Genomic DNA, 576716 nt, shown 5'->3' on the forward strand with positions numbered 1-576716 from the left:
TGGGAGGGGGAGAGATTTTGTCTTCTCTTTTTTTTTCTCCCTGCCAGCTATTACCATGGAGCCCAGTTGGTAACTTCTTTATCTTAGAAATGTAGCCATCTCTGTGAAGCCCCAGCTCAAGGCCAGAGGCCTTGTTCACATATTTTGTGAAAAACTAGTAAAGGGGTGTCTAGCATAGCAGAGCTGAATTTTCCAGCCCATGGTACGTAGAACAGGGCAACAAGAAAAGAGGAAGTTTATCTACATTGAACTCCTTCATTGGGACTCTTTTGCTAAAAGTCCTAAATACAGCCATGGTGAAGACTTCTGGAGAAGGTCAGTTAAGAATTTTCTGTGGTCCTGGTACAGAGGGGGAAGACGTGAAAGGCGGGTGGTGAGAGCAGCTCCGTGGATCTGAGAATGAGGAAGAAGAGATGTAAAAGAATAATGGGAAAGGGCTTTGGGATTTTCCTAGGATCAAAAAGTTGAGCAGTAGAACAGATAGACCAGAGGGGAAGATGGGAGGGAGTATCTCAAAAAGCCTGTGAGGGACTTCAAATTCTTAGTAACCTGTTTTCAGTGTTGACAAAGCAACTTTAAAGGCCATTTTCATTACATCTTGGATAGGGGTCTGAGGGCTCTCCTCTGCCTGTTTGAGCTTTGGGTTAGCTGGTAAAAGGACCTGTTGGGACCTGGTGCGGACACTGACAGGAGAAGAGAGGAGTGAGTGGGAAGAGGGGTATCTCAGTACCTGCTACCTCAGCAAGGGGGCAATTGTCTGAGAACCAGCGGTGGTTTGGGTATTTGATCTAGTAATTGGAGAGGAGAAATCAGGTTGCTGAGGTGGGATTGACAGCAGAGCATCTGGAGTAGATGGCAGAGGGTGAGGATCTATTGGAGATGTATAGTTCAGGATTTGAGTGAAGGAGGAAAAAGGCCTCCACATAGGGGAATTTCCTTCCACGCTATTGAGCACTTGCCGCAGTTAAAAAGGTCACACAGAATTTGAGGTTATAGAGACCCCCCTGGGGGCCATCGGTTTTGGTTGTTAATTGGTAATATGGCCAATGCTGTGTACTGAATTTGATGAAAAGTTTGGGTTCCTCTAGGCAGCCCCTATATGCTCACATCCCTATGACTCACAGAAGAAGTCGGCTTTTTCCTCACACAGCATTGGCTTTTGTGGCTTTGATAACTGCCGGGTAAACATAGTAATCTAGGCTAGCCAGCCTGCATCTGGCTCGCGTTTTCCTTCACCCACAATAGCAAAACTCACACACTCTTCCTGATAAACCATAACCCTAATATTACCATTAGATGTTTAACTCGTTGGAATGAATGTATGTATATCAATATAAGATTTCCTGTATATTTTCAGATATCAATTAAATCCATTATTTAAAATTGGAACTAGTTATATTATTTATTCACATTATGATTTATTAATGCATTATCTCTGTATTCATAGATACAGGGTAAACTTATTTGTATCCCGAATACTAATTTATAAGTCTTCAAAATATTGCTCTGAGAACTGGTGGAAGAAATACTCATGTCACCTTATCTACAAATATATTTTATCACAGTAATATTCTGGACACAAAAACCAAAGGTCACACTTATGCTTCTACCAAAATCTAAATGGAAAGTGAGCAGGGATTACTAAAAACATCCACGTTCAGTTTGCCTAATGCTCTCTAATGTCAATCCTATTGGTAATTACATATTTGTTTCTTCCTAAGATTATATATTCTCTCAAGCATGTTGAAATTGTCTAATCCAATCACTCACTTTATACTTTGCCTGATTTCCTAATGTCTCTATTGATATCTGCTTTCCTACATATTTTCACCAGTTCATCATTGTGACTGACTCTTCACATGTGCTGACATTTACAGTCATTCTCTACAAGAAACCCTATTTCTAAAGAACTTTTGGTCCAAATCCTATTCTCACTCTTCTTTCAAAATATACCGATTACCTTCCTAATCCTGCCGACTCTTCCTCTTTCACTACATTCAATCATCCAAGGTAAATGGTCCTATACCATTGTATGTCGATTTATCTGAGACAACTGTGCAGAAAGTAATTCAAAGCTAAGTATCCCCATCAAGGGCCCAATGCCCTTCTGGGCTTCAAATCGTACCTAGATTTCTGTTTTCATACGTATATTTCTCCTCTATATTCTTAAAAATATCGCAGGTTCCCTATACCATTATTAATCCAGCAGAATGATTCCTAATCCAAATTGAACATGTTATTAATACTAACCATACACTGTTTCCTCAATCTAACTTTACAAAAGAGCAGGGACAGAGTTGGTCTTAAAATACAGGAATGTAGGGGATCTTCCACCTGCTGAGAACCTCATAGGTCCATGCAGAAATGATCCCTGGAGAAGATGTATTCAGCTATGAAGGACCTGAGAGGACAAAAGTCATCATCCATGGCAAACAACTTGATGTGGATTGCCTGAATGAGGCACTCTCTTCTCAATGTAGAGAAGGTGGACCAATCCAGGCCTGTGTTGAGAGCTCTTACAGGGTGCCTATGGTTGATATACCATTCTAACTTGTAAAAGTGTCACAGGAAATAGGGGCAGCCTCCATCACATGGGACTCTTGGAAGCAACTGTTAGGACATATGGTTACCAAAGCAGTGATCTCATTCAGTTCCTGAAAGAAGTGACCTCACCTCATTTTCTTGTTGATTTAACTCTCTGAACATGGGATCCAGGAAGCCAGGCATCCAGAGCCAGTCCCAGTCCCAGTTTCAGTGTGCTCACTTGATTGGAATTAACAAGGATAGGGTCAGTCATTCTTGGTACCTTCTAATGTGAGGATCGGCAAATGCCATGAAAGCTCTGAAGAGGGGCCTGTCCTGAAAAAGATGGTAGTGGCTCAGCACTGGCTACTGACAACTTTGGAGATTTGCCCAAAAAACCAGATCTGAGACAGGACAGGACATTTCAGGGAAAGTCTGTCAGTCAGAGGACACTCCAGTTAGTCACATACCTACTTGCTGGAAGGAGGTGCCTTTGTGGGTGTGGGTGTGTGTTTGTGGTTATGTCTCATGGTCTGAGAATAGGTAGGAAAGGCGGTTTGTTTGGTTTGGACTAGACTGCTTCTAGAATGTCATTTGACAAGGGGAGTGTTTCTATATCTGTGTATCACACTGTGTCTGTGGATGCAGACATTAAAAAAGAGAATGCATCAATGATTGTTTCCTGTGTGGTAGACAGCTTTCCAGCGTTCATCCTGCCCAATTTATGAATAGAGTGTGGCTAGCCTTATTGATGTGCATCACCTGCTACCTTCCTAAGTTCCTGTTTTCTTCCTGAATTCTGGCCACTCTGCTTTAGGCCTTTTGCTTACCTAATGTTCTGTTGCCCTGAATGTCAGGAAGGTCTTTGCCTCAGGCCACCCTTTTTTGAATCCTGAAGAAAACAGTTTTCAAATGGAAATGAATAGGCATCACCTGTGTTTCTTTGATTAAATGCTTTGGAAAAGGATGTGTCTCAATCAGCCTCTTCACCCTGTGTGAGGCTGTGGCTTAGATTCTCAGCACCTAATTTATCTAAAGAAAGATCCCATATGTGCATCCAAATCCACAATGGCAAAAAGATCAATCATTGTGGATGAAGTCTCTTGCCTTCCTCTGTTAGGTTCCTGACCTCTATCAAGTGAGAATAGGGATCCTTTGGGTCAAATGAGTTCTTCAAAGCCATGCAGAAGTTCTTGGGTTTTCTCATTACTCCAAATCGCATAAAGAATTTATACCTGACAGTCAGTAGGCCTCAAATTGGACAAGCAGAGCAGTATTAATGGCAGGCCTATTTGATCACTCCTGGTTCACCGGAAGTGTGTCCAGGCCACTCTGACTTTAGGCAAATGAGTGGCAAGGGAGCATATTTTTGACACTGTCTTGAGCTGTGTCCCTCATGGAAACCACCAACCGGAGTTTATGATGAGTGCCTATATGGAAGAAGATGAGGGCCATGTGGGAGTGTTTTGGTTTTAATTTTGGTTATTTGTGTGACAGTTGGAAGAGATGACTGGGTCCACCTTGGCTTGAACTCTGGTGTGATTCCCCTTAGATACTGAGTTCAGGAAATGACATCAGAGAAATATTGCCATGAACTGTTTTGGGATTTTAGGAGGCCACGGATAAGAGTTGCCCTTGGAAACTGATCTAGGGCCAGGTTTGCTTTCCACAGAGCACTAGGAATTTCAGCTAGGATATCACATGATTTTATTCTGAAAAACTTGACAGCCAGAGTTGAGAGGCAAAACACACATGGACCTCACATTGTAAACCTCAATGGGCATGGCTTCATGTGACATTTTGGCCACTCTTTGGGAAGTCTTGCCTGTGATAATTCTCCACAGCTTTCTATGAAATGAGCTTCCTCACCATTTAATGTTTCCTGATAAATACGATGAAATTTTTGAAATTCCCATGAACAGGTGGCACTGGAGAATCTTTGGATGTCCTGTTTCTGATCATGAGTGTACCACACAGTGCCTTGATTGACTGGGTTCCATGAAAATGGTGTAGAACAGAGATGCCAGTAACTTGGTGCCTTCTGAGTAGTGGGCCTAGAGGAGTGGTGGGCAAGAGTGTGATAAAACATCTGCGGTGGGGCCATGTGGATCTGCCATTGTCTTCAAAATGGCTTGTGACTGACATGGTGCAGCCAACAGACCCTTATAAGTAAAGGCATTTTGTTATATGGAGAGGTTTCAGGGCAATGTTCAGAATCAGGTTGCTATAGTCAAGGGGGCAAGCTATATAGGATAGAAGCCTAGTTGGTGCATTCTCTTGCTGACCCTGTTTCACCACACGTGACAGAACTGTCTCCAGCACTGTGTCCCAGTTGAATTCCTTGTATTTCGTGCAGCAAATACCAAACTCCCAGTGCAGCTGCAAGAAACACCAGGAAAAATGGAGGATGACCAAATGACTTCACGGTCCACAGGGGGGGAGACACTTAGTCCCCAATGGCCACAGTTGACCTAAAAAGATAGAATTCAGCACTGCTGCCTCATGGTCATTGGAAAATAAGAAACCACTTCCTCCAGGTCACATAGATGCAGACCCAGCTTTGATGGTCTCACTACAAAGGAAGCTAAAGCTCCTGACAACAACATATATTTCATGTGTCCAAACTCAGAGGCTGTTTCTCAATAAGTCTTTATTCCACCAGAGCTCCATGTTTGTGGCGTGTTTACCCTGTCCCTTACTTTTGGAATCTCCTCTACCACCTCCAAGTGTGTAAACTCCTGAGCATGTTCTATTCCAGATATATAATCACGGATTTTCAAACTCTTCTCTTCTAATTGTGTCATACTTGGGGTAATGGTTATGTCAAGGCTTTGTTCTGGATGAGTGTGGGAGGATTTTTTGTAGCACATATTTGCCTACTCATTGAATTCTTTTTCTAATTTTCCTTTGGAAGTACTTTATCCCTGACACTACCCCAAACCCTACTAGAGTCTGACTACTAATCCTAATATGATGGAGAAAAATAACCCAAACAGATTGGAAATGCAAGCAGTTCAGAAGAGGCATGGTGTACAGTTGGAATTGCCTTTTGCATGATAAAGTGTAGCTGTTGTAAAACTTGTCAATTTTTTGTTGAAATAGTTCTCCATGTGTTTTTAATTTAACAAATAAAAAAAATCCTGTCTCCCTTTCTCTGTAGCCTATTCAGCACATGTAATTTCATATGCACATATAGATTCCTACCTGGTATCACATGTACATTCTTTTGAGATGGCTGATTTGGCAGATACAAATTGTTAGCAGAGATCACTCCTACTAAATGCTGTTGGAACTGAAAATTCAAACTATTCGTGAATTTCCTAGTTGAACAACATTATACATAAATCATGTTGAGTAAAATAAATATATTTGGACCTGTGGATGATATATATTTCACAACAAATTTCGATTGTCATATATATTGCTACTTTTTAATGTCTGTGTGTTATATGTATATCCAAATATATGTGGATGATATATATTTCACAACAAATTTTGATTGTCATATGTATTGCTACTTTTTAATGTCTCTGTGTTATATGTATATATATATACATATACACACACACACACACACACACACACACTCCAGATTTTTCAAAATATGAAATATATGTGTCTTACTGTACACTCTATAAATTCATTGATGCTCATGTATGTGGATTTATAATCAATATTTCACAAGATTATTCTCAAAAATATTCATCAACCCGAAATACATATTGTTTCCTAGTACTGACAACTAACTTCAGTGAATGGTGCATACAAATCCTAATATTTCTACAGTAACTCATCCTGTTTAACATCAATGCAAGTAGATTCCTATGGGATATGATGTGACTTTTGACATTCATTTTTATTTAACACTGGTACTTTACAATTTCTTCAGTTTATGCACATCATAGGATATATATTTCATCCACAAGTTCGCAAATTATAGGCATTTGTTTCACTTTCAATCACTTTCTGTTTTAGAACACATGTATTCCTCCAGGTTTCTTGACGGGTCTTTCAGTGAGACTTCTTTCCAAACACTTTATTTTCGATTTCCATAATCACTTTTGAAGCAAAACTCACACACCCTTCATGATAATCCATAACCCTAATGATAACATTAGATGTACAACTGGTTGAAATTAATGAATGTATATCAATATAAGATTTCATATATATTTTCAGATATTAATTCAATCCATTATTTAAAGTGGAATCAGTTATATTATTTATTCACAGTATCGTCTATTCATGCATTATCTCTATATTCATAGACACAGGATACACCTCATTGAACTCCAGTACTAATTAATACATCTTCAACATATTGCTCCCAGAAATGGTGGAAGAAATACCCATGTCACCTGATCTACATATACATTTTATCACAGTAATATTCAGGACACAAAAAACACAAACGTCACACTTATGATTGTACCAAACCTAAACGGAAATTGAACATGAATTACTAAAAACATCCATGTCCAGGTTGCCTAATGTGCTCAAATGAAAATCCTATTGGTGACTACATATTTGTTTCTTCCAAAGATTATATAATCAAACTCAACCCTTTTGAAAAAGTCTAATCCTGTCACTCACTTTATACTTTGCCTGATTTTGTAATGTCTCAATTGATATCTTCTTTCCTAGATATTTTCCCCAGTTCATCATTGTGACTGAATCTTCACATGTGGTGACACTTACATTCACCCTCTAACCGAAACCCTATTGCTAAAGAACATTTGTTCCAAATCTATTATTCCCTCCTTCCTAAACCTACCGAATATCTTCCTAATCCTAACTTCTATCACTTTTTGACTGGATGTTCTCTTCTACATTCCATCATCCCAGGTACAAGATACTATGCCATTGTATATCGATTTATCTGAGACATCTGTGCAGAAAGTAATTCAAAGCTAAGTATACCAATCAGGGGCCCAATGACCTTCTGGGCTTCAAATCTTACTTAGATTTCTGTTTTCATAATTATATTTCACCTATATATTGTTGTAAATATTGCATGATCCCAATACCTTTATTCATCCTGTAGAATGATTCCTAACTGAAATTGAATCTGTTATTAACCCTAAGCATACACTGTTCCCTCAATCTTACATTACAGAAGAGCAGGGACAGAGTTGGTCTTAAAATACAGGAATGTAGGGGATCTTTAACATGCTAATAACCACAAAGGTCCTTGCAGAAATGATCCCTGGAGAAGATATAGGCAGCTATGAAGGACCTGAGAGAGCAAAAGTCATCTACCATGGAAAGCAACCTGGTCAGGATGAAGGGTTGTGTCTGAATCATCCTCTCTGATCTTAGTGTAGAGAAGATGGACCAAAGCAGGCAATTATGGAGAGCTGTTCCTGGGTGCCTATGTTTGATTTATCATTCTAACTTGTGAAAGTGTCACAGAGAGTAGGGGAAGCCTCCATCTCATGGGACCCTTGGAAGCAACTGTTAGGACAAACTGGTTGCCAAGGCAGTGACCTCATTCAGTTCAGGAAGGAAGTGACCTCACCTCACTTCCTTGGTGATGGAATTCTCTGAACTTGGGATTCGGGAAGCCAGGCACCCAAAAGCAGTCCCAATCCAAGTCCCATTGGTCTCACTTGTTTGGATTTACCGAGGACAGGGTCAGTCTTTTTTGGTACCTACTGATGTGAGGATGGCCAAATGCCAGGAAAGCTCTGAAGAGGGTCCTTTTCTGAGAAAGCAGGTAGTGGCTCAGCACTCGCTTCTGACAATTTCAGAGAGGTGGCCAAAGAGACCAGATCTGAGATAGGACAGGCCATTTCTGGTGAACATAGCATGGTCCACCACTCAGAGGAAACTCCGGATAGTCACAGACCTACTTGGGGGAAGGAGGTGTCTTTGTGGGTGTGGGTGTGGGTTTGTAGTTTTGTCTCATATTCTGAGAATAGGTAGGAAAGGCGGTTTACTTGGTTTGGAGTGAACAGCTTTTACTAAGTCATTTGACAAGGCGAGTGTTTCTATGTCTGTGTAACCCACTGTGTCCGTGGTTGTAGATATTAGAAAAGAGGATGCATCATTTGATGTGTCCTGTCTAGTAGAAAGCTTCCCAGCATTCATCCTGCCCAATTTATGAATGTACTGCAGCTTGCCTTATCGATGGGCAACACCTGCTATCTTCCTAAGTTCCTGTTTTCTTTCTGAATTCTGGCCACTCTGTAGAATAGGCTCATGGTTTTGTGTCCAAGGTATGTACCACCTCCAATCTCTGTGACATGGCCATGTACTGAATAGCTGAAAGGAATGGCGACCATGTCAGAAAACTCAGATATCAGTGTGACCATGAAAGTCTCAGTGGAGAAACCCTGCTTTGGGCCTTTAGATTACCTATTGTTCAGCTGCCCTGAAAGTTGAGAGAAACAAAAACCATGAGTACTGAATAAATGTTGCAGCAGTTGGAACATGTCGCTGTATTGAGGTTCCCTCACCAGACTTTAGTTTCCCCAGTTATCTGGACTGTCAACGTAACCTTTTAATTTTAGTGTTACAGTTGTCCTTCCCCATTAGATACAGTGTAATAATTTCATGTCATCTGATCTTGCAAAATCCTTTTACTAGTATGACCTTTGTGTCTAATAGAGAAATCTTCACTTCTGTTACTCAGGGCTGGATAATCGTACTAGCAGACACGAAGACTACCTGTTTAGGTTAGGAATATAAGTAGGTCTTAACCTAAAAAATCTGCCTCTGGCAGCTCCTCTTGATAGTCTCTTTTTATAGTTATCAGGCATTCCTGTCTGAGAATCCTTCTTTTAGTTTCCAGTCTTACTTATTTTGGGAGGCTAAAATAAATTGTATACCTTAAAATTTTATTATTATTATTATTATTATGATGATGATGATGATGATGATTATTATTATTATTATTAATTAAAATGCCCAGGAATGGCTGTATTTTCGTTTTAACTGTCTTTGCTAACTGTTTAAGATGAAACAGTCAAACTGACTTCTGTTTCTATCTATTTTTCACAGTCAGCTGAGCTTTTATGGGAGTCAATTCTGGGGAAACTTGAGAGCAGCTTCTCAGTTCTGATAGTGCCATTTTCGTTAGGTGGGTCCAGGTCTTGCTTGACCATGTGGTTTCCCTCAGAAGCATAAGAATGTCTCCCTTCTCTGATAACTCACCTCTTCATGGCAAATGCACTCATTGGCTTTATGTTCTCCAGTGGTCTCATTATTTTTCCTGATCTGGAGGTTATTTGGCCCAGAGTTGCAAAGCTCTTTAGAGAAGTCCCCTGTTCCCTGGATTCAGACTGACTCAGAGGGCAAGAGCCAAATATTGGTTTTCTTGGCCCTTTTCATTTAACTTTAATTAAATACTAATCTGAAACATCCAGCAAATAAATTTTAACAGCCTTATATTACAAGTACTGGGATTTAATGTCTATAACTTTATAATTATTTATCTTTTAATTAATTGGGATCTGTATTATTCTGTCTTATAGGTGATGACTTATTATCTTAAATTAACCCATGTTGTGTTCTTAAAGCAACACTTCTGTAAAACACTAACAGGGAATCTTTAGATCACTTATAAGGAAATTACAAAATAAAAATTTTTAACAAGAGTAAAAATACTTAGTTCGTGTAACAGCTACCCTAAATTTTTTGGCTGAGTTATACACTATATCCCCTGTTTAAATCCTAGTAATCTTGACACAAATCAAAAACCAAAGAAACTTTTGAACATAACTTTAAATGAAATAAAATCTGACCTACTGCTTTCGTAGTCATTCTCACATGTTGTAAGATGGGACACACAGCCTTATTTCAGTTAAGGCAGGGCTCTATATGAATCTTTAGTGTTTTAGATCTAAAGGTGATCTTTGTTTTTTAAATATCATTTTACAAAGTTTACATAAATTGTGTCAGGTCACATGAACATTTGCTAACACTGTATGATATCAGATTTAAAACATGAATTAAAGAAAGGCTGAAAGTTTTTAACCTTTACATAGATTAGGCTCTCAATAACTTAAAAATACATTTAAATGGTTCCCCAATGTAAAAAGTAACATAAAACTTTACATATCTTATTGATAACAGGTAAATAAATCCCCAATATATTTTTTTACCATATAACTTTAGAACAACAGATTGATATAATGCTCTTTTCAAGTTTCTACCTTACAGACTTGTATACCTGGAAGATATGAGCACATTGACAGCAACACAATTACATTGATGTTTCTACATTAACCAAGTTTAGCTTTTAAAGAAATGGCAGTACAGTTCTCTAAAATAACAGTTCTTATTTATTCAGTTGTTTAATTTTTATGGTTGTTTGCTCTAGGAAAAAAATAAAACTTAATAACACAGTTTTATGGGTAAACTTATGTTTTCAGAAATTTTTGTCTCTTTAACACATGACTGAATTTTACAATCTTATACACACTTTAGTACAAACTTATACAGACCTTAGTAAATCAATCAGATATCAAACAAAACTACTCATGAATGAGTAATCCCAATGAAATTTACTTTACTTATTTATTAAAATATTAGACAATTGTATTGAAAATTGTAAACCATTTTTTTTGTTGTTGAAGGAAAAGTCCTTGAACAAAGGCATATTAGACCTTTTGTAGACATTAATATTTTATTAGATTTTTGAACACCTAGAAAACCTTGTGAGCTTAAATTTAAAGAGCAATTCCCTACAGAACAGAACAGAGGACAGAACCATTCTCATTACTGTCCCAGAGAGGGGTATATGTTAGCCTACCCAGGCCACCTCCCTGTCATCAGAAGTACTCTCCCTTAACTGGATAGCAGATGTTATAAAGGTGTCACTTACCTATGGAGGCCTCCTCTACCAGGAGCTTGCTAATAGTTTTAGTGCTTTGGTTCTCTGCAGTGCTCCACGGACTGAAGGCTCAATCCAAGGCCTTGGAACATCTTAAGTTGCACACCCCCTAGAGTGGCTCTCCAGTGTGGAGCCCTAGAGGGCAGGCCAGCTTCAGAATTTCCACAGTCTGGTCTTGTGATCTGGTCGGGCAGGGTTATCTCGCTTTGGAACTCCAAAATGTAAGACCAGAATGCAAGAAAAGACCACTGACTCCAATTAAAATCAAATTAAGGCAAGCTTATTATTTCAACCGGCCAGGCTGCCTCTCCCTCCCAAAATGGCGGGAACAAGACAGCAACCCAACTTTCCTACAGCCCAGATATGTAGCCCAGAAAGATACACAAAAGAAAGGTTACAGATAAGAGAACTTTGACAAGCATCACACTAATGGTATATTACATTTTTTTTTTTTGCTGGCCCTAACATCAGAATTTATGAGGACCATTAGAGCCTCAGAGACACGTTGTCTGGCCAGGGAAAGAAAAATATTTATGAGGTATCATTAAAGTTTTAGAGAGCGCTGCTATCTGGTCAGAGATCCAGACATGGGTGAGTTCAAGGCACTGGTAGGCATTCCAAGCAGGTTCAGAATTTGCGCTAATTTATAGTAAAGCCAAAATTATCTTTTCATGGCTTTGTGGCAAGATGGCCCCCAATTTTAATGAAAGATCAGGTTGGATCTATCAACCCTGTCCCTTACTTTTGGAAACTCCCCTACCACCTCCAAGGTTGTGAACTCCTGAGGATTTTGCATTCCTGATAGGTATTCACAGATTTTCTAACTGTTCTCCTCTAATTGTGTCTTACTTGGGGCCGAAGTAATATGAAGGCATTATTCTGGATGAGAGTTGAAAAATTTTGTGTAGCACATATTTGCATACACATTGGATTCATTATCTAATTTTCCATTCGAAATACTGAATCCCTGACACTAACCAATAGCTGACTAGACTCTGACTACTAAACCATTATGATGGAGAAAAATAACCCAAACAGAATAGAAATACAAGCAGTTCAGAGGAGGAATGGTGTACAGTTGGACTGGTCTTTTGGATGATAAAGGGTTGGTGTTATAAATCCAGTAAATTTTTTGTTTGAATAGTTCTCAATGTGTTTTAAAGTAAACAAATATGTGAATTCCTGTCTCCCTTTTTCTGTAGCCTATTCAGCACATGTAATTTTATATGCACATATAGAATCCTACCTGGTATCACACATACATACTTTTGAGGTTACAGTTACTAGGAAGATACAAATTTTGAGAAGAGATCACTCCTCCAAAATGATTTTGGAACTGAAAATTCAAACTATGGGTGAGCTTCCTAGTTGAAAAACATTATACATAAATCCATGTTTACTAAAATAAATACTTTTGCATCTGTTGATGATATATATTTAATGATGAATTTCGATAGGCATAAATATTGCTACATTTTAATGTCTGTGTATATATATATACACACTCTCCAGATTTTTCAAAATATGAAATATATGTATCTTACATTAACTCCCTGAATTCATTCATGTTCATGTATGTGGATTTATAATCAACTTTTTACAAGATTATTCTCAGAAATATTCATCCACCTGAAATACATATTTGTTTTCTAGTACTGAAAACTAACTTCAGTTAATGTTGCATACAAATCCTAATATTTCTACAGTAACTGACCCACTTAAACATCATTGCCTGTAGATTTGTATGGGACATAATGTGTATTTTGACGTTCATTTTTTTACAACACTGGTACATTATTATTTCTTCAGTTTATGCACATCATAGGATATATATTTCATCCACAAGTTCACAAATTTATAGGCATTTGTTTCACTTTCAATCACTTACTGCTTCAAAACACATGTATTCCTCCAGGTTTCTTAACTGGTCTTTTCATGAGACTTCTTTCCAAACACATTATATTTGATTTCCATAATCAATTTTGAAACAAAGCCCACACACTCTTCATGATAAACCATAAACCTAATATTAAAATTAGATGTATAACCGGTTGGAATGAATGATTGCTTATCAATATAAGATTTCCTATATATTTTCAGATATTAATTCAATCCTTTATTTAAAGTGGAATCAGTTATATTATTTATTCAGAATATCGTCTATTCATGCATTATCTCTATATTCATAGACACAGGATACACCTCATTGAACTCCAGTACTAATTAATACATCTTCAACATATTGCTCCCAGAAATGGTGGAAGAAATACCCATGTCACCTGATCTACATACACATTTTATCACAGTAATATTCAGGACACAAAAAACACAAACGTCACACTTATGATTGTACCAAACCTAAACGGTAATTGAACATGGATTACTAAAAACATCCATGTCCAGGTTGCCTAATGTGCTCAAATGAAAATCCTATTGGTGATTACATATTTGTTTTTTCCTAAGATTATATATTCAAACTCAAGCCTGTTGAAAATGTCTAATCCTATTACTCACTTTATACTTTGTCTCATTTCGTAATGTCTCTATTGATATCTGTTTTCCTACATATTTTCCCCAGCTCATTATTGTAACTCATTCTTTACATGTGCTTACATTGACATTCACTTTCTAACCAAAACCCTATTGCTAAAAATATTTTGGTCCGAATCCTATACTCACGCTTTTTTCTAAACCTACTGACTATCTTCTTAATCCTACCTAATGTCCCTTTTTGACTGGATGTTCTCTTTGACATTCAATCATCCAAGAAAAAAGGTCCTATGCCATTTTATATCGATTCAGCTGAGGCATGTGTGCAGAACATAATGCAAAACTAAGTCTCCCAATCAAGGGCCCAATGCCCTTCTGAGCTTCAAATCTTACCAGGATTCCTGTTTTCATACTTATATTTCACCTATATATTCTTGTAAATATCGCAGGTTTCCAATACCATTAATCATCCCGCAGAATTATTCCTAACACAAATCGAACATGTTTTTAACCCTAACCATACACTGTTCCCTCAATCTAACATTGCAGAAGAGCAGGGAAAGTGTTGGTCTTACAATACAGGAATGTAGGGGATCTTCCACATGCTGAGAACCTCAAAGATACATGCAGAAATAATCCCTGGAGAAGATGTATGCAGCTATGAAGGACTTTTGAAAGTGAAAGTCATCTTCCATAGCAAACAACCTGGTCAGGATACAGGTTTGTGTCTGAATCAGCCTCTCTCTTTTTAATGTAGAGAAGATGGACCAAACCAGGCCTTTGTGGAGAGCTCTTCCCAGGTGCCTATGGTTTATATACCATTCTAACTTGTGAAAGTGTCACATGAAGTAGGGGCAGCCTCCATCTCAAGGGACCATAAGAAGAAACTGTTAGCACAAAGTGGTTGCCAAGTCAGTGACCTCATTCATTTCAGGAGGAAGTGACCTCACCTCACTTCCTTGTTTTTGGAAGTCTCTGAACTTGGAATCCAGGAAGGCAGGCACCCAGAGCCAGTCCCAGTCCCATTCCCAGTGGTCTCACTTGTTTGGATTTACCAAGGTGAGAATCGGTCTTTCTTGGTGCCTACTAATGTGAAGATGGCCAAATGCCAGAAGAGCTCAGAAGAGGGGCCTTTCCTGAGAAAGCCGGTAATGGCTCACTGCTGGCTCCTGTCAGCTTCACACAGTTGGCCAAGGATACTAGATCTGAGACAAGATAGTCCAATTCCGTGAAACATAGAATGGCCCACCAGTCAGAGAACACTCTGTATAGTCACAGACCTCCTTGGGGGAAGGAGGTGCCTTTTTGGGTGTGGGTGTGTGTTTGTGGTTTTGTCTCATGTTCTGAGAATAGGTAGGAAAGGCAGTTTGTTTGGTTTGGCGTGAACTGTTTCTGGTAAGTCATTTGACAAGGCGATTGTTTCTATTTCTGTGTATCCCACTGTGTCTGTGGTTGTAGAAATTAGAAAAGAGAATGCATCAATGGATGTTTCCTGTCTAGGAGAAAGCTTCCCAGGATTCATCTTGCCCCAGATATGTACAACCTCCAAGATCTTTGACAAAGCCATGTACTGGACAGCTGAATGGAATGGGAGCATCTCAGAAAACTCAGATATCAGTGTTACCAGGAAAGTCTCAGTGGAGAAACCCTGCAATGGGCCTTTTGCTTGCCTATTGTTATGTTGGCCTGAATGTCAGGAAGGTCTTTGCCTCAGGCCACCCCTTTGTGAAGCCTGAAGAAAACAGTTTTCAAATGGAAATGAGTGGACATCACCTGTGATTCTTTCCTTAATTGCTTTGGAAAGGGATGTGTCTGAATCAGCATTTTGGCCCTGTGTAAGGCTGTGGCTTAGATTCTCAGCACCTGATGGATCTAAAGAAAGATCCCTTGTGTGCATCCAAAACCAACATCTCCAAAAGAGCACTCATTGTGGATGAAGTCTAACCAACTCCACTAACCAACTCACAGTTATAGTAAATAACTTTTGAAGTTGAAGGGACCCCAGTAAACTTTGAAGTAGATACAGGGGCATTATACTCAGCCTTTAAGGCCCCATTGGGCCCTCAATCAAATAAAAGGTCTCTAGTTCAAGGGGCTAATGGCAGTAAATATCGGGCTTGGACAACTAAGAGGTACATGGACCTGTGGAAAGGAAAAATCCATCACTCCTTCCTAGTAATCCCAGAGTTCCCGGCCGCATTGATGGGTGGAGATCTGCTCACCAAACTCTGGGCCATAATGACTTTTAACCCTGAAGGCCCCCAAGTGGAATTTCTAAATCCTTCAGTAAAAACTCCTATAGTCATGGCTTTAACAATGTCAGTAGAAAATGTACATCAACTCACTCACCTTGGTTCAAAGAAATTGCAGGCATTCCTGAAAGATCAAGAACAGAGTTTTCTACTAACCGACTCACAGCGAAAGGAAATAACTGAATGGGTATCAAAAGCGTCTCAGGTCCATCAATTGGTTAATGCTTACCCTTTTAAGCTTCCTGCAGGAAAACACCTTCGAAGAACCAGACCAGAAAAATTTTCAGAAGTGAACTTTACTGAAATTAAGCCAGCAAGGTATGGACTTAAATATCTCCTAGTCTTTGTAGATACATTTTCAGGATGGATTGAAACCTCCCCCCCCCCCAAAAAAAAAACAAAAAAAAAACGATGGCTCAAATCGTGGTCAAGATGATACTGAAGGATATTTTTCCAAGATACGGCCTGCCTAAGGTAATAGGGTCTGACAATGCACTGGTGTTCATGGCCCAGGTAAGTCATGGGTTAACCTGTACCCTGGTGATTAATTGGTAGTTACATTATGCTTATAGATCCCAGAGCTCAGGACAGGTAGAAAAAATAAATAGAACCATTAAAGAGACCTTAATGAAATTAAGCTTAGAAACCAGCTAAAAGATTGGACTATACTCCTGCCTTATGCACTGTATCATCTAAAAAATACTCCCTCTGTTTCTTTGTGTAACCTCTCCCCCTGTGAAATTCTCTTTGTTGCCCCTCCTCCAGTAAGGGACCTAACCCCAACTCTAAGACCTAAGGATCCCTTCCACACCCCTTTGCTTGACACACTTAAAGCTCTTGAAAGAACTCAGCGAAACCTGTTAAAACAGCTGGCCACGGCCTACCAACCTGGGGACAAGGAGACTCCACATCGATATCAAGTAAGAGACTTCATCTACATAAGATGACATCAGGTGTCATCCCTGGAACCCCGCTGGAAAGGAAATACCACGTGCTACTTATAACACCTACAGCGGTAAATGTAGATGGAATCCTTTCCTGTATCCATGCCTTCCATCTCAAGCCTGTTCCCTGTCCAGACTCTGGCTGGAAACTGGAAATGACTGGTAACCCTTTCAAATTGTATATTTGGCATGTGTATAAGGCTATAGACTCTCCCCTTGGCCACCACTAGTCCTAACCCTCATCAGCGAATTCAGCAGCAATGGCTGATCACAAATCCTCATAGACCAGAAGAATGGTCTATCTCGCTTACAGCCCACATAGGGACCTGTTGGTCATCTCAACATTTGTCAGCTGCCTATAGGTTTTTCCTATTGGGATATCCCTGATAAAGCAGATCCCACTAAAATTTCATTAAATCCCTTTCGTATCATAGATAATGAAAACAAATATTATGGATGTAGGGACACGTGAGCCAGATGCAGGTTGGCTAGCCTAGATTACTATGTTTGCCTGGAAGACTATCAAAGCCACAAACAGCCACGGCTGTGTGGGGGGAAAGCCGACTACTTCTGTAAGTCATGGGGATGTTAGCATACAGGGACTGCCTGGTGGAACTCAAACTGCTCATCAAATTCAATACACAGAATTGGCCATATTACCAATTAGACAACCAAAACCTGTGACCCCCAGAGGGGTCTCCAGATCCTCACATTCTGCATGACCTTTTTAACTTCTGCAAGTGCTCAAAAGGGTTAAAGGAGATTCCCCTATGTGGAGGTTTTTTCCCTCCTTTGCTCACATCCTGAACTATACTTCTCCAATAGTTCCTCAAACTCAGCCTTCTGCTCCAGACTCTCTGCTGGCACTCCCACCTCAGCAACCTGATTTCTCCCCTCCAATTACTAGATCAAAAATCAAAACCTCTGCCGGTTCTCAGACAATTGCCCCCTTGCTGATGTTTCCGGTACTGAGGTACCCCTCCACACACTCACTCCTCTCTTCTCCTGTCAGTGCCCGCACTGGGTTCCATAAGGTCCTCTTACCAGCTAACCCAAAGCTCAAACCAGCTGAGGAGATCCCTCAGACCCCTATCCAGGATGTAATTAAAATGGCCTTTAAAGTTGCTTTGTCATCACTGTAAACAGGTGACTAAGAATTTAAAATACCTCACATGCTTTTTGGGATACTCACTCCCGTCGTCCCCTCTGCTCTACCTGTTCTACTGCTCAAGTTTTTGTTGCTAGGAAAATCCCAAACCCCTTTTCCAATATTCTTTTACATTTCTACTTCCTCATTCTCAGATCCATGAAACTGCTCTCAGCCTTGCCTTCCACGTCTTCCCCCTCTCTACCAGGCCCACAGAAAAGTCTTAAATGACCTTCTCCAGAAGTCTTCACCATGGCTGACTTTAGGACTTTCAGCAAAAGAGTTCCTTTAAAAGAGTTCACTGTAGATAAACTTCTTCTTTTCGTGTTGCCCTGGTCTACTTGGCAACTGGCGAAAAAAAATCAGCACTCCTGAGCTAGACACACCCATACTAGTTTTTCACAAAATATGTGAACAAGGCCTCTGGCCTTGAGTGGGGGCTTCACAGAGATGGCTACATTTCTAAGATAAAGAAGTTACCAACTAGGCTCCATGGTAACAGCTGGCAGGGTGAAAAAAAAAGAGAAAAAAATCTCTCCCCCTTTTAGGTGTCCTTGAAAAGTTAACTTGCCCAGAACAGAGGATAAAATAAAAGATAGAAAAACAGCTTTTTGTGAACTTCTGCCGACTTTGAACTTCTGAGCCCCTTCCCTTACATGTTGGGTACAAATTATGAAACTACCTAAACTTGGGGTTCAGGGGATTAATTGATTACAACAGAAGCAATGCCCTCTAAATCCGTTTGCAACCAAATAGGACTGTTTCCCTGTCTTCAGTGCTATCTTAGGTGCTTTGCCTCGTCCGTCCATATAACAGAAAGATTCTATATACTTAAACATTGTTTATGTTTTCATGAAATAGTCAACAGATGTGATTAATTATGTAATGGTGCAGATGTTTCCCAGAGTGCTCTATGATGACGCAGGTCCATTTAAAGATCAAATAGGAGGGCATGCAACTCAGTTCCGCTGGGAACCTGTATCTCTCACTTTAGCCATCCTATTAGGAATAGGAGTTGCTGCATGAGTGGGCACAGGAATCAATGCCCTAGTCCAAAGGACACAACCAATGCCCTAATTAGAAGCAGCAATAGACCAAAACTTAAAGATAATAAAACCTCCATCACAGCTTTACAGGAATGTTTAACCTCTGTCTATGAATCTGTTTTACAGAACAGACGAGCGATAAAACCTCCTCTTCATGAGAGAAGGGGGACTTTGTAGTGCATTGAGGGAAGAATGTTGTTTTTGTGCCGGCCACACTGGAGTTGAAAAGAATCTATGAGTAAATAAAGAAAACGCATTGAAGAGCGTCAACGAGAAAGAGAGGCCCAAAAAGGGTGGTTTGAGTCTTGATTCACACAGTCCGTCTGGTTAACTATGCTTTCATCAGCCCTGGCTGGTCCATTAATAATCCTCATATTATTGCGAACTGTAGGACCCTGTTGGCTAAACCATGGAGTTTCCTTTCTCCAAGCTCAAATTGGACAAGTTAAACTTATGGTAATCAGACAACAATATACCACACTAGAACACATAAAATGTAACACCCATCAGTGATGACTTTTATGATTAAAAGTAACCAGAAGAAGAAGTGGAGAATGAAAGGTTAATGAAATAGGTACTTGTCACTTCCTGTTTTTCTGTACGCTTAACAAAACACTGTTGAAATCTTGAGAACTTTTTGCTAATCTTGTTCCCAGAATGTGCTGTCCCCAACTGCCAAACTGCAGAATGTGCTCAGTCACGCAGTTGAAAGCAAACGGCCTACTCGCCCTGACCCATCAATAAACTTCCATCCCTGCCTTCTCCAAGAAAAGTACATAAGCTCTGCTTAAGCTGTTCTCAGGGCTCTCTGCTCTATTCAACTGAGCTCTGAGCCCCAGCATGCTGGACCCACAATGAACCCTTTGTAGTTGCATGAGACAGTCTCTTGGTCATCTCTTCCTCCTATACTCGCCTGACCATTACAATATTTCACCTCTATATTCTTAAAAATATCTCAGGTTCACAACACCATTATTCATCCAGCAGAATGATTCCTAACACAAATCAAACATGTTATTAATCCTAACCATACCATCTACCCTCAATCTAACTTTACAGAAGAGCAGGCACAGAGTTGGTCTTACAATACAGGAATATAGGGGATCTTTCACCTCCTGAGAAATTCAAAGGTCTATGCAGAAATGATCCCTGGAGAAGATGTAGGCACCTATGAAGGAACTGAGAGAGCAGAAGTCATCTTCCATGGCAAACAACCTGGTCAGGATGAAGGGTTGTGTCTGAATCAGCCTCTCTCTTCTTAATGTAGAGAAGATGGACCAAACCAGGCCTGTGTGGAGAGTTGTTTCCTGGTGCCTATGGTTGATATACTATTCTAACTTGTGAAACTGTCACAGGTAGTAGGAGCAGCCTGCATCTGAAGGGACCCTTGGAAGCAACTGTTAGGACAAAGTGGTTGCCAAGGCAGTGACCTCATTCAGTTCCTGAAGGAAGTGACCTCACCTCACTTCCTTGTTGATGGAACTCTCTGAACTTGGGATCCAGGAAGCCAGGCACACAGAGCCAGTCCCAGTCCCAGTCCCAGTGTTCTCACTTGTTTGGATGTACCAAGGACAGAATCAGTCTTTCTTGGTACCTACTGATGTGAGGAAGGCCAAATGCCAAGAGAGTTCTGAAGACGGGCCTTTCCTGGGAAAAAAGGTAGTTGCTCACAGCTTGCTCTTGACAACTTCAGAGAGTTGGATAAGAAGAGGAGATCTGAGACAGGACATGCCATTTTGAGGGAACATAATATGCCCCACCAGTCAGAGGACACTCCTGATAGTCTCAGAATTACTTGGGGTAAGGAGGTGCCTCTGTGGGTGTGGTTGTAGGTTTGTGATTTTCCCTTGTTCTGAAAATAGGTAGGAAAAGTGGTTTGTTTGGATTTAGTGAACATTTTCTAGAAAGTCCCTTGACAAGGCGAGTGTTTCTGTGTCTGTGTATCCCACTGTGTGCATAGTTGTAGACATTAGAAAAGAGAATGCATAAATGGATGTGTCCTGTCTAGTAGAAAGCTTCACAGCATTCATTTTGCCCAATTTATGAATGGACTGCGGCTTGCCTGATCGATGGGCTACACCTGATATCTTCCTAAGTTCCTGTTTTCTTCCTGAATTCTGGAGACTCTCCAGAATAGGCTCATGGTTTTTGGTCCAAGTTATGTACCACCTCCAAGTTCTTTGACATGGCCATGTACTGGATAGCTGAAGGGAATGGTGAGCATCTCAGAAAACTCAGAAATCACTGGGACCAGGAAAGTCTCAGTGGAGAAACCCTGCTTTGGGCCTTATGCTTACCTATTGTTCTGTTGCCCTGAATTTCAGGAAGGCCTTTGCCTCAGGCCACACCTTTTTGAAGCCTGAAAAGAAGAGTTTTGCAATGGAAATAAATGGGCATTACCTGTGGCTCTTTGCTTAATTTCTTTGAAAAGAATGTGTCTTATTCAGACTCTTGAGCCTGTGTGAGGTGGTGGCTTAGAGTCTCAGCACCTGATGGATCTAAAGAAAGATTCCATGTGTACATCCAAAACCAAAATGGCCAAAGAGCAGTCCTTGTGGTTGAAGTCTCTCACCTTGCTCTGTAACTTTCCTGACCTCCATCAAGTGAGAATAGGGATTCTTTGGGTCAAATAAGTTCCTCAAACCCTGCAGAGGCTAGCCCATAGGTGCTTAGATTTTCTCATGACTCCAATTCACATAAAGAATCTAAAACCCACAGTCAGTAGGCCTCAAATTTGAGAAGCAGAGCAGTATTAATGGCAGGCCTTTTTGATCATTCCTGGTTCACAGGAAGGGTGTACAGGCCACCCTGACTTTAGGCAAATGAGATGCAAGGGAGATTTTTTGGACACTGTCTTGGGGTGAACACCTCATGGAAACTTCCAGCCAGAAGTTATGATGAGTGCCTAAATGGAAGAAGATGAGGTCATGTGGGATTGTTTTGGTTTGAATCGTGGTCATTTGTGTGGCGGTTGGAAGAGACGACTGGGTCCACCTTGGCTTGAACTCTGGTGTGATTACCCTAAGAGACTGCATTCTGGAACTGACGTCATCGAATAATTTCCATGAATTGTGTTGGAATTTTAGGAGGCCATGCATGAGATTTGCCCTTGGAAACTGAGATCTAGGCCCAGGGTTGCTTTCCGCAGAGCACTGGGAATCTCAGGCAAGATATCACATGATTTTATTCTGAACGACTTGGCAGCCATAGTTGAGAGTCAAAACACACATGGACCTCACGTTGTAGACCTCAATGCACCTTGCTTCATGTGACCTTTTGGCTACTCTTTGGGAAGACTTGCCTCTGAGAGTTCTCCAAAGCTTTTATGGAAATGAGCATCCTCAACATTTAATTGTTCCTGAATGAATTGAAACCCACATTGCCTCCAACTTCATGCTTGAAAAATGGCTCGATAAATACCATGAAATTTTTTTTTAAATTTTCATGAACAGGTGGCACTGGAGGACCTTTGGATATCCTGTTGATGATTATGAGTATACCAGACAGTGCCTTGATTGACTGGGTTTCAAGAAAATGGTGTAGAACAGAGATGCCAGTAAGTTGGAGTCTGCTGACTAGTGGGCTTATAGCCGTGGTGGGCAGGTGTGTGATGGAATATCTGTGGTGGGGCCATGTGGATCTGCCATTGGCTTCCAAATGGCTTGTGGCTGACACGGTGCAGCCAACAGACCCTTACAAGTAAAGGGAACTTGTTATATGGAGAGGTTTCAGGGGAATGTTCAGAATCAGTTTGCTATGGTCAAGGGGCAAGCTATGAGGGATAGAACCTTGGTTGGTGCATTCTCCTACAGACCCTGACCCACCACATATGACAGAACTCCCTTCAGCACTGTTTTTCAGTTGAACTCCTTGTATTTCGTGAAGCAAATACTAAACACCCAGTGCAGCAGCAATAAACACCACAAAATGTGGAGGATGACCAAATGACTTCACAGTCCACAAGGGGAGACACTTAGCCCCCAGTGGCCCCAGTTTACCTACTAGGATTGAATTCAGCACTGCTACCGCATGTTCATTGGAAAATATTAAACCATGTCCTCCAGGTAACATAGATGCAGACCCAGCTGTAATGGTCTCACTACAAGGAAGGTAAAGCTCCTGACAACAACATATATTTCAAGTGCTCAAACTCAGAGGCAGTTTCTCAAGAAGTCTTTATGCCAGCACAGCTCCATGTTTGTGGAGTGTTTACCCTGTCCCTTACTTTTGGAAACTACTCTACCACCTCCCAGGTTGTAAACTTTTGAGCATATTCCATTCCAGATATTTATTCCCAGATTTTCTAACTCTTGACTTTTAATGATGTATTACTTGGGACGAGGGTAATGTCAAGGCATTGTTCTGGATGAGAGTGGGAAAATTTTTGTGTAGCATATATTTGCATACACATTTGGTCCATTTTCCAATTTTCCATTCGAAATACTGAATACCGGACACTGACACCTAATCTACTAGACTCTGACTACTAATCCTAATAAGATGCAGAAAAACAACCCAAACAGAATAGAATTACAAGCATTTCAGAGGAGGCATGGTGTATAGTTGGACGTGCATTTTGCATTATATAAGGTAGGAGTTATACATCTAGTCAATTTTGTGTTGAAATAGTTCCCCATGTGTTTTTCTTTCGATTATTTTATTTTATTTTATTTTATTTTATTAGTTGGTTGTTCAAAACATAACAAAGCTCTTGACATATCGTATTTTATACATTAGATTCAAGTGGGTTATGAACTCCCATTTTTACCCCAAATATGGATTGCAGAATCACATCGGTTACACATTCACATTTTACATAATGCCCTATTAGTAACTTGTATTCTGGTACCTTTCCTATCCTCTACTATCCCTGCTCCCCTCCACTCCCATCTTCTCTCTCTACCGAATCTACTGTAATTCATTTCTCTCTTTGTTTATTTTCCCATTCCCCTCACAACCTCTTATATGTAATTTTGTGTAACAATGAGGGTCTCCCTCCATTACCATGAAATTTACCTTTTCTCTACCTCCCCCCCCAACTCACGTCTCTGTTTAATGTTAATCTTTTCTTCCTGCTCTTCCTCCCTGCTCTGTTCTTAGTTGCTCTCATTATATCAAATAAGACATTTGGTATTTGTTTTCTACGATTGGCTAGCTTCACTAAGCATTATCTGCTCTAGTGCCATCCATTTCCCTGCAAATTCCATGATTTTGTCATTTTTTAGTGCTGCATATTACTCCATGGTGTATAAATGCCACATTTTTTTAATCCATTCATCTATTGTAGGGCATCTGGGTTGGTTCTACAGTCTAGCAATTGTGAATTGTGCTGCTATGAACATCGATGTGGCAGTATCAGTGTAATACGCTCTTTTAAGATTCAGGGAATAGTCCGAGAAGGGCAATAGCTTGGTCAAATGGTGGTTCCATTCCCAGCTTTCCCAGGATTCTCCATACTGCTTTCCAAATTGGCCGCACCAGTTTGCAGTCCCACCAGCAATGTACAAGAGTACCCTTTTCCCCACATCCTCAGCAGCACTTGTTGTTGTTTGACTTCCTAAAGGCTGTCAATCTTACTGGAGTGAGATGGTATCTTAGGGTGGTTTTGATTTGCATTTCTCTGACTGCTAGAGATGGTGAGCATTTTTTCATGTACTTTTTGATTGATTGTATGTCCTCCTTTGAGAAGTGTCTTTTCAGGTCCTTGGCCCATTTGTTGATTGGGTTATTTGTTATCTTATTGTCTAATTGTTTGAGTTTTTTGTATACTCTGGATATTAGGGCTCTATCTGAAGTGTGATGAGTAAAAATTTGTTCCCATGATGTAGGATTCCTATTTACCTCTCTTATTGTTTCTTTTGCTGAGAAAAAACTTTTTAATTTAAGTAAGTCCCATTTGTTGATTCTTGTTATTAACTCTTGTGCTATGGGTGTCCTATTAAGGAATTTGGAGCCCGACCCCACAATATATAGACCAGAGCCAACTTTTTCTTCTAACACATGCAGAGTCTCTGATTTGGTATCTAGCTCCATGATCCACTTTGAGTTAACTCTCTTGTGCATGGCGAGAGGAGGGGATTAAGTTCCATTTTGTTGCATATGGATTTTCAGTTTACCCAACACCATTTGTTGAAGATGCTATCCTTCCTCCATTGCATGCTTTTAGCTCCTTTATCAAATATAACATAGTTGTAGCTTTGTGGATTAGTCTCTTGTGTCCTGTATACCGTACCACTGGTCTACCCGCCTGTTTTGGTACCAGTACCATGCTGTTTTTGTTACTATTGCTCTGTCATATAGTTTGAAAACTGGTATCACTATACCGCCTGATTCACACTTCCTGCTTAGAATTGCTTTTGTATTTCTGGGTCTTATATTTTTCTATATGAATTTCATGATTGCTTTCTCTATTTCTACAAGAAATGCCATTGGGATTTTGATTGGCATTGCATTAAACCTATAGATAACTTTTGGTAATATCGCCATTTTGATGATGTTAGTTCTGCCTATCCATGAACAGGGTATATTTTTCCATCTTCTAATATCTTCTTCTACTTCTTTTTTTAGGGTTCTATTGATTTATTGTATAAATCTTTCACCTCTTTTGTTGGGTTGATTCCCATGTATTTAATTTTTTTGAGGATGTTTTGAATGAACTGCTTTTCCTCATTTCCGTTTCAGAAGATTTGTTGCTGATATACAGAAAGGCCTTCGATTTATGCGTGTTGATTTTAGATACTGCTACTTTGCTGAATTCATTTATTAGTTCCAGTAGTTTTTTTTGTAGACCCTTTTGGGTCTTCTATGATTCTATAGAATCATGTCACGAGCACATAGTGATAATTTACGTTCTTCTCTTCCTATTTTTATGGCTTTGATTTTCTTTCGTCTAATTTCTCTGGCCAGTGTTTTGAGAACTATATTGAATTGAAGTGTGGATAGAGGGCATCCTTGTCCTGTTCCAGATTTTAGAGTGAATGCCTTCAATTTTTCTCCATTCAGAATGATCCTAGCCTGAGGCTTAGCATAGATAGCTTTTACAATGTCGAGGTAAGTTCCTGTTATCCCTAGTTTTTCTAATGTTTTGAAAATAAAGGGATGCTGTACTTTGTCAACTGCTCTTTCTGCATCTATCAAGATGATCATATGGTTCTTATCTTTAAGTCAATTGATGTGGTGAATAATATTTATTGATTTCCATATATTAAAACATCCTTGCATCCCAGGGATGAATCCTACTTGATCGTGGTGCACAATTATTTTTTATGTGCCTTTCAATACGATTCTCCAGAATTTTACTGAGGATTCTTGCATCTAGCTTCATCAGAGATATTGGTCTGTACATTTCTTTCTTTGAGGTGTCTTTGTCTTGTTTCAGAATAAGGGTGATGTTGGCCTCATAGAATGAATTTGGCAGAGCTCCCTCTTTATCTGTTTCTCGAAATAACTTGAAAAGTATTGGTATTAATTCTTCTTTAAAGGTTTTGTAAAATTCCACTGTATTCCCATCTGGTCCTGGGCTTTTCTTGGTTGGTAGTCTTTTGATTGCTTCCTCTAAATCATCCATTGATATTGGTATGTTTAAATTGTGTGTATCCTCCTGACTCAGTCTGGGCAAATCATTTACCGATGTCTTCATATTTTCTATTTTATTGGAATATAGGTTTTCAAAATAATTTCTAATTGTCTTCTGTATTTCTGTAGCATCTGTTGTGATATTGCCTTTTTCATCCTGTATGTTTGTAATTTGAGTTCTCTCTCTTCTTCTCTTCATTAGCATGGCTAAGAGTCTGTTGATCTTATTTATTTTTTCGAAGAACCAACTTTTATTTTTGTTAGTTTTTTCAATAGTTTCTTTTGTTTCAATTTCATTGGTTTCCACTCTGATTTTAATTATTTCTTGCCTTCTGCTACATTTGCTGTTGTTTTGCTCTTCCTTTTCTAGGGCTTTTAGATGAAGTGTGAGCTCATTTATTTGTTGGTTTTTGCTTTTTTTGATGAATGACCTCCAGGTGATGAATTTCCCTCTTAAAATTGCTTTCATTGTGTCCCATAGATTCCGATATGTTGTGTCTGTATTTTCATTTATCTCTAAGAATTTTTTGATTTCCTCCTTTATGTCTTCTGTAACCCATGGATTATTCAGTAACATATTGTTTAATTTCCTAGTGATGTAGGATTTTTCCTTCCTTCTTTTATCATTGATTTACAGTTTCATTCCATTATGATCAGATAAAATGCATGGTATTATCTGCACCTCTTTATATTTACTGAGTGTTGCCCTATTGCATAATATATGCTCTATTTTTGAGAGGGATCCATGTGCTGCTGAAAAAAAAGTATATCCACTTGATGATGGTTGATATATTCTATATATGTCAGTTAAGTCTAGGATATTGATTGTGATATTGAGTTCTATATTTTCTTTATTCAACTTTTGTTTGGAGGATCTGTCTAATGGTGAGAGAGGTGTGTTGAAGTCACCCATAATTATTAGGTTGTGGTCTATTTGATTCTTGAACTTGAGAAGAATTTGTTTTATGAACATTGCAACACCATTATTTGGTGCATAAATATTGATAATTGTTATGTCTTGTTGGTGAATGGTTTCTTTTAACAGTATATAATGTCCTTCTTATCCCTTTTGATTAACTTAGTCTTGACTTCGATTTTATTCTATATGAGGATGGCCACCCCTGCTTGCTTACGAGGACCGTGTGCATGGTATAAATTTTCCCAACTTTTCACCTTCAGCCTGTGTATGTCTTTTCCATTCAGATGTGTCTCCTGGAGGCAACATATTGTTGGATTTGTTTTATTAATCCAAGTTACCTGCCTATGTTGCTTTATTGGAGATTTTAAGCCATAAACGTTTAGAGCTACTATTGATGTATGGTTTGTACTTCCAGCCATGTTTAATTATTTATCTTTGTTTTTAATTTACTTTGTTTCTCCATGATTAGCTTTCCCCCTGCACTCTGTCATTACCCAGTCACTTCCCACTGATGGTTTTGGTTGTTGTTTTTCATTTCTTCCTCATATAGTGTTTTTCTCAAGATGTTTTGCAATGCTGGTTTTCTGGCTGCAAATTCTTTTAGCTTTTGTTAATCATGAAAGATTTTTATTTCATTTTCGTACCTGAAGGTTAATTTTGCTGGATCCAGAATTCTTGGTTGGCATCCATTGTCTTTCAGTGTTTAAAATACGTTGTTCCAAGATCTTCTCGCTTTCATCAACTGTGATGAAACATCCTTTGTTAACCTTATTGATTTACCCCTGAATGTAGTCTGCCTCCTTTTTCTTGTAGCTTTTAATATTTTCTCTTTGTTCTGTATATTAGATATGTTTATAACAAATGTCTTGGTGTTGGTCTACTGTGATTTTTTGTGCTCAGTGTCCTCTATGAATCTACAATTTGTATATCCGTTTCTTTTTTTATTTCTGGAAAGTTTTCTGTAATTATTTCATTCAGTAGGTTACTCATTCCCGTGGTTTGAATCTCTGGACCTTCCTCTATCCAGATGACTCATAAATTTGGTTTTTATATGTTATCCCATATCTCTTGGATGATTTTCTCGTGATTTTTTACCAGCCTTTCTGAGTTGGCTAGACTCTTTTCAAGATGATATATTTTGTCTTCATTATGTGACATTCTGTCTTCTACTTGCTCCACTCTTTTAGTAATTCTCTCAATTGAGTTTTTAATTTGGTTTATCGTTTCCTTCATTTCTAGAATTATTGTATGATTTTTTTTATTATCTCTATCTCCGTATAAAGATGCTTAACTTCTTTTTTTTAATCTGTTCATGTAATTCATTTTCAATGTGTTCTTTCACTGTTTGGATTTGCTGTCTCATATCTTCTTTAAGGTTCCATTCCATCTGTCTAAGGTATTCCTTGAGTTCTTTATATGATCATTTTTCTGATGACTCTAGGTCCTCCTGAGTATTTAGGCTGTCCTTCATTGTTTGTACTCTTTTTCTTTCTTGCTTTCTTATGCTGCTCATGTTACTTCTTGTTCTGTTTGAGTGCTGAGTTACTGATTAGTCTTATAAATTTATTTCATGCTTGGGAGGAAAGATATTAGAAGGGAAGGGAAGAAGTCAATAAGAGAATGAGAGTAGGCAGGTAGAATTCAAGGAAGGGGGAAAAAAATTGAAAAGAAATGAAAAGACAAAAGAAAAAAACAGAAAATAAAGAATGAAAGAAAAATTAAAAAATAATAATGATAATAAAAAAATGAAAATTACAATTTAATAATAATAATAATAATAATTAATAATAAAATAAAGAAATTTAAAAACTTAAAAACATTAAAAAAGTTAAAGAAAAACAACAACAACAAGAATGAAAATGAAAGAAAAAGAAAAAAAAAACAAAAAAACCCCAAATTTAAAAAATAAATAAATAATGATAATAATAAATGCAGTCATAGAGTTTGATTAACTTCTCTTCCAATAGGTGGTGCTGTGCCCACTGGGCCGAGGTTCTCCTCTCAGTAGGTGGGAACAAATCACTATGCAGCTGCTCTTCCTTCCAGACTGGGCGGGTGTCCAATCCTGACACCCTAGGGCCTTCTCTTGTGTTTCCTCAAGCCATGCCCTGCTCACCTGCGACGCTCACCACAATACTGGCAACACGCCAGGTCTGCTGCTCCTGGGAGACCTGTTTTTATGAATACCTGGGCACACTCTCCCGGTTTGCTTCCCTCAGACCCTAAGTTTGTAGAGCTTGTGGCTGAGATCCCCAAGTGAATTTGTTTGCCCTCCAGGAGCCACGCCCCAGTAGCTGGTGCAAGAGACCTCAGTTGTCAGCACTTGTGGGAGCGGTAGCCTGGAGTTCTGTGCGATAAGTCGCGCGCCACTCCTGATTTTCTCGGTCTGGCTATCGCGCTCATGGTAGAGCTGAGAGGGACCCTTACGGGAGAGCTGGGAGGGGCCCTTAAGGATTCCCTGCTGTGTGGAGAGAGATGGCTAGGGAATTACAAACATGTCGCGCTGGTTTCAATGAAGTTATCTCCTCCATCCTTGACGTCAGTTCTATGCCATGGTGGTATCCCATGCAAATGGTGATCATTCGTTCCCTTTGCTGGGTGACCGATGCAACTGGTGGGTCCTGACTGTCTCTCCCATGCCCCGTTTCAATCCTTTGACCACTGCCTATGAAGGCTAGGTTGGCTTCTACCTCTGTAAGTTCAGAAGGGCAGACCAGTTATTTCAGCTGGATCGTTAGTGCTGAGTCACGAAACGCAGGCAAACCAGAGGTTGAATGCAACCGATCCGGGCTCGGTGTGTGTTCTGCGTGGCCCAGACTGTTCACCCCAGATTCATGTCAGTGCATCATTGCCTAGTGATCCTGAGCAAACAGTATTTACACAGTTTATGACTCCCTATTCCAGCGCAGCTGAAGAGGTCAGAGACTTGATCTCTCCACACCCGCCGCCATTTTGGATATCTCTCCATGTGTTTTAAAGTTAACAAATATGTGAATTCCTATCTATTCAGCAGATGTGTTTTGATATGCACATATAGAATCCTAACTTGTATCACATGTACATTCTTGTGAGGTGGCTGACTTGGCAGACACAAATTGTGAGAAGAGATCACTATCCTAAACACTGCTGGAACTAAAAATTCAACCAATGGGTGAGCTTCCTAGTTGAACAACATTATACATAAATCCATGTTCAGTAAATTGAATATTTTTGGATCTGTGGATGATATATATATCTCGATCAATTACGATTGGCATATCTATTGCTACTTTTGAATGTCTGTGTGTGTGTTTTTATATATATATATATATATATATATATATATATATATATATATATATATATATATATACAATCTCCAGATTTTTAAAATATGAAATATATGTGTCTTATATACACTCCCTAAATTCATTCATGTTCACGTATGTGGATTTATAATCAACTTTTCACAATATTATTCTCAGAAATATTCATCCACCTGAAATACATATTTGTTTTCTAGTACTGAAAACTAACTTCAGTGAATGGTACATATATATCCTAATATTTCTAGAGTTACTGTCCCAGTTTAACATCAACGCAAGTAGATTCCTATGGTACATGATTTGTATTTTTACGTTCATTTTTATTCAAAACTGGTACATTACTATTTCTTAAGTTTATGCACATCATAGGATATATATTTTATCCACAAGTTCGCAAATTTATACGAATTTGTTTCACTTTCAATCACTTCCTGCTTCAGGACACATGTATTCTTCCATCTTTCTTGACTGGTCTCTTCCTGAGACCTCTTTCAAAACACATTATTTTCGATTTCTATAATCACTTTTGAAGCAAAACTCACATCCCCTTCATGATAAATTATAACTCTGATATTTCCAATGGATGTATAACTGGTTGGAATGAATGATTGTATACCAATATCAGATTTCTTATATATTTTCAGATATCAATTCAATCCATTATTTAGAGTAAAACCAGTTATATTATTTATTCACAGTATGGTCTATGCATGCTTTTTCTTTATATTCATAGACACAGTGTACACCTCTTTGTACCCCCAATACTAATTTATATGTCTTCAAAATATTGCTCCCAGAAATGGTGGAAGAAATACGCATGTCACCTGATCTACATATACATTTTATCACAGAAATATTCTGGACACAAAATGCAAAGATCACACTTATGATTGTACCAAAGCCTAAATGGACAGTAAATATGGATTACTAAAATCATCCATGTCCAAGTTGCCTAATGCTCTCAAATGTCAATCCTATTGGTGACTACATATTTGTTTCCTCTTAAGATTATATATTCAAACTCAACCCGATTGAAAATGTATAATCCTATCCCTCACTTTATACATTGCCTGATTTCATAATGTCTCTATTGCCATCTGCTTTCTTACATATTTTCCACAGTTCACCACTGTGACTGAACCTTCACATGTGCTGACATTTGCTTTCACACTCTAATTGATAACTTATTGCTGAAGAACTTTTTTTCCAAATCCTATACTCACTCTTCTTCCTAAACCTACTGACTATCTTCCTAATCCTACTGACTATCCCTTTTTGACTGGATATTCTCTTCTACATTCAATCATCCAACGTACCAGGTCTTATGCCATTGTATATCGATTTATCTGAGACATCTGTGAGAACGTAATTCAATGGTAAGTATCCCAATCAAGGGCCCAATGATTTTCTGAGCTTCAAATCTTACTTAGATTTATTTTTTCATACATGTATTTCACCTCTATATTCTTATAAATATCGCATGTTCCCAATACCATTAATCATCCAGCAGAATGATTCCTAAGCCAAATGGAAAATGTTATTCACCCTAACCATACACCGTTCCCTCAATCTCATTTTACAGAAGAGCAGGGACAGTGTTGGTCTTACAATACAGAAATGTAGTGGATCTTCCATCTGCTGAGAACCTCAAAGCTCCATGCAGAAATGATCCCTGGAGAAGATGTAGGCAGCTATGAAAGACCTGAGAGAGCAAAAATCATCTTCCATGGCAAACAACCTGGTCAGGATGAAGGGTTGCATCAGAATCAGCCAATCTCTCCTTAATGTAGAGAAGATGGACAAAAACATGCCTGTGTGGAGAGCTGTTACCATTTGCCTACAGGTGATATACCATTCTACCATGTGAAAGTGTGACAGGAAGTAGGGGCAGCCTCCATCTCATGGTACCGTTGGAAGCAATTGTTATGATAAAGTGGTTGCTAAGGCAGTGATCTCATTTAGTTCCTGAAGAAAGTGATCTCATCTCACTTCCTTGGTGATGGAACTCTCTGAACTTGGGATACAGAAAGCCAGGCACCCAGAGCCAGTCCCAGTCCTAGTCCCAGTGGTCTCACTTTTTTGGATTAACCAAGGACAGAGTCAGTCTTTCTTGGTACCTACTGATGTGAGGATGGCCAAATGCCAGGAAAGCTCGGAAGAGGGGCTCTTCCTGAGAAAGCAGGTAGTGGCTCAATCCTGGCTCCTGACAACTTCACAGAGTTGGCCAAGAAGACCAGATCTGAGACAGGACAGGCCATTTTGGGGGATCATAGTATGACCCATCAGTCAGAGCACACACCGGACAGTCACAGACCTATTTGAGGGAAGGAGGTGCCATTGTGGGTGTGGGTGTGGGTTTGTGGTTATGTCTCATGTTCTGAGAATAGGTAGGAAAGGCGGTTTGTTTGATTTGGAGTGAACAGTTTCTAGTAAGTCGTTTGACAGCGCAAGTGTTTCTATGTCTGTGTATCCCACTGTGTTTGTACTTGTACACATTAGAAAAGAGAATGCATTAATGGATGTGTCCTGTCTCGTAGAAAGCTTCCAAGCATTCATCCAGCCCAATTTATGAATTGACTATGGCTTGCCTTATTGATGGGCAATACCTGCTACCTTCCTAAGTTGCTGTTTTCTTCCTGAATTATGGCCACTTTCCAGAATAGGCTCATGGTTTTGTGTCCAAGATATGTACTACCTCCAAGCTCGGTGACATGGCCATGTACTGGATAGCTGAAGGGAATGGCGAGCATCTCAGAAAACTCAGATATCAGTGTGACCAGTAAAGTCTCAGTGGAGAATCCCTGCTTTGGTCCATTTGCTTACCTATTGCTCTGTTGCCCTGAGAGTCAGGAAGGTTTTTGTCTCGGGCCACAGCTTTTTGAATCCTGAAGAAAAGATTTTTCAAATGGAAATTAATAGGATTCACCTTTGGCTCTTTTCTTAATTGATTTGGAAAGAGGTGTGTCTGAATCAGCCTCTTGGACCAGTGTGATTCTTTGACTTAGATACTCAGCACCTGATGGATCTAAAGAAAGATCCCATGTGTGCATCCAAATCCAAAATGGCAAAAAAGAGCAGTCATTGTGGATGAAGTCTTTTGCCTTCCTCTGTAAGGTTTCTGAATTACATCAAGTGAGAATAGGGATCATTTGGGTCAAATGATTTCTTCAAATTAATTCAGAAGCTTTCCAATAGGTGCTTGGGTTTTCTCATCTCTCCAATTTACATAAACAATGTGTACCTGACACTCGGTAGGCCTCAAATTGGTGAAGCAGAGCAATATTAAGGTCAGGCCTATTTGATCACTCCTGGTACACAGGAAGGATGTACAGGCCACCGGGAATTTAGGCAAATGAGGGCAACGGAGCTTATTTTGGACACTGTCTTGGGCTATGCTAATGCTCTCAAATGTCAATCCTATTGTTGACTTCATCTTTGTTTCTTCCTAAGCTCATACATTCAACCTCAACCCTGTAGAAAATATCTAATCCCATAACTCACTTTATTCTTTTCCTGATTTCCTAATGTCTCTATTGATATCTGCTTTTCTACATATTTTCCCCTGTTCATCATTGTGACTGACTCTTCACTTGTGTTGATATTTACATTGACTCTCTAACCAAAACCCTATTGGCAAAGAACTTTTGTTCCAAATCCTATACTCACTTTTCTTCCTAAACCTACCAACTATCCTCCTAATCCTACTGACTATAACTTTTTGAATAGATGTTCTCTTCTACATTCAATCATCCAAGTAAAGTTTGGGTGAGTGCCGGAGAAAGAGACCACCAAGAGACTATCTCATGCAACAGCAAAGGTTTTATTGGGGGTCCAGCATGCTGGGGCTCAGAGCTCACTTGAATAGAGCAGAGAGACCTGACAACAGCTTAAGCAGAGCTTATATACTTTCCTTGCAGAGGGCAGGGATGGAAGTTCATTGATGGGTCAGGGAGAGTGGATGGTTTGTATTCAACTGGGTGAGGGAGTACATTCTGCAGTTTGGTAATTGGGGACAGCATATTCTGGGAACAAGATTAGCAAACAGTTCTCAAGATTTCAACAGTGTTTTGTTACGCATACAGAAAAACAGGAAGTGACAAGTACATATTTTATTAACCTTTCATTCCCCACTTCTTCTTCTGGCTACTTTTAATCATAAAAGTGATCATTGTTGGGTGTCACATTCTATGTCTGCTAGTGGGGTATTACCATAAGTTTAATTTGTCCAATTTGAGCTTGGAGAAAAGAAATTACACGGTTGAGAAAACAGGGTTTTATAGTTAGCAATAATATGAGGATTATTATTGAACTGGCTAGGGTTGATAAAAACGTAGTTAACCAGGGGGACTGTGTAAAAAAAGACTCAAACTACCATTCTTGGGCCTCTCTCTCTCTCTCGTTGTCGCTCTTCAAGGCATCTTTTTAATTTACTCATAGATTTTTTTTACAACTCCAGTATTGTAGACATAAAAACAACATTCTTCCCTCAATGAAGCACAAAGGCCCCCTTCTCTCATGAAAAGGAGGTCCAACCCTCGACTGTTCTGTAAAACAACTTCAGAGAGAGAGGTTAAAGATTCGTTCAAAGCTGGGATGGAGGTTTCTAATATCTTTAATTTTTGATCTATTGCTGCTTTGGGTCATTTGTTGTGTCCCATGGGCCAGAGCAATGGTTCCCGTGCCCTACCCTGGAGTAACTACTATTCGTAATAGAATGGCTAAGGTGAGGGACATATGTTTTCAGCGGAACCGTGTTCTATGCCCCCCTCTTTGATCTTCAAATGAACCTGCATCATGATAGAGCACTCTAGGAAACATCTGCACCATTACACAATTAATCACATCTGTTGACCATTTCATGAAAACATAAACAGTGTTTAAGTATATAGAATTATACTGTTGTAGGGACGGACAAGGCAAGGCACCTAAGATAGCACCAAAGACAGGAAAACAGTCTTTTTTGGTTGCAACCAGATTCAGGGGGCATTGCTTCTGTTGTAATCAATTAATCCCCTGAAACCCAAGTTTAGGTAGTTTCAGAATTTTGTACACAACACGTAAGGAAAGGGGCTCAGAAGTTCACAGTCTGCAGAAGTTCACAAAAAGCAGTTTTCGTTTCTGTTTTTTCCTCAGTTTGGGGCAAGTTAACTTTTCAAGGACACCTATGTGGGGGAGAGCTTTTTCTTCCCTTTCTTTTTTTTCAACCTGCCAGCTGTTTCCATGCAGCCCAGTTTGTAACTTCTTTATCTTAGAAATGTAGCCATCTCTGTGAAGCCCCAGCTCAAGGCCAGAGGCCTTTTTTTCACATATTTTGTGAAAAACTATTAAGGGTGTGTCTAGATTAGGAGTGCTGGTTTTTTTAAGCCAGTTTCCAAGGAGACCAGGGCAACACGAAAATAGGAAGTTTATCTACAGTGATCTCTTTTATAGGGACTCTTTTGCTGAAAGTCGTAAATCAGCCATGGTGAAGACTTCTGGAGAAGGTTAATTAAGACTTTTCTGTGGACCTGGTACAGAGGGGGACGACTTGGAAGGCAGGGATGAGAGCAACTTCCGTGGATCTGAGAATGAGGAAGGAGAGATGTAAAAGAATATTGGGAGAGGGCTTTGGGATCTTAATAGCAAGAAAAATTTGAGCAGTAGAACAGATAGAACAGAGGGGGAAACGGGAGTGAGTATCCCAAAAAGCCTGTGAGGGACTTTAAATTTTTAGTAACCTGTTTTCAGTGATGACAAAGCAACATTAAAGGCCATTTTCATTACATTTTGGATAAGGGTCTGAGGGTTCTCCTCAGTGGGTTTGAGCTTTGCATTAGCTGGTAAGAGGACCTGGAGGGACCCAGTGCAGGCACTGACAGGAGAAGAGAGTAGTGAGTGAGTGGAGTGGTACCTCAGTACCTGCTACCTCAGCAAGGGGGCAATGGTCTGAGAACTGGCGGAGATTTGGGTTTTTGATCTAGATATTGGAGGGCAGAAATCAAGTTGCTGAGGTGGGAGTGACAGCAGAGAGTCTGGAGCAGAAGGCTGAGGGTAAGCATCTATTGGAGAAGCATAGTTCAGGATGTGAGCAAAGGAGGGAGAAGGCCTCCACATAGGGGAATCTCCTTTTACCCTTTTGAGCACTTTCAGAAGTTTAAAAGGTCACGCAGAATTTGAGGATATAGAGACCCCTCTTGGGGCCATCGGTTTTGGTTATCTAATTGGTAATATGGCCAATGCTGTTTACAGAATTTGATGAGCAGTTTGGGTTACATCTGGCAGTCCCTGTATGCTCACAGCCCCATGACTTACAGAAGAAGTCTGCTCTCCCCCCCGCACAGCCGTGACTGTTTGTGGCTTTGATACTCTGCCGGGCAAACATAGTAATCTAGGCTAGCCAACCTGCATCTGGCTCACGTGTCCCTACATCCATAATGTTTGTTTCCATTTTCTATGGTACCGAAGGGATTTAATGGAATTTTAGTGGGATCCTCTTCATCAGGGATATCTCAATAGGAAAGACCTATAGCCAGCTGACAAATGTCTGGGTGGAGAGATGGCCACCAGGTCCATAAGGGGGCTGTATGTGAGATAGACCATACTTCTTTTCCAGTAGGATTTGTGATCAGCCATCGCTGCTTAAGGGGCTGATGAGGGTTAAGACTAGTGGTCGTCAAGGGGAGAATAAATGTCTTCCAGGATCTTCTTGACAACCATTTGCTCTGTTTCTTTTTTTTTCTATTTTCTTTCTTTTTTTGTGGGGAAGGCTTCAATCCGTCCTGAAAATGTATCTTCAAAGACTAGAAGATATTTAAGTCCATACCTTGCTGGCTTAATTTCAGTAAAGTCCACTTCCCAGAATTTTCCTGGTATGGTTCCTCGTAGGTGCTTTCCTGCAGGAAGCTTGGAAGGGTAAGTATTAACCAATTGATGGACCTGACAGGCTTTTGTTACCCATTCAGTTATTTTCTTTCACTGTGAGTCGGTTAGTGGAAAACTCTGTTCTTGATCTTTTAGGAATGAATGCAGTTTCTTTGAACAAAGATGAGTGAGTTGATGAACATTTGCTACTGACATAGTTAGAGCCATGATTATAGGAGTATTTACTGAAGGATTTAGAAATTCCACTTGGGGGCCTTCAGGGTTAAAAGTTATTTTGGCCCAGAGATTGGTGAGCAGATCTCTGCCCATCAATGGGGCCGGGCATTCTGGGATTACTAGGAAGGAGTGATGGATTTATCCTTTCCCCTGGTCCATGGTCCCCTTAGTTGTCAAAGTCTGATATTTACTGCATTTAGACCCTGGAATTAGAGACCTTTTATTTGATAGAGGGCCAAATGGGGCCTTAAGGGCTGAGTATATTGCCCCTGTATCTACTTCAAAGTTTACTGGGGTCCCCTCCACTTCAAAAGTTACCCTGAGGTCGGGGAGAGGATCTGAGCCCCGACTTTCTTAGTCATCCTCCAGAGTCAGAATGTCAGGCTGGCGTGGCTGTCTCTTTCTAGGGCACTCTTTGGCCCAGTGTCCTTTTTCTTTAGAGTAGGCACATTGATCTGAGGCCAGGGGTGGCCTCTAGTGTGGGCCCAGGTATCCCTTTCTGTCTCTCTGTTTCTTAATTTCTGGCCTGTTTGTTGTTGTGACCAGGACCTTAGTCAATGCCTTAGTCTGTCTTTTGCTTCTCTCATCCTCCCTTTGCTCCCTTCTCTTCCTCAGTTTCACTCTTATAGTATACCTTGTTGGCTTCTCTAACTAAATCTCTCAAAATCAGATCTTGTAATCCATCTAAGCATTGTAACTTTCTTTTAATATCTAGGGCAGCTTGCCCAATAAAGGCCATTGTGACAGATGCCTTTTGATCTTCTGCCTGAGGATCGAAAGTAGTATATCTCCTATATGCCTCCATAGTTCTCTCTAGGAACATAGAGGTAGATTCACCAGGCCCTTGAATAATCTCTCTTACCTTGGCCAAATTAGTTGGTCGCCTAGCGGCCACTAAGATACCCACTATTAGAGCCCGGTGATAAGTGGACAGATGCTCCCTACCTTCAAATGTGTTGGGGTCCCACTTGGGTCGTTTCAAGAGAAAGCTGGCTTTGATTATGTTGGAAAGTTGTGTTGGTCACCCATCTAGTCCGAGGATATTGTTTTCTAGCATCCAGGAGGATTCTCTTTTGTTCCTCTGTCATGAAGAGAGTCCCTATGAGTTGTTGGCAGTCATCCCAAGCAGGCTGGTGTGAAAACATCAATGACTCAACCAGACCTGAGAGCCAGGTTGGGTCCTCGGTAAAAGGAGGATTGTTATTTTTCCATTTATATAGGTCTGAAGAGGAGAAGGCCAATACTGGTAGGCTTGCATGGCCATTGTCAATCATTGGCCCATAGGAATGGAGGGAGAGCAACACGGGAGTTTCAGGGTTTTAAATCATTTGACGCTGTCGAGTTCCTTTAGCCAGGCCAGCTTCCTCCAGGGGAGGAGGGGCTGTGTGTGCTGCAGGGGAGTTATCTGGAGTGCCTGGGCTGGCTTATCTTTCTCCAATGGCGGAGAGGCTGAGTCAGCAGCAGGGGAATCACTTAGAGGGTGTTGGGGGTTGTGGGATGAGGGTAGAAGATAAGGAGGGGGATGAGAGTCCAGTAGAGTCAAATCTTGTGACTCAGGGAGAACAGAGGGTGGAGGAGGAGGATGAGCAGAGGGTTTGAGAGATCGTGGGGAAAAGAGTAGGAGCGGGGACATGGCAAGGAAAGGCTTCACCCATGGAGGAGGAGATTTGCAGAGGTCCTGCCAAGTTAAGATATATGGCTGTTGATCGGGATGGCTATGTGGCCCTGGCTGTAAGACAATATCTCTGACTTATTAAATTAGTGCGAAGTAGAAAGATCCTTCTAGGGGCCATCCGAATGCAAAGGTGGGTCATTCTGAGGCACAGAGAGTCTGCCAGGTCCAGCGTTTTACTGAAAAAGAAAGATTCTGAGCCCTTAAGCGGACTTTGGTCCAGTGATCAAGGTCAGAGACAGAGGCATTGAAGTGACCTGTCCCATAATGAAAGATACACAAACAGTAAAAGCAACTCTCACGACACAGACAAGACAAGATAATAAAGACAGGCAATGAACGTCCAACACTGAGACCAAGACTGAGCAGCCGGCAAAACCCGATGGGCTGGCAATACCGAATCTGAAACAAAACATCACTGAGTCGAGGAGACTATTGTTCCTTGATTCCCGAGTCCTCTGTGGCGTCCCCCAGAGCCTGTGGCTCTGTGACACATCTGCCAGCCACCGTCAAAGAGAGCTCATGCAACTTCATCAACAGCCATTTTGCCAAGCCCTAACCTGAAACCTGAAACCAGAAAGAGGCGCCTTACTTTCCCTGAGAGTAGCCCATTGAGGTCTCTCTTCCGCCCCTGCCGGATCTCGAAGGAACCTCCATATATAAAGGTCGGGAGAGCGTTGGGGGAAGAGACCACCAAGAGACTCTCTCATGCAAAAGCAAAGGGTTTATTGGGGGTCCAGCATGCTGGGGCTCAGAGCTAATTTGAATAGAGCAGAGCTCATATACTTTCCTTGAAGTGGGCAGGGAGGGAAGTTTATTGATGAGTCTGGGCGAGTGAGCAGTTTGCGTGCAACTGGGTGAGGGAGTACATTCTGCAGTTTGGCAGTTGGGGACAGCACATTCTGGGAAAAAGATTAGTAAACAGTTCTCAAGATTTCAACAGTGTTTTATTAAGCATACAGAAAAACAGGAAGTGACAAGTACCTATTTTATTAACATTTCACAACCAACTATACTTTGCCAGATTTCCTAAAGTCTCTATTGATATCTGCATTCCTACATATTTTCCCCAGTTCTGCATTGTGACTGATTCTTCACATGTTCTGACATTTACATTCACTGTATACCCGAAACCCTATAGCTAAAGAACTTTTGGTCCAAATCCTATACTCACTCTCCTATATAAACCTACCGACTATCTTCCTAATACTACCGATTACTCCTTTTTGACTGGAAGTTCTCTTTTACAATCAATCATCCAAGTTACAAGGTCCTATGCAATTATATATCAATTTATCTGAGACATCTTTGCAGAACATAATTCAAAGCAAAGTATCCCATCTGTGCAGAAAATAAATCAAAGCTTAATACCGAAATCAAGGGCTCAATGCTTTTCTGGACTTCAAATCTTACCTAGATTTCTGTTTTCATACTCATATATTTCACCTATATATTCTTGTAAATATTGCAGGTTTCCAATACCATTATTCATCCAGCAGAATGATTTCTATTCAAAATCGAACCTGTTATTAACCCTAACCATACACTGTTCCCTCAATCTAACATAAGAGAAGAGCAAGGACAGAGTTGGTCTTAAAATACAGGAATGAAGGAAATCTTCCAACTGCTGAGAAACCAAAAGTTCCATGCACAAATGATCTCTAGAGAAGATGTAGGTAGCTATGAAGGAACTGAGAGAGCAAAAGTCATCTTCCTTTGCAAACAACATGGTCAGCATGAAGTGATGTGTCTGAATCAGCCTCTCTCTTCTTTATGTAGAGAAGAAGGACCAAACCAGGCCTGTGTGGAGAGCTGTTCCCAGTTACCAATGGTTGATATACCATCCTAACTTGTGAAAGTGTCACATAAAGTAGGGGAAGCCTCCATTTCATGGAACCTTTGGAAGTAAATGTTAAGACAATGTGGTTGCCAAGGCAGTGACCTCATTCAGTTCCTGAAGGAAGTGACCTCACCTCACATCCTTGGTGATGGAACTCTCTGAACTTGGGATCCAGGAAGCCAGGCACACAAATCTAGTCCCAGTCCCAGTCCCAGTGGTCTCACTTCTTTTGATTTACCAAGGACAGAGTCAGTCTTTCTTGCTACCTACTGATGTGAGGATAGCCAAATGACAGGAAAGATCTTAAGAGTGGCCTTTCCTGAGAAAGCAGTAAGTGGCTCACCGCTGTCTCCTGACAACTTCACAGAGTTGGCCAAGGAAACCAGATCTGAGACAAGACAGGCCATTTGATGGGAACATAGTATGGCCCAGCAGTCAGAGGACACACACGATAGTCAGAGACCTACTTTGAGGAAAGAGGTGCCTTTGTGGGTGTGGGTGTGTGTTTGTGATTTTGTCTAATGTTCTGAGAATAGGTAGGAAAGGCGGTTTGTTTGGTTTGGAGTGGACGGTTTCTAATAAGGGTTTTGACAAGGCGAAGGTTTCTATGTCTGTGTATCCCACTGTGTCCATGGTTGTAGACATTAGAAAAAAAGAATGCAGCAATTGATGTGTCCAGTCTAGTAGAAAGCTTACCAGCATTCTTCCTGCCCAATTTATGAATGGAATGCGGCTTGCCGTATGGATGGGTAACACCTGCTATCTTCCTAAGTTCCTGATTTCTTCCTGAATTCAGGCCACTCTCCAGAATTGGCTCATGGTTTTGTGTCCAAGATATGTACCACCTCCAAGCTCTGTGACATGGCCATGTACAGGATAGCTGAAGGGAATGGCGAGCATCTCAGAAAACTCAGATATCAGTGTGACCAGGAAAGTCTCAGTGGAGAAACCCTGCTTTTGGCCTATTGCTAACCTATTGTTCTGTTGCCCTGAATGTCAGGAAGGTCTTTGCCTCATGCCACCCCTTTGTGAAGACTGAAGAAAAAGTTTTCAAATGGAAATGAATGGGCATCTCCTGTGGCTCTTTGCTTAATTGCTTTGGAAAGGGATGTGTCTGAATCAGCCTCTTGGCCCTATGTGAGTTTGTGGCTCAGATTCTCAGCACCTGATGGATGTAAAGAGAGATCCCATGTGTGCATCCAAAACCAAATTGGTCAAAAGAGCAGTCATTGTGGATGAAGTCTCTCGCCTTTATCTTTAAAGTTCTTGAACTCGATCAAGTGAGAATAGGGATCCTTTGGGTCAAATGAGTTCTTCAAAGACCTGCAGAGGTGCTTGTGTTTTCTCATGACTGCAAATCACATAAAACTATATACCTGATACTCAGTTTTCCACAAATTGGAGAAGCATAGAAGTATTAAAGTCTAGCATATTTGATCAATCCTGGTTCACATGAAGGGTGTCCAGACCACCCTGATGTTACACCAATGAGGGCAAGGGAGTTATTTTGGCCACTCTCCTGGACTCCGTCACTCATGGAAACCTACAGCCAGAGGTTATGATTAGTGTCTATATGTAAGAAGATGAGGGCCATATGGGAGTGTTTTGGTTTTAATTTTGGTCATTTGTGTCCGGTTGGAAGACATGACTGAGAAAATCTGGGCTTGAACTCTGGTGTGATTCCCCTTATAGACTGAGTTCTGGAACTGACTTCAGAGAAGTACTGCCATGAATTTTGTTGGGATTTTAGGAGGCCACCTATGAGAATCACCCTTGGAAACAGAGTTCTAGGCCCAGGGTGGCTTTCCAAGGAGCCCGGGAAATCTCAGCCAGGATATCACATGATTTTATTCTGAAAGACTTGGCATCCATAGTTGAGAGTCACAACACCCATGGACGTCACATTGTAGACCTCAATGGGCCTGGCTTCATGTGACCTTTTGGCCACTCTTTGGGAAGCCTTGCCTGTGAGAGTTCTCCAGAGCATTCATTGAAATGAGCTTCCTCACCATTTAATGGTTCCTGAATGAATTGAAACCCACAGTGCCTCCAACGTCATCTTTGAAAAATGCCTTGATAAATACCATGAAATTTTTGAAATTTCCATGACCAGGTGGCACTGGAGAACCTTTGGATGTTGCTGATCATGAGTGTACCAGACAGTGCCTTGATTGACTGGGCTTCATGAAAATGGTGTAGAACAGAGATGCCAGTAAGTTGGAACCTGCTGAGTAATGTGCCTAGATCTGTGGTGGGAAGGTGTGTGATAAAAAATTTGTTTTTGGGCCATGTGGATCTGCCATTGGCTTCCAAATGGCTTGTGACTGACATGGTGCAGCCAGCAGACCCTTACATGAAAAGGCATCTTGTTATATGGAGATGTTTCCGGGCAATTTTCAGAATCAGGTTGCTATGGACATGGGGCCAAGCTATGTGCGTTAGAAGCCTGGTTGGTGCATTCTCCTGCAGACGGTGACTCACCACACATGACAGATTTGCCTCCAGAACTGTGTCCCAGTTGAACTCCTTTAATTTCATGAAGCAATTGCCAAAGTCCCAGTGCAGCAGCAAGAAACACCACGAAAATAGAAGATGACCAAATGGCTTCACAGTCCACATGAAAAGACACTTATCCCCCAATGGTCACCATTTACTTACAAAGAGAGAATTCAGCACTGCTGCCTCATGTTTCTTTGGAAAATAAGAAACCATTTCCTCCAGGTCACATAGATGCAGACACAGATTTGATGGTCTCACTAGAAAGCAGCTAAAGCTCCTGACAACAACATATATTTCAAGTGCCCAACCTCAGAGGCAGTTTCTCAAGAAGTATTTAGGCCAGCAGAGCTCCATGTTTATGGAGTTTTTACCCTGTCCCATACTTTTGGAAACTCCTCTACCACAGCCAAGGTTGTAAACCCCTGAGCATATTCCATTCCATATATATATTCACAGATTTTCTAACTCTTCTCCTCTAATTGTGTCTTACTTTGGGCGAAGGTAATGTCAAGGAATTGTTCTGGATGAGAGTGGGAAGATTTTGTTTAGCACATATTTGTATACACATTGGATTCCTTTTTCTATTTTACATTTGAAATACTGAATCCCTGACACTAACACATACCCTAATAGATTCTGAGTACTAATCATAATATGATGGAGAAAAATAACCGAAACAGAATAGAAATACAAGCAGTTCAGAGGAGGCATGTTGTATTTTTGGACTTGCGTTTTGCATTATATAGGGTAGGAGTTATAAATCTAGTCCATTTTTAATTGAAATAGTTCTCCATGTTCTTTTAATGTTAACAAATATGTGAATTCCTGTCTGCCTTTCTCTGTAGTCTATTCAGCACATGTATTTTTATATGCACATATAGAATCCTACCTGGTATCACACGCAAATTTTCATGAGTTACATGACTTGGCAGATACAAACTGTGAGAAGAGATCACTCCTCCTAAACGATGTAGGAACTGAAAATTCAACCTATGGGGGAGCTTCCTAGTTAAAAAAAGTTATACATAAATCCATATCGACTAAAATGAATATTTTTGGATCTGTGGATGATATATTTTTCACTGTGTAATTAGATTGGCATATATATATATATATATATATATATATATATATATATATATATATATATATATATATACTCTCCAGATATTTCATAATATTTAACATATGTGTCTTATTATACACTCCCTAAATTTATTCTTGTTCATATATGTGGATTTATAATCAAATTTTCACAAGATTATTCTCAGAAATATTCATTCACCTGAAATACATATTTGTTTCCTAGTATTGAAAACTAACTTCAGTGAATAGTGCATATAAATCCTAATATTTCTACAGTAACTAACCCAGTTTAATATCAATGCAAGTAGATTCCTATGGGACATGACATTTATTTTGAAGTTCATTTTTATTCAACACTGGTACATTTCTATTTCTTGAGTTTATGCACATTATAGCATATATATTTCATCCACACGTTCACAAATTTATAGGCATTTATTTCACTTTCAATCACTTTCTGCTTCAGAAACATGTATTCCTCCATGTGTCTGACTGGTCTTTTCATGAGACTTCTTTCCAAACACATTATTTTCGATTTCCATAATCACTTTTGAAGCAAAACTCACACACTCTTCATGATAAACCATAACACTAAGATTACAATTAGATGTATAACTAGTTGTTATGAATGATTCTATATCAATATATGATTTCTTATATATTTTCAGATATCAATTCAATCCATTATTTAAAGTGGAACCAGTTATATTATTTATTAACTGTATGATCTATTCATGCATTATCTCTATATTTATAGACACAGGGTACACCTCGTTGTACCCCCAATACTAATTTATACATATTTTAAATATTGCTGCCAGAAATGGTCGAAGAAATACTCATGTCATCTGATCTACATATACATTTTATCACAGTAATATTCTGGACCAAAAAAGCAAAGGTCACTCTTAAGATTGTACCAAAGCCTAAATGAAAAGTGAGCATGGATTACTAAAACCTTCCATGTCCAGTTTTCCTAATGCTCTGAAATGTCAATTGTATTGGTGACTACATATTTGTTTCTTCCTAAGATTATATATTCAACCTCAAGCCTGTTGAAAATGTCTAATCCTATCACTCACTTTATACTTTGCCTGATTTAGTAATGTCTCTATTTATGTCTGTATTCCTACATATTTTCCCCTGTTCATCATTGTGACTGACTCTTCACATATGCTGACTTTTACATTCACTGTCTACCCGAAACTCTATTGCTTAAGATCTTTTGCTCTAAATCCTATACTCACTCTTCTTTCTAAACCTACCGACTATCTTCCTAATCCTACCGACTATCTCTTTTTGAGTGGATGTTCTCTTCGACATTCAATCATCCAAGGTACAAGCTCCTATGCCATTGTATATAGATTTATCTGAGACATTTTTGCAGAACATCATTCAAAGCTATGTGTACCAATTAAGGGCCCAATGCCCTTCTGGGCTACATATCTTCCCTAGATTTCTATTTTTATACTTATATTTCACCTATATATTCTTGTAAATATCATAGTTTCCCAATACCATTATTTGTCATGCAGAAATATTCCTAACCCAAATTGAACATGTTATTAACCCAAACCATACACTGTTCTCTCAATCAAACTTTACAGAAGAGCAGGGACAGGGTTAGTTTTACAATACAGGAATGTAGGGCATCTTCCACCTGTTGAGAACATCAAAGGTCCATGCAGAAATGATCTTTTGAGAAGATGTAGGCAGCTATGAAAGACTGAGAGAGAAAAGTCATCTTCTATGGCAAACAACCTCGTCAGCATGAAGGGATGTGTATGAATCAGCCTCTCTCTTCTTAATGTAGAGAAGATGGACCAAACCAGTCCTAGGTGGAGAGCGGTTCCCGAGTGCCCATGGTTTATATACCATTCTAACTTATGAAAATGTCACAGGAAGTAGGGGCAGCCTCCATCTCATGGGACCCTTGAAAGCAACTGTTCGTACAAAGTGGTTGTCAAGGCAGTGACCTCATTCAGTTCCTGAAGAAGTGATCTACCTCACTTTCTTGGTGATGGAACTCTCTGAACTTCGGATCCAGGAAGCCAGGCACCTGGAGCCAGTCCAGTCCAATACCCATTGGCACATTTTTTTGGATTTACCAAGGAGAGTGTCAGTCTTTCTTGGTACCTACAGATGTGAGGATGGCCAAATACCAGGAGAGCTCTGAATAGGGTCCTTTCCTGAGAAAGCAGGTGGTGGTTCACTGCTGGCTCCTGACAACTTCACAGAGTTGGCCAAGGAGACCAGATCTGAGATAGGACAGGCCATTTGGGGGGAACATAGTTTGGCCCACCACTCAAAGGACACTCCGGATAGTCACAGAGTTACATGGGGGAAGGATGTGCCTTTGTGGGTGTGATTCAGGTTTTGTCTCATGATCTGAGAATAGGTAGGAAAGGTGGTTTGTTTGATTTGGAGTGGACTTCTTCTAGTAAGTAGTTTGACAAGGCGAGTGTTTCTATGTCTGTGTATCCACTGTGTCCGTGGTTGTAGATATTAGAAAAGAGAATGCAACAATTGATGTGTCCTGTATAGTAGAAAGATTCCCAGCATTCATCTTGCCCAACTTATGAATGAACTGAGGCTTGCCTTATCCATGGGCAACACCTGCTATCTTCCTAAGTTTCTGTTTCCTTCCGGAATTCTAGCCACTCTCCAGAATAGGCTCATGGTTTTGTGTCCAAGATATGTACCACCTCCAAGATCTGTGACATGGCCATGTACTGGATAGCTGAAGTGAATGGCGAACATCTCAGAAAACTCAGATATCAGTGTGACCAAGAAAGTCTCAGTGGAGAAACCCTGCTTTGGGCCTTTTGCTTATCAATTGTTCTGTTGCCCTGAATGTCAGGAAGGTCTTTGCCTAAGGCCACCCCATTGTGAAGCCTGAAGAAAACAGTTTTCAAATGCAAATGAATGGGCATCACCTGTTGCTCTTTGCTTAATTGCTTTGGAAAGGAATGTGTCTGAATACACCTCGTGGCCCTGGGTGAGGTTGTGGCTTAGATTCTCAGCACCTGATTTATGTAAAGAGATATGCCATGAGTGCACCCAAAACCACAATGGCCAAAAGAGCAGTTATTGTGAATGAAGTTTCTCACATTCATTTGTAAGTTTCCTGACCCCCATCAAGTGTTAATAGGGATCCTTTGGGTCAAATTATTTATTCAAAGCCCTGCAGAGGCTAGCCCATAGGTTTTTGGGTTTTCTCATGACTCCAAATCATATAAAGAATCTATACCTGACAGTCAGTAGGCCTCAAATTGGAGATGCAGAGCAGTATTAACACCTGGCCTATTTGATAACTCCTGGTTCACAGGATGGGTGTCCAGGCCACCGTGAATTTAGGCAAATGAGGGGCAAGAGAGCTTATTTTTGAGACTGTCTTGGGCTGCACCCCTCATGGAAAACTCCAGCCAGAGTTTATGATTAGTGTCTATATGGAAGCAGATGATGACCATGTGGGAGTGTTTTGGTTTTAATTGTGGTCATTTGTGTAGCGGTTGAAAGAGATGACTGGATCCACCTGGGATTGAACTCTGGTGTGATTCCTCTTAGAGACTGAGTTCTGAAACTGACCTCAGAGAAGTTTTGCCATGAAATGTGTTGGGATTTTAGGAGGCCACGCATGAGAATCGCCCTTGGAAACTGAGATCGAGGGCCAGGGTGGCTTTCCAGATTGCACTGGAAATCTCAGCCAGGATATCACATGATTTTATTCTGAAAGACTTGGCAGCCATAGTTGAGAGTCTAAACACACATGGAACTCACATTGTAGACCTCAATGATCCTGGCTTCATGTGACCTTTTGGCCACTCTTTGGGAAGGCTTGCCTGTGAGTGTTCTCCAGAGATTTCATTGAAATGAGCTTCCTTACCATATAATGGTTTCTGCATGAATTGAAACCCACAGTGCCTCCAACATCATCCTTCAAAAATGGCTAAATAAATACCAACAAATTTCTGAAATTTCCATGACCAGGTGGCACTGGAGAACCTTTGGATGTCATGTTGCTGATCATGAGTGAAATAATTCCCCACGCAAAGACACTTCAAAGGGAGAATTCCAATTTTATTGCAAAAAAGCTGTGTGATTATATAGAACTAAGGGGGAGATGGTAGGGCTTAGATAAATGGCAGCAACCCGTTTATTGAAAGCAAGTTCTTTCAGATATCATCTCCAGAACCCAGGAATTAGTTCTCATTGGGGCTAAGGTTCTCCACCAGTGAGATTTGAAATTGGCGCTGGCGGGAGAGTTCACAAGGGCGGGAACTTTTCGCACCACTGCAGAAATGAAGAAGGTAGGAAGAAGAAGTCCTTAGGCACCATGGTGGGGTTTTTCTCTGGGGTATGGCTGCCATTTATACTTTTCCCAACATTCCTCCCTTTTTGTTTTCTTAGGAAGTGGGGCGTCGTTTTTAGATCCGGCTGCTTCCTGCTGTATGGGGGTGCTGTGAGGCCTAGAAAGGGAAGGGGAGGAATGCTCGGGGGGCAGGTCTGGGAATATCATGGCAGCAAGAAATAAAACCCAGTGGCTATAGACAGCTACTTCCGTAGGGGTGAAGTCAATGAAAGTTCCCTGAAGCCACAAGTTGTCGATGGCATGGAACCAGTCCTGGATGGAGGAGATTGTTGGTATCAGCCACTGGTCCTGTAACAGAGACTCTAGAAAATACTGGAAGCGTTGCCTGGACAAGGTGCCACAGGACCTGAAGAAGATCAGAGTGAATAAAAACAGAATGAAGATAAAAATTAAAGCAAAGTTCAATTTTTGGCAGAAGTTCCATGTTGGGGGAGTGACATAGAAGAGGCCAAGGGCCATGAGGAAGCTTAGAAGGTCATAAAGATTCAAGAATCCAGGATGGCAGATTAAGAGGTTTTCCGAGCTTGTTGTCTCCCACTGTCTGATGTCCATTGCATTCCATCATGCCTGGTAGTGAGCTTCATCACGGAGTGAACTGTTCTCTTGGAGATGTTGGGGGTTCGTCGGTCATCAGAGGCTGGTAGTGCCTAAGTAAAAGCTGGTTGAAAGTTTGATTACGAATTTTTTGCAGTTGGGTTTGAAGGAACTTCATTATGCAGGGCAAGAGAGCACAAAAAAGGAGCATCCCAATAAGGGGCCCAGAGAGAGGTAGTAAGTACATGGCAAGATAGGTTTGGAAGAACCTCGTTATGGGATTGGAGGAGGTAGGTTTGAGCAATTGGGTCGATAATTCCTGCAATTTAACAACTTTTTTTTTATTAGCCCAGATTCATTAACATAATAGCAACATTCTCTCTGAGGAATAGGCATGTACCCCCTTTTTCTGCAGTGAGAAGATCAATAGCCCTTCGGTTCTGTAAAGCCACTTGTGCCAATGAAGTAACCTGCCACTGCAAGGAGCCAAGAGACTCAGCAGTGGTATCGAGTGCTTCCTGCAGTTTTTGTTGCACGTCATTGGATGCCCATAGAGCATGACCTATATAGCTCCACCAGAGAGACCGAGACTCGCCACTGAGGTTGTTAAAGTGAGGCCTACCAGAACCGGCAGAAAGACTGCCCTACGGGTGCGGGAAGGTAGGGCCAACTGTCGGAATTCAGTGGGAGTATACAAAGAAAGCAGAGGAACTACAGTAACCAAGATACAGGTGCCAGAGACATTGATCGTTGAGGTACTTAAAGACCAATTACACCAGATGAAATGTCCAGGTTGCATAAACGCAGGGCTCTATGGGGTGCTATAGCTCAAGGAACAAATGGGTAAAGGATTCATTATTGGCAGGTGGATACAGATGAAAGGAAATAAAGTATTGTTGGAATAACTTTCCCACAGTGGGATATGTGTCACATGTAGGGGTTGTCCTTACTTAGAGAAATTGTAGGTTTTTGCTGAAATATTTCCTGCCACTAATGGGACCGCTGCTAGAAGTGGACGACTAAGTGAAGCACAGAGAAAGCACTGAGAAGTAGGCACCAAAAAAATGGAGGAGTTTAATAATCGAAGAGTTTGGTGTAGCAAATTGAGCCATGTGGAAGGGGGACCTTAGGGGGTTGAAGGCTCTGAATCCTCTTTGGATGAGCTATGGATAAGATCTCAAAGTTTTGATTCTGACTCCTTAATGTGTTCGACTACCTGGATGGTTGCCTTAGGTGGCGTAATCAGGGTGCGGCCAACAGTCATCCACCCTGTGGGTCTGGCTGAGGTTGTCCGAGCATAGACAGCAAACTCAACATAGCCCCAACGTTTGGCCTTGGGGTCAGGTGTATCTGAAGTATATGATCCATTGTTATCGGATGAAGAGCCTTTATGCCACTTTAGGTAACTAGAAGTCCACCCTTCAGGGTAGCCAAGTGAGTGGTAAGAACAGCTACCACGTTCATCATGGAACCTGCATGACCAATAGGGACACCCATTATATATCTCAGGCCACCAATGACAATAGTCTTTGGTTTGATTAAAAAGGAAGCAAATGAAAGGCCCGTTCCAGCTACCAGGGACGAAGGTCTTTGAAGGTGACAATTTTAGGGGAATAGAGGTGCAGTTGTGGATGAAGCAAGTAGTTGCATCCACTGCGCGGACCTTCTGCATGCCATGTTCTGAGTATCGTTCCCAAAGAGTGAATAAATACATGGTAGGTTAGGAGGGTAAAGACAAGTCGCAACAGAGCACAGAAAAGAAGCAGAGCACAAAAAAACAAGCAGTTAGAGAAGACTAGGGTGTTGGGAGAGCTCATTGTGCCTTCTTTAAGAGGAATTGGGCTGCAGGGAACACCGTGTGAGCTGCAACTTAAATGGGTGAGATGGGTGTGGAAAGCAGGAGTAAAGGGGAAGTTCAGGAGGTGATTCTTGGAGTTCCTCTGGGGTGGTCCTGTCGTCAGCAGGTGGGGCCTCCTGGTGATATGGCTTCAACCTAGAAATGGGAATCCAGGGAGTGAGATGGTTGTCTGATAAGGAGAGTTTGGCGGCGGTGGGGTTACAGAGAATGACAGGATAGGGGCCTTCCCATTTTGGTGCAAGAGTCCCTTTCTCCTCTGGGGTATTATAATAGACTAGACTCCCAGGTGTTAAGGGAGGAGTGTTTGGAGAGGAGACTGGGTCTGGAAGAAGCCAGTTCTGATATTTCCAGTGTTCCGAGCGGAGATGAAACAAGAGAGGCAAAGACAAATCTCGGATGAGAGGTCCTTGTGAAATGACCAACCCAGGGGGTATAAGAGGTGTTCCATACATTATCTCAAAGGGAGACAGTAAAGATGGTTTCTTAGGGAGAGCTCTGATTCGAAGCAAAGCCAATGGAAGGATTTTGACCCAGTCTAAGTTTAATTCCATTGTCAATTTGGTAAGGACTTCCTTCAGAGTACGATTTACCCTTTCCACTTTCCCTGAAGCCTGGGGGTAATATGGACAGTGGAAATGCCACTTGAAAGAGAGGGCTTGAGAGACCTTTTTTGTGATCCTAGAAATAATCTCAGGGCCATTGTCATATTGTAGGGAAGTCGGCATACAAAACCTGGGGATGATGTCTGTCAGTTAGATTGAAGCTACAGTGGAAGCCTTTTTATTGGAAGTGGGAAATGCCTCAACCCAAACAGAGAAAGTGTCCACAAAGACAAGGAGGTATTTAGTGTGCCATACTGTGGGCATGTTGGTGAAGTCTACTTGCCAGTCAGCAGCGGGAATGTGTCTCCGGGCTTGGTGGAAAGGGAAAGGTTTGGGCCTTAAAGGAGTATGAGGGTTGGTCCGCTGACAGATCTGACAATTAGAGGCTATATTCTCTAGCATGGCTATGTCAGAAGGGTTGAGGGAGAAGAAGCTCTGTAAAAAAAGGGTCAAAGACTGAGAATTGGAATGGTGTAGAGTATGAAGGAACTTGAAAAGATTTTTGTTCTTACTGGAAGAAGTAGGGGCTTCAGATGAGCTGTCTAAAGTGGCCATAATATGTCCCCCATGGGGGCCATAATTGGAAGTGGTAGCAGCCATTCGTGCCACCTGGTCAGCTTTGGCATTGCCCTCAGTGATAAGAGAGCCGTCCTTCTGATGTGACCTACAATGGACAACTCCCAACTGGGTGGGTAAGTGGGAGGCCTCTATCAGATTGGTTAAAAGAGCCGAATTAGTGATCGCATTACCTTTGGTGGTAAGTAGGCCTCGCTCCTTTCATATTGAAGCATGGGATAATAAGATCTGGAAGACATATTTTGAATCAGTATAGAGGGTGAGGGATTTGCCTTGTGCTAGTAGGCAGGCACGAGTGGCTGCTATAAGTTCAATCTGCTGGTTGGTAGTTCCTGAAGGCATAGCTTTGGCCTCTATAATCTCAGTGGCTGAAACTACAGCGTATCCAGAGTAATGAGTGCCGTTCTGCCTAAAGGAACTGCTGTCAGTAAACCAGATAAGGTCAGGCTTGGTGAGTGGTTCCTCAGAAATGGAACAATGACAGCGGAGGAAATCATCTAAGGTTTCCAAGCAATTATGAGTTGGTGTGTTAGACGTGGGAGTCATTGGGAGCAGTGAGGCAGGGTTCAGTGCAGAGCATGGGAGGAAAGTAATATTAGGGTTTTCCTGAAAGAAAGTGAGGAGTAACAGAACTCTGGATGGAGGAAGGGTTTGAAGGCCCTTATAAGCTGAAAGATCTTTCAAGTGATGTGGGGAGTGGATAGTTCAAGGTGCCCCAAAAGTCAGCTTAGAGGCTTCTTTGTGTAAAATTTGTCCAGCAACCAGAGCTCTTTAGCAAGGGGCCCACCCACGAATGGTAGAGTCTAGTTTCTTGGAAAATATGCCACAGGTGCAAATGTAGGCCCATAGTTTTGACCTAAGACCCTAAGTGCTTGCCCCCCTTTTTCATGGACATATAGATGAAATGGTCTTGAAAGATCAGGAAGGTGAAGGGCAGGTGCCTTTAAGAGGAGTTGCTGAAGCCTCCGGAAGTGGTAGATGGGGGAGAAGACAAGAGATTCACTAGGGTGTCCATTTGCTAGGTCATACAGGGGTTTGGATAGAAGAGAATAATTTGGGATCCAGGCCCTAAAATAACCTGCTACTTCTAGGAATGATAGTATTTTGGCTTTCATATGGGGCACTGGAAGATCAGAGAGGAGTTGCCTCCTATCCAGTGTTATTTCCTTTTTCCCGGGTGTAAGGCAAAAACCAAGAGAGGTGACAGAAGACTGGGAAACCTGTGCCTTGTGGGGAGACTCCCTATATCCCTTGTCTGCTAGGAAATTAAGAAGGTGAGCAGTGTGGGATTGAGAGTGGTCCCAGAGGGACTACATAGAAGAAGGTCATTGACATATTGAAGGAGAATAGAGTCAGGACAGGTCGGGTGAAAGGATGTGAGGTCCTGGGCAAGAACTTGGCAAAAGAGATGGGGGCTGAATCCCCGTGGGAGGACAGTCCAGGAAAGCTGATGAGAATGGTGGATGTGAGAGTCAGTCCACGTAAAAGCAAAGATATTCTGAGATTCTGAGAACAAGGGAATAGAAAAGAATGCATCTTTTAAATCTAGGACCGAAAAGTGGGTAGTAGTGGCAGGAATCTGAGAGAGGAGGGTGTAAGGGTTGCGCACTAGCGGGTGGATGGGGACCACAGAGGAGTTGACAAGGAGAAGGTCTTGAACCAGCCTGTAGGACACGTTAGGTTTCTTAAGTGCCAGAATGGGGGTGTTGAAAGGAGAGTGTGTAGGCCTAAGATACCCCTTTCGTAATAAATCCTGGATGATGGGTTCTAATTCGAGGAGGGCTGTGGTTGTGAGTGGATATTGTGGTTGACTAATATATCTTGAAGGGTCCCATAAGACAATATGAATAGGACTGCATTTAGCCATAAAGGGTGTAGTTGTGTCCCAAACCTCAGGCTTAACTAGTTTAGAGAGTCATGGAGGAGTGCATGAAGGAGGTGTATCTGCCCCTAGGAACATCATGAGGAAATGAGAGGTAGGAGAGGTGTGGGTGATATGTGAATGGTGACTTTTCATAGTGAGAGTATGTCCCTTCCCAGAAGGGGAATGGGGCAATGGCTCATAACGAAAAAGAAGTGAGTGAAGGACAAAAGGGATCCCTGCATATAACATGATGGGGGGGTTTGAGGGAAATCTGTTTAACTCCTACCCTGACAATAGGAGTTTTTGAGGGTGTGGTAGAACCCCAATACTCCCTTAAGACTGATAAAGCGGCGCCAGTATCCAAGAGGAAGGTAATGAAGCATCCATCCACCAGGAAGGTAACCCTAGGCTCTTGATTCTTGATGGTAATAGTCTGGAGGGAAAGCCCAGGACTCCGTCAATCCTCCTCTGCCAAGCGCAAGAGAGGCTGTGGTTGCCGGGCGGCTGACCAATCTCCCTTTTGGGTTGTTGGGCAGTCTGCCCCCCAGTGTCCCCTTTGATGGCATTTTGGGCAGGGGTTGTACGGTGTCCTCAGTGAAGGACAATCCCTGGCCCAATGTCTCTCCTTACCACATTTGAAGCAAGCTCCCGGGGATGTCATATTGGGATGGCGTGGTGATGGCCTTCTCTGAATGACCTGGGCCAACATTTGGAATTTGGCATTTTCAGCCCTCTGCCAACGGCATTCACTTTCATCCTCTCTATCATAAAAAACCTTGAAAATGAAGATTTTGGTCTAAGGAGTAGCAGGGCCCTGTTCAAGCTTTTTAAGCTTGGCTTTAATGTCAGGGTAGCTTTGGGCCAGAACATATGTCATTAAGACATGACGGCCATCAGGGGTTTCTGGGTTGAGGTTTGTGTACTGTTGAAGGGCCTTGGTTAGTCTATCCAGGAATTCTGAAGGTGTTTCCTCCTTCCTTTGAATGACCTCCTGCACCTTTTTAAAGTTAACAGCCTTACGGATGGCCTTTTTCAGGCCCACCAAGAGGCAGGATGTAAAAAGGTCACGAGACTGTAAGCCTTCAGGGGTGTTGTAATCCCATAGAGAATCCTGCTCTGGGACAGCATGAGGGCCTGTGGGGTGGTTAGGATTGGTCCTATGATTTTCATCAGCATGGGCTTGGGCTAGCTCCCAGACCCATTGCCTTTCCTCAGGGAGAAGTGTATTGGCCAAGAGCATGTAGATGTCATGTTGAGTGAGGCTATATGCTTGCAGGACCCATTGAAACTCCCGAATGTAAGTGGTGGGGTCAGTGGTGAATGAGCCTAACTTCCTCTCTAGCTGAGTAATGTCCGACATGGAGAAGGGCACGTGGACTCTGATGACACCCTCGGGACCAGCTACCTCACGAAGGGGTGCGATGGTCTTGGGGGTGGGAAGGAGTCCCTTAGACCTGGTAACAGGAGGACTGAAAGAGGCAGGAGGCGGACAGGAAGGAGAGGGAGGGGAAGGGAGTGTCTCTTTGGAAGAGGAGGAGGTGGAGCAGGCAGAAGAGGGCGGAGGGGAGGAGGATGAAATGGAAGGCTGAGGATCCTTGGAATCAGGCAGAGGAAGAGGAGGGTATAGCGGGAGAGAAGGGGCAGATAGGACTGGGGGATAAGGTGGGGGTTAATCTGCTGGGCTGAATGAGGAAGAATCTGTGAAGTCAGGAGTAGAAGTAGGGGAAGAGAAGGGTTTGCAAACAAGGAGGACCTGAGAGGGAGGGCAGGAGGAGCAGCGACAGGGTGCTGTGTGAGAAGGCTAAAACCTTAAATGCAGGGAATCTCACTCCACTTTTTCAGATGCTGGCAGTAGTTAAAAAGATCCCAGAGAAGGTTTGGATGTAAGGAGCCTTCTGGAGGCCAATGATTTCCATTATCCAGTGGATATGTAGGCCAATCTTGGGTACAGAATTTGATTAGAAGTTTGGGCTTGATGTCTGGTGTGAGGGAGAGTGTGGCCAGATTTTTTAATAAACATTTGAGAGGTGAGGCTTCAGGTACAGATGAAGAGGTGCCCATTGTCACAGGGAGAGAAGGAAGAGAGAGAGAGAGAGAGAGAGAGAGAGAGAGAGAGAGAGAGAGAGAGAGAGAGAATAAGAGTAAGCGAGAGAGACAAAGAGAAAACCCGGGCTGGAACGGCTTCCAGGAAGCTCAGGGTGAACGGTGGTCAGGTGGGCGTCCCCAAAATGACCAGCCGTCATGAGGAAATACAGAGGGCACTACCTGGTCGTCACCAGTGAAGTGCGATCTGTGAGACCCAATGGGTTCAGAGCCACGGGCAACCTGACGTCAGGAAAGTTTTCGAACGCAGCAGAAAAAGTCAGTAATGAAAACAGAACTCTGGTTCCGGCAGAATGCAGTTCCAGGACGGGAGTTCAGTTTTCCCCGAGCAGAGAGGCAGCTTCAGCCAGACACAGCAGCCCTGCAGCAAACAGCAACTCTAGCCAGCAGCGGCAGCCGCAGCAGAGGAGAAAAACCAAAGAGCCTCTCATGTAAACTCAGAAGCCTCACCCCCCAAAGGAAAACGGATCACCAGAGGGTCCACTGCGACCAGTAAAGGTCTTAGTGGCAGGAATTTCCTGCCCCTACAGGGCGTCTAGAGTGTGCCAGATGATCACGGTCACAAAACCAGCGGTAGCCTGAAGGGAGTTGGAGAGCCAGGGTCAGGGGAGGCTTACATATATCAGATCTGTTGTGAGTGCAGGAAGCCGGCATCTGAAAAGAGTGGACCAGGGCGGAGTGTCTTGGCGGGGCAGGGGACGGGGCTCTTGTTAGAAACAGCTCACCCATATTCTCACACGGGGCAACAGAATGAAAGAACTTCCCACGCAAAGGCACTTTGCTGGGAGAATTCCAATTTTATTGCAAAAAGCTGTGTGCTTATATAGAACTAAGGGGAAGATGGAAGGGCTTAGATAAATGGCAGGCAAAACGTTTATTGGTAAGTTCTTTCAGATATCAGCTCTGGAGCCCAGGAATTAGTTCTTATTGGGGCTAAGGTTTCCCACCAGCGAGATTTCAAATTGGCGCCAGCAAGAGAGTTCACACGGGTGGAAACATTTCGCACCACTGCAGAAAAAAGAAGGTAGGAAGAAGAAGTCCTTAGGCACCATGTTGGGGTTTTTTTCTGGGGTATGGCTGCCGTTTATACTTTTCCCAACAATGAGTATACCAGACAGTGCCTTGATTGACTGGTTTTCATGAAAATGGTGTTTAACAGAGATGCCAGAAAGTTGGGTCCTGCTGAGTAGTGGGCCTAGAGCAATGGTGGGCAGGTGTGTGATAAAACATCTGTGGTGGGGCCATGTAGATCTGTCATTGGATTCCAAATGGCTTGTGACTGACATGGTGAAGCCAGCAGACCCTTATATGTAAAGGCACCTTGTTACATAGAAAGGTTTCAGGACATTGTTCAGAATCAGGTTGCTATGGTCAAGGGGGCAAGCTATGTGGGATAGAAGCCTGGTTCTTGTATTCTTCTGCAGACCCTGACCCACCACACGTGACAGAAATCCCTCCCGCACTGTGTCCCCGTTGAACTCCTTGTATTTTGTGAAGCAAATACCCAACTCCCAGTACAGCAGCAAGAAACACCACGAAAATAGAGGATGACCATATGGATTCAATGTCCACACAGGGAGACATTTAGCCCCCAGGGGCCACAGTTTACCTACAATTGAAAATTCAGCACTGCTGTCTCATGTTCATTGGAAAATAAGAAACCATGTCCTCCAGGTCACATTGATGCAGACCCAGCTTTTATGGTCTCACTATAAAGGAAGCTAAAGCTCCTGACAACAACATATATTTCAAGTGCCCAACCTCACAGGCAGTTTCTCAAGAAGTCTCTAGGCCAGCAGACCTTCATGTTTGTGGAGGGTTTACCCTGTCCCTTACTTTTGGAAACTCCTCTACCACTTCCAAGGTTGTGAACTCCTGATCATATTCCATTCTATATATGTATTCACGGATTTTCTAACTCTTCTCCTCTGATTGTGTCATACTTGGGCCGTAGGTGTTGTCAAGGCATTGTTCTGAATGAGAGTGGGAAGATTTTTGTGTAGCACATATTTACATACACATTGGATTCATTTTTCAATTTTCCATTCAAAATACTGAATCCCTGACACTAACACATACCCTACTAGACTCTGACTACTAATCCTAATATGATGGAGAAATATAACCCAAACAGAATAGAAATACAAGCAGTTGAGAGGAGGCATGTCGTATAGTTGGTCTTGCCTTTTGCATGATATAGGGTAGGAGTTATAAATCTTGTTAATTTTTTGTTGAAATAGTCCTCCATGTGTTTTTAAAGTTAACACATATGTGAATTTCTGTCTCCCTTTTTCTGTAGCCAATTTAGCACATGTATTTTTATATGCACATATAAAATCCTACCTGGTATCACACGTACATTTTTGTGAGGTGGCTAACTTGGGAGATACAAAGTATGAGAAGAGATCACTCCTCCTAAATATTTTTGGAACTGAAAATTCAAACTATGAGTGAGCTTCTTAGTTGAAAAACATTATACATAAATCCATGTTTAGTAAAATTAATATTTTTGGATCTGTGAATGATATATATTTCATGATGAATTTTGATTGCCATATATATTGCTAATTTCTAATGTATCTGTGATATATATATATATATATATATATATATATATATATATATATATATATATAATTTTCAAAATATGAAATATATGTGTCTTATTATACACTCCCTAAATAATTCACTCATGTTCATGTATGTGGTTTTATAATCAACTTTTCATAAGATTGTTTTTAGAAATATTCATCCACCTGAAATACATATTTGTTTCCTAGAACTGAAAACTCACTTCAGTGAATGGTGCAAACAAAGCCTTATATTTCTACAGTAACTGACCCAATTTAACATCAATGAAAGTAGATTTCTATGGGACATGATGTGTATTTTGATGTTCATTTTAATTCAACACTGGTACATTACTATTTCTTCAGTTTTTATACATCGTAGAATATACATTTCTATCCACAAGTTCACAAATTTAAAGACATTTGTAACACATTCAATCACTTCCTGCTTCAGAACACATGTATTCCTCCTTGTTTTTGACTGGTTATTTCATGAGACTTCTTTCCAAACACATTATTTTCGATTTCCATAATCAATTTGGAAGCAAAACTCACACACATTTTATGATAAACTACAACCCTAATATTACCATTAGATGTATAACTGGTTGGAATGAATGTATGTATATCAATGTAAGATTTCCTGTGTATTTTGGGATATCAATTTATTCCAATTTCTAAATTTGGAAACAATTATATTATTTATTCACAGTATGGTCTATTCATGCATTCTCTCTATATTCATACACACATGGTACACCTATTTGTGCCCGCAATACTAATTTATATCTCTTCAAAATATTGCTCTCAGAAATGGTGCAACAAATACTCATGTCACCTGATCTACATATACATTTTATCACAGTAATATTCTGGCCACAAAATGCAAAGTCACACTTACGACTGTACCAAAGCCTAAATGGAATGTGAGTATTGATTATGAACATCACCCATGTCCAGGTTGCCTAATGCTCTCAAATGTCAATCCTATTGGTGACTACATATTTGTTTCTTCCTAATATTATTTATTCAAACTCAAGCCTGTTGAAAATGTCTAATCCTATCGATCACTTTATCATTTGCCTGATTTTCTAATGTCTCTATTGATATCTGCTTTCCTACATATTTTCCCCAGTTCATCATTGTGACTGAGTCTTCACATCTGCTTACATTTACATTTTGTCTCTACCCGAAACCCTATTGCTAAAGAACTTTTTGTCCAAATCCTATACTCACTCTTTTTCCTAATCCTACCAACTATCTTCCTAATCCTACCAACTATCCTTTTTTGACTGGATGTTTTCTTTGACATTCAATCATCCAAGGTACAAGGTCCTATGCCATTGTGCATAGATTTATCTGAGACACATGTGCAGAACATAATTCAAACCTAAGTATCCCAATCAAGGATCCAATTCCCTTCTGGGCTTCAAATCTTACCTAGATTTCTGTTTTCATACATATATTTCCCCTCTATATATTCTTATAAATATTGCAGGTTCCCAATAACATTATTCATCCAGCAGAATGATTCCTAAGCCAAATCAAACATGTTATTAACCCTAACCATACTCTGTTCCCTCAATCTAACTTTACAGAAAAGCAGGGACAGAGTTGGTCTTACAATACAGGAATGTAAGAAATCTTCCACCTGCTGAGAAACAAAAAGGTCCATGCAGAAATGAACCCTGGGGAAGATATAGGAAGCTATGATGGACCTGAGAGAGCAAAAGTCATCTTCCACGACAAACAACCTGGTCAGGATGAAGGGGTGTATCTGAAGCAGTCTCTCTTTTCTTAATGTAGAGAAGATGGACAATACCAGGCCTGTGTGGAGAGCTGTTCCCGGGTGCCTATGTTTGATATACCATTCAAACTTGTGAAAGTGTCACAGGAAGTAGGGGCAGACTCCATCAATTGGGACACTTGGAAGCAACTGTTAGGACAAAGTGGTTGCCAAGGCAGTGACCTCATTCAGTTCCTGAAGGAAGTGACCTACATCACTTTCTTGGTGATGGAACTCTCTGAACTAGGGATCCAGGAAGCCAGGCACCCAGAGGCAGTCCCAGTCCCAGTCCCAGTGGCCTCACATGTTTGGATTTACCAAGGACAGCATCAGTCTTTCTTGGTAACTACTGATGTGAGGATGGCCAAATGCCAGGAAGGTCTGAAGAGGGGCCTTTCCTGAGTAAGCAGGTAGTGTCTCACCACTGGCACCTGACAACATCACAGTGTTGGCCAAGGAGTCCAGATCTGACATAGGACAGTCCATTTTGGAGTAACATACTATGGCCCATCAGTCAGAGGACACTCCGGATAGTCATAGACCTACTTGGGGGAAGGAGGTGACTTTGTGGGTGTGTGTGTGAGTTTGTGGTTTTGTCTAATGATCTGAGAATAGGTAGGAAAGTCGGTTTGTTAGGATTGGAGTGGACTGTTTCTAGTAAGTCTTTTGACAATGTGAGTGTTTCTATGTCTGTTTATCCCACTGTGTCCGTGGTTGTAGACATTAGAAAAGAGAATGCATCAATGGATGTGTCCTGAATAGTAGAAAGCTTCACAACATTCATCCTGACCAATTTATGAATGGATTTTGGCTTGCCTAATGGATGGGCAAAAACCACTGTCTTCCTAAATTCCTGTTTTCTTCTTGAATTCTGGCCACTCTCCAGAATAGGCTCATGGTTTTGTTTCCAAGACATGTACCACCTCCAAGCTCTGTGACATGGCTATGTACTGGATAGCTGAAGGGAATGGGATCATCTCGGAAAACTCAGATATCATTCCAGAAACCCTGCCTTGGGCCATTTGCTTACCTATTGTTCTGTTGCCCTGAATGTCAGAAAGGTCTTTGCCTCAGGCCACCCCTTTGTGAAGCCTGAAGAAAACGGTTTTCAATGGAAATTAATGGGCATCAGCTGTAGATCTTTGCTTAATTGCTTTGGAAAGGGATGTGTCTGCATCAGACTCTTGGCCATGTGTGAGGTTGTTGAATAGATTCTCAGCACCTGATGGATCTAACGAACAATTACATGTGTGCTTCCAAAACCAAAATGGCCAAAAAAGCAGTCATTGTGGACGAAGTCTCTCGCTTTCCTCTGTAAGATTCCTGATCTCCATCAAGTGAAAATAGGGATCCTTTTTGTCAAATGAGTTCTTCAATCCCTGCAGAGGATAGCCCATAGGTGCTTGGGTTTTCTCATGATTCCAATTCACATAAAGAATCTATACCCGAGAGTCAGGAGGCCTCAAATTGGAGAATCAGAGCAGTATTTACGGCAGGCTTATTTGATCACTCCTGCTTCTCAGGAAGGGTGTCTAGGCAACCCTGACTTTAGGCAAATGACGGGCAAGGGAGGTTATTTTGTACACTGTCTTGGGCTGAGTCCCTCATGGAAACCTCCAGCCACAGGTTATGATGAGTGTCTATATGGAAGAAGATGAGGGCCTTGTGGGTGTGTTTTGGTTTTAATTGTGGTCATTTGTTTGGCGGTTGGAAGTGATGACTGGGTCTATCTGGGCTTGAACTCTGGTGTGATTCCCCTTAGAGTCTGAGTTCTGGAACTGATCTCAGAGAAATATTGCCATAAACTGCATTCAGATTTTAGGAGGCCACGCATGGGATTCGCCCTTGGAAACTGAGATCAAATACCAGGGTGGCTTTCCACAGAGCCTTGGAATATCAGCTAGGATATCACATGATTTTATTCTGAAAGATTTGGCAGCCATAATTGACAGTCAGAAAACGCATGGACGTCACATTAAAGACCTCAATGGGCCTGGCTTCATGTGACCTTTTGACCACTCTATGGGAAGACTTGCCTGTGAGATTTCTCCAGAGAATTTAATGAAAATAGCTTCCTCACATTTAATAGTTCCTGAATAAACTGAAACCCACAGTGCCTCCAACTTCATCCAAGAAAAATGGCTAGATAAATACAATGAAATCTTTGAAATTCCCTTAACCAGGTGGCACTGGAGAACCTTTAGATGTCTTGTTGCTGATCATGAGTGTACCAGAGAATGCCATGATTGACTGGGTTTCATGAATATGGTGTAGAACAAAGATGCCAGTAAGTTGGAGCCTGCTGAGTAGTGGGCCTATTGCAGTGGTGGGTAGGTGTGTGATAATACATATGTGGTGTGGCCATGAGGATTTGCCATTGCTTTCCAAATGGTTTGTGACTGACTTGGTGCAGCCAGCAGACCCTTCAAAGCTCTTTAGAGAAGTTCCCTGTTCCCTGGATTCAGACTGACTCAGAGGGCAAAAGCCAAATATTGGTTTTCTTGGCGCTTTTCATTTAACTTTAATTTTAAATCCTAATCTTAAACATCCAGCAAATAAATTTTAACAGCCTTATATTAAGAGTACTGGGCTTTAATGTCTATAACTATATCATTATCTTTTTATTAATTGGGATCTGTATTTTTCTGTCTGTATTGTAAGTAATGACTTATTATCTTGAATAAACCCATGTTGTGTTCTTAAAGCAACACGTTTGTAAAACAGTAACAGAGAATCTTTAGATCACTTATAAAATAATTTCAAAATAAAATTAACAAAAGTAAAAATACTTAGCTTGTGTAATAGCTACCCTGAATTTTTTGGCTGAGTTATACATTATATCCCCTGTTTGAGATCCTAGGAATATTGACCTTAAAAAAACCAACTTTTTAACATAACTTTAAAGAAATATTATCTGACCTACTGGTTTCGTAGTCATTCTCACATGTAGTAAGATGGGACACAGAGCCTTATCTCAGCTAAGGCAGGGCTCTTTATAAATCTTAAGTATTTTAGTTCTAAAGCTAATCCTTATTTTTAAATATCATTTGACAAAGTTTACATAAATTGTTTGAGGTCACATGAACATTAGCTAACACCATATGATATCACATTTAAAACATGAATTAAAGAAAGGCTGAAAGTTTTTAACCTTTACATCGATTAGGCTCTCATTAACTAAAAAATACATTTAAATTGTTCCCCAATGTAAAAAGTAACATAAAAGTTTACATATCTTATTGATAACAGGTAAATAAATCCCCAATATACTTTTTACCATACAACTTCAGAGCACCAACTTGATATAATGCTCTTTTAAAGTTTCTACCTTACAGACTTGCATACCTATAAGATATGAAAACATTGATAGCATCACAATTACATTGATGTTTCTACATTAACCAAGTTTACCTTTTAAAGCAATGGCAGTACAGTGCTCTAAAATAACAGTTCTTATTTAATCAGTTGTTTAATTTTTATGGTTGCTTGCTCTGGAGAAAATAAAACTTAATAAATACAACGTTATGGGTAAACTTATGTTTTAAGAAATTTTTGTCTCATTAACACATGACTTATTTTTATATTCTTATACAGACTTTAATAAGAACTTATTCAGACCTTAGTAAATCAATCAGATATCTAATAAAAGTACTCATGAATGAGCAATCCCATATCAAATTTACTTTACTTATTTATCAAAATACTAGAGAAATGTATTGACAGTGTAAACCATTTTTATTTTGAAGGAAAGGTCCTAGAACCAAGGCATATTAGACATTTTGTAGATATTAATATTTTATTAGATTTTTGAACACCTAAAAAAATTGTAAGCTTAAATTTAAAGACATTGATTTTATCTGTTTATCCAATTTAAATTGAAACATTTAAATCACGTGAATTAAAGATCTTTGGATCTCCTATTTAAATTTGTTTTAATGAGCGCTTTTTTATGAGTGCTCCTTGTATATGTTAATTTGTGTATCATATATATGATATACGGACATATGTATATGTAGACATACAACACATAACAAAAGTGTGCACACATAATAATACTAAAGGCCTTGTAGCTTTTCTCAGGTGAAATCTCCATTGCAATGTTTCAAAAAGTCTACAGTTGGTCAAAGATAGAACTGATCTGAAAAACATTAACCTAGGTCTGTATGCTCAAAATCATGAGCTCAAAAAAAAAAAGTATCTAAGGAAAAAAAAAAAGAGTCCTAGAAAAAGTGACTGGCTAGTAATTAGTAAATACCATACAATTTACCTTTTTTTTCCCTTAGGCCTCAAATCAGTCTCCTACTAAGCTTTCAGGCTTCTTTCATTTACATTTCAATATAAATCATGGCTGAGGTCTGGAAGGAGCAGGAAAAACTGCTATTCTGAGCAGACACCTCAGGCCTAAGGCATTTTAACCATAATTTTGAGGTTCGGATGTTGAAAATTATGATACAAATTTAAGATACAATTCACAAAATTTTATATCTTTACATCTTGTTTTGTCAACAGATACCATTCTATGATTTACTATCCTTGTCCAAATTAATGCAGTGGTACACACAGTGACATTTTCCGAGGCTATCCAATTCAAAATTGGTGAAAAAAAGACTGTATGATTGGGAATTTACTTGCCAACTTGGAAGTAGAGTTCTTCAGTTTTCCATACTAAGTATTTAAGTTCTCTGGCATGAATTATCTGAAATCATAAACTAAACAATTACCTAAACCCGACTTTTAACTGCAAGATTCTGCAATGCTTCAAAAACCCATTCAGATACCAGATTGTTAAAATAAAACATCATCATTTAGACACACATTCAGCTAAGATCATTCCCAAGAAACAATTTATAATATCAACACATTATTGCACATGTCTTAAAGGGCCAGATACAAAGACACAAGAGACAGAAAGGAGGTTCAGACTATGGCTGTCAGAGAGAACCGTTTAAACCAGAGCAGATAAGAGAAAAATCTCCTACACCAGTGTGCACCATAGATATCCACAGGGGGAGGACCACATGTTTTAACAGAGGGGAAACCTGAAATGTAAAATAAAGTGTCTCCATGGTGACTTCACTGCATTTAGTGTCCCCTTTTTCTTTTTCTCTTTTTTAACAAGACAGAGGTGGCATAATTCTTACAGTGCGGGGAGGAAGGAGGTAATTCCCTGAATCAACAGGGCTTTGGCAGCTGCTGGGAGTCCCTCAGTCCCTCCTTTTACTTACAGGATTAGCTCCTCTTGTTCAGTTCCACACCAAGCATGCTTCATCTCCTAATATTTCAGTAGACAACTCTCACAAAGTTCCGGGGTGGAGGGAGGGTACCAAATTTGTAAATTAAAGTTCGATTCCTCAACTTGATGCCAATTAATACCAATTTAATAATGAGGACTGAGTTTTGAGAAAAAGAAAAAGGGAGGTTTATTGCTTTGCGAACAAAGGAGAAACACAGGGGACTCTGCCAAAGGTTGTGACTCTCTTGATCTGGAGTGACAAGGGGTTTTAAAGGAGTTTCACTTGTTAACCTGGGAGATGCTCAGTTCTTAGGTCCCCAGCAAGCATTGCCCTCTACAATGGGTGTGCTCCAGGCAGCCAGCTAGGAGCTTCTATCATCCTGCTTAACAAAGGCGAGTAAAGTTCATCGCAGTTCCCTAAAACACAGTCCAAAGGGGTGTCAGGCTTACTCTCTTTATTACCTATTTTTACGTCCAAAATCCTTAAGTTTTTACCACTGAAATCACACAACAAAATGAACAAAAACAAACAAACAATCAAAAAAATAGAACACAAAACAAAACACAAAAAACAGAAACCATGCGCCTAAACAGAAAAACAGTGGAACAGTGCAACATCTTGCTATAGCTCCAGGGTAGGAGTGCATGCGTGCCCGTCGGCCCCTCTCTACAGTTCCAGAGGAATTCCCTACAGAACAGAACAGAGGACAGAACGATTCTGGTTACTCTCCTGGAAAGGAGTATATGTGAGCCTCCCCAGGCCACATCTCTGTCATCAGAAGAGATCTCCCTTAACCGGATATCAGATGTTATAAAAGCCCCACTTACCTATGGAGGACTCCTCCACCAGGTGCTTGCTAATAGTTTTAGTGCAAAGGTTCACTGCAGTGCTCCCCGGACTAAAGGCTCTCTTCCTAATATAGAGAAGATGGACCAAATCAGGCCTGTGTGGAGAGCTGTTTCTTGGTGCCTATGGTTGATATACCATTCTAATTTGTGAAAGTGCCACAGAAAGTAGGGTAAGCCTCCTTCTCATGGTACGCTTGAAAGCAACTGTTTGGAAAAAGTGGTTGCCAAGGCAGTGACCTCATTCAGTTCCTGAAGGATGCAACCTCACCTCACTTCCTTGGTAATGGAACTCTCTGAACTTGGGATGCAGGAAGCCAGGCACACAGAGTCAGTCCCAGTCCCAGTCCTAGTGGTCTCACTTGCTTCAATTTAACAAGGACAGAGTCAGTCTTTCTTGGTACCTACTGATGTGAGGATGGCCAAATGCCAGGACTACTCTGAAGAGGGGCCTTTCTTAAAAAAGCAGGTAGTGGCTCACAGCTGGCTCCTCACCACTTCACAGAGTTGGATATGGAGACCAGATCTGAGACAGGATAGGCCATATCTGGGGAACATAGTATGGCCCAGCAGTCAGAGGACACTCCGGATAGTGAGAGACCTATTTGGGGGAAGGAGGTGCCTTTTTGGGTGTGGATGTGTGTTTGTGGTTTTGCCCCATGTTCTGAGAAGAGGTAGGAAAGTCGGTTTGTTTGGTTTGGAGTGAACTGTTTCTAGTAAGTTGTTTGACAAGGCGAGTGTTTCTATGTCTGTGTATCCCACTGTGTCCGTGGTTGTATACATTAGAAAAAGAGAATGCATCAATGGATGTTTGCTGTCTAGTAGAAAGTTTCCCAGCATTCATCCTGCCCAATTTATGAATGCACTAGGGCTTGCCATATCGATGGGCAACACCTGCTATCTTCCTAAGTTCCTGTTTTCTTCCTGAAATCTAGCCACTCTCCAAAATAGGCTCATGCTTTTGAGTCCACGATATGTACCACCTCCAAGCACTGTGACATGGACATGTACTGGATAGCTGAAGGGATTGGCAAGCATCTCAGAAAACTCAGATATCGATGTGACCAGGAAAGTCTCAGTGGAGCACCCCTGCAATGGGCCTTTTGATTGCCTATTTTTCTGTTGCCCTGAATGTCAGTAAGTTCTTTGCCTGAGGCCACGCCTTTGTGAATCCTGAAGAAAACAGTTTTCAAACGGAAATGAATGGGCACCACCTGTGGCTCTTTGCTTAATTGCTTTGTAAAGGGATGTGTCTGAATCAGCCTCTTGGTCCTGTGTGAGCCTGTGGCTTAGATTCTCAGCACCTGATGGATCTAAAGAACGATCCCATGTGTGGATCCAAAATCAAAATGGCCAAAAATCAGTCACTGTGGATGAAGTCCCTCACATTCCTCTGTAAGGTTCCTTACCTACATCAAGTGAGAATAGGGATCCTTTGGGTCAAATGAGTTCTTCAAAGCCCTGCAGATGCTAGCCCATAGGTTCTTGGGTTTTCTTATGAATCCAATTCAAATAAAGAATCTAAACCCCACAGTCAGTAGGCCTCAAATTGGAGAACAGAGCTGTATTAATGGCAGACCTGTTTGATAAATCCTGGTTCACAGGGAGGGTGTCCAGGCCACCCTGACTATTGGCAAATGAGGGGAAAGGGAGCTTATTTGGAACACTGTCTTGTGCTGTGCCTCTCATGGAATCCTCTTGCCAGAAGTTATGGTGAGTGTCTATATGAAAGAAGATGAGTGGCATGTGGGAGTGTCTTGGTTTTAATTGTGGTCATTTGTGTGGCGGTTGGAAGAGATAATTGGGTCCACCTTGGCTTGAACTTTGGTGTGATTCCCCTTAGAGTCTGTGTTTTGGAATTGACCTCCGAGAATGTATAAGGTCCTATGCCATTGTATATCCATATTTCTGGGACATCACTACAGAATGTAATTCAACGCTAAGTATACCAATCAAGAGCCCAATGAACTTCTGGGCTTCAAATCTTACCTATATTTCTGTTTTCATACTTATATTGAAAGGTTAATAAAATAGGTACTTGTCAGTTCTTGATTTTCTGTATGCTTAACAAAACACTGTTGAAATCTTGAGAACTGTTTGCTATTCTTTTTCCCAGAATGTGCTGTCCCCAACTGCCAAACTGCAGAATGTACTCGGTCAACCAGTTGCACGCAAACCGCCCACTCGCCCTTACCCATCAATAAACTTCCCTCCCTGCCCTCTCCAAGGAAAATATATAAGCACTTCTTAAGCTGTTCTCAGGGCTCTCTGCTCTATTCAAGAGAGCTCTGAGCCCTTGCATGCCGGACTCCCAATAAAGCCTTTGCTGTTGCATGAGACAGTCTCTTGGTGGTCTCTTCAACCGACCCTCGCCCGATCTTTACATCTCGTGGCCCCAGTGAGATCCGGCAGCCGCAGGTGAAAGACCCCCAACGGGCTCCTCTGGGGGTAAATAAGGCCCCTCTTTCTGGTTTCAGGATTCAGGTTAGGGTTTCACAAAATGGCTATTGGTAAAGAGCGTGAGCTCTCTCCCACGGTGACTGACACACATGTCACAGAGCCACAGGCCATGTCCCTGGGGGATGAACTCATGAAATCGAGGAACAATAGTCTCCTTGATTCAGTGATATTTTGTTTCGGATTCGGTATTGCCAGCCCATCATGTTTTGCCGGCTACTCAGTCCTGGTCTCAGTATTGGACGTCCATTGCCTGTCTTTATTGTCTTATCTTGTCTGTGTCATGTGTCATTGCTTTTATTATCTGTGTATATTTCATTATGGGACAGAGCACTTCAATGCCTCTGTTCCTGACCCTTGATCACTAGACCAAAGTCTGCTTAAGGGCTCAGAATCTTTCTTTTTCAGTAAAATGCCGGATCTGGCAGATTCTGTGTCTCAGAATGACCCACCTTTGTAGTCGGATGGCCCCTAGAAGGATCTTTCTACTTCGCACTAATTTGAAAAGTTCGAGATATTGTCTTTTAGCAGGGGCCACGTAGACATCCAGATCAACAGCCATATATCTTAACTTGTCAGGACCTCTACAAATCTCCTCCTCCAAGGATGAAGCCTTTCCTTGTCCCTGCACCCGCTCCTACTCCTTCCCCCACGATTCTATCTCTTTAACTCTCTGCTCCTCCTCTTGCACCCTCTGTTCTCCATGAGTCTCAAGACTCTACTGGACTCTCCTCCCCCTCCTTATCCTCTGCCTTCATTCCCCAACTCCCAACACCCTCTAAGTGATTCCCTTCCTGCTGACTCAGCCTCTCCACCATTCAAAGAAGCTAGGATGGCCCAGCACCATCCAGATGACTGTCCCGTGGCACACAGAGCCCCTCCTTCCCTGGAGGAAGCTGGCCCGGCTAAAAGAACTCAGAGAACTCGCCAACGTTTTTACACCTGCCTACTTGGGATAACTGCCAACAACTCCTAGGGACTTTCTTTATGACAGAGGAATAAGAGAAAAACCTCCAAGAAACTAAAAAAAAAATCCTCGGACCTGATTGGCGACCAACACAACTTCCCAACATAATCAAAGCCAGCTTACCCTTAAACCAAACCAACTGGAACCCCAACACCTTTGAAGATAAAGAGCATCTGTCCAATTATTGCCTGGCTCTAATAGCGGGTCTCCAAGGGGCTACTAGGTGACCAACTAATTTGGCCATGGTAAGAGAAATTATTCAAAGGCTTGATGAATCTCCCTCTTTGTTTCTAGAAAGAATTATGGAGGCATATAAGAGATATACTCCTTTCGATCCTCAGGCAGCGGATCAAAATTCATCTGTAACGATGGCCTTAATTGGGCAAGCTGCCATGGATATTAAAAAAAATTTAAAGAGAGAGATTTAGTCAGAGAAGCCGAGAAAATATACTATAAGAGAGAAACAGGGAGAAAGAAAGGGAGCAAAGGAAGGATGAGAGAAGCAAAAGACAGACTAAGGGATTGACCAAGATCCTGGTCACAACAAGAAAGAGGCCAGAAATTAAGACGTAAGGTGACAGGAAGGGATACCTGGGGCCATGCCAGAGGCCACCCCTGGCCTCAGATCAATGTGCCTACTGTAAAAAAAAAAGGATACTGGGCCAAAGAGTGCCCTATAAAGAGACAGCCACGCCAGCCAGCCATTCTGACTCTGGAGCATGACTAAAAAAGTTGGGGCTCAGATCACTTCCCCTAGCTCAGGGTAACTTTTGAAGTGTAGTGGACCCCAGTAAACTTTGAAATGAAAACAGGAGCAGTATACTCAGCCCTTAAGGCCCCATTGGGCCCTCTATCAAAAAAAAGGTCTGTAGTTCAAAGAACTAATGGCAGTAAATATCGGGCTTAGACTACTAAGAGGACCATGGACCTTGGGAAAGGAAAAATCTATCACTCCTTCCTAGTAATCCAGGAATGCCTGGACCCATTGATGGGCAGAGATCTGCTCACCAAGCTCTTGGCCTAAATAACTTTTAACCCTGAAGGCCCCCAAATGAAATTTCTAAATTCTTCAGTAAAAACTCCTATAGTCACGGCTTTAACTATATTAGTAGAAGATGAACATCCACTCTTCACACCCCCCAAGACTGATCAAACAGGCAAGCTACACCAGAAATGGATAACAGATTACGCAGATGCCTGGGCAAAAACTGCTGGGTTAGGCCTGGCCGTGAAACAACCTCCAATAACAGTGGAGTTAAAAACCTCAGCCTCCCCAATCAATGTCAAATAATATCCTCTAAGCAAAAAAAGCTAAAGATGAGATAAGGCCCCATATTCAGAAATATCTGGACTTAGGGCTCCTAAGGCCCTGTCAATTGGCCTGGAACACTCCCCTGCTACTAGAAAAAAAAAGCCAGGAACCGGGGACTATTGTCCTGTTAAAGACCTAAGAGAGATCAACAACAGAGTGCAGGACATTCACCACATGGTACCTAATCCGTACAATCTGCTTAGCACTCTGAACCCTGAGCGGAAATGGTATACTGTTCTGGACTTAAAAGATGCTTTCTTTTGCTTGCCTCTGCATAAAGATAGTCAGTTGCTGTTTGCTTTTGGGTGGGTAGACCCAGAAACCTGAACGTCTGGTCAACTAACTTTGACTAGACTCCCACTGGGGTTCAAAAACTCCTCCACTCTCTTTGATGAAGCCCTCCACAGAGATCTCAGCAATTTCAGAACTATGCACCCCAAATCACCCAGCTTCAATACGTGAATGACCTGCTACTGGCAGCCAACACCAAGGAAAACTGTGAGTCTGGGACCCAAGCACTATTATATGAGCTTGCTCAACTTGGGTATAGAGTTTCGGCCAAAAAAGCCCAAATTTGCTAGCATGAAGTAATCTTCCTGGGCTGTTAACTTAGGGGCAGTAAACGATGGCTCACTGAGCCCAGAAAACAAACCATTGTGTAGATACCACCCCCATCTAACAGGAGACAACTCAGAGAGTTTCTTGGGACTGCTGGCTTTTGCAGGTTATGGATACCTGGGTTTGCGTCTTTAGCTGCTCCTTTATACCCGGTGTTAATGGGAGATGCCCAATTCCAATGGACCCCTGATCACCAGGAAGTTTTTGATAACATCTATGGACACTGACACTGAACGCCTCAACTTCACTGAGCTCAGGCTGCAATTACAGAAAGCCCTACACTACGTTAAAAATGTACACCAACTCACTCACCTTGGTTCAATGAAACTGCAGGCATTCCTGTAGGATTAAGAACAGAGTTTTCCACTAACCGACTCACAGCGAAAGGAAATAACTGAACGGGTAACAAAAGCCTGTCGAGTCCGTCAATTGGTTAATGCTTACCCTTCCAGTTTCCTAGAGGAAAGCACCTACGAGGAACCAGAAAATGACAATTTTGGGAAGTGGACAATAGTGAAATTAAGCCAGCAACGTATGGACTTAAATATCTCCTAGTCTTTGTAGATACATTTTCAGGATGGACTGAAGCCTTACACACAAACACACACACACACAAAAAAACAACCAAACTGCACAAATGGTTTTCAAGAAGATCCTGAAAGATATTTCTCCAAGATACGGTCTGCCTAAGGCAATAGGGTCTGATAATGGACTGGTGTTCATGGCTCAGGTAAGTCAGGTGTTCACTGGGACCCTGTGGATTAATTTGAAGTTACATTATGCTTATATACCCCAGAGCTCAGGACAGGTAGAAAAAATAAATAGAACCATTAAAGAGACCTTAACGAAATTAAGCTTAGAGCCTGGCATAAAAGATTGGATTATGCTCCTGCGTTATGGACTGTTTCATGCGAGAAATACTCCCTCTCTTTCTTTGTGTAACCTCACCCCCTATGAAATTCTCTATGATGCCCATCATCCAGTAAGGAACCTAACCCCAACTCTAAGGCCTAACGATCACTTCCACACCCCCTTGCTTGACAGACTTAAAGTCATTGAAAGAACTCAGTGATACCTGTGGAAACAGCTGGCCACTGCCTACCAACCTTGGGAGGAGGGGACTCTAAGTCAATATCAAGTAAGAGACTTCGTCTACATAAGACAACATCAGGTGTCATCCCTGGAACCCCACTGGAAAGGAACATACCAGGTGCTACTTATAAAACCTAAAGCGGTAAAAGTAGACGGAATCACTTTTTGGATCCATGCCTCTCATCTCAATCCTTCTCTGTGTCCAGACTCTTGTTGGAAACTGGAAAAGCCTGCTAACCATTTCAAATTGCGTATTCGCTATGTGGATAAGACTATAGACTCTCCCCTTGGCCACCAGTAGTTCTAACCCTCATCATTCCGTTCAGCAGCAATGGCTGATCACAAATCCTACTAGACAAGAAGTATGGTCTATCTCGCATACAGCCCCCTTAGAGACCTGGTGGCCATCTATCCACCCAGACATTTGTCAGCTCGGTATAGGTCTTTCCTATTGAGATATCCCTGATGAAGAGGATCCCACTAAAATTTCATTAAATCTCTTCTGTACCATAGATAATGGAAACAAACATTATGGATGCAGGGACACGCGAGACAGATTCAGGTTGGCTAGCCTAGATTACTATGTTTGCCTAGCGGACTATCAAAGGCACAAACAGCCACGGCTGTGTCGGGGAGAAGCCGACTTCTTGTGTAAGTCAAGTGAATGTGAGCATACAGGGGCTGCCTGGTGGAACCCAAACTCCTCATCAAATTCAGTACACAGCATTGGCCATATTACCAATTAGACAACCAAATACTATGGCCCCCAGAGGGTTCTCTAGATCCTCAAATTCTGTGTGACATTTTTAACTTTGGCAAGTTCTCAAAAGGGGGAAATTTCCCTATGTGGAATCCTTTTCCCCCCTTTGCTCACATCCTGTACTATGCTTCTCCAATAGTTCCTCACCCTCAGCCTTCTGCTCTAGACTCTCTGCTATCACTCCCATCTTAGCAACCTGATTTCTCCTCTCCAATTACTAAATCAAAAACCCAAACCTCCGCTGGTTCTCAGAACATTGCCCCCTTGCTGAGGTAGCAGGTACCAAGGTACCCCTTCACCCACTCACTCCTCTCTTTTCCTGTCAGTGCCTTCACTAGGTCCCAGCAAGTCCTCTAGCAAGCTAACCCAAAGCTCAAACCAGCTGATAAGAGGCCTCAGACCCCTATACAAGATGTAATGAAAATGGCCTTTAAAGTTGCTTTGTCATCACTGAAAACAGGTTTCTAAGAATTTAAAGTCCCTCAAAGGCTTTTTGGAATATTTACTCCCATCTTCCCCTCTGCTCTACCTGTTCTACTGCTCAAGTTTTGTTTTAGGAAAATCCCAAACCCCTTTCCCATTTTTCTTTTACATCTCTCTTTCCTCATTCTTAGATCCACGGAGCTGCTCTCAGCCTCGACTACCCCGTCTTCCCCCTCTGTACTAGGTCCATAGAAATGTCTTAAATGACCTTCTCCAGAAGTCTTCACCAAGGCTTACTTTAGGTCTTTCAGCAAAAGAGTCCCTCTGAAAGAGTTCAATGTACATAAACTTGCACTTTTCGTGTTGCCCTGTTCTACTTGACCACTGGCTGGAAAAATCACCACCCCTAAGCTAGACACCTCCTTACCAGTTTTTCACAAAATATGTGAACAAGGCCTCTGGCCTTGAGCTGGGGCTTCACCGAGATGGCTACATTTCTAAGATAAAAATGTTAGCAACTGGGCTCCATGGTGACAGCTGGCAGGGAGAAAAAAAAGAGACAAAAAAGCTCTCCCCTTCCAAGGTGTCCTTGAAAAGTTAACTTGCCCAGAACAGAGGAAAAAAAAACAGAAACAAAAACTAATTTTTGTGAATTTCTGCAGACTGTGAACTTCTGAGCCCCTTCCCTTACATGTTGGGTACAAACTCTAAAACTACCAAAACTTGGGTTTCAGGAGATTAATTGATTACAAAAGAAGCAATGCCCTCTAAATCCGGATGCAACCAAATAAGAATGTTTTCCTCACTTTGGTGCTATCTTAGGTGCATTTTCTTGTCCATCCATAAAACAGTATAATTCTATACACTTTAACATTATTTATGTTTTCATAAAATGGTCAATAGATGTGATTAATTATGTAATGATGTAGATGTTTTTCAGAGTGCTCTATCATGACGCAGGTTCATTTAAAGTTCAAATAGGGGGGCATACAACCCGTTTCCACCGGGAACCTGTATCCCTCACTTTAGCCATCCTATTAGGAATAATAATTGCTGAAGGCGTGGGCACACTGCCCTAGTCCATGAGACACAACAAAGACACAATTAGAAGCAGAAATAGACCAAAGCTTAAAGACATTAAAAACCGACATCACAGCTTTACAGGAATTTTAACCTCTCTCTCTCTGAAGTTGTTTTATAGAGCAGGCGAGTGTTGGACCTCCTCTTCATGAGAGAAAGGTGCCTTTTTGCTTGCATTGAGGGAAGAATGTTGTTTTTATGCCGACAATACTGGAGTTGTAAAAGAATCAATGAGTAAATTAAGAAAACGACTTGAAGAGCGTCAAAGAGAGACAGAGGCCCCAGAAGGAAGGTTTGAGTCTTTGTTCACATAGTCAACCTGGTTAACTACGCTTTTATCTGCCAGGGCCGTTCCATTAATAATCCTCATATTATTGCTAACGGTAGGACCCTGTTTGCTCAACCGTGTAGTTTCCTTTCTAAACCAAATCGAACATGTTATTAAACCTAACCATACACTGTTCTCTCAATCTAATTTTACAGAAAAGTGGGGACAGAGTTGGTCTTAAAATACAGGAATATAGAGGATCTTCCACCTGCTGAGAAACTCAAGGGTCCATGCAGAAATGATCCATGGAGAAGATGTAGGCAACTATGAAGGACCTGAGAGAGCAGAAGTCTTCCATGGCAAACAACCTGCTCAGGATGAAGGGATGTGTCTGAATCAGCCACTCTCTTCTTAATGTATAGAAGATGGACCAAAGCAGGTATGTGTTAAGCTGCTCCTGCATGCCTATGGTTGACATACCACTCTAACTGGTGAAAGTGTCACAGGAAGTAGGGGCAGCCTCCTTCTCATGGGAACCTTGGAAGCAACTGTTAGGACAAAGTTGTTGCCAAGGCAGTGACTTCATTCAGTTGCTAAAGGAAGTGACCTCACCTAACTTCCTTGGTGATGGAACTCTCTGAACTTGGAATCCAGGAATCCAGGCACCAAGAGCCAGTCCCAGTCCCAGTCCCAGTGGTCAAACTTATTTTGATTTACCAAGGACAGACTCAGTCTTTCTTGGAACCTACTGATGTGAGGATGGCCAAATGCAAGTAAAGCTATGAATAGGGGCCTTTCCTGAGAAAGCAGGCAGTGGCTCACCGCTGGCTCCTGACAACTTCACAGAGTTGGCCAAGGAGACCAGATTTGAGACAGAACAGGCCATTTCCAGAGAACATAGTATGGCCAACCAGTCAGAGGACACTCCGGATAGTCACAGACCTACATGGGGGAAGGAGGTGCCTTTGTGGTGTGGGTGTGGGTTTGTGGTTTTGTCTCATGTTCTGAGAATAGGTATGAAAGGCGGTTTGTTTTGTTTGGAGTGAACTGTTTCTAGTAAGTCGTTTGACAAGGTGAGTGTTTCTATGTCTATGTATCCCACTATGTCCGTGGTTGTAGACATTAGAAAAGAGAATGCATCAATGAATATGTCCTATCTAGTAGAAAGCTTCCCAGCATTCATCCTGCCCTATTTATGAATGGACTGCAGCTGGCCTTATTGATGTGAAACACCTGCTATCTACCTAAGTTCCTGTTTTCTTCCTGAATTCTCGCCACTCTCCAGAATAGGCTCATGGTTTTGTGTTTAAGATATGTACAACCTTGAAGCTCTGTGACATGACCATGTACTGAATAGCTGAAGGGAATGGCGAGCATCTAAGAAAACTCAGATATCAGTTTGACCAAGAAAGTCTCAGTGAAGAAACCCTGCTTGGGGCCTTTTGTTTACCAATTCTTCTGTTGCCCTGAATGTCAGGAAGGTCTTTTCCTCAGTCCACCACTTTGTGAAGCCTGAAGAAAACAGTTTTCAAATGGAAATGAATGGGCATTACCTGTGGCTCTTTGCTTAATTGCTTTGGAAAGGATGTGTCTGAATCAGCCTATTTGCCTTGTGTGAGGGTGTGGCTTAGATTCTAAGCTCCTGATGGATCTAAAGAAAGATCCCATGTGTACATCCAAAACCAAAATGGCCAAAAGAGCAGTCCTTGTGGATGAAGTCTCTCGCCTCTTCTGTAACTTTCCTGACCTCCATCAAGCCAGAATAGGGATCCTTTGGGTCAAATAAGTTCTTCAAAGCCCTGCAGAGGCTAGCCCATAGTTTCTTGGGTTTTCTCAAGACTCCAATTCACATAAGGAATCCAAAATCCACAGTCAGTTGGCCTCAAATTGAAAAAGCAAAGCAGTATTAATGGGAGGCCTATTTGATCTCTCCTGGTTCACAAGAAGGGTGTCCAGGCCACCCTGACTTTAGGCAAATTAGGTGCAAGAGAGCTTATTTTGGACACGGTCTTGGGCTGTGCCCCTCATGGAAAACTTTTGCCAGAGGTCATTATGAGTGTCTATATGGAAAAAGATGAGCGCCACATTGGAGTGTTTTGTTTTAAATTGTGGTCATTTGGGTGGCGGTTGGAAGAGATGACTTGGTCCACATGTTCTTGAACTCTGGTGTGATTCCCTTAGAAACTGAGTTCTCAAACTGACCTCAGAGAAGTATTGCCATGAATAGTGATGAGATTTTATGAAGCCAGGCATGAGTGTCGCCCTTGGAAACTAAGTTCTAGGCCACAGAGCACTAGGCCTCTCAGCCAGGATACCACATGATTTTATTCTGAAAGATTTGGCACTTATAGTTGAGAGTCAAAACTCATATGGACCTCACATTATAGACCTCAATGGGCATAATATCATGTGATCTTTTGGCCACTCTTTGGGAATCCTTACCTGTGAGTGTTCTCCAGAACTTTCATTGAAATGAGCTTCCTAACCATTTAATGGTTCCTGAAAGAATTGAAACTCACAGTGCCTCCAACTTCATCCTTGAAAAATGGCTAGAAAAATACCATAAAATTTTTGAAATTCCCATCACCAGGTGGCACTGGAGAAACTTTGGATGTCCTGTTACTGATCATGAATATACCAGACAGTGCCTTGATTGACTGGGTTTCATGTAAATGGTGTAGAACAGAGATGCCAGTAAGTTGGACTCTGTTGAGTAGTTGTACTAGAGCAGTGGTGGGCAGGTATGTGATAAAACATCTGTGGTGGGGCCATGTGGATCTTCCATTGGCTTCAAAATGGCTTGTGACTGACATGGTGCAGCCAACAGAACCTTCCATGTAAAGGCAACTTGTTATATGGAGAGTTTTCAGGACATTGTTCAGAATCAGGTTGCTATGGTCAAGGGGGCAAGCTATGTGGGATAGAATCCTGGTTCTTGTATCCTCCTTCAGAACCTGACCCATCACACATGACAGAACTCCCTCTTGCACTGAGATCCAATTGAACTCTTTGTATTTCGTGAAGCAAATACCAAACTCCCAGTGCAGCAGGAAGAAACAAAACGAAAATGGAGGATGACCATATGGCTTCAAAGTGCACATGGAAAGACATTTAGCCCCCAGTGGCCACAGTTTACCTGAAAAGAGAATTTAGCACTGCTCCCTCATGTTCATTGGGAAATAAGAAAGCATGTCCTCCAGGTCTCATACATGCAGACCAAGCTTTTATGGTCTCACTAGAAAGGAAGCTAAAGCTCCTGACAACAACATATTTTTCAAGTGCCCAACCTCACAGGCAGTTTCTCAAGAAGTGTCTATGCCAGCAGACCTCCATGTTTGTGGAGGGTTTACCCTGTCCCTTACCTTTGGAAACTCCTCTGCCACTTCCAAGGTGTGGGTTCCTGAGCATATTCCATTCCAGATATTTGTTCACAGATTTTCTAAATCTTCTCCTCTAATTGTGTCTTACTTGGGGCGAAGGTATTGTCAAGGCATTGTTCTGGATGAGAGTGGGAAGATTTTTGTGTAGCACATATTTACATACACATTGGATTCATTTTTCAATTTTCCAGTTGAAATACTGAATCCTTGACACTAACCTATACCCTACTAGATTCTGACAACTAATTCTAATATAATGGAGAAAAATAACCCAAACAGAATAGAAATACTAGCACTTCAGAGGAGCCATGGTGTATAGTTGGTCTTCCCTTTCGCAGGATATAGGGTAGGAGTTATAAATCTTGTCAATTTTTTGTTGAAAGAGTTCTGCATGTGTTTTTAAAGTTAACACATATGTGAATTCCTGTCTCCCTTTTTCTGTAGCCAATTCAGCACATGTATTTTTATATGAACATATAGAATCCTACCTGTTATCACACCTATATTCTTGAGAGGTGGCTAACTTGGCAGAGACAAAGTGTGAGAAGAAATCACTCCTCCTAAATGCTTTTGGAACTGATAATTCAAATTATGAGTGAGCTTCTTAGTTGAAAAACATTATACATAAATCCATGTTCAGTAAAATTAATATTTTTGGATCTGTGGATGATATATATTTCACGATGAATTTTAATTGGCATATATATTTCTACTTTTTAATGTCTCTGTGTGTGTTTTGTATATATATATATATATATATATATATATATATATATATATATATACTCTCTAGATTTTTCAAAATATGAAATATATGTGTCTTATTATACACTCCCTAAATTCATTCTTGTTCATGTATGTGGTTTTATATTCAAATTTTCATAAGATTATTTTCAGAAATATTCATCCACCTGAAATACATATTTGTTTTATAGTATTGAAAACTCACTTCAGTAAATGGTGCAAACAAATCCTTATATTTTTACAGTAACTGACCCACTTTAACATCAATGCAAGTAGATTCCTATGGGACATGATGTGTATTTTGACGTTCATTTTTATACAACACTGGTACATTACTATTTCTTCAGGTTTGTACATCATAGAATATACATTTCATCCACAACTTCATAAATTTAAAGAAATTTGTAACACATTCTATCACTTCCTGCTTCAGAACATATGTATTCCTCTTTGTTTTTGACTGGTCATTTCATGAGACTTCTTTCCAAACACATTATTTTCGATTTCCATAATCAATTTTGAAGCAAAATTCACACACTCTTTATGATGAACCACACCCGTAATATTTCCATTGGATGTATAAATGGTTGAAATGAATGTATGTATATCAACATATGATTCCCTGTGTATATTCAGATATCAATTTATTCCAATTTCTAAAGTTCGAACCAGTTATATTATTTATTCGCACTATGGTCTATTCATGCATTATCTCTATATTCATACACACATGGTACACCTATATGTACCCCCAATACTAATTTATACCTCTTCAAAATATTGCTCCAAGAAATGGTGGTAGAAATACTCATGTCACCTGATCTACATATACATTTTATCACAGTAATATTCTGGCCACAAAATGCAAAGTCACACTTACGATTGTACAAAAGCCTAAATGGAATGTGAGTATGGATTATGAAAATCACCCATGTCCAGGTTGCCTAATGCTCTCAAATGTCAATCCTATTGGTGACTACATATTTGTTTCTTCCTAAGATTATATATTCAATCTCAAGCCTGTTGAAAATATCTATTGCTATCACTCATTTTATACTTTGCCTGATTTCCTTATGTCTCTATTGATATCTGCTTTCCTACATATTTTCCCCAGTTCATCATTGTGACGGACTCTTCACATGTGCTGACATTTACATTTTTTTGTGTACCTGAAACCCTATTGCTAAAGAACTTTTTGTCCAAATCCTATACTCACACGTTTTTCTAATCTTACCAACTATCTTCGTAATCTTACCAACTCTCCCTTTTTGAATGGATGTTCTCCTCAACATTCAATCATCTAAGGTACAAGATCCTATGCCATTGTGTATAGATTTATCTGAGACATCTGGGCAGAACATAATTCAAAGCTAACTATTCCAATCAAGGACCCAATGACCTTCTGGGCTTTAAATCTTACTGAGATTTCTGTTTTCATACATATATTTCACCTCTATAATCTTATAAATATCGCAGGTTCCCAATACCATTATTCATCCAGCAGAATGATCCTAACCCAAATCAAAAATGTTATTAACCCTAACCATACACGATTCCTTCAATCTACCTTTATAGAAGAGCAGGGACAGAGTTGGTCTTACAATACAGGAATGTAGGAGATCTTCAACCTGCAGAGAACCTCAAAGGTCCATGCAGAAATGATCCCTGGAGAAGATATAGGCAGCAATGAAGGACCTGAGAGAGCAAAAGTCATCTTCCATGACAAACAACCAGGTAAGGATGAAGGGATGTGTCTGAAGCAGTCTCTCTCTTCTTAATCTAGAGAAGATGGACCAAACCAGGCCTGTGTGGAGAGCTGCTCCTGGGTGCCTATGGTTGATATTCCATTTTAACTTGTAAAACTGTCATAGGAAGTAGGAGCACGCTCCATTTCATGGACCCTTGGATGCAACTGTTAGGACAAAGTGGTTGCCAAGGCAGTGACCTCATTCAGTTCTAGAGGAAGTGACCTACGTCACTTTCTTGTTGATGCACCACTCTGAACTTTGGATCCAGGGAGACAGGCACCCTGAGGCAGGCCCAGTCCCAGTCCCAGTGGTCTCACATGTTTGGATTAACCAAGGACAGAGTCAGTCTTTCTTGGCAAATACTGAATTGAAGATGGACAAATGCCAGGAAAGCTCTGAAGAGGGGCTTTTTTTTTTTTGATAAAGCAGGCAGTGGCTCACCGCTGGCTCCTGACAATATCACAGTGTTGGCCAAGGAGACCAGATCTGACATACAACAGCCCATTTCAGGGGAACATAGTATGGCCCACCAGTCAGAGGATGCTCTGGATAGTCACAGACCTACTTGGGGAAAGAAGGTGCCTTTGTGGGTGTGTTTGTGTGTTAGTGATTTTGTCTCATGTTTTAAGAATATGTAGGAAAGTCGGTTTGTTTAATTTGGAGTGGCCTGTTTCTAGTAAGTCCTTTGAGAAGGTGAGTGTTTCTGTGTATCCCACTGTGTCCGTGGTTGTAGACAATAGAAAAGAGAATGCATCAAAGGATGTGTCCTGTCTAGTAGAAATCTTTGCAGCATTCATCTTGTCCAATTTATGAATGGACTGCAGCTTACCTTATAGATGGGCAACACCTACTACCTTTCTACATTCCTAATTTCTTCCTGAATTCTGGCCACTCTCCCATAGGCTCATGGTTTTGTGTTCAAGATATGTATCTCCTCAACAATCTGGGACATGGCCATGTACTGGATAGCTGAAGGGAATGGTGAGTATCTCAGAAAACTCAGATATCAGTGTGACCAGGAAAGTCTCAGTGGAGAAACTCTGCTTTGGGAATTTGCTTTCCTATTGTTCTGTTGCCCTGAATGTAAGGAAGGTCTTTGCCTAAGGCCACACCTTTCGAAAGCCTGAAAAAATCAGTTTTCAAATGGAAATAAATGGGCATCACCTGAGGATCTTTGTTTAATTGCTTTGCAAAGGGATATGTCTGAATCTGCCTCTTAGTGCAGTGTGAGTCCATGGCTCAGATTCTCAGCACCTGATGGATCTAAAGAAAGATCCCATGTGTGCATCCAATTCCAAAATGGCCAAAAGAGCAATCATTGTTGATGAAGTCTCTTGCTTTCCTCTGTAAGGTTCCTGATCTCCATCAAGTCAGAAGAGGGATCCTTTGGGTCAACTGAGTTCTTCAAGCCCTGCAGAGGCTAGCCCATAGGTGCTTGGGTTTTCTCATGACTCCAAATCACATAAAGAAACTATACCTGACAGTCAGTATGCCTCAAATTGGAGAAGCGGAACAGTATTAATGGCAGGCATCTTTGATCAGCCCTGGTTCACAGGAACGGTGTCCAGAAACACTGACTTTAGACAAATGAAGGGCAAGGGAGCTTATTTTGACATTGTCTTGTGCTGTGTGCCTCATGGAAACTTCCAGCCAAGGTTATGATTAGTGTCTATATGAAAGAAGATGAGGGGCATGTGTGATTGTTTTGGTTTTAATTCTGGTCCTTTGTGTGGCGGTTGGAAGAGATGACTGGGTCACCAGGGATTGAACTCTGGTGTGTTTCCCCTTAGAGACTGAGTTCTGAAACTGACCTCAGAGAAGTATTGCCATGAATTGTGTTGGGATTTTAGGAGGCCACGCATGAGAGTCGCCCTTGGAACCTGAGATCTAGGACCAGGGTGGCTTTCCACAAAGAACTGGGAATCTCAGCCTGGATATCACATGATTTTATTCTGAAAGACTTTGCAGCCATAGTAGAGAGTCAAAACACATAGGGCCTCACATTGTAGACCTCAATGGTCCTGGCTTCAAGTGACCTTTTGTCCACTTTTTGGAAAGCCTTGCCTGTGAGAGTTCTCCAGAATTTTCTTTGAATTGAGCTTTCTCAACATTTAATGGTTTCTGAATAACTGAAATTCACAGTGCATCCAATGTCATCCTTGAAAAATGGCTAGATAAATACCATGAAATTTTTGAAATTCCCATGACCCGGTGGCACTCAAGAAACATTGGATCTCCTATTGCTTATCATGAGTGTACCAGAGAGTGCCTTGATTGACAGGGTTTTCTGAAAATTGTTTAGAACAGACATGCCAGTAATTTGTAGCCTGCTGAGTAGTGGGCGTAGAGCAGTGGTGGGCAGGTGTGTGATAAAGTATCATGGTGGGTCCATGTGGATCTGCCATTTACTTCCAAATGGCTTGTGACTGACATAGTGCAGACTTCAGACCCTTATATGTAATGGCATCTTTTTATATGGCGAGTTTTCAGGGCAATGTTCAGAATCAGGTTGCTATGAACAAGGGGGCAATCTTTGAGAGATAGAAACCTGGTTTGTGCATTTTCTTGCAGACCATAACCCACCACACGTGACAGAACTCTCTCCAGCACTGTTTCCCAGTTGAACTCCTTGTATTTCGTGAAGCATGTACCAAACTCCAAGTGCAGCAGCAAGAAACACCACGAAAATTGGAGGATGACCAAATGGTTTCACAGTCCACACGGGGAGAAAATAAACCCCCAGGGGCCACAGTTTATCTACAAAGAGAGAATTCAGCACTGCTGCCTCGTGTTCATTGGAAAATAAAAAACTTTGTCCTCCAGGTCACATAGATGCAGACCCAGCTTTGAGGGTATCACTACAAAGGAAGCTTAACTCCTGACAAAAACCTATATATCAGTGCCCAACCTCTGTGGCAGTTTCTCAAAAAGATTTAGGCATGCAGAGCTCCATGCTTGTGGAGTGTGTACCCTGTCCTTACTTTTGAAAACTCCTATACCACCTCCAAGTTCGTGAACTCCTGAGCATTTTCCATTACAGAAATGTAATCACAGATTTTGCAACTTTTCTTCTCTAATTGTGTCTTACTTGGGGCAAAGATAATTTCAAGGCATTGTTCTGGATGAGAGTCGGAAGATTTGTTTTAGCACATATTTGCATACACATTGGATTAATTTTCCTATTTGTCCATTCGCAATTCTGAATCCCTGACACTAACCCATATTCTAATAGACTCCGACTACTAATCCTAATATGATGGAGAAAAATAACCCAAACACTACGTAAATACATGCAGTTCAGGGTTGGACTTGCCTTTTGCATGATAAAGGGTAGGTATTATGAATCTATTCAATTTTTAATTGAAATAGTTCTCCATGTGTTTTTAAAGTTAACAAATATGTGAATTACTGTCTCTCATTTTCTGGAGCCTATTCAGCACATGTATTTTTATATGCACAAATAGAATCCTACATGGTATCAAACGTACATTCTTTTGAGTTACATGACTTGGCAGATACAAATTGTGAGAAGTGATCACTCGTCCTAAACGCTGTTAGAACTGAAAATTCAACCTATGGGTGAGCTTCCCAGTGGAACAACATTATACATAAACCCATGTTCAGTAAAATGAATGTTTTTGCATCTTTATGATATATATTTCATGATGAATTTCGATTGGCATATATATTGCTACTTTTTAATTTCTGTGTTTGTGTGTGTGTGTGTGTCCATATTTGTGTATATATCTATCGATATATATATATATATATATATATATATATATATATATATATATATATATGTATATATATATATACTGTCCAGATTTTTAAAAATATGAAAAATATGTGTCTTATATACACTCCCTAAATTCATTCTCATGTTCATGGATGTGGATTAATAATCAACTTTTCACAAGATTATTCTTAGAAATACTCATACACATGAAATACATAGTTGTTTCCTAGTACTGAGAACTAACTTCAGTGAAAGGTGCATACAAATTCTAATATGTCTGCATTAACTGACCCAGTTTAACATCAATGCATGTTGGTTCCTATGGGACATGATGTGTATTTTGACGTTAATTTTTATTCCACACTGGTACATTACTATTTCTTCAGTTTATGCACATCATAGGATATATATTTCATTCACTAGTTAGCAAATTTATAGGCATTTGTTTCACTTTTAGTCACTTCCTGCTCCAGAACACATGTATTTCTCTATGTTTCTTGACTGGTCTATTCATGAGACTTTTTTTTCCAAATATATTGTTTTCGATTTCCATAATCAATTTTGAAGAAAAACTCACACACCCTTCATGATTAACCATAACCATAAGATAATCATTAGATATATACCTGGTTGGAATTAATGATTGTATATCAATATAACATTTCTTATATATTTTCAGATATCCATTCAATCCATTATTTAAAGTGGATCCAGTTATATTATTTATTCACAGTATGGTCTATTCATGCATTATGTCTATATTAATAGAAGCAGGGTACACCTATTTCTACCCCCATACTAATTTATAAATCTTCAAAATATTGCTCTCAGAAATGGTGGAAGAAATACTCATGTCACCTGATCTACATACACATTTTATCACAGAAATATTCCGGACAGAAAAAGCAAAGATCACACTTACAATTGTACCAAAGCCTAAATGGAAAGATAGCATGCATTACTAAAAACATCCATGTGCAGGTTGCCTAATGCTCTCAAATATCAATCCTATTGGTGACTACATATTTGTTTCTTCCTAAGATTATATATTCAACTTCAAACCTGTTGAAAATGTCTAACCCTATCACACACTTTATACTTTGCTTGATTTCCTAATATCTCTATTGATATCTGCTTTCCTACATGTTTTCCCCAGTTCATCATTGTGACTGACTCTTCACATGTGCTGACATTTACATACACTCTCTACCCGAAACCCTATTGCTGAAGAACTTTTGATCGAAATCCTATACTCACTCTTCTTTCTAAACCTACCAACTTCCTTCCTAATCCTACCGAATATCGGTTTTTGACTGGATGTTCTCTTCATCATTCAATCATCCAAGGTACAAGGTCTGATGTATTTTGATTTATCTGAGACATCTGTGCAGCACATTACTCAAAGTTAGGTATCCCACTCAAGTCCCCAATGCCCTTCTGGGATTCAAATCTTACCTAGATTTCTGCTTTCATACTTATATTTCACATGTATACTCTTGTAAATATCACAGGTTGCCAATACCATTATTCATCCTGCAGAATGATTCGTAACCCAAATCGAACATGTTATTAACCCTAACCATACACTGTTCCCTCAATATAACTAACTTAAGAGCAGCGACAGAGTGGGTCTTACAATATAGGAATGTAGAAGATCTTCCACCTGCTGAGAACCTCAAAGATCCATGAAGAAATGATCCTTGGAGAATATGTAGGCAGCTATGTAGGACCTGAGAGAGCAATAGTCATCTTCCATGGCAAACAACCTGGTCAGGATGAATTGATGTGTCTGAGTCAGCCTCTCTCTTCTTAATGTAGAGAAGATGGACCAAACCAGGCCTCTGTGGAGAGCTGTTCCAGGGTGCCTATGGTTGTTATATCATTCTAACTTCTGAATGTGTCACAGGATGTTGGGGCAGCCTCTATCTCATGGGAACCTTGGAAGCAACTGTTAGGACAAAGTGGTTACCAAGGCAGTGACCATATTCAGTTCCTGAAAGAAGTGACCTTACTTCACTTCCTTGGTGATGGAATTCTCTGAACTTGGGATCCAGGAAGCCAGGCACCAAGAGCCAGTCCCACTCCAGACCCAGTGGGCTAACTTGTTTGCTTTTCCCAAAGACATAGTCAGTCTTTCTTGGTACCTGCTGATATGAGGATGGCCAAATGCCAGCAGAGCTCTGAGGAGGGGCCTTTCCTGAGAAAGCAGGTAGTGGCTCACCGCTGGCTCCTTACAACTTCACAGAGTTGGACAAGGAGACCAGATGTGAAACAGGACAGGCCATTTTGGGGGAACATAATATGGCCCACCAGTCAGAAGACACTTCGGATAGTCACAGACCTATTTAGGGGAAGAAAGTGCCTTTGCCGTTGTAGTTGTGAGTTTGTGGTTTTTTCTCATGTTCTGAGAATAGGTAGGAAAGGTGGTTTGTTTGGTTTGGAGTGGACTGTTTCTAGTAAGTCGTTTGACATTGTGAGTGTTTCTATGTCTGTGTATCCCACTGTATCCATGGTTGTAGACATTAGAAAACAGAATGCATCAATGGATGTGTTGTCTCTAGTTGAAAGCTTCCGCGATTCATACTGCACAATTGATGAATGGATTGCAGCTTGCCTTATGGATGGGCAACACCTATTATCTTCTAAAGTTCCACTTTTCTTCGTGAATTCTGGCCACTCTCCAGAATAGACTCATGGTTTTGTTTCCCAGATATGTAACACCACAAGGCTCTGTGACATGGCCATGTTCTGGATAGCTGAAGGGAATGAGAGCATCTCAGAAAACTCAGATATCAGTGTGACCAGTAAAGTCTCAGTGGAGAAACCCTTCTTTGGGCCATTTGCTTAATTCTATTTCTATTACCCTGAATGTCAGAAAGGTCTTTGCCTCAGGCCACCCCTTTGTGTAGCCTGAGGAACACTGTTTTCATATGGAAATGAATGGACACCACCTGTGGCTCTTTGCTTAATTGCTTTGGAATGGGATGTGTCTGAATCAGCCTCTTGTCCTTGTATGAGGTTGTGGCTTAGATTCTCAGCACCTGATGGATTTAAAGAAAGATCCCATGTGCTTTCAAAACTAAAATGTCCAAAAGAGCAGTCATTGTGGATGAATATTTTTGCCTTCTTGTTTTAGGTTCCTGAACTCCATCAAGTGAGAATAGGGATCATTTGGGTCAAATGAGTTCTTGAAATCCGTGCAGAGGCTACCCCATATGTGCTTGGGTTTTCTCATGACTCCAAATCACATAAAGAATTATACCCTACAGCCAGTAGGCTGAAATTGGAGAAGTGGAACACTTTAACAGCAGGAATATTTGATCACTCCTGGTTCACAGGAAGAATGTCCAGGCCACCATGATTTTAGGCAAATAAGGGGCAAGTGAGCTTATTTTGGACACTACCTTGGGCTCATAGAAACCTCCAGCTAGAGGTTATGAGGAGTGTCTACATGGAAGAAGATGATGGGCCTGTGGGAGTGTTTTGATTTTAATTGTGGTAATTTTTGTGGCGGTTGGAAGGGATGACTGGATCCACCTAGGCTTGAACTCTGGTGTGATTCCCCTTAGAGACTGCATTCTGGAATTGACCTCAGAGAAGTATTGCCATGAATTGTGTTGGGTTTTAGGAGGACACACATAAGACTCACTCTTGGAAACTGAGATCTATGCCCAGGGTGGCTTTCCACAGAGGCCTTGGAATCTCAGCCAGGATATCACATGATTTTATTATGAAAGACATGGCAGCCATAGATGAGAGTCAAAACACACATGGACCTTACATTGTAGACGTCAATTGGCCTGGCTTTATGTGACCATTTGGTAATTCTTTGAGAAGCCTTGACTGTGAGAGTTCTCTAGAGCTTTCATTGAAATGAACTTTCTCAACACTTAATGGTTCCTGAATGAATTGAGACGCACAGTGCCTCTAACTTCATTTTTGAAAAATTGCTAAATAAATACCATGAAATTTTTGAAATTCCCATGACCAGAAAATTTGATGTCCTGTTGCTTATCATGTATATACCAGACAGTGCCTTGTTTGACTGGGTTTCATGAAAATGATGTAGAACACGAGATGCCAGTAATTTGGAGCCTTCTGAGTAGTGCGCCTAGAACAGTGGTGGGAAGGAGTGTGATAAAACATCATGGAAGGGCTATGTGGATCTGCCATTGGCTTCCAAATGGCTTGTGACTGATATAGTGCAGACATGAGACCCTTATATGTAAAGGCATCCTGTTATATCGAGAGTTTTAAGGGCAATGTTCAGAATAAGGTTGCTATGGTTATTGGGGCAAGCTCTGTGCGATAGAAGCCTGGTTGGTGCATTCTCCTGCAGACCCTGACCCACCACAAGTGACAGAACTCCCTCCAGCACTGTATCCCAGATGAACTTCTTATATTTTGTGAAGCAAATACCAAATTCCCAGTGCAGCAGCAAAAAACACCATGAAAAGTGGAGGATGACCAAATGTCTTCACAGTCCCCACTGGGAGACACTTAGCCTCCAGTGGCCACAGTTTACCTACAAAGAGAGAATTGAGCACTGCTGCCTCATGTTCATTGGAATATAAGAAACCATCTCTTCCCGGTAACATAGATGCAGACCCAGCTTTGATGGTCTCACTACAAAGGAAGCTAAAGCTCATGACAGCAACATATATTTCAGGATCCCAACCTCAGAGGCCATTTCCCAAGAATTCTTCGGCCAGCAGAGCTCCTTGTTTGTGGAGTGTTTACCCTTTCCTTTACTTTTGGAAACTCCTCTACCACCTCCAAGGTTGTGAACTCCCGAGCATATTCCATTCCATATATGTATTCCTAGATTTTTACACTTTTCTACTCTAATTGTGTCTTACTTGGGGCAAAGGTATTGTCAAGGCATTGCTCTGGATGTGAGTGGGAAGATTTTTGTGTAGCACATATTTACATACACATTGGATTCATTTTCCAATTTTCCATTTGAAATACTTAACCCCTGACACTAACCCGTACCCTACTAGTCTCTGACTAATAATCCTAAAATGATGGTGAAAAATAACCCAAAAAGAATAGAAATACAAGCAGTTCAGAGGAGGCATGGTGTATAGTTGGAATTGCCTTTTGCATTATATAATGTAGGAGTTTTAAATCTATTCAATTTTTTTGTTGAAATAGTTCTACATGTGTTTTTAAAATTAACAAATATGTGAATCCCTGTCTCCCTTTCTCTGTAGCCTATTCAGCACATGTATTTTTATATGCACATATAGAATCCTACCTGATATCACTTGTACAAACATGTGAGGTGGCTGAATTGGCAGATGCAAATTGTGAGAAGAGATCACTCCTCCTAAACGCTGTTGGAACTGAAAATTCAACCTACGGGTGAGCTTCCTAGTTGAATAACATTATACATAAATCCATGTTCAGTAAAATGAATATTTTTCGATCTTTGGATTATATATATTTCATGATGAATTTCGATTGGCATATATATTGATACTTTTTTTTTCTTTTATTGGTTGCTCAAAACATTACAAAGCTCTTGACATATCATATTTCATACATTAAATTCAAGTGGGTTTTGAACTCCAATTTTTACTCCAAATACAGAATGCAGAATCACATCAGTTACACATGCATATTTTTACATAATGTCTTATTAGTTACTGTTGTATTCTGCTACCTTTCCTATGCTCTACTATCCCCCCTCCCCTCTCTTCCCATCTTCTCTCTCTACCCTACCTACTGTCATTCATTTCTCTTATTGTTTATTTTCCCATTACACTCACAACCTCTTATATGTAATTTTTTTGTAACAATAAGGGTCTCTCTCCATTACCATGCAATTTCTCTTTTCTCTCCCTTTCCCTGCCACCTCATGTCTCTGCTTAATGTTAATCTTTTCTTCATGCTCTTCCTCTCTGCTCTGTTCTTAGTTGCTCTCATTATATCAAATAAGTCATTTGGTATTTGTTTTTTTGGGATTGGCTAGCTTCACTAAGCATTATCTGCTCTAGTGCCATGCATTTCCCTGCAAATTCCTTGATTTTGTCATTTTTTAGTGCTGCGTAATCCTCCATAGTATATAAAAAAAAAACATTTTTTTTTATCCATTCATCTATTGAAGGGAATCTGGGTTGGTTCCACAGTGTAGCAATTGTGAATTGTGCTGCTATGAACATCGATGTGGCAGTATCCCTGTAGTACGCTCTTTTAAGGTCTTCAGGGAATAGTCCGAGAAGGGCAATAGCTGGTTCAAATGGTGCTTCCATTCCCGGCTTTCCCAGGAATCTCCATACTGCTTTCCAAATTGGCTGCACCAGTTTCAGTCCCATCAGCAATGTACAAGAGTACACTTTTCCCCACATCGTCGCCAGCACTTGTTGTTGTTTGACTTCATAATGGCTACCAATCTCACTGGATTGAGATGGTATTTTAGGGTGGTTTTGATTTGCATTTCTCTGACTGCAAGAAATGGAGAGCATTTTTTCATGTACTTATTGATTGATTCTATGTCCTCCTCTGAGAAGTGTCTGTTCAGGTCCTTGGCCCATTGGGTTATTTGTTATCTTATTGTCTAATTATTTGAGTTCTTTGTATACTTTGTATACTCTGGATATTAGGGCTCCATCTGAAGGGTGAGGAGTAAAAATTTGTTCCCATGATCTAGGCTCCATATTTACCTCTCTTACTGTTTCTCTTTCTGAGAAAAAAAATTTTCAGTTTAAGTAACTCCCATTTGTTGATTCTTGTTATTAACTCTTGTGCTATGGGTGTCCTATTAAGGAATTTGGAGCCTGACCATACAATATGTAGATCGGAACCAACTTTTTCTTCTATCAAATGCAGAGTCTCTGATTTGAATCTAGCTCCTTGATCCACTTTGAGTTAACTTTTGTGCATGGCGAGAGAAAGGGATTCAGTTTCATTTTGTTGCATGTGGATTTCCAGTTTTCCCAACACGATTGGTTGAAGATGGTATCCTTCCTCAATTGCATGCTTATAGCTCCTTTATCAAATATAAGATAGTTGTAGCTTTTTGGATTAGTCTCTGTGTCCTCCATTCTGTACCATTGGTCCACCCGCCTGTTTTGGTACCAGTACCATGCTGTTTTTGTTATTATTGCTCTGTAATATAGTTTGAAATCTGGTATCGCTATACCGCCTGATTCACACTTCCTGGTTAGAATTGCTTTTGCTATTCTGGGTCGTTTATTTTTCCATATGAATTTCATGATTGGTTTATTTATTTCTACAAAAAATTCCTTTGGGATTTAGATTGGCATTTCATTAAACCTATGGAGAACTTTTTAGTAATATCGCCATTTTGATGATGTTCATTCTGCCTATCCATGAACAGGGTATATTTTTCCATCTTCTAAGATCTTATTCTACTTCTCTTTTTAGGGTTCTGTAGTTTGCATTGTATAAATCTTTCACCTCTTTTGTTAGGTTGATTCCCAAGTATTTAATTTTTTATGAGGATATTGTGAATGCAATGTTTTTCCTCATTTTCTTTTCAGAAGTTTTGTCGCTGATATACAGAAATGCCTTTGATTTATGCATGTTGATTTCATTTCCTGCCACATTGCTGAATTCATTTATTAGTTCTAGTAGTTTTTTCTGTAGACCCTTTTGGGTCTTCTATGTATAGAATCATGTCATCTTCAAATAGTGATAATTTAAGTTCTTTTTTTCCTATTTTTATGCCTTTAATGTCTTTCATCTGTCTAATTGCTCTGGCCAGTTTTTCGAGAACTATATTCAATAGAAGTGGTGATAGAGGACATTCCTGTCTTGTTCCAGATTTTAGAGGGAATGCCTTCATTTTTTCTGCATTCAGAATGATGCTAGTCTGAGGCTTAACATAGATAGCTTTTACAATGTCGAGGTATGATCCTGTTATACCTAGTTTTTCTAATGTTTTGAACATAAAGGAATGCTCTACTTTGTCTAATGGTTTTTCTGCATCTATCAAGATGATCTTATGGTTCTTATTTTTAAGTCTAGTGATGTTGTGAATAACATTTATTGATTTCCATATATTGAACCCTCCTTGCATCCCAGGGATGAATCCTAGTTGATCATGGTGCACAATTTTTTTGATGTGCCTTTGTATCCAAACCACCAGAATTTTAATGAAAATTTTTGCATCTAGGTTCATCAGAGATATTGGTCTGTAGTTTTCTTTCATTGAGGTGTCTTTGTCTGGTTTCAGAATCAGGGTGATGTTGGCCTCATAGAATGAACTTGGCAGAGCTCCCTGTTTTTCTATTTCCTGAATAACTTGAAAAGTATTGGTATTAAATCTTCTTTAAAGGTTTTGTAAAACTCCGCTGTATACCCATCCGGTCCTGGGCTTTTCTTGGTTGGTACTCGTTTGATTGCTTCTTCTATTTCATCGATTGATATTGGTCTGTTTAAATTGTGTGTATCCTCCTGACTCAGTCTAGGCAAATCATATGACTTAACAAATGTATCGATGTCTTCACTATTTTCTATTTTATTGGAATATAGGTTTTCAAAATAATTTCTAATTGTCTTTCGTATTTATGTAGCTTCTGTTGTGATTGCCTTTTTCATCCCGTATGTTAGTAATTTGAGTTCTCTCTCTTCTTCTCCTCGTTAGCATGGCTAAGGGTCTGTCCATCTTATTTATTTTTTCGAAGAACCAACTTTTAGTTTTGTTAATTTTTTAATAGTTTCTTTTGTTTCAATTTCGTGATTTACGCTCTGATTTTAATTATTTCTTGCCTTCTGCTACATTTGCTGTTGTTTTGCTCTTCCTTTTCTAGGGCTTTGAGATGAAGTGAGAGCTCATTTATTTGTTGTTTTTGTTCTTTTTTTCTTTTTTTGAGGAATGACCTCCAGGCGATGAATTTGCCTCTTGAATCTTGTTTCATTGTGTCCCATTGAATCTGATATGTTGTGTCTGTATTTTCATTTATCTCTAAGAATTTTTTGATTTCCTCTTTTATGTCTTCTGTAACCCATTGATCATTCAGTAATATATTGTTCATTTTCCATGTGATGTAGGATTTTTCCTTCCTTCTTTTACCATTGGTTTCCAGTTTCATTCCATTGTGATCAGAAAAAAATTCATGGTATTATCTCCACCCCTTTATATTTACTGAGTGTTTCCCTATGGCATAATATATGGTCTATTTTTGAGAAGGATCCATGTGCTGGTGAGAAAAAAGTATATCCACTTGATGATGGTTGATATATTCTATATATGTCAGTTAAGTCTAGGGTATTGATTGTGATATTGAATTCTATATTTTTTTTATTCAACTTTTGTTTGGAGGATCTGTCCAATGGTGAGAGAGGTGAGTTGAAGTCTCCCATAATTATTGTGTTGTGTTCTATTTGATTCTTGAAATTGAGGAGAATTTGTTTTATAAATGTCGCAGCACCATTATTTTCTGCGTAAATATTGATAATTGTTATGTCTTGTTGGTGAATGGTTTCTTTTAACAGTATATAATGTCCTTCCTTATCCCTTTTGATTAAATTAGTCTTGAAGTCGATTTTATTCCGTATGAGGATGGCCACCCCTGCTTGCTTACAAGGACCGTGTGCATGGTATAAATTTTCCCAACCTTTCACCTTCAGCCTGTGTATGTCTTTTCCATTCAGATGTGTCTCCTGGAAGCAACATATTGTTGGATTTGTTTTTTTTAATCCACGTTACAAGCCTATGTCACTTTATTGGAGAGTTTAAGCCATTAACGATTAGAGTTACTATTGATATATGGTTTGTATTGCCACCCGTCTTTGATTATTTATCATTTTTTTAAAATTTAGTTTGTTTATCCATGATTAGCTTTTCCCCCTCCCTCTGTCATTACTGAGGCAATTCCCACTGATGGTTTTCGTTGTTGATATTCATTTTTTCCTCGTGTAGTGTTTTCCTTAAGATGCTTTGCAATGCTGGTTTTCTGGCTGCAAATTCTTTTAGCTTTTGTTTATCACAAAATATTTCTATTTAGTTGTCTTACCTGAAACTTAATTTTTCTGAATACAGATTTCTTGGTTGTCATCCATTGTTTTTAAGTGTTTGAAATACGTTGTTCCAGGATCTTCTCACTTTCAGCGTCTGTGATGAAAAATCTGTTGTTAACATTTTTGGTTTACCCCTGATTGTAATCTGCCTCCTTTCTTTTGTAGCTTTTAATATTTTCTCTTTGTTTTGTACATTGGATATCTTCATAACAATGTTTCTTGGCATTGGTCTACTGTGATTTTTTTGTGCTCGGTGTCTTGTAAGCATCTACAATTTTTTTTATCTGTTTCCATTTTTATTTCTGGAAAGTTTTCTGTAATTATTTCATTCAGCAGGTTACTCATTCCCTTGGTTTGAATCTCTGTACCTTACTCTATCCAGATGACTCATAAGTTTTTTTTTTTTTATGATATCCCATATCTATTGGATGTTTTTCTCATGACTTTTTACCAGCATTTCTTTGTTGGCTAGACTTTTTTCAAGATGATATATTTTGTCTTCATTTTCTGACATTCTGTCTTCTACTCGCTCCACTCTGTTAGTGATACTCTCAATTGAGTTTTTAATTTGGTTTATCATTTCCTTCATTTCTAGAATTATTGTTTGATTTTTTTATAATCTCTATCTCGTAATAAAGATGCTTAATTTCTTTTTATATCTGTTTATGTAATTCATTTTCAATGTGTTCTTTCACTGTTTGGTTTTGATGTCTCGTATCCTCTTTAAGGTTCCATTCCATCTGTCTAAGGTATTCCTTGAGTTCTTTATGTGACCATTTTTCTGATGATTCCTTCTGAATATTTAGGCTGTCCATTGTTGTTTGTACTCCTTTTCTTCCTTTTTTTATGCTGCTCACGTTACTTGTTGTTTTGTTTGACTGCTGAGTTACTGCTTACTCTTATAAATTTATTTGATGCTTTGGAGGAAAGATATTAGAAGGGAAGGGAAGAAGTCACTAAAGAGAATGAGAGTAGGCAGGTAGAATTCAAGGAAGGGGGAATAAGAAAATTGAAAAGAAATGAAAAGACAAAAGAAAAATAGAAAATAAATAAAGAAAAAAAATTTAAATAATAATTATAATTAAAAGATGAAAATTAAAATTTAAAATAATATTAATAATAATAATGATAAAATAAAAAAATAAAAACATTAAAAAAAGTTAAAGAACAACAACAACAAAAATGAAAATGAAAGAAATAGAAAAAATATAAATTAAAAAAATAATAATAATAAATGCAGTCATAGAGTTCAATTAACTTCTCTTTCAGTAGGTGGAGCTGTGTGCACTGGGCCAAGCTTCTCCTCTGAATAAATGGGAACCAATCACTGTGCAGCAGCTCTTCCTCCCAGACTTGGCGGATCTCCAATCCTGAGTGCCTAGGGCCTTCTTTTGTGCTTCCTCAAGCCATGCCTTGCTCACCTGTGACGCTCACCACAATAGTGGTTACAAGCCAGAACTCTACTCCTGGCAGCCCTGTTTTCATGAATGCCTGGGCACACTCTCCCTGTTTGCCTCCCTCAGACCCTAGTTTTGTAGAGCTTGGGGCTGAGGACCCCCAGCAAATTTTCTTGCCCTCTGGGAGCCATGCCCCCGGTACGTGGTGTAAGAGACCTCAATTGTCAGCACTTGTGGGATCAGGAGCCGGGAATTCCACGCACTAGTCCCGAGCCAATCCTGATTCCCTAGGTCTGGCTATCGTGCTCACGGGAGAGCTGGGAGAGGCCCTTAAGGCTGAGCTGGGAGGGGCCCTTAAGGTTTCCCCGCTGTGTTGAGAGAGATGGCTAGGGGATTACACACCTGTCACGCTGGTTTTAATGAAGTTATCTCCTCTGCCCATGAAGTCATTTCTATGCTATGGTGGTATCCCATGCAAATGGTGACCGTTTGTTCCCTTTGCAAGGTAACCAACGCAACGGGTGTGTCCTGACTGTCTCTCCCAAGCGCCGTTTCAATCCTGTGGCCACTGCTTTTGAAGGCTTGGTTGGCTTTTACCTCTGAAAGTTCAGAAGGGCCGAACAGTTATTTCAGTGGGATCTTAGTGCTGAGTCATGAGAACCAGGCAAACCGGAGGTTGAATGCAGCCCATCCAGGCTCGGTGTGTGTTCTGAGGGGCCCAGAATGTTCGCCCCAGATCCACATCAGGTCAACATTGCCTACTGATTCTGAGCAAACAGCATTTAGACAGTTTACGACTCCCTATGCCCGCTCAGCTGAAGAGGTCAGAGACTTGATTTTTCCATGCCTGCCTTCATGATGGATCTCCTGTATTGCTAATTTTTATATCTGTGAATGTGAGTGTGTATGTATGAGAGTGTATATATATATATATATATATATATACACTCTCCAGATTTTTTAAAATATGAAATATATGTGTCTTATTATACACTCCCTAAATTCATTCATATTCATATATGTGTATTTATAATCAACTTTCCACAAGATTATTCTCAGAAATAATCATCCACCTGAAATACATATTTGTTTTCTAGTACTGAAAACTAAATTCAGTGAAAGGTGCAAACAAAACCTAATATTTCTACAGTTACTGAGCTAGTTTAACATCAATGCAAGTATATTCTTAGGGGACATGATGTGTATTTTGACTTTCATTTTTATTCAACACTGGTACATTACTACTCCTTCAGTTAATGCACATCATAGGATATATATTTCGTTCACAAGTTAGAAAATTTATAGGCATTTGTTTCACGATCAATCACTTCCTGATTCAGAACACATGATTCTTCTATGTTTCTTGACAGGTCTTTTCATGAGACTTCTTTCCAAACACATTATTTTCGTTTAACATCATCACTTATAAAGCAAAACTCAAACACCCTTCATGATAAACCATAATCCTAATATTACCATTAGATATATAACTGGTTGGAATGAATGATTATATATCAATATAAGATTTCTTATATGTTTTCAGATTTCAATTCAATCCATTATTTAAAGTGGAACCAGTTACATTATTTATTCATATTATCGTCTATTCATGCATTATCTCTATATTCATAGACACAGGGTACACCTCTTTGTACCCCTAATACTAATGTATATGTCTTCAAAATATTGCTCCCAGACATAGTGAAAGAAATACTCATGTTACCTGATCTACATATACATTTTACCACAGTAATATTCTGAACAAAAAAAATGTAAAGGTCACACTTATGATTGTACCAAAGCCTAAAAGGAAAGTGAACATGGATAACTAATAACATCCGTGTCCAGGTTGCCTAATGCTCTCAAATGTAAATCCCATTGGTGACAACATATTTGTTTTTACCTATGATTATATATTCAAACTCAACCCTGTTGAAAATGTCTAATCCTATCACTCATTTATACTTTGCCTGATTTCGTTATGTCGCTATTGATACTTGCTTTTCTACATAATTTCCCCAGTTCATTATTGTGAATGACTCTTCACATGTACTGACATTTACATTCACTCTCTAAACGAAACCCTATTGCTAAATAAGCTTTTTATTCCAAATCATATTCTCACTCTTCTTCCTAAACCTACCGACTATCTTTCTAATCCTACCGACTATCACTTTTTGACTGGATGTTCTCTTCTGCATTCAATCATCCAAGGTACATGGTCCTATGCCATTGTATATTGATTTAACTGAGACAATTGTACAGAACGTAATTCAACACTATGTATCCCAATCAAGGGCCCAATGCCCTTCTGGGCTTCAAATCTTTCTTAGATTTCCGTTTTCATACATATATTTCACTTATATATTCTTATAAATATCGCAGGTACCCAATCCCTTTATTCATCCTGCAGAATGATTCCTAACCCAAATCGAACATATAATTAACCCTAACCATACACTAACTTTACCGAAGAGCAGGGACAGAGTTGGTATTAAAATACAGGAATGTAGGGTATCTTCACCTGCTGAGAACCTCAAATGTTCATTTAGAAATGATCCCTGGTGAAGATGAAGGCAGCTATGAAAGACCTCAGAAAGCAAGTCATCTTCCATGGCAATCATCCTGGTCGGGTTGAAGGGTTGTGTCTGAATCATTCTCTCTCTTCTTAATGTATACAAGATGGACCAAACCAGTTCTGTGTGGAGAGCTGTTCCGGGGTGCTTATGATTGATATGACATTCTAACTTGTGAAAGTGTTACAGGAAAACTGGGGCAGCCTCCACCTCATGGGACTTTTGGAAGCAACTGTTAGGGCAAAGTGCTTGTCAAGGCAGTGACATAATTCAGATCCTGAAGAAAGTGACCTCACCTCACTTCCTTGGTGATAAAACTCTCTGAACTTGGGATCCAGGAAGCCAGGCACTCAGAGACAGTCCCTGTCCCAGTCCCAGTGGTCTCACATGTTTGGATTTACCAAGGACAGAGTCAGTCTTTCTTGGAACCTACAGATGTGAGGATGACGAAATGCCAGGAAACCTTTGAAGAGGGGCTTTTCCTGAGAAAGCAGGTAGTGTCTCACCACTGGCTCTTGACAACTTCACAGAGTTGGCCATGCAGACCAGAACTGAGACAGGAGAGGTCATTTTGGGGAAACATAGTATGGCCCACCAGTCAGAGGACACTCCGGAGAGTCACAGACCTACTTGGGGGAAGGAGGTGCCTTTTTGGGTGTGTGTGTGATTTTGTGGTTTTGGCTCATGTTCTCAGAATAGGTAGGAAAGGCGGTTTGTTTGGTTTAGAGTGGACTATTTTTAGTAAGTCCTTTGACAATGCGAGTGTCTGTGTATCGCACTGTGTTCATGATTGTAGACATTAGAAGAGAGAATGGATCAATGGATGTTTCCTGTCTACTAGAAAGCTTGCCAGCATTCATTGTGCCCAATATATGAGTGGACTCAGGCTTGCCTTATAGATGGGCAACACCTACTAGCTTCATAATTTCCTGTTTTCTCCTTCAATTCTGGCAACACTCCAGAATAGTATCATGGTTTTGTGTCCAAGATATGTACCACCTCCAATATCTGTGACATGGCCATGTACTAGATAGTTGAAGGGAATGGCTAGCATCTCAGAAATCTCAGATATCAGTTGACCAGGAAAGTCTCAGTGGAGAAACCCTGCTTTGGTCCTTTTGCTTACCTGTTGTTCTGTTGCCCTGAATGTCAGGAAGATCTTTGCCTCAAGCCACCACTTTGTGAAGCCTGAAGAAAACAGTTTTCAAATGCAAATAAATGGGCATCACCTGTGGATCCATGCTTAATTGCTTTGAAAAGGGATATGTCTGAATCAGTCTCTTGGCCCTGTGTGAGGCTGTGGCTTAGATTCTCAGCACCTGATGGATCTAAAGATAAATCCCATGCATGCATCCAAAACCAAAATGGCAAAAAGATCAGATATTGTTGATTAACTCTCTTGCCTTCCTCTGGTAGGTTTCTGAAATCCATCAAGTGAGAACAGGGATCCTTTGGGTCAAATAAGTTCTTCAAAACCCAGCAGAGGCTAGCCCATAGATGCTTGTTTTTTTCTCATGACTCCAATTCACTTAAAGAATCTAAACCTCAAAGTCAGTAGTCCTCAAGTTGGAGAAGCCAAACAGTATTAAAGGAAGGCCTATTTGATCACTCCTGGTTTACAGGAAGGGTGTCCACGCCACCCTGACTTTAGGCAAATGAGGGGCAGGAAGCTTATTTTGGACACTGACGTGGGCTGCTCCCCTCATGGAAACCGCCAGCCACAGGTTATGATGAGTGTCTATATGGAAGAAGATTTGGGCCATGTGGGAGTGTTTTGGTTTTAATTGTGGACATTTGAATGGTGGTTGGAAGAGATGACTGGGTCCACCTGGGCTTGCACTCTGGTGTGATTCCCCTTAGAGACTGAGTTCTGGTACTGATCTCAGGGAAATATTGCCATGAATTGTGTTGGGATTTTAGATGGCCATGCATGAGAGTTGCCCTTGGAAAGTGACATCTAGGCCCAAGTTGACTTTCCAAAGATCACAGGAAATCTCATCCAGGATATCACATGATTTTATTCTTAAAGACTTGGCAGCCATTTTTGAGAGTCAAAACACACATGGACCTCACATTGTAGACCTAAATGGGCCTGGCTTAATCTGACATTTTGGCCACTCTTTGGGAAGCCTTGCCTGTGAGAATTCTCCAGAGTTTTCATTGAAATGAGCTTAGTCACCATTTAATGGTTCCTGAATAAATTGAAACCCACAGTGCCTCCAACTTCTTTCTTGAAAATTGGCTAGATAAATACCATAAAAATTTTTGAAATTCCCATGACCGGGTGGCAGGAGAACATTTGGATGTCCTGTTGCTGATCATGAGTATGTAAGACAGTGCCCTGATTGACTTGGTTTTATGAAAATGGTGTAGAACAGAGATGCCAGTAAGTTGGATCCTGCTGAGTAGTTGTCCTAGACCAGTGGTTGGCAGGTGGGTGATAAAACATCTGTGGTGGGCCATGTGGATCTGCCATTGGCTTGCAAATTGATTGTGACTGACATTTTGCAGCCAGTAGACTCTTATATGTAAAAGCATATTGTTATATGGAGAGGTTGCAGGGCAATGTTCAAAATCAGGTTGCTATGGTCAATGGGGTAAGCAATGTGGGATAGAAGCCTGGTTGGTGCATTCTCCTGTAGAACCCGAACCACCACAATTGACAGAACTCACTTAAGCACTGTGTCCCTGTTGAACTCTTTGTAATTCATGAAGCAAATTCCAAACTCCCAGTGCAGCAGCAAGAAACACCATGAATAGTGGAGGATGACCAAATGGATTTACAGTGCACACGGGGAGACACTTAGACCCCAGTGGCCACAAGTTACATACAAATAGAAAATTCAGCACTGCTGCCTCATGTTCATTGGAAAATAAGAAACAATGTCATCCATGTCACATAGATGAAGACCCAGCTTTGATGGTGTCACTCCAAATGAAGCTAATGCTCCTGACAACAGCATATATTTCATTGCCAAACCTTAGAGGCAGTTTCTCCAGATGTCAGGCTGGCAGAACTTCATGTTTGTGGAGTGTTTACCCTGTCCCTTACTTTTGGAACCTCTTCTACCACCTCCAAATTTGTGAACTCCTGAGCATTTTCCATTCCACATATGTATTCACAGATTTTCTAACTCCTCTCCTCTAATTGTGTCTTATGTGGGGCGAAGGTAATGTCAAGGCATTGTTCTGAATGAGAGTGGGAAGTTTTTTGTGTAGCACATATTTGCATACACATTGGATACATTTTCAATTTTTCCATTCGAAATACTGAATCCCTGACACTAACACATACCCTAATAGATTTTGACTTTTAATGCTAATATTATGGAGAAAAATAACCCAAAAAGAATAGAAATACAAGAGGTTCACAGGAGGCATGGTGTATAGTTGGACTTGCCTTTCGTATGATAAATGGTAGGTGTTATAAATCTAGCAAATTTTAATTGAAATAGTTCTCCATGTGTTTTAAAAGTTAACAAATATGTGAATAACTGTCTCCCTTTCTCTGTAGCCTATTCATCACATGTATTTTTATATGCACATATCGAATTCTACCTGGTATCACTCGTACATTTTGTGAGGTGGCTGGCTTGGCAGATAAAAATTGTGAGAAGAGATCACTCCTACTTAATGCTGTTGGAACTGAAAATTCAACATACAGGTGAGCTTCTTAGTTGAACGACATAAATCCATGTTCATTAAAATGAATATTTTTGGATCTGTGGATAATATATATTTCATGGTGAATTTCGATTGGCATACATAATGCTACTTTTTAATGTCTCTGTGTGTGTATATATATATATATATATATATATATATATATATATATATTTTTTTTTTTTTTTCACTCTGCAGATTTTTCAAAATATGAAGTATATTTTTCTTATTATACACTCCCTAAATTCATTCATATTCATGTATGTGGATTTATAATCAACTTTTCAAAAGATTATTCTCAGAAATATTCATCCACTTGAAATACTTATTTGTTTCCTAGTACTGAAAACTAACTTCAGGGGATCATATGATGGCTGCAAAGGGAGTGCATCACCACCATGTACTGCGTCACTGTGAGGGAGAATGACGAGTTAGAATGGCTAAAACCTATCTTGTTAGGAATTTCCAGCAAAATTGTGGTTCTCCAAAACCAAGTGTACATATTTCCATCTCAGGAGGATCAGGTACGGGGGCTCAAACGCAAGTGATTTGTCCTCACAGAAGGTCATGCGACTTATTCAGGAAATCGCTCCGTGGCTAGAGTCTGTGGCGCGTGCTGGGAAATGACGAGATAGCAAGGCAAATATACAATGGTGCAGGTACTGTGGGCTCCTGCCAGGTATGCAATCACTGTGCTCAGTGCTGAATTCTGGGTTTGAGACGGGAAAGCATGCAGTCCAACTCGTTTCTCCACACCCGTCAGACCACAGAGGAACCCAGCGGCCACCATCATGGAGAGGTGACTTCATCATCCCTGGTTTCGACTGATCGCAGTTTATTCAGCTATAGAACAGGTAATTTCAGGATGCCATTCACCTTTGTGTTGCAGACAAATTACTCAGGCTCAGTGCTAAAGAACCCGCAGAAACTGCGTCTTGGAGCCTGCTTCTATTAGAACATACAGCGAGCCCAGAGCGGCCAAATTCCGCCTCCAGGAACTGATCTGGCCCAGGGCTAAAGAACCGGCGGAAACTGCTTCTCGGTCCGGGTCTTGCTGAATATCAGTAAATATCAACCGAGCCTTCATAGGCAGTGGCAACAGGATTGAGACGGGGCTTGTGAATGCCGGTCAGGACTCACCGATTGCTTTAGTCACCCAACAAAGGGAACGAAATGCTGCCTTTTGCATGGGATACCAACATGGCAGAGATCTGATGTCATCAGAAAGCAGCAGAGGAGATAACCTCATTGATACCAGCGGTGACAGAAACAGTTGGTCTCCTGGTAAAGAAAGTGAGTCACAAACACCCGGGTCTCTCTCACTTTGTCATCAAGCCAGAGGGGCCCAGCGACACACCTGCATGGTAGTCACGTCACCCCAATTGGAATAGAGGCAGAGCAGAGCTGCCGCCCTTGCCCAGAACAGGCCCAGCGACCCGCAGGCGTGGTAGTCACATCAACCGAATTGGAGTAGTTGCAGAGCAGAGCCTTCTCCCGCACCTAGTACAATCCCAGTGGCCCACCGGCATGGTAGTCAGGTCACCCCAATATTAGTAGGGGAAGAGCAGAGCGTTCGCCCGCACCCAGAACAGGCCCAGCAACCTGCCGGCATGGTAGTCACGACCCCCCAATTGGAGTAGGGGCAGAGCAGAGCCATCACCCGCGCCCGCAAGGTAGGCACACCTGCACCTGACTGGCAGAAGAGGCCCATCGCCCTGCCGGCACGGCAGACACTTCACCCCATTTGGAAAAGGAGCAGCGCAGATCCATTGCCCGTGCCCGCAAGGCAGGCAGACCTGTGACAAACTGGCGGAACAGGCCCAGCAACACACCTGCATGGTAGTCACGTCACCCCAATTGGAATAGGGGCAGAGCAGAGCCGCCGCCAGCACCTACAAGGTAGGCAGACCTGCGACCGATCGGCAGAACACCCCAGGGGTCCACGGGTAATAGCTGCAGCAGATGGAATGTCAGATAAAGAACTCAGGATATACATGCTTCAGATGATCTGGAGTCTCAAGGAAGACATTAGTCAGCAAAATCAGACAATGAAAGATCACTTCGACAATGAATTACATAAACAAATCCAAGAAGCAAAAGATCAGCTATACAGAGAGATAGAGGTTGTAAAAAATAACAAACAGAAATCCTAGAAATGCAGAAAGCAATAAACCAACTAAAAAACTCAATTGAGAAGACTACCAGCAGAGTAGAACACTTAGAAGGTAGAACATCAGACAATGAAGACAAAGTATTCCAACTTGAAAAGAACATAGACAGCTCAGCACGACTGTTAAGAAACCATGAACAGAATATCCAAGAAATACGGGATAACATAAAGAGACCAAACATAAGAGTCATTGGAATACAGGAAAGTATAGAGGTTAAAACCAAAGCAATGAGGAATGTATTCAATGAAATAATACGAGAAAACTTCCCAGACTTGAAGAATCAGACTGACTCCCAAGTCCTAGAAGCCTACAGGACGCCAAATGTGCAAAATCATAAGAGATCCACACCTAGACACATTATAATGAAGATGCCCAACGTACACAATAAGGAGAGAATTTTAAATGCTACAAGAGAAAAAAAGCAGATTACATTTAGGGGTAAAACAATCAGGATAACAGCTAATCTTTCAACACAGACTCTGAAAGCTAGAAAATCCTTGAATAACATTTTTCAAACACTGAAAGAAAATGGATTCCAACCAAGAATTGTGTATCCAGTGAAATCAAGCTTCAGGATGGAAGATAAAATTATAACCTTCCATGATAAAAAAAAGTTAAAATAATTTGTAGCTAGAAAACCATCTCTTCAAAACATCCTCGGAAAATATTACAGGAAGAAGAAAGGGAAATAACAATAAAAACCAACAGTGGGATGTAGTACAGTAAAAGTGGGAAATAATCAAAGAAGAAAACAATCCATGTTTAATAACATAAATAAACAAATAGGGCTAGAAGAACAACCATTATCTCAATAATAACTGTAAATGTTAATGCCTTAAACTCACCAATTAAGAGACAGAGGCTAGTAGAATGGATCACAAAACAAGACCCAATAATATGCTGCCTACAGGAGACGCATTTGATAGGAAAAGACATACATAGACTGAAGGGGAAAGGTTGGGAAAAATCATATCACTTATATGGATTTCAGAAACAAGTAGGAGTGTCCATACTCATATCAAATAAAATAGATTTCAAGCAAAAGTTAATCAAAAGGGATAAAGAGGGACACTATATACTGCTCAAGAGAACCATACAGCAACAAGACATAACCATTATAAATATATATATGCCCCAAAACAATGGTGCAGCTATGTCCATCAAACAAACTTTTCTCAAGATCAAGAGTCTAATAGACCACCATACAATAATCATGGGAGACTTCAACACACCTCTCTCACCACTGGACAGGTCTTCCAAACAAAAGTTGAAATAGAAAACTATAGAACTCAATAACACAATTAATAACCTAGACTTAATTGACATATATAGAATATACTCCACAACATCAAGCAGTTACATTTTTCCTCAGCAGCACATGGATCCTTCTCAAAAATAGATCATATATTATGTCACAGGGCAATTCTTAGACAATATAAAGCAGTAGAGATAATACCATGCATCTTATCTGATCATAATGGAATATAAACTAAAAATCAATGATAAAAGAAGGAAGGAAAAATCATGCATCACTTGTAGAATGAACAACAGGTTACTGAATGAACAATGGGTTATAGAAGACATAAAGGAGGAAATTAAAAAATTCTTAGAGATAAATGAAAACACAGGCACAACATATCAGAATCTATGGGACACATTGAAATCCGTTCTAAGAGGAAAATTCATTGCTTGGATTTCATTCCTTAAAAAAAGAAAAAAACAACAGCAAATAAATGATCTCATACTTCATCTCAGAATCCTAGAAAAAGAAGAGGAAAACAACAGCAAAATAAGTAGAAGGTAAGATTTAATTAAAATCAAAGCTGAAATTAATGAAATCGAAACAAAAGAAACAATTGAAAAAATTGAGGAAACTAAAAGTTGGTTCTTTGAAAAAATAAATAAAATCGACAGACCCTTAGCCATGCTAATGAAAGAAGAAGAGAGAAAACTCAAATTACTAGCATACGGGATGAAAAAGTCAATATCACATGTTAAGGTCTATAAACAAGTCAGCATGGCACCTGGTATTTTGCCAGAGAAATGTTAGGGTCTGTAAACAAGTCTGGATGGCGCCTGGCCAAATGCCATAGGGAGTGGTTTTTGAAGTAACAAAAGCAAGCCATTAAGTGTGGAGATTCCTTATTGGTTGACTGCTGTATCTATTTTATGCTAATTAGATAAGCTTTATAAAATGTATAAATATCCCTTGGATTCTACAATAAACGGCTTCCACTCCTGCTGTATCAATCTACACAAGTTATTTGTCACCCCCTGGCAATCACAGCAGATATTTCTGAAATACAGAAGATAATAAGAAATTAATTTGATTCGTTATACTCCAATATAATAGAAGATAGTGAAGGCATCGAAAAATTTCTTAAGTCATATGATCTGTCCAGATTGAGTCAGGAGGATATAGACAACCTAAACAGACCAATATCAATTGAGGAAATAGAAGAAACCATCCAAAGATTACCAACTAAGAAAAGACCAGGACAGTATGGGTATACAGCAGAGTTTTACAAACCCTTAAATATGAACTAATACCAATACTTATCAAGCTATTTCAGGAAATTGAAAAAGAGGGAGATCTTCCAAATTCATTCTACCAGGCCAATATCACCCTAATTTCTACACCAGACATAAACACTTCAAACAAAGAAAACTACAGACCAATATCCCTAAAGAACCTAAATGCAAAAATCCCTAATTAAATTCTGGCGAATCAGATACAAAAACATATTAAAAAAATTGTGCACCATCATCAAGTAGGATTCATCCGTGGAATGCAAGGCTTGTTCAATATACGAAAATCAATAAATGTTATTCACCACATCAATAGACTTAAAAATAAGAACCATATGATCATCTCGATAGATGCACAAAAAGCATTCGACAAAGTACAGCATCCCTTTATCTTCAAAACTCTAGAAAAACTAGGAATAACAGGAACATACCTCAATATTGTAAAAGCAATCTATGCTAAGCCTCAAGCTAGCATCATTCTGAATCTAGAAAAATTGAAGGCATTCCCTCTAAAATCTGGAACAAGAATGGGATGCCCTCTCTCACCACTTCTGTTCAATACAGTTCTCGAAACACTGGCCAGAGCAATTAGACAGATGGAAGAAATTAAAGGCATAAAAATAGGAAAAGAAGAACTTAAATTATTATTATTGCAGAAGACATGATTCTATACCTAGCAGACCCAAAAGGGTCTACAAAGAAACTAATAGAGCTAATAAATGAATTCAGCAAAGTGGCAGGATATAAAATCAACACACATAAATCAAAGGCATTCCTCTATATCAGCAACAAATCCTCTGAAATGGAAATGAGAACAACCACTCCATTCACAATATCCTAAAAAAAAAAAAAAAAAGATGGGAATCAACCTAACAAAAGAGGTGAAAGTCTTATACAATGAAAACTACAGAACCCTAAAGAGAGAAATATAAGAAAATCTTAGAAGATGTAAAAATATATCCTGTTCATGGATAGGCAGAACTAACATCATCAAAATGGCGATATTACCAAAATTTCTCTATAGGTTTAATGCAATGCCAATCAAAATCCCAAAGGCATTTCTTGTAGAAATAAAGAAAGCAATCATGAAATACATATGGAAAAATAAAAGTCCCAGAATAGCAAAAACAATGCTAGGCAGGAAGTGTGAATCAGGCGGTAGAGCGATACCAGACTTCAAACTATACTACAGAGCAATAGTAACAACAATAGCATGGTACTGGTACCAATATAGGCCGGTGGACCAATGGTACAGAATAGAGGACACAGAAACCAATCCACAAAACTACAACTATCTTATATTTGATAAAGGGGCTAAAAGCATGCAATGGAGGAAGGATAGCATCTTCAACAAATGGTGTTTGGAAAACTGGAAATCCATATGTAACAAATTGAAACTGAATCCCTTTCTCTTGCCATGCACAAAAGTTAACTCAAAATGGATCAATGAGCTTGATATCAAATCAGAGACACAGTGTCTGATAGAAGAAAAATTTGCTTACGATGTGCATACTGTGGGGTCGGGCTCCAAATTCCTCAATAGGACACCCATAGCACAAGAGTTAATAACTAGAATCAACAAATGGGACATAAACTAAAAAGTTTTTTCACAGCAAAAGAAGCAATAAGAGAGGTAAATAGGGAGCCTACATCCTGGGAAGAAATCTTTACTCCTCACACTTCAGATAGAGCCCTAATATCCAGAGTATACAAAAAACTCAAAAAATTTGACAATAAGATAACAAATAACCCAATCAACAAATGGGCTGAGGACCTCAACAGACACTTATCAGATGAGGACTTACAATCAATCAACAAGTACATGAAAAAATGCTCACCATCTCCAGCAGTCAGAGAAATGCAAATCAAAACCACCCTAAGATACCATCTCACTCCAGTAAGATTGGCAGACATTATGAAGTCAAACAACAACATGTTCTGGCAAGGATGTGGGGAAAGAGGTACACTTGTACATTGCTGGTGGGACTGCAAATTGGTGCAGCCAATTTGGAAAGCAGTATGGAGATTTCTTGGAAAGCTGGGAATGGAACCACCATTTGACCCAGCAATTCCCCTACTCAGTCTATTCACTAAAGACCTAAAAAGAGCATGCTACAGGGACACTGCTACATCGATGTTCATAGCAGAACAATTCACAACAGGAAGACTGTGAAACCAACTTAGATGCCCTTCAATGAAAGAATGGAGAAAATTCTGTGGCATTTATACACAATGGAGTATTACTCTGCATTGAAAAATGAAAAAAAATCATAGAATTTGGAGGGAAATGGATGGCATTAGAGCAGATTATGCTAAGTGAACCTACCCAATCCTTAAAAAACAAATGCCAAATGTCATCTTTGATATACGGAGAGTAACTAAGAACAGAGGAGAGACAAAGAGCATGACAAGATGATTAACATTAAACCGGGATGAGAGGTGGAAAGGAAAGGGAGAGAGAAGGAAAATTGCATGGAATTGGAAGGAGACCCTCAGGGTTATATAAAATTACATACAAGAGAAAGTGAGGGGAAAGGGAAAAATAATACAAGGGGGACAAATTTATTACAGTAGAGGGGGTAGAGAGAGAAGAGGGGAGGGGCGGGGAGGGGAGGAGGGATAGTAGAGGATAGGAAAGGCAGCAGAATTCAATAGACACTAGTATGGCAATATGTGAATCAATAGATGTGTAAATGATGTGATTCTGTAATCTGTACATGGGGTAAAAATGGGAGTTCATAATGCACTTGAATCAAAGTGTGAAATATGATATAACAACAACTATGTAATGTTTTGAACAATTATAAATAAAAATGAAAAAAAATAAAACTAACTATGGTGAATAATGCATGAAATCCTAATATTTCTACAGTAACTGAACCAGTTTAACATCAATGCAAGTAGATTCCTATGGGACATGATGTGTACTTTGACCTTCATTTTTATTCAACACTGGTACATTACTATTTCATCAGTTTATGCACATCACAGGATATATATTTCATCCACAATTTAGCAAAGTTATAGGCATTTGTTTCACTTTCAATCAATTCCTGCTTTGAACACATGGATTCCTCCATATTTCTTGACTGGTCTTTTCATGAGACTTCCTTCCAAACACATTATTTTCGATTTCCATAAACACTTTTGAAACAAAACTCACACACACTTCATGATAAACAATAACCCTAAGATTACCATTATATGTGTAACTGGTTGGAGTGAATGATTGTATGTCAATATATGATTTCCTATATATTTTAAGATATCAATTCAATCCATTATTTAAAGTGAAAAAAGTTATATTATTTATTCACACTAAGGTCTATTCATGCATTATCTCTATATCCGTAGACACAGGGTACACCACTTGGTACCCACAATACTAATTTATGTGTCCTCAAATATTGCTCCCAGAAATGGTGGAAGAAATGCACATATCATATGATCTACATATATATTTGATCACAATAATTTTCTGGGCACAAAATGCAAAGGTCACACTTATGATTGTACCAAATCCTAAATGGAAAGTGAACATGGCTTACTAAAAACATCCATATCCAGGTTGCCTAATGCTTTCAAATGTCATTCCTATTGGTGACTACATATTTGTTTCTTCCTAAGATTATGTACTCAATCTCAACCCTGTTGAAAATGTCTAATCCTATCACTCACTATATAATTGCCTCATTTCATAATGTCTCTATTGATATTTTCCTTCCTACATATTTTCCCCAGTTAATCATTGTGACTGACTCTTCACATGTGCTGACATTTACATTCACTCTATAACCGAAACCCTATTGCTACAGAAATTTTTGTCCAAATTTTATACTCACTCTTTTTTATAAACCTACCGACTATCTTCCTAATCCCACCGACTATCTCAATTTGAGTGGATGTTCTCTTCTAAAATCAAACATCCAAAGTATAAGGTCCTATGCCATTGATTATCAATTTATCTGAGACACCTGTGTAGAATGTAATTAAAAGCTAAGTATCCCAATCAAGGGCCTAATGCCCTTCTGGGCTTCAAATCTTACCAACATTTCTGTTTTCATACTTATATTTCACCTCTATAATCTTATAAATATCGCAGGTTCCCAATACTATTAATCATCCTGCAGGATGATTCGTAATCCAAATCGAACATGTTAATAACCCTAACCATACACTCTTCCCTCAATCTAACTTTACAGAAGAGCAGCGAGAGAGTTCATCTTACAATACAGGAATGTAGGGGATCTGCCTCCTGCTGAGAACCTCAAAGGTCCATGCAGATTTGATCCCTGGAGAAGATTAGGCAGCTATGAAGGACCTGAGAGAGCAAAAGTCATCTTACATAGCAAAAAACCTTTCCAGAATGAAGGGTTTTGTCTGAATAAGCCTCTCTTCTTAATGTAGAGAAGATGGACCATACCAGGCATGTGTGGAGAGCTGTTCCTGGGTGCCTATGGTTGATATACCATTCTAACATATGAAAGTGTCACAGGAAGTAAGGGCTGCCTCCATCTCATAGGACTATTGGAAGCTACTGTTAGGACAAAGTGGTTGCCAAGGCAGTGACCTCATTAAATTCCTGAAGGAAGTAATCTCACCTCACTTCCTTGGTGATGAAACTCTCTGAACTTGGGATCCGGGAAGCCAGGCACGCAGAGCCAGTCCCATGCCCAGTCCCAGTGGTCTCACTTGTTTGGATTTAACAAGGACAGAGTCAGTCTTTCTTGGTACCTACTGATGTGAGGATGGACAAATGTCAGGAAAGCTCTGAAGAGAGGCCTTTCCTGAGAAAGCAGGTAGTGGCTCACAGCTGGCTAGTGACAACTTCACAGATTGGGCCAATGAGACCATATCTGACACAGGACAGGCGATTTCATCAGAACATAGTATGGCCCACCTGTCAGAGGACACTCCTGATAGTCACAGACCTACTTGGGGGAAGGAGCTGCCTTTGTGTGTGTGGGTGTGGGTTTGAGGTTTTGTCTCATGTTCTGAGAATAGGTAGGAAAGGCGGTTTGTTTGTTTTGGAGTGAACTGTTTCTGGTAAGTCGTTTGACAAGGCCAGTGTCTCTTTGTCTGTGTATCCCACTGTGTCCGTGGTTTTAGACATTAGAAAAGAGAATGAATCATTGTATGTGTCCTGACTAGTAGAAAGCTTTCCAAGATTCATCTTGCCCAATTTATGAATGGACTGTGGCTTGACTTATGGGTGGGCAACTCCTACAATCTTGCTAAGGTCCTGTTTTCTTCCTGAATTCTGGCCAATTTCCAGAATAGTCTCATAGTTTTGTGTCCAAAATATGTACCACCTCCAAGCTCTGAGACTTGGCCATGTACTGGATTGCTGAAAGGAATGGGAGCATCTAAGAAAATTCAGATATGAGTGTGACCAGAAAATTCTAATGGAGAAACCCTGCTTTGGGCCTTTTGCTTACCAATTGTTCTGTTGCCCTGAATGTCAGAACGTCTTTGCCTCAGGCCACACCTTTGTAGAGTCAAAAGAAATAGTTTTCAAATAGAAATGAATGGGCATCACCTGTGGCTCTTTGCTTAATTGCTTTGGAAAGGGATGTGTCTGAATCAGCTTTTTGGCCCTGTGTGAGGCTGTGGCTTAGATTCTTAGCATCTGATGGATCTAAAGAAAGATCCCATGTGTGCATCCAAAACCAAAATGGGCAAAAGAGCATTCATTTTGGATGAAGTCTCTCGCATTCCTCTGTAAGGTTCCTGACCTTCATCAAGTGAGAATAGGGATCATTTGGTTTAAATGTGTTCCTCAAAACCCTGCAGAGGATAGCCCCTAAGTGCTTGATTTTTCTCATGACTCCAAATCACATAAAGACTCTAAACCCCACAGTCAGTAGGCCTCAAATTGGAGAAGCAGTGCCATCTTAATGGCCGGCCAATTTGATCACTCCTGGTTCACTGGAAGGATGTCCAGGCCACCCTGATTTTAGGCAAATGAGGGGCAAGGGTGGTTATTTTGGACACTGTCTTGGGCAGCACCCCTCATGGAAACCTCCAGCCAGAGGTTATGATGAGTGGGTATATAGAAAAGATGAGTGACATGTGGGAGTGTTTTGGATTTAATGTGGATATTTGTGTGGCAGTTGGAAGACATAACTGGGTCTACCTGGGCTTGAACTTTGGTGTGATTCCCCTTAGAGACTGAGTTCAGAAACTGACCTCAGAAAAGTATTGCCATGTATTGTGTTGGGATTAAAGAGGCCATGTATGAGAGTCACCCTTGGAAACTGAGATCTAGCCCCAGAGTGGCTTTGCACAGAGCACTGGGAATCTCAGCCAAGGTATCACATGATTTCATTCGAAAGACTTGGCAGCCAAATTTGAGAGTCAAAACACACATGGAACTCACATTGTAGACCTCAATGGGCCTGGCTTAATGTGACCTTTTGTCCACTCTTTGAGAAGCCTTGCCTGTGAGGGTTCTTCAGAGCTTTCATTGAAATAATCTTCCTCACCATTTAATGGTTCCTGAAAAAATTGAAACCCACAGTGCTTCCAACTTCATCCTTTTAAAATGTCTAGATAAATACCATGAAATTTTTGAAATTCCCATGACTAGGTTGCACTAGAGAACCTTTGGATGTCCTGCTGCTGATCATGGATGTACCTGACAGTGCCTTGCTTGACTGGGTTTTATGAAAATGGTGTACAACAGAGGTCCCAGTAAGTTTCAGGCTCCTAAGAAGTGGGCCTAGAGTTGTGGTGGGCAGGAGTGTGATAAAACTTCTGTGTTGGAGCAATTTGGATCTTCCATTGGCTTAAAAATGGCTTGTGGCTTACATGGTGCAGCCAGCAGACCCTTATAAGTAAAGGCATCTTGTTATATGAAGAGGATTCAGGGCAATGTTCAGAATCAGGTTGCTATGGACAAGGATGCAATGGGGCAAGCTTTGAGGGATAGAAGATTGGTTGGTGCATTTTCCTGCAGACCCTGACCCACCACATGTGACAGAACTCCCTCCAGCACTGTGTCCCAGTTGAACTCCTTCTATTTTATGAAGCAAATACCAAACTACCAGTGCAGCAGTAAAAACCCCACAAAAAGTGTAGGAGGGCCAAATGGCTTCACAGTTCAACGGGGAGACACTTAGACCCCAGAGGCCACAGTTTACCTAAAAAGAAAAATATCAGCACTGCTGCCTCATGTTCATTGAAACATCAGAAACAATGTCCTCCAGGTCTCATAGATGCAGACCCAGCTTTGATGGTCTCACTACAAAGGAAGCCAAATCTCCTGACAACAACATATATTTAAGTGCCCTATCTCAAGGCAGTTTCTCAAAACGTTTTTAGGCCAGCAGAGCTCCATGTTTGTGGAGTGTTTACCCTGTCCCTTGCTTTTGGAAACTCCTCTAACACCTCCAAGGTTGTGAACTCCTGAGCATTTTCCATTCCACATATGTGTTCACTGATTTTCTAACTCTTCTCCTCTAATTGTGTCTTACTTGGGGTGAAGGTAATGTCAAGGCATTGTTCTGGATGAGAGTGGGAGGACATTTGTGCAGCATATATATGCATACAAATTGGATTCATTTTCCAATTTTCATTTTGAAATATTGAATCCCTGACACTAACCCATACCTACTAGACTCAAACAACTCATCCTAATATGATAGAGAAAAATAACCCAAACCTATAGAAATACAAGCAGTTCATTGGAGGCATGTTGTATAGTTGGACTTGCCTTTTGCATTATATAAGGTAAAAGTTATAAATTTAGTCAATTTTTAATCGAAGAAGTTCTCCATAAGATTTTAAACTTAAAAAATACGAGAATTCTTGTTTCCCTTTCTCTTTAGCCTATTCACACTTGTATATTTATATGCATATATAGAATCCTACCAGGTATCACACGTACATTTTGAGGTGGCTGACTTGGCATATACAAACTGTGAGAAGAGTTCACACCTCCTAAACGCTGTTGGAACTGAAAATTCAACCTATAGGGGAGCTTCCTAGTAGAAGAACATTATACATAAATTCATGTTCAGTATAATAAATATTTTTGCATCTGTGGGTGATATATATTTACTGATGAATTTCTATTGCCATTTATATTGCTTCTTTTAAATGTCTGTCAGTGTTTTGTGTGTTTGTGTGTGTGTGTGTGTGTGTGTGTGTGTGTGTGTAATATATCTGTACACTCTGCAGATTTTTCAAAATATGAAATATATATGTCTAATGTAAACTCTCTAAATTCATTCATGTTCATGTATGTGGATTTATAATCAACTTGTCACAAGATTATAATCAGAAATATTCATCCACCTGAAATACATATTTATTTCCTAGTACTGAAAACTAACTTCAGTGAATGGTGCATACAAATCCTAATTATTCTACAGTAACTGACCCAGTCTAACATCAATGCAAGTAGATTCCTATGGGACATGATATGTAATTTGACGTTCATATGTACTCAACACTGGTACATTATTATTTCTTCAGTTTTTGCACATTTTAAGTTATACACTTCATCCACAAGTTCACAAATTTACAGGCATTTGTTTCAAATTTAATCACTTCTTGCTTCAGAATACATGTATTGTCAGGGTTTCTTGACTGGTCTTTTCATGAGACTTCTTTCCAAACACATTATTTTTGATTTCCATAATCACTTTTGAAGCAAAACTCACACACTCTTCATGATAAACCAAACAATAATATTTCCATTAGATATATAACTGGTTGGAATGAATGATTGTATGTCAATATACGATTTCCTGTAATTTTTCAGATATCAATTCAATTCATTATATAAAGTTTAAAAAAGTTATATTATTTATTCACAGTATGGTCTATTCATGCTTTATCTCTATCTTAATAGACACAGGGTACACCTCTTTGTACCCCCAATTCTAATTTTAAATCTTCAATATATTGCTCCCAGAAATGGTGAAAGAAATACTCATGTCACCTCATTATCACAGTAATATTCTGGACAAAACATGGAAAGGTCACACTTATGATTGTACCAAAGCCTAAATGGAAAGTGAACATGGATTACTAAAAACATCCATGTCCAGGTTGTCTAATGCTGTCAATTGTCAATCCTATTGGTGACTACATATTTGTTTTTTCCTAATTTATATATTGAAACTCAACCCTGTTGAAAATGTCTAATTCTATCCCTCACTTTACACTTTGCCTGATTTCGTAATGTTTCCACTGATATCTGCTTTTCTACACATTTTCCCCAGTTCATCATAGTGACTGACTCTTCATATGTGCTGATATTTACATTCACTCTATAACCGAAAGTCTATTGCTAAAGAACTTTTGGTCCAAATCCTATACTCACTCTTCTTCCTAAACCTACTGACTATCTTCCTAATCCTACTGAATATCCCTTTTTGACTGGATGTTCTCTTCTAAATTCAATCATCAAATGTACAAGGTCCTATGCCATTGTATATCGAATTATCTGAGACATCTTTGCAGAACATAATTCAAAGCTAAGTATCCCAATCAAGGGCAAATCCCTTCTGGTCTTCAAATCATAACTAGGTTTCTCTTTTCATAATTATATTTCACCTCTATATTCTTGTAAATATTGCAGGTTCCCAATACCATTATTAATCGCACAGAATCATTCTTAACACAAATCAAACCTGTTTTTAACCCCAAGTATACACTGTTCCCTCCATCATTTTACAGAAGAGCAGGGACAGAGTGGTTCTTACAACACAGGAAAGTTGGAGACCTTCCTCCTGATGAGAACCTCAAATATCCATGCACAAATGATACCTGGGGAAGTTGTAGGCAGGTATGAAGCACCTAAGAGAGAAAAAGTCATCTTCCATGGCAAACAACCTGGTCAGGATGAAGGGATGTGTCTGAATCTGCCTCTCTCTTCTTATTGTAGACAAGGTGGAACAATCCAGGCCTGAGTGGAGAGCTGTTCCCGGGTGCCAATGGTTGATATACATTCTACCTTATGAAAGTGTCACAGGAAGTAGGGGAAACCTCCATCTTATGTAACCCTTGGAAGCAACTGTTAGGACAAAGTGGTTGCCAAGGCAGTGACCTCATTCAGTTCCAAAGAATGTGACATACCACATTTCCTTGTTGATGGAACTCTCTGAACTTGGTATCCAAGAAGCCAGGAACCCAGAAGCAGTCCCAGTCCCAGGCCCAGTGGGCTCACTTGTTTGGATTTACCAAGGACAGAGTCAGTTTTCTTGGTACCTAATGATGTGAGGATGGCCAAATGCCAGGAGAGCTCTGAAGATGGACCTTTCCTGAGAAAACAGGTAGTGGATAACCACTTTTTCCTGACATCTTCACAGAGTTGGTCAAGGAAACAAGAACTGAGAGAAGACAGGCCATTTCAGGGAAACATAGTATGGCCCACCAGTCAGAGGACACTCCGGATAGTCACAGGCCTACTTGGGGGAAGGAGGTGCCTTTGTGGGAGTGGGTGTGGGTTTGTTGTATTGTCTCATGTTCTAAGAATAGATTGAAAAGGCGGTTTGTTTGGTTTGGAGCAGACAGTTTCTAGTAAGTCATTTGACAAGGCGAGTGTTTCTGTTTATGTGTATCCCACTGTGTCCGTTGTTGTAGACATTAGAAAAGAGAATGCATTAATGGATGTGTCCTGTCTAGTATAAATCTTCCCTATAATTCATACTGCCCAATATATGAATGGACTGCAGCTTGTCTTATCGATGTGCAACACCTGCTATCTTTCTAAGTTGTTGTTTTCTTCCTGAATTCTGGCCACTCTCCTGAATGGGCTCAGGGATTTGTGTCCAAAATATGTACCACCTCCAAGCTCTGTGACATGGCCATGTAAAGGATAGTTGAAGAGAATGGCGAGCATCTCAGAAAACTCAGATATCAGTGTGACAAGGAAAGTCTCAGTGCAGAAACACTGCTTTGGGCTTTTTGCTTACTTATTGTTGTGTTGCACTGAATGTCAGGAAGGTCTTTGCCTCAGGCCACCCCTTTGTGAAGCCTGAAGAAAACAGTTTCCAAATGGAAATGAATGGGCCTCACCTGAGGTTCTTTGCTTAATTGCTTTGGAAAGGGATGTGTCTTTCTCAGCCTCTTGGTCCTGTGTGTGGCTGTGACTTAGATTCTCAGCACCTGATGGATCTTAAGAATGATCCCATGTGAGCTTCCAAAACCAAAATGGCAAAAAATATCATTCATTGTTGATGAAGTCTCTTGCCTTCCTCTGTTAGGTTCCTGCACTCCAACAAATGAGAATAGGGATTCTGTGAGTCAAATGAGTTCTTCAAAGCCCTGCAGAGGTGCTTGTGTTTTCGCATGACTCTAAATCACCTAAAGAATCGATACCTAAAATCAGTAGCCCTCAAATTGGAGAAACATAGAAGTATTAACGGCAGGCTTATTTGTTCACTCCTGGTTCACAGCAACGGTGTCCAGGCTACCCTGACTTTAGGCAAATGAGGGGCAAACGAGCTGATTTTGGACACTGTCTTTGGGCTGCACCCCTCATGGAAACCTCCAGCCAGATGTTAAGATGATTGACTATATGGAATAAGGTGAGAGCCATGTGGGAGTGTTTTGGTTTTAATGTTGGTCATTTGTGTGGCATTGGAAAAAATGACTGGTTCCACGTGGGCTTGAACTCTGGTGTAATTCCCCTTAAACACTGGGTTTTGGAACTGAACTCAGAGAAGCATTGCTATGAATTTTGTTGGGATTTTAAGAGGCCACGCATGAAAGTCGCTCTTGGAAACTGAGACCTAGGCCCCGGGTAGATTTCCACAGAGGCCTGGGAATCTCAGCAAGCATATCACATGATTTTATTCTTAAAGAAATGGCATCCATAGTTGAGAGTCAAAACACACATGCACCTCACATTGTAGACCTCAATGGGCCTGGCCTAATGTGACCTTTTGTCCATTCTTTGGGAAGCCTTGCCTGTGAGATTTCTCCAGAGATTTCATTGAAATGAGCTTCCACACCATTTAATGTTTGCTGAATGAATTGAAACCCACATGCCTCCAACTTCATGCGTGAAAAATGGCTATATAAATACCATGAAATTTTTGAAATTCCTATGACCAGGTGGCACTGGAGGAACATTGGATGTCCTATTGCTGATCATGAGTATACCAGACAGTGCCTTGATTTACTGAGTTTCATGAAAATGGTGTAGAACAGAGATGCCAGTAAGTTGGAGCCTGCTGAGTAGTGGGTCTAGAGCAGTGCTGGGGAGGTGTTTGATAAAACATCCGTGGTAGGGCCATGTAGATCTACCATTGGATTCCAAATGGCTTGTAACTGACAAGGTGCTGCCAGCAGACCCTTATATGTAAAGGCATCTTGTTATATGGAGAGTTTTAAGAGGAAAATTAAGAATCAAGTTGATATGGACAAGGGGGCAATGGGGCAAGCTGTGAGACATAGAAGCCTAGTTGGTGCATTCTCTTGCAGACCCTGACCCACCACACGTACAGAACTCCCTAAGCACTGTGTCCCAGTTTAGCTGCTAGTATTTCGTGAAACAAATACCAAACTCACAGTGCAGCAGCCTAAACACCACAAAAAGTGGAGGAGGACCAAATGGCTTCACAGTCCACACGGGGAGACGGGGAGACACTTAGTCCCCAGTGGCCTCAGTTTACCTATAAAGAGAGGATTCAGCACTGCTTAATCTTGTTCATTGGAAAATAAGAAACCATGTCCTCCAGGTCACATAGATGCAGACCCAGCTTTGATGGTCTCACTACAAAGGAAGCCAAATCTCACGAAAACAACATATATTTCAAGTGTGGAAGCTCAGAGGCAGTTTCTCAAAAAGTTTTTAGGCCAGCAGAGTTACATGTTTGTGGAGTGTTTACCATGTCCCTTACTTTTGAAAACTCCTAAACCACCTCCAAGGTTGTGAACTCCTGAGCATTTTCCATTCCAGATATGTATTCACTGATTGTGTAACTCTTCTCCTCTAATTGTGTCTTACTTGGGGTGAAGGTAATGTCAAGGCATTGTTTTGGATGAGAGCGGGAGGATATTTGTGCAGCATATATTTACATACACATTGGATTCATTTTCCAATTTTTCATTCGAAGTACTGAATCCCTGACACTAACCCATACCTAGTAGACTCAGACTATTCATCGTAATATAATGGGGAAAATTAACCCAACACAATAGAAATACAAGCACTTCAGAAGAGACATGTTCTATAGTTGGACTTGACATTTGCATTATATAAGGTAGGAGTTAAACATCTAGTCAAATTTTAATTGAAATATTATGCATGTGTTTTTAAACTTAACAAATATGTGAATACTTTTTTCCAATTTCTGTAGCCTATTCACACATGTATATTTATATGCATATATAGAATCCTACCAGGTATCACAAGTACATTTTTGTAAGGTGGATGTCTTGGCAGATACAAATTGTGAGAAGTGTTCACTCCTCCTAAATCCTGTTGGAAATGAAAATTCAACCTATAAGAGAGCGTCCTAGAAGAACAACATTATACATAAACTCATGTTCAGTATCATAAATATTTTTGCATCTTGGATGATATATATTTACTGATGAATTTCGATTGGCATTTATATTGGTACTTTTTAATGTCTGTGAGTGTTGTGTGTGTTTGTGTGTGTGTGTGTGTGTGTGTGTATAGATATAGATATACTCTCCAAAGTTTTCCAAATATGAAATATATGTGTCTAGTACACACTCTATAAATTCATTCATGTTCATGTATGTTGATTTATAATCAACTTTTCACAAGATTATAATCAGAAATATTCATCCACCTGAAATACATATTTGTTTCCTAGTACTGACTACTAACTTCAGTGAAGGGTGCATACAAATCCTAATTATTCTACAGTATCTGACCCAGTCTAACATCAATGCAAGTAGACTCCTATGGGACATGATATGTAATTTGTCATTCATTTGTATTCCACACTGGTACATTATTGTTTCTTCAGTTTTTGCACATCATAGGATATACATTGCATCCACAAGTTCACAAATTAATAGGCATTTGTTTCAACATTAATCACTTCTTGCTTTAGAACACATGTATTGTCAGGGTTTCTTGACTGGTCTTTTCATGAGACTTCTTTCCAAACACATTATTTTGAATTTCCATAATCATTTTGAAGCAAAACTCACACACTCTTCATGATAAACCAAAACACTAATATTTCCATTAGATATAGAACTGGTTGGAATGAGTGATTGTATATCAATATACAATTTCCTTTTATTTTTCAGATATCAGTTCAATTCATTATTTAAAGTTCAAAAAATTTATATTATTTATTCACAGTATGGTCTATTCGTGGTTTTTCTCTATGTTCATAGAAACAGGGTACAGATATTTGCACCCCCGATTCTAATTTTACATCTTCAATATATTGCTCCCAGCAATGGTGAAAGAAATACTCATGTCACCTCATTATCACAGTAATATTCTGGACAAAAATGGAAAGGTCACACTTATGATTGTACCAAAGCCTAAATGGAAAGTGAACAAGGATTTCTAAAAACATCCATGTCCAGGTTGCCTAATGCTGTCAATTTTCACTCCTATTGGTGACTACATATTTGTTTTTTCCTAATTTATATATTGAAACTCAACCCTGTTGAAAATGTCTAATTCTATCCCTCACTTTATACTTTGCCTGATTTTGTAATGTTTCCATTGATATCTGCTTTTCTACATATTTTCCCGAGTTCAACATAGTGTCTGACTCTTCATATGTGCTGACATTTACATTCACTCTATAACCAAAAGTCTTTTGCTAAAGAACTTTTGGTCCAAATCCTATACTCACTTGTCTTCCTAAACCTACCGACTATCTTCCTAATCCTACTGAATATCCCTTTTTGACTGGATGTTCTCTTCTAAATTCAATCATCCAATGTACAAGGTCCTATGCCATTGTATATCAAATTATCTGAGACATCTTTGCAGAACATAATTCAAAGCTAAGTATCCCAATCAAGGGCAAAACCCTTCTGGGCTTCAAAGCATACCTAGATTTCTTTTTTCATACTTATATTTCACCTCTATATTCTTGTAAATATTGCAGGTTCCCAATCCCATTATTTATCGCACAGAATCATTCGTCACCAAATCAAACCTGTTTTTAACCCCAAGTATACACTGTTCCCTCAATCATTTTACAGAAGAGCAGGGACAGAGGGGTTCTTACAATACAGGAAAGTTGGGGATCTTCCACCAGATGAGAACCTCAAATGTCCATGCACAAATGATACCTGGAGAAGTTGTAGGCAGGTATGAAGCACCTGAGAGAGCAAAAGTCATCTTCCATGGCAAACAACCTGGTCAGGATGAAGGGATGTGTCTGAATCTGCCTCTCTCTTCTTATTGTAGACAAGGTGGAACAATCCAGGCCTGAGTGGAGAGCTGTTCCCGGGTGCCAATGGTTGATATACATTCTACCTTATGAAAGTGTCACAGGAAGTAGGGGAAACCTCCATCTTATATAACCCTTGGAAGCAACTGTTAGGACAAAGTGGTTGCCAAGGCAGTGACCTCATTCAGTTCCAAAGAATGTGACATACCTCATTTCCTTGGTGATGGAACTCTCTGAACTTGGTATCCAAGAAGCCAGGCACCCAGAGGCAGTCCCAGTCCCAGGCCCAGTGGGCTCACTTGTTTGGATTTACCAAGGACAGAGTCAGTTTTCTTGGTACCTAATGATGTGAGGATGGCCAAATGCCAGGAGAGCTCTGAAGATGGACCTTTCGTGAGAAAACAGGTAGTGGATAACCACTTTTTCCTGACATCTTCACAGAGTTGGTCAAGGAAACAAGATCTAAGAGAAGACAGGCCATTTCGGGGAAACATAGTATGGCCCACCAGTCAGAGGACACTCCGGATAGTCACAGACCTACTTGGGGGAAGGAGGTGCCTTTGTGGGAGTGGGTGTGGGTTTGTTGTTTTGTCTCATGTTCTGAGAATAGATCGAAAAGGCGGTTTGTTTGGTTTGGAGCAGACAGTTTCTAGTAAGTCATTTGACAAGGCGAGTGTTTCTGTTTATGTGTATCCCACTGTGTCCGTTGTTGTAGACTTTAGAAAAGAGAATGCATTAATGGATGTGTCCTGTCTAGTATAAATCTTCCCATAATTCATCCTGCCCAACATATGAATGGACTGCAGCTTGTCTTATCGATGTGCAACACCTGCTATCTTTCTAAGTTGTTGTTTTCTTCCTGAATTCTGGCCACTCTCCAGAATAGGCTCAGGGATTTGTGTCCAAAATATGTACCACCTCCAAGCTCTGTGACATGGCCATGTGCTGGATAGCTGAAGAGAATTGCGAGCATCTCAGAAAACTCAGATTTCTGTGTGACCAGGAAAGTCTCAGTGCAGAAACCCTGCCTTGGGCCTTTTGCTTACTTATTGTTGTGTTGCACTGAATGTCAGGAAGGTCTTTGCCTCAGGCCACCCCTTTGTGAAGCTTGAAGAAAACAGTTTTCAAATGGAAATGAATGGGCCTCACCTGTAGCTCTTTGTTTAATTGCTTTGGAAAGGGATGTGTCTTTATCAGCCTCTGGGACCTGTGTGTGGCTGTGACTTAGATTCTCAGCACCTGATGGATCTTAAGAATGATCCCATGTGAGCTTCCAAAACCAAAATGGCAAAAAAATATCATTCATTGTGGATGAAGTCTCTTGCCTTCCTCTGTTAGGTTCCTGCACTCCAACAAATGAGAATAGGGATTCTTTGGATCAAATGAGTTCTTAAAGCCCTGCAGAGGTGCTTGTGTTTTCGCATGACTCTAAATCACCTAAAGAATCCATACCTAAAATCAGTAGGCCTCAAATTGGAGAAACACAGAAGTATTAACGGCAGGCTTATTTGTTCACTCCTGGTTCACAGCAACGGTGTCCAGGCTACCCTGACTTTTGGCAAATGACGGGCAAACGAGCTGATTTTGGACACTGTCTTGGGCTGCGTCCCTCATGGAAACCTCCAGCCAGAGCTTAAGATGATTGACTATATGGAATAAGGTGAGGGCCATGTGGGAGTGTTTTGGTTTTAATGTTGGTCATTTGTGTGGCATTGGAAAAAATGACTGGGTCCACGTGGGCTTGAACTCTGGTGTGATTCCCCTTAGACATTGGTTTTTCTAACTGAACTCAGAGAAGCATTGACATGAATTTTGTTGGGATTTCAAGAGGCCACGCATGAAAGTCGCTCTTGGAAACTGAGACCTAGGCCCCGGGTGGATTTCCACTGAGGCCTGGGAATCTCAGCAAGCATATCACATGATTTTATTCTTAAAGAAATGGCAGCCATAATTGAGAGTCAAAACACACATGGACCTCACATTGTTGACCTCAATGGGCCTGGCCTAATGTGACGTTTTGTCCATTCTTTGGGAAGCCTTGCCTGTGACAGTCCTCCAGAGATTTCATTGAAATGAGCTTCCTAACCATTTAATGTTTGCTGAATGAATTGAAACCCACAGTGCCTCCAACTTCATGCTTGAAAAATGGCTAGATAAATACCATGAAATTTTTGAAATTCCTATGACCAGGTGGCACTGGAGAAACATTGAATGTCCTGTTGCTGATCATGACTATACCAGACAGTGCCTTGATTTACTGAGTTTCATAAAAATGGTGTAGAACAGAGATGCCAGTAATTTGGAGCCTGCTGAGTAGTGGGTCTAGAGCAGTGGTGGGGAGGCGTTTGATAAAACATCCGTGGTAGGACCATGTGCATCTACCATTGGATTCCTAATGGCTTGTAACTGACATGGTGCTGCCAGCAGACCCTTATATGTAAAGACATCTTGTTATATGGAGAGTTTTAAGAGGAAAATTAAGAATCAGGTTGATATGGACAAGGGGGCAATGGGGCAAGCTGTGAGAGATAGAAGCCTAGTTGGTGCATTCTCTTGCAGACCCTGACCCACCACACGTGACAGAACTCCCTCAAGCACTGTGTCCCAGTTTAGCTGCTAGTATTTCGTGAAACAAATACCAAACTCACAGTGCAGCAGCCTAAACACCACAAAAAGTGGAGGAGGACCAAATGGCTTCACAGTCCACACGGGGAGACGGGGAGACACTTAGTCCCCAGTGGCCTCAGTTTACCTATAAAGAGAGGATTCAGCACTGCTTCATCTTGTTCATTGGAAAATAAGAAACCATGTCCTCCAGGTCACATAGATGCAGACCCAGCTTTGATGGTCTCACTACAAAGGAAGCCAAATCTCATGAAAACAACATATATTTCAAGTGCGGAAGCTCAGAGGCAGTTTCTCAAAAAGTTTTTAGGCCAGCAGAGTTACATGTTTGTGGAGTGTTTACCATGTCCCTTACTTTTGGAAACTCCTAAACCACCTCCAAGGTTGTGAACTCCTGAGCATTTTCCATTCCAGATATGTATTCACTGATTGTGTAACTCTTCTCCTCTAATTGTGTCTTACTTGGGGTGAAGGTAATGTCAAGGCATTGTTTTGGATGAGAGCGGAAGGATATTTGTGCAGCATATATTTACATACACATTGGATTCATTTTCCAATTTTTCATTCGAAGTACTGAATCCCTGACACTAACCCATACCTAGTAGACTCAGACTATTCATCCTAATATAATGGGGAAAATTAACCCAACACAATAGAAATACAAGCACTTCAGAGGAGACATGTTCTATAGTTGGACTTGACATTTGCATTATATAAGGTAGGAGTTATACATCTAGTCAAATTTTAATTAAAATATTCTCCATGTGTTTTTAAACTTAACAAATATGTGAATACTTGTTTCCAATTTCTGTAGCCTATTCACACATGTATATTTATATGCATATATAGAATCCGACCAGGTATCACACGTACATTTTTGTAAGGTGGATGTCTTGGCAGATACAAATTGTGAGAAGTGTTCACTCCTCCTAAATGCTGTTGGAAATGAAAATTCAACCTATAAGAGAGCGTCCTAGAAGAACAACATTATACATAAACTCATGTTCAGAAACATAAATATTTTTGCATCTGTGGATGATATATATTTACTGATGAATTTCGATTGGCATTTATATTGGTACTTTTTAATGTCTGTGAGTGTTGTGTGTGTGTGTGTGTGTGTGTGTGTGTGTGTGTGTGTATAGGTAGAGATATAGATATACTCTCCAAAGTTTTCCAAATATGAAATATATGTGTCTAGTATACACTCTCTAAATTCATTCATGTTCATGTATGTTGATTTATAATCAACTTTTCACAAGATTATAATCAGAAATATTCATCCACCTGAAATACATATTTGTTTCCTAGTACTGACTACTAACTTCAGTGAAGGGTGCATACAAATCCTAATTATTCTACAGTATCTGACCCAGTCTAACATCAATGCAAGTAGACTCCTATGGGACATGATATGTAATTTGTCATTCATTTGTATTCCACACTGGTACATTATTGTTTCTTCAGTTTTTGCACATCATAGGATATACATTTCATCCACAAGTTCACAAATTAACAGGCATTTGTTTCAACATTAATCACTTCTTGCTTCAGAACACATGTATTGTCAGGGTTTCTTGACTGGTCTTTTCATGAGACTTCTTTTCAAACACATTATTTTGAATTTCCATAATCATTTTGAAGCAAAACTCACACACTCTTCATGATAAACCAAAACACTAATATTTCCATTAGATATAGAACTGGTTGGAATGAATGATAGTATATCAATATACAATTTCCTTTTATTTTTCAGATATCAGTTCAATTCATTATTTAAAGTTCAAAAAAGTTATATTATTTATTCACAGTATGGTCTATTCGTGGTTTTTCTCTATGTTCATAGAAACACGGTACACCTATTTGTACCCCCGATTCTAATTTTACATCTTCAATATATTGCTCCCAGAAATGGTGAAAGAAATACTCATGTCACCTCATTATCACAGTAATATTCTGGACAAAAAAATGGAAAGGTCACACTTATGATTGTACCAAAGCCTAAATGGAAAGTGAACATGGATTTCTAAAAACATCCATGTCCAGGTTGCCTAATGCTGTCAATTGTCACTCCTATTGGTGACTACATATTTGTTTTTTCCAAATTTATATATTGAAACTCAACCCTGTTGAAAATGTCTAATTCTATCCCTCACTTTATACTTTGCCTGATTTCGTAATGTTTCCATTGATATCTGCTTTTCTACATATTTTCCCCAGTTCAACATAGTGTCTGACTCTTCATATGTGCTGACATTTACATTCACTCTATAACCAAAAGTCTATTGCTAAAGAACTTTTGGTCCAAATCCTATACTCACTCGTCTTCCTAAACCTACCGACTATCTTCCTAATCCTACTGAATATCCCTTTTTGACTGGATGTTCTCTTCTAAATTCAATCATCCAATGTACAAGGTCCTATGCCATTGTATATCAAATTATCTGAGACATCTTTGCAGAACATAATTCAAAGCTAAGTATCCCAATCAAGGGCAAAACCCTTCTGGGCTTCAAAGCATACCTAGATTTCTTTTTTCATACTTATATTTCACCTCTATATTCTTGTAAATATTGCAGGTTCCCAATCCCATTATTCATCGCACAGAATCATTCGTCACTAAATCAAACCTGTTTTTAACCCCAAGTATACACTGTTCCCTCAATCATTTTACAGAAGAGCAGGGACAGAGGGGTTCTTACAATACAGGAAAGTTGGGGATCTTCCACCAGATGAGAACCTCAAATGTCCATGCACAAATGATACCTGGAGAAGTTGTAGGCAGGTATGAAGCACCTGAGAGAGCAAAAGTCATCTTCCATGGCAAACAACCTGGTCAGGATGAAGGGATGTGTCTGAATCTGCCTCTCTCTTCTTATTGTAGACAAGGTGGAACAATCCAGGCCTGAGTGGAGAGCTGTTCCCGGGTGCCAATGGTTGATATACATTCTACCTTATGAAAGTGTCACAGAAAGTAGGGGAAACCTCAATCTTATGTAACCCTTGGAAGCAACTGTTAGGACAAAGTGGTTGCCAAGGCAGTGACCTCATTCAGTTCCAAAGAATGTGACATACCTCATTTCCTTGGTGATGGAACTCTCTGAACTTGGTTTCCAAGAAGCCAGTCACCCAGAGGCAGTCCCAGTCCCAGGCCCAGTGGGCTCACTTGTTTGGATTTACCAAGGACAGAGTCAGTTTTCTTGGTACCTAATGATGTGAGGATGGCCAAATGCCAGGAGAGCTCTGAAGATGGACCTTTCCTGAGAAAACAGGTAGTGGCTAACCACTTTTTCATGACATCTTCACAGAGTTGGTCAAGGAAACAAGATCTGAGAGAAGACAGGCCATTTCGAGGGAACATAGTATGGCCCACCAGTCAGAGGACACTCCGGATAGTCACAGACCTACTTGGGGGAAGGAGGTGCCTTTGTGGGAGTGGGTGTGGGTTTGTTGTTTTGTCTCATGTTCTGAGAATAGATCGAAAAGGCGGTTTGTTTGGTTTGGAGCAGACAGTTTCTAGTAAGTCATTTGACAAGGCGAGTGTTTCTGTTTATGTGTATCCCACTGTGTCCGTTGTTGTAGACATTAGAAAAGAGAATGCATTAATGGATGTGTCCTGTCTAGTATAAATCTTCCCTATAATTCATCCTGCCCAATATATGAATGGACTGCAGCTTGTCTAATCGATGTGCAACACCTGCTATCTTTCTAAGTTGTTGTTTTCTTCCTGAATTCTGGCCACTCTCCAGAATGGGCTCAGGGATTTGTGTCCAAAATATGTACCACCTCCAAGCTCTGTGACATGGCCATGTAAAAGATAGTTGAAGAGAATGGCGAGCATCTCAGAAATCTCAGATTTCAGTGTGACCAGGAAAGTCTCAGTGCAGAAACACTGCTTTGGGCTTTTTGCTTACTTATTGTTGTGTTGCACTGAATGTCAGGAAGGTCTTTGCCTCAGGCCACCCCTTTGTGAAGCCTGAAGAAAACAGTTTCCAAATGGAAATGAATGGGCCTCACCTGAGGTTCTTTGCTTAATTGCTTTGGAAAGGGATGTGTCTTTCTCAGCCTCTTGGTCCTGTGTGTGGCTGTGACTTAGATTCTCAGCACCTGATGGATCTTAAGAATGATCCCATGTGAGCTTCCAAAACCAAAATGGCAAAAAATATCATTCATTGTGGATGAAGACTCTTGCCTTCCTCTGTTAGGTTCCTGCACTCCAACAAATGAGAATAGGGATTCTGTGAGTCAAATGAGTTCCTCAAAGCCCTGCAGAGGTGCTTGTGTTTTCGCATGACTCTAAATCACCTAAAGAATCGATACCTAAAATCAGTAGCCCTCAAATTGGAGAAACATAGAAGTATTAACGGCAGGCTTATTTGTTCACTCCTGGTTCACAGCAACGGTGTCCAGGCTACCCTGACTTTAGGCAAATGAGGGGCAAACGAGCTGATTTTGGACACTGTCTTGGGCTGCACCCCTCATGGAAACCTCCAGCCAGAGTTTAAGATGATTGACTATATGGAATAAGGTGAGGGCCATGTGGGAGTGTTTTGGTTTTAATGTTGGTCATTTGTGTGGCATTGGAAAAAATGACTGGTTCCACGTGGGCTTGAACTCTGGTGTGATTCCCCTTAAACACTGGGTTTTGGAACTGAACTCAGAGAAGAATTGCTATGAATTTTGTTGGGATTTTAAGAGGCCACGCATGAAAGTCGCTCTTGGAAACTGAGACCTAGGCCCCGGGTAGATTTCCACAGAGGCCTGGGAATCTCAGCAAGCATATCACATGATTTTATTCTTAAAGAAATGGCATCCATAGTTGAGAGTCAAAACACACATGCACCTCACATTGTAGACCTCAATGGGCCTGGCCTAATGTGACCTTTTGTCCATTCTTTGGGAAGCCTTGCCTGTGAGATTTCTCCAGAGATTTCATTGAAATGAGCTTCCTCACCATTTAATGTTTGCTGAATAAATTGAAACCCACAGTGCCTCCAACTTCATGCTTGAAAAATGGCTAGATAAATACCATGAAATTTTTGAAATTCCTATGACCAGGTGGCACTGGAGAAACATTGGATGTCCTATTGCTGATCATGAGTATACCAGACAGTGCCTTGATTTACTGAGTTTCATGAAAATGGTGTAGAACAGAGATGCCAGTAAGTTGGAGCCTGCTGAGTAGTGGTCTAGAGCAGTGCTGCGGAGGTGTTTGATAAAACATCCGTGGTAGGGCCATGTGGATCTACCATTGGATTCCAAATGGCTTGTAACTGACATGGTGCTGCCAGCAGACCCTTATATGTAAAGGCATCTTGTTATATGGAGAGTTTTAAGAGGAAAATTAAGAATCAGGTTGATATGGACAAGGGGGCAATGGGGCAAGCTGTGAGTGATAGAAGCCTAGTTGGTACATTCTCTTGCAGACCCTGACCCACCACACGTGACAGAACTCCCTCCAGCACTGTGTCCCAGTTTAGCTGCTAGTATTTCGTGAAACAAATACCAAACTCACAGTGCAGCAGCCTAAAAACCACAAAAAGTGGAGGAGGAACAAATGGCTTCACAGTCCACACGGGGAGACGGGGAGACACTTAGTCCCCAGTGGCCTCAGTTTACCTATAAAGAGAGGATTCAGCACTGCTTCATATTGTTCATTGGAAAATAAGAAACCATGTCCTCCAGGTCACATAGATGCAGACCCAGCTTTGATGGTCTCACTACAAAGGAAGCCAAATCTCATGAAAACAACATATATTTCAAGTGTGGAAGCTCAGAGGCAGTTTCTCAAACAGTTTTTAGGCCAGCAGAGTTACATGTTTGTGGAGTGTTTACCATGTCCCTTACTTTTGGAAACTCCTAAACCACCTCCAAGGTTGTGAACTCCTGAGCATTTTCCATTCCAGATATGTATTCACTGATTGTGTAACTCTTCTCCTCTAAATGTGTCTTACTTGGGGTGAAGGTAATGTCAAGTCATTGTTTTGGATGAGAGCGGGAGGATATTTGTGCAGCATATATTTACATACACATTGGATTCATTTTCCAATTTTTCATTCGAAGTACTGAATCCCTGACACTAACCCATACCTAGTAGACTCAGACTATTCATCCTAATATAATGGGAAAAATTAACCCAACACAATAGAAATACAAGCACTTCAGAGAAGACATGTTCTATAGTTGGACTTGACATTTGCATTATATAAGGTAGGAGTTATACATGTAGTCAAATTTTAATTGAAATATTATGAATGTGTTTTTAAACTTAACAAATATGTGAATACTTGTTTCCAATTTCTGTAGCCTATTCACACATGTATATTTATATGCATATATAGAATCCTACCAGGTATCACACGTACATTTTTGTAAGGTGGATGTCTTGGCAGATACAAATTGTGAGAAGTGTTCACTCCTCCTAAATGCTGTTGGAAATGAAAATTCAACCTATAAGAGAGCGTCCTAGAAGAACAACATTATACATAAACTCATGTTCAGTAACATAAATATTTTTGCATCTGTGGATGATATATATTTACTGATGAATTTCGATTGGCATTTATATTGGTACTTTTAATGTCTGTGAGTGTTGTGTGTGTGTGTGTGTGTGTGTGTGTGTATAGATATAGATATAGATATAGATATACTCTCCAAAGTTTTCCAAATATGAAATATATGTGTCTAGTATACACTTTCTAAATTCATTCATGTTCATGTATGTTGATTTATAATCAACTTTTCACAAGATTATAATCAGAAATATTCATCCACCTGAAATACATATTTGTTTCCTAGCACTGACTACTAACTTCAGTGAAGGGTGCATACAAATCCTAATTATTCTACAGTATCTGACCCAGTCTAACATCAATGCAAGTAGACTCCTATGGGACATGATATGTAATTTGTCATTCATTTGTATTCGACACTGGTACATTATTGTTTCTTCAGTTTTTGCACATCATAGGATATACATTTTATCCAAAGTTCACAAATTAATAGGCATTTGTTTCAACATTAATCACTTCTTGCTTTAGAACACATGTATTGTCAGGGTTTCTTGACTGGTCTTTTCATGAGACTTCTTTCCAAACACATTATTTTGAATTTCCATAATCATTTTGAAGCAAAACTCACACACTCTTCATGATAAACCAAAACACTAATATTTCCATTAGATATATAACTGGTTGGAATGAATGATTGTATATCAATATACCATTTCCTTTCATTTTTCAGATATCAGTTCAATTCATTATTTAAAGTTCAAAAAAGTTATATTATTTATTCACAGTATGGTCTATTCGTGGTTTTTCTCTATGTTCATAGAAACAGGGTACACCTATTTGTACCCCCGATTCTAATTTTACATCTTCAATATATTGCTCCCAGAAATGGTGAAAGAAATACTCATGTCACCTCATTATCACAGTAATATTCTGGAAAAAAAATGGAACGGTCACACTTATGATTGTACCAAAGCCTAAATGGAAAGTGAACATGGATTTCTAAAAACATCCATGTCCAGGTTGCCTAATGCTGTCAATTGTCACGCCTATTGGTGACTACATATTTGTTTTTCCCTAATTTATATATTGAAACTCAACCCTGTTGAAAATGTCTAATTCTATCCCTCACTTTATACTTTGCCTGATTTCGTAATGTTTCCATTGATATCTGCTTTTCTACATATTTTCCCCAGTTCAATATAGTGTCTGACTCTTCATATGTGCTGACATTTACATTCACTCTATAACCAAAAGTCTATTGCTAAAGAACTTTTGGTCCAAATCCTATACTCACTCGTCTTCCTAAACCTACCGACTATCTTCCTAATCCTACTGAATATCCCTTTTTGACTGGATGTTCTCTTCTAAATTCAATCATCCAATGTACAAGGTCCTATGCCATTGTATATCAAATTATCTGAGACATCTTTGCAGAACATAATTCAAAGCTAAGTATCCCAATCAAGGGCAAAACCCTTCTGGGCTTCAAAGCATACCTAGATTTCTTTTTTCATACTTATATTTCACCTCTATATTCTTGTAAATATTGCAGGTTCCCAATCCCATTATTCATCGCACAGAATCATTCGTCACTAAATCAAACCTGTTTTTAACCCCAAGTATACACTGTTCCCTCAATCATTTTACAGAAGAGCAGGGACAGAGGGGTTCTTACAATACAGGAAAGTTGGGGATCTTCCACCAGATGAGAACCTCAAATGTCCATGCACAAATGATACCTGGAGAAGTTGTAGGCAGGTATGAAGCACCTGAGAGAGCAAAAGTCATCTTCCATGGCAAACAACCTGGTCAGGATGAAGGGATGTGTCTGAATCTGCCTCTCTCTTCTTATTGTAGACAAGGTGGAACAATCCAGGCCTGAGTGGAGATCTGTTCCCGGGTTCCAATGTTGGATATACATTCTACCTTATGAAAGTGTCACAGGAAGTAGGGGAAACCTCCATCTTATGTAACCCTTGGAAGCAACTGTTAGGACAAAGTGGTTGCCAAGGCAGTGACCTCATTCAGTTCCAAAGAATGTGACATACCTCATTTCCTTGATGATGGAACTCTCTGAACTTGGTATCCAAGAAGCCAGGCACCCAGAGGCAGTCCCAGTCCCAGGCCCAGTGGGCTCACTTGTTTGGATTTACCAAGGACAGAGTCAGTTTTCTTGGTACCTAATGATGTGAGGATGGCCAAATGCCAGGAGAGCTCTGAAGATGGACCTTTCCTGAGAAAACAGGTAGTGGCTAACCACTTTTTCCTGACATCTTCACAGAGTTGGTCAAGGAAACAAGATCTGAGAGAAGACAGGCCATTTCGGGGGAACATAGTATGGCCCACCAGTCAGAGGACACTCCGGATAGTCACAGACCTACTTGGGGGAAGGAGGTGCCTTTGTGGGAGTGGGTGTGGGTTTGTTGTTTTGTCTCATGTTCTGAGAATAGATCGAAAAGGCGGTTTGTTTGGTTTGGAGCAGACAGTTTCTAGTAAGTCATTTGACAAGGCGAGTGTTTCTGTTTATGTGTATCCCACTGTGTCCGTTGTTGTAGACATTAGAAAAGAGAATGCATTAATGGATGTGTCCTGTCTAGTATAAATCTTCCCTATAATTCATCCTGCCCAATATATGAATGGACTGCAGCTTGTCTTATCGATGTGCAACACCTGCTATCTTTCTAAGTTGTTGTTTTCTTCCTGAATTCTGGCCACTCTCCAGAATGGGCTCAGGGATTTGTGTCCAAAATATGTACCACCTCCAAGCTCTGTGACATGGCCATGTAAAGGATAGTTGAAGAGAATGGCGAGCATCTCAGAAATCTCAGATTTCAGTGTGACCAGGAAAGTCTCAGTGCAGAAACACTGCTTTGGGCTTTTTGCTTACTTATTGTTGTGTTGCACTGAATGTCAGGAAGGTCTTTGCCTCAGGCCACCCCTTTGTGAAGCCTGAAGAAAACAGTTTTCAAATGGAAATGAATGGGCCTCACCTGTGGTTCTTTGCTTAATTGCTTTGGAAAGGGATGTGTCTTTATCAGCCTCTTGGTCCTGTGTGTGGCTGTGACTTAGATTCTCAGCACCTGATGGATCTTAAGAATGATCCCATGTGAGCTTCCAAAACCAAAATGGCAAAAAATATCATTCATTGTGGATGAAGACTCTTGCCTTCCTCTGTTAGGTTCCTGCACTCCAACAAATGAGAATAGGGATTCTGTGAGTCAAATGAGTTCTTCAAAGCCCTGCAGAGGTGCTTGTGTTTTCGCATGACTCTAAATCACCTAAAGAATCGATACCTAAAATCAGTAGCCCTCAAATTGGAGAAACATAGAAGTATTAACGGCAGGCTTATTTGTTCACTCCTGGTTCACAGCAACGGTGTCCAGGCTACCCTGACTTTAGGCAAATGAGGGGCAAACGAGCTGATTTTGGACACTGTCTTGGGCTGCACCCCTCATGGAAACCTCCAGCCAGAGTTTAAGATGATTGACTATATGGAATAAGGTGAGGGCCATGTGGGAGTGTTTTCGTTTTAATGTTGGTCATTTGTGTGGCATTGGAAAAAATGACTGGTTCCACGTGGGCTTGAACTCTGGTGTGATTCCCCTTAAACACTGGGTTTTGGAACTGAACTCAGAGAAGAATTGCTATGAATTTTGTTGGGATTTTAAGAGGCCACGCATGAAAGTCGCTCTTGGAAACTGAGACCTAGGCCCTGGGTAGATTTCCACAGAGGCCTGGGAATCTCAGCAAGCATATCACATGATTTTATTCTTAAAGAAATGGCATCCATAGTTGAGAGTCAAAACACACATGCACCTCACATTGTAGACCTCAATGGGCCTGGCCTAATGTGACCTTTTGTCCATTCTTTGGGAAGCCTTGCCTGTGAGGTTTCTCCAGAGATTTCATTGAAATGAGCTTCCTCACCATTTAATGTTTGCTGAATAAATTGAAACCCACAGTGCCTCCAACTTCATGCTTGAAAAATGGCTAGATAAATACCATGAAATTTTTGAAATTCCTATGACCAGGTGGCACTGGAGAAACATTGGATGTCCTATTGCTGATCATGAGTATACCAGACAGTGCCTTGATTTACTGAGTTTCATGAAAATGGTGTAGAACAGAGATGCCAGTAAGTTGGAGCCTGCTGAGTAGTGGTCTAGAGCAGTGCTGGGGAGGTGTTTGATAAAACATCCATGGTAGGGCCATGTGGATCTACCATTGGATTCCAAATGGCTTGTAACTGACATGGTGCTGCCAGCAGACCCTTGTATGTAAAGGCATCTTGTTATATGGAGAGTTTTAAGAGGAAAATTAAGAATCAGGTTGATATGGACAAGGGGGCAATGGGGCAAGCTGTGAGAGATAGAAGCCTAGTTGGTACATTCTCTTGCAGACCCTGACCCACCACACGTGACAGAACTCCCTCCAGCACTGTGTCCCAGTTTAGCTGCTAGTATTTCGTGAAACAAATACCAAACTCACAGTGCAGCAGCCTAAAAACCACAAAAAGTGGAGGAGGACCAAATGGCTTCACAGTCCACACGGGGAGACGGGGAGACACTTAGTCCCCAGTGGCCTCAGTTTACCTATAAAGAGAGGATTCAGCACTGCTTCATATTGTTCATTGGAAAATAAGAAACCATGTCCTCCAGGTCACATAGATGCAGACCCAGCTTTGATGGTCTCACTACAAAGGAAGCCAAATCTCATGAAAACAACATATATTTCAAGTGTGGAAGCTCAGAGGCAGTTTCTCAAAAAGTTTTTAGGCCAGCAGAGTTACATGTTTGTGGAGTGTTTACCATGTCCCTTACTTTTGGAAACTCCTAAACCACCTCCAAGGTTGTGAACTCCTGAGCATTTTCCATTCCAGATATGTATTCACTGATTGTGTAACTCTTCTCCTCTAAATGTGTCTTACTTGGGGTGAAGGTAATGTCAAGTCATTGTTTTGGATGAGAGCGGGAGGATATTTGTGCAGCATATATTTACATACACATTGGATTCATTTTCCAATTTTTCATTCGAAGTACTGAATCCCTGACACTAACCCATACCTAGTAGACTCAGACTATTCATCCTAATATAATGGGAAAAATTAACCCAACACAATAGAAATACAAGCACTTCAGAGAAGACATGTTCTATAGTTGGACTTGACATTTGCATTATATAAGGTAGGAGTTATACATGTAGTCAAATTTTAATTGAAATATTATGAATGTGTTTTTAAACTTAACAAATATGTGAATACTTGTTTCCAATTTCTGTAGCCTATTCACACATGTATATTTATATGCATATATAGAATCCTACCAGGTATCACACGTACATTTTTGTAAGGTGGATGTCTTGGCAGATACAAATTGTGAGAAGTGTTCACTCCTCCTAAATGCTGTTGGAAATGAAAATTCAACCTATAAGAGAGCGTCCTAGAAGAACAACATTATACATAAACTCATGTTCAGTAACATAAATATTTTTGCATCTGTGGATTATATATATTTACTGATGAATTTCGATTGGCATTTATATTGGTACTTTTAATGTCTGTGAGTGTTGTGTGTGTGTGTGTGTGTGTGTGTGTGTGTGTGTGTGTGTATAGATATAGATATAGATATACTCTCCAAAGTTTTCCAAATATGAAATATATGTGTCTAGTATACACTTTCTAAATTCATTCATGTTCATGTATGTTGATTTATAATCAACTTTTCAAAAGATTATAATCAGAAATATTCATCCACCTGAAATACATATTTGTTTCCTAGCACTGACTACTAACTTCAGTGAAGGGTGCATACAAATCCTAATTATTCTACAGTATCTGACCCAGTCTAACATCAATGCAAATAGACTCCTATGGGACATGATATGTAATTTGTCATTCATTTGTATTCGACACTGGTACATTATTGTTTCTTCAGTTTTTGCACATCATAGGATATACATTTTATCCAAAGTTCACAAATTAATAGGCATTTGTTTCAACATTAATCACTTCTTGCTTTAGAACACATGTATTGTCAGGGTTTCTTGACTGGTCTTTTCATGAGACTTCTTTCCAAACACATTATTTTGAATTTCCATAATCATTTTGAAGCAAAACTCACACACTCTTCATGATAAACCAAAACACTAATATTTCCATTAGATATATAACTGGTTGGAATGAATGATTGTATATCAATATACCATTTCCTTTCATTTTTCAGATATCAGTTCAATTCATTATTTAAAGTTCAAAAAAGTTATATTATTTATTCACAGTATGGTCTATTCGTGGTTTTTCTCTATGTTCATAGAAACAGGGTACACCTATTTGTACCCCCGATTCTAATTTTACATCTTCAATATATTGCTCCCAGAAATGGTGAAAGAAATACTCATGTCACCTCATTATCACAGTAATATTCTGGAAAAAAAATGGAACGGTCACACTTATGATTGTACCAAAGCCTAAATGGAAAGTGAACATGGATTTCTAAAAACATCCATGTCCAGGTTGCCTAATGCTGTCAATTGTCACGCCTATTGGTGACTACATATTTGTTTTTCCCTAATTTATATATTGAAACTCAACCCTGTTGAAAATGTCTAATTCTATCCCTCACTTTATACTTTGCCTGATTTCGTAATGTTTCCATTGATATCTGCTTTTCTACATATTTTCCCCAGTTCAACATAGTGTCTGACTCTTCATATGTGCTGACATTTACATTCACTCTATAAGCAAAAGTCTATTGCTAAAGAACTTTTGGTCCAAATCCTATACTCACTCGTCTTCCTAAACCTACCGACTATCTTCCTAATCCTACTGAATATCCCTTTTTGACTGGATGTTCTCTTCTAAATTCAATCATCCAATGTACAAGGTCCTATGCCATTGTATATCAAATTATCTGAGACATCTTTGCAGAACATAATTCAAAGCTAAGTATCCCAATCAAGGGCAAAACCCTTCTGGGCTTCAAAGCATACCTAGATTTCTTTTTTCATACTTATATTTCACCTCTATATTCTTGTAAATATTGCATGTTCCCAATCCCATTATTCATCGCACAGAATCATTCGTCACTAAATCAAACCTGTTTTTAACCCCAAGTATACACTGTTCCCTCAATCATTTTACAGAAGAGCAGGGACAGAGGGGTTCTTACAATACAGGAAAGTTGGGGATCTTCCACCAGATGATAACCTCAAATGTCCATGCACAAATGATACCTGGAGAAGTTGTAGGCAGGTATGAAGCACCTGAGAGAGCAAAAGTCATCTTCCATGGCAAACAACCTGGTCAGGATGAAGGGATGTGTCTGAATCTGCCTCTCTCTTCTTATTGTAGACAAGGTGGAACAATCCAGGCCTGAGTGGAGATCTGTTCCCGGGTTCCAATGTTGGATATACATTCTACCTTATGAAAGTGTCACAGGAAGTAGGGGAAACCTCCATCTTATGTAACCCTTGGAAGCAACTGTTAGGACAAAGTGGTTGCCAAGGCAGTGACCTCATTCAGTTCCAAAGAATGTGACATACCTCATTTCCTTGATGATGGAACTCTCTGAACTTGGTATCCAAGAAGCCAGGCACCCAGAGGCAGTCCCAGTCCCAGGCCCAGTGGGCTCACTTGTTTGGATTTACCAAGGACAGAGTCAGTTTTCTTGGTACCTAATGATGTGAGGATGGCCAAATGCCAGGAGAGCTCTGAAGATGGACCTTTCCTGAGAAAACAGGTAGTGGCTAACCACTTTTTCCTGACATCTTCACAGAGTTGGTCAAGGAAACAAGATCTGAGAGAAGACAGGCCATTTCGGGGGAACATAGTATGGCCCACCAGTCAGAGGACACTCCGGATAGTCACAGACCTACTTGGGGGAAGGAGGTGCCTTTGTGGGAGTGGGTGTGGGTTTGTTGTTTTGTCTCATGTTCTGAGAATAGATCGAAAAGGCGGTTTGTTTGGTTTGGAGCAGACAGTTTCTAGTAAGTCATTTGACAAGGCGAGTGTTTCTGTTTATGTGTATCCCACTGTGTCCGTTGTTGTAGACATTAGAAAAGAGAATGCATTAATGGATGTGTCCTGTCTAGTATAAATCTTCCCTATAATTCATCCTGCCCAATATATGAATGGACTGCAGCTTGTCTTATCGATGTGCAACACCTGCTATCTTTCTAAGTTGTTGTTTTCTTCCTGAATTCTGGCCACTCTCCAGAATGGGCTCAGGGATTTGTGTCCAAAATATGTACCACCTCCAAGCTCTGTGACATGGCCATGTAAAGGATAGTTGAAGAGAATGGCGAGCATCTCAGAAATCTCAGATTTCAGGGTGACCAGGAAAGTCTCAGTGCAGAAACACTGCTTTGGGCTTTTTGCTTACTTATTGTTGTGTTGCACTGAATGTCAGGAAGGTCTTTGCCTCAGGCCACCCCTTTGTGAAGCCTGAAGAAAACAGTTTTCAAATGGAAATGAATGGGCCTCACCTGTGGTTCTTTGCTTAATTGCTTTGGAAAGGGATGTGTCTTTATCAGCCTCTTGGTCCTGTGTGTGGCTGTGACTTAGATTCTCAGCACCTGATGGATCTTAAGAATGATCCCATGTGAGCTTCCAAAACCAAAATGGCAAAAAATATCATTCATTGTGGATGAAGACTCTTGCCTTCCTCTGTTAGGTTCCTGCACTCCAACAAATGAGAATAGGGATTCTGTGAGTCAAATGAGTTCTTCAAAGCCCTGCAGAGGTGATTGTGTTTTCGCATGACTCTAAATCACCTAAAGAATCGATACCTAAAATCAGTAGCCCTCAAATTGGAGAAACATAGAAGTATTAACGGCAGGCTTATTTGTTCACTCCTGGTTCACAGCAACGGTGTCCAGGCTACCCTGACATTAGGCAAATGAGGGGCAAACGAGCTGATTTTGGACACTGTCTTGGTCTGCACCCCTCATGGAAACCTCCAGCCAGAGTTTAAGATGATTGACTATATGGAATAAGGTGAGGGCCATGTGGGAGTGTTTTGGTTTTAATGTTGGTCATTTGTGTGGCATTGGAAAAAATGACTGGTTCCACGTGGGCTTGAACTCTGGTGTGATTCCCCTTAAACACTGGGTTTTGGAACTGAACTCAGAGAAGCATTGCTATGAATTTTGTTGGGATTTTAAGAGGCCACGCATGAAAGTCGCTCTTGGAAACTGAGACCTAGGCCCCGGGTAGATTTCCACAGAGGCCTGGGAATCTCAGCAAGCATATCACATGATTTTATTCTTAAAGAAATGGCATCCATAGTTGAGAGTCAAAACACACATGCACCTCACATTGTAGACCTCAATGGGCCTGGCCTAATGTGACCTTTTGTCCATTCTTTGGGAAGCCTTGCCTGTGAGATTTCTCCAGAGATTTCATTGAAATGAGCTTCCTCACCATTTAATGTTTGCTGAATAAATTGAAACCCACAGTGCCTCCAACTTCATGCTTGAAAAATGGCTAGATAAATACCATGAAATTTTTGAAATTCCTATGACCAGGTGGCACTGGAGAAACATTGGATGTCCTATTGCTGATCATGAGTATACCAGACAGTGCCTTGATTTACTGAGTTTCATGAAAATGGTGTAGAACAGAGATGCCAGTAAGTTGGAGCCTGCTGAGTAGTGGTCTAGAGCAGTGCTGGGGAGGTGTTTGATAAAACATCCGTGGTAGGGCCATGTGGATCTACCATTGGATTCCAAATGGCTTGTAACTGACATGGTGCTGCCAGCAGACCCTTGTATGTAAAGGCATCTTGTTATATGGAGAGTTTTAAGAGGAAAATTAAGAATCAGGTTGATATGGACAAGGGGGCAATGGGGCAAGCTGTGAGTGATAGAAGCCTAGTTGGTACATTCTCTTGCAGACCCTGACCCACCACACGTGACAGAACTCCCTCCAGCACTGTGTCCCAGTTTAGCTGCTAGTATTTCGTGAAACAAATACCAAACTCACGATGCAGCAGCCTAAAAACCACAAAAAGTGGAGGAGGACCAAATGGCTTCACAGTCCACACGGGGAGACGGGGAGACACTTAGTCCCCAGTGGCCTCAGTTTACCTATAAAGAGAGGATTCAGCACTGCTTCATATTGTTCATTGGCAAATAAGAAACCATGTCCTCCAGGTCACATAGATGCAGACCCAGCTTTGATGGTCTCACTACAAAAGAAGCCAAATCTCATGAAAACAACATATATTTCAAGTGTGGAAGCTCAGAGGCAGTTTCTCAAAAAGTTTTTAGGCCAGCAGAGTTACATGTTTGTGGAGTGTTTACCATGTCCCTTACTTTTGGAAACTCCTAAACCACCTCCAAGGTTGTGAACTCCTGAGCATTTTCCATTCCAGATATGTATTCACTGATTGTGTAACTCTTCTCCTCTAATTGTGTCTTACTTGGGGTGAAGGTAATGTCAAGGCATTGTTTTGGATGAGAGCGGGAGGATATTTGTGCAGCATATATTTACATACACATTGGATTCATTTTCCAATTTTTCATTCGAAGTACTGAATCCCTGACACTAACCCATACCTAGTAGACTCAGACTATTCATCCTAATATAATGGGAAAAATTAACCCAACACAATAGAAATACAAGCACTTCAGAGAAGACATGTTCTATAGTTGGACTTGACATTTGCATTATATAAGGTAGGAGTTATACATGTAGTCAAATTTTAATTGAAATATTATGAATGTGTTTTTAAACTTAACAAATATGTGAATACTTGTTTCCAATTTCTGTAGCCTATTCACACATGTATATTTATATGCATATATAGAATCCTACCAGGTATCACAGGTACATTTTTGTAAGGTGGATGTCTTGGCAGATACAAATTGTGAGAAGTGTTCACTCCTCCTAAATGCTGTTGGAAATGAAAATTCAACCTATAAGAGAGCGTCCTAGAAGAACAACATTATACATAAACTCATGTTCAGTAACATAAATATTTTTGCATCTGTGGATGATATATATTTACTGATGAATTTCGATTGGCATTTATATTGGTACTTTTAATGTCTGTGAGTGTTGTGTGTGTGTGTGTGTGTGTGTGTGTGTGTGTGTATAGATATAGATATAGATATAGATATACTCTCCAAAGTTTTCCAAATATGAAATATATGTGTCTAGTATACACTTTCTAAATTCATTCATGTTCATGTATGTTGATTTATAATCAACTTTTCACAAGATTATAATCAGAAATATTCATCCACCTGAAATACATATTTGTTTCCTAGCACTGACTACTAACTTCAGTGAAGGGTGCATACAAATCCTAATTATTCTACAGTATCTGACCCAGTCTAACATCAATGCAAGTAGACTCCTATGGGACATGATATGTAATTTGTCATTCATTTGTATTCGACACTGGTACATTATTGTTTCTTCAGTTTTTGCACATCATAGGATATACATTTTATCCAAAGTTCACAAATTAATAGGCATTTGTTTCAACATTAATCACTTCTTGCTTTAGAACACATGTATTGTCAGGGTTTCTTGACTGGTCTTTTCATGAGACTTCTTTCCAAACACATTATTTTGAATTTCCATAATCATTTTGAAGCAAAACTCACACACTCTTCATGATAAACCAAAACACTAATATTTCCATTAGATATATAACTGGTTGGAATGAATGATTGTATATCAATATACAATTTCCTTTCATTTTTCAGATATCAGTTCAATTCATTATTTAAAGTTCAAAAAAGTTATATTATTTATTCACAGTATGGTCTATTCGTGGTTTTTCTCTATGTTCATAGAAACAGGGTACACCTATTTGTACCCCCGATTCTAATTTTACATCTTCAATATATTGCTCCCAGAAATGGTGAAAGAAATACTCATGTCACCTCATTATCACAGTAATATTCTGGAAAAAAAATGGAAAGGTCACACTTATGATTGTACCAAAGCCTAAATGGAACGTGAACATGGATTTCTAAAAACATCCATGTCCAGGTTGCCTAATGCTGTCAATTGTCACTCCTATTGGTGACTACATATTTGTTTTTCCCTAATTTATATATTGAAACTCAACCCTGTTGAAAATGTCTAATTCTATCCCTCACTTTATACTTTGCCTGATTTCGTAATGTTTCCATTGATATCTGCTTTTCTACATATTTTCCCCAGTTCAACATAGTGTCTGACTCTTCATATGTGCTGATATTTACATTCACTCTATAACCAAAAGTCTATTGGTAAAGAACTTTTGGTCCAAATCCTATACTCACTCATCTTCCTAAACCTACCGACTATCTTCCTAATCCTACTGAATATCCCTTTTTGACTGGATGTTCTCTTCTAAATTCAATCATCCAATGTACAAGGTCCTATGCCATTGTATATCAAATTATCTGTGACATGTTTGCAGAACATAATTCAAAGCTAAGTATCCCAATCAAGGGCAAAACCCTTCTGGGCTTCAAAGCATACCTAGATTTCTTTTTTCATACTTATATTTCACCTCTATATTCTTGTAAATATTGCAGGTTCCCAATCCCATTATTCATCGCACAGAATCATTTGTCACCAAATCAAACCTGTTTTTAACCCCAAGTATACACTGTTCCCTCAATCATTTTACAGAAGAGCAGGGACAGAGGGGTTCTGACAATACAGGAAAGTTGGGGATCTTCCACCAGATGAGAACCTCAAATGTCCATGCATAACTGATACCTGGAGAAGTTGTAGGCAGGTATGAAGCACCTGAGAGAGCAAAAGTCATCTTCCATGGCAAACAACCTGGTCAGGATGAAGGGATGTGTCTGAATCTGCCTCTCTCTTCTTATTGTAGACAAGGTGGAACAATCCAGGCCTGAGTGGAGAGCTGTTCCTGGGTGCCAATGGTTGATATACATTCTACCTTATGAAAGTGTCACAAGAAGTAGGGGAAACCTCCATCTTATGTAACCCTTGGAAGCAACTGTTAGGACAAAGTGGTTGCCAAGGCAGTGACCTCATTCAGTTCCAAATAATGTGACATACCTCAATTCCTTGATGATGGAACTCTCTGAACTTGGTATCCAAGAAGCCAGGCACCCAGAGGCAGTCCCAGTCCCAGGCCCAGTGGGCTCTCTTGTTTGGATTTACCAAGGACAGAGTCAGTTTTCTTGGTACCTAATGATGTGAGGATGGCCAAATGCCAGGAGAGCTCTGAAGATGGACCTTTCCTGAGAAAACAGGTAGTGGCTAACCACTTTTTCCTGACATCTTCACAGAGTTGGTCAAGGAAACAAGATCTGAGAGAAGACAGGCCATTTCGGGGGAACATAGTATGGCCCACCAGTCAGAGGACACTCCGGATAGTCACAGACCTACTTGGGGGAAGGAGGTGCCTTTGTGAGAGTGGGTGTGGGTTTGTTGTTTTGTCTCATGTTCTGAGAATAGATCGAAAAGGCGGTTTGTTTGGTTTGGAGCAGACAGTTTCTAGTAAGTCATTTGACAAGGCGAGTGTTTCTGTTTATGTGTATCCCACTGTGTCCGTTGTTGTAGACATTAGAAAAGAGAATGCATTAATGGATGTGTCCTGTCTAGTATAAATCTTCCCTATAATTCATCCTGCCCAATATATGAATGGACTGCAGCTTGTCTTATAGATGTGCAACACCTGCTATCTTTCTAAGTTGTTGTTTTCTTCCTGAATTCTGGCCACTCTCCAGAATAGGCTCAGGGATTTGTGTCCAAAATATGTACCACCTCCAAGCTCTGTGACATGGCCATGTAAAGGATAGTTGAAGAGAATGGCGAGCATCTCAGAAAACTCAGATTTCAGTGTGACCAGGAAAGTCTCAGTGCAGAAACACTGCTTTGGGCTTTTTGCTTACTTATTGTTGTGTTGAACTGAATGTCAGGAAGGTCTTTGCCTCAGGCCACCCCTTTGTGAAGCCTGAAGAAAACAGTTTTCAAATGGAAATGAATGGGCCTCACCTGTGGTTCTTTGCTTAATTGCTTTGGAAAGGGATGTGTCTTTATCAGCCTCTTGGTCCTGTGTGTGGCTGTGACTTAGATTCTCAGCACCTGATGGATCTTAAGAATGATCGCATGTGAGCTTCCAAAACCAAAATGGCAAAAAATATCATTCATTGTGGATGAAGACTCTTGCCTTCCTCTGTTAGGTTCCTGCACTCCAACAAATGAGAATAGGGATTCTGTGAGTCAAATGAGTTCTTCAAAGCCCTGCAGAGGTGCTTGTGTTTTCGCATGACTCTAAATCACCTAAAGAATGGATACCTAAAATCAGTAGCCCTCAAATTGGAGAAACATAGAAGTATTAACGGCAGGCTTATTTGTTCACTCCTGGTTCACAGCAACGGTGTCCAGGCTACCCTGACTTTAGGCAAATGAGGGGCAAACGAGCTGATTTTGGACACTGTCTTGGGCTGCACCCCTCATGGAAACCTCCAGCCAGAGTTTAAGATGATTGACTATATGGAATAAGGTGAGGGCCATGTGGGAGTGTTTTGGTTTTAATGTTGGTCATTTGTGTGGCATTGGAAAAAATGACTGGTTCCACGTGGGCTTGAACTCTGGTGTGATTCCCCTTAAACACTGGGTTTTGGAACTGAACTCAGAGAAGCATTGCTATGAATTTTGTTGGGATTTTAAGAGGCCACGCATGAAAGTCGCTCTTGGAAACTGAGACCTAGGCCCCGGGTAGATTTCCACAGAGGCCTGGGAATCTCAGCAAGCATATCACATGATTTTATTCTTAAAGAAATGGCATCCATAGTTGAGAGTCAAAACACACATGCACCTCACATTGTAGACCTCAATGGGCCTGGCCTAATGTGACCTTTTGTCCATTCTTTGGGAAGCCTTGCCTGTGAGATTTCTCCAGAGATTTCATTGAAATGAGCTTCAACACCATTTAATGTTTGCTGAATGAATTGAAACCCACAGTGCCTCCAACTTCATGCTTGAAAAATGGCTAGATAAATGCCATGAAATTTTTGAAATTCCTATGACCAGGTGGCACTGGAGAAACATTGGATGTCCTATTGCTGATCATGAGTATACCAGACAGTGCCTTGATTTACTGAGTTTCATGAAAATGGTGTAGAACAGAGATGCCAGTAATTTGGAGCCTGCTGAGTAGTGGGTCTAGAGCAGTGGTGGGGAGGCGTTTGATAAAACATCCGTGGTAGGACCATGTGCATCTACCATTGGATTCCAAATGGCTTGTAACTGACATGGTGCTGCCAGCAGACCCTTATATGTGAAGGCATCTTGTTATATGGAGAGTTTTAAGAGGAAAATTAAGAATCAGGTTGATATGGACAAGGGGGCAATGGGGCAAGCTGTGAGAGATAGAAGCCTTGTTGGTGCATTCTCTTGCAGACCCTGACCCACCACACGTGACAGAACTCCCTCCAGCACTGTGTCCCAGTTTAGCTGCTAGTATTTCGTGAAACAAATAACAAACTCACAGTGCAGCAGCCTAAACACCAAAAAAATTGGAGGAGGACCAAATGGCTTCACAGTCCACACGGGGAGACGGGGAGACACTTAGTCCCCAGTGGCCTCAGTTTACCTATAAAGAGAGGATTCAGCACTGCTTCATCTTGTTCATTGGAAAATAAGAAACCATGTCCTCCAGGTCACATAGATGCAGACCCAGCTTTGATGGTCTCACTACAAAGGAAGCCGAATCTCATGAAAACAACATATATTTCAAGTGTGGAAGCTCAGAGGCAGTTTCTCAAAAAGTTTTTAGGCCAGCAGAGTTACATGTTTGTGGAGTGTTTACCATGTCCCTTACTTTTGGAAACTCCTAAACCACCTCCAAGGTTGTGAACTCCTGAGCATTTTCCATTCCAGATATGTATTCACTGATTGTGTAACTGTTCTCCTCTAATTGTGTCTTACTTGGGGTGAAGGTAATGTCAAGGCATTGTTTTGGATGAGAGCGGGAGGATATTTGTGCAGCATATATTTACATACACATTGGATTCATTTTCCAATTTTTCATTTGAAGTACTGAATCCCTGACACTAACCCATACCTAGTAGACTCAGACTATTCATCCTAATATAATGGGGAAAATTAACCCAACACAATAGAAATACAAGCACTTCAGAGGAGACATGTTCTATAGTTGGACTTGACATTTGCATTATATAAGGTAGGAGTTATACATCTAGTCAAATTTTAATTGAAATATTCTCCATGTGTTTTTAAACTTAACAAATATGTGAATACTTGTTTCCAATTTCTGTAGCCTATTCACACATGTATATTTATATGCATATATAGAATCCTACCAGGTATCACACGTACGTTTTTGTAAGGTGGATGTCTTGGCAGATACAAATTGTGAGAAGTGTTCACTCCTCCTAAATGCTGTTGGAAATGAAAATTCAACCTATAAGAGAGCGTCCTAGAAGAACAACATTATACATAAACTCATGTTCAGTAACATAAATATTTTTGCATCTGTGGATGATATATATTTACTGATGAATTTCGATTGGCATTTATATTGGTACTTTTAATGTCTGTGAGTGTTGTGTGTGTGTGTGTGTGTGTGTGTGTGTGTGTGTGTGTGTATAGATATAGATATAGATATACTCTCCAAAGTTTTCCAAATATGAAATATATGTGTCTAGTATACACTCTCTAAATTCATTCATGTTCATGTATGTTGATTTATAATCAACTTTTCACAAGATTATAATCAGAAATATTCATCCACCTGAAATACATATTTGTTTCCTAGCACTGACTACTAACTTCAGTGAAGGGTGCATACAAATCCTAATTATTCTACAGTATCTGACCCAGTCTAACATCAATGCAAGTAGACTCCTATGGGACATGATATGTAATTTGTCATTCATTTGTATTCGACACTGGTACATTATTGTTTCTTCAGTTTTTGCACATCATAGGATATACATTTTATCCAAAGTTCACAAATTAATAGGCATTTGTTTCAACATTAATCACTTCTTGCTTCAGAACACATGTATTGTCAGGGTTTCTTGACTGGTCTTTTCATGAGACTTCTTTCCAAACACATTATTTTGAATTTCCATAATCATTTTGAAACAAAACTCACACACTCTTCATGATAAACCAAAACACTAATATTTCCATTAGATATATAACTGGTTGGAATGAATGATTGTATATCAATATACAATTTCCTTTTATTTTTCAGATATCAGTTCAATTCATTATTTAAAGTTCAAAAAAGTTATATTATTTATTCACAGTATGGTCTATTCGTGGTTTTTCTCTATGTTCATAGAAACAGGGTACACCTATTTGTACCCCCGATTCTAATTTTACATCTTCAATATATTGCTCCCAGAAATGGTGAAAGAAATACTCATGTCACCTCATTATCACAGTAATATTCTGGACAAAAAATGGAAAGGTCACACTTATGATTGTACCAAAGCCTAAATGGAAAGTGAACATGGATTTCTAAAAACATCCATGTCTAGGTTGCCTAATGCTGTCAATTGTCAATCCTATTGGTGACTACATATTTGTTTTTTCCTAATTTATATATTCAAACTCAACCCTGTTGAAAATGTCTAATTCTATCCCTCACTTTATACTTTGCCTGATTTCGTAATGTTTCCATTGATATCTGCTTTTCTACATATTTTCCCCAGTTCAACATAGTGTCTGACTCTTCATATGTGCTGACATTTACATTCACTCTATAACCAAAAGTCTATTGCTAAAGAACTTTTGGTCCAAATCCTATACTCACTCGTCTTCCTAAACCTACTGATTATCTTCCTAATCCTACTGAATATCCCTTTTTGACTGGATGTTCTCTTCTAAATTCAATCATCCAATGTACAAGGTCCTATGCCATTGTATATCAAATTATCTGAGACATCTTTGCAGAACATAATTCAAAGCTAAGTATCCCAATCAAGGGCAAAACCCTTCTGGGCTTCAAAGCATACCTAGATTTCTTTTTTCATACTTATATTTCACCTCTATATTCTTGTAAATATTGCAGGTTCCCCATCCCATTATTCATTGCACAGAATCATTCGTCACCAAATCAAACCTGTTTTTAACCCCAAGTATACACTGTTCCCTCAATCATTTTACAGAAGAGCAGGGAAAGAGGGGTTCTGACAATACAGGAAAGTTGGGGATCTTCCACCAGATGAGAACCTCAAATGTCCATGCACAAATGATACCTGGAGAAGTTGTAGGCAGGTATGAAGCACCTGAGAGAGCAAAAGTCATCTTCCATGGCAAACAACCTGGTCAGGATGAAGGGATGTGTCTGAATCTGCCTCTCTCTTCTTATTGTAGACAAGGTGGAACAATCCAGGCCTGAGTGGAGAGCTGTTCCCGGGTGCCAATGGTTGATATACGTTCTAACTTATGAAAGTGTCACAGGAAGTAGGGGAAACCTCCATCTTATGTAACCCTTGGAAGCAACTGTTAGGACAAAGTGGTTGCCAAGGCAGTGACCTCATTCAGTTCCAAAGAATGTGACATACCTCATTTCCTTGGTGATGGAACTCTCTGAACTTGGTATCCAAGAAGCCAGGCACCCAGAAGCAGTCCCAGTCCCAGGCCCAGTGGGCTCACTTGTTTGGATTTACCAAGGACAGAGTCAGTTTTCTTGGTACCTAATGATGTGAGGATGGCCAAATGCCAGGAGAGCTCTGAAGATGGACCTTTCCTGAGAAAACAGGTAGTGGCTAACCACTTTTTCCTGACATCTTCACAGAGTTGGTCAAGGAAACAAGATCTGAGAGAAGACAGGCCATTTCGGGGGAACATAGTATGGCCCACCAGTCAGAGGACACTCCGGATAGTCACAGACCTACTTGGGGGAAGGAGGTGCCTTTGTGGGAGTGGGTGTGGGTTTGTTGTATTGTCTCATGTTCTGAGAATAGATCGAAAAGGCGGTTTGTTTGGTTTGGAGCAGACAGTTTCTAGTAAGTCATTTGACAAGGCGAGTGTTTCTGTTTATGTGTATCCCACTGTGTCCGTTGTTGTAGACATTAGAAAAGAGAATGCATTAATGGATGTGTCCTGTCTAGTATAAATGTTCCCTATAATTCATACTGCCCAATATATGAATGGACTGCAGCTTGTCTTATCGATGTGCAACACCTGCTATCTTTCTAAGTTGTTGTTTTCTTCCTGAATTCTGGCCACTCTCCAGAATGGGCTCAGGGATTTGTGTCCAAAATATGTACCACCTCCAAGCTCTGTGACATGGCCATGTAAAGGATAGTTGAAGAGAATGGGGAGCATCTCAGAAAACTCAGATATCAGTGTGACCAGGAAAGTCTCAGTGCAGAAACACTGCTTTGGGCTTTTTGCTTACTTATTGTTGTGTTGCACTGAATGTCAGGAAGGTCTTTGCCTCAGGCCACCCCTTTGTGAAGCCTGAAGAAAACAGTTTTCAAATGGAAATGAATGGGCCTCACCTGTGGTTCTTTGCTTAATTGCTTTGGAAAGGATGTGTCTTTATCAGCCTCTTGGTCCTGTGTGTGGCTGTGACTTAGATTCTCAGCACCTGATGGATCTTAAGAATGATCCCATGTGAGCTTCCAAAACCAAAATGGCAAAAATATCATTCATTGTGGATGAAGACTCTTGCCTTCCTCTGTTAGGTTCCTGCACTCCAACAAATGAGAATAGGGATTCTGTGAGTCAAATGAGTTCTTCAAAGCCCTGCAGAGGTGCTTGTGTTTTCGCATGACTCTAAATCACCTAAAGAATCGATACCTAAAATCAGTAGCCCTCAAATTGGAGAAACATAGAAGTATTAACGGCAGGCTTATTTGTTCACTCCTGGTTCACAGCAACGGTGTCCAGGCTACCCTGACTTTAGGCAAATGAGGGCAAACGAGCTGATTTTGGACACTGTCTTGGGCTGCACCAGTCATGGAAACCTCCAGCCAGAGTTTAAGATGATTGACTATATGGAATAAGGTGAGGGCCATGTGGGAGTGTTTTGGTTTTAATGTTGGTCATTTGTGTGGCATTGGAAAAAATGACTGGTTCCACGTGGGCTTGAACTCTGGTGTGATTCCCCTTAAACACTGGGTTTTGGAACTGAACTCAGAGAAGAATTGCTATGAATTTTGTTGGGATTTTAAGAGGCCACGCATGAAAGTCGCTCTTGGAAACTGAGACCTAGGCCCCGGGTAGATTTCCACAGAGGCCTGGGAATCTCAGCAAGCATATCACATGATTTTATTCTTAAAGAAATGGCATCCATAGTTGAGAGTCAAAACACACATGCACCTCACATTGTAGACCTCAATGGGCCTGGCCTAATGTGACCTTTTGTCCATTCTTTGGGAAGCCTTGCCTGTGAGATTTCTCCAGAGATTTCATTGAAATGAGCTTCCACACCATTTAATGTTTGCTGAATGAATTGAAACCCACAGTGCCTCCAACTTCATGCTTAAAAAATGGCTAGATAAATACCATGAAATTTTTGAAATTCCTATGACCAGGTGGCACTGGAGAAACATTGGATGTCCTATTGCTGATCATGAGTATACCAGACAGTGCCTTGATTTACTGAGTTTCATGAAAATGGTGTAGAACAGAGATGCCAGTAATTTGGAGCCTGCTGAGTAGTGGGTCTAGAGCATTGGTGGGGAGGCTTTTGATAAAACATCCGTGGTAGGACCATGTGCATCTACCATTGGATTCCAAATGGCTTGTAACTGATATGGTGCTGCCAGCAGACCCTTATATGTAAAGGCATCTTGTTATATGGAGAGTTTTAAGAGGAAAATTAAGAATCAGGTTGATATGGACAAGGGGGCAATGGGGCAAGCTGTGAGAGATAGAAGCCTAGTTGGTACATTCTCTTTCAGACCCTGACCCACCACACGTGACAGAACTCCCTCCAGCACTGTGTCGCAGTTTAGCTGCTAGTATTTCGTGAAACAAATACCAAACTCACAGTGCAGCAGCCAAAACACCACAAAAAGTGGAGGAGGACCAAATGGCTTCACAGTCCACACGGGGAGACGGGGTGACACTTAGTCCCCAGTGGCCTCAGTTTACCTCTAAAGAGAGGATTCAGCACTGCTTCATCTTGTTCATTGGAAAATAAGAAACCATGTCCTCCAGGTCACATAGATGCAGACCCAGCTTTGATGATCTCACTACAAAGGAAGCCAAATCTCATGAAAACAACATATATTTCAAGTGCGGAAGCTCAGAGGCAGTTTCTCAAAAAGTTTTTAGGCCAGCAGAGTTACATGTTTGTGGAGTCTTTACCATGTCCCTTACTTTTGGAAACTCCTAAACCACCTCCAAGGTTGTGAACTCCTGAGCATTTTCCATTCCAGATATGTATTCACTGATTGTGTAACTCTTCTCCTCTAATTGTGTCTTACTTGGGGTGAAGGTAATGTCAAGGCATTGTTTTGGATGAGAGCGGGAGGATATTTGTGCAGCATATATTTACATACACATTGGATTCATTTTCCAATTTTTCATTTGAAGTACTGAATCCCTGACACTAACCCATACCTAGTAGACTCAGACTATTCATCCTAATATAATGGGGAAAATTAACCCAACACAATAGAAATACAAGCACTTCAGAGGAGACATGTTCTATAGTTGGACTTGACATTTGCATTATATAAGGTAGGAGTTATACATCTAGTCAAATTTTAATTGAAATATTCTCCATGTGTTTTTAAACTTAACAAATATGTGAATACTTGTTTCCAATTTCTGTAGCCTATTCACACATGTATATTTATATGCATATACAGAATCCTACCAGGTATCACACGAATATTTTTGTAAGGTGGATGTCTTGGCAGATACAAATTGTGAGAAGTGTTCACTCCTCCTAAATGCTGTTGGAAATGAAAATTCAACCTATAAGAGAGCGTCCTAGAAGAACAACATTATACATAAACTCATGTTCAGTAACATAAATATTTTTGCATCTGTGGATGATATATATTTACTGATGAATTTCGATTGGCATTTATATTGGTACTTTTTAATGTCTGTGAGTGTTGTGTGTGTGTGTGTGTGTGTGTGTGTGTGTGTGTGTGTGTGTATAGATATAGATATAGATATACTCTCCAAAGTTTTCCAAATATGAAATATATGTGTCTAGTATACACTCTCTAAATTCATTCATGTTCATGTATGTTGATTAATAATCAACTTTTCACAAGATTATAATCAGGAATATTCATCCACCTGAAATACATATTTGTTTCCTAGTAATGACTACTAACTTCAGTGAAGGGTGCATACAAATCCTAATTATTCTACAGTATCTGACCCAGTCTAACATCAATGCAAGTAGACTCCTATGGGACATGATATGTAATTTGTCATTCACTTGTATTCGACACTGGTACATTATTGTTTCTTCAGTTTTTGCACGTCAAAAGATATACATTTCATCCACAAGTTCACAAATTAATAGGCATTTGTTTCAACATTAATCACTTCTTGCTTCAGAACACATGTATTGTCAGGGTTTCTTGACTGGTCTTTTCATGCGACTTCTTTCCAAACACATTATTTTGAATTTCCATAATCATTTTGAAGCAAAACTCACACACTCTTCATGATAAACCAAAACACTAATATTTCCATTAGATATATAACTGGTTGGAATGAATGATTGTATATCAATATACAATTTCCTTTTATTTTTCAGATATCAGTTCAATTCATTATTTAAAGTTCAAAAAAGTTATATTATTTATTCACAGTATGGTCTATTCGTGGTTTTTCTCTATGTTCATAGAAACAGGGTACACCTATTTGTACCCCCGATTCTAATTTTACATCTTCAATATATTGCTCCCAGAAATGGTGAAAGAAATACTCATGTCACCTCATTATCACAGTAATATTCTGGACAAAAAATGGAAAGGTCACACTTATGATTGTACCAAAGCCTAAATGGAAAGTGAACATGGATTTCTAAAAACATCCATGTCTAGGTTGCCTAATGCTGTCAATTGTCAATCCTATTGGTGACTACATATTTGTTTTTTCCTAATTTATATATTCAAACTCAACCCTGTTGAAAATGTCTAATTCTATCCCTCACTTTATACTTTGCCTGATTTCGTAATATTTCCATTGATATCTGCTTTTCTACATATTTTCCCCAGTTCAACATAGTGGCTGACTCTTCATATGTGCTGACATTTACATTCACTCTATAACCAAAAGTCTATTGCTAAAGAACTTTTCGTCCAAATCCTATACTCACTCGTCTTCCTAAACCTACTGACTATCTTCCTAATCCTACTGAATATCCCTTTTTGACTGGATGTTCTCTTCTAAATTCAATCATCCAATGTACAAGGTCCTATGCCATTGTATATCAAATTATCTGAGACATCTTTGCAGAACATAATTCAAAGCTAAGTATCCCAATCAAGGGCAAAACCCTTCTGGGCTTCAAAGCATACCTAGATTTCTTTTTTCATACTTATATTTCACCTCTATATTCTTGTAAATATTGCAGGTTCCCCATCCCATTATTCATTGCACAGAATCATTCGTCACCAAATCAAACCTGTTTTTAACCCCAAGTATACACTGTTCCCTCAATCATTTTACAGAAGAGCAGGGAAAGAGGGGTTCTGACAATACAGGAAAGTTGGGGATCTTCCACCAGATGAGAACCTCAAATGTCCATGCACAAATGATACCTGGAGAAGTTGTAGGCAGGTATGAAGCACCTGAGAGAGCAAAAGTCATCTTCCATGGCAAACAACCTGGTCAGGATGAAGGGATGTGTCTGAATCTGCCTCTCTCTTCTTATTGTAGACAAGGTGGAACAATCCAGGCCTGAGTGGAGAGCTGTTCCCGGGTGCCAATGGTTGATATACGTTCTAACTTATGAAAGTGTCACAGGAAGTAGGGGAAACCTCCATCTTATGTAACCCTTGGAAGCAACTGTTAGGACAAAGTGGTTGCCAAGGCAGTGACCTCATTCAGTTCCAAAGAATGTGACATACCTCATTTCCTTGGTGATGGAACTCTCTGAACTTGGTATCCAAGAAGCCAGGCACCCAGAAGCAGTCCCAGTCCCAGGCCCAGTGGGCTCACTTGTTTGGATTTACCAAGGACAGAGTCAGTTTTCTTGGTACCTAATGATGTGAGGATGGCCAAATGCCAGGAGAGCTCTGAAGATGGACCTTTCCTGAGAAAACAGGTAGTGGCTAACCACTTTTTCCTGACATCTTCACAGAGTTGGTCAAGGAAACAAGATCTGAGAGAAGACAGGCCATTTCGGGGGAACATAGTATGGCCCACCAGTCAGAGGACACTCCGGATAGTCACAGACCTACTTGGGGGAAGGAGGTGCCTTTGTGGGAGTGGGTGTGGGTTTGTTGTATTGTCTCATGTTCTGAGAATAGATCGAAAAGGCGGTTTGTTTGGTTTGGAGCAGACAGTTTCTAGTAAGTCATTTGACAAGGCGAGTGTTTCTGTTTATGTGTATCCCACTGTGTCCGTTGTTGTAGACATTAGAAAAGAGAATGCATTAATGGATGTGTCCTGTCTAGTATAAATGTTCCCTATAATTCATACTGCCCAATATATGAATGGACTGCAGCTTGTCTTATCGATGTGCAACACCTGCTATCTTTCTAAGTTGTTGTTTTCTTCCTGAATTCTGGCCACTCTCCAGAATGGGCTCAGGGATTTGTGTCCAAAATATGTACCACCTCCAAGCTCTGTGACATGGCCATGTAAAGGATAGTTGAAGAGAATGGGGAGCATCTCAGAAAACTCAGATATCAGTGTGACAAGGAAAGTCTCAGTGCAGAAACACTGCTTTGGGCTTTTTGCTTACTTATTGTTGTGTTGCACTGAATGTCAGGAAGGTCTTTGCCTCAGGCCACCCCTTTGTGAAGCCTGAAGAAAACAGTTTTCAAATGGAAATGAATGGGCCTCACCTGTGGTTCTTTGCTTAATTGCTTTGGAAAGGGATGTGTCTTTATCAGCCTCTTGGTCCTGTGTGTGGCTGTGACTTAGATTCTCAGCACCTGATGGATCTTAAGAATGATCCCATGTGAGCTTCCAAAACCAAAATGGCAAAAATATCATTCATTGTGGATGAAGACTCTTGCCTTCCTCTGTTAGGTTTCTGCACTCCAACAAATGAGAATAGGGATTCTGTGAGTCAAATGAGTTCTTCAAAGCCCTGCAGAGGTGCTTGTGTTTTCGCATGACTCTAAATCACCTAAAGAATCGATACCTAAAATCAGTAGCCCTCAAATTGGAGAAACATAGAAGTATTAACGGCAGGCTTATTTGTTCACTCCTGGTTCACAGCAACGGTGTCCAGGCTACCCTGACTTTAGGCAAATGAGGGCAAACGAGCTGCTTTTGGACACTGTCTTGGGCTGCACCCCTCATGGAAACCTCCAGCCAGAGTTTAAGATGATTGACTATATGGAATAAGGTGAGGGCCATGTGGGAGTGTTTTGGTTTTAATGTTGGTCATTTGTGTGGCATTGGAAAAAATGACTGGTTCCACGTGGGCTTGAACTCTGGTGTGATTCCCCTTAAACACTGGGTTTTGGAACTGAACTCAGAGAAGAATTGCTATGAATTTTGTTGGGATTTTAAGAGGCCACGCATGAAAGTCGCTCTTGGAAACTGAGACCTAGGCCCCGGGTAGATTTCCACAGAGGCCTGGGAATCTCAGCAAGCATATCACATGATTTTATTCTTAAAGAAATGGCATCCATAGTTGAGAGTCAAAACACACATGCACCTCACATTGTAGACCTCAATGGGCCTGGCCTAATGTGACCTTTTGTCCATTCTTTGGGAAGCCTTGCCTGTGAGATTTCTCCAGAGATTTCATTGAAATGAGCTTCCACACCATTTAATGTTTGCTGAATGAATTGAAACCCACAGTGCCTCCAACTTCATGCTTAAAAAATGGCTAGATAAATACCATGAAATTTTTGAAATTCCTATGACCAGGTGGCACTGGAGAAACATTGGATGTCCTATTGCTGATCATGAGTATACCAGACAGTGCCTTGATTTACTGAGTTTCATGAAAATGGTGTAGAACAGAGATGCCAGTAATTTGGAGCCTGCTGAGTAGTGGGTCTAGAGCATTGGTGGGGAGGCTTTTGATAAAACATCCGTGGTAGGACCATGTGCATCTACCATTGGATTCCAAATGGCTTGTAACTGATATGGTGCTGCCAGCAGACCCTTATATGTAAAGGCATCTTGTTATATGGAGAGTTTTAAGAGGAAAATTAAGAATCAGGTTGATATGGACAAGGGGGCAATGGGGCAAGTTGTGAGAGATAGAAGCCTAGTTGGTACATTCTCTTGCAGACCCTGACCCACCACACGTGACAGAACTCCCTCCAGCACTGTGTCCCAGTTTAGCTGCTAGTATTTCGTGAAACAAATACCAAACTCACAGTGCAGCAGCCAAAACACCACAAAAAGTGGAGGAGGACCAAATGGCTTCACAGTCCACACGGGGAGACGGGGTGACACTTAGTCCCCAGTGGCCTCAGTTTACCTCTAAAGAGAGGATTCAGCACTGCTTCATCTTGTTCATTGGAAAATAAGAAACCATGTCCTCCAGGTCACATAGATGCAGACCCAGCTTTGATGGTCTCACTACAAAGGAAGCCAAATCTCATGAAAACAACATATATTTCAAGTGCGGAAGCTCAGAGGCAGTTTCTCAAAAAGTTTTTAGGCCAGCAGAGTTACATGTTTGTGGAGTGTTTACCATGTCCCTTACTTTTGGAAACTCCTAAACCACCTCCAAGGTTGTGAACTCCTGAGCATTTTCCATTCCAGATATGTATTCACTGATTGTGTAACTCTTCTCCTCTAATTGTGTCTTACTTGGGGTGAAGGTAATGTCAAGGCATTGTTTTGGATGAGAGCGGGAGGATATTTGTGCAGCATATATTTACATACACATTGGATTCATTTTCCAATTTTTCATTTGAAGTACTGAATCCCTGACACTAACCCATACCTAGTAGACTCAGACTATTCATCCTAATATAATGGGGAAAATTAACCCAACACAATAGAAATACAAGCACTTCAGAGGAGACATGTTCTATAGTTGGACTTGACATTTGCATTATATAAGGTAGGGGTTATACATCTAGTCAAATTTTAATTGAAATATTCTCCATGTGTTTTTAAACTTAACAAATATGTGAATACTTGTTTCCAATTTCTGTAGCCTATTCACACATGTATATTTATATGCATATATAGAATCCTACCAGGTATCACACGTATATTTTTGTAAGGTGGATGTCTTGGCAGATACAAATTGTGAGAAGTGTTCACTCCTCCTAAATGCTGTTGGAAATGAAAATTCAACCTATAAGAGAGCGTCCTAGAAGAACAACATTATACATAAACTCATGTTCAGTAACATAAATATTTTTGCATCTGTGGATGATATATATTTACTGATGAATTTCGATTGGCATTTATATTGGTACTTTTTAATGTCTGTGAGTGTTGTGTGTGTGTGTGTGTGTGTGTGTGTGTGTGTGTATAGATATAGATATAGATATACTCTCCAAAGTTTTCCAAATATGAAATATATGTGTCTAGTATACACTCTCTAAATTCATTCATGTTCATGTATGTTGATTAATAATCAACTTTTCACAAGATTATAATCAGGAATATTCATCCACCTGAAATACATATTTGTTTCCTAGTAATGACTACTAACTTCAGTGAAGGGTGCATACAAATCCTAATTATTCTACAGTATCTGACCCAGTCTAACATCAATGCAAGTAGACTCCTATGGGACATGATATGTAATTTGTCATTCACTTGTATTCGACACTGGTACATTATTGTTTCTTCAGTTTTTGCACGTCATAGGATATACATTTCATCCACAAGTTCACAAATTAATAGGCATTTGTTTCAACATTAATCACTTCTTGCTTCAGAACACATGTATTGTCAGGGTTTCTTGACTGGTCTTTTCATGCGACTTCTTTCCAAACACATTATTTTGAATTTCCATAATCATTTTGAAGCAAAACTCACACACTCTTCATGATAAACCAAAACACTAATATTTCCATTAGATATATAACTGGTTGGAATGAATGATTGTATATCAATATACAATTTCCTTTTATTTTTCAGATATCAGTTCAATTCATTATTTAAAGTTCAAAAAAGTTATATTATTTATTCACAGTATGGTCTATTCGTGGTTTTTCTCTATGTTCATAGAAACAGGGTACACCTATTTGTACCCCCGATTCTAATTTTACATCTTCAATATATTGCTCCCAGAAATGGTGAAAGAAATACTCATGTCACTTCATTATCACAGTAATATTCTGGAAAAAAAATGGAACGGTCACACTTATGATTGTACCATAGCCTAAATGGAAAGTGAACATGGATTTCTAAAAACATCCATGTCCAGGTTGCCTAATGCTGTCAATTGTCACTCCTATTGGTGACTACATATTTGTTTTTTCCTAATTTATATATTGAAACTCAACCCTGTTGAAAATGTCTAATTCTATCCCTCACTTTATACTTTGCCTGATTTCGTAATGTTTTCATTGATATCTGCTTTTCTACATATTTTCCCCAGTTCAACATAGTGTCTGACTCTTCATATGTGCTGACATTTACATTCACTCTATAATCAAAAGTCTATTGCTAAAGAACTTTTGGTCCAAATCCTATACTCACTCGTCTTCCTAAACCTACCGACTATCTTCCTAATCCTACTGAATATCCCTTTTTGACTGGATGTTCTCTTCTAAATTCAATCATCCAATGTACAAGGTCCTATGCCATTGTGTATCAAATTATCTGAGACATCTTTGCAGAACATAATTCAAAGCTAAGTATCCCAATCAAGGGCAAAACCCTTCTGGGCTTCAAAGCATACCTAGATTTCTTTTTTCATACTTATATTTCACCTCTATATTCTTGTAAATATTGCAGGTTCCCAATCCCATTATTCATCGCACAGAATCATTCGTCACCAAATCAAACCTGTTTTTAACCCCAAGTATACACTGTTCCCTCAATCATTTTACAGAAGAGCAGCGACAGAGGGGTTCTGACAATACAGGAAAGTTGGGGATCTTCCACCAGATGAGAACCTCAAATGTCCATGCACAAATGATACCTGGAGAAGTTGTAGGCAGGTATGAAGCACCTGAGAGAGCAAAAGTCATCTTCCATGGCAAACAACCTGGTCAGGATGAAGGGATGTGTCTGAATCTGCCTCTCTCTTCTTATTGTAGACAAGGTGGAACAATCCAGGCCTGAGTGGAGAGCTGTTCCCGGGTGCCAATGGTTGATATACGTTCTACCTTATGAAAGTGTCACAGGAAGTAGGGGAAACCTCCATCTTATGTAACCCTTGGAAGCAACTGTTAGGACAAAGTGGTTGCCAAGGCAGTGACCTCATTCAGTTCCAAAGAATGTGATATACCTCATTTCCTTGGTGATGGAACTCTCTGAACTTGGTATCCAAGAAGCCAGGCACCCAGAGGCAGTCCCAGTCCCAGGCCCAGTGGGCTCACTTATTTGGAATTACCAATGACAGAGTCAGTTTTTTTGGTACCTAATGATGTGAGGATGGCCAAATGCCAGGAGAGCTCTGAAGATGGACCTTTCCTGAGAAAACAGGTAGTGGCTAACCACTTTTTCCTGACATCTTCACAGAGTTGGTCAAGGAAACAAGATCTGAGAGAAGACAGGCCATTTCGGGGGAACATAGTATGGCCCACCAGTCAGAGGACACTCCGGATAGTCACAGACCTACTTGGGGGAAGGAGGTGCCTTTGTGGGAGTGGGTGTGGGTTTGTTGTTTTGTCTCATGTTCTGAGAATAGATCGAAAAGGCGGTTTGTTTGGTTTGGAGCAGACAGTTTCTAGTAAGTCATTTGACTAGGCGAGTGTTTCTGTTTATGTGTATCCCACTGTGTCCGTTGTTGTAGACATTAGAAAAGAGAATGCATTAATGGATGTGTCCTGTCTAGTATAAATCTTCCCATAATTCATCCTGCCCAATATATGAATGGACTGCAGCTTGTCTTATCGATGTGCAACACCTGCTATCTTTCTAAGTTGTTGTTTTCTTCCTGAATTCTGGCCACTCTCCAGAATATGCTCAGGGATTTGTGTCCAAAATATGTATCACCTCCAAGCTCTGTGACATGGCCATGTAAAGGATAGTTGAAGAGAATGGCGAGCATCTCAGAAAACTCAGATATCAGTGTGACCAGGAAAGTCTCAGTGCAGAAACACTGCTTTGGGCTTTTTGCTTACTTATTGTTGTGTTGCACTGAATGTCAGGAAGGTCTTTGCCTCAGGCCACCCATTTGTGAAGCCTGAAGAAAACAGTTTTCAAATGGAAATGAATGGGCCTCACCTGTGGTTCCTAGCTTAATTGCTTTGGAAATGGATGTGTCTTTATCAGCCTCTTGGTCCTGTGTGTGGCTGTGACTTAGATTCTCAGCACCTGATGGATCTTAAGAATGATCCCATGTGAGCTTCCAAAACCAAAATGGAAAAAATATCATTCATTGTGGATGAAGACTCTTGCCTTCCTCTGTTAGGTTCCTGCACTCCAACAAATGAGAATAGGGATTCTGTGAGTCAAATGAGTTCTTCAAAGCCCTGCAGAGGTGCTTGTGTTTTCGCATGACTCTAAATCACCTAAAGAATCGATACCTAAATTCAGTAGCCCTCAAATTGGAGAAACATAGAAGTATTAACGGCAGGCTTATTTGTTCACTCCTGGTTCACAGCAACGGTGTCCAGGCTACCCTGACTTTAGGCAAATGAGGGGTAAACGAGCTGATTTTGGACACTGTCTTGGGCTGCACCCCTCATGGAAACCTCCAGCCAGATGTTAAGATGATTGACTATATGGAATAAGGTGAGGGCCATGTGGGAGTGTTTTGGTTTTAATGTTGGTCATTTGTGTGGCATTGGAAAAAATGACTGGTTCCACGTGGGCTTGAACTCTGGTGTGATTCCCCTTAAACACTGGGTTTTGGAACTGAACTCAGAGATGCATTGCCATGAATTTAGTTGGGATTTTAAGAGGCCATGCATGAAAGTCGCTCTTGGAAACTGAGACCTAGGCCCCGGGTAGATTTCCACAGAGGCCTGGGAATCTCAGCAAGGATATCACATGATTTTATTCTTAAAGAAATGGCATCCATAGTTGAGAGTCAAAACACACATGCACCTCACATTGTAGACCTCAATGGGCCTGGCCTAATGTGACCTTTTGTCCATTCTTTGGGAAGCCTTGCCTGTGAGATTTCTCCAGAGATTTCATTGAAATGAGCATCCTCACCATTTAATGTTTGCTGAATGAATTGAAACCCACAGTGCCTCCACCTTCATGCTTGAAAAATGGCTAGATAAATACCATGAAATTTTTGAAATTCCTATGACCAGGTGGCACTGGAGAAACATTGGATGTCCTATTGCTGATCATGAGTATACCAGACAGTGCCTTGATTTACTGAGTTTCATGAAAATGGTGTAGAACAGAGATGCCAGTAAGTTGGAGCCTGCTGAGTAGTGGGTCTAGAGCAGTGCTGGGGAGGTGTTTGATAAAACATCCGTGGTTGGGCCATGTGGATCTACCATTGGATTCCAAATGGCTTGTAACTGACATGGTGCTGCCAGCAGACCCTTATATGTAAAGGCATCTTGTTATATGGAGAGTTTTAAGAGGAAAATTAATAATCAGGTTGATATGGAGAAGGGGGCAATGGGGCAAGCTGTGAGAGATAGAAGCCTAGTTGGTGCATTCTCTTGCAGACCCTGACCCACCACACGTGACAGAACTCCCTCCAGCGCTGTGTCCCAGTTTAGCTGCTAGTATTTCGTGAAACAAATACCAAACTCACAGTGCAGCAGCCTAAACACCACAAAAAGTGGCGGAGGACCAAATGGCTTCACAGTCCACACGGTGAGACGGGGAGACACTTAGTCCCTAGTGGCCTCAATTTACCTAAAAAGAGAGGATTCAGCACTGCTTCATCTTGTTCATTGGAAAATAAGAAACCATGTCCTCCAGGTCACATAGATGCAGACCCAGCTTTGATGGTCTCACTACAAAGGAAGCCAAATCTCATGAAAACAACATATATTTCAAGTGCGGAAGCTCAGAGGCAGTTTCTCAAAAAGTTTTTAGGCCAGCAGAGTTCCATGTTTGTGGAGTGTTTACCCTGTCCCTTACTTTTGGAAACTCCTCTACCACCTCCAAGGTTGTGAACTCCTGAGCATTTTCCATTCCAGATATGTATTCACTGATTTTGTAACTCTTCTCCTCTAATTGTGTCTTACTTGGGGTGAAGGTAATGTCAAGGCATTGTTCTGGATGAGAGCGCGAGGATATTTGTGCAGCATATACTTACATACACATTGGATTCATTTTCCAATTTTCCATTTGAAGTACTGAATCCCAGACACTAAAACTTACCTAGTAGACTCAGACTATTCATCCTAATATAATGGGGAAAATTAACCCAACACAATAGAAATACAAGCACTTCAGAGGAGACATGTTGTATAGTTGGACTTGACATTTGCATTATATAAGGTAGGAGTTATAAATCTCGTCAAATTTTAATTGAAATATTCTGCATCTCTTTTTAAACTTAACAAATATGTGAATTCTTGTTTCCTTTTTCTGTAGCCTGTTCACACATGTATATTTATATGCATATATAAAATCCTACCAGGTATCACACATACATTTTTGTGAGGTGGCTGTCTTGGCAGATACAAATTGTGAGAAGAGTTCACTCCTCCTAAATGCTGTTGGAAATGAAAATTCAACCAATAGGAGAAAGTCCTAGTAGAACAAAATTATGCATAAACTCATGTTCAGTAAAATAAATATTTTTGCATCTCTCGATGATATATATTTACTGATGAATTTCGATTGGCATTTATATTGGTACTTTTTAATGTCTGTGAATGTTGTGTGTGTGTGTGTGTCTCTGTGTGTGTGTCTGTGTGTGTTTGTGTGTCTGTGTGTGTGTATAGACATAGATATATATATACTCTCCAAATTTTTCAAAATATGAAAAAATGTGTCTAATATATACTCTCTAAATTCATTCATGTACATGTATGTGGATTTATAATCAACTTTTCACAAGATTATAATCAGAAATATTCATCCACCTGAAATACATATTTGTTTCATAGTACTGAAACCTAACTTCAGTGAATGGTGCATACAAATCCTAATTACTCTACAGTAACTGACCCAGTCTAACATCAATGCAAGAAGACTCCTATGGGACATGATATGTAATTTGTCATTCATTTGTATTCGACACTGGTACATTATTGTTTCTTCAGTTTTTGCACATCATAGGATATACATTGCATCCACAAGTTCACAAATTAATAGGCATTTGTTTCAACTTTAATCACTTCTTGCTTCAGAACACATGTATTGTCAGGGTTTCTTGACTGGTCTTTTCATCAGACTTCTTTCCAAACACATAATTTTGAATTTCCATAATCATTTTGAAGCAAAACTCACACACTCTTCATGATAAACCAAAACACTAATATTTCCAATAGATATATAACTGGTTGGAATGAATGATTGTATATCAATATACGATTTCTTTTAATTTTTCAGATATCAGTTCAATTCATTATTTAAAGTTGAAAAAATTATATTATTTATTCACAGTATGGTCTATTCATGCTTTTTTTCTATGTTCATAGAAACAGGGTACACCTCTTTGTACCCCGATTCTAATATTACATCTTCAATATATTGCTCCCAGAAATGGTGAAAGAAATACTCATGTCACCTCATTATCACAGTAATATTCTGGACAAAAAATGGAAAGGTCACACTTTTGATTGTACCAAAGCCTAAATGGAAAGTGAACATGGATTTCTAAAAACATCCATGTCCAGGTTGCCTAATGCTGTCAATTGTCAATCCTATTGGTGACTACATATTTGTTTTTTCCTAATTTATATATTCAAACTCAACACTGTTGAAAATGTCTAATTCTATCCCTCACTTTATACTTTGCCTGATTTCGTAATGTTTCTATTGATATCTGCTTTTCTACATATTTTCCCCAGTTCAACATAGTGACTGACTCTTCATATGTGCTGACATTTACATTCACTCTATAACCAAAAGTCTATTGCTAAAGAACTTTTGGTCCAAATCCTATTCTCACTTTTCTTCCTAAACCTACCGACTATCTTCCTAATCCTACAGAATATCCCTTTTTGACCTGATGTTCTCTTCTAAATTCTATCATCCAATGTACAACGTCCTATGCCATTGTAATTCGAATTATCTGAGACATCTTTGCAGAACATAATTCAAAGCTAAGTATCCCAATCAAGGGCAAAACCCTTCTGGGCTTCAAATCATACCTAGATTTCTTTTTTCATTCTTATATTTCACCTCTATATTCTTGTAAATATTGCAGGTTCCCAATGCCATTATTCATCGCACAGAATCATTCGTCACCAAATCAAACCTGTTTTTAACCCCAAGTATACACTGTTCCCTGAATCATTTTACAGAAGAGCAGGGACAGAGGGGTTCTTACAATACAGGAAAGTTGGGGATCTTCCACCAGATGAGAACCTCAAATGTCCATGCACAAATGATACCTGGAGAAGTTGTAGGCAGGTATGAAGCACCTGAGAGAGCAAAAGTCATCTTCCATGGCAAACAACCTGGTCAGGATGAAGGGATGTGTCTGAATCTGCCTCTCTCTTCTTATTGTAGACAAGGTGGAACAATCCAGGCCTGAGTGGAGAGCTGTTCCCAGGTGCCAATGGTTGATATACATTCTACCTTATGAAAGTGTCACAGGAAGTAGGGGAAACCTCCATCTTATGTAACCCTTGGAAGCAACTGTTAGGACAATGTGGTTGCCAAGGCAGTGACCTCATTCAGTTCCAAAGAATGTGACATACCTCATTTCCTTGGTGATGGAACTCTCTGAACTTGGTATCCAAGAAGCCAGTCACCCAGAGGCAGTCCCAGTCCCAGGCCCAGTGGGCTCACTTGTTTGGATTTACCAAGGACAGAGTCAGTTTTCTTGGTACCTAATGATGTGAGGATGGAAAAATGCCAGGAGAGCTCTGAAGATGGGCCTTTCCTGAGAAAACAGGTAGTGGCTAACCACTTTTTCCTGACATCTTCACAGAGTTGTTCAAAGAAACATGATCTGAGAGAAGACAGGCCATGTCGGGGGAACATAGTATGGCCCACCAGTCAGAGGATACTTTGGATAGTCAAAGACCTACTTGGGGGCAGGAGGTGCCTTTGTGGGAGTGGGTGTGGGTTTGTTGTTTTGTCTCATGTTCTGAGAATAGATAGGAAAGGCTTTTTGTTTGGTTTGGAGTGGACAGTTTCTAGTAAGTCATTTGACACGGCGAGTGTTTCTGTTTCTGTGTATCCCACTGTGTCCGTTGTTGTAGACATTAGAAAAGAGAATGCATTAATGGATGTGTCCTGTCTAGTATAAATCTTCCCATAATTCATCCTGCCCAATATATGAATGGACTGCAGCTTGTCTTATCGATGTGCAACACCTGCTATCTTTCTAAGTTGTTGTTTTCTTCCTGAATTCTGGCCACTCTCCAGAATAGGCTCATGGATTTGTGTCCAAAATATGTACCACCTCCAAGCTCTGTGACATGGCCATGTACTGGATAGTTGAAGAAAATGGCGAGCATCTCAGAAAACTCAGATATCAGTGTGACCAGGAAAATCTCAGTGCAGAAACACTGCTTTGGGCTTTTTGCTTACTTATTGTTGTGTTGCACTGAATGTCAGGAAGGTCTTTGCCTCAGGCCACCCCTTTGTGAAGCCTGAAGAAAACAGTTTTCAAATGGAAATGAATGGGCCTCACCTGTGGCTCTTAGCTTAATTGCTTTGGAAAGGGATGTGTTTTTATCAGCCTCTTGGACCTGTGTGTGGCTGTGGCTTAGATTCTCAGCACCTGATGGATCTTAAGAATGATCCCATGTGAGCTTCCAAAACCACAATGGCAAAAAATATCATTCATTTTGGATGAAGTCTCTTGCCTTCCTCTGTTAGGTTGCTGCACTCCATCAAATGAGAATAGGGATTATTTGGGTCAAATGAGTTCTTCAAAGCCCTGCAGAGGTGCTTGTGTTTTCGCTTGACTCTAAATCACCTAAAGAATTGATACCTAAAATCAGTAGACCTCAAATTGGAGAAATACAGAAGTATTAACGGCAGGTTTATTTGTTCACTCCTGGTTCACCGAAACGGTGTCCACCCTACCCTGACTTTAGGCAAATGAGGGGCAAACGAGCTGATTTTGGACACTGTCTTGGGCTGCACCCCTCATGGAAACCTCCAGCCAGATGTTAAGATGATTGACTATATGGAATAAGATGAGGGCTATGTGGGAGTGTTTTGGTTTTAATGTTGCTCATTTGTGTGGCATTGGAATAAATGACTGTGTCCACGTGGGCTTGAACTCTGGTGTGATTCCCCTTAAACACTGGGTTTTGGAACTGAACTCAGAGAAGCATTGCCATGAATTTTGTTGGGATTTTAAGAGGCCATGCATGAAAGTCGCTCTTGGAAACTGAGTCCTAGGCCCCGGGTAGATTTCCACAGAGGCCTGGGAATCTCAGCAAGGATATCACATGATTTTATCCTTAAAGAAATGGCAGCCATAGTTGAGAGTCAAAACACACATGGACCTCACATTATAGAACTCAATGGGCCTCGCCTAATGTGACCTTTTGTCCACTCTTTGGGAAGCCTTGCCTGTGAGAGTTCTCCAGAGATTTTATTGAAATGAGCTTCCTCACCATTTAATCTTTGCTGAATGAATTGAAACCCACAGTGCCTCCAACTTCATGCTTGAAAAATGGCTAGATAAATACCATGAAATTTTTGAAATACCTATGACCATGTGGCACTGGAGAAACATTGGATGTCCTTTTGCTGATCATGATTATACCAGACAGTGCCTTGATTTACTGAGTTTCATGAAAATGGTGTAGAACAGAGATGCCAGTAGTTTGTAGCCTGCTGAGTAGTGGGTCTAGAGCAGTGGTGGGGAGGTGTTTGATAAAACATTCGTGGAAGGGCCTTGTGGATCTACCATTGGATTCCAAATGGCTTGTAACTGACATGGTGCAGCCAGCAGACCCTTATATGTAAAGGCATCTTGTTATATGGAGAGTTTTCAGAGGAAAATTAAGAATCAGGTTGATAAGGAAAAGGGGGCAATGGGGAAAGCTGTGAGAGATAGAAGCCTAGTTGGTGCATTCTCTTGCAGACCCTGACCCACCACACGTGACAGAACTCCCTCCAGCACTGTGTCCCAGTTTAGCTCCTAGTATTTCGTGAAACAAATACCAAACTCACAGTGCAGGAGCAAAAACTCCACAAAAGATGGAGGAGGACCAAATGGCTTCACAGTCCACACGGGGAGACACTTAGTCCCCAGTGGCCTCAGTTTACCTACAAAGAGAGGATTTAGCACTGCTTCATCTTGTTCATTGGAAAATAAGAAACCATGTCCTCCAGGTCACATAGATGTAGACCCAGCTTTGATGGTCTCACTACAAAGGAAGCCAAATCTCCTGAAAACAACATATATTTCAAGTGCGGAAGCTCAGAGGCAGTTTCTCAAAAAGTTTTGAGGCCAGCAGAGCTCCATGTTTGTGGAGTGTTTACCCTGTCCCTTACTTTTTGAAACTCCTCTATCACCTCCAGAATGTGAACTCCTTAGCATTTTCCATTCCAGATATGTATTCACTGATTTTGTAACTCTTCTCCTCTAGTTGTGTCTTACTTGTGGTGAAGGTAATGTCAAGGCATTGTTCTGGATGAGAGCGGGAGGATATTTGTGCAGCGTATATTTACATACACATTGGATTCATTTTCCAATTTTTCATTAGAAGTACTGAATCCCTGACACTAACCCATACCTAGTAGACTCAGACTATTCATCCTAATATAATCGGGAAAATTAACCCAACACAATAGAAATACAAGCACTTCAGAGGAGACATGTTGTATAGTTGGACTTGACATTTGCCTTATATAAGGTTGGAGATATAAATCTAGTCAAATTTTAATTGAAATATTGTCCATGTGTTTTTAAACTTACCAAATATGTGAATTCTTGTTTCCCTTTTCTGTAGCCTATTCACACATGTATATTTATATGCATATATAGAATCCTACCAGGTATCACACGTACATTTTTGTGAGGTGGCTGTCTTGGCAGATACAAATTGTGAGAAGAGTTCACTCCTCCTAAATGCTTTTGGAAATGAAAATTCAACCTATAGGAGAGCGTCCTATTAGAAAAACATTATATATAAACTCATGTTCAGTAAAATAAATATTTTTTGCATTTGTGGATGATATATATTTACTGATGAATTTCGATTGGCATTTATATTGGTACTTTTTAATGTCTGTGAGTGTTGTGTGTGTGTGTGTGTGTGTGTGTGTGTATATATATATATATATATATATATAGATATAGATATAGATATAGATATAGATATAGATATATAGATATAAATATAGATATACTCTCCAAATTTTTCAAAATATGAAATATATGTGTCTTATTTTTCACTTCCTAAATTTTTCATATTCATGAATGTGGATTTATAATTATCTTTTCACAAGATTATTCTCAGAAACATTCATATACCCTACGAAACTCTTACCACTAATACTAATATAATGGAGAAAAAGAACCCAAACAGAATAGATACAAGCATTTCAGAAGAGACATGGTGTATAGTTGGACTTGCCTTTTGCATAATATAAGGTAGGAGTTATAAATCTATTCAATTTATTGAAATAATTTTCCATGTGTTATTTTTTTTGACACAACACAAAATTTAATCTTTGAAAAATAAATAAAATTGACACTTCCTTAACCAAGCTAATGAAGAAAAAAAAACCTCAAATTACTGAAATTAAGGATCATAAAGGAACTTTTACAGAGTACACAACTAAAATACAGAGAATAATTGAAAACTGATTTGAAAATTTATAGTCTAATAAATTAAAATACCATGATGACATCAATAAAATTTTAGAGATATACCCAAACTTAATTAGTAGGACGTGAACAATTTAAACAAATCAATTTCAAGCAATGAAATAGAAGTTGCTGTCAACATCCTACCAATCAAGCAAAGCCCAGGAACAGACAGATTCTCAGCCATGTTCTACAAGACCTTCAAAGAAGCATTCATCACAATACTCCTCAAATTATTCCATAAAATAGAAAAGGATGGAACTCCTCCAAACTCATTCCATGAGGCTATTATCACTCACATACCAAAATCAGACAAAGACACATCAAGGAAAGAAATCTTCAGAGCAATATTCCTGACAAAGATATATACAAAAATTCTCAATAAAATTCTTTTTTTTTAAGCCAAAGTTAATCAAAAGGGATAAAGAGGGACACTACACACTATTCCATGTGTTTTTAAAGTTAAGAAATATATGAATTCCTGTCTCCCTTTCTCTGTAGCCTATTAAGCACATGTATTTTTATATGCACAAATAGAATCCTACCTGGTTTCACACGTACATTCTTGTAAGGTGGCTGACTTGGCAGATACTATTTGTGAGAAGAGATCACTCCTCCTAAACGCTGTTGGTACAGAAAATTCAACCCATGGGTGAGCTTCCTAGATGAACAACATTATACATACATCCATGTTCAGTAAAATGAATATTTTGGGATATGCGGATGAGTTATTTTTCATGATGAATTTCGATTGACATATATATTGCGACATTATAATGTGTGTGTGTTTGTCTCTCTCTCTCTCTCTCTCTCTCTCTCTCTATATATATATATATATATATATATATATATATAGTCTCCAGATTTTCCAAAATATGAAATATATGTCTTCTTATACACCACCTGAATTCATTCATATTCATATATGTGGATTTATAATCAACTTTTAACAAGTTTATTCTCAGAAATATACATCCACTGAAATACATATTTGTTTCCTAGTACTGAAAACTAAATTCAGCGAAGGGTTCTTACAAATCCTAATATTTCTAGACTAACTGACCAAGTTTAACATCAATGCAAATACATTCCTATTGGATATGATGTGTTTTTTAAAGTTCATTTTTATTCAAACTTGGTACGTTATTATTTATTCAGTTTATGGACATCATAAAATATATCCTTTCATTCACAAGTTCACAAATTTATAAATATTTGGTTTACTTTCAATCACTTCCTCCTTTGGAACACATATATTCCTCTATGTTTCTTGACTGGTCTTTTCACTAGACTTCTTTCTAAACACATTATTTTCGATTCCATTATCATTTTTGAAGCAAAACTCACACACTATTCATGATAAACGGTAACCCTAATAATACCATTAGATATATAACTTGTTGGAATGAATGTACATATATCAATATATGATTTCGTCTATATTTTCAGATATTAAAACAATCCATTATGTAAATTTGGAACCAGTCACATAATTTTTTCACAGTATGGTCTATTAATGCATCATCTCTATATTCATCAACACAGGGTAAACCTCTTAGTATCCCCAGTACTAATTTATATGTTTTCAAAATATTGCTCCCAGAAAAGGTGGAAGAAATACTCATGTCACCTGATCTACATATACATATTATCACAGTAATATTCTGGACACAAAATGCAAAGGTCACCATTATGATTGCAATAAAGCCTCAATGGAATGTGAACATGGATTACTAAAAACATCCATGTCCAGTTTCCCTAATGCTCTCAAATGTCAATCCAATTGGTGACTACATTTTTGTTTCTTTTTAAGATTATGTATTCAACCTCAACCCTGTTGAAAATGTCAAATCTTATCACTCATGTTATACTTTGCCTGATTTCCTAATGTCTCTATTGATGTCTGCCTTCCTACATATTTTTCCCAGTTCATCATTGTGCCCAACTTTTCACATATGGTGCCATTTATATTCACTCTCTAACCGAAACCTATTGCTAAAGAACTTTTGGTCCAAATCCTAGACTCACTCTTCCTCCTAAACCTACTGACTATCTTTCTAATCCTACACACTATCCCTTTTTCACTGGCTGTTTTCCTCTACATTCAATCATCTGAGGTACAGGGTCTTATGCCATTGTATATCGATTTGCATCGACCTCGGTGCAAAACATTACTCAAGCTAAGGATCCCAGTCAAGAGCCCAAATCCTTCTGGGCTTCAAATATTACCTAGATTTCTGTTTTCATACTTATATTTTACCTCTATATTCTTATAAATATTGCTGGTTCCCAATACCATTATTCATCCAGCAGAATGATTCCTAAGCCAAATGGAACATGCTATTAACCCTAACCATACAATGTTCCCTCAATCTCACTTTACAGAAGAGCAGGGATAAAGTTGATATTACAATACAGGAAGTTAGGAGATCTTCCACCTGCTGAGTACCTCAAAATCCATGCAGAAATAATCCCTGGACAAGATGTAGGCAGCTATGAAAGACCTGAGAGAACAAAAGTCATATTCCATGGCAAACAACATGGTCAGGATGAAAGGATGTGTCTGAGTCAGCCTCTCTATTCTTAATGCAGGAAAGATGGACCAAAGCAGGCCTGTGTGGAGAGCTGTTCCCAGGTGACTATGGTTTCTATACCATTCTAACATGTGAAAGTATCACAGGAAGTAGGGCAGCCTCCATGTCAGGAGACACTAGGATGCAACTGTTAGGACAAAGTAGTGGCCAAGACAGGGACCTCATTTATTTCCTGAAGGTAGTGACCTCACCTCATTTTCTTGGCGATGGAACTCTCTGAATTTTGTGATCCAGGAAGCCAGGCACCAGAGCCAGTCCAAGTCCCAGTCGCAGTGGGCTCACTTGTTTGGATTTACTAAGGACAGAGTCAGTCTTTCTTGGTACCTACTGATGTAAGGGTTGCCAAATACTAAGAAAGCTCTGAAGAGGGGTCTTTCCTGAGAGGACAGGAATTGGCTCACCACTGCCTCCTGACAACTTCACAGAGTTGACCAAGGAGACCAGATCTGAGACAGAAAGGCCATTTGTGGGGAACATCGTATGGCCTACCAGTCAGAGGACACTCCAGATAGTGACAGACCTACTTGGGGAAGGAGTTGCATTTGTGGGTGTTGGTTTGTGTTTGTGGTTTTTTTCCATGTTCTGAGAATAGGTAAAAAAGGAGGTTTGTTTGGATTGGAGTGGACTGTTTCCAGTAAGTCATTTGACAAGGAGACTGTTTCTATGTCTGTGTATCCCACTGTGTTTTTCTTTGTGGATATTAGAAAAAAATAGCTCATTGGGTGTGTCCTGTCTAGTAGAAAGCTTCCCAGCATGCATCCTTTCCAATTAATGAATGGACTGAGGCTTGCCTTATCCATGGGCAACACCTGCTATCTACCTAATTTTCCATTTTTTCATAAATTCTGGCCACTCTCAAGATTAGTATCATGTATTTTTGTACAAGATATGTACCACCTCCAAGCTCTGTGACATGGCCATGTACTGGATAGCTGAAGGGAATGGCGAGCAACTCAGAAAACTCACATATTAGAGTAACAAGGAAAGTCTCCGTGGAGAAACCCTGCTTGGGGCCTTTTGATTACCTATTGTTCTGTTGCTCTGAATGTCAGAAAGGTCTTTGCCTCAGGCCACCCCTTTGTGAAGCCTGAAGAAAACAGTTTTCAAATGGAAATGAATGGGCATCACCTGTGGCTCTTTGCTTCATTGCTTTGGAGATGGATGTGTCTGAATCAGCCTCTTGGCCCTGTGTGAGCCTGTGGTTTAGATTTTCAGCACCTGATGAATCTAAAGAAAGATCCCATGTGGGCATCCAAAACCTAAATGGAAAAAAGATCAGTCATTGTGGATGAAGCCTCTCGCCTTCCTCTGTAAGATTCCTGACCTCCATCAAGTGAGAATAGGGATCATTTGTGCCAAATAAGTTCTTCAAAGGGCTGCAGAGGGGAGACAATAGGTGCTTGGGTTTTCTTATAACTCCAATTCACACTAAAAATCTATACCCCACAGTCAGTAGGCCTCAAATTTGAGAAGTGGAGTAGTATTAACGGCAGGCCTATTTGATCACTTCTGGTTCACACTAAGTTGTCCAGGCCACCCTGACTTTAGGCAAATGAGGGACAAGGGAGATTATTTTTGACACTGTCTTGGGCTGTGCCCCTCATGGAAACCTCCAGCTAGAGGTTATGATTAGTGTCTATATAAAAAGATGAAGAGGGCCATGTGAGAGTGTTTTGGTTTTAATTGTCATCATTTGTGTGGCAATTTGAAGAGATGCCTGGGTCCACCTGGGCTTGAACTCTGTTGTGATTCCCCTTAGAGACTGAGTTGTGTAACTGACCTCAGAGAAGTATTGCCATGAATTGTGTTGGGATTTCAGGAGGCCACACATGAGATTCACCATTGGAATCTGAGATCTTGGCCCAGGGTGACTTTACACAGAGCACTGGGAATCTAAGCCAGGATATCACAAGATTTTATTCTGAAAGATTCCAGCCATAGTTAAAACACCAACAGGGAATCTTTAGATCACTTATAAGCAAATTAAAAAACAAAATTTTTTAACAAGAGTAAAAATACTTAGTTAATGTAATGCTACCCTGAATTTTTTGGGTGAGTTATACTTTATATTCCCTGTTTGAGATCCTAGTAAACTTGAGAGAAAAAAAAAAGAAAAAAAACAAAACTTTTGAACATAACTTTAAATGAAATAAAATCTGACCTACTGCTTTCGTAGTCATTCTCACATGTAGTAAGATGGGACACAGAGCCTTATCTCAGGTAAGACAGGGCTCTTTATAAATCTTAAGTGTTTTAGTTCTAAAGCTGATCTTCGTTTTTTAATATCCTTTTACAAAGTTTACATAAATTGTTTGAGGTCACATGAACATTAGCTAACACCATATAATATCACTTTTGAAACATGAATTAAAGAATGGCTGAATGTTTTTAACATTCAAATAGATTAGGCTCTCATTAATTTAAAAATACATTTAAATTGTTGCACAATGTAAAGTGTAACATAAAACTTTACATATCTTATTGATAACAGGTAAATAAATCCCCAATATATATTTTATTTATCATACAACTTCAGAACACCAGCTTGATATAATGCTCTTTTAAAGTTTCTACCTTATCGAGTTGTATAACTGGAAGATATGAGCACATTAATAGCATCACAGTTACATTGATGTTTCTACATTAACCAAGTTTATCTTTTAAAGAAATGGCAGTACAGTGCTCTAAAATAACAGTTCTGTTTTAAACAGTTGTTTAATTTTTATGGTTGCTTGCTCTGGAAAAAATAAAACTTAATAAACACAATGTTATGAGTAATCTTATGTTTTAAGAATTTTTTGTCTCTTTAACACATGACTAATTTTTACAATCTTACACAGACTTTAGTAGAAAGTCTGTATAAGATTGTAAACATTTTATACAGATTTTGTACTAAAAATTGATAGACCTTAGTATATCAATCAGATATCAAACAAAAACACTCATGAATGAGTAAATCCAAATCAAATTTACTTTACTTTTTAATCAAAATATTAGACAAATGTATTGAACAGTGTAAACCATTTTTTGGTTGAAGGAAAAGTCCTAGAACAAAGTCATATAGACCTTTGGTATACAATAATATTTTATTAGATTTTTGAACACCTAGAAAAACTTATAGGCATAAATTTGAAGACATTTATATTTATCTGTTTATCCAATCTAAATTGAAACATTTAAACCACGTGAATTAAAGATCTGTGGTCCACTTTTTAAAATTTGTTTTTATGAGCGCTTTTTTATATGAGTGCTCCTTATATATGTTAATTTGTGTATCATTTGAATGATATACGGACATATGTGTATATGTATATATATATATATATATATATATATATATATATATATATATATATATATAGACATACAACACATAACAAAAGTGTGCACACCTAATAATAGTGAAGGCCTTGTAGCTTTTCACAGGTGAAATCACCATTGCAATGTTTTTAAAACTCCACAGTTGGTCAAAGATAAAACTGATCAGAAAAACATTAACCTAGGTCTGTAGGATCAAAATCATAAACTCAAAAAAAAAAAAAAAGAATCTAAGAAAAAATTATGAGTCCTAGAAAAAATAACTGGCCGGTAATTAGTAAATACCATACAATTTACCATTTTTTTCCCTTAGGCCTCAGATCAGTCTCCTACTGAGCTTACAGGAGACTTTCATTTGCATTTCAACAGAAGTCCTGGCTGAGGTCTGGAAGGAGCAGGAAAAAACTGCTATTCTGAGCAGACACCTCAGGCCTAAGGCATGTTAACCATAATTTTCTGGTTAGGATGTTGAAAATTATGCTACAAGTTTAAGATACAATTCACAAAATTTTATATCTTTACATCTTGTTTTGTCAACAGATATCATACTATGATTTACTATCCTTGTCCAAATTAATGCACTGGTAAACACAGTGACATTTTCCCAGGCTACCCAATTCAAAATTGGAGGAAAAAATACTGCATGATTGGGAAGTTACTTGCCAACTTGGAAGTAGAGTTCTTTAGTTTTCCATGCTAAGTATTTAAGTTCTCTGGCATGAATTATCTGAAATCAAAAACTAAACAATTACCTAAACCCGACTTTTAACTGCAATATTGTGCAATGCTTCAAAAAACGCATTCAGATACCAGATTTTTACAATAAAACATCATCATTTAGACACACATTCAGCTAAGATCATTCTCAAGAAACAATTTATAATATAAACACATTATTGCACATGTCTTAAAGGGCCAAAAACAAAGGCACAAGACAGACAGAAAGGAACTTCAGAATATGGCTGACAGACAGAAGCCTTTAAAACAGAGCAGATAAGAGAAAAATCTCCTGCACCAGTGGCACCACAGATGTCCCCACAAGGGGACCAGATGTTTTCACAGAGAAGCTACCTGAAATGTAAAATCAAGGGTCTCCATGGTGACTTTACTGCATTTAGTGTCCCCTTTTTATTTTTCTCTTTTAAAAGAAGACAGAGGTGTCATAATGCTTACAGTGCAGGGAAGGAAGGAGGGAATTCCCTGAAGCAACAGGGCTTTGGCAGTTGCTGGGGTCCCTCAGTCCCTCCTTTTACTTACAGGATTAGCTCTTCTGTTTCGGGTCCACTCCAAGCATGCTCCATCTCCTAACATTTAAGTCGTCAGCTCTCAAAAAGTTCTGGGACGGGGCCAGGTATCAAATTTGTAACTTAAAGTTCTGTTTCTGACCCTGAAGCAAATTAATGCTAATTTAATAATGAGGACAGGGTTTTGAGAAAAAGACAATGGAGGTTTATTGCTTTGCTAACAAAGGAAAAACAAGGGGACTCTGCCAAAAGGTTGTGACTCTCATGATCTGGAGGGACAAGGGATTTTAAAGAGTTTCACTTGTTAACCTGGGATATACTCAGTTCTTCGTTCCCCAGCAGGCATTGCTCTGTGCAGTGGGTGTGCTCCAGGCAGCCAGCTAGGGGCTTCTTTCTTCCTGCTTAACAAAGGTGGGTAAAGTTCATCACAGTTCCTTAAAACACAGTCGAAAGGGTGTCAGGCATACTTGATTTGTTACCCTTTTTCACGTCCAATATCCTTAAAATTTTACCACAGAAATCAAACAAAAAAACGCACAAAAACAAAGAACAAAAAACATATAGACCACAGAACAAAACACAGAAAAACAGAATCCTGGTGCCGAAACAGAAAAACAGAGGAGCAATGCAACATCTTGCTAAAGCTCCAGGGTAGGAGCGTGTGTGTGCCCATCGGCACCTCTCTACCCTTCCAGAGGAATTCCCTACAGAACAGAACAGAGGACAGCATGATTCTCATTACTGTCCTGGACAGGAGTGTATGTGAGCCTCCCCAGGCCACCTCTCTGTCATCAGAAGAGATCTCCCTTAACCAGATATCAGATGTTATAAAGGCGCCACTTACCTATGGAGGCCTCCTCCACCAGGGGCTTGATAATAGTTTTAGTGTGGTGGTTCACTGCAGTGCTCCCCAGACTGACGGCTCACTCCAAGGCCTTGGAACATCTCAAGTTGTGCACCCCCTAGAGTGGTTCTCCAGCCCAGTGCCCTGGAGGGAAGGCCAGCTTCAGAATTTTCAGCAGTCTGGTTTTGTGATCTGCTCGGGCAGGGTCATCTCACTGGGGAACTCCAAAATTTTGGACTAGGATGCAAGAAAAGACCACTGACTCCAATTAAAATCAAATTAAGGCAAGCTTATTATTTCAACAGGCTGGGCTGCCTCTCCTTCCCAAAATGGCAGGAACAAGACAGCAACCCCACCTTTCCTACAGCCCAGCTATATAGCCCAGAAAGTTACACAAACGGGTGGTTACAGATAACAAAACTTTGAAAGCATCACACTAATGGTAGTTTACATTTTTTTTTTTTTGCTGGCCCCAATATCAGAAATAATGAGGACCATTAGAGCCTCAGAGAGGGTTGTTGTCTGGCCAGGGAAGGCCAATATTTATGAGGTGTCACTAAAGTTTCAGAAAGTACTGTTATCTGGTCAGAGAGCCAGGTGTGGATGAGTTCAAGGCACGGGCAGGCGTTCCAAGCAGGTTCAGAATTTGCAGTAATTTAGAGTAAAGCCAAAATTATCTTTTCATGGCTTTGTGGCAAGATGGTTCCCAATTTTAATAAAAAATCAGGTTGGGTCTATCAAGCCTCTCCCTTACTTTTGGAAACTCCTCTGCAAACTCCAATGTTGTGAACTCCCGAGCATTTTAATTCCAGATATGTATTCACAGAATTTCTAACTCTTCTATTCCAATTGTGTCTTTCTTGGGGCGAAGGTAATATCAAGTCATTGTTCTGGATGAGAGTGGAAATATTTTTGTGTAGCACATATTTGCATACACATTTAGGAGATCACTCCTCCTAAACACTGTTGGAACAGAAAATTCAAACTATGGGGGAGCTTCTTAGTTGAACAACATTATTCATGAATCCAAGTTCATTAAACAAATAGTTTTGGATCAGTGGATGATATATATTTCAAGGTGAATTTCAATTGGCATATACTATGCTACATTTTAATGTCTGTGTGTGTTTTTTGTTTATAATGTTTTGCGATTTATATGGATTTAAAATCAAGTTTCCACAAGATTATTCTCAGAAATATTCATCCACCTGAAATACATATTTGTTTCCTAGTACTGAAAACTAACTTCAGTAAATGGTGCATAAAAATCCTAATATTTCTACAGTAACTGACCCAGATTAATATCAATGCAAGTAGATTCCTAGGGGACATGATGTGTATTTTGATGTTCATTTTTATTCAACACTGCTACATTACTATTTCTGCAGCTTATGCACATCATACTGTATATATTTCATTCAAAAGTTCGCAAATTTATATGCATGTGTTTCACGTTCAATCACTTCCTGCTTCAGAACACATGAATTCCTCCAGGTTTCTTGACTATTCTTTTCATGATACTTCTTTCCAAACACATTATTTTTGATTTCCATAATCACGTTTGAAGCAAAACTCACACACTTTTCAGGATAAAATATAACCCTAATATTACCATTAGATGTATAAGTGGTTGGAATGAATGATTGCATATCAATATGAGATTTCTTTTATATTTTCAGATATCAATTCAATCCATTATTTAAAGTGGAACCAGTTATATTATATATACACAGTATGGTCTATTCATGCATAATCTGCATATTCATAGACACAGGGTACACCTATTTGTACCCCAAATACTAAATTATACGTCTACAAAACATTGCTCCAGAAACGGTGGAAGAAATATTCATGTCACCTGATCTACACATACATTTTATCACAATAATATTCTGGACACAAAATGCAATGGTCACACTTATGATTTTAAAAAAGCCTAAATGGAAAGTGAACATGGATTACAAAAAAACATCCAAGTCCTGGTTACCTAATGCTCTCGAATTCAATCCTATTTGTGACAACATATTTGTTTCTTCCTAAGATTATATATTCAAACTCAACCCTGTTAAAAATGTCTAAACCAATTACACTCTTTATACTTTTGCTGATTTCCTAATGTCTCTATTTATGTCTGCTTTCCTACATATTTTCCCCTGTTCACCATTGTGACTGACTCTTCACATGTGCTGACATTTACATTCACTCTCTACCCGAAACCCTATTTGTAAAGAACTTTTGGTCCAAATCCTATACTCACTCTTCTTTATAAACCTGCTGACTACCTTGGTAATCCTACGGACTATTCCTTTATGACTAGATGTTCTGTTTGTTATTCAATCATCCGAGGTACAAGATCCAATTTCATTGTATATTGACTTATCTGAGACATCTGTGCAGAATATAATTCAAAGCTAAGTATCCCACTCAAGGGCCCAATGCCCTACTTGGCTTCAAATCTTCCCTAGATTTCTGTTATATTTTACCTATATATTCTTGTAAATATCACAGGTTTCCAATATCATTATTCATCTAGCAGAATGATTGCTAACCAAAATTGAACATATTATTAACCCTAACCATACACTGTTCCCTCAATCTAACTTTAGAGCAGTGCAGGGACAGAGTTGGTCTTACAAAGGAGGAATGTTGGGGATCTTCCACCTGCTGAGAATATCAAAGATCCATGCAGAAATGATCCCCGAAGAAGATGTAGACTGCTATGAAGGACCTGAGAGAGCAAAAGTTAGCTTCCATGGCAAACAACCTGGTCACTATGAAGGGATGTGTCTGAATAAGCCTCTCTCTTTTTAATATAGAGCAAATGGACCAAACCAGGCCTGTGTGGAGATCTTTTCCCCGGTACCAATGGTTGATATACCATTCTAACCTGTGAAAGTGTCACAGGAAGTAGGGGCAGCCTCCATCTCATGGGACCCTTGGAAGAAACTGTTAGGACAAAGTGGTTGCCAAGGCTGTGAGCTCATTCACTTCATGAAGGAAGTGACCTACCTCACTTTCTAGGTGATGGAACTCTCTGAACTTGGGATCCCTGAAAACAGGCAGCCAGAGTCAGGCCCAATAACAGTCACAGAAGTCTCACTTTTTGGATTTACCAAGGAGAGAGTCAATCTTTCTTGGTATCTACAGTTGTGAGGATGGCCAAATGCCAGGAAAGATCTGAATTGGGGTCTTTCCTGAGAAAGCAGGTATTGGCTCACCGCTGGCTCCTGACAACTTCACAGAGTGGGCCAAGGAGTCCAGATTTGAGAATAGAGAAGCCATTTCGGGGGAACATAGTATGGCCCACAAGGCAGAGGACACTCTTGATAGTCACAGACCCTCTTGGGGGAAAAAGGTGCCTTTGTAGGAATGAGTGTGTGTATGTGGTTTTGTCTCATCCTCTGAGAATAGGTAGGAAAGGCGGTTTCTTTGGTTTAGAATGGACTGTTTCTAGTAAGTCATTTGACAAAGCAAGTGTTTCTATGTCTGTGTATCCAACTGTGTCCATGGTTGTAGACATTACAAAAGAAAATGCATCAATGGATGTGTCCTGTCTAGGAGAAAGCTTCCCCACATTCATCCTGCCCAATTTATGAAAGGACGGAGGCTTGCCTTATTGATGGGCAAGACCTGCTGTCTTCCTAAGTTTCTGTTTTCTTCTTGAATTCTGGCCACTCTCCAGAATAGACTCATGGTTTTTTGACCAAGATATGTAGCACCTCAAAGCTCTGTGACATGGCCGTGTACTGGATAGCTGAAGGGAATGGCGAGAATCTCAGGAAACTCAGATATCTGTGTGATCATGAAAGTCTCAGTGGAGAATCCCTGCTTTGGGCCTTTGCTTACCTATTGTTCTGTAGCACTGAATGTCAGGAAGGTCTTTGCCTAAGGCACCACTTTGTGAAACCTGAATAAAACAGTTTTCTAATGGAAATGAATGAGCATCACCTGTCTCTCTTTGAGTAATTGCTTTTGAAAGGGATGTGTCTGAGCCAGTCTGTTGGCTGTGTGTGAGGCTGTGGCTTGCATTCTCAGCACCTGATGGATCTAAAGAAAGATGCCATGTGTGCATCCAAAACCAAAATGGCCAAAAGAGCAGTCATTGTGGATAAAATCTCTTGCCTTCCTCTGTAAGGTTCCTGACCTCTATCAAGTGAGAATAGGAATCCTTTGGGTCAAATGACTTCTTCAAAGCCCTGCGGAGGCTAGCCAATAGGTGCTTGGGTTTTCTCATGACCCCAATGCACATAAAGAATCTAAACCCCACAGTCAGTAGGCCTCAAATTGGAGAAGCTGAGCAGTATTAATGGTAGGCCTTTTTGATCACTTCTGGTTCACAGAAGGGGTGTCCAGGCCACTCTGACTTTATGGAAATGATGAGCAAGAGTGCGTATTTTGGACACTGTCTTGTCCTGCGCTCCTCATAGAAACCTCCAGCTAGAGGTTATGATGAGTGTCTATATGGAAGAAGATGAGAGCCATGTGGGACTATTTTGGTTTTAATTGTGGTCATTTGTGTGGCAGTTGGAAGAGATGACTGGGTCCACCTGGGTTTGAACTCTGGTGTGAATCCCCTTAGAGACTGAGTTCTGGAAGTGACCTCAGAGAAGTATTGCCATGAATCGAGTTGGGATTTTAGGAAGCCATGCATGAGAGTCGCCCTTATAAACTTAGATCAAGGTCCAGGGTGGCTTTCCACAGAGCACTGGGAATCTCAGCCAAATTATCCCATGATTTTATTCTTAAAGACTTGGCAGCCATACTTGAGAGTCAAAACACACATGGAACTCACATTGTAGACCTCAATAGGCCTGGCTTCATGTAACCTTTTGGCCACTCTATGGGAAGCGTTGCCTATGAAAGTTCTCCAGAGTTTCACTGAAATGAGCTTCCTCAACATTTAATGGTTCTTGAAAGCCACAGTGCCTCCCAACTACATCCTTGAAAAATGGCTAGATAAATACTTTGAAATTTTTGAAATTCCCATGACCAGGTGGCACTGGAGTATCTTTGGATGTCCTGCTGCTGATCATGAGTGTACCAGAGAGTGCCTTGATTGACTGGAATTTATAAAAATAATGTAGAACAGAGATGGTAGTAAGTTGGAGCCTGCTGAGTAGTGGGCCTAGAGCAGTGGTAGCCACGTGTGTGATAAAACATCTGTGGTGGGTCCATGTGATTAGCCCATTTGCTTCCAAATGGCTTGTGACTGACATGGTGCAGCCAGCAGACCCTTATTTGTAAAGGCATCTTTTTATTTGGAGAGCTTTCAAGGTAATGATCAGAATCAGGTTGATATGGTCAAGGGTGCAAGCTATGTGAGAAAGAAGCCTGGTTGTTTCATTCTCCTGCAGACCCTAACCCACCACACGTGACAGAACTCCCTCTAGCACTGTGTCCCAGTTGAACTTGTTGTTCAAAAAGCCCAGTGCAGCAGCAAGAACCAAAAGCCCCAGTGCAGCAGCAAGAACCACCACAAAAATTTGAGGAGGACCAAATGGCTTCACAGTCCACACGGGGTGAAACTTAGCCTCCAGTGGCCACACTTTACCTACAAAGAGAGAATTCAGCACTGCTGCCTCAGGTTCATTTGAAAATAAGAATCCATGTTCTCCAGGTCATATAGATGCAGACCAAGCATTGATGGTCTCACTACAAAAGAAGCTAAAACTCCTTAATACAACATATATTTCAAGTGCCCAGCTTCAGAGGCAGTTTCTCAAGAAGTCTTTAGGCCAGCAGAGCTCAATGTTTGTGGAGTGTTTACCATGTCCCTTACTTTTGGAAACTGCTCTACCACCTCCAAGGTTGTGAATTCCTGAGCATATTCCATTCCAGATAAGTATTCACAGATTTTCTAACTCTTCTCCTCTAATTGTGTCTTACCTGGGGTGAAGGTAATGTCAAGGCATTGTTGTGGATGAGAGTGGGAAGATTTTTGTGTAGCACATATTTGCATACACATTGGATTCATTTTCCAATTTCCCATTAAAAATACTGAATCCCTGACACGAACCCATACCCTACTAGACTCTGACTACTAATCCTAATATGATGGAGAAAAATAACCCAAACAGAATAGAAATACAAGCAGTACAGAGAAGGCATGGTGTATAGTTGGACTTGCCTTTTGCATTATGTAGGGTAGGTGTTATAAATCTAGATAATTTTTAATTGAAATAGTTCTCCATGTGTTTTTAAAGTTAACAAATATGTGAATTTCTATCTCCCTTTCTCTGTAGCCTATTCAGCAAATGTATTTTTATATGCACATATAGAATCCTAGCTGGTATCACATGTACATACTTGTTTGGAGGCTGACGTGGCAGATAAAAATTATGAGAAGAGATAACTCCTCGTAAATGCTGTTGGATCTTAAAATTCAACCTATGGGTGATCTTCCTAGTTGAACAACATTATTCATAAATCCATGTTCAGTAAAATTAATATTTTTGGATCAGTGGACGATATATATTTCACCATGAATTTCGATTGGCATATATACTGCTACTCTTTAATGTCTGTGTGTGTTTTGTGTTTGTGTGTGTGTATATATATATATATATATATATATATATATATATATATATATATATATACAATCTCCAGATTTTTCAAAATATAAAATATATGTGTCTTATTATACACTCCCTAAATACATTCATATTCATGTATGTGGATTTATAATCAAATTTTTACAAGATTATTCTCAGAAATATTCATCCCCCTGAAACACATATTTGTTTACTAGTACTGAAAACTAACTTCAATGAAAGGTGCATACAAATCCTAATATTTCTGCAGTAACTTACCCAGGTTAATATCAATGCAAGTAGATTCCTATGGGACATGATGTGTATTTTGACATTCATTTTTATTCAACACTGGTACAGTACTATTTCTTCAGTTTATGCACATCATAGGATAAATGTTTCATCCAAAATTTCAAAATTTAAAACTTTTGATTCACTTTCATTCACTTCCTGCTTCAGAACACATGTATTCCTCCATGTTTCTTGACTGGTCTTTCATGAGACTTCTTTGCAAACACATTATTTTCGATTTGCATAATCAATTTTGAAGCAAAACTCACACACTCTTCATGATCAACCGTAACACTAATATTACCATTAGATGTACAACTGGTTGTAATGAATGTATGTATGCCAATATCAATATAAGATTTCCTGTATATTTTCAGATATCAATTTATTCCAATTCCAATTTCTAATGTTGGGTCCAGTTATATTATTTATTCACAGTTTGGTCTATTCATTCATCATCTCTATATTCATCAAAACAGGGTACACCTATTTTTTTCCCCAATACTAATTTATAGGTTGTAAAAATATTGCTCCCCATAATGGTGGAAGAAATACTCATATCACCTGATCTACATATACATTTTTATCACAGTAATATTCTGGACACAAATGTAAAGGTAACACTTATGATTGTACCAAAACCTAAATTGAACGTGAATATATATTACTAAAACCATCCATGTCCAGGTCGCCTAATGCTCTCAAATTTCAATCCTATTGGTGACTACATATTTGTTTCTTCTAATATCATATATTCAACCTCAACCCTGTTGAAAATGTCTAATCCTGTTACTCACTTTATACTTTGCCTGATTTCCTAATGTCTCTATTTTATATCTGCTTTCCTACATATTTTCCCCAGTTCATCATTGTGACTGACTCTTCATATGTGCTGATATTTTCATTCACTCTCTAAATGAAACCCTATTGCTAAAGAACTATATTTCCAACTCAAAGACTCACTCTTCAACCTAAACCTACTATTTTCCTAATCCTACTGACTATCCCTTTTTGACTGGATGTTCTCTTCGACATTCAGGCATCTGAGGTACTAGGTTTTATTCCATTGTATGTAGATTTACCTGCGACCACATTGCAGAATGTAATTCAAAGCTAAATATCATAATCAAGGGCCCAATGCCCTTCCTGGCTTCAAATCTTACCTAGATTTCTCTTTTCATACTTATATTTCAAATACATATTCTTATAAATATTTCAGGTTCCCAATACCATTATTCATCCAGCAGAATGATTCCTAACACAAATAAAACATGTTGTTAACCCTAACCATACACTGTTCCCTCAATCTAAATTTACAGAGGGAAGGGACAGAGTTGGTCTTACAGTAAAGAAATGTAGGGGGTCTTCCACCTACTGAGACCCTCAAAGTTCCATGCTGAAATGATCACTGGAGAATATATACGCAGCTATGAAGGACCTGAGAGAGCAAAATCATGTTCAATGGCAAACAACCTGGTCAGGATGAAGGTTTCGGTCTGAATCAGCCTCTCTATTCTCAATGTAGAGAAGATGGACCAAACCAGGCCTGTGTGGGTAGCTGTTCCCGGGTGCCTATGGTTGATATAAGATTCTAACTTGTGAAAGTGTCACAGGAATTAGGGACAGCCTCCTTTTCATGTGAGACTTGGAAGCCACTGGTTGGACAAAGTGGTTGCCAAGGCAGTGACCTCATTCAGTTCCTGAAGGAAGTGACCTCACATCACTTCCTTAGTGAAGGAAATCTCAGAACTTGAGATTCATGAAGCCAGGCACCCAGAGTCAGTCCCAGTCCCAGTCCCAGTGGTCTCACTTGTTTGGATTTACCAAGGACAGAGTAAGTCTTTCTTGGTACGTATTGATGTGAGGATTGCAAAATGCCAGTAAAGCTCTGAAGAGGGGCCTTTCCTGAGAAAGCAGGTAGTGGCTCACCTCTGGGTCCTGACACCTTCACAGAGTTGGCCAAGGAGACCAGATCTGGGACATTTCAGGCCATTTAGGGGGAAAATAATATGGCCCACCAGTCAGAGGACACTCCGGATAGTAACAGACTTTCTTGGGGGAAGGAGCTGCCTTTGTGGGTGTTGGTTTGTGGTTTTGTCTCATTTTCTGAGAATAGGTAGTCAAGGCGCTTTATGTGCTGTGGAATGAACTGTTTATTGTAAGTCATTTGACAAGGCGAGTGTTTCTATGTCTGTTTACCTCACTGTGTCCGTGGTTGTACTCATTAGAAAAAAAGAATGCATCAATGGATGTGTCCTGTCTAGTAGAAAGCTTCCCAGAATTCATCCTGCCCAATTTATGAATGGAGTTCAGATTGCCTTATCAATGGGTAACACCTGCAATCTTCCTAAGTTACAGTTTTCTTCCAGAATTCTGGCCCCTCTCCAGAATAGTCTCATGGTTTTGTCTCTAAGGTATGTATCACCTCCAAGCTCTGTGACATGGCCATGTACTGGATAGCTCAAGTGAATTGTGAGCATCTCAGAAAAATCAGATATATGTGTGACCACTAAATCTCAGTGGAGAAACCCTGCTTTGGGCCTTTTGCTTACCTATTATTCTGTTGCTATGAATGTCACGAAGTTCTTTGCCTCAGGCCACCAATTTGTGAAGCCTGAAGAAAACAGTTTTCAAATGGAAATGAATGGGCATCACCTAGGGCTCTTTGCTTAATTGCTTTGGAAAGGGATGTGTCTGAATCAGCCTCTTGGCCCTGTGTGAGGTTGTGGCTTAGATTCTCAGCACCTGATGGATCTAAAGAAAGATCCCATGGATGCATACAGAACCAAAATAGCCAAAAGAGCTGTCATTGTATGAAGACTCTCGCCTTCCTTTCAAAGGTTCCTGACATCTATCAAGTGAGAATAGGGATCCTTTGGGTCAAGTGAGTTATTCAAAGCCCTGCAGAGGCTAGCCCATACGTGCTTGGGTGTTCTCATTACTCCAATTCACATAAAGAATCTAAACCCCACAGTCAGTAGGCCTCAAATTGGAGAAGCCAAGCAGTATTAATGGCAGACCTATTTGATCACTCCTCGTTCACAGTCAGGGTTTCCAGGTCACACTGATTTTAGGCAAATCGGGGGAAAGGTAGGTTATTTTGGACATTGTCTTGGTCTGTGCCCCTCATGGAAAATTCCATCCAGAGGTTATGATGAGGGTCTACATGGAAGAAGATAAGGGCCATGTGGAAGAATTTTGTTTTGAATTGAGGTAAGTTGTGTGGCAGTTGGAAGAGATGCCTGGGTTTACCTGGGCTTTAACTCTGGTGTGATTCCCCTTAGAGTCTGAGTTCTGGAACTGACCTCAGAGAAGCATTGTCATCAATTGTGTTTGAATTTTACTAGGCCATGCATGAGAGTTGCCCTTGGAACCTGAGATCTAGGCCAAGAGTGGCTTTCCACAGAGCACTGGGAATCTCAGCCAGGATATCACATGATTTTATTCTGAAAGACTTTGCAGCCACAGTTGAGTCAAAACACGCATGGACCTCACATTGTAGACCTCAATGGGCCTGGCTTCATGTGACCTTTTGGCTACTCTTTGGGAAGCCTTGCCTGTGAGTGTTCTCTAGAGCTTTCATTGAAATGAGCTTCCTCAACATTTAATGGTTCCTGAATGAATTGAAACCCCCAGAGCCTCCAACTTCATCCTTGACAAATGGCTTGATAAATACCATGAAATTTTTGAAATTCCCATGACCAGGTGGCACTGGAGAACTTTTGGATGTCCTGTTGCTGATGATGAGTGTACCAGACAGTGCCTTGATTTACTGGGTTTCATGAAATTTGTGTAGAACAGTGATGCCAGTAAGTTGGATCCTGCTCATTAGTGGGCATAGAGCAGTGGTGTGAAGGTGTGTGATAAAACATGTGTGGTGGTGACATGTGGATCTGCCATTGGCTTCCCAAAGGCTTGTGACTGACATGGTACAGCCAGCAGACCCTTCTATGCAAAGGTGTTTTTTATATAGAGAGGTTTCAGGGCAATGTTCAGAATCAGGTTGCTATGGAAATGGGGGCAACTTATGTGGAATTGAATCCTGGTTGGTGCATTCTCATGCAGACCGTGACCCTCCACACGGGACAGAACTCTCTCCAGCACTGTGTCCCAGTTTAGCTCCTTGTATTTCATGAAGCAAATACCAAACTCCCAGTGTACCTGTGAGAAACACCACGAAAATTGGAGAATGACCAAATGGCTTCACAGTCCACACGTGGAGACACTTACAACCCAGTGACCATAGTTAAACTACAAAGAGAGTATTCAGCATGGCTGCCTCATGTTCATTGGAAAATTAGAAACAATATCCTCCAGGTCACATTGTTGCACACCCAGATTTGATGGTCTCCCAACAAAGGAAGCTAAAGCTCCTAACAACAACATATATTTTTAAGTGCCCAACCTCAGAGGAAGTTTCTCAAGAAGTCTTTACACCAGCAGAGCTCCATGTTTGAGAAATGTTTACCCTGTCCCTTACTTTTGAAAACTCCTCTACCACCTCGGAGGTTGTGAACTCCTGAGCATTTTTCATTCCTGATATATATTCACAGATTTTCTAACTTTTCTCCTCTAATTGTGTCTTACTCGGAACAAAGGCAATGTCAAGGCAATGTTCTGGATGAGAGTGTGAACATTTTTTTGTAGCACATATTTACATACACATTGCATTCATTTTACAATTTTCCATTCAAAATACTGAATCTCTGACATGAACCCATACCCTACTAGACTCTGACTACTACTCCTAATATGATGGAGAAAAATAACACAAACAGAATAGGAATACAAGCAGTTAGGAGAAATCATAGTGTATAGTTGTAGTTGTATTTTGCATGATTAATGGTAGGTGTTATAAATCTAGTCAATATTTAATTTAAATAGTTCTCCATGTGTTTTTAAGGTTAACAAATATGTGAATTCCTGGCTCCCTTTCTCTGTATCCTATTTAGCACATGTACTTTTAAATGCACATATAGAATCATACCTGGTATCACATGTACATTTTTGTGAGGTGGCTGATTTGGCAAATACAATTTGTGAGAAGTGATCACTCCTCTTAAACGCTGTTGGAACTGAAAATTCAACCTATAGGTGAGCTTCCTAGTTGAACAACATTATACATAAATCCATGTTCAATTAAAGAAATATTTTTGCATCTGTGGATGATATATATATCATGATAAATTTCGATTGGCATATATATTGATAATTTAATGTCTGTGTGTGTGTGTGTGTATTTTGTGTGTGTGTGTGTGTGTGTGTGTGTGTGTGTATATATATATATATATATATATATATATATATATATATATATATATATACTCTCCAGAAATATATGTGTCTTATATACACTCTCTAAATTCATTCATGTTCATGTATATGGATTTATAATCAACTTTTCACAAGATTTTTCACAGAAATATTCATCCACCTGAAATACATATTTGTTTCCAGTACTTAAAACTAACTTCAGTTTATTTTGCATACAAATACTATTATTTCTACAGTAACTGACCCAGTTTAACATCAATGCAAGTAGATTCCAGTGGGACATGATGTGTATTTTGAAGGTCATTTTTATTCAGCACTGGTACAATACTATTTCTTCAATTTATGCACATGATAGGATATATATTCCATCCACAAGTTAGCAAACTTATAGGCAGTTGTTTCACTTTCATCACTTCCTGCTTCAGAACACATAAATTCCTCTAGGTTTCTTGACTGGGCTTTTCATGAGACTTCTTTCCAAACACATTATTTTTAATTTCCATGATCACTTTTGAAGCAAAACTCACACACTCTTCATGATAAACCATAATCCTAATATTACCATTAGATGTATTAGTGGTTGAAATGAATGTATGTATATCAATATAAGATTTCCTGTATATTTTCAGATATCAATGGAATCCATTATTTAAATTTGGAACCCATTATATTATTTATTCACATTATGGTCTATTCATGCATTATCTCTATATTCAGAGTCACAGGATATACCTATTTGTACCCCCAATACTAATTTATACATCTTCAAAATATTGCTCCCAGAAATGGTGGAAGAAATACTCACGTCACCTTATCTACCTATACATTTTATCACAGTAATATTCTGGACACAAAAAGCAAAGATGACACTTATTATTTTACCAATGTAAAGGTCAGGCGAGTGTCGGAGGAAGAGACTACCAGAGACTGTCTTATGAAACAGCCAAGGATTTATGGGGGTCCAGCATGCTGGGGTCAGAGCTTCCTTGAATAGAGCACAGAGCCCTGAGAACAGCTTAAGCAGAGCTTATATACTTTCCTTGGAGAGGGCAGATAGGAAAGTTTATTGATGGGTCAGGGCGAGTGGGCGGTTTGCGTCCAAATGGGTGAGGAAGTACATTCTGCAGTTTTGCAGTTGGGTACAGCACTTTCAGGGAACTAGATTAGCAAACAGTTCTCAAGACATCAACAGTGTATTGTTAAGCATACCGAAAAACTGGAAGTGACAAGTACCTATTTTATTAACCTTTCATTCCCCACTTCTTCTTTTGGTTACTTTTAATCATAAAAATGATCATTGGGGGTGTCACATTTTATGTTTACTAGTGTGGTATATTGTTTTCTGATTACCATAAGTTTAACTTGTCCAATTTGAGCATGGAGAAAGGAAACTACACGGTTGATCAAACAGGGTCCTACAATTACCAATAATATGAGGATTATTAATGGACCGGCCAGGGCTGATGAAAACGTAGTTAATGAGGGGGCTTTGTGAACCAAGACTAAAACCACCGTTTTTGGGCCTCTCTCTCTTGTTGATGCTCTTCAAGGCATCTTCTTAATTTAATCATAGATTCTTTTACAACTCCAGTATGGTCGGCATAAAAACAACATTCTTCCCTCAATGCAGGACGAAGGCCCCTTCTCTCATGAAGAGGAGGTCCAACCCTCGACTGTTCTGTAAAATAACTTCAGAGAGAGAGGTTAAAGATTCGTGTAAAGCTGTGAAGGAGGTTTTTAATATCTTTAAGTTTTGGTCTATTACTGCTTCTAATTGGGTCATTTGTTGTGTCCCATGGACCAGGGCAGTGGTTCCTGTGCCCACCCCTGCAGCAACTCCTATTCATAATAGGATGACTAAAGTGAGGGATACAGGTTCCTGGCAGAACCGGGTTGTTTGCCCCCCCTATTTGATATTTAAATGTACCTGCGTCATGATAGAGCACTCTGGAAAACATCTGCACCATTACATAATTAATCACATCTGTTGACCATTTTATGAAAACATAAACAATGTTTAAGTGTATAGAATTGTACTGCTGTAGAGATGGACAAGGCAAGGTACCTAAGATAGCACAGAAGACAGGGAAACAGTCTTATTTGGTTGCATCCGGATTTAGAGGGCATTGCTTCTGTTGTAATCAATTAATCCCTGAACCCAAAGTTTAGGTTGTTTCAGAATTTTGTACCCAGCATGTAAGGGAAGGGGCTCAGAAGTTCACAGTCTGCAGAAGTTCACAAAAAGCAGTTTTTGTTTCTGTTTTTTTTTTCCTCTGTTCTGGGAAAGTTAACTTCTTAAGGACACCTGGGAGGGGGAGAGCTTTTTTCTTTTTTTTTCTTTTCCTCCCTGCCAGCTGTTACCATGGAGCCCAGTTGGTAACTTCTATATCTTAGAAATGTAGCCATCTCTATGAAGCCCCAGCTCTAGGCCAGAGGCCTTCTTCATATATTTTGTTAAAAACTACTAAGGGGGTGTCTAGCTTAGGAGTGCTGATTTTTCCAGCCAGTGGCCAAGTAGAACAGAGCAACACGAATAGAGGAAGTTTATCTACATTGAACTCTTTTATAGGAACTGTGTTGCTGAAAGGCTTAAAGTCAGCCATGGTGAAGACTTCTGGAGAAGGTCATTTAAGACTTTTCTGTGGGCCTGGTGCAGAGGGGAAGACAGGGAAGGCAGGGGATGAGAGCAGCTCCGTGGATCTGAGGATGAGGAAAAAGAGATATAAAAGAATTATGGGAAAGGGGTTTGGGATTTTCCTGGCAACAAAACTTGAGCAGTAGAACAGTTAGAGCAGAGGGGAAGACGGGAGTGAGTATCCCAAAAAGCCTGTGAGGGACTTTAAATTCTTAGTAACCTGTTTTCAGTGATGACAAAGCAACTTTAAAGGCCATTTTAATTACATCTTTGATAGGCGTCTGAGGGCACTCCTTAGCTGGTTTGAGCTTTGGGTTAGCTGGTAAGAGGACCTGGTGGGACCCGGTGTGGGCACTGACAGGAGGAGAGAGGAGTGAGAGGGTGGAAGGGTACCTCAGTACCTGCAAGCTCAGCAAGGGGCAATGGTCTGAGAACCGACGGAAATTTGGGTTTTTGATCTAGTAACTGGAGCTGAGAAATCAGGTTGCTGATGTGGGAGTGACAGCAGAGAGTCTGGGGCAGAAGGCTGCGAGTGAGTATCTATTGGAGAAGCATAGTTCAGGATTTGAGCATAGGAGGGAAAAGGCCTACACGTAGGGGAATTTCCTTCCACACTTTTGAGCACTTGTCGAAGTTGAAAAGGTCACGCAAAATTTGAGGATCTAGAGACCCCTCTGGTGGCCATCGGTTTTTGTTATCTAACTGGTAATATGGCCAATGCTGTGTACTGAATTTGATGAGGAGTTTTGCTTCCACCAGGTAGCCCCTGTATCCTCACATCCCCATTATTTACAGAAGAAGTTGGCTTTTCCCCCACACAGTCGTGGCTGTTTTTGGCTTTGGTAGTCCGCCAGGCAAACAAAGTAATCTAGGCTAGCCAACCTGCATCTGGCTCGCGTGTCCCTACATCCATAAAGTTTGTTTCCATTATCTATTGTATGGAAAGTATTTAATGGAATTTTTGGGGATCCTCTTCATCAGGGATTTCCCAATAGGAAAGACGTATAGCCAGCTGACAAATTTCTTGGTGGAGAGATGGCCACCAGGTAACTAAGTGGGCTGTATGTGCGATAGACCATACGTTTTGTCTAGTAGGATTTGTGATCAGCCATCACTGCTGAACGGGTTGATGAGGGTTAGGACTACTGGTGACCAATTGTAGAGTCTATAGTCTTATTCACATGGCGAATATATAATTTGAAAATGTTACCAGTCTTTTCCATTTTTCAGCCAGATTCTGGACAGGGCACAGGCTTGAGATGAGAATTAGGAACCAGGAAGTGATTTCGTCTAACTTTAGCACTGTAGGTGTTATAAGTAGCACCTGGTATGGTCCTGTCCAGCCGGGTTCCAGGGATGACACCTGATGTTGTCTTATGTAGACAAAGTCTCTTACTTGATATAGATGTGGAGTACCCTCTTCAGCAGGTTGGTAGGCAGTGGCCAGCTGTTTCCACAGGTATTGCTGAGTTCCTTCCAGAACTTTAAGTCTGTCAAGCAAGGTGGTGTGGAAGGGATCGTTAGATCTTTGAGTTAGGGTTAGGTCCCTTACTGGAGATGGGGCCCCATAGAGAATTTCATAGGGGGTGAGGTTACACAAAGAAACAGAGGGAGTATTTCTTGCATGAAATAGTGCATAAGGCAGGAGCATAGTCCAATCTTTTATGCTACTCTTTAAGCTTAATTTCGTTTAGGTCTCTTTAATGGTTCTATTTAATTTTTTTACCTGTCCTGAACTCTGGGGTCTATAAGCACAATGTAACTTCCAATTAATCCCCAGGGTCCTGGCTAACCCCTGAGTTACCTGGGCCATGAACGCTGGTCCATTATCAGACCCTATTACCTTAGGCAGGCCGTACCTTGGAAAAATATCTTTCAGGATCTTCTTGACCACCATTTGCGCCTTTTTTTTTTTTGGGGGGGAGGCTTCAATCCATCTTGAAATATATCTACAAAGAGTAGGAGATATTTAAGTCCATACCATGCTTGCTTAATTTCAGTAAAGTCCACTTCCCAGAATTGTCCTGGTCTGGTTCCTCGTAGGTGCTTTCCTGCAGGAAGCTTGGAAGTGTAAGCATTAACCTATTGACAGACCCGACAGGCTTTTTTTTACCTGTTTAGTTATTTCCTTTCACTGTGAGTCGGTTAGTGGAAAACTCTGTTCTTGATCCTTCAGGAATGCCTGCAATTTCTTTGAACCAAGGTGAGTGAACTGATGTACATTTTTAACGTAGTGTAGGGCTTTCTGAAATTTCAGGCTTTGCTCAGTGAAGTTGAGGAGTACAGTGTCAGTGTCCTTAGATGTTATCAAAAGCTTGCTGGATCTCAGGGGTCCATTAGAATTGGGCATCTCCCTTTAACAGCGGGTGTAAATGAGAAATTAAGGACCCAAACACAGGAATCCTTAACCTGCAAAACCCAGCAGTCCCAAGAAACTCTCTGTGTTGTCTGCTGTTAGATGGGGGTGGTTTCTGCACAACCGTTTGATTTCTGGGCTCAGTGAGCCATCGTTTACTGCCCCTAAAGGAATAGCCCAGGAAGATTACTTCTTGCTGGCAAATTTGGGCCTTTTAGGAAGAAGCTCTATACCCGAGTTGAGGAAGCTCACATAATACTGCTTGGGTCCCAGATTCACAGATATCCTTGGTGTTGGGTGCCAGTAGCAGGTCATCCACATATTGAAGCTGGGTGACTTCGGGGTGCGTAGTTCTGAAGCTGTTGAGATCTCTTTGGAGGACTTCATCAAAGAGAGTGGGGGAGTTTTTCAACCATTTTGGGGAGTCTAGTCCAAGTTAGTTGACCACACGTTCCAGTTTCTGGGTCTACCCACTAGCAAGCAAACAGCAACTGACTATATTTATGCAGAGGCAAGCAAAAGAAAGCATCTTTTAAGTCCAGAACAGTATACCATTTCCTCTCAGGGTTCAGAGTGATAAGCAGATTGTACGGATTAGGTACACTGGGGTGAATGTCCTACACTCTGTTGTAGGTCTCTCTTATGTCTTTAATGGGGGATAGTCCCCGGCTCCTGGCTTTTTATACTGGTAGCGGGGGAGTGTTTTAGGATGATTGACAAGGCCTTAGGACCCTAAGGCCAGATATTTCTGAATATGGGGCCTTATCCCATCTTTAGCTTTTTTGCTCAGAGGATATTTTTTGACATTGATTGGGGAGGCTGAGGTTTTGAACTCCACTGTTTTTGGAGGTTGTTTCATGGCTAGTCCTAACCCAGCAGTTTTTTTCCAGGCATCTGGGTAATCTGTTATCCATTTCTGGGGTAGCTTGCCTGTTTGATCAGTCTTGGGGGGTGTGGAGAGTTGCTGTTCATCTTCTACTGACATATTTAAAGCCGTGAATATAGGAGTTTATACTAAAGGATTTAGAAATATCATTTTGGGGCCTTCATGGTTAAAAGTCATTTTGGCCCCGAGCTTGGTGAGCAGATCTCTGCCCATCAATGGGGCCAGGCATTCTGGGATTATTAGGAAGGAGTGATGGATTTTTCCTTTCCTCATGTCCATGGTTTTCTTAGTTGTCTAATTCCCATATTTACTGGTGTTAGCACTTTGAACTAGAGAGCTTTTATGTGATAGAGGGCCCAGTTGGGCCTTAAGGACTAAGTATACTGCCCCTGTATCCACTTCAAAGTTTACTGGGGTCCCCTCCACATCAAAAGTTACCCTGGGTTTATTGGGAGTCTAGCAATCTGGGGCTCAGTGCTCACTTGAATAGAGCAGAGAGCAATGAGAACAGCTTAAGCAGAGCTTATATACTTTCCTTGAAGAGGGCAGGGAGGGAAGCTTATTGATGGGTCAGGGCGAGTGGGCGGTTTGCGTGCAAACAGGTGAGGGTGTACATTCTCTGTTTGGCAGTCGGGGACAGCACATTCTGGGAAAAAAATTAGCAAACAGTCCTCAAGGTTTCAACAGTGTTTTGTTAAGCATACAGAAAAACAGGAAGTGACAAGTACCTATCTTATTAACCTTTCACCAAATCCTAAATGGAAAGTGAGCATGGATTTCTAAAAACATCCATGTCCAGGTTGCTTAATGCTCGCAAATCAATCCTATTGGTGACTACATATTTGTTGCTTTCTAAGATTATATATTCAACCTCAACCTTGTTGAAAATGACTAATACTAACCCTCACTTTATGCTTTTCCTGATTTCCTAATGTCTCCATTGATATCTGCTTTCATACATATTTTCCTGAGTTCATCATTGTGACTGACTCTTTACATGTGCTGAAATTTACATTCACTCTCTATCCGAAACCCTATTGCTACAGAAATTTGTTCGAAATCCTATACTCACTCTTTTTTCTATACCTACCAACTATCTTCCTAATCCTACCGACTATCCCTTTTTGACTGGAAATTCTCTTTGACAATCAATCATCCAAGGTACAAGGTCCTATGCCATTGTATATCAATTTATCTGAGACATCTGTGCAGAATATAATTCAAAGCTAAGTATCCCAATCAACAGCCCAATGCCCTTCTTGGATTCAAATCTTATCTAGATTTCTGTTTTCATACTTATATTTCACCTATATATTCTCGTAAATATCGCGAGTTCCCAATACCATTGTTCATTCCTCAGTATGATTTCTAACCTAAATCAAACCTGTTATTACTCTAACCATACACTGTACCCTCAAACTAACTGTACAGAAGAGCCGGGAGAGAGTTTGTCTTACAATACAGTAATGTAGGGGCTCTTCCACCTGCTGAGAACATCAAAGGTACAAGCAGAAATGATACCCTGGAGAAGTTGCAGGCAGCTATGAAGGACCTAATAGAGCAAAAGTCATCTTCCATGACAAACAACCTGGTCAGTATTAAGGAATGTGTCTGAATCAGCCTCTCCTTTCTTAATGTAGAGAAGATTGATCAAACCGTGCCTGTGTGGAGAGCTGTTCCCAGGTGCCTATGGTTGATATACCATTCTAACTTGTGAAAGTGTCACAGGAAGTAGTGGCAGCCTCCATCTCATGGGAACCTTGGATGAATCTGGTAGGACAAAGTGGTTGCCAAGGCAGTGACCTCATTCAGTTCCTGAAGGAAGTGACCTCACCTCACTTTCCTGGTGATGGAAATCTATGAATTTGGGATCCAGGAAGCCAGGCACCGAGAGCCAGTCCAAGTCCCAATCCCAGTGGTCTCACTTGTTTGGATTTACCAAGGACAGAGTCAGTCTTCCTTGGTACCTACTGATATGAGGATTGCCAAATGCCTGAAGAGCTCTGAAGAGGGGCCTTTTCTGAGAAAGCAGGTAGTGGTTCACCGCTGGCTGTTGACAACTTCACAGAGTTGGCCAAGGAGACCAGATCTGAGACAGTACAGGCCATTTTAGGGGAACATAGTATGGCCCACTATTCAGAGGACACTCTGGATAGTCACAGACAAACTTGAGTTAAGGAGGTGCCTTTGTGGGTGTGGGTGTGAGTTTGTGGTTTTGTCTCATGTTCTGAGAATAGGTAGGAAAGGCTGTTGTTTTGATTGGAGTGGACTGTTTCTAGAAAGTCGTTTGACTAGGCGAGTGCTTCTATGTCTGTGTATCCCACTCTGTCCATGGTTGTAGACATTCGAAAAGAGAATGTATCAATGTATGTGTCCTGTCTAGTGGAAAACTTTCCAGCATTCATCAGGCCTAGTTGATGAATGGACTGTGGCTTTCCTTATGGATGGGCAACACCTACTAACTTCCTAAGTTCCTGTTTTCTTCCTGAATTCTGGACACTCTCCAGAATAGCCTCATAGTTTTGTGTCCAAGATACATACCACCCCCAAGCTCTGTGACATGGCCATGTACTTGATAGCTATAGGAAATGGGAACATCTTAGAAAACTCAGACATCATTGTGACCAGTAAACGCTCAGTGAAGAAACCATATTTTGGTTCATTTGCTTACCTATTGTTCTGTTGCCCTGAATGTCAGGAAGGTCTTTGCCTCAGGCCACCCCTTTGTGAAGCCTGAATAAAACAGTTTTAAAATGGAAATAAATGGGAATAACTTGTGGTTCTTTGCTTTGGAAAGGGATGTGTTTGAATCAGCCTCCTAGCCCTGTATGAGGTTGTGGCTTAAATTTTCAGCACATGATGGATCTAAAGATAGATACCATGTGTGCAATCAAAACCATAATGGCAAAAATTCAGTAATTGTGGATGAGTCTCTTGCCTTCCTCTGTTAGGTACTTGACCTCTATCAAGTGAGACAGGGATCCTTTTGGTCAAATGAGTTTTTCAAAGTCCTGCAGAGGTGCTTGTGTTTTCTCGTGACTCCAAATCACATAAAAAAATCTATACCTGAGAGTCAATAGGGCTCAAATTGGAGAAGCAGAGCAGTATTAACGGCAGGCCTATTTGATCACTTCTGGTTCACAGGAAGGGTGTCCAGGCCACCCTGACTTTAGGCAAATGAGGGGCAAGGGAGAATATTTTGGACACTGTCTTGGGATGCGTCCCGCATGGAAACCTCCAGCCAGAGTTTATGATGAGTGTCTATATTTAACAAGATGAGGGCCATGTGGGAGTGTTTTGGTTTTAATTGTGGTCATTCGTGTGGCGGTTGGAAGAGATGACTGGATCCAACTGGGCTTGAACTATGGTGTCATTCCCCTTAGAGACTGAGTTCTGGAACTTACCTCAGAGAAATATTGCCATGAATTGTGTTGGGATTTAGGAGGCCACGCATGAGAGTCACCCTTGGAAACTGAGATCTAGGCCCAGTGTCGCTTTCCACAGAGCACTGGGAATCTCAGGAGGATATCACACAATTTTATTCTGAAAAACTTGTCAGACATATTTGATAGTCAAAACACACATGGACCTCAATTGTAGACCTCAATGGGCCTGGCTTCATGTGACCTTTTGGCCACTCTTTGGGAAGCCTTGCCTGTGAGAGTTCTCCAGAGCTTTCATTGAAATGAGCTTCCTCACCATTAAATAATTTCTGAATGAATTGAAACCCACAGTGTCTCCAACTTCATCCTTGAAAATTGGCTAGATAAATACCATGAAATTTTTGAAATTTCCTTGACCAGGTGGCACTGGAGAACATTTGGATGTCCAGTTGCTGATCATGAGTGTACCAGACAGTGTGTTGATTGACTGGTTTTCATGAAAATGGTGTAGAAAAGAGATGCCAGTCATTTGAAGCCTGTTGAGTAATGGGCCCAGAGCGGTGGTGAGCAAGTGTGTGATAAAACATCTGTGGTGGGGTCATGTGGATCTGCCATTGGCTTCCAAATGGCTTGAGACTGACATGGTGCAGCCAGCAGATCCTGTATGTAAAGACATCTGGTTATATAGAGAGGTTTCAGGGCAATGTTCAAAATCAGGTTTCTATGGTCAAGGGAGCAACCTATGTGGTATACAAGCCCTGTTGGTGCATTCTCCTGCAGACCCTGACCCACCACACGTGAAAGAACTTCCTCCAGCCCTTTGTCCCAGTTGAACTCCTTGTATTTCATGAAGCAAATACCAAACTCCGAGTGCAGTATCAAGAAACGTTTTGAAAAGTGGAGGATGACATAATGGCTTAGCAGTCTACATGGGGAGACACTTAGACCCAGTGGCCAAAGTTTACCTACAAAGAGAGAAATCAACACTGCTGCTTCATGTTCATTGGAGAATTATAAACCATGTCCTCCAGGTCACAGATGTGCAGACCAAGCTTTGATTGTCTCACTAGAAAGGAAGCTAAAGCTCCTGACAACAACATATATTTCAAGTGCCCAACCTAGAGGCAGTTTCTCCAGAAGTCTTTAGGCTGGTAAATCTCCATGTTTGTGGAGATTTTACACTGTCCCTTACTTTTGGAAACTCCTCTACCAACTCCAAGGTTGTGAACTCCTGAACATTTTTCATTTCAGATATGTATTCAAAGATTGTCTAACTCTTCTCCTCTAAATGTGTCTTACTTGGGGTGAAGGTAATGTCAAGGCATTGTTCTGAATGAGAGTGGGAGAATTTTTGTGTAGCACACATTTGCATACACATTGATTCATTTTACAATTTTCCATTTGAAATACTGAATTCTTGACACTAACTCATACCCTACTAGACTCTGACTACTAATCCTAATATGATGGAGAAAAATACCCAAACAGAATAAAAATACAAGCAGTTTACAGCAGGCATGGTGTATTGTTGGACTTCCTTTTTGCATGATAGAGGGTAGGTATTCTAAATCTACTCAATTTTTTATTGAAATAGTCCTCCATGTGTTTTTAATGTTAACACATATGTAAATTCCTGTCTTCCTTTCTATGTAGCCTACTCAGCACATGTATTTTTATATGCAAATATAGAATCCTACATGGTCTCACACGTACATTTTTTTGAGTTGGCTGACTGGGCAGAAACAAGTTGTGAGAAGAGATCTCATAAACGCTGGTGGAACTGAAAATTAAAACTATGGGTGAGCTTCCCAGTAGAACAATTTATACATAAATCCATGTTCAGTAAAATAAATATATTTTCATCTGTGGATGATATATATTACTGATAAATTATGTTTGGCATATATATTGATACTTTTTAATGTATTTTTGTGTTTTTCTGTATATATATATATATATATATATATATATATATATATATATATATATATATATACACACACACACACACACACTCTCCAGATTTTATAAAATATGAAATATATGTCTCTTATATACACTCCATCAATTCATTCATGTTCATGTATGTGGATTTATAATCAACTTTTCACAAGATTATTCTCAGAAATATTCATCTACCTGAAATACATATTTGTTTCCCAGTATGAGAACTAACTTCAATCAATGGTGCTTACAAATCCTAATATTTCTACAGTAACAGACCCAGTTTAACATCAATGCAAGTAGATTCCTATGGGACTTAATGTCTATTTTGACCTTTATTTTAATTCAACACTGGTACATTAGTATTTCTTCAGTTTTTGCACATCATAGGACATATATTTCATCCACAAGTTAGCAAATTAATAAGAATTTGTTTCACTTCCTGCTTCAGAACACATGAATTCTTCCATGTTACTTGACTGGTCTTTTCATGAGACTTCTTTCCAAACACATTATTTTCGATTTCCATAATCAATTTTGAAGCTAAACTCACACACTCTTCATGATAAACTATAACATTAATATTACCATTAGATGTAAAACTGGTTGGAATGAATGTATGCATATCAATATAAAATTTCCTGTATATTTTCACATTTCAATTCAATCCATTATTTAAAGTTGGAACCAGTTATGTTATTTATTTACTGTATGGTCTATTAATGCATTATCTCTATATTCATAAACACAGTGTACACCTATTTGTCCCCCCATTACTAATTTGTACCTCTTCAAAATATTGCTCCCAGAAATGGTGGAAGAAATACTGATGTCACCTTATCTATATATACATTTTATCACAGTAATATTCTGGACACAAAAAGCAAAGGTCAAACTCATGATTGTATCAAAGCCTAAATGGAAAGTGAGCATGGATTACCAAAAACAACCATGTCCTGGTTACCTAATGCTCTCAAATGTCAATCCTATTGATGACTACATATTTGTTTCTTCCTAAGATTATATATTCAACCTCAAGCCTGTTGGAAATGTCTAATTCTATCACTCACTTTACACTTTGCCTGATTTCCTAATATCTCTATTGATATCTGCTTTCCTACATATTTTCCCTAGTTCATCATTGTGACTCATACTTCACATATGGTGACATTTACATTCACTCTCTACCCGAAACTCTATTGCTAAAGAACTTTTGGTCCAAATCCTATACTCACTCTTCTTTATAAACCTACTGACTATCTTACTAATCCTACTGACTATCACTTTTTAACTCGATGTTCTCTTCAACAATCAGTCATTCAAGGTAAAAGGTCCTATGCCATTTTATATCAATTCATCTGAGACACATGTGCAGAACATATTTCAAACCTAAGTATCCCACTCAAGGGCCCAATGCCCTTCTGGCTTCATATCTTACCTACATTTCTGTTTTCATACTTATATTTCACCTATATATTCTTGTAAATATCACAGGTTCCCAATACCATTATTCATTCGGCAGAGAGATTCCTAACCCAAATCGAACATGTTATTAACCCTAAATATACACTGTTACCTCAATCTAACTTTACAGAAGAGGAGGGACAGAGTTTCTCTTTAAATACCGGAATGTAGGGAATCTTCCACCTGCTGAGAACATCAAAGGTCCATGTAGAAATAATCCCTGGAGAAGATGTAGGCAGCTGTGAAGTTCCCGAGAGAGCAAAAGTCATCTTCCATGGCAAACAACCTGGTGAGGATGAAGGGATGTGTCTGTATCAGCCTCTATCAACTTAATGTAGAGAAGATAGACCAAACCAGGCCTGTGTGAAGAGGTGTTCCCAGGTGCCTATGGTTGATATACCATTCTAACTTTTGAAAGTGTTACAGGAAGTAGGAACAGCCTCCATCTCATGGGCCCTTAGAAGTAACTATTTGGACAAAGTTGTTGCCAAAGCAGTGACCTCATTCAGTTTCTGAAGGAAGTGACCTCACCTCACTTCCTTTGTGATGGAACTCTCTGAACTTGGGATCCAGGAAGAATGGCACCCAGAGCCAGTCGCAGTCCCAGGCTCAGTGGTCTCACTTGCTTCAATTTACCAAGGACAGAGTCAGTCTTTCTTAGTGCCTACAGATGTGAGGATGTTCAAATGCCAGAAAAGCTCTGAAGAGGGGCCTTTCCTGAGAAAGCAGGTAGTGGCTCACCCATGGCTAATGACAACTTCACAGAATTGGCCAAGGAGACCAGATTTGAGACAGGACAGGCCATTTGGGGGGAATATAGTATGGCCCACCATTCAGAGGACACTCTGGGTAATCACAGAACTACTTGGAGCAAAGGTGGTGCCTTTGTGGGTGTGGGTGTATGTTCATGGTCTTGTCTCATGTTCTGTGAATAGGTAGGAAAGACTGTTTGTTTGGATTGGCGTGGACTGTTTCTAGTTAGTCGTTTTGCAATGCGAGTGCTTCTATGTCTGTGTATCCCACTGTGTCCGTGGTTGTAGACATTAGAAATAAGAATGCATCAAAGGATGTGTCCTGTCTAGTAGAAAGCTTCCCAGCATTCATCTTGCCCAATTTATAAATGGACTGTGGCTTTTGTTATCAAAGGGCAACACCTGATATCTTCATAAGTTTCTGTTTTCTTTCTGAATTCTGGACACTCTGCAGAATAGCTTCATGGTTTTGTGTCCAAGATATTTACCACCTAAAAGCTCTGTTATATGGCCATGCAGGGGTAGCTAGTGTGACCAGGAAAGTCTCAGTGGAGAAACCCTGATTTGGGCTTTTTGCTTACCTATTGTTCTGTTGCCCTGAATATCAGGAAGGTATTTACCACAGGCCAATTCTTTGTGAAGCCTGAAGAAAAAAGTTTTCAAATGGAAATGAATGGACATCACCTGTAGCTCTTTGCTTAATTGCTTTGGAAATGGATTTGTCTGAAACAGCCTCTTGGCCCTGTGTGAGGCTGTGGTTAGATTCTCAGCACCTGATGGATCCCATGTGTTCATCCAAAACCAAAATGATCAAAAGATCAGTCATTGCGGATGAAGTCTCTTGCCTTCCTCTGTAAGGTTCCTGACCTCCATCAAGTGAGAAGAGGGATTCTTTGGGTCAAATGCATTCTTCAAAGCCAAGGAGAGGCAAGCCCAAAGGTGCTTGCATTTTCTCATGCTTCCAATTCACATAAAGATTCTAAACCCCACAGTCAGTCGTCCTCAAATTGGAGAAGCAGAGCAGTATTGACGGCACACTATTTGATCACTCCAGGTTCACAGGAAGGTGTTCAGGCCACCCCGACTTTAGGCAAATGAGGGGCAAGGGAGCTAACTTTGGACACTATCTTGTTCTGCATCCCTCATGGAAACCTCCAGCCAGAGTTAATAATGAGTATCTATATGGAAGAAGATGAGGGCCTTGTGGGAGTGTTTGGGTTTTAATTTTGGAAGTTTGTGTGGTGGTTGAAAAAGATGACTGCCTCCACCTGGTCTTGAACTCTGGTGTGATTTCCCTTAGAGACGGAGTTCTGGAACTGACCTCAGAGAATTATTGCCATGAGTTGTGTTGGGATTTTAGGAGGCCATGAATGACAGTCGCCCTTTGAAACTGAGATCTGTGCCCAGAAAGGCTTTCCACAAGGCACGAGGAATCTCAGCCAGAATATCACCTGATTTTATTCTGAAAGACTTGGCAGCCATAGTTGAGAGGCAAAACACACATGATCTCACATTGCAGACCTCAATGGGCCTGGCTTCATGTGACCTTTTGGCGACCCTTTGGGAAGCCTTGCCTGTGAGTGTTCTCCAGAGCTTTCATTGAAATGAACTTCCTCAACATTTAATGGTTCCTGAGTGAATTGAAAATCATAGTGCCTCCAACTTCATCCTTGAAAAATGGCTAGAGAAATACCATGGAATTTTTGAAATTTTCATGACCAGGTGGCACTGGAGAACTTTTTGATGTCCAGTTGCTGATCATGAGTATACCAGACAGTGCCTTGATTGACTGCGTTTCTTAAAAATGGTGTAGAACAGAGATGCCAGTAAGTTGGAGCCTGCTGAGTAGTGGGCCTAGAACAGTGGTGGGCAGGTGTGTGATAAAACATCTGTGTTGGGGCCATGTAGATCTGCCATTGGCTTCCAAATGGCTTGTAACTGACATGGTGCAACAAGCAGACCCTTATATGTAAAGGCATCTTGTTATATGGAGAGGTTTCAGGGCAATGTTCAGAATCAGGATGCTATGGTCAAGGGGGCAAACTATGTGAAATAGAAGCCTGACTGGTGCATTCTCCTGCAGACCCTGAGGCACCACATGTGACAGAACTCCCTCCAGCACTCTGACCAAGTTGAACTCCTTGTATTTGTGAAGCAAATAACAAACTCCCAGTGCTCTACTAAGAAAAGTAGAGCATGATCAATTAGCTTCACAGTCCACACAGAGAGACCCTTAGACTCCAGTTGCCACAGTTTACCTACAAAGTGAGAATTCAGCACTGCTGCCTCATGTTCATTGGAAAATAAGATACCATGTCCCCCAGGTCACATAGATGCAGACCAGTTTTGATGCTCTCACTATAGAGGAAGCTAAAGCTTCGGACCACAACATACATTTTAAGTGCCCAAACTCAGAGGCAGTTTCTCAATATGTCTTTAGGCCTGCAGAGCTCCATGTTTGTGGAGTGTTTACCCTGTCCCTTACTTTTGGAAACTCCTCTACCACCTCCAAGCTTGTGAACACCGAGAATATTCCATTCCAGATATGTATTCACAGATTTTCTAACTCTTCTCCTCTAATTGTGTCTTATTAGGGGAGAAGGTAATGTCAAGGCATTGTTCTGAATGAGAGTGGGAAGATTTTTGTATCACACATATTTGCAAACACAATGGGTTTATTTTCCTATTTTCTATTCGAAATACTGAATCTCTGACACTAATCCATAACCTACTAGAATCTGACTACTAATCCTAATATGATGGAGAATAGTAACCCTAACAGAATGGAAATACAAACAGTTCAGAGAAGGCATGGTGTATACTTGGACTTCCCTTTTGCATTATATGGGGTTGGAGTTATAAATATAGTCAATGTTTATTGAAATATTTCTCCATGTGTTTTTAACGTTAACAAATATGTGAATTCCTCTCCCCTTTCTCTGTCACCTATTCAGCACATGTATTTTTATATGCTCATATAGAATACTACCTGGTATCACACAGACTTTCTTCTGAGGTGGCTGACTTGGCAGATACAAATTGTGAGAAGAGATCACTCCTCCTAAACCCTTTTGGAACTGAAATTTCAACCTATGGGTGAGCCTCCTAGTTGAACAACATTATACATAAATCCATTTTCAGTAAAATGTATTTTTTTGGATATGTGAAGAATATATATTTCATTTTGAATTTCGATTGGCATATATATTGCTACTTTTTAATGTCTGTGAGTGTGTTTCTGTGTCTCTCCAGATTTTTCAAAATATGAAATATATGTGTCTTATTATACACTCCCTAAAATCATTCATATTCACGTATGTGGATTTATAATCAACTTTTCACAAGATTATTCTCAGAAATTCAGATTATTCATTCACCTGAAATACACATTTGTTTCCTAATACTGAAAACTAACTTCAGTAAATGCTGCATACAAAGCATAATATTTCATCATTGCCTGATGGCCACGAATAGAGTGCATCACACCCAGTGTAACGCGCCATTGCACAGGTGAATATCGAGATAGAACCACAAAAAACTATCTTGTTAAGAACTTACAGCAAAATGGGGGTGCACCAAAACCTATAAGAAAGATTTTTAGCACTGAGATCTGGTAATTGGGTCTGAAAAACGAGCCAAATGTGCAACCGGAGATCCGGTCTGACTGATCCTCAAAACAATAGAGTGTCTGGGTTCCAATAGACACCCTCCACACCCAACAAATTACAGGCCCAGAATACAGATTGAACTGCAGAGAAGCATCACTCAGGGGAAATCTAGTCTAGCAGGAGAAACCAGGACTAGCAGGAGAAACCAGGGGACTAGAGGCCAGGCTCTTGTGACTGGGAAGCTGGAGAACACAGAAGCGCAGGTGACAGTCCACCTGCTGTCCGCGTGACTGGGCGTCTGGAGAACACCGGCGCACAGGAGACCGACTGCGCCACTGGGTGGCTAGTGATTGCCCACCCGCCAGTGACCTAGAGCTGAATCCAACTGGAGACAGTCCAGTTCCATCCCCGTATTCGAACATTTCGGCAAGGAGCCTGGGCCCGCCAAAGCAGAGGGGTGACGTCACTGGAGCTCGGCCTTCGGAATTCCCTACAAGTGGAATCCACTTTAGCAGGCATAGTCTACCAACACAAAGGAGAGACAACAGAGATACACAACACCGAAACAAATCTATAGAATAAAACAGAAACACAGCAATCAAATAGAGCTGGAAAGTAACATGAGCATCATGAAAAAACAAGGGAAAGAAAGGAGTACAAACAATGCAGGACAACTTAATTCTACAGGAGGACCTAGAAGCATCAGAAACAGGGATAGGGAAAGAACTTAAGGCATACCTAACTCAGATGGAAAGGAATATTAGAGAAGACATGAGGCAGCAAGTCCAAGCAATAAAAGTATATTTTGAAAATGAATTAAACAAACAAACTCAAATGGCAAACAACGAGCTTTACCAGGAGATAGAGATCTTAAAAGAAATCAAACAGTAATACTAGAAATGCAGGAAAGTATTAACCAAATTAAAAACTCAAACGAGAATATTACAAATAGACTAGATCAAGCAGAAGTCAGAATATCAGATAATGAAGACAAAGTTTATCAACTTGAAAAGAATATAATCAACACAGAAAAGAGGCTTAAATCCCATTAGCAATCTATTCAAGAGATATTGGATGTCATAAAAAATGAGAGTCATTGGGATAGAAGAAGGCATAGAGATTCAAACCAAAGGAATGGAGAACATATTAAATAAAATAATTCTAGAAAACATCCCAGAGATGAAAGATGGATCGGATTGTCAAATCCTGGAAGCCTACAGGACCCCAAACATTCAAAATCATAATAGACAAACTCCAAGACATATAATTATGAAGATAGCCAACATACAGAACAAGGAGAGAATATTAAACACTATAAGAGAAAGGAGGCAGATTACATTCAGGGGAAAACCAATTAGGTTAATGACTGATTTTTCATCACAGACTTTGAAAGCGAGAAGATCCTTGAACAATGTATTTCAAATGCTGAAAAATAATGGATTCCAACCAAGAATACTGTATCCAGCAAAATTAAGGTTCAGATTTGAAAACGAAATTAAAGTCATTCACAATAAACAAAAGCTAAAAGAATTCGCAGCCAGAAAACCAGCACTGCAAAGCATTTTGAGCAAAATACTACAAGAACAGGAATTGATAAATACTGCCGAAAACTAACAGCAGGAGGTATCTCAGTAAAGGGGGAGGAAAATAACCAAAAAAGTAAAAACTAGCCAAACTAAAACATAATAAATAAATAAACATGATTGGAAGAACAAATCATATTTCAATTGTAACCTTAAATGTTAATGGCCTAAATTCACCAATCAAGAGAATGGGCTAGTAACCTGGATCAAAAAAAATAAATCCAACAATATGCTGCCTTAAGGAGACTCATATGATAGGAAAAGACATACACAGGGTGAAGGTAAAAGGTTGGGAAAAATCATACCACTCACATGGCCCTCAGAAGCAAGAAGGAGTGGCCATACTCATGTGGAATAAAATCAACTTCAAACCTAAGTTAATCAAAAGGCATAAAGAAGGACACTATATTCTGTTAAAAGAAACCATCCACCAACAAGACATAACAATTATGAATTTGTATGCACCAAGCAATGGAGCTGCAATGTTCATAAAACAAACTCTCCTCAAGTTCAATAGCCAAATAGACTACAACACAATAATTATGGGTGACTTCAAGACACCACTCTCGGCATTAGACAGATTCTCTAGACAAGAACTGAATAAAGAAACTATCAAACTCAACAGCACAATTTGTAACCTAGACTTAAACGACATATATAGAATATAACAGCCATCATCAAGTGGATACACGTTCTTCTCAGTTTCACATGGATCCTACTCAAAGATAGACCATATATTATGCCATAGGGCAATTCTTAGTAAATATAAAAGCATGGAGATTATACCATGCACTATATCTGATAATAATGGAATGAAGCTGGAAATCAATGATGAAAGAAGGAAGGAAAAATCCTACATCACATGGAAAATGAACAACATGCTACTGAATGATCAATGGGTTACAGAAGACATAATGGAGGAGATAAAAAAAATTCTTAGAGACAAATGACAATACAGACACAACATACCGGAATCGATGGGACACAATGAAAGCAGTTTAAGAGGGAAGTTCATTTCTTGGAGTTCTTTCCTCAAAAAAAGAAAAAAATCAACAAATAAATGAACTCACACTACACCTCAAAAACCTAGAAAAGGAAGAGCAAAACAACAGCAAATGTAGTAGAAGACAAGAAATAATTAAATTTAGAGCAGAAATCAACAAAATTGAAACAAAAAAAAATTAAAAAATTTGATAAAACTAAAAGTTGGTTCTTTGAAAAAATAAATAAGATTGACAGGCCCACAGCCATGCTAATGAAGAGAAGAAGAGAGAGAACTCAAATTACTAACATACGGGATGAAACAGGCAATATCACAACAGACACTACAGAAATACAGAAGATAATTAGAAAGTATTTTGAAACACTATATTCCAATAAAATAGAAGATAGTGAAGATATCGATGAATTTTTTAAGTCATATGATCTGCCCAGATTGAGTCAGGAAGACACACGCAATTTAAACAGACCAATAACAAAGGAAGAAATGAAAGAAGCCATCAAAAACTACCAACCAAAAGAAGCCATGGACCGGATGGGTATACAGCGGAGTTCTACAAAACCTTTAAAGAAGAATTAATACCAATATTTTTCAAGCTATTTCAAGAAAAACAAAAAGAAGGAGCTTTTCCAAATTTATTCTATGAGGATAAATCACCCTGATCCCGAAACCAGACAAAGACACTTCAAAGAAAGAAAACTACAGACCAATATCTCTAATGAACTTCGATGCAAAACTTGTCAATAAAATCCTGGCGAATCGAATACAAAAGCATATCAAAAAAATTGTGCACCATGATCAAGTAAGATTCATCCCTGGGATGCAAGGCTTGTTCAATATACGGAAATCAATAAATGCCATTCACCACATCAATAGACATAAAGACAAGAACCATATGATCATCTCAATAGATGCAGAAAAAACATTTGACAAAGTTCAGCATCACTTTATGTTCAAAACACTAGAAAAACTAGGGATAACAGGAACTTACCTCAACATTGTAAAAGCTATATATGCTAAACCTCAGGCTAGCATCATCCTAAATGTGGAAAAACTGAAGGCATTCCCTCTAAAATCTGGAACAAAACAGGGATGCCCTCTATCACCACTTCTATTCAATTTAGTTCTTGAAATACTAGCCAGAACAATTAGACAGACAAAAAAAAATTAAAGGCATAAAAATAGGAAAAGAAGTATTTAAATTATCGCTATTTGCAGATGTCATGAAAATATATTTAACAGACCCCAAAGGGTCTACAATGAAACGGCTAGAGTTAATAAATGAATTCAGCAAAGTGGCAGAATATAAAATTAACACGCATAAATGAAAGGCATTCTTGTATGTCAGCAACACAACTTCTGAAATGGAAATGAGGAAAACCACTCCATTCACAATATCCTCAAATAAAATAAGATACTTGGGAATCAACCTAACAAAAGACTTGAAAGTTTTATATACTGAAAACTACAGAACCCTAAAGAAAGAGAGAGAAGAAGATCTTAGAAGATGGAAAAACAAAAGACCCAGAATAGCAAAAGCAACTCTAAACAGAAAATATGAATCTGGAGGTATAGTGATACCAGAGTTCAAACTGTACTAAAAGCAATAGTAACAAAAACAGCGTGGTACTGGTAACAAAATAGGCAGGTGGAACAATGGTACAAAATAGAGGACACAGAAACCAATCCTCAAAATTACAACTTTCTTATATTTGAAAAAGGGGCTAAAAGCATGCAATGGAAGTAGGATAGCATCTTCAAACAATGGGGTAGGGAAAATTGGGGAAAGGTGGGGCAAGGGAGAGAAGTGAACAACAGCAGATGAGGTAGAGAAAGAAGATGGGAGGGGATGGGAGGGGGTATAGTAGGGGATAGTAGGGGATAGGAAATGTAGCAGAATACAACAGTCACTAATATGACATTATGTAAAAATGTGAATGTGTAACCGATGTGATTCTGCAACTCATATTTGGGGAAAATTGGGAGTTCATAACCCAATTGAGTCAAATGTATGAAAGATGATATAGGATGAGCTTTGTAATGTTTTGAACAACCAATAAAAAATAAATAAATAAAGGTTTAAAGTTGAGTGGGAAGAAATCAGCTAAAAAAGAGTTGAGATGCATTCATTTTGCTAAGCAGAAACTTTGTTTTGTGTACTTGTAACTATCACAAATTTATTTTACCAGAAAACTGGCTTTTAAAAATGCACATAATTGAGATTAAAGGATAATCCACTTACCTTCAAGAAAAACTCATAGCATTTCCTATATTTTTCATATTTTATTTTTTTGTGAATATTTTGACATGGACCAGGTCTAGACTTAGGCTATTCTTCCAGAATACTACCTCATCTGACAAGTTGGTACAATGTGTTGGATTGTTCTTTTCATCTTTTATTTAATAGTTTCTAGATGATAATGTGTATTTTTCCATATGTTTGTTTGGACATACATACCCAACTATATCTTTGCATTTTCTGTTTTACTGGGGAAGAGACTCATCAAAAGCTCTTTATTATATGTATCAACAATCAAACATTTAGAGCATGCAATTATACATAATTTTGCATGAAAATATTTTTGTACCATTTTTATAAAGATTTAGAATTATTAATACTGTCCCTACTGTAATTAGTAACTCCTTACAAAAAGAATTAATCAATTGACTTTATATCAATTATGAATATGAAAATTACTAAAATAAGTATTTGGCAATTAATATGCAATTGATAGAAAGTGAAATCACAAGAAAGCCATTTAAAATGTCAGTGCATATGGTCCTTAAATAATAGGTTGTTCAAAAAAAAATTCTCTAATTCAAAAGAGTTAATATGCCATATTACAGCTAAATGTGATATAAAAACCTTAAATTATCAGTATTGATAAATAAGTATGATACCTGTTTACTTAAATATGTTTATTTGATTTTCACTGTAAGATGTTAATTCTGGAAGACTTGAGAATTAAGAAAGACTTGGTCTATATTATTTCTAACAGGCTAATCAAAGTACTTTTAAATATATATATATATATATATATATATATATATATATATATATATATATATATATATATATATAACACATATGCATGAATATAGATACATATGCATAATAAATATATTGTAATATATTTATCAGGTGGTTATAATTTTTAAATTTTCTCAAGAAAAAAGAATGACTATAAAAAACAGTTTTAAATGTAAATTTCATAGCATAGTACTGTTTGTAATGCTATGAGAGAAAAATACTTATGGAGGGAAAATGAAAAAGGAAGAGAGAGAAGGGGGAAAATGAGGAAGAAAGTGAGTAAAGAAGAGGGAGAGGAGTGTTTGATGAAAAGATAAAAGTGGAGGGGCTGGGTTTGTGACTCAGTGTTAACATGCTTGTCTAGCATGTGTGAGGCAGTGGGTTATATTCTCAGCACCACATACGAATAAATAAAATGAAGGTCTATCAACAACTGAAAAAATAAAAAAAGGAGAAATATTACCAAAATTCCAAGATTTTATGAATGTTAAATACAAAAAATTATGTTGCATAGCCTTATGTAAATTCTAGACTCCCCAAAATAATCATTAAATGCTAGATTATTAGTGTTATAACTAAAAATCCATTGCTCTTTCTTCTACATTCTGTGGCATGCTAGTGCTAAAATAAATTGTATTATAACACCAAAATTAAATTCTAATATTTATACAGTAACTGACCCAGTTTAACATCAATACAAGAAGATTCCTATGTGATATAATGTGTATTTTGACGTTCATTTTTATTCAACACTGGTACATTACTATTTCTCCAGTTAATGCACATCATAGGATGTATATTTCATCCACAATTTAGCAAATATAGACACATTTGTTTTGCTTTCAATCACTTTTGCTTCAGAACACATGTATTCCTCCATGTTTCTTGACTTCTCTTTTTGTGACACTTCTTTCCAAACACATTATTTTCGATTTCCATTATCACTTTTGAAGCAAAACTGACACACCCGTCATGATAAAACATAACACTAATATTACCATTAGATGTAAAACTGGTTTAAATGAATGATTGTACATCAATATAAGATTTCTTGTATACTTTCAGATATCAATTCAATCCATTATTCAAAGTGAAACCAGTTATATTATTTATTCACATTATGGTCTATTCATGCATTGTCTATATATTGATAGACACATGGTACACCTCTGTGTACTCCCAACAATAATTTCTATATCTTCAAAATATTGCTCCCAGAAATGGTGAAAAAAATATGCATGTCAACTGATCTACATATACATTTTATCACAGTAATATTCTGGACACAAAATGCAAAGGTCACACTTATGACTGTCCCAAAGCCTAAATGGAAAGTGAACATGGATTACTAAAAACATCCATGTCCAGGTTGCCTAATGCTCTCAAATGTCAATCCTATTGGTGATTACATATGTGTTTCTTCCTAAGACTACATTTTCAATCTCACCCTGTTGAAACTGTCTAAACCTCTCACTCATTTTATAATTTGCCTGATTTCCTACTCTCTATTCACATCTGCTTTCCTACTTTTTTCCCCAGTTCATCATTGTGACTGACTCTTCACATGTGCTGACATTTATATTCAATCTCTACCAGAAACCCTATTGCTAAAGAACTTTTGGTCCAAATTCTATACTCAATCTTCTTCGTAATCCTACCGACTATATTCCTAATCCTAGCAAAAATCCCTTTTTTAACTGGATGCTCTCTTCTACATTCAATCATCGAAGGTACAAGGATCTATGCCATTGCATATCAATTTATCTGAGACATATGTGCAGAACATAATTCAAAGCTAAGTATCCCACTCAAAGGCCAAATTCCCTTCTAGGATTCAAATCTTACCTAGATTTATATTTCAATACTTATATTTCACCTATATTTTCATGTAAATATCGCAGGTTTCCAATAACATTGTTCATCAAGCAGAATGATTCCTAACCCATATTGAACATGTTATTAATCCTAACCATACACTGTTCCTCAATTTAACTTTACAGAAGAGCAGAGACAGAGTTGGTATTACAATACAGGAATGTATGGATCTTCCACCTGCTGAGAACCTCAAAGGTCCATGTAGAAATAATCCCTGGAGAATGTGTAGGATGCTATGAACGACCTGAGAGGGCAAAAGTCATCTTCCATGGCAAAAAAAACATGGTCAGGATAAAGGGTTGTGTCTTAATCAGAATCTCTCTTCTTAATGTAGAGAAGATGGACCAAACCAATCCTCTGTGGAGAGCTGTTCCCCAGTACCTATGGTTGATATACCATTCTAACTTATGAAAATGTCAGAGGAAGTAGGTGCAGCCTCCATCTCATGGGACCCTTGGAAGCATCTGTTAGGACAAAGTGGTTGCCAAGGCTGTGACCTCATTCAGTTCCTGAAGGAAGTGACCTACCTCACTTTCTTGGTGATGGAATCTCTGAACTTGGGATCCAGGAAACCAGGCACACAGAGCCAGTCCCAGTACCAGTCAGAGTGGTCTCACTTGTTTGGATTTACCAAGGACAGAGTCAGTCTTTCTTGGTACCTACTGATGTGAGGATGGCCAAATGCCAGAAAAGCTCTGAAGAGGGGCCCTTCCTGAGAAAGCAGAAAGTGGCTCACCAATGGATCCTCACAACTTCACAGAGTTGGCCAAAGAAAACAGATCTGAAACAAGACAGGCCATTTTGGGGTAACATAGTATGGCCCACCATTCAGAGGACACACTGTATAGTCACAGACCTACTTGGGGAAAGGAGGTGCCTTTGTGGGTGTGGGTGTGAGTTTTTGGTTCTGTCTCATCTTCTGAGAATAGGTGGAAAAGGCGGGTTTTTTTTGGTTTGGTGTGGACTCTTTATAGTAGGTCGTTTGACAAGGTGAGTGTTTCTTTATCTATGTATTCCACTGTGTCCATGGTTGAAGACATTAGAAAAGAGAATGCATCAAGGATGTGTCCTGTCTATTAGGAAGCTTCCCAGCATTCATCCTGCCCGATTTATTAATGGACTGTGGCTTGTCTTATAGATGTGCAACACCTACTAAATTCCTAAGTTCATGTTTTCTTCCTAAATTCTGGCCACTCTCCAAAATAGTCTTATGGATTTGTGTCCAAGATATGTACCCCTCCAAGCTCTGTGACATGGCCATGTACTGGATAGTTGAAGGAAATGGGAGCATCTCAGAAAACACAGATATCAGTGTGACCAGTAATGTCTCAGTGGAAAAACCCTTCTTTTGGCCTTTTGCTTACCTATTGTTCTGTTGACCTTAATGTCAGGAGGTCTTTGCCTCAGTCCACCCATTTGGGAAGACTGATGAAAACTGTTTTCAAATGGAGATGCATGCGCATCACCTGTCGCTCTTTGTTTAATTGCTTAGGATAAGGATGTGTCTGATTCAGCCTCTTGGCCCTGTGTGATGCTGTGGCTTAGATTCTCAGCACCTCATGGATCTAAAGAAAGATTCCATGTGTGTATCCAAAACAAAAATGGTAAAAAACCACGCTGACTTTAGGAAAATAAGTGGCAAGGGAGCTCTTTTGAACACTATCTTGGGCTGCGCCCCTCATGGAAAACTCCAGCAAGAGGTTATGATTAGTGTCTATATGGAAGAGGATGAGGGCCTTGTGGGAGTGTTTTGGTTTTAATTGTGTTTATTTGTGTGGTGGTTGGAAGTGATGACTGGGTCCACCTGGGCTTGAACTCTGGTGTGATACCCTTAGAGACTGAGGTCTAGAACTGACGTCAGAGAAGTATTGGCATGTATTGTGTTGGGGTTTTAGGAGGCCATGCATGAGAGTCGCTCTTGGAAACTGAGATCTTGGACCAGGGTAGCTTTCCACAGAACACTGGGAATCTCAGCCAGGATATCACATGATTTCATTCTGAAAGACTTGGCAGCAATAGTTGAGAGTCAAAACTCACATGGACCTCATATTGTAGACCTCAATGGGCCTGGCTTCATGTGACTTTTTGGTCACTCTTTGGGAAGACTTTCCTCTGAGAGTTCTCCAGAACTTTCATTGAAATAAACTTCCTCAACATTTAATGGTTCCTGAATAAATTTAAACCCACAGTGCCTCCAACTTCATCCTTTAAAAATGGCTAGATAAGTACCATGACATTTTTTAAATTCCCATGACCAGATGGCACTGGAGTAACTTTGGATCTTATGCTGTTGATCATGAGTGTACAAGACAGTGCCTTGATTGACTTGGTTTCATGAGAATGGTGTAGAACAGAGATGCCAGTAATTTGGAGACTGCTGAGTTGGGGCCTAGAGCAGTGATGTGCAGGTGTGTGATAAAACATCTGTGTTGGGGCCATGTGGATCTGCCATTGGCTTCCAAATGGCTTGTGACTGACATGCTGCAGCCAGCAGACCCTTATATGTAAAGGCATCTTGTTATATGGAGATTTTTCAGGGCAATGTTCAGAATCAAGTTGCTATGGTCAAGGGGGCAAGCATGTGTGATAGAAGCCTGGTTGGTGCATTTATATGCAGACCCTGACACACCACATGTGACAGAAATCCCTCCAGCACTGTGCCCCAGTTGAAATCCTTGTATTTCAAGAAGCAAATACCAAACTCCAAGTGCAGCAGCAAGAAACACCACGAAAACTGGAGGATTACCAACTGGGTTAACAGTCCAAACAGGGAGACACTTAGCCCCAAGTTGCCACAGTTTACCTACAAAGAGAGAATTCAGAACTGCTGCCACATGTTCATTAGGAAAATAAGAAACAACATCCTCCAGGTCACATAGATGAAGACCCAGTTTGATGGTCTCACTACAAAGAAAGCTAAAGCTTCTGACAACAACGTATATTTCAAGTGCCCAACCTCAGAGGCAGTTTCTCAAGAAGTCTTTAGGCAAGCAGAGCTCCATGTTTCTGGAGTGTTTACGCTTTCCCTTACTTTTGGAAACTCCTCTACCACCTTCAAGGTTGTGAACTCCTGAGCATTTTCCATTCCAGATATGTATTAACAGATTTTCTAATTCTTCTCCTCTAATTGTGTCTTACTTGGGGCGAAGGTAATGTCAAGGCATTTTTCTGGATGAGAGTGGAAAGATTTTTGTTTAGCATATGTTTGCATACACATTGGATTCATTTTCCTATTTTCCATTTGAAATACTGAATCCCTGACACTAACCCATACTGTACTAGAATCTGACTACTAATCCTAATATGATGGAGAAAAAGAATCCTAACAGAAAAGAAATAGAAGCTGTTCAGAGAAGGCATGGTATATATTTGGACATGCCTTTTGCAAGTAGGTGTTATAATTCTAGTCAATATTTAATTGAAATAGTCCTCCATGTATTTTTAAAGTTAACAAATATGTGAATTCCTGTCTCCCTTTCTCTGTATCCTATTCAGCACATCTATTTTATATGCACTTAAAGAATCCTACCTTTTATCACGTGTATATTTTTGTGCGGTAGCTGATTTGGCAGATACAAATTTTGAGAAGAGATCACTCCTCCTAGATGCTGTTGGAACTGAAAATTGAACCTATGGGTGAGCTTCCTAGGAGAACAACATTATACATAAATCCCTGTTAAGTAAATTGAATATTTTTAGATCTGTGAATGATGTATATTTCATGGTGAATTTCGATTGGCATATATGTTGCTACATTTTAAAATTTGTGTGTGTGTGTGTGTGTATACACACATACACACTCTCCAGATTTTTCAAAATATGAAATATATGTGTCTTATTTACACTCCCTAAATTCATTCATGTTCAAGTATGTGGATTTATAATCAACTTTTCACAAGATTATTTTCAGAAATATTCATCCACCTGAAATTCATATTTGTTTTCTATTACTGAAAACTAACTTCAGTGAATGGTGCATACTTATCCTGTTGATAGTCACAGCCGAAGGGGCCACAGCAAACTTCCAGGTGTCAGCAAACTTTCAGCTGCAGGCTGATGATTGGCTCACAGCGGCCTTAGCAACTTCTAGCTCATTGTCTCCTCTGTGGTGATGCTCATTGGAGATGCTCATTGAGATGTTTCCCCGCCTTTCAGACTTCCAGCTTATGATTGGCTCACAGCAGCCCCAGCAACATCTAGCTGATTGGCTCCTCTGCGGTGATGCTTATTGGGCTGTTTCCCTGCCCATTCAGACCATGGAGCTGCTCATTGGGGGACTTTTTTGGCTCTGCCCACGTGACCCAGCCAATCTGCCTCAAGAGCAGGAGGATTGTGAGAAGTGGATAGAGGCTTGTGTGGGAGGGAGAGGCTTTTGGGAAGCTGGTGTTGGGAGTTGGGGTTCTGAGGATTTTTCTTGAGAGGCTGTTTTGCTTGGCGTGTGTGGTTCTAAAAATAGTTAGTTTCTTTTGACAAGTGGATTCTGATTGTGCCCAGCCAGACAGCGGCATTTGGTGGCTCATATGGGGAGCGACTGAGGGTAACTGATAAGGTAAACTGCTCGCTCTTGAGGGCAGGGCGAGAGGATGGGTAGCCATTTTATGATTCCTCTTTTGTTTTAAGTTGCCTGTCTCTGGAGATGAGTGAGATGGAAGAAAAACTGCTCACATCTGAGGAAAAACTATTTGTTTCTGAGGAACAGATAGGGAGAAAGGCTATAATAATTTTTTGTTGTTCCATTTTTATTTCATTCTATCTCTTTTTTTGTTTGGTGTTATCTTGTTGGTTTGTATTATAGTAGAAATATGGGATCAAAAATTAGTAAAAAACAAACCAAAAAAGTGTTAAGTAAATTGTTAGAGGAAGGAGGCATCCCAGTAAAATCAAGAGCAGTCATGGCAATTGTTGATACAATACAAAAATGTAGACCATGGCTTTTTAAGGAGGAGTTGTTAAATATATCACAATGGAACCATCATGGTGCAGATTTAAAAAGAATAGAAAAGAAAAGCCCAGGGATTCTGCCAGTTGGCACATTGCCATTGTGGACATTCATATCTTGTTTGCTTAGTTCAAAGCCTTCAGTTCAGTCAATGGTAGAGGAAGAAGAAGACATATTGATTCAAGTAAAACAGAAGGTGTCTCAAGTTAGTCAGACAGAAGAAAAAATTCAAGTAAAAGAGAAGGTCTCTCGAGCTAGTCAGATAGAGGAAACTATTCAAGTAAAAGAGAACGTCTCTCGAACTAGTCAGACAGAGGAAAAAATTCAAGTAAAAGAGAAGGCCTCTAAAGCTAGTTAGACAGAGAAAGAAAGTGTAAAACAGTAAAAAACATCAGGGGAAATTTACAACAGGAGACTGCTACTAACACCTTTCTATCACCAGATGACATAAGTGTCCAACTAACAAGGCCACTTTCTTATGCTGGGAGGCCCCCAACTCCCGCAGTTGATAGTTAGGATCCTGAGACAAGATCTCAAATATTAACATGCCCTGTATTTGAGGGAGGAGGGCAGCGTGTTTACCATGCTTTAAATTTCAAAACAGTGAAGCAGCTAAAAGAGGCTGTAACAACCTATCGTCCTCAAGCACCCTTCAATGTAATCATGGTCGAATCCATTAACAACTTGAACATGAAGCCAGTGGATTGGGCTAATATGTGTAATGTTGTGCTAAATGGAGGACAATGCATGTTATGGAAGGTTGCCAATGAGGAATGTTGAAAGGAGACAGCTAGGCGAAATGCAGGAGCTGGTTATCCTCAGAGAAATCTAGATATGTTGTTAGGAAAGGGACCTTATGAAGATCAGCAGCAGCAAATTGCATATGATCTTGGTGTATGTGCACAAATTGGTGTAGATGCAATTAAGGCATGGAAGACTTTACAAGAACATGGAGGTTTACAAGGTCAATTATCTAAGGTAATACAAGGAGCTAATGAACCTTATGCTGAATTTGTAGATAGGCTTATTCAAAGAGCTACCAGAGTTTTTGGGAATACAGAACAAGCAATGCCATTACTAAAACAACTGGCTTATGAGCAAGCGAATCGTTGTTGCAGAGATATCATTAGACCATGGAAAAATGAAGATTTAAACACATTGATTTAATTATGTAGAGACATTAATGAACAAGAGCAAGTCATGGCAGCTGCAGTAAAACAGGCTTTAGTTGCCAGATACATTAATGAACAAGGGCAAATTGTGGCAGCTACAGTAAAACAGGCTTTAGATGCCAGACCAAAAACATGCTACCAATGTGAAGAAACAGGACATTTTAAAAGGAATTGGCCCATAGAAGGAGGGTTTAACAATATTAGGTATCAAAGGAGTAGAATACCAGGTATTTGGCCACAATGCCATAGAGGGAGACATTGGGCTAATGAGTGCTGTTCTCAAACCACCATAGAGGGTACTCAATTATCAAAAAATGAACAAGGACCAGGTGTTTATCCACGATATCATGGAGAAAGGCATTGGGCTCAATTGCCAAATAAATGGACAGGGGGTTCCAATGCTCCGGGGCCCCAAACCACAAATATACAGAGCACTGGAGGAACCCAGCAACCCCATCAGGGTAGTGCCCAGGACACATTGTCCATCAGATCCCTCATCAGACAAACCAGAGGGAGCACAGTGTTGGACATCTGCGCCTCTGCCAGATCAGTACTAACTCCAGAGATGGGAGTTCAAATCATTCCCACAGGGGTAAAAGGACCTCTTCCCAAAGGAACCATGGGCTTATTATTGGGATGCAGCTCTTCTACTCTAAAAGAACTTATGATAAGTCCTGGGGTGATTGATCCCGATTATGAAGGTGAAATAAAAATTATAGCCAGTTCTCCAAAGGACATATCAGTAATTTCACAAGGAGATAGAATAGCACAGTTACTAATAATACCCAGCCTGTATGATAAATTTTCCAGTCGTACTGTAGAAAGATGTTCCAAGGGATTAGGCTCCACAGGTGTAGATTTGGCTATGCTTTCTTTAAATTTAGATTCTCGCCCCATGCTAAAACTAAATATTCAAGGGCATGAATTGAATGGGCTACTGGATACAGGTGCAGACATTAGCATCATCTCTCGTCAAGAATGGCAAAAACATTGGCCATTACAACAAGCCACTCAAACGCTTCGAGGCCTATAAGTGGCGACTAATCCCCATAGAAGTAAAATGGTATTAGATAGGAAGGATCCTAAAGGATGTGAAGGAACTATACAACCATATGTATTGGATCATCTTCCCATAAATTTATGGGGACGAGATGTCCTAGATCAATTAGGTTTGACATTAACAAATAACATCAACCAAAATGCAGCCACTATTATGACTAGACAAGGTTTTAGGAAAGAAAAAAGATTAGAAAAACAAGAATAAGTCATAGCAGCACCAATACAAATAGATCAAGGAACAGAGAGACATGGGTTGGATTTTCAGAAAGGGCCACTGAGACAATAAAAATTACCTGAAAATCAGAAAGACAGTATGGGTTCCTCAGTGGCCCCTGACTAAAGAAAAGATACAAGCAGTCCATGACCTGGTAAAACAACAATTAGCAGAAGGACATATACAACCGACTGTATATCCCCAAAATACTCCCATTTATGTCATCAAAAAGAAATCTGGTAAATGGAGACTATTGCAAGATTTTAGAGCCATTAATAATGAGATGGTTATTATGGGACCTGCTCAATCAGGGATTCCTCAATTGTCTGCTTTGCCAATAACCTGGTATGTTTTAGGTATAGATATTAAATATTGTTTTTTTTTTTTCAATTATAATTCATCCTAAGGATAGTCCAGGTTTTGCTTTTACTATCCCTGCACTGAATCATGAAGGTCCTGATCAGAGATATGAATGGAAAGTACTCCCTCAAGGGATGGCTAACAGCCCAACTATGTGTCATATTTATGTTAACAAAGTAATCCAGCCACTTAGAAATCAAAATTCTGAACACAAATATTTCACTATATGGATGATGTATTATTAGCACACAAAGCTAAAAACACATTGCTAGAAAGTTATGCCACACTTACAAACTTATTAAAAATTATAATGTAGAGATAGCAATAGATAAAGTACAATTAAATTTTCCAATTAATTATTTAGGAGTTCTGTTATCCTCAACCATGGTCAGTCCACCAAAAATTCAAATACGAGTAGATCAACTCAAATCACATAACGACTTTCAAAAGTTATTAGGAGACATAAATTGGATAAGGCCTTATCTAGGTATACCAACAGGAGAGTTGGGACCTTTATTTGATATCCTAAAAGGTCTATCAGATAAAAATTCACCCCGCATGTTAACACCTGAAGCAAGAAAGGCATTAAAAATCAATGAAACATATATGGAAAATATGCATTTGGATAGAATTGATATAAGTTTGCCTTTATTATTTATTGTACTACCAACAAAAAATATTCCTACAGGAGTATTTTGGCAAGAAGGTCCATTATTATGGATACATTTATCTTATTCTCCTTACACTATTCTTACTAGGTATCCTGAGGCTTTAGGATAATTAATACTCAAAGGAATTAAAGCAGCAAAGGGAGTGTTTGGAATTTCTTCCAATAAAATTTTTACTCCATATACTCTGAATCAAATTGATGAGTTAGCTAATGAGTTAAATACTTGGGCAATAATCATGGTCCAATCTAATGTTTCATTTGATAACCACTTACCATCTAACCCTTTATTGTCTTTTTGGTCATCGCATCCTGTAATTTTTCCAAAATTGAGAAGAAAAACACTTATCATGAATGCTTCAAATATATTCACTGATGTATCAAATAATGGTACAGCAGCAATAGTTATACCTGATAAAACTTATAAATTTTTAGTACCCAAACAATCAGCTCAAAAGGTAGAGCTTAATGCAGTATTACAAGCTTTTGAGATATTTAAATATTCTGTATTTAATTTATTTTCCGATAGTCAGTATATAGTTAATGCTATAGTATCCCTTGAAGTTGCTGGTAAGATTTCTCCTTTCTCTACTGTTTTCTCTTTACTTTCCAATATAAAAAGTCTAATCTGGGACAGAAAAGATCTATTCTTTATAAGACATATCAGGGCACATCCAAAAAGAAGATGATTTGACTCAAGGCCTTATCAGCTGATATCCAAAATTCCAGTTTGACTATCCTTACATCTGAGATAGAACCAGGATGCTTTTCTCATTATCTATTTTATTATTGCCCTTTCCCACATTCTATTTTGTTTTTTGAGCTCATACAGACCTAGTTTAATGTTTTGCTGATCAGTTCTATTTTTTGACAAAAGAGTTTTTGAACATTGCAATGGAGATTTCACGTGTAAAAAGTTATAAGGCCTTTACTATTAGGTTATGTGTTGTATGTATTATATTATGTGTGCACACTTGTGTTTTGTGTTATATGTTTGAATGTTCGTATGTCCATATATGATATATGATGAGCGCTCATAAAAAAAATGGATCCAAATATTTTTTTATTCACATTATTTAAATGGTTTAATTTAAATTGGGTAAAGAGCTGTTGAGGTTTGTTTTAAAATTTGAAAAAAAGGAGGTTAACAGATCTGTTTCCTTTCTTTCACCTTTCCTTTTCATTATATTTAATAATTATCTTCAAGACAATGTAAATAGTTAAGAAAATTGTTTTCTTTCAGTGCCTTCTGGAATGTTACATAATTTTTCTTTAGCCATTATTGCCAGAATTCCTATCTTCATCCCAGTGCTGGTGAAATCAAAGATAAAACCAATCTACAGCTTCTGCAATAGCCATCACTGAAATGCTTGCAGAACTTGCCTAGACACATTGAGAACTCTCCTGTATGCATTGTAAACTACCTGTTTGTGCAGCGACTTGTGGTAGTGTTCGGGTATATTTGCTGATGATGTCATCGGTGGTACAATTTTTCCAAAAGGAGCCGTCAATTGGCTTGGTGTATCTTCCTCTCTTCTGTGTGTCATTATCGTCCAGCTAATGTTTGGGGGCAATTAGAGGTGAGGCAAAGAACCTCACCACCCCCCGGTGGTACAAAGACCTCTCCACAGGTGTTGCTGTAAACTGGACCGGTAGTCAGTGATGGGTAAGATCCAATTGCAATGGTACCAACTTAACGGGTAAGGACCATATGTACTATTGGACAACCTAAGGCAGGCACTGTCCCTAAGCCACATGTGTGTTGTTTAAACAGAGAGGGGGAGATGTTGAGAGCCACATCCGAAGGGGCCCCAGCAAAATTCCAGAAGCCAGCAAACTTCCAGCTGCTGGCTGATGATTGGCTCACAGCAATATCTAGCTGATTGGCTCCTCTGCGGTGATGCTCATTGGGCTTTTTCCCTGCCCTTTCAGACCACGGAGTTGCTCATTAGGGGACTTATTTGGCTTTGCCCACATGACCTAGCCAATCAGCCTCAAGAGCAGGAGGATTGTGGGAGGTGGAGAGAGGCTTGTGTGGGAGGAAGAGGCTTTTGTGAAGCCAGTGGTGGCAGTTGGGGCTCTGAGGGTTTTTCCTGAGAGGCTGTTTTGTTTGGCGTGTGTGGTTTTAAAAATAAAGTTAGTTTCTTTTGACAAGTGGCTCCTGATTGTGCCCAGCAAGACTGCGGCATTATCCTAATATTTCTACAGTAACTGCCCCAGTTTAACAGCAATGCAAGTAGACTCTTATGGGACATGATTTGTATTTTGATGTTCATTTTTATTCAACACTGGTACATTACTATTTCTTCAGTTTATGCACATCAGAGGGTATATATTTCTTGCACAAGTTGGCAAATTTATAGGCATTTGTTTCACTTTCAATCACTTCCTGCTTCAGAACACATGCATTACTCCAGGTTTCTTAACTGGTCTATTCGTGAGACTTATTTCCAAACATATTATTTCCGATTTTCTTTATAATTGTTTAAGCAAAACTCACACACCCTTCATGATAAACCATAACTATCATTTCACAATTAGATGTATAACTGTTTTGAATGAATGATTGTATATCAATATAAGATTTCTTATATATTTTCTGATATCAATTCAATCCATGATTTAAAGTGGAACCAGTTATATTATTTATTCACAGTATGGTCTATTCATGCATTATCTATATTCATAGACACAGGGTACACCTCTTTGTACCCCCAATACTAATTTATACGTTTTCAAAATATTGCTCCCAGTAATAGAGGAAGAAATACTCATGTAACCTGATCTAAATATGCATGTTATCACAGTAATATTCTGGACGCAAAATGCAAAATTCACACGTGTGATTGTACCAAAGCCTAAATGGACACTGAACATGGATTACTAAAAACATCCATGTCCAGCTTGCATAACGCTCTCAAATGTCAATCCTATCGGTGACTACATATTTGTTTCTTCCTAATATATTCAACCTCAAAACTGTTGAAAATGTCTAATACTATCACTCACCCTGTACTTTGCCTGTTTTCCTAATGTCTCTATTGATATCGGCTTTCCTACATATTTTCCCCAGTTCATCATTGTGACTGACCCTTCACATGTGCTGACATTGATATTCACTCTCTAACCAAAACCCAATTGCTAAAGAACTTTTGATACAAATACTAAATTCACCCTTGTTCCAAAATCTACCGACTATCTTCCTGATCCTATTGATTATCCCTGTTTGAGTGGATGTTCTCCTCTACATTCAATCATCCAAGGTACAAGTCCTATGGCATTGTATATCGACTTATCTGAGACATGTGTGCAGAACGTAATTTAAAGCTATGTATCGCAATCAATTGCCCAATGCACTTCTGAGCTTCAAATCTCACCTAGATTTCTGTTTACATACTTATATTTCACCTCTGTATTCCTATAAATATTGCAGGTTCCCAATACCATTATTCATCCCACAGAATGATTCCTGAACCAAATCGATCCTGTTATTATCCCTAACCATACACTGTTGCCTCAATCTAACATTACAAAAGAGCAGGGACAGAGTTCATCTTACAATACAGGAATGTAGGGGATCTTACACCTGCTGAGAACCTCAAATTTCTATGCAGAAATGATCCCTGGAGAAGATGAAGGCAGCTATGCAGGACCTGAGAGAGCAAAAGCCATCTTCCATGGCAAACACCTTGTGATAACGAAGGGATGTGTATGAATCAGCCTCTCTTTTCTTAATGTAGAGAAGATGGACCAAACCAGACCTGCGTGGAGAGGTGTTCCCGGGTGGCCATTGTTGATATACCATTCAAACTTGTCAAAGTGTCACAGGAAGTAGGGGCAGCCTCCATCTCATGAGACCCATGAAAGCAACTGTTAGGACAAAGTGGTTGCCAAGGCAGTGATCTCATTCAGTTCCTGAAGGAGGTGACCTACCTAACTTCGTTGGTGATGGAACTCTCTGAAATTGGGATCCAAGAAGCCAGGCACCCAGAGCCAGTCCCAGTCCCAGTCCCAGTGGTCGAACTTGTTTGGATTTACCAAGGACAGAGTCAGTCTTTCTTGGTACCTAATGATATGAGGATGGCCAAATGCCAGTAGAGCTCAGAAAAGGGGCCTTTCCCTAGATAGCAGGTATTGGCTCAATGCTGCCTGCTGACAACTTCGTAGAGTGGGCCAAGAAGAACAGATCTGAGACAGGCCAGGCCATTTTGGGGCAACATAGTATGGCCCACCAGTCAGAGGACACTCCAGATAGTCACAGACCTACTTGGGGGAAGGAGGTGCTTTTGTGGATGTGGATGTGAGTTTGTGGTTTTGTCTCATGTTCTGAAAATAGGTAGGAATGGTGGTTTGTATGGTTTGGAGTTGACTGTTTCTAGGAAGTCGTTTGGCAAGGCGAGTGTTTCTATGTCTGTGTATCCACTGTGTTCGTGGTTGTAGTCTTTAGAAGAGAGAATGCATCAATGGAGGTTTCCTGTCTAGTTGGAAGCTTCCCAGCATTCATCCTGCCCACTTTATAAATGGACTGTGGCTTGCCTTATGGATGGGCAACACCTACTATCTTCCTAAGGTCCTCTACACATCTTGATTTCTGGCCTCTCTCCAGAATAGGCTCATGGTTTTGTGGCCAAGATATGTACCACCTCCAAAATCTGTTACATGGCCATGTAATGGATAGCTGAAGGGAATGGGAACATCTCAGAAAACTCAGATATCAGTGTAACCAGTAAAGTCTCAGTTTAAAAACCTTGCTTTGGCCCATTTTCTTACCTATGGTTATGTTGCCCTGAATGTCAGGAAGGTATTTGCCTCAGGCCACCCCTTTCTGAAGCCTGAAGAAAACATTTTTCAAATGGAAATGAATGGGCATCACCTGTGGATCTTTGCTTAATTGCTTTGGAAAGAGATGTGCCTGAATCAGCCTCTTGGCCCTGTGTGAGGTTGGGGCTTTGATTCTCAGAAGGTGATAGATCTAAAGAAAGATCCCATGTGTGCTTGGGTTTTCTATTGCCTCCAACTCACATAAAGGATTTATACCTACAATCAGTAGGATTAAATTGGAGAATCAGAACAGTATTAACGGCAGGCCTATTTGATCACTCCTGGTTCACAGGAAGGGTGTCTAGGTCACCCTGACTTTAGGCAAATGAGGGGCAAGGGAGTTTATTTTGGAAACTGTCTTGGGCTTCGCCCCTCATGGAAAATTCCATCCAGAGGTTACGATGAGTGTCTATATGGAAGATGATGAGGGCCATGTGGCAGTGTTTTGGATTTAATTGTGGTCATTTGTGTGCTGGTTGGAAGAGATGACTGGGTACACCTGGACCTGAACTCTGGTGTGATTCCCCTTAGAGACTGAGTTCTGGAACTGACTTCAGGGAAGTATTGCCATTAATTTTGGTGGGATTTTAGGAGGCCACACATGAGAGTCGCCCTTGGAAACTGAGATCTAGTCTCAGGGTGTCTTTCCACAGTGCACTGGGAATCTCCACCAGGATATAAGACGATTTTATTCTGAAAGACTTGGCAACCATAGTAAAGAGTCAAAACACATATTGAACTCACATTGAGTAGACATCAATGGGTCAGGCTTCATGTGACATTTTGGGCACTCGTTGGGAAGCGTTGCCTTTTAGAGTTCTCCAGAGCTTTCATCCTCACCATTTAATGGTTACTGAATGAATTGAAAAACCAGTGCATCCAACTTGATACTTGAAAAATGGCTAGATAAATACCATGAAATTTTTGAAATTCCCATGACCAGGTGGCACGGGAGAACCTTTGGATGTCCTGTTGCTGATCATGAGTGTACCAGACAGTGCCTTGAATCACTGGGTTTCATGAAAATGGTGTAGAACAGAGATGCCAGTAAGTTGGAATTTGCTGAGTAGTGGGCCTAGAACAGTGGTGGGCAGGTGTGTGATTAAACATCTGTGTTGGTGTCATGTGGATTGGCCATTGGCTTCCAAATGGCTTTTGACTGACATGGTGCAGCCAGCAGACCCTTGCATGTAAAGGCATCTTGTTATATGGAGAGGTTTCAGGGCAATGTTCAGAATCAAGTTGCTAGGGACAAGGGGGAAGTCTATGTTGGATATAAGACTGGTTGGTGCATTCTCCTGGCAGACCCTGACCCACCACACATGACAGAACTCCCTCCAGCACTGTGTCCCAGTTGAACTACTTGTATTTCGTGAAGCAAACACCAAACTCCCATTGCAGCAGCTAGAAAGGCCATGAAAAATGGAGGATGACCACATGGCTTCAGAGTCCACACAGGAAGACACTTAGCCCCCATTGGCCACAGTTTACATACAAAGAGAGAATTCTGCACTACTGCCTCATGTTCATTAAAGAAAAAGAAAACATGTGCTCCAGGTTACATAGATGCAGACCCAGCTTTGATGGTCTCACTGCAAAGGAAGCTAAAGCTCCTGACTACAACATATATTTCCAGTGCCCAAACTCAGAGGCAGTTTCTCATAAGTCTTCCGGTCAGCAGAGCACCATGTTTGTGAAGTGTTTACCCTGTACCTTACTTTTGGAAACTCTTCTACCACCCCCAAAGTTGTGAACTCCTGAGCATATTCTATTCCAGATAAGTATTCGTAGATTTTCTAACTCTTCTCCTCTAATTGTGTCTAACTTGGGGCGAAGGTAATGTCAAGGCATTGTTCTTGATGAGAGTGGGATGATTATTTTTAGCACATATTTGCATAAACATTGGATTCATTTTTCTAATTTTCATTTGAAATACTTAATCACTCACACTAACCCATACTCTACTAGACTCTATATTCTGACTCCTAATCCTAATATAATGGAGAAAAATAACCCAAAATGAATAGACATACAAGCATTTCAGAGGAGGCATGGTGTATAATTGGACTTGCCTTTTGCATTATGTAGAATTGGAGTTATAAATCTAGTCAATTTTTTGTTGAAATAGTTCTCCATGTGTTTTTTTAACTTTTGTTGTTTGTTGTTCAAAACATTATATAGTTCTTGATATATCATATTTCACACTTTGATTCAAGTGAGTTATGAACTCCCATTTTTATCCCGTATATAGTTTGCAAAATCATATCAGTTACGCATCCATTGATTTACATATTGCCATACTAGTGTCTGTTGTATTTTGCTGCCTTTCCTATCCTCTACTATCCCCCCTCCCCTCCCCTCCCCTCCCATCTTCTCTCTCTACCCCCTATACTGTAATTTTTTTTCCCCCTTGTATTTTTCCCTTTCCCCTCACTTCCTCTTGTCCGTAATTTTGTATAACCCTGAGGGTTTTCTTCCATTTCCATGTAATTTCCCTTCTCTCTCCCTTTCCCTCCTACCTCTCATCCCAGTTTAATGTTAATCTTCTTCTCATGCTCTTTATCCCTACTCTGTTCTTAGTTACTCTCCTTATATCAAAGAAGACATTTGGCATTTGTTTTTTAGGGATTGGCTTCCTTCACTTAGCATAATCTGCTCTAATGCCATTCATTTCCCTGCAAATTCTATGATTTTGTCATTTTTTAATGCTGAGTAAAACTCCATTGTGAATTAATGCCACATTTTTTAACCATTCGTCTATTGAAGGGCATCTAGGTTGGTTCCACACTCTTGCTATTGTGAATCGTGCTGCTATGAACATCAATGTAGCAGTGTCCATGTACCATGCTCTTTTTAGGTCTTTATGAAATAGACCGAGAAGAGTAGTAGCTGGGTCAAGTGGTGGGTTCCATTTCAAGCTTTCCATGAAATCTCCATACCGCTTTCAAAATTGGCTGCACCAATTTGCAGCCCCACCAGAAATGTACATGTGTACCCATTTACACACATCATCGCTAAAACTTGTTGATGTTTGACTTCATAATGGCTGCCAATCTTACTGGAGTGAGATGGTATCTTATGGTGGTTTTGATTTGCATTTCTCTGACTGCTAGAGATGGTGAGCATTTTTTCATATACTTGTTGATTGATTGTATTCCTCCTCTATGTAGTGTCTGTTCAGGTCCTTGGGCCATTTGTTGATTGGGTTATTTTTTATCTTATTGTCTAATTTTTGAGTTCTTTGTATACTCTGGATATTAGGGCTCTATCTGAAGGGTGAAGAGTAATGATTTGTTCCCAGGATGTAGGCTCCCTATTTACCTCTCTTATTCTTTCTTTTGCTGAGAAAAAAAAAATTAAGTTTGATTAAGTCCCATTTCTTTATTCTTGTTATTAACTCTTGTGCTATGGGTGTCCTATTGCAGAATTTAGAGCCCGACCCCACAGTATGTAGATCGTAGCCAACATTTTCTTCTATCACACGCCGTGTCTCTGATTTGATATCAAGCTCCTTGATCCATTTTTTGTTAACTTTTGTGCATGTTGAGAGGAAGGGATTCAGTTTCATTTTTTTTCATATGAATTTCCAGTTTTCCCAGCACCATTTGTTGAAGATGCTATCCTTCCTCCATTGCATGCTTTTAGCCCCTTTATCAAATATAAGATAGTATGTAGTTTTTTGGATTGGTTTCTGTGTCCTCTATTCTGTACCATTGGTCCACCCGCCTGTTTTGGTACCAGTACCATGCTCTTTGTGTTACTATTGCTCTGTAGTATAGTTTGATGTGTGGTATCGCTATACCTCCTGATTCACACTTTCTGCTTAGCATTGTTTTTGCTATTCTGGGTTTTTTATTTTTCGATATGAATTTCATGATTGCTTTCTCTATTTCTACATGAAATGCCGTTGGGATTTTGATTGTCATTGCATTAAACCTATAGAGAACTTTTGGTAATATCGCCATTTTGATGATGTTAGTTCTGCCTATCCATGAACAAGGTATATTTTTCCATCTTCTAAAATCTTCTCCTATTTCTCTCTTTAGGGTTCTGTAGTTTTCATTGTATAAGTTTTTCACCTCTTTTGTTAGGTTGATTCCCAAGTATTTTATTTTTTCTGAGGATATTGTAAATGGAGTGGTTGTCCTCATTTCCATTTCAGACAATTTTTCGCTGATATACAGGAATGCTTTTGATTTGTGCATGTTGATTTTACATCCAGCCACTTTGGTGAATTCATTTATTATCTCTAATAGTTTCTTTGTAGACCCTTTTGGGTCTGCTAGGTATAGAATCATGTCATCTGCAAATAGTGATAATTTAAGTTTTTCTTTTCCTATTTTTATGCCTTTAATTTCTTTTGTCTGTCTAATTGCTCTGGCCAGTGTTTCTAGAACTATGTTGAACAGAAATGGTGAGAGAGGGCATCCCTGTCTTGTTCAAGATTTTAGAGGGAATGCCTTCAATTTTTCTCCATTCAGAATGATGCTAGCCTGAGGCTTAGCATAGATTGCTTTTACAGTATTGAGGTAGGTTCCTGTTATCCCTAGTTTTTCTAGAGTTTTGAACATAAAGGGATGCTGTACTTTGTTGAATGCTTTTTCTGCATCTATCGAGATGATCATATAGTTCTTATTTCTAAGTCTATTGATGTGGGAAATAACATTTATTGATTTCTGTATATTGAACGAACCTTGCATCCCATGGATGAATCCTACATGCTCATGGTGCACAATTTTTTGATATGTTTTCGTATCCGATTCATCAGAATTTTATTGAGGATTTCTGCACCTAGGTTCATTAGAGATATTGGTCTGTAGTTTTGCTACTTTATAGTGAGTTTCTCTGGTTTAGGAATCAGGGTGATGTTGGCCTCGTAGAATGAATTTGGAAGTTCTCCCTCTTTTTCTATTTCCTAAAATAGCTTGAAAAGTATTGGTATTAATTCCTATTTAAATGTTTTTTAAAACTCCGCTGTATACACATCCGGTCCTGGGCTTTACTTAGTTGATAGTCTTTGGATGGTTTCTTCTATTTCCTCCATTGATATTGGTCTGTTTAGGTGGTCTATATCCTCCTGACTCAATCTGGGCAGATCAGATGACTTAAGAAATTTATCGATGCCTTCACTATCTTCTATTTTATTGGAGTATAAGGATTCAAAATATTTTCTGATTATCTTCCGTATTTCTGAAGTGTCTGTTGTGATATTGTCTTTTTCATCCCGTATGCTAGTAATTTGAGTTCTCTCTCTTCTTCTCTTCATTAAAATGTCTAAGGTTCTGTCGATTTTATTTATTTTTTGAAACAACCAACGTTAAGTTTTGTCAATTTTTTCAATTGTTTCTTTTGTTTCGATTTCATTAATTTCAGCTCTGGTTTTAATTATTTCTTGCCTTCTACTTCTTTTTCTGTTGTTTTCTTCTTCTTTTTCTAGGGTTTTGAGATGAAGTATGAGATCATTAATTTGTTGGTTTTTTTCTTTTTTTAAGGAATGAATTCCAAGCAATGAAATTTCGTCTTAAAACTGCTTTCAATGTGTCCCATAGATTTTGATATGTTGTGTCTGTGTTTTCATTTATCTCTAAGAATTTTTTAATTTCCTCCTTGATGTCTTCTAAAACCCATTGATCATTCAGTGACCTATTGTTTATTCTCCAAGTGATGCATGATTTTTCTTTACTTCTTTTATCATTGATTTTCAGTTTCATTCCATTATGATCAGATGAGATGCATGGCATTATCTTTACTCCTTTATATTGTTTAAGAGTTGCCCTGTGATGTAATATATGATCTATTTTGAGAAGGATCCATGTGCTGCTGATAAAAAAGTGTAACTGCTTGATGTTGGGTGATTTATTCTGTATATGTCAATTAAGTCTATGTTATTAATTGTGTTATTGAGTTCTATACTGTTGCCTCAATCTAACATTACAAAAGAGCAGGGACAGAGTTCGCCTTACAATAAAGGAATGTAGGTTATCTGCAAACTACTGAGAACCTCAAAGTTCCATGCAGAAATGATCCCTGGAGAAGATGTAGGCAGCTATGAAGGACCTGAGAGAGCAAAAGCCATTTTCCATGGCAAACGACCTGGACAGGAAAAAGGGATGTGTCTGAATCAGCCTCTCTCTTCTTAATATAGAGAAGATGGACCAAACCAGCCCTGCGTGTACAGCTGTTCCCACGTGCCTATTGTTGATATTCCATTCTAAGTAGTCAAATTTTCACAGGAAGTAGGGGCAGCCTCCATCTCATGGGACCCATGGAAGCTACTGTTAGGACAAAGTGGTTGCCAAGGCAGCGACCTCATTCAGTTCCTGAAGGAAGTGACCTACCTAACTTCCTTGGTGACGGAACTCTATGAACTTGGGATCCAAGAAGCCAGGTACCCAGAGCCAGTCGCAGTACCAGTCCCAGTGGGCCCACTTTTTTGGATTTACAAAGTACAGAGTCAGACCTTCTTGGTAACTACTGATGTGAGGAGGGCCAATTGCCAGTAGAGCTCTGAAGAGGGTCTTTTCCTGAGATTGCAGGTAGTGGCTAACCACTGACTCCTCACAGTTTTACAGAGTTGGCAAAGGAGACCAGATCTGAGACATGACAGGCCATTTCGGGGGGAAAATATTATGGCCCACCAGTCAGAGGACACTCCAGATAGTCACAGTCCTACTTGGGGGAAGGAGGTGCCATTGTGGGTGTGGGTGTGAGTTTGTGGTGTACCAGACAGTGCCTTGATTAAATGGGTTTAAGGAAAATTGTGCAGAACAGAGTTGCCAGTAAGTTGGACCCTCCTGAGTAGTGGGGCCAAAGCTGTGGTGTGCAGGTGTGTGATAAATCATCTGTGGTGGGGCCATGTGGATTTGCCATTGATTTCCAAATGGATTGACACTGACATGGTGCAGTAAGGAGACCCTTGAATGTAAAGGCATCTTGTTATATGGATAGTTTTCAGGGCAATGTGCAGAATCAGGTTGCTATGGACAAGGGGGCAAGCTATGTGGGAATGAAGCCTGATTGTTGCATTCTCTTGCAGACCCTGAAAAACCACACGTGACAGAACTCCCTCCAGCACTGTGTCCCAGTTGAACTCCTTGTATTTCATAAAGTAAATACCAAACTCCCAGTTCAGCAGCAGGAAAAAACCACGAAAAGTTGAGGATGACCAAAAAGCTTCACTGTCCACACGGGGAGACCCTTAGCCCCCAGTGGCCACAATTTACCTACAACGTGAGAATTCAGCACTGCTGCCTCATGTGCATTGGAAAATAAGAAAGAATGTCCTCCAGGAAACATAGATGCAGACCCAGCTTTGATGGTCTCTATACAAAGGAAGCTAAAACTCCTTACAACAACATATATTTCAAGTGCCCATCCTCAGAGGTAGTTTCTCAAGAATTTTTTTAGGCCAGCAGACCTCCATATTTCTGGAGTGTTTACCCTGTCCCTTACGTTGGAAGACTCCTCTATTACATCCAAGTTTGTGAACTCCTGAGCATTTTCTATTCCAGATATATATTCACAGAATTTCTAACTCTTCTCCTCTAATTGTTTCTTATTTGGGGCGAAGGTGACGTGAAGGCATTGTTGTGGATGAGAGTGGGAAGATTTTCATGTAGCACATGTTTGCATACACATCGGATTCATTTTCCTATTTTCCATTCGAAATACTGAATCTCTGACACTAACGCATACCCTACTAGACTCAGACTACTATTCCTAATATGATGGAGAAAAATAACCCAAACAGAATAGAAATACAAGAAGTTCAGAGGAGGCATGGTGTATAGTTGGACTTCCTTTTGCATGATAAAGTGTAGGTGTTATAAATCTAGTCAATTTTTATTGAAATAGTTCTCCATGAGTTTTTTTTCCTTTAATTTTTATTGTTGGATCTTCAAAGCATTACATAGTTCTTGACATATCATACTTCACACTTTGATTCAAGTGGGTTATGAACTTCCATTTTTCCCCGTATACAGATTGCAGCATCCCATTGGTTACACATCCACTGTTTTACATATTGCTATAGTGTCTGTTGTATTCTGCTGTCTTTACTATCTACTATCTCCCATCCCCTTCCCTCCAATCTTCTCTCTCTACACCACCTACTGTAATTTATTTCTTCCCCTTGTTTTATTCCCCTTTCTTCTCATTTCCTCTTGTATTTAATTTTGTATAACCATGAGGATCTCCTTCCATTTCCATGCAATTTCCCTTCTCTTTCCTTTCATTCCCACCTGTCACCCCTGTTTAATGTTAATCTTCTTCTCATGCTCTTCCTCCCAACTCTGTTCTTAGTTACTCTCGTTATACCAAAGAAAACATTTGGCATTTATTTTTTAGGCTTTTGCTCTCTTCACTTAGCATAATCTGTTTAATGCCATCCATTTCTCTGCAAATTTTATGATTTTGTCATTTTTTAATGCAGAATAATACACCATTGTGTATAAATGCCACAATTTTTTTTTAATCCATTCATTTTTTGAAGGGCACCGAGTTTGGTTCCACAGTCTTCCTATTGTGAATTGTGCTGCTAGGAACATCGATTTATCAGTGTCCCTGTACGATGCTCTTTTTAGGTCTTTAGCGAATAGACTGAGAAGAAAAATAGCTGGGTCAAATGATGTTTCCATTCCCAGCTTTCCAAGAAATCTCCATACTTCTTTCCAAATTGGCTGCACCAATTTGCAGTCCCACCAGCAATGTACAGGTGTACCCTTTTCCCCACATCCTCGCCACCACTTGTTGTTGTTTGACTTCATATTGGCTGCCACTCATACTTGAGCGAGATGGTATCTTAGGGTGGATTTGTTTTGCATTTCTCTGACTGCTAGAGATGGTGAACATTTTTTCATGGACTTGTTGATTGATTGTATGTCCTCCTCTGAGAAGTGTCTGTTCAGGTCCTTGGCCCATTTGTTGATTGCATTATTCGTTTTCTTATTGTTTAATTTTTTGAGTTCCTTGTATACTTTGGAAATTAGGGCTCTCTCTGAAGTGTGAGGAGTAAGATTTGTTCCCAGGATGTAGGCTCTCTAATTACCTCTCTTATTGTTTTTGTTACTGAGAAAAATCTATTTAGTTTGAGTAAGTCCCATTTGTTCATTCTAGTTATTAACTCTTGTGCTATGGGTGTCCTATTGAGGAATTTGGAGCCCGACCCCACAGTATGTACATCGTAGCCAAGGTTTTCTTCTATCAGAAGCCGTGTCTCTGATTTGATATCAAGCTGTTTGATTAATTTTGACTTAACTTTTGTGTATGGCGAGAGAAAGGGATTCAGTTTCATTTTGTTACATATGGAACTCCAGTTTTCCCAGCACTAGTTTTTGAAGATGCTATCCTTCCTCCATTGCATGCTTTTAGCCCCTTTATCAAATATAAGATAGTTGTGGTTTTGTGGATTTGTTTCTGTGTCCCCTATTATGTACCATTAGTCCAACCACCTATTTTGGTACCAGTACTATGCTCTTTTTGTTAGTATTGCTCTGTAGTATAGTTTGAGGTCTGGTATCGCTCTACTGCCTGATTCACACTTCCTGCTTAGCATTGTTTTTGCTATTCTAAGTCTTTTATTTTTCCATATGAATTTCATTATTGTTTTATCTATTTCTACAAGAAATGCCGTTGTGATTTTGATTGGCATTGCATTAAACCTACAGAGAACTTTTGGGAATGTCGCCATTTTGATGATGTTAGTTCTGCGTATCCATGAACAGGGTACATTTTTTCATCTTCTAAGATCTTCTTCTATTTCTCTCTTTAGGGTTCTGTAGTTTTCATTGTGTAAGTCTTTCACCTCTTTTGTTAGGTTGATTCCCAAGTATTTTATTTTTTTGAGGATATTCTGAGTGGAGTGGTTTCCTCATTTCCATTTCAGAGGATTTGTCACTGATATACAGGAATTACTTTGATTTATGCTTGTTGATTTTATATCCTGCCACTTTGCTGAATTCATTTATTAGCTCTAATAGGTTTTTGTAGACCCTTTTGGGTCTGCTAGGTACATAATCATGTCAGCTACAAATAGTGATAATCTAAGTTCTTCTTTTCCTTTTTTTTACGCCTTTAATTTCTTTCATTTTTCTAATTGCTCTTGCCAGTATTTCGAAAACTATGTTGAACAGAAGTGTTGAGAGAGGGCATCCCTATCTTGTTCCAGATTTTAGAGAGAATGCCTTCAGTTTTTATCAATTTAGAATGATGCTGGCCTGAGGCTTAGCATAGATTGCTTTTACAATATTGAGGTATGTTCCTATTATCCCTAGTTTTTCTAGAGTTTTGAACAGAATGGGTTGCTGTACTTTGTCGAATGTTTTTTTCTGCATATATCGGGATGATTATATGGTTCTTATTTTTAAGTCTATTGAAGTGGTGAATAACAATTATTGATTTCCATATATTGAACCAGCTTTGCATCCCAGGGATGAATCCTACTTGATCATGTTGCACATTTTTTTAATATGTTTTTGTGTCTGATTTGCCAGAATTTTATTGAGAATTTTTGCATCTAGGTTCATTAGAGATATTGGTCTGTAGTTTTGTTTCTTTGAAGTGTCTTTGTCTGGTTTAGGAATCAGGGTAATATTGGCCTCCTAGAATAAAATTGGAAGTTGTCCCTCTTTTTCTATTTCCTGAAATATCTTGAAAACTATTGGTATTAGTTCCGCTTTAAAGGTTTTGTAAAACTCTGCTGTATATATATCCAATCCTAGGCTTTTCTTATTTGGTAGTCTTTGGATGATTTCTTCTGTTTCCTCAATTGATATTGGTCTGTTTAGGTTATCTATATCCCCCTGACTCAATCTGGGCAGATCATATGACTTAAGAAATTTATTGATGCCTTCACTATCTTCTAATTTATTGGAGTATAAGGATTCAAAATAATTTCTGATTATCTTCTGTATTTCTGAAGTGTCTGTTATGATATTGCCATTTTCATCCCGTATGCTAGTAATTTGAGTTCTCTCTCTTCTTCTCTTCCTTAACATAGCTAAGGGTCTGTCGATTTTATTTATTTTTTCAAAGAATCAACTTTTAGTTTTGTCAATTTTTCAATTGTTTCTTTTGTTTCAATTTTATTAATTTCAGCTCTGATTTTAACAATTTCTTGCCTTCTACTTCTTTTGCTGTTGTTTTCTCATGTTTTTCTAGAATTTTGAGATGAACCATGAGATCTTTTATTTGTTGTCTTTTTCCTTTTTTAGGAAAGTACTCCAGGCAATGAATTTTCCTCTTAGAACTGCTTTCAATGTGTCCCATAGATTCTGATATGTTCAGTCTGTCTTTTCATTTATCTCTAAGATATTTTTTATTTTCCTCCTAGATGTCTTCGATAACCCATTGATCATTCAGTAGTCTATTGTTCATTCTCCAAGTGATGGATGATTTTTCCTTCCTTCTTTTACCATTGATTTTCAGTTTCATTCCATTATGATCAGGTAAGATGCCTGGTATTATCTGTACTCCTTTATATTTTCTAAGAGTTGCCCTGTGACATAATATATGATGTATTTTTGAGAGGTATCTATGTGTTACTGAGAAAAAAGTGTAACTGCTTGTTGTTTGGTGGTATATTCTATATATGTCAATTAAGTCCAATTTATTAATTGTGTTATTGATTTCTATTGTTTCCTTATTCAACTTTTGTTTGGAAGATCTGTCCAGTAGTGAGAGAGGTGTGTTGAAGTCTCCCATGATTATTGTATGGTGGTCTATTAGACTCTTGAACTTGAGAAGAGTTTGTTTAGTGAACATAGCTGCACCATTGTTTGGGGCATATACATTTATGATTGTTATGTCTTGTTGGTGTATGGTTCCCTTGAGCAGTATGTAGTGTCCCTCTTTATCCCTTTTGATAAACTTTGGCTTGAAATCTATTTTATTTTATATGAGTATGGACACTCCTGCTTGTTTCTGAAGTCCATATGAGTGATATGATTTTTCTCAACTGTTCACCTTCAGTCTATGTACGTCTTTTCCAATCAATTGCGTCTCCTGTAGGCAGCATATTGTTGGGTCTTGTTTTGTGATTCATTCTACTATCCTGTGTCTCTTAATTTGTGAGTTTAAGCCATTAACTTTTATGGTTATTATTGAGATATGGGTTGTTCTTCCAGCCATATTTGTTTATTTATGTTACTAAGCATGGTTTGTTTTTCTTTGATTATTTTCCCCCCTTTACTGTACTACCTCCCACTGTTGGTTTTCATTGTTATTTTCCATTTCCTCTTCTGATCATCTTTTGCCGAGGATGTTTTGAGGAGATGGTTTTCTAGCTGCAAATTCTTTTAAATTTTGTTTATCATGGAAGGTTTTAATTTCATCTTCCATCCTGAAGCTTAATTTCGCTGGATGCACAATTATTGGTTGAAACCCATTTTCTTTCAGCTTTGGAAAAATGTTATTCCAGGATCTTCTAGCTTTCAGAGTCTGTGTTGAAAGATCAGCTGTTATAATGATTGGTTTACCGCTAAATGTAATCTGCTTCCTTTCTCTTGTAGCTGTTAAAATCCTCTCCTTATTCTGTATGTTTGGCATCTTCATTATAATATGTCTAAATGTGGATCTCTTATGATTTTGCACATTCGGCATCCTGTAGGCTTCTAGGATTTGGGATTCTGTCTCATTCTTCAAGTCTGGGAAGTTTTCCCATATTATTTCATTGAACTGATTTCTCATTCCTTTGGTTTGGACCTCTATACCTTCCTGTATCCCAATGATTCTTAAGTTTGGTGTCTTTATGTTATCCCATATTTCTTGGATGTTCTGCTCATGGTTTCTTAACAGTCTTGCTAGCTGTCTCGGTTCTTTTCAAGTTGAAATACATTGTCTGATGTTCCATCTTCTAAGTGATCTCCTCTGCTGGTAGTATTCTCAATTGAGTTTTTAAGTTGGTTTATTGCTTCCTGCATTTCTATGATTTCTGTTTGTTTGTTTTTTATAACCTCTATCGCCCTGTATAGTTGATCTTTTGCTTCTTGGATTTGTTTATGTAATTCATTGTCAAAGTGATCTTTCATTGTCTGATTTTGCATTCTAATGACTTCCTTGAGACTCCAGATCATCTGAAGCATGTATGTTTTGAATTCTTTATCTGACATTCCATGTGCTGCAGGTATTACCTCTTCTAATGTTGAGTTGACCTTCATTGCTTGTTGTCCTTTCTTTCCTTGTCTTTTCATACTGTTCGCGTATCTTTCTGTTTGTTCAAATTGTTGTGTTATTGAATTTTACCCCTAAATATTTATACTGCTCTTTTATAGTTGCAAAGTCTCCCTCACAGGCGCAGGCCGTGGCTCTGACCCTCCTCCAAATCGGGCAATGTGCCTACCTCACCAGCAGGCTGCTTGGCCTGTTCTGCCGGTCGGTAGCAGGTCTTCCTACCTTGGAGGAGCGGGCAGCAGCTCTACCCCTCTGCTGGCGCTGGGCCTGTTCTGCCAGTGGGTCACAGGTCCACCTACCCTGCAGGTGCGGTTGTCGGCTCTGACCCTCCGCATGACGCTGGGCCTCTTCTGTCTGTGGGTTGAAGGTCGGTCTACCTTGCAGCCGCGGGTGGCGGCTCTACTCCTTCCCAAACCGGGGTGATGTGTCTAACACGCTGGCAAGTCACAGGGCCTCTTGTGCCGGTGGGTCAGAAGTCCACCTGCCTTGCAGGCACAGGCGGCAGCTCGGACCCTCCCCCAACCTGGTGATGTGTCTACCACCCTGTCGGGCCCCTGGGCCTGGTCTGTCCATGTTCGCAGGTCCACCTACTTCGCAGGCGCGGGGGGCGTCTCTGCCCCTCTGAAGGCCGCTGGGCCTGTTCTGCCGGTGGGTTGCTGTTCACCAACCTTGACGTCGCAAGGGGCGCCTCTGCCCCACCGCGGTTTTCTGGGCCTGTTCTGCCTGTGGGTCGCAGGTCCGCGTACCTTGCAGCCGGGCGGTGGCTCTGCCCTTTCCCCAACCAGTGCGATGTGTCTTTTACGATTGGCGGGCCGCTAGGCCTGTTCTACCGGTGGGTGGATAGTCCGCCTACCTTGCAGGTGCGGTTGGTAGCTCTGTCCCTCCTTCTATTCATGTGTATTTAAAGTTAACAAATATGTGAATTCCTGTCTCCATTTCTCTGTACCCTATTCAGCCCATTTATTTTTATATGCACATATACAATCCTACCTGGTATCACAAGTAAATACTTATGAGGTTGCTGACATGGCAGATACAAATTGTGAGAAGAGATCACTCCTCCTAAACGCTGTTGGAAATTAAAATTCAAACTATGGGTGAGCTTCCTAGTTGAACAACATTATACATAAATCTATGTTCAGTAAAATGAAGATTTTTGGATTTGTGGATGATATATATTTCATGATGTATTTCGATTGGCATATATTGCTACTTTTAAATGTCTGTGTGTGTGTGTTTGTGTGTGTGTAGGTATAAATATATATATATATATATATATATATATATATATATATATATATATATATATATATTTACTGTCCAGATTTTTCAAAATATAAAATATATGTCTCTTATTATACACTCCCTCAATTCATTCATGTTCATGTATGTGGATTTATTATCAACTTTTCACAAGATTATTTTCAGAAATATTGATCCACCTGAAATACATATTTGTTTCCTAGTACTGAAAACTAACTACAGTGAATTGTGCATACAAATCCTAATATTTCTACAGTTACTGACCATGTTTAACATCAATGCAAGTAGATTCCTATGGGACATGATATGTATTTTGACGTTCATTTTTTTCAACACTGGTAAATTACTATTTCTTCAGTTTATGCACATCATAGGGTATATATTTAATCCACAAGTTAGCAAATTTATATGAATTTTTTTTCACTTTCCATCACATCCTGCTTCAGAACACATGTATTCCTCCATGTTTCTTGACTAGTCTTTTCATGAGACTTCTTTCTAAACACATAATTTTGGATTTCCATAACCACTATTGAGGCAAAAGTCACACACACTTCATGATAAACCATAACACTAATATTACCATTAGATGTATAACAGGTTGGAATGAATGTATGAATATCAATATAACATTTCCTATATATTTTCAGATATCAATTCAATCCATTTTTTAAATTTGGAACCAGTTATATTATTTATTCAGAGTATGGTCTATTCATGCATTTTCTCTATATTCATATAACACAGACTACACCTATTTGTACCCCCAATACTAATTTATTATGTTCAAAATATTGCTCCTCAAAATGGTGGAAGAAATACTCATGTCACGTGATCTATATATAAATTTTATCACAGTAATATTGTGGAAACAAAAAGCAAGGTCACACTTATGATTGTACCAAATCCTAAATGGAAAGTGAGCATGGATTACTAAAAACATCCATGTCCAGGTTGCCTAATGCTCTCAAATGTCAATCCTATTGGTGAATATATATTTGTTTATTCCTGAAATTACATATTCAACCTCAACCCTGTTGAAAATGTCTAATCCTATCACTCACTTTATACATTGCCTGATTTCCGAATGTCTTCATTGATATCTTTTTTTCTATATTTTTTCCCCAGTTAATCATTGTGACCGACTCTTCAAATGTGTTGACATTTACTTTCACTCTCTACCCAAATCCGTATTGCTAAAGATCTTTTGGTCCAAATCCTATACACACTCTTCATTATAAACCTACCGACTATCATCTTAATCCACCAACTATCCCTTTTTGACTGGATGTTGTCTTTGACATTCAATCATCCAAGGGACAAGGTCCTATGACATTGTATATCGATTTATCTGAGACACCTGTGCAGAACATAATTTAAAGCTAAGAATCCAAATCATGGGCACAATGCCCTTCTGGGCTTTAAAAATTACCTAGATTTCTGTGTTCATACTTATATTTCACCTATATATTCTTGTAAATATTGCAAAATCACAATACCATTATTCATCCCGCAGAATGATTTCTAAACCAAATGGAACCTGTTATTAACCTTAACCATACAATGGTCCCTCAATCTAACTTTACAGAAGAGGAGGGACAGAATTGGTCTTCCAATATATAAATGTAGGGGATCTTCCAGCTACTGAGAAACTCAAAGTTCCATGCAGAAATGATCCCTGGAGAAGATGTAGGCAGCTATGAAGGACCTGAGAGAGCAGAACTCATCTTTCATGGCAAACAACCTGGTCAGGATGAAGGGATGTGTCAGAATCAGCCTCACTCTTCTTAATGTTGACAAGATGGACCAAACCAGGCCTGTGTGGAGAGCTGTTCCCGGGTGAGTATGGTTGATATACAATTCACAGTTGTGAAAGTGTCACAGGAAGTAGGGGCAGCCTAGTTCTCAGGAGAACCTTGGAAGCAAATGTTAGGACAAATTGGTTGCCAAAGCAGTGACCTCATTCAGTTCATAAAGGAAGTGACCTTCTTCACTTCCTTGGTGATAGAACTCTCTGAAATTGGGATCCAGGAAGCCATGCACCCAGAGCCAGTCCCAGTACCATTCCCAGTGGGCTCACATGTTTGGATTTACCAAGAACAGAGTCAATCTTTCTTGGTACCTACTGATATGAGGATGGCCAAATTTCAGGAGAGCTCTGCAGAGGGGCCTTTCCTGAGAAAGCAGGTAGTGGCTCACCGCTGGCTCCTGACAACTTCACAGAGTTGTCCAATGAGATCAGATTTGAGACAGGACAGGCCATTTCAGGGAAACGTAGTATGGCCCACCAGTCAGAGGACACTCTGGATAGTCACAGACCTACTTGGGGAAAGGAGGTGCCTTTGTGGGTGTGGGTGTGAGTTTGTGGTTTTGTCTCATGTTCTAAGAATAGGTAGGAAAGGAGGTTTATTTGGTTTGGAGTGGACTGTTTCTAGTAATTCTTTTGACAAGGTGAGTGTTTCTATGTCTGTGTATCCCACTGTGTTCATGGTTGTAGATATTAGAAAATAGAATGCATCAATGGATGTGTCCTCTTTAGTAGAAAGCTTCCCAGCATTCATCCTGCCCGATTGATGAATGGACTGTCGCTTCCCTTATGGATGGGCAACACCTACTATTTTCCTAAGGTCCTGTTTTCTTCCTGATTCTGTCCACTCTCCGGAATTGGCTCATGGTTTTGTGTCCAAAAAATGTACCACCTCCAAGCTCTGTGACATAGCCATGTACTGAATAGCTAAAGGAATGGCGAGCATCTCAGAAAACTCAGATACCAGAGTGACGTGGAAAGCCTCAGTGGAGTAACCCTGCTTTGGGCCTTTTGCTAACCAATTCTTCTCTTCCACTGAATGTGAGGAAGGTCTTGGCCTCAGGCCACTCCTTTGTGAAGCCTGAAGAAAACAGTTTTCAAATGGAAATGAATGGGCATCACCTGTGGCTCTTTGTGAATTGCTTTGGAAATGGATATGTCTGAATCATCCTCTTGGCCCTGTGTGAGGCTGTGGCTTAGATCTCAGCACCTGTTGGATCAAAAGAAAGATCCCATGTGTGCATCCAAAACCAAAATGAAAAAAGATCAGTCATTGTTGATGAAGTCTCTCGCCTTCCTCTGTTAGGTTCCTGACCTCCATCAAGTGAGAATAGTGATCCTTTGAAACAAATGAGTTCTTCAAAGCACTGCAGAGGCTAGCCCATACATGCTTGTGTTTTGTCATGTCTCCAAATCACATAAAGAATCTATACCCGACAGTCAGTAGGCCTCAAATTGGAGAAGCAGAGCAGTATTAATGGAAGGCATATTTGATCCCTCCTGGTTCACAGGAGGGGTGTTCAGGCCACCCTGATTTTAGGGAAAAGACGGGCAATGTCTTGGGCTTCGCCCCTCATGGAAAACTCCAGCCAGAGGTAATGAGTAGTGTCTATATGGAAGAAGATGAGGGCCATGTGGGAGTGTTTTGGTTTTAATTGTGGTCATTTGTGTGGCGGTTGGAAGAGATGACTGGGTCCACCTGGGCTTGAACTCTGCTGTGATTCCACTTATAGACTGAGATCTGGAACTGACCTCAGAGAAATATTGCCATGAATTGTGTTGTGGTTTTAGGAGACCACACATGACATTCGCCCTTGGAACATGAGATCTATGCCCAGGGTGGCTTTCCACAAAAAACTGGGAATCTCAGACAGGATATCCCATGATTTTATTCTGAAAGACTTGCCAGCCATAGTTGAGAGTCAAAACATACATAGACCTCACATTGTAGACCTAAATGGGCCTGGCTTCATTTGACCTTTTGGCCACTTTTTGAGAAGCCGTGCTTGGGAGAGTTTTCCAGAGCTTTCATTGAAATGAGCTTCCTAAACATTTAATGGTTCCTGAATGAATTGAAAACCACAGTGCTTCCAATTTTATCCTTGAAAAATGGATAGATAAATACCACGAAATTTTTAAATTTTCCATGACAAGGTGGCACTGGAGCACCTTTTAATGTCCTGTTCCTGATCAAGAGTGTACTAGACAGTGCCTTGATGATGTAGAACTGAGATGCCAGGAAGTTGGAGGACGCTAAGTAGTGGGGTTAGAGCAGTGGTGGGGAGGTGTGTGATTAACCATGCATGGTGGGTTCATGGGGATCTGCCATTACCCTACAAATGGATTGTGACTGACATGGTGCAGCCAGCAGACCCTTTTATGTAAAGGCATCTTTTTATATTGAGAGGTTTCAGGGCATTGTTCAGAATCGGGTTGCTATGGTCAATGGGGAAAACTATGTGGGATAGAAGCCGGTTCTGTGCATTCTCTTGCAGACCCTGAAAAACCACACATGACCGAACTCCCTCCAGCACTGTATTCCAGTTGAACTCCTTGTATTTTGTGAAGCAAATACCAAACTCACATTGCAGCAGCAAGAAACACCACGACAAGTGTAGGATGACCAAAAGACTTCACAGTCCACACGGAGACAGACTTAGCCCCCAGTGGCCACAGTTTACCTACAAAGAGAGAATTCAGCACTGCTCCCATATGTTCATTAGAAAAAAAGAAACCATGTCCTCCAGGTCACTTAGATACATGCCCAGCTTTGATGGTCTCTCTACAAAGGAAGCTAAAGCTCCTGAAAACAACAAATATTTCAAGTGCCCAAACTCAGAGGCAGTTTCTCAAGAAGTCTTTAGTCCAGCAGAGCTCCATGTTTGTGGAGTATTTACCCTGTCCCTTACTTTTGGAAACTCCTCTACCACCTTCATGGTTGTAAACTCTTAAGCATATTCCATTCCAGATATGTATTCACAGATTTTCTAACTCTTCAACTCTAATTGTGTTTTACTTGGGGCGAAGGTAAAGTCAAGTCATTGTTCTGGATGAGAGTGGGAAGATTTTTATGTAGTACATATTTACATATACATTGAATTTATTTTCCTATTTTCCATTCATAATACTGAACCCTGACATTAACCCATAACCTACTAGACTCTGACAACTAATTCAAATATGATGGAGAAAAATAACCCAAACAGAATAGAAATAAAAGCAGTTCAGAGGAGGCATGGTGTATACTTGGACTTGCCGTTTACATTATATAGGGTAGTAGTATTAAATCTACTCAATTTTTTGTTGAAATAGTTCTCCATGTGATTTTAAAGTTAACAAATAGGTGAATTCCTCTCTCCCTTTCTCTGTAGCCAATTCAGCACATGTATTTTCATATGCACATATAGAATCATACCTGTTATCACATGTACATTCTTGGGAGGTGGCTGACTGGGCAGATACAAATTGGGATAACAGATCACTCCTCCTAAACCCAGTTAGAACTGAAAATTCAACCTATGGGTGAGCTTTGTAGATAAACAACATGATAAATAAATCTATGATCAGTAAAATGAATATTTTTGGATCATTGGATGATATATATTTCATGATGAATTTTGATTGGCATATATATTGCTACTTTTTATTTTCAGAATATGAAATATATGTGTCTTATTGTACACTCCCTAAGTTCATTCATATTCACTGTATGTGGATTTATAAACCAATTTTCAAAAGTTTATTCTCAGAAAAATTCATCTACCTGAAATACATATTTGTTTCTTAGAACTGAAAACCAACTTCAGTGAATGGTGCATACGAATCCTAATATTTCTACAGTAACTGACACAGTTTAACATCAATGCAAGTAGATTCCTATGAGACATGATGTGTATTGTGATGTTTATTTTTAGTCAACACTGGTACATTACTATTTCTTCAGTTGATGCCCATCATAAGATATATATTTCATCCACAAGTTAGCAAATTTAAAGTCATTTGTTTCAATTTCAATAACTTCTTGCTTCAGAAAACATGTATTCCTCCTTGTTTCTTGACTGGTCTTTTCATAAGACTTCTTTCTAAACACATTATTTTCGTTTTCCATAATCACTTTTGAAGCAAAACTCACACACTCTTCATAATAAAACATAACCCTAATATTACCATTAGAAGTATAACTGGTTGGAATGAATGATTGCATATCAATATAAGAATTCCTGTATATTTTCCGATATCAATTCAATCTTTTATTTAAAGTGGAACCAGTTATATTATTTATTCATAGTATGGTCTATTCTTGCATTATCTCTATATATTCATAGACACAGGGTACACCTATTTGTACCCCCATACTCATTTATACACCTTAAAAATATTGCTCCCAGAAATGGTGGAAAAATTATTCATGTCACCTGATCTACATATACATTTTATCACAGTAGTATTCTGGACACAAAATGCAAAGGTCACATTTCTGATTGTTCCAAAGCCTAAATTTATAGTGAGCATGTATTTCTAAAACATCCATGTCCAGGTTGCCTAATGCTCTCAAATGTCAATCCAATTGGTGACTACATATGTGTTTCTTCCTAAGATTATATATTCAAACTCAACCCTGTTGAAAATGTCTAATCCTATCACTCACTTTTACTTTGCCTGATATCCAAAAGTCTCTACTGATATATGCTTTCCTACATAATTTCCCAGGTTCATGATTTTGACTGACTGTTCATATGTGCTGACATTTACATTCACTCTCTACCTGAAACCCAATTTCTAAATAACTTTTGGTCCAAATCCTATACTCACTCTTCATTCTGAATATACCTACTATCTCCCAAATCCTACTGACTATCCTTTTTTGAATTGGTGTTCTCTTCGACATTCAATCACCCAAGGTACAAGGTCCAATGCCAATGTATATTAATTTATCTGAGACATCTGTGCAGGACATAATTCAGAGCTAAGTCTCCCAATCAAGGGCCTCATACTTTTCTGGGCTTCAAATCTTACTTAGATTTCTGTTTCCATACAGTGTGACCAGGAAAGTCTCAGTGGAGAAACCCTGCTTTGGGCCTTTTGTTTACCTATTGTTCTTTTGCCCTGAATGTCAGGAAGGTCTTTGCCTCAGGCCACACGTTTGTGAAGCCTGAAGAAACAGTTTTCAAATGGAAATGAATGGGCATCCCCTGTGGCTCTTTGCTTAATTGCTTTGTAAAGATATGTGTTTGAATCAGCCTCTTAGCCCTCTGTGAGGCTATGGCTTATATTCTCAACTCCTGATGGATGTAAAGAAAGATACCATGTGTGCATCCAAAATCAAAATGGCAAAAATTGCAGTCATTGTTGATGAAGCCTCTCGCCTTCCTCTGTAAGGTTCCTGACCTCCATCAAGTGAGAATAGGGATCCTTTGATCAAATGAATTCTTCAAGGCCCTGCAGAGGGTAGCCCATAGGTGCTTGGGTTTTCTCATGAGTCCAGTTCACATAAAGAATCTAAACCCCACAGTCAGAGACCTCAAGTTGGAGAAGTGGAAAAGTATTAATGGCAGGCCTATTTGATCACTCCTGGTTCACAGGAATGATGTCGAGGCCACAGTGACTTTAGACAAATGAGAGGCAAGGGAGCATTTTTTGGACACTGTCTTTGGTTGCACCCCTAGTGGAAAACTCCAGCCAAAGGTTATGATGAGTGTCTATATGGAAGAAGATTAGGGCCGTGTGGAGTGTTTTGGATTTAATTGTGGTCATTTGTGTGGTGGTTGGAAGAAATGACAAGGTCCACCTGGCCTTGAACTCTGGTGTGATTCCTCTTAGAGACTGAGTTCTTGAACCGACATCAGAGAAGTATTGCCATGAATTGTGTTGGGATTTTAGGAGGCCACGCATAAGAGTCACCCTTGGAAACTGAGATCTAGGCCCAGGTTGGCTTTCCACATATCACTGGGAATCTCAGCCAGGATACCAAATGAATTTATTCTGAAAAACTTGGCAGCCATAGTAGAGAGTCAAATATCACACGGACCTCACATTGTAGACCTCAATAGGCCTGGCTTCATGTGACCTTTTGGCCATTCTTTGGGAAGCCTTGCCTGTGAGAGTTCTCCAGAGCTTTCATTGAAATGAGCTTCCTCACCATTTAACGGTTCCTTAATATATTGAAAGCCACAGTGCCTCCAACATCATCCTTGAAAAATGGCTAGATGGATACCATAATTTTTTTCAAATTCCCATGACCAGGTAGCACTGGAGAACCTTTGGATGTCCTGGTGTTGATCTTGAGTATGCCAGACAGTGCCTTGATTGACTGGGTTTCATGAAAATGGTGTAGAACAGAGATGCCAGTAAGTTGGAGCCGGCTGAGTAGTGGGGCTAGAACAGTGCTGGGCAGGTGTGTGATAAAACATGTGGTGGGGCAATATGGATCTCTTTTTGGCTTCCAAATGGCTTGTGACTGACATGGTGCAGACAGAAGACCCTTCTTTGTAAAGGCATCTTGTTATATGGAGAGATTTCAGGGCAATGTTCAGAAACAGGTTGCTATGGTCAAGGGAGCAAACTATGTGGGATAGAAGCCTGGTTGGTGCATTCTCCTGCAGACCCTGACCCACCACTCAGACAGAAATCCCTCCAGCACTGTGACACAGTTGAACTCCTTGTATTTTGTGAAGCAAATACCAAACTCGCAGTGCAGCAGCAAGAGACACCACAAAAATTGCAGGATGACCAAATGGCTTCACAGTCCACACGGGGAGAAACTTAGCCCCCAGTGTCCACAGGTTACCTACTAAAAGGGAATTCAGCACTGCTTCCTCATTTTCATTGGAAAATAAGAAACCATGTCCTCCAGGTCACATAGATGCACACCCAGCTTTGATCGTCTCACTACAAGGGAAGCTAAAGCTCCTGACAACTACATATATTTCAAGTGCCCAACCACACAGGCAGTTTCTCAAGAAGTCTTTAGGCCAGCAGAGCTCCATGTTTGTGGAGTGTTTACCATGTCCTTTACATTTGGAAACTCCTCTACCACCTCCAAGGTTTCAAAACCTTGAGCATATTCCATTCCAGATATGTATTCACTGACTTTCTAACTCTTCTCCTCTAATGGTGTTTTAGTTGGGGTGAAAGTACTGTCAAGGCATTATTCTGGATGAGAGTGGGAACATTTTTTTGTAGCACATATTTACATACACATTGGATTCATTTTCTAATTTTCCATTCCAAATATTGAATCCCTGACACTAACCCGTAACCTACTACACTCTGACTACTAATACTAATAAGATGGAGAAAAATAACCCAAACAGAATAAAAATACAAGCATTACAGGAGGCATAGTGTATAGTTGGACTTGCCTTTTGCCTTAAATATGGTAGGAGTTATAAATCTAGTCAATTTTTTGTTGAAATCGTTCTACATGTTTTTTTAAAGTAAACCATTCTGTGAATTCCTGTCTCCCTTTCTCTGTAGCCTATTCACCACCTGTATTTTTATATGCACACATAGAATCCTACCTGGGACCACACGCACATTCTTGTGAGGTGGCTAACTTGGCAGATACAAATTGTAAGGGATCACTCTTCCTAAACGATGTTGAAACTGAAAATTCAAATTATGTGTGAGCTTTCTACTTGAACAATATTATTCATAAATCCATGTTCAGGAAAATAAATATTTTTGGATCTGTCGATGATATATATTTCATTATAAATTTTGATTGGCATATATATTGCTATTTTTAATGTATCTCTGTGTGTGTGTATCTATATATCTATATATCTAGATCTATATATCTATCTATATATATCTATATCTATCTATCTATCTATATATCTATATCTATCTATATCTATCTATCTATCTATATCTATATCTATATATATATATATATATATATATATATATATATATATACATATATTTATATATACACTCTCCAGATTTTTCAAAATATGAAATGTGTGTCTTATTTTACACTCACCAAATTCATTCATATTCATGTATGTGGATTTATAATCAACTTTTCACAAGGTTATTCTTAGAAATATTCATTCACCTGAAATACATATTTGTTTCCTAGTACTGAAAATAATTCAGTGAATGGTGCATACAAATCCTAATATTTCTACAGTAACTGACCCAGATTAACATCAATGCAAGTAGATTCCAATCAGACATGATGTGTATTTTGACGTTCATTTTTATTCAACACTGGTAGATTACTATTTCTTTAATTTATGCACATCATAGGATATATATTTCATCCACAAGTTAGGAAATTTATAGGCATTTCTTTCACTATCAATCACTTCCTGCTTCAGAACACATGTATTCCTCCATATTTCTTGACTGGTCTTTTCATGAGAAAAGGGACGGACAAGGCAAGGCAAGGCACCTAAGATAGCACCGAAGATAGGGAAACAGTCCTATTTGGACTGTTGTCCAGAGCTTTCATTGAAATGAGCTTCCTCACCATTTAACGGTTTAGAGGGCATTGCTTCTGTTGTAATCAATTAATCCCCTGAACCCCAAGTTTAGGTTGTTTCACAATTTTGTACCCAACATGTAAGGGAGGGGCTCAGAATTCCACAGTCTGCAGAAGTTCACAAAAAGCAGGGTTTTTTTCTCTATTCTGGGCAAGTTAACATTTTAAGGACCCCTGGGAGGGGCAGAGCTTTTTTCTTCCCTTTTTTTCCTTGCCAGCTGTTACCATGGAGCCCAGTTTGTAACTTCTTTATCTTAGAAATATAGACATTTCTGTGAACCCCCAGCTCAAGGCCAGAGGCCTTGTTCACATATGGCCAGCATTGTGACTGACTCTTTCCAAACACATTATTTTCGATTTCCATAATCACTTTTGTAGCAAAACTAAGATATCTTCATGATCAACCATAACCCTAATATTAATATTATATGTATAACTGGTTGGAATGAATGATTGTATATCAATATAAGATTTTTTATATATTTTCAGATATCAATTCAATCCATTATTTAATGTGGAAACACTTATATTATTTATTCACTGTATGGTCCATTCATGCATTATCTCTATATTCATAGACACAGTGTACACCTCTTTGTACCCCCAATACCCATTTATATGTCTTCAAAATATTGCTCCCAGAAATGGTGGAAGAAATACTCATGTCACCAGATCTACATATACATTTTATCAGTGTAATATTCTGGACAAAAAACGCAAATGTCACACTTATGATTGTACCAAAGCCTAAATGGAAAGTGAGCAGGGATTACAAAAAACATCCATGTCAAGGTTGTCTAATGCTTTCAAATGTCAATCCTATTGGTGATTACATATTTGTTTCTTCCTAAGATTATATATTCTAAGTCAACCCTCTTGAAAATGTCTAATCGTATCACTCACTTTATAGTTTGCCTGATATATTGATATCTGCTTTCCTTCATATTTTTCCCAGTTCATTATTCTGACTGTTCACATGTGCTGACATTTACATTCACTCTCTAACCGAACCCCTCTTGCTAAAGAACTTTTGTTCCAAATTCTATACTCACTCTTCTTCCGAAACCTACCGACTATCTTCTAAATCCTACTGACTATCCCTTTTCGACTGGATTTTCTCTTCTAAATTCAATCATCCAAGTAATGTTTGTGCGAGCATGGGAGGAAGAGACCACAAAGAGACTGTCTCATGCAACAGCAAAGGGTTTATTGGGGGTCCAGCATGCTGGGGTTCAGAGCTCACATGAACAGAGCAGAGAGCCCTGAGAACAGCTTAAGCAGAGCTTATATAATTTCCTTGGAGAGGGCAGGGATGGAAGTTTATTGATGGGTCAGGGCGAGTGGGCGGTTTGCGTGTAACCGGGTGAGGGAATACATTCTGCAATTTGGCAGTTAGGGGACAGCACATTCTGGAAACAAGATTAGCAAACAGTTCTCAATATTTCAACAGTGTTTTGTTAAGCATACAGAAAAAACAGGAAATTACAAGTACCTATTTTATTAACCTTTCTTTTCCCACTTCTTCTGGCTACTGTTAATCATAAAAGTGATCATTGGTGGGTGTCACATTCTATGTCTGCAAGTGGGGAATTACCAAAAGTTTAAATTCTCCAATTTGAGCTTGGAGAAAACAAATTACACGTTTGAGCACACAGGGTTTCATAGTTAGCAATAATATGAGGATTATTATTGGACCGACCAGGGTTGATAGAAGCGAAGTTAACCAGGGGTACTGTATGAACCAGACTCAAACCACCCTTTTTGTGCCTCTCTCTCTCATTGACCCTCTTCAAGGTGTCTTTTTAATTTACTCATATATTTTTTTACAACTACAGTATGTTTGCCATAAAAACAACATTCTTCCCTCAATGCAGCAAAAGGCCCCCATCTCTCATGAAGAGGAGGTCCAACCCTTGACTGTTCTGTAAAACTACTTCAGAGAGAGAGGATAAAAATTCCTGTAAAGCTGTGATGGAGGTTTCTAATATCTTTAAGTTTTGGTCTATTGCTGCTTCTAATTGGGTCATTTGTTGTGTCCCATGGAGCAGGGCAGTGGTTCCTGTGACCACCCCTGCAGCAACTTCTATTCCTAATAGGAAGGCTAAAGTGAGAGAAATATGTTCGCAGCGGAACCGGGTTGTATGCCCCCCTGTTTGAACTTCTAATGAACCTGCATCATTATAGAGGACTCTGGGAAACATCTGCACCATTACACAATTAATCACATCTGTTGACCATTTCATGAAAACATAAAAAATATTTAAGTATATAGATTTTACTGTTGTAGGGGTGGACAAGGCAAGGCACCTAAGATAGCACCGAAGACAGGGAAAAAGTCCTATTTGGTTGCCACTGGATTCAGAGGGCATTGCTTCTGTTGTAATCAATTAACTCCCTTAACCCCACGTTTATGTAGTTTCAGAATTTTGTACCCAGCATGAAAGGGAAGGGGCTCAGAAGTTCACAGTGTGCAGAACTTCACAAAAAGAAATTTTTTTCTGTTTTTTCCTCTGTTCTGGGCAAGTTAACTTTTCAAGGACACCTGGGAGGGAGAGAGCTTTTTCTTCATTTTCTTTTATCCCCCTGCAGCTGTTACCATGGAGCCCAGCTGGTAATTTTTTATCTTTGAAATGTAGCCATCTCTTTGAAGCCCCAGCTCAAGGCCAGAGGCCTTGTTCACATATTGTGTGAAAAACTATTAAGGGGGTATCTAGCTTAGGAGTGCTGATTTTTCCAGCCAGTGGCTAAGTAGAATAGGGTAACAGAAAAAAAGGGAGTTTATCTACACTGAACTCTTTTGTAGGGACTCTTTTGCTGAAAGTCCTAATGTCAGCCATGGTGAAGACTTCTGAAGAAGTTCAGTTAAGATTTTTCTCTGGGCCTGGTACAGAGGGGGAAGATGGGGAAGGCGGGGGGTGAGAGCAGCTCCGTGGATCTGAGAATGAGGCAGGTGAGATGTAAAAGAATAATGAGAAAGGGGTTTGGGATTTTCCTAGCAACTAAAACTTGAGCAGTAGAACAGGTAGAGCAGAGGGGAAGACAGGAGTGAGTATCCCAAAAAGCCTGTGAGGTACTTTAAATTCTAAGTAACCTGTTTTTAGTGATGACAAAGGAACTTTAAAGGCCATTTTCATTAAATCTTCGATAGGGGTCTGAGGGCTCTCCTAAGCTGGTTTGAGCTGTGTGTTAGCTGGTAAGAGGACCTGGTTAGACCCAGTGCAGGCACTGACAGGAGAAGAGAGAAGTGAGTGGGTGGAGGGGTACCTCAGTACCTGCTACCTCAGCAAGGGGCCAATGGTCTGAGAACCGGCAGAGGTTTGGGTGTTTGATCTAGTAATTGGAGGAGAGAAATCAGGTTGGTGAGCTGGGACTGACAGCAGAGAGTCTTGAGCAGAAGGCTGAGGGTGAGGATCTATTGGAGAAGCATAGTTCAGGATGTGAGCGAAAGAAGGAAAAGGCCTTCACATAGGGGAATTTCCTTTCACCCTTTTGAGCACTTGCAGAAGTTAAAAAGGTCACACAGAATTTGAGGATCTAGAGACTTCTCTGGGGTTTGGTTTTGGTTGTCTAATTGGTAATATGGCCAATGCTGTGTACTGAATTTAATGAGGATTTTGGGTTCCATCAGGCAACCCATCTATGCTGAAATCCTCATGACTTACAGAAGATTTCGGCTTTTCCCCCACACAGCCATGGCTCTTTGAGGCTTTAATAGTCTGCGGGGCAAACATACTAATCTAGGCTAGCCAATCTGCATCTGGCTCGCATGTCCCTACATCCATAATGTTTGTTTCCATTATCTATTGTACGGAAAGGATTTAATGGAATTTTAGTGGGATCCTCTTCATCTGGGATATCCTAATAAGAAAGACCTATAGCCAGCTGACAAATATCTGGGTGGAGAGATGGCCACAAGATCACTAAGGGGGCTGTATGTGAGGTAGACCATACTTCTTGTCTAGTAGGATTTGTGATCAGCCATTGCTGCTGAACGTGCTGATGCGCGTTAGGTCTACTCATGGCCAAGGGGAGAGTCTATAGCCTTATCCACATGACGAATACACAATTTGAAAGGGTTACCAGTCTTTTCCAGTTTCCAGCCAGAGTCTGGACAGGGTGCAGGCTTGAGATTAGAGGCATGGATTCAGGAAGTGATTCTGTCAACTTTTACCGCTGTAGGTGTTATAAGTAGCATCCAGGGATGACACCTAGTGTCGTCTTATGTAGATGATGTCTCTTACTTGATATCGATGTGGAGTCCCCACATCCCCAGGTTGGAAAGCAGTCGCCAGCTATTTCCACAGGTATCGCTGAGTTCTTTCAAGAGATTTAAGTCTGTCAAGCAAGGGGGTGTGGAAGGGATGTTTAGGTCTTAGAGTTGGGGTTAGGTCCCTTACTGCAGGAGAGGCATCATAGAGAATTTCATAGGGGGTGAGTTTACACAAAGAAACAGAGGGGGTATTTCTTGCATGAAATAGTGCATAAGGCAGGAGCATAGTCTAATCTTTTATGTTGGTCTCTAAGCTTAATTTCGTTAAGGTCTCTTTAATGGTTCTATTTATTTTTTTAACCTGTCCTGAGCTCTGGGGTCTATAAGCACAATGTAACTACCAACTCATCCCCAGGGTCCTGGCTAACCCCTGACTTACCTGGCCCATGAATGCCGTTCAATTATCAGATCCTATTACCTTAGGAAGGCCGTGTCTTGGAAAAATATCTTAATATTTTTCAGGATCTTCTTGACCACCATTTGTGCCGTGTTTTTTTTTTTTTTTGGGGGGGGAAGGCTTCAATCCATCCTGAAAATATATCTACAAAGACTAGGAGATATTCATGTCCATATCTTCCTGGCTTAATTTCAGTAAAGTCCACTTCCCAGAATTGTCCTGGTCTGGTTCCTCGTAGGTGCTTTCCTGCAGGAAGCTTGGAAGGGTAAGCTTTAACCAATTGACAGAACCGATAGGCTTTTGTTACCTGTTCAGTTATTTCCTTTCGCTGTGAGTGAGTTAGTCGAAAACTCTGTCCTTGATCCTTCAGGAATGGCTGCAGTTTCTTTGAACCAAGGTGAGTGAGTTGATGTACATTTTTAATGTAGTGTAGGGCTTTCTGAAATTGCAGGCTGGGCTCAGTGAAGTTGAGGAGTTCAGTGTCAGTGTCCTTAGATGTTATCAAAAGCTTGCTGGTGCTCAAGGGTTCATTGGAATTGGGCATTCTCATTTAACAGCGGGTATAAAGGAGCAGCTGAGAACACAAACCCAGGTATCAATAACCTGCAAAAGCCAGCAGTCCAAGAAAATCTCTGTTTTGTCTCCTGTTAGATGGGGGTGGTATCTGCCCAACAGTTTGTTTTCTGGGCTCAGTGAGCCATCATTTACCGCCCCTAATGGAATACCCCAGGAAGATTACTTCTTGCTGGCAAATTTGGGCCTTTTTGGCTGAAGCTCTATATCCGAGTTGAGCAAGCTCGGATAATAGTGCTTGGATCGCAGACTCACAGTTTTCCTTGGTGTTGGCTGCCAGTAGCAGGACATCCACATATAAAAGCAGGGTGACATCAGGGTGCATAGTTCTGAAGTTGTTGAGATCTCTGTGGAGGGCTTCATCAAAGAGAGTGGGGGAGTTTTTGAACCCCTGTGGGAGTCTAGTTCAAGTTAGTTGACCAGACTTTCTGGTTTCTGGGTCTACCCACTCGAAAGCAAACAGCAACTGACTATCTTTATGCAGAGGCAAGCAAATGAAAGCATCTTTTAAGTACAGAACAGTATACCATTTTCACTCAGCAACAGCAAAGGGTTTATTGGGGGTCCAGCATGTTGGGGCTCAGAGCTCACTTGAATAGAGCAGAGAGCCCTGAGAACAGCTTTAACAGAGCTTTTATACTTTCCTTGGCGAGGGCAGGGAGGGAAATTTATTGATGGGTCAGGGTGAGTGGGCGGTTTGCGTCCAACCGGGTGAGGGAGTACATTCTGCAGTTTGTCAGTTGGGGAGAGCACATTCTGGGAACAAAATGAGCAAACAGTTCTCCAGATTTCAACAGTGTTTTGTTAAGCATACAGAAAAACAGGAAGTGACAAATACCTATTAACCTTTCACCAAAGCAAAATGGAAAGTGAGCATGGATTACTTAAAACAACCATGTCCAGGTTGCCTAATGCTCTCAAATGTCAATCCTATTGGTGACTACACATTTCTTTCTTTCTAAGATTATATATTCAACCTCAAACATGTTAAAAGTGTCTAATCCTGTCACTCACATTATACTTTGCTGATTTCCTGAAGTCTCTATTGATATCTGCTTTCCTACATATTTTCCCCAGTTCATCATTGTGACTGACTCTTCATATGTGCTCAAATTTATGTTCACTCTCTACCTGAAACCCTATTGCTAATGAACGTTTTGCCCACATCCTATACTCACTCTTTTTTCTAAACCTACTGACTATCTTCCTAATCCTACCAACTCTTTCTTTCTGACTGGATGTTCTCTTGGACATTCAATCTTCCAAGGTACAAGGTCCTATGCCTTTGCATATTGATTCATCTGAGACATCTGTGCAGAACAAAGTTCAAAGCTAAGTATCCCACTAAAGGGCCCAATGTCCTTCTGGGCTTCAAATCATTCCTATATTTCTGGTTTCATACTTATATTTTACGAATATATTCTTGTGAATATCGCAGGTTCCCAATAGCATTATTTATCCTGCAGAATGATTTCTAACCCAAATAGAATATATTATTAACCTTAACCATACACTCTTCCCTCGATCTAACTTTACAGAAGAGCAGGGACAGAGTTGGTCTTACAATACAGGAATGTAGGGGATCTTCCACCTGCTGAGAACATCAAAGGTCCATGCAGAAATGATCCCTGGAGAAGATGTAGGCAGCTATGAAGGACCTGAGAGAGCAAAAGTCATCTTCCAATGCAAACAACCTGATCAGGATGAAGGTATGTGTCTGAATCAGCCTCTCTCCTCATGATATAAAAATATGGACCAAACCAACCCTGTGTGGAGAGCTTCTCCTTGGTGCCTGTGGTTGATATACCATTGTAACTTGTGACAGTGTCACAGGAAGTAGGGGCAGCCTCCATCTCAAGGGACCCTTGGAAGCTACTGTTAGGACAAAGTGGTTGCCAAGGCAGTGACCTCATTCCCTTCCTTTAGGAATTGACCTACCTCACTTCTTTGGTGATGGAACTCGCTGAACTTGGGATCCAGGAAGCCAGGCACACAGAGCCAGTCCCAGTCCCATTCCCAGTGGTCTCACTTGTTTGGATTTACCTAGGACAGAGTCTGTCTTTCTTGGTACCTAGTGATTTGAGGATGGCCAAATGCAAGTAGAGCTCTGAAGAGGGGCCTTTCCTGAGAAATCAGGTAGTGGTCAGCACAGGCTCCTGACAACTTCACAGACTTGGACAAGGAGACCAGATCTGAGACAGGACAGGCCAATTTAGGGGAACACAGTATGGCCCATGAGTCAGAGGACACTCTGGATAGTCACAGACCTACTTGGGAAGGAGGTGCCTTTTTGAGTGTGGGAGTGGGTTTGTGGTTTTGTCTCATGTTCTGAGAATAGGTAGGAAAGGCGGTTTGTTCAGTTTGGAGTGGACTCTTTCTAGAAAGTCCTTTGACAAGGTGAGTGTTTCTGTGTCTGTGTATCCCACTGTGTCCATGGTTGTACACATTAGAAATTAGAATCTATCAGTGAATGTGTCCTGTCTAGTAGAAAGATTCCCAGCATTAACCCTGCCCATTTTAGGAATGGACTGCAGCTTGCCTTATCCATGGGCAACACCTACTCTTTTCCTAAGTTTCTGTTTTCTTTCTGAATTCTGGCCACTTTCCAGAATAGGCTCATAGTTTTGTGTCCAAGATATGTACCACCTTCGAGCTCTGTGACATGGCCATGTACTGGATAGCTGAAGGGAATGGCGAGCATCTCAGAAAACTCAGATATCAGTGTGACCAGGAAAGTCTCAGTGGAGAAACCCTGCTTTGGGCCTTTTGCAAACCTATTGTTTTGTTGCCCTGAATGTTAGGAAGTTCTTTGCCTCAGGCCACTCCTTTGTGAAGCCTGAAGAAAACAGTTTTCAAATGGAAATGAATGGGCATCACCTGTGGCTCTTTGCTTTATTGCTTTGAAAATGGTTGTGGCTGAATCAGCCTCTTGGCTCTGTGTGAGGCTGTGGCTTAGATTATCAGCACCTGATGGATCTAAAGAAAGATCTAATGTGTGCATCCAAAACCAAAATGACAAAAAGATCAGTCATTGTGGATGAAGTCTCTCACCTTCCTCTGTTAGGTTCCTGACCTCCATCAAGTGATAGTAGGGATCCTTTGAGTCAAATGAGTTCTTCCAAGCCCTGCAGAGGTGCTTGGGTTTCCTCATGACTCCAAATCACATAAGGAAACAATACCTGACATTCAGTAGGCTTCAAACTGGAGTAGCAGAGCAGCATTAACGTCAGACCTATGTGATCAATCCTGGTTCACAGGAAGGGTGTCCAGGCCACCCTGAGGTTAGGCTAATGAGGGGCAAGGGAGATTATTTTGGACACTCTCTTGGGCTGTGCCATTCATGGAAACATCCAGCGAGAGGAAATGATGAGTGTCTATATGGAAGAAGATGAGGGCCTTGGGGGAGTGTTTTGGTTTTAATTGTGGTCATTTGTGTGGCGGTTGGAAGAGATGACTGGGTCCACCTGGGGTTGAACTCTGGTGTGATTCCGCTCAGAGACTGAGTTCTGTAACTGACCTAAGAAAAGTAATTGCTTTTGAAATGGGTGTGTCTTAATCAGCCTCTAGGCTCTGAGTGATGCTGTGGCTTAGAATATCACCACCATATGGATCTAAATAAAGATCCCATGCATGCACCCATAACCAAAATGGCCAAAAGAGCAGTCATTGTGGATGAAGTCTCACACCTTTCTTTGTAAGGTTCTGAAAGTATAAAAGAAATTAAAATTCAAACAAAAGAACCAGGTTTTGTAAAGTTTACAAGCTGCACTCAGAACCTGAAAATCTGTGGCGGTTAAGACATTTCCCAGACCTGCCCATTAGATGTGTGTTGAAATCTTCCCTGACCACCTAGTTACTTAACAACCCCTTACCAGAAACCGTGCAGCTCAGCACATATACATCCTAGGTCTTCAACCAATCATTTTAAACGTATACCCCTTCTCATGGCTGACCAATAACCCCTGCCCGATGTGTTCCCACCAATGAAGGTGCTAATCATGTTTTAGAGTTGTTATTTGATTTTCCCGTGGTATATGATGATTTGCTAAAGGAGGCTATGATGTATGTAAAGTCCCTGCCCTCTCTAAAGAATGTGTATAAACTCTGCTCAAGTTGTTCTCGGGGCTCTTTGTTCTTTGCATCTCTGAAGTGAGCTCTGAACCCCAGCATGCTGGACCCCCAATAAACCCTTTGCTGTTGCATGAGACAGTCTCTTGGTGGTCTTTTCCTCCGACATTCGCCCCATCTTTTCATCTGGAGGCCCCACGTGAGACATCTGGCAGCGGCGGACGAAAGACCCCACCTTACTTACCCCAACTCTCAGGGTAAGTAAGGTGCCTCTGTCTGGTTTCAGGTTTCAGGTCAGGGCTTGGCTAAGTGGCTGTCAGTGAAGAGCGTAAGCTCTCTCTGAAGGTGGCTGACAGATGTTTAACAGAGCCACAGGCCACGTCCCTGGGGGACGCTCCAGAGGACTCGGGAATTCGAGGAATAGTAGTTTCCTCAACTCAGTTATATTTTGCTTCAGGATTCGGTTTGACAGCCCATCTGGTTTTGCCGGCTACTCAGTTTTGTTCATTGTCAGAAACTCATGTTGAGTTTACTGTCTGTCTTTATTGTCTAACCCATCAGGTTTTGCCAGTTACTCAGTTCTAATCTTTATCTTGGACTCATGTTAAACGTTTACTGTTTGTCTTTGTCTGTGTCTTGTTTGTGTATTCACTGTCCCTGTTTGAATAATTCCCATTATGGGACAAAGTACTTGCACACCTCTGTACCTTACCCTTGATCATTGGACTGATGTCCGCTCAAGGGCCCAGAATCTTTTTTTTTTCAGTAAAACGCTGTACCTGGCAGACTCTCTGTGCTTCAGAATGGCCCATTGCCGCAGTCCGGCTGCAGCAAAATATCCGGGGGGTGACGAATGACTTGTGTACGTTGATACAGCAGGAATAGGAGCCGTTTATTGTAGGATCTGAGCGATATTTATACATTTTACACAGCTTATCTAATTAGCATAAAATAGATACAGCAGTCAACCAATAAGGAATCTCCAAACTTAATGGCTCGCTTTTGTTACTTCACAAACCACTCCCTCTGGCATTTTGCCAGGCACCATGAAGACATGTTTACAGACTCTAACATTTCTCTGGCAAAATAACAGGTGCCATCCTGACTTGTTTACAGTCCTTAACAGCCCATCCTCGGAGTTGGATGTCCCCCAGAATGATCCTTCCACTTCCCTCTAACCCAAAAAGTCAGAGATATTGTCTTTCAGCCGGGGTCACGTGTCCACCCAGATCAACAGCCATATAACCCTTCCCCCACGATCCTATAATTCAAAACTTCCACTCCTCCCCCTCTTCCCTTCATTCTCCCTGAGTCACAAGACTGGACACTCCTCCCCCTCCTTATCCTCTACCCTTGCTCCACAACCCCCAACATGATCTTGATGATCTTCCCGACGCTGACTTAGCCTCTCCACCACTAGAGGCATTTAGTCCGGACCCAAGCCCTCCAGGGGACTTCCCTGCAGTAGCAGCTGCCCCTACGACCCTGGAGGAAGCTGGGCCAACTAAAGAAAACCGCCAGCAATGGATAATAGAAAACTCGGAAGCCCCTGTGATGCTCCCTCTCCATCCTTACGGGCCAATGAAACGACACAACTGGGACCCCAACACCTTTGAAGGTAGGTAGCATCTTTCCACTTATCGCCAGGCTCTAATAGCAGGTCTCCGAGCGGCCACCAGAGGGCTGACTAATTTGGCCAAGGTAAGAGCGATTATCCAAGGGCCTAATGAGTCTCCCTCTATGTTTCTTGAGAGAATTATGGAAGCATTAAGAAATATACTCCTTTTGACCCTCAGGCAGAGGACCAAAGAGCATCTGTTGGAATGGCCTTTATCGAGCAGGCTGCCCCAGATACTAGGAGAGATTTACAAGGTCTAGATGGATTACAACATATGACTTTAAGAGATTTATTCAGAGAGGTTGAGAAAGTATATTATAAGAGAGAAACTGAGGAGGAGAGGAAACAGAGGAGAGAGAAGGAAAGAGAACAAAAGGAGGATGAAATGAGCAAAAGGCAGACTAAAGCATTGGCTAAGGTTTTGTTCACAGCAGCAAATACGCCAGAAGTTAAAAAGCAGGAAGACAGGAAGGGATACCTGGTCCCATGCCAAAGGCTGCCCCTGGCCTCAGATCAATGTGCCTACTTTAAAGAAAAAGGACACTGGGCCATAGAGTGCCCCAAAAAGAAGCAGCCACCCCAGCCCACCATGCTGACTCTAGAAGAGGACTAGGAATGTCGGGGCTCAGATCTCCTCCCCGAGCTCAGGGTAACATTTGAAGTGGAGGAGACTCTAGTGAACTTTGAAGTGGATACAGGAGCAGTATACTCAGCCCTTAAGACCCCACTTGGCCCCCTATCAAATAAAGGGTCTCTTGTTCAAGGGGCTAATGGCAGTAGATATCGGGCTTGGACAACTAAGAGTATTATGGATGTAGGAAAGGGAAAAGTCCACCACTCTTTCCTAGTAGTCCTAGAATGCCCAGCCCCATTGATGGGCAGGGAACTGCTTACCAAACTCCGGGATAGAATAACCTTTAACTCTGATGGTCCCCAAGTGAAGTTTCTAAAGCCTTCAGTAAAAACTCCCATAGTCACGGCTTTGACTATGTCCACAGAAGATGAACAACAACTCTTCTCGCTCCCTAGGACTGATCAAACAGGCAAACTAGCACAGAAATGTATAAAAGATTATCCTAATACCTGGGCAGAAACTGCTGGATTAGGTCTTGCCATAAAACAACCTCCAATAGTAGTAGAATTAAAAGCCTCTGTCTCTCTAATCAGTGTTAAACAATATCCTCTAAGCAAAGAAGCTAAGGATGGGATAAGGCGCCATATTCAGAAATACCTGGCGCTTGGTATCCTAAGGCCCTGTAAATCAGCCAGGAATACCCCCCTGTTACCAGTAGGAAAGCCAGGAACTGGGGACTACCGTCCTGTTCAAGACCTAAGAGAATTAACAACAGAGTGCAGGACATTCACCCCACAGTACCCACTCCATATAATTTGCTTAGCACTCTGAATCTGGAGCGGGAATGGTACACTGTGGTGGACTTAAAAGATGCTTACTTCTGCTTTCCACCTACATAAGGACAGTCAGTTCCTGTTTGCTTTCAAGTAGATAGACCCAGAAACTGGAACATCTGGCCAAGTAACCTGGACTAGACTCCCACAGGGGTTCAAGTACTCCCCCACTCTCTTTGATGAAGCCCTCCACAGGGACTTCAACGACTTCAGAACTGTACACCCCGAAGTCACCCTACTCCAATATGTGGATGATCTCCTACTGTCAGCCGACACCAAGGAGAACTATGAGTCTGGGGCCCAAGCACTATTATCTGAGCTTGCTCGGCTTGGATATAGGGCTTCTGCCATAAGGTCCAAATTTGTCAGCAAGAAGTAATCTTCCTTGGTGATTCTCTTAGGGGTGGCAAACAATGGCTCACTGAGCGCAGAAAACAAACTGTTGTGCAGATACCGCCCCCATATAATAAGAGACAACTCAGAGAGTTTCTTGGGACTGCCGACTCTTGCAGGTTATGGATTCCTGGGTTTGCATCTCTGGCTGCCCCTTTATACCCGCTGATAAAGGGGGATGCCTACTTCCAATGGAACCCTGAGCACAATTAGCTTTTTATAATGTCAAAAAAAGGTGCTGCTATCTGCTCCGGCCTTAGCACTCCCAGATGTAGAAAAACCCTTCACTCTCTACATCGAGGAAAAGAAAGGAATAGCACTGGGAGTGATCACTCAGACTTTGGGACCTTTGAAAAGGCCCGTAGCATTCTTATCAAAAAAATTGGACCCAGTGGCTAGCGGGTGGCTCCATTGCTTAAGAGCTATAACAGCGGCAGCCCTTCTAATAAAAGATGCTCGTATATGAACTTGGGACAGAAGCTAACCATTATAGCCCCCCATGCCCTCGAGAGCATCATCTGTCAGCCCCCAGAAAGGTGGCTATCAAACTTCAGAATAAACCACTACCAGAGCCTCTTGCTTGACAAAGGCACAATAATGTTAGGACCCCCTGCTCCACTCAACCCGGCTACACTGCTGCCAGAAGTATCATCAGGACCCGTCGCTCATGAGTGTCAACACATACTGGCAGAGGAAAACAGTATACGACGAGACTTGAAGGATCAGCCACTGCCTCGCCCTGAAGTCGTATGGTTTACGGAGGGCACCAGCTTCCTCCAAGACGGTAAGCAGCGGGCTGGAGCAGCAGTAGTTAGCGAAACTAATGTCATCTTGTTCTCTGGTCTCCCAGAAGGGACATCAGCCCAAAAAGCAGAACTGATTGCCCTTACGAAACCATTGGAACTAGCAACAGGCAAAAGGGCCACCATATACACATTTGTCACTGCAAATGTGCAGGGGGCTACTTACCAGCAAAGGTGGCTATTAACCTCCACTGGGAAAGAAATAAAGAACAAAGATGAGATCCTCCAACTTCTCTCAGCAGTGCAGGGCCCTAAGGACCTAGCTATAGTGCACTGTCCAGGGCACCAGAAGGAAAACGACCCCGTGGCGGTTGGAAACAGAAGAGCAGATTAGGAAGCTTAATTGGCAGCCCTAAATGGAGTGACTCTTTTAACTTTTTCCACAACGGGGAGAACAAAAAGTGGTCAAAAAGATCCTAGAAGACATTTTCCAAGGTTCGGCCTGCCTAAGGTACTAGGGTCTGATAACGGACCAACATTCGAATCCCAGGTAAGTCAGGGATTCACCAGGACCCTGGGGATTAATTGGAAGTTACATTGTGCTTATAGACCCCAGAGCTCAGGACAGGTTCAAAGGATGAATAGAACCATCAAAGAGAACTTAACAAAATTAAGCTTGGAAACCGGCATAAAAAATTGGATTATGCTCCTACCTTATGCACTGTTTCATGCAAGAAATAACCTCTCTGCCTCTTTGTGTAACTTAACCCCTTATGAAATACTCTATGGTGCCCCTCCTCCAGTAAGGGACCTAATCCCAACTCTGAGACTTAATGATTCCTTTCACACCCCCTTGCTTGACAGACTTAAAGCCCTTGAACAAACCCAACACCCAGCAATACCTGTGGAAACAGTTGGCCACTGCTTATCAGCCTGGAGATGAGGGAACCCCACATCAATATCAAGTTGGAGACTTTGTCTACGTGAGACGGCATCAGGTGTCATCCCTGGAACCCCGCTGGAAAGGACCATACCAGGTGCTGCTTATAACACCTACAGTGGTGAAAGTGGATGGGATCACTTCCTGGATCAATGTCTCCCATCTCAAGCCTGCGCCCTGTCCAGACTCCGGCTGGAAATTGGAACAGACTGGTAACCCTCTCAAGTTGCGTGTCCGTCTTGTGGGTAGGGCTATGGATTCTTCCCCTGACCACCAGCAGTCCTAATCCCCATCAGCCTGTTCAGCAACAATGGCAAGTTATAAATCCTACTGGGCAAGTAGTGTGGTCTATTTCACATAGAGCCCCCTTATGGACTTGGTGGCCATCTCTCCACCTGGACATTTGTCAGCTTGCCATAGGCCTCTCTGACTGGGATCTCCCTGACATAGAGGACCCCACACAGATCCCACTCAAACCCAACCAGGGCAACATAGACCGCCTTACACCATGAATTATGGATGTCATCTCCCCCAGCCCAGGTGTAAACTAGCCAGTCTTGATTTTTACGTGTGCCCAGCTGATTTCCAAAGTCGCAAACAGGCCCAACCCTGTGGAGGACCCAGTGCCTAGATCTACCAGAACCCCTCTATCATCTCATACTTCCCAGTTTCCGTTTTTGCCTACTTCTCCAGTCCAGAGTACAGGTGACTCCTCCCCCTGGGAACTAAATAAAGGAACCTTTATGGTACTGAACTCCACATAGTCAGAACTCCTTGCATTTCATCCTAGGTATTGGACAGCTCTCTAAAATATTGTGTATTGGTGCAGAAACTCCCCAGGGTGCTCTATCATGATGCAGAAACATTTGAAGGTCTACTAGGGGGACAAGAAAACCCGATTTCGCTGGGAGCCTGTGTCCCTTACTCTAGCCATCCTATTGGGGATAGGAGCTGCTGCAGGAGTGGGTACAGGAACAGCTGATATGATCCGTGGGTCACAACAAATGGCCCAATTAGAAACAGCAATATCTCAAGACTTGAAGACGTTAGAGACCTGCATCACAGTTTTTCAGAAATCCTTAACCTCTCTCTCTGAAGTGGTTTTACAGAACAGGTGAGGATTAGACCTCCTCTTTATGAGGGCGGGGAGCTTCTGGGCTGCACTGAGAGAAGAATGTTGTTTTTATCCTGACCATACTGGAGTTGTAAAAGAATCCTTGAGTAAATTGAGAAAATGCCTTGAAGAGCACCAGAGAGAAAGGGATATTCAACAAGGGTGGTTTGAGTCATGGTTTACCCAGTCCCCCTGGTTAACTACACTCCTATCAGCCTTAGCAGGACCCCTGATCATCCTTATGGTGTTGCTAGCTGTGGGAACTTGTTTGCTTAATAGCATATTTACCTTTCTCCAGGCTCAGATTGGGCATGTAAAACTCATTGTAATCAGACAGAAATACGCTCCACTGGCAGAAATAGAATGTGAGACCCCGCAATAATTATGATTCATTATTTTTAAGATTAAAAGTTTTCAGAAAACGCAGTGGGAAATTAAATAATAAAAGAAATTGAAATTGAAACGTAAAGAACCAGGTTTTATAAAGTTTACAAGCTGCACTCAGAACTTGAAATTCCTGTGGCAGTTAAGACATTTCCCGGAACTGCCCATTAGATGTGTGTTGAAATCTTCCCTGACCACCTAGTTACTTAACAACCCCTTCCCAGAAACCGTGAAGCTCAGCACATATACATCTCAGGGCTTCAACCAATCAGTTTAAATGTATACCCATTCTCAGGGCTGAGCAATCACCCCTGCCCGACGTGTGTCCGCCAATGAATGTGCTAATCATGTTTTAGAGTTGTTATTTGATTTTTCCGTGGTATATGATGATTTGCAAAAGGAGGCTAGAATGTATGTAAAGTCCCTGCCCTCTCTAAAGAATGTATATAAACCCTGCTCAAGTTGTTCTCGGGGCTCTTTGCTCTTTGCTCCTCTGGAGTGAGCTCTGAGCCCCAGCATGCTGGACCCCCAAAAAACCCTTGGCTGTGGCATGAGACAGTCTCTTGGTGGTCTTTTCCTCCAACATTCGACCGACCTTTTCACCTATCAAGGACCTGAGAGAGCAAAAGTCAACTCCATGTCAACTTACATATCAAACAACCTGGTCAGAATGAAGGGATGTGTCTGAATCAGCCTCTCTCTTCTTAATGTAGATTAAATGGACCAAACCAGGCCTGTGTGGACAGCTGTTCCCAGGTGCCTATGGTTGATATACCATTCTAACTTGTGAAAGTGTCACATGAAGTAGGGGCAGCCTCCATCTCATGGGACCCTTGGAAGCAATTGTTAGAACAAAGTGATTGCCAAGGCAGTGACCTCGTTCAGTTCCTGAAGGAAGTGACCTACCACACTTTCTTGTTGATGGAACTCTCTGAACTTGGGATCCAGGAAGCCAGGCACACAGAGCAAGGCCCAGTCCCAGTCCCTGTGGTCTCAATTGTTTGGATTTACCAAGGACAGAGTCAGTCTTTATTGGTATCTACTTATGTGATGATGGCCAAATGCCAGGAGAGCTTTGAAGAGGGGCCTTTTCTGGGAAAGCAGGTAGTGGCTAAACCATGACTCCTGACAACTTCAAAGAGTTGGCCAAAAATACCAGATCTGAGACAGGACACGCAATTTGGGGGGAACATAGTAAGGCCTACCAGTCAGAGGACACTCAAGATAGTCACAGACATACTTGGGGGAAGGAGGTGCCATTGTGGGTGTCTGTGTTAGTGTGTGGTTTTGTCTCAGGTTCTGAGAATAGGTAGGAAAGGCGGTTTATTTGTTTAGACTGGAATGTTTCGAGAAAGTCGTTTGATAACACGAATGTTTCTATGTCTTTGTATCCCACTGTATCCGTGGTTGTAGACATTTGAAAAGCGAATGCATCAATGGTTGTGTCCTGTGTAGTAGAAAGCTACCCAGCATTCATCCCACCCAATTTAAGAATGGAGAGCGGCTTGCCTTATGGATGGGCAACACCTACTACCTTCCTAAGCTCCTCTTTTCTTCCTGAATACTGGCCACTCTCCAGGATAGCCTCATGGTTTTGTTTCCAAATATGTACCACCTCCAAACTCTGTGACATGACCATGTACTGGATAGCTGAAGGGAATGGCGAGCATCTCAGAAAACTCAGATATCAGTGTGACCAGTAAAGTCTCAGTGGAGAAACACTGCTTTGGGCCTTTTGCTTACCTATTGTTCTATTGTCCTGAATGTCAGGAAGGTCTTTGCCTCAGGCCACCCCTTTGTGAAGCCTGAAGAAAACAGTTTTTAAATGGAAATGAATGGGCATCACCTGTGGCTCTTTGCTTAATTGCTTTGGAAGGGATGTGGCTGAATCAGCCTCTTGGCCCTGTGTGAGAGAGTCGCTCAGATTCTCAGAACCTGATGGATCTAAAGAAAGTTTCCAAGTGTGCATCCAAACCAAAATGGCCAAAAGAGCAGTTATTGTGGATGAAGGTTCTCGCCTTCCTCTGTTAGCTTCCTGACCTCCATCAAGTGAGAATATGGATCCTTTGGGTCAAATCAGTTCTTCAAACCCTGCAGAGGCTAGCCGATATGTGCTTAGGTTTTCTCATGACACCAATTCACATAAAGAATCTATACCAGACAGTCAGTAAGCCTCATTCAGGAGAAGCAGAGCAGTTATATAGCCGGCATATTTGATCACTCTTGGTTCACAGGAAGGGTGTCCAGGCCACCCTCACTTTAGGCAAACAAGGGGCAATGGTGCTTATTTTGGACAATGTCTAAGGCTGCACCCCTCATTGAAAACTTTAGTCAGAGGTTATTATGAGTGTCTATATGGAAGAAGATGAGGGTCATGTGGGACTGTTTTGGTTTTAATTGCGGTCAGATGCTGCAGTCTCTGGCTGGGCACAAATCACGATTCTCCACACAGCTTGTAGATTCAAACAGCAATTCTTTATTCCCGAACTCACACAGGCCGTCTACAGACACGTTCTGGGGAAATCCACGTTCTCTGCCCAAATCCACTCTCTGCCCAAATCCACTCTCTGCCCAAATCCACTACTCCTGGGCTTCTGTCTCCCAAATATACTGTCTGACCCTAAGAACTCAAGAGGAACTCAGCAGCAGGATACACCCTATTCTAAAGGGGAACACCCTAATCTCCTATTATGCTAAACCGCCCTATTCTAAAGGGGGAACACCCTAATCTCCTATTATGCTAAACCAGGAACACCCTAAACATGGATCCGCCCTGGTCCTTGAGCAAGGTCTCCTTACATGCAATGTCCTGCAAAATGTCCTATTTCCATGAGTTCTTCCACTAAGGAAACATGGGGGTGCACTGGCAAGGAAATTGTCATACCTACTTGGCTGATGGATCCCAGCATCTTCCCCCTTCTGATTGATTAAACAACAAGTAATGTGGCTTAAGGACCGTGCCTGGTAGGTTGTCCAGTTCAACATATGGTTCTTTCCCATCATTGGAAAACTGACCTTTAGGCGTCAGCCTCCTGTCTTAGGTTGATACCACTGCAACTGGATCATACCCGTCACTGACTACTGGTCCAGCATACAGCCATACTTGTGGATAGGTCTATGCACCAGTGGGGGGGTGAGGTTCTTTGCCTCACCTCTGTTGGACCCCAAATTTGGCCTTGGTGCCAGTGGGGGAGAGAGGTTAATGTGGCTTAAGGACCGTGCCTGGTAGGTTGTCCAATTCAACATATGGTTCTTAACCGTCATCGGAAAACTGACCTTTAGGCAACTGACCTTTAGTCGTCAGCCTCCTGTCTTAGGTTGATACCACTGCAATTGGATCATACCCGTCACTGACTACCGGTCCAGCATATAGCCATTGGCCCCCAAATTTAGACCATCACTAGCAGAAGGGAGGAGGATACAGAAATGCCACGACACCAAGCCAATTGACAGTTCCTTTGGAAAAGTTGCATCATTGGTGACACCATCAGCAAAAATCACTGGTGACACCATCAGCAAAGATATGCCAGCATTACCACAATTCGCTGTACCAAACGATAGTTACATAGTCTAGGCAAGTTCTGTAAGCAGTTCAAAGTGGAGGAATCCTTCTTCTACTGTTTTCTCTTTGTTTTCACTATACAAAGTCTAATTTGGGACAGAAAAGATCCATTCTTTATAGGACATATTAGAGCACATATAGGATTCCCTGGAGCCCTTAGTTTGGGCAATGATTTAGCAGATAAAACTAAACACGACATACATATTTTCTCTACACTAGAAGAAGACAATTTCCTTGTCAGCGTACCCCCAATTTTCTTTAGTGGAAGGACTCATGGAAATAGGACATTTTGCAGGACATTGCATATAAGGTGACCTTGCTGAGGGACCAGGGCGGATCCATGTTTAGGGTGTTCCTGGTTTAGTATAATAGGAGATTTGGGTGTTCCCCCTTTAGAATAGGGCGGTTTAGCATAATAGGAGATTAGGGTGTTCCCCTTTAGAATAGGGCATATCCTGCTGCTGAGTTCCTCTTGAGTAATTAGGGTCAGACAGTATATTTGGGAGACAGAAGCCCAGGAGTAGTGGATTTGGGCAGAGAGTGGATTTGGGCAGAGAGTGGATTTGGGCAGAGAACATCGTCAATTTCCCCAGAATGTGTTTGTAGATGGCCAGTGTGAGTTCGGGAATAAAGAATTGCTGTTTGAATCTACAAGCTGTGTGGAGACTCGTGATTTGTGCCCAGCCAGAGACTGCGGCATCTGGTGGCTCGTACGCGGAACGCCTGAAGCTTGGGGGTAAGTGAAATTGCTCGCCCCTGAGGGAAGGCAAGAGAATGTCCATGGCTTTCTAAAGACGAGTTATTAAGTATATCAATGGGACCATCATGGTATCCTGTAGAAGGATTTTTCTTCAAGAAATAGATGGCTAATTCTGTTTACTACATTTGTCTAAGATCTTGGTTTCTACAAAGTTCTAATTAATTTACAAAGCTAAAGTGTTAAAATATCAACCACTAAATATAAAATCAAGTACTCTTTACTTATTAAGTTCCATAAGGTAATATATTTAAAAATTATGTGTGTTTTCATAAATTGGTAAATTGAAAAAAGGTTTAATATTGCTTTGGTCTGTGTCTTTGCCAAAACAAGGTTACTAAGTGTTAAGATTCTATCAGGTGTAATTTATATACAAAGAGTATAATAAGTTTCAGTTGGGTTTCAATTATAGTATTATGGTACCATAAAAAAAAACCTGAAAGTATTTCATCCTATTAAAGTGGAGTAATTTGTCTAAATCAGAAATTTTATAAGAGTTGTTTCAAAATTTGAATTTATAAAAAGGGTTAATGGTTAAAAAAGAGATAGAAAAAGATTCAAGATGTGGAAATATATTTTAATATAAGAGGTTAATGGAAAAAGAAGTGTTTCTAGATGAGATAATCTCTGTGTGGTAATGTAAAAAGTTGTAAAATGCCATTTAAATAGATTTTGAGGAAACTAGACTTACTTTAAAATCTTGAGAAAGGAAGAAGGAAGAAAAAAGGTATTTGTACATGGCAGATTAAGACAAAGCTTCTTAATGGAGTAAAAAAGGCCTTTGGTTGAAGGGCAGCCAAGTAAACTAACATTAAGCAATTTAAACAGAATCTAAGCCTCATTTAAAATAGTGAAGCTGTAGGTGGTGAAAAAGTTCATTTAAAAGTACAGTATAGATGATAATTAAAAGGCTTTAAAAGGTTAATTTGAAGGTGGTTAAGATGCCTTCATGACGGAGGAAAAATTGCATCATTGGTGACACCATCAGCAAAAATCACTGGTGACACCATCAGCAAAGATATGCCAGCATTACCACAATTCGCTGTACCAAACGATAGTTACATAGTCTAGGCAAGTTCTGTAAGCAGTTCAAAGTGGAGGAATCTATCAGTCTGTCCATCTCCTCCCAAAGTCCGTTTCCTCCTAAAGTAAGTTGACTCCTTGACTGAGCATACTTGTTGAGTTATATTCATTGGGATGAAGATAGGAATTCTGGCAATGATGCTAAACAGACATTATCCTGAAAAGAATTATTAAATATAATGAAAAGGAAAGGTGAAAGTAAACAAACAGATCTGTTAACCTCCTTAAAAAACAATCTTTAACAGCTGTTTACCTGATTTAAATTAGTAAACAAGCAGATCTGTTAACCACCTTTAAAAACAATCCTTAACAGCTGTATACCTAATTTACATTAATCCATTTAAATCACGTGAATAACAAAAATAATTCGGATCCATATTCTAATGAGCGCTCCTCATATATGAAATATGGACATACGCACACACAGACATACAACACAAAACACAAATGTGCAAACAAATGTACAACACATAAGATAATAATAAAGGCCTTGTAGCTTTACCTAGGTGAAATCTCCATTGCAATGTTTAAAAACTCCACAGTCAAAAAATGAAACTGATCAGAAAAACATTAACCTAGGTTTGTATGAGCTCAAAAAATAAAAATAGAGCCTTATGATGTGGAAAAATGCAATAATAAAATAGGTATTGAAAAAAGAATCCTGGTTAATCACTGTTGCAGATGTAAGAATGGCCAAGCTGGAGTTCTGGATATCATCTGTTATGGATTTGAGTCAAATCATCTTCTTTTCTTTCTGTAGAAATTGTTTTAGTCAGTCTTTCAGGAATCCAAATAGGTTGCTGTTCTCCCTGTGGAAACACACAGACAGAGCCCCGACTCCAGACAATCACTGGGTCAGAACCTTTCCATTGTCCTGTTAGAATATCTTTCCAAAGAACTTTAGGCTTATGCACATTTTTTGGATACATATGTCTTTCTGCAGCACTAAGTCCTGATGAATCCAAATTTAAAAAGTTTAGAGTAAAAAGCGTTATTTTAAGTTTATCTTTGGGGGATATATACCCCTTTCCAATTCCCTCTTTTTGCTTTAATAAGTACGTTTTAATAGTTTGATGATCTCTTTCAACTATGCCTTGTCCCTGTAGATTGTATGGAATTCCTGTTATATGAGTAATACCAAATGATGAGCAAAATTGTTTAAAAGAGGTAGAGGTATAGCCAGGACTGTTATCAGTTTTTAACTGTTTAGGAACGCCCACAGTGGCAAAATTTTGTAAGCAATGAGCTGTAACATCTTTAGATTTTTCTCCGGCATGAAGGGAGTCCATCAAAAATCCGGAAGAACTATCAACTGTAACATGTAAATATTTTAATTTTCCAAATTCTGGCAATTGTGTGACGTCCATCTGCCAAATATGGTTAGGTATCAGTCCTCTAGGATTGACTCCAAGATTAATTTGTGGTAAAAAGGTCACACAATTTTGACATTGTTTTATTATATGTCTGGATTGTTCCTTAGTTATTTTAAAACGCTTTTGTAAAGTATTAGCATTAACATGGAATTTTTTATGAAAATTCGTAGCTTCTTCTAGTGTAGAGAAAATATGTATGTCATGTGTAGTTTTATCTGCTAAATCATTGCCCAAACTAAGGGCTCCAGGCAATCCTGTATGTGCTCTAATATGTCCTATAAAGAATGGATCTTTTCTGTCCCAGATTAGACTTTGTATAGTGGAAAACAAAGAGAAAACAGTAGAAGAAGGGGAAATCCTACCAGCATCTTCAAGAGATACTATAGCATTAACTACATACTGAATATCAGAAAATAAATTAAATACAGAATCTTTAAACATTAAAAAGGCTTGTAAAACTGCATTAAGCTCTACCTTTTGAGCTGATTGTTTTGGTTTTAAAAATGTAAAAGTTTGATCAGGGGTAACTACTGCTGCTGTACCATTATTTGGCCCATCAGTGAATATATTTGGAGCATTCATAATAGGGGTTTTTCTTGTCATTTTTGGAAAAACTACAGGATGCTTAGACCAAAAAGACAACAAAGGATTAGATGGTAAGTGATTATCAAATCAAACATTAGATTTACACATGATTATTGCCCAAGTATTTAACTCATTAGCTAACTCATCAATTTGATCCATAGTATATGGAGTAATAATTTTATTGGGAAAAATTCCAAACACTCCCTTCGCTGCTTTTATTCCTTTGAGTATTAATTGTCCTACAGCCTCAGGATACCTAGTAAGAATAGTGTTAAGTGAATAAGATAAATGTATCCACAATAATGGACCTTTTTGCCAAAATACTCCTGTAGGAATATTTTTTGTTGGTAGTACAATAAATAATAAAGGCAAACCTATATCAATTCTATCCAAATGTATATTTTCCATATATGTTTCAAGAATTTTCAATGCCTTTCTTGCTTTAGGAGTTAACATGCGAGGTGAGTTTGGATCTGATGGACCTTTTGGAATATCAAATAAAGGTCCCAACTCTCCTGTGGGTATGCCTAGATAAGGCCTTATCCAATTTATGTCTCCCAATAACTTTTGAAAGTCGTTAAGTGACTTGAGTTGATCTACTTGTATTTGAATTTTTGGTGGACGGATCATGGTTGAGGATAATAGAACACCTAAATAATTAATTGGAAAATTTAATTGTACTTTATCTATTGCTATCTCTAGATTATAATTTTTTAATAAGCTTGTAAGTGTTGCATAACATTCCAGCAATATGTTTTTATCTTTATGTGCCAATAATACATCATCCATATAGTGAAATATTTGTAGTTCAGGATTTTGATTTCTAAGTGGCTGGATTGCTTTATTAACATATATTTGACACATAGTTGGACTGTTAGCCATCCTTTGAGGGAGTACTTTCCATTCATATCTCTGATCAGGACCTTCATGATTTAATGCAGGGATAGTAAATGCAAAGCGTGGACTATCCTCGGGATGAATTGGAATTGAAAAAAAAAATCTTTAATATCTATGGCTAAAACATGCCAGGTTTTTGGCAAAGCAGACAATTGAGGAATCCCTGATTGAGCATGTCCCATAATAACCATCTCATTATTAATGCCTCTTAAATCTTGCAATAATCTCCATTTACCAGATTTTTTTTAATGACAAAAATGGGAGTATTATGGGGAAATACAGATGGTTTTATATGTCTTCTGCTAATTGTTGTTTGACCAGATTATGGGCTGCTGGTACCTTTTCTTTAGTCAGGGGCCACTGAGGAACCCACACTGGTCTTTTTGATTTCCAAGTAATTTTTATTGTCTCAGTGGCCCTTTCTGAAAATCCAACCCATGTCTTTCTGTTCCTTGATCTATTTGAATTGGTGCTGCTATATCTTGTCCTTGTTTTCCTAATCTTTTTTCTTTCCTAAAACCTTGTCTAGCCCTAGTAGTGGGTGCATTAGGATTGATGTTATTTGTTAACTTCAAACCTAATTGATCTAGGTCATCTCGTCCCCATAAATTTATAGGAAGATGATCCAATACATATGGCTGTATAGTTCCCTCACAACCTTCAGGATCCTTCCAATATAATAACATTGTTCTTCTATGGGGATTAGCAGCCACTCCTAGGCCTCGAAGCGTTTGAGTGGCTTGTTGTAATGGCCAATGTTTTGGCCATTCCTGACTAGATATGATGCTAAGGTCTGCACCTGTGTCCCGTAGCCCATTAAAGTCGTGTCCTTGAATATTTAGTTTTAACATTGGGCGAGAATCTAAATTTAAAGACAACATAGCCCAATCTACACCTGTGGAGCCTAATCCCCTGGAACCTATTTTTACACTATGACTAGGAAATTTATTATGTAGGATGGGTATTATTAACAACTGTGCTATTCTATCTCCAGGTGAAATTACTGATATACCTCTTGGAGAACTAGCTATAATTTTTATTTCACCTACATAATCGAGATCAATTACCCCAGGACTTATCTTAAGTCCTTTTAATGTAGGTGAACTACGTCCCAATAATAAGCCTACTGTCCCTTGGGGAAGAGGTCCTTTTATTCCTGAAGGAATGATTTGAACTCCCATCTCTGGAGTTAGTACTGCTCTGGCAGAGGCGCAGATGTCCAACCCTGCGCTCCCTCGGATTTGTCTGATGAGGGATTTAATGGACAATGTGTCCTGGGCACTACTCTAATGGTGTTGCTGGGTTCCTCCACTGCCCCGTATATTTGTGGTTGTGGGCCCCAGAGCATTGGGCCCCTTGGTCCGTTTTTTGGCAATGGAGTCTGATGCCTTTCTCCACGATATCATGGGTAAATACCTGGTCCTTGTCCGTTTTTTGTTAAGGGAGTACCCTCTATGGTAGTTTGAGAACGGCATTCATTAGCCCAATGTCTCCCTCTACGGCATCGTGGGCAAATACTTGGTATTCTATTTCTTTGATAACTAGTTTTGTTAAATCCTCCTCCTATGAGGCAACTCCTTTTAAAATGTACTGTTTTTTCACAATCATAGCATGTTTTTGGCCTGGCATCAAAAGCCTGTTGTACTGCAGCTGCCAAGACTTGCTCTTGTTCATTAATATCTCTACATAATTTAATATATGTGTTTAAATCTTCATGTCTCCATGGTCTAATAACCTCTCTGCAGCAACGATTTGCTTGGTCATAAGCCAGTTGTTTTATTAATGGCATTGCTTGTTCTGTATCCCCCAAAATTTTGGCAGCCATTTGAATTAGCCTGTCTACAAAGTCAGCGTAAGGTTCATTACCACTCTGTATTACCTTAGATAGCTGGCCTTGTAAATCTCCATGTCCTTGTAAAGTCTTCCATGCCCTAACTGCATCTGCAGCAATTTGTGCATATATAGCAGGATCATATTCAATTTGTTGCTGCTGACCCTCATAAGGTCCTTTCTCTAGCAACATTTCTAGATTTCTTTGAGGGTAACCGGCTGCTGCATTTCGCCTAGCTGTCTCTGCGCATAATTCCTCATTGGCAACCTTCCATAACAAATATTGTCCTCCATTTAGCACAGATTTACACATGCTAGCCCAATCTGCTGGCGTCATGTCCAAGTTAGTAATGGACTCGACCATGCTTACCGTGAAGGGAGCTTGGGGACCATAGGTTGTTACAGCCTCCTTTAACTGCTTCACTGTTTTAAAATCTAAAGCATGGTGAATTCACTGCCCTCCTGCCTGCTCAAGTACAGGGCATGCTAATCTTTGAGGTCCTGTCTCAGAATCCCAATTATCAACTACGGGGTTTGAGGGCCACTCAGCTGTCTCTATCAGTGGGCCTGTTGGTTGAATTAAACCCTCTTGTGATAAAACGGAGTTAGTAACAGCCTCCTGTTGTGGCCTTTTTCCTAACAACCCCTTATCCTTTAAATTTTCTTCCTCTGTCTGACTAGCTCGAGAGACCTTCTCTTTTGCTTGATCTAAAATGTCTTTCTCCATGTTCTGAACCTCTAACAATTTGCTTAACATATTTTCAGTTTGTTTTAATCTACTATAAAGATAACTCAACCCAATAAGATAACACAAAACAAAACCGAATCTGAATGAAACAAAAACGGAATAAAAAATCGTTGTATCAATTTTCTCTTCCTCAGGGCTGACAAACATCAAACCTTTAGTCAACCAGTTTGCCTGAGAAATTTCTAGAGATAGGCAGCTTGAAAGAAAAACAAAATAAATCAAAAGAAGAACACATTGTTTTTTGAAATGGTCACCCATTCTCTCGCCTTCCCTCAGGGGCGAGCAATTTCACTTACCCCCAAGCTTCAGGCGTTCCGCGTACGAGCCATCAAATGCCGCAGTCTCTTGCTGGGCACAAATCACGAGTCTCCACACAGCTTGTAGATTCAAACAGCAATTCTTTATTCCCGAACTCACACCGGCCGTCTACAAACACGTTCTGGGGAAATCCACGTTCCTGCCCAAATCCACTCTCTGCCCAAATCCACTACTCCTGGGATTCTGTCTCCCAAATATACTGTCTGATCCTAAGAATCAAGAGGAACTCAGCAGCAGGATACACCCTATTATAAAGGGGAACACCCTAATCTCCTATTATGCTAAACCGCCCTATTCTAAAGGGGGACACCCTAATCTCCTATTATGCCAAACCAGGAACACCCTAAACATGGATCGGCCCTGGTCCTTCAGCAAGGTCACCTTACATGCAATGTCCTGCAAAATGTCCTATTTCCATGAGTCCTTCCACTAAGGAAACATGGGGGTACGCTGGCAAGGAAATTGTCATACCTACTTGGCTGATGGCTCCCAGCAGTCATTTGTGTGGTAGTTAGAAGAGATGCCTGGGTCCACCTGAACATGAACTCTAGTGTCATTCCCCTTAGAGACTGAGTTATGTAACTCACTTCAGAGAAGTATTGCCATGAATTTTGTTGGGATTTTAGGAGGCCATGCATGAGAGTCGCCCTTGGAAACTGAGATCTAAGTCAATGGTGGCTTTCGTAAGAGCATTGGGAATTTCAGCCAGGATATGACATGATTTTATTCTTATAGACTTGGCAGCCATAGTTGAGAGTCAAATCACACATGGACCTAACATTGTAGACCTCATGGGCCTGGCTTCATGTGTCATTTTGGCCACTCTTTGAAGCTTTGCCTCTGCGAGTTCTCCAGAGCATTTCTTGAAATGTGCTACCTCAAAATTTAATGGTTCCTGAATGAATTGAAACCCACAGTTTCTCCAACTTCATCCTTGAAAAATGGCTAGATAAATACCATGAAATTTTTAAAATTCCCATGACCAGGTGGCACTGGAGAATCTTTGGATGTCCTGTTGTTGATCATGAGTATACCAGAGAGTGCCTTGATTGACTGGGTTTCATGAAAATGGTGTAGAACAGAGATGCCAGTATGTTGGAGCCTGCTGAGTAGTGGGCCCAGAGCTGTGGTGTGCAGGTGTGTGGTAAAATATCTGTGGTCGGGCCATGTGGATCTGCCATTGACTTCCAAATGGCTGGTGGCTGACATGGTGGAGACAGGAATCACTTATATGTCTGAAACCTCTCCATAAATGGCATCTTGTTATATGGAGATGTTTCAGGGCAATGTTCAGTATCAAGTTGCTATGGTCAATGGGGCAATCTATGTGGGTTAGAAGCTTAGTTGGTGCATTGTCCTGCAGACCCTTACCCACCACACGTGAGAGGACTCCCTCCAGCACTGTGTCCCAGTTGAATTCCTTGCATTTCGTGAAGCAAATACCAAACTCCCAGTGCAGCAGCAAGAAAGTCCATGAAAAGTGGAGGATGACCTAATGGCTTCACAATCCACATGCGGAGACAATTAGCTTTCAGTGGCCACAGTTTACTTACAAAGAGAGAAGTCAGCACTTCTGCCTCATGTTCTTTGGAAAATAAGAAACAATGTCCTCTAGGTCACATAGATGCAGACCCAGCTTTGATGGTTTCATTAGAATGGAAGCAAAAGCTCCTGACAACAACATATATGTCAAGTGCCCATCCTCAGAGGCAGTTTCTCAAAAAGTCTTTAGGCCAGCAGAGCTCCATGTTTGTGGAGTGTTTACCTTTTAGACCAGGATGCAAGAAATCACCACGGACTCCAATTAAAATCAAATTAAAACAAGCTTATTATTTCCACCACCCTGGTGCCTCTCCTTCCCAAAATGGCGGAAACAAGAGAGAAACCCCACCTTTCTTACAGCCCAGCTTTATAGCCCAGAAAGTTACACAAAAGGGGGGTTACGGATAACAGAACTCTGACAAGCATCACACTAATGGTAGTTTACTTTTTTTTTTTTTTTTGCTGACACAAACATAAGAATTTATGGGGACCATTAGAGCCTCAGAGAGTGTCATCTGACCAGGGAAGGCCAATATTTATGAGGTGTCAACAAAGTTTCAGAGAGGGCTGTTATCTGGTCAGAGAGCCAGCCATGGGTGAGTTCAAGGCACGGGCAGGCATTCCAAACAGGTTCGAAATTTGCTGTAATTAATAGTTAAGAAAAATTATCCTTTCTTGGCTTTGTGGCAAGATGGCTCCAAACTTTAATAAAAGATCAGGTTGGGTCTATCATTCCCCCCTTTTCTAATGTGTCCCTTTCATATCTTTCATACGGTAGGTGAAGAGCACTGAGGGAATTTTATTCTCTGATGCAACAGTCTCCCTATTTTTTCAAATCACCCAAAATCGGTCTCCGTGATTTTACCTGACTTAATTAATTACGTATATTGATAGTCTATTTACTTTTGGCACCACTGTTGTAAGAGGAGAGGCATTACTCATTTTGGCTTCTTCTGAGCTGAGAGAGGGTGACGTGAGGGGGAACAGCATGAGGGACATGAGTTGCCTTTTAGAGGTCAGTTCGGTTTGAAGTCTCATTGGGGAAGAACAGGTTGTAAAGTCATCTGGGGATGGGTTCTTCTATGAGAGAAACAAAAAACATGAGTACTGAATAAATGTTGCAGCAGCTAGAACATGTCACTGTACAGAAGTTCCCTCACCAGTCTTTAATATCCCCAGTTATCAGGACTGTCAACTTAATACTTAACATTTAGTGTTACAGTTGTCCCTCCCAATAAGATACAGTTTAATAATTTAATGTCATCTGATCTTGCAAAATCAGTTTACTAGAATGACCTCTGTGTCTAATAGAAAAACCTTTAATTCTGTTACTCAGTGCTGGATAATCATACTAGCCAACACCAAGCCTAACCGTGTAGGTTAGAAATATCTGAGGCCTTAAACTAAAAACTTCTGCCTCTGGCAGCTCCTCTTGATAGTGTCTTTTTATAGTTATCAGGCATTCCTGTCTGAGAATCCTTCTTTGTAACCTCCAGTCTTACTTATTTTGGGAGGCTAATATAAAGTGTATACATTAAAATATTATTATTATTATTATTATTATTATTATTATTATTATTATTATTATTTAAAATGTCCAGGAATGGCTGTATTCTGCTTTCAACTGTCTTTGCTAAGTGTTTAAGATGAAGCAGTCAAACTGACTTTTGTTTCTATCTATTGGTAACAGTCAGCTGAGCTTTTATGGTTGCCATTCCTGGGGAGACTTGAGAGCAGCTTCTCAGTTCTGCTAGTGCCTTTTGGGCTAGGTGGGTCCAGGTCTTCCTTGACCATGTGGCTTCCCTCGGCAGCATCAGGGATGTCTCCCTTCTCTGATGACTCTCCTCTTCTTAGCAAATGCACTGATGGCTTTCTGTTCTCCAGTGGTCTCATTAATCCCCCTGATGGGGAGGTTATATGGCCCAGAGTTGAAAAGCTCTTTAGAGAAGTCCCCTGTTCCCTGGATTCAGACTGACTCAGAGGGCAAGAGCCAAATATTAGTTTTCTTGTCCCTTTTCATTTAACTTTAATTTTAAATCCTAATCTTAAATATCCAGCAAATAAATTTTAACTGCCTTATGTTAAGAGTACTGGGCTTTAATGTCTATAACTTTATAATTATTTATCTTTTTATTAATTGGGATCTGTGTTATTCTGTTTGTCTTGTAGGTGATGATTTATTATCTTAAATTAACCCATGTTGTGTTCTTAAAGCAACAATTCTGTAAAACACTAACAGAGAATCTTTAGATCACTTATAAGGAAATTATAAAATAAAATTTTTTAACAAGAGTACATATACTTAGTTTGCATAATAGCTACCCTGAATTTTTTGCTTAGTTATAAATTATATCCCCTGTTACAGATCCTAGTAATCTTGACAGAAAAAAAAAAACAACTTTTGAACAAAACTTTAAATGAAACATAATCTAACCTACTGTTTTCATAGTCATTCTCACATGTAGTAAGATGGGACACAGAGCCTTATCTCAGGTAAGGCAGGTCTCTTTATAAATCTTAAGGGTTTTAGTTCTAAAGCTGATCTTTTTTTTTTAAATATCATTTTACAAAGTTTACATAAATTTTTTTAGGTCACATGAACATTAGTTAACACCGTATGATATCACATTTAAAACATGAATTAAAGAAAGGCTGAAAGTTTTTAACCTTTACATAGATTAGGCTCTCATTAACTTAAAAATACATTTAAATTGTTCCCAAATGTAAAAAGTAACATAAAACTTTACTTATCTTTATGATAACAGATAAATAAATTCCCAATATATATTTTTACCATACAACTTAAGAACGCCAGCATGATATAATGCTCTTTTAAGTTTCTACCTTACAGACTTGTACATGTAAGATATGAGCACATTAATAGCATCATAATTACATTGATGTTTCCACATTAACCAAGTTTAGCTTTTAAAGTAATGGCAGTACAGTTCTCTAAAATAACAGTTCTTATTTAATCAGTTGTTTAATTTTTATGGTTGCTAGCTCTAGAAAAAATAAAACTTAATAAACACAATGTTATGGGTAAACTTATGTTTTAAGAAATTTTTGTCTCTTTAACACATGACTGATTTTTACAATCTTATACAGAATTTAGTACAAACTTGTACAGACCTTAGTTAATCAATCAGATATCTAACAAAAGTACTCATGAATGAGTAATCTCATATGAAATTTAATTTACTTATTTATCAAAATATTAGACAAATGTATTGAAGATTGTAAACCATTTTTTTTGTTGAAGGAAAAGTCCTACAACCAAGTCATATTAGATATTTTGTAGACATTAATATTTTATTAGATATCTGAACACCTAGAAAAACTTGTAAGCTTAAATTTAAAGACATTTATTTTTATCTGTTTATCCAATTTAAACTGAACCATTTAAATAACGTGAATTAAGGATCCTTGGATCCACTTTTTAAAATTTGTTTTTATGAGCGTTTTTTTATGAGCGTTCTTTATATATGTAAATTTTTGTATCATATGTTTGATATATGGATGTATGTATATATAGACATACAACACATAACAGAAGTTGTGCACACATAAAAATAGTAAAGGCCTTATAGCTTTTCGCAGATGAAATCTGCATTGCAATGTTTCAAAAACTCCACAGTTGGTCAAAGATAGAACTGATCAGAAAAACATTAACTTAGGTCTATAGGATCAAAATCATGAGCTAAAAAAACTAAATAAAGTATCTAAGGAAAAAAATAAGAGTCCTAGAAAAAACGACTGGACAGTAATTAGTAAAAACCATACAATTTGCCTTTTTTTTTCTGCTTAGGCCTCAGATCAGTCTCCTACTGAGCTTGCAGGATTCTTTTATTTGCATTTCAAAATAAGTCCTGGGTGAGGTCAGGAAGGAGCAGGAAAAAACTGCTATTCAGAGCAGACACAACAGGCCTAAGGCATTTTAACCATAATTTTCAGGTTAGGATGTTGAAAATTATGAAACAAGTTTAAGATACAATTCACAAAATTTTATATCTTTACATCTTGTTTTGTCAACAGATACCATAAAATGATTTACTATCTTTGTCCAAATTAATGCACTGGTACGCACAGTGACATTTTCCCAGGCTACCCAATTCAAAATAGGTGAAATAAAAGACTGAATGATTGGGAAGTTACTTGCCAACTTGGAAGGAGAGTTCTTTAGTTTTCCATCCTAAGTATTTAAGTTCTCTGGCATAAATTATCTGAAATCATAAACTAAACAATTACCTAAACCCGACTTTTACCTGCAAGATTGTGCAATGCTTCAAAAACCCATTCAGATACCAGATTGTTACAATAAAACATCATCATTTAGACACACATTCAGCTAAGATCATTCCCAAGAAACAATTTAAAATATCAACACATTATTGCACATGTCTTAAAGGGCCAGAAACAAAGACACAAGACAGACAGAAGGGAGCTCCAGACTATGGCCGACAGACAGAAGCCTTTAAAACAGAGCAGATAAGAGAAAAATCTCCTACACCAGTGGCACCATAGAAGTCCCCACAAGGGGACCACATGTTTTTACAGAGGGGCAACCTGAAATGTAAAATCAAGGGTCTCCATGGTGACTTTACTAAATTTAGTATCCCCTTTTTCTTTTTCTCTTTTTTAAGAAGACAGACGTTACATAATGCTTACAGTGCAGGGAAGGAAGGAGGGAATTCCCTGAAGTAACAGGGCTTCGGCAGCTGCTGGAAGTCCCTCGGTCCCTCCTTTAACTTACAGGATTAGCTCCTCTGGTTCGGTTCCACCCCAACCATGCTCCATCTCCTAACATATCAGTAGTCAGCTCTCAAAAAGTTCCGGGGCGGGTGTGGTGTGGTTTATCAAAATTTGAAACTTAAAGTTCAGTTCCTGACCTTGAAGCCAATTAATGCCAATTTAATAATGAGGACAGGGTTTTTGAGAAAAAGAAAAAGGGAGGTTTATTGCTTTGCTAACAAAGGAGAAACACAGGGGACTCTGCCCTAAGGTTGTGACTCTTTTGATCTGGAGGTACAAGTGGTTTTAAAGGAGTTTCACTTCTTAACCTGTGAGATACTCAGTTTTTAGCTCTGCAGCAGGCATTGCCTTGTGCAGTGGGTGTGCTCCAGGCAGCCAGCTAGGGGCTTCTCTTATCCTGCTTAACAAAGGGAGGTAAAGTTCATCGCAGTTCCTTAAAACACAGTCCAAAAAGGTGTCACGCTTACTTGCTTTATTACCCATTTTCACGTCCAATATCTTTAAGTTTTTACCACAGAAATCACACAACAAAACGCACAAAAACAAACAAACAAAAAACATATAGAACACAGAACAAAACAGAAAAAAAAAAAAAAACGAGAAACCAGGCACCAAAAAAAAAAAAAAAAAAAAAAAAAAGCAGAGGAGCATTGCAATGTCTTGCTAAAGCTCCTGGGTAGGACCGCGTGCATGCCCATCCACACCTCTCTACCCATCCAGAAGAATTCCCTACATAACAGAACAAAGGACAGCATGATTCTCGTTACAGTCCCGGACAGGAGTATATGTGAGCCTCCCCAGGCCTCCTCTCTGTTATCAGAAGGGATCTCCCTTAACCAGATATCAGATGTTATAAAGGTGCCACTTACCTATGGAGGCCTCCTCCACCAGGTGCTTGCTAATAGTTATAGTCCAGTGGTTCATTGCAGTGCTCCCTGGACCAAAGTCTCACTCCAAGTCGTTGAAACATCTCAAGTTGCGCATCCCCTAGAGTGGCTCTGTAGCCGGGGGCCCTGGAGGGAAGGCCAGCTTCAGAATTTCCAACAGTCTGGTCTTGTGATCTGTACTGGCAGGGTCATCTTGCTGCGGAACTGCAAAATGTTAGACCAGGATGAAAGTAAAGACCACTGACTCCAATTAAAATCAAATTAAGGCAAATTTATTATTTCAACCGGCCGGCGGCCTGCCTCTCCCTCACAAAACGGCGGGAACAAGACAGCAACCCCACCTTTCCTACAGCCCAGCTATATAGCCCAGAAAGTTACACAAAAGGGGGATTACAGATAACAGAACTTTGACAAGCATCACACTAAATGTAGTTTACTTTTCTTTTTTTTTTTGCTGGCCCCAACATCAGAAATAATGATGACCATTAGACCTCAGAGAGAGTCGTTGTCTGGCCAGGGAAGGCCAAAAATTATGATGTGTCACTAAACTTTCAGAGAGGGTTGCTATCAGGTCAGAGAGATAGGCATGGGTGAGTTAAAGGCACGGGCAGACATTCCAAATGGGTTCAGAAATTGCAGTAATTTATAGTAAACCCAAAATTAGCTTTTCATTGCTTTGTGGCAAGATGGCTCCCAATTTTAATAAAAGATCAGGTTGGGTCTATCAACCCTGTTCCTTACTTTTGGAAACTCCTCTTCCACCTCCAAGTTTGTAAACTCCTGAGGATTTTCCAGATATGTATTCACAGATTTTCTAACTCTTCTCCTCTAATTGTGTCTTACTTGGGGGGAAGGCAATGTCAAGTCATCGTTCTGGATGAGAGTGGGAAGATTTTTGTATAGCACATATTTGCATACACATTGGATTCCTTATCTAATTTTCCATTCAAAATACTGAAACCCTGACACTAACCCATACCCTACTAGACTCTGACTACTAATCCTAATATGATGGAGAAACATAACCCAAACAGAATAGAAATACAAGCAGTTCAGAGGAGGCATGGTGTATAGTTGGACTTTCATTTTGCATGATAAAGGGTTGGTGTTATAAATCTAGTCAATTTTTAATTGAAATAGTTCACCATGTGTTTTTAAAGTTAACAAATATGTGAATTCCTGTCTTGCTTTCTCTGTAGCCTATTCAGCACATGTATTTTTGCATGCACATACAGAATCCTACCTATTATCACACGTACATTCTTGTGAGGTAGCTGACTTGCCAGACACAAATTGTGAGAAGAGATCACTCCTCCTAAACACAGTTGGAACTGAAAATTCAATCTATGGGTGAGGTTCCTAGTTTAACAAAATTATAAATAAATCTATGTTTAGTAAAATAAATAGCTTGGGTCTGTGGATGATATATATTTAATGATGAATTTCAATTGGCATATATATTGCTACTTTTTAATGTCTGTGTGGGTGTTTTGTATATATATATATATATATAAATATATATATATATATAATCTCCAGATATTTCAAAATATGAAATATATGTGTCTTATTATACACTCCCTAAATTCATTCATGTTCATGTATTTGGATTTACAATCAACTTTTACATGATTATTATCAGAAATATGCATCCACCTGAAATACATATTTTTTTCCTAGTACTGAAAACTAACTTCGGTGAATGGTGCATACAAATCCTAATATTTCTACAGTAACTTACCCAGTTTAACATCAATGTAAGTAGATTCCTATGATACAAAATGTTTATTTTGACGTTCATTTTTATTCAACACTGGTACATTACTATTTCTTCAGTTTATGCACATAGTAGGATATATATTTATCCACAAGTTCACAAATTTATAGGCATTTGTCTCTCTATCAATCACTTCCTGCTTCAGAACACATGTATTCCTCCAGGTTTCCTGGCTGGACTTTTCATGAGACTTCTTTCCAAAGACACTATTTTCGATTTCTCTAATCATTTTGAAGCAAAACTCACACACTCTTCATGATAAACCATTACCCTAATATTACCATTAGATGTATAACGGGTTGGAATGAATGATTGTATATCAATATAAGATTTCCTGTATATTTTCAGATATCAATTCAATCCTTTATTTAAAGTTGGAAGTACTTATATTATTTATTCACAGTATGGTCTATTCATGCATTATCTCTATATTGATAGACAAACGTACACCTCTTTGTATCCCCAATACTAATTTATATGTCTTCAAAATATTGCACCCTGAAATGGTGGAAGAAATACTCATGTCACCTGATCTACATATACATTTTATCACAGTAATATTCTGGACAAAACTACAAAGATCAAACTTATATTTTTACCAAAGCCTAAATGGAAAGTGAGCATGGATTATGAAAAACATCTATTGCTCTCAAATGTCAATCCTATTGGTGACTACATATTTCTTTCTTCCTAAGATTATATATTCAACCTCAAGGCTGTTGAAAATGTCTAATCCTATCACTCACTTTATAATTGGCCTGATATCCTAAAATCTCTATTGATATCTGCTTTCCTACATATTTTCCCCAGTTCAACATTGTGACAGATTCTTCACATGTGCTAACATTTACATTCACTCTCTAACTGAAACCCTATTGCTAAAGAACTTTTGGTACAAATTCTATCCTCATTCTTCTTTCTAAACCTATTGAGTATCTTCCTAATCATATTGACTATCTCTTTTTTACTGGATGTTCTCTTCTACATTCAATCATCCAAGGTACAAGGACCTATGCCATTGTATATCGATTTATTGGAGACATTTTTGCAGAACATAATTCAAAGCTAAGTATCCCAATCAAGGGCCCCATGCCCTTCTGGTCTCCAAAGCTTACCTAGATTTCTGTTTACCTACTTATATTTCACCTATATATTCTAATAAATATCACAGGTCAGAATAACATTATTCATCCCGAAGAATGATTCCTAACCCAAATTGTACATGTTATTAACCCCAACCATACACTCTTTCCTCAATCTAACTTTACAGAAGAGGAGGTACAGAGTTGGTCTTATAATACAGGAATGGAGGGCATATTCCATCTACTGAGAACCTCAAAGTTCCATGCAGAATTTATCCCTGTAGAAGATGTAGGCTGCTGGGAAGGACCCGAGAGAGAAAAAGTCATCTTTCAAGGCAAACAACCTGGTCAGGATGAAGGGATATGTCTGAATCAACATCTATCTTTTTATTGTAGAGAAGATGGACTAAACCAGGTCTGTGTAGAGAGCTGTTCCTGGGGGAAAATGGTTGATATACCATTCTAACTTGTGAAAGTGTCACAGGAAGTAGGGGCAGCCTCCATTTCATGCGAACCTTGGAAGCAACTGTTAGGGCAAAGTGGTTGCCAAGGCAGTGACCTAATACAGTTCCTGATGGAAGTAACCTACCTAACTTCCTTGGTGATGGAACTCTCTGAACATGGGATCCTGGAAGCCAAGCAAACAGAGCAAGTCCCAGTCCCAGTCCACGTGGGCTCACTTATTTGGATTTACCAACGACAGAGTCAGTCTTTCTTGGTACCTACTGATGTGAGGATGGCTAAAAGCCAGGAGAGCTCTGAAAAGGGACCTTTCCTGAGAAAGCAGGATGTGGCTCACTGCTGGATCCTGACAGAGTTGGCCAACGAGATCAGATCTGAGACAGGACAGGCCATTTTGGGGTAACATTGTATGGCTCACCAGTCAGAGGACATTCCGGACAGTCACAGACCTACTTTGGGGAAGGAGATGCCTTTGTGGGTGTGGGTGTGAGTTTGTAGTTTTTTCTCATGTTCTGAGAATAATTAGAAAAGGAGGTTTGTTTGTTTTGGAGTAGGCTGATCTAGTAAGTCATTTGAAAAGGTGAGTTTTTCCATGTCTGTGTATCCCATTGTGTCCATTGATGTAGACAGTAGAAAAGAGAATGCATCAATGGATGTGCCCTGTTTAGTAGAATGCTTCCCAGCATTCATCCTGCCCAATTTATGAATGGACTGTGGCTTGCCTTAGGGATGAGCAACACCTAACCTAAGTTCCTGTTTTCTTCCTGAATTCTGGCCAATCTCCAGAATAGGCTCATGGTTTTGTACCACCTCCAAGCTCAGTGACATGGCCATGTTCTGGATAGCTGAAGGGAATGGCCAGCATGTCAGAAAACTCAGATATCAGTGTGACCAGAAATGACTCAGTTGAGAAAACCTGCTTTGGGCCTTTTGCTTACATATAGTTCCGTTTCCCTGAATGTCAGGAAGGTCTTTTCTTCAGGCCAAACTTTTTTGAAGCCTAAAGAAAACAGTTTTCAAATGGAAATAAATGGGCATCACCTGTCACTCTTTGCTTAATTGCTTTGGAAAGGGATGTGTCTGAATCAGCCTCTTGGTCCTGTGTGAGGCAGTGGTTTAGATTCTCAGCACCTGATGGATCTAAAGAAAGATCCCATGTGTGCATCCAAAACCAAAATGGCCAAAATTGCTGTCATTGTGGATGAAGTCTCTAGCCTTCTTCAGTAAGGTTCCTGACCTCCATCAAGAGAGAATAGCGATACATTGGGTCAAATGAGTTTTTCAAAGCCCTGCAGAGGCTAGCCCATAGGTGCTTGGCTTTTATCATCACTCCAATTCACATAAAGAATCTAAACACCACAATCCGAACGCCTCAAATTGAAGAAGCAGAGTATTATTAACGGTAGGCCTATTTGATCACTCCTGGTTCACAGGAAGGGTGCCCATTCCACCCTGACATCAGGCAAATGAGGGGCAAGGTGGCTTATTTTGTACACTGTCTAGGGCTGCGCCCCTCATCGAAAACTCCAGCCAGAGTTTATGATGAGTGTATATATGGACCTATTTGTATACAGGACCATGGTACATGGTCCTATGCCATTGTATATGGATTTATCTGAGACATCTGTGCAGAACATAATTCAAAGCTAAGTATCCCAATCAAGGGCCCAATGCCCTCTGGGCATCAAATAATACTTGGATTTATGTTTTCATACATATATTTCACCTCTATAGTCTTATACATATCGCAGTTCCCAATACCATTTTTCATCCAGTAGAATGATTCCTAACCCAAATTGAAAATGTTATTAATCCAAACCATACACTGTTCCCTCAACCTAACTTTACAGAAGAGCATGAACAGGGTTGGTCTTACAATACAGGAATGTATGGGATCTTTGACTTGCTGAGAACCTCAAAAGTCCATGCAGAAATGATCTCTGCACAAGATATAGTCAGCGATGAAGGACCTGAGTGAGCAAAAGTCTTCTTCCATGGCAAACAACTTGGTCAGGATGAAGAGTTGTGTCTGAATCTGCCTCTCTCTTCTTAATGTAAAGAAGATGGGCCAAATCAGGCCTTTGTGGAGAGCTCTATTTATGTGCCTATGGTTAATATATCATTCTAACTTGTGAAAGTGTCACAGGACATATGGGCAGCCTCCATGGGACTCTGGAAGCAACTGTTAGGACAAATTGGTTGCCAAGGCAGTGTGTCCTCATTCAGTTTCTGAAGGAAGTGACTTCACCTCACTCCCTTGGTGATAGAAATCTCTGAACGTGGAATCCAGGAAGCCAGGAACACAGAGACAGTCCCAGTCCCAGTACCAGTGTTCTCACTTGTTTGGATTTACCAAGAACAGAGTCAGTCTTTCTTGGCACCTACCGATGTGAGAATGGCCAAATGCCAGGATAGCTCAGAAGAGGGGATTTCCTGAGAAAGCAGTTAGTGGCTCAATACTGGCTCCTGACAACTTCACACAGTTGGCCAAGGAGACCAGGACTGAGACAGGACAGTCCATTTCAGGGGAACATAGTATGGCCCACCAGTCTGAGGACACTGCGCCTAGTCACAGACCTACTTGGGGAAAGGAGGTGCCTTTGTGGGTGTGGATGTGGTTTTGTGGTTTTGTCTCATGTTCTGAGGATAGGAAAGGCGGTTTGTTTGGTTTAGAGTCAACTGTTTCTAGTAAGTCCTTTGGCAAGGTGAGTCTTTCTATGTCTGAATATCCCACTGTGTCTGTGGTTGTAGATATTAGAAAAGGAAATGCTTCAATGAATGTGTCCTGTCTTGTAGAACACTTCCCAGCATTCATCCTGCGTAATTTATCAATGGACTGCAGCTTGCCTTATCTTTGGGCAACACCTGCTATCTTTCTATGTTCTGGTTTTCTTCATAAATTCTAGCCACTCTCCAAAATAGGCTCATGGTATTGTGTCCAAGATGTGTACCACCTCCAAGCTCTGTGACATGGCCATGTACTGGATAGCTGAAGGGAATGGCCAGCATGTCAGAAAACTCAGATATCAGTGTGACCACACAAGTCTCAGGGAGAAACCCTGCTTTGGGCCTTTTGCTTACCTACTGATATGTTGATCTGAATGTCAGGAAAGTCTCTTGCCTCAGGCACACCCTTTGTGAACCATGAAGAAACACTTTTCAAATGGAAATGAGTGGGCATCACCTTTGTCTCTATGCTTAATTGCTTTGGAAAGGAATGTGTCTGAATCAGCCTCTTGGCCCTGTGTGAGGCTGTGGCTTAGATTCTCAGCACTTGATGGATCTGAAGAAAGATCCAAAGTGTGCATCCAAAACCAAAATGGCCAAAATTGCTGTCATTGTGGATGAAGTCTTAGCCTTCTTCAGAAAAATTCCTGACCTCCATCAAGTGAGAATAGGGATCCTTTGGGTCAAATGGGTTCTTCAAATCCCGGAAGAGGCTAGCCCATTTATGCTTGGGTATTCTCATGACTCCAATTCACATAAAGAATCTCCACCTCACAGTCTGACCTTCTCCAGAAGTCTTCACCATGGCTGCCTATGGGACTTTCAGGAAAAGAGTCGCTATAAAAGACTTCAGTGTACATAAACTTTCTCTTTTTGTGTTGACCTGGTCTACTTGGAAACTGGCTAAAAAATCAGCACTCCTGAGCTAGACACACCCTCACTAGTTTTTCACAAAATATGTGAACAAGGCTCCTGGCCTTGAGCTGGGGCTTCACAGACATTGCTACATTTCTAAGATAAAGAAGTTACAAACTGGGCTCCATGGAAAAAGCTGGCAGGGGGAAAAAAGAAAGGGAAGAAAAAGCTCTCCCCCTCCCAGGTGTTCTTGAAAATTTAACTTGCCCAGACCTAAGGAAAAAACAGAAACAAAAACTGCCTTTTGTGAACTTCTGAAGACTATGAACTTCTGAGCCCCTTCCCTTTCATGTTGGGTACAAAATTCTGAAACTACATAAACTTAGGTTTCATGGGATTAATTGATTACAACAGAAGCAATGCCCTCTGAATCTGGTTGCAACCAAATAAGACTGTTTCCCTGTCTTTGGTGCTATCTTTGGTGCCTTGCCTTGTCCGTCCCTACAACAGTTTAATTCTATATACTTAAACATTGTTTGTGTTTTAATGAAATTGTCAACAGATGTGATTAAATGTGTAATGGTGCGGATGTTTCCCAGAGTGCTCTATCATGACACAGATTCATTTGAAGTTCAAATAGGGGGGCATACAATCCGGTTGCTCTGAAAACATATTTCCCTCACCTTAGCCATTCCATTGCAAATAGGAGTTGATTCAGGGTTGGGCAGAGGAACCACTGCCGTGGTCCATGGGACACAACGAATGACCCAATTAGGAGCAGGAATATATAAAAACTTAAAGATATTAGTAACCTCCATCACAGCTTTGCAGGAATCTTTAACCTTTCTCTCTGAAGTTGTTTTACAGAACAGTAGAGGGTTGGATCTCTTTTTCACTAGAGAAGGGGGCCTTTGTGCTGCATTGAGGAAAGAATGTTTTTTTAATGTCGACCATAATGGAGTTGTAAAATAATCTATGAGTAAATTAAAAAGATGCCTTGAAGAGAGTCAAGGAGAGAGAGAGGCCCAAAAATGGCGGTTTGAGTCTTGGTTTATACAGTCCCCCTGGTTAACTACGTTTTTATCAACTCTGGCCCGTCCAATAATAATCCTCATATTATTGCTAACTATAAAACCCTGTTTCCTCAACCATGTATTTATTTTCTCCAAGCTCAAATTGGACAAGTTAAACTTATGGTAATACCCCACTAGAAAACATAGAATGTGACATCCCCCAATGATCATTTTTATGATTAAAAGTTGCCAGAAGAAGTGGGGAATGAAAGGTCAATAAAATATATACTTGTCACTTCCTGTTTTTCTGTACACTTAACAAAACACTGTTGAAATGTTGAGAAATGTTTTCTAATCTTGTCCCAGAATGTGCTGTCCCCAACGGCCAAACTGCAGAATGTACTCCCTCACCCGGTTGAATGCAAACCACCCACTCACACTGAACCATCAATAAACTTCCCTTTCTGCCCTCTCCAAGAAAAGTATATAAACTCTCCATAAGCTCTTCTCAGGGCTCTCTGCTCTAATTAAGTGAGCTCTGAGCCCCAGCATGTTGGACCCCAAATAAACCCTTTGCTGTTGCATGATGTATTCTCTTGGTAGTCTCTTCCTCCGATGCTCGCATGACCTTTACTTGGATGATTGAATATAGAAGAGAACATCCATTCAAAAACTGATAGTCGGAAGGATTAGGAAGAAGAGTGAATATAGAATTTGGAAAAAAAGTTCTTTAGCAATACGGTTTTGGTTAGACAGTGAATGTAAATGTCAACACAAGTTAAGAGTCAGTCACAATGATGAACAGGGGAAAATATGTAGGAAAGCAGATATCAATAGAGACATTATGAAATCAGGCTAAGTATAAAGTCAGTGAGAGGATTAGACATTTTCAACAGGGTTGAGTTTGAATACACAATCTTAGGAAGAAACAAATATGTACTCACCAATAGGACTGACATTTGAGAGCATTAGGCAACATCACATGGATGATTGTAGTAATCCTTTCTCACTTTCCATTTACGCTTTGGTACAATCATAAGTGTGACCTTTGTATTTTGTGTCCAGAATATTACTCTGATAAAATGTATATGTAGATCAGGTGACATGAGTATTTCTTCCACCTTTTCTGAGGGCCATATTTTGAAGATGAATAAATTAGTATTGGGGGTACAGAGAGGTGTACACATTGTCTATGAATATAGAGATAATGTATGAATACACCATACAGTGAATAAATAATATAACTCGTTCCACTTTAAATAATGGATTGAATTGATATCTTAAAATATATAAGAAATCTTATATTGATATACAATCATTCATTCCAACGAGTTATACATCTAATGGTAATATTAGAGTTATGTTTTCTCATGAAGGGTGTGTGAGTTTTGCTTCAAAACTGATTATGGATTTGGAAAATATTGTGTTTGGAAAGAAGTCTCATAAAAATACCAGTCAACAAACATAGAGGAATTCATGTGTTCTGAATAGGAAGTGATTGAAAGTGAAACAAATGCAAATAATTTTGCTAACTTGTGAATGAAATACATATCCGATGATATGCATAACCTGAAGAAATAGTAATGTACCGGGTTTGAATGAAAATGAACGTCAAAACATACATCATGTCCCATAGTAATCTACTTGGATTGATGTTAAACAGGGTCAGTTACTGTAGAATAATTAGGATTTGTATGCACCATTCACTGAAGTTAGTTTTCAGTACTAGAAAATAAATATGTATTTCAGGTGGATGAATAATTCTGAGAATAATCTTGTGAAAAGTTGATTATAAATCCACATACATGAATATGAGTGAATTTAGGGAGTGTAAAATAAGACATATATATTTCATATTTTGAAAAATCTGGAATATATATATATATATATATATATATATATATATATATATATATACACACACACACACACACACATATGTACAAAAGAACCCCACAGATATTAAAAGGTAGAAATACATGCAAATCGAAATTCATTATGAAATATATATCATCCACAGATGCAAAAATATTCATTTTACTGAACATGGATTTATGTATAATATTGTAATACTAGGAAGCTCACCCATAGGTTGTATTTTCAGTTCCAACTGCGTTTAGGAGGAGTGATCTCTTCTCATAAGTTGTATCTTCCATCAGCCACCTCACAAATTGTGCATGTGATACCATGTAGGAATCTAAATGTGCATATAAAAATACATGTGTTAAATTGGCTACAAAGCAAGGGAAACAGGAATTCACATATTTGTTTACTTTAAAAACACATGGAGAACTATTTCAATTAAAAATTGTCTACATATTTACCACCTACCGTTTATCATGCAAAAGGCAAGTCCAACTATACAGCATGCATCCTCTGAAATGCTTGTATTTCTATTCTGCTTGGGTTATTTTTCTACATCATTTTAGGATTATTAGTCAGAGTCTAGTAGGGTATATGTTCATGTCAGGGATTCTGTATTTCAATGGAAAATAGGAAAATGAATCTATGAGTATGCAAATATGTGCTACACAAACATCTTCTCACTTTCATCCAGAACAAAGCCTTAACATTACCTTGGGCCCAAGTAAGACACAATGAGAGGGGAAGTGTTAGAAAATCTGTGAATACATATCTGGAATGGAAAATGCTCAGGAATTCACAAACTTGGAGGTGGTAGATGAGTTTCAAAAAGTAAGGGACAGGGTAAACTCTCCACAAACATGGAGCTCTGCTGGCCTAAAGACTTCTTGAGTAACTGCCTCTGAGGATGGGTCCTTGAAATATATGTTGTTGTCAGGAGCTTTAGCTTCCTTTATAGTGAGACCATCAGAGCCGGATCTGCATCTATGTGACCTGGAGGACATGTTTTCTTATTTTCCAATGAACATGGTGCATCAGTGATGAGTTCTATTTTTGTAGTTAAACTATGGCCATTGGGGAAAAGTGTCTCCCCGTGTGAACTGTGAAGCCCTTTGGTCATCCTCCAATTTTCATTGTCTTTCTTGCTGCTGCATAGGGAGTTTGTTATTTGTTTAACAAAATACAAGGAGTTCAACTGGGACACGGTGCTGGAGGGAGTTCTGTCACGTGTGGTGGGTCAGGGTCTGCAGGAGAATGCACCAACAGGCTTCTATCCCACAGACATTGCCCCCTTGACCATAGCCACCTGATTCTGGACATTGCCCTGAAACTTCTCCATATAACAAGATGTCTTTACATATAAGGGACTCCTGGCTGCACCATGTCAGTCACAAGCCATTCAGAAGCCAATGGAAGATCCACATGGCCCCGCCACAGATGTTTTATTACACACCTGCACACCACTGCTCTAGGCCCACTACTCAGCAGGTTCCAAGTTACTGGAATCTCTGTTCTACACCATTTTCATGAAACCCAGTCAGTCAAGGCACTGTCTGGTATACTCTTGATTAGCAACAGGACATCCACAGGTTCTCCAGTGCCGCCTGGTCATGGGAAATTCAAAAATTCCGTGGTATTTATCTAGCCATTTTTCAATAATACAGTTGGAGGCTCTGTGGGTTTCAATTAATTCAGGAACCATTAAATGGTGAGGAAGCTCGTTTCAATGAAAATTCTGCAGAACTATCACAGGCAAGGCTTCCCAAAGAGTGCCCAAATGGTCACATGAATCCAGGCCCATTGAGGTCTACAATGTGAGCTCCATGTGTGTATTGACTCTCACCTATGGCTGCCAAGTCCTTAAGAATAAAATCATATGATATACTGGCTGAGATTCCCAGTGCTCTGTGCAAATCCACCCTGGGCGTAGATCTCAGTTTCCAAGGTGACTCTCATGTGTGGCCTCTTAAAATCCCAACACAATTCATGGCAATACTTCTCTGAGGTCAGTTCCAGAACTCAGACTCTAAGGGGAATCACACCAGAGAACAAGCCCAGGTGGACCCAGTCATCTCTTCCAACCACCACACAAATGACCAAAATTAAAACCAAAATACTGCCACATGGCCCAAATCTTCTTCCATATCATAACCTCTGACTGGAGGTTACCATGAGGGGTGCAGCCCAAGTTGGTGTCCAAAATAAGCTCCCTTCCCCCTCATTCGCCTAAAGTCAGTGTGGCCTGGACACCATTCCTGTGAACCAAGAGTGATCAAATAGGCCTGCCGTTAATACTGCTCGACTTTTCCATGGGCCTGGTACAGAGGAGGAAGACAGGGAAGCAGGGCTGAGAGCAGCTCCTTGGATCTGAGAATGAGGAAGGAGAGATGTAAAAGAATAATGGGCAAGGGTTTTGGGATTTTCCTAGCAACAGAAACATGAGCAGTAGAACATGTAGAACAGAGGGGGAAACGGGAGTGAGTATACCAAAAAGCCTGTGAGGGACTTTAAATTTTTAGTAACCGTTTTCAGTGATGACAAAGCAACATTAAAGGCCATTTTCATTACATCTTGGATACTGGTATGTGGGTTCTCCTCAGCTGGTTTGAGATTTTGTTTAGCTGGTAAGAGGACCTGTTGGGACCCAGTGCGGCCACTGACAAGAAAAGAGAGGAGTGAGTGAGTGGAGGGGTACCTCAGTAGCTGCTACCTCAGGAAGGGGGCAGTGGTCTGAGATCCAGCGGAGGTTTGGGTTTTTGATCTATTAATTGTAGGGGAGAAATCAAGTTGCTGATGTGGGAGTGACAGCAGAGAGTCTGGAGTAGAAGGCTGAGGGTGAGCATCTATTGGAGAAGCATAGTTCAGGATGTGAGCAAAGGAGGGAAAAAGCCTCCATATAGGGGAATCTCCTTTCACCCTTTTGAGCACTTGTAGAAGTTAAAAAGGTCACACATAATTTGAGGATCTAGAGACCCCTCTGTGGGCCATCAGGTTTGGTTATCTAATTGGTAATAATGCCAATATTGTGTACAAAATTTGATGAGGAGTTTGGGTTCCATCTGGAAGTCCCTGTATGCTGACATCCCCATGACTTACAGAAGAAGTCAGCTTTCCCCCACACAGCTGTGACTGTTTATGGCTTTCACAGTCCGCCAGGCAAACATAGTAATCTAGGCTAACCAACCTGTATGTGGCTCACGTGTCCCTACAAACATAATGTTTGTTTCCATTATCTATGTATGGAAGGGATTTAATGGAATTTTAGTGTAATCCTCTTCATCAGGGATATCCCAATAGATAAGACTTATAGCCAGCTGAGAAATGTATGGGTGGAGAGATGGTCATCAGGTCCTTAAGGGGGATGTATGCAAGATAGACCATACTTCCGGTTTTCTTCCTAAATTCTGGCCACTCTCAAGAATAGGCTCATGGTTTGGTGTCCAAGATATGTACCACCTCCAAGCTCTGTGACATGGACATGTACTGGATAGCTGAAGGAAATGGCGAGCATCTTATAAAACTCAGATATCAGTGTGACCAGTAAAGTCTCAGTGGAGAAACCGTGCTTTAGGCCTTTTGCTTACCTTTTGTTCTGTTCCCCAGTAAGTCAGGAAGGTTGATGCCTCAGGAAACACCTCTGTGAAGCCTGAAGAAAATATTTTTCAAATGGAAATGAATTGGCCTCACCTGTGGCTCTCTGCTTAATTGCTTTGGAAAGGGGTGTGTCTGAATCAGCCTCTTGGCCCTATGTGAGGCTGTGGCTTACATTGTCAGCACCTGATGGATGTAAAGAAAGATCCCATGTGTGCATCCAAAACCAAAATGGCCAAAAAAGCAGTTATTGTGGATGAACTCTCTCACCTTCCACTGTAAGGTTCCTTACCTCCATCAAGTGAGAATCCGTATCCTTTGGGTCAAATGAGTTCTTCAATGCACTGCAGAGGCTAGCCTAGAGGTGCTTGTGTTTTCTCTGGGCTCCAATTCACATTAAGAATCTAAACCTCACAGTCAGAAGGCATCAAATTGGAGAAGCAGAGCAGTATTAACGGCACACCTATTTGATCACTCCTGGTTCACATGAAGGGTGTCCAGGCCACCCTGACTTAGGCCAATGAAGGGCAAGGGAGCTTATTGTGGACACTGTTTTGGGCTGCATCCCTCATGGAAACCTACAGCTTGAAGTTAAGATGAGTGTCTATATGGAATAAGATGAGGGTGATGTGGGAGTGTTTTGGTTTTAATTTTGGTCATTTGTGTGAGGGTTGGAAGAGAGGTGTAGGTAAACCTGGGCTGGAACTCTGGTGTGTTTCCCCTTAGAGACTGAGTTCTTGAACTGACCTCAGAGAAGTATTGCCATGAACTGTGTTATGATTTTAAGGAGGCCACGCATGAGAGTTGCCCTTGGAAACTGAGATCTAGGCCCAGGGTGGCTTTCCACAGAGCACTAGGTATCTCAGCTAGGATATCACATGATTTTATTCTGAAAGACTTGGCAGCCATAGTTGAGAGTCAAAAGACACATAGACCTCACATTGTAGACCTCAATGGGCCTGGATTCATGTGACCTTTTCGCTACTCTTTGGGAAGACATTCATGTGAGTGTCCTCCAGAGATTTCACTGAAATGAGGTTCCTCACCATTTAATGGTTCCTGAATAAATTGAAACATACAGTGCTTCCAACTTCAACCTTGAAAAATGGATAGATAAATACCATGAAATTTTTGAAATTCTAATGACCAGGTGGCACAGGAGAACCTTTGTATGCCCTGTTGCTGATCATGAGTGTACCAGATAATGCCTTGATTTACTGGGTTTCATGAAAATGGTGTAGAACAGAGATGCCAGTAAGTTGTAGACTGCTCAATTGAGGGCACGAGCTGTGGTGTGCAGGTTTGTGATAAAACATTTGTGGTGGGGCCATGTGGATCTGCCATTGCTTCCAAATGGCTTGTGACTGACGTGCTGCAGCCCGTAATCCCTTATATGTTTGATCTCTTCATATAAAAGCATCTTGTTATATGGAGAGGTTTCAGGGCAATGTTCAGAATCAGGTTGCAATGGTCAAGGGGGCAAGCTATGTGAGATAGAAGCCTGGTTGATGTATTCTCCTGCAGACCCTGACCCACCACACCATTAAATTTTGAGGAAGCTCATTTCAATGAAAGCTGTGGATAACTCTCACAGGCAAGGCGTCCCAAAGAGTGCCCAAAAGGTCACATGAAGCTAGGTCCATTGAGGTCTACAATGTGAAGTCTATGTGTGTTTTGAATCTCAACTATGGCTGCCAAGTCTTTCAGAATAAAATCATGTGATATTCTGGCTGAGATACCCAGTGCTCTGTGGAAAGCCACACTGGGCCTAGATCTCAGTTTCCAAGGGCGACTCTCATGCATGGCCTCCTAAAATCCCAACAAAATTTATGGCAATACTTCTCTGAGTTCATTACCAGAACTAATTTTCTAAGGGAAATCACACCAGAGTTCAAGTGGGGAAGTTTTTGAACCCCTGTGGGAGTCTAATCCAGGTTTGTTGGCCAGATGTTCCTGTTTCTGGGTCTATCCACTCGAAAGCAAACAGCAACTGACTGTCCTTATGTAGTGGCAAGCAGAAGTAAGCATCTTTTAAGTCCAGCATAGTGTACCATTACCTCTCCGGATTCAGAGTGCTAAGCAAATTATGTGGATTGGGTACCGTGGGGTGAATGTCCTGCAGTCTGTTTTTGATCTCTTTTAGGTCTTGAACAGGACGGTAGTCCCCAGTTACTGGCTTTCTTACTGGTAGCAGGGGGGTATTCTAGGCCGATTGACAGGGCCTTAGGACCCCAAGAGCCAGGTATTTCTGAATATTGGGCCTTATCCCATCCTTAGCTTCTTTGATTAGAGGATATTGTTTAACACTGATTAGAGAGGTAGAGGCTTTTAATTCTACTACTATTGGAGGTTTTTTTATGGCTAGACCTAACCCAGCAGTTTCTGCCCAGGCATTAGGATAATCTTTTATCAATTTCTGGGATAGTTTTCCTGTTTGATCAGTTCTAGGGCGCACGAAGAGTTGATGTTCATCTTCTAGGGACATAGTGAAAGCCGTGACTATGGGAGTTTTTACTGAAGCGTTTAGAAACACCACTTGGGGACCATCAGGGTTAAAGGTTATTCTAGCCCCGAGTTTTGTAAGCAAATCCCTGCCCATCAACGGGGCCTGGCATTCTGGGATTACTAGAAAAGGGTGGTGGACTTTTCCATTTCCTAGGTCCATTGTCCTCTTAGTTGTCCAAGCTCATTATCTACTGTCATTAGCCCCTTGAACAAGCGACCATTTATTTGATAGGGGGCCCAGTGGGGTCTTAAAGGTTGAGTATACTGGTCCTGTTTTCACTTCAAAGTTCAATGGGGTTTCCTCCACTTAAAATGTTACCCTGAGCTTGCGGAGGAGATCCGAGTCCCGACTTCCCTAGTCCTGTTCTAGAGTCAGCACGGCGGTCTGGCATCTCTGCTTTTTTTGGGGGCACTCTTTGGCCCAGTGTCCTTTTTTTTTACAGTAGGCACATTGACCTGAGGCCAGGGACAGCCTTTGGCATGGGCCCATGTATCCCTTCCTATCTCCGTGCTTTTTAACTTCTGGCCTATTTACTGCTCTGACCAGAACCTTAGCCAGTGCTTTAGTCTGCCTTTTGCTCCTTTCATCCTCCTTTTGTTCCCTTTCCTTCTGTCTCCTCTGTTCCCATTCCTCCTCAGTTTCTTTCTTATAATATATTTTCTCAGCTTCTCTGACTAAATCTCTTAAGGTCATATCTTGTAATCCATCTAGACGTTGCAACTTTTTCTTAATATCTAGGGCAGCCTGCTGGATAAAGGCCATTGCAACAGATGTCTTTTCGTACTCTGTCTGAGAATCAAAAGGAGTATATTTTCTAAATGCTTCCATAATTCTCTCCAAAATCATAGAGGGAGACTCATTAGGCCTTTGGATAATCTCTCTTACCATGGCCAAATTAGTCGGCCTTCTGGCGGCCACTCAGAGACCCGCTATTAGAGGCCGGTGATAAGTGGACAGATGCTACCTAACTTCAATGGTGTTGGGGTCCCAGTTTGGTCGGTTCATCGGCCCATAGGGATGGAGAGGGAGCATCACAGGGGTTTCTGAGTTTTTTATTATCTGTCACTGGCGGGTTCCTTTAGATGGCCCAGCTTCCACCAGAGGAGGAGGGGCTGCTGCTGCTGCTGCTGCGAAGTCCCCTGGAGGGCTTGGGACTGGCCCAATTGCCTCTAGTGGCGGAGAGGCTGTGTCAGCGGCAGGAGGATCATCTGGAACGTGTTCGGTGTTGGGGAGCCAGGGTAGAGGATAAGGAGGGGGAGGAGTGTCCAGTCTTGTGACTCAGGGAGAATGGAGGGAAGCGGGGGGAGCGGAAGGTTTGAATGATAGGATCCTGGGGAAGGGGTATATGGCTATTGATCTGGGTGGCCACGTGGTCCCGGCTGAAAGACAATATCTCTGATTTTCGGATTAGAGGAAAGCGGAAGGATCCTTCTGGGGGCCACCCGACTTTGAGAATGGGCCATTCTGAAGCACAGAGAGTCTGCCAGGTCCGGCATTTTACTGAAAAATAAAGATTCTGGGCCCTTGAGCGGACATCAGTCCAATGATCAACGGTCAGGGACAGAACCGTGGAAGTGATTTGTCCCATAATGGGAGTTACTCAAAGAGAGACAGTGAAGACACAATCGCAACTCAGACAAAGACAAACAGTAAATGTTTAACGTGTGTCCAAGACAAAGATTAGAACTGAGTAACTGGCAAAACCTGATGTGTTAGACAATAAAGACAGACAATAAACTCAACATGAGTTCAGGACAATGAACAAAATTGAGTAGCCGGCAAAACCTAATGGGCTGGCAAACCGAATTCTGAAGCAAAATATAACCGAGTTGAGGAAACTACTATTCCTTGATTTCCCTCGTCCCCTGGAGTGTCCCACAGGGACGTGGCCTGCAGCTCTGTGACACGTCTGTCAGCCACTATCAGAGAGAGCTAATGCTCTTCACCGACAGCCACTTTGCCAAGCCCTAACCTGAAACCCGAAACCAGAAAGAGGCGCCTTACTTACCCTGAGAGAAGTCCCTTGGGGTCTTTCATCCGCCACGCCAAATATCTCACCTGGGGCCTCCAGATGAATAGGTGGGGTGAACATCGGAGGAAAAGAACATCAACAGGCTTTCTCATGCAACTCTAAAGGGTTTATTGGGGGTCCAGCATGCTGGAGCTCAGGACTCACTTCAGAGGAGCAAAGAACAAAGAGCCCCGAGAACAACTTGAGCACAGTTTATATACATTCTTTAGAGAGGGCAGGGACTTTACATACATCATAGCCTCCTTTAGCTATCAAGGTATCTCATATACCAAGAGAAAATCAAATAACAACTCTAAAACATGATTAGAACATTCATTGGCGGGAACAGGTCGGGCAGGGGGTGATTGATCAGCCCTAAGAAGGGGTATACATTTAAACTGATTGGTTGAAGCCCTGAGATGTATACGTGGTGAGCTGCACGGTTTCTGGGAAGGGGTTGTTAAGTACCTAGGTGGTCAGGGAAGATTTCAACACACACCTAATGTGCAGATCTGGAAATTGTCTTAACTGCCACCGGAATTTCAGGTGCTGAGTGCAGCTTGGAAACTTTAGGAAACCTGGTTCTTTACATTTCAATTTCAATTTCTTTTATTCTTTCAGAACCTTACAGAGAAAGGCGAGAGACTTCATCCACAATGACTGCTATTTTGGCCATTTTGGTTTTGGATGCACACATGGGATCTTTTTTTAGATCCATCTGGTGCTGATAATCTAAGCCACAGCCTCAAACAGGGCCAAGAGGCTGATTAAGTCATATTCATTTCCAAAGCAATTACTACTCTGAGGTCAGTTACAGAGCTCAGTCTCTGAGGAGAATCAAACCAGTGTTCTAGCGCAGATGAACCCAGTCATCTCTTCCAACAGCCACACAAGTGACCACAATTAGAACCAAACAATCCCACATGGTCCTCATCTTCTTCCATGTAGTCACTCATCATATCCTCTGCCTGGAGGTTTCCTTAAATGGCACAGCCCAAGAGAGTATCCAAAATAAGCTCCCTTGCCCTTCATTTGCTTAAACTCAGGGTGGCCTGGACACCCTTGAAGTAAACCAGGATTGATCACATAGTTCTGCCATTAATACTGCTCTTCTTCTACAATTTGAGGCCTACTGACTGTCAGGTATTGATTCCTTATTTGATTTGGAGTCATGATTAAACACAAGCACCTCTGCAGGGATTGGAAGAACTCATTTGACCCAAAAAATCCCTATACTCCCTTGATGGAGGTCAGGAATCTAATAGAGGAAGGCAAGAGACTTCATCCACAATGACTAATCTTTTTGCCATTTTGGTTTTGGATGCACACATTGGATCTTTCTTTAGATTCATCAGGTGCTGAGAATCTAAGCCACTGCCTCACACAGGGCCAGGAGGCTGATTCAGACACATCCCTTTCCAAAGCAATTAAGCAAATTTATTGATCTGGGTGGCCACGTGGCCACTGGTGAGGCCCATTCATTTCCATTTGAAAACTGTTTTTTTCAGGCTTCACAAAGCGGTGGCCTGAGGCAAAGAACTTCCTGACATTCAGGGCAACAGAACAATATGTAAGCAAAAGGCCCAAAGCAGGGTTTCTCCACTGAGACTTTTCTGGTCACACTGATATCTGAGTTTTCTGAGATGCTTGCCATTCCCTTCAGCTATCCATTACATGGCCATGTCGCAGAATTTAGAAGTGGTACATATTTTGGAAACAAAACCATGAGCCTATTCTGGCGAGTGGCCAGAATTCAGGAAGAAAACAGGAACTTAGGAAGATAGTAGGTGTTGCCCATCGATAAGACAAAAGGCAGTCCATTCCTATAATGGGTAGGATGAATGCTGGGAAGCTTTCTACTAGACAGAAAACATCCATTGATGCATTCTCTTTTCTAATGTCTACAACCACGGACACAGTGGGATACACAGACACAGAAACACTCGCATTGTCAAAGGACTTTCTAAAAACAGTCCACTCCAAACCAAGCAAACCGCCTTTTCTACCTATTCTCAGAACATGAGACAAAACCACAAACACACACCCACACTCAAAAAGGCACCTCCTTCCTCCATATAAGTCTGTGACTATCCAGAGTCTCCTCTGACTGGTGGGCCATACTATGTTCCCCCAAGGTGGCCTGTTCTGTCTCAGATCTGGTCTTTTTGTCAAACTCTGTGAAGTTGTCAGGAGCCTGCGCTGACCACTACATGCTTTCTCAGGGAAGGCTCTCCTCGCATCTGACCATCCTCACATCAGTAGGTACCAAAAAAGACACACTCTGTCCTTGGTAAATCCAAACAAGTTAGCCCACTGGTACTGGGACTGGGACTGGCTGTGTGTTCCTGTCTTCCTGGAACCCAAGTTAAGAGAGTTCCATCACCAAAGAAGTGAGGTAGGTCAATTCCTTCAGGAACTGAATGAAGTCAGTTCCTTGGCAAACACTATTTTATTAAATTTTCAAAGTAATTATGAAAACAGAAATCAAGGTAAGATTTGAAGTCCAGAAGGGCCCTTGATTGGGATACTTAGCATTGAATTAGGTTCTGCACAGATGTCCGAGATAAATCAATATACAATGGCATAGGACCTTGTACCTTGGATGATTGAAGGTAGAAGAGAACTTCCTGTCTAAAAGGGATAGTCGGTAGGATTAGGAAGATAGTCGGTAGGTTCAGGAAAAAGAGTGAGTATAGGATTTAGACCAAAAGTTCTTTAGCAATCAAGTTTGGGTAGAGAGTGAACAAAATATCAGCACATGTGAAGAGTCAGTCACAATGATGAATGGGGGAAAACATGCAAGAATGCAGATATCAATAGAGACATGAAATCAGGCAAAGTATAAAGTGAGTGATAGGATTAGACATTTTCAACATGGTTGATGTTGAATATATAATCTTTGGAAGAAACAAATATGTAGTCACCAATAGGATTGACATTTGAGAGCATTAGGCAACCTGGACATGGTTGTTTTTGTAATCCAAGCTCACGTTCTATTTCGCTTTGGTGAAAGGTTAATAAAATAGGCACTTGTCACTTCCTGTTTTTCTGTATGCTTAACAAGACACTGTTGAAATCTGGAGAACTGTTTGCTAATTTTGTTCCCAGAATGTGCTGTCCCCAACTGCCAAACTGAGAATTGTACTCCCTCACCCGCTTGTACCAAACCTCCCACTTGCTCTGACCCATCGATAAGTTTCCCTCCCTGCCCACTCCAAGAAAAGTATATAAGGTCTGATTAAGCTGTTCTCAGGGCTCTCTGCGGAGAAAAAAACCATTGTGCAGAATCCACCCCCATCTAACAAGAGACAACTCAAGAGAGTTTCTTGGGACTGCTGGCTTTTGCAGGTATGGATACCTGGGTTTGTGTTCTTAGCTTCTCCTTTATACCCGCTGTTAAATGAGGATGCCCAATTCCAATGGACCCTTTGAGCACCAGCAAGCTTTTGATAACATCTAAGGACACTGACATTGAATTCCTCAACTTCACTGAGCCCAGCCTTCAATTACAGAAAGCCCTACACTACTTTTAAAATGTACATCAACTCACTCACCTTGGTTAAAAGAAACTGCAGGCATTCCTGAAGGATCAAGAACAGAGTTTTCAATTAACCAACTCACAGCGAAAGGAAATATCTGAACGGGTAACAAAAGCCTGTCAGATATGTCAATTGGTTAATGCTTACCATTCCAAGCTTCCTGCAGGAAAGTACCTATGAGGAACCAGACCAGGACAATTCTGAGAAGTGGACTTTACTGAAATTAAGCCAGCATGGTATGGACTTAAATATCTCTTAGTCTTTGTAGATACATTTTCAGGATGGATTTAAGCCTTTCCCACAAAATAAAAATTAACAGCGCAAATGATGGTCAAGAATATCCTGAAAGATATTTTCCAAGATACGGCCGGCCTAAAGTAATAGGTTCTGATAATGGACCGGCGTTCATGGCCCAGGTAAGTCAGGGGTTAGCCAGGACCCTAGAAATTAATTGGAAGTTACATTGTGCTTGTAGACCCCAGAGCGCAGTACAGGTAAAAAATAAATAGAACCATTAAAGAGACCTTAAAGAAATTAAGCTTAGAGACCAGCATAAAAGATTGGACTATGCTCCAGCCTTATGCACTGTTTCATGCAAGAAATTCTCCCTCTGTTTCTTTGTGTAACCTCACCCCCTATGAAATTCTCAATGGTGTCCCTCCTCCAGTAAGGGACCTAACCCCAACTCTAAGACCGAACGATCCCTTCCACACCCCCTTGCTTGACAGACTAAAAGTTCTCGAAAGAACTCAGCGATACCTGTTGAAACACCTAGCCACTGCCTACCAACCTGCAGACGAGGGGACTCCACATCAATATCAAGAGACTTCATCTACATAAGATGACATCAGGTGTCATCCCTGGAACCCCGCTGGAAAGAACCATACCAGGTGCTACTTATAACACCTACAGTGGTAAAAGTAGACGGAATCACTTCCTGGATCCATGCCTCAAGTCACAAGCCTGTGCCCTGTCCAGACTCTGGCTGGAAACTGGAAAAGACTGGTAACCCTTTCAAATTTTGTATTCGCCATACGGATATGGCTATGAACTCTCCCCTTGGCCACCAGTAGTCCTAACCCTCATCAGCCTGTTCAGCAGCAATTGCTGATCACAAATTCTACTAGACAAAAAGTATGGTCTATCTTGCATACAGCCCACTTAGGTACCTGGTGGCCTTCTCTCCATCCAGACATTTGTCAGCTGGCTATAGGTCTTTCCTATTGAGATATTCCTGATGAAGAGGATCCCACTAAAATTCCATTAAATACCTTCTGAACCATAGATAATGGAAACAAATATTATGGATATAGGGACACGCTAGCCAGATGCAGGTTGGCTAGCCTAGATTACTATGTTTGCCAGGCAGAGTATCAAAGCCACAAACAGCCATAGCTGTGTGGGGGAAAAGCTGACTTCTTCTGTAAGTCATGGGGATGTGAGCATACAGGGGGTGCCTGGTGGAAAACAACTGCTCATCAAATTAAGTACACAGCATTGACCATATTAACAAATAGAGAAAGAAAACTGATGGCCCACAGAGGGGCCTCTAGGTCCTCAAATTCTGTGTGACCTTTTTAACTTCTGCAAGTGCTCAAAAGAGTGAAAGGAGATTCCTCTATGTGGAAGCCTTTTCCCTCCTTTGCCCACATTCTGAACTATTCTTCTCCAATAGATTCTTACCCTCAGCCTTCTGCTACAGACTTTCTGCTGTCACTCCCACCTCAGCAACCTGATTTCTCCCCTCCAATTACTAGATCCAAAACCCAAACCTCCGCCGGTTCTCAGACCATTGCCCCCTTGCTGAGGTAGCAGGCACTGAGGCACCCCTCCACCCACTCCCTCCTCTCTTCTCCTGTCAGTGCCTGCACCCCGTCCCACCAGGTCCTCTTACCAGCTAACCCAAAGCTCAAACCAGCTGAGGAGAACCCTCAGACCCCTATCCAAGATGTAATGAAAATGGCCTTTAAAGTTGCTTTGTCATCACTGAAAACAGTTTACTAAGAATTGAAAAGCCCTCACAGGCTTTTTGGGATACTCACTTTGGTCTTCCCCTTGGCACTATCTGTTCTACTGCTCAAGTTGTTGTTGCTAGGAAAATCACAAACCCCTTTCCTATTATTCTTTTATATCTCTCCTTCCTCATACTCAGATCCACCAACCGGGTCTTACCCCCCGCCTTTCCCATCTTCCCCCTCTGTACCAGGCCCACAGAAAAGTCTGAACTGAATTCTCCAGAAGTTTTCACCATGGCTAACTTTAGGACTTTCAGCAAAAGAGACCCTATAAAAGAGTTCAATGTAGATAAACTTCCTGTTTTCGTGTTGCCTGTTCTACTTGGGCACTGGCTTGAAAAATCAACACTCCTAAGCTAGACACCCCCATACTAGTTTTTAACAAAATATGTGAAAAAGGCCCCTGTCATTGAGCTGGGGCTTCAAAGAGATGGCTACATTTCTAAGATAAAGAAGTTACCAACTGGGCTCCATGGTAACAGCTGGCAGGTAGAAAAAAAAAAGAGAGAAGAAAAAAGCTTAGGTGTCCTTAACAATGTTACTTGCCCAGAACAGAGGGAAAAAAAAAATCTTCTTTTTGTGAAATTCTGCAGACTGTGAACTTCTGAGCCCCTTCCCTTACATGTTGGGTACAAAATTATGAAACTAACTAAACTTGAGGTTCAGGGGATTCATTGATTACAACAGAAGCAATGCCTTCTAAATCAGGTTGCAACTAAATATAACTGTTTCCCTGTCTTCCATTCTATCTTAGGTACCTTGCCTTTTCCATACCTAAAACAGTATAATTCTATATACTTAAACATTGTTTATGTTTTCATAAAATGGTCAACAGATATGATTAATAATGTAATGATGCAGATGTTTCCCAGAGTGCTCTATCATGACACAGTATCATTTAAAGTTCAAATAGTGGGGCATACAACCCGGTTCTGCCAGGAACCTGTTTTCCTCACTTTAGCGATCCTTTTGGGAATAGGAATTGCTGCAGGGGTGGCCACAGGAACCACTGCTCTAGTTCATGGGACACAAGAAATGACCCAATTAGAAGCAGCAGTATACAAAATCTTAAAGATAGTAAAAACCTCCATCACAGCTTTACAGGAATCTTGAACCTCTCTCTCTAAAGTTGTATAACAGAACAGGCGAGGGTTGGAACTCCTTTTCATGAGAAAAGGGGGCATTTATGCTACATTGAGGGAACAATGTTTTTTTATGCCGACCATACTGGTTGTAAAAGAATATATGAGTAAATTAAGAAGATGCCTTGAAGAGCGTCAACGAAAGAGAGAGGCCCAAAAAGGGTGGTTTGAGTCTTCGTTAACATAGTCCCCCGGGTTAACTACGCTTTTATCAGCCCTGGCTGGTCCATTAATAATCCTCATTATTTGCTAACTGTAGGAACTTGCTTGCTCCACCACGTAGTTTCATTTCTTCAAGCTCAAATTGGACAAGTTAAACTTTTGGTAATCAGACAAAAATATACGCCACTAGCAGGCATAAAATATGACACCGTCCAATGATCACATTTATGATTAAAAGTAACGAGAAGAAGTGGGGAATGAAAGGTTAATAAAAAAGGTATTTGTCACTTCCTGTTTTTCTGTATGCTTAACAAAACACTGTTGAAATCTTGAGAGCTATTTGCTAATCTTATTCCCAGAATGTGCAGTCCCCAACTGCTAAACTGCAGATTGTTCTCCCTCACCCGGTTGCACGCAAACCAGCCACTCGCCCTGAACCATCAATAAACTTCCCTCCCTGACCTCTCCAAGGAAAGTAAATAAGCTCTGCTTAAGCTGTTCTCAGGGCTCTCTTCTCTATACAACTGAGCTCTGAGCCCCAGCATGCTGGACCCCCAATAAACCCTTTGCTGTTGCATGAGACAATCTTTTGGTGGTCTCTTCCTCCGACGCTCAAATGACCTTTACATTGGTACAATCATTAGTGTGATATTTGCTTTTTGTGTCCAGAATATTACTGTGATAAAATGTATATGTATATCATGTGACATGAGTATTTCTTCCACCATTTCTGGGAGCAATATTTTGAACATATATAAATTAGTATTGGGGGCACAAATAGGTGTACCCTGTGTCTATGAATATAGAGATATTGTATGAATAGACCATTCAGTGAATAAATAATATAACTAGTTCCAACTTTAAATAGTGGATTGAATTGATATCTGAAAAAATATAGGATATCTAATATTGATATATACGTTCATACATTCATTACAAAAAGTTATACATAATTTAGTTTAAAAAGGAAGCTCACACATATGTTGAATTTTCATTTCCAACAGCATTTAGGAGGAGTGATCTCTTCTCACAATTTGTGTCTGAAAATTCAGCCACCTCCCAAGAATGTACGTGTGGGACCAGGTAGGATTCTATATGTGCATATAAAAATACATGTGCTGAATAGGCTACATAGAAAGGGAGACAGGAATTCACATATTTGTTAACTTTAAATTCACATGGAGAACTATTTCAACAAAAAATTGACTTGATTTATAACTCCTACCCTATATAATGCAAAAGGCCCGTCCAACTATACAACATGCCTCCTCTGAACTGCTAGTATTTCTATACTTTTTTGGGTACTTTTTCTCCATCTTATTAGGATGAGTAGTCAGAGTCTAATAGGGTAGGTTGTAGTGTCAGGGATTCAGTATTTTAAACTGTGGCCACTGGGGGCCTAGTGTCTCCCTGTGTAGACTGTGAAACCATTTGGTCATCCTCCACTTTTCCTGGTGTTCCTTGCTCCTGCACTGAGAATTTGATATTTGCTTCACAAAATACAACGAGTTCAACTGGGACACAGTGCTGGAGGGAGTTCTGTCACTTGTGGTGTGTCAGGGTATGCATGAGCATGCACCAAACTGGCCTATATACCGCATAGCTTGCCCCCTTGACCATAGCAACCTGATTCTGTATATTACCCTGAAACCTCTCCATATAACAAGATGACTTTACTTATAATGGTCTCCTGCCTGCACTATGTCCATCTCAAGACATTTGAAATCCAATGGCAGATCCACATGGCCCCACCACAGATGTTTTATCACACACCTGCCCTCCACTGCTCTAGGCCCGCTACTCAGCGGGCTCCATCTTACTGGCATCTCTGTTCTACACCATTTTCATGAAACCCAATGAATCAAGGCACTGTCTGGTACACTCATGATCAGCAATGGGACATCCAAAAGATCTGCAAGCCACCTGGTCATTTGAATTTCAAAAATTTAATGGTATTTTCTAGCCATTTTTCAATAATGAAGTTGGATGCACTGTGGGTTTCTATTCATTCAGGAACCACTAAATGGTGAGGAAGCTCATTTCAATAAAAACTCTGCAGAACTCTCATAGGCAAGGCTTCCCAAAGAGAGTCCAAAAGGTCAAATGAAACCCGGCCCATTGAGGTCTACAATTGAGGTCCATGAGTGTTTTGATATCAACTTAGCCACCCTGGGACTATATCTCAGTATCCAAAGGCGACACTCATGCGTGGCCTCCTAAAATTCCAACACAATTCATGGAAATACTTCTCTGAGGTCAGTTCCAGAACTCACTGTCTATGGGGAATCACACCAGAGTTCAAGCCCAGGTGGACCCAGTCATCTCTTCCAACCACAACACAAATGACTACAATTAAAACCAAAACACTCCCACATGGCCCTCATCTTCTTCCATATAGACACTTATCAAAACCTCTGGCTGGAGGTTTCCATAAGGGACACAGCCAAAAAAAGTATCCACAATAAGCTCCTTGGCCCCTCATTTGCCTAAAATCAGGGTGGCCGAAACACCCTTCCTGTGAACCAGGAGTTATTAAATGAGCCTGCTTTTTATACTGCTCTGTTTCTCCAATTTGAGGACTACTGACTGTCAGGTATAGACTTTTTATGTGATTTGGATTCATGAGAAAACCCAAGCACATCTGCAGGGCTTTGAAGAACTCATTTGACCCTAAAGAATCCCTATTCTCACTTGGAAGAGGTCAGGAACCTAACAGAGGAAGGAAAGAGTCTTTATCCACAATGACTGATCTTTTTTGCCATTTTGGTTTTGTATGCACACATGGGATTTTTCTTTAGATCCATCAGGCGCTGAGAATCTAAGTCACAGCCACACACAAGGCCAAGAGGCTAATTCAGACACACCCCTTTCCAAAGCATTAAGCAAAGAGCCACAGGTGATGCACATTAATGTCCATTTGAAAACTGTTTTCTTCAGGTTTCACAAAGGGGTGCCCTGAGGCAAAGACCATTCTGACATTCAGTGCTACAGAACAATAGGGAAGCAAAAGGCCCAAAGCAGGGTTTCTCCACTGAGACTTTCCTGGTCACACTGATATCTGAGTTTTCTGAGATGCTCCCCATTCTCTTCAGCTCACCAGTACATGGACATGTCACAGAGCTTGGAGGTGGTACATATCTTGGACACAAAACCATGAGCCTATTCTGGAGAGTGGCCAGAATTCAGGAAGAAATCAGGAACTTAGGAAGATTGTAGGTGTTGCCCATCCACAAGTCAAGCCGCAGTCCATTCATAAATTGGGAAAGATTAATCCTGAGAAGCTTTCCACTAGAGAGGACACATCCATTAATGCATTCTCTTTTCTAATGTCTACAACCACGGACACAGTGGTATACACAGACATAGAAACACTCGCCATGTCAAACGACTTACTAGAAACTCTCCACTGAATACCAAACAAACTGCCTTCCCTACCTATTCTCAGAACATGAGACAAAACCACAAACTTTCACCCACATCCACAAAGGCATATCCTTCCCCCAAGTAGGTCTGTGACAATCCGGAGTGTCCTCTGACTTGTTGGCCATTCTATGTACCCATGAAATGGCCTGTCCTGTCTCAGATCTGATCTCTTTGTTCAAATCTGTGAAGTTGTCAGGAGCCAGTGGTGAGTCACTAACTGCTTTCTCAGGAACGTCTCCTCTTGAGAGCTCTCCTGGCATTTGGCCATCCTCACATCAGTAGGTACCAAGAGAGACTGACTCTGTCATTGGTAAATCCAAACATGTGAGTCCACTGGAATTGAGACTGAGACTGGTTCTGTGTGCCTGGCTTCCTGGATCCCAAATTCAGAGAGTTCCATCACCAAGGAAGTGAGGTAGGTCACTTCCTTCAAGAATTGAATGAAGTCACTACCTTGGCAACCACTTTGTCCTAACAGTTGCTTCCAAGGGTCCCATGAGATAGAGGATGCCCCTACTTTCTGTGACACTTTCATAAGTTAGAATGGAATATCAACCATAGGAAACCAGGAACAGCTCTCCCCAGAGTCCAGGTTTGGTCCATATTCTCTACATTAAAAAGAGAGAGGCTCATTCAGACACATTCCTTCATCCTGACCAGGTTGTCTGCAATGGAAGATGACTTTTGCTCTCTCAGGTCCTAAAAAGCTGCCTACAAGTTCTCCAGGGATCATTTCTGTTTGGACCATTGAGGTTCTCAGCAGGTTAAAGATGCTCTACATTCCTGTATTGTAAAACCAACTCTGTCCCTGGTCTTCTGTAAACGTAGATTGAGGGAACAGTGTATGGTTAGGGTTAATAACAGGTTCAATTTGGGTGAGGAGTCATTCTGCTGGATTAATAATGGCATTGGGAACCTACAATATTTACAAAAATATATAGGTAAAATATAAGTATGAAAACAGAAATCTATTTAGATTTGAAGCCCAAAAGGGCATTAGGCCCTTCATTTGGGATACTTAGCTTTGAATTATGTTCTGCACAGATGTCTCAGATTAATCGATATACAATGTTATAGGACCTTGTACCTTGGATGATTGAATGTCGAAGAGAACATCCAGGCAAAAAGGAATAGTCGGTAGTATTAGAAAGACAGTTGGTAAGTTTAGAAAGAAGAGTGAGTATAAGATTTGGACCAAAATTTCTTTAGCAATAGGTTTTCGGGTAGACAGTGAATGTAAATGTCAGCACGTGTGAAGAGTCAGTCAAAATTATGAACAGGGGAAAATATGTTAGAAAGCTAATATCGATAGAGACATTAGGAAATCAGGCAAAGTGTAAAGTGAGAGATAGGATAAGACATTTTCAATAGGATTGAGTTTGAATATATAATCTTAGAAAGAAACAAATATGTAGTCCCCAACAAGATTGACAAGTGGGAGCATTAGGCAACCTGCACATGGATGTTTTTAGTAAGCCATGTTCATTTTCCATTTAGGCTTTGGTACAATCATAAGTGTGATATTTGCATTTTCTGACCAGAATATTACTGTGATAAAATGTATATGTAGATCAGCTTACATGAGTATTTCTTCCACCATTTCTTGGAGCAATATTTTGAATATGTATAAATTAGTATTGTGGGCAAAAATAGATGTACCCTTTGTCTATAAATATAGAGATAATGCATGAATAGGCCATACTGTGAATAAATAATGCAAATTCTTCCAACTTTAAGTAATGTATTGAGTTGATATCTGAAAATATTCAGGAAATCTTATATTGATATACATACATTCATTCCAACCAGTCATACATCTAATGTTAATACTAGGGTTATGGTTTATCCTGAAGGGTGTGTGAGTTTTGCTTTAATCTTACAATGGAACTAAAAAATATTATTTTTGGAAAGAAGTCTCATGAAAAGACCAGTCAAGAAACATGGAAGAATACATGTGTTCTGAAGCAGGAAGTGATTGACAGTGAAACAAATGCCTACAAATTTGTGAACTTGTGGATGATATATATATATATTCTATGATGTGCATAAACTGAAGAAATAGTAATGTACCAGTGTTGAAAAAAATGAACGTCAAAATACACATCATGTCCCATAGGAGTCTACTTGCATTGATGTTAAACTGGGTCAGTTACTCTAGAAATATTAGGATTCGTATGTACCTTTCACTGAAGTTAGTTTTCAGTACTTGGAAACAAATATATATTTCAGGTGTATAAATATTTCTGAGAATAATCTTGTGAAAAATTGATTATAAATCTAAATACATGAACATGGATGAATTTATGGAGTGTATATAAGACACATATATTTCATATTTCGAAAAATCTGGAGAGTGTATATATATATATATATATATATATATATATATATATATATATATATATACAAAACACACACACAGACATTAAAAAGTAGCAATACATATGCTAATCGATATTCATCATGAAATATATATCATTCAAATATGCAAAAATATTTATTTTACTGAACATGCATTTATGAATAATGTTTTCAACTAGGAAGCTCACCCATAAGTTGAATTTTCAGTTTCAACAGTGGTTAGTAGGAGTGATCTCTTCTCACAAGTTGTATCTGCCAAGTCAGACAACACACAAAAATTAACCTGTGATACCAGGTAGGATTCTATATGTGCATATAAATACACATGTGCTTAGTAGTCTATAGCGAAAGGGAGACAGTAATTCACATATTTGATAATTTTAAAAACACATGGAGAACTATTTTAAGCAAAAATTGACTAGATTTATAACACCAACACTTTATCATGCAAAAGGCAAGTCCAAATATCCACCATGCCTCCACTGAACTGCTTGTATTTCCATTCTGTTTCGGTTATTTTTCTCCATCATATTAGGATTAGTAGTCAGAGTCTAGTAGGGTAGGAGGAGTGATCTCTTCTCACAATTTGAATCTGCCAAGTCAGACAACACACAAAAATTAACCTGTGATACCAGGTAGGATTTTATATGTGCATGAAAAAATACATGTGCTAAATAGTATATACAGAAAGGGAGACAGGAATTCACATATTTGTTAATTTAAAAACACATGAAAAATTGTTTTAAACAAAAATTTACTAGATTTATAACACCTACCCTTTATCATGCAAAAGGCAAGTCCAAATATATACCATGCGTCCACTAAAATGCTTGTATTTGGGTTTTTTTCCTCCATCATATTAGGATTAGTAGTGAGAGTCTAGTAGGGTACAGGTTAGTGTCATGATTTCGGTATTTTGATTGGAAAATAGGAAAATGAATTCAATGTGTATGCAAATATGTGCCACAGAATAATATTCCAACTCTCATCCAGAACAATGCCATGACATTACCTTCGCCCCAATAAGACACAGTTATAGGAGGAGAGTTAGAAAATCTATGAATACATAACTGGAATGGAAGATGCTCAGGAGTTCACAACCTTGGAGTTGGTAGAGGAGTTTCCAAAGTAAGGATCAGGGTAAACACTCCACAAACATGGAGCTCTTCTTGTCTAAAGACTTCTTGAGAGACTGCCTCTGAGATTTGGCCCTTGAAATATATGTTCTTCTCTCTTTGTAGTGAGACCATCAAAGCTGGGTCTGCATCTATGTGACCTGGAGGACATGGTTTCTTATTTTATAATGAACATGAGGGAGCAGTTGCTGAATTCTCTCTTTGTAGGTAAACTGTGACCACTGGGGGCTAAGTGTCTCCCTGTGTGGACTGTGAAGCCATTTGGTCATCCTCCACTTTCTGTGGTTTTTCTTGCTGCTTCACTGGGAGTATGGTATTTACTTCACAAAATACAATGAGTTCAACTGGGACAAAGTGCTAGAGGGAGTTCTGTCAGGTGTGGTGGGTCAGGGTCTGCAGGAAAATGCACCAAAATGTCTTCTATTTCACGTAGCTTGTGCCCTTGACCATAGCAACCTTATTCCTAAAATTTCCCTTAAACCTCTCGATATAACAAGATGCCTTTACATATAAGGGTCTGTTGGCTACACTATGTCAGCCACAAGCCATTTGGAAGTCAATGGAAGATCCACATGACCCCCCCACAGATGTTTTATGACACACCTGCACACCACTGCTCTAGGCCAACTACTCAGCAGACTCCAACTTACTGGCATCTCTGTTCTACACCATTTTCATGAAACCCAGTCAATCAAGGCACTGTCTGGTACACTCATGATCAGCAACAGGACATCCAAATATTCTCCAGTGCCACCTGGTCATTGGAATTTCAAATATACCGTGGTATTTATCTAGAATTAGGAAGTTAGACGATAGGATTAAAAAGAAGAGTGAATAAAGGATTTGGACAAAATGTTCTGTGTTCCCAATTTGAGGCCTACTGTCATGCGTGGTCGAATCTCATGCTTCTCCTCCTAAAATCCCAACACAATTCATGGCAATACATCTCTAACGTCATTTCCAAAAGTCCATTTCTAAGGGGAATCACACCAGAGTTCAAGCCCAGGTGGACCCAGTCATCTCTTTCAACCACCGCACAAATGACCACATTTAAAACCAAAACACTCCCACATGGCCCTCATCTTCTTCCATATAGACACTCATCATAACCTCTGGCTGGAGGTTTCCATGAGGGGTGCAGTGCAAGACAGTGTCCACAATAAGCTCCCTTGCACCTCATTTGCCTAAAGTCAGGGTGGCCTGGACACGCTTCCTGTGAACCAGGAGTGATCAAATAGGCCTTCAATTAATACTGCTCTGCTTCTCCAATTTGAGGCCTACTGACTGTAGGGTTTAGATTCTTTATGTGAATTGGAGTCATGAGACAACCCAAGCACCTCTGGGCTGCCCTCTGCAGGGCTTTGAAGAACACATTTGAGTGAGTCTAGGAGTTGGACCAAATGTTCTTTAGCAATACGGTTTTGGTGAGAGAGTGAATGTAAATGTCAGCACATTTGAAGGGACATTCCCAATGATGAACTGGAGAAAAGGTGTTTGAAAGCAGATATCAATGGAGACATTAGAAAATTAGGCAAAGTACAACGTGAGTTGTAGGATAAGATATTTTTAACAGAGTTATGGTTCAATATATAATCTTAGGAAGAAACAGATATGTCGTCACCAATAGGAATGATATTTGAGAGCATTAGGGAACCAGGACATGGATGTTGTTAGTAATACATGCTCAAATTCAATTTAGGCTTTGGTACAATCATAAGTGTGACCCTTGCCTTTTGTGTCAGGAATATTACTGTGATGAAATGTATATGTATATCAGGTGACTATAGTATTTCTTCCACCATTTCTGAAAGCAATATTTTAAAGACTTATAAATTAGTATTGGGGATACATTTAGGTGTACCCTGTATGTATGAATATAGAGATGATGCCTTAATAGACCATACTGTGAATAAACAATATAACTGGTTCCACTTTTAATAATAGATTGAATTGATATATGAAAATATATAAGAAATTTTATGTTCATATACAATCATTCATTCCAACAAGTTATACATCAAATGGTAATAATAGGGTTAGGGTGTATCATGATGGGTGTGTGAGTTTGCTTCAAAAGTGATTATGGAAATCGAAAATAATGTGTTTGGAAAGATGTCTCATGAAAAAAACTATCAAGAAACCTGGAGGAATACATGTGTTCTGAAGCAATAAGTGATTGAAAGTGAAACAAATGCCTATAAATTTGATAACTTGTGCAAGAAATATATATCCTATGATGTGCATAAAATGAAGAAAAAGTAATGTACCAGTGTTGAATAAAAATGAACGTCAAAATAGACATCATGGAACATAGGAATGTACTTGCATTGATGTTAAGCTGGGTAAGTTACTGTAGAAATATTAGAATTTGTGTGCAACATTCACTGAATTTAGTTTTCAGTACTAGGAAACAAATATGTATTTCAGGTGGATGAATATTTCTGAGAATAATCTTGTGAAAAGTTGATTAGAAATCCACATAGATGAACATGAATGAATTTAGGCAGTGCATAATAAGACGCATATATTTCAGGTTTTGAAAAATCTAGAGCGTATATATATATATATATATATATATATATATATATATATATATATACACACACACACACACACACACACAAAACCCACACAGAGACATTAAAAAGTAGCAATATATATGACAATCAAAATTCATCATGAGATATATATATCGTCCAAAGATCCAAAAAATATTTATATTACTGAACATGGATTTATGTATAATGCTGTTTAACTAGGAAGCTCCCCCATAGGTTGAATTTTCAGTTCCAACAGCGATTAGGAGGAGTGATCTTTTCTCACAATTTGTATCTGCCAAGCTGGCCACCTCACAAGTGTATACGTGTGATACCAGGTAGGATTCTATATGTGCATATACAAAAGCATGTGCTGAATAGGCTACAGATAAACGGAGACAGGGATTCACCTATTTGTTAACTTTAAAAACACACTGAGAACTACTTCAATTAAAAATTGACTAGATTTATAACTCCTACCCTATATATTGCAAAAGGCAAGCCCAACTATACACCACCCCTCCTCTGAACTTCTTTTATTTCTATTCTGTTTGAGTTATTTTTCTCAATCATATTAGGATAAGCAGTCAGAGTCTAGTAGGGTATGGTTTAGTGTCAGGGATTCAGTATGTCGAATGGAAAATTGGAAAATTAATCCAAAGTGTATGCAAATATGTGGTACACAAAAATCTTCTTACTCTCATCCAGAACAATGCATTGTCATTACCTCCACCCCAAGTAGTACATAATGAGAAGAGAAGAGGTAGAAAATCTGTGAATACATATCTAGAATGGAATATGCTCAGGAGTTCACAACTTTGGAGGTGTTAGAGGAGTTACCCAAAGTAAGGGACAGGGTAAACTTTCCAAAAACATGGAGCTCTGGTGCCCTAAAGACTTCTTGAGAAACTGCCTATGAGGTTGGGCACTTGAAATATATGTTTTTGTAAGGAGCTTTTGCTTTCTCTCTAGTGAGCCCATCAAAGCTGGGTCTGCATCTATGTGACCTGGAGAACATGGTTTGTTATTTTCCAATGAACATGAGGCAGCAGTGCTGATTTCTCTCTTTGTAGGTCAATTGTGGCGAATGTGGGCTAAGTGTCTCCCCATGTGGACTGTGAAGCCATTTGGTCATCCTCCAATTTTCAAGGTGTTTCTTGTTGCTGCACTGGGAGTTTGGTATTTGCTTCATGATATACAAGAAGTTCAACTGGGACACAGTGCTGGAGGGAGTTTTGTCATGTGCGGTGGGTCAGGGTTCTCAGGAGAATGCACCAACCAGGCTTCTATCCCCCATAGCTTGCCCTCTTGTCAATAGCAACCTGGTTCTGAACATTGCCCTGAAACCTCTCCATATAAAAATATGCTTTTACATAGAACATTCTGCTGGTTGCACCATGTCAGTCACAAGCCATTTGGAAGCCAATGGCAGATTCACATTGGCCCACACAGATGTTTTATCATACACCTTCCCACCTCTGCTCTAGGCCCTCGACTCAGCAGGGTTCAACTTACTGGTATCGCTGTTCTACATCATTTTTATGAATCCCTGTCAATCAAGGCACTGCCTGATACACTCATGATCAGACGTAGGACATCCACAGGTTCCCCAGTGCGACCTGGTCATGGGAAATTCAAAAATTTCATGGTATTTATCTGGGCATTTTTCAAGATTGAAGTTGGAAGCACTGTCGGTTTCAATTCATTCTGGAACCATTAAATGGTGAGGAAGCTCAATTCAATGAAATCTTTGGAGAACACTAACAGGCAAGGCTTTCCAAAGAGTGGCAAAAAGGTCACATGAAGCCAGGCTTATCGAGTTCTACACTGTGAGGTCCATGTTTGTTTTGATTCTCAACTATGGCTGCCATGTTTTTAAGAATATAATCATGTATTATCCTGGCTGAGATTGCCAGTGCTCTGTGGAAAGGCACCTTGGGCCTATATCTCAGTTTCCAAGGGCGACTCCCATGCGTGGCCTCCTAAAATCCCAACACAATTAATGGCAATACTTCTCTGAGGTGAGTTTCAGAACTCAGTCTCTATGGGGAATCACACCAGAGTTCAAGCCAAGGTGAACCAAGTCATCTCTTCCAACCGCCACACAAATGAACACAATTGAAACCAAAACACTCCCACATGGCCCTCATTTTCTTCCATATAGACACTCATCATAACTCTTGCTAGAGGTTTCCATGAGGGGCACAGTCCAAGACAGTGTCCAAAATAAGCTCTTTTGCCCCTCATTTGCCTAATGTTCGAGTGTCCTGACACCCTTCCTGTGAACCAGGAGTGATCCAATAGGCCTGCATTTGATACTGCTCCGCTTCTCCAATTTGAGGCCTACTGATTGTGGGGTTTAGATTCTTTATGTGTATTTGAGTCATGAGAAAAAGCAAGCCGCAATGGGCTAGCCTCTGCAGAGCTTTGAAGAACTCATTTGATCCAATGGATCCCTATTCCAACTTGATGAAGATCAGGAACCTTACAGAGAAAGGCGAGAGACTTCATCCACAATGACTGCTCTTTTGGCCATTTTGGTTTTGGATGCACACATGGGATCTTTCTTTACATCAATCAGGTGCTGACAATCTAAGTCACAGACTCACACAGGGCCAAGAGCCTGATTCAGACACATTCCTTTCCAAAGCAATTAAGCAAAGAGCCACAGGTGATGCCCATTCATTTCCATTTGAAAACTGTTTTCTTCAGGCTTCACAAAGGGTTGGCATGAGGCAAAGACCTTCCTGACTTTCAGGGCAAAAGAAGATTTTATAAGCAAAAGGCCCAAAGCAGGGTTTCTCCACTGAGAGGTTAGTAGTCACACTGATATCTACGTTTTCTGAGATGCTCACCATTCCCTTCAGCTATTCAGTACATAACCATGTGACAGAGCTTGGAGGTGGTACATATCTTGGACACAAAACCATGAGCCTATTCTGGAGAGTGGCCATAATTCCAGAAGAAAACAGGAACTTAGGAAGATAGCAGATGTTGGCCATTGATAAGGCAAGCCCTGGTCCATTCATTAATTCATCAGGATAAATGCTGGGAAGCATTCTAGTAGACAGGACACATCCATTGATGCATTCTTTTTTCTAATGTCTACAACCACGTACACAGTGAGGTACACAGATATAGAATCACATGCCTTGTGAAACGACTTAGTAGAAATAGTTCACTGCAAACCAAACAAACTGCCACTGCTACCTATTCTCAGAACATGAGACAAAACCACAAACCCACACCCACACCCACAATGGCATCTCCTTTCCCCAAGTAGGTCTGTGACTATCCGGAGTGTCCTCTGAGTGCTAGGCCATACTATGTTCCACCCAAATGGCCTGTCCTTTCTCAGATCTGGTCTCCTTGGCCAACTTTGTGAAGTAGTCAGAAGCCAGCAGTGAGCCACTACCTGCTTTCTCAGGAAAGGCCCCTCTCAGAGCTTTCCTGGCATTTGACCATCCTCACATCAGTAGGTACCCAGAAAGAGTGACTCTGTCCTTGGTAAAACTAAACAAGTGATCCCACTGTGACTGGGACTGGGACTGGTTCTGGATGCCTGGCTTCTTGGATCCCAAGTTAAGAGAGTTCCATCACCAAGGAAGTGAGGTGAGGTCACTTCTTTCAGGAAGTGAATGAGGTCACTACCTTAGCAACCACTTTGTCCTAATAGTTGCTTCCATACTTCCTCTGACACTTTCACAAGTTAGATCGGTATATCAACCATAGGAACCCAGGAACAGCTCTCCACACAGGCCTTGTTTGGTCCATCTTGTCTACATTAAGAAGAGAGAGCCTGAATGAGACACAGTTCTTCATCCTGACCAGGTAGTTTGCCATGGAAGATGACTTTTACTCTCCCAGGTCCTTCATAGCTGCCTACATGTTCTCCAGGGATCATTTCTGCATGGACCTTTGAGGTTTTCAGCAGGTGGAAGATCCACTACATTTCTGTATTGTAGGACCAACTCTGTCCCTGCTGTTCTGCAATGTTAGATTGAGGGAACAGTGTATGGTTAGGGTTAATAACATGTTTGATTTGGGGTAGGAATCATTCTGCTGGATGAATAATGGTATTGGGAACCTGCGATATGTATGAGAATATATAGGTGAAATATATGTATGAAAACAGAAATCTACGTAAGATTTGAAGCCCAGAAAAGCATTGGGCCCCTGATTGGGATACTTAGCTTTGAATTAGGTTCTGCACAGTTGTGTCAGATTAATCAATATACAATGGCATTGGACCTTGTACCTTGGATGATTGAATGTCGAAGGGAACATCCAGTCAAAAAGGGTTATTCGGTAGTGAAAGGTTAATAAAATAGGTACTTGTCATTTCCTGGGAAGAATGTTGTGTTTATTCCGAGCATAATGGAGTTGTAAAAAAATTATGATTAAATTAAAAAGACACCCTGAAGAGCGTCAATGAGAGAGTGAGAGGACAAAAAAGGGTGGTTTGAGTCTTGGTTCACATAGTCCCCCTGTTTGACTACTTTTTAACAACCCTGGCCTGTCCAAAATAATCTCCATAATATTGCTAACTATAAAACCCTCTTTGCTCAACCGTGTAATTTCTTTTCTCCAAGCTCAAATTGGACAAGTTAAACTTATGGTAATACTCCACTAGAAGACATTGAATGTGACACCCCCCAATGATCACTTTTATGATTAAAAGTAGATAGAAGAAGAAGTGAGGAATGAAAGGTTAATAAAATAGGTACTTGTCACTTTTTTTCTGTATGCTTAACAAAACACTCTTGAAATCTTGAGAACTGTTTGCTAATCTTGTTTCCAGAATGTCCTGTCCCCAACTGCTAAACTGCAGAATGTACTCCTTCACCCGGTTGAACGCAAACTGCCCACTCGCCCTTACCCATCAAAACACTTCGCTCCCTGCCCTCCCCAAGGAAAGTATATAAGCTCTGCTTAAGCTCTTCTCAGGGCACTCTGCTCTATTCAAGTTAGCTCTGATCCCCCACATGCTGGACCCCCAATAAACCCTTTGCTGTTGCATGAGATAGCCATTTTTCAAGGATGAAGTTGGAGGCACTGTGGGTTTCAATTCATTCAGGAACAATTAAATGGTGAGGAAGCTCATTTCAATGAAATCTCTGGAGAACGCTCACAGGCAAGTCTTCCCAAAGAGTGGCCAAAAGGTCACATGAAGCCAGGCACATTGAACTCTACAATGTGAGGTCCATTTGTGTTTTGGCTCTCCACTATGGCTGCCAAGTTTTTCATAATAAAATCAAGTGATATCCTGCCTGAGATTCCCAGTGCTCTGTGGAAAACCAACCTGGGACTAGATTTCCGAATCCAAGGGTGAATCTCATGCGTGGCCTCCTAAAATCCCAACACAATTCATGGCAATACTTCTCTGAGGTCAGTTCCAGAACTCAGTCTATAAGGGGAATTACCCAAGAGTTCCAGCCCTGGCGGACCCACTCATCTCTTCCAACTGCCACAAAAATGACCACAATTATAGCCAAAACATTCCCACATGGCCCTCATTTTCTTCCATATAGACACTGATCATAACTTCTGGCTAGAGGTTTCCATGAGTGATGCAGCTCAGGACAGTGTCCAATAGAAGCTCCCTTGCCCCTCATTTGCCTAAAGTCAGTGTGGCCTGGGCACCCTTCCTGTGAACCAGGAGTGATCAAATAGGCCTGCCATTATTACTGCTCTGCTTCTACTATTTGAGGCCTACTGACTGTCAGGTATAGATTCTTTATGTGGTTTGTATTCATGAGAGAACACTAGCACATCTGCAGGGCTTTGAAGAACTCATTTGACCCAAGGGTCCATATTCACACTTGATGGAGGTCAGGAACCTAACAGAGGAAGGTGAGAGACTTCATCCACAATGACTGATTTTTTGAATTTTGGTTATGGATGCAAACATGGGATCTTTCTTTAGATCCATCAGGTGCTTACAATCTAAGCCTCAGCTTCACACAGGGCCAAGAGGCTTATTCAGACACATCTCTTTCCAATTAAGCAAAGAGCCACAGGTGATCCCCATTCATTTCCATTTGAATACTGTTTTCTTCAGGCTTCACAAAGGGGTGGCCTGAGCCAAAGACTTTCCTTGCATTCAGGGCAACAGAAAAATAGGTAAGCAAAAGGCCCAAAGCAGGGTTTCCCCACTGAGACTTTCCTGGTCACCCGGATATCTGAGTTTTCTGAGATGCTCACCATTCCCTTCAGCTATCCAGTACATGGCCATGTGACAGAGCTTGGAGGTGGTACATATCTTGGACACAAAACCATGAGCCTATTCTGGAGAGTGTCCAGAATTCAGGAAGAAAACAGGAATTTAGGAAGATAGTAGGTTTTGCCCATTGATAAGGCTAGCCGCAGTCCATTCATAAATTGGCAGTATGAATGCAGGGAAGCTTTCTACTAGACAGAACACACCCATTGATGCATTCTTTTTCTAATACTACAACCACGGACAGAGTGGGATACACAGTAATAGAAACACTCACCTTGTCAGAGAACATACTAGAAACAGTCTTCTCCAAACCAAACAAATTGCCTTTGCTACCTATTCTCAGAACATGAGAGAAAACCACAAACTCACACCCACACTCAAAAAGGCACCTCCTTCCCCAAAGTAGGTCTGTGACTATCCGGAGTGTCCTCTGACGGGTGGGCCATACTATATTTCCCCGAAGTGGACTGTGCTGCCTCTGTTCTGGTCTCCTTGGCCAAATCTGTGAAGTTGTCAGAAGCCAGTGGTGAGCCACTACCTTCTTTCTCAGGAAAGGCCCCTCTTCTTAGCTTTCCTGGCATTTGGCCATCCTCACATCACTAGGTACCAAGAAAGACTGACTCTGTCCTTGGTTAACCCAAACAAGTGAGACCACTGGGACTGGGACTGGGACTGGCTGTGGTTGCCTGACTTCCTGAATCCCAAATTTAGAGAGTTCCATCACCAAGGAAGTCATGTGAGGTAACTTCCTTCAGGAAGTTAATGAAGTCACTGCCTTGGCAACCACTTTGTCCTAACAGTTGCTTCCAACGGTCCCAAGAGGTGCAGGGTACCCCTACTTCCTGTGACATTTTCACAAGTTAGAATGGTATTTCACCATAGGCACCCGGGAACAGCTCTCCACACAAGCCTGGTTTGGTCCATCTTCTCTACATTAAGATGAAAGAGGCTGATTCAGACACATCCTTTCATCCTGACCAGGTTGTTTACCATGGAAGTTGTCTTTTCCTCCCTCAGGTCCTTCATAACTGCTTACAACTTCTCCAGGGATCATTTCTGCATGGACCTTTGAGGTTCTCAGCAGGTGGAATATCCCCTACACTCCTGTAATGTAAGACCAACTCTGTCCCTGCTTTTCTGTAAAGTTAGATTGAGGGAACAGTGTATGGTTAGGGTAATAACAGGTTAAATTTGGGTTAGGAATCATTCTGTGTGACGAATAATGGTATTGGGAACCTGTGATATTTACAAGAATATATAGGTGAAATATAAGTATAAATACAGAGGTCTGCGTAAGATTTGAAGCCCAGAAGAGCATTGGGACCTTGATTGGGATACTTAGCTTTGAAATACCTTCTGCACAAATGTCTCAGATAAATTGATAAACAATGGCATAGGACCTTGTAAATTGGATGATTAAATGTAGAAGAAACCATCCACTCAAAAAGGGTAGTCGGTAGGATTAGAAAGATAGTCAGTAGGTTTAGGAAGAAGAGTGAGTATAGGATTTGGACCAAAAGTTCTTTAACAATAGGGTTTCCGGTAGAGAATGAACGTAAATGTCAGCACATGTGAAGAATCAGTCACAATGATGAACTGGGGAAAATATATAGGGAAGCAGATATGAATAGAGACATTAAGAAATCAGGCAATGTATAAATTGAATGATAGGATTAGACATTTTCAACAGGGTAGAGGTTGAATACACAATCTTACGGAGAAACAAATATTTAGCACCAATACGATTGACATTTGAGAGCATTAGGCAATCTGGACTTGGTTGTTTTTAGTAATCCATGCTCACTTTCCATTTAGGCTTTGGTACAATCATAAGTGTGAACTTTGCATTTTGTGTCCAGAATATTAGTGTGATAAAGTGTATATGTAGTTCAGGTGACATGAGTATTTCTTCCACTAATTCTGTGGGCAATATTTTGAAGTTGTATAAATTAGTATTGGGTGTACAAATAGGTATACCCTGTGTCTACGAAAATAGATAAAATGAATGAATAGACCATACTGTGAATAAATAATATAACTGGTTCCAACATTAAATAATGGATTGAATTGATATCTGAAAATATACAGGAAATCTTATATTTATATACATACATTTATTACAACCATTTATACATCTAATGGTAATATTAGGGTTATGGTTTGTCATGAAGAGTGTGTGAGTTTTGCTTCAAATGTGATTATTGAAACCTAAAATAAAAAGAAGTCTCATGAAAAAAACAGTCAAAAACATGTAGGAATACATGTGTACTGAAGCAGGAAGTGATAGAAAGTGAAACAAATGCCTATAAATTTGCAAACTTGTGAATGAAATATATATCCTATGATGTGCATAAACTGAAGAAATAGTCATGTAACAGTGTTCAATAAAAATGAACGTCAAAATACACATCATGTACCATAGTAATCTACTTGCATTGATGTTAAAGTGGGTCAGTTTCTGTAGAAAAATTATGACTTCTATGCACCATTCACTGAATTTAGATTTCAGCACTAGGAAACAATATATATTTGAGGTGGATGAATATTTCTGAGAATAATTTTGTGAACATTTGATTATAAATCCACATGCATGAATATGAATGCATTTAGGGATTGTATAATAAGACACATATATTTTATATGCTGAAAAATCTGGAGAATATATATATATATATATATATATATATATATATATATATACACACACACACACACACACACACACACACACGCAAATGCACAGACATTAAATGGTAGCAATATATATGCCAATCGAAATTCATCATGAAATATATATCATCCACAGATCCAAAAATATTCATTTTACTGAACATGGATTTATGTATTATCTTGTTCAACTAGGAAGCTCACGCATAGTTATAATTTTCAATTGCAAAAACGTTTAGGAGTAGTGATCTCTTTTCACAATTCGTATCTGCCAAGTCAGCCACCTCACAAAAATGTACATGTGATACCAGGTAGGATTCTATATGTGCATACAAAAATACATGTGCTGAATAGGCTACAGATACAGGGAGACAGGTATTCACATATTTGTTAACTTTAAAACACACGGAGAATTATTTCAATTTAATATTGACTAGATTAATAACACCTACCCTTTATCATACAAAAGGTAAATCCAGCTATACACCATGCCTCCTCCGAACTGCTTGTATTTCTATTCTGTTTTGGTTGTTTTTCTCCATCAATTTATGATTGCCACAGTCTGGCTGGGCACAATTCAGGAGCCACTTGTCAAATAAACTAACTTTATTTTTAGAACTACACACGCCAAAAAAATAGCTCCTCGGGAAATACCCTCAGAGCACAACTGCCACCACCAGCTTCCCACAAGCTCTCAACCTCTCCACTCCTCCTGCTCTTGAGTTCGATTGGCTGGGTCATTTGGGCAGAGCCAAAAAAGTCCCCCAATGAGCAGCTTGGTAGTTTGAAAGGGTGGGGAAACAGCCCAATGGGCATCACCGCAGAGTAGCCAATCAGCTAGATGTTGCTGGGGCCGCTGTGAGCAAACCATCAGCTGGCAGTCTGAAAGTTTTCTTTGGCCCCTCGGGCTGTGGCTCTCAACATCTCCCCCTCTCTGTTTAAACAACAAGCATGTGGCTTAGGGACCATGCCTGCCTTAGGTTGTCCAATAGTACATATGGTCCTTACCCATTATCGAATGAGCTGACCTCAAGGTGTCAGCCTCCAGTCTTAGGTTGGTACCATTGCAACTGGATCTTACCCGTCACTAACTACAGGTCCAGTATACAGCCACACCTATGGAGAGGACTTTGTACCAGTGGGGGGGTAAGGTTCTTTGTCTCATCTCTGTTGGACCCCAAATTTTAGCTGAACAACCATGACAAGCAGAAGGGAGGAAGATACACCAAGCCAATTGAGGGCTCCTTTTGGAAAAATTGTACCACCAATGACATCATCAGCAAAAATACCCCAACACTACCACAAGTCGATGCACCAACATATTGATCACAATGCATGCAGGTGAGTTCACAATGCATACAAGTGATACATAGTCCAGGCAAGTTCTGCAAGCAGTTCAGTGATGGCTTTTGCAGAAGCTGTAGATTGGTTTTATCTTTGTCTTCACAGGCACTGGGATGAAGATAGGAATTCTGGCAACAATGCCTAAAGAAAAAATTATGTAACATTCCAGAAGGCACTAAAAGAAAACAATTTTCTTAACAATTTACATTGTCTTGAAGAGATTTATTAAATATAATGAAAAGGAAAGGTGAAAGAAAGCAAACAGATCTGTTAACCTCCCTTTTTGTTCACATTTTAAAACAATCCTAAACGGGTGTTTACCCAATTTAAATTAAAATATTTACATCACGTGAATAAAAAAAATATATTTGGATCCATTTTTTCATGAGCGCTCATCACATATGATATATGGTTATGTACATTCAAACATATAACACAAAACACAAGTGTGCACACATAATATAATACATACAACACATAACATAATAGTAAAGGCTTTATAACTTTTTACATGTGAAATCTCCATTGCAAAGTCTGAAAACTGTATAGTCCAAAAATAAAACTGATCAGCAAAACATTAACCTAGGTCTGTATGAGCTCAAAAAACAAAAAAGAACTTCATGATATGGGAAAGGGCAATAATAAAATAGATATTGAAAAAAACATCCTGGTTCTGTCACAGATGTAAGAATAGCCAAACTGGAGTTCTGGATATCAGCTGTAATTGATTTGAGCCAAATCATCTTCTTTTGGGTCTGTAGAAATCTCTTTAGTTAATCTCTCTGGAATCCAAATCGGCTCCTGTTCTCCCTGTGAAAACACACAAACAGGCCCCCGACTCCAGACAATTACTGGGTCAGGACCTTTCCATTGTCCTGTTAGAATATCCTTCCAAAGTACCTTGGGCTTATGTACATTTTTTGGACATATATGCCTTTCTGCAGCACTAAGCCCTGTTGAATCCAAATTTAAAAAGTTTAGAGTAAAAAGGGTTATTTTAAGTTTATCTTTGGGGAATATATACCCCTTCCCAATTCCTTCTTTTTGCTTTAGTAAGTACGTTTTAATAGTTTGATGTGCTCTTTCAACTATACCTTGTCCCTGCTGATTGTATGGGACTCCTGTTATATGAGTGATGCCAAATGATGAGCAAAATTGTTTAAAAGAGGTAGAAGTATAAGCAGGGGCATTATCTGTTTTTAACTGTTTTGGAACACCCACAGTGGCAAAATTTTGTAAGCAATGAGCTATAACATCTTTAGTTTTTTTCTCCAACAAGAAGGGAGCCCATCAAAAATCCAGAAGAAGTATCAACTGTAACATGCAAATATTTTAATTTTCCAAATTCTGGCAAGTTTGTGACGTTCATCTGCCAAATATGGTTAGGTATCAATCCTCTAGGATTGACTCGAAGATTAACGTGTGGTAAAAAGGTCACACAATTTTGACATTGTTTTATTATTTGTCTAGATTTTTCCTTAGTTATTTTAAAGCACTTTTGTAAACTATTAGGATTGACATAGAACTTTTTATGAAAATTTGTAGCTTCTTCTACTATAGAGAAAATATGTATGTCATGTGTAGTTTTATCTGCTAAATCATTGTCCAAACTAAGGGCTCCAGGCAATCCTGTATGTGTTCTGATATTTCCTATAAAGAACAGATCTTTTCTGTCCAAGATTAGACTTTGTATAGTGGAAAGCAAAGAGAAAACTGTAGAGGAAGGGGAAATCCTACCAGCATCTTCAAGGGATACTATAGCATTAACTATATTCTGACTATCGGAAAATAAATTAATTACAGAATCTTTAAACATCACAAAAGCTTGTAATACTGCATTAAGCTCTACCTTTTGAGATGATTGTTTGGGTACTAGAAATTTAAAAGTTTGATCAGGTGTAACTATTGCTGCTGTACCATTATTTGACCCATCAGTGAATATATTTGGAGCATTCATGATAGGTGTTTTTCTTGTCATTTTTGGAAAAATTACAGGATGAAATGATCAAAAAGACAATAAAGGATTAGATGGTAAGTGATTATCAAATGAAATATTAGATTTGCACATGATTATTGCCCAAGTATTTAACTCATTAGCTAACTCATCAATTTGAGTCAGAGTATATGGAGTAATTATTTTATTGGGAGAAATTCCAAACACTTCCTTTGCTGCTTTTGTTCTTTTCAGTATTAATTGTCCTACAGCCTCAGTATACCGAGTAAGAATATTGTTAGGGGAATAAGATAAATGCATCCATAATAATGGACCTTCTTGCCAAAATACTCCTGTAGTAATATTTTTTGTTGGTAGTACAATAAATAATAAAGACAAACTTAAATCAATTCTATCCAAATGCATATTTTCCATATATGTTTCAATAATTTTTAATGCCTTTCTTGTTTCAGGCGTTAACATGCGGGGTGAATTTGGATCTGATGGACCTTTTAGGATATCAAAAAAGGTTCCAACTCTATTGTGCGTATACCTAGATAAGGCCTTATCCAATTTATGTCTCCTAATAACATTTGAAAGTCATTAAGTGATTTGAGTTGATCTATTCGTACTTGAATTTTTGGTGGACAGATCATGGTTGAGGATAATAGAACTCCTAAATAATTAATTGGAAAATTTAATTCTACTTTATCTATTGTTATCTCTAGTTTATATTTTTTAATATGTTTTTAAGTGTGGCATAACATTCTAGCAATGTGTTTTTAGCTTTGTGTGCTAATAATATATCATCCATATAGTGAAATATTTGTAGTTCAGGATTTTGATTTCTAAGTGGCTGGATTACTTTGTTAACATAAATTTGACACATAGTTGGGCTATTAGCCATCCTTTGAGGGAGTACTTTCCATTTGTATCTCTGATCAGGACCTTCATGATTCAGTGCAGGGTTAGTAAATGCAAAACATGGTCTATCCTAAGGTTGAATTGGAAATGAAAAAAAAAAATCTTTAATATCTATACATAAATCATACCAAGTTTTGGCAAAGCAGATAATTGTGGAATCCCTGATTGAGCATGCCCCATAATAACCATCTCATTATTAATGCCTCTTAAATCTTGCAATAATCTCCATTTACCAGATTACTTTTTGATGACAAAACTGGGAGTATTATGGGGAAATACAGATGGTTTTATATGTCTTCTGCTAATTGTTGTTTGACCAGATCATGGGCTGCTGGTACCTTTTCTTTAGTCAGGGTCCACTGAGGAACCCATACTGGTCTTTCTTATTTCCAAGTAATTTTTATTGTCTTAGTGTCCCTTTCTTAAAATCCAACCCATTTCTGTCTGTTCCTTGATCTATTAGTATTGGAGCTGCTATACCTTGATATTGTTTTTCTAATCTTTTTCCTATCCTAAAACCTTGTCTAACCATAATTGTGGGTATATTTTAATTGATGTTTTTTGTTAATTTCAAACCTAATTCATCTAGGACATCTCATCCCCATAAATTTACGGGAAGATGATCCATACATATGGCTATATAGTTCCTTCACATCCTTCAGGATCCTTCCAATCTAATACCATTGCTCTTTGATGGGGATTAGTCGCCAATTCTAGGCCTTGAAGTGTTTGAGTGGATGGTTGTAATGGCCAATATTTTGGCCATTCTGGACGAGAGATGATGCTAAGTTCTGCATCTGTATCCAGTAGCCCATTTAATTCATGTCTTTGAATATTTAGTTTTAGTATGGGGCAAGAATCTAACTTTAGAGAAAACATAGCCAAATCTACATCTGTGCAGCCTAATCCCTTGGAACCTCTTTCTACAACATGACTGGAAAATTAATCATGTAAGCGTGGTATTATTAGTAACTGTGCTATTCTGTCTCTTGGTGAAATTACTGATATACCTTTTGGAGAACTGGCTATAATTTTTATTTCACCTTCATAATTAGGGTCAATTACCCCAGGACTTATCATAAGTCCTTTTAGAGTAGAAGAGCTGCGTCCCAATAATAAGCCTACTGCTCCTTGGGGAAGAGGTTTTTTACCCCTGAGAGAATGATTTGAACTCCCATCTCTGGAGTTAGTACTGCTCTGACAGAGGTGCAGATGTCCAACCCTGCACTCCCTCTGGTTTGTCTGTTGAGGGCTCTGATGGACAATGTGTCTTTGGCACTACCCTGATGGGGTTGCTGGGTGCCTCCAGTGCTCCGTATATTTGTGGTTTGGGGCCCCAGAGCATTGGGTCCCCCTGTCCATTTTCTGGCAACGTAACCTGATGCCTTCCTCCATGATATAATGGATAAACACCTGGTCCTTGTTTGTTTTTTGATAATATACTACCCTCTATGGTGGTTTGAGAATGGCATTCATTAGTCCAATGTCTCCCTCTATGGCATCCTGGGCAAATACCCCGTATTCTACTCCTTTGATACCTAGTTTTGTTAAACCCTCCTCTTATGGGGCAATTCCTTTAAAAATGTCCTGTTTGTTCACAATTGTAGCATGTTCTTGTCCTGGCATCTAAAGCCTATTTTACTGCAGCTGCCACGACTTGCCCTTGTTCTAAAGCCTGTTTTACTGCAGCTGCCATGACTTGCTCTTGTTCATTAATGTCTCTACATAATTTAATATATGGGAATTGGAGCATTTTAGAAAAATCAGACATCAGTGTGTCTTGTAAAGTCTCAGTAGAGAAACTCTACTTTGGCCCATTTGCTTACCTATTGTTAATTTGCCCAGAATGTCAGGAAGCTCTTTGTCTCAGGGCACACCTTTGTGAAGCCTGAAGCACACAGTTTTCAAATGGAAATGAATGGGCATCACCAGTGGGTATTTGCTAAATTGCTTTGGAAAGGGATGTGTCTGAATCAGCCTCTTTGATCTGTGTGAGGCTGTGGCTTACATTCTCATCACCTGATGGATCATTCCGTGTGTGAATCCATAACCAAAATGGCCAAAAGAGCAGTCCCTGTGCATGAAGTCTCTCACCTTCCTCTGTAAGGCTCCTGACCTCCATCACGTGAGAATAGGGATTTTTTGTGTCAAATGAGTTCTTCAAAGCCCTGGAGAGTCTAGCACATAGGTTCTTGGGTTTTCTCATGACTCCAGTTCACATAAAAATATCTATACCTGACAGTCAGTATGCCTCAAATTGGAGAAGCCTAGGCGTATTAAGGGCAGGCCTATTTGATCACACCTGGTTCACAGGAAGGGTGTCCAGGCCACCATGACTTTAGGCAATGAGGGGCAAGTGAGCTTATTTTGGACACTCTCTTGGACTTCGCCACTCATGGAAACCTCCAGACAGAGCTTAGAATGAGAGTGAATATATGGAAGAAGATGAGGGCCATGTGGGAGTGTTTTGATTTTAATTGTCATCATTTTTGTGGTAGTCGGAAGATATGACTGGGTACACCTGGGCTGAAATCTGGTGTGATTCCCCTTAGAGACTGGGTTCTGGAACTGACCTTAGAGAAGTTAATCATGAAATGTGTTGGGATTTTAGTTGGCCACGCATGAGAGTCGCCCTTGGAAACCGAGATCTAGGCCCAGGTTTGCTTTCCACAGAGCACTGGGAATCTCAGCCAGGATATCACATGGTTTTATTCTGAAAGACATGGCAGCCATAGATGAGAGTCAAAACACACATGGACCTCACATTGTAGACAGCAATAGGCCTGGGTTTATGTGACCTTTTGGCCACTCTTTGGGAAGCCTTGCCTCAGAGATTTCACCAGAGCTTTCATTCAAATGAGCTTCCTCACCATTGAATGATTCCTGAATGAATTTAAACCACAATGCCTCCAACATCAATCTTGAAAAATGGCTAGATAAATACCATGAAATTTTTGAAATTCCCATGACCATGAAAATGGTGTAAGAACAGAGATGCCAGTAAGTTGGGGCCTGATGAGAAGTGGGCCTAGAGAAGTTGTGTGCAGGTGTGTGAGAAAATATCTGTGGTGGGGCCATGTGGATCTGCCATTGGCTTCCAAATGGCTTGTAACTGACATGGTGCAGCCAGCATACCCTTCTATGTAAAGGCATCTTTTAATATGCAGAGTTTTCAGGGCAATGTTCAGAATCAAATTGCTATGGTCAAGGATGCAAGCTATGTGGGATTGAAGCCTGGGTGGTACATTATCCTGCAGACCCTGAAACACCGCACGTGACAGAACTCCCTTTAGCACTGTGTCCCAGTTGAATTCCTTGTATTGTGTGAAGCAAATACCAAGCTCGCATTGCAGCAGCAAGAAACACCACGACAAGTGGAGGATGACCGAATGGCTTTAGAGTCCACACGGAAAGAGTTAGCCCCCAGTCCCCACAGTTTACCTACAAAGAGAGAATTCAGCACTGCTGCCTCATGTTCATTAGAAAATAAGAAACCATGTCCTCCAGGTCACTTAGATACATACCCAGCTTTGATGGTCTCTCTACAAAGGAAGCTAAAGCTCCTAACAACAACAAATATTTCAAGTGCCCAAACTCAGAGGCAGTTTCTCAAGAAGTCTTTAGTCCAGCAGAGCTCCAATTTTGTCGAATATTTACCTGTTCCTAACTTTTGGAAACTCCTCTACCACCTTCAAGGTTGTGAACTCTTGAGCATATTTCATTCCAGATATGTATTCACAGTTTTTCTAACTCTTCTCCTCTAATTGTGTTTTACTTGGGGCGAAGGTAATGTCAAGGCATTATTCTGGATGAGAGTGGGAAGATTTTTGTGTAGCACATATTTACATACACATTGGATTTATTTTCCTATTTTCCATTCAAAATACTGAATCCCTGAAACTAACCCATACCGTACTAGACTCTGACTAATAATTCTAATATGATGGAGAAAAATAACCCAAAAAGAATAGAAATACAAGCAGTTCAGACAAGGCATAGTGTATAGTTGGACTTGCCTTTTGCATTATACAGGGTAGGAGTTATAAATCTAGTCAATTTTTTGTTGAAATAGTTCTCCATGTGTTTTTTTTTATTGGTTGTTCAAAATATTACAAAACTCTTGACATCTTGTATTACATATATAAGATTCAAGTGGATTATGAACTCACATTTTTACTCCAAATACAGATTCCAGAATCACATCGGTTACACATCCACATTTTTACATAATGCCCTATTAGTATCTGTTGTATTCTGCTACCTTTCCTAGCCTCTACTATCCCCCCTCCCCTCCCCTCCCCTCCCATATTCTCTCTCTACTCCATCTTCTGTAATTCATTTTCCTACTTGTTTATTTTCCCCTTCCACTCACAACTTCTTATATAAAATTTTGTAAAACATTGAGGGTCTCCCTCCATTTCCATGCAATTTCCCTTTTCTCTCCCTTTCCCTCCCACCTCATGTCTCTTATTAATGTTGACCTTTTCTTCCTGCTATTCCTTCCTGCTCTGTTCTTAGTTGCTCTCATTATATCAAAGAAGACATTTGGAATTTGTTTTTTTAGGGATTGTCTAGCTTCACTAAGCATAATCTGCTCTAATACCATCCATTTCCCTGCAAATCCCATGATTTTGTCATTTTTTAGTGCTGCGTAATACTCCATGGTGTATAAATGCCACATTTTAAAAATTATTTTGAAAACCTATATTCCAATAAAATAGAAGAGAGTGAAGACATCGATAAATTTTTTAAATCCTATGATTTGCCCAGACTGAGTCTGGAGGATACACACAATTTGAACAGACCAATATCAATGGATCAGATTGAAGAAGCAATCAAAAGACTACCAACCAAGAAAAGCCCAGGACCAGATGGGTATACAGCGGAGTTTTACAAAACCTTTAAAGAAGAATTAATACCAATACTTTTCAATTTATTTCAGGAAGTGGAAAAAGAGGGAGCTTTGCCAAATTCATTCTATGAGGCCAACATCACCCTGATTCCGAAACCAGACAATGACACCTCAAAGAAAGAAAACTACAGACCAATATCTCTGATAAAACTACATGCAAAAATCCTCAATAAAATTCTGGCGAATCGGATAAAAAGGCACATCAAAAAAATTGTGCACCATGATAAAGTAGGATTAATCCCTGGGATGCAAGGATGGTTCAATATACGGAAATCAATAAATGTTATTCACCACATAAATAGACTTAAAATAGGAACCATATGATCATCTCAATAGATGCAGAAAAAGCATTCGACAAAGTACAGCATTCCTTTATATTCAAAACATTAGAAAAACTAGGGATAACAGGAACTTTCCTCGAAATTGTGAAAGCTATCTATGCTAAGCCTCAGGCTAGCATCATTCTGAGTGGAGAAAAATTGTAAGCATTCCCTCTAAAATCAGGAACAAGACAGGGATGCCCTCTATCACCACTTCTATTCAATATAGTTCTCAAAACATTGGCCAGAGCAATTAGAAAGATGAAAGAAATTAAAGGCATAAAAATAGGAAAAGAAGAACTTAAATTATCACTGTTTGCGGATGACATGATTCTATACCTAGAAGACCCAAAAGGGTCTACAAAAAAACTACTAGAACTAATAAATAAATTCAGCAAAGTGGAAGGATAAAAAATCAACACGCACAAATCAAAGGCATTTTTGTATATCAGTAACAAAACTTCTGAATTGGAAATGAGGAAAAACACTCCATTCACAATATTTTCAAAAAAAAAATAAAATACTTGGGAATCAACCTAACAAAAGAGGTGAAAGACTTATACAATGAAAACTACAGAACCATAAAGAGAGAAATAGAAGAAGATCCATGTGTTTTTAAAGGTAACAAATAGGTGAATTCCTCTCTGCCTTTCTCTGTAGCCAATTCAGCACATGTAATTTCATATGCACATATAGAATCCTACCTGTTATCACATGTACATTCTTGTGAGGTGGCTGACTTGGCAGATACAAATTGGGAGAAGAGATCACTCCTCCTAAACACAGTTAGAACTGAAAATTAAACCTATGGGTGAGCTTCTTAGATGAACAACATGATAAATAAAATCATATTCAGTATAATGAATATTTTTGGACCAGTGGATGATATACATTTCATGAAGAATTTCGATTGGCATATATGTTGCTACTTTTTAATGTGTGTGTATGTGTGTGTGTGTATATATATATATATATATATATATATATATATATATATACTCTCCAAATTTTTCAAAATATGAAATATATGTGTCTTATTGTACACTCCCTAAATTCATTCGTATTCATGTATGTGGATTTATAATCAAATTTTCAAAAGATTATTCTCAGAAATATTCATCCACCTGAAATACATATTTGTTTCCTAGAACTGAAAACTAACTTCAGTGAATGGTGCAAACGAATCCTAATATTTCTACAGTAACTGACCCAATGTCACATCAATGCAAGTAGATTATTATGGAACATGATATGTATTTTGATGTTCATTTTTAGTCAACACTGGTACATTACTATTTCTTCAGTTTATGCCCATCATAAGATATATATTTCATACACAAGTTAGCAAATTTATAGGCATTTGTTTCACTTTCAATAACTTCCTTCTTCAGAACACATGTATTCCTCCATGTTTCTTGATAAGACTTTTCATGAGACTTCTTTCTAAACACATTATTTTTGATTTCCATAATCACTTTTGAAGCAAAACTCACACACTCGTCATGATAAAATATAACCCTAATATTACCATTAGAAGTATAACTGGTTGGAATGAATGATTGTATATCAATATAAGATTTCCTGTATATTTTCAGATATCAATTCAATCCGTTATTTAACGTTTACCAATTATATTATTTACTCTCAGTATGGTCTATTCTTGCATTATCTCTATATTCATAGAGAGATGGTACACCTCTTTGTACTCCCAATACTCATTTATACGTCTCCAAAATATTGCTCCCAGAAATGGTGGAAGAAATACTCATGTCACCTGACCTACATATACATTTTATCACAGTAATATTCTGGAAAATAAAGCAAAGGTCACACTTATAATTGTACCAAAGCCTAAATTTAAAGTGAGCATGGATTTCTGAAAACATCCATGACCAGGTTGCCTAATGCTCTCAAATGTCAATGTAATTGTTGACTACATATTTGTTTCTTTCTAAGATTATATATTCAAACTCAACCCTGTTGAAAATGTCTAATCCTATCACTCACTTTAAACTTTGCCTGATATCCTAATGTCTCTATTGATATCTCTTTTCCTTCATAATTTCCCAGTTCATCATTTTGACTGTGCATTTGTGCTGACATTTACATTCACTCTCTACCTGAAACCCAATTGCTAAACAACTTTTGGTCCAAATACTATACTCTCTCTTCTTTCTGAATCTACCGACTATCTCCCAAATCCTACTGACTATCCTTTTTAGAATGGATGTTCTCTTCAACATTCAATCATCCAAGGTACAAGGTCCGATGCCATTGTGTATTGATTCATCTGAGACATCTGTGCAGAACATAATTCAAAGCTAAGTCTCCCAATCAAGGGCCCAATCCCTTTCTGGGCTTCAAATCTTACTTAGATTTCTGTTTTCATACATATATTTGACCTCTATATTCTTATAAATATCGCAGGTTTTCAATACCATTATTCATCCAGCAAAATGATTCCTAACCCAAATTGAACATGTTATTAACCAAAACCATATACTGTTCCCACATTCTAACTTTATAGAAGAGCAGGGACAGTGTTTGTCTTACAATAAGGAATGTAGGGGATATAACACCTGCTGAAAACCTCAAGGTTCCATGCAGAAATAATCCCTGGAGAAGATGTAGGCAGCTATGAAGGACCAGAGAGTGCAAAAGTCTTCTTCCATGGAAAACAGCCTTGTCTGGATGAGGGGTTGTGTCTGAATCAGCCTCTCTTTTCCTAATGTACAGAAGATGGACAAATCCAGCCCTGTGTGGAGAGCTGTTCACGGGTGCCTATGGGTGATATACCATTCTAACTTGTGAAAGTGTCACGGGAAATAGGGGCAGCATCCATCTCATGGGACTCTTGGAAGCAACTGTTAGGACAAAGTGGTTGCAAAGGCAGTGAACTTATTCAGTTCCTGAAGGAAGTGACCTCATCTCTATTCCTTGGTGATGGAACTCTCTGAACTTGCGATATAGGAAGCCAGGCACTCAGAGCCAGTCCCAGTCCCAGTCCCAGTGGGCTCACTTGTTTGGATATTCCAATGACAGAGACAGTCTTTTTTGGTATATACTGATGTGAGGATGGCCAAATGCCAGGAAAGCTTTGAAGACTGGCCTTTCCAGAGAAAGCAAGTAGTGGCTCACCGTGGGCTCCTGACATTTTCAGAGTTGGCCAAGGAGACCATATCTGAGACAGGACAGGCCATTTCAGAGGAACATAGTAAGGCTCACCAGTGAGAGTACACTCTGAATAGTCACAGACCTACTTGGAGAAAGGAGATGCATTTGTGGTTTTAGTTGTGTGTTTGTGGTTTTGTCTCATGTTCTGAGAAAATGTAGGAATGTAGGTTTGTTTGGTTTGGAGTGAACTGTTTCTAGTAAGTCGTTTGACAAGGCAAGTGTTTCTATGTCTGTGTTTCCCAGTGTGTCTGTGGTTGTAGACATTAGAAAAGAGAATGCATCAATGGATGTGTCCTGTCTAGTAGAAAGCTTCCCAGCATCAATCTTGCCCAATATATAAATAGACTGTGGCTTGCCTTATCGAAGGGCAACACCTTCAAACTTCCTAAGTTCTTGTTTCCTTCCTGAATTCTGGCTACACTCCAGAATAGGCTCATGGTTGTCTGTTCAAGATATTTACCACCTCCAAGCTCTGTGATATGGGCATGTACTGGATAGCTGAAGGGAATGGCGAGCATCTCAGAAAACTCAGATATCAGTGTGACCAGTAAAGTCTCAGTGGAGAAACTCTGCTTTGGGGCTTTTGCTTGCCTATTGTTCTTTTGCCCTGAATGTCAGGAAGGACTTTGCCTCAGGCCACCCCTTTGTGAAACCTGAAGTAACCAGTTTTCAAATGGATATAAATGGCATTACCTGTGGCTCTTTACTTAACTGCTTTGGAAAGGGATGTGTCTGAATCAGTCTCTTGGCCCTGTGTGAGTCTATGGCTTAGATTCCCTACACCTGATGGATGTAAAGAAAAATCCCATGTGTGCATACAAAATCAAAATGGCAAAAATTACAGTCATTGTAGATGAAGTCTCTCGCCTTTCTCTGTAAGGTTTCTGACCTCCATCAAGTGAGAATAAGGATCCTTTGGGTCAAATGAATTCTTCAAAGCCATGGAGAGGCTAGCCCATAGGTGCTTCGGTTTTCTCTTGACTACAGTTCACATAAATAATCTAAATGCCACAGTTAAAAGGCCTAAAATTGAAGAAGTGGAAAAGTATTAATGGCAGACTGCCGCAGTCTGGCTGGGCACAATTCAGGAGCCACTTGTCAAAAGAAACTAACTTTATTTTTTAGAACCACACAAGATAAACAAAACAGCTCCTCAGGAAAAAACCCTCAGAGCCCAACTGCCACCACCGGCTTCCCACAAGCCACACAACCCCAACAACCTCTTCCTCCCACAATCCTCCTGCTCTTGAGGCCGATTGGCTGGGTCGCATGGGCGGAGCCAAAAAAGTCCCCCAATGAGCAGCTCCGTGGTCTGAAAGGGAAGGGAAACAGCCCAATGAGCATCACCGCAGAGGAGCCAATCAGCTAGTTGTTGCTGGGGCCGCTGTGAGCCAATCATCAGCTGGCAGTCTGAAAGGGCAGGGATACAGCTCAATGAGCATCTCCACAGAGGAGCCAATCAGCTAGGTGTTGCTGGGGCCACTGTGAGCCAATCATCAGCTGGCAGTCTGAAAGTTTGCTGGAGCCCCTTCGGCTGTGGCTCTCAACATCTCCCCCTCTCTGTTTAAACAAGAAGCATGTGGCTTAGGGACCGTGTCTGCCTTAGGTTGTCCAATAGTACATATGGTCCTTACCCGTTATTGGATGAGCTGACCTCAAGGCGTCAGCCTCCTGTCTTAGGTTGGTACCATAGTAATTGGATCTTACCCGTCATTGACTACCAGTCCAGTATACAGCCACACCTGTGTAGAGGTCTTTGTACCAGCGGGGGGGTGAGGTTCTTTGCCTCACCTCTGTTGGCCCCCAAATTTTAGCTGAACGATCATGACAAACAGAAGGGAGGAAGATACACCAAGCCAGCTGACGGCTCCTTTTGGAAAAATTGTACCACCGATGACACCATCAGCATAAATACCCCAACACTACCAGAAGTTGCTGCACCAACAGATAGTTCACAATGCATACAAGTGAGTTCACAATGCATATAAGTGATACATAGTCCAGGCAAGTTCTGCAAGCAGTTCAGTGATGGCTATTGCAGAAGCTGTAGATTGGTTTTATCTTTGTCTTCATGTACTGGGATGAAGATAGGAATTCTGGCAATAATGGCTAAAGAAAAATTATATAACATTATATAACATTCCAGAAGGCACTAAAAGAAAACAATTTTCTTAACAATTTACATTGTCTTCACTGAAGATAGGAATTCTGGCAATAATGGCTAAAGAAAAAATTATGTAACGTTCCAGAAGGCACTAAAAGAAAACAATTTTCTTAACAATTTACATTATCTTTAAGAGAATTATTAAATATAATGAAAATGAAAGGTGAAAGTAAACAAACAGATCTGTTAACCTCCTTTTTTGTTCACATTTTAAAACAATCTTCAACAGCTGTTTACCCAATTTAAATTAAACCATTTAAATCACGTGAATAAAAAAAAATTATTTGGATCCATTTTTTCATGAGCGCTCATCATATATGACATATGGACATACGTACATTCAAACACAAAACACAAGTGTGCACACATAATACATACGACACATAACATAATAGTAAAGGCCTTATAACTTTTTACAGGTGAAATCTCCATTGCAATGTTTAAAAACTCTATAGTCAAAAAATAGGACTGATCAGCAAAACATTAACCTAGGTCTGTATGAGCTCAAAAAAAACAAAATATGGGAAAGGGCAATAATAAAATAGATATTGAAAAAAGCATTCTGGTTCTGTCACAGATGTAAGAATAACCAAACTGGAGTTCTGGATATCGCATCTTCTTTTTGGTCTGTAGAAATCGCTTTAGTTAATCTGTCTGGAATCCAAATCAGCTGCTGTTCTCCCTGTGGAAACACATAAACAGACCCCCGATTCCAGGCAATCACTGGGTCAGGACCTTAGTTAATCTCTGTGGAATCCAAATCGGCTGCTGTTCTCCCTGTGGAAATACACAAACAGACCCCCGACTCCAGACAATTACTGGGTCAGGACCTTTCCATTGTCCTGTTAGAATATCCTTCCAAAGTACCTTGGGCTTATATACATTTTTTGGACACATATGCCTTTCTGCAGCACTAAGCCCTGATGAATCCAAATTTAAAAAGTTTAGAGTAAAAAGGGTTATTTTAAGTTTATCTTTGGGGAATATATACCCCTTCCCAATTCCTTCTTTTTGCTTTAATAAGTACATTTTAATAGTTTGATGAGCTCTTTCAACTATACCTTGTCCCTGTGGATTGTATGGGATTCCTGTTATATGAGTAATGCCAAATGATGAGCAAAATTGTTTAAAAGAGGTAGAAGTATAACCAGGAGCATTATCTGTTTTTAACTGTTTTGGAACGCCCACAGTGGCAAAATTTTGTAAGCAATGAGTTATAACATCTTTAGTTTTTTCTCCGGCATGAAGGGAGCCCATCAAAAATCCAGAAGAAGTATCAACTGTAACATTCAAATATTTTAATTTTCCAAATTCTGGCAAGTGTGTGACGTCCATCTGCCAAATATGGTTAGGTATCAATCCTTTAGGATTGACTCCAAGATTAACTTGTGGTAAAAAGGTCACACAATTTTGACATTGTTTTATTATTTGTCTAGCTTGTTCCTTAGTTATTTTAAAACGCTTTTGTAAAGTATTAGCATTGACATGGAACTTTTTATGAAAATTTATAGCTTCTTCTAGTGTAGAGAAAATATGTATGTCATGTGTAGTTTTATCTGCTAAATCATTGCCCAAACTAAGGGCTCCAGGCAATCCTGTATGTGCCCTGATATGTCCTATAAAGAATGGATCTTTTCTGTCCCAGATTAGACTTTGTATAGTGGAAAGCAAAAAGAAAATAGTAGAGGAAGGGGAAATCCTACCAGCATCTTCAAGGGATACTATAGCATTAACTATATACTGACTATCGGAAAATAAATTAAATACAGAATTTTTAATCATCACAAAAGCCTGTAATACTGCCTTAAGCTCTACCTTTTGAGCTGATTGTTTGGGTACTAAAAATGTAAAAGTTTGATCAAGTGTAACTATTGCTGCTGTACCATTATTTGATCCATCAGTGAATATATTTGGAGCATTCCCGATAGGTGTTTTTCTTGTCATTTTTGGAAAAATTACAGGATGCGATGACCAAAAAGACAATAAAGGATTAGATGGTAAGTGGTTATCAAATGAAACATTAGATTTGCACATGATTATTGACCAATTATTTAACTCATTAGCTAACTCATCAATTTGATTCATAGTATATGGAGTAATAATTTTATTGGAAGAAATTCCAAACACTCCCTTTGCTGCTTTTATTCCTTTGAGTATTAATTGTCCTACAGCCTCAGGATACCTAGTAAGAATAGTGTTAGGAGAATAAGATAAATGTATCCATAATAATGGGCCTTCTTGCCAAAATACTCCTGTAGGAATATTTTTTGTTGGTAGTACAATAAACAATAAAGGCAAACTTATATCAATTCTATCCAAATGCATATTTTCCATATATGTTTCAATGATTTTTAATGCCTTTCTTGCTTCGGGCGTTAACATTTGGGGTGAATTTGGATCTGATGGACCTTTTAGGATATCAAATAAAGGTCCCAACTCTCCTGTTGGTATACCTAGATAAGGCCTTATCCAATTTATGTCTCCTAATAACTTTTGAAAGTCATTAAGTGATTTGAGTTGATCTACTCGTATTTGAATTTTTGGTGGACGGACCATGGTTGAGGATAATAGAACTCCTAAATAATTAATTGGAAAATTTAATTGTACTTTATCTATTGCTATCTCTAGATTATAATTTTTTAATAAGTTTGTAAGTGTGGCATAACAGTCTAGCAATGTGTTTTTAGCTTTGTGTGCTAATAATACATCATCCATATAGTGAAATATTTGTAGTTCAGGATTTTGATTTCTAAGTGGCTGGATTGCTTTGTTAACATAAATTTGACACATAGTTGGGCTGTTAGCCATCCCTTGAGGGAGTACTTTCCATTCATATCTCTGATCAGGACCTTCATGATTCCGTGCAGGGATAGTAAATGCAAAACGTGGACTATCCTCAGGATGAATTGGAATTGAAAAAAAACAATCTTTAATATCTATAACTAAAACATACCAAGTTTTTGGCAAAGCAGACAATTGAGGAATCCCCGATTGAGCAGGTCCCATAATAACCATCTCATTATTAATGGCTCTTAAATCTTGCAATAATCTCCATTTACCAGATTTCTTTTTGATGACAAAAATGGGAGTATTATGGGGAGATACAGAAGGTTGTATATGTCCTTCTGCTAATTGTTGTTTGACCAGATCATGGGCTGCTAGTATCTTTTCTTTAGTCAGGGGCCACTGAGGAACCCATACTGGTCTTTCTGATTTCCAAGTAATTTTTATTGTCTCAGTGGCCCTTTCTGAAAATCCAACCCATGTCTTTCTGTTCCTTGATCTATTTGTATTGGTGCTGCTATACCTTGTTCTTGTTTTCCTAATCTTTTTTCTTTCCTAAAACCTTGTCTAGTCATAATAGTGGGTGCATTTTGGTTGATGTTATTTGTTAATGTCAAACCTAATTGATCTAGGACATCTCGTCCCCATAAATTTATAGGAAGATAATCCAATACATATGGCTGTATAGTTCCTTCACATCCTTCAGGATCCTTCCAATCTAATACCATTGCACTTCTATGGGGATTAGTCGCCACTCCTAGGCCTCGAAGCGTTTGAGTGGCTTGTTGTAATGGCCAATGTTTTGGCCATTCTTGACGAGAGATGATGCTAAGGTCTGCACCTGTATCCAGTAGCCCATTAAATTCATGTCCTTGAATATTTAGTTTTAGCATGGGGCGAGAATCTAAATTTAAAGACAGCATAGCCCAATCTACACCTGTGGAGCCTAATCCCTTGGAACCTCTTTCTATAGCACGACTGGAAAATTTATCATGTAGCCTTGGTATTATTAGTAACTGTGCTATTCTATCTCCTGGTGAAATTACTGATATACCATTTGGAGAACTGGCTATAATTTTTATTTCACCTTCATAATCGGGATCAATTACCCCAGGACTTATCATAAGTCCTTTTAGAGTAGAAGAGCTGCGTCCCAATAATAAGCCTACTGTTCCTTTGGGAAGAGGTCCTTTCACCCCTGTGGGAATGATTTGAACTCCCATCTCTGGAGTTAGTACTGTTCTGGCGGAGTTGCAGATGTCCAACCCTGCACTCCCTCTGGTTTGTCTGATGAGGGATCTGATGGACAATGTGTCCTGGGCACTACCCTGATGGGGTTGCTGGTTTCCTCCAGTGCTCCGTATATTTGTGGTTTTGGGCCCCGGAGCATTGGGCCCCCCTGTCCATTTTTTGGCAATGGAGCCCAGTACCTTTCTCCACGATATCGTGGATAAACACTTGGTCCTTGTTCGTTTTTTGATAATGGAGTACCCTCTATGGTGGTTTGAGAACGGCATTCATTAGCCCAATGTCTCCCTCTACGGCATCGTGGGCAAATACCCGGTATTCTACTCCTTTGATACCTAGTTTTGTTAAACCCTCCTCCTATGGGGCAATTCCTTTTAAAATGTCCTGTTTGTTCACAATTGTAGCATGTTCTTGGCCTGGAATCTAAAGCCTGTTTTACTGCAGCTGCCACAATTTGCCCTTGTTCATTAATGTCTCTGGCATCTAAAGCCTGTTTTACTGCAGCTGCCACAATTTTCCCTTGTTCATTAATGTCTCTGGCATCTAAAGCCTGTTTTATTGCAGCTGCCATGACTTGCTCTTGTTCATTAATGTCTCTACATAATTTAATATATGTGTTTAAATCTTCATGTTTCCATGGTCTAATGATATCTCTGCACCAACGATTCGCTTGGTCATAAGCCAGTTGTTTTATTAATGGCATTGCTTGTTCTGTATTCCCAAAAACTCTGGTAGCTGTTTGAATAAGCCCATCTACAAATTCAGCATAAGATTCATTAGTTCCTTGTATTATCTTAGATAATTGACCTTGTAAACCTCCATGTCCTTGTAAAGTCTTCCATGCCTTAACTGCATCTACAGCAATTTGTAAATATACACCAGGATCATATGCAATTTGTTGCTGCTGATCTTCATAAGGTCCCTTTCCTAACAACATATCTAGATTTCTCTGTGGATAACCAGCTGCTGCATTTCGCCTAGCCGTCTCCTTGCAAAATTCCTCATTGGCAACCTTCCATAACAGGTATTGTCCTCCATTTAGCACAGCTTTACACATATTAGCCCAATCTGCTGGCGTCATGTTCAAGTTGGTAATGGATTCGACCAAGCTTACAGTGAAGGGTGCTTGAGGACCATAGGTTGTCACAGCCTCTTTTAGCTGCTTCACTGTTTTGAAATTTAAAGTATGGTAAACTCGCTGCCCTCCTACCTCAAATACAGGGCATGTTAATACTTGAGATCCTGTCTCAGGATATGAACTATCCACTGCGGGGGTTGGGGGCCTCTCAGCATATGAAGGTGGCCTTGTCAGTTGGACACTTACGTCCTCTGGTGATAGAAAGGTGTTAGTAGCAGTCTCCTGTAGAGGTGGTGCTGTTGGTTGGACACGTAAGCCCTCTGGTGATAGAAAGGTTTTAGTAGCAGTCTCCTTTTGTAACTTTCCCCCTGATGGCTTTTTCTGCTCTAAACTTTCTTTCTCTGTCTGATTAGCTCGAAAGACCTTCTCTTTTCCTTGAATCTTTTCCTCTTTCTGACTAACTTGAGAGACCTCCTCATTTACTTGAATCAATATGTCTTCTCCTTCCTCTACCTTTGTCTGAATTGAAGGTTTTGGACTAAGAAAACCAGATACCAATGCCCACAATGCCAATGTGCCAGCTGGCAGAGTCCCTGGGCTTTTCTTTTCTATTCTTTTTAAATCTTCACCATGATGGTTCCATTGTGATATATTTAACAACTCCTCCTTAAAAAGCCATGGGCTACATTTTTGCATTGTATCAACGTATGCCCTGACTGCTCTTGATTTTACTGGGATGCCTTCTTCCTCTAACAATTTACTTAACACTCTTTCAGTTTGTTTTTTACTAGTTTCTGATCCCGTATTTCTACTATAATACAACCCAACAAGATGACGCCAAACAAAACCGAGACAGAATGAAATAAAAATGGAACCACACAAAATCATTATAACCTTTCTATCCTCCTTACATGTGCATCCGTCCTTTCTCCCTATCTGTTCCTCAGACGTAAATAGTTTTTCCTCAGAAGTGAGCGATTTTTCTTCCGTCTCACTCATCTCCAGGGACAGGCAACTTAAAACAAAAATGAAGCAAAACAAAAGAGGAATCTTAAAATGGCTCCCCATCCTCTCACCCTGCCCTCAGGGGCGAGCGGTTTACTTACCCTCAGTCGCTCCCCGTGTGAGCCACCAAATGCCACAGTCTGGCTGGGCACAATTCAGGAGCCACTTGTCAAAAGAAACTAACTTTATTTTTTAGAACCACACAAGATAAACAAAACAGCTCCTCAGGAAAAAGCCCTCAGAGCCCAACTGCCACCACCGGCTTCCCACAAGCCACACAACCCCAACAACCTCTTCCTCCCACAATCCTCCTGCTCTTGAGGCCGATTGGCTGGGTCGCATGGGCGGAGCCAAAAAAGTCCCCCAGTGAGCAGCTCCGTGGTCTGAAAGGGCAGGGAAACAGCCCAATGAGCATCACCGCAGAGGAGCCAATCAGCTAGTTGTTGCTGGGGCCGCTGTGAGCCAATCATCAGCTGGCAGTCTGAAAGGGCAGGGATACAGCTCAATGAGCATCTCCACAGAGGAGCCAATCAGCTAGGTGTTGCTGGGGCCACTGTGAGCCAATCACCAGCTGGCAGTCTGAAAGTTTGCTGGAGCCCCTTCGGCTGTGGCTCTCAACAGCAGACCTATTTGATCACTCCTGGTTTACGGTAAGGGTGTCCAGGCCACCCTGACTTTAGGCAAATGAGGGTTAAGGGAGCTTATTTTGGACACTGTCTTGGGCTGCACCCCTTATGGAAAACTCCAGCCAAAGGATATGATGAGTGTCTATATGGAAGAAGATTAGGGCCGTGTGGAGTGTTTTGGTTTTAATTGTGGTCATTTCTGTGGTGGTTGGAAGAAATGACTGGGTCTACCTGTGCTTGAACTCTGGTGTGATTCCCCTTAGAGACTGAGTTCTAGAACTTACCTCAGAGAAGTATTGCCATGAATTGTTTTGGGATTTTATGAAGCCACGCAATGAAAGTCGCCCTTGGAAACTGAGATCTAGGCCCAGGGTGGCTTTCCACAAAGCACTGGGAATCTCAGCCAGGATATCACTTGATTGTATTCTGAAAGACATGGCAGCCATAGTTCAGTGTCAAAAAACACATGGACCTCATATTGTAGACCTCAATAGGACTGGATTCAAGTGACCTTTTGGCCACTATTTTGGAAGCCTTGCCTTTGAGAGTTCTCCAGAGCTTTCATTGAAATGTGCTTCTTCACCATTTAACGGTTCCTGAATATATTGAAACCCATAGTGCTTGCAACATCATCCTAGAAAAATGGCTAGAAAAATACCGTGAAATTTTTGAAATTCCCATGACCTGGTGGCACTGGAGAACCTTTGGATGTGCTGTTGCTGATCTTGAGTGTGCCAGACAGTGCCTTGATTGACTGGGTTTCATGAAAGTGGTGTAGAACAGAGATGCCAGTAATTTGGAGCCTGCTGATTAGCGGGCCTAGAACAGTGGTGGGAAGGTTTGTGATAAAACATGTAGTGGGGCAATGTGGATCTGCCCTTGGCTTCCAAATGGTTGTTACTGACATGGTGCAGCCAGCAGACGCTTCTTTGTAAAGGCATCTTGTTATATTGAGAGGTTTCAGGGCAATGTTCAGAATCAGGTTGCTATTGTCAAGGGGGAAAGCAATGTGGGATAGAAGCCTGGTTGGTGCATTATCCTGCAGACCCTGACCCACCACTCCCGTCAGAAATCCCTCCAGCACTGTGTCCCAGTTGAACTCCATGTATTTTGTGAAGCAAATACCAAACTCCCAGTGCAGCAGCGAGAAACACCACAAAAATTGGAGGATGTCCAAATGGCTTCACAGTCCACACGGGGATACACTTAGCCCCCAGTGCCCACAGGTTACCTACAAAGAGAGAATTCAGCACTGCTGCCTCATTTTCATTGGAAAATAAGAAACAATTTCCTCCATGTCACATAGATGCAGACCCAGCATTGATGGTCTCAGTACAAAGGAAGCTAAAGCTCCTGACAACCACATATAGTTCAAGGGCCCAACCTCAGAGGCAGTTTCTCAAGAAGTCTTTAGGCCAGCAGAACTCCATGTTTGTGGAGTGTTTACCCTGTCCCTTTCTTTTCAAAAATCATCTACCACCTCCAATTTTTCAAAACGGTGAGCATATTCCATTCCAGATATATATTCACTGATTTTCTAATTCTTCTCCTCTAATGGTGTTTTAGTTGGAGCGAAGGTACTGTCAAGGCATTTTTCTGTATGAGAGTGGGAGGATATTTGTGGAGCACACATTTACATACACACTGGATTCATTTTCCAATTTTTCTTTCGAAATACTGAATCCCCGACACTAACCCCTACCCTACTACACTCTGACTACTAATACTAATAAGATGGAGAAAAATAACTCAAACAGAATAAAAATACAAGCATTTCAGAGGAGGCATGGTGTATAGTTGGACTTGCCTTTTGCATTATATATTGTGGGAGTTATAAATCTAGTCAACTTTTTGTTGAAGTCGTTCTCCATGTTTTTTTTAAAGTTAACCAATATGTGAATTCCTGTCTCCCCTCTCTGTAGCCTATTCACCACCTGTATTTTTATATGCAAACATAGAATCCTACCTGGGACCACACGTCCATTCATGTGAGGTGGCTGACTTGACAGATACAAATTGTAAGGGATCACTCCTCCTAAATGATGTTGGAACTGAAAATTCAAATTATGGGTGAGCTTCCTACTTGATCAATATTATTCATAAATCCATGTTCAGTTAAATAAATATTTTTGGATCTGTCAATGATATATATTTCATTTTGAATTTTGATTGGCATATATATTGCTATTTTTAATGTCTCTCTGTGTGTGTGTGTACACACACACACACACACACACACACACACATATATATATAGATAGATAGGTAGATAGATAGACTCTCCAGATTTTTCAAAATATGAAATATGTGTTTTATTTTACACTCACCAAATTCATTCATATTCATATATGTGAATTTATAATCAACTGTTCACAAGATTATTCTTAGAAATATTCATTTACCTGAAAAACATATTTCTTTCCTAGTACCGAAAAGGAACTTCAGTGAATGGTGCACACAAATCCTAATATTTCTATAGTACCTGACCCAGTTTAACATCAATGCAAGTAGATTCCAATTGGACATGATGTGTATTTTGACGTTCATTTTTATTCAACACTGGTAGATTACTATTTCTTTAATTTATGCACATCATAGGATATGTATTTCATCCACAAGTTAGGAAATTTATAGGCATTTGATTCACTATCAATCACTTCCTGCTTCAGAGCACATGCATTCCTCCATGTTTCTTGACTGGTCTTTTCATGAGAAAAGGGATGGACAATGCAAGGTAAGGCAACTAACATAGCACCGAACACAGCGAAACAGTCCTATTTGGTTGCAACCGGATTTAGAGGGCATTGCTTCTATTGTAATCATTTAATCCCCTGAACTCCAAGTTTAGATTGTTTCAGAATTTTGTACCCAACATGTAAGGGAGGGACTCAGAAGTTCACAGTCTGCAGAAGTTCATTAAAAGCAGTTTTTGTTTCTGTTTTTTTTTTTTTTTTTTCTGTTCTGTGCAAGTTAACATTTCAAGGACACCTGGGAGGGGCAGAGCTTTTTTCTTCTCTTTTTTTTTCTCCCTGCCAGCTTTTACCATGGAGCCCAGTTGGTAACTTCTTTAACTTAGAACTGTAGCCATCTCTGTCAAGCCCCAGCTCAAGGCCAGAGGCCTTGTTCACATATTGCCAGCATTGTGACTGACTCTTTCCAAACACATTATTTTAGATTTCCATAATCACTTTTGTAGCAAAAATAACATATCTTCATGATAAACCATAACCCTAATATTGATATTAGATGTATAAATGGTTGGAATGAATGATTGTATATCAATATAAGATTTCTTATATATTTTCAGATATCAATTCAATCCGTTATTTAATGTGGAACCAGTTATATTATTTATTCACTTATGGTCTATTCATGCATTATCTCTATATTCATTGACACAGTGTATACCTCTTTGTACCCCCTATACCCATTTATATGTCTTCAAAAAATTGCTCCCAGAAATGGTGTAATAAACACTCATGTCACCAGATCTACATATACATATTATCACAGTAATATTCTGGACACAAATGCAAACGTCACACTTATGATTGTACCAAAACCTAAATGGAAAGTGAGCATGGATTACAAAAAACATCCATGTCAAGGTTGCCTAATGCTCTCAAATGTCAATCCTATTGGTGACTACATATTTGTTTCTTCCTAAGATTATATATTCTAACTCAACCCTGTTGAAAATGTCTAATCGTATCACACACTTTATACTTTGCCTGATTTCGTAATGTCTTTATTGATATCTGCTTTCCTACGTTCTTTTCCCATTTCATTATTGTGACTGTTCACATGTGCTGACATTTACATTCACTCTCTAACCGAACCCCTATTGCTAAAGAGATTTTGTTCCAAATCCTATACTCACTCTTCTTCCTAAACCTACCGACTATCTTCTTAATCCTACCGACTATCCCTTTTTGACTGGATTTTCTCTTCTACATTCAATCATCCAAGTAATGTTCGTGCAAGCATCGGAGGAAGAGACCACCAGGAGAGTGTCTCATGCCACAGCAAGAGGTTTATTGGGGGTCCAGCATGCTGTGGCTCAGAGCTCACAAGAATAGAGCAGAGAGCCCTGAGAACAGCTTAAGCAGAGCTTATATACTTTCCTTGAAAAGGGTAGGGACGGAAATTTATTGATGGGTCAGAGCGAGTGGGCGGTTTGCGTGTAACCGGATGAGGGAATACATTCTGCAATTTCGAAGTTGGGGACAGCACAATCTGGGAACAAGGTTAGCAAACAGTTCTCAATATTTCAACAGTGTTTTGTTAAGCATACAAAAAAACAGGAAGTTCCAAGTTCCTTTTTTATTAACCTTTCATTCCCCACTTCTTCTTCTGGCTAATTTTAATCATAATAGTGATTATTGGGGGGTGTCACATTCTATGTCTGCTAGTGGGGTATTACCGTAAGTTTAACTTGTCCAATTTGAGCTTGGAAAAAAGAAATTACACGGTTGAGCAAACAGGGTTTTATAGTTAGCTATAATATGGAGATTATTATTGGACAGGCCAGGGGTGATAAAAGCGTAGATAAACAGGGGGACTGTGATAACCAAGACTCAAACCACCCTTTTGGGGCGTCTGTCTCTCATTGACACTCTTCAAGGCATCCTTTTATTTTACTCATAGGTTTTTTTACAACTTCATTATGGTCGGCATAAAAACAGCATTCTTACATCAATGCAGCACAAAGGCCCCCTTCTCTCATGAAGAGGAGGTCAAACCCTCGACTGTTGTGTAAAACAACTTCAGAGAGAGAGGTTAAAAATTCCTGAAAACTGTGATGGAGGTTTCTAATATCTTTAAGTTTTGGTCTATTGCTGCTTCTATTTGGGTCATTTGTTGTGTACCATGGACCAGGGCAGTGGTTCCTGTGACTACCCCTGCAGCAACTCCACTTCCTAATATGATAGGTAAAGTAAGAGATATATGTTCCCAGTGGAACTGGGTTGTATGCTCCCCTGTTTGAACTTCAAATGAACCTGGGTCATTATAGAGCAATCTGGGAAACATCTTCACCATTTCACAATTAATCACATCTGTTGACCATTTCATTAAAACATAAACAATGTTTAAGTATATAGAATTATACTGTTGTAGGGGCAGTCAAGGCAAGGCACCTAAGATAGCACAGAAGACAGGGAAACAGTCCTATTTGGTTGCAACCGGATTCAGCGGGCATTGCTTCTGTTGTAATCAATTAATTCCCTGAACCCCAAGTTTAGGTAGTTTCAGAATTTTGTACCCAACATGAAAGGGAAGGGACTAAGAAGTTCACAGTCTGCAGAACTTCACAAAAAGAAGTTTTTTTTCTGTTTTTTCCTCTTTGGTGGGCAAGATAAACTTTCAAGAACACCTGGGAGGGGGAGAGCTTTTTCTTCCTTTTCTTTTATCCCCCTGCAGTGTTACCATGGAGCCCAGTTGGTAATTTTATATCTTAAAAATATAGCCATCTCTATGAAGCCCCAGCTCAAGGCCAGAGGCCTTGTTCACATATTGTGTGAAAAACTATTAAAGGGGTGTCAAGCTTAGGAGTGCTGATTTTTGCAGCCAGTAGCCAAGTAGAGCAGGGCAACAGAAAAACAGGAAGTTTATCTACACTGAACTCTTTTATAGGGACTCTTTTGCTGAAAATCCTAAAGTCATGGTGAAGACTTCTGGAGAAGTTCAGTTAAGATTTTTCTGTGGGCCTGGTACAGAGGGGGAAGACGGGGAAGGCGGAGGGTGAGAGCTGCTCCGTGGATCTGAGAAATAGGAAGGAGAGATATAAAAGAATAATGGGAAAGGGGTTTGGGATTTTCCTAGAAACAAAAACTTGAGCAGTATAACAGGTAGAGCAGAGGGGAAGACGGGAGTGACTATCCCGAAAAGCCTGTGAGGCACTTTAAATTCTTAGTAACCTGTTTTCAGTGATCACAAAGCAACTTTAAAGGTCATTTTCATTACATCTTCAATAGGGGTCTGAGGGATCTCCTAAGCTGGTTTGAGCTTTAGGTTAGCTGGTAAGAGGACCTGGTGCGACCCGGTGCGGGTACTGACAGAGGAAGAGAGGAGTGAGTGGGTGGATGGGTACCTCAGTACCTGCTAACTCAGCAAGGGGGCAATGCTCTGAGAACCAGCGGAGGTTTGGGTTTTGGATCTAGTAATTGGAGGGGAGAAATAAGGTTGCTGAGGTAGGACTGACAGCAGAGAGTCTGGAGCAGAAAGCTGAGGGTGAGGAACTATTGGAGAAGCATAGTTCAGGATGTGAGGGAAACAGGGAAAAGGCCTCCACATAGGGGAATTTCCTTTCACCCTTTTGAGCACCTGCAGAAGGTAAAAAGGTCACACAGAATTTGAGGATCTAGAGACTCCTCTTGGCGCCATCTGTTTTAGATGTCTAAGTAGTAATATGGCCAATGCTGTGTACTGAATTTGATGAGGATTTTACATTCCACCAGGCAGCCCCTGTATGCTCAAATCCCCATGACTTACAGAAGAAGTCATCTTTTCCCACACTCAGCCATGGCGGTTTGTGGCTTTGATAGTCTGCGGGGCAAACATACTAATATAGGCTAGCCAACCTGCATCTGGCTTGCCTGTCTATACAACCATAATGTTTGTTTCCATTATCTATGGTATGGAAATGATTTAATGGAATTTTAGTGGGATCCTCTTCATCAAGGATATCCTAATAGGAAAGACCTATATCCAGCTGACAAATGTCTGGGTGGAGAGATGGCCACCAGGTTCCTAAGGGGGCTGTATGCAAGATAGACCATACTTCTTGTCTTGTAGGATTTGTGATCAGCCATTGCTGCTGAACGGGCTAATGAGTGTTAGGTCTACTGGTGGCCAAGGGGAAAGTCTATAGCCTTATCTACGTGGCAAATACACAATTTGAACGGGTTACCAGTCTTTTCCAGTTTCCAGCCAGAGTCTGGACAGGTTGCAGGCTTGAGATGAGAGGCATGGATCCAGGAAGTGATTCCGTCTACTTTTACCACTGTAGGTGTTATAAGTAGCACCTGGTATGGTCCTTTCCAGCGGGGTTCCTGGGATGACACCTGATGTCCTCTTATGTAGAGGAATTCTCTTACTTGATATCGATGTGGAGTCCCCTCGTCCCCAGGTTGGAAGGCAGTGGCCAGCTGTTTCCACAGGTATAGCTGAGTTCTTTCAAGAGATTTAAGTCTGTCAAGCAAGGGTGTGTGGAAGGGATACTTAGGTCTTAGAGTTGGGGTTAGGTCCCTTACCAGAGGAGGGGCCCCATAGAGAATTTCATAGGGGGTGATGTTACACAAAGAAACAATGGAAGTATTTCTTTCATGAAACAGTGCATAAGGCAGGAGCATAGTCTACCCTTTTATGACGGTCTCTAAGCTTAATTTATTTAAGGTCTCTTTAATTCTTCTATTTATTTTTTCATGTGTCCTGAGCTTTGGGGTCTATAAACACAATGTAACTTCCAATTAATCCCCAGGGTCCTGGCTAACCCCTGGTTTACCTGGCCCATGAACGCCGTTCAATTATCAGACCACATTACATTAGGCAGGCCCTGTCTTTGAAAAATATCTTTCAGGATCTTCTTGACCACCATTAGTGCCGTTTTTTTTTTTTTTTTTTTTTTGTGGGAAAGGCTTCAATCCATCCTGAAAATGTATCTACAAAGACTAGGAGATATTTAAGTCCATATCTCGCTGGCTTAATTTAGGTAAAGTCCACTTCCCAGAATTGTCCTGGTCTGGTTCCTGGTACGTGCTTTCCTGCAGGAAGCTTGGAATGGTAAGCATTAACCAATTAACAGAACCGACAGGCTTTTGTTACCCATTCAGTTATTTCCATTCACTGTGAGTGAGTTAGTCTAAAACTCTGTTCTTGATCCTACAGGAATGGCTGCAGTTTCTTTGAACTAAGTTGATTGAGTTGATGTACATTTTTAACATAGTGTAGGGCTTTCTGAAATTGCAGGCTGGACTCAGTGAAGTTGAGGTGTTCAGTGTTAGTGTTCTTAGATGTTATCAAAAGCTTGCTGGTGCTCAAAGGGTCCATTGGAATTGGGCATTCTCATTTAACAGCGGGTATAAAGGAGCAGCTATGAACACAAACCCAGGTCCATAACCTGCAAAAGCCAGCAGTTCCAAGAAACTCTCTATGTTGTCTCCTGTTCAATGGGGGTGGTATCTGCACAACGTTTTGTTTCCTGGGGTCAGTGAGGCATCATTTACAGTGCCTAAGGAAATACCCCAGGAAGATTACTTCTTGCTGGCAAATTTGGGCCTTTTTGGCCAAAGCTCTATACCTGAGTTGAGCAAGCTCAGATAATAGTGCTTGGGTCACAGACTCAAAGTTTTCCTTGGTGTTGGCTGCCAGGAGCAGGACATCCACATATTGAATCAGGGTGACTTCGGGGTGTGTAGTTCTGAAGTTGTTGAGATCTCTGTGAAGGGCTTCATCAAAGAGAGTGGGGGAGATTTTGAACCCCTGTGGGAGTCTAGTCCAAGTTAGTTGACAAGACGTTCCTGTTTCTGGGTCTACCCACTCGAAAGCAAACAGCAACTGACTATCTTTATGCAGAGCCAAGCAAAAGAAAGCATCTTTTAAGTACAGAACAGTATACCATTTTCACTCAGCCACAGCAAAGTGTTTATTGGGGGTCCAGCATGCTGGGGCTCAGAGCTCACTTGAATAGAGCAAAGAGCCCTGAGAACAGCTTTAACAGAGCTTATATACTTTCCTTGGACAGGGCAGGGAGGGAAATTTATTTATGGGTCAGGGCGAGTGTGCAGTTTGCATGCAACTGGGTGAGGGAGTACATTCTGCAGTTTGGCAGTTGGGGATAGCACATTCTGGGAACCAAAATAGCAAACAGTTCTCAAGATTTCAACAGTGTTTTGTTAAGCATACAGAAAAACAGGAAGTGACAAGTGACTATTTTATTAACCTTTCACCAAAGCAAAATGGAAAGTGAGCATGGATTATTAAAAACAACCATGCCCAGGTTGCCTAATGCTCTAAAATATCAATCCTATTGATGACTACATATGTCTTTCTACCTAAGATTATATATTCATCCTCAACCATGTTGAAAATGTCTAACCCTATCACTCACATTATACTTTGCCTGTTTTCCTAATGTCTGTATTGATATCTGCTTTCCAACATATTTTTCCCAGTTCATCATTGTGACTGACTCTTCGTATGTGCTCATGTTTACGTTCACTCTCTACCCGAAACCCTATTGCTAATGAACGTTTTGTCCAAATCCTATACTCACTCTTTTTTCAAAACCTACTGACTACCTTCCTAATCCTGCCGACTATTCCTTTTTGACTGGATGTTCTCTAAGACATTTATTCATCCAAGGTACAAGGTCCTCTGCCATTGCATATCGATTTATCTGAGACATCTGTGTAGAACATAATTCAAAGCTAAGTATCGCACTAAAGGGCCCAATTCCCTTCTGGGCTTCAAATCGTACCTAGATTTCAGGTTTTATACTTATATTTCACCTATATATTCTTGTGAATATCGCAGGTTCCTAATACCATTATTTATCCCACAGAATGTTTCCTAACCCAAATAAAATATATTATTAACCCTAACCATACACTGTTCCCTCAATCTAACTTTACAAAAGAGCAGGGACAGAGTAGGTCTTACAATACAGGAATTTAGGGAATCTTCCACCTGCTGAGAACCTCAAAGGTTGATGCAGAAATGATCCCTGGAGAAGATGTAGGCAGCTATGAAGGACCTGAGAGAGCAAAAGTCATCTTCCATGGCAAACAAGCTGGTCAGGATGAAGGTATGTGTCTGAATCAGCCTCTCTCCTATTGATATAAAAAAGATGGACCAAAACAACCCTGTGTGGAGAGCTTCTCCTGGGTGTCTATGGTTGATATACCATTCTAACTTCTGAAAGTTTCACAGGAAGTAGGGGCAGCCTCCATCTCAAGGGACCTTTGGAAGCAACTGTAAGGACAAAGTGGTTGCCAAGGCAGTGACCTCATTCCCTTCCTTTAGGAATTGACCTACCTCACTTATTTGGTGATGAAACTCTCTGAACTTGAGATCCAGGAAGCCAGGCATCCAGAGGCAGGCCCAGTCCCATTCCCAGTGGGCTCACTTGTTTGCATTTAACAAGGAGAGAGTCTGTCTCTCTTGGTACCTAATGGTTTAAGGATGACCAAATGCAAGTAGAGCTCTGAAGACGGGCCTTTTCTGAGAAAGCAGGTAGTGGTCAGCACAGGCTCCATACAACTTCACAGAGATGGACAAAGAGACCAGATCTGAGACAGGACAGGCCATTTCGGGGGAACATACTATGGCCCACAAGTCAGAGGACACTCTGGATACTCACAGACTTACTTGGGGAAAGAGGTGCCTTTTTGAGAGTGGGTGTGAGTTTGTGGTTTTGTCTCATGTTCTGAGAATAGGTAGGAAAGGCGGTTTGTTTGGTTTAGAGTGGACTGTTTCTAGAAAGTCCTTTGACAATGTGAGTGTTTCTGTGTCTGTGTATCCCACTGTGTTCTTGGTTGTACACATTAGAAAAAGGAATGCATCAATGGATGTATCCTGACTAGTAGAAAGCTTTCCAGCATTCATCCTGCCCATTTTAAAAAAGGACTGCTGGTTGCCTTTTCGATGGGCAACACCTACTAACTTTCTAAGTTCCTGTTTTCTTTCTGAATTCTGGCCACTCTCCAGAATAGGCTCATGGTTTTTTGTCCAAGATATATATACCACCTCCAAGCTCTGTGACATGGCCATGTACTGGATTGTTGAAGGGAATGACAAGCATCTCAGAAAACTCAGATATCATTGTGACTAGTATAGTCTCAGTGGAGAAACCCTGCATTGGGATTTGCTTACTTATTGTTATGTTGCTCTGAAGTCAGGAAGGTCTCTGCCTCAGGCCACCCCTTTGTGAATCTTGAAGAAAACAGTTTTCAAATGGAAATGAATGGGCATCACCTGTGGCTCTTTGCTTAATTGCTTTGGAAAAGGATGTTCTGAATCAGCCTCGTGGCCCTGTGTGTGGCTGTGGCTTAGATTAGCAGCGCCTGATGGATATAAAGAAAGATCCAATGTGTGCATCCAAAACCAAAATGGCAAAAAGATCAGTGATAGTGGATGAAGTCTCTCGCCTTCCTCTGTAAGGTTCCTGACCTCCACCAAGTGACAATAGGTATCCTTTAGGTCAAATGAGTTTTTCCAAGCTTTGCAAATTTACTTTGGTTTCCTAATGACTCCAAATCACATAAAGAATCTATACCTGACAGTCAGTAGGCCTCAAATTGGAGAAGCAGAGCAGTATTACAGGAAGAACTATGTGATCAATCCTGGTTCACAGGAAGGGTGTTCAGGCCACCCTGAGGTTAGGCAAATGAGTTGCAAGGGAGCTTATTTTGGACACTCTCGTGGGCTGCGCCATTCATGGAAGCCTCTAGCCAAAGGTTATCATGAGTGTATGTATGTAAGAAGATGAGTGCCATGTGGGAGTGTTTTGGATTTAATTGTGGTCATATGTGTGGTGGTTGGAAGAATGACTGGGTCCACCTGGGCTTGAACACTGGTGTGATTCCTCTCAGAGACTGAGTTCTGTAACTGACCTCAGAGATGTAATTGCTTTGGAAAGGGATGTGTCTTAATCAGGCTCTTGGCCCTGTTTGAGGCTGTGGCTTAGATTATCAGCAACAGATGGATCTAAAAAAAGATCCCATGTGTGCATCCAAAACCAAAATGGCCAAAAGAGCAGTCATTGTGGATGAAGTCTCTCGCCTTCCACTGTAAGGTTCTGAAAGAATAAAACAAATTGAAATTGAAACGTAAACAACCAGGTTTTGTAAAGTTTCCAAGCTGCACTCAGAACCTAAAATTCCTGTGGCAGTTAAGACAATTCCTGAAACTGCCCATTAGATGTGTGTTGAAATCTTCCCTGAACACCTAGTTACTTAACAACCCCTTCCCAGAAACCGTGCAGCTCACCACGTATACATCTCAGGGCTTTAACCAATAAATTTAAACGTATACCCCTTCTCAGGGCTGACCAATCACTCTCTGCCTGACCTTTTCCCGCCAATGAATGTGCTAATCATGTTTAAGAGTTGTTATTTGATTTTCCCGTGGTACATGATGATTTCCTAAAGGAGGCAATGATGTATGTAAATCCCTGCTCTCTCTAAAGAATGTATATATACTCTGCTCAAGTTGTTCTCGGGGTTCTTTGATTTTTGGTCTTCTGAAGTGAGCTCTGAGCCCCAGCATGCTGGACCCCCAATAAACCCTTTGCTGATGCATGAGAAAACCTCTTTGTTGTCTTTTCCTCTGACGTTCGCCGCACCTATTTATCTGGAGGCCCCAGGTGAGATATCCGGCAGCGGTGGACGAAAGACCTCAAGGGACTCCTCTCGGGGTTAGTAAGGAGCCTATTTCTGGTTTCGGATTTCAAGTCAGGGCATGGCAAAGTGGCTGTTGGTGAAGAGCATTAGCTCTCTCCTATGGTGTGACAGACCTGTCACAGAGCCCAAGGTCACGTTCCTGGGGGACACTCCGGAAGACTAGGGAAATCAAAGAATAGTAGTTTCCTCATCTCAGTTACATTTTGCTTCAGGATTCGGTTTGCCAGCCCATCAGGTTTTGCCGGCTACTCAGTTTGGTTCATTGTCCCGAACTCATGTTGAGTTTACTGTCTGTCTTTATTGCCTAACCCATTAAGATTTACCAGTTACTCAGTTCTAATCTTTTTCTTGGAGTCATGTTAAACATTTACTGTTTGTCTTTTTCTGGGTTGCGTTTGTGTCTTCACTGTCCCTGTTTGAGGAATTCCCATTATGGGACAAAGCACATCCTCTTCTCTGTCTCCGACCCTTGATCATTGGACTGATGTCCGCTCAAGGGCCCAGAATCTTTATTTTCCAGTAAAACGCTGTACCTGGCAGACTCTCTGTGCTTCAGAATGGCCCATCCTCGAAGTTGGATGGCCCCCAGAAGGATCCTTCCACTTTCCTCTAATCCGAAAAGTCAGAGATATTGTCTTTCAGCTTTGGCCACGTGGCCACCCAGATAAAGAGCCATATACCCCTTCCCCCATGATCCTATCATTCAAACCATCCACTCCTCCCCCTCTTCCTTCCATTCTCCCTGAGTCACAAGACTGGACACTCCTCCCCCTCCTTATCGTCTACTCTCCCTCCTCAACCCCCAACACAGTTCCTGATGATCCTCCAACCGCTGACTCAGCCTCTCCACTGCTATAGGCAATTGGGCCAGACCCAAGCCCTCCAGGGGACTTCTCTGCAGCAGCAGCAGCCCCTCCTCCCCTGGAGGAAGCTGGGCAACCTAAAGGAACCCACCGGCGGCGGATAATAGAAAACTCAGAAGCCCCTGTGATACTCTCTTTCCGTCCCTATGGGCCCATGAACCGACCCAACTGGGACCCCAACACCTTTGAAGGTAAGAAGCATCTGTCCACTTATCGCCGGGCTCTAATAGCGGGTCTCCGAGTGGCCGCCAGAGGGCTGACCAATTTGGCCAAAGTAAGAGAGATTATCCAAGGGCCTAATGAGTCTCCCTCTATGTTTCTGGAGAGAATTATGGAAGAATATACTCCTTTTGATCCTCAGGCAGAGGACCAAAATGCATCTGTTACAATGGCCTGTATTGAGCAGGCTGCCCAAGATATTAAGAGAAAGTTACAATGTCTAGATGGATTACAAGATACGACCTTAAGAGATTTAGTCAGAGAAGCTGAGAAAGTATATTATAAGAGAGAAACTGAGGAGGAGAGGGAACAGAGGATAGAGAAGAAAAGGGAAGAAAAGGGGCATGAAAGGAGCAAAAGGCAGACTAAAACATTGGCTAAGGTTTTGTTCACAGCAGCAAATATGCCAGAAGTTAAAAAGCTTGGAGTCAGGAAGGGATACTTGGGCCCATGCCAAAGGCTGCCCCTGGCCTCAGATCAATGTGCCTACTGTAAAGAAAAAGGACACTGAGCCAAAGAGTGCACCCAAAAGAAGCAACCACGCCAGCATGCCATGCTGACTCTAGAACAGGACTAGGAATGTTGGGGCTCGGATCTCCTCCCCGAGATCAGGGTAACATTTGAAGAGGAGGGGACTCCAGTGAACTTTGGAGAGGATACAGGAGCAGTATTCTCAGCCCTTAAGACCCCACTGGGCTGCTATCAAATAAATGGTCCCTAGTTCAAGGGGATAATGGCAGTACATATCGGGCTTGGACAACTAAGAGGATTATGGATGTAGGAAAAGGAAAAGTCCAACACTCTTTCCTAGTAATCCCAGAGTGCCCAGCCCCATTGATGCACAGGGATCTGCTTACCAAACTCGGGGCTAGAATAACTTTTAACCCTGATGTTCCCGAAGTGGATGTTCTAAAGCCTTCAGTGAAACCTCCCATAGTCACAGCATTGACTATGTCCGTTGAAGATGAAAATCAACTCTTCGCGCTCCCTAGGACTGATCAAAGAGGCAAACTACCACAGAAATGGATAAAAGATTATCCGAATGCCTGGGCAGAAACTGCTGGGTTAGGTCTAGCAATAAAACTACCTCCAATAGAACTAGAATTAAAAGCCTCTGCCTCTCCAATCAGTGTTAAACAATATCCTCTAAGCAAAGAAGCTAAAGATGGGATAAGTCCCCATATTCAGAAATAATTGGCCCTTGGGGTCCTAAGGCCCTGTCAATCAGCCTGGAATACCCCCCTGCTACCAGTAAGAAAGGCAGGAACTAGGGACTACTGTCCTGTGCAAGACCTAAGAGAGATAAACAACAGAGTGCAGGACATTCACCCAACAATACCCAATCCATATAATTTGCTTAGCACTCTGAATCTGGAGCAGGAATGGTACACTGTGCTGGACTTAAAAGATGCTTACTTCTTCTTGCCCCTACATAAGGACAATCAGTTTCTGTTTGCTTTCGAGTGGATAGACCCAGAAACTTTAACATATGGCCAACTAACCTGTACTAGACTCTCACAGGGGTTCAAAAACTCCCCCACTCTCTTTGATGAAGCCCTCCACAGGCCTCAGAACTGCACACCCCGAAGTCACCCTACTCCAATATGTGGATGATCTGCTACTGGCAGCCAACACCAAGAAGAACTATGAGTCTGGGACCCAAGCACTATTATCCGAGCTTGTTCGGCTTGGATATAGGGCTTCTGCAAAAAGGACCAAATTTGTCAGCAAGAAGTAATCTTCCAGGGTTATTCTCTTAGGGGTGGCAAAAGATGGCTCAGTGAGCCCAGAAAACAAACCGTTGTGCAGATACCGCCCACATCTAATAAGAGACTATTCAGAGAGTTTCTTGGGACTGCCGGCTTTTGCAGGTTATGGATTCCTGGGTTCGCATCTCTGGCTGCACCTTTATACCCACTTATAAATGGGGATGCCCATTTCAAATGGACCCCTGAGCACCAAAAAGCTTTTGATAATGTCAAAAAAAGGCACTGCTATCTGCTCCAGCTTTAGCACTCTCAGAAGTAGAAAAACCCTTCACTCTCTACATTGAGAAAACGAAAGGAATAGAACTGCGAGTGTTCACTCAGACTTTGGGACCTTGAAAATGGCCGGTAGCATTCTTATCAAAAAAATTGGACCCAGTGGCTAGCGGGTGGCCAAATTGCTTAAGAGCGATAGCAGCGGCAGCCCTTCTAAAAAAAGATGTTCATTAATGAACGTTGGGACAGAAGCTAACCATTATAGCCTCCCATGCCCTGGAGAGCATCATCTGTCAGCCTCCAGAGAGGTGGCTATTAAACTCCAGAATAAACCACTACCAGAGCCTCTGGATTAGCAAAGACAGAATAACTCTGGGACCCCCTGCTCCACTCAACCTGGGTACACTGCTGCCAGAAGAATCATCAGAACCCATCACTCATGAGTGTCAACACATACTGGCAGAGGAAACCAGTATAGGATGAGACTTGAAAGATCCAGCCACTGCCTCACCCACAAGTCGTATGGTTTACAGACGAGAGCAGCTTCCTCCAAGATGGTAAGCGGCGGGGTGGAGCAGCAATAGTTAGCAAAACTAATGTCATCTGATCCTCTGGTCTCCCAGAAAAGACATCAATCCAAAAGGCAGAACTGATTGCCCTTCCGAAAGCATTGGAACTAGCAACAGGCAAAAGGGCCACCATATACACTGATAGCCGCTATCCATTTGCCAATGCTAATGTGCACAGGGCTATTTACCAGCAAAGGGGGCTATTAACCTCTGCTGGGAAAGAAATAAAGAACAAAGATGAGATCCTCCACCTTCTCTCAGCAGTGCAGAGCACTAAGGAACTAGGTATAGTGCACTGTCCAGGGCACCAGAAGGGAAACGACCCCATGGCGGTTGGAAACAGAAGGGCAGATGAGGAAGCTTAATTGGCAGCCCTAAATGTAGTGACTCTGGTAACTTTTTCCACACCGGGGGGAACAACAATCAGGAGATTTGGCCGCACTGGAGCATTCAGGCAACTTATCATCTGAGGAGACAGATACAGGACTCTGGGACCCTTCAGAGCCAAGTTTACTATTTCAAAAAGCCCACCTTTATGTCAAAGACGTACACCAACTCACCCACTTAGGCTGAAAAAAGTTATAGGCACTTCTAAAGGACCGGAGAAAGGACTTATTATTGACTGACTCACAGAGGAAAGAAATAGCTGAGCAGGTGACTAGAGCTGGTCAAGTCTGCCAGTTAGTTAATGCTTACCCATCCAAGCTTCCTGCAGGAAAGCGCTTACGAGGAACCAGAACAGGACAATTCTGGAAAGTGGACTTTACTGAAATTAAGCCAGCAAGGTACGGACTTAAATATCTTCTAGTCTTTGTAGATACTTTTTCAATATGGTTTGAAGCCTTCCGAATGAAGAAACAAAAGGCTCAGAGGGTGGTCAAAAAGATTCTATAAGACATTTTTCCAAGGTTCAGCCTGCCTAAGGTAATAGGGTCTGATAATGGACTGGCATTCGTGGCCCAGGTAAGTCAGGGATTCGCCAGGACCCTGGGGATTAATTGAAAGTTAAATTGTGCTTATAGACCCAGAGCTCAGGACAGGTAGAAAGGATAAATAGAACCATCAAAGAGACCTTAACAAAAAAAGCTTGGAGACCGGCATAAAAAATTGAACTCTGCTCCTACCTTAAGCACTGTTTCGTGCAAGAAAAACGCCCTCTGCCTCTTTGTGTAAACTCACCCCTTATGAAATTCTCTATGGTCCCCCTCCTCCAGTAAGGGACCTAACCCCAACTCTGAGACTTAATGATTCCTTTCACACACTCTTTCTTGACAGACTTAAAGCCCTTGAACAAACCCAGCACCCAGCGATACCTGTGGAAACAGTTGGCCACTGCTTATCAGCCTGGAGATGAGGGAACCCCACATCGATATCAAGTGGGAGACTTCATCTACATGAGATGGCATTAGGTGTCATCCCTGGAACCCCGCTGGAAAGGACCATACCAGGTGCTGCTTATAACAACCACAGTGGTGAAAGTGGATGGGATCACTTCCTGGATCCATGCCTCCCATCTCAAGCCTGCGCCCTGTCCGGACTCTGGCTGGAAACTGGAACAGACTGGTAACCGTCTCAAGTTGTGTGTCTGTCATGTGGGTAGGGCTAGGGATTCTTCCCCTGACCACCAGCAGTCCTAATCCCCATCAGCTTGTTCAGCAACAATGGCAAGTTATAAATCCTACTGGGCAAGTAGTGTGGTCTATTTCACATACAGCCACCATATGGACTTGGTGGCCATCTCTCCACCCGGATATTTGTCAGATTGCCATAGGCCTGTCTGACTGGGATCTCCCTGACATAGAGGACCCCCACAGAGATCCCACTCAACCCCAAACCAGGGCAACATAGACCACCTTACCCCATGAATTATGGATATCATCTTCTGCAGCTCAGGTGTAAACTAGCCAATCTTGATTTTTATGTGTGCCCAGCTGATTTCCGAAGCCGCAAACAGGCCCAAACCTGTACAGGACCCAGTGACTTTTATTGTAGATCTTGGGGTTGTGAACAAACGGGAGCTGCATGGTGGAACCCAAACTCCCCCGACAGTACGATTCAGGAAGAAAGAAATGACACCTTGATTGATCCCAAGAAATGTGCTGCTAGCCAAGTGGTGTCAAAAACTCACTGTGGAAAGAATAGTCTATGTTACCCCCTCATTTTAACTTTCAATTCCAAAGGAAGGGGCTACCTCGGAACAGCATGGCCTATGGAAAATACGTGGGGAATGCGATTCTATATATATGGCCCTCGTTATGACTTTGGTCACTGGTTCACCATCCGGCTGAAAAAGGAAGAAAATATCACAGCAATAGAGCCCAATCCCCTCAACCCAGGAATTAAGCCTCCTAAACCTCCCATGGCTAGATCTACCAGAACCCCTCTACCATCTCATACTTCCCGGTTTCCGTCTTTGCCTACTTCCCCAGTCCAGAGTACAGCTGACTCCTCCCCCTGGGAACTAATTAAAGGAACCTTTATTGTACTGAACTCCAAACAGTCAGAACTCCTTGCATTTCAGCCCAGGTATTTGACATCTCTGTAAATTATTGTGTAATGGTGCAGATACTCCCCAGGGTGCTCTATTATGATGTAGAATCATTTGAAGGTCTACTAGGGGGAGAAACAACCCGATTTTGCGGGGAGCCAGTGTCCCTTACTCCTGCCATCCTATTGGGGATAGGAGCTGCTGCAGGAGTGGGTATGGGAACAGCTGCTACTATATGTGGGTCACAACAAATGGCCCGATTAGAAACAGCAATAGATAAAGACTTGAAGACGTTAGAGACCACCATCACAGCTTTGCAGGAATCCTTAACTTCTCTCTCTGAAGTTGTTTTAAAGAACAGGCGAGGATTAGACCTCCTCTTCATGAGTGAGGGGGGCCTCTGTGCTGCACTGAGAGAAAAATGTTGTTTTTATGCTGACCATACTGGAGTTGTAAAAGAATCCATGAGTAAATTGAGAAAATGCCTTGAAGAGCACCAGAAAGATAGGGAGATTCAACTAGGGTGGTTTGAGTTATGGTTTACCCAGTCCCCCTGGTTAACTACACTCCTATCAGACTTAGCTGGACCCTTGATCATCCTTATGGTGTTGCTAACTGTAGGACCTTGTTTGCTTAACCACATAGTTTCCTTTCTCCAGGCTCAAATTGGGCAGGAAAAACTCATTGTAATCAGACAGAAATACGGTCCACTGGCAGAAATAGAATGTGAGACCCCGCAATAATTATGATTTATTACGTTTAAGATTAAAAGTAGTAAGAAAAAGGAGTGGGAAATGAACGAATAAAAGAAATTGAAATTGAAACATAGAACCAGGTTTTTTAAAGTTTCCAAGCTGCACTCAGAACCTGAAATTCCTGTGGCAGTTAAGACAATTCCCGGAACTGCCAATTAGATGTGTGTTGAAATCTTCCCTGACCACCTAGTTACTTAACAACCCCTTTCCAGAAACCGTGCAGCTCACCACATATACATCTCAGGGATTCAACCAATCAGTTTAAACGTATACCCCTTTTCAGGCCTAACCAATCACCCCCTACCCGACCTCTTCCCGCCAATGAATATACTAATCATGTTTTAGAGTTGTTATTTGATTTTCCCGTGCTATGTGTTGATTTCCTAAAAGAGGATATGATGTATGTAAAGTCCCTGCCCTCTCTAAAGAATGTATATAAACTCTGCTCAAGTTGTTCTTGGGGCTCTTTGTTCTTTGCTCCTCTGAAGTTAGCTCTGAGCCCCAGCATGCTGGACTCCCAATAAACCCTTTGCTGTGACATGAGACAGTCTCTTGATGGTCTTTTCCTCCGACTTTTGACCGACCTTTTCACCTAAGAAGGACCTGAGAGAGCAAAAGTCAACTCCATGTCAACTTCCATGTCAAACAACCTGGTCAGAATGAAGGAATGTGTCTGAATCAGCCTCTCTCTTCTTAATGTAGATGAAATGGACCAAACCAGGCCTGTATACAGAGCTTTTCCTGGGTGCCTATGGTTGATATACCATTCTAATTTGTGAAAGTGTCACAGGAAGTAGGAGCAGCCTCCATCTCATGGGACCATTGGAAGCAACTGCTAGGACAAAGTGGTTTTCCAAGGCAGTGACCTCATTCAGTTGCTGAAGGAAGTGACCTACCACACTTCCTTGGTGATGGAACTCTCTGAAGCCAGCCACCAAGAGCAAGTCCCAGTCCTAGTCCCAGTGGTCTCAATTGTTTGGATTTACCAAGGACAGAATCAGTCTTACTTGGTACCTACTTATGTGATGATGGCCAAATTCCAGGAGAGCTCTGAAGAGGGACTTTTCTGAGAAAGCAGGTAGTGGCTCAACCATGGCTCCTGACAACTTCAAAGAGTTGGCAAAGAAGACCAGATCTGAGGCAAGACAGGCCATTTCAGGGGAACATAGTATGGCCCACCAGTCAGAGGACACTCAGGATAGTCACAGACATACTTGGGGAAAGGAGGTGCCGTTGTGGGTGTCGGTGTGAGTTTGTGGTTTTATCTCATGTTCTGAGAATAGGTAGGAAAGGCAGTTTGTAGGTTTGGACTGGAAAGTTTCTAGAAAGTCGTTTGACAACACGAGTGTTTCTATGTCTGTGTATCCCACTGTATCCGTGTTGTAGACATTTGAAAAGCAAATGCATCAATGGTTGTGTCCTGTCTAGTAGAAAGCTTCCCAGCATTCATCCTGCCCAATTTAAGAATGTAGAGCGGCTTGCCTTATGGATGGGGAACACCTACTATCTTCCTAAGTTCCTCTTTTCCTCCTGAATACTTGCCACTCTCCAGAGTAGCCTTATGGTTTGGTGTCCAAGATATGTACCACCTCCAAGCTCTGTGACATGGCCATGTACTGGATAGTTGAAGGGAATGGGAGCATCTCAGAAAACTCAGTTATCAGTGTGACCAGTAAAGTCTCAGTGGAGAAACCCTGCTTTGGGCCATTTGCTTACTTATGTTTCTATTACCCTGAATGTCAGGAAGGTCTTTGCCTCAGGCCACCCCTTGGTGAAGCCTGAAGAAAACAGGTTTCAAATGGAAATGAATGGGCATCACCTATGGCTCTTTGCTTAATTGCTTTGGAAAGGGATGAGTCTGAATCAGCCACTTGGCCCGGTGTGACAGCAGTGGCTTAGATTCTCAGCATCTGATGGACCTAAAGAAAGTTTCCAAGTGTGCATCCAAAACCAAAATGGCCAAAAGAGCAGTCATTGTGGATGAAGTCTCTCGCTTTCCTCTGTAAGCTTCCTGAGCTAAATCAAGTGAGAATAGGGATCTTTGGGTCAAGTCAGTTCCTCAAAGCCCTGCAGAGGCTAGCCGATAGGTGCTTGGGTTTTCTCATGAAACCAATTCACATAAAGAATCTATACCAGACAGTCATTAGCCCTCAAATTTGAGAAGCGGAGCAGATATAGAGCAGGCCTATTTGATCACTCTTGGTTCACTGGAAGGGTGTCCATGCCACCCTGACTTTAGGCAAATGAGGGGCAAGGCTGCTTATTTTGAACAGTGTATTTGTCTGTGCCCTTCATGGAAACCTCCAGCCAGAGTTCATGATGAGTGTCTATGTGGAAGAAGATGAGGGCTATGTGGGAGTGATTTAGTTTTAATTGTGGTCATTTGTGTGGTGGTTGTAAGAGATGGCTGAATCCACCGGGGCTTGAACTCTGGTGTGATTCCTCTTAGAGACTGCGTTATGGAACTGACGTCAGAGAAGTATTGCCATGAATTGTGTTGGAATTTAACGAGGCCACGCATGAGAGTCGCCCTTGGAAACTGAGATCTAAGCCCAGAGTGGCTTTCCACAGCACACTGGGAATCTCAGCAGGATATCACATGATTTTATTCTGAAAAACTTGGCAGCCATAGTTGAGAGTCAAAACACACATGGACCTCACATTGTAGACCTCAATTGGCCTGGCTTCATGTGACCTTTTTTCCACTCTTTGGGAAGCCTTGCCTGTGAGAATTCTCCAGAGTATTCCTTGAAATGTGCTTCCTCAAAATTTAATGGTTCCTTAATGAATTGAAACCCACAGTTTCTCCAACTTCATCATAGGAAATGGCTAGATAAATACTCTGAAATTTTTGAAATTCCCATGACCACCTGCAACTGGAGAATATTTGGATGTCCTGTTGCTGATCATGAGTATACCAGAGAGTGCCTTGATTGACTGGGTTTCATGAAAATGGTTTAGAACAGAGATGCCAGTATGTTGGGGCCTGCTGAGTAGTGGGTCCAGAGCTGTTGTGTGCAGGTTTGTGATGAAACATCTGTGGTCGGGCCATGTGTATCTGCCATTGAATTCCAAATGAATTGTGGCTGACATGATGCAGACAGGAATCACTAATATGTCTGAAACCACTCCATTAAAGGCATCTTGTTATATGGGGATGTTTCAGGGCAATGTTCAGAATCCGGTTGCTATGGTCAAGGGGGTTAGCTATGTGGGATAGAAGCCTGGTTGGTGCATTCTTCTGCAGACCCTGACCCACCACAAGTGACAGGACTAACTCCAGCACTGTGTCCCAGTTGAACTCCTTGTATTTCTTTTTTTTTTAATTAATTTTTATTGTAGGTTGTACAAAACATTACATAGTTCTTGATATATCATATTTCACACTTTGATTCAAGTGGGATATGAGCTCCCATTTTTACCCCATATAGAGATTGCAGAATCACAACAGTTGCAGAACCATTGTTTTACATATTGCCATTCTGGTGTTTGTTGTATTCTGCTGCCTTTCCTACCCTCTACTATCCCCCCTCCCCCTCCCCTCCCCTCTTCTCTCTCTACCCCCTCTACTGTAATTCATTTCTCCCCCTTATATTTTTCCTCCTTTTTCCTCACTTCCTCTTCTATGTAATTTTTTATACCCCTGAGGGTCTCCTTCCATTTACATGCAATTTCCCTTCTCTCTCCCTTTCCCTTTCACCTCTCATCCCTGTTTAATGTTAATCTTCTTCTCATGCTCTTTGTCCCTACTCTGTTCTTAGTTACTCTCCTTATATCAAAGAAGATATTTGGCATTTGTTTTTAAGGGATTGACTAGCTTCACTTAGCATAATCTGCACTAATGCCATCCATTTTTCTCCAAATTCTAAGATTTTGTCTTTTCTTAATGCAGAGTAATACTCCATTGTGTATAAATGCCACATTTTTTTATCCATTCGTCTATTGAAGGGCATCTAGGTTGGTTCCACAGTCTTGCTATTGTGAATTATGCTGCTATGAACATGGATGTAGCAGTGTCCCTATAGTGTGCTCTTTTTAGGTCTTTAGGGAATAGACCGAGTAGGGGAATAGCTGGATCAAATGGTGGTTCCATTCCGAGCTTTCCAAGAAATCTCCATACTGCTTTCCAAACTGGCCACACCAATTTGCAGTCCCACCAGCCATGTACAAGAGTACCCTTTTCCCCACATCCTCGCCAGCACTTGTTGCTGTTTGACTTCCTAATGGCTGCCAATCTTACTGGAGTGAGATGGTATCTTAGGGTGGTTTTGATTTGCATTTCTCTGACTGCTAGAGATGGTGAGCATTTTTTCATATACTTGTTGATTGATTGTATGTCCTCCTCTGAGAAGTGTCTGTTCAGGTCCTTGGCCCATTTGTTGATTGGGTTATTTGTTATCTCATTGTTTAATTTTTTTAGTTCTTTGTATATTCTGGATATTAGGACTCTATCAGAAGTGTGAGGACTAAAGATTTGTTCCCAGGATGTAGGCTCCCTATTTACCTCTCTTATTGTTTCTTTTGCTGAGAAAAAACTTTTTAGTTTGAGTACGTCCCATTTGTTGATTCTAGTTATTAACTGTTGTGCTATGGGTGTCCTATTGAGGAATTTGGAGCCCGACCCCACAGTATGTAGATCATAGCCAACTTTTTCTTCTATCAGACGCCATGTCTCTGATTTGATCTCAAGTTCCTTGATCCACTTTGAGTTAACTTTTGTGCATGGTGAGAGAAAGGGATTCAGTTTCATTTTGTTGCATATGGATTTCCAGTTTTCCCAACACCATTTGTTGAAGATGCTATCCTTCTTCCATTTCATGTTTTTAGCCCCTTTATTGAATATAAGATAGTTGTAGTTTTGTGGATTGGTTTCTGTGTCCTCTATTCTGTACCATTGGTCCACCCGCCTGTTTTGGTACCAGTACCATGCTGTTTAGAAGTCAGTTCGGTTTGAAGTCTGGTTGTGGAAGAACAGGTTGTAAAGTCATCTGGGAATGGGTTCTTCTATGAGAGAAACAAAAACATGAGTACTGAATAAATGTTGCAGCAGCTGGAACATGTCACTGTATAGAAGTTCCCTCACAAGCCTTTAATATCCCCAGTTATCAGGACTGTTAACTTAATATTTAACTTTTAGTGTTACAGTTGTCCCTCCCCATAAGATACAGTTTAATAATTTAATGTCATCTGATCTTGCAAAATCCTTTTAGTATGACCTCTGTGTCTAATAGAGACACCTTTAATTCTCTTACTCAGGGCTGGATAATCATACTTACAAATATCAAGCCTATGTGTTTAGCTTAAGAATATCTGTAGGCCTTAAACTAAAAACTTCTGCCTCTGGCAGATCCTTTTGATAGTCTCATTTTATAGTTATCAGGCATTCCTGTCTGAGAATCCTTCTTTGTAGCCTCCAGTCTTACTTATTTTGGGAGGCTAACATGAAGTGAATACCATAATATATTATTATTACTATTATTATATAAAATGCCCAGGAATGGCTGTATTTTGTTTTTAACTGTCTATTCTAAGTGTTTAATATGAAGCAGTCAAACTGACTTTTGTTTCTCTATATTGTGAACAGTCAGCTGAGCTTTTATGGGAGTCATTCTTGGGGAAAATTGAGAGCAGCTTCTCAGTTCTGCTAGTGCCATTTGCGCTAGGTGGGTCCAGGTCTTCCTTGACCATGTGGCTTCCCTTGGAAGCATCAGGGATATCTCCCTTCTCTGATGACTATCCTCTTTGTAGCAATGCACTGATTGGCTTTCTGTTCTCCAGTGGTCTTATTAATCTCCCTGAACAGGAGGTTATGTGGTTCAGAGTTGCAAAGCTCTTTAGAGAAGTCCGCTGTTCTCTGGATACAGACTGACTCAGAGGGCAAGAGCATTAGTTTTCTTGTCCCTTTTCATTTAACTTTAATTTTAAATCCTAATCTTAAACATCCATCAAATAAATTTTAACAGCCTTATATTAAGAGTACTGGGCTTTCATGTCTATAATTTAAAATTATTTAACTTTTTATTAATTGGGATCTGTATTATTCTGTCTGTCTTGTAGGTGATGGGTTATTATCTTAAATTAACCCATGCTGTGTTCTTAAAGCAACACTTCTGTAAAACACTAACAGGAAATCTTTATGTCACCTATAAGGAAATTACAAAATAAAATTAACAAGAGTAAACATACTCAGTTCTTGTAATAGCTACCCTGAATTTTTTGGCTGAGTTATAGATTACATCCCCTTTTTGAGATGCTAGTAATCTTGACCGAAAAAAAAAAAAACAAAAAAAAACTTTTGAACATAACTTTAAATGAAATAACATCTGACCTACTGCTTTCGTAGTCATTCTCACATATAGTAAGATGGGACACAGAGCCTTATCTCAGGTAAGGCAGTGCTCATTATAAATCTTAAGTGTTTTAGTTCTAAAGCTAATCTTTGTTTTGAAAATATCATTTTACAAAGTTTACATAAATTTTTTGAGGTCACATGAACATTAGTTAACACCATATGATATAACATTTAAAACATTAATTAAAGAAAGGCTGAAACTTTTTAACCTTTACATAGATTAGGCTCTCATTAACTTAAAAATACATATAAATTGTTCCCCAATGTAAAAAGTAACATAAAAGTTTACATATCTTATTGATTTCAGGTAAATAAATCCCCAATATATTTTTTTTACCATACAACTTCAGAACACCAGCTTGATGTAATGCTGTTTTAAAGTTTCTACCTTACAGACTTGTATACCTGGAAGATATAAGCACATTAATAGCATCACAACTGCATTGATGTTTCTACATTAACCAAGTTTAGCTTTTAAAGAAATGGCAGTACAGTGCTTTAAAATAACAGTTCTTATTTAATCAGTTGTTTAATTTTTATGGTTGCTAGCTCTAGAAAAAATAAAACTTAATAAACACAATGTTATGGGTAAACTTATGTTTAAGAAATTTTTGTCTCTTTAACACATGACTGATTTTTACAATCTTATACAGACTTTAGGACAAACTTATACAGACCTTAGTAAATCAACCAGATATCTAACAAAAGTACTCTTGAATGAGTAATCCCATATCAAATTTACATTACTTATTTTTCAAAATATTAGACAAATGTATTGAACAGTGTAAGCGATTTTTTTGTTGAAGGAAAAGTCCTAGAACCAAGGCATATTAGACCTTTTGTCGGCATTAATATTTTATTAGATTTTTGAACACCTAAAAAAACTTGTAAGCTTAAATTTAAAGACATTTATTTTTATCTGTTTATCCAATTTAAATTGAACCAATTAAATCAGGTGAATTTAAGTTCTTTGAATCCACTTTTTAAAATTTGTTTTTATGAGTGCTTTTTTTATGAGTGCTCCATATATATGTTAATTTGTATATCATCAATATGATATACGGATATATGTATATATAGACATACAACACATAACAAATGTGTGCACACATAATAATAGTAAAGGCCTTGTAGCTTTTTGCAGGTGAAATCTCCACTGAAATGTTTCAAAAACTCCACTGTTGGTCAAAGATAGAAATGATCAGAAAAACATTAACCTAGGTCAGTATGATCAAAATCATGAGCTCAAAAAAAATACAGAATCTAAGGAAAAAAATTAGAGTCCTGGAAAAAATGACTGGCCAGTAATTAGTAAATACCATACAATTCAACTTTTTTCCCCCCTTAGGCCTCAGATCAGTCTCCTACTGAGCTTGCAGGCTTCTTTCATTTGAATTTCAACATAAGTCCTGGCTGAGGTCTGGAAGGAGGAGGAAAAAACTGCTATTGTGAGCAGACACCTCAGGCCTAAGGCATTTTAACCATAATTTTCAGATTCAGATGTTGAAATTTGATACAATTTTAAGATAAAATTCACAAAATTTTATATCTTTACATCTTGTTTTGTCAACAGATACCTTACTATGATTTACTATCCTTGTCCAAATGAATGCATGGTACACACTGTGACATTTTCCCAGTCTACCCAATTCAAAATTAGTGAAAAACAAAACTGAATGTTTGGGAAGTTACTTGCCAACTTGGAAGTAGAGTTCTTTAGTTTTCCATCATAAGAATTTAAGTTATCTGGCATGAATTATCTGAAATCATAAACTAAACAATTCCCTAAACCCGACTTTTAACTGCATGATTGAGCAATGCTTCAAAATCCATTCAGATACCAGATTGTTACAATAAAACATCATCATTAAAACACACATTGAGCTAAGATCATTCCCAAGAAACAATTTATAATATCAGCACATTATTCCACATGTCTTAAAGGGCCAGAAACAAAGACACAAGACAGACAGAAAGGAGCTCCAGACTATGGCTGACAGACAGAATCCTTAAAAACAGAGCAGATAAGAGAAAAATCTCCTACACCAGTGGCACGATAGATGTCCCCACAAGAGGATCAGATGTTTTCACAGAGTGGCAACCTGAAATGTAATATCAAGTGTTTCCATGGTGACTTTACTGCATTTAGTGTCCCTTTTACTTTTTCTGTTTTTTAAGAAGACAGGGGTGGCATAATTTTTACAGTGCAGGGAAGTAAAGAGGGAATTCCCTGAAGCAACAGGGCTTTGGCAGCTGCTGGGAGTCCCTCAGTCCCTCCTTTTACTTACAGGATTAGCTCCTCTGGTTTGGTTCCACCCCAAGCACGCTCCATCTCCTAACATTTCAGTAGTCAGCTTTCAAAAAGTTCCTGGGCGTTGGAGGGGTGTTTATCAAAATTTGTAACTTAAAGTTTGGTTCCTGACCTTGAAGTGAATTAATACCTATTTAATAATGAGGACAGGGTTTGAGAAAAATAAAAAGGGAGGTTTACTGCTTTGCTAACAAAGCATAAACACAGGGAACTCTGCCCAAAAGTTGTGACTCTCTTGATCTGGAGCGACAAGGGGTTTTAAAAAAGTTTCCATTGTTAACCTGGGAGATACTCTGTTTTTAGGTCACCAGCAGGCATTGCCCTGTGCAGTGGGTGGGCTCCAGGCAGCCAGCTAGGGGCTTCTCTTATCCTGCTTAACAAAGGGGTGTAAACTTCATCACAGTTCCTTAGAGCACAGTCCAAAGGGGTGTCAGGCTTACTTGCTTTATTATCCATTTTTACATCCAATATCCTTAAGTTTTTAACCACAGAAATCACACAACAAGATGCACAAAAACAAACAAACAAAAACATATAAAACACAGAACAAAACACAAAGAAACACAAACCTGGCGAAGATACAGAAAAACAGAGGAGCAATGCAACGTCTTGCTGAAGCTCCGAGGTAGGAGCTCCTGCGTGCCTGGATGCACCTTTCTACTCTTTCAGAGAAATTCCCTACAGAACAGAACAGAGGACAGGACAATTCTTGTTACTGTCCAGGACAGGAGTATATGTGACCTTCCCCAGGCCACCTCTCTGTCATCAGAAGACATCTCACTTAACCGGATATCAGATGTTATAATGGCACCACTTACCTATGGAGGCTTCCTCCACCAGGTGCTTGCTAATAGTTTTAGTGTGATGGTTCAGTGCAGTGCTCCCCGGACCAAAGGCTCACTCCAAGGCCTTGGAACTTGGCTTTCCAGATCTGAGTCCTGGAGGAAAGGCCAGCTTCATAATTTCCAGCAGTCTGGTCTTGTGATCTGGTTGGGTCATCTCGCTGAGGAACTCCAAAATGTTAGACCAGGACTCAAGAAAAAACCACTGACCCCAATTAAAATCAAATTAAGGTAAGCTTATTAGTTCAACCAGCCAGGCTGACTCTCCTTCTCAAAACGGTGGAAAAAAAGACAGCGTCCCCACCTTTCCTACACCCCAGCTTTATAGCCCAAAAATTTACACAAAAAGGAAGTTTCAGAAAACAGAACTTTGACAAGCATCACACTAATTGTAGTTCACATTTTTTTTCGCTGCCCCAGCATCAGAAATTATGAAGACCATTAGAGCCTCAGAGAGGGTCGTTGTCTGGCCAGGGAAGGCCAATATTTATGAGGTGTCACTAAAGTTTCAGAGAGGGCTGCGATATGGTCAGAACTCTAGGCATGGGTGAGTTCAAGGCATGGGCAGGCATTCCAAGCAGGTTCAGAATTTGCAGTAATTTATAGTAAAGCAAAAATTATCTTTCCATGGCTTTGTGGCAAGATGGCTCCCAATATTAACGAAAGATCAGGTTGGGTGATCACCCCTGTTCATTACTTTTGGAAACTCCTCTACCACCTCCAAGGTTGTGAACTCCTGAGCATTTTCCATTCCATAAATGTATTCACAGAATTTCTAACTCTTGTCCTCTAATTGTGTCTTCCTTGGGGCAAAGGTAATGTCAAGGCATTGTTCTGGATGAGAGTGGGAAGATTATTGAATACCCCATATTTGCATACACATTGGATTCATTTTCCAATTTTCCATTCAAAATACTTTATCCCTGACAATAACCCATACCCTACTAGACTCTAACTACTAATACTAATATGATGGAGAAAAATAACCCAAACAGAATTGAAATACAAGCAGTTCAGAGGAGGCATGGTGTATATTGGACTTGCCTTTTGCAAGATAATGGGTAGGTGTTATAAATCTAGTCAACTTTTAATTGAAATAGTTCTCCATGTGTTTTTAAAGTTAATAAATATGTGAATTGCTCTCTCGCTTTCTCTGTAGCCTATTCAGCACATGTATTTTTATATGCACATATAGAATCCTACCTGATAACACGCGTATATCTTTGTGAGGTGCCTGACTTGGCAGATACAAATGGTGAGAAGTAATCACTCCTCCTAAACGCTTTTGGAACTGAAAATTCAAGCTATGGGTGAGCTTCCTAGTTGAACAACATTATACATAAATCCATGTTCAGTAAAATGAATGTTTTTGGATCTGTGAATGATATAAATTTCATGGTGAATTTCGATTGACATATATATTGCTACTTTTTAATATCTGTCTTTGTTTGTGTGTATATATATATATATATATATATATATATATATATATATATACACACACACACACACACTCTCCAGATTTTTCAAAATATGAAATTTATGAGTCTTATATACACTCCCCAAATTCATTCATGTTCATGTATGTGGATTAATAATCAACTTTTTACAAGATTATTCTCAGAAATATTCATCAACCTGAAATACATATTTGTTTCCTAGTACTGAAAACTAACTTCAGTGAAAGGTGCATACAAATTCTAATATTTCTGCAGTAACTGACCTAGTTTAACATCAATGCAACTAGATTCCTATGGGACATGATGTGTATTTTGACGTTCATTTTTATTCAACACTGGTACATTACTATTTCTTCAGTTTATGCACATCATAGGATATATATTTTATCCACTATTTAGCAAATTTATAGGCCTTTGTTTCACTTTCAATCACTTCCTTCTCCAGAACTCATGTATTTCTCTATGTTTCTTGACTGATCTTTTCATGAGACTTCTTTCCAAACACATTACTTTTGATTTCCATAATCACTGTTGAAACAAAACTCAAACACCCTTCATGATAAACCATAACCCTAAGATGAACATTAGATATATAACTGGTTGGAATGAATGATATTATATCAATATAACATTTCTTATGTATTTTCAGATATCACTTCAATCAATTATTTAAAGTGGATACAGTTATACTATTTATTCACAGTATGGTCTATTCATGCATTAACTCTATATTCATAAATACAAGGTACACCTATTTCTACCCCCATACTAATTTATACGTCTTCAAAATATTGCTCCTAGAAATGGTGGAAGAAATACTCATGACACCTGATCCACATATACATTATATCACAGAATATTCTGGACACAAAAAGCAAAGGTCACACTTATGATTGTACCAAAGCCTAAATGGAAAGTGAACATGGATTACTAAATACATCCATGTCCAGGTTGCCTAATGCTCTCAAATGTCAATCCAATTGATGACTACATATTTGTTTCTTCTTAAGATTATATATTCAACCTCAAGCCTGTTGAAAATGTCTAATCCTATCACTCTCTTTATACTTTGCTTGATTTCCTAATGTCTCTATTGATATCTGCTTTCCTACATGTTATTCCCAGTTCGTCATTTTGACTGACTCTTCACATGTGCTCACATTTACATTCACTCTCTACCCAAAACCCTATTGCTAAAGAACTTTTGTTCCAAATCCTATACTCACTCTTCTTTCTAAGCCTATCGACTACGTTCTTAATTCTACTGACTATCTCTTTTTGACTGGATGTTCTCTTCAACATTCAATCATCCAAGGTACAAGGTCCTATGCCTTTGTATATTGATTTATCTGAGACAAATGTGCAGCACATAATTCAAAGCTAAGTATCCCACTAAAGGGCCCAATGCCTTTCTGGGTTTCAAATCTTACGTAAATTTTTGATTTCATACTTAGATGTGACCTATATACTCTTGTAAATACCGCAGGTTGCCAATAACATTATTCATTCCGCAGAATGATTCCTAACCCAAATCAAAGCTGTTATTACACATAACCATAAACTCTACCCTTAATATAACATACCGAAAAGCTGGGAGAGAGTTGGTCTTACAATATAGGAATATAGGTGACCTTCCACCTGATGAGAACCTCAAAGATCCATGGAGAAATGATCCTTGGAGATGTAGGCAGCTGTGTAGGACCTGAGGGAGCAATAGTCATCTTCCATGGCAAACAACCTTTTCAGGATGAATTGATGTGTCTGAATCAGCCTCTCTCTTTTTATTGTAGAGAAGATAGACCAAACCAGGCCTGTGTGCATAGCAGTTCCCAAGTTCCTATGGTTGATATACAATTGTAACTTCTGAATATGTTACAGTATGTAGGGGCAGCCGCCATCTCATGGGAACCTTGGATGCAACTGTTAGGACAAAGTGGTTACCAAAGCAGTGACCTCATTCAGTTCCTGAAGGAAGTGACCTTACCTCACTTCCTTGGTGATAGAATTCTCTGAACTTGGGATCCAGGAAGCCAAGCACCCAGAGCCAGTCCCAGTCCAAGTGCCAGTGGGCTAACTTGTTTGCTTTTCCCAAGGACAGAGTCAGGTTTTCTTGGTACCTACTGATGTGAGGATGGACAAATGCCAGCAGAGCTCTGAAGAGAGGCCTATCCTGAGAAAGCAGGTAGTGGCTCACCGCTGGCACCTGACAACTTCACAGAGTTGGCCAAGGAGACCCAATCTGAGACAGGACAGGCCATTTCGGGGGAACATTATATGGTCCACCAGTCAGAAGACACTCCGTATCGTCACAGACCTGCTTGGGGGAAGGAGGTGCCTTTGCTGTTGTGGGTGTGAGTTTGTGGTGTTTTCTCATGTTCTGAGAATAGGTAGGAAAGGCGGTTTGTTTGGTTTAGAGTGGACTGTTTCTAGAAAGTCTTTTGACATGGTGAGTGTTTCTATATCTGTGTATCCCACTGTATCCGTGGTTGCAGACATTAGAAAAGAGAATGCATTAATGGATGTGTTGTCTCTAGTAGAAAGCTTCCCAGCATTCATCTTGCCCATTTGATGAATGGACTGCAGCTTGCCTTATGGATGGGCAAAACCTACTATCTCCCTAAGTTCCTGTTTTCTTCATGAATTCTGGCCACTCTCCAGAATAGGCTCATTTATCACCAGAAGGCTCTGTGACATGGCCATGTACTGGATAGCTGAAGGAATGGGAGAATCTCAGAAAACTCAGATATCAGTGTGACCAGTAAATTCTCAGTGGAGAAACCCTGCTTTGGGCCATTTGCTTACTTAGGTTTCTATTAACCTAAATTTCAGGAAGGTCATTGCCTCAGGCCACACATTTGTGAAGCCTGATGAAAACTGTTTTCATATGGAAAAGAATGAGCATCACCTGTGGCTCTTTGCTTAATTGCTTTGGAATAGGATGTGTCTGAATCAGCCTCTTGTCCTTGTGTGAGGTTGTGGCTTAGATTCTCAGCACCTGATGAATCTAAAGAAAGATCCCATGTTTTTCCAAACCAAAAATGGCCAAAAGAGAAGTCATTGTGGATGAATTTTTTTGCCTTCTTGTGTTAGGTTCCTGACCTTCATCAAGTGAGAATAGGAATCATTTGGGTCAAATGAGTTCTTCAAATCCCTGAAGAGGCTAGCCCATAGGTGCTTCGGTTTTCTCATGACTCCAAATCAGAAAAAAGAATATATACCTGACAGCACGTAGGACTCAAATTGGAGAAGTGGAACACTTTAATAGCAGGAATATTTCATCACTCCTGATTCACAGGAAAAGTGCCAAGGCCACCATGATTTTAAGCAAATGAGGGGCAATTGAGCTTATTTTGGACACTTTCTTGGGCTGTGACCCTCATAGTAACCTTCAGCAAGACATAATGATGAGTGTCTATATGGAAGAAGATGACGGCCATGTGGGAGTGTTTTGGATTTAATTGTGGTTATTTTTGTGGCGGTTGGAATGGATGACTGGGTTCACCTGGGAACAAACTCTGGTGTGATTCTCCTTAGAGACTGAGTTCTGGAACTGAACTCAGAGAAGTATTTTCATGAAATGTGTTGGGATTTTAAAAGGTCATTCATGAGAGTAGCCCTTGGAAACTGAGATCTAGGCCCAGGGTGGCTTTCCACAGACCACTGGGAATCTCAGCTAGCATATCACATGATTTTATTTTGAAAGACTTGGCAGCCATAGTTGAGAGTTAAAACACACATGGACCTCACATTGTAGATCTCAATTGGCCTGGCTTCATGTGGCATTTTGGTCACTCTTTGTGAAGCCTTGCCTGTGGGAGTTCTCCAGAGCTTTCATTGAAATGAGCTTTCTCAAAACTTAATGGTTCCTGAATGAACTGAAACCCACAGTGCCTCCAACTTCATCCTTGAAAAATGGCTAGATAAATACCATGAAATTTTGGAAATTCCCATGACCAGGTGGCACTGGAGAAACTTTGGATTTCCTGTTGCTGATAATGAGTATACCTGACATTGCCTTGTTTGACTGGGTTTCATGAAAATGGTGTAGAACAGAGATGCCAGTAATTTGGGGCATGCCGAGTAGTGGGCCTAGAGCAGGGGTGGGCAGGTGTGTGATAAAACATCATGGTGGGGCCATGTGGATCTGCCATTGTCTTCCAAATGGCTTGTGACTGACATGGTGCAGCCCGCAGACCCTTATATGTAAAGGCATCTTGTTATATGGAAAGCTTTCTGGGAAATGTTCAGAATCAGGTTGCTATGGTTATTGGTGCAATTTATGTGGGAAAGAAGCCTTGTTGGTGTATTCTCCTGCAGACCCTCATCCACCACACGTGACAGAACTCCCTCCAGCACTGTGTCCCAGTTAGCTCCTTGCATTTTGTGAAGCAAATACCAAACTCCCAGTGCAGCAGCAAAAATACCACAAAAAGTGGAGGATGACCAAATGGCTTAACAGTCCACACAGGGAGACACTTAGCCCACAGTGACCACAGTTTAACTACAAAGAGAGGATTTAGCACTGCTGCCTCATGTTCATTGGAAAATAAGAAACCATGTCCTTCAGGTCACATAGATGCAGACCCAGCTTTGATGGTCTCACTACAAATGAAGCCAAATCTCCTGACAACAACATATATTTCAAGTGCCCAAACTCAGAGGCAGTTTTTCAAATAGTTTTTAGGTTCTCAGAGCTCCATGTTTGTGGAGTGTTTACACTGTCCCTTACTTTTGGAAACTCCTCTACCACCTCCAAGTATGTGAACTCCCGAGCATTTTCCATTCCAGATATGTATTCACAGATTTTCACACTTTTCTACTCTAATTGTGTCTAACTTGGGGCGAAGGTAATGTCAAGGCATTGTTCTGGATGTGAGTGGGAAGATTTTTGTGTAGCACATATTTACATACACATTGATTTCATTTTCCAATTTTCCATTTGAAATACTGAATTCCTGACACTAACCCATACCATACCAGACTCTTACTAATAATCCTAATATGATGGTAAAAAATAACCCAAACAGAATAGAAATACAAGCCGTTGAGAGGAGGCATGGTGTGTAGTTGGAATTGCCTTTTGCATTATATAGTATAGGAGTTATAAATCTAGTCAATTTTTTGTTGAAATAATTAAACATGTGTTTTTAAAGTTAACATATATGGGAATCCTGTCTCCCTTTCTCTGTAGCCTATTCAGCACATGTATTTTTATATGCACATATAGAGTCCTACTGGGTATCACACGTACATACTTGTGAGGTAGCTGAATTGGCAGATAAAAATTGTGAGAAGAGATCACTCCTCCTAAACGCTGTTGGAACTGAAAATTCAACCTATGGGTGAGCTTCCTAGTTGAATAACATTATACATGAATCCATGTTCAGTAAAATGAATATTTTTGCATCTGTGGATTTTATATATTTCATGATGAATTTCGATTGGAATATATATTGCTACTTTCTTTTTCGGTTTTTTGGTTGCTCAAAACATTACATAGCTCTTGACATAGCATATTTCATACATTGGATTCAAGTGGGTTATGAACTCACATTTTTACCCCAATTATAGATTGCAGAATCACATTGGTTACACATAAACATTTTTACATAATGCCCTATTAGTTACTGTTGAATTCTGCTACCTTTCCTATACTCTACTATCGACCCTCCCTTCCCCTCCCATCTTCTCTCTCTACCCCATATACTGTAATTCTTTTCTCTCCTTGTTTATTTTCCCATTCCCCTCACAACCTCTTATATGTAATTTTGTGTAACAATGAGGGTCTCCCTCCATTATCATGCAATTTCCCTTTTCTCTTCGTTTCCTTCCCACCTCATGTCTCTGTTTAATGTTAATCTTTTCTTCCTGCTCTTCCTCCCTGTTCTGTTCTTAGTTGCTCTCATTATATCCAAGAAGACATTTGGTATTTGTTTTTTAGGGATTGGCTAGCTTCACTAAGCATTATCTGCTCTAGTACCATCCATTTCCCTGAAAATTCCATGATTTTGTCATATTTTAGTGCTGCATAATACTCCATGGTGTATAAATGCCACATTTTTGTTATCCATTCATCTATTAGAGGGCATCGGGGTTGGGTCCACAGTGTAGCAATTGTGAATTGTACTGCTATGAACAACAGCAGTATCCCTGAGGTTTACTCTTTTAAGGTCTTCAGGGAATAGTCCGAAAAGGGCAATAGCTGGGTCAAATTGTGGTTCCATTCCCAGCTTTCCCAAGAATCTCCATACTGCTTTCCAAATTGGCTGCACCAGTTTGCGGGAACAGCTCTCCACATAGGCCTGGTTTGGTCCATCTTCTCGACATTAAGAAGAGAGAGGCTTACTCAGACACACCCCTTCATCCTGACCAGGTTGTTTGCCATAGAAGATGACTTTTGGTCTCTCAGGTCCTTCATAGCTGCCTACATCGTCTCCAAGGATCAAATCTGCAAGGACCTTTGAGGTTCTCAGAAGGTGGAAGATCCCATACATTGATGAAATGCAAGACAAACTCTGTCCATGCTCTTCTGTAAAGTTAGATTGAGGGAACAGTGTATGGTTAGGGTTAAAAACATGTTAGATTTGGGTTAGGAATCATTCTGCTTGATGAATAATGGTATTGGGAACCTGCGATATTTATAAGACTTTAGAAGTGAAATATAAGTATGAAAACAAAAATCTAGGTAAGATTTGTAGCCCAGAAGGGCATTAGGCCCTTGATTGGGATTCTTAGCTTTTAATTGTGTTCTGCACGTTTGTCTCAGATAAATTGATAATCAAAGGCATAGGACCTTGTACCTTGGATGATTGATTGTAGAAGAGAACATCCACTCAAATTGAGATAGTCGGTAGGATTAGGAAGACAGTTGTAAGTTTAGGAAAAAGAGTGAGTATAAAATTTGCATCAAATGTTCTTTAGCAATAGGGTTTCATTTATAGAGTGAATGTAAATGTCAGCATATGCAAAGAGTCAGTCACAATGATGAACTGGGGAAAATATAGAAAAGAAAATATCAATAGAGACATTACAAAATCAGGCAATTATAAAGTGAGTGATAGGTTTAGACATTTTCAACAGGATTGTTATTGAATACATAATCTTAGGAAGAAACAAATATGTAGTCACCAATAGAAATGACATTTGAAAGCATTAGGCTACCTGGACATGGATGTTTTTAGTAATCCATGTTCAATTTTCATTTAGGATTTGGTACAATCATAAGTGTGACCTTTGCATTTTGTGCCCAGAAAATTATTGTGATAAAATATATATGTAGATCATGTGACATGAGAATTTCTTTCACCATTTCTGTGAGCAATATTTGAAGACATATAAATTAGTATTGGGGGTACAAAGTGGTGTACCCTGTGTCTATGAATATAGAGATAATGCATGAATAGAACATACTCTGAATAAATAATATAACTGGTTCCACTTTAAATAATGGATTGAATTGATATCTGAATATATATAAGAAATCATATATTGACATACAATCATTCATTCCAACCAGTTATATATCTAATTGTCATCTTAGGGTTATTGTTTATCATGAAGTGTGTGTGAGTTTTGCTTCAAAATGATTATGGAAATTGAAAATAATGTGTTTGGAAAGAAGTCTCATAAAATTACCAGTCAAGAAATATGGAGGAAGACATGAGTTCTGAAGCAGGAAGTGATTGAAAATGAAACAAATGCCTATAAATTTGCTAAATTGTGGATGAAATATATATCCTTTAATGTGCATAAACTGATGAAATTGTAATGTACCCGTGTTGAATAAAAATAAACGTCAAAATACACATCATGTACCAAAGGAATCTACTTGCATTGATATTAAACTGGATCAGTTACTGTAGAAATATTAGGATTCACGTGCATCATTCACCAAAGTTAGTTTCCTTTTTTTAAATTTTTATTTATGCTTTTTCAAAACATTACATAGTTTTTGATATATCATATTTCTCACTTTGATTCAAGTGCGTTATGAACTCCCATTTTTACCCCATATACAGATTGCAGAATCACATCACTTACACATCCATTGATTCACATATTGCCATACTAGTGTCTGTTGTATTCTGCTGCCTTTCCTATCCTCTACTATCCCCCTCCCCTCCCCTCTCCTCTCCTCTTCTCTCTCTAACCTCTCTACTGTAATAAATTCTCTCCCTTGTATTATTTTTCCCTTTCTTCTCACTTCCTCTTGTATGTGATTTTGTCTAACCCTGAGGGTCTCCTTCCATTTCCATGCAATTTCTCTTCTCTCTCCCTTTCCTTCCCACCTCTCATCCTTGTTTTAATGTTAATCGTCTTCTCATCCTCTTCATCCCTTCTCTGTTCTTAGTTACTCTCTTTATATCAAAGAAGACATTTGGCATTTGTTTTTTTGGGATTGGCTAGTTTAACTTAGCATAATCTGCTCTAGTGCCATCCATTTCCTTGCAAATTCCATGATTTTGTCATTTTTTAATGCAGAGTAATACTCCATTGTGTATAAATGCCACATTTTTTTTATCCATTCATCTATTGAAGTGCATCTAGGTTGGTTCCACCGTCTTGCTATTGTGAATTGTGCTGCTATGAACATTGATGTAGCAGTGTCCCTGTAGCACGCTATTTTTAGGTCTTTAGGGAATTGACCGAGAAAGGGAATAGCTGGGTTAAATGGTGGTTCCATTCCCAGCTTTCCCAGGAATCTCCATACTGCTTTCCATATTGGCCTCACCATTTTGCAGTCCCACCAGCAATGTATAAGAGTACCCTTTTCCCCACATCCTCGCCAGCACTTGTTGTTTGACTTCATAATTGCTGCCAATCTTCCTGGAGTGAGATGGTATCTTAGGGTGGTTTTGATTCACCTTTCTCTGACTGCTGGAGATGGTGAGCATTTTTTCATGTATTTGTTGATTGATTATGTGTCCTCCTCTGAGAAGTGTCTGTTGAGGTCCTTGGCCCATTTGTTGATTGCGTTATTTGTTATCTTATTGTTTAATTTTTTGAGTTCTTTGTATACTCTGGATATTAGGGCTCTATTTGAAGTGTGAGGAGTAAGATTTGTTCCCAGGATGTAGGCTCCCTATTTACCTCTCTTATTGTTTCTATGCTGAGAAAAAAATTTTTACTTTGAGTAAGTCCCATGTGTTGATACAAGTTATTAACTCTTGTGCTATGGGTGTCCTATTGAGGAATTTGGAGCCTGACCCCACAGTATGTAGATCGTAGCCAACTTTTTCTTCTATCAGATGCCATGTCTCTGATTTGATATCAAGGTCCTTGATCCATTTTGAGTTAACTTTTGTGCATGCGAGAGAAAGGGATTCAGTTTCATTTTGTTACATATGGATTTCCAGTTTTCCCAGCACCATTTGTCGAAGATGCTATCCTTCCTCCATTGCATGCTTTTAACTCCTTTATCAAATATAAGATTGTTGTAGCATTGTGGATTAATCTCTGTGTCCTACATTCTGTACCATTGGTCCACCCGCCTGTTTTGGTACCCCTACCATGCTGTCTTTGTTACTATTGCTCTGAAATTTAGTTTGAAATCTGGTATCGCTATACCGCCTTATTCACACTTCCTGGTTAGAATTGCTTTTGCTTTTCTGGGTCTTTTATTTTTCCATATGAATTTCATGATTGCTTTCTCTATTTCTACAAGAAATGCCGTTGGGATATTGATTGGCATTGCGTTAAACCTATAGAGAGCTTTTGGTAATATCACCATTTTGATGATGTTAGTTCTCCCTATCCATGAACAGTGTATATTTTACCATCTTCTAAGATCTTATTCTACTTCTCTTTATAGGGTTCTGTAGTAAGCATTGTATAAATCTTTCACCTCTTTTGTTAGGTTGATTCCCTAAGATTTTATTTTTATTTTTTGAGGATATTGTGAATGGAGTGTTTTTTTTTCTCATTTCTGTTTCAGAAGTTTTGTCGCTGATATACAGAAATGCCTTTGATTTATGCATGTTGATTTTATATCCTGCCACATTGCTGAAATCATTTATTAGTTCTAGTAGTTTTCTTGTAGACCCCTTTGGGTCTTCTATATATAGAATCATGTCAGCTGCAAATAGTGATAATTTAAGTTATTCTTTTCCTATTTTTATGCCTTTAATTTCTTTCATCTGTCTAATTGCTCTGGCCAGTGTTTTGAGAACTATATTGAATAGAAGTGGTGGTAGATGACATCCCTGTCTTGTTCCAGATATTAGAGGGAATGCTTCAATTTTTCTCCATTCAGAATGATGCTAGCCTGAGGCTTAACATAGATAGCTTTTACAATGTCGAGGTAAGTTCCTGTTATCCCTAGTTTTTCTAATGTTTTGAACATAAAGGGATGCTAAGGGTCTATCGATCTTATTTATTTTTCGAAGAACCAAGCTTTACTTTGGTTAATTTTTTCAATAATTTCTTTTGTTTCAATTTTGTTGTTTTCCGCTCTGATTTTAATTATTTCTTGCCTTCTGCTACATTTGCTGTTGTTTTGCTCTTCCTTTTCTAGGGCTTTGAAATGAAGTGTTAGCTCATCTATTTGTTGTTCTTTCCTTTTTTTGAGGAATGACGTCCATGTGATGAATTTCCCTGTTAAAACTGCTTTCATTGTGTCCCATAGATTTCGATATGTTGTGTCTGTATTTTCATTTATCTCTAAGAATTTTTTGATTTCCTCATTTTTGTCTTCTGTAACCCATTGATCATTCAGTAACATATTGTTCATTTTCCATGTGATGTAGGATTTTTCCTTCCTTCTTTTTCATTGATTTACAGTTTCATTCCATTATGATCAGATAAAATTCATGGTATTAAGTCCACCTCTTTATATTTACTGAGGGTTGCCCTATGGCATAATATATAGTCTATTTTTGAGAAGGATCCATGTGCTGCTGAGAAAAAAGTATATCCACTTGATGATGGTTGATATATTCTATATATGTCAGTTAAGTCTAGGTTATTGATTGTGATATTGAGTTCTATAGTTTCTTTATTCAACTTTTGTTTGGAGGATCTGTCCAATTATGAGAGAGGTGTGTTGAAGTCACCCATAATTTTTGTGTTGTGGTCTATTTGATTCTTGAACTTGAGGAGAATTTTTTTTATGAACGTCACAGCACCATTAAAGGGTGCGTAAATATTGATAATTTTTATGTCTTGTTTGTGAATGGTTCCTTTTAACAGTATATAATGTCCTTCCTTATCCCTTTTGATTAAATTAGTCTTCAAGTCGATTTTATTCGATATGAGGATGGCCACCCCTGCTTGCTTATGAGAACCGTGTGCATGGTATATTTTTTCCCAACCTTTCACCTTCAGCCTTTGTATGTCTTTTCCATTCAGATATGTCTGCTGGAGGCAACATACTGTTGGATTTGTTTTTTGAATCCAAGCTACAAGCCTATGTTGCTTTATTGGAGAGTTTAAGCCATTAGTGTTTAGAGTTACTATTGATATGTGGTTTGTACTGCCAGCCATGTTTGAATATTTATCTTTTTTTTTTTTTTTATTTAGTTTGTTTCTCCATGATTAGCTTTTCCCGCGCCCTCTGTCATTACTGAGGCACTTCCCACTGATGGTTTTGGTTGTTGTTTTTTATTTTTTCCTCATGTAGTGTTTTGCTCAATACACTTTGCAATGCTGGTTTTCTGACTGAAATTTTTTTTAGCTTTTGTTTATCATGAAAGATTTTTATTTTGTTGTTGTACCTGAAGCTTAATTATGCTGGATACAGAATTCTTGGTTGGCATCCATTGTCTTTCAGTGTTTGAAATACATTGTTCCAGGATCTTCTCACTTTCAGTGTCTGTGATAAAAAATCCGTTGTTAACATTTTTGGTTTACCCCTGAATGTAATCTGCAACTTTTCTCTTTAAGCTTTTAATATTTTCTCTTTGTTCTGTATATTGGATATCTTCATAACAATGTGTCTTGGCTTTGGTCTACTGTAATTTTTTGTGCTCTGTGTCCTGTAAGCATCTACAATTTGTATATCCGTTTCCTTTTTTATTTCTGGAAAATTTTCTGTAATTGTTTCATTCAACAGGTTACTCATTCCCATGGTTTGAATCTCTGTACCTTCCTCTATCCAGATGACTCATCAGTTGTTTTTTTTATGTTATCCCATATCTCTTGGATGTTTTTCTCGTGATTTTTTACCAGCCTTTCTGTGTTGGCTAGACTCTTTTCAAGATGATATATTTTGTCTTCATTATGTGACATTCTGTATTCTACTTGCTACACTCTGTTAGTGATACTCTCAATTGAGTTTTTAATTTGGTTTATCGTTTCCTTCATTTCTGGAATTATTGTTTGATTTTTTTATAATCTCTATCCCTGATAAAGATGCTTAACTTCTTCTTTTATCTGTTTATGTAATTCATTTTCAATGTGTTCTTTCACTGTATGGATTTGCTGTCTCGTATCCTCTTTAAGGTTCCATTCCATCTCTCTAAGGTATTCCTTGAGTTCTTTATATGACCATTTTTCTGATGATTCTAGGTCCTCCTGAAAATTTAGGTTGTCCTTCATTGTTTGTACTCCTTTTCTTTCTTGCCTTTTTATGCTGCTCATGTTACTTCTTGTTCTGTTTGAGTGCTTAGATACTGCTTACTCTTATAAATTTATTTGAAGCTTGGGAGGAAAGATATCAGAAGGGATGGGAAGAAGTCACTAAAGAGAATGAGAATAGGTAGGTAGAATTCAAGGAAGAGGGAATAAGAAAATTGAAAAGAAATAAAAAGACAAAAGAAAAAAATAGAAAATAAAGAAAAAATAATTTTTTAAAATAATAATGATAATTTAAAAAATGAAAATTAAAATTTAAAATAATAATAATAATAGTAAAATTAAAAAAATAAAAACATTAAAATAAGTTGAAGAACAACAACAAAAAAATGAAAATGAAAGAAAAAGAAAAAAAAAACCTAAAAATAAAAAAATAATAAAAATACATGAAGTCATAGACTTCAATTAACTTTTCTTTCAGTAGGTGGAGCTGTACTCACTGGGCCAAGCGTCTCCTCTCCATAGGTGGGAACCAATCACTGTGCAGCAGCTCTTCCTTCCAGATTGGGTGGGTCTCTAATCCTGAGTACCTAGGGCCTTCTCTTGTGTTTCCTCAAGCCAGGCTCCACTCAACTGTGACACTCACCAAAATACTGGCTACATGTCAGGTCTCTGCTCCTGGTAGCCCTGTTTTCATGAACGCCTGGCACACTCTCCCTGTTTGCCCTCCTCAGACCCTAAGTTTGTAGAGCTTTGGGCTGACAGCCCCCAGCAAATTTGCTTACCCTCTGGTAGCCATGCCCCCATTAGCTGGTGCTGGTTGTCAGCACTGGTGGGAGCGGTAGCTGGGAATTCCACGCCGCGAGTCCCGCGCCACACCTGATTCCGTTGGTCTGGCTATCTTGCTCATGGGAGAGCTGGGAGGGTCCCTTAAGGGAGAGCTGTGAGGGGCCCTTAAGGTTTCCCAGCTGTGTGGAGAGAGATGGATAGGGGATTACACACCTGTCGTGCTGATTTCAATAAAGTTATCTCCTCTGCCCATGACGTCAGTTCTCTGCCATGGTGTTATCCCATGCAAATGGTGACCGTTCATTCCTTTTGCCAGGTGACCAATGCAACGGTTGGTCCTAACTGTCTCTCCCAAGCCCCATTTCAATCCAGTGGCCACTGCCTATGAAGGCTCAGTTTGCTTTTAACTCTGTAAATTCAGAAGGGCCGACCAGTTATTTCAGCGGGAACGTTAGTTCTGAGTCACGAGAAGAAGGCAAATCTGAGCTTGTATGCAGCTGATCCGGGCTCTGTGTGTGTTCTGAAGGTCCCAGACTGTTCGCCCCAGATCGACGTCAGGTCAGCATTGCCTAGTGATTCTGAGCAAATAGCATTTAGACAGTTTACGACTCCCTATGCCCGCGCATAAGAGGTCAGAGACTTGATTTCTCCATGCCCGCCGCCATGTTGGATCTCCTATATTGTTACTTTTTAATGTCTGTGCGTGTGAGTGTGTATATATGAAATATATGTGTCTTATTATACACTCGCTAAATTCATTCATATTCATATATGTGGATTTATAACAAACTTTCCACAAAATCATTCTCAGAAATAATCATCCACCTGAAATACATATTTGTTTCCTAGTACTGAAACTAACTTCAGTGAATGGCGCATACAAACTCTAATATTTCTACAGTTACTGTCCCAGTTAACATCAATGCAAGTAGATTCTTAGGGGACATGATGTGTATTTTGCGGTTCATTTTTATTCAACACTGGTACATTACTATTTCTTCAGTTTATGCACATCATAGGATATATATTTCATCCAAATGTTAGAAAACATATAGGCATTTTTTTCATGATCAATCACTTCCTGCTTCAGAACACATGTATTCCTCCATGTTTCTTGAATGGTCTTTTCATAAGACTTTTTTCCAATCACAACATTTTCATTTTTTATAATCACTTATGAAGCAAAACTCAAACACCCTTCATGATAAACCATAATCCTAATATTTCCATTAGATGTATAACTGGTTGGAATAAATGATTGTATATCAACATAAGATTTCCTGTATAGTTTCAGATGTCAATTCCATTATTTAAAGTGGAACCAGTTATATTATTTATTCACAGGATGGTCTACTCATGCATTATCTCTATATTCATAGACACAGGGTACACCTCTTTGTACCCCTAACACTACTGTATATGTCTTCAAAATATTGCTCCCAGAAATGGTGGAAGAAATACTCATGTCACCTGATCCACTTATACATTTTATCACAGTAAAATTCTGAACAAAAAATGTAATGGTCACACTTATGATTGTACCAAAGCGTAAAAGAAAAGTGAACATGGATAACTAAAAAAATCCATGTCCAGGTTGCCTAATGCTCTCAAATGTCAATCCTATTGGTGACATCATATTTGTTTCTTCCAATGCTTATATATTCAAACTCAACCCTCTTGAAAATGTCTAATCCTATCACTCACTTTATACTTTGCCTGATTTCATATTGTCTCTATTGATGCCTGATTTCCTACATATTTTCCCCAGTTCATCATTGTGACTGACTCTTCACATATGCTGACATTTTCATTCACTCTCTAACCGAAACCCTATTGCTAAAGAATTTTTGGTCCAAATCCTATACTCACTCTTCTTCCTAAACCTACCGACTATCCTCCTAATCCTACCTACTATCGCTTTTTGACTAGATGTTCTCTTCTACATTCAATCTACCCAGGTACAAGGTCCTGTGACATTGTATATCGAATTATCTGAGACATGGTTACAGAACATAATTCAAAGCTAAGTATCCCAACCAAGGGCTCAATGCCATTCTGGGCTTAAAATCATACCTAGATTTCTGTTTCCATACTTATATTTCACCTCTATGTTTTTGTAAATATCGCAGGTTCCCAATACCATTATTCATCACACAGAATGATTCCTAACCCAAATCGAACCTGTTATTAATCCTAAACATACACTGTTCCCTCAATCTCAATTTACAGAAGAGCAGGGACAGAGTTGTTCTTAAAATACAGGAAAGTAGGGGACCTTCCACCTGCTGAAAACCTCAAAGGTGAATGCAGAAATGATACGTTGAGAAGTTGTAGGGAGGTATGAAGGACCTGAGAGAGCAAAAGTCATCTTCCATGGCAAACAACCTGGTCAGGATGAAGGGATGAGTCTGAATCAGCCTCTCTCTCCTAATTGTAGAGAAGATGGACCAAATCAGGCCTGTGTGGAGAACTGTTCCCGGGTGCCTATGGATGATATACCATTCTAACTTGTGAAAGTGTCACAGGAAGTAGGGGCAGCTTCCATCTCATGGGACCCTTGGAAGCAACTGTTAGGACAAAGGGGTTGCCAAGGCAGTGGCCTCATTCAGTTCCAAAGAATGTGACATACCTCATTTACTTGGTGATGGAACTCTCTGAAAATGCTATCCAAGAAGCCAGACACCGAGAGGCAATCCCAGTCCCAGTCCCAGTGGGCTCAGTTGTTTGGATTTTCCAAGGACAGAGTCAGTCTTTCTCGGTACCAACTGAGTTGAGTATGGCCAAATGCCAGGAGAGATCTGAAGAGGGACTTTTCCTGAGAAAGTAGGTAGTGGCTCATCACTTTTTCCTGACAACTTCACAGAGTTGGCCAAGGAAACCAGATCTGAGAAATGACAGGCCATTTCGGGGGAACATAGTATGGCCCACCACTCAGAGTAAACTCTGGAGAGACACACACATACTTGAAGGAAGGAGGTGCCTTTGTGAGTGTGGGTTTGTGGTTTTGTCTCATGTTCTGATAATAGGTAGGAAAGGTGGTTTGTTTGGTTTGAAGTGAACTGTTTCTAGTAAGTCGTTTGACAAGATGAGTGTTTCTATGTCTGTGTATCCCACTGTGTCCACTGTTGTAGACATGAGAAAAGAGAATGCAATAATGGATGTGTCCTGTATAGTAGAAAGCTTCCCAGTATTCATCCTGCCCAATTTATGAATGGAGTGCAGCTTGCCTTATGGATGGGCAATACCTACTACCTTCCTAAGTCGCTGTTTTCTTCCTGAATTCTGGCCACTCTCCAGAATTGGCTCATGGTTTTGTGTCCAAGATATGTACCACCTCCAAGGTCTTTGACATGGCCATGTACAGGATAGCTGAAGGGAATGGCCAGCATCTCAAAAAACTCAGATATCAGTGTGACCAGGAAAGTCTCAGTGGATATACCCTGCTTTGGGCCTTTTGCTTACCTATTGTTCTGTTGCCCAGAATGTCAGGAAGGACTTTGAGTCAGGCCACCCCTTTGTGAAGCCTGAAGAATACAGTTTTCAAATGGAAATGAATGGGCATCACCTGTGGCTCTTTGCTTAATTGCTTTGGAAAGGGATGTGTCTGATTTAGCCTCTTGGCCTTGTATGTGGCTGTGACTTTGATTCTCAGCACCTGATGGATCTAAAGAATGATCCCATGTCTGCATCCAAAACCATAATTGCCAAAAGATCAGTCATTGTGGATGAAGTCTCTCGCCTTCCTCTGTTAGGTTCCTGACCTCCATCAAGTGAGAATAGGTATTCTTTGGGTCAAACGAGTTCTTCAAAGCCCTGCAGAGGTGCTTGGGTTTTCGCATGACTTCAAATCACATAAAGAATCTATACCTGAAAGTCAGTAGGCCTCAAATTGGAGAAACAGAGCAGTATTAATGGGAGGCTTAATTGATCACTCCTGGTTCATGGAAAGGGTGTCCAGGCCACTCTGACTTTAGGCAAAATAGGGGAAAGGGAGCCTATTTTGGACACTCTCTTTGGCTGAGACCTCATGGAATCCTCCAGCCAGAGGTTACCAGAGTGGCTATATGGAAGAATATAAGGGCCATGTGGGAGAGTTTTGGTTTTAATTGTGGTCATTTGTGTGGCGGTTGGAAGAAAGGTCTGGGTCCACCTGGGCTTGAACTCTGGTGTGATTCCCCTTAATGACTGTGTTGTGGAACTGACCTCAGAGAAGTATTTCCATGAATTGTGATGGGACTTCAGGAGGCCACGCATGAGAGTCGCCCTTGGAAACTGAGACATGGGCTCAGGGTGGCTTTCCACATAGCACTGGGAATATCAGCCAATATATCATATGATTTTATTGTGAAAGACTTGGCAGCCATAGTTGAGAGTCAAAACACACATAGACCTAACATTGTAGACCTCAATTGGCCTGGCTTCATGTGATCTTTTCGCCTCTCTTTGGTAAGCCTTGCCTGTGAGAGTTCTCCAGAACTTTCATTGAAATGAGCTTCCTCAACATTTAATGGTTCTTGAATGAAGTGAAACCCACAGTGCCTCCAACTTCATCCTTAAAAAATGACTAGAAGAACACCATGTAATTATTGAAATTCCCATGACCAGGTGGCACTGGAGAACCTTTGAATGTCCTGTTGCTGATCATGAGTATACAAGACAGTGCCTGATTGACTGGGTTTCATGAAAATGGTGTAGAACAGAGATGCCAGTACTTTGGAGTCTGCTGAGTAGTGGGCCTAGAACAGTGGTGGGCAGGTGTGTGTTAAAATATCCATGGTAGGGCCATGAGGATCTACCATTGGATTCCAAATGGCTTGTGACTGACATGGTGCAGCCAGCAGATCCTTATATGTAATGCCATCTTGTTATATGGAGAGGTTTCAGGGCAATGTTCAGAATCAGGTTGATATGGACAAGGGGGCAATGGGGCAAGCTATGAGGGATAGAAGCCTGGTTGGTGCATTCTCTTGCAGACCCTGACCCACCACACGTGACAGAACTCCCTCCAGCACTGTGTCCCAGTTGGAATCTTTGTATTTCATGAAGCGAATATCAAACTCCCAGTGCAGCAGGAACAACACCACAAAAAGTGGAGGAGGACCAAATGGCTTCACAGTTCACTCAGAGAGACACTAAGTCACCAGTGGTCACAGTTTACCTACAAAGAGATGATTCAGGCCTGCTGCCTCATGTTCATTGGAAAATAAGAAACCAGGTTCTTCAGGTCAAAGAGATGGAGACCCAGCTTTGATGGTCTCACTACAAAAGAAGCTAAAGCTCCTGACAACAACCTATATTTCAAGTGCCCGACCTCAGAGGCAGATTCTCAAAAAGTCTTTAGGCCAGCAGAGCTCCATGTTTGTGGAGTGTTTACCCCGTGCCTTACTTTTAGAAAATCCTCTACCTCCATCAAAGATGTGAAATCTGGAGCATTTTCCATTCCAGATAGGTATTCACAGAATTTCTAACTCTTCTCCTCTAATTGTGTCTCACTTGAGGCGAAGGTAATATTAAAGCATTGTTCTGGATGAGAGTGGGAAGATTTTTGTGTAGCATATATTTGCATACACATTGGATTCAATTTCCTATTTTCCATTCGAAATACTGAATCCCTGACACTGATACATACCCGACCAGACTCTGACTACTAATCCTAATAGGATGGAGAAATATAACCCAAACAGAATAGAAATACAAGCAGTTCAGAGGAGGCAAGGTGTATATTTGGACTTGCCTATGCATGATACAGAGTAGGAGTTAAATCTAGTCAATTTTTTATTGAAATAGTTCTCCATGTTTTTTTAAAGTAAACAAATATGTGAATTCCTGTCTCCCTTTCTCTGTAGCCTATTCAGCACATGTATTTTTATATGCATATAAAGAATCCTACGTGGTACCACAAATACATTCTTGTGAGGTGGATGACTTGGCAGGTACAAATTGTGAGAAGAGATCACTCCTACTAAACCGTGTTGGAACTGAATATTCAACCTATGGGTGAGCTTCCTAGTTGAACAACATTATGCATAAATCCATGTTCAGTAAAATGAATATTTTTGGATCTGTGGATAATATATATTTTATGATGAATTTTTATTGACATATATATTGCTATTTTTTTTTCTGTGTGTGTGTGTTTTGTGTCACTCGCCTGTTCTGTAAAACAACTTCAGAGAGAGAGGTTAAAGATTCATGCAAAGCTCTGATGGAGGTATCTAATATCTTTGTTTTGGTCTATTGCTGCTTCAAATTGGGTCATTTGTTGTGTCCCATGGACCAGTGCAGTGGTTCCTGTGCCCAACCCTGCAGCAACTCCTATTCCTAATAGGATGGCTAAAGTGAGGGATATATGTTCCCAGTTGAAACGGGTTGTATGCCCCCCTATTTGATCTTCAAATGAATCTGCATCATGTTAGAGCACTCTGGGAAACATCTGCACCATTACACAATTAATCACATCTGTTTTCCATTTCTTTAAAACATAAACAATGTTTAATTATATAGAATTAGGCTGTTGTAGGTAAGGCTCCTAAGATAGCACCGAAGACAGGGAAACCGTCCTATTTGGTTGCAACCAGATTTAGAGGGCATTGCTTCTGTTGTAATCAATTAATCCCCTGAAACTCATGTTTAGGTAATTTCAGAATTTTGTACCCAACATGGAAGGGGCTCAGAAGTTCACAGTCTGCAGATGTTCAAAAAACCAGTTTTTGTTTCTGTTTTTTCCTCTGTTCTGGGCAAGTTAACTTTTCAAGGACACGTGGAAGGGGGAGAGCTTTTTCTTACCTTTCTTATTTTTGCCCCCTGCCAGGTGTTACCACGGAGCCCAGTTGGTAACTTCTTTATCTTAGAAATGTAGCCATCTCAGTAAAGACCCAGCTCACGGGCAGAGGTCTTGTTCACATATTTTGTGGAAAACAAGTAAGGGGGTGTCTAGCATAAGAGTGCTGATTTTTTTAGCCAGTGGCCAAGTAGAACAAGGCAACAATAAAAGAGGAAGATTATCTACATTGAACTCTTTTATAGGGACTCTTTTGCTGAAAGTCCTAAAGTCATCCATGGTGAAGACTTCTGTAGAAAGTCAATTAAGACTTTTCTGTGGGCCTGGTACAGAAGGGGAAGACAGGAAAGGTGGGGCTGACAGCAGCTCCGAGGATCTGAGAATGAGGAAGGAGAGATGTAAAAGAATAATGGGAAAGGGGTTTGGGATTTTCCTAGCAACAAAAACTTGAGCAGTAGAACAGGTAGAGCAGAGGGGAAGACAAGAGTGAGTATCCCAAAACGCATGTGAGGGACTTTAAATTCTTAGTAAACCCTTTTCAGTGATGACAAGCAACATTAAAGGCCATTTTCATTACATCTTGTATAGGGGTCTGAGGGCTCTCCTCAGGTGGTTTTAGCTTTGGGTTAGATGGTAAGAGGACCTGGTGGGACCCGGTGTAGGCACTGACAGGAGAAGAGAGGAGTGAGTGGGTGGAGGGGTACCTCAGTACCTGCTACCTCAGCAAGGGGGCAATGGTCTGAAAACCAGCGGAGGTTTGGGTTTTTGATCTAATAATTGGAGGGGAGAAATCTGGTTGCTGAGGTGGGAGTGACAGCAGAGACACTGGAGCAGAAGGCTGAAGGTGAGGATCTATTGTATAAGCATAGTTCATGATGTGAGCGAAGGATTGAAAATTCCTGCCCATAGGGAAACCTCCTTTCACCCTTTTGAGCACTTTCAGAAGTTTAAAAGGTCATGCGGGGCTGGGGATGTGGCTCAACCGGTAGCGCGCTCGCCTGGCATGCGTGTGGCCCGGGTTCGATCTTTAGAATCACATACAAAGATGTCGTGTCGGCCAAAAACTAAAATATAAATATTAAAAATTCTCTCTGTCTCTCTCTCTCACTCTCTCTTTAAAAAAAAAAGGTCACACAGAATTTGAGGATCTAGAGACCCCTCTGGGGGCCATCGGTTTTGGTTATCTAATTGGTAGTATGGCCAATGCTCTGTACTGAATTAGATGAGGAGTTTGGGTTCCATCAGGCAGCCCCTGTATGCGCACATCCCCATGACTTACAGAAAAAGTCGGCTTTTCCCCCACACAGCCGTGACTGTTTGTGGCTTTGATAGTCTGCCAGGCAAACATAGTAATCCAGGCTAGCCAACCTGCATCTGGCTCGCGTGTCCCCACATCAATAATGTTTGTTTCCATTACCTGTTGTATGGATGGTATTTAATGGTATTTTAGTGGGATCCTCTTCATCAGGGATATCCCAATAGGAAAGACCTATAGCCAACTGACAAATGTCTGGGTGGAGAGATGGCCACCAGGTCCCTAAGATGGCTGTATGCAAGTTAGATTATACTTTTGTTCCAGTAGGATTTGTGATCAGCCATCGCTGCTGAACGGGCTGATGAGGGTTAGGACTATTTGTGGCCAAGGGGTCAGTCTATAGCCTTATCCACATGGCGAATACGCAATTTGAAAGTGTTACTAGTCTTTTACAGTTTGCAGAAAGAGTCTGGACAGGGCGCAGGGTTGAGATGAGAGGCATGGATTCAGGAAGTGATTCCGTCTACCTTTACCACTGTACGTGTTATAAGTAGCACCTGGTATGGTCCTTTCCAGCGGGGTTCCAGGGATGACACCTGATGGTGTCTTACATAGATGAAGTCTCTTAATTGATATTGATGTGGAGTCCCCTCATCCCCAGTTTGGTAGGCAGTGGCAAGCTGTTTTTATAGGTATCGCTGAGTTCTTTCAAGAGCTTTAAGTCTGTCAAGAAATGGGGTATGGAAGGGATCGTTAGGTCTTAGAGTTGGGGTTAGGTCCCTTACTGGTGGAGGGGCCCCATAGAGAATTTCACAGGGGGTGAGGTTACTCAAGAAACAGAGGGAGTATTTCTTGCATGAAAATTTGCATAAGGCAGGAGCATAGTCCAATCTTTTATGCTGGTCGCTAAGCTGAATTTTGTTAAGGTCTCTTTAATGGTTCTATTCATTCTTTCACCCTGTCCTGTCCTCAACTCTGGGGTCCATAAGCACAATATAACTTCCAATTAACCCCCAGGTTCCTGGCTCACCCCTGACTTACCTGGGCCATGAACCCCTGTGCATTATCAGACCCTGTTACCTTAGGCAGGACGTATCTTGGAAAAATATCTTCCACTATCTTCTTGAGCATCATTTGCGCTGTTTCTTTTCTTCTTTTTTCTTTTTGTGGGGAGGGCTTCAATCCATCCTGAAAATGTATCTACAAAGACTAGGAGATATTTATGTCCATACCTTGCTGGCTTAATTTCAGTAAAGTCCACTTCCCAGAATTGTCCTGGTCTGGTTCCTCGTAGGTGCTTTCCTGCAGGAAGCTTGAAAGGGTAAGCATTAAGCAATTGATGGAAGCAACAGGGTTTTTATACCCATTCAGTTATTTCATTTTGCTGTGAGTCTGTAAGTGGAAAACTCTGTTTTTGATACTTCAGAAATACCTGCAGTTTCTTTGAACCAAGGTGAGTGAGTTGATATGCATTTTCTACTGACATAGTTAGAGCCATGACTGTAGGAGTTTTTACTGGAAGATTTAGAAATTCCACTTGGGGGCCTTCAGGGTTAAAACTTATTTTGGTCCGGAGCTTGGTGAGCAGATCTCTGCCCATCAATGGGGCCAGGCATTCAGGGATTTCTAAAAAAAGTGATGGATTTTTTCTTTTCCCAGGTCCATGGTCCTCTTAGTTGTCCAAGCCCGACATTTACAGCCATTAGCCCCTTGACCTAGAGACCTTTTATTTGATAGAGGGCCTAATGGGGCCTTAAGGGCTGAGTTTATTGCCCCTGTATCCACTTCAAAGTTCACTGGGGTCCCCTCCACTTCAAAAGTTACGCTGAGTTTGGGGAGGGGATCTGAGCCCCAACTTTTGTAGTCATCCTCAAGAGTCAGAATGGCTGCCTCCCGTGGCTGTCTTTTTCTAGGGCACTCTTGAACCCAGTGTCCTCTTTCTTTACAGTAGGCACATTGATCTGAGGTCAGGGGGGCCTCTGGCGTGGGACCAGGTATCCCTTCCTGTCTCCCTGTTTCTTATTTTCTGGCCCTTTGGTTGTTGTGACCGGGACCTTAGTCAACTCATTAGTCTGTCTTTTGTTTCTTTTATCCTCCCTTTGCTCCCTTCTCTTCCTCAGTTTCCCTTTTATAGTATACTTTCTCGGCTTCTCTGACTAAATCTCTCAAAGTCATATCTTGTAATCCATCTAAGCATTGTAACTTTCTTTAAATATCCAGGGCAGCATGCCCCATAAAGGCCATTGTGACAGATGCCTTTTGATCCTCTGCATGAGTATTGAAAGGAGTATATATCCTATGCCTCCATAATTCTCTCTAGAAACATAGAGGCAGATTTATCAGGCCCTTGAATAATCTCTATTACCTTGGCCAAATTAGTTGGTCACCTAGCGGCCGCTCGGATGCCCACTATTAGAACCCGGTGAGAAGTGGACAGATGCTTTCTACCTTCAAAGTTTTGGGGAACCAGTTGGGTTGATTCTAGGGAAAGCCGGCTTTGATTATGTTGGGAAGATATGTCAGTCTCCCATCTGGTCTTAGGATTTTTTTTCTAGCTTCCAGGAGGATTCTCTTTTGTTCCTCTGTCATAAAGAGAGTCCCTAGGAGTTGTTGAAAGTCATCCCAAGTAGGCGGCTCTGAAAACATCAATGACTCAACCAGACATGTGAGCCGGGTAGAATCCTCGAAAAAATGGGGATTGTTATTTTTCCAGTTATATAGGTCTGAAGAGGAGAAAGGCCAATATTGGTAGGCTTGCATTTTCCCCCCATTGCCTTTGTCAATCATTGGCCCGTAGGGACATAGGGGGATCATCACAGGAGTTCCAGGGTTTTCCAACATTCGCCGCCAGCGAGTTCCCTTAGCCAGGCCAGCTTCCTTCTGGGGAGGAGGGGCTGTGTGTGCCGCGGATGAGTTATCTGGAGGGCGCTGGGCTAGCTTGGCTTCGTCCAACGGTGGAGAGGCTGAGTCAGCTGCAGAGGAATCACTTAGAGGGTGTTGGTGGTTGGGGGACGAGGGCAGGGAATAAGGAGGGGAGGAGAGTCCAGTAGAGTCAAATCTTGTGACTCAGGGAGAACAGAGGGTGGAGGAGGAGGAGGAGAAGAGGGTTTGAGAGATCGTGGGCGAAGGAGTAGGAGTGGGGGCAGGGGCAAGGAAATGCTTCACCCATTTAGGAGGAGATTTGCAGAGGTCCTGACAAGTTAAGATATATGGCTGTTCATCCGGATGGCTATGTGTGCCCAGTTGAAAGACAATATCTCTGGCTTATTAAATTAGTGGGAAGCAGAAAGATCCTTCTAGAGGCCATCTAAGTCCAAAGGTGGGCCATTCTGAGGCACAGAGAGTCTGGCAGGTCCAGCGTTTCACTGTAAAAGGAAAGATTCTGAGCCCTTAAGTGAAATTTGGTCCAGTGATCAAGGGTCAGGGACATGGGTATTGAAGTACTGTGTCCCATAATGAAAGATACACAAAGAGTGAATGCAAGGGCAGACGACACAGACAAAACAAGTCAATAAAGACATTCAATGGACATCCAAAACAGAGACCAGGACTGAGTAGCCAGCAAAACCCAATGGGCTGGCAATACCGAATCCGATACAAAATATCACTGAGTCGAGAAGACTATTGTTCCTCGATTTTCCGAGTCCTTTGGGGCGTCCCCCAGGGACGTGGCCTGTGGCTCTGTGACATGTCTGTCAGCCACCATTGGAGAGAGCTCACGCTCTTCATTGACAGCCATTTTTCCAAGCCCTAAGATTAACACTGAAACCAGAAAGAGGAGCCTTGCTTAACCCAAGAGGAGCCCGTTAGGGTCTCTTGTCTGCCGCTGCCAGAACTCGGTGGAATCTCCATATGTAAAGGTCGGGCGAGCATTGAAGGAAGAGACCACCAAGAGACTGTCTTATCCAACAGCAAAGGGTTTATTGGGTGTCCAGCATGCTGGGGCTCAGAGCTCACTTGAATAGAGCAGAGAGCCCTGAGAGCAGTTTAAGCAGAACATATATACTTTCCTTGGAGAGGGCAGGGAGGGAAGTTTACTGATGGGTCTTGGCGAGTGGTCGGTTTGCGTGCAACTGGGTGAGGGAGTACATTCTACACTTTGGCAGTTGGAAACAGCACATTCTGGGAACAAGATGAGCAAACAGTTCTCAATATTTCAACAGTGTTTTGTTAAGCATAAGGAAAAACAGGAAGTGACAAGTACCTATTTTATTAACTTTTCACTACCGACTATCCTTTTTGACTGGATGTTCTCTTCTACATTCTATTATCCAAGGTACAAGGTCCTATGCCATTGTATATCGATTTATTCAAAGCTAAATATCTCAATCAAGGCCCCAGTGCCCTTCTGGGTTTCAAATGTTAGTTAGATTTCTGTTTTTATACATATATTTTACCTCTATATTTTTATACATATTGCAGGTTCCCAATACCATTATTCATTCAGCAGAATGATTCCTAACCGAAATCAAACATGTTATTAACCCTAAACATACACTCTTACCTCAATCTAACTTTACAGAAGAGCAGGGACAGAGTTGGTCTTATAATACAGGAATGTAGTGGATCTTCCACCTGCTGAGAACCTCAAAGGTCCATGCAGACATAATCCCTGGAGAAGATGTAGGCACCTCTGAAGGACCTGAGAGAGCAAAAGTCATTTTCCATTGAAAACAACCTGGTCAGGGTGAAGGGTTGTGTCTGAATCAGCCTCTCTATTCTTAATGTAGAGAAGATGGACCAAATGAGACCAGTGTGGAGAGCTGTTACTGGGTGCCTATGGTTGATATACCATTCTAACTTGTGAAAGTGTCACAGGAAGCAGGGGCAGCCTCCATCTCATGGGAAGCTTGGAAGCAACTCTTAGGACAAAGTGGTTGACAAGGCAGTGAGTTCATTCAGTTTCTGACGGAAGTGACCTCACCTCACTTCCTTGGTGATGGAACTCTCTGAACTTGTGATCCAGGAAGCCAGTCAAACAGTGCCAGTCCTAGTCCCAGTCGCAGTGGTTTCACTTTTTGGATTTCCCGAGGGCAGAGTCAATCTTTCTTGGTACCTACTGATGTTAGGATGGCCAAATGGCAGGAAATCTCTGAAGACGGGCCTTTTATGAGAAAGCAGGTAGTGGCTCACCACTGGCTCCTGACAACTTCAGAGAGTTGGAAAAGGACACAAGATCAGAGACAGGACAGGCCATTTCGGGGGAACCAGAATGTCCCACAGTCAGAGGACACTCCAAATTGTCACAACCTACTTGGGGGAAAGAGGTGCCTTTGTGGGTGTGGGTGTGGGTTTGTGGATTTGGCTCTTGTTCTGAGAATAGGTACAAATGATGTTTGTTTGGTTTGGACTGAATTGTTTCTAGTAAGTCGTTTGACAATGCGAGTGTTTCTGTGTCTCTGTATCCCACTGTGTCCATGGTTATAGATTTTAGAAAAGAGAATGCATCAATTGATGTGTCCTGTTTATTAGAAAGCTTACCAGCATTCATCCTGCCCAATTTGTGAATGAAATGCGGCTTGCCATATTGATGGGCAACACCTACGATCTTCCTAAGTTCCTGTTTTCTTCCTGAAATCTGGCCACTATCCATAATAGGCTCATGGCTTTGTATCCAAGATATGTACCACCTCCAAGCTCTGTGACATGGCCATGTACTGAATAGCTGAAGTGAATGGCGAGCATCTCAGAAAACTCACATATCAGTTTGACCTGTAATGTCTCATTGTGGAAACCCTGCTTTGCGCCTTTTCTTACCTATTGTTCTATTGCCCTAAATGTCAGGATGGTCTTTGCCTCAGGCCAACGCTTTGTGAAGTCTGAAGAAAACCTTTTTCAAATAAAAAGAATGGGCATCACCTGTGGCTCTTTGCTTAATTGCTCTGCAAAGGGATTTGTCTGAATCAGCGTCTTGGCCCTGTGTTAGGCTGTGGCTTAGATTTTCAGCAACTGATGGATCTAAAGAAATATCCCATGTGTGCATCCAAAACCAAAATGACAAAAAGAGCAGTCATTGTGGATAAGTCTTTCGCCTTCCTCTGTAAGGTTTCTGACATCAATCAAGTGAGAATAGGGATCCTTTAGGTCAAATGAGTTCTTCAAATCCCTGCAGAGGCTAGCACATAGGTGCTTGGGTTTTCTCATGACTCCAATTAACATAAAGAATCTAAACCCAACAGTCAGTAGGTCTCAAATTTGAGAAGTGGATAAGTATTAATGGCAGTCCTATTTGATCACTCCTGGTTCAAAGGAAGGGTGTCCAGGTCACTCAGAATTTAGGTAAACGAGGAGCAAGGGAGCGTATTCTGGACACTGTCTTGGGCTGCATTTCTCATGTAAATCTCCAGCCAGAGGATATGATGAGTGTCTATATGGAAGAAGATGAGGGCCATGTGGGAGTGTTTTGGTTTTAATTGTGGTCATTTTTGTGGCAGTTGGAATGGATGGTCTTATAATACAGGAATGAGTCCACCTGGGTTTGAACTGTGGCGTGATTCCCCTTAGAGACTGAGTACAGGAATAGAACTTAGAGAAGTATTGCCATGAATTGGGTTGGGATTTTAGGAAGCCAAGTATGAGAGTCACCCTTGGAAACTGACATCTAGGCCCAGGGTGGCTTTCCAGAGATCACTGGGAATCTCAGGCTGGATATCACATGATTTTATTCTGAAACACTTGGCAGGCTTAGTTGAGAGTCATAACACACATGGACCTCACATTGTAGACCTCAATGGGCCTGGATTTATGTGACCTTTTGGCCAATCTTTGGGAAACCTTGCCTGTGAGATTTCTCCAGAACTTTCTTTGAAATGAACTTCCAAAACACTTAATGGTCCCTGAATGAATTGAAACCCACATGCTGCCAAATTCATCCTTGAAAAATTGCTAGATAAATACCATGAAATTTTTGAAATTCCCATGACCAGATGGTACTGGAGAAATTTGGATGTCCTGTTGCTGATCATGAATATGCAGGACAGTGACATGATTGACTGAGTTTCATGAAAATGGTGTAGAACAGAGATTCCAGTAAGTTGGACCCTGCTGAGTAGTGGGCCTAGTGCAGTGATGGGCAGGTGTGTGATAAAAAAAAAAAAAAAATCTGTGGTTGGGCCATGTGGATCTGCCATTGGCTTCCAATTGGCTTGTGACTGACATGGTGCAGCCACCAGACGCTTCTATGTAAAGGCATCTTGTTATCTGGAGAGGATTCAGGCCAATGTTTAGAATCAGGTTGCTATGGTTAAGGAGGCAAGCTATGTGGGATAGAAGCCTGGTTGGTGCATTCTCCTGCAGACCCTGACCCACCACACGTGACAGAACTCCCTCCAGCACTGTGTCCCAGTTGAATTCCTTGTATTTCGTGAAGCAAATACCAAATTCCCAATGCAGCAGCAAGAAACACCAGGAAAACTGGAGGATGACCAAATGGCTTAAGAGTTCAAAAGGGTAGACAATTAGCCCCCAGTGGCCACAGTTTACCTACAAAGAGAGAATTAAGGACTGCTTCCTAATGTTTTTTGGAAAATAAGAAATCATGTATTCCAGGTCACATAGAATCATACCCAGATTTGATGGTCTCACTACAAAGGAAGGTAAATCTCCTGACTACAACATATATTTCAAGTGCCCAAGCTCAGAGGCAGTTACTCAAGAAGTTTTTAGTCCAGCAGAGCTCCATGTTTGTGGAGTTTTTCCCTTTCCCTTACTTTTGGAATCTTCTCTACCACCTCCAAGTTTGTGAACTCCTGAACATATTCGATTCCAGATAAGTATTCACAGATTATCTAACTCTTCCACTCTAATTGTGTTTTACTTGTAATGAAGGTAAAGTCAAGGCATTGTTCTGGATGAGAGTGGGAAGATATTTTTGTAGCACATATTTGCATAAACATTGGAATCGTTTTCCAAATTTCCATTTGAAATACTGAATCCCTGACACTAACACATGCCCAACTAGACTCTGACTACTAATCCTAATATGATGGGGAAAATTAACCCAAAAAGAATAGAAATACAAGCAGTTAAGAGGACGAATGATGTATCATTGGAATTGCCTTTTGCATTATATAGGGTATATGTTATAAATCTAGTCAATTTTTTGTTGAAATGGTTCTCCATGTGTTTTTAAAGTTAATGAATATGTGAATTCCTGTCTCCCTTTTTCTGTAGCCTATTCAGTACATGTATTTTAATATGCACATATAGAATCCTACCTGGTACCACACGTACATTCTTGTGAGGTGGCTGACTTGGCAGATACAAATTGTGAGAAGAGATCACTCCTCCTGAATGCTGTTGGAACTGAAAATTCAGACTATTGTTGATCTTCCTAGTACAACAATATTATACATGAATCCATGTTCAGTAAAACGAATTTATTTCGATCTGTGGATGACATATATTTCATGGTGAATTTCAATTGGCATATATTGCTACTTTTTAATGTCTGTGTGTGTGTGTGTGTGTGTGTGTGTGTGTGTGTTTATGTATATACACACACACTCTAGATTTTTCAAAATGTGAAATATATGTGTCTTACTATACACTCCGTAAATTCATTCATTTTCATGTATGTGGATTAATAATCAACTTTTCACAAAATTATTCTGAGAAATATTCATCCACCTGAACTACATATTTGATTCCTAGTACTGAAAACTAACTTCAGTAAATGGTGCATACAAATCCTAATATTTCTGCAGTAACTGACCCAGTTTAATATCAATGCAAGTACATTTCTATGGGACATGATGTGTATTTTGTCATTCATTTTTATTCAATACTGGTAGATTTCTATTTCTTCAGTTAATACACATGATAGGGTATATATTTCATCAACAAGTTAAGAAATTAATAGGCATTTTGTTTTACATTCCATCACTTCCTAATTCAAAATACATGTTTTCCACGAGGTTTCTTCACTGGTCTTTTCATGTGACTTCTTTCACAAAATGCAAATGTCACACTAATGTTTGTACCGAAGTCTAAATGGAAAGTGAGTATGGATTACTAAAAACATCAATGTCCAGGTTGCCTACTGCTATCAAATGTCAATCCTATTGGTGACTAAATATTTGTTTCTTCCTAAGATTATATATTCAACCTCAAGCCTGTTGAAAATGTCTGATCCTATCACTTACTATTGTATATCGATTTATCTGAGACATCTGTGCAGAATATAATTCAAAGCTAAGTATCCCAATCAAGGGCCCGATGCACTTCTGGGCTTCAAATCATAACTAGATTTCTGTTTTCATGCTTATATTTTACCTCTATATTCTTGTAAATATCGCAGGTTCCCAATACCATTATGCATCCCTCAGAATGATTCCTAACCCAAATCGAACCTGTTATTAACCCTAAGCATACACTGTTCCCTCAATCTAACTTTACAATAGAGCAGGGACAGAGTTGGTCTTACAATACAGGAATGTAGGGGATCTTCCATCTGCTGAGAACCTCAAAGGTTCATGCAGAAATGTTCCCTGGAGAAAACTTTGGCAGCTCTGAAGGATCTGAAATAGCAAAATCATCTTCCATGGCAAAAAACCCGGTCAGTATGAAGTATTCTGTCTGAATCAGCCACTCTGTTCTTAATGTAGAAAAGATGGACCAAAACAGGCCTGTGTGGAGAGCTGTTCCCTTGTGCCTATGGTTGATATACCATTCTAACTAATGAATGTGTCAGAGGAAGTAGGGGCAGCCTCCATCTCATGGGACCCTTGTAAACAACTGTTAGGACAAAGTGGTTGCCAAGGTATTGACCTCATTCAATTCCTGAAGGAAGTGACCTACCTCACTTCCTTGGTGATGGAACTCTCTGAACCTGGGATCCAGGAAGCCAGGCACCCAGAGCCAGTCCCATTCCCAGTCCCAGTGGGCACACTTGTTTGAATTTACCAAGGACAGAGTCAGTATTTCTTGTTACCTCCTTATGTGAGGATGGCCAAATGCCAGGAGAACTCTGAAGAGGGGCCTTCCCTGAGAAAGCTGCTGGCTTCTGACAACTTAACAGAGTTGGCAAAGAAGGCCTGTTCTGATACAAGACAGGCCATTTTGGAAGAACATAGTATGGTCCACCAGTCAGAGGACACTACAGATAGTCACAGACCTACTTGTGGGAAGGAGGTTCCTTTGTGGGTGTGGGTGTGAGTTCATGGTTTTGTCTCATGTTCTGAGAATAGGTAGGAAAGGTGGTTTGTTTGGTTTGGAGTTGACTGTTTCTAGTAAGTCATTTGACAAGGCGAGTTTTTCTATGTCTGTATATGCACTGTGTCCGTTGTTGTAGTCTTTAGAAAAGAGAATGCATCAATGGAGGTGTCCTGTCTAGTAGGAAGCTTCCAGGCATTCATTCTGCCCTTTTTATGAATGGACTGTTGCTTGTCTTATGGACAGGCAACACCTACTATCTTCCTAAGTTCCTGTTTTATTCCTGAATTCTGGCCTCTCTCCAGAATAGCCTCATTGTTTTGTGTTCAAGATATGTACCACCTCCAAACTCTGTGAGATGGCCATGTACTGCATAGCTGAAGGGAAAGGGAAGATTTCAGAAACCTCAGATATCATTGTAAACAGAAAAGTCTCAGTGGAGAAACCCTGCTTTGGGCAATTTGCTTAACTATGGTTCCCTTGCCCTGAATGTTAGGAAGGTCTTTGCCTCAGGCCACCCCTTTGTGAAGCCTGAAGAAAACAGTATTCAAATGGAAGGAATGGGCATCACCTGTGGCTCTTTGCTTAATTGCTTTGGAAAGGGATGTGTCTGAATCAGCCTCTTGGCCCTGTGTGAGGTTGTGGCTTTGAATCTCAGAATCTGATAGATCTAAAGAAAGATCCCATGTGTGCATCCAAAACAAAAATGGCCAAAAGAGCAGTCATTGTGGATGAATTCTTTCGCCTTCCTCTGTAAGTTTCCTGACCTCTATCAAACGAGAATAGGGAAGATACACCAAGCCAATTGAGGGCTCCTTTTGGAAAAATTGTACCACTGATGACAGAATCAGCATAAGTATCCAAACACTACCACAATTCGCTGCACCAGCAGATAGTTCACAATGCATACAAGTGAGTTCACAATGCATACAAGTGATACATATTCCAAGCAAGTTCTGCAAGCAGTTCAGTGATGGGTATTGCAGAACCTGTATATTGGTTTTATCTTTGTCTTCACTGGCACTGGGATAAAGATAGGAATTCTGGCAATAATGGCTAAAGAAAAAATTATGTAACATTCCAGAAGGCACTAAAAGAAAACAATTTTCATAACAATTTACATTATCTTGAAGAGAATTATTAAATATAATGAAAAAAAGGTAAAAGTAAAAAAACAGGTCTGTTAACCTCCTATTTTTTCACATATTAAAACAATCCTGAACAGTTGTTTACCCCATTTAAATTAAACTATTTAATTCACGTGAATTAAAAAAAAATGGACCCATTTTTTCATGAGCACTCATCATATATGATATATGGACATACACACATTCAAACATATAACACAAAACACAAGTGTGCACACATAATAAATACATACAACACATAATATAATAGTAAAGGCCTTATAACTTTTTACAGGTGAAATCATCATTGCAATGTTTAAAAACTCTATAGACAAAAAATAGAACTGATCAGCAAAACATTAACCTAGGTCTGTATGAGCTCAAAAAAACAAAAGAGAACTTCATGATGTGGTAAAGGGCAATAATAAAATAGATATTGAAAAAAGCATCCCTGTTCTGTCGCCGATGTAAGGATAGCCAAACTGGAGTTTTGCACATCAGCTGTTATGGATTTGAGCCAAATCATCTTATTTTGGTCTATAGAAATTGCTTTAGTTAATCTCTCTGGAATCCAAATCGGCTGCTGTTCTCCCTGTGGAAACACATAAACAGACCCCCGACTTTAGGCAATCACTGGGTCAGAACCTTAGTTAATCTCTCTGGAATCCAAATTGGCTGCTGTTCTTCCTGTGGAAACCCACAAACAGACACCCAATTCTAGAAAATTAATGGGTCAGGACCTTTCCATTGTCCTGTTAGAATATCCTTCCAAAGTACCTTGGGCTTATACACATTTTTTGGACACATATGCGTTTCTGCAGCACTAAGTCCTGAAAATCCAAATTTAAAAAGTTTAGAGTTAAAAAGGGTTGTTTTAAGTTCATCTTTGGGGAATTTATATCTCTTCCCAATTCCGTCTTCTTACTTTAATAAGTACATTTTAATAGTTTGATGTGCTCTTTCAACTCTGCCTTGTCCCTGTGGATTGCATGGGATTCCTGTTATATGAGTAATGCCAAATGATGAGCAAAATTGTTTAAAAGAGTTAGAAGTATAACCAGGGGCATTATCTATTTTAACTCTTTTGGAATGACCAAGTGGCAAAATTTTGTAAGCAATGAGCTACAACATCTTTAGTTTTTTTCCAGCATGAAGGGAGCCCAACAAAAATCCAGAAGAAGTATCAACTGTAAGATGCAAATATTTTAATTTTCCAAATTCTGGCAAGTGTGTGACGTCCATCTGCCAAATATGGTTAGGTATCAATCTTCTAGGATTGACTCCAAGATTAACTTGTGGTAAAATGGTCACACAATTTTGACATTGTTTTATTATTTGTCTAGCTTGTTTCTTAGTTATTTTGAAATGCTTTTGTAAACTGTTAGCATTGATATGCAACTTTTTATGAAAATGTATAGCTTCTTCTAGTGTAGAGAAAATATGTATGTATGTCATGTGTAGTTTTATCTGCTAAATCATTGCCCAAACTAAGGGCTCCAGGCAATCCTGGATGTGCCCTGATATGTCCTATTAAGAATGGATCTTTTCTGTCCCAGATTAGACTTTGTATAGTGGAAAGGAAAGAGAAAACAGTAGAGGAAGGGGAAATCCTACCAGCATCTTCAAGGGATACTATAGCATTAACTATATACTGACTATTGGAAAATAAATTAAACACAGAATCTTTAAACATCACAAAAGCTTATAATACTGCATTAAGCTCTACCTTTTGAGCTGATTGTTGGGGTATTAAAAATGTAACAGTTTGATCAGGTGTAACAATTGCTGCTGTACCATTATTTGACCCATCAATGAATATATTTGGAGCATTCATGATAGGTGTTTTCTTGTCATTTTTGGAAAAATTACAGGATGAGATGACCAAAAAGACAATATAAGATTAGATGGTAAGTGGGTATCAAAAGAAATATTAGATTTACACATGATTATTGCCCAAGTATTTAACTCATTAGCTAATTAATCAATTTGATTCATAGTGTATGGAGTAATACTTTTGTTGGAAGAAATTCCAAACACTCACTTTGCTGCTTTTATTCCTATGAGTATTAATTGTCCATTAGCCTTGGGATACCTATTAATTATAGTGTTAGAAGAATAAGAAAAATGAATCCATTATAATTGAGCTTCTTGCCAACATACTCCTGTAGGAATATTTTTTGTTGGTAGTACAATAAATAATAAAGGCAATATTTTATCAAATCTATCCAAATGCATATTTCCCATATATGTTTCAATGATTTTTAATGCCTTTCTTGCTTCAGGCGTTTACATTCTGGGTGAATTTGGATCAGATGGACCTTTTAGGATATCAAATATATCAAATAAAGGTCCCAACTCTCCTCTTTGTATACCTAGATAAGGCCTTATCCAATTTATGTCTCCTAATAACTTTTGAAAGTCATTAATTGATTGCAGTTGATCTACTCGTATTTGAATTTTTGGTGGACTGACCATGGTTGAGGATAATAGAACTCCTAAATAATTAATTGGAAAATTTAATTGTACTTCATCAATTGTTATCTCTAGATTATAATTTTTAATAAGTTTGTAAGTGTTGCATAACATTCTAGCAATGCGTTTTTACCTTTGTGTGCTAATAATACATCATCCATATAGTGAAATATTTGTATTTCAGAATTTTGATTTCTAAGTGGCTGGATTACTTTGTTAACATAAATTTCACACATAGTTGGGCTGTTAGGCATCCCTTGAGTGAGTACTTTCTACTCATACCTCTGATCAGGACCTTCATGATTCAGTGCAGGAATAGTAAATGCAAAACGTGGACTATCCTCAGGAAGAATTGGAATTGAAAAAAAAATCTTTAATATGTATAACTAAAACATACCAAGTTTTTGGCAAAGCAGACAATTGAGGGATCCCCGACTGAGCAGGTCCAAAAATAACCATCTCATTATTAATGGCTCTTAAGTCTTGCAATAATCTCCATTTACCAGATTTCTTTTTGATGACAAAAATGGGAGTATAATGGGGAGATACAGAAGGTTGTATATGTTCTTCCGCTAATTGTTGTTTGACCAGGTCCTGGGGTGATTGTATCTTTTCTTTAGTCAGGGTCCACTGAAGAACCCATACTGGTCTTTCTGATTTCCAAGTAATTTTTATTGTCTCAGTGGCTCTTTCTGAAAATCCAACCCAAGTCTGTCTGTTGCTTGGTCTATTTGAATTGGTGCTGCTATACCTTGTTCTAGTTTTTCTAATCTTTTTCCTTTCAAAAAACCTTCTCTAGCCATAATAGTGGGTGCATTTTGATTGATGTTATTTGTTAATGTCAAACCTAATTGATCTCGGACATCTCGTCCCCATCAATTTACAGGAAGATGATCCAATACATATGGCTGTATAGTTCCTTCACATCCCTCAGAATCATTCCAATCTAATACCATTGCACTTCTATGGGGATTAGTCGCCACTCCTAGGTCTCAAAGCGTTTGAGTGGCTTGTTGTAATGGCCAATGTTTTGGCCATTCTTGATGAGAGATGATGCTAAGGACTGCACCTGTATCCAGTAGCACATTAAATTAATGTCCTTGAATATTTGGTTTTAGCATGGGGCGAGAATCTAAATTTAAAGAAAGCATAGCCCAATCTAAACCTGTGGAGCCTAATTTCTTGGAACCTCTTTCTACAGCATGACTGGAAAATTTATCATGTAACCTGGGTATTATTAGTAACTGTGTTATTCTATCTCCTGGTGCAATTACTGATATGTCCTTTGGAGAACTGGCTATAAATTTTATTTCACCTTCATTATGAAGCGATCAATTACCCAAGGACTTATCATAAGTCCTTTTAGATTAGAAGAGCTGCGTCCCAATAATAAGCCTACTGTTTTTATGGAAAGAGGTCCTTTCACCCCTGTGTGAATGATATGAACCCCCATCTTTGCAGTTAGTACTGATCTGGCGGAGGCACAGATGTCCAAGCCTGCACTCTCTCTGATTTGTCTGATGAGGCGTATGATGGAAAATGTGTCCTGGGCACTACCCTGATGGGGTTGCTGTGTTCCTCCAGTGCTCCGTATATTTGTGGTTTTTGGCCCCAGAGCATTGGGACCCCTGTCCATTTTTTGGCAATCGAGCCCAATGCCTTTCTCCATGATATCGTGGGTAAACAGCTGGTCCTTGTTCGTTTTTTGATAATGAGGTATTCTCTATGGGGGTTTGAGAACGGCATTCATTAGCCCAGTGTCTCCCTCTATGGCATCGTGGGCAAATACCCATTATTCTGCTCCTTTGGTATCTAGTTTTGTTAAACCCTCCTCCTATGGAGCAATTCCTCTTAAAATATCCTGTTTGTTGACAATTGTAGCATGTTCCTGGCCTTGCATCTAAAGCCTGTTCTACTGCAGCTGCCACAAATTGCCCTTGTTCATTGATGTCTCTGGCATCTAAAGCCTGTTTTACTGCAGCTGCCACGACTTGCTCTTATTCATTAATGTCTCTACATAATTTAATATATGTGTTTAAATCTTCATGTTTCCATGGTCTAATGATATCTCTACACCAACGATTTGCTTGGTCATAAGCCAGTTGTTTTATTAATGGCATTGCTAGTTCTGTATTCCCAAAAAACTCTGGTAGCGATTTGAATAAGCCTATCTACAAATTCAGCGTAAGATTCATTAGCTCCTTGTATTACCTTAGATAATTGACCTTGTAAACCTCCATGTCCTTGTAAAGTCTTCCATGGCCTAACTGCCTCTGCAGCAATTTGTGTGTATACACCAGGATTATATGCAATTTGTTGCTGCTGATCCTCATAGGGTCCCTTTCCTAACAACATATCTAGATTTCTCTGAGGATAACCAGCTTCTGCATTTCGCCTAGCCGTCTCCTTGCAAAATTCCTCATTGGCAACCTTCCATAACAGGTATTGACCTCCATTTAGCACAGCTTTACACATATTAGCCCAATCTACTGGCGTCATATTCAAGTTGTTAATGGATTCCTCCAAGCTTACAATGAGGGGTGCTTGAGGACCATAGGTTGTTACAACCTCTTTTAGCTGCTTCACTATTTTGAAATTTAAAGCATGGTGAATTCGCTGCCCTCCTACCTCAAATAAAGGGCATGTTAATACTTGAGATCCTGTCTCAGGATCCGAACTATCAACTGCGGGGTTTGGGTGCCTCCCAGCATATGGAGGTGGCCTTGTTATTTGGACATTTACATACTCTGGTGATAGAATGGTGTTAGTAACAGTCTCCTGTAGAGGTGGCACTGTTGGTTGGACACTTACACCCTCTGATGATAGAAAGTTGTTAGTAGCAGTCTCCTTTTGTAACTTTTCCCCTGATGGCATTTTCTGTCCTAAGCTTTGTTCCTCTATCTTTGACTGAACTAAAGTCTTTGGACTAAGCAAAACAGATGTGAACGTCCTCAATGGCAATGTTTCAACTGGCAGAGTCCCTGGGCTGTTCTTTTCTCCTCTTTTTAATCTTCACCATGATGGTTCCATTATGGTATATTTAACAACTCCTCCTTAAAAAGCCATGGGCTACATTTTTGTATTGTATCAACGTATGCCCTGACTGTTCTTGACTTTAATGAGATGCCTCCTTTCTCTAACAATTTACTTACCAGTCTTTCAGTTTGTTTTTTACTAATTTCTGATCCCGTATTTCTACTATAATACAACCCAACAAGATGATGCCAAACAAAACCGAGACAGAATGAAATAAAAAGAGAACAACAAAAAGTCATTATGGCCTTTCTATCCTCCTGACATGTGAATCAGTCCTTTCTCAGTATCTGTTCCTCAGACGTAAATAATTTTTCCTCAGATGTGAGAGGTTTCTCTTCCATCTCACTCATCTCTATGGACAGGCAAGTTAAAACAAAAGTGAAGCAAAAAAAAAGAGGAATCCTAAAATGGCTACCCATCCTCTCACCCTGCCCTCAGGGGAGAGCAGTTTACCTTATCACTTACCCTCAGTCACTCCCCATGCGAGCCACCAAACGCTGCAGTCTTCCTGGGCATGATTCAAGAGCCACTTTTCAAAAGAAACAAACTTTATTTTTAGAACCACAAATGACAAACAAAACAGCTCCTCAGGAAAAAAAACCCTCAGAGCCCAACTGCCACCACTGGCTTCCTTGTAAAGTCTCTGTCACACCCACAAGCCTCTCCACCTCCCACAATCCTCCTCCTCTTGATGCCGTTTGGCTGGGTCACGTGGGTGAAGCCAAAAAAGTCCCACAATGAGCAGCTCTGTGGTCTGAAAGGGCAGGGAAACAGCCCAATGAGCATCACCGCAGAGGAGCCAATCAGCTAGATGTTGCTGGGGCTGCTGTGAGCCAATCATCAGCTGGCAGTCGGAAAGGGCGGGGAAAAAGCTCAATGAGCATCTCCAATGAGCATCACCACAGAGGAGTCAATCAGCTAGATGTTGCTGGGGCCGCTGTGAGCCAACAATCACCTGGCAGGTGGATGTTTCTGGGAGCTGGAAGTTTGCTGGGGCCCCTTCAGCTGTGGCTCTCAACAAATTGGTGTCTCCTTTCTCTGTAGACTGTTCGGCACATGTATTTTTATATGCACATATAGAATCCTACCTGTTATCACACTTACATTTTTGTGAGGTTGCAGACGAGGCAGATAGAAGTTATGAGAAGAGATCACTCCTCCTAAATACTGTTGGAATTGAAAACTCAACATATGGGTGAGCTTTCTAGTAGAACAACATTATTCATAAATCCATTTTCGGTGAAATAAATATTTTTGCACCTGTGGATGATATATATTTCATGATGAATTTCGATTGGCAAATATATTGCTTGTTTTTAATGTCTGTGTGTGTGTGTGTGTGTGTGTGTGTGTGTGTATATTTATATATATATACACACTCTCTATATTTTTCAAAATATGAAATACATGAATCTTATTATACACTCCTTAAAATCATTCATATTCATGTATGTGAATTTATGATCAACTTTTCACAAGATTATTCTCAGAAATATTCATCCACCTGAAATACATATCTGTTTCCTAGTACTGAAAACTAACTTCTGTGAATGGTGCATACAAATCCTAATATTTCTACAGTAAAACCTAGTTCAACAACAATGCAAGCAGTGTCCCATGGTACATGATGTGTATTTTTAGCTTCATATTTATTAAACAGAGGTACATTACTATTTCTTCAGTTTATGCACAAAATAGGATATATATTTCAACCACAAGTTCACAAATTTATAGACATTTGTTTCAATTTCAATCACCTGTTGCTTCAGAACACATATATTCTTCCAAGGTTCTTGACTGGTCTTTTCATGAGAGTTCTTTCCAAACACATTATTTTCGATTTCCATAATCATAATTGAAGCAAAACTCACACACTTTTCATGATAAACCATAAACCTAATATTACCGTTAGTGTATAACTGGTTATCATGAATGTATGTATATCAATTTAAGATTTCTTGTATATTTTAAGATATCAAATCAATCCACTATTTAAAGTTGGAACCAGTTATATAATTTATTCACAGTATGGTCTATTCATACATTATTTCTATATACATTGACACAGGGTACTCTACTTTGTTCCCCAATTACGTCTTCAAAATATTGCTCCCAGTAATGGTGGAAGAAATGCTCATGTCACCTGATCTACATATAAATTTTAACAAAGTAATATTCTGGACACAGAAAGCAAAACTCACTCTTATGATTGTAGCAAAGCCTAAAAGGAAAATGAGCAAGGATTACTAAAAATATCTATGTCCCCGTTTTTTAACACTCTCAAATGTAAATCCTATTGATAAATCCTATGTATTTGTTTCTTCCTAAGATTATTTATTCAACCTCAAGCCTGTTGAAAATGTCTAATCCTATCCCTCACTTTATACTTTGCTGATTTCTTAATGTGTCTATTGATATCTGCTTTCCTACATATTTTCCCCAGTTCATAATTGTGATTGACTCTTCACATGTGCTGACATTTACATTCACTCTCTTATTGAAAAGAAATTGCTAAAGAACTTTTGGTCCAAATCCTATACTCACTGTTGTTTCTAAACCTAGAGACTATCATCCTAAACCTACGGACTTTCCCTTTATGACTTGATGTACTTTTCGACACTCAATAATCCAAGGTACAAGTTCCTATGCCATTGTATATCGATTTATCTGAGACATCTGTGCAGAACATGATTCAAAGCTAAGTAACCCACTCAAGGGCCCAATGCCCGTCTGGGCTTCAAATCTTACCTAGATTTCTGTTTTAATACTTATATTTCACCTATATATTCTTGTAAATATTGCAGATTCCCAGTACCAATATTCGTCCTGCAGAATGATTCCTAACGCAAATCGAACGTGTTATTAACCCTAACCATACACTTTTTCCTCAATCTAACATTACGGAAGAGCAGGGACAGTGTGACCAGGAAAGTCTCAGTGCAGAAACCCTGCTTTGGGCCTTTTGCTTCCCTATTTTTCTTTTGCCCTGAATGTCAGGAAGGTCTTATCCTCAGGCCACCCCTTTGTGAAGCCTAAAGAAAACAGGTTTCAAATGGAAATGAATGGGCATCACCTGTGGCTCTTTGCTTAATTTCCTTGGAAAGGGATGTGTCTGAATCAGCCTCTTGGCCCTGTGTGAGGCTGTGACTTAGATTATCAGCACCTGATGGATCTAAGGAAAGATCCCATGTGTGCATCCAAAACCAAAATGGCAAAAAGTTCAGTCATTGTGGATGAAGTATCTTCCCTTCCTCTGTTAGATTCCTTGCCGCAGTCTCTGACTGGGCACAAATCACGAGCCACCACACAACTTGTAGATTCAAACAGCAATTCTTTATTCCCGAACTCACACCGGCCGTCTACAAACACATTCTGGGGGAATCCACGTTCTCTGCCCAAATCCACCTCTGCCCAAATCCACTACTCTGCCCAAATCCACTCCACATGGGCTTCTGTCTCCCAAAATATACTGTCTGACCCTAAGAACTCAAGAGGAAATCAGCAGCAGGATACGCCCTATTCTAAGGGGGGAACACCCTAATCTCCTATTATGCTAAACTGCCCTATTCTAAAGGGGGAACACCCTAAACACGGATCCTGCCCTGGTCCTTGAGCAAGGTCACCTTACATGCAATGTCCTGGAAAATGTCCTATTTCCATGAGTCCTTCCACTAAAGAAACATGGGGGTACGATGGCAAGGAAATTGTCATACCTACTTGGCTGATGGCTCCCAACAATTCCTGACATCCATCAAGTGAGAATAGGGATCCTTTGGGTCATATGAGTTCTTCAAGACCTGAAGAAGTGCTTGGGTTTCTCATGACTCCAAATCACATAAAGAATCTGTACCTATCAGTCAGAAGTAGTCAGTCAATATTGCTCCCAGAAATGGTGAAAGAAATACTCATGTCACCTTATCTACATATACATTTATTCACAGAAATATTCTGGACACAGAATTCAAATTTACATTTATGATTGTACCAAAGCCTAAATGGATAATTAACATGGATTACTAAAATCATCCATGTCCAAGTTGCCTAATGCTCTCAAATGTCAATCCTATTGGTGACTACATATTTGTTTCTTCCTAAGATTGCATATTCAAACTCAACCCTTTGAAATGTCTAAGCCTATCTCTCACTTATTACTTTGCTGATTTCATAATGTCTCTATTGATATCGGCTTACCTACATATTTTCCCCAGTTCATCATTGTGACAGACTCTTCACATGTGCTTACATTTTAATTCATTTTCTAACCGAAATCCTATTGCTAAAGAAATTTTATTCCAAATCTTACACTCACCCTTCTTCCTAAACCTACCTACTATCTTCCTAATCCTACCGACTATCCCTTTTTGACTTGATGTTCTCTTCTACATTCAATCATCCAAGGTACAAGGTCCTATGCCATTGTATATCGATTTATCTGAGACATCTGTGCAGAACGTAATTCAATTCTAAGTATCACAATCAAGAGCCCAATGCTTTTCTGGCCTTCCAATCTTTCTTGGATTTCTGTTTTCATACATACAGTTCACCTCTATATTCTTATTGGTATCGCAGGATGCCAATACCAGTATTCATCCACAAAATGATTCCTAACCCAAACTGAACCTGTTATTAACCCTAAACATACAGTGTTCCCTCAATCTTACTTTACAGAAGAGCAGGGACAGAGTTGGTCTTTTAATACTGGAATGTAGAGGATCTTCTACCTGATGAGAACTTCAAAGGTCCATGCTGAAAGGATCCCTGGAGAATACGTAGGCAGCTATGAAGGACCTGAGAGAGCACAAGTCATCTTACATGGCAAACAACCTGGTCAGGTGAAGGGTTGTGTCTTAATCGGCCTCTCTCTCTTCTTAATGTAGAGAAGATGGACCAAATCAGGCCTGTGTGGAGAGCTGTTCCCAGGTGCCTATGGTTGATATACCATTTTAACATGTGAAAGTGTCACAGGAAGTAGGGGAAGCCTCCATCTCATGGGATCCTTGGAAGCAAATGTTAGAACAAAGTGGTTGCCAAGGCCGTGACCTCATTCAGTTCCTGAAGGAAGTGACCTAACCTCACTTCTTTGGTGATGGAACTTGGCATCCAGGGAGCCAGGCATACAGAGCCAGTCCCAGTCCTACTCCCAGTGGTGTCACTAGTTTTGAATTACCAAAGACAGAGTCAGTCTATCTTGGTACCTACAGATGTGAGGATGTCCATATGCCAGGAAAGCTCTGAAGAGGGGCCTTTTATGAGAAAGCAGGTAGTGGCTCACCACTGGCTTTTGACAAGTCTCAGTGAAAAAAACCCTGCTTTGGGACTTCTAATTACCTATTGTTCTGTTGCTCTGAATGTCAGAAAGTTTTTTGCCTCAGGCCACCTCTTTGTGAAGCCTGAAGAAAACAGTTTTCAAATGGAAATAAATGGGCATCATCTGTGGCTCTTTGCTTAATTGCTTTGGAAACAGATGTGTCTGAATCAGCCTCTTGAACCTGTGTGAGGCTGTGGCTTTGATTCTCAGCACCTGATGGATCTAAAGAAAGATCCCATGTGTCCAATACCAAAATGGCCAAAAGAGCAGTCATTGTGGATGAAGTCTCTCGCCTTCCTCTGTAAGGTTCCTGAATTCCATCAAGTGAGAAGAGGGATCTTTGGATCAAATGAGTTCTTCAAAGCCCTGCAGAGGCTAGCCCATAGGTGCTAGTGATTTCTCATGACACTAATTCACATAAAGAGTCTAAACCCCACAGTCAGAAGACCTCAATTTGGATAATTGAGAAGTATTAACGGCAGGCCTATTTGATCATTCCTGGTTCACAGGAAGGGTGTCCAGGCCACCCTGACTTTAGGCAAATGAGGGGCAAGGGAGGTTATTTTGGACACTGACTAGGGATGCTCCCCTTTTGGAAAACTCCAGCCAGAGTTTATCATGAGTGTCAATATAGAAGAACATGAGGCCCATGTGGGAGTGTTTTGATTTCAATTGTGGTCATTTGTGTGGCAGTTGGAAGAGGTGACTGGGTCCACCTTGGCTTGAACTCTGCTGTGATTCCCATTAGAGACTGAGTTCTGGAACTGACCTCAGAAAAGTATATCCATGAATTGTGTTGGGATTTAAGAGGCCATGCATGAGAGTCGCCCTTGGAAACTGAGATCTCCGTCCAGGGTGGCTTTGCATAGAGCACTGAGAATCTCAGCCAGGTTATCACATGTTTTTTTTTAATGACTTGGCAGCCATAGTTGAGAGTCAGAAAACACATGGACCTCACATAGTACACATCATTGTGCCTGGATTCATGTGACCTTTTGGCCACTTTTTGGGAAGCCTTGCCTGTGAGAATTCTCCAGAGCTTTCATTGAAATTAGCTTCCTCACCATTTAATGGTTCCTGAATTGAAATCCGCAGTGCCTTCAATTTCATCCTTGAAAAATGGCTAAACAAGTACCATGAAATTTTTGAAATTCCCATTACCAGATGGCACTGGAGAACCTTTGGATATCATGTTGATGATCATGAGTGTACCAAATAGTGCCTTGATTGACTGGGTTTTGTGAAAATGGTGATGAACAGAGATACCAGTAAGTTGGAGCCTGCTGAGTAGTGGATGTAGAGCAGTGGACGGTAGGTGTGTAAATAAATATATTTAGTAGGACCAGCTGGATCTGCCATTGGCTTCAAAAAGCCTTGTGACTGACAAGGTGCAGGCAGCAGACCCTTATATGTAAAGGCATCTTGTTTTATTTAGAGGTTTCAAGGCAATGTTCAGAATCAGGGTGCTATAGTCAAGGAGGAAAGCTATGTGGGATAGAAGCCTGGTTCATACATTCTCTTGGAGACCCTGACTAACCATACGTGACAGAACTCCCTCCAGCATTGTGTCCCAGTTGAACTCCTTGTATTTCGTGAAGCCAATACCAAACTCACAGTGTAGCAGTAAGAAACACCACAAAAAGTGGAGGATGACCAAATGGCTTCACAGACCACACGGGGAGACACTTAGCTCCCAGTGGCCACAGTTTACCTACAAAGAGAGAATTCTGAACTGCTGCGTCATGTTCATTAGAAAATAAGGAACCATGTCGTCCACGTCACATAGATGCAGACCCAGATTTGATGGTGTCACTACAAACGAAGCTAAATCTTCTGACAATTACATATATTTCATGTGCCCAACCTTAGAGGAAGTTTTTCACGAAGTCTTTAGACCAGCAGAGCTCAATGTTTGTGGAGTGTTTACCCTCTCGCTTACTTTTGGAAACTGTTCTTCCAACTCCAGTGTTGTGAACTCCTGAGCATTTTCCCTTCCACATATGTATTCACAGATTTTCTAACTCCTTTCCTCTAATTGTGTCTTACTTGGAGGGATGGTTATGTCTAGGCATTGTTCTGGATGAGAGTGGGAAGATTTATGTGTAGCACATGTTTGCATGCACATTAGATTCATTTTCATATTTTCCATTTGGAATACTGAATCCCTGACACTAACCCATACCCTACTAGACTCTGAGTACTAATCCTAATATCCTGGAGAAAAGAAACCTAACTGAATATAAATACAGGCCTTTCATAGGAAGCATGGTGTATACTTGGATTTGCCTTCTGCTTTATCAAGTGTATGTGCTATAAATCTAGTCAACTTTTCATTGTAATATTTCTCCATTAGTTTTTAAAGTTACCACATATGTAAATTCCTGTCTTCCTTACTCTGTAGCCTATTCAGCACATGTATTTTTTTATGCATGTATAGTATCCTACATGGTATCACATGTACATTATTGTGAGCTCACTGACTTTGTAATATAAAAATTATGAGAAGAGATGACTCCCCCTAAATACTGATGGAACTGAAAATTCAACCTATGGGTGAGCTTCCTAGTGAAAAACATTATACATAAATCCATGTTCATTAAAATGAATATTTTTGGATATGTGGATGAATTATATTTCATGATGAATTTCGATTGGCATATGTATTGCTACATATTAATGTGTGTGTGTGTGTGTGTGTGTGTATTCTCCAGATTTTCCAAAATATGAAATATATGTGTCTTATTATACACTCCATAAATTCATTCATGTTCCTGCATGTGTATTTATAAACAACATTTCACAAGATTATTCTCAGAAATACTAAACCAGCTGAAATACATATTGGTTTCCTAGTACTGAAAACTAACTTCATTGAATGGTGCTTACAAATCCTAATATTTCAACAGTAACTGACCCAGTTTAACATCAATGCAAGTAGATTCCTATGGGACATGATGTGTATTTTGAAGTTCATTTTTATTCAACACTGGTACATTACAATTTCTTCAGTTTTTGGACATCATAGGATATATATTTTCATCCACATGTTCACAAATTTATAGGCATTTGGTTCACATTCAATTACTTCCTACTTCAGAACACATGTATTCCTCCTTGTTTCTTTATTGGTCCTTTCACTAGACTTCTTTCTAAAAACATTTTTTTCGATTCCATAATTATTTTTGAAGCAAAACTCACACACTCTTCATGATAAACCGTAACCCTAATATTACCATTAGATATATAACTGATTGGAATGAATGTGTATATATCAATATAAGATTTCCTATATATCTTCAGATGTAAATTCATTCCATTATATAAAGTTGGAACCAGTAATATACTTTATTCACAATATGGTCTATTCATGCATCATCTCTATAATCATCAACACAGGGTACACCTATTTGTAGCCCCAGTAATAATGTATAAGTTTTCAGAATATTGCTCCCTGTAATGGTGTAAGAAATACTCATGTCACCTTATCTACATATACATTTACCACAGAAGTACTCTGGACACAAAAGGCAAAGGTCACACTTATGATTGTGCCAGAGCCTAAATGGAAAGTGAGCATGGATTACTAAAAACATCCATGTCCATGTTGCCTAATGCTCTCAAATGTCAATCCTATTGGTGACTACATATTTGTTTCTTCCTAAGATTATATATTCAACCTCACGCCTGTTGACAATATCCAATCCAATCACTCACCTTATACTTTGCCTGATTTCCTAAGGTCCCTATTGATATCTGCTTTCCTACATATTTTCCTCAGTTCATCATTGTGACTGTCCCTTCACATGTGCTGACATTTACATTCTCAAACCGAAACCCTATTGCAAAAGAACTTTTGGTCCAACTCCTAGACTCACTATTCTTCCTAAACATACTGAGTATCTTTCTAATCGTACGGACTATCCCTTTTTGACTGGATGTTCTCTTCTACATTCAATCACCCGAGGTACACGGTCCTATGCCATTGTATATCGATTTATCTGAGACCTTGGTGGAGAACATAATTCAAGCTAAGTATACCAATCAAGGGTACAATGCATTTCTGGGCTTCAAATCTTTCCTAGGTCTCTGATCTCATGCATGTATTTCACGTCTTTATTCTTATAAATATCACAGGTTCCCAATACCATTATTCATATAGCAGAATGATTCCTAACCCAAATCGAACATGCTATTAACCCTAACCATACACTGTTCCCTCAATCTCACTTTACAGAAGAGCAGGGACACAGTTGGTCTTTCAATACAGGAAGGTAGGGGATCCTCCACCAGCTGAGAACTTCAAAAGTCCATGCAGAAATAATCTTTTGAGAAGATGTAGGCAGCAATGAAGGACCTTAGAGAGCAAAAGTCATCTTCCATGGCAAACAACCCGGTCAGGACGAAAGGATGTATCTGAATTATCCTCTCCCCTCTTAATGTAGAGAAGATGGACAAAACAAGGCCTGTGTGGAGAGCTGTTCCTGGGTGCCTATGGTTGATATACCATTCTAAATTGTTAAAATGTCACAGAAGTAGGTGCAGCCTCCATCTCATCAGAATCTGGAAGCAACTGTTAGGACAAAGTGGTTGCCAATGTACTGACCTCATTCAGTTCCTGAGGGAAGTGACCTCACCTCACTTCCTTTGTTATGGAACTCTCTGAACTTAGGATCCAAAAAACCAGGCACCCAGAGCCAGTCCCAGTCCAAGTCCCAGTGGTCAAACTTGTTTGGATTTACCAAGGACAGAGTCAGTCTTTCTTGGTACCTACTGATGTGAGGATGGCCAAATCCCAGGAAGGTCTGAAGAGGGGCCTTTCCTGAGAAATCAGGTAGTGGCTCACTGCTGGCTCCTGACAGCATCACAGAGTTGGCCATGGAGACTAGATCTGAGACAGGACAGCCCCTTATGGGGCAATATATTATGGCTCACCAGTCAGAGGACACTCTGGATAGTCACAGACCTACTTGGGCGTCTGTGTGGTTGTGGGTGTGCGTGTGGGTCTGTGGTTTTGTCTCATGTTCTGAGAATAGGTAGGAAAGTTTGATTGTTTGGTTTGCTGTGAATTGTTTCTAGTAAGTCATTTCACAAGGCGAGTTCTTCAATGTCTGTGTATCCCACTGAGTCCGTGGTTGTAGACATTAGAAAAGAGAATGCATCGATAGATGTGTCCTGTCTAGTAGAAAGCTTCCCAACATTCAACCTGCCCAATTTATGAATGGTCTGTGGCTTGCCTTGTGGATGGGAAACACATACTACCATCCTAAGTTCTGGTATTCTTCCTGAAATCTAGCTAATCTCAAGAATAAGATCATGGTTTTGTGTCCAAGATATGTACCACCTCCAAACTCTGTGACATGGCCATGTACTGGATAGCTGAAGGGAATGGGAACATCTCAGAAAACTCAATTATCAGTGTGACCAGGAAAGTCTCAGTGGAGAAACCCTGCTTTGGGGCTTTTGTTTACCTATTCTTCTGTTGCCGTGATGTTGCGACCCCTTGCCCGCAAGGAAGACGCAACTCAGGAATCTTCTTTCAGCAGTTTATTCAGGCCCTTGATATTTCTTCTAAGTCCTTGTCGGATGCCCCTCCCAGCCTTAATAAAGCATCCCAAGCCCCAATGCGAAGCTGCCACGTGGAACTTTCTCATAGGGTGCTGAAAAACCATGCAACAACTCTCCCAAACAAGGAGTTGTTTGTCACAGACCACAGTGGAGCCAGCACCATCCTGCAATGGCGACCATAATCTGCAGAAGCGGCTCACCACAGTTCCCCCCTTCTGTTTTCTGAAAACAATGCAGGCGAGAGTAGAGGTCCTATCCCACTGTGCAGAAGTGGCTGCATAGTATGGCTCAGACCTAAGGAGGGCCCTTCCCGAGATCCGAAGCCATATCAGCAGACGCCTTTTTTCGTGGGGCTGGGCGTGGACATCAAACCCGCATGCAACAGGACATGCTCTCCTTGAGGTCCACTTCAAGGATCACTCAAGTGCAGTGCCTTGCCTCGCATCCTGTATCGTGACGAAGGTGGACGAAGGGGGACAGCTGAGGCTGAAATGTGGCTGTACACAACGACAAATGAGTTGACAACACCCTGAAAGAAAGGCACGGACTTTAAGGCGATAGACAAGAATTAGTGTGGAAACCCACCTGCGTGCAATGACACCAAGACCGGCAGAGTGCAAGGGCTTTCCAACACTAAGAGAATAACGAGGAAAGACTTGCCGATCCCAGTGCAATGTTATAATAACTTGGGGTGCAACGACCATGTCAAAGATTTACTGTTTAAAATGTGCAAGCCAGACTTGAGGTGAATTGCCATTTTCTAAAGCTGCAAGAGTTTGGATGATCATAGCCTTATCGTGAGCATTGCGGGCCTTGAGGCGACAGAGAAACCACAAACAGAGAAACATACCGAAGCAACACATTGCACCAAAAATGCCTACCCCCACCCACTCTTTAAAAAAGGAAAAAGCAGAAGATATCCAATCGGTGAATTGACCCAAAGTCACGGGATCAACACTGGTGTTATTCAAGACAGCTATCTGGGTTAGTTGAGACTGGATCATGTCTTCCGCTTCCATGGACCAATTTCCAGCCAAATATTCGCCAACGATGCGGGAAGCATTCCTGGAATCATTAAATCTGACAGAGGTTATGCATAAATGTGCACGTTGGTCAACACAACCCAAAAGCACCAAGTCAGCCAATTCTTCTACCTGAGATTGGAGTAAATCTATTCTTTGATTGGCAGCTAAAATCCCTGACAAAATATGTTGATTAATTGTATTTTGGGATTCAAGTATACTGGAAGTTTGTTGGACAACTTGATTAATGGTGACAGCAGTTTGTACTTGATTAGCCATAGCCACTCCGGCTGTAACCGCTGCAGCAGCAGATACCGCCACGGCTGTCACTATAGCTGCTGTGATTCCAAAATCTCTGCGGACTCTAAGTAGCTCAACAATATGGAATTTATCAGGATCCGCAGTGACGGGGATTGGGACAAATGTTGGAATTTTCATAACCACTGCTACAGTCCAGGAACCATTCCAACACTCAGATAAGATACAGGTAGTATGAGAACAATCCAGCATCCCCGAAGAGGTGGCCTTAGCCAAAAGGAATAAGAAGGGGGATTGGACACAGACCATTGCAGGAGGCAATGTGGCATTACACAACAGAGAGTCGACTGAAACAGATGTAAATCTATTACCTCGTTCACTTTCCCTAACAGTACCAGAAATATTAGCCAGCCAACTTTTGGCTCCTACCAACTGAGCCAGTGCAGAAATATCGGCTGAAGCCCCCTTATCATTGGAAATCTGCCATTGAAACCAGGACCAACCTACTCCTGTAGAGGAGCTGGCACTATTGTTAAAGTTATAAACATACCTCTTAAGAGAGGGGGAAAGGGAGAAACCTTTAGCAACTTGATGCTTCTCCCAAGAATGATCCTGACAAGGCGTAAATGTTGGGGGGAAACCAAGATTAGGGGAACAGTAAGGAGAGGCCTTGAAATGAGTGGCATCATAAATACTACTAGAAGAAGGAGGCACTGGGATTAGTACCTCGGAGATAATAGCCAAGGTAGTGATGTTAAGAGCAGAGCTCCTGTTTGCTGGGGTCCCTGAGCCTGATTGCTTCCCCGAAACTACCTTGCTCAATACAGCACTGATAATGCTCCCTGAGACCTGATTGGACCGCAATGGGTCCTCCCAGTTAGTCAAATTTTTGGTCTTAAGGCTAATGCAATTAGCGTTTCTAAGGCTGAAACAAAAAACTCCTGTGAGATTAACTTGAGATTGATTAAAAATGCTCTCCATGTCCCCTCTAGGAGAGGCACAGGGAGCAGACATCTCACATGAGGTAGAAAAAAGAGTGGGGAGGACACTAGAATTACCATTAACCGGCATCGGCATTGGCCATGCCCGTGCCACTGCCCACCACCGAATTGGTGTCGCCTGTGCCATCGGCACCAGCACCAGAGCCAGAGCACTTAGCAGAATGAAGATCCTCATCACAGGATTGTTGTGGTATCTCTTGTTGCTGGTCAGTTGATGTCGAGACTCTTCTTGTCAAGCGTTCAGGGACCCACAACAGTTCCGTACGATCCTGGGGAAAAACACATACAGATCCTCGTGCCCATGTCAGCACGGGGTCAGGGCCGTTCCATTGGCCTGTAAGAACATCCTTCCACTTAACATAGCCAATCCCAGAGGGCTGAGGGGACACATGTCTATCGGCCACAGAGCGACCATGAATATCCAAATTCAAAAAACTAATGGTAAAGAGAGCTAAGGACAGGCGTTCTTTAGGAGTGTGTTCAGCTCCTATTCCCCCCTTTTGTTTTTGTAAAGTTTCCTTTAAGGTGCGATGAGCACGCTCAACAATGCCTTGTCCTTGAGGATTGTAAGGCAAACCATGAGTAAGTTGCACTCCCATAGTAGAACAAAAAGCTGTAAAATGTCTGCCAGTATAAGAAGGTCCATTATCAGTCTTAAGGGATGCAGGTGCACCCCATGCTGCCCATGCCTCTAAACAGTGAGTAATGACATTACGTGCCTTTTCTCCAGATAAAGCAGAAGCATGGATAATTCCAGAGCACGTATCAACGGAAACATGCACATACTTAAGGTTACCAAAGTCAGGTATATGTGTCACATCCATTTGCCAAACAACCAATGGCTTCAATCCCCGTGGGTTTACTCCATAATTAGGGGAATGAAGAAATGTGACACAATGGGGACATTGCAATACTATCTGCCGAGTATCTGCTCTTGAAATGAAAAAACGCCTGCGCAGCATTAATGCATTAACATGGAAGTTTTGGTGAAACAACTTAGCCCCCTCTAAGGAGGAAGCCAAGCATATCAATTGACCTCTAGTGGCTAAGTCCGCACAGGCATTACGCTGGGATAACGGACCAGGAAGAGGGGTGTGAGCCCGGATGTGCATTGGATAAAAAGAAGCAGTGCGGTTAGAGATAAGCTGTTGAAGCTGAGTAAAGTAAGCAGACACATTGTGGGCATCACTAATAGCTCCCACGGCCTCCAGGACTTTTAGTGCTTGTACCACATAGCTGGAGTCCAAAGTAAGATTAAAAGGAAAAGAACACTGTTTAAAAACTTCAATAACAATTTGTAGTTCTACCCATTGTGGATTTCCAGGAGCAAATTGATGCTGGATAGGGGGAGAGTCATTAATTACATAGGCTCCCATTGCAGACTTGGAACCATCAGTAAAAATGTTAACAGCTCCCGGAAATGGACTGGATGAAGTTACCTTAGGGAAAATGATGGGATGTTCTTTAACAAAATGGAGTAATGGATGAGAAGGGTAGTGATAATCAATACCCCCTTGAAACGAGCAACACAGAATAGCCCAGTTGGCTAGAGTAGCACATAAAACATTAAGTTGAGCTTTAGTGTAGGGTATGATAAGAGAAGAAGGTGATTGGCCGAAAAATTGAATGCTTTGTTGAATCCCTTTAAGTGCCAATGCTGCAACAGCATCAGGATAATATTCTAAGGATTTTCCTGGGGATATATGTGGGTGGATCCATAGTAAGGGCCCATCTTGCCACAGTACTCCAGTAGGCTGCCACATAGTGGCAAGCACACATAACTGGAAAGGTTTATCACTCTGGAGCCTGCATAGAGTGGCATGCTGTAAAGCTTGTTCTACTTTTATAAAAGCCGCTCTAGCCTCTGTAGTGAGGCTACGAGGGGAAGCAAGATCGGGATCACCCTTAAGAGCAGCATACAAAGGCTGGAGCACAATATTAGGAATATGTAAATATCCTCTTATCCAATTAATATCTCTCAGCAATTTTTGAAAATCATTTAGAGTTTGGAGATCTTGAGTCCTGAGGTAATTTTTTGCGGTTTTAATTTGTCATACCCAATTGTCGCTCCCAAATACCTGATAGAATCCCCCGATTGAACCTTTTCAGGTGCGATGTGCAGTCCATGTTGAGCCAACAGCATCACAAGTTCTTTATAAGCCTCATTAACTGTCTGTTCTAATTTTGCGGCAAATAACACATCATCCATATAATGAATGATCTTGGTGGAGGAATACTTATGTCTGAGAGGTGTGAGTGCCTTCCCCACATACATCTGGCACATCGTGGGACTATTAGCCATCCCCTGCGGCAACACCACCCACTCAAACCTTTGATCTGGTTCTTCGTGATTACATGAGGGAAGGGTGAAAGCAAAACGTTGTGAATCTTTAGGAGGCAAAGGAATGGAAAAGAAACAGTCTTTAATGTCAATAACAATTATATGCCAGCCTTGAGGAACAGAGGAGAGAGGAGGCAGCCTTCTTTGAATGGGCCCCATAAGTTGCATCTGAGCATTAACTGCTCGTAGATCATGCAGTAGGCGCCACTTCCCTGATTTTTTCTTAATGACAAATATGGGATTATTCCATGGAGAATTAGAAGGTTGGATGTGACCCAAATCAAGTTGTTCTTTGACTAGATCATGGGCTGCTGCCAGTTTAGCCGAGGGAAGAGGCCACTGAGGCACCCAAACAGGCTCCTCGGTGAGCCATGTTATGGGTATTGGAGCCCCAGTGGCCCCTAGGAAAAACCCAGAGCAAACCTGTTAAGCTTTTGATGACCTTGCACAGGATGCTTACGCCCCTGTAGGTGCCTTCCTAGTCCTAGACCTGGCCTATACCCCATATTTTGCATGATATGTTGAGACACTGGGGAATAGTCATTACTAAGAGTGAACCCCATGTCTTTCATCAGATCATGGCCCCATAAAGAAATAAGTAAATCAAGAACATAAGGCTGAAAGGTACCATCGTGTCCTTCCGAGTCCTTCCAAGATAGATGTCTACAGCTGATTTGAGGGGCTTGGGCATATCCAAGTCCTCTTAGTGATTGATCAGAAGCCTGCACTGGCCATCCCCTAGACCAGTCCTTAAGGGCTATGATAGTACGATCTGCTCCTGTGTCCAGCAATCCCACAAAAGATTTACCTTCTATGCTTAATTCCAAGGTGCGGTGACTGCTCATATCCAGTGACAAATAGGCACAATTTCCTCCGGTGGTACCAATCTCATTTCCCGTCCGTGACCTTGAGTCAGCAGGGAAGTGATTATGCAAACTAGGCAAAATTAGCAATTGAGCAATCCGATCCCCTGGGGTGATAGACACAATGCCCCTTGGAGCTTCCACGATAACCTTTACTGCCCCTACAGTATCAGGGTTTATAACTCCGGGGAAAACATGAAGACCTTGTAGGATAGAGGATGCACGTCCAATTAGCAAACCTACAGTGCCAGGTGGTAAAGGCCCTTTGAACTCAGTTTCCACCAATTGGACTCCCATCATAGGTGTTAATACAAGTCTGGAGGTGGAACAGAGGTCCAATCCCACGGCACCTGTAGTGGCTCTCCGCGTCTCATGGGATGGCGCAGAGAAGGCCATGTCTCGGGTTCGGGTGTGACATTCTCCATTGCCCCATATATTTGTGGGCCCTGAGGTCGGGGGCCCCTTCGGCTGTTTTTTGGCCCAGCTGAAATAGGCTGTCCATGGATGTCCCTCACTGATCTACACTCTTTTGCCCAATGCTTCCCCTTTTTGCATTTTGGATACAGTCCCGGTTGACGAGGGCCATTAGAAGGGCCACCGCGAGGAGGTCCAGTAAAATTGTCTTTTTTGCGACAGTCACGTTTGAAATGGCCGAACTGACCACAATGGAAGCATGTTCCAGCACCAGGACCGCCCCCTTTTGCAATCCGAAGGACAGCAGCTGCAAGACCTGCATTAGTTAAAGGTCCTCCAAGCTCTCTACACACTTTTATCCAAGCTTCTATGCTCTTGTTTTTATAAGGAGCGATTGCTGCTTTACACTCCTTGGTGCATTGCTCAAAGACCAATTGCTTGATAAGGGGCATGGCTCTATCAGGGTCCCCAAAAATCTTTCCAGCGGCATCCACCATCCTTGCTACAAAATCTGAAAAGGGTTCTGTAGGGCCCTGCAGGATCTTAGTCAAGTTACCAGACACCTCTCCTCTATTTGGAAGTGACTTCCATGCCCGAATGCAAATGTTGTTAATTTGATCATATGCCTCAGGAGGAAATCCTGTCTGTTGATTAGCAAATCTGCCTTGTCCCAAAAGCATATCCTTGTCCCAATGGGGGTGTCCCGCCGCATGGTTTTGGGCAGCCTGCTCTACCGCGCCCTCTAGCACAAAGGCTCTCCAGTCTAAATATTTACCTAGAGAGACACAAGCCCGAACAAGGCTAGCCAATTAGAGGGAGTCATACAGTATCTAGACAGACTCTCCACCTGAGTTAGTGTGAAGGCGGCATCCACCCCATAAGTGCACACAAACTCCGCCAGGGTCTTCACAATTTTGAAATCTAAGGGCTCATGGAATCTTCCCCTATTGTCATCCTGGAAAACTGGATAAGCAAGACCCATCTCAGCGTTAACAGCCCTCCATGTTTGGGCATGGAAAGCTCTCCTCGAAACACCCCCACCGTACGGCGGCGGATCCGGAGGATCATTTTCCTTGAGCTCCTGTTTATTTTTGTTCCCTTCTCCTATAGTTAGACTCCCTAGCTGACGAGAAAGTCTCCCGAGCTCTTCCTCCTCATCCTCCTTCTCCTCTGACCCACTTTTTCATGGGAGTGTGCGCAGCGTACTGAGATCTGGATACAATCACTTCCTCCCATGTATCTCGCTCCGCACACTCCCATCCTCCTGAAATACCTCACTTCGTGCTGGAGACAATCGCCTCCTCCCCTGTGTCTCGCTCCGCACACTCCCATCCTCCTGAATTACCTCACTTCGTGCCGTCTCTGATCTTTCCTCATGTAATTGCTCTAAAACTTCCTGTCCTTTAGTAAGTGCTTCCTGACATCTGCCATCTGCGAGGCAACTACGGATCATCTTCTAAAGGGGTATCACCCCACCCTCTAATATGCCCTGCTCAGAAACAAAGTCAAGATCTGTGCCTAATTTATCCCAGCTAGGTATAGTAAGGCTGCCCGAAAACGCAAACCACGGTGCAGCAATATCTGTCTTCGGTAAAAATCTCTGTAAAGTACTACGTTTCACTTCTAGGCCCTTGGAACGTAACAGGCCATCTAGGGCCAGGAGAAGCGGACTTGAAGATGCGGCACCAATGACACAACAAAAGACGCACAAAAAACAAAAGTGAAAGTAAAAGCGAAAGTACACAGTGCAGCTGCAATAAAATGTACCGCTCTCTCTGGCTTTACAGAGGAGCTACCCCGCTTTGATCGCGGGTCCCACTTACCTGGGACTAACCCCTGCTTTGATCGCGGGTCCCACTTACCTGGGACTAACTGGTGCACCAACCCTGACTACTGAAAGTTCTGGTTCCCGGGTCTCGGCACCACTTGTCGCGACCCCTTGCCCGCAAGGAAGACGCAACTCAGGAATCTTCTTTCAGCAGTTTATTCAGGCCCTTGATATTTCTTCTAATTCCTTGTCGGATGCCCCTCCCAGCCTTAATAAAGCATCCCAAGCCCCAATGCGAAGCTTCCACGTGGAACTTTCTCATAGGGTGCTGAAAAACCATGCACCAACTCTCCCAAACAAGGAGTTGTTTGTCACAGACCACAGTGGAGCCAGCGCCATCCTGCAATGGTGACCATAATCTGCAGAAGCGGCTCACCACACCGTGAATGTCAGGAAGGTCTTCTCCTCAGGCCACCACTTTGTAAAGCCTGAAGAAAACAGTTTTCAAGTGGAAATGAATAGGCATCACCTGTGCCTTTTTGCTTAATTGCTTTGGAAAGAGATGTGTCTTAATCAGCATCTTGCCCCTGTGTGAGGCTGTGGCTTAGATTCTCACCACCTGATGAATCTATAGAAAAATCCCATGTGTGCATCCAAAACCAAAAGAGCCAAAAGAGCAGTCATTGTGGATGAAGTCTCTCTCCTACCTCTGTATGGTTCCTGACCTTCATCATTGAGATTATGGATGCTTTGGGACAAAGGTGTTCTTCAAAGCCCTGCAGAGGCTAGCCCATAGGTGCTTTGGTTTTCTCAATACTCCAATTAACATAAAGAATCTTTACTCCAGAGTCAGTAGGCTTCAAAATGGAGAATCAGAGCAGTATTAACGGCAGGCCTCTTTGATCACTCCTGGTTCACAGGAAGGGTGCCCTGGCCACACTGACTTCAGGAAAACGGGGGCAAGGGAGCTTATTTTGGACACTGTCTTTGGCTCCACCCCTCATGGAAACCTACAGCCAGAAGGTATGATTAGTGTCTATATGGAAGAAGATGAGGGCCATGTGGGAGTGTTTTGGTTTTAATTGTGGTCCTTTGTGTGGCCGTTGGAAGAGATGACTGGGTCCACCTGTGCTTGAACACTGGTGTGATTCCTTTTAGAGACTGAGTTGTGGAACTTAACTCAAAGAAGTATTGCCATGAATTGTGTTGGGATTTTAGGAGGGCACACATGAGAGTCGCCCTTGGAAACTGAGATCTAAGCCCTGGGTGGCTTTGCACACAGCAATGGGAATCTCAGGAAGGATATCTCATGGTTTTATTGTGAAAGACTTGGCAGCCATAGTTGCAAGTCAAAACACACATGGAGTTCATATTGTAGACCTCAATGGGCCTGGCTTCATGTGACCTTTTGGCCTGTCTTTGGGAAACCTTGCCTGTTAGAGTACTCCAGAGCTTTCATTGCAATGAGCTTCCTCTCCATTTAATGGTTCCTGAATGAATTGAAACCCAGAGTGCCTCCAACTTCATCCTTGAAAAATAGCTAGATGAGTACCATGAAATTTTTGAAATTCCCATAAACAGGTGGCACTGGAGAACCTTTGGATGTCCTATTGATGATCATGAGTGTACCAGACAGTGCCTTGATTGACTGGTTTTTATGAAAATGGTGTAGAACAGAGATGCCAGTAATTTGGAGCCTGCTGAGTAGTGGGCCTAGAGCAGTGGTGTGCAGCTGTGTGTTAAAACAGCTTTGGTGGGATCATGTGGATCGGGAATTGGCTTCCAAATGGTTTGTGACTGACATGGTACAGCCCCCAGACCCTTGTATGTAAAGGCATCTTGTTATATCTAGAGGTTTCAGGGCAATGCTCAGAATCAGATTCCTATGGTCAAGAGGGCAAGCTATGTGGAATAGAAGCCTGGTTGTTGCATTCTCCTCCAGACCCTTACGCACCACACGTGACAGAACTCCCTCCAGCACTGTGACCCAGTTGAACTCCTTGTATTTCATGAAGCATATACTAAACTCCCAGTGCAGCTGCAAGAAACACCACAAAAAGTGGAGGATGACCAGTTGGCTTCACATTCTACACTGGGAGACACTTAGCGCTCAGTGGCAACAGTTTACCTACAAATAGAGAATTAAGCACTGCTGCCCCATGTTCATTGGAAAATAAGAAACCATGTCCTTCAGGTCACATAGATGCAGACCCAGCATTGATGGTCTCACTACAGAGATAGCTAAAGCTTCTGACAACAACATATATTTCAAGTGCCCAACCTCAGAGGCAGTTACTCAAGAAGTCTTTAGGCCAGCAGAGCTCCATGTTTGTGGAGTTTTTACCCTGTCTCTTACTTTTGGAAACTCCTCTCCCACCTCCAAGTTTGTGAACTATTGAGCATTTTCTATTCCAGATATGTATTCACAGATTTTGTAACTCTTCTCCTCTAATTATGTCTTACATGGGGTGAAGGTAATGTCAAGGCATTGTTCTGAATGAGAGTGGGAAGACTTTTGTGTAGCACATATTTGCATACACATTGGATTCATTTTCCAATTTTCCTTTCGAAATACTGAATCCCTGTCTTTCATAGGTAGAAGGAATTCTTCTTCATAGAATATCCTGACACTTACAAGAAACAGCCCCCTGGCAGACATCCTGCCTGGGAGACATCCTGTAGCCATCAGTATCTCGAAGACTTCCTGCGGCCATCTGTCTTCCTGAAACATCCTGAGGTTATCTCACCTTGTGAAGACATCCAGGAACTACTGATAAGAGAGCTTTCCCATCTCCAGCATATAAATCCCCTGTGTGAACAATAAAAGTTTGCAGCTTGATCAGAACTACAGTCATGCTGTTATCTCTAGTGTCTTTTGTCCCTTCATTCCTCCCCATCTATGTTCGCTGCCCACGTTGATGTGTCCTGCCAGCCAGAACATCTGGCGCCCACCGACTGGGTCTCAAGCCTTTGACTGAGGGGGAACCCCATCCTCCTGGAAGACTTGGTCAAGCGGAGCTCGCGATTGCCTCAGCAGACACCACCGAGAGACATATCCAGTAGGAGTGTGGGGATGATGCACAGTGAGTGACCCACCATGGGACAAGCAGTTTCGTCACATGATTTGTTTTTGTCAGCCCTGAAGGAGTCCTTCAAGACATGGGGGGCACGTGTTAAGAAAAAGGACTTAAAATTTTTCTGTTCATACATAGGGGAATTGTGTCCATGGTTTTCCCTTGAAGGAACCATTGATGGTAAACCATGACTTAGAGTAGGAGACTGTTTAAAAGATTATTATGAATACTTTGGCACAGAAAAGGTGCCTGTTCCCACCTTTTCTTACTGGAACTTAATTAATGAAATTCTTAAAAGTTCACCCTTTGACAATGGTACCTTAAAATTTGTCAGGATTGGGGAAGAGACTATGCAAATGACCTCTCGTCCCCCCATTGCATGCCCATCAGTTAGTACAGATATAGACCCTTCTCAGTCTCCCCAGGACCCTGGGAACCTTCCTGGTCCACCTCAAAATACCACCCTAATGAATAAGGCTCCAATGGTTACCAACTACCTTTATCCAGTTTTAAATCCCAGAGACACATTGACCCCTGGGGAGGAGGCTACCTTGGAGAAGAAAGAAGCTCACTACCATTCAGAAGACCGACCACCTCTCAGGTCCCTTCCAGAGCCTATAGAACTTACCCATCCACCTCCCTCCTATATCCCTCATGCATTTTGTGCTCCGGCCCTTCAGGGGCCAACATCGCCCCCCAGGTATTTTTTCTCCACTTCTCTCGCCTAACCTGGCTCCCTTGCGACAGTCTCTCCAGCATAGACGGGAACAGATCCAACTTTTAAAAGAATTAACATCCCTTGACTCTGAGCTCTGCTCATTAGCCTTAGACATGGAGTCAAGGCAAGCTGCCCATCGGCGGTCTAATAAAAAGGCTAACCTGCTCCATCAGCCTGTTCTCACATTCCCAGTAACCCGCAGTCAGATAGATATGCCTGCCCAGTCTGAGGTCAAAGACTTACATGATGATCAAGAGGAGAAAGCGGGGGAAATGGATCAAGGAGATCAGGACTCAGAGGATGAGGAGTTAACCCCCAGGCAGGAAGGAACCCAGAGTGTGTACAAAAAATTAAACCTGCATTTTCTTGAAAAACTTAAAAAGGCTTGTGCTCACTCTGGCCTCACTGCGCCCTACAGAGTGGCTTTATTAGAAATCCACAGTGCACAATGGCTTACTACCAATGATTGGAAATTTCAAACCCGAGATACCTCAGTGCTGGAGACTTTCTGTTATGGAACACAATTTCAAAGAGCACTGTTGGGAAACTGCTCAAAAAAACTTAACAAAGGCCTCCTCTAAATCCTGGACTTCTGTTAAGTTAGTGGTCAACGCGCCTTTTGACACTAAAAATAAACAGGCATGTTTCCCTGCTGGACTTTTGGCACAGATTCAGACGGCTGGCTTACATGCTTGGAGACGCGTCCGACAAAAGGCCTCAGCTACCACTTCCTTGGCAAAAATACGACAAGGGCCTCACGAGCCTTATAGCGACTTTGTTTCCCGGCTTAACCTAGCCACAGAATGCTTGCTTGGACCAAGCGAAAGCGAAAGCACCTTTGTAAAACATCTTGCCTTTGAAAACGCCAAGCCAGCATGTCAGGGTGTTCTTCGACCACATAAGGATAAAAGGAAACTTTCTGACTTTATTAGACTCTGTGCAGGGGTGGGTGCAGCCCATGCCATGGGTCTCGCCTTTGGTGCCACCTTTACCAAGGCCTTTCACAATCCTGGCTCACCTACTTGCTTTACTTGAAAACAACCTGGCCATTTTACACAGTAGTGTCTGACAGGCAAACAAAGCCTAGGAATAGTGTCTCCTCAAACTGGGGCTAAACCGCCCCCAGCTACTCTTTGCCCTAGATGTGGCAAAGATCATCACTGGGCCAGTGAGTGGAGATCTAAAACCAATGCCCTCGGACAGCCTATTTCTTCCTGCTTCTTGGAAAATTGTCGCGACCCCTTGCCCGCAAGGAAGACGCAACTCAGGAATCTTCTTTCAGTAGTTTATTCAGGCCTTGATTTAAGTATCTTTTAGTGACTCCCTTTCTTCCTTCTTCCCCCGAGGGCCCAAGCACAGCCTAATAAAGCCTCCCACGTACCAATCTTAAGCCGCCGCGTGGATCTTTCTTATAGGGTGGCAAGAGATAGCGTGCCAACTCTCCACAAAGGAATTTGATTTATCACAGGCCACAGTGGAAGCCGGCGCCATCTTCTAATGGCGGCCACAATTTACAACAATGGCTTACCACAGTTCCCCCTTCTAATTTATAAAACAATGCAGGCGAAAGTAGAGGTCCTATCCTACTGTGCAGAAGTGGCTGCAATGTATGGTTCAGTCCTAAGGAGGCGCCTTCCCCAGACCTGACCCCATATCAGCCGACGCCTTTTTTCGTAGGGCGGGGGTGTGGACGTCAAACCCGCATGCAATAGGACATGCTTTCCTTGAGGTCTGTGGAAGGATCACTCAAGTGCAGTGCTTTGCCTCGCATCCTGCATCGTGATGAAGGTGGACGAAGGGGGACAGCTGAGGCTGTTCTGTGGCTATACACAACGAAAAACGAGTTGACAGCACCCTGAAAGAAAGGCACGGACTTTAAGGCAATAGAGAAGCATTAGTGTGGAAACCCACCTGCGTGCAATGGCAGCAAGACCGGCAGAGTGCAAGGGCTTTCCAACACTAAGAGAATAACGAGGAAAGACATGTCGATCCCAGTGCAATGTTATAACAACTTGGGGTGCAACGACCATGTCAAAGATTTACTGTTTAAGCTGCGCAAGCCAGACTTGAGGTGAATTGCCATTTTCTAAAGCTGCAAGAGCTTGGATGATCATAGCCTTATCGTGAGCATTGCGGGCCTTGAGGCGACAGAGAAACCAGAAACAGAGAAACATACCGAAGCAACACATTGCACCAAAAATGCCTACCCCCACCCACTCTTTAAAAAAGGAAAAAGCAGAAGATATCCAATCGGTGAATTGACCCAAAGTCACGGGATCAACACGGGTGTTATTCAAGACAGCTATCTGGGTTAGTTGAGACTGGATCATGTCTTCCGCTTCCATGGACCAATTTCCAGCCAAATATTCGCCAATGATGCAGGAAGCATTCCTGGAATCATTAAATCTGACAGAGGTTATGCATAAATGTGCACGTTGGTCAACACAACCCAAAAGTACTAAGTCAGCCAATTCTTCTACCTAAGCTTGGAGTAAGTCTATTCTTTGGTTGGCAGCTAAAATCCCTGACAAAATATGTTGATTAATTGTATTTTGGGATTCAAGTATAGTGGAAGTTTGTTGGACAACTTGATTAATGGTGGCAGCAGTTTGTACTTGATTGGCCATAGCCACTCCGGCCATAACCGCTGCAGCAGCAGATATCGCCACGGCTGTCACTATAGCCGCTGTGATCCCAAAATCTCTGCGGACTCTAAGTAGCTCAACAATAGGGAATTTATCAGGATCCGCAGTGACCGGGATTGGGACAAAAGTTGGAATTTTCATAACCACTGCTACAGTCCAGGAACCATTCCAACACTCAGATAAGAGACAGGTAGTATGAGAACAATCCAGCATCCCCGATGAGGTGGCCTCAGCCAAAAGGAATAAGAAGGGGGATTGGACACAGACCATTGCAGGAGGCAATGTGGCATTATACAACAGAGAGTTGAATGAAACAGATGTAAGTCTATTACCTTGTTCACTTTCCCTAACAGTACCAGAAATATTAGCCAGCCAACTTTTGGCTCCTAGCAACTGAGCCAATGCAGAAATATCGGCTGAAGCCCCCTTTTCATTGGAAATCAGCCACTGAAACCAGGACCAACCTACTCCTGTAGAGGAGCTGGCACTATTGTTAAAGTTATAAACATACCTCTTAAGAGAGGGGGAAAGGGAGAAACCTCTAGCAACTTGATGTTTCTCCCAAGAATGATCCTGACAAGGCGTAAATGTTGGGGGGAAACCAAGATTAGGGGAACAGTAAGGAGAGGCCTTAAAATGAGTGGCATTATAAATACTACTAGAAGAAGGAGGCACTGGGATTAGTACCTCGGAGATAATAGCCAAGGTAGTTATGTTAAGAGCAGAGCTGCTGTTTGCGGGGGTCCCTGAGCCTGATTGCTTCCCCGAAACTACCTTGCTCAATATATCACTGATAATGCTTCCTGAGACCTGATTGGACCGCAATGGCTCCTCCCAGTTAGTCAAATTTTTGGTCTTAAGGCTAATGCAATTAGCGTTTCTAAGGCTGAAACAAAAAACTCCTGTAAGATTAACTTGAGATTGATTAAAAATTCTCTCCATGTCCCCTCTAGGAGAGGCACAGGGAGCAGACATCTCACATGAGGTAGAAAAAAGAGTGGGGAGGACATTAGAATTACCATGAACCGGCATCGGCATTGGCCATGCCCGTGCCACTGCCCACCACCGCATTGGTGTCGCCTGTGCCATTGGCACCAGCACCAGAGCCAGAGCACTTAGCAGAATGAAGATCCTCATCACAGGATTGTTGTGGTATCTCTTGTTGCTGGTCAACTGGTGTCGAGACTCTTCTTGTCAAGCGTTCAGGGACCCACAACGGTTCCGTACGATCCTGGGGAAAAACACATACAGATCCTCGTGCCCATGTCAGCACGGGGTCAGGGCCGTTCCATTGGCCTGTAAGAACATCCTTCCACTTAACATAGCCAATCACAGAGGGCTGAGGGGACACATGTCTATCGGCCGCAGAGCGACCATGAATATCCAAATTCAAAAAATTAATGGTAAAGGGAGCTAAGGACAGGCGTTCTTTAGGAGTGTGTTCAGCTCCTATTCCCCCTTTTTGTTTTTGTAAAGTTTCCTTTAAGGTGCGATGAGCACGCTCAACAATGCCTTGTCCTTGAGGATTATAAGGCAAACCATGAGTAAGTTGCACTCCCATAGTAGAACAAAAAGCTGTAAATTGTCTGCCAGTATAAGCAGGTCCATTATCAGTCTTAAGGGATGCAGGTGCACCCCATGCTGCCCATGCCTCTAAACAGTGAGTAATGACATTACGTGCCTTTTCTCCCGATAAAGCAGAAGCATGGATAATTCCAGAGCACGTATCAACGGAAACATGCACATACTTAAGGTTACCAAAGTCAGGTATATGTGTCACATCCATTTGCCAAACAACCAATGGCTTTAATCCCCGTGGGTTTACTCCATAATTAGGGGGATGAAGAAATGTGACACAATGGGGACATTGCAATATTATCTGCCGAGCATCCGCTCTTGAAATGGAAAAACGCCTGCGCAACGTTAATGCATTAACATGGAAGTTTTGGTGAAACAACTTAGCCCCCTCTAAGGAGGAAGCCAAGCATATCAATTGACTTCTAGTGGCTAAGTCTGCACAGGCATTACCTTGGGATAACGGACCAGGAAGAGAGGTGTGAGCCCTGATATGCATTGGATAAAAAGAAGCAGTGCGGTTAGAGATAAGCTGCTGAAGCTGAGTAAAGTAAACAGACACATTGTGGGCATCACTAATAGTTCCCACGGCCTCCAGGACTTTTAGTGCTTGTACCACATAGCTGGAGTCTGAAATAAGATTAAAAGGAAAAGAACACTGTTTAAAAACTTCAATAACAATTTGTAGTTCTACCCATTGTGGATTTCCAGGAGCAAATTGATGCTGGATAGGGGGAGAGTCATTAATTACATAAGCTCCCATTCCAGACTTGGAACCATCAGTAAAAATGTTAACAGCCCCCTCTATGTTCGGGCATGGAAAGCTCTCCTCGAAACACCCCCACCGTACGGCGGCGGGTCCGGAGGATCTCTTTTTTTTTTTTTTTTTTCTGAGCTCCTGTTTATTTTTGTTCCCTTCTCCCATAGTTAAACTCCCTAGCTGCCGAGACAGTCTTCCGAGCTCCTCCTGTTCATCCTCCTCCTCTTCTGACCCACTTTTGCATGGGAGTGTGCGCAGTGTACTGAGATCTGGATACAAGCGTTTCCTCCCCCGTTTCTCGCTCTGCACATTCCCTTCCTCCTGAAATATTTCATTGCCTGCCAGAGACAATCGCCTCCTCCCCTGTTTCTCGCTTTGCACACTGCCATCCTCCTGAAATACGTCACTGCCTGCCGGAGATAATTGTTTCCTCCCCTGTTTCTCGCTCCGCACACTCCCACCCTCCTGAAATACCTCACTGCCTGCCATTTCTGATCTTTCTTCATGTAATTGCTCTAAAACTTCTTGTCCTTTAGTAAGTGCTTCCTGACATCTGCTATCTGCGAGGCAACTACAAATCATCCTCCAAAGGGGTATCACCCCACCCTCTAATATGCCCTGCTCAGAAGCAAAGTCAAGGTCTGTGCCTAACTTATCCCAGCTAGGCAGTGTAAGACTGCCAGAAAATGCAAACCACGGTGCAATAACATCTGTCTTCTGTAAAAATCTCTGTAAAGTACTACGTTTCACTTTTAGGCCCTTGGAACGTAACAGGTTATCTAGGGCCAGGAGAAGCGGACTTGAAGATACGGCACCCATGACACAACAAAAGACACACAACAAACAAGAGTGAAAGTAAGAGCAAAAGTACACAGTGCAGCTGCAATAAGATTTAATGCTCTCTCTGGCTTTACAGAGGAGCTGCCGCCTTGACAGCGGGTCCCAATTAGTCTGGGACTAATCTCTGCTTTAACCGGGGTCCCAATTAACCTGGGACTAATCTCTGCTTTAATCGCAGGTCCCAATTAACCTGGGACTAATCTCTGCTTTAATCACAGGTCCCAATTAACCTGGGACTAATCTCCGCTTTAATCGCGGGTCCCACCTTACCTGGGACTAATTGGTGCACCACCCCTGACTGCTGAAAGTTCTGGTTCCCGGGTCTCGGCACCACTTGTCGCGACCCCTTGCCCGCAAGGAAGACGCAACTCAGGAATCTTCTTTCAGCAGTTTATTCAGGCCTTGATTTAAGTATCTTTTAGTGACTCCCTTTCTTCCTTCTTCCCCCGAGGGCCCAAGCACAGCCTAATAAAGCCTCCCACGTACCAATCTTAAGCCGCCGCGTGGATCTTTCTTATAGGGTGGCAAGAGATAGCGTGCCAACTCTCCACAAAGGAATTTGATTTATCACAGGCCACAGTGGAAGCCGGCGCCATCTTCTAATGGCGGCCACAATTTACAACAATGGCTTACCACAGAAAATCACTGCAGGGCCAACCCCTGGCCCCGACTTTCCCAAGACAAACCCAGTGGCAATAAGGTTTGTTCCCTCCCAAACTACCAACCTACTTCAAAATCCTTCTCCACAATTTCTCCTTCCAACGAGCCACACCAGGCGGCGCAGGATTGGACCTCTGTGCCACCACTGAGAAAATATTAGACACATTGCAAGGGACCCAGTTAATACCCACTAGAATTAGGGGTCCCCCTCCATCTCATATGTCTTCCCTTATTCTTGGAAGAGCCTCTACTACCTTATAAGGTGTTCAGGTCTTCCCTGGCATTATTGATAATGATTTCAATGGAGAAATAAAAATACTGGCCACAGCTATTAATGGAGTTGTGGCCATCCCCGCAGAAACAAGACTTGCACAGTTAATACTCCTTTCCTTGGATTCAGGAGGCACTTCCACCACCCAAACCTACCGCTGGGGACTGCCTCCTTGGGCTCCTCTGATGTGTATTGGGTTCAGCCAATTTCTCACAATACACCCCCTTAGCTTACTTATTGAAGGAAAGGAATTCCAAGGAATTCTAGATATTGGAGCTGATGCCACAATTATGTCTAAAAAATACTGGCCATCTGGTTGGCCCCTCACCCCACCCTTGAGTGACCTTAAAGAGATAGGACAATCAAAAAATCCTCCAGTCAGCTCTAGGTCTATTAGCTGGACTGATAAAGAGGGTAATAAGTCAACTGTCACTTTTTTCGATGTTCCTGACCTAACCTATTAACCAATGGGGCCGAGATATTTTGAGTCAAATGGAAGTTATTCTTCCCAGTCCCAATTCCATGGTGACTCATCAAATGCTTAGTATGAATTTTGTCCCTGGTACAGGCCTGGGGAGACTGAGACGAAAACTGGTTGAGCCTCTACAACCCATACAAAACACAAATACATATGGCCTTGGGTATTCGGATTTTTAGTGTTGGTCCCTGACCCTCCTGTACCTCATGCAGATAAAATTATTTGGAAGACTCAAACTCCTGTGTGGGTGGATCAGTGGCCCCTTACCTAAGAAAAAATTGGAGGCTGCCTCCATGTTAGTGCAGGAACAGCTGGCAGCCGGCCATGTAGAGCCCTCAACCTCACCATCGAATACTCCAATTTTTGTTATCAATAAAAAATCAGGCAAGTGGCGCCTTTTACAAGATTTGTGTGCCATTAATAAAGTTATGCTCCCGATGGGAGCACTACAGTCAGGTATTCTCACACCAGTGGCAATTCCCCAAAACAATTGTAAAATGGTTATTGACTTAAAAGATTGCTGTATTACCATTCCTTTAGATCCTGAGGATAGACCCTATTTTGCCTTTAGTCTCCCTCGCATTAATTTTCAGGGCCCTATGCAGAGATTTCAATGAAAGGTTCTTCCCCACGGTATGGCCAACAGCCCTAGTCTTTGCCAAAATTACGTTGCTCAAGCAATAGACCCTGTGAGAGAGTGAGGGCCACAAATTTATATTTTACATTAAAAGGATGATTTGTTAATTGCTGCACCTAACACCCATGACCTTAATAATTGTTACTTGGACCTTTACAAAACCCTCACTACCTTAGGACTACAGATAGCTCCTGATAAGTTTCAAACACAGGACTCTGATACCTATTTGGGCCTTAAACTTCAAGATAATCAGATCCAAATTCTTAAAATACAACTACGTGTGGACCATCTTCACACCCTTAATAATTTTCAAAAATTACCTGGGGATATTCAATGGATAAGAACATATTTAAAATTGCCCACTTGTGTACTTTTGCCCCTTAATGATATTTTGAGAGGTGATTCCCACCCCTCCTCCTCTCAAAAGCTTACTCCCGAGGCATGAGAGGCATTAAACCAAGTCACAGAAGCCATTGCCCAACAGTTTGTTACACAAATTTCTTACAACCTTCCTCTGGTTCTGGTTATTTTACACACTCCTCATACACCCACAGGAGTATTTCGGCAGCAAAATACACATTTTAAAATTAAAGGCCGCCCCTTGCTTTGGGTCCATTTACCCACCACATCCTCCAAGGATATTACTGTTTATCTTGCTCAGGTAGCTTCTACTATTATTAAAGGTCATTTGCTTTCTCGACAACATTTTGGCAAAGACCCTGATAATATTTTAATTACATATACTAAGGACCAAACCCAATGTTTACTACAGACAGTGGATGAATCAGGTATTGCCCTATCAGGCTTTTGGGAACAATTGATAACCACCTCCCCAATGACCCCCTTTTACATTTTGTCCAGTTACATCCATTTATTTTTCCCAAAATTACTCAAAAGGCTCCCATTCCTCAAGCCCTTACTGTCTTTACAGATGGTCCCAATAATGGCCATGCGGTCTTTGTTATCAATAACCAGCCTACCACCTTTGATAGTGTCTATCAGTCAGCACAGTTTTTGGATTGTTTGCCATAACACAAGTTTTTATAACATTTTTTGATAATTCTGTTAATATTTATGCAGAAAGTGCCTGCATTGCTCATTCTGTGCTCCTGCTGGAGATTTCACTCACTATTAAGGCTTCTTCCAATGTGGCCTTTCTGTTTCACCAGCTTCAGCAACTAATTCAGGCCAGACAACACCCATTTTTCTTAGGACAAATCAGGGCACACTCTGATCTTCCCGGCCCTCTAACACAAGGTAATCCCCAAGCTGATGCAGCAACTCGTTCCATCTTTCCAATTTTTGTTGGCTCCATTCAAAAGGCCACGGAGTTACACAATTTTCACCATCTAAATTCCCAGAGCCTTCGATTACTTTGTAAAATTACCAGGCAACAGGCACGAGAGATAGTAAAAACATGCCCTGGTTGCGCTGTCTCCCTCCCCATTCAACAGTTGGGAGTTAACCCCAGAGGATTACTGCTCAATCAGTTTTGGCAAATGGATGTTACTCATTTTCCTGAATTTGGAAAAACCAAATATATACACGTTTCTATAGATACCTTCAGTGGCTTTATTTTTGCATGACCACATTCTAAAGAGGGTACCAAAGATGTCCTTTCTCATCTTGTTTCAGCCTTTTCCGTAATGGGTAAACCAATACATATTAAAACAGATAATTGTTCTGCATATACCAGTTCCAAGTTTAAACGATTTTGTGCTACCTTGCAAATTTGTCATACTACTGGAATTCCATACAAACCTCAGGGCCGAGGCATTGTGGAACGTGCCCACCTTACCTTAAAGATTTGGCTAACCCTCTTTAAGGCTTCCGCCTTTATATTTACCACTCCCAGGCATCGCCTTAACCATGAATTATTTGCCCTTATTTTTCTTACTCTCGACAGTGAAGGCCATTCAGCCAGAGACAGACATTGGCATCCCTCGTCCAATTCTGTTCGCCCACCTGTTATGTGGCGCAATCCCCTTACAAATAAATGGAAAGGCCCAGATCCTCTTTTCATCTGGGTACGAGGCTCAGCTTGTGTTTTGGACCAAGAGCAAGCAGCCCCAAGATGGTTACCAGAACACCTGGTTAAACAGGTTAATGACTTACCTCAACCTAGGGACGGAGGTGCTCCCCCTGAGGACAAATTTTCCTCTTTTTCAGATGCAGCCAACAATCTGTGTTTGGATTCTGCTTAAGGCACTTCTGCTGAACAGGGTTGTACACGGAGGCCTTGGCCCTCCACCTTCCAACATCATGGAGTACCTCTTTGGGCCCCCCTGCGAGTGCAAGTGAGGATCTTGAACTCAGGCTCGCACTAGTTGGACCCAGATTGCTGACTGCGTGACTAAAGTGGTTTACCTCCTGGCCGAGGTTGACCATAAACTCAGAGTAGTTCATCAGCCTAAATGTGTATGTGTTAACAAGCCAAAGATTATTCCCCCTAGTACAAGTAAAGCTCTCCAAAATTGTTCTGCAACCTGTACGAATACACAGGCGATGTATGGCTCTTGTTATGTGTCGCTCTTAATTTGTGTTAACAAGCAAGGAGAAAAATTTTTTGAAGCCTCCCTAACTAAACCTCATGCAGAAGGGGGGACCACTATTCATTATACCCCCTTTCTCTTTGACCGGGGAGGAGATGGCAAATACACCAAGCTACAGTCACCTGGGTGGCAAGGCAGTGTTGGTAAACCCTCCTGCTGGCCCATTAAGACCCCTACAGGGGTCTCTTATCGTGGAGGACCCACTGATGCTGTCAAGCATCCTCAGATAATCAAACTTTTGAAACCCCAAATTCCTGAGCTCACATATCATCCCTTAATGTAGCCTAAATCCCAGCTCCGAGGTTTAGATACCAATACATTAGAAATTTTGGAAACTACCTTCTCCTTGCTTAATAATTCCAACCCCACCATTGCTGGTGATTGCTGGCTCTGCATGACAACAGGGACAATCATGCCTATGGCAGTTCCTATTAATTCTATCATAGACAATGATAATACATGCCAACCCGGATTTTTTTTATAATTACAGCCTATAGGCACATTTACATTATGACTTTTAGGCACGATGCAGAATAATACCTATGATATTGATGTTGGAGTTACTTCCTTTGGAAATTGCTCAAAAGTACAAAATTATTCCTCACCCAACCCATCTCTTTGTTACCCAATGGCACAGTTTTTATGTGTGGAGAAAACTCGGCCTTCCCCAGGCTTCCAGTGAATTGGATCAGTGGCTGTGTTCTTACCTTATTCCTCCCTGATATAACTATTGTCCCATGAGACGAACGTCTACCCATTCCTAGCCTAGACATCTTAGTCATAAGACACAGGTGGGCAATACATGCCTTACCACTCATTGCGAGCCTTGGAATAACAGCTGCTGTGGGCACAGGTACACTGGTTTAGGCATGGCTATCCACTCTTACCGTTGCCTGTCTCAACAACTTTATAAATGATGTACAAACTCTATCAGGAACCATTAAAGATTTGAAGGACCAAATAGACTCCCTAGCAGAAGTGTTCCTTCAAAACACACGAGGCTTAGATTTGCTGACAGCTAACCAGGGAAGTATTCGCTTGGCCTTAGGGGAACGATGCTGCATTTATGCCAATTAATCAGGCATAGTATGCACTAAAATTAAGCAGGTTCAAGAAGATGTAAAAGAGAGACGAAGGGAACTATTTGAAAATCCACTCTGGACTGGGCTTAGTGGATTTCTACCCTACCTTCTTCCCCTAATAGGCCCTTTGTTGGGTTTACTTTAAATAGTGTCTATAGGACCCTGCATTATAAACAGGCTGGTACAATTTATTAAAGAACAGATTAATATTTTGGCCTCTAAGCCCATACAGGTGCACTATCATCGTCTGGAGATGGCAGACCTTGCTGCTAACATTTAAAAGGATGTTCTACCCTTCTCACAGGCTTATTTCTTAAGTTTACATCCCCACAGATCTCTCTTTCTTAAATAAAACTATAAGAAATAGCTCTGACTAACAATCTTCTGCCATTGCCATAAGGGTTCGTCCTCAAAGTGCCGCTTCACTTGGGGGAGGATGCACCCATGAAGTGAGGACCTTAGGCCATATTAATGGAGAGTGCAGGAAAGACTGTGGGAGGATGGATCCACGGATACCCAAACACAAGACCTCTGAGTGACACGCTCTGGTGCATGGCGGTTGGCATGCATCCCCCTCAAAGCCGTCTCCTCGAAAACATGCCATGGCCACCAAGAAATCTTCTAGTAAACATGCTCTCTCAGATCAGGAGATATTCTAAGGCCTCCTTGAGAAACAAAGCCTCTATCACCCCCTAAAACATTGGCCGGTAAGGTATGGTCAAATATTTTATATAAGAAAGGGGGGAAGGTGAGGGGCTAGAAGGAAGTTCTTCTCAAAGAATAGCCTGACACTTAAAAGAAACAGCCCTCTGGGAGACATCCTGCCTAGGAGACATCGGACAGCCATCTATCTCCCTGAGACATCCTGCGGCCATCTGTCTTTCTGAAATATCCTGAGGTTATCTCACCCTGTGAAGACATCCAGCAGCTGATCATAAGAGAGATTTCCTATCTGCAGCATATAAATACCCTGTGAAAACTGTAAAAGTTTGCAGCATGATCAGAACTACTGTCTTGCTGTCATCTCTCATTTCTCTTGTCCCTTCATTCCTCCCCAACGAGGTTTGACGCACACTTTGATGTGTCCTGCCGGCCGAGACACCTGACACTAAACCATACCCTACTAGAAAATGACTACTAATCCTAATATGATGGAGAAAAATAACCCAAACAGAATAGAAATACAAGCAGTTCAGAGGAGGTATGGTGTATAGTTGGACTTGCCTTTTGCATGATATAGGGTAGGTGTAATAAATCTAGTTAATTTTTAATTGAAATAGATCTCCATGTGTTTTTAAAGTTAACAAATATGTGAATACCTGTCTCTCTTTCTCTGTAGCCTATTAAGCACATGTATTTTTATATGCACATATAGAATCCTACCTGGTATCACACATATTTTCTTTTGAGGTGTGCTGATATGGCAGATACAAATTGTGAGAAGAGATCACTCCTCCTAAAAGCTGTTGGAACTGAAAATTCAAATGATGGGTGAGCCTCCTAGTAGAACAACATTATACATAAATCCATGTTCAGTAAAATAAATATTTTTTAATCTGGTTGATATATGTTTCATGATGAATTTCAATTGGCATATATATTGCTACTTTTAATTGCCTCTCTGTGTGTTTTGTGTGTGTGTATATCTATCTATTTATCTATCTATCTATCTATCTATATACACACACTCTCTAAATTTTTCAAAATATGAAATATGTGTGTCTTATATACACTACCTAAATTCATTCATGTTCATGTATGTGGATTTATAATCAACTTTTCACAAGATCATTATGAGAAATATTCATCCACCTGAAATACATATTTGTTTCCTAGTACTGAAAACTAACTTCAATGAATGGTGCATACAATCCTAATATTTCTACAGTAACTGACGCAGTTTTATTCAATGCAAGTAGATTCCTATGGGACATGGTGTGTATTTTGAAGTTCATTTTATTCAACACTAGTAAATTGCTACTTCTTCAGTTTATGAACATCATAAAATACATATTTCATACACAGGTTCACAAATTTGTAGACATTTGATTCACTTCAAATCATTTCCTGCTTCACAACACATGTATTTCTCCAGGTTTCTTGACTGGTCTTTTCATGAGACTTCTTTTCAAACACATTATTTTCGAATTCCATAATCATTTTGAAACAAAACTCACACACTCTTCATGATAAACCATAACCCTATTATTACCATTAGATGAATAATTGGTTGGAATGAATGATTGTATATCAATATAAGATTTCCTGTATATTTTCAGATATCAAATCAATCCATTATTTAAAGTTGGAACCAGTTATATTATTAATTCACAGTATGGTCTATCCATGCATTATCTCTATTTTCATAGACACAGGGTACATCTATTTGTAACCGCAATACTAATTTATTCATCTTCAAAATGTTGCTCCCAGAATTGGTGGTAGAAATACTCATGTCACCTGATCTACATATGCATTTTTTCACAGTAATATTCTGTACACAAAAAGCAGGGGTCACACTTATGATTTTACCAAGGCCTAAATGGAGAGTGAGCATGGATTACTAAAAACATCCATGTCCAGGTTGCCTAATGCTCTCAAATGTCAATCCTATTGGTGACTACATATTTGTTTCTTCCTAAGACTATATATTCAACCTCAATCCTGTTCAAAATTTCTAATCCTATCACTCACTTTATACTTTGCCTGATTTACATATGTCTCTATTGATATCTTCTTATCTACATTTTATTCCAGTTCATTATTTTGACTGACTCTTCACATATGCTGACATTTACATTCACCCTCTACCCAAAACTCTAATTCTAAAGAACTTTCGGTCCCACTTCTATACTCACTCTTCTTTCTAAACCTACCAACTATCTTCCTAATCATACCGACTATCCCTTTTTGACTGGATGTTCTCTTCGACATTCAATCATCCAAAGTACAAGGTTCTATGCCATTGTATCTCGATTTATCTGAGATGTCTGTGCAGAATATAATTCAAATCTATGTAACCAACTCAAGGGCGTAATGCCTTAATGGGCTTCAAATCTTACCTAGATTTCTGTTTTCAAACTTATTTCACCTGTATATTGTTGTAAATATCGCAGGTTCCCAATACCATTATTCATCTCGCAGAATGATACCTAACCCAAATCAAACCTGTTATTAACCCTAATCATACACTGTTCCCTCAATATAACTTTATAAAAGAGCAGGGACAGAGTTGGTCTTACAATACAGGAATATAGGTTATCTTCCACCTGCTGAGAACCTCAAAGGTTCATGCAAAAATTATCCCTGGATAAGATGTAGGCAGCTATGAAAGACCTAAGAGAGCAAAATCATCTTCCATGGCAAAAACCCTGGTCAGGATGAAGGGATGTGTCTGAATCTGCCTCTCTATTCTTAATGTAGAGAAGATGGACCAAATGAGACATGTGTGGAGAGCTATTCCCGGGTGCCTATGGTTGATATGCAATTCTAACTTGTGAAAGTGTCACAGGAACTAGGGGCAGCCTCTATCTCATGGGACTCTTGGAAGCAACTGTTAGGACAAAGTGTTTGTCAATGCAGTCACCTCATTCAGTTCCTGAAGGAATTGACCTACCTAACTTTCTTGGTGATGGAACTCTCTGAACTTGGGATCCAGGAAGCAGGCACCCTGAGCCATTCCCAGTCCCACTCCCAGTGGGCTCACTTGTTTGGATTTACCAAGGACAGGGTCAGTCATTCTTGGTATCTACTGATTTGAGGCTGGGCAAATGCCCGGAAAGCTCTGAAGATGGTCCTGTGCTTAAAAAGCAGGTAGTCGCTCACCACTGGCTACTGACAACCTCAGAGAGTTGGCCAAAGGACCAGATCTGAGACAGGACAGGCAATTTCAGAGAAAGATAGTATGGCCCGCCGTCAGAGGACATTCCATATAGTCACAGACCTACTTGGGGGAATGAGGTGCCTTTGTGGGTGTGCGTGTGAGTTTGTGGTTTTGTCTCATGTTCTAAGAACAGGTAGAAAAAGCGGTTTGTTTGGTTTGGACTGGACTGTTTCTAGAATGTCGTTTGACAAGGTGAGTGTTTCTATGTCTGTGTATCACACTGTGTCTGTGGATGTAGACATTAAAAAAGAGAATGCATCAATGGATGTTTCCTGTCTAGTAGGCAGCTTTTCAGCATTCATCCTGCCTAATTTATGAAAAGAGTGTGGCAGGCTTATTGATGTGCAACACCTGCTATCCTCCTAAGTTTCTGTTTTCCTCCTGAATTCTGGCCCCACTAAAGAATAGGCTCATGGTATTTTGTTCAAGATATGTACCACCTAAATAATCTGTCACATGGCCATGTACTGGATAGCTGAAGAGAATAGCGAGCATCTCAGAAAACTTAGATATCAGTGTGACCAGGAAAGTCTCAGTGGAGAAACCCTGCTTTGGGCCATTTGCTTACCTATTGTTCTGTTGCCCTGAATGTTAGGAAGGTCTTTGCCTCAGGCCACCCCTTTCTGAAGTCTGAATAAAAATGTTTTTAAATGGAAATGAATGAGCATCACCTGTGGCTCTTTGCTTAATTGCTTTGGAAAGAGATGTGTCTGAATCAGCCTCTTGGCCCTTTGTGAGGCTGTGGCTTAGATTCTCAGCACCTGATTGATCTAAATAAAGATCCCACGTATGCATCCAAAACCAAAATGGCAAAAAGTGCAGTCATTGTGGGTGAAGTCTCTTGCCTTCCTCTGTTAGGTTCCTGAATTCCATCAAATGAGAATAGGGATCCTTTGGGTCAAATGAGTTCTTAAAAGCCCAGCAGAAGTGCTTGGGTTTTCTCATGACTCCAAATTACATGAAGAATCTATACCTGACCGTCAGTAGGCCTCAAATTGGAGAAGCAGATCAGTATTAATGGCAGGCCAATTTGATCACTCCTGGTTCACACGAAGGGTGTCAAGGCCACCCTGACTTTAGGCAAATGAGTGGCAAGGGAGCTTATTTTCGACACTTTCCTGAGATGCACAACTCATGGAAAACACCAGCCAGAGTTTATGATGAGTGCCTATATGGACGAAGATGAGGGATACGTGGGAGTGTTTTGGTTTTAATTGTGGTCATTTGTGTGGCAGTTAGAAGTGATGATTTGGTCCACCTGGTCTTGAACTCTGGTGTGATTCCTCTTAGAGACTGAACTCTGGAACTGAACTCAGAGAAGTATTGCCATGAATTGTGTTTGATCTTAGGAGGCCACACATAAGAGTTGCCCTTGCAAACTTTTCTAGGGCCAGAGTGGCTTTCCACAGAGCACTGGGAATATCAGCCAGGATATCACATGATTTAATTCTGAAAAACTTGGCATCTGTACTTGAGAGGCAAAACACACATGGACCTCACCTTGTAGACCTCAAAGCCCCTGCCTTCATGTGACATTTTGGCCACTCATTGGGAAGCCTTGCCTGTGATACCTCTCCAGAGCTTTCTTTGAAATGAACTTTCTCACATTTAATGGTTCCAGAATGAATTGAAACCCACAGTGCCTCCAACTACATCCTTGAAAAATGGCTAGATAAATACCATGAAATTTTTTAAATTCCCATGAACAGGTGGCACTGGAGAACATTTGGATGTCCTGTTGCTGATCATGAGTGTACCAGACAGTGCCTTGATAGACTGGGTTTCATGATATGGTGTAGAACAGAGATGCCAGAAAGTTGGAGCCTGCTGACTAGTGGTCCTAGAGCAGTGGTGTGCAGGTGTGTGATAAAACATCTCTGGTGGGGCCATGGGGATCTGCCATTGGATTCCAAATGGCTTGTGACTGACATGGTGCAGCCAGCAGACCCTTATATGTAAAGGCATCTTGTTATATGCAGAGGTTTCAGGGCAATATTCAGAATCCGGTTGCTATGCTCAAGGGGGCAAGCTATGTGAGATTGAAGCCTGGTGGGTGCTTTCTTCTGCAGACTCTGTCCCACCACACATGACAGACCTCCCTACAGCACTGTGTCCTTGTTGATTCCTTGTATTTCGTGAAGCACATACCAAACATCCAGTGCAGCAGCAATAAACACCACAAACATTGGAGGAATTCCAAATGGCTTCACAGTCCACAGAGTGGAGACCACTTAGCCCCCTGTTGCCACAACTGAACTCCAAAGAGAGAATTCAGCACTCTTGCCTCATATTCATTGGAAAATCAGAAACCATGTCCTCTAGGTGACACATAGATGCAGACCCATCTTTGATGGACTCACTAGAAAGGAAGCTAAAGCTCCGTACAACAAAATATATTTCAAGTGCCCAACCACAGAAGCAGTTTCTCAAGAAGTCTTTAGGCCAGCAGAGCTCCACGTTTGTGGAGTGTTTACACTATCCCTTACTTTTGGAAACTCCTCTACCACCTCCAAGGTTGTAAACTCATGAGAATTTTCCATTCCACTTATGTATTCACAGATTTTCTAACTCTTTTCCTCTAATTGTGTCTTACTTGGGGCGAAGGTATTGTCAAGGCATTGTTCTGGATGAAAGTGGAAAGATTTTTGTGTAGCACATATTTGCATACACTTTGGATTCATTTTCCAAATTTCCATTCGAAATACTGAATCCCTGACACTAACCTATACCCTACTAGACTCTCACTACTAATCCTAATATGATGGAGAAAAATAACCCAAACAGAATAGAAATACAAGCAGTTCAGAGGAGGCCTGGTGTATTTTTGGACCTGCTTTTTGCATTATATAGGTCAGGAGTTATAAATGTAGTCAACTTTTTGTTGAAATAGTTCTCCATGTGATTTTAAAGTTAACAAATATGTGAATTCCTGTCTCCCTTTCTCTGTAGCCTATTCAGCACATGTATTTTTATAAGCACATATAGAATCCTAACTGGTATCACATGTACATTTTTGTGAGGTATCTGACTTGGAAGATACAAATTGTGAGAATAAATCACTCCTCATAAACACTGTTGGAACTGAAAATTCAACTTATGGGTGAGCTTCCTGGTTGAACAACATTATATATAAATCTATGTTCAGTAAAATGAATATTTTTGGATCTGTGGAGCATATATATTTCATAATGAATTTTGATTGTCATATATATTTCTACTATTTAATTTCTCTATGTGGGTTTTGTGTATATATATATATATATATATATATATATATATATATATATATATATTCTCCAAAATTTTCAAAATATGAAATATTTGCATCTTATTATGCACTGCCTAAATTCATTCATGTTCATCTATGTGGATTTCTAATCAACTTTTCACAAGATTAATCTCAGAAATATTCATCCACCTGAAATACATATTTGTTTCCTAGTACTGAAAACTAAATTCAGTGAATGGTGCACACAAATCCTAATATTTCTACAGTAACTTACCCATCTTAAAATCAATGCAAGTAGATTCCTATGGGACATGATGTGTATTTTGATGTTCATTTATATTCATCACTGGTACATTACTATTTCTTCAGTTTATTCACATCATGGGATATATATTTCACACACTTGTTAGCAAATTAATAGGCATTTGTTTCACTTTCAATCACTTCCTGTTTCAGAACACATGTATTTCTCCATGTTTCTTGACTGGACTTTTTATGAGACTTCTTTCCAAACACATTATTTTCGTTTTCCATAATCACTTTTGAAGCAAAACTCACACACTCTTCATAAAAAAATAACCCTATTATTACCATTAGATGTATAACTGGTTGTAATGAATGATTTTATATCAATATAAGAATTCTTATATATTTTCAGATATCAATTCAATCCATTATTTAATGTGGCACCAGTTATATTATTTATTCACCATATGGTCTCTTCATGCATTATCTCTATATTCATAGAAACAGAATACACCTCTTTTTTTTCCCCCAATTCTAATTCATACGTCTTCAAAATGTTGCTCCCAGAAATGGTGGAAGAAATACTCGTGTCACCTGATCTACATATACATTTTATCACAGTAATATTCTGGAGACTAAACACAAAGATGACACTTATGATGTACCAAAGTCTAAATGGAAAGTGAACATGGATTACTGAAAACATCGATGTCCAGGTTTCCTAATGCTCTCAAATTTCAATTCTACTGGTGACTACATATTTTTTTCTTCCTAAGATTATATATTCAAACTCAACCCTGTTAAAAATGTCTAATCTTGTGACTCACTTTATACTTTGCCTGATTTCCTAAAGTCTTTATTGATATCAGCTTTCCTACATATTTTGCCCAGTTCATCATCGTGACTGACACTTCACATATGCTGACATTTACATTTACTCTCTAACCGAAACCCTATTGCTAAAGAATTTTGTTCCAAATCCTATACTCACTCTTCTTCCTAAAACTAATGACTATCTCCTGATCCTACCGACTATTCCTTTTTGACTGCATGTTCTCTTCTACATTCAATCATCCATGGTACATGGTTCTATGCCATTGTATATCGATTTATCTGAGACATCTGTTCAGAACGTAAATCAAGTGCCCAATGCCCTTCTGGGCTTCAAATCTTACCAAGATTTCTGTTTTCATACTTATATATCCCCTATATATTCTTGTAAATATCGCAGGTTCCCAATACCATTATTCAACCCTCAGAATGATTCCTAACCAAAATTGAACCTGTTATTAACCCTAATCATACACTGTTCCCTCAATCTAACTTTTTAGAAGAGCAGGGATGGAGTTGGTATTTCAATACAGGAATGTAGGTGATCTTCCACCAGTTGAGAACCTCGAATGTCCATACAGAAATGATCCCTGGATAAGTTGTAGGCAGCTGTGAAAGACCTGAGAGAGCAAACATCATCTTACAGGCAAACAACCTGGTCAGGATGAAGGGATATGTCTGAATCAGCCTCTCTTTTCTTAATGTAGAGAAGATGGACCAAACCAGGCCTGTGTGGAGATCTGTCCCTGGGTGCCTATGGTTGACATACCATTCAAACTTGTGAAAGTGTCAGAGGAAGCAGAGCCAGCCTCCATCTCATGGGACTTTTGGAATAAAATGTTAGGTCAAAGTGGTTGCCAAGGCAGTGAACTCATTCAGTTCCTAAAGGAAGTGACTAAAGTCAATTCCTTGGTGATGGAACTCTCTGAACTTGGTATCTAGGAAGCCAGGAACCCAGAGCCAGTCCCAGTCCCAGTCCCAGTGTTCTCAATTGTTTGGATTTTCCAAAGACAGAGTAATTCTTTCTTGATTCCTACTGATGTGAGAAAGGCCAAATACCAGGAGAGCTCTGAAGAGGGGCCTTTCCTGAGCAAGTAGGTAGGAGCTCACCTCTGGCTACTGACAACTTCACAGAGTTGGCCAAGGAGACCTAATCTGATACAGGACAGGCCATTTCAGGGGAACACAATGTGGTCCACCAGTCAGAGAACACTTCGGATAGTCACAGACCCATTTTGGGGAAGGAGGTGCCTTTGTGGGTGTGGGTGTGGGTTTTTGGTTTGTCTCATGTTCTGAGAATATGTAGGAAAGGTGGTTTGTTTGGTTTGGAGTGAACTGTTTTTAATAAGTCATTTCACAAGGTGAGTGTTTCTATGTCTGTGTATCCCAATGTGTCCGTGGTTGTAGACTTTAGAAAAGAGAATGATTCAATGGATGTATCCTGTCTAGTAGAAAGCTTCCCAGCATTCATCCTGCACAATTTATGAATGGACTGTGGCTTGCCTTATCAATGGGCAACACCTGCTAATTTCCTAAGTTGCCGTTTTCTTCCTGAATTCTGGCCACTCTCCAGAAGAGGCTCATGGTTTTGTGTCCAAGATATGTACCACCTCCAAGCTCTGTGACATGGCCATGTAATGGATAGCTGAAGGGAATGGCAAACATCACAGAAAACTCAGATATCAGTTTGAAATGTAAAGTCTCAGTGGAGAAATCCTACTTTGGGCCTTTTCCTTAACTGTTGTTCTGTTTCCTTGAATGTAAGGATGTTCTTTGCCTCAGGACACCCCTTTGTGAAACCTGAAGAAAACAGTTTTCAAATGGAAATGAATGGGCATCACCTGTGGCTCTTTGCTTAATTGCTTTGGAAAGGGATGTGTCTGAATCAGTGTCTTAGCCCTGTGTGAGGCTGTTGATAATATTCTCAGCACCTGATGGATCTAAAGAAAGATCCCATGTGTGCATCCAAAACCAAAATGGCCAAAGAGCAGTCATTGCGGATGAAGTCTTTCGCCTTCCTCTGTAAGGTTCCTGACCTCTACAAAGTGAGAAAAGGGAAGATACACCAAGCCAGTTGATGGCTCCTTTTGGAAAAATTGTACCACCAATGACAGCATAAGCATAAATACCCCAACACTACCACAAGTCGCTGCACCAACAGATAGTTCAAAATGCACACAAGTGATACATAGTCCAGGCAAGTTCTGCAAACAGTTCAGTGATGGCTATTGCACAATCTGTAGAATGGTTTTATCTTTGTCTTCACCGACACTGGGATGAAGATAGGAATTCTGGCAATAATGGCTAAAAAAAATTATGTATCATTCTAAAAGGTACTAAAAAACCATTTTCTTAACAATTTACATTATCTTGAAGAGAATTATTCAATATAATGAAAAGAAAAGGTGAAAGTAAACATACAGTTCTGTTAACGTCCTTTTTTGTTCACATATTAAAACACTCCTCAACAGATGTTTACCCAATTTAAATTAAAACATTTAAAACACGTGAATAAAAAAAAAAAATATTTGGATCCATTTTTTCATGAGCGCACATCATATATGATGTATGGACATATGTACATTCAAACATATGACACAAAACACAAGTGTGCAAACATAATATAATACATACAACACATTACATAATAGTAAAGGCCTTATAACTTTTTACAGGTGAAATCACCATTGGAATGTTTAAAAAATTATAGTCAAAAAATAGAAATGATCAGCAAAACAGTAACCTAGGTCTGCATTAGCTCAAAAACACAAAATAGAACTTCATGTTGTGGGAAAGGGCAATAATAAAATTGATATTGAAAAAAGCATCCTGGTTCTGTCGCAGATGTAAGGATAGCCAGACTGGAGTTTTGGATACCAGCTGTTATGGATTTGAGCCAAATCATCTTCTTTTTGGTCTATACAAATCAGTTTAGTTAATCTCTCTGGAATCCAAATCGGTGCTGTTCTTCCTGTGGAAACACACAAACAGACCCTCGACTCCAGACTATCACTTGGTCAGGACTTTAGTTAATCTCTCCGGAATCCAAATCGGCTGCTGTTCTTCCTGTGGAAACACAAAAACAGACCCTGGACTCCACACAATTACTGGGTCAGGACCTTTCCATTGTCCTGTTAGAATAGCCTTCCAAAGTACCTTGAGCTTATGCACATTTTTTGGACACATATGCCTTTCTGCAGCACTAAGTACTCATGAATCCAAATGTAAAAAGTTTAGAGTAAAAATGGTTATTTTAAGTTTATCTTTGGGAAATATATACCCCTTCCCAATTCCGTCTTTTTGCTTTAATAAGTACATTTTAATAGTTTGATGTGCTCTTTCAACTATGCCTTTTCCCTGTGGATTGTATGGGATTCCTGTTATATGAGTTATGCCAAATGATGAGCAAAATTGTTTAAAAGAGGTAGAAGAATAACCAGGGGCATTATCTGTTTTTAACTGTTTTGGAACGCCCACAGTGGCAAAATTTTTTAAGCAATGAGGTATAACATCTTTAGTTTTTTCTCCGGCATGAAGGGAGCCCATCAAAAATCCAGAAGAAGTGTTAACTGTAACATGCAAATATTTTAATTTTCCAAATTCTGGCAAGTGTGTGACGTCCATCTGCCAAATATGGTTAGGTATCAATCCTCTCGGATTGACTTCAGGATTAACTTGTGGTAAAATGGTCACACAATTTTGACATTGTTTTATTATTTGTCTATCTTGTTCCTTAGTTATTTCAAAACGCTTTTGTAAAGTATTAGCATTGACATGGAACTTTTTTGAAAATTTGTAGCTTCTTCTAGTGTAGAGAAAATATGAATATATGTCATGTGTAGTTTTATCTGCTAAATCATTGCCCAAACTAAGGGCTCCAGGCAATCCTGTATGTGCCCAGATACGTCTTATAAAGAATGGATCTTTTCTGTCCCAGATTAGACTTTGTATATTGGAAAGCAAAGAGAAAACAGTACTGAAGGGGAAATCCTACCAGCACCTTCAAGGGATACTATAGCATTAAATATATACTGACTATTGGAAAATAAATTAATTACAGAATAGAAAGGTGTTAGTAACAGTCTCCTTTAGAGGTGGCACTGTTGGTTGGACACTTACACCCTCTGATGATAGAAGGTTGTTAGTAGCAGCGTCCTTTTGTAACTTTTCCCCTGATGGCTTTTTCTGCTCTAAGCTTTGTTCCTCTATCTTTGTCTGAACTGAAGGCTTTGGACTAAGCAAAACAGATATGAAAGACCACAATGGCAATGTGCCAACTGGCAGAGTCCCTGGACTGTTCTTTTCTATTCTTTTTAAATCTTCACCATGATGGTTCCATTGTGGTAAATTTAATAACTCTTACTTTAAAAGACATGGGCTACATTTTTATATTGTATCAACGTATGCCCTGACTGTCCCTGATTTTAGTGAGATGCCTCCTTCCTGTAACAATTTCCTTAACACTATTTCAGTTTGTTTTTTACTAATTTCTGATCCCGTATTTCTACTTTAATGAAACCCAACAAGATAACGCAAAAAAGAAAAAAAAAAAAAAAAAACGAGACAGAATGAAATAAAAAGTGAACAACAAAAAGTCATTATGGCCTTTCTATCCTCCTGACATGTGCATCCGACCTTTATCCCAATCTGTTCCTCAGACATAAATAGTTTTTCCTCAGATTTGAGTGGTTTTTCTTTCGTTTAACTCATCTCCAGGGACAGGCAACTTAAAATAAACGTGAAGCAAAACAAAAGAGGAATCCTAAAATGGCTACCCATCCTCTCGCCCTGCTCTCAGGGTCGAGCAGTTTACCTTATCACTTACCCTCAGTCAATCCCCGTTCGTGCCACCAAATGCTGCAGTCTGGCTACGCACGATTCAGCAGCCACTTGTCAAAAGAAACAAACTTTATTTTTAGAACCACACACGCCAAACAAAACAGCTCCTCAGGAAAAACTCCCAGAGGCTAACTGCCACAACTGGCTTCCTTGTAAAGTCTCTCTCACACCCACAAACCTCTCCACCTCCCACAAACCTCCTGCGCTTGAGGTCGATTTGCTGGGTCATCGTGGGTGGAGCCAAAAAAGTCCCCCAATGAGCAGCTCCATGGTCTGAAAGGGCAGGGAAACAGCCCAATGAGCATCACCACAGAGTAGCCAATCAGCTAGATGTTGCTGGGGCCTCTGTGAGCCAATAATCAGCAGGCAGCTGGAATTTTTCTGGCAGTTGGAAGCTTGCTAGGGCACCTTCAGCTGTGGCTCTCAACAAATTCCTGTCTCCATTCTCTGTAGCCTATTCAGCTCATGTTTTTTTTATATGCACATATAGAATCCTACCTGTTATAACACGTACATTTTTGTTAGGTGGCAGATACAAATTGTGAGAAGAGACTACTCCTCCTAAACGCTGTTGGAACTGAAAATTCAACCTATTGGTCAGCTTCGTAGTTGAACAACATTATGCATAAGTCCATGTTTAGAGAAATGAATATTTTTGAATCTGTGGATGATATATATTTCATGGTGAATTTCCATTGCAATATATATTGCTATTTTTAATGTCTCTCTGTGTGTGTGTTTGTGTATATGTGTGTATATATATATATATATATATATATATATATATATATATATATATTCTCAAGATTTTTCAAAATATGAAAAATGTTTCTTATTATACACTCTCTAAATTCATTCAAATTCATATATTTGGATTTATAATCAACTTTTCACCAGATTATTCTCAGAAATATTCATCCACCTGACATATATATTTGTTTCCTAGTACTGAAAACTAATTTCAGTGAATGGTGCATACAAATCCTAATATTTCTACAGTAACTGACCCAGTTTAACATCAATTCAAGTAGATTCCTATGGGACATGATGTGTAGTTTGACGTTCATTTTTATTCAACACTGGTACATTAGTATTTCTTCAGTTTATGCACATCATAGGATATATATACATTTCATCCACTAGTTAGCAAATTTTTAAGCATTTGTTTGACTTTCAATCACTTCCTGCTTCAGAACACATGTATTCCTCCATATTTCTTGGCTTGACTTTTCATGAGACTTCTTTCCACACACATTATTTTTGATTTCCATAATCACTTTTTTAGCAAAACTCACACAGCTTCATGATAAACCATAACCCTAATATTACCATTAGTTGTATAACTGGTTGAAATAAATGATTGTATATCAATATAAAATTTCACATAAGTTTTCAGATATCAATTTAAGCCATTATTTAAAGTGGAACCAGTTATATTATTTATTCACAGTAATGTCTATTCATGCATTATCTCTATATTCATAGACTCAAGGTAAACCTCTTTGATTCCCCAATATGAATTATACGTCTTCAAAGTATTGCTCCCAGAAATGATGGAAGAAATACTCATGTCACCTGATCTATATATACATTTAATCACAGTAATATTTGGACACAAAATGCAAATGTCAGGCTTATGATTGTACCAAAGCCTAAATGGAAAGTGAACATGGATTACTTAAAACATCCATGTCCAGGTTTCCTAATGCTCTCAAATGTCAATCCTATTGGTGACTACATATTTGTTTCTTCCTAAGATTATGTGTTCAACCTCAACCCTCTTGAAAATGTCTAATCCTATGACTCACTTTATACTTTGCTTGATTTCGTAATGTCTCTATTGATATCTGCTTTCCTACATATTTTCCCCAGTTCATCATTGTGACTGACTCTTCACTTGTGCTAACATTTAACTTCACTCTCTAACTGAAACCCTATTGCTAAAGAACTTTTGTTCCAAATCCTATACTCACTCGTCTTCCTAAGCCTACCCACTATCTTTCTAATCCTACCGACTATCCCTTTTTGACAGGATGTTCTCTTCTACATTCAATCATCCAATAATATTCCGGCAAGCGTAAGAGGAAGAGACCACCAAAAGACTGTACTATGCAACAGCTAAGGGTTTATTGGCGGTCCAGCATACTGGGGCTCAAAGCTCCCTTGAATAGATCAGAGAGCCCTGAGAACAGCTTAAGCTGATCTTTTATACTTTCCTTGGAGGCTGCAGGGAGAGAAGTTTATTGATGGGTCAGGGCGAGTGGTCGGTCTGCGAGCAACCGGGTGAGGGAGTACATTCTGCAATTTGGCAATTGGGGACAGCACATTCTGGGAACAAGATTAGAAAACAGTTGTCAATATTTCAACAGTGTTTTTCTAAGCATACAGAAAAACAGGAAGTGACAAGTACCTATTTTATTAACCTTTCATTCCCCACTTCTTCTTCTGGATCCTTTTAATCATAAAAGTGATCATAGGGACGTTTAAATTCTATGTCTGCTAGTGGGGTATTGCCATATGTTTAACTTGACCAATTTGAGCTTGGAGAAAAGAAATTACACGGTTGAGCAAACAGGGTTTTATAGTGAGCAATAATATAAGGATTCTTGGATTGGCCAGGGTTGATAAAAGCATAGTTGACCAGGGAGACTGTGTGAACAAAGACTCAAACCACCCTTTTGGGCCTCTCTCTCTCTCGTTGATGCTCTTCAAGGCGTCTTTTTAATTTACTCATAGATTTTTTTTTTTTTACAACTCCCGTATGGTCGGCATAAAAGCAACATTCTTCCCTCAATGCAGCACAAAGGCCCTCTTCTCTCATGAAGAGGAGATCCAACCCTCGACTGTTCTCTAAAACAACTTCAGGTAGAGAGGTAAAAGATTCCTGCAAAGCTGTGATGGAGGTTTCTAATATCTTTATTTATTGGTCTATTGCTGCTTCTAATTGGGTCACTTGTTGTGTCCCATGGACCAGGGCAGTTGTTCCTGTACCCACCACTGCAGAAACCCCTATTCCTAATATATGGCTAAAGTGAGGATATATGTTTTCAGCTTAACCGGGTTGTATGCCCCCCTATATGATCTTTAAATGAACCTGCGTCATGACAGTGCACTCTGTGAAACAACTTCAATTAATCACATTGGTTAACCATTTCATGAAAACATAAACAATGTTTAAGTATATAGAATTATACTGTTGTAGGGAAGGACAAGGCAAGGCACCTAAGATAGCATGGAAGACAGGGAAACAGTCCTATTTGGTTGCAAATGGATTCAGAGGGCACTGCTTCTGTTGTAATCAATTAATCCCCTGAACCCCAAGTTTAGATAGTTTCAGAATTTCGTACCCAACATATAAGGGAAGGGGCTCAGAAGTTCACAGTCTGCAGAAGATCACAAAAAGCAGTTTTTGTTTCTTTTTTTTCCTCTGTTCTGGGCAAGTTAACTTATCAAGGACACCTGGGAGAGGGAGAGATTTTTCTTCCCTTTCTTTTTTCCCCCTGCCAGCTGTTACAATGGAGCCCAATTTTAACTTCTTTATTGTAGAAATGTAGCCATTTCTGTGAAGCCCCACCTCAAGGCCAGAGGCCTTTTTCTCATATTTTGTGAAAAACTAGTAAGGGGGTGTCTAGCTGAGAAGTGCTGAGTTTTTTAGGCAGTGGCCAAGTGGAACAGGGCAACATGAATAAAGAAAATTTATCTACATTGAACTCTTTTATAGGGACTCTCTTGCTGAAAGTTTTAAAGTCAGCCATGGTGAAGACTTCTGGAGAAGGTCAGTTAAGACTTTTTGGTGGGCCTGGTACAGCGGGGGAAGACGGGGAAGGTGGGGCTGAGAGCACCTCCGAGGATCTGAGAATGATGAAGGAGAGATGTAAAAGAATAATGGGAAACGGGTTTGGGATTTTCCAGGCAACAAAAACGTGAGCAGTAGAACAGGTAGAGTAGAGGGGAAGACGGGAGTGAGTATCCCAAAATCCTGTGAGGGACTTTCAAAAACTTAGAAACCTGTTTTCAGTATTGACAAAGCAACATTAAAGGCCATTTTTATTACATCTTGGATAAGGGTCTGAGGGCTCTCCTCAGCTGGTTTGAGCTTTTGGTTAGCTGGTAAGAGGACCTGGTGGGACCCGGTGTGGCACTGACAGGAGAAGAGAGGAATGAGTGGGTGAAGGGGTACCTCAGTACCTGCTACCTCAGCAAGGGGGCAGTGGTCTGAGAACCGGCGGAGGTTTGGGCTTTTCATCTAGTAATTGGAGGGGAGAAATCAGTTTGCTGAGGTGGGAATGACAGCAGAGAGTCTGGAGCAGAAGGCTGAGGGTGAGGATCTTTTGGAGAAGCATAGTTCAGGATGTGAGTGAAGGAGGGAAAAGGCTTCCACATAGGGGAATCGCCTTTCACCCTTTTGAGCACTTGCAGAAGTTAAAAAGTTCACGCAGAATTTGAGGATCTGGAGACCCCTCTGGGGGCCATCGGTTTTGGTTATCTAATTGGTAGTATGGCCAATGCTCTGTACTGAATTTGATGAGGAGTTTGGGTTCCATCAGGCAGCCCCTGTATGCTCACATTCCCATGACATATAGAAGAAGTCAGCTTTTCCCCCACACAGCCGTGACTGTTTGTGGCTTTGATAGTCTGCTGGGCAAACATAGCAATCTAGGCTAGCCAACCTGCATCTGGCTCACGTGTCCCTACATCCATAAGGTTTGTTTCCATTATCTATGGTACAGAAGGCATTTAATGGAATTTTAGTGGGATCCTCTTCATCAGGGATATACCAATAGGAAAGAGCTATAGCCAGCTGACAAATGTCTGTATGGAGAGATGGCCACCAGATCCTAAGGGGGCTGTATGCGAGATATATTATACTTATTTTCCAGTAGGATTTGTGATCACCCATCTCTGCTGAACGGACTGATGAGGGTTAGGACTACTGGTGGTAAATGGGAGAGTATAGAGCCTTATCCACATGGCGAATACGCAATTTTAAAGGGTTACCAGTCTTTTTCAGTTTCTAGCCAGAGTCTGGACAGGGCACAGGCTTGAGATGACAGGCATGGATCCAGGAAGTGATTCCGTCTACCATTACTACTGTAGGTGTTATAAGTAGCACCTGCTATGGTCCTTTCCAGCGGGGTTCCAGGGATGACACCTGATGTCGTCTTACGTCGATGAAGTCTGTTACTTGATATCGATGTGGAATCCCCTCCTCCCCAGGTTGGTAGGCAGTGGCCAGCTGTTTTCACAGGTATTTCTTAGTTCTTTCAAGTGCTTTAAGTCTCTCAAGCAAGGGGGTGTGGAAGGGATCATTAGGTCTTAGAGTGGGGTTAGGTCCCTTACGGGAGGAGGTGCACAATAGAGAATTTCAAAGGGGGTGTGATTACACAAAGAAACAGAGGGAGTATTTCTTGCATGCAACATTGCAGAAGGCAGGAGCATAGTCCAATCTTTTATGCTGGTCTCTAAGCTTAATTTCGGTAAGTCTGTTTAATGGTTCTATTCACTCTTTCTACCTGTCCTGAACTCTGGGGTCGATAAGCACAATGTAACTTCCAATTAATCCTCAGGGTCCTGGCTAACCCTTGACTTACCGGGGCCATGAACACCCAGTCCATTATCAGACCCTATTACATTACGCAGGCCGTATCTTGGAAAAATATCTTCTAGGATATTCTTGGCCATCGTTTTTGCTCTTTCTTTCTTTCTTTCTTTTCTTTTTTTTTTTGTGGGGACTGCTTCAATCCATCCTGAAAATGTATCTACAAAGACTAGGAGATATTTAAGTCCATACCTTGCTGGCTTAATTTCAGTAAAATCCACTTCCCAAAATTGTCCTGGTCTGGTTCCTCATAGGCGCATTCCTGAAGGAAGCTTGTAAGGGTAAGCATTAACCAATTGATGGAACTGACAGACTTTTGTTAACCATTCTGTTATTTCCTTTTCTTGTGAGTCAGTTAGTTTAAAACTCTGTTCTTGATCCTTCAGGAATTCCTGCAGTTTCTTTGAACCAAAGCGAGTGAGTTGATGTACAGTTTCTACTGACATAGTTGGAGCCATGACTATAGGAATTTTTACTGAAGGATTTAGAAATTCCACTTGGGGGCTTTCAGGGTTAAAGGTTATTTTGGCGTGGACCATGGTGAGCAGATCTCTGCCCATCAATGGGGCTGGGCATTCTGGGATTACTAGGAAGGAGTGATGGATTTTTTCCTTTCCCCAGGTCCATGGTACTCTTAGTTGTCTATGCCCAATATTTACTGCCGTTAGCCCCTTGAACTAGAGACTTTTTATTTAATAGTGGGCCAAATGTGGCCTTGAGGGCTGAGTATATTGCCCCTGTATTCACTTCAAAGTTTACTGGGGTCCCCTCCACTTCAAGTTACGCTTAACTCAGCGAGGGGATCGTAGCCCCTACTTTCGTAGTCATCCTCCAGAGTCAGAATGCCTGGCTGGTGTGGCTGTCTATTTCTGGGGCACTCTTTGGCCCAGTGTCCTTTTTCTTTACAGTAATCACATTGATCTGAGGCCAGGGGTGGTCTCTGGCCTGGGCCCAGGTATCCCTTCCTGTCTCCCTGTTTCTTAATTTCTGGCCTATTTTTTGTTGTGACCAGGACCTTAGTCAATGCCTTAGTCTGTCTTTGTTTCTTTTATCCTCCCTTTGCTCCCTTCTCTTCCTCAGTTTCTCTCTTATAGTATGCCTTCTCGGCTTCTCTGACTAAATCTCTCAAAGTCATATCTTGTAATCCATCTAAGCGTTGTAACTTTCTTTTAGTATCCAGGGCACCTTGCCCAATAAAGGCCATCATGACAGATGCCTTTTGATCCTCCCCCTGAGAATCGAAAGGAGTATATCTCCTATATGTCTCCATAATTCTCTCTAGAAACATAGAGAGGGAGATTCATCAGGCCCTTAGTAATCTCTGTTACCTTGGCAAAATTAGTTGGTCGCCTAGCAGCCACTTGGAAACCCACTATTAGAGCCCGGTAATAAGGGGACAGTTTCTCCCTACCTTCAAAGATGTTGGGGTCCCAGTTGGGTCGGTTAAAGGGAATGCTGGCTTTGATTAAGTTAGGAAGTTGTGTTGGTCGCCCATCTGGTCTGAGGATACTTTTTTCTAGCTTGCAGGAGGATTCTCTTTTGTTCCTCTGTCATGAAGATAGTCCTTAGGTGTTGTTGGCAGTCATCCCAAGTAGGCTGGTGGGAAAACATCAATGACTCAACCAGACCTATGAGCCGGGTGGGTTCCTCAGAAAATGGGGGATTGTAATTTTTTAAGTTGTATAGGTCTGAAGAGGAGAAAGGCCAGTACTAGTAAGCTTGCATTTTTCTCCCATGGCCATCATCAATCATTGGCCCATGGGGATGGAAGGGGTGCATCATGGGAGTTCCAGGGTTTCAATCATTTGCCGCCTGTGAGTTCATTTAGCTGGGCCAGCTTCCTCCAGGGAAGGAGGGGATGTGTGTGCCACGAGGGAGTTATCTGGAGGGTGCTGGGCCGGCTTTGCTTCCTCCAATGGCAGAGAGGCTGAGTCAGCAGAAGTAGAATCACTTAGAGGGTGTTGTGGGTTAGTGGACGATGGCAGGGGATAAGGAGGGGGAAGAGATTCCAGTAGAGTCAAATCTTGTGACTCAGGGAGAACAGAGGGTGGAGGAGGGGGAGGAGCAGAGGGTTTGAGAGATCATGGGGGAAAGAGTAGGAGCGGGGGGCAGGGGCAAGGAAAAGCTTCACCCATGAAGAAGGAGATTTGCAGAGGTCATGCCAAGTTAAAATATATGGCTGTTGATCAGGATGGCTATGTGGCCCCGGCTGAAAGACAATATCTCTGACTTTTTAAATTAGTAGGAAGTAGAAAGATCCTTTTACGGGCCATCCGACTCCAAACGTGGGTCATTCTGAGGAACAGAGAGTCTGCCAGGTCCAGCGTTTTACTAAATAAGAAAGATTCTGAGCCCTTAAGCGGATTTTGGTCCAGTGATCAAGGGTCAGGGACAGAGGCATTGAAGTGCTCTGTCCCATAATGAAAGGTACACTAACAGTAAAAGCAACGACACATGACACAGACAAGACAAGACAATAAAGACATGCAATGGACCTCCAACACTGAGACCAGGAATGAGTAGCTGGCAAAATCCGATGGGCTGGAAATACCGAAACTGAAAATATCACTGAGTTGAGGAGACAATTGTTCCTTGATTTCCCGAGTCCTCTGGGGCGTACCCCAGGGACGCGGCCTGTGTCTCTGAGACACATCTCTCAGTCACTGTGGGAGAGAGCTCAGGCTCTTCATCGCCAGTGATTTTGCCAAGCCCTAAGCTGAAACATGAAACCAGAAAGAGGCCCCTTACTTGCCCCGAGAGGTGCCCGTTGGGGTCTCTCGTCCCCTGCTGCTGGAACTCTGTGGAACCTCAATATGTAAATGTCGTGTGAGTGTCGGAGGAAGAGACCACCAAGAGACTGTCTCATGAAACAGCAAAGGGTTTATTTGGGGTCCAGCATGCTGGGCCTCAGAGCTCACTTGAATAGAGAAGAGAGCCCGAAGCACAGCTTCAGCAGAGCTTATATACTTTCCTTGGAGAGGGAAGGGAGGAAAGTTTACTGATGGGTAAGGGCGAGTGGGTGGTTTGCGTGACACCGAGTGAGGGAGTACATTCTGCAGTTTGGCGTTTGGGAACAGCACACTCTAGGAAAAGATTAGCAAATTTTTCACAAGATTGCAACAGAGTTTTGTTAAGCATACAGAAAAACAGGAAGTGATAAGTACCTATTTTATTAACCTTTCACTACCGACTATTTCTTTTTGACTGGATGTTCTCTTCTACTTTCAATCATCCAAGGTACAAGGTCCTATGCCATTGTATATCGATGTATCTGAGACATCTGTGCAAAACATAATTCAACAATGCCTATCCCAATCAAGGCCCCAATGCCTTTCTGGGCTTCAAATCTTACTTAGATTTCTATTTTCATACATTCATTTCACCTATATATTCTTATACATATCGCAGGTTCCTTATACCATTATTCATATAGCAGAATGATTTCTAACCCTCACCGAACATGTTATTAATCATAACCATACACTGTTCCCTCAATCTAATTTTACAAAAGAGCAGGGAAAGAGTTGTTCATGCAATACAGGAATGTAGGGGATATTAGACCTAATGAGAACCTCAAAGGTCCCTGCAAAAATGATCCCTGGAGAAGATATAGGCAGCTATGAAGGACCTGAGTGAGCAAAAGTCATCTTCCATGGCAAACAAGATGGTCAGGATAAAGGGTTATGTCTGAATCAGCTTCTCTTCTTAATGTAGAGAAGATGGACCAAACCAGGACTGTGTGGAGATCTGTTCATGGGTGACTATGGTTGATATATCATTCTAAATTGTGAATGTGTCACAGGAAGTAGGGGCAGCCTCCATATAATGGGACCCTTGAAATCAACAGTTTGGATAAATTTGTTGCCAAGAAAGTGACCTCATTCAGTTCCTGAAGGAAGTGACCTCACCTCACTTGCTGGGTGATGGAACTCTCTGAACTTGGGATCCAGGAAGCCAGGCACCCAGAGCCAGTCCAAGTACCAGTCCCAGTTGTCTCACTTCTTTGGATTTACCAAGGACAGAGTCAGTCTTTCTTGGTACTTACAGATGTGAGGAAGGCCAAATGCAAGAAAGCTCTAAAGTGGGGCTTTACCTGAGAAAGCAGGTAGTGGCTCACCAGTGGCTCCTAACAACTTCACAGTGTTGGCCAAGGAGACCAGATCTTAGGACAGGCCATTTTGGGGGAACATTGTATGCCCCACCAATCAGAGGACACTCCAGATAGTCACAGACCTACTAGGGGTAAGAAGGTGCCTTTGTGGGTGTGGTTGTGGGTTTGTGGTTTTGTCTCATGTTCTGAGAATAGGTACTAAAGTCGGTTTGTTTGGTTTGGAGTGGACTGTTACTAGAAAGTTGTTTGACAAGGCGAGTATTTCTAGGTCTGTGTATCCCAGTGTGTCTGTGGTTGTAGACATTAGAATAGATAAAGCATCAATGGATGTCTCCTGTCTATTAGAAAGCTTCCCAGCATTCGTCCTTCCCCATTTAAAATGAACTGTAGCTTACCTTATTGGTTGGCAACCAGTGATAACTTCCTAACTTTTCCTGTTTTCTTCCTGAATTCTGGCCACTCTCCAGAATAGGTCCATGGTTTTGTGTCCAAGATATATACCACCTCCAAGCTCTGTGACATGGCCATGAACTGGATAGCTGAAGGGAATGACGAGCATCTCAGAAAACTCAGATATCAATGTGACCAGGAGAGTCTCAGTGGAGAAACTCTGCTTTGGGCTTTTTGCTTACCTATTTTTCTTTTGACCTGAATGTCAGGAAGGTCTTTGACTCAGGCTACCCCTTTGTGAAGCCTGAAGAAAAGAGTTTTCAAATAAAAAAGAATGGGCATACCTATGGCTCTTTGCTTAATTTCTTTGAAAGGGATGTGTCTGAATCAGCCCTTTCGCCCTGTGTGAGGCTGTGGCTTAGATTTTCAGCACCTGATGGATCTAAAGAAAGTTCCCATGTGTGCATCAAAAACCAAAATGGCCAAAAGAGCAGTAATTGTGATGAAGTCTCTCGCCTTCCTCTGTAAGGTTCTTGACCTCCATCAAGTAAGAATAGGGATGCTTTGCATCAAATGAGTACTTCAAAACCTACAGAGGCTAGGCCATAGGTGCCTGGGTTTTCTCATGACTCCAATTCACATAAAGAATCTAAACCCCACAGGCAGTGGCCTCAAATTGGTAAAGTGGAGCAGTATTAAGGTCAGGCCTATTTGTTCACTCTTAGTTCGCAGGAAGTGTGTCCAGGCCACCCTGACTTTAGGCAAATGAGGGGCAAGGGAGATTATTTTGTACACTGTCTTGGTCTGCGCCCTCATGGAAACCTCCAGCCAGAGTTTATGATGAGTGTCTATGTGGTAGAACATGAGCGCCATGTGGGAGTGTTTTGGTTTTAATTGAGGTCATTTGTGTGGCTGTTGGACGAGATGACTGGGTCCACCTGGGTTTGAACTCTGGTGTAATTCCCCTTAGAGACTGAGTTCTGGAACTGACCTCAGAGAAGTATTGCAATAAATAGTCTTGGGATTTTAGGAGGCCACACATGAGAATCGCCCTTGGAAACTGAGATCTAGGCCCAGGATGGCTTCCAACAGAGCTCAGGGAATCTAAGCCAGGATATCACATGATTTTATTCTTAAAGACTTCGTAGCCATACTTGAGAGTCTAACGACACATGGAACTCACATTGTACACCTCAATGGGCCTGGCTTCATGTGACCACTTGGCCACCTTTTGGGAAGGCTTGCCTGTGAGTGTTCTCCAGAGCTTTCTTTGAAATGAGCTTCCTCACCATTCAATGGTTCCTGAATTAATTGAAACCCACAGTGACTCCAACTTCATCCTTGAAAAATGGCTACATAAATACCTTGAAATTTTTGAAATTCCCATGACCAGGTGGCACTGGAGAACATTTGGATATCCTTTTGCTGATCATGAGTGTACCAGACAGTGCCTTGATTCACTGGGTTTCGTGAAACTGGTGTAGAACAGAGATGCCAGTAAGTTGGAGCCTGCTGAGTAGTGGACATAGAGCAGTGGACTGTAGGTGTGTGAATAAATATTTTTGGTAGGACCACCTGGATCTGCCATTGGCTTCCAAAAGCCTTGTGACTGACAAGGTGCAGGCAGCAGACCCTTATATGTAAAGGCATGTTGTTATATGCAGAGGTTTCAGGGTAATGTTCAGAGTCAGGTTGCTATAGTCAAGGGGGAAAGTATTGTTGGATAGAAGCCTGGTTCGTACATTCTCTTGGAGACCCTGACCAACCACACGTGACAGAACTCCCTCCAGCATTGTGTCCCAGTTGTACTCCTTGTATTTCATGAAACCAATACCAAACTGCCAGTGCAACTGCAAGAAACACCAGGAAAAATGGAGGATGACCAAATGGCTTCACAGACTACATGGGAAGACACTTAGCTCCCAGTGGCCACAGTTTATCTACAAAAAGAGAATTCAGAACTTCTGCCTCATGTTCATTAGAAAATAACAAACCATGTCCTTCAGGTCACATAGATGCAGACACAGGTTTGATGGTGTCACTCCAAAACCAAGCTAAATCGTGTGAAAATTACATATATTTCATGTGCCCAACCTTAGAGGAAGTTTCTCAAGAAGTCTTTAGGCCAGCAGAGCTCTATGTTTCTGGAGTGTTTACCCTCTCCCTTACTTTTGGAAATTGTTCTACCACCTCCAGTGTTGTGAACTCCTGAACAATTTTTATTCCACATATGTATTTACAGATTTTCTAACTCCTCTCCTCTAATTGTGTCTTACTTGGATCGATGGTTGTGTCAAGGCTTTGTTCTGAATGAGAGTGGGAAGAATTTTGTGTAGCACATGTTTGCATGCACATTAGATTCATTTTCCTATTTTCCATTTGAAATACTGAATCCCTGACACTAACCAATACCCTACTAGACTCTGACTACTAATCCTAATATTATGGAGAAAAAGAAACGTAACTGAATAGAAATGCAAGCCTTTCATATGAAGCATGGTGTATACTTGGATTTGCCTTCTGCTTTATCAAGAGGATGTATTATAAATCTAGTCAACTTTTCTTTGTAATATTTCTTCATGAGTTCTTAAAGTTAACACATATGAAAATTCCTGTCTCCCTTTCTCTGAAGCCTATTCAGCACATGTATCTTTTTATGCATATATAGTATCCTACCTGATATCACACGTACATTCTTGTGAGCTCACTGACTTTGGTATATAAAAATTGTGAGAAGAGATGACTCCCCCTAAATACTGATGGAACTCAAAATTCAACCTGTGGGTGAGCTTTCTAGTGAAAAACATTAGACATAATTAACATAAATCCATGATCAACAAAATGAATATTTTTGGATATGTGGATGAATTATAATTCATGATGAATTTCGATTGGCATATATATTGCTGCATATCAATGTGTGTGCGTGTGTGTGTGTGTGTGTGTGTGTGTGTGTATATATATATATATATATATATATATATATATATATATATATTCTCCAGATTTTCCAAAATATGAAATATGTGTGTCTTATTATACACTCCTTAAATTAATTCATGTTCCTGTATGTGTATTTATTAACAACATTTCACAAGATTAATCTCAGAAATACTCAACCACCTGAAATACATATTGGTTTTCTAGTACTGAAAACTAATTTCAGTGATAGGTGCTTAGAAATCCTCATATTTCTACAGTAACTGACCCAGTTTAACATCAATGCAAGTAGATTCCAATGGAACATGATGTGTATTTTGATGTTCATTTTTATTCAACATTTGTACATTACAATTTCTTCAGTTTATGGACATCATAAGATATACTTTCTTATCCACAAGTTCACAAATGTATAGGTATTTATAGGCATTTGGTTTACTTTCAATCACTTCCTACTTCAGAACACATGTATTTCTCCATGTTGCTTTACTGGTCTTTTCACTAGACTTATTTCAAAACACATTATTTTCGATTGCATGATCATTTTTGAAACAAAACTCACACACTCTTCATGATAAACTGTAACCAGAATATTACCATTTGATATATAACTCGTTTGAATGAATGTATATATATAATATTTCCTATATATTTTCAGAGGTAAATTCAATCCATTACTTAAACTTGGAACCAGTTATAAACTTTATTCACAATATGGTCTATTCATGCATCATCTCTATAATCATCAACATGGGGGTACACCTATTTGTATCCTCAGTACTAATTTATAAGTTTTCAGAATTTTGCTCCCCGTAATGGTGGAAGAAATACTCATGTCACCTGATCTACATATACATTTTATCACAGTAGTATTCTGGACACAAAATGCAAAGGTCACACTTATGATTGTGCCAAAGCCTAAATGGAAAGTGAACATGGATTACTAAAAACATGCATGTCCATTTTGCCTAATGCTCTCAAATATCAATCCTATTGGTGAGTACATATTTGTTTCTAAGATAATATATTCAACCTCAACCCTCTTGAAAATATCTAATACTATCACTGACTTTATAATTTGCATGATTTCCAAATGTCCCTATTGATATCTGCTTTCCTACATATTTTCCCCAGTTCATCATTGTGATGGTCTCTTCACATGTGCTGACATTCACATTCACTCTCTAACTGAAACCCTATTGTTAAAGAACTTTTTTCCAATTCCTAGACTCACTCTTCTTCTTAAACATACCGACTATCTTCCTAATCCTACAGACTATCCCTTTTTGACTGGATGTTCTCTTCTACATTCAATCATCCGAGGTACCCGGTCCTATGCCATTGTGTATCGATTTATCTGAGACCTCGGTGCAGAACATAATTCAAGCTAATTATCTCATTCAAGGGCCCAATGCCTTCCTAGGCTTCAAATCGTTCCTAGATCTCTGTTCTCATACATATATTTCACGTCTATATTCTTCTAAATATCACAGATTCCCAATACCATTATTCATCCAGCAGAATGATTCCTAACTCAAATCAAACATGCTTTTAACCCTAACCATACACTGTTCACTCTATCTCACTTTACAGAAGAGCAGGGACCGAGTTGGTCTTACAATACAGGAAGCTAGAGGATCTTCCACCAGCTGAGAACCTCAGAAGTCCATGCAGAAATAATCCCTTGAGAAGATGTAGTCAGCTATGAAGGACCTGAGAGAGCAAAAGTCATCTTGCATGGCACACAACCCGGTCAGGATGAAAGGATGTGTCTGAATCAGCCTCTCTCTTCTTAATGTAGTGAAGAAGGACAAAACCAAGACTGGGTGGAGAGCTGTTCCCAGGTACTTATGGTTTCTATACCATTCTAACTTGTGAAAGTGTCACAGGCAGTAGGCAAAGCCTCGATCTCAGAGAGCATACGAAGCAACTGTTAGGACAAAGTGGTGGCCAAGGCAGTGACCTCATTCAGTTCCTGAAGAAAGTGACCTCACCTACTTCCTTGGTGATGAGACTCTCTGAATTTAGGATCCAGGAAGCCAGGCCCCCATTACCAGTACCAGTCCCAGTCCCAGTGAGCTCACTTGTTTGGATTTACCAAGGAGAGAGTCAGTCTTTCTTGGGACCTACTAATGTGAGCGTGGCCAAATGCCAGGATAGCTCTTAAGAGGGGCCTTTCCTGAGAGGACAGAAAGTGGCTCACCGCTGGCTCCTGACAACTTCACAGAGTTGTCAAAGGAGACCAGATCTATGACAGGAAATGCCATTGTTGAGAAATATGGCCTACCAGTCAGAGGACACTCCGGATAGTCACAGACCTACTTGGGGGAAAAGGTGCCTTGGTGTGTGTGGACGACAGTTTGTGGTTTTGTCTCATGTTCTGAGAATAGGTAAAAAAAAATGTCGGTTTGTTTGTTTTGGAGTGGAATGTTTCCAATAAGTCTTTGACAATGCGAGTGTTTCTATGTCTGTGTATCCCCCTGTCTCCATGGTTGTAGACATTAGAAAAAAGAATGCCACAATGGGTGTGTCCTGTCTAGGACAAAGCTTCCCAGCATTCATCTTGCCCAATTTATGAATGGACTGCAGCTTGCCTTATCCATGGGCAAGACCTACTATGATCCTAAATTCCTGTATTCGTCCTGAATTCTGGCCACTCTCCATAATAGTCTCATGGTTTTGTGTCCAAGATATATATCACCTCAAAGCTCTGTGACATGGCCATGTACTGGATAGCTGAAGGGAATGGCGAGCATCTCAGAAAACTCAGATATCAGTGTGACCAGGGAGTCTCAGTGGAAAAACCCTGCTTTGGGCCTTTTGCTTACCTATTCTTCTGTTGTCCTGAATGTCAGGAAGGTCTTTGCCTAAGGCCAACCCTTTGTGAAGCCTGATGAAAACAGTTTTCAAATGGAAATGAATGAGCATCACCTGTGGCTCTTTGCTTAATTGCTTTGGAAAGGTATGTGACTGAATCAGCCTCCTGGCCCTGTGTGAGGCTGTGGCTTAGATTCTCTGCACCTAATCGATCTAAAGAAAGATCCCATGTGTGCATCCAAAACCAAAATGGCCAAAAGAGCAATCATTGTGGATTAAGTCTCTCACCTTCCTCTGTAAGGTTCCTGAGTTACATCAGTGAGAATAGGGATCCTTTGGGTCAAATGAGTTCTTCAAAGCCCTGCAGATTCTAGCCCATAGATGCTTGGGTTTTCTCATGACTCCAATTCAAATAAAGAATCCAAACCCCACAGTCAGTAGGCCTCAGATTGGAGAAGTGGAGCAGTATTAAACACAAGTCTATTTGATCACTCCTGGTTCACAGGAAGGGTGTCCAGACCACCCTGACTTTAGGCAAATTAGGGGCAAGGGAGCTTTTTTTGGACACTGTCTTGGACTGCGCCCCTCATGGAAACTTCCAGGCACAGGTTATGATGAGTGTATATATAGAAGAAGATGAGTGCCATGTGGGAGTGTTTTGGTTTTAATTGTGGTCATTTGTGTGGCAGTTGGAAGAGATGCCTGGGTCAACCTGTGCTTGAACTCTGGTGTGATTCCAATTAGAGACTGAGTTCTGGAACTGACCTCAGAGAAGTATTGCCATAAATTATGTTGGTATTTTAGGAGGCCACGCATGAGATTTGTCCTTGGAAACTGAGATCTATGCCCATTTTGGCTTTCCACAGATCACTGGGAATCTCAGCAAGGATATCACGTGATTTTATTCTGAAAGTCTTGGCATGTATAGTTGAGAGTCTTAACACATATGTACCTCACATTGTAGACCTCAATGGCCCTGGCTTCATGTGACCTTTTGGCAACTCTTTGGAAAGCCTTGCCTGTGAGAGTTCTCCAGAGATTTTATTGCAATGAGATTCCTCACTATTTACAGGTTCCTGTATAAATTGAAACCCCCAGTGCCTCCAACGTTATCCTTGAAAAATGGCTAGATAAATATCATGAAATTTTTAAAATTCCCATGATCAGGTGGCACTGGAGAACCTTTGGATGTCCTATTGCTGATCATGAGTGTACCAGACCCTGCCTTAATTCACTGGGTTTCATGAAAATGGTGTAGAACAGAGATGCCAGAAATTTGGACCATGTCGAGTAGGGGGCCTAGAGCAGTGGAGTGTAGGTGTGTGAAAAAACATCTGTGGTGGGGCCACGTGGATCTGCCATTGGCTTTCAAATGACTTGTGACTGACATGGTGAACCCAGCAGACCCTTATATGTAAAGGCATCTTTTTATATGGAGAGGGTTCAGGGCAATGTTCAGAATCAGGTTGCTTTGGTCAAGGTGGAAAGCTATGTGGATAGAAGCGTGGTTGGTGCATTCTCCTGCAGACCCTAACCCACCACACGTGAGAGTCCTCCCTCCAGAACTGTGTCCCAGTTGTACTCCTTGTATTTCGTGAAGCCAACACCAAACTCCCAGTGCAGCAGTAAGAAACACCATGAAAAGTGGAGGATGACCAAATGGCTTCACAGTCCACACAGGTAGATACTTAGACACCAGTGGCCACAGTTTCCTAAAAAGAGAAAATTAAGAACTGCTGCCTCATGTTCACTAGAAAATAAGGAAGCATGTCCTCCATGTCACATAGATGCAGACCCAGAATTGGTAGTCTCACTACCAAGGACGCTAAAGCTCCTGACAACAACGTATATTTCAAGGGCCCAACCTCAGAGGCAGTATATCAAAAAGTAATTAGGCCAGCAGAGCTCCAAGTTTGTGTAGTGTTTACCCTCTCCCTTACTTTTGGAAACTGTTCTACCACCTCCAAGTTTGTGAACTCCTGATCATTTTCCTTTCCACATATGTAATCACAGATTTTCTAACTCTTCTCCACTAATTATGTCTTAGTTGCTGCGAAGGTAACGTGAAGGCATTGTTCTGGATGAGAGTGGGAAGATTTTTGTGTAGAACATAATTGCATACACATTAGATTCATTTTGCTATTTTCCATTTGAAATACTGAATCCCTGACACTAACCCATACCCTACTAGACTCTGACTACTAATCCTAATATGAGAAAAAGAAACCTAACAGAATACGAATACAGGCCATTCATAGGAAGCATGGTGTATACTTTAATTTGCCTTATGCTTTATCAATGGTATGTGTTACAAATCTAGTCAATTTTTCATTGTAATATTTCTCCATGAGTTTTTAAAGTTAACCCATTTGTAAATTTCTGTCTCCCTTTCTCTGTAGCCTATTCAGCACATGTATTATTTTAGGCATATTTAGAATCCTACCTGGTATCACATGTACATTCTTGTGAGCTCACTGATTTTGGAAGATACAAATTGTGAGAAGAGATCACTCCCCCTAAATACTGATGGAACTGGAATTCAACCTGAGGGTGAATTTCCTAGATGAACAACATAATACATAAATCCATGTTCATTAAAATGAATATATTTGGATATGTGGATGATATATATTTCATGATGAATTTCGATTGTCATATATATTGCTACATTTTAATGTCTTTGAATGTGTTTCTATCTATGTATCTATCTATATATCTATTTCTCTCTCTCTCTCTCTCTCTCTCTCTCTCTCTCTATATATATATATATATATATATATATATATATATATACTCTCCAGATTTTTCAAAATATGAAATATATGTGTCTTATTATACACTTCCTAAATTCACTCATGTTTCTATATGTGGATTTATAATCAACATTTCACAAGATTTTTCTCAGAAATATTCATCCACCTGAAATACATATTTATTTCCTAGTACTGAAAACTAACTTCGGTGAATGGTGCTTACAAATCCTAATATTTCTACAGTAACTGACCCAGTTTAACATGAATGCAAGTAGAACCCTATGGGACATGATGTATATTTGAAGGTCATTTATATTCAACACTTGTACATTACTATTTCTTCAGTTTATGGACATCAAAGGATACATCATTTCATCCACAAGTTCAAAAATTTGTAGGCATTTGGTTCACTTTCAATCACTTCCTGCCTCAGAACACATGTATTCCTCCATGTTTCTTGACTGGTCTTTTAATGAGACATCGTTCCAAACACATTATTTTCAATTTCCATAATCATTTTTGAAGCAAAACTCACACACTCTTCATGATAAACCATAATGCTAATATCAAAATTAGATGTATAACTGGTTGGAAGGAATGTACATATATCAATATAAGATTTTCTATATATTTTCAGATATCAATTCAATCCATTATTTAAAGTTGGAACCAGCTATGTTATTTATTTACAGTATTTTCCATTATGGCATCTTATCCATATTCATAGACACAGGGTACACCTTTTGTATCCCCAATACTAAAGTATAAGTCTTTAAATTATTGCTTCAGAAACATTGGAAGAAATACTCTGCTCACCTGATATACATATACATTTCATCTCAGTGATATTCCTGACACAAAATTCAAGGGTCACACTTATGATTGTTCCAAAGCCTAAATTGAATGTGACCATGTATTACTAAAAACATTCATGTCCTGGTTCTCTAATGCTCTCAAATATCATTCCTATTGGTGACTACATATTTGTTTCTTCCTAAGATTATATATTCAACCTCAACCCTGTTAAAAATGTCTTTTCCTGTCACACACTTTGTACTTTGCCTGATTTCCTAATGTCTCTATTGATACCTGCTTTCCAACACCTTTTTTCCAGTTCATCATTGTGAATGACTCTTCAGATTTGCTGACATTTACATTCAATCTCTAATAAAACCCCTTTGCTAAAGAACTTTTTGTCCAACTCCTAGACTCAATAAAATGGGTTGCTCAAAGCCCTGCAAAAGGTAGCCCATAGGTGCTTGTGTTTTCTCATGACTCCAATTCACATAAAGAATCTAAACCCCACAGTCAGTAGGCCTCAAATTGGAGAAGCGGAGCAGTATTAACGGCAGGCCTATTGATCACTCCTGGTTAACAGGAAGGGTGTCCAGGCCACCTTGATTTTGGGCAAATGAGGGGCAAGGGAGCTTGTTCTGGACACTGTTTGGGCTGTGCCCATCATGGAAAGCTCCAGCTAGAGGTTATAATGAGTGTCTATATGGAAGCAGATAAGGGCCATGTGGGAGTGTTTTGGTTTTAATTGTGGTCATTTGTGTTGTGGTTGGAAGAGATGACTGGGTCCACCTGGGGTTGAACTCTGGTGTGATTCCCCTAAGATACTGAGTTTTGGAAATGACCTCAGAGAATTATTTCCATTCATTGTGTTGGGATATTAGGAGGCCACACATGAGCGTCGCCCACGCATGAAAGTAGGCCTCAAATTGGAGAAGCATAGCTTTTTGTCCAAATCCTTTACTCATTCTTCTTTCTAATCCTACAGTCTATATTCCTAATCCTACTGACTATACCTGTTTGACTGGATGTTCTCTTTGCCATTCAATCATCCAAGGTGCAAGGTCCTGTACCATTGTATATCGATTTATCTGAGACAACTCTGCAGAACATAATTCAAATCTAAGTATCACAATCAAAGGCCCAGTGTTCTTCTGGGCTTCAAATCTTACCTAGGCTTCTGTTTGCATACTTATATTTCACCTATATATCCACGTTAAGTAAAATGAATATTTTTGGTCCTGTGGATGATATATATTTCATGATGAATTTTCTACTCACCTAATATACATATACATTTCATCTCAGTAATATTCCTGACACAAAATGCAAGGGTCACACTTATGATTGTACCAAAGCCCAAATTGAATGTGACCATGTATTACTAACAACATCCATGACCTGGTTCCCTAATGCTCTCAAATATCATTCTTAATCGTATAATAAGACTACATATTTGTTTCTTCCTAAGATTATATTTTCAACCTCAACCCTGTTAAAAATGTATTTTCTTATCACACACGTTGTAATGTACCTGATTTCCTAATGTCTCTATTGATATCTGCTTTCCTACACCTTTTCTCCAGTTAATAATTGCGAATGACTCTTCACATGTGCTGACATTGACATTCACTCTCTAACTGAATCCCCATAGCTAAAAAATTTTGGTCCAAATGCTTTACTCCCTATTCTTTTGAAACCTACGAACTATCTTCCTAATCCTACCGACTATCCCTGTTTGAGTGGATGTTCTCTTCTACATTCAATGATCCAAGGTACAAGGTCCTAGGCCATTGATTATCTATTTATCTGAAACAACTGTGCAGAACGAAATTCAAAGCTAAGTATACCAATTGAGTGCCCAATGACCTTCTGGGCTTCCAATCGTTCCTAGATTTCTGTTTTCATATTTATGTTTCACCTCGATAGTCTTATAAATATCACAGGTTCCGAATACCATTATTCATCCAGCAGAATGATTCCTAACCCATATCGAACATGTTATTAACCCTAACCATACACTGTTCCCTCAATCTAACTTTACATAAGAGCAGGGAAAGAGTTGGTCTTACAATACAGGAATGTAGGGGATCTTCCACCTGCTGAGAACCTATAACGTCCATGCAGAAATGATCTCTGTACAAGATGTTGGCAGCTATGAAGGACCAGAGAGAGTAAGAGTCTGGACAGGATGAAGGGTTGTGTCTGAATCAGTCTCTGTCTTCTTAATGTAGAGAAGATGGACCAAAGAAGGCCTGTGTGGAGAGCTGTTCCCGAGTGCCTATGGTTGATATAGCATTCTAACTTGTGAAAGTGTCACAGGAAGTAGGGGCAGCCTCAATCTCATGGGACCCTTGGAAGCAAGTGTTAGGACAATGTGGTTGCCAAGGCAGTGACCTCATTCAGTTTCTGATGGAAGTGACCTCACATCACTTCCTTGATGATGGAACTCTCTGAACATGGGATCCAGGAAGCCAGGCACCCAGAGCCAGTCCCAGTTTCAATCCCAGTGGTCTCACTTGTTTGGATTCATCAAGAACAGAGTTAGTCTTTCTTGGTACCTACTGATGTGAGGATGGCCAAATGCCAGGAAAGCTCTGAAGAGCGGCCATTCCTGAGAAACCAGGTAGTGGCTCGCCACTGGCTCCTGTCAACTTCATAGAGTTGCACAAGGAGAACAGATCTGAGACAGGACAGGCCATTTCGGAGGAACATAGTATGGCCCATCAGTCAGAGGACTTCCGGATAGTCACAGACCTTCTTGGGGGAAGGATTTGCCTTTGTGGGTGTGTGTGTGTGGGTTTGTGTTTTTTTGTCTCATGCTCTGAGAATATGTAAGAAAGGTGATTTGTTTGGTTTGGAGTGAACTGATTCTAGTAAGTCGTCTGACAAGGCGAGTGTTTCTGGGTCTGTGTATTCCACTGTGTCCGTGGTTGTAGACATTAGAAAAGAGAATGCTTCAATGGATGTGTCCTGTCTAGTAGAAAGCTTCCCAGCATTCATACTTCCCAATTTATGAATGAACTGTGGCTTTCCTTATCCATGGGCAATCCTGATATCTTCCTAAGTTCCTGTTTTCTTTCTGAATTCTGGCCACTCTCCCGAATAGGCTCATGTTTTTGTGTCCAAGATATGTACCACCTCCAAGCTCTGTGACATGGCCATGTACTGGATAGCTGAAGGGAATTGCGAGCATCTCAGAAAACTGAGATATCAGTGTGATCAGGAAAGTCTCAGTGGAGAAACACTGCTTTGGGCTGTTTTCTTACCTATTGTTCTGTTGCCCTGAATGTCAGGAAGGCCTTTGCCTCAGGCCCCAATTTGGGAAGCCTGAAGAAAACAGTTTTCAAATGGAAACTAATGGGAATCACCTGTGGCTCTGTGCTTAATTGCTTTGGAATGGGATGTATCTGAATCAGGCTCTAGGTCCTGTGTGAGGCTGTGGCTTAGATTCTCAGCACATAATGGATGTAAAAAAAGATCCCATGTGTGAATCCAAAACTAAATTAGCCAAAAGAGCAGTCATTGTGGAAGAAGTCTCTCGCCTACCTCTGTAAGGTTCCTGACCTCAATCAAGGGTGAATAGGAACCTTTGGTTCAAATGAGTTTTTCAAAGCCTTGCAGAGGCTAGCCCATAGGTGCTTGGGTTTTCTGCAAAATCCAAATCACATAAAGAATTTATAACTGACTTTCAGTAGGACTCAAACTGGAGAAGCAGAGCAGTATTTACAGCAGGCCTATTTTATCACTCCTGCTTCCCCGGACGAGTTTCCAGGCCACCCAGACTTTAGGCAAATGAGGGGCAAGGGAGTGTATTTTGGACACTGTCTTGGGCTGCGCCCCTCATGGAAACCTCCAGCCAGAGGTAATAATGAGTGTCTATATGGAAGAAGATGAGGGCCATGTGGGAGTGTTTTGGTTTTAATTGTGGTCATTTGTGTGGCGGTTGGAAGAGATGACTTGGTCCACCTGGGCTTGAACTCTGGGGTCATTTCCCTTAGAGACTGAGTTCTTGAACTGACCTCAGAGAAGTATTGCCAAGAATTGTCTTGGGATTTTAGGAGGCTTCGCAAGAGAGTGGCCCTTGGACACTGAGATATAGACACAGGGTGGCTTTTCACACAGCACTGGGAATCTGAGCCAGGATATCACATGATTTTATTGTGAAAGACTTGGCAGCCATAGATGAGAGTCAAATCACACATGAACGGCAAATTGTAGACAACAATGGGCCTGAATTCATGTGATCTTTTGGCCACTATTTGGGAAGACTTGCCTGTGAGAGTTCTCCAGAGATTTCATTGAAATGAGCTTCCTCACCATTTAATGGTTCCAGAATGAATTGAAACACACAGTGCCTCCAACTTCATCCTTGAAAAATGGCTAGATAAATACCATGAAATTTTTTAAATTCCCATCACCAGGTGCCACTGGAGAAACTTTGGATGTCCTGTTTCTGATCATGAGTATATAATACAGTGCCTTGATTGACTGGTTTTCATGAAAATGGTTCAGAACAAAGATTTCAGAAAGTTGAAGACTGCTGAGGAGTGGGCCCAGAGCTGTGGTGGGAAGGTGTGTGATAAAACATCTGTGGTGGGGCCATATGGATCTCCCATTGGCGTCCAAATTGCTTGTGACTGACGTGGTGCAGCCAGCAGACCCTTATATGTAAAGGCATCTTGTTATATGGAGAGGTTTCAGGGCAATGTTTAGAATCAAGGTGCTATGGTCAAGGGGGCAAGCTTTGTGGGATAGAAGCCTCGTTGGTGCATTCTCCTGCAGACCCTGACCTACCACACATGGCAGAACTCCCTCAAGCACCGGGTAACAGTTGAATTCTATGTATTTCATGAAGCAATACCAAAATCCCAGTGCAGCAGCAAGAAACACCATGAAAAGTGGAGGATGACCAAATGGCTTCACAGTCCACATGTGGATACACTTAGCCCCCCGTTTCCACAGTTTACCTACAAAGAGAGAATTCAGCACTGCTGCCTCATATTCAGTGGAAAATACGAAACCATGTCCTCCAGGTCAGATTGATTCAGACCCAGCTTTGATGGTCTCATTACAACGGAAGCTAAAGCTCCAGACAATAATATATATTTCAAGAGCCCAACCTACGAGGCAGTTTCTCAAGAAGTCTTTAGGCCAGCAGAGCTCCATGTTTGTGGAGTGTTTACTCTGTCCCTTACTTTTGGAATCTCCTCTACCACCTCCAAGTTTGTGAACTCCTGAGCATATTCCATCCCAGTTATTTATTCACAGATTTTCTAACTCTACTCCTCTAATTGTGTCTTTCTCTGGGTGATGGTAATGTCAAGGCATTGTTCTGGATGAGAGTGGAAAGATTTTTGTGTACCACATATTTACATACACATTGTATTCATTTTCCAATTTTCCATTCGAAATACTGAATACCTGACACTAACACCTACCTTGGTAGACTCTGACAACTAATCCTAACAAGATGGAGAAAAATAACCCAAAAAGAAAAAAATACAAGCAGTTCAGAACTGGAGGCATGGTGTATAGTTGGAATTGTCTTTTGCATTATATAGGATAGGAGATATAAATGTAGTCAATTATTTGTTGAAATAGTTCTCCATGTGTTTTAAAGTTAACAAATATGTGAATTCCTGTCTCCCTTTCTCTGTAGCCTATTCAGCACATGTATTTTTACATGCAATTATAGAATCTTACCTTATACTACACGTACATTCTTGTGACGTGGCTGACTTGGCAGATACAAATTTTAAGAGATCACTCTTCCTAAATGCTATTGGAACTGAAAATTCAACCTATGAGTGAGCTTCCTTGTTGAATAACATTATACATAAATCCAGGTTCAAGAAAATAAGTATTTTTGGATCTCTGGATGATATACATTTCATGGTGAATTTCAATTGGTATATATTATGTTATTTTTAATGTCTGTGTATGTTTGTTTGTGTGTGTGTGTGTGTGTGTGTATATATATATATATATATATATATATATATATATATACACCCCAGATATTTTAAAATATGAAATATGTGTCTTATTATACACTCCCTTAACTCATTCATATTCAAGTATGTGGATTTATAATCAAATTTTCTCAAGACTTTTTTCAAAATATTCATTCTCCTTAAATACATATTTGTTTCCTAGTACTGAAAATTAACTTTAGTGAATGGTGCATAAAAATCCTAATATTTCTACAGTAACTGACCCAGTTTAACATCAATGCAAGTAGATTCCTATGGGACATGATGTGTATTTTGATGTTCATTTTTATTCAAGACTGCTACATTACTGTTTCTTCAGTTTATGCACATCATAGGATATATTTTCATCCACAAGTTCGCAAATTTATAGGCATTAGTTTCACTTTCAATCACTTTCTTCGTCAGAACACATGTATTCCTCCATGTTTCTTGACTGGTCTTTTGATGAGACTTCTTTTTAAACACATTATTTTCAATTTCCATGATCACTTTAGAAGCAAAACTCACATATTTTTCATGATAAACTATAATCCTAATATTACCTTTAGATGTATTGCTGGTTGGAATGAATGATGTTATATCAATATAAGATTTCTTATAAGATTTCAGATATCAATTCAATCTGTTATTTAAAGTGGGACCAGTTATATTATTTATTCAAAATGTGGTCTATTCATGCATTATCTCTATATTCATACACACAGGGTACACCTCTTTGTACACCCAATACTAATTTATAGGACTTCAAAACATTGCTCCCAGAATTGCTGGAAGAAATATTCATGTCACCTGATCTACATATACATTCTATGAATGTAATATTCTGGACAAAAAATGCAAAGGTCACACTTGTGATTTTACCAAAGCCTAAAGGGAAAGTGAACATGGATTACTAAAAGCATCCAAGGCCAGGTTGTCTAATGCTCTCAAATGTCAATCCTACTGGTGACTGCATATTTGTTTCTTCTTAAGATTATATATTCAAACTCAACCCTGTTCAAAATGTCTAATCCTATCACTCACTTTATACTTTGCCTGATTTTGTAATATCTCTATTATTAACTTCTTTCCCACATATTTTTCAAAGTTCATCATTGTGACTGAATCTTCATATGTGCTGACATTTACATTCACTCTCTAACTGAAACCCTATTTTTAAAGAAGTTTCGGTCCAAATTCTAAACTCACTCTACTTCCTAACCTACCGACTATCTTTGTAATCCTACCAACTATCCCTTTTTGACTGGATGTTCTCTTCCTCATTCAATCATCCAATTTACAAGGTCCTATGCCATTGTATATGGATTAATCTGAGACATCTGTGCAGAACGTAATTCAACACTATGTATCCCAATCAAGGGCCCAATGCGCTTCTGGGCTTCAATTTCTAGATTTCTGTTTTCATACATATATTTCACCTATATAATCTTATAAATATCGCAGGTTCCCAATACCATTATTCATCCAGCAGAATGAGTCATAACACAAATCGAACATGTTATTAACCCTAACCATACACTCTTCCCTCAATCTAACTTTACAGAAGAGCAGGGACAGAGTTGGTCTTACAATACAGGAATGTAGGGGATCTTCCATTTGCTGAGAATCTTAAAGGTCCATGCAGAAATGATCCCTGGAGAAGATGTAGGCAGCAATGAAGGACCTGAAAGATTAAAAGTAATCTTCCATGGCAAACAACCTGGTCAGGATGAAGGGTTGTGTCAGAATCAGCCTCTCTCTTCTTAATGTAGAGAAGATGGACCAAACCAGGCCTCTGTGGAGAGCTGTTCCCGGGTGCCTATGGGTGATATACAATTCTAACTTGTGAAAGTGTCACGGGAAATAGGGGCAGCATCCATCTCATGGGACCCTTGGAAGCAACTGTGAGGACAAAGTGGTTTCCAAGGCAGTGACCTCATTCAGTTCCTGAAGCAAGTGACCTCAACTAACTTCCTTGGTGATGGAACTCTCTGAACTTGGGATACAGGAAGCCAGGCACCCAGAGCCAGTCCAAGTCCAACTCCCAGTGGTCAAACTTGTTTGGAATTTCCAAGGACAGAGACAGTCTTTCTTGGTACCTACTGATGTGAGGATGGCCAAATGCCAAGAAGGTCTGAAGAGGGGCTTTTTCTGAGAAAGAAGGTAGTGGCTCACCACTGGCTCCTGACAGCTTCATAGAGTTGGACACAGAGACCAGATCTGAGACAGGACAGCCCATTATGGGGGAATATATTAAGGCCCACCAGTCAAAGGACACTCCGTATTTTCACAGACCTACTTGGGGGTCTGTGTGGGTTTTTGGTTTGTCTCATATTCTGAGTATAGGTAGGAAAGTTGTTTGGTTTGGTTTGGTGTGAATTGTTTCTAGTAAGTCTTTTGACAAGGCGAGTGTTTCTATGTCTGTGTATCCCACTGTGTCCTTGGTTGTAGACATTAGACAAAAGAGCGCATCAATACATATGTCCTGTCTAGTAGAAATCTTTCCAGGATTTATCCTGCCGTATTTATGAATGATCTGCGGCTTGCCTTATGGATGGGCCACTCCTAATATCTACATAAGTTGCTGTTTTCTTTCTGAATTCTGGACAATCTCCAGAATAGGCTCATGGTTTTGTGTCCAAGATATGTACCACCTCCAAGCTCTGTGACACGGCTATGTACTGGATAGCTGAAGGGAATGGTGAGCATCTCAAAAAACTCAGATATCAGTGTGACCAGGAAAGTCTCAGTAGAGAAACTCTGCTTTGGGCCTTTTGCTTACCTATTGTACTGTTGCCCTGAATGTCAGGAAGGTCTTTGCTTCAGGCACCCCTTTGAAAAGACTGAAGAGTTTTCAAATGGAAATGTATGGGCATCAGCTGTGGCTCTTTGCTTAATTGCTTTAGAAAGGGATGTGTCTGAATCAGCTTCTTGGCCCTGTGTGAGGTTGTGGCTTAGATTCTCAGCACCTGATGGATCTAAAAAAATCCCATGTGTGCATCTAAAACCAAAATACCCAAAAGAGCAGTCATTGTGGATTAAGTCTCTTGCCTTGCTCTGTAAGGTTCCTGACCTCCATCTTTGAGGATAGGGATCTTTTGGGTCAAATGAGTTCTTCAAATCACTGCAGAGGTTAGGCCATAGGTTCTTGGGTTTTCTCATGACTCCAATTAACAAAAAGAATCTAAACCCCTCAGTCATTAGGCCACAAAATGGAGAATCAGAGCCATATTAACGCCAGGCCTCTTTGATCACACCTGGTTCACATGTAGAGTGTACCTGCCACACTGACTTTAGGCAAATGGGGGCAAAGGACCTTATTTTGGATACTGTCTTTGTCTGTGGCCCTCATGGAAACCTACAGCCTGAGGTTATGATGAGTGTCTATATGGAAGAAGATGAGGGTCATGTGGAAGTGTTTTGGTTTTTATTGTGGTCATTTTTGTGGCCGTTGGAAGAGATGACTGGGTCCACCTGGGCTTGAACACTGCTGTGATTCCCCTTAGAGACTGAGTTCTGGAACTAACCTCAAAGAAGTATTGCCATGTATTGTGTTGGGATTTTAGGAGGCCAGGCATGAGAGTCACCCTTGGAAACTGAGATCTAGGCCCAGGGTAGCTTTTCACAGAGCACTGGGAATCTCAGGAAGGATAGCAAACAATTTTATTCTTAAAGAATTGGCAGCCATAGTTGCAAGTCAAAACACACATGGACCACACATTGTAGACCTCAAATGCCTGGCTTAATGTGACCTTTTAGCCTGTCTTTGGGAAGCCTTGCCTGTTAGAATTCTCCTGAGCTTTCATTGAAATGAGCTTCCTCTCCATTTAATGGTTCCTGAATGAATTGAATCCCACAGTGCCTCAAACTTCATCCTTGAAAAATGGATAGATAAATACCATTGAATTTTTGAAATTCCCATGACCAGGTGTCACTGGAGAACCTTTGGATGTCCTATAGATAATCATGAGTGAACCAGACAGTGCCTTGATTGACTGGGTTTCATGAAAATGGTGTAGAACAGAGATGCCAGTAATTTGGAGCCTGCTGAGTAGTCAGCCTAGAACAGTGGTGTGCAGGTGTTTGTTAAAACATCTGTGGTATGGTGATGTGGATCTGCCATTGGCTTCCAAATGGTTTGTGACTGACATGGTGCAGCCCCCATACCCTTGGATGTAAAGGCATCTTGTTATATGGAGAGGTTTCAGGGCAATGTTTAGAATCAGACTGCTATAGTCAAGGGGGCAATCTATGTGGGATAGAAGCGTGGTTGGTGCACTCTCCTGCAGATCCTTAACCACCACACGTGACAGAACTCCCTCCAGCACTCTGTTCCAGTTGACCTCCTCGTATTTCGTGAAGCAAATACCAAACTCCCAGTGCAGCTGCAAGAAACACCACAAAAATTAGAGAAAGACCAAATGGCTTCACAGTCCACACTGGGAGACAATTAGCCCCCAAATGGCAACAGTTTACCTACAAAGAGAGAATTCAGCCCTGCTGCCTCATGTTCATTGGAAAAAAAGAAACCATGTGCTCTAGGTCACATAGATGCAAACACAGCTTTGATGGTCTCACTACAAAGGAAGCAAAAGCTCCTAACAACAACATATTTTTCAAGTGCCCAACCTCAGAGGCAGTTTCTCAAGAAGTGTTTAGGCCAACAAAGCTCCATGTTTGTGGAGTTTTCACCATGTACCTTACTTTTGGAAACACCTCTACCATCTGCAAGGTTGTTAACTCCTGAGCATTTTCCATTCCAGATGTGTATTCAGAGATTTTCTAACTCTTCTCCTGTTATTGTGTCTTACTTGGGGTGAAGGTAATGTCAAGGCATTGTTCTGAATGAGAGTGGGAAGACTTTTGGGTAGCACATATTTGCATACACATTGGATTCATTTTCCAATTTTCCATTCGAAATACTGAATCCCTGACTGTCAGAGGTAGAAGGAATTCTCCTTCAAAGAATAGCCAGACACTTACAAGAAACAGCCTCCAGGAGACATCCTGTCTGGGAGACATCCTGTAGCCATCTGTCTCCCTGAGACATCCTGCGGCCATCTGTCTTCCTGAAACTTTCTGAGGTTATCTCACCTTGTGAACACATCTAGAAATAAGAGAGATTTCCCACATCCAGCATATAAATACCCCTGTGTTAACAATAAAAATTTGCAGCTTGATCAGAACTCCTGTCTTGCTGTCATCTCTCGTGTCTCTTGTCCCTTCATTCCTCCCTATCTAGGTTCGCTGCCCACGTTGATGTGTCCTGCCGGCCGGGACATCTGGCGCCCAACGACTGGGTCTCGAGCCTTTGACTGAGGGGGACCCCGACCTCCTGGAAGACTTTGTCAAGCGGAGCTCGCGATCACAGCAGAAGACACCACCGAGAAACAGATCCAGGAGGAGGGTGGGGATGACGCACGGTGAGTGACCCACTATGGGACAAGCAGTTTCATCACATGATTTGTTTTTGTCAGCCCTCAAGGAGTCCTTCAAGACCTGGGGGCCCGTGTTAAGAAAAAAGACTTAAATTTTTTCTTTTCACACAAAGGAGAACTGTGTCCATGGTTTCCCCTTGAAAGGATCATTGATGATAAAAGATGGCTTAAAGTAGGAGACTGTATAAAAGATTATTATGAATCCTTTGCCCAGAAAATGTGCCTGTTCCCACCTTTTCTTACTGGAACTTAATTAATGAAATTCTTAAAAGTTCACCCTTTGACAATGGTACCTTAAAACTTGTCAGGATTGGGGAAGAGACTATGCAACTACCTCTCATTCCCCCTCGGCATGCCCCTCAGTTAGTATAGACATAGACCCTTCTCAGGCTCCCCAGGACCGTGGGACCCTTCCTGATCCCCCTAAAAATACCACCCTAATGAATAAGGCTCCAATAATTACCAACTGCCTTTATCCAGTTTTAAATCCCGGAGACACATTGACCCCTGTGGAGGAGGCTACCTGGGAGAAGGAAGCAGCTCGCTACAATTCAGAAGACCCTCCACCTCTCAGGACCCTGCCACAGCCTATAGGACTTACACATCCACCTCCCTCCTATATCCCTACTGCCTTTTGTGCTCTGACCCTTCAGGGTAAAAATGCCCCCCCCAGATATTTTTTCCCACTTCCCTTGCCTAACCTGGCTCCCTTGAAAGCATCCTTACAATATAGAAGGGAACAGATCCAACCTTTAAAAGAATTAAGATCGCTTCAATCTGAGCTATGTTCATTAGCCTTAGGTACGGAGTCAGTGCAACTGTCCCACAGCGGTCTAATACAAAGGTGAAGCCACTCCATCGGCCTGTGCTCGCATTCCCAGTCACCACCAGTCAGATAGATAAGCCTGCCCAGGCTGAGGTCAAAGACTTAGATGAGTATCAAGAGGAGGAAGCGAGGAAGTGAATCAAGGAGATCAAGACTCAGAGAATGAGAAGTTCACCCCTAGGCAGGAAGGAACCCAGAGTCTACAAAAAATTAAGCCTGCATTTTCTTGAAAAACTTAAAAAGGCTTGTGCTCACTATGGCCCCACTGCGTGCTACATGTTGCCTTTATTAGAAATCCAAAGCACACAATGGCTTACTCCCAATTATTGGAAATTTTTAGACCAAGCTACCCTCAGTGCCAGAGACTTCCTGTTATGGAATGCAGATTTCAAAGAGCACTGTCGGGAAACTGCTCAAAAAATATTAACTAAGACCTCCTCTAAATCCTGGACTTATGTTAAGCTAGTGGGCAATGAGCCTTTTGACACTAAAACTAAACAGGCACATTTCCCTGCTGGACTTTTGACGCAGATTCAGATGGCTTCCTTATATGCTTGGAGACACCTCCCTCAAAAGGCCTTGGCTACCACTTCCCTGGCAAAAATTTGACAAGGGCCCGGAGAGCCTTATAGCTACTTTGTTCCCTGGCTTAACCTAGCTGCAGAATGCTTGCTTGGACCAAGCCAAAGCGAAAGCACCTTTGTAAAACATCTTGCCTTTGAAAACTTCAACCCGGCATGTCAGGATGTTTTTTGACCACATAAGGATAAAGGGAAACTTTCTGACTTTATTAGACTCTGTGCAGGGGTGGGTGCAGCCCATGCCATGGATCTTGTCCTAGGTGCCGCTTTTACCAAGAACTTTCACAATCCTGGCTCAAATACTTGATTTACTTGTAAACAACCTGGCCATTTTGCACTCAAGTGTCTGACAGGCAAACAAAGCCTAGGAATAGTGTCTCCTCAAACTGGGGCTAAACCGCCCCAAGCTACCCTTTGCCCTAGATGTGGTAAAGGTCATCACTGGGGCAGTGAGTGTAGATCTAAGACAAATGCCCTCAGACAGCCTATTTCTTTCCTCTTCTTGGGAAACTCCCTGCGGGGCCAGCCCCTGGCCATGACATCTCCCAGGACAAACCCAGGGGCAATAAAATTTGTTCCCTCCCAAACTCCCAACCTACCTCAAAATCCTTCTCCAAAATTGCCTCCCTCAAACTAGCCACCCCTGGCAGTGCAGGATTGGACTTCTGTGCCACCACCGATACTATATTAGACTCAATGCAAGGGCCCCAGATAATACCCACTGGAATTATGGGTCCCCCTCCATCTCATATGTGTGCCTTTATTCTTGGAAGAGCCTCTACTAACTTACAAGGTGTTCATTTCTTCCCTAGGATTAATTATTATGATTTCACTGGAGAAATAAAAATACTGGCCACAGCTATTAATGGAGTTGTGGCCATAGCAGCAGGAACAAGACTTGCAAATTAATACTCCTTCCCTTTTATCCAGCAGGCACTTCCACCGCCCAAACCTACCGAGGGGGACTGAATCCTTGGGCTCCTCTGATGTATATTGGGTTCAACCCATTTCTCACAATAGACCCACCATATCCTTACTTATTGAAGGAAAAGAATTCCAAGGAATTCTAGGTACTGGAGCTGTTGCCACAATTATTTCTCCAAAATACTGGCCATCAGCTTGGCCCCTCACCCCATCCTTGACTGACCTTAAAGGGATAGGACAGTCAAAAAATCCTCTGGTCAGCTCTAGGGCTCTTCGCTGGACTGATAAAGAGGGTAATAAAGGAATGGTGACTACTTTCGTTGTTCCTGACCTCCCTGTTAACCTATGTGGCCGAGATATTTTGAGTCAAATGGAAGTTATTCTTCCCAGTCCCAATTCCATAGTGACTCATCAAATGCTTCATATCAATTCTGTCCATGGTACAGGCCTTGGGAGACTGAGACAAGGACTGGTTGAGCCTATACAACCCATACAAAAAACAAATACATAGGGACTTGGGTATTCGGATTTTTAGTGTCGGTCCCTGGCTCTCCTGTACCCCATGGATATAAACTTATTTGGGAGACTCAGACTCTTGTGTGGGTGGATCAGTGGCCCCTTACCCAAGAAAATTTGGAGGCTGCCTTCATGTTAGTGCAGGAAGAGCTGGCAGCCGGCCATGTAGAGCCCTCAACCTCACCATCGAATACTCCTATTTTTGTTATCAAGTAAAAATTAGGCAAGTGGTGCCTTTTACAATATTTGTGTGCCATTAATAAAGTTATGCACCCGATGGGAGCACTACAGCCAGGCATTCACACACCAGTGGCTATTTCCAAAAACTATTGTAAAATGGTTATTGACTTAAAAGATTGTTTTTTTACCATTCCTTTACATCCTGAGGATAGACCCTATTTTGCCTTTAGTCTCCCTTGCATTAATTTTCAGGGCCCTATGCAGAGATTTCAGTGGAAGGTTCTTCCCCAAGGTATGGCCAACAGCCCTAGTCTTTGCCAAAAATACGTTGCTCAAGCAGTACACCTTGTGAGAGAGTGATGGCCACAAATTTATATTTTACATTATATGGATGATTTGTTAATTGCTGCACCTAATACACATGACCATTATAATTGTTACTTGGACCTTTACAAAATCCTCACTAGCTTGGGACTACAGATAGCTCCTGATAAGGTTCAAACACAGAACCGTTATAACTATTTGGGCCTTAAACTTCAAGATAATCAGATCCAAATTCCTAAGATACAACTACGGTTGGACCATCTTCACATCCTTAATGATTTTCAAAAATTACTGGGGGATATTCAATGGCTATGAATATATTTAAAATTACCCACTTGTGTACATTTGCCCCTTAATGATATTTTGAGAGGTGATTCCCACCCCTCCTCCCCTCAAAAGCTTACTCCTGAGGCATGGCAGGCATTAAATCAAGTCACAGAAGCCATTGCCCAAAAGTTTGTTACACAAAATTCTTATAACCTTCCTCTGGTTCTGGTTATTTTACACACTCCTCATACACCCACAGGAATATTTCGGCAGTGAAATACACATTTTAAAAATAAAGGCTACTCCTTGCTTTGTGTCCATTTACCCACCACATCCTCCAAGGTTATTACTGTTTATCTTGCTCAGGTAGCTTCTATTATTTTTAAAGGTCGTTTGCTAACTCGACAACATTTTGTCAAAGACCCTGATAATATTTTAATTCCATTTACTAAGGACCAAAACCAATATTTACTACAGACAGAGGATGAATGGGGTATTGTCCTATCAGGCTTTTTGGGAACAATTGATAATCTCCTCCCCAAAGACCCCCTTTTACATTTTGTCCAGTTACATCCATTTATTTTTCCCAAAATTACTCAAAAGGCTCCCATTCCTCAATTCCTTACTGTCTTTACAGACGGTTCCAGTAATGGCCTAGCAGTCTTTGTTGTCAATAACCAGCCTACCACCTTTGATGCTGTCTATCATTCAGCACAGTTTGTGGAATTGTTTGCCATAACACAAGTTTTTAAAACATTTTTTTGATAATCCTGTTAATATTTATACGTACAGTGCCTGCATTGCTCATTCTGTGCCCCTGCTGGAGATTTCACCCACGATTAAGCCTTCTTCCAATGTGGGCTTTCTGTTTCACCAGCTTCAGCAGCTAATTCAGGCCAGACAACACCCATTTTTCTTAGGACACATCAGGGAACACTCTGATCTTCCGAGCCCTCTAATACAAGGTAATGCCCAAGCTGATGCAGCAACTCGTTTCATCTTTCCAATTTTTGATGGCTCCATTCAAAAGGCCACGGAGTTACACAATCTTCACCATATAAATTCACAGAGCCTTCGATAACTATGTAAAATCACCAGGCAACAGGCACGAGAAATAGTAAAAGCATGCCCTGGTTGCCCTGTCTTCCTCCCCATTCAACACTTGGGAGTTAACCCCAGAGGATTACTGTCCAATCAGTTTTGGCAAATGGATGTTACTCATTTTTCTGAATTTGGAAAAACCAAATATATACACGTTTCTATAGATACCTTCAGCGGCTTTATTTCTGCATCACCACATTCTGGAGAGGCTATCAAAGAATTCCTTTCTTATCTTGTTTCAGCCTTTTCCGTAATGGGTAAAAAAATACATATTAAAAAAAATAATTGTCCTGCATATACCAGTGCCGAGTTTAAACAGTTTTGTGGTACCTTGCACCTTACCTTAAAGACTTGGCTAACCCGCTTGAAGTCTTCTGCACTTGTATTTACCACTCCCAGGCATCGCCTTAATTGCATTATTTGCCCTTATTTTTCTTTCTCAAGACAATTAAGGCCATTCAGCCACAGACTGACACTGGCATCTCTCGTCCAATTCTGTTCGCCCACCTGTTATGTGGCGCAATCCCCTTACAAATAAATGGAAAGGCCCAGATTGTGTCCTCCTCTGGGGACGAGGCTCAGCTTGTGTTTTGGACCAAGAGCAAGCAGGCCCTAGATGGTTACCAGAACGCCTGGTTAAACAGGATAATGACTTACATCAACATAGGGACGGAGGTCCTCCCCTTGAGGACAAATTTTCCTCTTTTTAGGATGCAGCCAACAATCTGTGTGAGCATCCTGCTTAAGGCACTTCTGCTGAACAGGTTTGTACATGGAGGCCTTGGTCCTCCACCTTCCAACATCATGGAGTACCTTTTTGGCCCTCCCTGTGAATGCAAGGGAGGATCTTGGACTCATGCTCCCACTAGTTGGACCCAGACTGCTGACTGCGTGACTAAGGTGGCTTACCTCCGTGCTGAGTTTGACCATAAGCTCGGAGGAGTTCATCAGCCTAAATGGGTATGTGTTATCAAGCCAAAGATTATTCCCCCTAGTACAAGTAAAGCTCTCCAAAATTGTTCTGAAACTTGAACGCATACCCAAGAGATGCATGTCTCTTCTTATGCGTCGGCCTCAATTTGTGTTAACAAGCAGGGAGAACAATGATTTGAAGCCTCCATAACTAAAACTCATGCAGCAGGGGGGACCACTATTCATTATACCCTCGTTCTTTTTGCCCGGGGAGGAGATGGCAAATACACCAAGCTACAGTCACCTGGGTGCCAAGGCCCTGACGGTAAACCCTCCTGCTGCCCCATTAAGGCACCTACAGGGGTCTCTGATTGTGGAGGATTCACTGATGCTGTCAAGCATCCTCAGATAATCAAACTTTTGAAACCCCAAATCCCTGAGCTCACATATCATCCCTTAATATAGCCTAAATCCCAGCTCCCAGGTTTAGATACCAATACATTAGATACTTTGGAAACTACCTTCTCCTTCCTTAATAATTCCAAGCCCACCCTTGCTGGTGATTGCTGGCTCTCCATGACAACAGGGGCAATCATGCCTATTGCAGTTCTATTAATTCTATCATAGACGATGATAATACATGCCAACCCAGATTTCCTTTTAAAGTACAGCCTATAGGCACTTTTACAATATGTCTTTTAGGCGTGATGCAGAATAATACGTATGATACTGATGTTGGAGTTACTTCCTTTGGAAATTGCTCAACAGTACAAAACTATTCCTCACCCACCCCATCTTTGTCCCCCCAATGGCACAGTTTTTATGTGTGGAGGAAACTCGGCCTTCCCCAGGCTTCCAGCAAATTGGACTGTTGGCTGTGTTCTTGCCTTATTACTCCCTCATAAAACTATTGTCCTAGGAGACGAAACTCTATGCATTCCTAGTCTAGACACCTTAGTGAAAAGACACAGGCGGGCAATACAGGCCTTACAACTCCTTGCCAGCCTTCGAATAACAGCTGCTGTGGGCACAGGTACAGCTGGCTTAGTCAGGCAATACACTCTTACCTCGCCTGTCTCAACAACTTATAAATGATGTATAAACTCTATCAGGAACCATTAAAGATTTGCAGAACCTAGTAGACTCCCTGGCGGAAGTGTTTCTTCAAAATATACGAGGCTTAGATTTGCTGACAGCTAACCAGGGAGGTATTTGCTTGGCCTTAGGGGAACGATACTGCTTTTATGCCAATAAATCAGGCATAGTACGCTCTAAAATTAAGCAGCTTCAAGAAGATCTAGAAAAGAGATGAAGGAAACTTTTTGAAAATCCCCTCTGGACAGGGTTTAATGGATTTCTACCCTACCTTGTACCCCTATTAGGCCCTTTGTTGGGTTTACTTTTAATGGTGTCCATAGGCCCCTGCATTATAAACAGGCTGGTACACTTTATTAAAGAACAGATTAATATTTTGGCCTCTAAGCCCATACAGGTTCACTATCATCATCTGGAGATGGAAGACCATGCTGCCAACATTTAAAAGGATGTTCTACCCTTCTCACAGGCTTATTTCTTAAGTTTACATCCCCACAGATCTCTTTTTCTTACATAAAACTATAAGTAACAGCTCTGACCAACCATCTTCTGCCATTGCCATAAGGATTCGTCCTCCATGGGCCCCTCCGTTTGGGGGAGGATGCACCCATGGAGTGAGGATGTTAGGCCCTAATAACGGAGGGTGCAGGATGGACTGCAGGAGGATGGATCCACGGATCCCAAAACATAAGACCTCTTAGTGACACGGTCTGGTGCATGGCGGTCGGCATGCTTCCCCCTCAAAGCCGTCTCCTCCAAAAACATGCCAAGGCCACCAAGAAATCTTCTAGTAAACATGCTCTCTCAGATCAGGAGATATTCTAAGGCCTCCTTGAGAAACAGAGCCTCTATCACCCCCTAAAACATTGGCCAGTAAGGTATGGTCATATATTTTATATAAAAAAGGGGAGAGGTCAGGGGCTAGAAGGAAGTTCTCCTTCAAAGAATAGCCTTACACTGACAAGAAGCAGCCCCCTGGGAGATATCCTGCCTGGGAGACATCCCGCAGCCATCTATCTCCCTGAGACATCCTGCGTCCATCTGTCTTCCTGAAACATCCTGAGGTTATCTCACTTTCTGAAGACATCCAGCAACTGCCGATAAGAGAGCTTTTCCATCTGCAGCATATGAATTCGAATGTGAGAACAATAAAAGTTTGCAGCATGATCAGAACTCCTATCTTGCTGTCATCTGTCGTGTCTCTTGACCTTCGATTCCTCCCCAACTAGGTTCGTTACCCACGTTGATGTGTCCGGCCGACCGGGACAACTGACACTAACCCATACCCTACTAGACTCTGACTACTAATCCTAATATGATGGAGAAAAATAACCCAAACAGAATAGAAATACAAGCAGTTCGGAGGAGCCATGGTGTATAGTTGGACTTGCCTTTTGCATGATATAGGGTAGTTGTAATAAATCTAGTTAATTTTTAATTGAAATAGTTCTCCATGTGTTTTTAAAGTTAACAAACATGTGAATTCCTGTCTCCATTTCTCTGTAGCCTATTCAGCACATGTATTTTTATCTGCACATATCGAATCCTACTTGGAATCACACGTACATTCTTGTGAGGAGGCTGACTTGGCAGATACAAATTATGAGAAGAGATCACTCTTCATAAACGCTGTTGAAACTGAAAATTCAACCTTGGGTGAGCTTCCTAGTAGATCAACATTATACATAAATCCATGTTCAGTAAAATAAATATTTTTGCATCTATGGATGATATATATTTCATGTTGAATTTCGTTTGGCATATATATTGCTACATTTTTTTGTCTGTGTGTGTGTTTTGTATATATATATATATATATATATATATATATATATATATATACACACACACTCTCAAGATTTTTCAAAATATGAAATATATGTGTCTTATATACACTCCCTAAATTCATTCATGTTTATGTATGTGAATTTATAATCAACTTTTCACAAGATTATTCTCAGAAATATACATCCACCTGAAATACTTATTTGTTTCCTAGTACTGAAAAGTAACTTAAGTGAATGGTGTATACAATCCTAATATTTCTACAGTGACTGACACAGTTTAACATCAATGCAAGTAGATTCCTATTGGACATGATGTGTATTTTGAAGTTCATTTTATTCAACACTGGTATATTAAATTTTCTTCAGTTTATTCACATCATAGGATATATATTTCATCCACAAGTTCACAAATTTATGGCCATTTGATTCACTTTCAATCATTTCCGGCTTCAGAACACATGTATTCCTCCTGGGTTCCTGAATGGTCTTTTCATGACAGGTCTTTTCAAAAACATTCATTTCGATTTCCATAATCATTTTGAAGCAAAACTCACACATTCTTCATGATATACCATAACTCTAATATTACCATTACATGTGTAACTGGATGGAATGAATGATTGTATATCAATATAAGATTCCCTGTATATTTTCTGATATCAATTCAATCCATTATTTAAAGTTTGAACCACTTATATTATTTATTCACAGTATGGCCTATTCATGCATTATCTCTCTATTTATAGACACAGGGTACATCTATTTGCATCCCCAATACTAAGTTATTCATCTTCAAAATGTAGCTCCCAGAAATGTTGGAAGAAATACTCATGTCACCTGTTCTACATATACATTTTATCACAGTAATATTCTGGACACAAAAAGAAAATGTCACACTTATGATTGTACCAAAGCCTAAATTGAAGTGAGCATGCATTACTAAAAAATCCATGTCCAGGTTGCCTAATGCTCTCAAATGTCAATCTTATTGGTGACTACATATTTGTTTCTTCCTAAGATTATATATTCAAACTCAACCATGTTGAAAATGTCTAATCCTATCACTCACTTTATACTTTGCCTGATTTCCTACTGTCTCTATTGATATCTTCTTCCCTACATAGTATCACTGATCATTATTGTGACTGACTCTTCACATGTGCTGACATTTACTTTCACTCTCTACCCGAAAGCCTATTGCTAAAGAACTTTTGTTCCCACTCCTATACTCACTCTTCTTACTAAACCTACGGACTTATGTCCTAATCCTACTGACTATCCATTTTTGACTGGATGTTCTCTTCGACATTCAATTATCCAAGGTACAAGGTCCTATGCCATTGATATTGATTCATCTGAGACAACTGTGCAGAATATAATTCAAAGCGAAGTATCCCACTCAAGGGCCTAATGCCTTTCTGGGCTTCAAATCTTACCTAGATTTCTGTTTTCAAACTTATATTTCACCTGTATATTCTTGTAAATATCGCAGGTGTCCAATACCATTAATCAACTCGTAGAATGAATCCTAACCCAAATAGAACCTGTTATTAACCCTAACCATACACTGTTCCCTCAATCTCACTTTACAGGAGAGCAGGTACAGAGTTCGTCTTACAATACAGGAATGTAGGGGTTCTTCCACCTGCTGAGAACCTCAAAGGTCCATGCAGAAATGATCCCTGGATAAGATGTAGGCAGCTATTGAGGAACTAAGAAAGCAAAAGTCATCTTCCATGGCAAAAACCCTGGTCAGATTGAAGGGATGTGTCTGAATCAGCCTCTCTCTTCTTAATGTAAAGATGGACCAAACCAGGCCTGTGTGGAGAGCTGTTCCTGGGTGCCTATGGTTTATATACCATTCTAACTTGTGACAGTGTCACAGGAAGTAGGGGCAGGCTCCATCTCATGGGACTCTTGGAAGCAACTGTTAGGACAAAGTGATTGTCACGGCAGTGACCTCATTCAGTTGCTGAAGGAATTGACCTACCTAACTTCCTTGTTGATGGAACTCTCTGAACATGGTATCCAGGAACCCAGAGACGCAGAGGCAGTCCCAGTCCCAGTCCCAGTGAACTCAATTGTTTGGATTTACCAAGGACAGGGTCAGCTTTTCTTGGTACCTACTGATGTGAGGATGGCAAAATGACAGGAGAGCTATGAAGAGGGTCCTTTCCTGGGAAAGCAGGTAGTTGCTCACCACTGGCTCATGGCAACTTCACAGAGTTGGAAAAGGAGACAAGATCTGAGACTGTAGAGGCAATTTCGGGGGAACATAGTATTGCTCACCAGTTAGAAGACACTCCATAGAGTCACAGACCTACTTGGGGAAAGGAGGTACCTTTTTGAGTGTGGGTGTGAGTATGTGGTTTTCACATTTTCTGAGAATAGGTAGAAAAGTCGGTTTGTTTGGTTTGGGGTGGACTGTTTCTTGTTTGTCATTTGACAAGGTGAGTGTTTCTATGTCTGTGTATTTTACTGTGTCAGTGGTTGTAGACAATAGTAAAGAGAATGCATCAATGGATGTGTTGTGTCTAGTAGAAAGCTCCCAGCATTCATCCTGCCCAATTTATGAATAGAGAGTGGCTAGCCTTATTGATGTGCAATACCTATTATCTTCCAAAGTTCCAGTTTTCTTCCAGAATTCAGTCATCTATCCAGAATAGGCTCATGGTTTTGTGTCCAAGGTATGTACCACCTCCAAGCTCTGTGAAATGGCCATGTACTGAATAGCTGAAGAGAATGAGAGCATCTCAGAAAACTCAGATATCCGTGTGAATAGGAAAGTCTCAGTGGAGAAACCCTGCTTTGGGCCTTTTGCTTACCTATTTTTCTGTTGCCCTGAATGTCAGGAAGGTCTTTGCCTCAGGTCACACTTTGTGAAGCCTGAAGAAAATAGATTTCAAATGGAAATGAATGGGCATCACCTGTGTCTCTTTGCTTAATTGCTTTTAAAATGGATGTGTCTGAATCAGCATCTTGGCCCTGTGTGAGGTTGTCGCTTAGATTCTCAACACCAGATGGATCTAAAGAATGATGCCATGTGTACATCCAAAACCAAAATGGCAAAAAAATCAGTAATTGTGGATGAAGCTTCTTGCCTATCTCTCTTAGTTTCCGGACATCCATCAAGTGAAAATAGGGATCCCTTGGGTCAAATTAGTACATCAAAGCCCTGTAGTGGTGCTTGGGTTTCCTCATGACTCCAAATCACATGAAGAATCTATACCAGACTGTCAGTAGGCCTCAAATTGGAGAAGCAGAGCAGTATTAAGAGCAGGCCTATTTGATCACTCCTGGTTCACAGGAAAGTTGTCCCGGCCACAAAGACTTTAGGCAAATGAGGGGAAAAGGAGCTTATTTTGGACCCTGTTTTTAGATGTGCCCCTCATGGAAACCTCCAGCCAGAGGTTATGATGAGTGTCTATATGGAAGAATATGAGGGCTATGTGGAAGTGTTTTGGTTTTAATTGTGGTCATTTGTGTGGCGATTGGAAAAGATGACTGGGTCCACCGGGGTTTAAACTCTGGTGTGATTACCCTTTGAGACTGCGTTGTGGAACTGACCTCAAAAAAGTATTGCCATTATTTGTGTTGGCATTTTTGGAGGCCACGCATGAGAGTCGCCCTTGAAAACTGAGATGTAGACCAAGGGTGGCTTTCCACAGAACACAGGGAATCTCAGCCATGATATCATATGATTTTATTTTGAAAGCCTTGACATCCATAGTTGAGAGTCAAAACACACAAGGACCTCTCATTGTAGACCTCTATGGGCCTGGCTTCATGTAACCTTTTGCCCACTCTGTGGGAAGCCTTGCCTGTGAGATTTCTCCAGAGTTTTCATTGAAATGATCTTCCTCAACATTTAATGGTTCCTGAATGAATTGAAACCCACAGTGCCTCCGACTTCATCCTTGAAGAATGCCTAGATAAATATCATGAAATTTTTGAAATTCCCATGACCAGGTGGCACTGGAAAATCTTGGATGTCCTGTTGCTATTTTAAGTGTACCAGACAGTGCCTTAATTTACTGGGTTTTATGATAATGGTGTAGAACAGAGATGTCAGTAAGTTGGAGCCTCCTGATTAGTGGTCATAGAGCAGTGTTGTGCAGGTGTGTGATAAAACATCTGTGGTGGGGCCATGTGGATCTGCCATTTACTTCCAAATGGGTTGTGACTGACATGGTGCAGCCAGCAGAACCTTCTATGTAAAGGCATCTTGTTATATGGAGAAATTTCAGGGCAATGTTCAGAATCAGGTTGCTATGGTCAAGGGGGCAGGCTCTGTGGGATAGAAGCCTGGTTGGTGCATTCTCCTGCAGACTCTGACCCACCACACGTGACAGAACTCCCTCCAGCACTGGGTCCCAGTTGAACTCCTTGTATTTCTTGAAGCAAATACCAAAATCCCAGTGCAGCAGCAAGAAACAGCAATAAATGTGGAGGATGACCAAATGTCTTCACAGTCCACACGAGGAGACACTTAGCACCCAGTGGCCACAGTTTACCTACAAAGAGAGAATTCAGCACTGCTGCCTCATGTTCATTGGAATATAAGAAACCATGTCCTCCAGGTCACATAGATGCAGACCCAGCTTTGATGGTCCCACTAGAAAGGATGCTAAAGCTCCTTAAAACAAGATATATTTCAAGTGCCCAATCTCAAGGGAAGTGTCTCAAGAAGTCTTTAGGCCAGCAGAGCTGCAAGTTTTTGGAGTGTTTACCTGTTAGATCAGGACACAAGAAAAGACCACTGACTCCAATAGAAATCAAATTAAATTAAACTTATTATTTCCACTGGCCATGCTGCCTCTCCCTCCGAAAACGGCGGGAACAAGACAGCAACCCCAGCTTTCCTACAGCACAGCTTTATAGCCCAGAAAGTTACACAAAATGGGGGTTAGAGATAACAGAACTCTGACAAGCATCACACTAATGGTAGTTTACATTTTTTTTTTTTGCTGTAAAATGGAGCCTCAGAGAGGGTTGCTGTCTGGCCAGGGAAGGCAAATATTTATGATATGTCACTAAAGTTTCAAAAAGGGTTGCTATCAGGTCAGAGAGCAAGACATGGGTCAGTTCAAGTCACTGGCAGGCATTCCAAACAGGTTCAGAATTTTCAGTAATTTATGGTAAAGCCAAAATTATCTTTTCATGCTTTATGGCAAGATGGCTCCCAATTTTAATAAAAGATCAGGTTGGGTCTATCATTTTCCCCTTTTCTCTGTGTCCCTTTCAAATCTTTGATAGATTGGGGGAAGAGCACTGAGGAAATTTTAATCCCTCAGGTAAAAGTCTCCAAATTTTTAGAACTCACCCAAAACCAGTCTCCCTGATTTTACCTGACTTAATTAATTACTTGTATTGATAGTCTATTTATATTTGGCTCCATTGTTGTAATAAGAGAGGCGTCACCCATTTTGGATTCTTCTGAGCTGAGAGAGGGTGACGTGAGTAGGCATGGTGTGAGGGCCATGAGTTGCCTTTTAGAAGTAGTTGAGGGACATGAATTGTCTTTTAGAAATCAGTTCGTTTTGAAGTCTCGTTAAGGAAGAACAGGTTGTAAAGTCATCTGGGGATGGGTTCTTCTATGAGAGAAACAAAAACCATGAGTACTGAATAAATGTTGCTTCAGCTGGAACATGTCACTCTATAGAATTTCCCTCACTGGTCTTTAATATTCCCAGTTATCAAGACTGTCAACTTAATATTTAACTTTTAGTATTACAGTTGTCCCTCCCCATAAGATAGTTTAATAATTTAATGTCATCTGATCTTGCAAAATCCTTTTACCAGTATGACCTCTGTGTCTAATAGAGGAAACCTTTAATTCTGATACTCAATGCTGGATAATCGTACTAGCAAACACCAAACTTACCTGTGTAGGTTAGGAATATCTTTAGGCCTTAAACTGAAAATTTCTGCCTCTGGCAGCTCTTCTTGATAGTCTCTTTTAATAAGTATCAGGCATTCCTCTCTGAGAATCCTTCTTTGTAGCCTCCAGTCTTACTTATTTTGGGAGGCTAACATAAAGTGTATACCTTAAAATAGTATTATTATTATTATTATTATTATTTAAAATGCCCAGGAATGGCTGTATTTTGGTTTTCATTGTCTTTGCTAAGTGTTTAAGATGAAGAAGTCAAACTGACTTTTGTTTCTATCTATTGTTAACAGTCAGCTGAGCTTTCATGGGAGTCATTCCTGGGGAAACTTGAGAGCACTTTCTCAGTTCTTCTAGAGCCATTTGCGCTAGGTGGGTCCAGGTCTTGCTTGACCATGTGGCTTCCCTGGGAAGCATCAGGGATTTCTCCCTTCTCTGATGACTGTCCTCTTCATAGCAAATGCACTGATTGGCTTTCTGTTCTCCAGTGGTCTCATTAAACTCCCTGATGGGGAGTTTATGTGGCCCAGAGTTGCAAAACTCTTTAGTGAAGTCCCCTGTTCCCTGGATTCAGACTGACTCAGAGGGCAAGAGACAAATATTGGTTTTTTTTGGCCCTTTTCATTTAAATTTAATTTTAAATCCTAATCTTAAACATCCATCAAATAAATTTTAACATCCTTATATTAAGAGCACTGGGCTTTAATGTCTATAACTTTATAATTATTTATCTTTTTATTAATTGGGATCTGTATTATTCTGTCTGTCTTGTAGGTGATAACTTACTCTCTGAAATTAACCCATGTTTTGTTCTTAAAGCAACACTTCTGTAAAACACTAACAGAGAATCTAGATCACATATAAGGAAATTACAAAATAAAATTTTATAACAAGAGTAAAAATACTTAGTTCGTGTAATAGCTACACTGAATTTTTTGGCTGAGTAATACATTATATCCCCTGTTTGAGATCCTAGTTATTTTGACATAAAAAAAGAACTTTTAACATAACTTTAAAGAAATAAAATCTGACCTACTGCTTTTGTAGTCATTCTCACATGTAGTAAGATGGGACACACAGCCTTATCTCAGGTAAGGCAGGGCTCTTTATAAATATTAAGTGTTTTAGTTCTAAAGCTGATCTTTATTTTTTAAATATTATTTTACTAAGTTTACATAAATTGTTTGAGGTCACATGAACATTAGCTAACAACATATAATATCACTTTTAAAACATGAATTAAAGAAATGCTGAAAGTTTTTAACCTTTACATAGATTAGGCTCTAATTAACATAAATACATTTAAATTGTTCCCCAATGTAAAAAGTAACATAAAACTTTGCATATCTTATTGGTAACAGGTGAATAAATCCCCAATACATTTTTTACCGTACAACTTCAGAACACTAGCTTGATATAATCCTCTTTTAAAATTTTTACCTTACAGACTTGCATACCTGATATGAGCACATTAGTAGCATCACAATTACATTGATGTTTCTACATTAACCAAGTTTAGCTTTTAAAGAAATGGCAATACAGTGCTCTTAAATTAACAGTTCTAATTTAATCAGTTGTTTAATTTCTATGGTTGCTTGCTCTAGAAAAAATAAAACTTAATAAACACAATTCTATGGGTAAACTTATGTTTTAAGAAATTTTTGTCTCTTTAACACATGATTGATTTTTACTATCCTTTACAGACTTTAGTCAAACTTATACAGACGTTAGGAAGTCAATCAGATATCTAACAAAAGTACTCATGAATGAGTAATCCCATATCAAATTTACTTTACTTATTTATCAAAATATTAGACAAATGTATTGAAGAGTGTAAACCATTTTTATGTTGAAGGAAAAGTCCTAGAAACAAGGCATATTAGACATTTTGTAGATATTAACATTTTATTAGATTTTTGAATACCTAGAAAAACTTGAAAGCTTAAATTTAAAAACATTTATTTTTATCTGTTTATCCAATTTAATTGAACCATTTAAATCACGTGAATTAAAGACCTTTGGATCCACTTTTTAAAATTTGTTTATATGAGCGCTTTTTTTATGAGTGCTCCTTATATATGTTAATTTGTGTATCATATATATGATATACGGACATATGTATATATAGACATACAACACATAACAAAATTGAGCACACGTAATAATAGTAAAGGCCTTTTAGCTTTTCGCAGGTGAAATCTCCATTGCAATGTTTCAAAAATTCCAAAGTTGGTCAAAGATAGTACTGATCAGAAAAACATTAACCTAGGTCTGTATGATCAAAATCATGAGCTCAAAAAAAAAATAAAGTATCTAAGGAAAAAAATAAGAGTCCTAGAAAAAATGACTGGTCAGTAATTAGTAAATACCATACAATTTACCTTTTTTTTCTTAGGCCTCAGATCAGTCTCCTAATAATCTTGCAGGCTTCTTTCATTTGCCTTTCAAAATAAATCATGGCTGAGGTCTGGAAAGAGGAAGAAAAAACTGCTATTCTGAGCAGACACCTCAGGCCTAAGGCATTTTAACCATAATTTTCAGGTTCGGATGTTGAAAATTATGGTACAAGTTTAAGATACAATTCACAAAATTTTATATCTTTACATCTTGTTTTGTCAACAGATATCATACTATGATTTACAATACTTGTCCAGATTAATGCTCTGGTGCACAAAGTGACATTTTCCCAGGCTACCCAATTCAAAATTGGTGAAAAAAAAAGACTGAGTGATTGGGAAGTTACTTGCCAACTTGGAAGTAGAGTTCTTTAGTTTTCCATCCTTAGTATTTAACTTCTCTGGCATGAATTATCTGAAATCATAAACTAAACAATTACCTAAACCCGACTTTTAACTGCAAGATTGTGCAATGCTTCAAAAACCCATTCAGATACCAGATTGTTACAATAAAACATCATCATTTAGACACACATTCAGCTAAGATCATTCCCCAAAAACAATTTATAATATCAACACATTATTGCATGTTTCTTAAAGGGCCAGAAACAAAGACACAAGACAGACAGAAAGGAGGTCCAGACTGTGGCTGTCAGACAGAACCCTTTAAACCAGAGCAGATAAGAGAAAAATCTCCTACACCAGTGGCACCATAGATGTCAACAGGGGGGGACCAGATGTTTTAAAAGAGGGGCCACCTGAAATGTACAATCAAGGGTCTCCATGGTGACTTTAATGCATTTAGTGTCCTCTTTTTCTTTTTCTCTTTTTTAGAAGACAGAGGTGGCATAATCCTTACAGTGCAGGGAAGAAAGGAGGGAATTCCCTGAAGCAGCAGGGCTTCGGCAGCTGCTGGGAGTCCCTCAGTCCCTCCTTTTACTTACAGGATCAGCTACTCTGGTTTGGATCCACCCCAAGCATGCTACATTTACTTTACTAACATTTAAGTAGTCAGTTCTAAAAAAGTTCCAGGACTAAGTGGGGGGGGGGATGTAGCAAAATTTGTAACTTAAAGTTCGGCTCCTGACCTTGAAGCCAATTAATGCCAATTTAATAATGAGGACAAGGTTTTTAGAAAAAGAAAAAGGGGGGGGGGTTATTGCTTTGGTAACAAAGGAAAAACACAGGGGACTCTGCCCAAATGTTGTGACTCTCTGGATCTGGAGGGACAAGGGGTTTTAATGGAGATTCACTTTTTAACCTGGGAGATACTCAGTTCTCAGGTCCACAGCAGGCATTGTCCTCTTCAGTGGGTGTGCTCCAGGCACCCAGCTAGGGGCTTCTCTCATTCTGCTTAACAAAGGGGGGTAAAGTTCATCGCAGTTCCTTAAAACACAGTCCAAAGGGATGTCAGTTTTACTTGCTTTGTTACCCATTTTCACGTCCAATATAGTTAAGATTTTGCCACAGAAATCACAGAACAAAACAAACAAGAAAAACATAGAACACAGAACAAAACACATAAAACAGAAACCCGGACTCGAAACAGAAAAACAGAGGAGCAATGCAACGTCTTGCTAAAGCTCCGAAGTAGGACCACGTGCATGCCAATCAGCACCTCTCTACCATTCCAGAGGAATTTCCTACAGAACAGAACAGAAGACAGAATGATTCTCATTACTGTCCCGAAAAGGAGTATATGTGAGCCTCCCCAGGACACCTCTATGTCATCAGAACAGATCTTCCTTTAACGGATATCCGATGTTATAAAGGCAGCACTTAATTATTGAGGCCTCCTCCACCAGGTGCTTGCTAATAGTTTTTTTTTTTTTTTTTAAATATTCTATTTTTTTATAGATCAGTTTGATCATAACAGAAATCCAAAGCAGAACAAATTTAGAAATGTTCACAATAAATATACAAAATTTTTCCAAAACACAAATTTAGCCTAGGATATAAGGCTCCATTGACATCTCTTGCCAAACACATTGTAAACTAACTTATACTCCAATAAAATAGAAAATATTGAAGCCACTGACAAATTTCTAGAGTCATACAATTTGCCCAAACTGAATCAGGATGATATACACAATTTAAACAGATCAATTTTTTTTTTTTTTTTTAAATTGGAACGATACAGAGAAGATTAGCATGGCCCCTGCGCTTGCTAATAGTTTTAGTGAGGTGGTTCACTGCAGTGCTCCTGGGACCGAACGCTCACTCAAAGGCCTTGGAACATCTCAAGATGTGCACCCCCTAGAGTGGCTCTCCAGCCCGGAGCCCTGGAGGGAAGGCCTGATTCAGAATTTCCAGCAGTCTGGTCTTGTGATCTGGTCGGCAGGGTCATCTTGCTGGGAAACTCAAAAAGGTTAGATGAGAAAGCAAAAAAAGAACCCTGACTCCAACTAAAATCAAATTGAGGCAAGCTTATTATGTCAACCAGCTGGGCTGCCTCTCCCTCCCAAAACGGCAGGAACAAAACAGCAACCCCGCCTTTCCTATAGCCCAGCTATATGGCCCAGAAAGTTACACAAAAGGGGGGTTACAGAAAACAGAACTTTGACAAGCATGACACAAATGGTAGTTAATTTATTTATTTTTGCTGGTCCCAATATCAGAAATTATGAGGACAATTAGAGCCTCAGAGAGGGTCGTTGTCTGGCCAGGGAAGGCCAAAATTTATGGTGTGTCACTAAAGTTTCAGCGAAGCCTGGATGGTGCACTTTCTTGCAGACCCTGACCCACCACACTTGACAGAATTCCCTCCAGCACGGTGTACCAGTTGAACTGTTGTATTTCAAGAAGCAAATACCAAACTCCCAGTGCAGCAGCAAGAAACACCACAAAAAGTGGAGGATGACCAATTGGCTTCACATTCCACATGGGGAGACACTAAGCCCCAGTCGCCACAGTTAACCTACAAAGAGAGACTTCAGCACTGCTGCCTCGTGTACATTGGAAAATAAGAAACTATGTCCTCAAGGTCTCAGAGACGCACACCCAGCTTTGAGGGTGTCACTGCAAAGGAAACTTAACTCCTGACAACAACATATATTTCAAGTGCACAACCTCAGTGGCAGTTTCTCAAAAAGTGTTAGGCTGGCAGAGCTCCAAGTTTGTGGAGTGTGTACCCTGTCCTTACTTTTAGAAACTCCTATACCACCTCCAATTTTGTGCACTCATGAGCATTTTCCATTCCAGAAATGTAATCACAGATTTTTTAACTCTTCTTCTCTAAATGTGTCTAACTTGGGGCGAAGGTAATGTCAAGGCATTGTTCTGGATGAGAGTGGGAAGATTTTTTGTAGCACATATTTGCATACATATTAGATTAATTTTCCTATTTTCCATTCGAATTTCTGAATACCTGACACTAACCCATATTCTACTAGACTCTGACTACTAATCCTAATATGATAGAGAAAAATAACCAAAACAGTATATAAATACACGCAGTTCAGAGTTGAAATTGACTTTTGCATGAGAAAGGGTAGGTGTTATAAATCTAGTCAATTTTTAATTGAAATAGTTCTCCATGTGTTTTTAAAGTTAACAAATATGTGAATTACTGTCTCCCTTTCTCTGGAGCTTATTCAGCACATGTATTTTTATATGCACAAATAGAATCCTACGGGGATCACACGTACATTCTTGTGAGTTACATGACTTGGCAGATACAAAGTGTGAGAAGACATCACTCTTCCAAAATGGTGTTGGAACTGAAAATTCAACCTATGGGTGAGCTTCCCAGTAGAACAACACTATACATAAACCCATGTTCAGTCAAAAGAATATTTTTGGATCTTTATGATATATATTTCATGATGAATTTTGATCGGCATATATTTTGCTAGTTTTTAATATCTGGTTGTGTGTGTGTGTGTGTGTGTGTGTGTGTGTCTGTATATATATATACACACTCTACAGATTTATCAAAATATGTAATATATGTGTCTTATTATACACTCCCTAAATTCATTCATATTCATATGTGTGGATTTATAATCAAAATTTCACAAGATTATTCTCACAAATATTCATCTACCTGAACTACATATTTCTTTCCTAGTACTGACAACTAACTTCAGTGAATGGTGCATACAAATCCTAATATTTCTACAGTAACTGATCCAGTATAACATCAATGCAAGTAGATTCCTATGGGACATGATGTGCTTTTTGATGTTCATTTTTATTCAACACTGGTACATTACTATTTCTTCAGTTTATGCACATCATAGGATATGTATTTCATCCACAAGTTCACAAATTCATAGGCATTTTTTTTACTTACAATCACTTCCTACTTCAGAACACATGTATTTCTCCATGTTTCTTCACTGGTCTTTTAATGAGGCTTCTTTCCAAAGTCATTATTTTCGTTTTCCATAATCATTTTTGAACCAAAACTCACACACCCTTCATGATAAACCATAACACTAATATTTCCATTAGTTGTATAACTGGTTGGAATGAATGATTGTATATCAATATATGATTTCATATATAATTTCAGATAATAATTCAATCCATTATTTAAAGTAGATCCAGTTATATTATTTATTCACAGTATGGACTATTCATGCATTATCTCTGTATTCATAAACAAAGGTTACACCTATTTGTACCCCCAAGACTAATTTATACGTCTTCCAATTATTCCTAAAAAAAATGGTGGAAGAAATACTCATGTCACCTGATCTACATATACATTTATCACAGTAATATTCTGGACAAAAAAAGCGAAGATAACACTTAAGATTCTACCAAAGCCTAAATGGAAACTGAGCAAGGACAACTAAAAGCACCCATGTTCATATTGCCAAATCTTTCAAATGTCAATCCAATTCGTAATTACATATTTGTTTCTTTCTAAGATTATATATTCAACCTCAACCATATTGAAAATATCTAATCTTATCACTCACTTTATACTTTGCCTGATTTATTAATGTCTCTGTTGATATCTGCTTTCTGACATATTTTCCCCAGTTCATCATTGTGACTGACTCTTCACATGTGCTCACGTTTACATTCACTCTCTACCCGAAACCCTGTTGCTAAAGAACTTTTGGTCCAAATCCTATACTCACTCGTCTTTCTAAACCTACCGACTATCTTCTTAATCCTTCTGACTATGCCTTTTTGACTGGATGTTCTCTTCGACATTCAATCATCCAAGGTACAAGGTCCTATGCCATTGTATATCGATTTATCTGAGACATCTGGGCAGAACATAATTAAATGCTAAGTATCCCAATCAACGGCCCAATGCCCTCTGGGCTTCAAATCTTACCTAGATTTCTGTTTTCATACTTATATTTTACCTATATATTCTTGTGAATATCGCAGGTTCCCAATACCATTATGCATCCCGCAGAATGATTCATAACCCAAATTGAACCAGGTATTAAACCTAACCATACACAGTTCCCTCAATCTAACTTTATAGAAGAGCAGGGCCAGAGCTGGTCTTACAATACAGAATGTAGGGGATCTTCCACCTGCTGAGAACCTCAAAGGTCCATGCAGAAATGATCCCTGGAGAAGATATAGGCAGCTATGAAGGACCTGAGAGAGCAAAAGTCATCTTCTATGGCAAACAACCTAGTCAGGACGAAGGGACGTGTTTGAATCAGCCTCTCTTTTTTTAATGTGGCGAAGATGGACCAAACCAGACCTAGGTGGAATCATTCTTTAGATCCATCATGTGCTTAGAATCTAAATCACAGCCACAAACAAGGCCAAGAGGCTAATTCAGCCACATCCCTTTCGAAAGCAATAAAGCAAAGAGCCACAGGTGATGCCCATTCATTTCCATTTCAAAATGTATTCTTCAGGCTTCACAAAGGGGTGGCCGGAAGCAAAATCCTTCCAGATATTCAGTGCAAGAGAACAGTACTTAAACAAAAAGTCCAAAGCAGGGTCTCTCAACTGAGAGTTTCCTGGTCACACTGATATCTGAGTTTTCTGAGATGCTCGCCATTCTCTTCAGCTCTCCAGTACTTGGCCATGTCAGAGAGCTTGGAGGTGGTACATATCTTGCACACAAAACCGTGAGCCTATTCTGCAGAGTGGCCAGAATTTAGGAAGAAACCAGCAACTTAGGAAGATAGCAGGTGTTTCCCATTGATAAGACAAGCTGCAGTTCATTCATATATTGGGCAGGATGAATTTTGGGAAGATTTATACTAGACAGGACACATCCATTAATGCATTTTCTTTTCTAATTTGTACAACACCAGACACAGTGGGATACACAGACAAAGAAACACTCGCCTTGTCAAACGACTTACTAGAACAGTCCACTCAAAACCAAAAAAAAAAAAAACAAAAAAACAAAAAAACAAAAAACGCCTTTCCTACCTATTCTCAGAACATGAGACAGAACCACAAACCCAAACCCACTCCCACAAAGGCACGTTCTTTCCCCAAGTAGGTCTGTGACAACCCGGAGTGTCCTCTGACTGGTGAGCCATACAATGTTTCCCCGAATTGGCCTGTCTTGTCTCAGATCTGGTCTCCTTGTCCAACTCTGTGAAGTTGAGAGGAGCCAGCGGTGAGCCACTACCTGTTTTCTCAGAAAAGGTCCCTCTTCAGAGCTCTACTGGCATTTGGCCATCCTCACATCAGTAGGTACCAAGAAAGGCTGACTTTGTCCTTGGAAAATCCAAACAAGTGAGCCCACTGGGACTGGGACTGGGACTGGGACTGCCACTGGGTGGCTTCTTGGATACCAAGTTCAGAGAGTTCCATCACCAAGGAAATGAGGTATGTCACTTTCTTTGGAACTGAATGAGGTGACTGCCTTGGCAACCACTTTGTCCTAACAGTTGCTTCCAAGATTCCCAAGAGATGGAGCCAGCCGCTCCTTCTTGTGACACTTTCACAAGTTAGAATGGAATATAAACGATAGCCAAACGGGAACAGCTCTCCACACAGGCCTGTTTTGGTCAGTCTTCTCTACAATAAGAAGAGAGAGGCTGATTCAGACACGTCCCTTCGTTCTAACTAGCTTTTTTTGCCATGGAAGATGACTTTTGCTCACTCAGGTCCTTCATACATGCCTACAACTTGTGCAAGTATCATTTCTGCATGGACCTTTGAGGTTCTCAGCAGGTGGACGGTCCCCTACTTTCCTGTATTGTAAGAACAACTCTGTTCCTGCTCTTTTGTGAAATGAGTTTGAGGGAACAGTGTATGTTTATGGTTAATAACAGGTTCGATTTGGATTAGGAATCATTCTGTGCGATGAATAATAGTGTTGGAAACCTGTGATATTTACAAGAATATAGAGGTGAAATATAAGTATGAAAACAGAAATCTAGGTGTGATTTGAAGCCCAGAAGGGCATTGAGCCCTTGATTGGGATACTTAGCTACGAATTATGTTCTGCAAATATGTCTCATATAATTCGATATACAATGGCATAGGACCTTGTACCTTGGATGATTGAATGTAGAAGAGAACATCCAGTCAAAAAGGGATAGTTGCTAGGATCATGAAGCTAGTCGGTAGGTTTAGGTGGAAGAGTGAGTATATGATTTGCACCAAAAGTTCTTTAGCAATAGGGTTTCGGTTAGAGACTGAATTTAAAAGTCAGCACATATGAAGAGTCAGTCACTAGGATGAGCTGGGGAAAAAATGCAGAAAAGCAGATATCAATAGAGACATTACAAAATTAGGCAAAGTATAAAGTGACTGATAGGATTAGACATGTTCAACAGTGTTGAGTTTCAATATACAATCTTAGGAAGAAACAAATATGTAGTCACCAATAGGATTGGCATTTGAGAGCATTACGCAACCTGGACATGGATGTTTTTAGTAATCCGTGTTCACTTTCCATTTAGGCCTTGGTACAATCATAAGTATGGCCATTAAATTTTTTGTCCAGAATATTACTGGGATAAAATGTATATGTAGATCAGGTGACATGAGTATTTCTTCCACCATTTCTGGGAGCAATATATTAAAGACGTAAAATTAGTATTGGGGTTACAAAGAGGTGCACCCTGTGTCTATGAATATAGAGATAAAGCATGAATAGACCATACTGTGAATAAATAATATAACTTGTTCCAATTTTAAATAATGGATTTAACTGATATCTGAAAAATTACAGGAAATCTTATATTGATATACAATCATTCATTCCAAAAAATTATACATCTAATTGTAATATTAGTGTTTTGGTTTATCATGAAGAGTGTGTGAGTTTTGCTTCAAAAGTGATTATGGAAATCGAAAATAATGTGTTTGGAAAGAAGTCTCATAAAAAGACCAGTCAGGAAACCTGGAGGAATACATATGTTGTGAAGCAGGAAGTGATTGAAAGTAAAACAAATGCCTATAAGTTTGCTAATTTGTGGATGAAATATATATCCAATGATGTGCATAAACTCATGAAATATTAATGTACCAGTGTTGGGTAAAAATGAACCTCAAAATACACATCATGTCCCATAGGAATCTACTTGCATTGATATTAAACTGGGTCAGTTACTGTAGAAATATTAGGATTCGCGTGCATCATTCACCAAAGTTAGTATTCTTTTTTTTAAATTTTTATTTATGGTTGTTAAAAACATTACATAGTTCTTGATATATCATATATCGCATTTTGATTCAAGTGGGTTATGAACTCCCATTTTTACCCCGTATACAGATTGCAGAATCACATCAGTTACACATCCATTGATTCACATATAGCCATACTAGTGTCTGTTCTATTCTGCTGCCTTTCCTATCCTCTACTATCCCCCCTCCCCTCCCCTCTCCTCCCCTCTTCTCTCTCTACCCACTCTACAGTAATAAATTTCTCCCCCTTGTATTATTTTTCCCTTTTCCCGCACTTCCTTTTGTATAAAATTTTGTATAACCCTGAGGCTCTCCTCCCATTTCCATGCAATTTCCCTTCTCTCTCCCTTTCCCTTCCACCTCTCATCCCTGTTTAGTGTTAATCTTCTTCTCATGCTCTTCGTCACCACTCTGTTCTTAGTTACTCTCCTTATATCAAAGAAGACATTTGGCATTTGTTTTTTAGGGATTGGCTAGGTTCACTTAGCATAATCTGCTCTAATGCCATCCATTTCCCTGCAAATTCTAAGATTTTGTCATTTTTAAATGCAGAGTAATACTCCATTATGTATAAATGCCACATTATTTTTATTCATTCTTCCATTGAAGGGCATATAGCTTGGTTCCACAGTCTTGCTATTGTGAATTGTGCTGCTCTGAGCATCGATGTAGCAGTGTCCCTGTAGCATCCTCTTTTTAGGTCTTTAGGTTTTAGACCGAGAAGGGGAATATCTGGGTCAAATGGTGGTTCCATTGCCAGCTTTCCAAGAAATCTCCATACTGCTTTCCCATTTGGCTGCACCAATTTGCAGTCCCACCAGCAATGTACAAGTTTACCTGTTTCCCCATATCCTCGACAGCACTTGTTGTTGTTTGACTTCATAATGGCTGCCAATCTTACTGGAGTGAGATGGTATCTTAGGGTGGTTTTGATTCACATTTCTCTGACTGCTGGAGATGGTGAGCATTTTTTTTATGTACTTGTTGATTGATTGTATGTCCTCCTCTGAGCAGTGTCTGTTCAGGTCCTTGGCCCATTTGTTGATTGTGTTATTTGTTATCTTATTGACTAATTTTTTGAGTTCTTTGTATACTCTGGATATTAGGGCTCTATCTGAAGTGTGAGGAGTAAAGATTTGTTCTTAGGATGTAGGCTCCCTATTTACCTCTCTTATTGTTTCTTTTGCTGAGAAAATCTTTTTAGTTTGAGTAAGTCCCATTTGTTGATTCTAGCTATTAACTCTTGTGCTATGGGTGTCCTATTGAGGAATTTGGAGCCCGACCCCACAGTATGTAGATGATAGCCAACTTTTTCTTCTATCAGGCGCCGTGTCTCTGATTTGTTATCAAGCTCCTTGATCCATTTTGAGTTAACTTTTGTGCATGGCGAGAGAAAGGGATTCAGTTTCATTTTGTTGCATATGGATTTCCAGCTTTCCCAGCACCAATTATTGAAGATGCTATCCTTCATCCATTGCATGCTTTTAGCCCCTTTATCAAATATGAGATAGTTGAAGTTTTGTGGATTGGTTTCTGTGTCCTCTAATCTGTACCATTGTTCCACCCACCTGTTTTGGTACCAGTATTATGCTATTTTTGTTACTATTGCTCTGCAGTATACTTTGAAGTCTGATATCGCTATATCGCCTGATTCACACTTCCTGCTTATCATTGTTTTTGCTATTCTGGGTCTTTTATTTTTCCATATGAATTTCATGATTGCTTTCTCTATTTCTACAAGAAATGCCATTAGGATTTTGATTGGCATTGCATTAAACCTATAGAGAACTTTTGGTAATATCGCCATTTTGATAATGTTAGTTCTGCCTATATATGAACAGGGTACATTTTTACATCTTTTAAGATCTTCCTCTATTATTCTCTTTAGGGTTCTGTAGTTTTCATTTTATGAGACTTGCACCTCTTTTGTTAGGCTGATTCCCAATTATTTTTTTTAGGATATTGTGAATGTAGTGGTTGTCCTCATTTCCGTTTCAGAGGATTTTTTGCTGATATACAGGAATGCCTTTGATTTATGCGTGTTGATTTTATATCCTGCCACTTTGCTGAATTCATTCATTAGCTCTATTAGTTTCTTTGTAGACCCTTTTGGGTCTGCTAGGTATAGAATCATGTCATCTCTAATAGTGATAATTTAAGTTCTTCTTTTCCTATTTTTATGGCTTTAATTTTTTTGTCTGTCTAATTGCTCTCGCCAGTGTTTCACGAACTATGTTGAACAGAAGTGGTGAAAGAGGGCATCCCTTTCTTGTTCCAGATTTTAGGGGGAATGCCTTCAATTATTCTCCATTCAGAATGATGCTAGCCTGAGGCTTAGCAGAGATTGCTTTTACAATATTGAGGTATGTTCCTGTTATCCCTAGTTTTTCTAGAGTTTTGAACATAAAGGTATGCTGTACTTTGTCGAATGCTTTCTCTGCATCTATCGAGATGATCATATGGTTCTTATTTTTAAGTCTATTGATGTGATGAATAACATTTATTGATTTCCCTATATTGATCCAGCCTTGCATCCCACGGATGAGTCCTACTTGATCATGTACACAATTTTTTTGATATGCTTTTGTATCTGATTTGCTAGAATTTAATTGAGGATTTTTGCCTCTAGGTTCATTAGAGATATTGGTCTGTAGTTTTCTTTCTTTTAAGTGTCTTTTTCTGGTGTAGGAATCAGGGTGATGGTGGCCTCATAGAATGAATTTGGAAGTTCTCCTTCTTTTTCAATTTCCTGAAATAGCTTGAAAAGCATTGGTATTAGTTCCTCTTTAAAGGTTGTGTAAAACTCTGCTGTATACCCATCGGGTCCTGGGCTTTTCTTACTTGGTAGTGTTTTGATGGTTTCTTCTATTTCCTCAATTGATATCGGTCTGTTTAGGTTGTCTATAACCTCCTGACTCAATCTGGGCACATCAAATGACTTAAGAAATTTATCGATGCCTTCACTCTCTTCTATTTTATTGGAGTATAAAGATTCAAAATATTTTCTTATTATCTTCTGTATTTCTGAAATATCTCTTGTGATATTGTCTCTTTCATCCCGTATGCTAGTAATTTGAGTTCTCTCTCTTTTTTTCTTCATTACCATGGCTAAGGTTCTGTCGGTTTTATTTATTTTTTCAAGAACCAAATGGGTTGACGTGTCCTCCGCGCTGGCAGGCCGCTGGGCCTGTTTCTGCATTCGGTTGCAGGTCTGCCTACCTTGCGGGAGTGGGTGGTGGCTCTGCTTTGCCCCTTCTCCAATTGGGGTGTCGTGACTATCATGCCGGCACGTCGCTGGGCCTGTTCTGGGCGCGGGCAAAGGCTCTGCTCTACGCCTACTCCAATTGTGTTGACGTGACTACCACGCTGGTGGGCCGCTGTGCTTTTACTGGGCTTGGGAGAAGGCTCTGCTCTGCCACTACTCCAATTGGGGTGTTGTGTCTACCACGGTGGCAGGCCGCTGGGCCTGTTCCGCAGGTCAGTCACATGTCTGCTTACATTGCGGGCGCGGGCGGTGGCCAGCTTGGCCCCTACTACAATTTGGGTGACGTGACTACCACGCCAGCAGGTGGCTGGGCCTGATCTGGGCCCGGGTGGCAGCTCTGCTCTGCCCTTACTCCAATTGGGGTGATGTGACTACCATGCCTGCAGGTCGCTGGGCCTGTTCCGGGCACGGGCGGCAACTCTGCTCTGCCCCTACTCCAATTGGGGTGACGTGACTACCATGACAGTGGGTCGCTGCGTCCGTTCCGGGCATGGGCAGCAGCTCTGCTCTGCCCCTCTGGCTTGATGACAAAGTGAGAGATACTCAGGTGTTTGTGACTCACTTTCTTTACCAGAAGACCAACTGTTTCTGTCACCGCTGGTATCAATGAAGTTATCTCCTCCACCGCTTTCTGATGACATCAGATCTCTGCCATGTTGATACACCATGTGAATGGCAGCATTTCGTTCCCTTTGCCGGGTGACAAAAGAAACGGGTGAGTCTTGACCGGCCCTCACAAGCCCCGTCTCAAACTTGCTGCCACTGCCTATGAAGGCTCGGTTGGTATTAAACTCCACAGTATTCAGCAAGACCTGGACCGAGAAGCAGTTTCCGTGAGTTCTTTAGCCCTGGGCCAGATCAGTTCCAGGAGCTGAAATTCGGCCGCTGTTGGCTTGGTGTATGTTCTGATAGGAGCAGGCTCCATGAAGCAGTTTCTGCGGTTTCTTTAGCACTGAGCCTGAGTAATTTGTCTGCAAGACACAGGCAAATGGCAGCCTGAAATTACCTAGTCTATAGCTGAATGAGTGGCGATCAGTGGAACACAGGGATGGTGACGTCAGCTCTCCAAGATGGTGGCCACTGGCTTCCTCTGTGGTCTGACCGGTGTGGAGAACAGAATTGGACCGCTTCCTTCCCCCATCTCAAACCCATAATTCAGCACTGAGCACAGTGATTGCACAGGTGGCAGGAGCCCACAAAATCCACACCGCTGTATATTTGCATTGCTATCTCGTCATTTCCCAGCGCGTGCCGCATACTCTAGCCGCAGAGCGATTTGCTGAATAAGCAGCATGACCCTCGGTGCGGACAAATCACTCGCGTTGGAGCCCCCATAGCTGATACTCATGAGATAGAAATACTTCAACTAGGTTTTGGAGCACCCCAATTTTGCTGGAAATTCCTAAAAAGATAGGTTTTAGCAGTTCTAACTCGTCATTCTCCCGCACAGTGACGCGGTACATGGGGGTGATGCACTTCCTTCGCCTCCATAATATGATCCCATAGAGTTAGCTTTCAGTACTAGGAAACAAATATGTATTTCAGGTGGATGAATATTTCTGAGAATAATCTTTGAAAAGTTGATTATAAATCCACAGACATGAATATGAATGAATTTAGGGAGTTTATAATAAGACAAATATATTTCATATTTTGAAAAATTTGGAGAGTGAATATATATATATATATATATATATATATATATATATATATATATACACATATATATGCACACACACACACACACACACACACAGAGACATTAAAAAGTAGCATTGCCCGTCCCCAGAACAGGCCCAGCCACGTGCCGGCATGATTGTCACGACACCCCAATTGGAGAAGGGGCAAAGCAGAGCCACCACCCACTCCCGCAAGGTAGGCAGACCTGCAACCGAATGCAGAAACAGGCCCAGCGGCCTGCCAGCGAGGAGGACACGTCAACCCATTTGGTTCTCTGAAAAAATAAATAAAACCGACAGAACCTTAGCCATGGTAATGAAGAAAAAAAGAGAGAGAACTCAAATTACTAGCATACGGGATGAAAGAGACAATATCACAAGAGATATTTCAGAAATACAGAAGATAATAAGAAAATATTTTGAATCTTTATACTCCAATAAAATAGAAGAGAGTGAAGGCATCGATAAATTTCTTAAGTCATTTGATGTGCCCAGATTGAGTCAGGAGGTTATAGACAACCTAAACAGACCGATATCAATTGAGGAAATAGAAGAAACCATCAAAACACTACCAAGTAAGAAAAGCCCAGGACCCGATGGGTATACAGCAGAGTTTTACACAACCTTTAAAGAGGAACTAATACCAATGCTTTTCAAGCTATTTCAGGAAATTGAAAAAGAAGGAGAACTTCCAAATTCATTCTATGAGGCCACCATCACCCTGATTCCTACACCAGAAAAAGACACTTAAAAGAAAGAAAACTACAGACCAATATCTCTAATGAACCTAGAGGCAAAAATCCTCAATTAAATTCTAGCAAATCAGATACAAAAGCATATCAAAAAAATTGTGTACATGATCAAGTAGGACTCATCCGTGGGATGCAAGGCTGGATCAATATAGGGAAATCAATAAATGTTATTCATCACATCAATAGACTTAAAAATAAGAACCATATGATCATCTCGATAGATGCAGAGAAAGCATTCGACAAAGTACAGCATACCTTTATGTTCAAAACTCTAGAAAAACTAGGGATAACAGGAACATACCTCAATATTGTAAAAGCAATCTCTGCTAAGCCTCAGGCTAGCATCATTCTGAATGGAGAATAATTGAAGGCATTCCCCCTAAAATCTGGAACAAGAAAGGGATGCCCTCTTTCACCACTTCTGTTCAACATAGTTCGTGAAACACTGGCGAGAGCAATTAGACAGACAAAAAAATTAAAGCCATAAAAATAGGAAAAGAAGAACTTAAATTATCACTATTAGAGATGACATGATTCTATACCTAGCAGACCCAAAAGGGTCTACAAAGAAACTAATAGAGCTAATGAATGAATTCAGCAAAGTGGCAGGATATAAAATCAACACGCATAAATCAAAGGCATTCCTGTATATCAGCAAAAAATCCTCTGAAACGGAAATGAGGACAACCACTACATTCACAATATCCTAAAAAAAATAATTGGGAATCAGCCTAACAAAAGAGGTGCAAGTCTCATAAAATGAAAACTACAGAACCCTAAAGAGAATAATAGAGGAAGATCTTAAAAGATGTAAAAATGTACCCTGTTCATATATAGGCAGAACTAACATTATCAAAATGGCGATATTACCAAAAGTTCTCTATAGGTTTAATGCAATGCCAATCAAAATCCTAATGGCATTTCTTGTAGAAATAGAGAAAGCAATCATGAAATTCATATGGAAAAATAAAAGACCCAGAATAGCAAAAACAATGATAAGCAGGAAGTGTGAATCAGGCGATATAGCGATATCAGACTTCAAAGTATACTGCAGAGCAATAGTAACAAAAATAGCATAATACTGGTACCAAAACAGGTGGGTGGAACAATGGTACAGATTAGAGGACACAGAAACCAATCCACAAAACTTCAACTATCTCATATTTGATAAAGGGGCTAAAAGCATGCAATGGATGAAGGATAGCATCTTCAATAATTGGTGCTGGGAAAGCTGGAAATCCATATGCAACAAAATGAAACTGAATCCCTTTCTCTCGCCATGCACAAAAGTTAACTCAAAATGGATCAAGGAGCTTGATAACAAATCAGAGACACGGCGCCTGATAGAAGAAAAAGTTGGCTATCATCTACATACTGTGGGGTCGGGCTCCAAATTCCTCAATAGGACACCCATAGCACAAGAGTTAATAGCTAGAATCAACAAATGGGACTTACTCAAACTAAAAAGTTTTTTCTCAGCAAAAGAAACAATAAGAGAGGTAAATAGGGAGCCTACATCCTAAGAACAAATCTTTACTCCTCACACTTCAGATAGAGCCCTAATATCCAGAGTATACAAAGAACTCAAAAAATTAGTCAATAAGATAACAAATAACACAATCAACAAATGGGCCAAGGACCTGAACAGACACTGCTCAGAGGAGGACATACAATCAATCAACAAGTACATAAAAAAAATGCTCACCATCTCCAGCAGTCAGAGAAATGTGAATCAAAACCACCCTAAGATACCATCTCACTCCAGTAAGATTGGCAGCCATTATGAAGTCAAACAACAACAAGTGCTGTCGAGGATATGGGGAAACAGGTAAACTTGTACATTGCTGGTGGGACTGCAAATTGGTGCAGCCAAATGGGAAAGCAGTATGGAGATTTCTTGGAAAGCTGGCAATGGAACCACCATTTGACCCAGATATTCCCCTTCTCGGTCTAAAACCTAAAGACCTAAAAAGAGGATGCTACAGGGACACTGCTACATCGATGCTCAGAGCAGCACAATTCACAATAGCAAGACTGTGGAACCAAGCTATATGCCCTTCAATGGAAGAATGAATAAAAATAATGTGGCATTTATACATAATGGAGTATTACTCTGCATTTAAAAATGACAAAATCTTAGAATTTGCAGGGAAATGGATGGCATTAGAGCAGATTATGCTAAGTGAACCTAGCCAATCCCTAAAAAACAAATGCCAAATGTCTTCTTTGATATAAGGAGAGTAACTAAGAACAGAGTGGTGACGAAGAGCATGAGAAGAAGATTAACACTAAACAGGGATGAGAGGTGGAAGGAAAGGGAGAGAGAAGGGAAATTGCATGGAAATGGGAGGAGAGCCTCAGGGTTATACAAAATTTTATACAAAAGGAAGTGCGGGAAAAGGGAAAAATAATACAAGGGGGAGAAATTTATTACTGTAGAGTGGGTAGAGAGAGAAGAGGGAGGAGAGGGGAGGGGAGGGGGGATAGTAGAGGATAGGAAAGGCAGCAGAATAGAACAGACACTAGTATGGCTATATGTGAATCAATGGATGTGTAACTGATGTGATTCTGCAATCTGTATACGGGGTAAAAATGGGAGTTCATAACCCACTTGAATCAAAATGCGATATATGATATATCAAGAACTATGTAATGTTTTTAACAACCATAAATAAAAATTTTAAAAAAAGAATACTAACTTTGGTGAATGATGCACGCGAATCCTAATATTTCTACAGTAACTGACCCAGTTTAATATCAATGCAAGTAGATTCCTATGGGACATGATGTGTATTTTGAGGTTCATTTTTACCCAACACTGGTACATTAATATTTCATGAGTTTATGCACATCATTGGATATATATTTCATCCACAAATTAGCAAACTTATAGGCATTTGTTTTACTTTCAATCACTTCCTGCTTCACAACATATGTATTCCTCCAGGTTTCCTGACTGGTCTTTTTATGAGACTTCTTTCCAAACACATTATTTTCGATTTCCATAATCACTTTTGAAGCAAAACTCACACACTCTTCATGATAAACCAAAACACTAATATTACAATTAGATGTATAATTTTTTGGAATGAATGATTGTATATCAATATAAGATTTCCTGTAATTTTTCAGATATCAGTTAAATCCATTATTTAAAATTGGAACAAGTTATATTATTTATTCACAGTATGGTCTATTCATGCTTTATCTCTATATTCATAGACACAGGGTGCACCTCTTTGTAACCCCAATACTAATTTTACGTCTTTAATATATTGCTCCCAGAAATGGTGGAAGAAATACTCATGTCACCTGATCTACATATACATTTTATCCCAGTAATATTCTGGACAAAAAATTTAATGGCCATACTTATGATTGTACCAAGGCCTAAATGGAAAGTGAACACGGATTACTAAAAACATCCATGTCCAGGTTGCGTAATGCTCTCAAATGCCAATCCTATTGGTGACTACATATTTGTTTCTTCCTAAGATTGTATATTGAAACTCAACACTGTTGAACATGTCTAATCCTATCAGTCACTTTATACTTTGCCTAATTTTGTAATGTCTCTATTGATATCTGCTTTTCTGCATTTTTTCCCCAGCTCATCCTAGTGACTGACTCTTCATATGTGCTGACATTTAAATTCAGTCTCTAACCGAAACCCTATTGCTAAAGAACTTTTGGTGCAAATCATATACTCACTCTTCCACCTAAACCTACCGACTAGCTTCATGATCCTAGCAACTATCCCTTTTTGACTGGATGTTCTCTTCTACATTCAATCATCCAAGGTACAAGGTCCTATGCCATTGTATATCGAATTATATGAGACATATTTGCAGAACATAATTCGTAGCTAAGTATCCCAATCAAGGGCTCAATGCCCTTCTGGGCTTCAAATCACACCTAGATTTCTGTTTTCTTACTTATATTTCACCTCTATATTCTTGTAAATATCACAGGTTTCCAACACTATTATTCATCGCACAGAATGATTCCTAACCCAAATCGAACCTGTTATTAACCATAAACATACACTGTTCCCTCAAACTCATTTCACAAAAGAGCAGGAACAGAGTTGTTCTTACAATACAGGAAAGTAGGGGACCGTCCACCTGCTGAGAACCTCAAAGGTCCATGCAGAAATGATACTTGCACAAGTTGTAGGCATGTATGAAGGACCTGAGTGAGCAAAAGTCATCTTCCATGGCAAAAAAAGCTAGTTAGAACGAAGGGACGTGTCTGAATCAGCCTCTCTCTTCTTATTGTAGAGAAGACTGACCAAAACAGGCCTGTGTGGAGAGCTGTTCCCGTTTGGCTATCGTTTATATTCCATTCTAACTTGTGAAAGTGTCACAAGAAGGAGCGGCTGGCTCCATCTCTTGGGAATCTTGGAAGCAACTGTTAGGACAAAGTGGTTGCCAAGGCAGTCACCTCATTCAGTTCCAAAGAAAGTGACATACCTCATTTCCTTGGTGATGGAACTCTCTGAACTTGGTATCCAAGAAGCCACCCAGTGGCAGTCCCAGTCCCAGTCCCAGTCCCAGTGGGCTCACTTGTTTGGATTTTCCAAGGACAAAGTCAGCCTTTCTTGGTACCTACTGATGTGAGGATGGCCAAATGCCAGTAGAGCTCTGAAGAGGGACCTTTTCTGAGAAAACAGGTAGTGGCTCACCGCTGGCTCCTCTCAACTTCACAGAGTTGGACAAGGAGACCAGATCTGAGACAAGACAGGCCAATTCAGCGAAACATTGTATGGCTCACCAGTCAGAGGACACTCCGGGTTGTCACAGACCTACTTGGGGAAAGAAGGTGCCTTTGTGGGAGTGGGTTTGGGTTTGTGGTTCTGTCTCATGTTCTGAGAATAGGTAGGAAAGGCGTTTTTTTTTTTTTTTTTTTTTTGGTTTTGAGTGGACTGTTCTAGTAAGTCGTTTGACAAGGCGAGTGTTTCTTTGTCTGTGTATCCCACTGTGTCTGGTGTTGTACACATTAGAAAAGAAAATGCATTAATGGATGTGTCCTGTCTAGTATAAATCTTCCCAAAATTCATCCTGCCCAATATATGAATGAACTGCAGCTTTTCTTATCAATGGGAAACACCTGCTATCTTCCTAAGTTGCTGTTTTCTTCCTAAATTCTGGCCACTCTGGAGAATAGGCTCATGTTTTTGTGTACAAGATATGTACCACCTCCAAGCTCTCTGACATGGCCATGTACTGGAGAGCTGAAGAGAATGGCGAGCATCTCAGAAAACTCAGATATCAGTGTGACCAGGAAACTCTCAGTTGAGAGACCCTGCTTTGGACTTTTTGTTTAAGTACTGTTCTCTTGCACTGAATATCTGGAAGGATTTTGCTTCCGGCCACCCCTTTGTGAAGCCTGAAGAATATAGTTTTGAAATGGAAATGAATGGGCATCACCTGTGGCTCTTTGCTTTATTGCTTTCGAAAGGGATGTGGCTGAATTACCCTCTTGGCATTGTTTGTGGCTGTGATTTAGATTCTAAGCACATGATGGATCTAACGAATGATTCCATGTGTGCGTTCAAAACCATAATGACAAAAAATCAGTCATTGTGGATGAAGTCTCTTGCCTTCCTGTGTTTGGTTCCTGACCTCCATCAAGTGAAAATATGGATTCTTTGTGTCAAATGAGTTCTTCCAAGCCCTGCAGAGGGGCTTGGGTTTTCGCATGACTCCAAATCACATATAGAATCTATACCTGAAAGTCAGTAGGACTCAAATTGGAGAAACACAGCAGTATTTACGGCAGGCTTATTTGATCACTCCTGGTTCACAGGAAGGGTGTCAAGGACACCCTGACTTTAGGCAAATGAGGGGCAAGGGAGCATTTTTTGGACACTGTCTTTGTTTGCACCCCTAATGGAAACCTCCAGCCAGAGGTGACTATATGTAAGAAGATGAGGGACATGTGGAAATGTTTTGGTTTTAATTTTGGTCATTTGTTTGGCGGTTGGAAGAAATGACTGGGTCCACGTGGGCTTGAAATCTGGTGTGATTCCCCTTAGAGACTGAGTTGTGAAACTGACCTCAGAGAAGTATTGCCATGAATTTTATTTGGATTTTAGGAGGCCATGCATGAGAGTCGCCCTTGGAAACTGACATCTAGGCACAGGGTGGCTTTCCACAGAGCCCTGGGAATCTCAGCCAGGATATCACATGATTTTATTCTTAAAGACATGGCAGCCGTATTTGAGAGTTGAAACACACATAGGCCACACATTGTAGACTTCAATGGGCCTGGCTTCATGTGTCCTTTTGGACACTCTTTCGGAAGCCTTGCCTGTGAGAGTTCTCCAGAGCTTTCATTGAATTGAGCTTCCTCAACATTTAATGGTTACTGAATGAATTGAAACCCACAGTGCCTCCAACTTCATCATTGAAAAATGGCTAGATAAATACCATGAAATTTTTGAAATTCCCATGACCAGGTGGCACTGGAGAACCTTTGGATGTCCTATTGCTGATCATGAGTATACCAGACAGATCCTTGTATGACTGGGTTTCATCAAAATGGTGTTGAACAGAGATTCCAGTATGTTGGAGCCTTCTGAGTAGTGGGCCAAGAGCAGTGGTGGACAGGTGTGTGATAAATCTTCAGTGGTACGGCCATGAGGATCTACCATTGTATTCCAAATGGCATGTTACTGACATGGTGCAGCCAGCAGACTCTTATATGTAAAGGCATCTTGTTATATGGAGAGGTTTCAGGGCAATGTTAAGAATCAGGTTGATATGGACAAGGGGGCAATGGGGCAAGCTATGAGGAATAAAAGCATGGTTGGTGCATTCTCTTGCAGACCGTGGCCCACCACACGTGACAGAACTCCCTCCAGCACTGTGTCCCAGTTGAGCTCCTTGTATGTCATGAAGCAAATACTAAACTCCCAGTTCAGTAGCAAAAACATCACAAAAAGTGGTCGGGGACCAAATGGCTTCACAGTCAACACGGGGAGACACTTAGTCCCCTGTGGCCACAGTTTACCTTCAAAGAGATAATTCAGCACTGCTGCTCAACTTCATTGGAAAATAAGAAGACATGTTCTCCAGGTCACATAGATGCAGACCCAGCTTTGATGGTCTCACTACAAAGGAAGTCAAATCTCCTGACAACAACATATATTTCAAGTGCCTAAACTCAGAGGCAGTTTCTCAAAAAGTTTTTAGACCAGCAGAGCTTCATGTTTGTGGATTGTTTACCCTGTCCCTTACTTTTGGAAACTCCTCTACCACCTCCAAAGTTGTGAATTCCAGAGCATTTCCATTTTAGATATGTATTCACTGATTTTCTAACTCTTTTCCTCTATTTGTGTCTTAATTGGGGCGAAGGTATTGACAAGGCATTGCATTGGATGAGAGTGGAAGGATATTTGTGCAGCACATATTTGCATACACATTAAATTCATTTTCCAATTTTTCTTTCGAAATACTGAATCCCTGAAACTAATACCTACCTACTAGAGTCAGACTACTCATCCTAATATAAAGGAGAAAAATAACCCAAACACAATAGAAATACAAGCAGTTCAGAGGAGGCATGTTGTATACATGGACTTGCCTTTTGCATTATATAAGGTAGGAGTTATAAATTTAGTCAATTTTTAATTGAAATAGTCCTCCATGTTTTTTTAAAGTTAACAGATATGTGTATTCTTGTTCCCCTTTCTCTGTAGCCTATTCACCGATATATATTCATATGCACATATAGAATCCTACCTGGTATCACATGTACATTTTTGTGAGGTGGCTGACTTGGCAGATACAAGTTGTGAGAAGAGTTTACTACTCTTAAACGCTGTTGGAACTGAAAATTTAACCTACAAGCTTCCTAGTAGAACAACATTATACATTAGCTCATGTTCAGTAAAATAAATATTTTGCATCTGTGGATGATATATATTTAATGATGAATTTTGATTGGCATATATATTGCTTCTTTTTAATGTCTGTATGTGTTTTTTTTGTATCTATAAATACACTCTCCAGATTTTTCAAAATATAAAATATATGTGTCTTATATACACTCTCTAAATTTGTTCATGTTCATGTACGTGGATTCATAATCAACTTTTCACAAGATTATTTTCAGACATATTCATCTACCTGAAATATTTATTTGTTTACTAGTACTAAAAACTAACTTCAGTGAATGGTGCATACAAATGCTAATAATTCTACAGTAACTAACCCAGTCTAACATCAATGCAAGTAGATTCCTATGGGACATGATATGTAATTTGACGTTTATTTGTATTCAACACTGGTACATTACTTTTTCTTCAGTGTTTGCACAACATAGGATTTACATTTCATCCACAAGTTCACAAATTTATAGGCATTTGTTGCAACTTTAATCACTTCTTGCTTCAGAACACGTGTATTGTCAGGGTGTCTTGACTGGTCTTTAAATGAGAATTCTTTCCAAACATATTATTTTCAATTTTCATAATCGCTATTGAAGCAAAACTCACATACTCTCCATGATAAACCAAAACACTAATATTACCATTAGATGTATGTCTGTTTGGAATGAATGATTATATATCAATATAAGATTTCTTATAATTTCTCAGATATCAGTTCAATCCATTATTTAAAGTTGGAACAAGTTATATTATTTATTCACTTATGGTCAATTCATGATTTATCTCTATATTCATAGACACAGGGTACACCTCTTTGTACCCCCAATACTAATATTACGTCTTCAATATATTGCTTCCAGAAATGGTGGTAGAAATACTCATGTGACCTTATCTACATATACATTTTATCACAGTAATATTCTGAACAAAAAATGTAAAGGTCACACTTATTATTGTACCAAAGCCGAAATGGAAAGTGTACATGGATTACTAAAACATCCATGTCCAGGTTGCCTAATGCTCTCAAATGTCAATCCTATTGGTGACTACATATTTGTTTCTTCCTAAGATTATATACTGAAACTCAACCCTGTAGAAAATGTCTAATCCTATCACTCATTTTATACTTTGCCTGATTTCATAATGTCTCTATTGATATCTGCTTTTCTACATATATTCCCCAGCTCATTATAGTTACTGACTCTTCATATGTGCTGACATTTACATTCATTCTCTAACCAAATCCCTATTGGGAAAGAACTTTTGGTGCAAATCCTATACTCACTCTTCTTCCTAAACATACCAAATATCTTCCTAATCCTACCTACTATCCCTTTTTGACTGGATGTTCTCTTCTACATTCAATCATCCAAGGTACAAGGTCCTATGCCATTGTATATCAAATTATCTGAGACATATTTGCAGAACATAATTCAAAGCTAAGTATACCAGTCAAGGGCCCAATAGTTTTCTGGGCTTCAAATCATACCTAGATTTCTGTTTTCATACTTTTATTTCACCTCTATATTCTTGTACATATCGTAGGTTCCCAATACCATTATTCATGGCACAGAATGATTTATAACCCAAATCGAACCTGTGATTAACCCGAAACATACACTGTTCCCTCAATCTCATTTTACAGAAGAGCAGGGACAAAGTTGTTCTTACAGTACAGGAAAGTAGGGTACCTTCTACCTGCCGAGAATCTCAAAGGTCCATGCAGAAATGATACCTGGAGAAGTTTTAGGCAGGTATGAAAGACCTGAGAGAGCAAAAGTCATCTTCCATGGCAAACAACCTGGTCAGAATGAAGGAATGTGTCTGAATCAGCCTCTCTCTTCTTATTGTAGAGAAGATGGACCAAACCAGGCCTGGGTGGAGAGTTTTACCCAGGTTCCTATGGTTGATATACCATTCCAACTTGTTAAAGTCTCACAGGAAGTAGGGGCCAGCTCCATCTCATGGGACCCTTGGAAGCAACTTTTAGGATAAAGTGGTTGCCAGGGCAGTGACCTCATTCAGTTCCAAAGAAAGTGACATAAGTCATTTCCTTGTTGATGCAACTCTCTGAACTTGGTATCCAAGAAGCCAGGCACCCAGAAGGAGTCCCTGTCCCAGTCTCAGGGGGCTCACTTGGTTGGATTTAACAAGAATAGAGTCAGTCTTTCTTGGTACCTACTGATGTGAGGAAGCACAAATGCCAGGAGAGCTCTGAAGAGGGACCTTTCCTGAGAAAGATGGTAGTGGCTCACCAATTTTTTCTGACAACTTCAGAGAGTTGGCCAAGGAAACCAGATCTGATAGAAGACAGGCCATTTTGGGGAACATAGTTTAGCCCACCAGTCAGAGGACTCTCTGGATAGTCAAAGACCTACTTGTGGGAAGGAGGTGCCTTTGTGGGCAGTGGGTGTGTGTTTGTTATTTTGTCTCATCTTCTGAGAATAGGTAGGAAAGTCGCTTTGTTTGGTTTGGAGTGGACTGTTTCTAGTAAGTCGTTTGACAAGACTAGTATTCCTATGTCTGTGTATCCCACTGTGTTCGTTGTTGTAGACATTAGAAAAGATAATGCATTAATGGATGTCTAGTCTAGTATAAATCTTCCCATAATTCATACTAGCCAATTAGTGAATGGACTGCAACTTGTCTTATCCATGGGCAACACCTGCTATCTTCCTAAGTTCCTCTTTTCTTCCTGAATTCTGGCCACTCTCCAGAATTGGCTCATGGTTTTGTTTCCAAGATATGTACCACCTCCAAGCTCTGTGACACGGCCATGTACTGGATAGCTGAAGATAATAGCGAGATTCTCAGAAAACTCAGATATAAGTGTGACCAGGAAAGTCTCAGTGTAGAGACCATGTTTTGCACCTTTTCTTACATATTGTTCTGTTGCCCTGAATGTAGGATATCAGTGTGACCAGGAAAGTCTCAGTGGAGAGACCATGATTGGGTCTTTTGCTTAACTATTTTTCTGTTGCAATGAATGTCTGGAAGGTCTTTGCCTCAGGCCACCCCTTTGTGAAGCCTGAAGAATATAGTTTTGAAATGGAAATTAATGGGCATCACCTGTGGCTTTTTGCTTAATTGCTTTGGAAAGGGATGTGGCTGAATTAGCCTCTTGGCCTTGTGTGTGGCTGTGACTTAGATTCTCAGCACCTGATGGATCTAAAGAATGATCCCATGTGTGCATCCCAAACCAAAATAGCCAAAAGATCAGTCATTGTGGATGAAGTCACATGCCTTCCTCTGTTAGGTTCCTGACCTCCATCAAGTGAAAATAGAGATTCTTTGGGTCAAATGAGTTCTTCCAAGCCCTGCAGAGGTGCTTGGGGTTTCGCATGACTCCAAATCACATAAAGAATCTATATCTGAAAGTCAGTAGGCCTCAAATTGGAGAAACAGAGCAGTATTAAAGGCATGCTTATTTGATCATTCCTGTTTCACAGGAAGGGTGTCCTGGACATCCTGACTTTAGGCAAATGAGGGGCAAGCAAGCTTATTTTGGAAACTGTCTTTGGCTGCGCCCCTGATGGAAACCTTCAGCCAGAGGTGATGATGAGTGACTACATGGAAGAAGATTAGTATCATGTGGGAGTGTTTTGGTTATAATTTTGGTCATTTGTGTCTCGGTTGGAAGAAATGACTGGGTCCACCTAGGCTTGAACTCTGGTTTGATTCCCCTTAGATACTGAGTTGTGGAACTGAACTCAGAGAAGTATTGCCATGAATTTTGTTGGGATTTTAGGAGGACACGCATGAGAGTCGTCCTTGGAAACTGAGATCTAGGCCCAGGGTGGCTTTCAAAAGAGCACTGGGAATCTCAGCCCGTATATAACATGAATTTATTATAAAGACTTGGAAGGCTGAGTTAAGAGTCAAAACACACATGGGCCTCACATTTAGACCTCAATGGGCCTGGCTTCATGTGACCTTTTGGGGCACTCTTTGGGAAGCCTTGCCTGTGAGAGTTTTCCAGAGCTTTCATTGAAATGAGCTTCCTCAACATTTAATGATTCCTGAATGAATAGAAACCCACAGTGCCTCCAACTTCATCTTTGAAAAATGGCTAGATAAAAACCATGAAATTTTTGAAATTTCCATGACCAGGTGGCACTGGAAAACTTTTGGATGCCCTGTTGCTGATCATGAGAATACCAGACAGTGCCTTGATTGACTGGGTTTCATGAAAATGGTGTATAACAGAGATGCCAGTAAGTTGGATCCTGCTGAGTAGTGGCCCAGAGCAGTGGCGGGCAGGTGTTTGATAAAACATCGGTGGTAGTGCAATGAGGATCTACCATTGGATTCCAAATGGCTTGTGACTGACATGGTGCAGCCAGGAAACCCTTATATGTAAAGGCATCTTGTTATATGGAGAGGTTTCAGGGCAATGTTCTGAATCATGTTGCTATTGTCAAGGGGGCAAGCTACGTGGGATAAAACTGGTTGGTGCATTCTCCTGCAGACCCTTCCCCCCACACCTGACAGAACTCTCTCCAGTACTGTGTCTCATTTGAACTCGTTGTATTTTGTGAAGCAAATACCAAACTCCCAGAGCAGCATCAAAAACACCACGAAAATTAGAGGATGACCAAATGGCTTCACAGTCGACACGGGGAGACACTTATCCCTTAGAGGCCACAGTTTACCTACAAAGAGAGAATTCAGCACTGCTGCCTCATTACATTGGAGAATAAGTAACCATGTCATCCAGGTCACATAGATTCAAATCCAGCTTTGATGGTCTCACTACAAAGTAAGCTAAAGCTCCTGACAACAACATATATTTCAAGTGCCCAACCTCAAAGGCAAATTCTCAAAAAACTTTAGACCAGCAGAGCTCCATGTTTGTGGAGGGTTTACTCTGTCCATTACATTTAGAAACTCCTCTACCAGCTCCAATGGTGTGAAATCTGGAGCATTTTCCATTCCATATAGGTATTGACAGATTTTTTAACTCTTCTCCTCTAATTGTGTCTTACTTGAGGCGAAGGTAATGTCAAGGCATTGTTCTGGATGAGAGTCGGAAGATTTTTCTGTAGCATATGTTTGCATACACATTGGATTCAATTTCCTATTTTCCATTCAAAATACTGAATCCCTGACACTAACCCATACCCTACCAGACTCTGACTACTAATCCTAATATGATGGAGAAAAATAACCCAAACAGAATAGATATACAAGCAGTTCAGTGGAGGCATGTTGTATAGTTGGGCTTGCCTTCTGCATGATACAGAGCAGGAGTTATAGATCTAGTCAATTGATTGTTGAAATAGTTCTCCATGTATTTTTAAATTTAACAAATATGTGAATTCCTGTCACCCTTTTTCTGTAGCCTATTCAGCATGTGTATTTTTCTATGCACATATAGAATCCTACTTGGTACCACATGTACATTCTTGTGATTTGGTGGACTTGGCAGATACAAATTGTGAGACGAGATCACTCCTACTTAACCCTGTTGGTACTGAATATTCAAACTATGGGTGAGATTCATAGTTGAACAACATTTTACATAAATCCATGTTCAGTAAAATGAATATTTTTAGATCTGTGGATGATATATATTTTATGATGAATTTCGATTGACATACACATTGCTACTTTTTTTGTCTTGTGTACTCTCCAGATTTTTCAAAATATGAAATATATATGTCTTATCTACACTCCCTAAATATGTTCATGATCATGTATGTGGATTTATAATCAACTATTCACAAGATTATTCTCAGAAATATTCATCCACCTGAAATTTGCCTAATGCTCTCAAATATCAATCCGATTGTTGACTACATATTGGTTTTTTCCTAAGATTATATATTCAAACTAAACCCTGTTCAAAATGTATAATCCTATCACTCACTTTATACTTTGCCTGATTTTCTATTATCTCTATTTATATCTGCTTTCCTACATATTTTCCCCCCTTCATCATCGTGACCGACTCTTCACCTGTGCAGACATTAACATTCACTCTCTAATCGAAACCCTATAGCTAAAGAACTTTTGTTCCAAATCCTATACTCACACTTCTTCCTAAACGTACTGACCATCTTCCTAATTCTATCAACTATCCCTATTTGACTGGATGTTCTCTTCTACATTCAATCATCCTAGTAAATGTCAGGCGAGCTTTGCAGGAGGAGACCACCAATAGACTATCTCATGCAACAGCCAAAGTTTATTGACTGTCCAGCATGCTGGTGCTCAGATCTCACTTGAATAGAGCAGACAGCCCTGAGAATAGCTTAAGTAGAGCTTATATACTTTACCTGGAGAGGGCAGGGAGGGAAGTTTATTGATGGATCAAGGCGAGTGGGCGATTTGCGTGGAACTGGGTCAGGGAGCACATTCTGCAGTTTGGCAGTTGGGGACAGCACATACTGGGAACAAGATTTGCAAGTATCTCTCAAGATTTCAACAGTGTTTTGTTAAGCATACAGAAAAACAGGAAGTGACAAGTACCTATTTTATTAACCTTTTATTGCCCAATTCTTCTTCTGGCTACTTTTAATCATAAAAATGATCATTGGGGGTGTCACATTCTATGTCTGCTAGTGGGGTATTACCTTAAGTTTAACTCGTCCAATTTGAGCCTGGAGAAAAGAAATTACACGGTTGAGAAAACAGGGTTTTATAGTTAGCAATAATATGAGGATTATTTTTGGACCGGCCAGGGTTGATAAAAACGTAGTTAACCAGGGGGACTGTGTGAACCAAGACTCAAACCACCCTTTTTGGGCCTCTCTCTATCGTTGATACTCTTCAAGACGTCTTTTTAATTTACTCATACATTTTATTACAACTCCAGTATGCTCGGCATACAAACAACATTCTTCCCTCAATGGAGCACAAAGGCCCCCTTCTCTCATGAAGAGCAGGTCCAACCATCGAGTGTTCTGAAAAACAACTTCAGAGAGAGAGGTTAAAGATTCATGCAAAGCTCTGATGGAGGTTTCTAATATCTTCATTTTGGTCTATTGCTGTCATATTTTTTTGTCATTTGTTGAGTCCCATGGACAAAGGCAGTAGTTCCCGTGCCCACCAGTGCAGCAATTCCTATTCCTAATAGGATGGCTAAAGGGAGGGATATATATTTTCAGTGGAACAGGGTTGTATGCCCCCCTATTTGATCTTCAAATGAACCTGTGTGGTGATAGAGCACTCTGGGAAACATCTGCACCATTACACAATTAATCACATCTGTTGACCATTTCATGAAAACATAAGCAATGTTTAAGTATATAGAATTATGCTGTAGTAGGGACAGACAAGGCAAGGCACCTAAGATAGCAGTGAAGACAGGGAAACTGTCCTATTTGGTTGCAACCGGATTCAGAGGGCATTGATTCTGTTGTAATCAAGTAATCCTCTGAAACCCAAGTTGAGATAGTTTCAAAATTTTGTACCCAACATTTAAGGGAAGGGGCTCAGAAGTTCACAGTCTGCAGAAGTTGAAAAAAGCAGTTTTTGTTTCTGTTTTTTTCCTCAGTTCTGGGCAAGTTAACTTTTCAAGGACACCTGGGAAGGTAAGAGCTTTTTCTTCCCTTTCTTATTTTCCCCCTGCCAGCTGTTACCACGGAGCCCAGTTGCTAACTTCTTTAACTTAGAAATGTAGCCATCTCTCTGAAGCCCCAGGTCAAGGCCCAAGGCTTTTTTCACATATTTTTGTGAAAAACTAGAAAGAGGGTGTCTAGCTAAGGATTGCTGATTTTTTTAGCCAGTGGCCAAGTAGAACAGGGCAATATGAAAAGAGGAAGTTTAACTACATTGAACTCTTTTACAGGGACTCTTTTCATGAAAGTCCAAAACTCAGCCATGGTGAAGACTTCTGGAGAAGGTCAGTTAAGACTTTTCAGTGGGCCTGGTACAGAAGGGGAAGACAGGGAAGGTGGGGCTGAGAGCAGCTCCGAGGATCTGAGAATGAGGAAGGAGGGATGTAAAAGAATAATTTGAGAAATGGTTTGGGATTTTCCTAGCAACAAAAACTTGAGCAGTAGAACAGGTAGAGCAGAGGGGAAGACGGGAGTGAGTATCCCAAAACGCATGTGAGGGACTTTAAATTCTTAGTAAACTGTTTTCAGTGATGACAAAGCAACTTTAAAGGCCATTTTTATTACATCTTGAATAGTGGTCTGAGGACTCTCCTCAGCTGGTTTGAGCTTTGGGTTAGCTGAAAAGAGGACCTGGTGGGACCCAGTGTGGGCACTGACAGGAGAAGAGAGGAGTGAGTGGGTGGAGGGGTACTTCAGTAGCTGCTAACTCAGCAAGGGGGCAATGGTCTGAGAACCAGCGAAGGTTTGGGTTTTTGATCTATTAATTGGAGGGAAGAAATCAGGTTTCTGAAGTGGGAGTGACAGCAGAGACTCTGGAGCAGAAGGCTGAAGGTGAGGATCTATTGGATAAGCAGAGTTCAGGATGTGAGTGAAGGAGGGAAAAGGCCTCCACATAGGGGAATCTCCTTTCACCCTTTTGAGCACTTGCAGATGTTAAAAAGGTCATGCAGAATTTGAGGATCTAGAGACCCCTCTGGGAGCCATTGGTTTTTGTTATCTAATTCGTAATATGGCCAATGCTGTGCACTGAATTTGATGAGGAGTTTGGGTTCCATCAGGCAGCCCCTGTATGCTCACATCCCCATTACTTACAGAAGAAGTCGGCTTTCCCCCCACACACTCATGGCTGTTTGTGGCTTTGATGGTCGGTCGGGCAAACATAGTAATCTAGGCTAGCCAACCTGCATCTGGCTCGTATGTCCCTACATCCATAATGTTTGTTTTCATTATCTATGGTACGGAAGGGATTTAATGGAATTTTAGTGGAATCCTCTTCATCAGGAATATCCCAATAGGAAAGACATATAGCCAGCTGACAAATGTCTGGGTAAAGTGATGGTCACCAGGTACCTAAGGGGGCTGTATGCAAGATAGATTATACATCTTTTCCAGTAGAATTTGTGATCAGCCATCGCTGCTGCACGGGCTGATGAGGGTTAGGACTACTTGTTGCCAAGGGGAGATTCTATAGCCTTATCCACATGGTGAATATGCAATTTGAAAGTGTTACCAGTCTTTTCCAGTTTCTAGCCAGAGTGTGGACAGGGCGCAGGCTTGAGATGAGAGGCATGGATCCAGGAAGTGATTCTGTCTACCTTTACCACTGTAGATATTATAAGTAGCACCTGGTATTGTCCTTTCCAGCAGGGTTCCAGGGATGACACCTGATATCGTCTTACGTAGATGAAGTCTCTTACTTGATATCGATGTGGAGTCCCCTCGTCCCCAGTTTGGTAGGCAGTGGCCAGCTGTTTCCACAGGTATCACTGAGTTCTTTCAAGAGTTTAAGTCTGTCAAGCAAGGGGGTGTGGAAGGGATCGTTAGGTCTTACAGTTGGGCTTAGGTCACTTACTGGAGGAGAGGCACCCTAGAGAATTTCACAGGGGATGAGGTTACTCAAAAAAACAGAGGGAGTATTTCTTGCATGAAACATTGTATATGGCAGGAGCATAGTCCAATCTTTTATGCTGGTCTCTAAGCTTAATTTCATTAAGGCCTCTTTAATGCTTCTATTCATTCTTTCTACCTGTCCTGAACTCTGGGGTCTGTTAGCACAATATAACTTCCAATTAATCCCCAGGTTCCTGGCTAACCCCTGACTTACCTGAGCCACGAACGCCGGTGCATTATCAGACGGTATTACCTTAGGCAGGCCGTGTCTTTGAAAAATATCTTCCAGGATCTTCTGGACCACCTTTTGTGCTGTTTCTTTTATTTTTTCTTTTCTTTTTTAGGGGGGAAGATTCAATCCATCCTAAAAATGTATCTACAAAGACTAGGAGATATTTATGTCCATACCTTGCTGGCTTAATTTTAGTAAAGTCAACTTCCCAGAATTGTCCTCGTCTGGATCCTCATAGGTGCTTTCCTGCAGGAAGCTTGGAAGGGTAAGCATTAACCATTTGATGGACTTGACAGGCTTTTTTTACCCATTCAGCTATTTCTTTTTGCTGTGAGTCAGTTAGTGGAAAACTCTGTTCTTGATACTTCAGAAATACCTGCAGTTTCTTTTAACCAAGGTGAGTGAGTTGATGTGCATTTTCTACTGACATAGTTAGAGCTGTGATTATAGGAGTTTTTACTGAAAGATTTAGAAATTCCACTTGGGGGCCTTCAGGGTGAAAAGTTATTTTGGCCCGGAGCTTGGTGAGCAGATCTCTGCCCATCAATGGGGCCCGGCATTCTGGGATTACTAGGAAGGAGTGATCTATTTTTCCTTTCCCCAGGTCCATGATCCTCTTAGTTGTCCAAGCCAGATATTTACTGCCATTAGCCCCTTGAACTAGAGACCTTTTATTTGATAGAGGGCCCAAAGTGGTCTTAGGGGTGAGTATATTGCCCCTGTATCCACTTCAAAGTTTACTGGGGTCCCCTCCACTTCAAAAGTTGCCCTGAACTCAGGGAGGGGATCTGAGCCGCGACTTTCTTAGTCATCCTCCAGAGTCAGAATGGCTGACTGGCGTGGCTTTCTCTTTCTACGGCACTCTTTGGCCCAGTGTCCTTTTTTTTTTTTTACAGTAGGCACATTGTTCTGAGGCCAGGGGTGGCCTCTGGCATGGGACCAGGTATCCATTCTTGTCTCCCTGTTTCTTAATTTCTGGCCCTTCTGTTGTTGTGACCAGGACCTTAGTCAACACCTTAGTCTGTCTTTTATTTCTTTTATCCTCCCTTTGCTCCCTTGTCTTCCTCAGTTTCTCTCTTAAGGTATACTTTCTTGTCTTCTGTGACTAAGTCTCTCAAAGTCATATCTTGTAATCCATCTAAGCATTGTAACTTTCTTTTAATATCCAGGGCAGCTTGCCCAATAGAGGCCATCCTGACAGATGTCTTTTGATCCTCTGCCTGAGCATCGAAAGGAGTATATCTCCTATATGCCTGCCTAATTCTCTCTAGAAACATAGAGGGAGATTCATCAGGCCTTTGAATAATCTCTCTTACCTTGGCCAAATCAGTTGGTTGCCTAGCGGACACTCAGATGCCCACTATTAGAACCTGGCCATAAGTGGACAGATGCATTCTAACTTCAAAGGTGTTGGTGTCCCATTTGGGTTGTTTCAAGGGAAAACCAGCTTTGATTAAGTTGGGAACATGTGTTGGTCTCCAATCTGGCCTGAGGATTTTTTTTCTAGCTTCCAGGAGAATTCTCTTTTGTTCCTCTGTCATAAAGAGAGTGTCTAGGAATTGTTGACAGTCATCCCAAGTATTCAGGTGTGAAAACATCAATGACTCAACCAGACCTGTGAGCCGGGTGGGGTCCTCGGAAAAAAAGGGATTGTGATTTTTCCAGTTATATAGGTCTGAAGAGGAGAAAGACCAATATTTGTCAGCTTGCATTTTCCCCCCATGGCCTTCGTCAATCAATGGTCCATACGGACATAGGGGGAGCATCACTGGAGTTCCAGGGTTTTCAATCATTCGAAGCCAGCGAGTTCCCTCAGCCGGGCCAGCTTCCTCCTGGGGAGGTGGGGCTGTGTGTGCTGTGGGGGAGTTATCTGGAGGGCGCAGGGCCAGCTTAGCTTCCTCCAATGGCGGAGAGGCTGAGTCAGCTGCAGGGGAATCACTTAGAGGGGGTTGGTGGTTGGGAGATGAGGGCAGGGTATGAGGAGGGGGATTAGAGTCCAGTAGAGTCAAATCTTGTGACTCAGGGAGAACAGAGGGTGGTGGAGGAGGAGGAGCAGATGGTTTGAGAGATCATGGGGGAAGCACTACCAGCAGGGAAAGGGACAAGGAAAGGCTTCACCCATGGAAGAGGAGACTTGCAGAGGTCCTGCAAAGTTAAGATACATGGCTGTTGATCAGGATGGCTATGTGTGTGCAGCTGAAAGACAATATCTCTGACTTTTTAAATTAGTGGGAAGTATAAAGATGCTTCTAGGGGCAATCCGACTTGAAAGGTGAAACATTCTGAGGCACAGACAGTCTGGCAAGTCTGCAGTTTTACAGAAAAAGAAAGATTCTGAGCCCTTAAGCGAACTTTGGTCCAGTGATCAAGGGTCAGGGACAGAGACATTGAAGTGCTCTGTCCCATATTGAAAGATACACAAACAGTGAATGCAACAACACACAACACAGACAAGACAAGACAATAAAGACAGGCAATGGACGTCCAAAACTGAGACCAGGACTGCGTATCAGGCAAAATCCTATGGGCTGGCAATACCGAATCTGAAACAAAATATCACTGAGTCGAGGAGACAATTGTTCCTCGATTTCTCGAGTCCTCGGTGGCATCCCCCAATACCATTATTCATGCAGCAGACTGATTCCTAACCCAAATCGAACATGTTATCAACCCTAACCATACATTGTTACCTCAATCTAACTTTACAGAAGAGCACGGACAGAGTTGGTCTTACAATCCAGGAATGTAGGGGATCTTCCACCTGCTGAGAACCTCAAAGATCCATGCAAAAATGATCCCTGAAGAAGATGTAGGCAGCTTTGAAGGACCTGATTGAGCAAAAGTCATCTTCCATGGCGAACAACCTGGTCAGGATGAAGGGTTGTGTCTGAATCAGCCTCTCTATTCTTAATGTAGAGAAGATGGACCAAATGAGACCTGTGTGGAGAGTTGTTCCCAGGTGCCTATGGTTGATATACCATTCTAACTTGTGAATGTGTCACAGGAACCAGGGGCAGCTTCCATCTCATGGGACCCTTGGAAGCAACTGTTAAGACAAAATGGTTGCCAAGGCAGTGAACTCATTCTGTTCCTGAAGGAAGTGACCTCACCTCACTTCCTTTGTGATGGAACTCTCTGATCTTGGGATCCAGGAAGCCAGTTAAACAGTGCCAGTTTTAGTCCCAGTCCCAGTGTTCTCACTTTTTGGATTTCCCGAGGACAGGGTCATTCTTTCTTGCTAACTACTGATGTTAGGATGTCGAAATGGCAGAAAAGCTCTGAAGAGGTGCCTTTCCTGAGAAAGAAGGTAGTGCCTCACTGCTGACTCCTGACAACTTCAGAGAGTTGGCCAAAGACACAAGATCTGAGACAGGACAGGCTATTTTGGAGGAACATTGTATGGCCCTCCAGTCAGAAGACACTCCGGATAGTCACAGACCTACTTGTGGGAAGGAGGTGCCTTTGTGGGTTTGGGTATGAGTTTCTGGTTTTGTCTCATGTTCTGAGAATAGGTAGGAAAGGTGGTTTGTTTGGTTTGGAGTGAACTATTTCTAGTAAGTCTTTTGACAAGGTGAGTGTTTCTATGTCTGTAACTCACTGTCCGTGGTTGTAGACATTAGAAAAGATAATGCATCAGTGGATGTGTCTTGTCTATGAGAAAGCTCCCCAGCATTCATCCTACCAAATTTATGAATGGACTGCCGCTTGCCTTATGGATGGCCAACTCCTGCTATGTGTGCATCCAAAACCAAAATGGCTAAAAGAACAGTCATTGTGGATAGAGTCTCTTGACTTCCTCTGTAAGGTTCCTGATCTCAATTAAGTGAGAATAGAGATCCTTTGGGTCAAGTGAATTCTTTAAATCCTACAGAGGCTAGCTCATAGTTGCTTGGGTTTTCTCATGACATTAATTCACATAAATAATCTAAAATGCACAGTCAGTAGGCCTCAAATTGGAGAAGCGGAGCAGTATTAATGGCAGGCCTATTTGATCACTCCTGGTTCACAGGAAGCATGTCCAGGCCACCATGACATTAGGCAAATGAGGCGCACGGGAGCTTATTTTGTACACTGCCTTGGGCTGCACCCCTCATGGAAACCTCCAGCCAGGTTTTATGATGAGTGTCTATATATAATAAGATGAGGGCAATGTGGGAGTTTTTTGGTTTTAATTGTGGTCATTTGTGTGGTGGTAGGAAAAGATGACAGGGTCCACCTGGGCTTGAACTCTGGTGTGATTCCCCATAAAGACTGAGTTCTGGAATTGACCTCAAAGAAGTATTGCCATGAATTGTGTTGGCATATTAGGAGGCCACGCATAAGATTCCCCCTTGGAAACTGAGATCTAGGCCCTGGGTGGCTTTCCACAGAGAACTGGGAATCTCAGCCAGGATATCACATGATTTTATTGTGAAAGATTTGGCAGCCATAGTTGAGAGTCAAAACACACATGGACTTCACATTGTAGACCTCAATGGGTCTGGCTTCATGTGACATTTTGGCCACTCTTTTGGAAGCCTTGACTGTGAGAGTCCTCGAGAGATTTCATTGAAATTAACTTCCTCACCATTTAATGGTTATTGAAATAATTGAAACACTCAGTGCCTCCAACTTCATTCTTGAAAAATGGCTCCATATATACCATAAAATTTTTGAAATTCCCATGACCAGGTGGCACTGAAGAACCACTGGATATCCTGTTGCTGATCATGAGTGTGCCATATACTGCCTTGATTGACTGGGTTTCACAAAAATGGTGTAGATCAGAGATGCCAGTTAGTTGGAGCCTGCTGAATAGTGGGCCTAGAGCAAAGGTGGGAAGGTGTGAGATAAAACAGCTGTGGTGGTTTCATGTGGATCTACCATTGGCATCCAAATGGCTTCTGACTGACATTGTGCAGTCAGCAGACCCTTATATGTAAAGGCATCATGTTGTATGGATAGGTTTCAGGGCAATGTTCAGAATCAGGATGCTTTGGTCAAGGGGGCAAGCTATGTTCGACAGAAGCCTGGTTGGTGCATAATCCTACAGGCCCTGTCCCACCACACGTGACAGAACGCCCTCCAGCACTGTGTCTCAGTTGAACTCCTTGTATTTTGTGAAGCAAATACCGAACTCCCAGTGCAGCATCAAGAAAAACCACAAAAATTGGAGGATGAGCAAATGGGTTCACAGTCCACACGAGGAGACACTTAGAACCCAGTGGCCACAGTTGACCTACAAAGAGAGATTTCAGCACTGCAGCCTCGTGTTCATTGGAAAATAAGATACCATGTCCTCCAGGTCACATAGATGAAGACACATCTTTGATGGTCTTACTACAAAGGAAGCTAAAGCTCCTGACAACCACTTATATTTCAAGTGCCAATCTCAGAGGCATTTTCTCCAGAAGTCTTTAGGCCAGCAGAGCTTCATGTTTGTGGAGTGTTTACCATGTCACTTACTTTTGGAAACTCCTCTTCCACCTCCAAGTTTGTGAACTCCTGAGCATATTCAATTCCCGATATGTATTCACAGATTTTCTAACTCATCTCCTCTAAATGTCGTATTTGGTGCGAAGGTAATGTCAAGGCATTGTTCTGGATGAGAGTGGGAAGATTTTTGTGTAGCACATATTTGTATACACATTGGATTCATTTTCCAATTTTTCGTTCAAAATACTCAATCCCTGACACTATACCATACCCTCCTAGGCTCTGACTACTATTCCTGACATGATGGAGAATAATAACCCAAACAGAATAGAAATACAAGAAAATCAGAGGAGGCATGGTGTACATTTGGACTTGCCTTTTCCATTATATAGCGTAGGAGTTATAAATCTAGTCAATTTTTTGTTTAAAGAGTTCTCCATGTGTTTTTAAATTTATCAAATATGTGAATTCCTTTCTCCCCCATTTCTCTGTATCCTATTCAGTACATGTATTTTTATATGCACATATAAAATCGTATCTTGTATCATACGTACTTTCTTGTGAGGTGGCTGACATGTCAGATACAAATTGTGAGAAGAGATCACTCCTCCTAAACGCTGTTGAAACTGAAAATTCAACTTATGGGTGGGCTTTCTAGTTGAACAACTTTATACATAAATCCATGTTCAGTAAAATGAATATTTTTGGATACGTGGATGATATATATTTCACGATGAATTTTGATTGGTATATATATTGCTAGTTTTTAATGTCTCTGTGTATGTGTGTGTGTGTGTGTGTGTATATATATATATATATATATATATATATATATATATATATATATATATATATACACTGTCCAGATTTTTAAACATATGAAATATATGTGTCTTTGGCCACTCTTTGGGAAGCCTTACCTGTGAGAATTCTGTAGAGCTTTCACTGAAATGAGCTTCCTCAACATTTAATGGTTCCTGAATGAATTGAAACCCACAGTGCCACAAACTTCATCCTTGAAACATGGCTTAATAAATACCATGAAATTTTTGAAATTCCCATGACCAAGTGTCACTGGAGAAACTTTGGATGTCTTCTTGCTGATCATGAATGTACCAGACAGTGCCTTGACTGACTCTGTTTCATGAAAATTGTGTAGAACAGAGATGCCAGTAAGTTGGAGCCTGCTGAGGAGAAGTGGGCCCAGAGTTGTGGTGTGCAGGTGTATGATAAAACAACTGAGGTGGGGCCATGTGGATCTGCCATTGACTTCCGAGTGGCTTTTGGCTGACATGGTGCAGCCAGCAGACCCTTATATGTAAAGGCATCTTTTTATATGGAGAGGTTTCAGGGCAATGTTCAGAATCAGTTTGTTATGGACAAGGGGGCAAGCTATGTGGGGTAGAAGCCTGCTTGGTGAATTCTCCTGAAGACCCTAACCCTCCACACATGACAGAACTCCCTCCTGCTCTGTGTCCCAGTTGAACTCCTTGTATTTCATGAAGCAAATACAAAAACCCCAGTGCAGAACCAAGAAACACCACGACAATTGTAGGATGACCAATTGGCTTCACAGTCAATACGAAGAGACACTTAGCCCCCAGTGGCCACAGATTACCTACAAAGAGAGAATACAGCGCTGCTGGCTCATGTTCTTGGAGAATAAGAAACCAAGTCCTCCAGGTCACATAAATGCAGACCCATCTTTGATGGTATCACTACAAAGGACAGTAAATCTCCTGAGAACAACATGTAGTTCAAGTGCCCAACCTCAGAGGCAGTTTCTCAAGAAGTATTCAGGCCAGCAGAGTTGCATGATTGTGGAGTGTTCATCCTGTCGCTTACTTTTGAAAACTCCTTTACAAGCCCCAAGGTTGTGGTCTCCTGAGCATTTTCCATTCCAGATATGTATTCACAGATTTACTAATTCTTCTCCTCTAATTGTGTCTTACTTGGGGTGAAGGTAATGTCAAGACATTGTTCTGAATGAGAGTGGGAAAATTTTTTGTAGCACATATTTCATACACAATGGATTCATTTTCCTATTTTCCATTCGAATTACTGAAACCCTGACACTAACCCACACCCTACTAGACTCTGACTAGTAATCCTAATATGATGGAGAAAAATAAACCAAACAGTATAGAAATACAAGCAGTTCAGAGGAGGCATGGTGTATAGTTGGAATTGCCTTTTGCATGATAAAGTGTAGGTGTTATAAATCTGGTCAATTATTAATTGAAATAGTTCTTCATGTGTTTTGAAAGGTATCAATTATGTGAATTCCTGTCTCCCCTTATCTGTTGCCTATTCAGCACATGTATTTTTATATGTACATATAGAATCCTACCTGGTACCACACGTACATTCTTGTGAGGTGGCTGACGTGGCAGATACAAATTGTGAGAAGCGATCACTCCTCCTAAACGCTGTTGGAACTGAAAATTCAACCTATGGGTGAGCTTCCTAGTTGAACAACATTATACATAAATCCATATTCAGTAAAATAAATATTTTTGGATCTGTGTATGATATGTATTTCATGATGAATTTTCATTGTCATATATATTGCTACTTTTTTATATCTCTGTATGTGTTTTGTGAAAAATCTACACCCTCTAGATTTTTCAAAATATGAAATATATGTCTCTTATTATACACTCCATAAATTCATTCATGTTCATGTATGTGGTTTTATAATCAACTTTTCACAAGATTATTTTCAGATATATTCATCCACCTCAAATACATATTTGTTTTCTAGTACTGAAAACTCACTTCAGTGAAGGGTGCATACAAATCCTTATATTTCTACAGTAACTGACCCAGGTTAACATCAATACAAGTAGATTCCTATGGGAAATGTTGTGCATTTTGATGTTCATTTTTATTCAACACTGGTACATTACTATTTCTTCAGTTTATGGACATCTTAGAAAATAGATTTCATCCACATTTCACAAATTTAAATGCATTTGGTACACTTTCTATCACTTCCTGCTTAAGATCACACGTATTCCTCCTTTTTTTTGACTGGTTTTTTCATTATTCTTCCTAACGCATTATTTTTGATTTCCATAATCTTTTTGAAGCAAAACTCACACTCTCTTTATGATAAACCATAACACTTACATTACCATTAGATGTATAATTGGATGGAATGAATGATTGTATATCAATGTAAGATTTCCTGTATATTTTCAGATATCAATTTATTCCAATTTCCAAGTTTGATACCAGTTATATTATTTATTCACAGTATGGACTATTCATGCATTATCTCTATATTCATAGAAAAAGCATACACCTATTTTTATCCCCAATACTATTTAATGAGTTTTCAAAATATAGCTCCCCTTAATGGTAGAAGAAATACTCATGTCACCAGAACTACATATATATTTTATCACAGTAATATTTTGGAAAAAAATGCAAAGATCACACTTATGTCTGTACCAACTCCTAATTTGAATGTGAGTATGAATTACTAAAAACATCCATGTCCAGGATGCCTAAGGCTCTCAAATGTCAATTCTATTGGTGAGTACATATCTGTTTAATCCTAAGATTATATATTCAATCTCAACCCTGTTGAAAATGTCTAAACCTATCACTCACTTTATACTTTGCCTGATTTCCTAATGTCACTATTGATATCTATTTTTCTACATATTTTGCCCAGTTCATCATAGTGACTGATTCTTCAGATTTGCTGACATTTACATTTACTCTCTAACGAAAATCCTATTACTAAAAAAGTCTTGGTCCAACTCCTAGACTCACTCTTCTTCCTAAACTTACTAACTTCCTAATCCTCCTGACTACCACTTTTTGACTGGATGTTCTCTTTTACATTCAATCATCTGAGGTACAGTGTTTTAGCCTACAGATGTTGCACATCGTAGGATATATATCTTATTCACAAATTCACAAATTTATAGGCATTTGCTTCACTTTTAATCACTTCCTGCGTCAGAACACATGTATTCCTCCAGGTTTCTTGACTGTTTTTTTCATGAGACTTTTTTCAAAACACATTATTTTCGATTTCCAAAAACACTTTTGAAGCAAAACTCACACATTCTTCATGATACACCATAACGCTAATATTACCATTAGATGTATTACTGGTTGGAATGAATGACTGTATATCAATATAAGATTTCCTGTACATATTCAGATATCAGCTCAATCCATTACTTAAAGTTGGAACAAGTTTTATTATTTATTCACAGTATGGTCTATTCATGCTTTATCTCTATATTTATAGACACAGGGTACACCTCTTTGTACCCCTAATACTAATTTTACATCTTTAATATATTGCTCAGAGAAATGGTGGAAGAAATACTCATGTCACCTGATCTACATATACATTTTATCACAGAAATATTCTGGAAAAAAATGTAAAGGTCACACTTATGACTGTATCAAAGCCTAAATGGAAAGTGAACATGGATTACTAAAAACATCCATGTATAGGTTGCCTTTTGCTCTCAAATGTCAATTCAATTGGTGACTACATATTTGTTTCTTCCTAAGATTACGTATTCAAACTCAACCCTGTTGAAAGTGTCTAATCCAGTCACTCACTTTATACTTTGCCTGATTTTGTAATGCCTCTATTGATATCTGCGTTGCTACATATTTTCCCCAGTTCATCATACTGAGTGACTCTTCATATGTCCTGACATTTACATTCACTCTCTAACCGAAACCCTATTGCTAAAGACCTTTTATTCCAAATCCTATATTCACTCTTCTTTTTAAACCTACGGAATATCTTCCTAATCCTACTGACTATCCCTTTTTGATTGGATGTTCTCTTCTACATTCAATCATCCAAGGTAAAAGGTTCTATGCCATTGTATATCGTGTTATCTGAGACATCTTTGCAGAACATAATTCAAATCTAAGTATCCCAATCAAGGGCCCAATGCCCTTCTGGGATTCAAATCATACCGAGATTTCTGTTTTCATACTGATATTTCACCTCTGTATACTTGTAAATATCGCAGGAAATGATTACTAACCCAAAATGAACCTGTTACTATCCCTAAACATACACTGTTCCCTCAATCTCATTTTACAGAAGAGCAGGGACAGAGTGGTTCTTACAATACAGGAAAGTAGTGAACTTTCCACCTGCTGAGAACCTCAAATGTCCATGCAGAAATGATACCTGGAGAAGTTGTAGGTATGTATGTAGGACCTGAGAGAGCAAAATTCATCTTCCATGGCAAACAACCTGGTCTGGATGAGGGATGTGTCTGAATCAGCCTCTCTATTCTTATTTTAGAGAAAATGGACCGAACCAGGCCTGTGTGGAGAGCTGTTCCCGGGTGCCAATGGTTGATATACCATTCTAACTTGTGAAATTGTCACAGGAAGTAGGGGCAGACTCCATCTCATTGGACCCTTGGAAGCAACTGTTAGGACAAAGTTGTTGCCAAGGCAGTGACCTCATTCAGTTCCAAAGAAAGTGGCAAACCTCATTTTCTTGGTGATGGAACTCTCTGAACTTGGTATCCAAGAAGCCAGGCACCGAGGGGCAGTCCCAGTCCCAGTCCAGTGGGCTCACTTGTTAGGATTTACCAAGGACAGTGTGAGTCTTTCTTGGTAACTACTGATTTGAGGATGGCCAAAAGCCAGGAAAGCTCTGAAGTGAGACCTTTCCTGAGAAAGCAGGCAGTGGCTCACCACTTTTTCCTGACAACTTCACAGAATTGGCCAAGGAAACCAGATGTGAGAGAGGACAGGCCATTTCAGGGGATCATAGTATGGCCCACCATTCAGAGGACACTCCAGATAGTCACAGACCTACTTGGGAAAAGGAGGTGCCATTGTGGGAGTGGGTGTGGATTTGTGGTTCTGTCTCATGTTCTGAGAATATGTTGGAAAGGCGGTTTGTTTGGTTTGGAGTGGACAGTTTCTAGTATGTTGTTTGACAAGGTGAGTGTTTCTTTGTCTGTGTATCCCAGTATGTCCGTTGTTATAGACATTAGAAAAGAGAATGCATTAATGGATGTGTCCAGTCTAGTATAAATCTTCCCCTAATTATTTCTGGCCAATTTATGAATGGACTGCAGCTTGTCTTATCGATGGGCAACACCTGCTATCTTCCTAAGTTGAAGTTTTCTTCCTGAATTCTGGCCACTCTCCAGAATAGGCTCATGGTTTTGTGTCCAAGATATGTACCACCTCCAAGCTCTGTGACATGGCCATGTACTGGAGAGCTGAAGAGAATGGCGAGCATCTCAGAAAACTTGGATATCATGGTGATCAGGAAAGTCTCAGTGGAGAAACCCTGCTTGGGGCCTTTTGCTTACTTATTGTTGTGTTGCACTGAATGTCAGGAAGGTCTTTGCCTCAGGCCACCTCTTTGTGAAGCCTGAAGAAAACTGTTTTCTTTCCAAATCCTATATTCAAATGGAAATGAATGGGCATCAACTGTGGCTCTTCGCTTAATTGCTTTGGAAAGGGATGTGTCTGAATTAGCCTCTTGGCCCTGTGTGTGGCTGTGGCATAGATTCTCACCACCTGATGGATCTATAGAATGATCTCATGTGTGCATCCAAAACCATAATAGCAAAAAGTCAGTCATTGTGGATGAAGTCTCTCCCCTTCCTCTGTGAGGTTCCTGACCTCCATCAAGTGAGAATAGGTTTTCTTTGGGTCAAATGAGTTCTTCAAAGCCCTGCAGAGGTGCTTGGGTTTTCGCATGACTCCAAATCACATAAAAAATCTATTCCTGAAATTAGTAGTCCTCAAATGGGAGAAACAGAGCAGTATTAATGGCAGGCTTATTTGATCACTTCTGGTTTACAGGAAGGATGTCCAGGCCACCCTGACTTCAGGCCAATAAGGGGCAAGCGAGCTTAATTTGGACATTGTCTTAGGCTGCGCCCCAAATGGAAAACTCCAGTCAGAGGTGAAGATAATTGACTATATGGAAGAAGATTAGGGCCATGTGGGAGTGTTTTGGTTTTAATTTTGGTCATTTGTGTAGCGGTTGGAAGAAATGACTGGGTCCACCAGGGCTTGAACTCTGGTGTGATTCCCTTTAGAGACTGAGTTGTGGAACTCACCTCAGAGAAGTATTGCCATGAAATATGTTGGGATTTTAGGAGGCCACGCATGAGAGTCACCCTTGGAAACTGAGATCTAGGCCCAGGGTGGATTTCCACAGAGCACTGGGAATCTCAGCCAGGATATCACATGATTTTATTCTTAAAGACAAGGCAGCCATAGTTGAGAGTCAAAACACACATGGTCCTCACATTGTAGACCTCAATGGGCCTGGCTTCCTGTGACATTTTAGCCACTCTTTGGGAAGCCTTGGCTCTGAGATTTCTCCAGAGCTTTCATTGAAATGAGCTTCCTCAACTTTTAATGGTTACTGAATGAATTGAAACCCACAGTGCCTCCAACTTCATGCTTGAAAAATGGCTAGATAAATACCATGAAATTTTTGAAATTCCCGTGACCAGGTGGCACTGTAGAACCTTTGGATGTCCTGTTGCTGATCATGAGTATAGCAAACAGTGCCTTTATTGACTGAGTTACAAGAAAACGGTGTAGAACAGAGATGGCAGTAAGTTGGAGCCTGCTGACCAGTGGGTCTACAGCAGTGGTGGGCAGTTGTGTGATAAAACATCAGTGGTAGGGCCATGAGGATCTACCATTGGATTCCAAATGTCTCTTGACTTACATGATGCAGCAAGCAGACCCTTATATGTGAAGACATCTTGTTATATGATGAGGATTCAGGCCAATGTTCAGAATCAGGTTGATATGGACAAGGGGGCAATGGGGCAAGCTATGATGGATAGAAGCATGGTTGGTGCATTCTCCTGCAGACCATGACCCACCACACGTGACAGAACTCCCTCAAGTACTGTGTCCCAGTTGAGCTCCTTGTATTTTGTAAGGCAAATACCAAACTCCCAGTGCAGCTGCAAAAAACACCACAAAAAGTGGAGGAGGACCAAATGGCTTCAAAGTTCACACGGGGAGACACTTAGTCCCCAGTGGACACAATTTACCTATAAAGAGAGTATTCAGCACAGCTGCCTCATGTTCATTGGAAAATAAGAAACCATGTCCTCCAGGGCACAGGGAAGCAGACCAAGCTTTGATGGTCTCACTACAAAAGAAGCCAAATATCCTGACAACAACATATATTTCAAGTACCCAACCTCAGAGGCAGTTTCTCAAAAAGTTTGAAGGCCAGCATAGGTCCATGTTAGTGGAGTGTTTACCCTGTCCCTTACTTTTGGAAACTCCTCTACCACCTCCAAGGTTGTGAACTCCAGAGCATTTTCCATTCCAGATATACATTCACTGATTTTCTAACTCTTCTCCTCTATTTGTGGCTTACTTGGGGAGAAGGTAATGTGAAGGCATTGTTCTGGATTAGAGTGCTAGGATATTTTTGCAGCACATATTTGCATACACATTGGATTACTTTTCCAATTTTCCTTTTGAAATACTGAATCCCTGACACTAACACACACCTACTAGACTCAGAATACTCTTCCTAATATAATGGAGAAAAAAACCCAAACAGAATAGAAATACAAGCAGTTCAGAGGAGGCATGTTGTATAGTTGGACTTGCCTTTTGCATTATATAAGTTAGGAGTTATAAATCTATTCAATTTTTAATTGAAATAATTTTCCATGTGTTTTTAAAGTTAAGAAATATGTGATTTATTTTTTCCCTTTCTCTGTAGCCAATTCACACATGTATATTTATATGCACATATAGAATCCTAACAGGTATCACACGTACATTTTTGTGAGGTGGCTGACTTGGAAGTTAAAAATTGTGAGAAGAGATCACTCCTCTTAAACGCTGTTGGAACTAAAATTCAACATATAGGGTAGCTTCCTATTTGAACAACATTATACATAAACTTATGTTCAATAAAATAAATATTTTTGCATCTGTGAATGATATATATTTAATGATGAATTTGGATTGGAATATATATTGCTACTTTTTAATGTCTCTCTTTGTGCGTGTGTGTCTATATATATATATATATATATATATATATATATATATATATATACACACTCCACAGATTTTTCAAAATATAAAATATATGTGTCCTATATACACTCTCTAAATTCATTCATGTTCATGTATGTGGATTTATAATGAAATTTATACAAGATTATTCCCAGAAATATTCATCCACCTGAAATACATATTTGTTTACTAGTACGGAAAACTAACTTCAGTGACTGGTGCATACAAATCCTAATAATTCTACAGTAACTGAGCCCGTCTAACATCAATGCAAGTAGATTCCTATGGGACATGATATGTAATTGGACGTTCATTTTTATTCAACACTGGTACAATATTATTTCTTCAGTTTTTGCACATCATAGGATATGAATTTCATCCACAATTCACAAATTGATAGGCATTTGTTTCAAATTTAATCACTTCCTGCTTCAGAACGCATGTATTGTCAGGGTTTCTTGACAGGTCTTTTCATGAGAATTCTTTCCAAACACATTATTTTCAATTTCCATAATCACTTTTGTAGCAAAACTCACAAACTCTTCATGATAAACCAAAAAACTAATATTATCATTAGATGTATAACTGGTTGTAATGAATGATTGTATATCAATATAAGTATGGTCTATTCATGCTTTATCTCCATATTCATAGACACAGGGTACACCTCTTTGTACCCCCAATACGAATTTTATGTCTTCAATATATTGCTCCCAGAAATGGTGGTAGAAATACTCATGTCACCTGATCTACATATACATTTTATCACAGTAATAATCTGGACAAAAATGTAAAGGTCACACTATGATTGTACCAAAGCCTAAATGTAATGTGAACATGAATTACTAAAAATATCCATGTCCAGGTTGCCTAATGCTCTCAAATGTCAATCCTATTGGTGACTACATATTTGTTTCTTGCAAGGATTATGTATTCAAACTCAACCCTGTTGAAAATGTCTAATCCTATCACTCACTATATACTTTGCCTGATTTCGTAATGTCACTATTGATATCTGCTTTTCTACATATTTTCCACAGCTCATCATAGTGACTGACTCGTCATATGTGCTGACATTTACATTCACTCTCTAACTAAAACCCTATTACTAAAGAACTTTTGGTCCAAATCCTATACTCACTCTTCTTCCTAAACCTACCAAATATCTTCCTAATCCTACCTACTATCCCTTTTTGACTAGATATTCTCTTCTACATTCAGTCATCCAAGGTACAAGGTCCTATGCCATTGTATATCGATTTAACTTAGACAACTGTGCAGAACATAATTCAAAGCTAACTATCCCAATCAAGGGCCCAATGACCTTCTGGGCTTCAAATCATACCTAGATTTCTGTTTTCATACTTCTATTTCACCTCTATATTCTTGTAAATATCGTAGGTTCCCAATACCATTATTCATCACACAGAATGATTCCTAACAAAAATCAAACCAGTTATTAACCCTAAACATACACTGTTCCTTCAATCTCATTTTACAGAAGAGCAGGGACAGAGTGGTTCTTACAATACAGGAAAGCAGGGGACCTTCCACCTGCTGAGAACCTCAAAGGTCCATTCAGAAATGATACCTGGAGAAGTTGTAGGCAGGTATGAAGGTCCTGAGAGAGCAAAATTCATCTTCCATGGCGAGCAACCTGGTCAGGATGACGGGATGTGTCTGAATCAGCCTCTCTCTTCTTATTGTAGAGAAGACTGACCTGACCAGACCTGTGTGGAGAGCTGTTCCCGGGTGCCTATAGTTGATATACCATTCTAACTTGTGAAAGTGTCACAGAAAGTAGGGGCAAACTCCATCTCATGGTAGCCTTGGAAGCAACGGTTAGGACAAAGTGGTTTCCAAGGCAGTGACCTTATTCAGTTCCAAGAAAGTGACATACCTCATTTCCTTGGTGATGGAACTCTCTGATCTTGGTATCAAAGAAGCCAGGCAGCCAAAAGTAGTCCCAGTCCCAGTCCCAGTGGGCTCATTGTTTTGATTTTCCAAGGACAGAGTCAGTCTTTCTTGGTACCTACTGATGTGAGGAAGGCAAATGCCAGGAGAGCTCTGGAGAGGGACTTTTCTTGAGAAAGCAGGTAGTGCCTCACCACTTTTTCCTGACAACTTCACAGAGTTGGCCAAGAAAACCAGATCTGAGAGAGGACAGGCCATTTTCGGGAATCATAGTATGGCCCACCATTCAGAGGACACCCCGGATAGTCACAGACCTACTTGGGGAAAGGATGTGCCTTTGTGGGAGTTGGTGTGTGTTTGTGGTTTTGTCTCATGTTCTGAGAATAGGTAGGAAAGGTGGTTTGTTTGGTTGGATTGGACTGTTTCTACTACGTTTTTGACAAGCCGAGTCTTTCTATGTCTGTGTCCATTGTTGTTGACATTAGAAAAGAGAATGCATTAATGGATGTGTCCTGTCTAGTATAAATCTTCCCAAAATTTATCCTGCCCTATTTGTGAATGGACTGCAGCTTGTCTTATCGATGGGCAACACCTGCTATCTTCCTAAGTTGGTGTTTTCTTCCTGAATTCTGGCCACTCTCCAGAATAGGCTCATGGTTTTGTGTCCAAGATATGTACCACCTCCAAGCTCTGTGACATGGCCATGTACTGGAGAGCTGAAGAGAATGGCGAGCATCTCAGAAAACTCAGATATCAGGGTGACCAGGAAAGTCTCAGTGGAGTAACCCTGCTTTTTGTCTTTTGCTTACTTATTGTTCTGTTGCACTGAATGTCAGGAAGGTCTTTGACTCAGGCCACACCTTTGTGAAGCCTGGAGAAAACAGTTTTCAAATGGAAATGAAGGGAATCACCTTTGGCTCTTTTCTTAATTGCTTTGGAAAGGGATGTGTCTGAATCAGCCCCTTGGCCATGTGTGCGGCTGTGGCTTAGATTCTCAGCACCTGATGTATCTAAAGAAAGATCCCATGTGTGAATCCAAAACCAAAATGGCCAAAAGAGCAGTCATTGGAATGAAGCCTCTCACCTTTCTCTGTAAGGTTCCTGACCTCCATCAAGTGAGAATAGAGATCCTTTGTGTCAAATGAGTTCTTCACAACCTGCAGAGGCTAGCCCATAGGTGCTTGGGTTTTCTCATGACTCCAAATCACATAAAGAATCTAACCCCTAAGTCAGTAGGCCTCAAATTGGAGAATTGGAATTTTATTAATGGCAAGCCTATTTGTTTACTCCTGGTTCACAGTAATGGTGTCCAGGCCACCCTGAAGGTATGCAAATGAGGATGCTTATTTTTCACACTGTCTTGGGCTGTGCCCCTCATGGAAACCTTCAGGCAGAGTTTATGATGAGTGTTTATATGGAAGAAGATGAGGGACGTGTGGGAGTATTTTGGTTTTAATTGTATTCATTTGTGTCACGGAAGAGTTGACTGGGTCCATCTGGGCTTGAACTCTGGTGTAATTCCCCTTACAGACTGAGATCTGGAACTGAACTCAGAGAAGTATTGCCATGAATTGTGATGGGATTTTAGGAGGCCAGGCATGAAAGGTAACCTTGGAACCCGAGGTCTAGGCCCAGGTTGGCTTTCCAAAGAACACTGGGAATCTCAGGCAAGATATCACATGATTTAATTCTGAAAAACTTGGCAGCCATAATTGAGATTGAAAACACACATGGACCTCGCTTTGTAGACCTCAATGGGCCTGGTTTCATGTTACTTTTTGGGCACTTTTTGGGAAGCCTTGCCTGTGAGAGTGCTCCAGAGTTTGCTGAAATTAGCTTCCTCAGCATTTAATTGTTCCTGAATGAATTGAAACCCACAGTGCCTCCAACTTCATCCGTGAAATATTGCTGGAAAATTATCATAAAATTTTTGAAATTCCCATGACCAGCTAAAACTGGAGAACCTTGGGATGTCCTCTTGATGATCATGAGTATACCAGACAGTGGCTTGATTGACTGGGTTTCAAGAAAATGGTGTAGAACAGAGATGCCAGTAAGTTGGAGCCTGGTGAGTAGTGGGACTAGAGCAGTGTTATGAAAGTGTGTGATAAAACATCTGTGGTGGGCCATGTGGATCTTCCATTGGCTTCCAAATGCCTTGTGACTGACATGGTGCAGCCAGTAGACCTTTTATTTGATAGAGGGCCCAATGGAGCCTTATGGGCTGAGTATATTGCCCCTGTATCCACTTCAAAGTTTACTGGGGTCCCCTTCACTTCAAAAGTTACCCCGAACTCAGGGAGGGGATCTGAGCCCCAACTTTTGTAGTCATCCTCCAGAGTCAGAATGGCTGGTTGGCATGGCTGTCTCTTTCTAGGGCACTCGTGGGCCCAGTGTCCTTTTTCTTTAGAATAGGCACATTGATTTGAGGCCAGGGATGGCCTCGGGCATGGGACCAGGTATCTCTTCCTGTCTCCCTATTTCTTAATTTCTGGCCCTTTTGGTGTTCTGACCAGGACCTTAGTCAACGCCGTAGTCTGTCTTTTGTTTCTTTTATCCTCCCTTTGCTCCCTTCTCTTCCTCAGTTTCTCTCTTATAGTATACTTTCTCGGCTTCTCTGACTAAATCTCCCAAAATCATATCTTGTAATCCATCTAAGTATTGTAACTTTCTTTTAATATTTAGGGCAGCTTGCCCAATAAAGGCCATTGTGACAGATGATTTTTGATCCTCTGCCTGAGGATTGAAAGGTGTATATCTTCTATATGCCTCCATAATTCTCTCTAGAAACAGAGGGAGATTCATTAGGCCCTCAAATAATCTCTCTTACCTTGGCCAAATTATTTGGAACCCAGAGAAAAGTGGACAGATGCTTTCTTACCTTCAAATGTGTTGAGGATCCAGTTTGGTCGCTTCAAGGAAAGCTGGCTTTGATTATGTTGGGAAGATGTGTCGGTCTCCCATCTGGTCCGAGGACATTTTTTCTAGCTTCCAGGAGGATTCTCTTTTGTTACTCTGTCATGAAGAGAGTCCCTAAAAGTTGTTGACAGTCATTCCAAGCAGGCGGGTATGAAAACATCAATGATTCAACCAGACCTGTGAGCCGGGTAGGGTCCTCGGAAAAAGGGGGATTGTTATTTTTTCAGTTATATAGGTCTGAAGAGGAGAAAGGCCAATACTGGTAGGCTTGCAATTTTCCCCCATTGTTGTTGTCAATCATTGGCCCGTAGGGACATAGGGGGAGCATCACGGGAGTTACAGGGTTTTCAATGATTCACAGCCAGCGAGTTCCTTTATCCGGGCCATCTTCCTCCAGGGGAGGAGGTCTGTGTGTGCCACGGGGGAGTTATCTGGAGGGCCCTGGGCCAGCTTAGCTTCCTCCATTGGTGAAGAGGCTGAGTCAGCTGCAAGGGAATCACTTAGAGTGTGTTGGTGGTTGGGGGAAGAGGAGAGGGGATAAGGAGGGGGAGGAGAGTCCAGTAGAGTCAAATCTTGTGACTCAGGGAGAACAGAGGGTGGAGTAGGAGGATGAGCAGAGGGTTTGAGAGATCGTGGGGGAAGCAATAGGAGTAGGGGAAGGGGCAAGGAAAGGCTTCACCCATGGAGGAGGAGATTTGCAGAGGTCCTACCAATTTAAGGTATATGGCTGTTGATCTGGATGGCTATGTGGGCCCAGTTGAAAGACAATATCTCTGATTTTTTAAATTAGTGGTAAGTAGAAAGATCTTTCTAGTGGCCATCCGACTCCAAAGGTGGGACATTATGAGGCTCAGAGATTCTGGCCGGTCCGGAGTTTTACTGAAAAAGAAAGATTCTGAGCTCTTAAGCGAACTTTGGTCCAGTGATTAAGGGTCAGGGACAGAGGCATTGAAGTGCTCTGTCCCATGATGAACGATACACAAACTAAATGCAACGACACACGACACAGATATAACAAGACCATAAAGACAGGCAATGGACGTACATCACTGAGACCAGGAATCAGTAGACAGCAAAACCCGATGGGATGGCAATACCGAATCCGAAAAAAAATATCACTGAATCGAGGAGACAATTGTTCCTTGATTTCCTGAGTCCTCTGCGGCGTCCCCCAGGGAGGCGCCCTGTGTCTCTGTGAGAGGTCTCTCAGCCAAAGTCGGAGAGAACTCAGGCTCTTCATCGCAAGCGATATTGCCAAGCCCTAACATGAATCCTGAAACCAGAAAGAGGTGCCTTACTTGCTCCGAGAGGAGCCCTTTGGGGTCTCTCGTCCGCCAGTGACGGAACTCGGTGGAACGTCAATATGTAAAGGTCCGGCGAGTGTCAGAGGAAGAGACCACCAAGAGACTGTCTCATGCAACAGCAAAGGGTTTATTTGGGGTCCAGCATGCTGGGGCTCAGAGCTCACTTGAATAGAGCAGAGAGCCCTGACAACAGTTTAAGCAGGGATTATTTACTTTCCTTGAGAGGGCAGGGAGGAAGTATACTGATGGGTAAGGGCGAGTGGGCGGTTTACATGCAACCTGGTGAGGGAGCATATTCTACAGTTTGGCAGTTGGGGACAGTACCTTCTGGGAACAAGATTAGCAAACAGTTCTCAAGATTTCAACAGTGTTTTGTTAAGCATACAGAAAAACAGGAAGTGACAATTAACTATTTTAATAACCTTTCACTACCGACTATCCTTTTGGACTGGATGTTCTCTTCTACATTCAATTTTCCAAGGTACAAGGTCCTATGCCATTGTATATCGATTTATTCAAACCTAAGTATCCCAATCAAGGGCCCAATGCCCATCTGGGCTTCAAATGTTACTTAGATTTCTGTTTTCATACATATATTTCACCTATGTATTCTTATACACATCACAGGTTCCCAATACCATTATTCATTCAGCAGAACGATTCCTAACCCAAATCAAACCTGTTATTAACCCTAACCATACACTGTTACCTCAATCTAACTTTACAGAAGAGCAGGGACAGAGTTCGTCTTACAATACAGGAATGCTGGGGATCTTCCAACTGCAGAGAACCTCAAAGCTCCATGCAGAAATTATCACTGAAGAAGATATAGGCACCTCTGAAAAACCTGAGACAGCTAAATTCATCTTCCATGGCAAACAACCTGATCAGGGTGAAGGGTTGTATCTGAATCAGCCTTTCTATTGTTAATGTAGAGAAGATGGACCAAATGAGACCTGTGTGGAGAGCTGTTCCCGGGTGCCTATGGTTGATATACCATTCTAACTTGTGAAAGTGTCACAGGAAGCAGGGACAGCATCCATCTCATGGGACCCTTGGAAGCAACTCTTAGTACAAAGTGGTTGCCAAGGCAGTGAACTCATTCAGTTCCTCATGGAAGTAACCTCACCTCACTTCCTTGGGGAAGAAACTCTCTGATCTTGGGATACAAAAAGCCAGTCAAACAGTGCCAGTCCATGTCCCAGTCCCAGTGGTCTCAATTTTTGGAATTCTAGATAACAGAGTCAGTCTTTCTTGGTACCTACTTTGGACCATCCTGTTTGCATGGCCAAATGGAAGGAAAGCTCTGAAGAGGGGCCTTTCCTGAGAAAGAAGGTAGTGACTCACCGCTGGCTCCTGACAACTTCAGAGAGTTGGTTAAGGACACCAGATCTGAGACAGGACAGGCCATTTCGGGGCAACCTAGAATGCCCCACAGTCAGAGAACACTCCAGATATTCACAGACCTACATGGGGGAAGAAGGGGGCTTTGTTGGTGTGGGTGAGGGTTTGTGGTTTTGTCTCATGTTCTGAGAATAGGTAGGAAATGCGGTTTGTTTTGTTTGGAGTGAACTGTTTCTAATAAGTCGTTTGACAATGCGAGTGTTTCTGTGTCTGTGTACCCCACTGTGTCCGTGGTTGTAGATATTAGAAAAGAGAATGCATCAATGGATGTGTCCTGACTAGTAGAAAGCTTCCCAGCATTCATCCTGCCCAATTTATAAATGGAATGCAGCTTGCCTTATTGATGGGCAACACCTGCTATCTTCCTAAGTTCCTGTTTTCTTCCTGAAATCTGGCCACTCTCCAGAAGAGGCTCATGGTTTTGTATCCAAGATATGTGCCACCTCCAAGCTCTGTGACATGGCCATGTAGTTGATAGCTGAAGGGAATGGCGAGCATCTCAGAAAACTCAGATATCAGTGTGACTACTAATGTCTCAGTGGAGAAACCCTGTTTGGGCCTTTTGCTTAACAATTGTTCTGTTGCCCTGAATGTCAGGAAGGTCTTTCCCACATGCCACCCCTTTGTGAAACCTGAAGAAAACAGTTTTCAAATGCAAATGAATGGGCATCACCTGTGGCTCTTTGCTTAATTGCTTTGGAAAGGGATGTGTCTGAATCAGCCTCTTGGCCCTGTGTGAGGCTGTTGCTTAGATTCTTAGATGGATGGATCTAAAGAAAGATATCATGTGTGCATCCAAAACCAAAATGGCTAAAAGAGCAGTCATTGTGGATGAAGTCTTTCCCCTTCCTCTGTAAGGTTTCTGACCTCTATCAAGTGAGAATAAGGAAGACACACCAAGCCAATTGATGGCTACTTTTGGAAAAATTGTACCACTGCTGATAGCGTCAGCATATATACCCCAACACTACCACAAGTGGCTTCACCAAGAGAGAGTTCACAATGCATAAAAGTGATACATAGTCCTGACAAGTTCTGCAAGAATTTCAGGGATGGCTATTGCAGAAGCTGTAGATTGGTTTTATCTTTGACTTCAACGGCACTGGTATGAAGATAGAAATTCTGGCAATAATGGGTAAAGGAAAATTATTTAACATTCCAGAAGGCACTAAAAGAAAATAAATTTCTTAAAAATTTACATATTTTTTTAAGAGAATTATTAAATATAATGAAATGAAAAGATGAAGTAAACAAACAGGTCTGTTAACTTCCTTTTTTGTTCACATATTAAAACAATGCTCAACAGTTGTTTACCCAATTTAAATTAAACCATTTAGATCACGTGAATAAAAAAAATATTTGCATACATTTTTTATGAGCACTCATCATATATGATATATGGACATACGTACATTCAAACATATAACACAAAACACAAGTGTGCACACATAATATAATACATACAACACATAACATAATAGTAAAGGCCTTATAACTTTTCACAGGTGAAATCACCAGTGCAATGTTTAAAAACTCTATAGTCAAAATATAGAACTGATCAGCAAAACATTAACCTAGGTCTCAATGAGCTCAAAAAAACAAATAAAACTTCATGATACGGGAAAGGGCAATAATAAAATAGTTATTGTAAAAAGCATCCCTGTTCTGTCACAGATGTAAGGATAGTGAAACTGGAGTTTTGGATATCAGCTGTTATGGATTTGAGCCAAATCATCTTATTTTGGTCTATAGAAATCGCTTTAGTTAATCTCTCTGAAATCCAAATCGGCTGTTGTTCTTCCTGTGGAAACACACAAACAGACCCCTGACTCCAGACAATCACTGGGTCAGTACTTTAGTTAATCTCTCTGGAATCCAATTTGGCTGCTGTTCTCCCTGTGGAAACACATAAAGAGACTCCCGACTCCAGGCAATCTCTGGGTCAGGACCTTAGTTAATCTCTCTGTTATTTAAATCGGCTGCTGTTCTCCCTGTAGAAACACAGAAAAAGACCCCCGAGTCCAGACAATAATTGGGTCAGGACATTTCTGTTGTCCTGTTAGAATATCCTTCCAAAGTACCTTGAACTTATGCACATTTTTTGGACACATATGCTTTTCCGCAGCACTAAGTCCTGATGAATCCAAATTTAAAAAGTTTAGAGTAAAAAGGGTTATTTTAAGTTTATCTTTGGGGAATTCATACCCCTTCCCAATTGCGTCTTTTTGCTTTAATAAGTACATTTTAATAGTTTCATGTGCTCTTTCACTATGCATTGTCCCTGTGGATTGTATGGGATTCCTGTTATATGAGTAATGCCAAATGATGAGAAAAATTGTTTAAAAGAGGTAGGAGTATAATCAGGGGCATTATCTGTTTTTAACTGTTTTGGAATGTCCAAAGTGGCAAATTTTGTAAGTAATGAGCTATAACATCTTTAGTTTTTTCCCCCGCATGAAGGGAGCCCATCAAAAATCTAGAAGAAGTATCAACTGTAACATGCAAATATTTTAATTTTCCAAATTCTGGCAAGTGTGTGACATTCATCTGCCAAATATGGTTAGGTATCAATCCTCTAGGATTGACTCCAAGATTAACTTGTGGTAAAAAGGTCACACAATTTTGACATTGTTTTATTATTTTTCTATCTTTTTCCTTAGTTATTTTAAAACACTTTTGTAAAGTATTAGCATTGACATGAAACTTTTTATGAAAATTTGTAGCTTCTTCTAGTGTAGAGAAAATATGTATGCAAGTCATGTGTAGTTTAATCTGCTAAATCATTGCCAAAACTAAGGGCTCCAGGCAATCCTGTATGTGCCCTGATATGTCCTATAAAGAATGAATCTTTTCTGTCCCAGATTAGACATTGTATACTGGAAAGCAAAGAGAAAACAGTAGCGGAAGGGGAAATACTACCAGCATCTTCAAGGGATACTATAGCATTAACTATATACTGACTAAGGGAAAATAAATTAAATACAGAATCTTTAAACATCACAAAAGCTTGTAATACTGCATTAAGCTCTACCTTTTGAGCTGATTGTTTGGGTAGTAAAAATGTAAAAGTTTGATCAGGTGTAACTATTGCTGCTGTGCCATGATTTGTCTCATCAGTGAATATACTTGGAGCATTCATGATACTTGTTTTCTTGTCATTTTTGGAAAAATTACAGGATGCGATGACCAAAAAGACAATAAAGGATTAGATGGTAAGTGGTTATCAAATGAAACATATGATTTACACATGATTACTGCACAAGTATTTAACTCATTAGCTAATTTATCAATTTGATTCAAAGAATATGGAGTAATAATTTTATTGGGTGAAATTCCACACACTCACTTTGCTGCTTTTATTCCTATGAGTATTAATTGTCCCTCAGTCTCAGGATACCTAGTAATAATAGTGTGAGAAGAATAAGATAAATGAATCCATAATAATGGACCTTCTTGCCAAAATACTCCTGTAGAAATACTTTTTTTTGTTGGTAGTACAATAAATAATAAAGGCAAAATTATATCAACTCTATCCAAATGCATATTTCCCATTTATGTTTCAATGATTTTTAATGCCTTTCTTGCTTCAGGTGTTAACATTCTGGGTGAATTTGGATCTAATAGACCTTTTAGGATATCAAATTAAGGTCCCAACTCTCCTGTTGGTATAATTAGTTAAGGCCTTATTCAATTTATGTCTCCTAATAACTTTGAAAGTCATTAGTTGATTGGAGTTGATCTACTCCTATTTGAATTTTTGGTGGACTGACCATGGTTGAGGATAATAGAACTCCTAAATAATTTATTGGAAATTTTAATTATACTTTATCTATTGCTATCTCTAGATTATAATTTTTTTAATCAGTTTGTAAGTGTGACATAACATTCTAGCAATGTGTTTTTAGCTTTGTGTGCAAATGATACATCATCCATATAGTGAAATATTTGTAGTTAAGGATTTTGATTTCTAAATGGCAGGATTACTTTGTTAACATAAATTTGACATGTAGTTGGGCTTTTAGCCATCCCTTGAGGGAGTAGTTTCCACTCTTACCTCTGATAAGGAGCTTCATGATTCAGTGCAGGGATAGTAAATGCAAAACGTGGACTATCCTCAGGATGAATTGGAAATGAAAAAAAAAAAAAAAACAATCTTTAATATGTATAACTAAAACATACCAAGTTCTTGGCAAAGCAGACAATTGAGGAATCCCTGATTGAGCAGGTCCCGTAATAACCATCTCATTATTAATGGTTCTTAAATCTTGCAATAATCTCCATTTACCAGATTTCTTTTTGGTGACAAAAATGGGAGTATTATGGGGAGATACAGAAGGTTGTATATGTCCTTCCGCTAATTGTTGTTTGATCAGGTCATGGGCTGCTTGTATCTTTTCTTTAGTCAGGGGCCATTGAGGAACCCATACTGGTCTTTCTGATTTCCAAGTAATTTTTATTGTCTCAGTGGCCCTTTCTGAAAATCCAACACATTTTTGTCTGTTCCTTGATCTATTTGTGTTGGTGCTCCTATACCTTCTTCTTGTTTTTCTAATATTTTTCTTTTCCTAAAACCTTGTCTAGCCATAGTAGTGGGTGCATTTTGGTTGACCTTATTTGTTAATGTCAAACCTAATTGATCAAGGACATCTCATCCCCATTAATTAACGGGAAGATGATCCAATACATATGGCTGTATAGTTCCTTCACATCCTTCAGGATCCTTCCAATCGAATACAATTGCACCTTTAAGGGGATTAGTCGCCACTCCTAGGCCTCAAAGCATTTGAGTGGCTTGTTGTAATGGCCAATGTTTTGGCCATTCTTGATGAGAGATGATGCTAGAGTTTGCACCTGTATCCAGTAGCCCATTAAATTCATATCCTTGAAAATTTAGTTTTAGCATGGGGCGAGAATCTAAATTTAAAGAAAGCATAGCCCAATCTACACCTGTGTAGTCTAATCCCATGGAACCTCTTTCTACAGAATGACTACAAAATTTATTATGTAGGCTGAGTATTATTAATAACTGTGCTATTCAATCTCCTGGTGAAATTACTGATAAATCCTTTGGAGAACTGGCTATAATTTTTATTTCACCTTCATAATCAGAAACAATTACCCAAGGAATTATCCTAAGTCCTTTTAGAGTAGAAGAGCTGCATCCTAATAATAAGCCTACTGTTCCTTTGGGAAGAGGTACTTTCAGCCCTGTGGGAATTATTTGAACTCTCATCTCTGGAATTAGTACTGATCTGGCGGAGGCGCTGATGTCCAACCCTGTACTCCCTCTGGTTTGTCTGACGAGGGATCTGATAAAAAAATGTGTCCTGTGCACTATCCTGATGGGGTTGCTGGGTTCCTCCAGTGCTCCGTATATTTGTGGTTTTGGGACCCAGAGCATTGGGCCCACCTCTCCATTTTTTGGCAGTGGAGCCCGATGCCTTTCTCCATAATATTGTGGATAAACACCTAGTCTTTGTTCATTTTTTGATAATGAAGTACCTTCTATGTTTGTTTGAGAATGACATTCATTAGCCCAATGTCTTCCTCTATGGCATCGTGGGCAAATACACGGTATTCTACTCCTTTGATTCCTAGTTTTGTTAAACCCTCCTCCTATGGGGCAATTCCTTTTAAAATGTCCTTTTCTTCACAATTCTAGCATGTTCTTGGCCTGGCATCTAAAGCCTGTTTTACTGTAGCTGCAACGACTTGCTCTTATTCATTAATGTCTCTACATAATTTAATATATGTGTTTAAATCTTCATGTTTCCATGGTCTAATGATATCTCTGCACCAACAATTCCCTTGGTCATAAGCCAGTTGTTTTATTAATGGAATTGCTTGTTCTGTATTCCCAAAAACTCTGGTAGCTGTTTTAATAAGCCTATCTACAAATTCAGCATAAGATTCATTAGCTCCTTGTATTACCTTAGATAATTGACCTTGTAATCCTCCAAGTCCTTGTGAAGTCTTCCATGCCCTAACCACTTCTACAGCAATTAATTCATATATACCATGATCATATGGAATTTGTTGCTGCTGATCCTCATTAGGTCCCTTTCCTAACAACATATCTAGATTTCTCTGAGGATAACCAGCTGCTGCATTTCGCCTAGCCGTCTCCTTGCAAAATTTCTCATTGGCAACCTTCCATAACAGGTATTGTCCTCCCTTTAGCACAGCTTTACACATATTAGCCCAATCTACTGGCATCACATTTAAGTTGTTAATAGATTGGACCAAGCTTACAATGAAGGGTGCTTGAGGACCATAGGTTGTTTCAGCCTCTTTTAGCTGCTTCACTATTTTAAAATTTAAAGCAAGGTGAATTCTCTGCCCTCCTACCTAAAATACTGGGCATGTAAATACTTGAGATCCTGTCTCAGGAACCGAACTATCAACTGCGGGGGTTGGGGGCCTCCCAGCATATGGAGGTGGCCTTGTTAGTTGGACATTTACATCCTCTGGTGATAGAAAGGTGTTCGTAGCAGTTTCCTGTAGAGGTGGTGCTGTTGTTGGACACTTATGCCCTCTGGTGATAGAAAGATGTTAGTA

The 576716-nt window shown here is 40.4% G+C and overlaps 1 non-coding gene across 1 annotated transcript; it reads left to right on the top strand.

The window, feature by feature from the left end:
* The first annotated feature begins 518407 nt into the window (after positions 1–518407).
* LOC143640983 (U6 spliceosomal RNA) lies at positions 518408–518511 on the top strand. The gene has a single exon (XR_013155210.1). It is a non-coding gene; the product is annotated as a U6 spliceosomal RNA (small nuclear RNA).
* Positions 518512–576716: the final 58205 nt, after the last annotated feature.

The sequence above is a fragment of the Callospermophilus lateralis genome, unplaced genomic scaffold (genome assembly GCF_048772815.1).
Source record: "Callospermophilus lateralis isolate mCalLat2 unplaced genomic scaffold, mCalLat2.hap1 Scaffold_818, whole genome shotgun sequence".
Classification (NCBI taxonomy): domain Eukaryota; kingdom Metazoa; phylum Chordata; class Mammalia; order Rodentia; family Sciuridae; genus Callospermophilus; species Callospermophilus lateralis.